This window comes from Grus americana, chromosome 3 (genome assembly GCF_028858705.1).
Source record: "Grus americana isolate bGruAme1 chromosome 3, bGruAme1.mat, whole genome shotgun sequence".
In the NCBI taxonomy this organism is placed as follows: Eukaryota; Metazoa; Chordata; class Aves; order Gruiformes; family Gruidae; genus Grus; species Grus americana.
The window spans coordinates 70903276-71418862 of record NC_072854.1 but is presented as its reverse complement, the minus strand read 5'-3'; the positions used below and the strand labels follow the sequence as shown (position 1 = coordinate 71418862).

General features: G+C 42.1%; 4 protein-coding genes across 15 annotated transcripts; all 4 read left to right on the top strand.

Annotated features, from left to right (window-relative positions):
• Window positions 1-51505: 51505 nt before the first annotated feature.
• On the top strand, window positions 51506-69580 carry IYD (iodotyrosine deiodinase). The gene is made up of 5 exons (XM_054822765.1): window positions 51506-51761; window positions 61064-61258; window positions 63307-63466; window positions 64796-64952; window positions 66925-69580. The coding sequence occupies exons 1-5, from the start codon at window positions 51581-51583 to the stop codon at window positions 67105-67107; spliced, it is 876 nt and encodes a 291-aa protein (XP_054678740.1). The 5' UTR covers window positions 51506-51580; the 3' UTR covers window positions 67108-69580.
• Window positions 69581-135594: 66014 nt separating this feature from the next.
• Window positions 135595-271416, top strand: PLEKHG1 (pleckstrin homology and RhoGEF domain containing G1). Of its 2 annotated transcripts, XM_054821368.1 has the most exons (20): window positions 135595-135862; window positions 148398-148482; window positions 176243-176317; window positions 220798-221336; window positions 239822-239922; window positions 244430-244499; window positions 251658-251704; window positions 252175-252325; window positions 253319-253450; window positions 255751-255933; window positions 256023-256118; window positions 256247-256333; window positions 258860-258893; window positions 260093-260188; window positions 261408-261446; window positions 261908-261930; window positions 262776-262994; window positions 264545-264658; window positions 265558-267223; window positions 268197-271416. In XM_054821368.1, the coding sequence occupies exons 3-20, from the start codon at window positions 176269-176271 to the stop codon at window positions 269294-269296; spliced, it is 4746 nt and encodes a 1581-aa protein (XP_054677343.1). In that variant the 5' UTR covers window positions 135595-135862; window positions 148398-148482; window positions 176243-176268; the 3' UTR covers window positions 269297-271416. The 2 variants fall into 2 exon arrangements, with proteins under 2 accessions (XP_054677343.1, XP_054677345.1); XM_054821370.1 differs by lacking the exon at window positions 148398-148482.
• Window positions 271417-271656: 240 nt separating this feature from the next.
• MTHFD1L (methylenetetrahydrofolate dehydrogenase (NADP+ dependent) 1 like) lies at window positions 271657-429298 on the top strand. 10 transcript variants are annotated; one of them, XR_008576495.1, is made up of 29 exons: window positions 271657-271822; window positions 272919-273003; window positions 276658-276708; window positions 276786-276839; window positions 279406-279530; window positions 280679-280779; window positions 281662-281786; window positions 289255-289366; window positions 294265-294344; window positions 295064-295161; window positions 298973-299146; window positions 307798-307934; window positions 309207-309253; window positions 310731-310838; window positions 311734-311808; window positions 314331-314433; window positions 318454-318530; window positions 322114-322254; window positions 329540-329608; window positions 335869-335980; window positions 360351-360490; window positions 362187-362228; window positions 363323-363423; window positions 363820-363997; window positions 377359-377466; window positions 379055-379207; window positions 405887-406064; window positions 422547-422655; window positions 426365-429298. XR_008576495.1 is itself a non-coding variant. In XM_054821399.1 (28 exons), the coding sequence occupies exons 1-27, from the start codon at window positions 271707-271709 to the stop codon at window positions 422634-422636; spliced, it is 2802 nt and encodes a 933-aa protein (XP_054677374.1). In that variant the 5' UTR covers window positions 271657-271706; the 3' UTR covers window positions 422637-422655; window positions 426365-429298. The 10 variants fall into 10 exon arrangements, 6 of the variants coding, with proteins under 6 accessions (XP_054677374.1, XP_054677376.1, XP_054677380.1 ...); XM_054821399.1 differs by lacking the exon at window positions 405887-406064; XR_008576497.1 differs by lacking the exons at window positions 362187-362228; window positions 363323-363423; window positions 363820-363997; ... (3 more) ...; window positions 422547-422655; window positions 426365-429298 and adding an exon at window positions 337650-337772 and having other exon boundaries at window positions 360351-360474.
• Window positions 429299-467650: 38352 nt separating this feature from the next.
• AKAP12 (A-kinase anchoring protein 12) lies at window positions 467651-499063 on the top strand. 2 transcript variants are annotated; one of them, XM_054821306.1, is made up of 5 exons: window positions 467651-467933; window positions 477528-477714; window positions 489591-493417; window positions 494196-496130; window positions 496782-499063. In XM_054821306.1, exons 1-5 carry the CDS (start codon window positions 467796-467798, stop codon window positions 496788-496790), a joined length of 6096 nt encoding a protein of 2031 aa, XP_054677281.1. In that variant the 5' UTR covers window positions 467651-467795; the 3' UTR covers window positions 496791-499063. The 2 variants fall into 2 exon arrangements, with proteins under 2 accessions (XP_054677281.1, XP_054677282.1); XM_054821307.1 differs by lacking the exons at window positions 467651-467933; window positions 477528-477714 and adding an exon at window positions 480677-480878.
• The last annotated feature ends 16524 nt before the right edge of the window (window positions 499064-515587 follow it).

The window sequence follows — 515587 nt, the reverse complement described above, 5'->3', positions numbered from 1 at the left end:
GTAACTAGCTAAGAATAAAGAGAAGGGCTCCGGTATGCAATGTTCACCGTCAGCAAACAGAGCTTGAAATCCTCAAGCCAAATGGTGCATTTCTGAGCTCAGGGTGAGGCTTGGAGGTTGTTATTGGATCTCGGGATGCTGTGGCCTGAGTGAAGGTCAGCTTCAAACAATGTTTGCTGACAAGTGCAATAGATGAGTTGCTGCGTGAGCTGCTTTAATGGACTTGCATGAAATAAGAAATGTTGGACTCCGAGTGTTGTTAAAGGGTTTCATATATGAAGCCATTAACTCTTGGTTTTGTGTCCCCGCTGGTTTTGCCTGGCTGGGAGATGGCAGAAAACCCTGGGGGGGCTCTTTCTTCTTCCCTCCCAGCTGGGTTGGAAACCTGAGTGCCTGACTGCAAGGTTTCCAGCCCACTGGGCAGCCTGAAAAGAGCTGGATGATTCAAATGCACTATTAAAGCACTACAGCTGCTCTGGGAAGGAAGTAGCAAGTGTAGTGTTTCTTGGGTGCTTAATCCATTTTTAGTTTCATGTATTGCCCTCTTTTTTTTCTTTTTTTTTCTTTTTTTTTTTTTTAAGCTGGCTGCCCTGGCTATGTAACACTGCCTTGGCACTTCTCCTTTCAGATGCTGCCAGCCTATGCTGGCCCAGGGCTTGATCCAGCTCAGTAGAAAGGCCAAATAAAATATTCCTGAGCTGGTTACAGAGCAAGCCCCAAATTGCTCCCACTGTGCTCACCCTGTTAGGTACTCCACTATGCCTGTCCCCATGGCCCCCAGGCTCTGGTGGCTGCCTTTGCCCTTCTTCATCCACACACCAACTCCTCCTGCTTTGGCAGCCCTTCTCTGCCCCAGAGGGGAGGGCAACTTGACCTGCCTCCGAACCTCCTCCTCCTCCTCCTCCCCAGGCTTTCTGTTCAGCTGTAGCATCTCGGCACTGTTCGACAGCGTGAGGAAGGTGCATGGGTCTTGGGTCGAGCTGAGGGCTGGTGCTCACAGCCGAGAGGCTGCGCGGCATCGCCCTGAGAGATTGCAGGGATCTCCCAAGCTATCACTTCTGTGATGCACCTGGGTGTTCTGGGGATTTCACCTGTTTTTGAAAGGAGGGCAGTTGCAATATAAATGAGCTTGGCTGCAATGGAGAAGAAATGGTCAGTAAGGGATCTTCTCATCTCTGCAAACTGGGATTTAAGCTTGCTGTTCTGCTAGCAGCCTCCTGCATGGCTGTCAGAAAGTTGCTTCTGCGCATCAGCCCTTGCAGGAACGGTCCAGGGCTGGTTGTGTTATAGGGGTGTTGTCAGGATAAATGCAGCTGAGGCAGGAAAGCAGCGTGGCGATGTGAGCCACTTGACTGTCTTATGCATCCTGTTTCTCGTGTCTGATACAACTCACCCATATAGTTTCACCTTGGTAAAGTAAATTTTCTTAGCTTGCCTCAAAACTCTATTGATATTTTAAAGTGGAAACCAAAACCAACCCCAAAGTCCAGTGTACAGAGACAAGAAAGGTTATTTTTAACAACGTGGGAAGTGCCGTACTTACAAGGCTAATGCTACCCACGGTACGTGCCTTGCATTTTGCTCAACAGAAGCAGAGCCCTCTTGGGTTACGAAGCTGAAGGGGAATAGCAAACTAGTGTGCTAATAATTCCCGTGTTACTATTTTTAAAGTCCTGCCTGTGTTGTTTGTAGCGTTGTTACCCAGCAGTGCCTCCCGATGCCAGGTTACTTGAGGCAAAGTTGGTGTTTCCACTTAAGTCAGTATAAATTTTCTGGTTTTTTGCTTGCTTTTATTTCCCCCTCTTTTACTTACATTACAGTCTTATGCTCTTGTAGATTTAAAAAAAAAAAAAAAAAAAAGTAGCAGCCAGAAACTTGAATTTGATGAGGCTTTTGTTGTCTGGTTCAAATAGTTGCATTTGCAGAGTCCCAGCACCCTCCGTCTGCCTTTGTGACCTTAGTTGTGGGTACACAAAATGGCTTCTGTGGGTTTTTGGTTTTGTGTTTTAATTTATTTTTGGCCTGATGGCTCCATGCTCTCCTAGTCAGCTTGTATGTGCAAACACCACTGAAAATGTACAGGCAAGCTGACAGGTCAAATAATTACAGACAGAAAGCTCCTTTTTGCATGCCTGCCCTGATCCCTTGTGGAAGCTGGCAGGGAGGCATGACCTGCTGCTGTGGGGCTTGGTGAAACCTCTGCACTGCTGGTGGGGCTGTCTGGGAAATCTGGCTCCCTTGCAAGGGCGCCTGCGGTACCTATCGACAGCTGTGAGGATGCCTGTGGAAGGAGAGCTGCTGAAAGAGCAAACAAGACAGTTATTAGCAACGAAAGCTGAAACGTTAATGAGAATTCCCTCAAAAAAAAGGAAATTTTCTGCAGGAGTGGGGAAGGTCAATCTACAGCTTGTCCTCTGCGGTAACTCTGTCTCTTACCCCTTCAAAGCTCAGGGAGACGCCCGCACGTCCGATGCTGGTCAGCCTGTGGCACCACGATAAAGCATCCCTTACCCGGAGGTGGCACGACTGCCCGTCTGCCGCTGCGTTCCCAGAGTGACAAGCAGCCTTCCCGGCTGTGTGGAGCCAAGAAGGAAGGGGGAGAGCTGAAGGGAGAAGGGGGCAGCTCATTTTTGGAGTCACAGGTGCAGGTCTGGCAGGGGCAGAAGGTGTGAGAGGGAGAGGAGGGAGGTGTGAACGGGGAGGTCTTGACGTGTCAAGCCGTCTCACCATGGTTGCAGAAGCCCCTGGCTGTAGTCTCCTGTGTGGCTGTGCACAGAGGTGTAATATAAAGGTTATACCAATGCACTATTCCAGGCTTTGTTTTTATTCCAGGAGATTTTTAAATTATTAATGTGCAGCACAGCAACAACTGAACCTGCAGTTAGATGGTACCTCGTAAGACCTTTTAAAATATTCAGTACTTAGTAGCAGAATGAAGCAAACAAGCAAGAGTAGCTAAAGGGTTGAGGATGCACTTAATTTTTAAACAGCTAAAAACAAATTAGGCAACACTTCAGAAGACAAGAAAGGCCTTTTGCCTCGTACCAAGTGATCTGCACAGCGATAGGAGACCATCTGGCTGATCTGGATTTCAGTGTGGGGCTGACTAATCGGTTCAATGGACGGTGCTGTTAGAATAACAATCCTGTAGACTCAGCTGCTCGGCAGTTCCTGGATCTATCTTTTTGGTCAGCCACCATGGGAACCAGGCGCTTTCCATTCTAGAGATGCATCTGCTGTGGTAAAATCTCGCTGTGCTATGTCCTTGTAGACCTGAGCTGGAGCTCTCGCTCGCCAGCTTCCCTCTATTTTCCCTTCTGCGTGGGTGGATGTTGCCAAAGCGAATGGATAGCAATCACACTTCCCCCAGGCAAAGAAAATAGAAAACATTCCCCAGCAGCTTTCTTGATTCCTTATTCCAAAGTCCTGTTTATCTTATCAATATTCACGGTGCTCTATATATTTTCAGGGTATCTCAAAGGCCAGTGGGAAAGTAAGTATGTTCAGGAAAGCGCTGTTCTCGTTAGGGGTTGCAAGCAGCTCAACGACTTTGCCCAAGATCACGCAGAAAGCGTGAGGCGGGGGCTTTGAGTTTGCTGGGTTTATTGTTCTCCCTGGCTGCCACCACAGGAGCTCGGCATGGTGTCCCTCCCGCTGTTGCTGGTGGCATGCAGAAACAGCGAGGGGCAGATGTCCGTGCTGCTTCACACCAGCTGGTGGGGAGGAGTGGGTGCGACTTACTGACCTCAATTGTCCAGGAAAGGCTGATGACTTTTGTAGCAGGTAAAACACTAATCATGTGTCTCTGCCAAGGAGAAGAAAAAAAACCCCAAAAGCCAAACCGAAGACCCAGCTCAGGCCCGGATGCAGGAGCAGCTCGGCTTAGAGCATCTCCTGTCTGCCCACTGACACTGACGCCAAAGGGCAGGAACAGCTCTCCCAGAGGGCCCAAAAGGCTGGTGGCTCTGCGGGTGGGCTGAGGACATGTCTGCACGTGGGGCTGGACTGCCAAGTGCAGGCTGCCGGGGCAGCTGCTGGCCGTGGGGACGAGGGATGAGGTTAGCGCAGAGGGCGAGGGAGCGAACGTGCCCCGGGGAAATGCCGCACTTGAGCCTGGTCTCTCCCCGTGGCAGGAGGGAAGATAACAGGCAATGGTGAATTGCACTGGAATAAAATGGGTATGATGGACACGAGAGCTTGTGTCAAGCCAGAAGAGCTGTGTCTGAGCTGAAGAAGATAGGAACTGATTGTGTGTGAGAGAGAGGGGCAGGGGAGCAGCATGTGTGTGAGGTAGAGGAGGGGAAATAAAGGAGAGGGAGCTTGAGAGGCAGGGAACAGCTTGAGGTCAAATGAGAAAAAAGTGGAACAGAGTACAGGCGAGTGATATTAGATATAATAAAAATCCAAAAGAAAACTCAGCAAGAGCCAGAGTGCATAAAATGAGGTGTGGCTGGGGGAGAAGAAGAAGAAATTCATGGAAATAAGTAAAAATGGCTAGGGCTGCAGAAATGGTGGAAGATGATAAAAACATTAAACAGAGCAAGTGCGTACTCATATACTAGGATAAATCAATATTGTATTTATTTGGGTAGCACAAATACACTTCGAGGTTGCTTAAAAGTATTACATGGCTCTGGCAAGAGCATAGTGAGTGCTGGCTGTAGTATGTGACAGTAAATAATTATAGGTGGGAAGGCTAGACTTATTATTAAAATTTCCTGACCCTGCTCATTAAAAGATCCTTGTTTCAGTTACTTATAAATAAGAAACTATGACTGGACTGTAATTTTCCATACCAGCTGTCTGCCTCAGGCTGAATGTCTTTGAAAAACAGCGTTTGAGGACAACTGGGACGAGACTGGGTGCATGCAGGAGATGGAAGTGGGGACGGACAATAGAAGAGGAGTATAAAAGCCTCACTCGTGTGCCTAAGGACAAAGTCAGGAAGACAAAAGCCCAGCTGGAACAAAGACTTGAGACTGACTTTAAGGAAAACAAGAAAGGAATCCTGCTAAAAGAAATTCAGGGTAAATATGGATCTGCTCATGGATGAGGGAGGCAGCCTGGCAATGGCTGACACAGAAAAGGCCGAGGTGCTCAAGTGCTTGAGAAATAGTCGCAAAGATGACGGAGCTAATTCCCCCCCAGTAGCGCCAGGCAATATATCAAGGGGCAATGCCCACAGACTGCACCATGGGGTCTTCAGGTTGGGCCTGAGGAAAAAGGAGAGCGGTGCAGCATAAGAAAAGGTACCCAGAGGGGATCTGGAGGTTTTCGGGACTGAGCTAGACAAAGCCATAACTGACTTAACGTGGCTTTGCCGATAGCCCTTCTGGGGGTGGGGGATGGCCTGCCTCTCAACCAGCAGCTCCTCGGTGCCGTGATGCTGCAGCGGAAGACCGTGCTGTGACTGTGCTGGAAAAAGGTCCAGTGACTCTTTGTTTAAGAAGCTTTAGTGTCTCTGCAGTTAGCTTTGAGAGGCGAAAGAGGTCAGGTGTTAGGTCACGGGTAGAGGACCCAAAGCACTGTCCACCAAAGCAGCCTTTACTCCTAAGCCCATAATGACAACCCAAGTTTTTTTCTTTTACTCTTCCTCCGCTGTCAGGAGGCATGTGGGAAAGCCTTGGGCAAAATGTCCCATCTTCCCCGGTGCTGCAAATGATAAAAGAAGCAAACCAGGTTTGGCTCTCAGTTGTGCTTCTCTTTCGAGTGGCAGCAGTCAGCTGCATGTCTAAATTCTGGCAAGGTTTGCACATATTTTTCCCCATTTGACATCTGAATGTTTGTGACATGCTCAGATGACAGCCTTGAAAAACACTGGAGGAAGTGACTAATTCTTTCTCCAGAGCAGGGATTAAATTGAGCCTCATGCAGAAAAATAAAGGGAAAACCAAAATATTGAGTAACCGCTAAGTGAAACCAAACTGTTCTGTGCAGTAAATAAGGGAAGAATCCTACAGAAAAAAAGATGTGGTTGCATCATAAAGACTGTATAGTAAATGAAAACAACTGGCAGAAGTGATGTCTTTTTTTTTTTTTTTTTTTTCCTCTCAAGTTTCAATCACCTGTGTAGTGCTTGGTGTCAGGCAGTCAGGTCTAAGCAGGAAAGGTCTCTGCAGCAGTCTCTCACACCAGGCTCTGGTTTGCCTCAAAACCAGGAGAACAGCATCTTGCTAAAACCACACTGGTATATTTGTAGACCCCCTTTTAATTTAGCAGGCAGTTGTGTACGCGAGGAAGGGGTGTCGGCAAACCAGCAGTGTACCTATATATCTCCCGTCGGTGGGGCAGAATTACGTTATTGATGTAGTTACAGGAATTCAGAGATGTCGTTTCGAATGTAATGGGTGAGAGAGACAGAGCCCAGCCGAACGAGCTGTAGACCCAAAGCTTAGCACAGAGTAGGGGTTGTTCGCTCCCTGCCTCCCAGAATGTCACTCTTGGCCATCCGATGGGAGAAGAAGTCTTTATGTGGGTTTAAAGTCGGGAACCAGGGCAGGACATGGTTCTTTCAGCGGAGAAAAATCACCAGAGGAGATCCGGGGGGTCTGTGCAGTTTAACAGATTTATATGTGACCTGGGAAAGGGGGGGGGTCAGCTGTGAGCTGCCAAAATTTGCTGATGGCATTAAATTGTCCAAATTAGTAGGGAGCAGGACCAGCTGTGGAGACGTGTAGAAAAACCTCGCAAGACGGGATGACGGAGCAAAAAAATTACACATGAAATTCAGTACAGGTGAATGTTAAGAGATGCACATAAGAACAGAACAATTATAACTCCACGTATAAAACAGTAGCCCAGATAAGAGCTGAGGGAGCAGGACAATGTGATTCAGGACCTTGATCTGGGCTTATATCAAATACCTGAAAACATCGGTAGCAGTCAGTACTCTCTGATGTTAAACCAACATACCAAATGTTAGGAGTTATTAACATGGTGGGGAACAAAACAGAACATTGTGCCACTGCATACTTTTTGTACCACCTCCTTGAATTTTTTGTGCAGTTCTGTTCCTCTCATCTCAAACAGGTTATGGTAGACCTGGAAAAGGTTCAAAAAAGTGCAACAAGGATGATCCAAGGTGTGGTAAGCCTTTTGTACAGGAAGGAAGATGCTAGCCTAGAGAAGAGGTGTGTAAGGGTGAATAGGCTAGAAGTTTACAAAATCATGGCAAGGGTAGATAGGGACGGAACGCAGCTAACAGGAGAACTGAGAGGCATCAAATGAAGATAATCAAACCAGATTCAGAAAAAACTAAAACATGGGCTTCTCTAAACAACAAGTGGCTGACATGAAGAGCCAGGTATTTACCACAGGATGATGTGGGTGCCAAAAGTTCAATGGAGACTGAATAATTAGTCTGAATATTAGAGTCATTGGTTACTACAAAAATATAAACCCTCATAACTCTTATCCGTATCTGGTTCAGGACAAGCCTGAGCTGGAACTAGGGAAAAGGTCGGACAGTCTTAGGGAGAAGAATCATACAAGCTTGCCTTAATCCTGTTTTCCCTAGAGATTTGCTTATGGTGCCTGCTTGGAGAGGGGTTCCTGGGCCAGGTGGCTGTTGGTCTGATGCAGCTGATCTGATCTTATCTCCTGGAGAGAGCGGTTCAAGGGGCGGACGTTAAGGCTGTTACCACTTGCCATCTCAGTGAAGTGTACGAATTTCTCATACAAACCAACAAATTGGTTAGAGAATTATACTAAGTATTCTAATTATATTTTAAATTATTATTTTGTAACGTCTTAACTAGGTCTAAATGTTCCTGACTCTTTAAAAAAAAAAAAAACAACACATCTGAGTCGAACACTCGTTTCATGACAAATCAAGCTGCATGGCCCTCATTCCAGTGTTACGTAGGCAGCAAATATGGTACTTTTACAGCAAATATTAATTTTGGTAAAACAGTGCTTTCTGCTCTGACCTTCACTAGACTGGTTTCCAAGGGTTTTTCTCGGGGGCTGGATGATGAGTGCACACAGCCTTTTTGTCATTCCCTTATTTGAGAGAGAGAACAGGGAGGGCTAATAAAGGAGGGGTTTCTTCCCCCTAGTATGTTCTGTCAATTTTCCTTTGATATGGAAAAGAACTTGTTCCTCTGTCAAAAGAGGCCAATTTCGCACTTTGCAAATGAACAAAATGAGCCCTCCAGTAACTGCTGTGGTGGGGAACTCAACAGTCCCTACGCTAGTTTGTCTCACTGCAAAGACTGTCAGGATTCCTGTTAATTACAGTAAGGTCAATAGAGGTGAGAACTGACCTTGGGTTGAGGTTATAGCTCAGGACGACCTTAGAAAAGGGTGAGTATCTTCAGTAAGTTTTTGTGATGGACATGCAGCTCACGCGGGACAGCTAGAAATGGTCAGATGCAATAAGGAGTTACTGGAAGAGTAGAGTTGAATAGCTGTATTGGAAGGAATACTTGGAGGTCATTTGATCTAGCCACTTGCATAAAGCAGAGTTAATCTCAACATCAGACCAGGTTGGTCAGGGCCTGTTTGTGATTCAGCGACTGCTTTGTGCAGCTGATCTTTTGGGGCTCAGCCGCAGGCTAGTCCCAGTGCAATGATTACTATGTGGGTCACTGTGTCTTGGTTAAGGTTGTGAAGAATTATTGAATCTTGCAAGGGCAGGGTTTGGTTGTTTTTGGTTTTTTTTTCTTTTATCCACTCACATTACATGCTTTTCACTGGGACCATGATGTTGGCAGTTCACGTAAGACATTGGGATAAAAAGACAGTTAAGCTACCTGCCTGAGCTGGGAGAGTCAATGGCAAATATGTGCTACAAGCAGAGCATTTCTGACACTTGAGCCTGTCCTGCTGGAGAAGCAATTGGGTAAGACTGACCACCAAGTGCACTGTATGGGGCTGAGGAAAATTAGCAGCTTTTCCTGTCCATGAGAGCTAGTCCTTGTCCAGCCGCTGGGTGGAATGAGGACCCTGACTGGATCCCAGATGATTGTCTTGAGTGTTTTCTCTGGTTGCCTTGCAAGAATCTTCTCCGATAGACATAACCTCTGAGCCTTGCTGTCTCCCAAAGAAGATGATCAGTACGTGGACCATAGGTGAAACTCCTTACAGGGTTGGAAAAGGCAGCTTTTGCCCCCTGCAGGTCATTTATTATCAGCCTCCATTGCTGTCGTGGTGGCCACTGCTTCCAAGGGTACATTTGTCTTGGGAGAGAGGGACAGTATGTGTGTGTGGGGGGGATTGAGTGGGTGTTCAAAGACAGTAAAAACACAATTGTATCTTAAATACTTCTTTTGGATGCTTTCTGCACAGTTTGAACAGGACGATGAAGCACAAATGGGATCCAAGTACCCTGTTCGTGACGTGTCCCTTCCTAGTCCCCCAGCTCAGCCTCCCAGCCGTGTTCCTGCAGCCCCTTGCTGGTGAGCCCTGCTCTTACGATCCTGAGCGTTAGCAGGCCGGTGGGCTTGTACGGCAAGGTCAGGGAGCGTTAGCAGGCCGGTGGGCTTGTACGGCAAGGTCAGGGAGCGTTAGCAGGCCGGTGGGCTTGTACGGCAAGGTCAGGGAGCGTTAGCAGGCCGGTGGGCTTGTACAGCAATGTCAGGGCTGCGGGTGACCCGTGGCTGAGGGCTGTGGCAGGACGGTGCCCCAGGGAGCCGGGCACGGGGGGGTGGGGGGCAGCCCCCTGCCTGCTGCTCCCTGGCTTTGTGCTCCGCCGTGGCTCAATCGAGAGCTCAGGGGCTGGCGTTAATATCTGCAAGCTTTCTGCCACCTGCTCGCGGAATGAAAAATTAATATGCTTATGCTCTGACTAAATTATGCTGTACTCTAATTCCTGAAGAAAATGTTGATAAGAGTATTTTTGAGAGAGGCTTTTTAATATCCTTTCCAAGTGACTAAAGGAATTCCAATTAGACCTTACATGTTATTTTCATTTCCCTTGTCATTGCTGTCTAATTCTGAAAAATGCTTCCATCTCTACTGCTTTCATGTATCATCTGCTCTTCTTATTTGTCCACCCGGCCGTAATCCTGGTGGGTGACATGACAGCTATTTCCACAGCAAGAGCATTACAAGTTCTAATAATATTTTTCACTGAAGTAGCGCTTTTATCCCTGGTGGAGCTGTGCAAAATTAAGTTTTATATGCATATTTTAACTACTTCGTATGTTTTCCTAATCTCATATTGTGCAGCTCCTGGTTACTACGTTTCACGTAACTTGGAGAAAAAAACCCCCACGACCCTCTTTTTTTCCTTTGTACTTTTGATTTTAAAAAAATAAAATCTATTTGGCTTGAAAGTAGGATTTATTTAGTTTTTGGATTGGAAACAAGGCTATTCAGTGTTTAAAAATAATAAGAAAGTGTCCCTATGTGCTAAAATAGGCTTATTTTGCTTTGTGTAACAAAAAGTAAAACCCAATCCAACCCCTCTGAGTTTTAGCCAGTCAGCTTTGCATTTCATTACTGCTATCCTGTGCATCTTCACTCTGAGAAGGTCAAAAATATATTTTTGTGCTGAACATTAAAAAATTGTTTCATCTGCCATTGAAACACAACTATTTTTTGAAGGGGATGTGGGCACTGTTGAACACTGTGCTGCAACATTGCGCAGTAGTTTATGACATGCAGTGAAGGGTGTGCAATGCCCAAGCATAACAACAGCGAGGATTTGTGTGGGCTGAATGTTAATAACTCAAACTGCAGTTTTCCCAAGGCACGAGGGTTAACTTCTCTCAGCATGGAGGACAACGGGCAAGAGATCTTCCTGGCCCAGTGTCATGGCTTTAGTTCAGCACAGATGTGGAGGGAAGGTTGCTGCTGAACCACTAGCACCATTTTGGGCTTTTTCTGCAGTACCTGGCATTTCTTTGTTCTTGCTAATGAAAAATATGTCTGCGTAATGAAGGACTGATGAAAAAGTATCCAATGACTTGTTTGGATGTCGGTTTAGGGCAAAAATTATATTGCCTAGACCTCTCTCATTAAAGCCCAGTTCTGTTAAGTGCCTGAATATGTGTTGTTTAAATTGAATAATTAGTGTGGCAGCCTCCTATCGAGGCTGGAATTCATTTGTTCCTCTCTGCTACGTTTATTCTCATACAGTACAGGGCCCACCCTTGGCTGGATTCTTATTTAATTGATGTTGATCAGGAATAATTTCACAGAAGTCAAAAGACCAACACTGCAAAATAGTCCCAAAGAGGACTTAGTCTCCTTGTGCATTACTTAATTATAATATGTTTCAGAACTAAGAATATAATCTGAGTCAGTAAAATGTGCAGAGAATCATTGCTTCATAGCCCCATCAACTTTCCAGGGGTGGCTGTGCAATTTATATTTTGTTCCTGGAGAACCTGTGAGCTCAGTCACGTCCAAATCAGAAGTACTTATGTATTTAGTCCATATTTAAGTTCATTTTTATTAATCCATATTTAAGCATGGATTGCCCTGTACTCTGTGGTATTACATCATTTGAAGGAAAAGTTTTACTTTTAGTTGTCCTATATTTTGCAATGTGTAACTCTGAATATCCCATAAAGGGGCTATTTCACAAGCTATAAGTACACGCTTCTTTGTAAAGACACCCGCAAAAGACATCAGTGAATGATGTCTTAAACCACTGAAATGTAAAGTGAATGCGCCATGAAATTCTGGGAGAAATCCCAGCAGGACCTGTCTACACCTCTCTCTGGCCTTGGAGCTAGACTCCAAATAAAAAGCATGCAATGGTTTAATGGAAAAGGAATTACACAATATACAAGAGTATGGCACAACGCACTGTGGCACTAGACAATGTCCTTGGTCATTCAGAAAAGCATTTTTGCTGGGGGAAAACCGACGCATTTTCAAATTTATATTGTATTTGGAAGGGACATGCAGAAACTGTAGCTGCTTGAAAAGGCAAAGCAAATTAGATTACACGTTCTTCGGCAAGATTGCCTTCTGTTGATGCTTTTGTGTAGATGTTGAATGCCTCCAACAGCACGGAAGTTATCCTACAAAGCCCTCAGTCACTGTATACTGAAAGTTAAGGCTTTGAAGGACATTTAATTATGAGGTTAGAAATAGTTCTCCCTAATATTCTGTTTGAGATCCCTTATTTCATGCTTAAAACAACATATGATGCAAAAGTGACTACAAACCTCATGGCAAAGAATTTGTGGCTAATAACAAAACATATGGCATATAACATCCTTGATCTCAGGGAACTAAAACCTGCTGGAAAGGGATGATCAAAACTCTAATGTCAAACCCCAGAGCATTCTTGGTTTGACATAGAGTTTGGGGACTTTTTCCCTGCTTTGCCGCCCTGCTTAGGAGAGCTGATTCCTGCCAGGAGGTGTGTGCTTGAGAGCAGCCCAAGAGAAAGCACCACGCCCAGAACCTCTGGCTGCTTTTTCACTGATATTCTAGGACAATATATATTTTTTTTTTTAGCAGCTGCATGTAGAATCAAGTTGAATACTCTGAAAAAAGGATCTTTAATTCTTTCTTACTCTTCCTACTTTCCTCAGAGGAAGTAACACCTATTGTATACTGTGACTAGCCGTGCCAAAGCACCTCTGTGTTTCTGGTTTGGGATCCTTTCTCTGCTGTTCCAGGGCAGATCTCACATTCCTAAGGAGCTCAGTTCAGTTGCCTAAACACCAGCCATCTAGTACTGTTTGAGTGCCTCAGGGTTTCTGACAGGTCTCGCAGCACGGGCAGATGCGATGTGGAGACCACCAGTGGCCCGTACCCTACCGAGGGGCAGCTGGAGCGGGGTGGGGTGAACTCAGGTATCTCAGGGGACCCCCCTACATTTATACAGCAGAACTGGACCCAACCTATCCTGGTGTATCCAACTGTGCAGGTGTGAAAGTGAGCACCAGACAGATGGGTAAGGCTTACATTTTTATTAGCATCCTCGTCTTGCAGTTTCCATAGGTGAGAAGTCTCGCTGTCCTTCCCTGCCTGGGTGATGAACAGGGGAGAGCAAAGAGGGCCGTTTGTGGGGCAGTTTTGCTAGGGAAGGGAGGAGGAAGAAGAAAAGGGAGGAGGGGGGTTGGGTCCTGGAAAGCAAAAAATCTTGTTGAATTTCTGCCTTTTGTGATCGGTTGGTGTCCTTTGGGAGTGGCTGTGAGCTTCGGGTTGGTATTTGGGAGGGTGCCGAGCCACTGGGGGCTGTGCTGGGTAGGTGCTCCTTGGGTGTGTGAGCAGACCTGGAAAGTGGTCCCTTGGATGTTGAAAAAGGGTAGCAACACCTGGGCCCAGAGCGGATAAAACCAGCAGCTGAACAGCTGGGGAGTGTGGTGAGTAAGGCTGTTGACACCGGTGAGGATTCAACTTTGAGTTTCTCAGGTTAGCGTGGATCCTCATACTTGCTTTGGTGTATTTTGCCTGTTGCTACCTAGCTTACTATGGGCATAGTAAGGTACAGGGAGAGTGTATTAATTAAAGGAGAGAAGCTAGATTTCTACAAGTGTTCAAAACGGCAAGCAGACCTTCCTGCTCAAGGTGCAGGAAGAAGGCCAGAAGAAGAGGGGTGGCTTCTCATGAGATTGCACAGGCTGCACTATGCATGATCACCTCCTGGGGCAGCTTTTGTCACTGTGGAGAGGCCGTGGCCCTGGGAGAGCAGTTTTCTTCTCCAAAGTCTGAGCTGGAGCAGCTGGGAGTGACAGAGAGCTCCCTTGCTGGGTCTAACCCTGTAGAGAAAACCAGCCCCCTGGCTGGTGTCACAATGGGCTCCTGTACCAAGGGTGCTCCTGCAACCCAGGAGGCCTCCAAGGCTAGGAAGAGGCAGATGATGGACAGGGAGACTCAACTATTAGGCAAAATGGTAACTAGGTGATGGCCGAGTGAACTACATCATAACCTGCCTGCTATGCACAAGGGTAGGCAACCTCATGAGAGGTTTGAATTCTTCACTTGGGGGTGCTGGGAGAAGCTAGTGGTGGTGGTGGTCCCTGTTGGTACTGATAAAGGGATGTTCTGGGGGCTGTCTTCAGGTTGGGAGGCAGGAGACTGGTATCCCAGACCTCTGCAGTAGCACTGTCTGAAGTACTACCAGGGCCATGAATAGAGCTTAGGAGGCAAGCAAAGAGCCAGTGTCCCAATGCACAGAGCAGGTGACGGGGCAGAAAGGTAGGATTTTGGGAAATGAGGAAGTTTCTGGGACAAAAGGAACCTGTGCAGACTGTAAGGTTAAAATGAGGCCAGGCTGTGCACCTCTTAAAAGGTTGGGAGGGAAATAGCCTAATTGTAATAAACAAGGAAAATGAGACTGCCTGCAGTCCCCCTTGGCCAGCAATGCTGAGCAATGGAGCTAGAGCAAAACATACCCATGCTTTTACAGCAGCACTTGGTGTTTAAAAAATTAGGATGGGGGAATGAGAATTCCTGCGCTCAAATGGCAACCCTGATGAAGCAGTTGTCCCAGGGACACGGTGGGAGGAGGATAATCAGTGGGATATAGTGTTGCCAGGCTACCAACCTTGCAGGATGAGAAAGCAGGACATATTGGCGGGGGAGTGACACTGTATTTGAAGGATAATATGAAGTGTAACAGCCTAAAAATGTTCCAAGGAAAAGGCATGCAGTGGAACCCCTAATAACAAGGAGTCACAGTAGGATCGTACTGACGATCCCCTACTTGGGACAGGGACTGATAATCATGACATGACCAGGAAATGCTACACGAGATGAGAGGAGCTGCAGTTGTAAGACAGACAGTAAAGTCACTAGTTATAACATCCCTCTATACACCGGGTCGATGCCTTGTCAGGGTGAGGTATAGAGGTAAAAAATCTGGATGTGCTCTGTGGCTGCTTCCTAGAACAACCTGCAAGAGAAGATGCTGATCTGTGTCTGGTCCCAAGTGGTGCATGAGACCTACTTCAAGAGGTAGCTGTGAGAGACCTGCTCTGTAACAGCTGTCTCAACATGATTAGATTTCAGCAAAAGCAAGCCAAATGAATTCAGAACATGAATATTCAATTTCAGGAAAGGAAACTCTGTGAAAATGAGGTAATTTGTCAAAAAAACCCAAAATAAAACAACCTTGAAAGCAATAGTCTAGGAAGTGAGAAAACTGGAGGCCTCTCAGAATTACTGTATTAGAAGTTTAGGTAAATTTTGCCTTGCAATTAAAAAGAAAACATAAATCCAGTAAAATCCCTTCAAGCCTTAATAGAGAAGTCAAGGCTATCACAAGGAGAGGATCAATATTAAAAAGTGGGAAAACTGCCTAAATGAAGAGAGCCCATAAATTATGACAGGTAAATAGGCAATTAGGAGGACTAAAAAAAACCCCTAAAACTTGGAGAGCCTTGCAACGGATGCTTGAGCTGCTATTGAAGAGTTCTTCAAACCCATCAGAATTGGGAAGCCAGACATGGAGTCAGTGGGACCACTTGCTGGCCAAAGGTGAAAGATGCTCTTAGTGCAACTGAGCACTCAGTGCATCGTACCTGAGAAGCTCAGTGTATTCATGTTGGTCTTTGCTGCTGGGGACATTCCTACACCCAACATTTTCTTCACAGCAGGAAGGTCATAGGAGCCAGATCATATCTGGCCAAGCAGGTAAGTTAATAAGTCTCTGGGACTAGATGGCATCTAGCCTAGACTTCTGAAGGCTCTTCCAAGGTGAAGTTACTGAACTTTCACCTGTGCAACGCCCTGATACAAGTAGCCCCTATGGCAGCACACTGGTGGATCGGCCATGTAATTCCTACCTACAAAATTAGAGTGGAGAGGATCCAGGGATGTACAGAGCAGTGAGTCTGACTTCCACCCTTGGCCAGTTAGTGTAAGAGAGAACGAGGTCACTGAAAGCGTGGATAAACACAGCTAATGGAACGTCTCCATTACTGCAGTGAGATCCTGCTTTGCTCTTTTACTCAAGTTTTATATATGCATCAGAGAACGTGGATGAGGAAGCTCTAGTTGGCACACTGTAGCTTGGATCTTCCATATTCAGCATGCCAACCTTAGATGGACCATTGCTCTAACCCAACAGGGCATTTCTTATGCTCTCAGACACAAGATTTAAACTTTCGTGAATCTTTGCAAACAGAATGAATTCTATGATTCAGGGCACTGTGCAAAGTGAAGAGCTGCTGTGGATTGGTGACGTGACACCGCAGTCTTTCTCCTCTTAGGGTCTACCTGCTTAAAAATGCAGATAAATGTTTATTTCTCCTTTCTCCCATTTTGCCTGGACACTGGATAGAGGAAAAACTAGATCTGATCCCGGAGAGCTTGCAGCTAATTTCCCTGGACTGACAAATCGCCAAATGTAATTTGCTTGCTGCTAAGGATTGGCAGAGATGTCCCAGCAAAAATGGACTCACAGAATCCTTCGGAGCAGGATGTGTTGTTAATGAGGGTTTAATTAGCCAGGCATTTGTTGAAAGCAAAATGTGACAGGACACAGATAGTTCATCCAGTTTTAGTGTGCTGGTGGAGAGTTTTGATACAGGGTGGTGAAAGCAACTGGGGGGAAAGTCCTTAAAGATTTATTTCTTACTAGTAGGAAGAGTTGAGAATTTTGTGTTGGAGAGCAATTTATATGATGGTGATCATGAAACAATGTGGTCCATGGAATCCTGGAAGAGAAGAAGAGATGACAGGACAGTCATGATCCCGGACAGCTGGAAAATGACAAGTGTGATACTGATAATTTAAAAAAGGGGAAGCAGGAGGAGAATTATTTTTAACCAATTACTTCAGTTCTCTGAAAACATCTGAAACAAACAGTTATGCAGTATTTTGTAGGCACCCTTGAGATAACAAGAATATAAGTAGTATCCATTATGAATCTGTCAAGAACAGTGTGTGCTAAGCCAGGCTAAATTATTTTTACAAAATGTTAACATGTCTTACAGGTAAGAAAGAATCAGCAGATGCTGGCATTTGACATTATTTCCCATATTCTTATAAGTAAACTACAGAAAAATGGTCAAAATGAAACTGTTGTAGTGTAGGATCAAAACTTACTGAGTACCCATTTTCTCAGGTGGTGTCAAAGGTTTGTAGTCAAAGTGAAAGGCAGATCAGGTGGGGATTTGGGTAGTATATATTGTGTTTTCTTCCTTTTAGGCTCCAAAACGTAATTTTGATAAATTGAAGAAATTGCTGGGAAATAAAAGGAGGCGGTTCAATAGGAACAAGTGCAAGGTACTACGCAGAGGTATTTAGTAAGTAGAAGCAGTCAGTATTTGCCCCGAGGCCGTCCGTCAACTCGGGCAGTAGTCGATGCAGGGGGTGAGAAGGGAGGCAGGTGCCCAGGTAGCAGCCTGCCAGGAGAGGGTCTGGGGGTGCAGAGGAGCAGAGGCTGAACAGGATCCGCAGCTCCATGCGAAGAAGGCCGACCGTGCAGCTGGTGGGGGGGGAGGGTGGTGAAACACCAGGAATCAGCCAGACACCTGCTGCTTTTTCTGAATAGGCCAGGCTGGGGCTAGAGCTTTGCACCTCGTTTTGGGCAGTAAGCTTAAAGAAAAAGGAGGACTGCCTGGGAGAATGAATGTGAAGCAACTGTGAGAATGATTAGAGGGATGGAAAATATCAGCTACTGGGATGAAAGAAGGAGGTTGGTTAATCTGAAGCAGGGGGATGGAGGGGAACAAGGGAACAGTCTTTGAATATGTGAAAGGTTCTTGCAAGGAGGAGGAGAATACGCTATTTCCATAGTTATGGTAGCTATGGCAAGAGGTAGCAGGTTTGACTCTGCTGGAAGTGCAGCAGGGACGATTCAAATTAGACATTAGGAAAAATCTTTCTAAAATAAGTACAGCGAAGGACTGGAATAGATTCCAGAATGGCAATGCTGGTGATGCTTCATTGCTGGAAGTGTTTAGGACAGGTTAGCCAAATCTGTCCTGGAAAAGATAGAGATACAAGGTGATTTTGAGACTCCATTTTCTTCTTATCCTATGTTATTCTAATTTAGAATTTCTAAATAGAAAACCTTTTCTGAACTGCTTTCCTTCTTCTGTGCTCTATTTTGTGTTCTCTTTGATGTGATACTTTCTCTGAAATTCTCTGCTATTCTGTTTTAGCCAATTCAAAATCTTAGAAATTGTTTGCATGACACTTTTATTCCTAGTCTGCAAAAACAGTCTCATACTTGACACAATAATCACTGAGAAGCACAACTGATTTGATGAAAACCTCATAAAATAGATAAGGAATTAGGAATACTGTTTTCTGAATACCTCTTGGCTTTTTTAGCATTCTACACTTCATGTACTTTACTCTTCATGCCTTCTACCTACTCCTGTTGTATTCTGTTCCCCAAAGCCACTAAGTGTATTAGCAAGGCATTTCTCATTACCTGCTCTTGCACAGTCCTGGTACCTCTCTGCAAGCATAAGGCTTCCCTCAGTGTTGCCTGGGCTAATTAACGGAGGAACTTCATGTAATTAGTGAAGTTGGAGAGATCTCTACATCATTGGTAACTGACTGACTTAGCTGTTTCCTTCTGCTCAGACATGAATATGGCAAAGTTAGATGGATACAAGGCTGCTGTCTGGTCTCCAGTGTGCATCATTTTACTCCCAAGGTAATATTTTTTCCTTTACTAACCAGCATGTGCCCATTCTACCTCTCCCTCTTATTAGGAGCAGAGCAGTGAGACCACTTGTTTTTGTTTTCTGCGGGTAAGTATTGAGCTTTCTGTACGACTTCCTGTCATGAGATAGTGTGGTGAAGCATCTGTAGCTCTTTCTGTCACCATAACCTGGAAGTTTCGCCTGGAAAAATTGCTTCCAAATCTGTTCAGCCATTTGGTTCTGCTTACAAAAAAAAGGTTTTAATCTGTGAGAGGTAGGGAACTTATGTTAGATCCACCTGCTTAAAGCAGACTATCAAAAAGCCATAGCAGGGTGTCTCACCACTCATATGGGGTGTTTCCAATTAAAGGATGAAATATGAGTGTGATTGATGCCCATGAGCAGAAAGCATAGGCAGCCGGTACCCTGCAACAGGCAGCAAAACCGCACCCGCACCTCATCCACCACAGCTACGTGCCTGGATGGCTTGTGCAGGTGTTGCAGAGCGCAGGTGAGAAGATCTGAGACGCTGGCATCACTGGTCACCTCGGCAGCCCTGGGCATGGCTGTCTCCAGCTGCGCCTCTGTGCTGATGAAGGCTATAGAAGACAAAATAAGTTTGCCAAAAGGCAGATAAAGATATTACAGTCCTAAACTGTTTGCTTTGCCCTTCTGCTGGAGTTTCTTGCCTCTGGAAGCAAGCTGGATGTCCTTATGAGATTGGGCATAGCTTGCTTGCAAGAGTGAGTGAGGGTTAAGTCACCTCATGCTCTCTGCGGTCTCCAGCACAGGGGCAGCAGCTCCAAGGGAGGACAAGCAGACAGCTGGGCATAGTATAGCCAGAAGCAGTTTTTGAACTGCCGAAGGCCATGAAAAATCTTGTCTCTGTCCTGAATGCTAAATTCACCGGAAAGTTGCCTTTCCACTGGTAAATCTCTCCTCTGGGGACACTGTAGGTAGCCTTCGCCCTTTGGTTTGGAGTGGCTGGTCAGACTTGCCACCGTTGTCCTGGTGAGGCAGCTTTTTAGAAAGATGCACGTGGGCAGGAAAGGGGTTTTATTCTCTGCACAGTCCGTTTGTTGCACAGCTACGCAGAAGGCAGGCCAACAAAAGATTCAGCAGAGTGGCTTTGAATGGAGAAAGGGCTCTGGTGTAGATGTATGGTTGCATCTGTTTAGTCTTCACGCTGCAGTGGTAATGTTCATCAGGGAGTATGAACCAGCTCAGCAGATGCTGTTGCCTTGGAGAGAGCGTTAACATTGATGCCCTCCTTATTGCTAGTTTTGATCAATGATTTCAGTAATAAAGGAGGAATCAGTACTTACCTATGAAGATTCTGCTGTAGAGACAAGTATCACGGATAGATAATACACCTTGATGGGTAGTGATCTTTAGTCTCCTTAATAAATGCAAATCAATTGTATTCCTTATCTAAAGGCAAAATAACAGATAGTTACAAAAGGAAAGGACTCATATCCTTGTACCCCAGGGTGTGCAGAAAACAGGTTGTAGGGAGAACATGAGCACCCAGGTTGCTGCTGGTGGGAACAGGGAACTGTGGTGTGGGACCAGGATGGGGTGAGCATGTGGATGGCACCGGTAAGATGGGAGCACAGAGGCCAAATTTGTATCATCTCTTGTAGAGAGAGGGAGATTTTTGAGCACCTCTTTTCCGTGAGTCAGTTCTTGTGACTGTTTCTGGCTCAAGGCAGAGGGGGAGGACGATGGCAGTCAGAGGCAACAGAGATTAAATTACAGCAACTTGGGATAGCAAAGTAGCATCTGACATGAATTCCGAGGTTGACATTCTTATAGAGATCACAGCTGGCATCAAAATGTCTGAGCTTGGGGAAATGAAAATTATTTCTGTGTTGCTTAGTTCTTTGCAACAGGGAGTTTACTTCCTTACATCCTAAAAATAGACAAGACCACCCCCCACTTTGAACAGCATTATTTTAACATAACATATTTCCCTCCGCACAACCCTATTTCTCAATGAATGGGTCTTCTGTTATAGATGGCATTTTAAGGTTACCATACAAAAGGCATGTCAAGGCATTTTCCCCTCTAGCATTCATTATTAAATATGATTTAAATTGACTTGAGAAACCATTCTGTGAACTCTTTGGCACTGAAGCCTCCTTTTTCTCTCTCACTTGTTTTTGGGGGGGTTTGGTGGTGGTGGTTTTTTGGTTGGGGTTTTTTTTTTTTTTTTTTTTTAAAGGAAATACCCCAGGTCATTCATGTGTTATAATAAGATGTTCATTCAATGATTTCAGGCAAGCAAGTGTACCCCCATTCTGTGGTTTTGCTTTGATTAGCACCCGTTACAATACTTCTCTGCATGAATGCATTATATCTTCCTTTAGCCCTCGGGAGTATAATGCTGTTCAGGCAGTGCTGGACCTTTTCTTTCAGTGTGTGCATTGAACTAGATGGCAGTGATTTACAGCATGCCTTAGAAGAAGCAAGAAGTCAGGGGACTCTGTGGATTGCATTCATAAAACCACTGGACTGGCACTTTGCGATGCTCTCTTCTGGGCAATCCATTGCAATTCCAGGCACAATCCCTCCCGCTACCGATGCCATCCTGTGTGATTTAACCAGATCTGCTCCTGTGCAAGGCTCGTTTCTGTTTGTGTTAAAAAGAAAGTGGATGTTAGGGTTCAGATATCAATCTCAAGAGAGAAGGGGGCTGGCACAGGGCACGGGGCTCAGCCTGTGCTGTAAGGCAGAGCTCTGGGGCAAGCAGCAAGCACTGCTGGCACCCAAGAGGGGTGGGGAGGGGGCGCGCGCGCATGCGTGCCTGTGGATGTGTAGGAAACAGGGACAGCCAGTGATTTTGTTGGAGGACTGATGCATATTCAGAACTCGCTGTACATTGACCTTGAGACGCGCAGAGGAGTCGGCAGGCATTTCCTTCAGGAGAGATAATGCAGCCAAATAAAGGAACAGTATGCTTTCTGTATATATTTCATCGCATTCAGACAGGTGAACGGGTGAGGTGTGCTCAAACCTCTGCAGCAACTTCTGCCAGCTTAATTCACAGGAAATGATACAGGGCTTGTTTCACATTGTTAGTGGTCTTTAGCTTCTCCTGTTTAAGTTCCTGGATCTTACTTGTTTCTGTATTAAATGTGATGCAGCATTTTGCAACCATGTTGTTGGCCTGTTCAGTGCATTTTACTTGATCACAAGAACAGTGCTTTAGACTTAAATATCTGCACTGAAGTAATGCGAATTATATATTGAGTCGATGACTGCTAAATAATTGAGGCTATGGTTCCCTTCACAGTAAGGGTTATTCCAAATTTTGCAAGACCACCTGTACGCCGGGCTTCAAGTTGAACTTAGTGCAGAATGTGTCTGATAGACAATAGTATTATTAGATAAATTAAATGCTAGCAATAGTCTGTCAGCTTAATTATGGTAGCTGAGTGCTCTTAAAAAACCAGTGAATTAATTTGGATGGCAGTGTCTATGTGATAACCCTTTCTAACTTCTCGCAGTTCTTGAAGTCAGTGCTGCAAGACAGGAAAATGCCTGCGGCACAGCCCTGCTCAGATGCCTGATTTATACGTTCTTATTTTTGCATCTTCTGTTTTGACATGTGGAACAACCATTGACTGGAGCCACGGGATGAGCTCCACAATTCCTGTGCTGCAGCTCTCTGACAGGGCACTCGAAGACACTCCATTATTCAGCTTGCTTGGCTGTTAGGTTAGTTTGTTTTCTTTTTATCAGCCAATTTCTATCAGATGCTCTATATGTAAGCATGAGGCTTAAGTGGAAAGGAAGCATGATCTGCATGAAGCTTCCTGGAGATGGTTTGTGCTCTCTGTGCATACTTGAAAAATACACCTGTTCAAAAGCGAGCATGCGGTTGTGTCATGGACCTGTGCCCTGGGATTCACTAGCTCCTGCATTCGGTTGCATCCCTGTCAAATCCTCCGTCTACTTCTGCACGGTTTCTTTCCTTGCCTGCTTCAAGGACCCGAGATGGAGATTAGCTTTCTGCTAGGAATGACTGGGCTCTGCAGTGAAGGCCATCAACAACACTGGGTTTCTCAATATGGCTAGTAGTAGAAGTGTATTACACAAGTGTGTATATTCTAAAGCAATTAATATTGCTCTATTTTTAATAAGGTCATCTATTGCATTTCAAGACTTCAGTTAAAGCAATAGCCAGGAGTCACAAAACCTGACTGGAGCAGGGTGCTGTATCCTGAAGGGTGGGAAAGGCACTGGAGGCTCCTTCAGGCAAAACTCTGCCAAGTCTGTTGGGGGAGCGACCTCGTGCTGGCTGCGGGACTGGCTATGCGACTATATGACCACGTTTTTTTTCCCCTGCTAAACTCTCGTGACAAACTTTTATTCACTGGCAGTGAGCTGTATTGTCTGTATCTTCATCCCTTTTGGCTATGTGAAAACACTGGGTTCCTGTGGCATTGGATTTCTCTCTCCTTCACTAACATTAGTTACTATGGGAACTGCTAATGGGGGAAAAATTGGTGCTTTCCCTAAATGCAATATGAAGTCATTTCAAATGTTATGTTCATGTTATGCATTCAATATCTAGGTTCTTGAACGATAAGTACATAAGTGAGGATTGTTGTGTGAAGAGCTTGTAAATTGTATGTGGAGTGTTGTTCTTGCCTTCCAGTATATCTGACTAGCATCAGAAAAAGTGTTCTAGTACTTTTGTTTCCACGTGCTGGGTGCCATATAGTAGAGGGATTTGTATATAAAATAACATTTTACCTCAGATTCAGATACGCGTAAAATGCATATATATCATTTACTTAACCATGGCTGGCATTTTTAGGGTACGCTAACAAATCCTACTAAATTTCAAAGAGATTTGGGCAACTGAATAGCACTATTTAAAGAAACTTTATCCCACCATAAGCAGAAATCTTTGAACAGAAAACAGCCCACTACTACACATCCCTCCTCCCAAACATATTCAGACCTTAACCACTGACTTGTTTTGACCTGAAGCGAGGCAAGAGACAGATTCCCAACACATCCCTCTGCTGTGGTGACTACTGCTTTTACATGGAGCACGCTCACTGAACAGCACCAAGCAGCTGTTAAGAAATCTGAATTTTTTTTTTTTCTAAGTAGAAGTTGCAGATGATTGAAAGAGATTTCAAGTGTGAACCTTCCACTTTTGATCGCTGCATAAGATTTTCTTCTTTGGTGGCTTTACTATAGAGGGCAAATGAAAAAGAGTGAAGAAACGACTAGGATGAGTTTTCAGAACAGCCCAGTACAGAAGTCCTGGTATTTGGCTGGGACTGCCTGTAACTCTCCTAAGGACTGTGGCTTCCAGGTGTAGCCACCGGCTGGGTCACCCTGTGTGATGTGCTGAAGAGTGGACACTGCGGTCGCTGCAACGTGTCACCTGCTTCCTGCAGACCTGCCCCACACAGCCATGAAGCAAGGTTGAGTACCACCCCTTGTCCTCGGTGCCAAGTTTGATCAGTTTCAAGCACTGAAAATTTTTAATATGGGTTTTTTAACAGGTTTGGTGTGTGCAGAGGTGAGTTGAGGAGGAGGAAAAGGGGCATTCTGCTTCAACCTTCAGCTTGCCCTTGGGATGCCTTAGATGTGGATTTCTGGTCTAAATTCAGTAAACACTACTTACATGACTAAAAAAAAAAACAAAAATCCCCCCAACATCTCCCAGACAATACACACACGCACAGAAAGGAGGGTGGAGTGAGGAATAAGTACAAGAAGCTTTTTCTCCCCGTACAATACCTGTATCAAAAAATATGATTTGGATCTCTGTTCTTCACCAGCCAAGCAGAAAATGTATGTAAGCTTTACCTGCTCAGCTGTGTTTCAGTTCTATATAGGATTTCTGACCTTTCCCAAGTTGCCATTAAGGCTTTTAGGGGTGTTTCTATATCTCCTTGAATCCCTCATCTTTATCTTCTCTCCTCCTGTCACTTGCATCACATGGAGACATGTGCTTAAGCCAACATGGAGTGGGTTTTCCTCCTCAGACTAACCAAGAAGGAAAAGTTGGAAGTCATGCAAAATGCTGCTACCAGGTTCGATGCTTAGTGAAGCCAAGGCCCCACAGGCCAGACTGTGTGGGGGATGATGACTACTCAAGTTCCATCAGAGAGCAGGCCACCTCGAAAGTCTGAGTTCACCACCACGGAGGTGGTGGATGGAGGCTGGAGGACCCAAGGAGCTCCTGGGCAGGTGGAAGACAGCCCTGCTCTGCCTCTGGCACAGTGAATATCCAACTGCTTCCTGAAAACTAGAGCAAAAGGTAAAGTTAGGGTCCTGTCATCCTAGAAACCCCTGCAGCAATGGTGGTCTTCTAGGATGTAAAAGGTGTGGGTTTGACTCTCCTCCTGTGCAGGAAGGAATCTGAGCTTTGTTGAAATCACTCATCTACAGGATCAAAGAGGATGGATTTTGAAAGGAGGGGAATGGTCAATGGTCTGTTAAGAAAACACAAGGCAAAGATTTGGGAAGTTGGTGTGACCTGAGCAGAGAGGAATTTGACGGCCAGGAGAAGGGCAGGATTGCTAGGTGAACAACCCTGGTCTCAGTGTAGCTGCTTTTTCAGGGGGGTCCCTGGCAGCTGAGGCTGCAGTGTGACTGCTGTGGCCATGTTCACTGATGCACGATGAGGCGGTGTCCTCAGCTATACCGTGGGGTCCACCTAAGGCCTCTCAGTGCTTTGGAGACTGCAGAGAGGTTCAGAACTTCAGGAATAAAAGGCTGCTCCATTTGTGCGGAGTAAGCGCAGCCCAGACCCTGTATCTCATTTTCTACTAATAAAAAGAAATCTGACTTTGATAGCTAACCTAAGTCACCCTTGTATGAGCAGTACGCCTTCCCCAATCCTTTGGTGAATGTTTCTAACTGCAGTTCAGCACAGGGAATTTTCACATCCCAAGAAAGTAATCCCAAAGCACTAAAATCTTGAAGAAATATTTCATCTGCCCCATTTATTAGTAAGAGGAAAGATGCTCTTGATGAGGGTTTTTCTAGCATGGGTGGCAATGGAGCATATTCTGAGGCAAGAGTACTCTTATGACCCCAGCTTTGCCCAAATGTAGCTAGTTTGAAGGGCTCTTTCAAAAGTACTAGAGATGGGTTTGGTGTTTTGTTGTGCTTTTTTCCTTTATTTGCACCTAATGCAGAGAAAGTTCCTGTTGCTTGCCTCTGTTATTGATATAAAACTCCGCTAAGGTTTTCTAAATGTACCGTCTTTCATTTTTTATATAGTAAGAATTAATTCTGATTGAATACTTTGCTTCACTGAACTGCAGATAAGATGAATGGGGAACTGCTGGCTAAGAAAGGGCTCTCACAATGTGTTTTAGACCTCCATGTCCCTGAGCACTTGATCTGTTGATGGGTTTTGTAATGCTGTTATCCTGCTGATCTAGTTGCAGGGTTTTACCTCACGCTGCAGAGCGCCTGCAGAAGAAAAAAGGAAGGAAGGAGCAGTGGCGACCTAGTTTTTCTCATGTGCGCACACAGGGTATGTCCTGGATGCCCTCCAAGTCGTTTTGGTGGACAGTGTTCTTCATGCTGGGGCTGGTCTTAGAGTTTGTTACTCCTACTGCTGTCTATGAGGAGAAAGCAGGAGGACAGAGTGGATGGCATGCTCTGTGTTTGAAGCATATCCTGAAAAGTTTTATTTGGAAATGTCTACAGCCGTGGCCTTGGTACTACCTTATAGAACCCAAATCTGGGTTTTAAGTACAACTTTAGAAACATCCTCAGACATATCTCTTGAGGCCTAATGCTCCTTGGTGGGAGATGTGCAGTGAGGAAGAGAATCAATTTTAACAGTCCTCTTTAAAAAAAAATGTGGCAGCTAACCCTCAAAATCCTAACACTGGAGCTGCACTTAGCTTCTTCCAAATGCTGTCTCAAAGCATGAGCTTAATATTGACTTAGAGGGAAACCAGAGATATTTTGAACTGGAAGAGACCAGGTTGCAGGGAAGGGATGTTTAGCCTGGGACTACGAGCACTTAGTGCTACTTCTCGGCTCCAGCCTCCCTGAAGGGAATAAAAGGCAAATTATTTGCCTTGTGCTTGTAGCATTGCAGCAACACAGTACCAGTAACAACCCCATTACATTCTAGAGTTCTCCCAGCTTCACTGTTTCTTTAAAATGGAGACCTACAGGGCCACATTCCAAGTAATGTACCACTTCTTATTAGATATACACCCATATGGATCATTTACATTTCAGGCACTCTTATTATGCATTTTTATTATACGCTACTCTTCATGGAACAACTGAGACAAAATCCATACTGTTAACAGCTAGCATGATATGCAAAATCTGTACGAATAATGAATGTTTTGGTCTTAACAGAAATCTGGCCTCATTTCACAGGCAGAGGCTATACTGAGTCTGACCCCACTGTGCAACCTGTGAGGAAAATTACCCATGGCTGGCCCAAAGTAAGATCCCGTTCAGTCTCATGGCAATCTTGCCATTGATGCCAGTGGGGACAAAATTGCAGAGCTGAGGTGTAGCTTTCAGCGTCTATTAAAATTATTGGTTTGTTTTGGTTTGGTTTTTTTTGTTTGTTTTTTTTTTGTTTGTTTGTTTTTGTCAGATATTAAATGCAGTTGATACCTACCCCAGCACTTTCAACAAGTTTTCACAGCTGGCCTGTGAGTACACATATATCAATCCTTCCTGGTAGCTCTGGCTGGCTGCCAAAATAGCTGCATGCGGCTACAGCCCTGTTTGGATTTGAACTCACGTCTTGACTCCTCTGAGATGCTGCTGAATAAGTCAATTGCAACAGTCAAAGTGGTATTTATCCACTCTCTCGAAAGCAATGCTTGGAGTTCTTCAAGACTTCCCAGCACTCCGCTTGTGGGTTTTCTGTAGGGCTTCTTGGTGAAATGTTTCTGCAGGGGGGCAGCAAATCTCCACACAGTGTAATTCTGAGGCAGTGCTGTGAGAGACAAGTATCTTCACAAAACATTTTATAGGAGCACTACTTTGGTTGCAAAGCCACGCTTCATTGGTTTTTGGTGGGGTTTTATTTTTTGTATCTTTGTTTTTTTTAACTGCCACAATAAATTGGCATTATCTGGGCTTAAGGTAGGTGGCCAACAAGAGAGATTTATCAGGAGTCATTGGCCTGCCGAACCTGCCCTTCAGCAGCAGCTACCTGGGACACCCAGCTTTAGTGGGTCAGGATATTGGAGGAATAATATGAATTGCTTGACTGGTTTTAGACAGAAATACTTGCAACTAAAATCAGAGGGTGAAGATCACTAGGCTAAGTCTCTCACTGGCATTACCTTTACATGTAGTAGCTTGCCTTATTCCAGACAATATTGATTTTTTTTACCAGATGTTTGTGAATATATTTCAAGTTGATGCTTGTCAATAAACATGTTCTTTGCTGATCTAGACAGCAGCCTTTGAAATTAGAGAGCTGAACGAGCTTTTCTTGTAAGTGGGGCATCTTTCAGCTCCCTTCCAGAGGGCTTCCCTAGTTTCTAATTGAATGCATATTCAGCTAGAGCAAGAAAATGTCTTTTTTCTTTGTGGCTATCTATTGTGGCTATCTATTTTCATGCAACTTGAAATAGCTGAAAATTACTGAGCCTGCTTAAGGGCATTTTGCTCTTTTGTCAAATTTGGTTGAATTTGACCTGTGGGTTTAAGGAACCCCTAGCACATACACACTCACACACAGGGTGATTGCACTAGCCGTGTTTCCACAAAAAATTGGGCTAAGAAGGTCAAGCTGTGTTTAGCCCCGAGGTCAAACATCACAAACTGAAAAATGACCCTCTGTTCTTGGTTTTATTCTAAATGAAAAATATTTGTTTCTAACTTCTAACAATTCCTAGCACTGCAAAGCTTCCCTACTTTATTTAAGATTTTCTGCAATTAGATGAAAATGAATAATGTAAAAAAGGATTTGCAAATTAATGGGCTGACTTTGTGATGGTGCTAAAAATGAGGCTGCACTATGAATTATTCATGTATACCTGGATGAACACTAACTTTTCTTAAAATGTTTGTGAGGTCCAGAAGACTCAGAGTTTCTTTCCTCACCAAAATCAGGCTTGTTTGGTAGTCAAAAATAGCAGCAAAATCGCATGAGAATAACAAAAAAACCCCCTCAGATGAAATAGGTTATATGAGTCACAGTCATTAAATATGTAGAAACACAATGATCTGTTTTAAATACAAACTAAATTTGAAGGAAAAAATAGCCTGAATATTATACAAATCAGCATGAATGTTAGTCTTTGTAAAAAGGGAAGGTTGTTAGACGGTGTCATAAGTTATTTGTTCAGAAACTTATGTTAGGAGATGTTTAAAAACATTCAGCATATTTTATAAAAGGTCAGAACCATATTCCTGACTTAAGCAGCTAGGGACTTGCCACTGAGAAATTTGAAGAAGTAGGTTATCTCTCACTTGGTGAACAGTCCCTATGCTGAAGAAGCATTTGTCTGAAGAGGACGGCCAATATGAAGCATGATAGTTTTCAGGAAATTAAGGATCATTTGGGAATAATTAAAGGATAGAAAGAAATACCATAAGCCCAGTCATATATAACTACAGTATAACAAAGAGCACAACTAGTTGTATGAAACAGCCAGGTGTGGGATGCAACTGCCCTGTGGACATCTACTCAGTACTGAACTTCTGCAGCTCTTCATGTTGTTGTCTTTGGCTGGAGGCTCCATGAGCACAGCAGGAGCTGACAGAGGTGGCATACTGAGTCTTGACTTCTGTCCTTCAAATTTGAAATGGAAAGGGAAAATATTTAGTGCCAAAGGAAGGTGACACGTGAATGTAGATTTACTGACAGACCATCTATAGGCTTAGAGGTACCAGGAATGTCCTGTTTGTTGGCCATCGGCGGATCCAGAGGTCCGTACGTGAGGTGCTGCCCTGGTTATTGCTCTATTTCAGGGCCCTAGACCTGAGTGACCCAGTGATATTATCTCTGCAGACTGCTGGAGGAGGCAAAGGGCCTAGAACTTTCTGCTGTTTTGCTTTGCATGCATGTGGAGTACTATTGCGTTTATTTGTAGACAGGAAAGTAAGCTCACCTGCTATTGCCTTCCACATCACCCTTTAGGTTGCTCCTATTTAAAGCCAGTCCTTTGGGTAGCCTCTGCAGATGCTGGGCTTTTTCAAACCAGCTTCCTGATGAGCTGAAAACCCCAGATATACTATGAGTTTTCTCTCCAGTAGGTAAGTGTCCCCACCTTCATCTCATGTAATCCCTTACACTCTGGGGCAGAGTGATTCGCAGCTGCTATTGCTGTAGATAATGGAGAGACCATTTTGACTGAGAAGCACTTCACACTGATTTGATGCTGGGATAAAGAATACAGACAACTCTCGGGGTGCAGGCTGAAAATGTGCTTCACCCGAGCCTCTTTCTTCATGCCGATAAAGGGAGAAGAAAAAGAAAGGGAGTGGGGTTAAATGCTGTTCTACTTTCAGGTTCTGTTTTTTAAAGACATCTTTTTCATTAGTAAATGTTGTACTATTTCACCAGTTGTCTATACAGTTATAGCACCCCAGGCTTCTGTCAGTGCTGAAGTCCCAGTTTGCCAGGTGCTGGGCAGGGGTTGCCAAATTGTTTATAGCCTGATGAAGCCAACATACTATGAATGGACACAGCAAACTACTGAAAAGAACGGAGAGGCACGAATGGAAAAAGTAGCCATGGGAACAGATGTACGCTTGCAGGCCAGCAGCAAATGTAACTAAGTGGCTTTGAATGATTTGTAGTACTTGCATACAAATATCACCTCTCTAACTTGCTTTACTCACTTTCTCCCCGGATGCCAGCAAGTGGCACATTGATCGGACACCCAATTGGAATTTTGTATAAAAGGACTTAGAGGGAGTTAAATATTATAATTTGGTCACCCCCAGGAGACTCTTTACATCTGTTCTCGCAAATACTTATTGACAGAAGGGTGTTTTCCAAGTGGAGAGAATTTGGTTGATGCAGAGTTCTTGCTCTGTCGACATCGTGGGGATTTGAACAGCAGCTGCTGATTGTGTTTGAGGCTGGAAGGAGGGGAGAGGAGCGGTGTTAGCTCTGGACTGGGAACTGCTGAGAAAAGCAATCATTTCTAAATCTTTTTCTAAAATGTGATGGCTTTGCATTAGCGACACTAACTCTTTCTGAAACGTCTCTGTGCCTTTTTTCCCTTTTGTAATACTAACCCATTTCTGAGACACTGGGCACAGCTTCCTCCTCTCTCCCGTGATGTTTGTCGGTGCTTTTGCAGCCTTTGGCAGCTTCCCAGCCGGAGCAGATTCCCTGCCAACATGCTCCCCTCATAGCTCATTTTATAAAGGGCTGATTGCTTTGATGGATGATAAGGCTAAGGAGAATGAAGGAACAAGGGATTTTTTTTTTTTTTTAAAGCCCTCTCCCTTGCTTCTGAAAGACACACTTTAAATAGAGTTAGTCCAAACCTTTGCAAATTTTTATCATGAGGGAGCCCATCGGGGTGAAAGGGCTGTTCCTGTGGTGCTCTGTGTGTGGTACTGGGGTGCGAGGTGGGAACATTAAGGCAGGAAAAGTTAGGAAATTAAGAGGGAAACAAATTAGAATCTTAGGCTATGAGAGAAAAATGTAGTGAGTGGAGAGAAGAGGAAAATAATCTGTCAAGGGAGAGGTCTGGAACAAAGACAGAAAGAAGTTGGAAAGAAGAGATGGAGCAAGGGAAAGAAAGCAAAACGGACTGAAAGCAGAGAGAAGCTGAAGAGAAGTGCTGGAGGAAGGCGAGGCTGGCACGTGTGCAGCCGTGTGTGCACACTTGATAGAGGAAGAGCTGAAACGAGGCTGAAAAAAATCATTAGAAAAGATAACAAATCTTAAAATCAGGCAATAAAAGAGTGAATCCCGTAAGAAATGAAACATCAGCTGAGACAGAAAACATCAGAAAAAATAGCAAAGGACTAACTCCCTCCTCCCTGCATCTGCCACTCCTCCAGTTACTTACAGCAATAACTTGTGGACGTCTCCACAGCACCCATCTTTCCCTGCCCAATTTTCCATGGCTTCCTGTGAGATGGTTTGCTGCTCCTCATTACTACTAGGGCTGGCTGGGCAGCAACAATTAGTTTCAAGGCAACTTTTGAAACCTGATTTAATTCTGTATTGATTTAGAAACATAATGTTTTGACTGTGTTTAAAAATTCATAATTCTCATAATTGCGTATGGTTTCATGCCAAAATTCCAGCTTTTGGATGCAAAGTGTATTTATGCAGTTGGGGATGAAGGAGACTCAGGTACCAGTCCTTGCTCTCTGATACCATTTGGAGCTTTTAAGGTTCTGTATTCATCAGAGCAGGGATGTTCTAAACCCCTGGGAGTGTGAAACTGTTTCTCTTGTCCTTTACCCCAACTTTAATGAAACCAACAGGTTTCTGCACCTTGTTCAGTACAACTTTTTTTTATTTTATTTTTCAAGAATGCTCTGACTACATCTGATGATGTATGTGCCTCTCAAAACATTTGTTATAGCGAACCTGTGGTGTTTGCTGACTTCCCTTCTCATCAGTCCAGCTTGTACCCTAGGAATGGAGCTGGTACCTCTCACACTGAATTTAATGTTGATATTTAGTTCTGTGCAGATATCTGGTTGAACCTTAAAGGTCATGATTATATCCATCTTGTGGAGATTTGCCTTAGTGCTCATGATTAATGCAGACATAGAAGGAAATACATATTTTGAATCAGTCCAGTGTTTCCTTCATTTTGTATGTCCTGGCTGGACTCTGATGTCAGCAGCTAGTTAAGCTTTGCTTACCTTAACAGTTACATCGTTTATCAGCTATTCACATCTTAAGAACTCCAGTGCAATGTGAACATCTCCTGTGGACTGCTTTTCACATCCTCTGGCTGTATGGGGTAGAAACACAAAATGACATGTTCCTTCGGCGTACATATCATCTTTCAGCAGCATCAATATGTCACCTCATTTCCTCCTCCTTTCCAACAAAGCCATCCGTAGGAGTGCAATTACTCAGGAGCATGCAAATGGCAACTTAAGGGAGAGACCCCTACAGATGTCTGGGCAGGAGCAGACCTGTCCTGTACGCTTGTGTAAAGCTCCTCTGGGTCCCAGCCTAGACTAGCTCATTACATACATCGCATTCACACTGCCTTTTCCAGAGGCAATGTACAGCATATTAACAGTTACTTTGTTAAGCTTTTTTTTTTTAGTTCTTTCCCCCCTCCTCTATTTCATGGTAAACTTTCTCTCTTTCTTTGCTACTGCTCGCTGTGTTCTCTCTTTCCGCACAGAGTTGGTGGCGTTGCCTATCTGCCTGCTGCAGGCTGTGCCGCAGAGGCTGGCGCTGGCTCCGCCGCTTCCCGTGGGCAGCGGGAATGGCTGAGGGCCCTGCTCCGCTGGAGATGGCTCCAGCACCAGGAGAGAGCAATTTGGGGAGAGAGGCATGTGGATGTGATCTAGATGACTGAGGGCTAGCCTGGTAAAGAAGTTTTCTACAAAAGAGAGAAACCCAGGGTGTTTTCTCTCCCTGCTAAAAGCAAGCTGTGCTTTTAACATATAGTGACATTCCGATTTCTTGGGCTGAATCTGGAAGAGGCTCTCATTTGGGTCTTGGTCTTGTCTATTGGCTGCACTGTCTGTTACCGTGACTGGACAATGTGTTTATACCTCAGCCCCCTTTGACTCTTTTTACCCCCTGCCCTCAGGGTTTTGTCCCTCCTTTTGTTGTTGATCTACCCAAGGCTATGACTCAGTTTCTTCAGGGTATAGAGGGGACTTTTGAGGTTTAAGAGGCAGTTAACCTGCTTAGCCACCATTGAAGTTTTGTGGGACAGAAGCAGAGCTCACAGCTCTGGGCTCTTCAAAGCACGCCCCTGGTTTCTGGTGAAGCTGGCAGGTGCTCGCACTGTCATGCTGGAGAGTAGGCATTCCAGCCTGTTGTATGAGTTTTATGTGCATGCAAATCCTTCCCACCGCTGCCTGAGTGCGGTAAGTATTGTGTCTTCTGGGATTTTGCAGACTTCAGTTTCAAAACGGCTTGATGCGGCCATCTAGTCTGACCTCCTATGCTTCAGGCTTGCTCTCATAGAGTAAGCCTGAAGGTCATGAAAATAAAATAAATGAGTTTAAAATAAACCAAGAGTAAAAGTGAAATTCATTGCATTTTGCCTGTGCTTATTTTGTGGATCTTTGCTTCCTCTATCAATCAAAAAGAGATTAAACTTCCTTACTTGCTTAATACTTGGTTAAACATTATACAGTCCATTGGCTCCAGCTAAATATGTCCCCAATTATATGGGACTTCTACTAGTACTACTCAAGTTAAGCAGTAGTCATTGGAATAAATCAGGCATCTCAGTAAAGTGGCCTTCAGTCGAAGTTAGGAGCAGTGTAATCATGGCCTTAAGAGCATGTGGCTTGATTGCTTGCAGCTTTGCATGTTTCTTTCTTTAAGTGTCATTTTTCTAAATGAAAAATGTCTGTCTTTTTTTCTGTAGGTCCTTTCAATTCGCAGTAAAGCACCTCAAGTATTTCCTGAAGCCTCCTTGAGGGAATTCTATTTTTACTGGGATTTTTAAATGGGAAATACATGGGAAAATGAGGAGAATTATTGTATTTTCTGTTGCTCACCAAAATCTAACCTTGTCTGAACTCAAGCAGTGAGACTATATTCAAGCATGAGGGAAGCAGAAAGTATTCAAGTTTGTGGAATAATAGCCTTAAAAAATTCACAGAGTGCTAAATATTGGATGATCAGCTGAATGAAATCTCCAGACCTAAAGGGTAGGAGCATGAGCCACACTTCCCTAGGAGATTAAACTTGAGCAGCCATGCTATCTTTCCAGATTGTCCATCCCTCCTCCCCCAGGGGTAATTTTTGAGCCCACTGGTCACTTGAGCAAATCCAATGGAGGCACAGTGTTTCAAAAGACATGGGATTGTTCCAAGTTTTGTGAAGGCGGTCAGTCGGAGGGGAGGAACGAGAAGGCTCTACAGGAGCACAGCGACTTCCCCGCGCAGCGCATGGGGCTCCAGCCCCTCGCAGCTGCTGGAGGGGAGCAGGATGGGATGGGATGGGGGGACATGGAGACTGCCGGGAGGGTGTGGGGAGGCTCCAGGGGATCACTGTGGTTGGGGGCCACAGGGTGGAGGTGGTGCGCTGGGACGAGGAAGTCGCTGGGGCTGTAGACATCAACCGACAGGAAACCTGCTTTGTTAATCTTGTAGGGAGGGGGACAGCTTGTCAATGCTGTGTGAGGGAAGGGAGATGGGGAATGAATTTATGTGGACAATTTTAATGTGTGGTTCAACAGTCAGGAATGCAAAATAATATTTCAGTCCTCCTCGGTCCCTTCCCCTGGTTGAGCTGATAAAGTGCATGAGGAAGCAAGAGGGCTGACAGAGCACAGCAGGCAGGGCCGGGAAGGCATGACCGGACTGTGCGGGGGCACCCCGGGGATGCCTGGGCACTGCAGCTCTCCTGTATCTCGGTGCGATGCTCCTCGGACACCACCGTGTCCGTGCCGTGCTGGCACCTGTGACTGCGACCAGGGTTGTCATCCAGTTACAGGGGCCACCTGGTCCCACAGTCATGACCTGTAACTGCCTCAGGATTTTTTAAACTCTCTTTTCTTTTCTTTTCTTTTTTTTCTTTTTCTTTTTTCTTTTTTTTTTTTTTTCAGGGGAAGAAGGTGGGATGCTGCTGCTCAGCAGGAACAAGATGTCTTCCAATTACAGCTGCTCCTGCAGAAGCTCTGCCTGGTGCTGTTTTGTTTATTATCTTCCCTGTGAAGGTTGTGAGAAGGGAACCAAAAATGCCAAGTGAGCTCTGCTTTAAGGGATTACCTCTATGGTATCTCTCCTTCTGCATCAGAAATGTGCAAATAGAAAATGACAGTCTTTTTTTTCCTTTTCTTCTTTTCTTGCTGCAGTACGGTTTCTCCCCTGCCTGGCATATTCATTTGCTGGAGAATCTAGGCAGCAATTCAGTGGAAAAAATCATTAAGATTAAGTACAAGCAGGCTGTGCTCAGCACTATATCATGACTGGACTTCTACTGCTCCTTCATTTCTTTTTTTTTCTCTCTCTCCAGATCTCAAAACACTTCTTGTGTAAAATAGTGTCACATTTGAATAGTGTTTCTTCCTCTTTTCAACCTTTAGCTGAGGAGAACGCCTGAAATAGAGCTCACAAATCATCTCTTGGACATCTGCGAGATCTCCCTTGTCCTTATGTGTGCCACACAGTTCTTTCTCAGAGCATTTTTGCATCCTTGAGACAGCATGTCACAGTGCCAGGATTTTCCGGTTGTAAGGTGTTTTTTTGTTTAGACTGAACTATGTATAGAGCTTTGTTGCTGCTGCCAAGCCTTAAAATCATCAGGAGAGTAGCTTAGAAGTTGTGAGTTAAGTTAAAATTGTGGTTGTGCTCTTCTGTGTTTGTGCTCTTATTTCTGAACCTGGGAGGTGCAGCTAAGCTTGCCTCTGCTATGAAGAGAGCTATAAATTTTTTAAAATGTGCAGTTCAGATAGAATTATCTGGGGATAATTTGGGGAAGGATCTAAGGAAAATGGCAGATTTAATACAGAACCCCAGAAGTGAGTTAATCCATAAAGATGTTGAAAGCTTGTCGCAGGAGACATTTCAGTGCTTTTAGAAGGCAACATTGGTGATGCGGGGCCTGACCCAAGGTCATCTAGCCCAGAGTGCTGTTCCTAACAGTGTCCGTAAGTGAAGACCTAGGGAAGAGACCAAGCAAAACAAGTATGTGTGATACTCGGTGCTCTCCAGCCTCCACGTTTTTGAGCTCAGAGACTTTATGGCTAGATGTGGTCCCTGGGGAGTTCCCCTCTGTGAGAATATGTCCAGTCTTCCCTTGAAGCCACAGAAACTTAGGTCATCTGCAACGCCCTTTGTCAAGGCGTTCCTGCTGCCCTTTTTTTTTGTTGTTTTGAACTTGGCTCCTACGAGCTTCAGTTGATGTACCTAGCGCTGGTACTGTTAGGTAAGTGGACAACCAGTCTTTACCCACCCTCCTTACACCCAGTCACAGTTTTGCAGACTTTTTTTCATATACCCAGAAGTCACCTCTTTCATGGACGGCTGTGTCCTACCTCACTGATTTGTTCCTTGTACAGCAGCTTTCTCTGCCTTTCATCTTCTGTTCTGCCTTTCTCTGAACATTTGCCAGTTCTGCTATAAACATTTTGAGGGATTTTGTTGCTCAGTCACATATGATTCTTCTGCAGTTCTTCACGGTTGGTGCTAGTCCTTCCTACCCTGAATAACTTTGTATTCATGGTAAGCTTTCTCACTTCACCTTTTTCTAAATTACCTGTAAATACGTTGAACAGCACAGGTCCCATCACAGACCACCTCTTGAACCGTTGCTTAGTCTTCACTGAGAAAATGCTGCTACTGTATTTCCCAACTGTGCTGCGACCTTCCATGGATGCTTGGTTTCTTTTAAGCCTTTGACAGACGTTTTCGAAAATCAAGGCAGTCTGTGTCAACCAGATCACCCTTATCCACAGGTTTGTTGATCCCTTTGCAGATCTCCAGGGAGAGCAAGGCAGACTTTCTCTTTATAAAAGCCATACTAACCCTTCCTGGCATGATCATCCCAAGTAGACTGTGCTTCTCTAGATGCCCCCTCATTTTAGTCTTTATTACAACTTCCCCTAATTGCCTTGGTTCAAAGGTCAGGCTACCTTTCCCTTTTCTGGCGTTTTTCTAAAAATTGATGTCACTTGCACCCATAGTTGTGACTGAATGTTGCAATGTGTCCCAAAGCTGAGAAGATGGTCTCCAGGAGCTCAGCACCCTGCTGGCACCCTGGCCCCTTCTCTGGCCAATCTATGAGGACACATCACACTGTTCTCAAGTGAAAAAAACGTGTGCTCAGAGAGAAGGGCTTTACCAGGCACGTTGTGCAGCATCTTTTATCTTAAACGTAGTCAGGAAGCATAGGCTAGGAGTTCACGTGAGAGGAGAGGTGTTCAGTCCCTGCTGTGCCGCAGATTGGCCTCTCTCTCTCTGCCTCTCTCCCCTGCATGTGCTGTGGGCGCAGTGCTATTTTCCTAGCCCAAGTGTTAGGCTTGGATAAATAGACTGCGAACAGTGAGGACCTTATTTACTACTGGAATTGGTGCCATAGTAGAGCCAAAAATAGGTGGGAGAGTGTGCATACAGTGCCAGCGAAGTGTCGCTAGCCCTGTGTGACGTGATGGAGCGAGGGCTAACGTGCAAGGAATGTGTTGCGGGGAGGGAGTCGGAAAGCCCTGCTGAGCGCAGCAGGGTCAGCCCCTCCTCAAGCAAAAGTCGCTGGTTTCCCTTGTCAAAACATTGCTTTAGGCAGAACTTTTCAAACAGGGCGATTTTTTGTCTGACTCAACCCCTTTTACGTGAACTTTTGGGCCCTGCTTAGGATCATAAACCCATACCTTTGGACATGTCGGTGACCAGAAGGAAGTTCTCATGGTCTGGAGGTGGAACTGGGATGGCAGAAAGGGCCAGGCCTTGTGAAATGCAGAGCAGCAGGTCTGGACTGTCACAGAGGTGCATGTTGGCTGCAAATCTGCAAACAGTAGTTAAAACTGGCTAGAGTACGGTTACTCCTTATGTTGAACTACACCTCTAATTTAAACTTCCTTATGGAAATTACTTTCAGTGGGTAGTGATCTGCAGAAAAAACCTCACAACTCTTTTACTCAGTATTATGGAAGATATCACAGACTGTCTGAGGCACATCGAAGTGTGTGCTTTCACCTACTTCGTGGATTGTGCATTAGTCCAGCCACACCTAACAGAGGCATTTGCATGAATAATTAACTGCCATTTCCTGCAAATCAAATTACTTTGAATTAGAATTTGAAATTACTTTACAATTACTGAACCATACTTGTTAGTGAGAGAGAGAGAGCAGGCAATGTTTTTACTGTGCAGCATTTAGAAAGGGGCAGAGGCTCTTAACTCTTTCAAGAGAGCAATTATTTCTGAAACGCATATTCTGAGAAGCACAGTGTGTGCAGGGATCCAAACCTTATTTGCTTTACACTGCTAACTACCACTGGAGTGGGTGATGCTGCTCTCACAAGTGAGATAAATTAATTTACTTCTTAAATGTTATCAGTAGAAGAAATAAAATGTCCATAAAATGTCTCCTATTAGTGCCACATTTCAATGACAGTTGTATGGGCTTCTGTAAAGCGTTATTTTTTTGTTTATAAAGTATCCAGTGAGATTGGTTAGGGCTTTTCATGATCAGCTGTATAACTGTAAGTGCAACTGTGCATGTAACTCTAAACGAAGATGTCCCTATTATCGCTTATAGAATCCATTTAAATTGCCAATGGGAATGTTCCACTTAGAGAACTGTATTTCCTAAAAATATTCTCTGAAAATTTACAGGGCCCCAAATTTCCTCATGTCTTGTGTCAGAAGATGACCAGAGAGGTCGTCTGTCTTTCTATCTACCTGAAATGCAACCAAATAATAAAAGGGATTATACAAAAGTGATGAAGGCAGGACATCATATTTTAAAGTTATGCTATGGGGACTTTGGCTGCTTTTCCACATCAATGCATTGAAGAAAAGAAATTTATTCATGTTTCTTAGTTCCTGCAAACCAGGTCTTGCATGTATCTTAAATGACTTTCTGGCTATCTAGCATGATTTCACACAGTCAAAGCCTTATTATGAATGTGTGCTTGAAGAACACAGTGCCCTGTTAACCATTAATAGGAGTAGTCAATGAATCCTGATTGATTCTGTGACCAGGGAATATTTGATGTTCAAGATCATAAAATATTATGAGAACGGACATTAATTTTACTATCTGCCTAGAAAAGGAATGGATTCAGTTAAGAGGAATAATAAAAGAACAACTTATTTTTCCATATTATATAAAAACATAATGACATTGTGTAGCTAACATGAATTGACAAGAGCAAGGAAATATAAAGTTAATATTCTTAGTACCTTTAATCTTGCTGTAGCTGGAGGTAGTGCAATGCACTAAGCTGTAATACTGTGGAAATAATGAGACCAATATAATTGTAAACCACGGGGCTGGGAAAAGGAGAGCGTGATACATTTCTTGTCAGATTTATGAGCAAAATGTTAGAATAATCCCTCCTGAAACCAACAGAGGTCTCCAAATTAACAGTGACAAGAGAATTTGCCTTAAGTTTGCCTCATCCACCCTGAATGTCACCATTAATTCACCCTATCGAGTTACAGGATGCGTTTAATGGGGGACTGATGACAGGAGAGGCATTTCATTAGTGCCATCTTCCTTCTTTTGCTTGGAGGAGGTCCCCTGCCAGGTGGTGCAGCTCTGGGGAACCTGCGGTGCTTACTGGAGGGCATCTGTGGTACGGGTGAAGGTGAGCTCCTCTGCCAGCACCCAGACAGCTCAGGTTAGGACTTCTCTGACTCTTTTGTCCTAATTGGAAGGGAAGGCAATATTTGTGCTGTTAAAGTGTATTTGGATGTGTGATGGAAGCTGAAAAGGAAAATGTGTTATGGAATTGGACAGCAGAGAATAAAAGGAGAGGGAAGAGGTGGGGAACTGAAGCAAGAGGAAGACAGAGAAGCAGTGTAGCATGGGGGGGCACAGAGCAGATGAGCAGGCAGGCAGTAATTGAGTGGAGCTGCTCCCAGAAGATGGCATAGGGGAAGAGAAACTTGTCTCTGGGAGGCCTGAACTTACTGCCTTCCCCTGGGCTATGACTGCTGTTGTCGGTTTGTGTCAGCATGTTATCAGCATGTCCCCAGGAGGGTTTGATACAAGTGTAACGAACAGTGTGGAAAAGAAACCTTTTCTTACACCACTTACTAGCACAAGAAGAAGCTCATCAATGAAAGGGTCATGGTAATTCAAGCTTTTACCTTCTGAAGGGAAGACTGACATATTTTCAGAGATCACAGTTATCTGCAGGAATCACAGCCATGAAAGGACGAGGTTTTGAAGCAGATGAGGATTTAGCATAATCTGAGGCATTTTGTGCCACTGTTGCCAGGATGCTGGAACAGCTGGGTCGTTGCTTGGATCTGCCAGTCTCGTGTCTGTTCAGAGGTTCATCACACAGTTTCGCTGGACAATTAGCTCCCTGAACCTTCTCTAATAGGAATAATGCTGGGCAGAAACCAGAGGGGACAGTGCTGCGCGCTATGTTTAGACTGTTAAATGGTTAACAACAGAGCTCTTGCTGTGATTCAGTCATGCCAGTAGCATAATGCCAGCTTCTGTCCTCATCTGACACTTTCGTGCTGCTCGGAAGGAACCGCTGGGGAAATATGCTTTCACAGATTGTTAGTTGTAGATCCACATCCCTCAGAGCCTTGTATAATAAGGCATCGGCTGAGGAAGGGGAAATAACCAAGTGCTGGTCACATACCGGCTCTATTTTTGCTGTCAGCACAACCTCAAAGGCAGCTGATGCTGGGTGTGAGGTAAAGCTACTCAGGGGTCACCTCAATTAACAGCAGGGCTAGGACAGGGCCCCTGCCTGGCTTCATAGATAAAGCTCTGCTACTTTTTCATTTACTGAGAACCTGACTAAAATGAGCAATTGGATTCTTAAGCTACAAAAATCTGCTGGCAAACGGCTGAATCAGTTTCCTGGTTTCAGCTGAGAGGGTTGATTTTCTTCATAGTAGCTAGTATAGGGATATGTTTTGGATTTGCGCTGGAAACAGCGTTGATAATACAGAGATGTTTTTGTTCTGTGGACTTATTGTTGAGCAGTGCTCACACAGAGCCAAGGCCTTTTCTGCTTCTCGCACTGCCCTGCCAGCGGGATGGCTGGGGTGCACAAGGAGTTGGGAGGAGAAACAGACAGGTGACCCAAACTGACCAAAGGGATATTCCATACCATATGACGTCATGCTCAGTTTATCAGGAGCTTGGGGTAAAAGGGAGAGAGGGAGTGGCGGCGTTCGGAGTGATGGCGTTTGTCTTCCCAAGTCACCGTTACACGTGATGGAGCCCTGCTTCCCTGGAGATGGCTGAACACCTGCCTGCCCATGGGAAGTGGGGAATGAATTCCTTGTCTTGCTTTGCTTGTGTGTGCGGCTTTTGCTGTACCTGTTAAACTGTCTGTATCTCAGTCCGTGAGTTTTCTCACTTGAACTTTTCCAATTCTCTCCCCCATCCCGATGGCAGGGGAGTGAGTGAGCGGCTGCGTGGTGCTCAGCTGCCGGCTGGGGTTAAACCACAACAAGCAGGATCCTCTGTGAGTGTACCTGATGGCAAAGCATGTTCCATGATAACAGAATACCTCATGGTTAGCAGGGGCAGGGGGGGTCCCTAGTGCAGAAAAAGCAGTATATAGGTGCTAATTCTTTTTTAATTTCGGAGTGAAATCATGCTGAAAAGTAAACAATTGCAGTCAATATTGAAAAATGAGCTTACTTATCTCTTTGGACACAGAAGATGCTCCAGCATTGATTAACTGTAATGGACTGCAGTGCACTGATTGCAAGGTAAGATATGACTGATCACTGGTGGGAAGACGCTTGGTCTTGGGGCAGCACCTTAGTGATCTTTAAAAGAGCATCAGACATAAACACAGAGCTGTCCCAAACTGAACTTAACGTGCAGTAAACAGGGACTCTTGTTGCTGGAAGATAACCTGGGAACATCAGAGAGGGCAGCAGCCTGTTCTGTCACTGTATCGGTGACACGGCAAGGTGAGGGTAAGGATGCTGGCAGAATGCCTGGATCTCTGAGTTTATTCGGTCATGGTGTGCATAATATTATTTAGAAATACCCATACCTAAATTTTTAAGTAAAATAACCTCAGTGGAGCCTGAGCCTTCTCTTCCTTGTACCACTGGCTGCAGCCATAATTAATCTGTGGTGGGGCAAAGATTTGAATGTGAGATCCTCCAGATCTTCCACGTAACACTGATCATCATTTCCCTTTGTGAACTTTTCCTCTGTTGTCAAGGACCACATTACTATTTTAGAAGAAATGAGAGAATATTTTTTTTTTTTTTCAGTGAGAAAGTAGATCTTTTCAAATGGCTGTCATGGCCTGAGCTTTTATGTTTTTTTGCTCAGACAACAAAGGAAACACTTTCACAGAAGGATGCGGAGTGGATTTTGCCTATGTAATTAGAGTCTGAGCTTTTCAAAGAATTTAGATCCCAAAGATCCCAAGGAAAAAACTCAGCCAAGCCTATTTGCAAGCTCTGTATGCTTAAATCAGATCTAAGCTCACTGGAGAAACCACATGTAAAGTCTACTGGCTGGTGGAGTAGCAAACCTCTAACAGTTTAATTGTGCCGCACAGTTGTATTTTTCAAACAGTCCACTAATATCCAGTTTCACTTCAGAGAGTGACTGTCTGTAATGAAGTGTTAGCTTAGTAAAGTGAATTGTTTGAACAGTGCTGGGGCTTTGAACTAAGTGTCATGGTGAGAAATGCTGCCTTTTTGCAGACCAGCCAGGGAAAACGGCAGCTTTTTTCCTCCAGAAGGGAAGACAGTAAATGTTAATCAGCCCTTGGCAGTCTGTCAGGTGGTGGCACTGCAACCGGGGAGGAGTGATTTGCTGATTAGCTGATGTGACAGATCATGAAATAAATATTTACGCACAGGGCAAAAGTAACAGTAGAGTTGGGCAACAGATCTGCATCTCCTGAAGCCATAGATCAGTGATTTGGGGAAAAAATTACTTCTTTTCTGGCCTTAGGGAAAAGGGCAAAAATATCTTTGTCAGGTTCTTTGTGGTGGTCCTTTAAACTCTCTGTGTGCTTGGGATTGCTCTTTTAAAGAGTGACTTGAGATGGGAAAGAGATCTGTAATCCCGGGTCCCTTGGTATGAGGCTTTCCAACCTCAGGCCCCCTGTGGTGCATGCCAACCTGACCACCCAGCTATCCCACCCTCCCTGGATACCAAGGTTTTTCACATTATCAGACACTCTGAAAATGTCTCCCACGGTGTCTGATACCTGTGTGGTTTACCTGAGAGCTGGCTCAGGATATGTGCTGCTCTAGACCCTGTGTATGCGTGGGCATGGCCATCTTCCCTTCCCAGCTTCTCTTTGCAAACAACAAATGTTGGAGCAAGGGAGAGGGAAATACTGGAATAGCATCGTCCTTGATGCAGCTGAACCAGAGTCGCGGTGATGGTTAATGTTTGGTCACTGACGCTACCGATCAGAAGGGAGGAAGCGTTTTGCTTGGAGGCATTCCTGGGGTGCTGCAAAGGCCCCTTAGGGAGAGCAAAGAAGGGGAGATGCTTGTTGCTAGGCTGGGTGAGGAGCCTGTGTGGCCAATACACTGTCCAGGCAACACTGTAGGTGACGAGGAGGTAGCCCCTGTGAAGGAGAGAAGTCAGAGGAGGCTTGGAGCTACGTGTGGGCAGACCCACCCCATGGAGGAGAGGAGGATGCGGATGCCCTCTGTGGTAAGGACAGGGCTTCAGCCTTGTGATGGATTTCCTCAGGAGGCTGGAAGATGAAACTTGTTCAAAGCACGTAAAAAAGAAGAAGAAGAAAAAAGCCCCAAACCCCCACAGAAACCCAAACCCTTTGAACATGGCTATTTATGATTACATAGGAATTTAAGGCTTCCTTCATGTTTATATCTAGAAACTGTTTTCCTAGATGAAGTTTTTAGAGGCTCAGATGTAATCAGCTAAGAAACTCTTCAAATAAGTGAGCCGTGTTTTGATTTGGTGCAAATAAGACGTGAATTAATAGGAATAGCTATTCCAGGAATAGCTGAGGCTTTGAAATGCTGATTTTAAGTACTGCATGCTGCCATTCAGCTGTCCTGTCATAACAGTGTGGAACAAAAGACAATTTCCCTATCTGTAAGTACACAAAAGAAAAGTATATTAGCAATTGGAAATAAAAATCCACCTCTGAAAAGTAGGAGGAGTGGGTAATTTTTTCTCTTTTTTTTACTGTTTTTTCCCTCTGTATTTCTTCTTTGCATCAAAAAACAATAGCAATGTTTCTTATGTCAGCTACAAAGGATATCTAGTTATCATTCTCTGCTGCTAACAGTTACTTGACTTCACATCATGATTTGAAAAGTCTGATCATATGGGGCACTGCTATAAATTCACTGTACACACTCATTCCCTGTGCCATGGACCGATGAGGAAGAGAGATCTGGGCAGATGCCTGTGCTGCAATCAGAAGCCCGGGCAGAGCGCGTATAGGCTCTGCGTACCTGGGGATGAAGGCTGGAGAGCTGCAGGGGGCCGGCACCGGGAGCCGCTTGAGCACTTGCCTAGGGTCGTGGGTAAGCTGGTACCTCATGCTCTGGCGTCATAATAACTATCTGGCTCTGATCATGGAGCTGGTTCAGGTCTACCTATAGACATGCTTTGGCCCCACGCCTCGGGCAGTGTGGACATGCAGAACATGCCTTTTGAATTTCTGTCTCTGCGTTTTGCCCCCGCCTTTCCCTCTTTGGCCCAATATGCAGAGAATTAATTTGCTGTGATGTTTTAGCTGGAAGAGGCTACTCACAACTTGCTGGCTATTGGGAGGGGGGCATTGCTACCCCTCCTTCCTCTTCCCTAAACACACCAGATCTGAAGAGGTTATAACAGCCTCTGCAAGGCTGTGCTCTCCCACCTACCACATGGCTATTCAGAAATGGCCCTTTATTTTTTTCTTACTTTTTCCCCATGGGGGAACTCACAGAATAAAACAGATTTTAAAATAGCCTATAATGAGTTTATACCTAAAAGTGATTATGGAAAAATACTATTTTGCCTTTATGTATTTATGTATCCCCATAGTTGGGGCAAATAACTTTCTAGGTCTCTGCTATCTGCAGACTCTTGGTAGTTTTTCATGTAAGTTCAGTGATGTTTTCAGGATGTCTGTTTAGAGTGCTGAGAGTTTTAGTCAGTTCCTGAAAACTCACCCATGCAACTTTACTTCAATGAGTAGCACTGTTAATTTCTACCAGACTCCTGCCACGGGTAAACTCACTCCTACACGTTCATGCTGGTAACATTGGTACAGTAGTAGCAAATTGCTCCTTCTGGTATGAATCTGGGGGTAAATTAGTCTCTAGGTTAAAATTTATGTTCTGAAATCAGAAATATTTTTAGGACCATTATTGTCCCGTTGAGCATGAATAATGGTTTATCTGGTACCACATATCCTAATAAATGGATTATTCCATTTAGAAAGATATTAATGAATGATGTTGCCTATTGCTAGGTTATTTCTTCTGCCCTGTAATATATAAATACAAGGAGCTTGCGACTGAAGGGCGGTATACCGAGGACAAATGGAAAGAATTACTTTATTGCATTGTGCGTTGTTGCCTTGTGCTTTCATTGCTGAGGGATGTAATTGTATTACCCACTGTACTGTTGGATTTCAAAAGGCTAGTTCATAAGCGGTAATAACATTGGTGGCAATCTGAGCTAAGTTAATGAAAAAGATAATCAAATCTAATGCCACAGGGCAAGATATCAGATATCTCCATGGGTCATAAAGAGATCATACAGCTGACTCGGGGGAAAGGAAGCTTGCGGTTGTATGTGTGGAGTGCAGAAGAGGCAAGAGACAGCAGAAAAGTGAGGGTCACCTTGCTCAGAAGCACGGCGCACTGGTCACTGGCAGAGGCAGGAGGGTATGTGCTAGATGTGCCACAGAGACGAAGATGCTTATCAAGCTAATGATATTTTTAGTAGTGCCAATACCTGATTATGTAGATATTTCAGCTGATCCCAGATATCTGTTTCTATGTATTGATCAGGAAATTGGGTTAAGTAGTTCATGCGTGCTTCTACCTTGCCCATGGCAGGCAACTGAGTTGGGGGTTGATCATGGATGGCATTGGAATAGCCTTTTTTTTGTTTTTCAATAAACAGCAACTCCAATCTGAAACTCACTTCTGACTCTGATGCCAATGTAACATTTGATTGCATCTCTAGAACATACCCAGTGGCAACTTTTTCCTGCTTCTAACTATTAACCCAGCAAGTTGGCTGTGTGGACACTTTCACCACCACTCACAACTGGAGTGCTTCTATGGATGGCTACAAACTCGTCAGATGGGATAAGCAGGGAAGGAGAGGTGGTGAGGTGGCCCTGTATGTTAAGGAGTGTTTTGATTGTTTAGAGCTTAATGATGGTGACAATAGGGTTGAGTGTTTATGGGTAAGAATCAAGGGGAAGGCCAATAAAGCAGATATCGTGGTGGGAGTCTGTTACAGACCACCCAGCCAGGATGAAGAGGCAGATGAAATATTCTATAAGCAGCTGGGAAAAGTCTCATGATCACTAGCCCTTGTTCTCGTGGGGGACTTCAACTTACCAGATGTCTGCTGGAAAGACAATACAGCAGAGAGGAAACAGTCTAGGAGGTTCCTGGAATGTGTGGAAGATAACTTCCTGACACAGCTGGCCTCAAGTTGCGCCACGGGAGGTTTATATTGGATATTAGGAAAAATTTCTTCACCAAAAGGGTTGTCAAGCACTGGAACAGGCTGCCCAGGGAAGTGGTTGCGTCACCATCCCTGGAGGTATTTAAAAGACATGTAGTTGTAGTGCTTAGGGACATGGTTTAGTGGTGGACTTGGCAGCACTAGGTTAATGGTTGGGCTTGATGATCTCACAGGTCTTTTCCAACCTAATTGATTCTATGATTCTATATTGGTACATCTTTTGAGGGTCCTGACAGTGGCTTATGCACTGACTAGTAGCAGAAATAGTGCATGTGTTCCTTGTAGGTGTGTAACTGATAATGTTCAGCAAGAGACACATGCAATGGTAACCATAGTCAGCACCCAAAAATGTGTTTTCTCTCACAGACTTGTGCTACATTTATTGCAATTACCTCTTTCATCCTACTCTGCTCTCTCTGACACAGATCTGCTTTTGACTAAAGTAAGAATTCTCATACCAAGTCTTGGCCATCTAGTGCTGTAGCCTGTGTCTGTACGTGGCCAAGGGCAGATGATTAGGAAAAACGAGAGGGCTAAGGACTGCACGAAAGGGTGCCTCCTTCCATATATCTTTCCAAGTCTCACAGACTTCCTAAATCAGGTGTTTTAACTACCATACTCTGCATTTGATAATTAATCTAATCTGAATAGATGTATTGAATCCCTTTTTGAATGTCTAGACATTACTGGTTTCCTATAGCATCCAATCAGAAGCCTTAAGAGTTGTCCAGTAAAGTACTGATGGAAAAACACAGGTGGGAAAGACTGTGGGGGCTGATGGTTTTGGTTCTGCCTAACAATTCACAGCCTCTTTCCCTTCTACCTCTGTGCATTTATGTAGCTCACATTCACCCCATACAGATAATATGTTCATTGGTAATTTGTGCATTTGAAGGGTCTCCTATCATTTACACCTTTTGTGTAGCTCTTCTGTTAGACCCCATGTGTACGTAAGAACTCATCGAGAGACTTGCCCCAGCCTAGCCATGAGATTATCTCATAGTAATGCTGTAAGACTCCTCCAAGCAGGATGATGGCGGTATGCTGAGGTCATGGGGATGATGGGAAGAACCAGTGCGGAATATCCAAAGCAGAGGTGGAGCTGCATAATGTAGAGCTCACGGCCGGGTGCTGAAAGGTGGCTTTGCTTCCACTCAGTGCATCTACAGTAGGATGGTAACACAGCAGAGGTGGTCAGTCAGTCCCACAACCCTCAGCAGCAGAGTCACATAATCTTAGTGCAGAGCTAACGCACTGCATGGTACCATCTAGACGTTTCCTTGTAGCCTGTAAATGACACTTGATCATCACATATTTGCTTTGAGAATAATAAAGGGTCGTATTCAATACTTGAGTACATTTTTTTTTTTCTTCAGAACAACAACTACTACATACAGAATTTAATGGGAGATATAAAAGAAAGAACTTTTGGTCTGTATCTTTTAGGAGTGTTTACATGGACTTTATGCATTAATACTTGAATACTTTGTGTTCTCAATAGCTGTATTTCTATCAAAATTTTCTCTCTTCTTTCCAAATCTGCCAGAAAAGCTTAATTAATACCTAGGAGTAGAGTTATTTGTAATGTTTCTCCCAACTTTTTTGAAACAAACAAACAAACAAAAAATACAGCTGCTAGGCTTTAGGGTTTACAGTAGAACAGAAGAAATAATGGTAATAAATTTACTTGAACTTGTCATGATAATAATAATTACATTTCTATAAAGCTTGGATTGAAGAAAATCCAACAGAAAAACTGATTAAAATCTACCGTACTGTTTCCACCCACTCCTTCCCACAGTTCCTCAGAGCATCACTGTGTTTATATTTTGAATGTCTGCAGCATGGAGTTATTGAAACTAAATCAGGTTTTAATAAAACAAGGTATTGTGGGATTTCTGTGGGGCTGAAGTTCAAGCTAACAATCTTGAATATATAACACCAAATATAGATTTTGCTTAAGTTAATACCAAAGGGACTTTTATTTAGCTTGCTTTCTTTCTCTGCTCTACAAGAGAAAAATTAATATCTCATCACCTCTAAGAAAGTCAAAGTTATTCCAGAAGAGTGAGAGATTATGAAGTTACCAGCATTGCAAATAGAGGTAGTTATTTTAAACAATAGCATTCAACCTTCCATATTGTGCCTCTCGCTCTTTCAGCCCAGACCTGTCCCTCCGCAGGATGGATTCTCAGCTGCAAAGCATCCAGATCCTAATTTACGTGTGTGTGAATATTCAAGGTTAATGAGAATATATGCCCTGTGGGAGAAACAGTCGTGCCATTCAGACTGCATTTCTTTTTCCTTCCTTGCCATAGAGTAGTCTGTTGAAAATGTGTCTGATGAAACTTCAAGTTCCATTCTACTCACATGAACAAATTTAATGTTTCTAATTGGGATTATGTGAAGTATCTCTCCCCATGACTGAATGGCCAGCAGGCAGGACAAATGAGTTTAAATATCTGCTCTAAATCAAGGAGAGAGAGAGGATAAATATAACTTTTTTTCCCACATGATAATTGTCATTTCTATTCCTGTACAGTGTATGGGTTTCAGGGCTTTTTTTACAGGCAGCCCAAGACCAATGAGCCAAGCAGGTGTCCCAGGTCACAGCCTGACTGCAGAGTGTGGAAAAGAAGATTTATGGCTTGGGTTTTCAAGCAAGTTTCCCTCTTAGCCAGAGGTAGGTACCTGTCTGTTGCCAGTTTTACCGGATTAGCACAACTTTTGCATGTCCTCTTTATTTCTTCTCTGATGGACTTACACCGGCATTTGGCTGGTTCTGGGGGTACCCTTCTTACACAGATCCCATACATTGCCTGGAAGGACCAGGACCTACAGGGACCCGGGGACTGTGTGTTGGAGCAGGATGCACTGCAGCAGCAGCGAGGTATTTATTCTGTATCTGCGAAAGCCCAGCCTGGGTACAAGTTGTGAGGTTTTTCCTCTCAGCACATCTAGACAACATGTGCACAGCTGAGCAATTTGCTTGGCCTTGCCCCTTTTAACACAAGGAGCTTGTATTAAAAGAGGATACGTGACCAGACTGTCAGCCAGACTATCATCGTGTGTGGCCAACCAGTATGGCCACGCATTCCTCTTCCTCTGCAGCAACCTGGTCATTAATCTGTGCTCCCCGACACACAGACTCTTCCTCAAGGCTGCCGGCAGTGTTTGCTGAAGCATGGGGAGATGGGAGACTTTGCAGCGGCAGCGTCAAATGCCACCAGTAAGGGTGTGCCGAGTGCTGCAAAACCAGTGGGGTGAGAGATGTGAGCGGCCTGGGTAGGGACTGAGAACTTGTCAGGATGAAACCTGTGTACACCTCAGCTTCTTCTCTCTCCCCTGCATGCCCTGGTTTCCACATTAAGGAAACGGGGAGTGCCCTAGGCAGGACCTGCAGTGCTCCCCAAGCCAAGTGCTAGTCACAGCGCCGTGACGTGCCGGGGTCCTGGGGCACAGCATTTCCTGGAATGGTTACAGCCATGACTGCTCCCACTTATCCCGGGCGCCATTCTCCAAAACGCAGATTGACTTGCCATGGATGCAGAGACTTCAGAGCTGGCCCTGTGTAGGATGAGATAACACTTGGCAGGGTTGGTGCTTAACTGGCGCTAAAAAAGGCTGATGGGTGCTGGTGACACCCCTGTACCCTGCTCTCCAGCACAGCCCTCAGCACCCACTGCCATCTGGCATTTCATTAGCCAGTATGTCCCAACAGTCCCAGATAAAGACATCGATTCAGTGCTGCTGTGTTGATTCAGTTCCCAAGCAACTGGCTGAGGTAAAAAATGGGTTAAACATTTAGACATTGACCATTCTTGGATTAGACCAGTATCCTATCACTGCTTAATCTTTCCTTTGATAAGATAGCTGAATCACAGTTTTAAAATGCATTGCAACATAGATTTTCAGCCCTCAAGTATTTCTTATTTTTATTCCCTGAATTCTTCTTTTTTCTTCCCCCAGAACATCCAGGATGAATACAGGGTTCTGTGAATCGTCTCATTCATGCTTCATGTGGAGGCAATGCTGCGACTTTACTTATCTGTTTTATTGACCCGTTTACACAGCCAAGGGTGGCGCTGCAAGCTGCTATTCAATTGGGGATATTCTGATTTCCTCGGATACGTGCAATATGACTAATTTTATGATATAAACATTGAAGAGATGCCATCAGTTTTTAAAAGTCACATTCCCACTTGAGTCTTTCTCATAATCATTGTTACAAGCAAGATTATTGGAATCACCATAATGATAAAAATAAGGGTGAGAAGTGTTTTGCCTTAGTCTGGGGTTTGGGAAGATTTTTTTTTTATTATTTTGCACTGGACAACATTTATGTGTTTGTATATGGTCAGTGCCTCTCCTTGCTGTTTATAAGCAATTTCTTCCCACAAAATATATAAATTTAGGTCTGCTTAACAGCAAAAGCACATCACAGTTGAGATTCTGGGGGCGGTGTCTGAAAAGTAGAGGCAGGGATAGGGTCAAGGACTGAACCTTGGGTCCACCCCTTTCTGCTTACTGCCGTTCTGCAATTCCCACTTCATCCTCTCCTTTGCAGGAGAAACTACTGAACTTTGAAGGCAGGCTCCACGTTTCCACAGTCATGGCACTCTTTTCTTCCCTAACCCCAGTCTTTATAGCCATTATATGTGTTTTAATTGGAGTAATACTGAAGAAGACTAATGGAGGAAAGGAAAAACGTGAGACTAGAAGCAAGCCTCTATCTCGCCCATGGGTGGATGAAGATTTAAAAGATGGCACTGACCACCACTTAGAGGAAGAAGGTAAGAAAAATCTTTATCCGCCTGAGCAGTTTTGGTTGTCTGAATTTGATCTGCTGATATGAATAAAGAAGATGCGCTCTTCTCAACTTCTCCCCAGTGATGGAAATGCATAGTGCTAGCGCTGCTGTGCCCTGAGCTTGTCAGCCCCATGGAGGGAGGCTGTCCTCACATGATGTCACTCTTGGCGTAAATCTCTATTTCCTCCAGATCCCACAGGTCAGAGCGCAAAAAGAAAATGCATTGTCAAAGACCACTGTCTGCCCCTCTGCCCAGCGGATCTCAGACCTCTGAGGGACTCTGTGGGGAATGTACAGAAGGAAAGGAGTTGCTGCTGACATCCCCCAGCCTCTTCCCAGGCCTCGTTAGTGTGAGCAAAGGGAAGACCCGAGCAGAGAGTTTCTATCTGAAGGCTGATTTTGTAGACATCACATCCCACGAATGGGTTTATTACAGTTATTACAAAAGTTGTCCAGGTGTGACTTCTGTGAATGTCCACGAGAGCTTTAGCTGGATTAGCACATGTGTCATAGTATTTGGGAGGTATGTTGATCAAATATTTAAGAATAAAATGTGGTGACGGTGCTAATCTCTTTTCACCCAAATACATATTTGAACCTGTACAGAACACCCCCTTTTTTGCAGTAGTGATTTCTGATGCACTGCTTGGGCAAAAGTCTGAGCACAAAATGTACCCTTCCTTCTTTTTGCTTCCTGACTATCTTCCATAAGCTCCCTTCATTTCCTTGTGAAATTAAAATCTACAGAAGTCTGTTCCTATGAAGTTTTTAAATTTGCGGTTAATACAGCCTTTTTCACCCAAGCTGGTTTCAAAGACATTTTGTGTGTTTTTTTGTCCCATAACGACACATTGCCTGGGGCCACTTCTAGGAATCTTGAAATTTATACTGTTTTTCTGCACATACACCTTTTTCTAAGAACCATTATTTCTCAGTGTTCAGTGTAGTTTGAGATAGTGTTGTGTATCAGTTTCCAGAAATAGCTGATACTTGGAACCTTTTAAACCAAGTTGACTATTTCCCAAATATACAAAATTTCTTTTAAAGTTAGTTCATATGTTGTACCCTCCTTTGTGTAATGAAAAATAGATTCTGTATAAAATTATCCCATATTTCCTTTGTCACTAATAGACTACTAGTTCAGTTAAATTGCTGCAAATTAAAATTCCCGTGGGTAGTTCAAGTGATAATCTATGAATTATCAGTGACATCTTTGACTACAGCTGTTTCTATCAGTTTAAAAAGTTAGATCCTCTAAATAAACAAACTTATTAGCTCTTAACAAGGACCCCTTACTGCCACAGGTCCACATATAAAATGTTATTCTTTTATGTCTTAGTTGTTTGCTTTTTATTCAGGTGCTAAATTCAAAACTGTACTAGTTTTAAATTGCTTACAAAAAATTGGCAGGTAGATAGACACTTTTGTGCTGTTGCTAAAAGGAGATTTATTTATTTTTAAAGAAAACCTTTCTCAATGTACCATGTAATTCAACATCAGATTAGGTTTTCTTTCTGCGTTGCTTTTAACAACAAATAATCATCTTCCCCTTAATGCTGTGTGGTTCAAAACCAACATCTTCATGAAACAGGCATGTCTTTTATCTCCAGAAAAATTAAAATAATTGCATCGTGCTTGGGCAAGTTTTTCTTCAGCAGGGGAAACCCCAGCCTGAGTGACAAGAGAATATGGCCACCTCGGTAAGGATCTACTACTCTCCTAATGCTATAATTGACACGGCCACCTTGTTGTCAGTGTTAAAATTTCCATTGACTGTACTAGATGTTAAAATGGAAACATGGATGTAAACAGAGATTTTCTTAATAGTAGACAGTATTTTACCTGCTGTGCAAATTCTACTACTTTATTAATATATCTTACTTTAAGTAGAAATGAACTTTTCTGATAAATGTTTCAAGCTGGCTTGTGTTTAAAGACAAAGTTCCTCTAAAGAGAATTTGAGTTGGGTGATAACAAAGCATTTTTAAGGCCTTATGAAAAGCTAGAATCTAGGGCTGCCGCAGGTGAACAAGCTGAATTTTGAACAGCCCCCTAACAGGAAGAGGCAGCTGAAGACCAAGTCTTTCCACACCTGGCCATGACCAAAGTGAAGGCGCGTTGCCGAGAGAGAGTGAAGTGCTCTGTAAGAAAAACATTGAACTTACTCGGGCGTCATCAGCCCCATGAAACCTCTGTCAAGTGGGATGTTTCCCCCGAGAAAGGGCATACCTTTGAGCTGCAAAGCGTGAGGTGTAATTAGCCGAACTGCTTGGGCAGACTCAGCAGAGTCACTTACTGGCAGCGAGGGGCAGAAGGGGAAGCTCACGCGCTTGCCTGTGTAATGCTTCGGCAGCTGAAGAGAAGGATGTTTCTCAGAGCAGCCAGAAACCCAGTTGCGTGGTTAAGTGGAAAGCACTCACTCAGTCCATTTGTTTAATGCCTTAGCTGGCAGTACTTCATCTGTCCTGTAACTTCTTCCTTCCTTTATGAGATCCAGAATGAGAGATTGTTGTGTTGTGGATTGCAAGAATGGTCTCTGTGTGTGTGTGTATATCTGGCTGCGTCTTGCATTAGGCCATGTGTCATTACCAATTAGATACAGATGAAAATGATGTTTCTTCAGCCTTGTCTTGAATGATGAGTGACAAGGGCTCTTTTCTAGTGGTGGTACCTCAGCACCCACTGCTTCAGGTTTACACTATTAGATTTGGACTGTTGCAAAGACAAGTCCAATCTTTAACCCAGGGAGCTTATTGTATATTTGTTACTTTCCTGGTCATATATTCAGATCAATACAATTGATGGATAAGGTGAAAACAGACCCAGTTTACAGTGGCGTGGAGAATGAGGTTGAATTTTATTTGTATCCTTGTTACTCTGGGGATCAGTTGCAGAGATGAATAGCAAAGGCATTTTATTACGACGTATTTAATTGTGGGGACTTCGGTGATGTACTCTCTACTTAAGGGCTACAAAGCAATGTACAAATGCCCAAATGTTCCATCTCTTCTGAAAATGCACTGCTCATTGCTTGTGATACTTCTTATAACAGTCCTCTCCCACTTAGAAGTATTTCTCCTCTCCCCAAGTTCGAAGGCTTCCCATATCTTTTAATAATACTACTGACATGAACGAGGCAGTAGCAGTTGAATTTTCCAATTCAATGACAGTGCTTTGTGTCATTTAGGAACACAGGACTTATATGGACATGGTGCATCATTGTGTTTATCTCCCTGCTGCTGCAGACACCTCAAACCTTTGTCATCAGCTGAATGAACATGAAAACTGGCCTTTTTCGACCACATTTCTTTGACCTTACTGGAAAACTATTGCAGAACTTTGTGCTATGGATTAAAAATCCTCCTCTGCCTGCCTGCCCAAACTTATTTAATACTAATCTATACCCATTTTTCCTGTTCTATCCTCTTGTTAGTTTAAAGGATACTTTTCTGGCCCTGGTGTATACCCTCCCGTGGTTTATAGACAGCAGTCAGATTACTTTTCAGCTTTCCTTTTACTAAGTAAGCCAGCAAATCTTCTCTTTATAAAAGAGCCACTCCATTCCTCTGAAGATCTTAAGAAACCTTCTGCAACTATATTCCAGTTTGTGGTAATTTTTACAATATTTTGATGCTGGTTCCTTTCTTCCAGGGTCTGCCTCTCCCACCTGATACTTCTTTTGCTTAAGATCCTTGACCAGCTCTTGAGGTTTCCAGGATCAGCCTGCTAACCACTATTTATAACCCAGTAGTAAGGCACTCCATCTCTTTTAGTTCCCTATTAGCCACACACTCAATTTAGGATTGGATTCCTGTAGCAGCACGTTATGTAGCAGTCTGCCATTAATCAAGCCAAAACCCCATAAAGTCAGTTGCCCAGCATTTTAAGTTCAAAGATCTGAAAGCTTTCTTTATATATATTTAATTTTTTTCTGTGTATTGTGTCTTTACACTGGAAAAGAGGATTGGAGAGGAATTCTATACTTAGGAAGCAATTTCTTAGAGAAGGAACTGCAAGAGCTGGTTTGGAAAGCAAATGCATTGGTCTAGACTGAGGTTGCAAGTGAGGTTTCTTAAGGATCAGTCTCAGGACCAACTGTTAATATTATCTAGTGGTCTTTGCACAAAACCAAGGAGTGCGCAAGTGAAATTTCTTAATGACATACAACTGGGAGCAAACAACACAGGGAAGTGTCAGGGTAGGTAAAATAAGTGTCCAACAGAAATGAAATGACAAGTCATTGTTCTCAGTGTGAGTTTGTTATTAGGAGCTCATGGTAAGAACTTTTGCTGCCAACTGAGGCAAAATTTATTATGTGATTTGTAGGCTGATTATAACCTCCCATATGAATTGCTGGGAAGAACACAAACATCACCTTAAAATACACCCAGAGAGGAATTTCTGACAGAATTAGAGAAATAGTACTTTTAAAATGAGATTTCACTTGGGACATCTGAGCCAAAACCATTTCAGATTTGCTTAAAAAGGAGGAAGCCTGATGACTACTGCAAATGTACAACAGAAATGATGGCAATCTTGAGAATGTGGCTAACAAGATAATAGACTGACTAGCAGGATGTCTGTTGTCCATCAAATGATGGAATACATAGAGATGTAAACAAGACATTTGTAGTATTGTATAACGTGACTGTACAAACAGGAGTACGTCCAAACACAGCAATTAAAGATATAGAGAGCATGCACTAAACAGATGGTGCTGATAATGATTTTAGCTTAGCATATGGATAATGTTAACTGCTAAGAATGAATGGTAGACACATGGTGGAAGAGAATAAATAATAGATGAATTTATTATAAAAAACAAAATTGCCAGGAGAGTTTTGGTTTTGTGTGTCAGTTCTCTCATTTCTGGGTTCTTCTTCTGCCGAAGCCAGTACTCTCGTTTTGAGTGCACTAAGGTTTTTAAGTTTTGCTTACAAAACTTAAGCTCAGATATGGTGATTCTCATACTTTCATTCTCACTGGTCACCACATCTATGTCCCATGTTCAACATCTTTGAAAGTACATTTCTTGTTTCATCATGTTATTATTAAGTGGAACCATTCAGACCACACAGCAGCTTCACTTCTTTTCTTCTAGTCACATGGAGAAAAACTCCAAATAAGCAAGCAAACCTCACAAAATTTAATGTATCTTGGCCTTAGGTAATACTGCAAGTTTTATACTTTCCGATTCACAAGGCCTAGGTTTCTGTGCTAAGTAATCTTTTTCTTCCATTCCTAGTTGACTATCAATCATTTGAGAGGTTTATTCAACCAGTTACATCTAAGATTATTTTTATACCTCAGATTTAAAGAAATGCCAAATCTCTCTGCTTCCTCATCCCTGAATTCTTCAGTCTGAGTTCTCTAACTTAATTTTTCTTAATCCCTTATTTTCCCCAAGTTTGTTCCCTTAAAAATTGAGAGTCACAGTTACAGACCTACTTTTTGTTACCTTTTCATTTAGTTAATTAAATTGAATGAACTGATAATCTCAGTTTAGGGGTACTTTTTTTTTTTTTAATAAAATACTCCCCCTCACTGCAACCAAAGCGAAGAGAGTCACTGCACAAGAGAAGAACAAGTCATTTTATTAAGGTATTGGATGCTTCATCTGGGAAGCCTGGTTTCTAGTATTATCATAATAGCTCCTCTTTGGTTTATACCTGGAAAGCCACGCTTCCACCATGTACTTCATAACAATACCGTGGTTGAGGCAACATGACTCTCTTAAAGACATGTCCTGATCTATATGTGACCTTGGGTGTCTTTGTAGGCTTCATGCTATCCCAGAAGACAGTGCATCTTAAAAAGCAACCATTTTTTTAGCCATGCTACATTTTTACTTCTTTGCAATCTACCATAACATCAATTATTACCTATTTTTTTTATCAATATGCTTCCTGGACAAGTCAAAGTAGGTACTGCTGTTGTTACTGCATCCTCATTCTTCCCTCCCTGTCACGTTTTGTTTCATGTTCTGTACTGGCAGTGACAGCTCTTCCAGTTTGCTGTCTAGACCTCTGCACACAACTGGCCACAAGCAACATCCTTTTTGGATTAAGTACATCATCTGAGTCAGCTCTCTAACTACTGCCCTCATCCATATAAGTAATTTAATCTTGCTCTTCATCCTTCTGCCCTTCAACATTCACATATGTATTGATGGTTTGTCACCTACCTGACTTTCCTCTCCTTGTGTTTCAAAACCAGGTATAGAGATTACACAAATTTCCTCCAGCCTTTGCTCCTGCTTGACAAACCTCCTTTGTAAAGATTTTCGGTATTTCATAAACTAGTCTCGGTATCTCTAACTCAAAATGATTGTTAATAGTTTTGCAATCATACTAGAAAAATAGATGACTGAGCAGGGCTTGGATTTGCTTAGAAGCCAAGGTTAGACCATCAAGTCTCCTCCATCAGTTGCTGAATAAAAGGTATGGTGCATTGAATGTATGCTATTTCCTACTGTCTGAACTTTGATAAAAACCTCATCATAAGAAAATAAATAGTGAGAGCACGTAATAACTCTTGGGTCCTGGAGTTAGTTTCTAGGCTAGAAATAGTCTGTTTCCCAGGACACTCAAGACTGTAAGCTTGGGAAATGGATAGGATGATCACTACAGCACATTGATATAAGCACAAATAGTATAGTCTGACCTGAAATTTTCACCAAGACGCTAATCCAATACCTACTTGCAGCATAGTTTTCTGGTCAGATTCTGCCTTCTGAGAGATAACGCTCAACCTCAGCTGTTTTTGGGAAGTTTTTTGTTATCATAAGGAAAATATTTGTCCCATTTAGAAACTCCTCTTACATGAGTGCCTATGGATAAAATGATGTGCACCATTCTGTGTAACAGCTAAATCTCAGTTCAGCAACGAATATCCTTACTGTAGTTTCAGTACTGCTATATGCAAAATGGATTTGCAGAGGGAGAATTAATTTTATTGGACCAATCAGTTGCAAGCGGCCATCCAGCTTTCAGCCATGTAAGTCCTTCGAGAGAAGCTTGCAGGAGACGTTATGTGGCCAAAGCTTCCATGATTTTCTATCCTGTCTATATCAATAGACACCTTCTGAATTTCGCTACTGGCCAGACAGGCCTCAGTCAAATCGGAAAGGGTTGCTGAGTTTCTATCTCCCAACTCCCTGTTTTTTTCCCTTGGGGTTTTGTACATCTTTCATCACTTTTTCTCTCAAATTCTTTGGCTGCCAGCCATCACTGTCTCAACTTCTATCTCTGGAAGGTGTTTTATTTTTTACTACTTTTTCTTTCTCATCCAGTATGGCTTGCTTTAGCTAATGTTCGTTCTCACATCTTCACAGCTATTGTCTCAGTAAAACTGAAGCAAGGGCACCGTGCCTCTGATTACATGGGCCCTACCTTCTGGGCTGAGGGTTTGCACCTCTTCCAAACCACCAGGCAGAGATGCAAGAGGCAGAGATGTGCATCCTGCAGACTATTCCATGACTGCATTCCCTGTGAATCTTCAAGGAGAGGTTGCATATTGGCTTTTACCAGCTTAACGTAGTGGTCCTTGAAAATGGCAATCCTATGGTACCATGCCTAGCATAGAAGAGGTGGGAAGGGTGCAGAGCTCTGTCTCCCTGCCTCCCCTCCCCAGCTACCCTACCACTCTAAAACACATCGGATGTTGAACACTGGGTCCCCAGCAGAAGCTCTTCCTCTCAACCTCCTATTGCACCATACTGCTTGCTAGTGTAAACATAGCCTTTGTAACCCCGTGGTATTCCCTTCACTGAGTGTGGAGGAGGAACAGTGAAAAAGGGAGTGTGAAAGTTTCTGAAAGAGAAGATCACCAGAATCCTAGCAAAGGGCAAGTCCTAGTCAGCCAGTTGCTATTGAATAGTAAATAATCTACTGTACTAAGTGTGAACCACAAAGGGAGCACTAGAAAGAGGTATCCTCTTTCTTTTCCAGTTTAAGTATGCAAGATTCCCACGCAAATAATTTTTACAATGGGTCACCGCTTCCCATGACCCTGGAGCCAGGTCCTTGCAGACTGTTACCGAGAGTCCTTAACACAGGTATGAAATGCTAAACAAAACAAACTTTCCAGGCGACTTCTTTGTATGCAAAATGTAATGTATGTTGTTTGGAGACCAGAATCATTCTGTTTAGGTTCCACATATGAAACTGGATATATTGCAGCCTCTCGCACATGCTGAGCCACACTCGGGAGTATTTCACTGCTGTTTATAAAATGAACCAAAAATCAGCCTGGTCTCTAAGGCAACTGCATACTACTAAAATACAGAAATAATCGCTGTTTGAATTTACAGTGGCGATTGCTATGATTCCACAATAATAGCCTAATGGTGACTGAAAAAGAACTGGAATATTTTTTTCCTGACTCAGCCCTCTGTAGCACATTGCTCAATACTATTGACTAGTCAAAATGCAAAATTTAAATGGCTTCAACTTCCACATCATAGTTGCAAAAAATGCTATCCCTGCTGATTCTAGGAATGCAGGGGAGAAAGAGGAGATCTCAGAGACAACAGAAGATGCATTTTGTGGTATAAAACAACCCCAAAGAGACAGATTTCAGTGAAACGAGGAACCATTTTAAGTTCTTAAATTAAAGACAAGAAACACAATATCCTACATTTGATATGTTGTTATCCTAAGTATAGATGCCTGTCAGCCGTTTCCTCTTATGCTGAAAGTATCGTGAAACCAAAGAAGTTAACCACGAAGTCACATTTGCGCAGAGCCTAGACTCGAAATGCTTCTGCTATGAAACATGAATATGGAAGAAGCTGACATTCAGCTCTTCAGAGGAGATTTTACACATCTTGGTAGTTAAGCCCTCTCCTTAACTTCAGTAATGTAATTGATTTTTTTCTTATTAGACCGCTCAGGAAGGAACACACACATTCACATTTGCTTAGTGAGAGACGTGGACTGAAAGCCTGGCTAGCTTTTCACTGCTGTTTTAGCTTGTAACCCACTTTTACAGGCAGGCTTGCAGACCGAAGTGGAGAAGGCCATAACTTCTTCACGGATCACACTGCTATAGCCAGCCAGGACCCTCCTGCCTCTTGGTATTTAAACAAGGTGTTTATTCAGTAGCTGGAGCTAGGGATCAATGAGTTGTGTCAACCGGAACCTCAGACTTTGCCTTTCCAGTGGTGTAGAAGTGCAATGTATGCCAATGCAGGCCAAAGTGCATTACGGTGGTGAATGCTAAAGATATAAACAGCATTCCCCAGAAAAAAGAATTAAATCCCTAACCACTTTTATTTTCTCGCAGATGCTGATGAAGAGTGGCAAGGACTTGACGAAAATGTTGCCCATGTCCCCTTCTTTGCGGAGCGCTACTCTGAGGCAGAAATGATTAAAAGGTCACAGATGTTTTACGAGCTTCTTAATAAGAGGCGATCTGTCAGGTTTCTCAGTGATGAGCCAGTGCCCAGGGAGGTTATCGATAATGTCATCAGAACAGCAGGTATGGTACTGAGTGGTTCGAGGTCTGGAAAAAAAAAAAAAAAAAAGGATCAGCATTGCTGTTCAACTGTGTAAAAGTGATGTGGAAAAGCCAAGGGAATTGGCATCTGGCTTATGGTTTTCCTAGAGTCACCTGTAGCGATAATGAATGAGCACCCATTGATTGATTGGAAATTACTCAGCTTGAACTACTATATGTCAGGGACTGTTCTGGAGCATTCCCAATTCCTTTGTATTTGCAGTGCACCCAAAAGGAAAAAAGAGCATTTCAACAGCATGAAACAAAACATTTGAAAGCTTTGAAAGGTGTTATTTAAAATAAAAATGATGTACAATTTAGTGAAACAGCTTTCAAATAGAAATATTGAAGTGTTTTCTCTCAAAAATGTCAAACCATGTGTACTTCACATGCTTTAAAACTTTACTTGTTATGATGATATTTATCATGTGTGGGTTTTGTTTTGGTTTTTTCCCCAACCAAATTGATGAAATTGTCCCAGCCATGTGAAATATTTCAGTGACATAAATGGTTGGGGTTTATTATGGGGAAAAATGTTTCAGTCTAGAACAAAAAAACTTTTTCAGTCCTTTCAGTATCAGCGCCAGGTCCCTATTGTATACGACTCAGTTACGCTGAGGACCCTGATCGAGGTTATTTGAGTGTCAGAAAATAATTTTCTTCTTTTTTTTTTTTTTGAGAACTTATGGGTTTCAAATTATTACTCTAATGTCCTGACCTAATCTCCTCTCTGCTTTAGTACATTGACTTCAGCCAGGAGTGGTTTTGACCCCCCTTTTTTTTCTTCTATGAACCAGTTGTTGTTAGTATAGAAAATATTCACAAGCTCCCTTAGAGAAAAGTTCAGTAGCCTCTAGCAGGATTAATAATACAGAGATTCTGAGCAATTGATGCACATTGTTTTCCCTTTAAAAACTGTAAGCAGCTTTGTCACTGCGCTGTAACGAGTCTCCATCTTCCTCTAATTAGCTGGGAGTCATTAAAACACTGAGCATGTTTTGGCAAATGCAGCAAAGTGAACAAGCCTGGAGTGCAGATGAAGTACTTAGTAACCGTGAAAGCTTTGGGCTGTGTGGAGGAAAAGAAAACAAAGCAAACCATAAATGTCATCAGTTCTTACCCAAACCTGAGGAGAGGCAAGGTTCACGGTATAAACACATTTTAATATAAAAGATAGTTCAAGCTGCTTATTCAGTGTTTCTTAAACCGAAATCAGTGCTTAGATAAGCAAATACAGTATGTGTTCAAGACCTGCAAATTTTTGTTTTTAAATGTGTATGAGGGACTAGAGAAACCTGAACAGTCTCCTTCACCTATTTCTCTGTGAGCTTGTGCAGATAACTATATTCTTCAGCTTCTGGCTTTCATCTGCTAGGCAGTTAAAATATTCTCCAGTGGTGTTCGTGTGTAATAATCAAGGCTGAATAAGCAAGTGCAGACTTAATATGTGCACACTTACATACACCATCAGTCTTTGGGACAACAGACTCAAACTTGTATGCTGTATGGCAGATGTCTGCATTGTGCAGCTCCCCATCGTTTGTCAGTCAGCGACAGATTCCTGCGGGTGGTCACTTAGCCTTGTTTCCCTGAAAGCCATTAGCTTTGCCCTTCAGCTAAAACCACGTCCCAGAGTTGGTTGCATATTCAGATGGTGCATTGCTTTGGGTATAATGCTTTGCATTAACATTACTGTGTGCATAAATTGCACTGTAATACTGCCTCATCATAAGAACCACAAAGGAATTTTTAGAAATCCCTAACTTTGGTTTCCTGTAAGACGGTTGTATGAAAGCACTAACCTCTGTCATTGAACGGCACTTCACATTCTTCGAGAAACAAATGAACAGAGATTGTCCACCAGAACTTATCTCATCTCAGACCTTTTCTTCCCATCTCATCAACTTGCTTTCCCATTGCTCTGCTGGGCAGTCTGAAAGCCCACAAAGAAGAGCCAATACCTTTCACTGCACATCCTTCCTTGGCAATGTGCCAACCGGGTCTTCATCTTTCCCTGTTTTTGTATGAAGGCACTTCACCCAGTGGAGCGCACACTGAGCCCTGGACCTTTGTGGTAGTTCAAGATCCATATTTAAAACATAAGATTCGTGAGATCGTAGAAGAAGAAGAAGAAATCAACTACAAAAAAAGAATGGGAGACAGATGGGTTAATGACCTGAAAAGACTGAGGTATGAAAAAGTCAATTGGCTAAAGGGGATCTTATTTTCAGATGCACACCCTTTTCTGTTGCATGGCTTTGTCTTGATTCTTAAGTTGATGGGAATCTTACTGAAAGCACCGCAGTCTAGAAAACTGAAGGGATAAAAGAAGCTTGTCTTGATTTCTTTTAGTATCCTTTTCCTTTTCTTCCTCCCTCTTGCTTTTAGTATATTTCTAAGATTCACATTTGGAAAGAAAAACTTAAAAATACGTGTAGAATTGTGCTTTGTTGGCTTGTTCATAAAATTGCCTCCAGTGAAAGGGATTATATACTCTTCATTTTGAAACTTTTCCAAGTATTTGGCTCCATCATTACTTTTTTTTCTATGTAACCTCTACTGGATAACTCTTGCCCCAGGTTTTTCCTGTTGTTTGCCAAACAATAAAACTCCGAAAGCCATTGGGAATTTTGCTGCTGGCTGAGGGAGCCCCAAGGCTTGTACCTATGCAAGTGCTGAATTATGCAATATTTAATTGTTCCAAATGTCCTCCAAAGTCTGACTGACTTGCTTATGGTCACACAATGGGAAGACATCTACTGAGTCTTGGCTTGTCAAATGAAGCATATGCGCAAAGTTTTATAGGGTTGATTTGCCCTACTTGTTTCATAATGTTACCGTTCAGGTGCTTATGTGCTATGTGAATTTGTGTGCTGTAAACAACTAAAATATAGTATTTTTTTATATTTTGAGTAAGAGCAGTAGAAAGCACACATTTTCTTATCTAAATCCTACGTCATAATTGTACATATTGTCATTAAAAAAATTGGGAACCAAATGAATTCTAACAGGGCTGAAATACCCAGAAACAGAATGCATTTTTTTGCTGTGAGAATATATTTAGGTTTACACCTTAGACCAAGAAGTTTTGAACTTTTCTGCCAGCATTTTTCCCTGTGATCGCAAAAAAGTTGGCAGTGCTGGTAAAAGGTGGAGCTGCAAGTCTGCAAAATTCCAGGAATTAAATAATCTCAAGGGCAAATGCTCATGAGACCAATTCATAGATAAGAGGTCAAGAACTGCCTCCTATTTTTATGCAATTCCACCCTTCAGAGTCATCAACTCCTCAGCCGAATCTGTTAAGATTAAGAACTCTATTCAAGCTTTTTTTTTTCCCCCCACAGAAATGTTTCTATTTAAGCTGATAATACTTAATCCTTTGCAGTAAATGTTCTAAGCTTTAGTCTACTACTATAATTGTCGGGTACCTTTAGTGCCCCTTTGCTGATGGTAAATGTGACTTATGGGAAAGTGAAAAGGTCGCAAAATAAATGTCTTTTAAACGTTATTCTTTTGCAGAACAAACTGGATCAAAGAGTACTTGGACACTGCTCCCTATCTGATCCTCATTTTCAAGCAGGTATACGGGCAGCTTCCAAATGGCAAAAAGAAGACCCACTACTACAACGAAATCAGTGTTTCTATTGCCTGTGGTATCCTGCTTGCTGCACTGCAGGTACATTGACAGAACTGGGACACTGGGAGTCCATGTATCAGTTTGGATTACATACCAAGACTATTCTGCCCAAATGAGGGTGGAACCCAATTTATATTTTAACATTATCAGTCCTTTGGATTACTCCAATTCCTGGCAATGTGTCTTAGTTTTGAGTTTTAAAGTTATTCTGCACAGGCCCACATCTGAGATTCCTACCCTCAGTTCTGGTTAACAAGAAGAAAAATATAATGCAACGTACTTCCAGAGTTGTCACACTTCTCCCAGCACAGGCTTCAGCCCCTGCAGTTTCTGCCTCATGCTAACAGGGTTGACAGGGTCTGCAGGTTACCCAAGCATGGCTGTACAGTGCAACACTGGCCCCTTCTTTTCAGTAATCCATACAAAATGGCTTGACCCCAAATAATTTTTAGTATATAATTTTTAGTATACAATGCTGGGGAAAAAAAATTAAAAAATCAGGGACATATTTCATGGAACAGGCTGTACTATTTCAATCAGTCTTTCCAAGGCATTTCTGAAAGTGAACTGATTTCTAAAGCTCAGCATGTCTGACACCAGCCAGTTGGATTTTCTCGGTGGTTTCCCAGTGCTCAGTTCTGCTTGCTGTATCCAATGTACTCACACAAGTGTTTAAATAGTAAAGCTATTCTCATTTTTAACTTGGCCTGTCAGTAGGATAACAGCAAGGTGCCACCTCTTATTTTAGGCCAGTTTCCTACCAGGAACTGCCGTTTCTTGTCTGCTCTGTTTTGAGTGAGACCTCCCTGCCCACATTGCTGCTCCTTAGGAGGATCTTCAGGATGGGCAACCTGAGAAGTGAGCAGTGCAGAAGCACGTTGCTGGGGTGTTGCTGCTCTGCAGCTGCACAGGGCTCCATATTTTCCCTCCGTGGAGCTGAGAGCAAAGGGGATGCATAGGGAATGGGGCAGAACCAGCACTGTGTCACTAGTGCCTCGGTCAGAAGCAGTAAGTGACAGGGCTCCACTTTTCCCTGAGCCAGCCCACCACCAGGTGAGACTTCTCCCTACCAACTGTTTGACTCCATAGTGCTCTCTCTTTCCCAGCTCTTTGAGGTTAATTGACACCATTAAAGGACACAGTGCCATGGACTCATAACATTCAGCATCACCACTGTTAGCTCTTCTCCTCTTCAGAAGACCATGGAGGTTGCTTAACATGAGACGCCCATTGCCTGAGCACCTCTCCCTGGCTGAATTTTATATCTCAAAGCCTCCCCAAATGCTTGCTTTACATAGAGAGAGAGACTGAAATCCTCATGTACAACTCTCAGGAAGCGCCTCCAGTACAGGATCATATTTGGGACAGTGTCAGCTCTTTACTGTTTGTCAGATTGTTTAGCTCATTTGGGGGTTCTGACGTAAGCCTGAACATTGGCCGCTGTGAGAGATGGCATCAGACTCCTGTTAGCAACTCTGAGGCAGAGCACGTGCCCCCTGTCCCTGTGAGGCACAGCAGGAACAAACGGTCACAAAGCTGTAAGACTTCTTTCTGCCAGCTGTATGGGGGCCAGAACTGAAACATTTCTTTGTATGAGCCAGATGAACCCCATGGGATGATATTCCAGTGATATCCCCACAACTGCCTCTCAGCTTCACTGTAGCCATGGGTCCTCCGTTACACTGAGCGCTGCAGGCAGGCTCCTGCTGTACAACATAAAGATGTGTCAGGCAGAATAAGACATGTCAGGCAGAATAAGGCTATTTCCATTAGCCTGTGCTGTTGCTGCAGTGAAGAAATGCTCTATTTTTCTGTAAGCAATGTAGGTGTCTTTTATGGTACTGTTGAGGATATTAGTAAATCAGGTGTTCCAAAACCTGCAGAAGAGTCTAACGAAGCAGCGTTTCTGGGCTAGTCAAGAGGAGAATACGAACGGGTCTGGTGAGAGTAATGGATGCAAATACAGAGCACAGCCCTCTGTCTCACTCTGTCGCTCTCTGTCTTGGTGCAGAACGCGGGCTTGTACACCGTGACCTCCACACCCCTCAACTGTGGTCCCCAACTCCGGGTGCTGCTCCAGCGCCCAGCAAATGAGAAGCTACTCTTGCTGCTCCCTGTTGGCTATCCCAAGAAAGATGCTACCGTGCCTGCGCTGACCCGAAAGCCGCTGAAAGACATCATGGTGCTCATGTGAGGCCAGCGCCACGAGGAAGGAGCACACCCCTGCTGCCAGCTAGTAAGCAGCAGCCCACTGAAGTTGTCACTGCTGTTTCTGTGTGTATTCCTCCTACGTCACTGCTGCTCTGGCTGTTTACACCTGTATTTCTTTTAGTGCTAGTAATCATGGTGGCTGCTTCTACTACTAGCAGTGAGCAGTGGGGCACTGTGCGTTTGACAGGTGCTATTACCGATGGGCCCAGGCAGGTGTTCCAGGGGACATGTACAACGGCATTTAAATGACCTTCATCACTCGATTTTTCTTGTGCATTGTAGGGACAAATCTTTCCTTGAATTGGAATGTATATTCTCCTTATACTTTCGTGATTACCGTTACACAGTTATTTTCACTTTAGAATTTTAATGGAGGTTGTATTAAAAGATATAAAGAGGTCAAACTCAGCTGTCTTATCTTGATCAGTGTGTGCTATTTAAATGCCCTTACCCCCTCACTGTGTTCAGTTCTGCGTAGGAGGAAGCTGTTTTTCTCACATACAGCAGCATTTTTCCTACTCGATTGATCTCAATACCCAGCTTTCTTAAGCTATTGCTGGTACAAGTATCTTCAGCTGGAGGAGATCTAGTAGGAACAAGGTGTCCAAGTAATTTCCTTGTTGCCATTAATTTATACATGTTCCAGGCACAGGTAGATCATATGGCAGCTATCAGTCGTGCCCCCTATTTGCTCCTTCCACTGGATGCAGCCCTCGGGGAACTACTATTCTGGTTATCCTGTTTCTACCTACAACTATACCAGTTTAACACCCTGGCATTTAAACTGCTTTAGAGACCCTGATACACGAAAGGTGCTTTCACGTCACACCAAATCAGGCATATTTAGGTTTATTTTAAGGCCGCGTCCCACAAAAGCAATGCTTCCTGCTAAAAGTCTTGACTACAGGCAAGATGTGAACGGGCACCACTGGAAGGGTCGATGCTACCGATAGCTGCGCTGGCAGAGCCCCCTCGTGGGATTGCGGTTCCTGCCGCCTTTGCGAGCAGCACAAGACGACAACACTGAAACAGAGACGTCCTTCCCTAAAGCTGTCTTTATTCTGTGAAATACTTTCACACCCTGGTCTCTGCTGCATGTAACTTCAAGCAAATTCAGCCGAACTGGCTTCAGCCTTCCTTGGGGGTTGCTCAAGCTAACTTGCTGCACCTTGTCTAAACTCAGTCCTATTTAGTGTGACCTGTTGTCAGCTGAGCAAGTGGAGGGGATAATATTTTGCAGAGGTATGGCTTTTTGCGGTGTCAATGCCTCTGTCACCCAATGAGAAAAACTATTTTCCCCTTTGGCTGACCATTTTGCTGGTATTTAGCAGGCATGTCTATGTGTTCACCTGTTTTACTAGCCCTGTTTCACATCCTCAGTGGTACAGCAATGGCAGGAAGAGTTTCTCATGCAGACCTAGTCTGAAATGAGCTTTAATAACTACAGTAAAATAAAAAAAGAAGTCCTGTGTCTACATGCTTGCGATGTCTAAAAGCTAGTCAGGGAGAGAGGGATGAGCTGAACCAAGCCAAGGCTGATTGGCCGTTGGTCCCCAGTTATCAGGAATACATATTAAAGTCGCTGTAGCAAGTTTTCCTTCTGTGCAGATGCTGCTCTGCCATATCAGGCCCCTTCATAAAGCAGTTCATACCTGCTGTAAATGTATAAAAGCCCTAGTATGTTTATTTTAATTCAGAGTTCACATCAATAGAGGACTGAACCTCCATCGCTTTGCCATCTTTCCTATAGCTACAGATATCAACTACTTTTTTCCCTGGCCTCAGTCTGCAAAATAGAGGGCATACCTATTCTATGACAGCACTCAGAGAAGCTTTACCAAATGAATTTAAACAGCAGGAGCATGCATATATAAGGCTATTTCTACTATGATTTCATAAAAAAGAAAGAACTAAACCAATTTAAAAATATATACAAAATTGTCACAATAGCAAATATTGGTTTATACCAATATACCTCTTTATACCAAAGAAGATTAATGGTGGGGGTTTTTTTCCCACATGTGTTGATTCTGGAAACTAATATACACATAGTAGCTGAAAAAAAAACCAAAAAACCAAGCCCTCACACCTACCAGATGGGAAAGATGCTATCCAGGAAAGCACTTCTGGAATCACAAAATATAAGTAAAAGAAGAAGTATTTTCTTTTCTCCCATACGAATGCTTATTCAAATGCAAATACTCCAGTAGTATTACAACTACTGATGATACTGCAGAGTCTTGTATAAATCATGTTAGTGCTCCTGTTGCGACAAGCCTACTTGGAATTACCACCGTTCTCTAATAAGTATGCTGTCTTTACTTAAAACACAAATTAAGTAAGAATAAATTTTGCCTTTCCATGTAGAAAATTATTAAATAAACTTCAGGTTAACATTTACATTGTTTTACACTTAACTAGGGATTTTTCCTGCGGATGAACAAAGAATTTTTTCAGGAAGAGAACATTCTGGGAGGAATGTCTCCCACACAACTAGCAGGGATTTAAATTTTATATTTATGTTTAAAACCAAGATTAAAAGACTTGACAGGGTTAGCAAAAGATGCTGGAACTTGGCATCTCTCTTCATGATACCTTATGGCCATATCTCCCAAAGTCGCTGGACTCAGTCTACCCACCTTTTCTAGAAAACAACTGTTCCACTCAGATGGGAACTGGGCCCTTTAGAAAGCTCTAAATACTAGTTTTCTAGAATCACAGAATAAGCAAGGTTGGAAGGGACTTCCAGCATTCATCCTCTCCAAACCTCTGCTCAAAGCAGGTCTGGTTAGATCAGGTTGCTCAAGGTCTTGTCCAGTCAAATCCTGAGCAACTTTAAGGATGGAGAGTCTATAACCTCTTCAAGCAACCTATATATTTGTTCACTTCCATGGTAAAAAAATGTTTTCCTGCTATCTAAGTGGAGTTTCCCATGTTTCAACTGGTGTCCATTGCCTCTTGGCCTATTGCTGTGCATCTCCAAGAGAAGTCTGGCTTTGTCTTCTCTGTATCTGCGAATCAGGTAGCTGCAGACAGAAATTAGGTCTCCCCTGAGCCTTCTCCAGACTGAACACAGCTCTGTGTGCCGTAGCTCCCTGGCCAGCTTGGTGGCATCTGCTGGACTTACTCCAGCACGTCTCTATCTTTCTTGTACTGAACAGGCCAAAACCGGACATGATACTCCGGACATGGTCTCACAAGTGCCAAATAGAGAGGAAGGATCACTACACTTTTAGTAATGCAGCCCAGGTTGTGGTTGGCCTTCTTTGCTGCGAGGGCACGCTGCTGATTCATGTTCAAATTGTTGTCCACTATGTACCATGCTTACAGATAGCTGGCCCCAGCCTGTACAGTGACACTGGGTTATTCTATGCCGGATGCAGAACTTTGTCTTTACTTTTGATGAAATCCATTAAGTTCCTATCAACTCATTTCTGCAGCCTGCTCAAGTCCTTCTGATTGGCATCCCCACTCTCCAGTGGAATAACCACTTCCTGCAATTTGGTGTCATCCCCAAACTTGCTAAGAGTGCACCCTACCCTCTCATCTTTTGCCCTCACTCCTCTTCAGGTTATGGTAACCCTGCCCAGGCATATCTAGTTTAAAGTCTTGCCTACCAGGCTAACAAGCCTGTTTCCAAACATATTCTTGCCCCCTCTTTCTCAGATGCATCCCATCCCTGTTCGGTAGCCCTTGTTCATCAGAGCCCTGTAGTCATAAAACCCGAGCCCTGCCTATGATACCAGCCACACAGGCAAGTGTTGACCCACTGAAAGCGTCCACTTCTGCTCAGGCCTTTCCCCCTGACCACAGAGGAGACAGTGCCTGGGCTGCCATGCCCTTCACCCTGCTCCCAGAGCCAGCCAGTCACCCTTGCTTGGTATGTTCCCAGTCACTCCTGGCAGCATCAGCGGTGCCCACATGGATAAGTAGCAAGGAGCAGCAGCTCCAGGTCCCATGCAACATCCCTGGTCCTGACCCTGGCAAGCAGCAAACCTCCTGAGACAGGAGGGGTCAGCACGCAGGCTCCAGGGACCTTTCTCTCGCCTTTCCCATTGGTGGTGGCCCTTGGCTTGTGCTCCACTGTACCCTGGTGGTCAAGGCCCCCAGCACTGTTTCTGCTGTGGTTGTAGATCCACAGCTGCAGCAGGCACCCTCCCTCCTGTGGCCAGGAGCCAGCAGCTGCCAGCCCTCCCCACGGGTGGCCAGGGGATCTTGGTCTCTGAGAGGCAGGGAGGATGGAGGGTGGGGAAGCGTCACCGTGGAGCAGCAGATGCCTGTGTGTGGCTTCCTGCGTCTCTGAGAGAAGTGCTGGTGGTATCAGTAGCATTCACTGGCTAAACCCGCATGCCTGAGGGGTGCTCAGACAGCTTGCTATCTTGCAATAAGGAAACAACCAACAACCGGGGTGAGACAGAGAGCAGTGTTGCCCAAGAGCAGACTGTGCTGGGCCTCTCTTTGCTGAGAAGACGGTGTTGGCAGTCTTTGTGAGCTAAGTGACTCCCCACCCTGCTGGGGGGGAACACTTGGGAGGGCTTGTAGTCGTGTGAGACTGGACTGTGAGAGGTGACAATGTCACCCAGGAGCATGGGATGCCATGGCTTCTTTCTGCTGTGAGGGTGGATCTAGTGGCAGAAGTGTGAAGCACTGATGGAGTTCATGACCTAAATGTCACATGCTTTGAGGGGTGTTTGGGTGGACTCACAGTCTTATGAGAACAGCAATGCTGGGGAAGGAGGGGAGGCACGTCAGTCAGGAGAAACAGGCACCTGTACTGCAGGAATGTGCAACAGCATTCACAAGCGACATAAAGGGTGCTGGGGGAGGTGTTCACGTGGGCACATGGTCTCATGAAGAGGGACCTGCTAGGGAAGGAAGGGGGGAAGTGTAGCCTGAGAGTAGCACATAGTTGTGCTGGGCTTTCCCTTTTCTGTCGAGGATGGTGTGGGTGGCAGAAGTATGTGGCAGGGATGGTGTCCGTGAGTGAAGTGACAGGGTCTTGTGAGGGAAGGGGTCTTTTGGCTGACCATGTAGTCTGCCGTGTAGGCATGGTCTCCCAGACCAGAAGGCAGCTGCCCTCTGGCTATCTCAGCAAAGATGCCTCACAAGTGGCCTCAAGTCAAGCCATTTCCTCTAAGCTGTATGATCTCTCTAGTCACCCTTAGGCCCTTTTGTTAAAGCATGCCTGTTCCTCACGGACAGTTATTGTCCTTGTTCACAAGCAACAACTGAATGCCACCTAGTAAAAACATGGGTGTGTTTTTTGGGGAAAAAAGGCTGCTAACATTGAATAACACTTCTGGGACCTTTCCTCTTTGAACTGTGTGGACAAACTTCTGTGCATTCAAGGACCCTCATTGTCTGAGGTTAGCCAAATGGGCTTGAAATCAGGTGCAACACGGTGGGTTGCATAACAGCCCAGATGATTAAAGGAATAAGTATCACATGTTGTTAGAGCTTAGAACCATGGCAAGCTGCCCGCCTCTTCCCACTGCATGGATGGCTAACTGGTATTGGTTTCAGTATGCCCTTGAATACTGAGCTGTAAGCTATTGCAGCTTACCTGGTGCTTCATTAGCAATCCAGCTGGCCATGAAGTGAGGTAGGGAAGCACTACCCCTGGAGCAGCAACTTCTTACCCACTCCATCACCTTCCTTTCCAGCCTGGTGAGCCATAACCCAAGTGATGCTTCTAGAAAGTAATTTATATTTTTTTTTTTAATCTTAGTTATTCAGAGAGCAAGGTTTGATAACTCTGTTACACTGGTATATATGCCCATCTCCTCCAAAGCTTAGAACTCACCTATGTGATTGAGTGTAAGATTCCCATAAGATAGCTGAGCTGTAGTAACCAGCTAAGTGCACCGCTCTCAGCTTGAGGAAAATAGAAGGTTTTTGGTGTTTAGATTCTTTGCAAATAGTTTAAAGCTAAGTGCTGCTATCTTGCATTTGATGGAGATAACTGTACCCAATAACAGCTACTGGGTCTGAGCTGGCGCACAGGGATGTATTAAGCTGTAGTTCGTCAGCTGTGTATTTGAGCGCTTCTTGCGATATGAATTTATGCTAGTACAATAAAAGCAAAGCAACTTCTGGCTGTAAGGAAGTCTTAACATGGTGCTGTGTATCCCAGATGATATCTCAGGTTGTGGTTTTGCTCTGACTAAGATGCAGCACTTCAAAGATCTTTAAGCAAAAAGATGTGCAGCAGTCAACATCTGATTGATTTATTTCTTTAATTGCTACATAGATCTCATGGACTCATAAAAATGAATCTTGAGAAAGTATCCAGCTAGCACTCCAAGGCAGGATCAGCTGCATCTGAATGCCAGATACTGATAGAACATGAATCCACAGCACTAATCCACTGCTCCCAGCTAAACACTTGAAAGAAATAAAAACTCAAAAGCTAATTCTGCCAGCACATACAAGTGCTAGGAAGGCTTTTTCCAGAACAGCTCAGCCTTGGCTTCATGTTGCTGTCATTGATCAGACCTCCATGGACATCATTAGGAAGAGGTTGGCTGCTGTGTTGTTTTTGAAGATTTCCACCCACCTGAGCTTAGTCATCTGTTCTGCTTTTGCAGAACAGACATTATATTCGTGACTCATAACTCTCAAGGCATTTCATTATTTCTTTGGCTAACAGTACCTGTATCAGACATCTAAGAGAGCTATAACCTCTCAGCCAAGTCTTTGCCCATATAGATGGAACTCCTCGATGCTTGTGGAGTGTAAATAATAATGAGAACACTTAATGGCATGAAAGAGGGGCAACAAGTCCATTCAAATTTAAGATAGAAGAGAGTCCTTGATGCTTGAACCAGCACAGCAACCGGTTACCAGTTAAACATCACATCCTGCTCCAGGTGGGGTGGGTGTGTGTAATCACTATTAACCTTAGCTGCAAGACTGGAACTGCACTGAACTGCTTCTGGTAGAAACAGAGATGACGAAGGCAGTCCAAGACCCAGCTAACACAGTCTAAGACATGGCAAAACAATACTGATCAGTGAGACAGGTAATGACCATAACCTCAAGGCATCAGTTACCAAGTTTTTTGAGACATAGCGTTGAGAGAGGAGGTGTTTGAAGGATTTTTAAGAGGAGAACTATGAAGTACTTGGAGTTATTTATAAGGACCTGTCTTGAGCCTGAGGGTAAGTTCTTGTCTCTTACCTGAGGGTAAGATCTTGTAACTGAGATCACTAGTGACCCAGCTTGAAAAGGTGAGACCACAGTCAGACAGTTTTGCCCTGGAATGTGACAGTGTTGGTGGTGTCGTCCCGAGGAACACCTCTTGCAAATGCCAAGTTCAAAGTACGTATATTGAGAGTAGGGCAGACACAAGTACAGCTGTAGAGACCCACAACAGTTGCAGATGTGCTTCAAAGAGAGGATCTGCTTTAACTGACTTATTTTCTGTTGGCTATGCAGTAGGGACAGAGGTCTGTAGATTATGCACTGGCTTTTAATGAAGCTTTTGTGTCATTGTTTTTGTAGCGCAAATGGTGCAAATGTCACAAGGCTTTTAGCATTTTCAAACTATTCCTTTAATTCACTCATAGGATGGCAGCAACTCAAGGAGCTTGCAGAAGGCTGTCATAGCCAATTCTCTGTGGGACCAATGCCAAGATACCACTCTTTGGTAAAGAGAAATATGTTCTCTAGCAGCTCACTAGAGCTGTGAAAGACACCTCTATGAAAGTAGTATTACTAGGAGGAAGGGGTAACAAAAACTTCCTGGGTTTGTTTTCCAGGGACAAATAAGTATGGGATGTGCTGTAAGTCTCATGCAGCAACTCTTCCTTGTGATGCAAGGTAATCTATAAAGCTCTTGTGACTTCTGGTTTTGTATAAGCAACGTACCTGATGTTCATGTGAGTCGCTTCTTCTCTAAAATGGCAACTAAAAGAATAGCTTTAGAAAGACAATACTATAGATTGGCAGCCAGAAAAAAGGGGTGGTGTTGGTGGTGGAATACTGAATTATGTTTTGTTAAATCTGCAGGAGCCTCTGAGAGTGCTGTCCCTGCAACACACTTACATGCCTTGCTGCAATCCCAAGGTCTAGCCAGGGTTAATGATACACACTACCGCCTGCATGAAGTTAACGAGGGCCTAATGGCTTCAGTGTGGAAGGCTTTTTGTGGTAGAGAGGAGTTTGGGACAGGGGTGTGCAAAGCTTTAGCAAGGGTACTTCTGGTGTTGTAGCATTTATTAGTAATACTCTGTACTGTTGTGATCATTCCTTTTTCAATCTGAAGATTTTAGGCCACTTTCAATAATAGTGTAACCTCTGTGCACCAGAAAACTTGTTCTTCAGGTTTTACAACTGAGGCGAGACGAGCAGCAACTACTAGGCAATGCGTAAGGGGTGCCAGAGCTGAGGAGAAGCTTTCCTGCACTGCCATACCAGCATGGATTCGAGATTGCCCGTCCTGTTTGCTCCTGTTTATGAGCTGGGATGCATTAAATTTAGAGTTGACTTAATCTGAGGACATTATGTGGCTATTGAAAAATCTGAGATTATGTGTAAAGGCTACTAATGAGTGATGACTTAGCTGCTGCCAAGCAGGACAGTTGTGACACCGCTCCTATTTGGTGTAGGGCCCTTTGTTTCTCAAAGTGCTTCTTAGGCTTAATACAATACAGCAGCTCATTCTCTAATTTTGGTCTCCATTTCCCGTTTTGCTGGAAAATGGAGATGAGCCATAAGGTGGGAGAAGAATAATTTTAAATTCAGTGACATATAAATATTGGTCAAAGCAAAAAGATGGTATAATCAATAAGCAGAGTGTTGGACAGTTATACATGGCTTTATAAATTTAAGTATTAAGTAATCGTGTACTTTACAGAGTTTTGCAAAATGGTATAAAGTAAGACCATCCTCAACTTTAAACTAGGGTGAACTGTCAATTAACTTCTTCAGTAGTAGCTGGTCCTGCAAAGGGAAGAAAAACAAACTTCAAAAGGAAGCATTGAAATATTTATAAATACATTATCTAGAAATCAAAAGCCACTGGAGATACTGACTCATTTCGATTAACTGCATTTTTGAGAAAGCATGAAAAGAATTGTGATTATTTCCTTTTCTGCTTTGGAGACCAAGGCAGCATATGCAAGTGTAATCACTTGAAAGAGATTTAGGATCTGTTTCATGCTGAACTGTGTTTCAGACTGCCCTTGAAATGAGAAATAGCATTTCCAAGCTGTCTGCTAGCTAAGATGTCAAGCCAACAACTGATCATCTGTACTTAGGATTCCAGATTGTGTTTCAGCTTAAGGGTATGAGTCGAACAGGGCTCGGTACCTCATTTCTGTAGCTCAGTGAGACTGAGACACAAACCTGATGCACAAACCTTAACCACGTTGATTCTTGAACATCTCACTTTGCTACAATAGCATCAAAAATGAAAGGTGGTGCATGGCGTTCCTTTTCTTAATAGAAGCACAAAATGTTGCAGTAGCATTAGATACTAACCAAATTATACTGAACTCCTCGTGAGTTTGATTACTTCAAGGTTTCAGAAGCTCTAAGGCTACTTGCAGTCTCTTTTCAGTAAATGGATTTCAGCTTAGCATCCCAGAGCGAGTAACTTGATCTGGTTGCACCCATGTGGTCTGCATGCTCACAGGCCTTTTCCCTGCCCAAAGATCACCTTGTCTTGTTACCGACTAGATTCAGAACAAGAGCTGGCGTGTAAGCAGTGCGGGTAGCTGTTTGCATCCTGACCTTCAACCCTGTATCCCTCTATATGTTGCTGCTGTAACTTCAAACAATATCTGACGTAGTACCTGATGGATTATTTACTGTGAAGAGGACCAGAGCCGTAGCGTGATTTTCAGGTTTTGTGTGTGGGTTCTGGACACAGATCTTAGCCCTTTCCCATTATATACGGTAGCGTTTCATGTCTTAGCAGCCTTGACTAGGCAGCAGTCTGCCATGTGAGGTGTTGATAGAAATACCAACTTTTCAGGGCTACATCTGTAAAAGCAAGTAAATGACTTAGCCTTTCTGTACTTACTAGCACCAAGGTGTAAGCCATTTCTGGATTTATCAACTCCATTAGCAAAGCTGGTTAAGTTGAGAGTTTCTCACATGTAACTTGTTTCTGTTTAAAGTGTATGTAACTCTACATTTGATGTATGTGTGCAAAATTATTTGATGGAAACAAGCATGAGTACTATGCAAAGTGTGTTGAGTTGGCAAAGGACCTAGGAAAACAACAAGCATGGGTGAGTAGCAAGATCTCTATTTTTGTGTGCTTATTTTTATTGAGGTTTTTCTCCATGTTGGTACAGCTCCTGGACCCTGTTCACACACGTAACAAAAAGCAATCCTCGCCCCGAAGTTTGTGTCTTCCTTCCAGCTGAATTTGTTATATTATCTGTTTATAATCAGATGACAAAACACAAGTAGAAGTATGAATGAGGCAATAAACAAAGGTTAAGCAAGCTGCTGTCAACTGTTGTCTATTTTAACTGCCAGCAGGAAATCTGGCAGGTACCTCCTTTCCTGCAAATCGAAGTGAGTAACTGAATATTACCTTCCCATTTCATTTACTAAATTGTTGATGAACAAATTGCAAAGTTCAAGAATGCAATTATTCAGAATTAGTAGTGAATTTCTTTAGCACATAATTGATATTCTGTGGATGATTTGATTAGCAGCTGAAAACATTTTGTAATTGATGCTGTAATTAGCTAGCACAGTGCTCACTCCAAATGAGACTGCAGTGTTATAAATTTGGGTAGACCCAATTATCCAACCAGAATACGGAGCAATGCGGCCTGGCTTCTGACTAACTTACACTGAACAAATGTCTTGTAATAGAAGACTACATGTTCACATGTGGGAATCAAACATGGAAGACTTGCAAACAGGCCTGGATCAAAAATTGCCCAGAATTCACTTCCTTTTAATTCTGTGCTGATGTCAGATGTCTGTGGGTTCCCACTTCATGGTTTCACATCTCACTGGGGGGTCAGGGCAGAGTGAACTAAATATGATTGATGTGTGAAAATCGGCACAGAGGGTAGCAATGAGGGGTGGAAGACCCTCTGAAAAAATACCTATTATCTGTGGGATCTTCCTGTAGAACATGAAGGTCCCTCTTGACTGAAGGCTGTGTATTTTCATCTGCACAACCATGCAGCAGACTTGTCTTGCAGGAGGGATGTGTTTCCCTTCTGCCCCTTAGATCCAGGAAAGCAGAGTCCTCCTGTGAACAGCTGAATGGGGAAATACTATTCCCTGCATGGATTATTCAGAGTCAACTGCTGTAATAGGAGACTGTAGTGCCTGCAGGCCAGTATCTCTGCCCAGACTTAAAATATCTTTTGTAAGAAAAAGTAAATAATGTTTTGAATAATCTTTTTTTCTTCGGTTGGTTTATGAACTGCGTAACTACCCTGGCATGTCTGTTATGCTCTCTAAGGGCTGGATGCATAAACGGGGGGGGAAAAAAAAAAGGATTTTTTTTTATTGTATTGTTTAGCTTCTCAGAGTAAGTCTAGCCATATGGAATGGGATTTCCCTTGACCTTTTTCTAGATACAATAATCTTTTTATCTGCAGCTGCTTCTAGTTGGCAAGAAAACACACGAAGCGCCCCGCTCCATTTACTGCCATTTTCCGGGGCCACTAGATGGCACACGAACACTGTGCAGGAACAGGGGATGTGCCTGGGCACGAGTTGGCTCATTCAGTCCGCTTACTCCTGTTACCTTTTACCATATTCTGTTACCCAAATCACAGAGCTAGGGATATGCATCTGAGGATAAAACCCCAGAGTTTTGTCTGTGATCAAAAAGGGACTGCGCAGAAAGCACAAAATTTGGCATGCACTTAAATAGCTTAAGAGTTGACTGTAAATGCAAAGGGTGAGATTCACCTCATTCGAGCTCTGATAGGCTTACACAAGTGGGGTTTTCCTTCACCGTAGAAGGGACTCAGCTTTATCTAGTCACCTAGTCACATCTTGCCATATGCTTTGTAGTGATACAGACCCAGAAGGCTTCATGTTAGTCATCCAGCATGTTCACTAGGTGTCTTTAAATAAGAAAATGGTCACTTATTTCCAGCCATTTCCTGTCATTGAAGTAATTCTCCGCGTATTTCCCTTCCTCCCCTGTGCATCTTCATACTCGCATCCCGATCTCTGCTATCCCGGCTAGCCAGCAGCTAAGGTATGGCACACAGGCACTTTTTTCCCAAGGAGCAGATCCAGCTCCAGTCCACTCAAAGGCCCTTAGTTGCTCATGTGAAGCACGAGGTATGGTTTGTCCTCCAGGCAAGATGTGTGGGCGTTTAATTTCTGCTCTTTGCCTCAGAGAAGGTAACCACAAAGAGGTAGATCATTCCAAAGGAGTTTCTTTCTCTTCAGACATTGATAAGTCATGAGTGAATTATGCAACATAAGACTGAGAAGAGCTGTGGAGAAAAAAAACTTTCCACCCGCTTCTCCCGTCTTGACTCTGAAGAAAATCTTTATCCCCTCTCTACTTAAGGGATTTTGGAATGAGCTGTGTATGAAAATTAGAACTCTCTCTATTTCCATAAGCGGTATGAGAATTAAGTCGGGGGTTTTAAATAACTTGGGAAGTAAATACAAGTTACCTCATAATATGGACTGTGGTGGTCTTAGAAGCCTAATGGGAGTGTAGAAGTGCAAAAAGACTTGGGAGTAAAATACAGATTTGAAGGCAAGTCTGTAATGCTGCGGTCAGGCTAGCTCTATGGTTGTGTTACAACAAAGAAATTGCGTACTGAGGGAAGGTAGGCTTGGATTTGCCTGCAGGTGTGGAGGAGTTACTTGGCTGCCCAAGCAGCAAGTCAGATGCCAACATCAAATGAAGGAGCATCTGGTGCATTCCCCTTAGTGAAGATTCAGCCAGGTAGTTAAGGCACAAGACTAGCACTCCTACCTATATAATACCGGACAAATCACTTAACTTTTTTTTTCTCTTTATCTGTCAGCACATGAACAGTGGGATTTGTGATGGTAATCTACAAAGGAAATGAAGGGGAAAAATTACTAGAGCAGCCCATGAAAACCTCAATCTGATAATCTCAAATTTGCTGCCTACATCAGTTTTCCAGATTTCATATTCAGCTTATCTGTGATTAAACCTTATCTGTATTTTATCATTAATCACTAATGTATTCTTCCCATAATAGTCATGGATGCCGAAAGGATACCGGGAAATTAGGAGACTGAGAAAAAACAGATAAACACTGCAGAAATATTTTAACACTGGACAGGCTAGCAGCTGTAACGTGCACTTGGGGAAGCAAAGAATGTGGGCTTGAACTTCAAATCCTCCTGAGGAGGATGCCAGGTGTCTACTTGAAAACAGAAGGTGTTCCCAGGTTTTCTGTCTGTATGCTCTGCTCCTGTATTCACAAAGAAGAAAATAACTTCTTACAAAGGCTGGGCACTAGATGGAAAACACAGTGTTTTGTTTTGGTTTTTTTAAAGATGGATTTATACTTGTTTAATGAAAGGCTCCTTACTATGTTGTTTGTATAATGCTTAGATAAATATGACTGAAATTTCTCCCATTAATGGGATTAATTTGTACTTCCTCACAGTGTAACCTAACGTACACTGCTTTGCACTCCTGTCACTAGAGGCAATACAGAGCAGTTGATGGAGAAGTTTCAGACTTACACAAAGAGTAAAACGCCTTTCATTTTTACCTTGAAAGAGTTGCTGAAGGGAAAAATTGGAGCAGAGGGAACACTGAGAATTAGAGAAAGAAAGGGTCTTATGAATTCATGGCATATGTGGGAGAGAGCAGTTACTATTTTGCAGATCTGCATTAGTCCAGAGAAACAGTTCCACAGCAATCTTACTGGTTAGTCTTTGGCATTTTTGTAAATTGCAGCAATATGAAATTATTAGCTGCATGGCACCAATACAGAAGCTCCCCAAGAATAACTTTCAGTTTGGGATTCAACAGTTTCCAGAAAACCTCGACCTCATTGGGATCACGGGGCCCTGGGAGTGTTCACAGCAGCTAGTGCCAGTGCAGTGCAGCTCCCCGGGCAGCGACCAGAGCGTCCTCCTGGAGCTGGAGCCCAGAAGTGGCATCTGCAGTGCCCTTGGGGCAGCCCCCTGCCCGCTCCCCCTCACTGACTGCATCTGGAGCTGGGGAGCAAGCCCGCCTTGGCTAGCCTAGCTATGCCTGAAGTGGTTAAAACGAAGGAGGAGGAATCAGAGCGATGCTGAGGAACGTAGGGCTGACCACCACCTCACCCAGACGTAGCGTGCGGCTCTTGGTGAGCTTGCGTGTGCTGGGTATCAGGCACCCTATCAAAGCCTGTGGTGGTGCGAGGCAGAAGGAACGAGTTCTGCCACCTGAAGAAAGCAAAGCGTTTGGCTGACGGAGGAAACAAAGCACCGATCCCACAGTCTTAAGGCTAAACTCCCATGAAAGGCTGAAGCGTTGATTATTTTTAGCAGGGAAGAGCCTGGGGGGAGGGTTTGTCAAATAGATTAAACCATTGTTAGGAGCAGAGCAGAATTCTTCTGCAGCACTTTCCTTCCATCACACCTGCATCCTGATGTGAAATAAAAAGTGTCTGTGTGGAGAGGGGGGTGTAGAAACGTGGAGGAGGGAAAAGCTGCACTTGGAGAGCTGAAGTGGTAGCAGTTAGCGATGGAGCTGCTCTTTCCTGTCACTGCTTTTACCCTATTAATTTCTCTTATGCTGAGTTCTTTCTGTTAATCCCCAGGATAGCCTCTGAGTATTGTTTATCATCCTGAGGCAAAATGTTCCAGCCTCCTCTCACCACCCTTGCTTCCTGCACGCAGTAGTGCTGATATGTCTAAGTGTCCAGAAGAGTCTGAGGACAGAGTGGGAGGATGTTTTCTCCTTTTTCTAAGCTCTCCGGGCCCATTACTCTTGCTCAGCACTGCGCTAGTTCCCCCTGCTTTCTCCCAGGCATCCAGGCTGTGAGGAACAGTGCTGCCATGCTGCAGCAAACATGCTGCCGGGGGATTCATCCGCGCTGGGCCAGGTGCCGTCTAACCTTCCCTTTTGGAGCACATGTTTAAACATTGTTCAAAGCAGTCTGGTCGCTGTGGGATGGCATGGGTGGGTTGGGCAGGACAGGGTGTTCAAGGCTGCCCTGTGCTGGCTAGGCTTTCACTCGTTTCCTGGCTCTGGTGCACGACTGATCTCCCAGACGGAAGGAAAAGAAGGCTGGGAGAGCATGTTTTGACCCACAGAGAGATGGTATTTGGGAGGGCAGCTGGAGCTTCAGCCAGCCAGGTGGTGTGGCACCAGACGCTGCCTCTTTTTATCTGGAGCAAGAGTGTGAATACGAGAGTTGCTTTCAGAGACTGGGAATTATGGCCTGACCTGGTCGGAGTCTCTCTTCTGTTCTGCCCTTCTGTTTAATCGTTTAGGTTGCAGCCTTTTACAGAAGAAAATCTTTTAGGTGGCAGCCCTTTTACAGAAGACTCCCGTGATTCTTCAGTCCTTGGACCAAGCCTGGGTTTTGTATTGCCCTACAGGTACTCGACCTTAGGGCCTTTCAGTCTAGAAGCAGAGGCTCTTCCATAAAACAGCACTATATATTTCCTAGGAACTAAACTTTGCGGACATACAGACACACACTAAAGAAATATCACAGCAGATAATCCATGTACAGGCCTGTCGTCTTCAGAAGCCTACCAGCTCAACAGTGGAGGCCACTGGGACCCCCAAGTGTGAGTGGAGGGAAGGTGGGACCGAAGCCTGTCTCCCTTAACAGTCTTTCTGAATACTTTAGGAAATGTTCCTTTAAACCTACTCAGATGGTCCATCCTCCACAAGTTTTTTCCTGCTTCTTACATAAGAGACTAGCCTGACTTCAGGAAGCTCTAGTACAATTGCATGAAAATGTTTCTTGCCTTGTCCTAGAGTATTCCCCCACCTACTTTATTATCAGAAAGGAGAGATCAGCCTCCTCTGGAGCCTCTGAAGTGACTCCTGAAGGGTCCAGAGATCCTAAGCATGAAAACTCTCTCCAGAACAGGTAGGTAAATGGCTGAGCTGTATGTAACTTAACTGTGTTCTCCCCTGCCTGATGCAGACAGCCTGTTTTTCAGTTTAACCTCATGTTTTCATACAGTAAATTGCCTTCCAGTAATCAAACATTTAAAAGGTTGTATATACAATTACAGGCATCTTCAAATCTGTCGCAGATGTCCTCGGGGTTTTGTATGCCTAAGGGAAAGCCTGGGCTTTTAAAGATGGAAGAAGCAGGAGAGATGAAAGGAGAGAGACTAGTTGCTTTCACAGAAAAATGAGAATTATCGGACTGAGGCAGACTTAGACTGTGTGGTCTGGCTTGGCTGCACTGAGTGTAGAAGGGGGCTCTAATTATCCCTGTTTGTACCCACTGGTGGAGTGCGTGCCTTCGGTCCTCCTCCCTTTGGAGCTGGGATCCCTGCAAGCAGAGCTAGAGGTTAATTACTCTGGCTGTTCCTCCTGGGAAGGGATCCACACGCTGACGTCTGGTATCAGCCCGCGCTAAAGGAGAAGCAGGGAAAGAGGAGCTGTTGCATTACTGTGGAACAGCTGCATTTTGGGATCAGTGCCAAAAGTGGGGGAGGAAAACTTCTGGAGGCCTGAAGAGATAGAGAAAGGCAGATCCCTCCAGGTCTGAGACCAACACCGTGTGTGGGCAGGAGTCGGGACGCTGTGTGGGAAAGATTTGCTGTTTCAGTAGAAGGGGAGTTCCCTCCTGGGTCTTCATGCAAACTGCTTCCCCTAAATCCCAGGCTTTATCACAGATCTAGGCTAGTACCATGGGATGGGCTGCAGAGCTACAGCCTCCACCCCTTTCCACTCCTGGCACCAGATGCTGGTAACCTCTGGATTTAAAGATGCACGCTGCTTTTGGCACCGAGGGTCTCGGAGCCAAAACCAGCAATGGGGCCATCCCAGCCCCTCCTCGGCAGCATGAGGCAGCACAGTATGGGAAGCTTATGCTCCGGGCACAGAATTTGGCGAGGCTGTGCAGTGTAGCTGACACAGCTCTCAACCTTGCATGGCTTACTCTTCGTTGGGTGTGAGATGAGGGCGCTCCAGCAGGGCAGGCAAGTGTAGGGTTCAGTAATACTGACAGCCAGAAATTTTTCTCAAAGAGTTGGCTACTTAATAAGAATTGCTGAGCATGAAGACTATATTTTTTTTGCCTCTTGGTGTTTGATATCAGAAAAGCAATTTGCAACCCTGCAGACACGGCTGTGCATCCAGTGACTTCATCTGGACGTGTCCAGCCACACCTGGGGGGAGCTGTAAAGTGCGAGTCGGGATGACAGCATCTTTTGTAAATACAACAGGATTTCCTGGGATTATGTTTGAATGCTTGGCCTTCTTGGGAAGGGGGAGAATGTATTTGGTCTCTGACAAAGCCGTGAGAAGGCTGTCCATATTATGTAATTTATAAGGCCACAGGCTATAGTCCAACCTGCTTCAAACTGAGTGATTTGAGGATGTCCATGTGACTCTGTTCAGCAAATCCAAATTGCATGGGGTACAGATACATTAAAATATTTAGCCAGTCTAAACCATGTTTCTCTCATTCTCTTTTTGTAAGCATTTCAGAAATGTAGTGCAGACCAGCTATTTATGTGTTACTTGCAGGAATGTGTCCTAGGATTACTTTGTGACCGATCAAAGTGCTTTGCAAATGGCTCACAGCTTTCTGATATCTTCTCCACAAAGTTTTCTTCCTTTTTTTTGTATTTAAAATTTGTTCTGACTGTCTGAACAGGGGAGAATAAATACATCCTAATGAACAGTATAATGAATATGAAGCTACTTTGGCAAACCGATTTCATTTTCATGAATCTCAGTGTTAGTTGAATATATTAAATAATTAGTATGCATCCTCTTTGAGGGCAAATTCTTCTCCTGAAATTAAAGCCATATTTTTTGAGCATAATCCTTAGCTCTTGTTGAGTGTCAGTGGACCAGGTAAATGATGCTGTTCTGGCCCTATTTGCTGATATGTATAAGCTTAAAGTGTAGTATCTGCAAATATTGTGGGTAGCTTTAAAACAAGCTTTGGTAAGCAGTCTTCCGGCAGCACTTGAGTGGACTGTCAGTGAAGTGCAAGCAGGGAAGGACATGCCATTTTGAATTTGCCCTGTCTGTTGGTAGAAATAGTCTTTGTGGTGTTTGTCCAGTTGTTTTACTGAATCCAATCACTGCAACAACTCACAGACATCGCCATTACTTGGGACCAATGCATATTATTTCTGAAATTCTGAGAAGGGGTTTCAGGAAAAATATGTTTTAAAAAATAAGTCTCACTTGCACTAGTGACTGTTGTTCCAGTGTATTGTGCATAGCTGTTTGTGCTGATAGGGATCAGGAGTTAGGAGGTTATCAGTATCTGTAGCATTGCCTGTAGTATTATTGAAAATATGTCCTCCCTAGCATATACACTGTCCAAGTCTAAGCAAGGCAATTGGGTTTGATGTCCTGAGGCTATTCTGCTTCTACAGTGGAGGGACTGAAGTGTCCCAAGGATGGGGTTCAAATGGTTGTTTTAAACAGCCATTGGATTTCAGCAAACATCTGAGAATTTTGGGGTAGCAGACAGCTCCTTTCCTGTCTGAGCTGTATCTTTTCTGGCATGGGATGCTAGAGAGATAATCTTCTTTTCCAATGTAGTGAAAGGAAGTGTATCTTGGTCAAGATTAGTATTGGCAGGAGATAACATTTGCTTGAGAACGAAGGTGTATTGTTCTAGCACAATATACTGTTGTTTAAATCATTCACAATGCAATTTCTTCTGTGGGTCCAGTCTGTAAACTAAACTAGAAACTGGCATTTTAGCTGGGTGCATTCGGTTTCAAATTACTGAATATTGCACATAACGTCAGCAATAATTATCATTTTCTCGTATCATGTAATTTTCTTAAGTGGTGGCTCTACACCTCTTTCCTTCTCCATCTGAATAATGTCTCTGACTTTTTTCTTTGTCACTCTGGGAAAACACTGTAATACCCTCACATTCAATAGGCTTGTCTCAGTTTACCTGGTTTCACTATGCTATTGCTAGGTGGATGAATGAGTTAAAGTTTTGTTGTCTTCTGAGACAGAAGGTGTCTGAGAGTGCTTGGAGCTCACTGCTGCAGGTTGTGAAGAAAGAAAGGGAATGAGCTGCTTCTGAGGACTGTGCTAGCAGCCTCCGTTGAACACTGGAGTAAGGACCAAGGGGACACGAAAGGCAGAAAGCACAAAGAAAGGGGGTTTAGAAGAAAACTGAATGAGGTGGAGTTCGCTAGAGGCGCGGTGATGTTCAGACCTCCTTCCTCCATTTCCTAAAGGACTCCATAGGAAGTCTCTCATGCTGACAAAGGCATACGATGGAAGGGTGATGAAAGGCCATTGCTTCTGTATCTCGATGTTCACTGAATGGTGGTTTTCTCCCCTGTACGCATCTTGTTTGGCTGTACCAGATTAACCATTGTCGGCCTTGCCTTAAGGTGTTATGCCCTTCCTCACTGTAGGTTAAAACTTGTCTTGGGTGCGGGGACATGATAGCAGAGTACCGTGAACCTGAAGCACATCCGTGATGTGCGGAAGCAGGCGTCTGAATGTGGGGTTTGGAGTCAGCAGAAGACGTGCCGCGCAGGGCACAGGGAAGCTGGCCAGGATCTCTGCTTTTACTCCTGCCTGGGAACCACTGATCTCACCACAGAGAAAAGACTGCTTGTCTGCCTTCGGGTAAGATGACTGCCACTCAGTCCTGCCTTCCTGGCATAGGACGGTGAAGGTCAGCTTCTCTTTCAGCCTGTGCAAGCAATGATTCTGCTTGTTTGCTTCTCCGGCCCATCTTGGCAGAAAGGGAGTAGAAAAGGAACAAATTAGGCTAAAGAGAGCAGTGCAAAGTGAAGGCAACTGAGAATGTGCAGTTTTAATGTAAATTTTACTAAAATTTTGTGCCTTTCCTAGCATTTAAGAGTAGCATTTGCTAATAATTTAGTTTTCTTGAGTGGCCTGCAGTATGCATGACTGCTATGTCTCCTTGTGTACTTTGCAACTGAAAAAGCCTCTTTTGACGAAAGTGTATGAATGCAGGTTCCTTCAGTGTGAAATAATGAATGGTCCTGTTTGCAAAAGGAACTTTCTATCTGTTTTTTGTCCTTTTCTCCTCCAAGTTTTTCAAGTGTACATTTCTCTTTCACCTCCATCTGCTGCCCATTTACCTCTTCCTCTGTCTTTTCTAATGCAATGCTCTTTGGATCAGGTGATTCACATATACACTTCCCCTGCTGAATAACCAACACGAGGCAGGAAAGTCTAACCCCTGACTAGTGACTGCTTGTTTCCTGCTTTGCCTTTTGCAGAATGGTTTTAGGTCCGGTTTTAATGGAGAGAAGGGAGAGGGGTTATGCAGTGCCACCATTTGTGGTGCCTTCAGGGAGATGTTGCAGGGATTCTCTCCTGCAACGAATTCAGTGGAGGTGCCTGTTGTGCACAGAGGTGATGTACAGCTTTGTGCTTATGGGAGTCAGGAGCCTTTCGTCTCTTTGACAAGCAGTATGTGGTTTATCTCTAGTTCGGTAGGGAAAAAAAAATTCTGTCATGCCTTTCTGGAAAGGTTGCTGGGCCCTGACCTCCTCTGACCTGGTTTAATTGAGGATTTTGCCAAGCTTATTACATGGGATGTTCTTTGGCAGCACCGAGTGAACAAAGCTGGCTGATCACAAATTATCATTTACACATGCACAGTATGAAACATAAAAATAGCTCTTTGGAAAAAAAAAAATCCTTCTCAATGACATATAATAACCTTCCTTTAGCAGCCTGTCATACACCTCAAGATCCGTATGACAAGTCATCTCAGCTTCCTCAGTTTTATCTGTCTTCCCAGATATATTACTAACATGAAGTTGAATAGTGCAAAAAATGCACATCTCAGTATTAATTTGTTTTTTTAAACTACATCACTGGTTCTATAGATGTGGCCATTTTGTGTCTGGCTATGAGGAATATCAGCCAATGTTTACTGATGCACTTGGTTATCAAAAACAGCTTTTACATATTCCTACATAAGTATTACAGGCAAAAAATATCAGTTACATACACAAAGTATTTGCTTTGGAAGTGTTTACGTATTCATCAAATCAGGGGTGAAAATGAAGAGCAGAAAATTAAACATACCAGACAAATTACACTGAAACACTGCAGCTTGAATTTCAAGCACCTGTTCCGACTCCATAAAATAAGATTTTTTTTTAAATATATTTTAATATATTTGAATAGCAAATACTTAAAACTTCCTGATTTACTCATAATCAAGCAGGAAATAAAGTTCATCAGCTCTGGGCAGAAATGATGCTGAAGAGGTTTAATTTTTTTATTCTGTTCAGAGGTGAATGTGCAGTTGGTGACTGTAAACAGCATGATGGGACAGCCAAGGGGAGCCAGCGCGTACGTAGTGGTGTTCCAGCAGCAGCACTGCCGCTGATGGAGAGAAAGAGCTGGACGCAACATATACCGGATGCACCGTCAAACTGGCAGTAAATAGTGTCTATAGGACCTGTTCTGGGGCATGCTGGGGGAACATCTATCACATATAAACAAAGCTCTCTGCAAGCATTAAACCTCAGGTTGTTGGCCTGACAGCTATTTGCAGTACAGCTCGTTTCATGGTGTGAATGAGACAACAGGATAGGTTAAAAAGGAATAATAGGAGAAATGATGTTTCCTTACAGTTTCCAGGCAAAATGTCATTTTTTCAGAACATTCTTCATTAAGTGAAAAGGTTGTTCCACACTCTGAGAAGTAATATTTCAAAATTCTCAATGAAAAAGAAAAACCACGTTACACTGTAACAGACCTTGGTTTTATTTGAAGAAGCAATCCAGAAATTCTCATTGTAGCTCATCACCTCCTTGATGACAGGTATATTTCTGGGCTTAGCACAGTCAAAAAGAAAGCAAGTTCCTTAGGTGACATTGTTCATGAGCAATTTTTATTGTCCTTATAAAAATCAAGAGGTGATAAAGTCTCCCAGTGACTCCCCTGCCATTAACAGTCTCCATTTCTTCATTCTCACAAGGTTACAGAAAACTGGTTGTCATCGAGGTGTATTCTTTTTGTCAGCTTTTACTTAGAAGCTGTGAAAATAGGACAAGAGGAAGAATGTGAAGTTTTACAGCTAGAATAGCAGTAAGAGTCACTATTTCACAAAGTAAATTTAAAGAAACGTTCTTGCCCTGTATTTTAAGGTATGCCTCTGTCATGAATGAAGGGCTCTAAGTTAAGACAAAGGATTTTAAAATTATTATTTTTTTAAAGTAAAACATTGTGGAAAGATCTGCTGAAGGTCCTGTCTTTTAATTAATTACAGGCCAGCTGCAAAATACAGGCCTGAGCAGTAACCTTCATGTTACTATGCAGCTATTGACTTTCAAACCTGAGAGCAGGTGGGAGGAAGGAAAACATCAGAGAAGAGTTATTTTCTGTGTTTGAAAGCTAACAAGACTATGGATTTTCACCTTTACAAAATGTTATGTTCAGTACCAGACTGAATAACTTGCCAAATCTGTGGAAGAAAAAACACTGATGACTTAACAGCTCTCGACTCTTAGGGCTCATTCCAGGATTGGCTTTGATTTTGTTAGTTAGGAGGTGTCTACATCTGACCTACTGTAACTGCATACTGTATGTTGACATGTTGACATCAGTGGCATTCCTAAGTGTCAGGAAAGGAGACTAAACAATAATTAATGGGCTGCCAAAATTACTAAAGACTGATATGGGAGCTGGCTGCTTTTCCTTACCCCACCTTCTTTTTTTCTGCCCTCTCCTGTTTTCTGTTTGGCTGTTTCATGTTCACATTATAGCAAGAAACAGGTAAAGGATCACTTATCTAGGAACAATGTAAGATCCAAGACAGGTATGGAAACAGGCAATTTCCTGTGAGTACAAGGCTTACGCATTGCCCATCTGTCTCTGCAATTTCACTGATAAATTCTAAATTTTAACCAAATTCATTGGAAGTAGAAGTTTTGAAGATGGTAAGTTCCTAAAAATGTCATGAAAATTCATTGTGAGAAAGAAGGCGAAGGGAAAGTTTGAGTGCAGTCCTTATCTTCCCTGTAGGATCTGCAAGCTTTGCTGTCAGCACTCAGGTTCTGAATCAGCCGTGACCTGTGCTGCCTCTTGCCCAGCCAAACAGGTAACGTGTATGGGAGGGAACTGTGTTGTGAAAGTCAGGGCAGGGGTGGGGAATACGGGATACTGAGAAACGAGGGTGATTACAGTGGAAGAGATATGGGGGACGTAAGAGCAACCTGACGGGGCCGTGGGAGCTGTGGTCAGTATGATAGATGGGGAGGTAAAAGTCTTTTAGTGGCTATGAGGATATGTGGAAGACATGTGAGCATTGTGGTAGCAGGGTTCATGGATAAATGGTTCCTCTCTGGCAGTGCTGTCTGGATAGCATCTTGGATCTGCAGTTTACTTTGTTGCATGTTCCCCCTCTTAGCCACCCCATCCCCTTTTCTTTTCTCTCCCCCTCCGCTTGACAAGCTTCCTCACTTCCCTCACTGCCAAGGTAGTCATAAGTCAGCTGAGAAACGAGGAATGACTAACTTCCTGCCCCCTGGGGCATTAGCACGCTGCTGCTATGAAACGCTTAGGTCACCTGTCTTCCCAGCAAGAGCACACCGTAATCCAACTTCAGTGCATCTCTTCCCTTTGGAGGAGACACTTCGGTGGCTACAGGGTTGGGTTTTTTTATACTTGTGGTGAGTTCCACCGATTTTTACCTGTAAGAATTTTTTTTCCCAAGTAAAGTTTTATCAAAAGCTTAACATTTACAGATATCTCTATAGAATCCTATCTTGTTTCTGAAACACTGCAACACTTCTGAGCTGACAATTGCAGACAAATTAGATATCAGCAGCTCCAAAATGGAACTGTATGGAACTATATGAAAGAAGCAAAATAAAATATGGGATCACAGAGGAATTCTAAAGCAAAGTGAAAGGAGAGTTCAGAACAGAGCACAGGACCACAGCAAGGATGGTAAATATAAGAAATGTACGTTGCAGAGCAAGACGGGCCATGAAATTGCATGACCCATCTTGGAGATGTCAATTTGTCATTCTGTGGCCAGTTTCACCTAGTTACGAAAGTGGCTAGTAGTCCTGTCTTCGGAAATGCAGTGTTGCTGATTTAGCTTGTCTTTTCAGAGCATTTTGTGATGCATAGCTAGAAGGCACTGTAGAAATGTAAATGACTGTTTAGGAAGTAGTATAGTTCAGTTACAATCCATTCAGCTCCCGGGAAAAAGTGCACTGAGATTTCTGAGAGAAAATGGAGTTGGATGAAACAAACAAAGAAGATGACGGCAGAGATGGATGAGAAGAGGGAAGTATGCAAGGTGTAAAGAAAAACACGAGTGAGTGACATCTGCCTGAGAAAAAGAAGTTGGATATGAATGAGGGAAGGGAGTACACAAATGGAAGGGGTTGATGCTGGGTAGAAAGTGGGGTTAGAGGGTGAAAAGACCTCAGACAGTGTTAGACCGTGAGAAGAAGGAAGGAAAAGGCTAAGGGAAAATCAACTAGAAAATACGAGAATATTTAGAGGAGGAGATTGTGCCAGATCAGGGAACATGTATGGGGAACAGACTTCATGAAAGAAAGATATTGCAGTGTATGAGTGGGAAAAAGTAATGTGATAAAAGAAAACAGAAAAGGCAATGGGAAGAGAAAGGCTGGTTGACGCGGTTATGGCAATTTTAGTGGAAAATGAGAAAAAGCAGAGGAATATCAGTGTCCATAACATGGTGGAAAACAAGGGAAAAAAAGTGAATGCATGACTGAATGGTAATGGTCCTTGTAGGGTGGCTTTTGAGTCCTGAGTAGGTTAGACATTGTTCATATAAGCTACTGCAAATGTATTATTATTATACAGTGTCAGCAGAAGGACCACTGAGTTCTAGAAAATGACTGTCACTAAAATATCAGCCTATGTATAACCTGTAGACAACTTAAAAATGCAGAATAAATTACAATGTGCAATGCAATTTCCTCCTTTTTTCCTTTACTGCAGCAGTGCTTTCCTGCCCCTCCTCAGCCCCCCTCACCCCTGGCAGTACTGGCTACCTGTCCTTGGTGGGATGCAAAGGAGAAGCTGCCTCTGAATGCAGAGATGGTGCCAGCCCTTGTCAGAGAAGGCTCAAAGTTCATCAGCCATTGGCACCGTGTGTGCCGCTCGGCTGACATGCAGCTGATTTGCTCTGAAACAGAAGCAAATTGTTTTACAGCCTTAGGCTGCTTCTGTAACACGGTGAACTTGACGCAACTCTGTTACGGCGTTGCCAAGCTGGAGCAAATAAGTAATAGCACTTGTTTTCCTGTCTCTGTAAACTCATCCTGCTTTCCTTCTCCAACTTCCCCAGTAGAAAAAAGATAATTAAAAAATGGGCCTAAACTGCAGCCATTGAGATTCATGTCAGACCTTAAGAAAATTTCCTGAGTGTAAGCCTAGATGATTTAGAGAGATCACCTTTCCCTGACTGGAGGTGTTTTAAGAACATGTTAACAGCATATAAATTAAAAAGGGATTGAAGGCTGGGGCTTTAACACCAATGCCACAGGAGGACAAGCCAGTACAAGATCAGGCAGGTGTGGAAGCAAAATCAAAGGGACGTCAGACGGATTAAGAGTAAACCACATCAGAAATGCAACTGGTGAGCAACTTACTCATTCAGAATCAAATAAGGTAGGGAATATGGTATTCCTTTACACCAGCTCTTGGGGAGATTTTTGCGACCAGGTTAAGAATAGAAGGAAGTCTAGTATGATAGACTGTGATCATCAGAGAAAAGATGAAGAGTGGACTTATTTGGGCTACATGGGAACAGATACGGGGATGTCTAGTGGCCAGGGATCTGTAGTTCATTCTTCAATAGCATATGTTGTTTTTAATTTCTCCTTTGTCTCTGCTGGGGGAAGTGTCTTAACTATAGCAGTGGCCTAGCTTATATTTGTGTTATCCTTGTTTCATTATATTCCAGAGGGTTGTGTTGTCAAGGAGCTCTAAAACCTGCGCTCCACATTTTTCAGTATGGAGAACACTTCATTTGCTGGGCTGGCAGCTGCTGTGTAAGCATTTCGGTCCTTTTTAATCACTTTGCCTTCTGTAGCAAGCTACTGTGAATTAGTTCTTTGGCACTTATTATCCAGGCTCCTTTACCACACTCAAGAAGGAACAAGAGGTACCGAAGAAGGCCCCAGGGGATATCCCCTGCCTAATGAAACTCTGCTGTGGCTGTGCAGCCACAGTGCCAAGAGGAGGATGGAGGGGTCACGGCTGGGATGTGTTGTGTTCTGGCTGATAGCACATGAAGACGGATCAGAGCAGCCATGAAACTGCCTTGCATGGCACTGGAAGTTAAGTCAGCTCCGAATGATACCAGGAAACAGAAGGATAAGGATGCTGAAAGCTTCCTTTACCCGTGTCCTTCTCACTTACACAGTCTGCAGTGCTGAAGTCACTGACAACTGAAAGAGCAGTAACTGGAAAGAGGAAGGAAAAAGTCCAGTATCTCTGCTTTTGGTTTGGGTTTCCTCTGATTCCAGGGAATCTGACCTTAAGAAGCATGCCAGGGCAGAGATCTAGGGCTATTTGCAAGCAGCAGCTACCCTAATTGACAGAAGGAAATGAGATTGTATGCCCTTGTATCCCAGTGGATGGAGGTAACTTATCGAGATACTGCAGATTTAGAGTGAAGAGCTGCCTGACACAGATTTTGAATGAGGCTACCTTTACCCTCCTTGCTCGGCACATGTGGGAGCAACAGAGATCCTCACTTTTACAATGGAAAAACAATTCTTCCCTGTTCTGCTTTGCTTTGTTGTTGCATGCTGACTGGGAACCTGCTGAGAACAAGTCATACAATATAAGGCTCTTTTCTCCTCCCTCATTAACTGGATCATCTTAGTTAAGTGCAGGAAATAGTAGGACACAAGGAGTTACAATAAACGCTGAAGCTCCAAACCCAACCCAAATCTCTCCATAGACTGCAGCCACATGCTACTGTTCCAGGCTTTTACTTCAATAGAACTCCAGGGATTTGGACTCTCTAAACATGCTAATCCCAGGATTGCTTTTTAATTGCAGTTTTTAATTCACCTGTTCTGCTACTTGTTGCTCTATCAAAGTTGTGCTCACAGGGAAAAACATGAGAAAAGGAACCGAGGGAGATTTGTTTCCGTGGTCTCAGGGCGTGGTGCAGTTGCTGCCTGCAGCTTTCTCACTGGTTTAAGTATCTTTTGAAAGCATGACTCTGAACTGAAACAGTCACATCAGAACAGACTTGGATGTGAACATCCTTGTGAAGCTACAGAGGTGCTCTTACAGGTACAGAGTGGTCTCACAGCTAGCTACATCAGTATGAAGCGTGCAGAGAGGCACACCAGCTATGCACAGCTGCACCGTGTTCAGCAGCAGAGTATTTGAATATGAACAAGGCTTTCACTTTGGTCTCAGTCCTTTTGCTCTCGCCTTAGTGAAAGAATAAATCTACAGTGTTGCTATTTATGTGATACAAGTGGGTGAGAATTAGCATTGGGATTACTGGTTTGGGTTATTAACTTGGGCTCATGAATAAGCAGAATGACTAGTGCCAGGGAATCGTGCACTAATTACCCTTGAGCTCTGCTGATGCAAGAATGATAGAGAAACAGCAAATATACCAACAGCTTTTGACCATTGTTGTTTTATTAACAGTATTGCTAAAAGGAGCTGAAGTGGAAAAAACTGCTTTTCCTGTCCGACTCCAGACTGTGTGTGGGGCTGCAGTTCAGGACACTCCCGCTAGAGAGTGAACTACAGATGTGGTGTAGTTACTATTTTTTGTCATAGTCAGTGCTAGCTACTGAAAAGATACTTCTGGTTCCCCTGTGGAGGGAACAGATCCCACTCTGATACCTTTTGCTGTGGACATCCAGTTGGCTTCCACAAAACTGGTAACTGTGGAGGTTCATGTCTATGCCAACTCTGGGAATGAAGCAGTTAAGCGAGACCTGCAGAACACCCAAGAGAGATGCACTGATTAAACACTTTAGTTATCTTCTACTATTCTTCTTGCCTGCTCTTTTTCACCTTCTTCCGGCCTTGGCAGTGCATGCTCTTGTGTTTTTTTGAAAAAGCTGGATGGGAAATTAGTAAACACTTTATTTGGTTCAACATATGTTAAGGAAGTGGAAACAGCTGGGGGCCAAAGGGAGAATATGGCTGGCAAGGCAGGTTGTTATTTTTATACAGAGCTGTTCAGTTAGGTCTCTGTGTAGAGATGACACTCCACTCAGCCCCGTTTTACCCCGATGCCTCCTATTAGTCCTCTCACCTTCGAGCATTTTGTTTAGCAGTTCGCACACCTGCGTGTTTGCGCCCCGTGATCCATTGCACAACGGCTTCTCCTTATCTCTCCCTTTCCTCAGCGCCTTTCTCTTCCTTTTCCTTTCCTACAGCTGTTGCCTTTGGTGCACACCCCTACAGATACCAGGGGAGATGGGAGAGGTCTGGCCCGGCTTTGTCTGTCACCTTCCCAGCCCTTCCTCTTTCAGAGAGCAAGAAAGCCTAGGGTGAAAGCTGGTCCGAAGGAAAAGAGCCAGCCGACTTCTGCCAAGTATGAAGAGACAAACCAAGTGTGAGTTCAGAGGAAATTATTAGGTGGGGGAGAGGATGGGATGTTCATGGTGCCCAGGAATATGGTGTCACTCCAGTGATTTGCATGAAATCATAATGAGACGGGACTGAAAACTTCCATTTTATACATATATGTATTATACTCTACATTATTATATATAATTATATTTATATATTACATTATTATATATTCTAGAGAATATATAGAAACTCATAATCTCCTGTCTTGTGGCAGGAGAGAGCCCTGAGTTATTCCATTAGGAAAACAGAGATGTTACTCTATTAAATGAGAAAAAAGTGATGTAGTAAGTGATGCTGTATCAAGGCAAACAATAAAACGGTCTCCTCTCTTTTTCCTACCCTTTCCCTGTATGTTTTAAAAATTACCTTCAAGTCTATTGCAACCTATTTCCAGTAATTAATTCAGCTGAGCAGACTGGCACATTTTTGCCTGTCACATGGAGATCTTGCATAATGTAGGTTAAGCAAACAGATATTCTTGGGCTTTGGGTATACCAAGGCCACTTAATATGGCTAGAGGGATCGCTTTTGGTGTTTTCATTCAAACATCAAAGACCAAGGCCACTCTGTTATTTCTTCTTGGTTTGCTAAGGAAAGTGATTTAACTGCAGAGCTCTTATTGCTGTTTTATTACTGTTGTGTATGAACCCTTATAAATTCCTGGGAATTTATAAGCACTTCCAAGCAAAACACAGTTTTGATTCTTGGCTTCTGTGAAAGGATTTTGTAGCCTAATTCCTATGTCAAAAATCACATAAGACTTATCCAGAGACTTAGGAGAATCAGCATGGCAAGACTTAACTTTTTTTTTGCAGCACTGACCCTGAAACTGGAGCCTAGCACCCTTGTGCAGAGAGGAGAAACGAGGCCCAGAGACACCTTGCTGACCCTGTCGCCACAGAAGTCTTTAAAACAGCCTTAATTCTGATGACCTCCCCCTCCCTGACATAATTTCAAACTGTTTCATTAAGTGTATCGCTAATAATGTTTCTCAAAATCCATTTGAATGGCTTTTAACGGTTTATTTGTTGTAAGATATTTACTATGTTCTGTGGCCCAGGAATAACACTGTTATTTTTCTGCATTTTATGTGCAAGACAGGGTGGCCTCCTGGTCAGGTAGTACCATTAAATGAATGCAGGAACATTAAGCCTAATAGACATAGCAGTTACTTTACCTGATTATTTCCATTTTTTAAAACACTTTTGAAGTGTTTACTTATTATGTAATTATCATAGGCAATAAAATGTTCCAACGGCGAAGAGCAAATATATTACACTAGTTTAATCAGTAAAGCTAGTATTAGTTTGCCATTGCTTTCTCCCATTAAGCTGGCATGGATCTTAGTCCTGGTTGGTATGTTTTGTTTTGTTTTTTTCAATGTTCTATTTAAGGATCCTAGGTTGCAGACATGCTTTTGTCAGTAATAATACACTGTTGTTATTGATGCCAACTAATTGCTTCATTTCTACAATCAGATGTTTTCCATTTTGTAATCCTTTGATTTCCTATCAGTCAGATGGTAAAAAGAGGAGAGAGGTTCTGTAATAAAACTTTCAAAGAACAGACAGAAAAAAAAAATCTATTTAAAGTCCAACAATGTAAGTCTTGCCTTCTTTTTAGTTCAAAGGGACAAATTACCAGTGGCCTCTGAAAAACCAGAACATGTACAAGACTTCATTACAGCCAAAGATTTCAGGAAATATTGACAGATCTACTTCTGAGGCAGAATTTCCTGCTTCCTGCCTTGATGGATAAAATACTGACACACACAGATTCATCTGTTCACTTTGAATATGTGCTGACAGAAGCAGTCTGACTTTCAGAGCAGCATACGCTCCAGGTGTACACACTTGGGATGTCCCTGACTACACAGAGCAGGACTCTTGCATCCTGTTTGGCATCCCTGGGGACTTAGAAGAGGAAATCATAACCTGTCATGGACTCAAGATGGTAGTGGTATGAAGGTGACACCCAGCTTTGTGCGCTTGCAGGAGAAAGAGCATTGCCTCCTGACAGCCTTCAGACCATTTCTGTCTGGGTGAAGAGAAGCTGGCTCGGTGTCTAAACTTTAAAAGGGGTAATTCAAATGGTTTCTACTACTTTCTTCACATTTTTGGTCATTTGTTGCTAACTGTCTGCACCGTCTTAGTCCTCTTTGTTGAGGACTAGTTCTGACTGTATGAAAAGCCTTTTTAAGAAAAATCTGAACCTGGCTTGACTGTGGCAGCATAATATACCTAAAAAATTGCTCTATTTTTTTTTTTTTTAAATCCAAATGGCTTCAACTACTCCTAAATATATCTGCCACCTTCTTAGTACCACAATATTTTGGTTTTTCATAAATTTGGCATCAGTAGCATTGGTCACGCTTAACAGACTGTCTCATCCCAGGCTGTCAAAGCTCCCAGCAGTTACTCCATGCTGGAATGATGGACCTGTTGGTGGAATCCAACAGTTAAAGCTGAAGTGAACAGGCAAGGAGAGAGATCCCTCAGGAACATTTTCTGTTTGTAGGCCTTTAGAAAAGCTTAATTTATAGGAAACAATATATTGGCATTTAAGCTGTCTAGACATGGGTGCCTACTTTGAATTCATTTTGATGGGAGTTAGGCCCTGGGGTGCTTTCTGAGTGCCCAAATACCATTAAAAAAAAAAGCTATGATTATCTTTTGGGGACCGTTAAAATAAATAGTCTGTTCACATATTGTGCTGACAAAGGCAGTATAAAAAAACCCAGACTGTGATAAAGTAAAATACAGTAAATGTGGTTGCATACAGCAGGGGATGTAATACTCAAGGAGTATGGTTCTAGTCATGAGCATGGTGGGCGTGGAAACTTCTGTGAGAAGATAACAGTAAAGAAGCAGCAGAAGTTTGGGGTATGGCTATGGTTGTTGGCACTTGAAGCACATATAAGCTACACATCTGAAAGCCATTCAAAATGCCTAACTTGGATAAGGGTGCCAGGAAACACTACTTTATTTGTAGACATCCTGGGTAGCTGTTGGCAGACTCTAAAGAAGCAGAGAAAGCAAAAAAAGGAAAGAGCCTAGATGCAAGGTATCTTTTCAGCTGACAATTCTGTACTCCTCTGCTTCTGAAACATTACAAGCTTAAGGAGACTTCAAATAGCTAAAAAGCTGTAATTAGAGCCTTCTTCTGAAACAGGCATTTGCTTCCCTGACGCTATGCAGGAGAGTTCCTGTTTTCCTGTTGTTTCCTGTGGCATAAACATTTATTTTAAATTTCTTTTGTCATCTGGATAGATGCTGTCTGGAGGAGACGTGCTTTCATGTGACACTCTTCCTTCCCGCTGCTGTTTTTGTGGCCTCAAAGGCAAATGCAGGATATTCCTCTTCCAGTTCCTTCAATGCCTCTCCTTATTCCAGTATCTCTGATCAACCAATCTGTAGTGATGTCAGCATTTCCAAAGAACTGATGTAATTACCTGAAAGAAATGTAGAATAGACCAGCCCTGAATTTCCTAGAAAGGGCTGAAACATTCTTCAAGCTTGTATAGATTACAGAGGATTTGGACAATTATATGAGTAAAGTATTGTAAGTACTGTAATGTAAGTATTATTCAGGAGATAGTAAAATGAGATGAGGATGAATATTGGATTGACTTAATTTGCCTCCTGCCCTTGGGGTCAAGAGCAAGCTTAGCAAAACCCTCAGAAGGGTTTTTACTGATTGGGACAGTCTAAATAAAATTGATCCTCCCTCTATGCAGAGGCCTGGGCTGTACGATCTCTTGAAGTCCCTTCCTTGCTGTGTTTCTGTGACGCTAAACTGTATGACGCCCTAGTGGCTTAGCAGGTGGTATCCTGTATCAACACTAAGAATGGGAAAGATCAGAGAACTTCCATTATCCGCTGGTGTGCAGTGATAATCATATTTAAGGTTGTAAATTGCCTTCACCACATCATTTCTTTACGCAAAACCCAGCACTGTGCTGTACTGAGCAATCCAGTGGGTAAGCTGTGCCTGCAAAGCATTAATGGGAAATGTCTTATAGGTTCATAAACTGGGAACTGCAGAGACCCCATTTTAAAATTAGCATGCGGGTATACTCCTGTGCTTGGCCTGATTTACCACATGACCTCATGACTCATGACCACATGGTTGAACACTGCTGGATAATCTACCTTAACATTTTAATAGTTGCAGTAAATCATTTAAGTAAACCTTCAAAAAACATAGAAGACCGACATGAGGAATCCTGACTCTTGGGATGACTGGTAAAGCTCACTTATTTAGCATTAACAAGGGAGGTTCTTTCTGAGGGCTGTTACTTTTGAAAGCGCTGAATCTGTCCTGTTCAGAAAAAGGAAGGGATGGGGGCTGCCTTACACTGAAGAAACGGGCAGGAATCATATGGGTTTATCTTGTAGCAGGAATTTCATGGCATTAGTTGAGCTTGGCCTTCACTGAGTAATGCCCTTTTCCTGTAATGTTGTAGATGACTCTCAAACTGATTTGCTTCAGCCTCCTATGAAAGAGGGAAGGTAGTGGCAGGAAGGGAATGTGAATGGTCAGGTCAGTGTAATGAAGAGAAAATAGGCAGGACAGGCTTTAGATAGATGTACGTGTGATCAATTGAAAGGCATATAATAGGAGGGCCAGTGAGTTGTAAATTAATTAACCCCTGTGCATAATTAACAGAGAATGCTGGTCCCTCCTTTGTACAAAGATGTATATTTCAATAGAAAGAGAAGCAGTCTGCAAGATAGATAGTGGGGTTTGTTTACCACACAGTTATCTTGGAACTGTTTACTCCACTATTCCATGAAGACTGTGATTATGAGGAAAGGTTTTATCTGATCTCAGTCAAGGTTTTAGTATATAGCTCCAAACTGTCCTTATTTGCATAGCTTTGGTTATCAGCAAACCAGACTGGGTGATACCTGAGAATTTTTTGTTTGTTTTAGGAAACATGTCTTCTCCTTTCCTTGAGCTGGCACCGCCATATTTCTTCTCCTTCTGACCAGAGTGTTGTCAGCGTGTGTACTGTCTCCAGGTACCAAATTTTCTGTCCTGGTTAAGGGACTGACATATCACTGAAAGAGTTATGCTGGTAGAAGTTACAAGACTACACAAAGTTATGAGTGTAATGAATTTCACTGCCATTCTTGCCACTTCATAACAGGAATAGACCACACTGAAGTGAGTGATACCCCCCATTCCTATCTCTGTGCTAGCACAGTGCGACACTTCCATTTTACCAGGGCCAGCCTGCAACAGCTGACCTGGTGGCAAACTGACCATAAATGTTAAGACCTTTTCTTAGGCCCTGGAATTCCCATAGAGCTTGTAGCAACTGGCAGGAGGTTCTGGTCTTTCAGTAGTGTCTGCTTTGGGAGGGGGTGGGCACCGGGCTTTGGCAGAGATGGGCAGGGATTTGGGGGTGTGAAGCGGTGGGGAGGAAAGGGCTGCCTGCCAGTCTGCACGTTGGTGCTACAGCGCAGGGGAGAACAGGCAGCAGAGGCTGAAGTGGTTTGGGTAGTTGGGACGTCAGTGAGCTGTTTGACTACACGATACCACAGCCTTTCCAAGTGAGGCCCCTTCAGCTGGACTAGGTCTGAGTATTGAGGGGTAACGTAAGACATGGATTTACAGCGTGGGTGTGAGCTGCTCCTCAGTAGCTTCCTGGGTACGTGTTCTTACTACATGATAAATTTTATCTCTGTTTCAGTGATGATTCACTCTCCCTGAAGGATAATGTACCTCGTGTTTACCACAGAGAAGTGGCATGTAAATAAGCAGTTAATGCAAAGTAGCTGGCACTACTTCGCCAGGTTTTCTTTACTCATAACCTGAGAACTATGACTTTTCTGGTGAAAGAATGAACTCAGTGTATTTGTCTGTGTCATATTGGTAGAAAGGTGCCTGTTCCCTTCCTTATGAGACTTCTTTACCAGAAGCAGTAGAATATGGTTTTGCAGTGAGGAAGAAGATGGGTGAGGAGGTTTAATAAATATTAATAAAATTCAGACTAGAAAGGAAAAAGTCAACATGTAGAAGTTTTTCTGTGTTGCTTCCATTACCAAAGCAGGCAAGCAAAGCCATGAAGCCATTAGGTGGCAGGTTCAAAACAAACAGGAGATAGGTCTTCCCAGGCTGCTGTGTGTTTAAGCTGTGCAATCCTCGGCTGCAGCATGTCATGGGGTCCAGAAGTTCTCAGAGCTTCAGAAATGGGCTGTGAAAGTTCATGGATGAAAAATTACTTGAGAGTTAACAGGCACAAAGTTACCCACCACAGTTCAAAGTGTCCGTCATACACAAATTCCTGGAAACTGGGTATGAAATCTTGCAGAATATCTGTCTGAGCTTTCCATGCTCTTTTACTCCTCCCTGGTATCCATTGCTGGCCACTGCCAGGCACAGGACATTGTGCTAAATGCCATTTTTGATCCACTGTGCCTTATTTCATGTCCTTAACCATGCTGTTATATGGCACGTTTGTAGCAGTACTACTGCATCTATACTTGGGGAAGATGGGAATATCTTGTGCTGCTTTAACTATGGTTAAAGGGACCTAGTTTCTTCCGTGTGGATGAGGCTGCAAGAGGCATTTCAGTTCTAGCACATGGGGTGGGAATAGAGCAACAGGCTGAATCAACAGCCCCTCCTAAGCTCTGAAAACAGAAATGTAGTGGGAAATATTTTAAGTACAATTGTTAATAACAAAATAAAAGTCGTATGTTTAAAGTCCATATGACAAAGAATACTTCTTAGGCAGAGTTGCCATTTTGAGAGTACAATGATTTTCTTTGAGTAAAGAAAAACATTGTTTGGATTTTGAATACATGGGGGAAACTGGAGACATTCAAATTTGTTATAAGGAAGTTTTTATTAGTCTGTAGATACCAGCTAAGTTAATTTTACTGGGACTTCATTTCCTGTTGTCACGGTTGTATGAATAGGAGAATGACACTGCTGTTTCTAAAGACTGACTGGAAATGTTATCATTTTGGCAGGAGGTCCTAATGGTTTGCACACTGCAGGTGTCAGGCTGGAAGAAACCTGGATGAAACTGCTCACAGACAGAGAAGAATCAGCCTTTCAGTCATTTTAATCACACAGTAACTAGGATGAAGTAATATATCCTCTCTCTGTAGTTAATGGGCTACAGGTCATTTGTTGTGCACAAGGAGAGGGTGAAGAGGATAGTTGCTCAGACTCACCTTCTTGGGTCCTCTGTTGTGATGCAAACAAGAAAAGTGGCAGATAAGGCCTTAGCCACGTGGTTGTTGTCAGGTGGAGTCAGTTGCCTGCTACATCTGCCTTCAGGCTGGGCAGCAGGACACGTGCAAACTGCAATCAGGAAGTTTCCAAGACAGGTTATCAAATACCTGTATCCATGCTATAAATCAGCTAGGGAGAAAGATGCCAGGGAGGTTCTCCTGGGGCTCTAGAGCTCTCCATACCTTTAGCCCAAGACCTGCACAAACACCTTGCTTCCCCCTCCGCCTGGTGCTGGAGTGTCCTGTGTCCTAATGAGGAACCCATGGAGTCCTAAGGAAGAACTTTGGCACCATTGGCAAACCTACATCCAGCACCTTCCCTGGTACCTCCACCCCTTGTCTCTAAACAGCTTCTGTAAATGGCTTCAAGGTCCCGAAGTGCTGAGATCCTAGGATGGGCTGTCCCAGGAACAACTTCTAACCACAAAGAAAAGCCTTTCTATCTCAGGCCAATGCTGTTGCTGGTCCCTCTTTGTAGCAGGGTGGTGGTAATAAGGTTCTACCTCTTTTACCTGCATAGGTAGTAGAGACAAACAGAGCTGCCAGAAAGGAGGCTGCGAATGCAATAGTGATAACTGAGATGGGGAGTTCAAGTGTCTTGTTAGAATGGGAGGGGAATAAGAAGGAGAAGCCTGTACCATGGCCTGTTCAGCTTTCAGCCTTCCCAGATGCAGCAGCCTTGTTTGAAGCTGATGAGACCTGAACCTATTTGCTCCTGTGCAACACCCACCTCAGCTTAGCGTCCTACTTATGACTCTCCTGGTGTTCCAGGTGTTCCAGAAGCTCTGGATGCAAGTATAAGAAGGAGGAGGACTGGGGATGGGACAGGGTCAAGGGCTGACAGTTTAGGGAACAGTGTGAGCAAGGGGAAGGAGGAGAGGGGAGGGTGACATGTTCTCAGTTTCCCTAAATTCAAGGATGCTAACATAGCCCTGGTGCTAATACAATGATGAGTTTCTTAAACCTTAATGTCTTTCTGTCTCTCTCTGGTTCAGTACATGGGTAGATTTAGCACACAAGTATCTGCATTAATGTTGGGACCGTAAACTTAGAGCTGTAGAGTGAATTGGTACCGAGGGAAGAAGAAACAGAACAACATTTTTCAGGCACAAGGCAATATGATAACCCACAACTGGGAAGGTGCTTGTGTGCCATTCATTATCATGGTTCAAAGGAATCGTGATGAGAAACAGGCAGGTTTGGTAAACAAGCCAGTTGCACTAGGAAAATACCTGACTACATGTCACTGATTTTGACTCCCAGAGGAAACCCACTTCTAAAACATTGTCATTCAGCACGATTCTCAGAGGCTGAGCTGGTTTTGCTTGGTAAACATTCCCTTACTTAACAAAAGCTATTACCAGTGAGGAAAGAAAAGGCCAGGTATACTCTTGCTGTGAAGTGAAAGCCTGCGGGCAGAATAGCTGACATTCATTTAAAACCCTATAATTCTGCGAGTGAAGAAAAGAAAATGCACTGAACTGGCAGATGAAATGTACTGTTTTCCTTGTCTTCATGTAAAAGGTCAAGCAGAAAAAAAAATCAGGAGGTCAGAAATAAATCAGGAACAATAAAAATAGTACTTAAGACACTGTGGTGTTAACACAGTGCTTTTCTTCCTGTAGCCTGATCTCACTGCAGAGCCAGGAGAAAAAACACTGAGAACATGCCAAAGCATTAAAAGCAATACAATTGCATTTAAGAGCAAGGAAGCAGACTTTGTGGGTAAAGGGCTGTGTCTGTCACCTTTCATCTCTCTGGTGGTTACCCAAGGATCTCCTTTGTGATGATAAGGGGTGCCATTTTAAGACCATTATGTTGCTTGAGAGAGTTATTTGAACAATATCTATGCATTGCTGTTTAGGTGATGCAATTAAACTATTGGCCTTCTGATAGCAAACTATCAGAATGAAATAGTCTTGTTTGGGTAAGAGCTGTTAAAATGTAAAGTGGCTTATTGATGTACTTCAGGTTTATTGACCTAACCTTCTGAAAGTACTTTTTGTAATGCAGAAAAGTCCCTCTGTGCCTTGCATTCATTTAATAGACTTTTTTCCCTAGTTTGCCAGGGGGAAGAGATCAGGGCATCCTTTGCTCCTTATTTAGTGACGGAAGGTTCCCTCTGTAACTGTGCGTCTCCAAAGAGATTCAGTTCTTCAGTTGAACCATGCCATAGCATTTCAGTTTTAGCTCGCAGAGCAAGCTTTCAGCCATCCCCTCCAGGAGGAAGCACAGGTAAGACATATGACATTTGATTCTCAGTTTTATGTAAAGAGTTAACAGCAGTTGTGTTTTTTCCATGTATTAGACATGCATAATTAGAATAGCTTCTCATGCCAGCTTGCTAGTTTATTAACACAGAGGATTTGTGCATTTACATTGGATGCTCTGATCAGACATAGATTATTTTGTAATGGTTTTCTGTTTGGAGTTAACCTTCAGGAAGGAGGAGTAGAAGGCTGAGACCTGGAAGGTGACATCGATGTGAAGAGGGTCTGTCCCTTCATAGGTGTGACTGGCAGAGATTAAGACAAGCTAAATGAATTGACCTTTTCCTCCCCAACATCCATGGACTACTCTCCATTCTCTGAATTTTGACTAGCTTATTTTTCATCACTACCCTGCAGATGAAGTCTGTGTGTCTGAAAAAGACTACACAATCCATTCTGCTTTTGACATATATCTACCTGCACCTGATTCTGCACGTGGTTCATATCTGTTAGCACTCTGATTGAGACTTGTCCTTGAAGTCTCCTCTCTGCTACAGCTGTTTACCCTTTGTGATTTAACCTTTTTCCTTTCTCAAAGCATTGCTGTTTTGTTTTTTGGTTTTTTTTTTTAAATTTTTCTGGTGACAGATGGCAGTGGTTTTCTGTCCTTCAGATGTTGGGCATTTCTCTGGACCTGGCCAGCAAGTTTGTTTCTTCCCGTCCTCCCTGCCCCACCCCAAAACAACTTTTCTTGACAATTCAGGATGCCTTCTGACTTCCTGAGCATGCTATTCCTTTCCCTGTGGTGCAATGAAAGCTTGTCCTACCCAGCCACTGTGAGTAGACAGGACATAGTTTTAAGTCCTACTCTGAAGAGCTCAGTTACAGGAGCTATTTTTTTCTCTCCTCCACCTCCAAGCTTTAGCTCAAGCCAGAAGGGAAATAAATCTGATGGATCTTAAAACAAATTTGTAAATTTTTTTATCATATTCTTACCACAACAGAGTTTCAAACCCTGTTCTTATCAAAATGCACGGAAGCTTTGCAGCAGAACCAGGTCTGAGGTGAGTGTCTGTTAGAATCAGAAACCAAAATGTAGTATGAGCTAGCAACCCACATTGTCTTAACTGTTTTCTTCCCAGTTTCCTCTCAAACAGTAAGTTCTGCTGTCCCACATGTGAAACCTTGTATGGTTGTTTTCCTGGAGAAAGTCTGGATGGACAGTAGCTTAGCACTGACTGCCCTTTAAATTAATGTTTTATCAAATAATTACCTGTGAATAAGGTCAAAAAAGTGTGCTTTAGAACTCTAGTTTCCCGCCAAACCACCTGGGCATGAGGCATCTCTCCACAGCGACATGTCCAGAGGCCCAAAGAATCCCCATGCTCAACTGTGAGACTATGGACTATGCGATTAGAAAGACTTTTGACTTAAAAACATGCCTAATTTTCTCTAAAAAGCTAAACTATGGGATAACACCAGGCTTGTTAGAATTATTCTGCTCTTATGTGGTCATCTTTTTGCTTAATCTATGAAAGTATTTACTGTCTGTAATACATATAATTTATTCAATGGTATTAGGACTCCAGGGAAAGGTACTACTGTTCAAAGAATAAAGGCAAAGCGGGACATTTTGCCGAAATCGGATGAGGAAAACCAGAACATAAGTTGGCAGAATTGCCGCAAGTTTTATCTTGCAAAAATCGCTAGGGTGGGCTAGTGGCATTCTTTTGATCATTTATTTTACATGTCGATTATCTTTGCCTTTGCATACATTTATAGTCGACCTCCTATGGGGAGAGAGGAGGCACAGACTGAGAAACATAGTTTTGGATGTCTTTCATACCCCCTTTCGACAAGGCTAACCAGCACGGCCTGTCCCTTTCAGGGCGAGACAGTTGCCCACAGCAGGAGCGACAGAAGGGCGGTATAGGAGCAGCCCCTCAGGAAGGAACGAATGAAAATAATTTCCCTATAACATTTCATTCGAGAGTTTGACCATCACCAAAATGGAATTAATCAGTTTTCAACAGCCTTGAAGAATTACAGGTGCCTGGGGCCTGACTGGTTTAACCACGGAAACTTGTCAGTGCAGTGGGAAGGCCAGACCTTTACCTCCCAGACTCAAACAAGCTGCTCTGGCTGCAAGCGCTGCCATTCCCAGGCGCTCAGGCTGCTTGAAGGCAGTGGGTAACGCCAGACCCCGTAAGCATTCCCCAGCAAAGCAGACTCTTAGGAGGGCTTGCCATCGACTGTACAGTCAGAGACGAGTCTTCCCTGCCCTGACGCACAGCTACTTTGTGCAGCGGGGCTGCAGGCGCGCGGGTGAGCCCCAGGCTGTGGGCTGCGTGCGACCCCGCTGCTCCCCTCCCAGAGCAGGGGTTTGCGGCATGCGCTTTGGGAGTCCGGAGGCTGTTTGGCATTGGAAGCAAGCTAATGTAAAACACAGTCAAAGCGCTTTCATGTGAGCTCCTGAGGAGAGGCCGTGGCGGCTGTAAAGAATAAGTGCAGCCTTGAGTTTGTTTACGAGGAGAGAGAAAGGGCCGCTGTGGGAAGTGGCCGCGTCACTATTCCTATGGTGTTCTGTACCTTGTTTATAAGACTGTGCCAAGTGGCAAGCACAAACACACTCATGATGGCGCATCTTGGGAACTGCAGAGCCTCCTTTTGATCTTGTTTGAAACCTAAAAGGGAGAGAGTTGTTTAAATTTGTACTACTGTCACTGCTATTCAACTGTTTGAACCTTCCCCCCCCCCCCCCCCCCTTACGTTTACTTCTCTCAGCACTGGTGAGTTTCTAGAGCATTTTAGAAACATCACAGGCAATATCAATGTTTGAAATCCATGCTTATATCTTTGGGTGGGTGTTTTACCACAGAGGCTCTGGGTAGTGTGATCATAGGTGTATTTGTAGCAACCTCTGTTGTCTGTGATTTTCCCTCTTTTAACAGTGTGTTCGTAAGTACTATTCCAGACTCAAATAAAAAGTATTTCTGTTCTTGTTTCATAAGAGCTTAGTATATTGTGCAAGCCCAGGAGTGTAAGAACTGCTGGCTTCTCTATCCACACTTTGTGGAATTAATTTACGTTTTCAGATTCATTTTATTCCCTGTAGGTATGTCCTGGACTCCTCTGTAGTAATTATTTTTGATGACTCCACTAACGCCTACTGCTGAAGGCAGAGATGATCTATTTCAGACTCCTCCGCTGAATGAATTTAGCCAACAATCCACTCATGACTCTGGCAGATGTTTCTGCTTTCTTTCCTTCAGGCCAGTAAAAACTTTATAAATCTTCCCTCTACCATTCCAGAAATGTGAGAACTTTCCCCCTTGACACCTAAAACATCTCACTGACCTTGTCTGCATAAGGCAGAACACATGTTTGTAGATACTGGAGACACCTGAGTTTAAATGAACAAAACCCCAACATTTACTCTTATAAAATGTTGATTCAGATTAGACTAGGCTCCACAAAACTGGGGTTTTCTTAAGAATACTTACTCCTGGTGCTCACATACCCACAATTCGAAACCTGTCAACTTGATTACTGTACTGAACTGTAACAAGTCCAGAAGTTTATGCTGGTTGCCCCTGCTGTTTATATAATACCAAGGTGCCTCCTGTCCTTAGCATGCACACTAGTTGCCATGAAGTCAATGGACTATTTCCATTGATCTCAGGAGATGTTAGCCAAAGGTCTATAGAAAATGCATGGGATTCTGCTCCAAAGCAAGCCTGAGGAACGTTCATTACAATCCTTCCTTTGTCTCTATTTCAAGGTGCTAACACTGAAGAAGACCAGAGAGTTCAAAGAAAATACTGCAGGCTTCACTTTCAGATGTTCTTAAAGGCTTGTCCTCTTTGATTGGAACTTGAAAGCATTCGGAGATGTTGATTACTTCCAGGGAAAGAGTGAGGTGAATTGATTATTGGAGTTCAGCTCCCTCTAGAGTAGTGGACACATTATTTTTTTGGAACTAGGTTTTGCTAAGAAGCCAAAGATTAATTGGTTATGGAGACTAAATTATCCTTTCAGTTTATAATTTATTAGAAAACATCATCATGTTGTAACCAGAGGCTGTTAGAAGCCTTCATGAAGATGAATAATTATGACATGATGAGACATGGCTGAGGAGGAATTTTTGAAATTGCTGTAATGCGAATAAATAATATATAGATTCGTATTCTAGGAAAAATATGTAAACTCACAAAACTTCACATGGAGATTGGCATAAGCTTTTGTATTTATTTTTTTTATTGCAAAATTGTTGGAGTTTTTCCAAAGCAGTAGCATAAGGGTTTTTTTGTAGCATGTTAGCTCTGTGCTAATTGTAGCTTTTTGACAGCCACTAAAAAAGAAATTCCCATCAGGGCAATACTCTCTTTCTGTTGTCTTCATAAAGCAGTGAGACGGTGATGTCTCCCTTGTCACACCTATCTCGGTAGCATTCTTTTTCTTCTGCTCCTCAATCAGCCTGCAAGCTATGCAGAATTTACAATATTTGACTCTGAAAATTTGTGTTATTTTTCTTTGGCATCTTGATATCTCACACCTACCCAGGTCTTTTATGCTTTCTGTGCATGCTCTGCAACTGTAAATCTCAAATGCTTGCATCAATTAAAGGTTAGTATTAGTGCATCTATGGGGTGGATGGTTCTGTGCTGTGCTAATTGAGGAACAACCATTAGTGTAAAGCTCACAGAAGTGAGAAAGATGGTGAACACTTTGTCCAAAAAAAGCCCCAACCCACAACAAAAAAGGAAGAATAACTTGGTTAGGACAACTGTAAAGTTTGCTCTTCCCAGCAGCTACAATAGTAAAGCATAATCAAAATGAAAAATTATCTCCCTTTTTTCCTTTTACCCTCTTTGAGAGAAAAGGTTTAGGTCTGTGGCTTTGCTACTGGATTTACTGATAATTCACATGAACCAAAGTAAGCTCTATCTGGAGATGTCTGGGATCCAACTTTTGGATGGACTGAGTACCTGGAAGTACTCAAGTTTTAGTTTGCAACAAGTATGGGAAATGCCTGCTCCTGAACAGGAGGCAAAGTCAGGAGCTGCTCTGGAAACTAGCATTGACCCAGCAATGATGGAAGTAGTAGTAATTTAGGGGACAGCTGGAATGAGAGTGCCATTTGCTTATAACATGCCGCAAGATGGAAATAATCATTACTAACATGCAAAGAGGACTGCAATGGGATGAGATCGCTGTGTGTGCTTATTACCCTTCAGCACCTATTTTATTAATAAAATTCCTGTGAGCATCATGTTTAAACTATCGATCCTTTATTAAGCCTAAGAGCAGACAGCCAAAGCTGTGGTGGTCTCTCATGTCTTGTAAGACACGTTCTGCAGGACACCGTGCCTACTGGGGGACACCTGGGCAGCTAATAACTTCCAAATTATCCATTCTAGGCCATCTATACACATGTCATGATTGCCTTAACTCAGCTCCTCAGCAATAGTCTGACCACTTCCACCTGTAGTGGGTTTTCCTAGGAGTGACTCACTGAATTTGAGCAATTTGATCCCATGTTGGATTAATGGGAGTTTTATCTCTGACACCTGTGAGGCAAAGTTGAGGTTTTTTTGATGATATATGAGAAACAGCAACCTAGCAGTATTGTCTGTCTGTGGTTTGTTGGAATGATTATCTATAGAGGGCATGGGTGCCCTGAATGCAGAGAGCAGGTATGTAACATGAAAAGGTTCTGCTTCTTTGCACCTACTTTGCTGAGAAGAATACCCTTTTAATGATTTCATAATTAGAAACAATGTGTTTACCAACAGTAGAAGTAAGCCCAAAGCTTGAATAGCTGCTCAGGTTTTAGTTCAAGTGTTTGTGAATCTCCTAACCCTCTACAAGTGTTTTTTGTGTCTGGCATAAGTAGCTAGTAATATTCTAGCATTAATATTGTTACTGTAATCCTGTATTATTTGTCCATGTTTTACAGAGCACTGTTCTGCTCCCTAAGGTTTAGACTTTGGCTAGTGTTGCATTCTCATCAGTGAGGGATGGCTTGTGCATCTGGGTTTTACATCGGGAACATGTGCTCTCATTCGTGTGAAACTCATTCAGAAAATTGACCAAACTGTTTTTCAAAAGTGGGATGGTATATTTTTATACTAGTGAAGTGCCAAAGGATTTAAGTTCATATATCCTTGTTTCTGGTTGCAGGAAGAGACATTAATGCGGAGCACACGTGAAATTCTGTCTGTGTAATGAAGCAAATACTTTGACTACGCTGTTTTCAGTGTAAACTACTGAACTTGCAAATACCAAGTTGCACGGGACATAAGCCAAGGTGATGAGGTCCAAGCAAGATGAGGAAGCAAGATGGTAAACACATTATCTTCTTTTAAAGGAAACACGTGGTGTAAGGATACAGGGTCTTGTCTTTTATTTTGGTAAGAATAAGCTTAGTTTTTTTCTGAGACAGGTGGCAAATTCACCAGGGAAAACATCCGCAAGAGAGCAGAGGTAGGCCAGAGCACTTAACAAAAGCCTTATTAATTATCTGTTGTTCTGTACCGCAGAAGACTAAATATCTAATATACTAAATAAATATCTAATATACTAAATAAATATCTAATATACTAAATAACTAATATCTGTTGTTCTGTACCGCAGAAGACTAAATACTGGTCCTCTTGAAGTCAGAGGCAAAACTAGTTTTTCAATGGCCCAGGAGTTTATCCCAGGTGTTTTGCTACCATAGTGATGGCCTTATCCACATGTGGAGAGAGCAGTTTGGTTTAAATTAAGAGCTGCTGTTATTGGGCTGCAGTTTTGGAACCAAAGGATAGTTATAATTAAATGAATTAAATGTAATTATTATGAAAAAATATTTCTCAGTACACCTTCTAGATGTAGACTAAAACTTGACAGGATGCTGCAGGCATCACTGCAATACTTACAGATCACAGTAAGTACAGCAGAAGTATATATAATAAAAATAAGTTTTACCTTCAGAAACTTAAGTCATCTAAGCACATAGAGCTCAGTGAGCACACCAAGAGAAACCAAAATAAATGTGTAAATTCTGATACCTATACCAACTGGGAGTAGGGCAAATGCTGAATAAACACACTGTTAGAACACTCCATTTGTTATAAAACTATGCCTGGTATCAACCATGGTAGATTTTCCCATAGTTTCCTTTGCAAAGAGATTGGCTGCAATAGGAAAGTACTTGTTTCAACTTCTTCTATATTGTGGGAATAGCCTAAGTTCTTATTTCTTTGTGTGTTGATTCAAAAGTACTGGTGATCTGCATTCATCTTTTTCTTTACTACTTTTCAGAACCAGGATGTCCGGAACTAATTTGTATTCTTTGTTTGGAACATTGATGGCTGGCACTGAGAGTAAATCAAGGAAGTTGGGAAAATTTGGGGGCTACTGGTATCTTTGATACATTTCTAGCAATGGCTTTCATGTTTGTAAAATATTTGAGACTTTTAGATCTTTATTAACGTCTTTGTTGATAACTTGCAGAGTCAAAGTCCTAAGAATATATCTAGGCTACATTCGAGTTTGTCCTCACTGAGAGGCAGTTAGAGAAAACAGGACATGACAGGGCTCTCATTCCTTCCTGACTCACAACCATGCAGAACACTAAGACTGTTACCCTAAAATGATCAAGTCACCTCATGCTTTTGGCAATGCTCTTTTTCTCCAGTTGTTTATTGCATTGGTTTCAGCATCAGTTGTGGTCCTGTCCCTGCTGCATTTTATCCAGTACACGGAAAACAGTCTGGGAAAATTCAAATGTGTAAAGAAATTCAGTGGGGGCCTGGGGAGAAGGAAGGGAGAAAGGAAATAATTCAGATAGAAAATATTTGGGGTTTTGCAGTCAGTTTCAAACCAAAAATCTAGTTTTAGTGTAGGTCTTATCTTCATGAATTTGGAAATAGGGATGATGAACCAGGTAAGTATAGTGACAACTTGAAATCAAAATGGAAATTTTAATTTAGTTTTGAGATGACCATTTAGAGTAATATATTTTAAGATATTGTATTCAGATTTTATTTTCATGTCTAGCTCTCATTAATGATACATAATAATAGATCCTACAGCATCAGCATTAACTTGTAAAGCCTATGGTAAGTGGAATTTGCACTGATGTAAGCGGCCGTTCAGTTCAGTGCATGCAAGCTACAGACACTTGTTTGCATGTCACTTGTTTTTATTATGGTAAGACGTATGAACTGGGAAATTATTTTTTGAGGTAGTTTTTGTGAGGCAAATGACTTATATTGACAGATCTGATTCCATATGAGTTTGATTCATAGTGACTTTCCAACATGCCGCTTCTGCCTTTCCATTGCAGTTACCAGGAACTGATTTTTAATTCTTAGTTGCTTTTTGAGACAAAGATAGTTATATTTGTTTCAATTTTAAAATAAAATCTGAGGTGTTTATATCTTTGAATGTGTTTATTGTATCAGCTGTGAAGTCATTTAGATGGCAATAGTGCTAAGGAGCCTAGTGGAGTGCCAGGCAAAAATAAAAGAGTATTTTGAAAGATCAGTTGAGTTTTTTAAGCTCAAAAGCATCTATTTAATTCAAACCACACAATGTGTGATTGTGATATCATTAAAACAAATATCCCAAATAAGCCATCCCTCACCCTCCATATCAAAGTGCTGACATCATTTCTGCATATTGTATTGATAGTTTTTGGTATTCGGTACAGAGGTCAGACAAGTAAGCTGGGAAAGCAAGCTGTGTTCCAAAACACCACACCAAGTCCCAGCATGAGCTTTTTATTTTCTTTGAATATAAGATCAGAAGAAGTGAACTCTTAATCTGTTTTGTCCACCTGTGTTTACTGTAGCTAGGGGACCTATTGCTTTCCTATTGCTATTTCATTTATTTAAAGACAAAATGAGAGAAGAAGAGAATATGGGAAAACTCCTAATAAGGCAGATCGGGCAAAAGGAGACTGTCTGTACATTGCCATCCCACGCTGCGGCAGCTTCCAAGGAGACGGCTGGTCGTTTGCCTGGCTAATTTTATACTCTGCTTCCCACTTTAGGGTATGGCCCCTACAGCATCAGTTTCATACTATAGATGTTGTGGAAAATGGCGTTTGCATTGAAGTCAGTGACAGTTGAGTGCATACGCTGCAGAAAATAAACACAAACATTGCTTTCATTGTCTCTTCCTTCCTCTATTATGCACACTAAACTTTTGCTATTGTTGTTTTTTGCTAACAGAGATACCAGGAATATCACTGGAAATTCTGTCTTCCAGCTCTTTGAAGGAAGGACAAGGAATCAGGTTTTTTATTTTTATGTTTTTAATAGTGGAAGAGTACCAAGTCACTACTCTGAGAGTTGCTCCACTATGAAAATAGCCCTGCTGAGAACATAGAATGGCTTTGTTTTGCCATTCCACAGAAAAATCAAGAAGCTGATGAGCAAATGGAAAAACATGTTGACAAAAAGCTTTTTTTCCTTATAATATGCTCATGCTTAAAAACATTTGCACAAGATAGGAGTCTTTTGCTAAGGTATGTCCTAAAACAGCCCGTTCATTCAACAATACATAACAGTTGAGCTAAATGCCGTCTGCTTTTCTCATAGTGGCAGCAGAATGCATGTGACAGTGCCTGGTACTACTTGCAGAGAAGTGTATACAAATTTAGGCTTGTACTGCTTGCCAGATACAGAATGTTTTCTTTATGGTGAGATAAATTAGTTTCCATTTTTATGCAAATTTTCCTCCTTATTGACTGTAGAGATCTTCTGTTGTATTTGGAGGCACTGCATCTTAAGTGCTGGAGAGGCTTTGCATTATTTCCAGAAATCCTGCTGAGATATGTGGGTGTGTGTAAAGCAGTCAGAGACATAAGTAATGCTATTTCTTTTTGTCTTCTCTGTATTTCTTCACTGACTGAATAAACAATGGGGGAAAAGAGATTTTGGCATCTCTAGTTGCAGTAGTATATTTCTCAGACCACTATTGTTCATATAGCTTTGTATGTAAATGTGTTCATGATTGTGTCTAGCAGACACAAAAACTCCAGCGAAGCCATCTCAGATTGCACTGTGTGCTACAGACTATGAGGGAAAGATGAAGGAGAGTTGCTCTATTCAACATAGAATGAGTTCTTCGCTGTTGACGTGTTTTATTTTAGGAAGTGGTGGAAGAGAGCAGAGAAGAGGAGGGAAGGAATAGAAAGTCTGGCTTTAAAAAGTCTATCAGAAGAATTGCCTGTTTATCTAACAGCTCATCTGTTGGCATACTGTCCTGGGATGCAAGTTCATGTTTCTGCTCCTACTGAAGGGGTTTGAGTTGCACCTCCTCAGAGACGCCATCCCCTCCTAATGTTTCAGAGATGAGAGTCCTTCCCATGCTGTAGCCAATTCCTGCGTCCTGCCCACTGGAACTGTCCCATTGGTGCGTGAGTGAGAGGGACCTCAGCCTCTGCCCACTCCCCTGGGAAGTGGGACTGTCAGGTTCCAGTTGCGCTTCCTACTTTGGATAGAGTATAGACCAAAAATTCAGATAACTGTGCCATTTACATCTGTGGTCTGAGCCTTTTCTTGAAAGTTAGAAATACATCTTCAAGTTGTCTCAAGCAGTGGAGGGAACTAGACTGAGGTTTTCAGTGTCCGGGAGGAGGGTTTGCATCCTCAGGTCAGTGGGGGGGGAAAGAAGTTAATGTGCAGTAGTAGCACGCTACTGTAACGTTCCCTGGCTAGTTTGCAGCCAGGTAAGTGTTGAATGGGAGACCTGGAATAGGAGTCTAGAACAATTTATTCCTCTGTGCCTTTACCATGTGAAAGCATTTATTTGGTATCATACCTCTACCTAACCTGTAATTTAATAAAGGTTGTGGATTTATAATTATCTTTGAGGCTTTTACCCTATGTTCATCTTTGACTGAAATGTTTCTGTAGTCCCCAAAATGTTTGGGCGTGGGAAATGTGATTATATAAGCCTGGCTTTCTGAGAAAACTAAGAACCTTCGCTTCCTCCTCTCCTACTTTTGTTGCTGTAACTCTCTTGTTATTTTTAACAAGTCTTTAGCATTTTCTGGGAAAAAAAAAGTATTTATTTGGTTCTACTGTCCATAGAATTTTTTTTAAAAAATCTTTCTTATTTTTAGAAGATATTTATAAATTGCTTGTATAGTATTTGAACTCCTGAGTAGTATCACAAGGTGATTATTTCAGTGCAACACATGATTCCTCAGCTTTATTTGCATCTTCTTTTTTTTTTTTTGATAGGCTTCCAACAAATGCATGATGCTCAGATATGTCATTCTTGAAATTTATATGCTCACTGTATTTTGGTAGAAAGATACTCCTTTTTTCCTTGTCTATTATTAGTGAATATACAAATGTTGTTTCCTTAAACAAGTTCTATTACAGCTACAATTCTAAGATAATTTGTATTGCTGAAAACTCCTCAAATGATTAGCAGATTATTTTAGAAACTGCTCATCAAAACCATCCCTCTGTTGAATGTGTTCAGATTTCAGTAGAGGTACTTTATGTAGACTGGTTCAATGGAATCTGGTTTTGTGTTGGCACTTTACTTTCTAAAAAATTTGAGTGCTGGAAGACATATAATATGTATAGCATTAAATAACATCTGAATGACATAACATTTATAATATACAATGTAATTAAAATGGTAACTAATAGCTTATCATTCTGTACACTATACTTTTGTTCTTACTTGCAACTTTTCTTAGGTTAAGAAGTCCATTTGGTAGGTGTATTTTTAATCCTTTCACAACTTCATGTTGTTTTTCTAAAAACATGAATTTGTTTTGAGTATAAGAATAGATATAGAAACCATCTATCAGCTGGTTACTTTATATAAAGCTAGCTCTATATAAAAACTCTTGGGTTTTGGCAGAAAGTGTGGTCCACTCCTTATCAATCTCCTTTTTATTGACATAATTAATATGAATTTACATTTTTCCTGCAATTTAAACTAATTATTTTCCCCAGGCCATGTTGTTTTATTTGGGTTTTGGGGTTTTTTGGGGTTTGGGGTTTTTTTAGATTGAACCTTATGTACTATAGTAGAGATGGCAGACTCTCCACCATCCCACAGCATATGTGGGACATCTTAGTGTTCATTTCCTCATTACATGTTCTCTCTTCTGAATTCTTTTCTATTTTTCACTGCAATCTATTTTTCATTGGCTCTTTTCTCATTAGTAAACATAAAGGATACCATTAAAAGGTCAAACTGAACTTTTGATCCCATCTTTTTTTTTGAGAGGTCAAAATTAGGCAAAATTAATTTGTCCATCCTTAACTGAAAACCTCTTTTTTTAATACCTACATTAATAGCACTGGGACCAAAATAGGTTGGAGAGAGTTTTAATCTGTAAAATGCATTATCAAGTGAAAGAAGCACAGTGAAATGTAGAAATAAACAGAGCAGCAAGAGGAGTTTCTTGTCATTTTGTTTTCAGTAACTGTAGCATTGGCAGAGCACAGAAAGTCCATAAAGACTTCGTTGTGTATTTCAGTCAAATTTTAGAGCCAGATAGTTACAAGGCAAATTCGTTCTCAATATACAGCCTCTGGAACAACAACCATAACATTCATTTAATCAGATGTGACTGAAATGCCAAGACCCTCATAAAGAAATCATTCACTTATCTGGGTTATTATATCAAGAGTGGTGGGGGGGGTTTTGGGGGTTTTTTTGTTTTTGTCCAATAAATATAGGGCATGGAAGGAATTGACTTATTTATAGTTACCTCCTTCTTTCATAGTGATAGTGCTCGCCATCCCTCCCACATGGCTGCAGAGCTCCTTAGCTAGGAAACACATAGAAATTACATGACCTGGGTCGTCAGACTTGCTGCTAAAAAGAAGAAATACAAAAGGGCTGGATCCAAAACAAGATCCAAAACCAGTTCTGGTGCTCTTCACTCTGTGTAATATGTTACCATTATTTTTTTTGAATGTGATGTTGACATCCATTTAAGCACAGATGCTGTCACTGGAAACTCATAAAACTACCAGCTTAAGAAGTCCCACACTTGTTGACCATCCCATTAGCCTGTCTCGGACAATGGCCAGTACCAACCGCTTAGGGAAAGAGCTTGAGAAACAGAGCAATGATCCGTTCCTCTTTCCTTTCTTCTAGTGATCAGTGCTGCAGGCATTTCCTCCCCTTGATATTACATTAGGGCCATTGTTCAGTTATCCTCAACAGACCTTTCTGCCATTGACTTGCCTAATCCCAATTTGAACCTGTTAATACTTTTTGCATCCAATCTTAATTTAGCAGTGAGTCACGCAGCTCAATTTCTTGTTGTGTGGAAAAGTATTCCCTTTTTTTTTATCTGTTTTTAAACCTGCCATTGGATAAATTAATTTGTTTATATGGTGAGAAATAATGAACAATTGTTCCTTATTCATCTTCTCTGTCCTAGTTATGATTTTATAAACCTCCTCTCCCCACACACACACGTCATGCGGAGCTGAAGAAAGCTAGCCTGCTTAGCCTTTGCATGGCCAGATGCTGAGCCACACTTGCAGTCATCCTTGTCCCCCTTTGGCATACTCCTAGTTCTACTGTAGCCTTTTGGAGGGAGTGTCATCAGAATTATAGCAATGCTCTTGTCAGGTGTGAAAAATATGCAAGAACTGAAGGACTCCAGGACATAATATAATAGAGGTTTAGGCTTGCCTATAGATTTAATGAGTAACTGGTTTGGGAGTTTGTGTGGTGTTATCGGGGAACAGAAGTGAGAAGACTCTTTCTAAATGAGTTCAAGCTGCTTTGCATTTGGACTAAGCAAACTAGAACTTGCTCCAGAATAGGAATGTCCATTCATAGAGGCAATCTGAAGTCGCTATCCATTTAACATGTCAATTTTCATCTGTCAACAAACCCTCAATCTCAGACCTTTCTGCATTTCTTTCATAGGTGCACTGTGTGGATTAATTAGTGCACACTGTGGGCTGAAATTAATCAGTGCCAAAATTTAATTACCCTCAACACCAGTTGCTCCTTATCCACACATTGTGCATACTATAATTTTCCATTCCTCTGGGATACACTTCTCATATGGGCTGCACATGTTTCATAAATTAAAACATGTTAGAGGTTCTCCTTATTCTGGGAAATTTGTGTGATCTGCCAACCACAAACACAAGTAGGAGTTCAAAAGGCTTTAGTAGGATACAGTCTGCTCTAGAAGAGTAGATACACAGGTCACCAAACATCTAAGTAAGGTACCTAAGTTGATGCTAACTATTGTGTGTGCTATTTAGACAGAGTTAAAAGATTAATTGCTTTCTAGAGGAGCCTTACTCTGTTGAAGCATGAACATTCTCCACAGTTTTAACTCAATAGCAGACAACCATTGTCCATTCAGTCCTTCACAAACCTGTAATAAAACATAAACAAGCAAAGTGGCAAACCCTGTAGGTCTTTCTAGCAATTGACACTTATGGGATAACACTATATCATTGGAATCAAAATCGTCATTGAAACAAATCTTTTTCTTAAGCCCAATGTCAAGTGTGCATTTTCAGTTCCTTGAATGGTTTCTGTAGCCTTGATGGATTTGACTTTTGACTGGTAAGAATTACAGACACTACAATATTAAGCTAGTGGAGCTCTTACTAGGTCCAAGGTGTTGGGAAAACGAGATCTAGTGGACAATGAGTCAGGAGGGCCTCAAGGGACCTGGATTTGAGTTCTGATATTGCAGTCAACCCATAGTATAGACACAGTATTTTTTTACTTCTCCTGATTTTATCTGGTTTGCTCAGCTGTAGTGTATTTGCAGAAGACAATTTTTGTTCTGTATTTGTACTCTAGCACAATACAGTCCTCCTCTCTTCAATGTCTGCTAGTCAGATTCCCTGCTGCAAACTAAATAGTCAAGGATTTCCTAAACTTGCCTTCAGGACATCTGTACCTACTTGTAATTTCATGGAACTGGTAAGATCAAACTATTAGCTGGAGTTAGTGGCAAGTGTCCTTTTTAGCAGCTGAGGTGAGTGACTTCAGGACCCCTTACTCTTTGACTCTTGTCATGATGTTACTTACTGAGCAGTGGCTCCTTGGGCAGCTGCCCAACCTAATGGCTCACAGCTGCCAAGATGGAAGAGTCTTGCCTTTGCCACACTGTCCCTTCCTATTCATTTATTTCCATGCTGAGGTGATGCTGACCCAGTAGGAAATTACTCAGCAGGAGAGCTGGGCAGTTTTCTACTAGATTAGGGCAGCATTCAGAAGAGTCCAGATGTCAAGTCTGTAGCGTGGGAGCAGGGCAGGGGAGAAGAGAGGCCAGGGCAGAGTGAGACTTCCTTTTTGTTGGCCACCATAGGACACTAGGTTTGCTCGGTTGCCCATGGAACCACAGCTAAATAAACTATTAAATTGTCTGAAATTATGTCTTGTGGAACTGGAGCCTAGAACCTTCTAAAACTCTAGGCCGGCCCCATTTCTGTCTGAATTCTTGCAGTCTGTCCACTTACTGCTTTTACTAGAGGCTTTACTTCAAATATTCTGTCCCCAATATATCCCTGTTAACAGTGACACAGAGTAATAAACATGTCTCAGTAATGGAGCAATGACTGTCTTCTGTAGGGAAGGAGCAGTCTATTGTGGTATTCTCGGATGCTGATCTTCACTTTATCAACAGACTTTGTTTTGCATAGCTGCATACCATATGACAAAGTTGAACTAATGGTCATTTTTAAGTTTACTATTGGGGATTTCAACCTTGCACCTGTAAGAGGAAAGGTCTTAAATTTTTTTCATCATGATCTTTGAAAATATTTGAGCATGCCTGCAAATAATTACTGTTCCATAACCCAGTGAGATCTTGCAACAAATACAAAAAGCTGCCTGCAGTACTGGCACCATGCAGATCTGTTTGCTTGTTTGTTTTTTTTGGTAAACCATGAGTTTTGTTACAATAGGATACGTATTTTGGTTTTTGGAATACAGCAAGGAGCACAGGAGATCATATGTGCCGACAAAAGGATTCTGAAGTTTTGCTAGGAGGAAAAAATTTCAGAGCCTCCACTATGAAAACTCCACCTATCTTGATATATGGTGTTTTAACTTAAATGTTATGAAAACTATGCATGTTTTCTTTTAGAATAGTTTTGTAATTCTTATATTCAACCCTTGCTCATACACAAACTTGCATGGATTTCACTACATTAAAACCACTTCTGTAAATGTTTCTGAAAAAAACTACTGTATTTAACTTTGAGTTCTGTGTGTTTTCAACATAGATAACTCTTCTTCCACTATGTAACAGAAACACTGCCATTAATTGACGCTTCAAAGGGATGATAATGATTTCCTTAGTATATAGCATATGGGTCCCTCCCTGTTCCATCTTCTAATAAGGAGAGGGTCTTTCTCAAACAGGCTTAACATATGTTTCTTATTAATCTGTTTTTCTTGAAGTGATTTAAAGATGAAGGACAAAGCACTGCCAAGCACAGTGGAACACAAGATTCAGTCTCGTGGGTGAGGGATGGTCAGGAAGGCTGCTGTCTCAGGGCTGGGATTTCCCATTCATGCTGCATACACTTGGCTGAGCCACTGACCATTGTTTCAAGTGATATGCTGTGCTGGCTCTTACACAAGGTGATTTTTTTTCTATGTCCCATTTACAGTACAAGCTCTTCTGAGACTATCTGTCTGGGCTTATTGTGGCTTCCATGAATACAGGGGAAATTCCTGGCATATGCCAGGAACAAGAAAGTTGAAGGCCCCTCAGTGACTGAAAATGGGACTGAACCCTTGTTGAAGGCACACGAACCGTGAATCTGAGAGTCAAACTTACCATCTCCCTTACCTCCCACTGTGGAAAAAAACCCTAGTGCTGTTTTGGTCTTCTGTGTAGCCTTTTCTTTAGGGCAATGTATATCTCATGCAGTTTTGTCATTATACTGTAAAGGTATGGAGTGATCTCTTTAACTTGATTAGCAAGGATATTGTGTCTGATATGGAGCTGTTGTTCTTCAAGTTTTCCTTATTTTGGAGTGCCTGATTTATCAAGGAAGCTGTACCAATCAAGGTACCCCTTCTAATGTTAGACTCTAAAAAAACAAAAAAACCCCCAAACAACAACAACAAAAAACAAACAGAAAAAAGAGGAGAGCATCAAGTGGTTTGGGGCTGAGGCTTCTAGGGGAAGTAGTTATAAGAGTGTCAACTTCATTTAGCCAATCTGCTGCTATTAGAGCATTGGGTTGTCTCTTTGCTTTTGGTATATTCTTTGCTGTACTCCAAGGACAAAAACCTGTGTGACAGAAGTGAAGACAGTAAAATAATGGACAAATAGTCTAAACCCTTTGGCTTTAGGACATCATTGCTTCTTTAGTCTCACCTCTAGCCATCTGCTCTCTGTCCTCACATGTCAGATATAAACTCTCAGGGGTCACATCTGTCATCTAGTTTTGGGGTGTTGATCTCCTAGGACAAGGAGGTCAAATATATAAAATATAATAAATTGATCAATATAATGGTTGACTGGTGAAGTTCAATTTATTAATGATAATTATTAAAACTAGAAACACTCTCTTTATTTTAAGAATGACACTCCATGGAACATAGAAGTCTCCTTACATAAAGGTTCTGAAACACAGAAGAACAGTTAGTAGCAGTGAGTTTTGTCATATTTAGAAATAACCTTTGTGTGCAAAAACAATTGTCAGTAGCTTTCACCGATTTCAGTGAGGGGTTTTGTTTTCTCAGACCTGACCACCCCCTGTTCACCAGTCTTTTCACGTGCATCAGTCATGAGTCTGAGTCTCTCAGCATCCCCACACTGAGCTGTCATTAATCATTCTGCACTTTTTGAAAACTGCTTATGGCTCTCGATGGTGGGCAGAGCTTAGGCAGCAGGGACCAGCTCTGAGTCCAGTCCATTGTAAGTACACTAAAGTTTTTTCCTGATGTGTATAGAAGGAAAGAGAAGAAATGTTAAGGTCTCCCAAACTATTTGCAGTGAGCTGTCATTCCAGAGTGATGAGAGAGTCAAGCCTGATGTCCACTCTCTAGAAGAGGTATGTATAGCATTATCTGGTTTCTGAAGTCAGATGCAACCTTTGTCATGAAGTTCATGCCTTCTAACAGCTGTATTAGATAGTATGTGAGCTCATCAGTGGGGAACAGGGTAGTTCTGGGGTTAAAACACATAGCTAGGAGTCAAGAAACCAGTGCTCAAATTCCAACCTGGCTATTACGAACTCATTACACCGAAAGTCAAAGTTACAATTTTCTGTCATTAAATCTCTTCTTTGGGTGGTGAAAGCTGAACAGCAGTGAAGACTCAAACCATTGTGTCGCATAGTGAACTATGCTATGCAGGGGTAAAGTCAGACAATGGAACAGTAAACACATCCAAATCTCATTTTTGTTACAGTGTCCACCAGCGGGACTGCAACTACAGAATTACAAGTCCTCTTAAAGGAGCCTCCTAAAGAATGGTACCATTTTTTCACTTATTACATCAGTCCAAAATACCATAATGAGTGTCCAGATGAGTTATGTTTTTTCTAATCCACTGTGTTTTATAGGATAGCACTAAAAAATCCAGCATTTTGGCTTGTTACATTCATACCAGAATGACCATCATCCTTCTTCACTTGTATGCATAAGTGTAATTGCACGTGTCTGTTCATATTTTTGATATATTTGTTGTTGGGAGAATGGTTCTGTTTTGGACATGAAGAACCATTCACGACTATGCTGTGGTCATTATGTGTAAAATGGCACAAAACAGCAGCTTCTTTCACACTCAAATGTAAAGTAGAGGTGAAAGGAAAGGTTGAGTTGCAGTGACTTTTGCTGCTTCAGCTGTCTGCACTAATGGGGGTAAGGTGCTTGAGTGCATCTGCTTTTGCTTTTTTAGTGAATTGCATCTTCCTGTCTCCCTTTGGCATTGACGACTGGGTGGAAGATTTGCTTTTCTGTGGGGATTCTGTTTGCTTTCATCTGTAATCAAAAGACTGATGTACCACACCCTAGGTCCTGACGAGAGCTGTCTTCCATCAGTGCTGCAGACCCCAGGGAGATGTGGAGTTCCTGAGTGTCAGGTGGGAGAGAGGTGGGAGAGGTTACATCTAACCTAACCTGGTCTGGTTTAAAGTTTTGGACATGCTGTAACTTTGATTAATGAACTGTTCTGCCCCAAATATTTCTTGGATGTCTACATTACTATTTTCAATTGTGCTAACTCAAACAAACCAGCAATCAATTAACTAGACTTACAGTATGACCAAAACTGTAGGCTAAACAAAGCCATCATGAAGAAACTGGCTTTCAGCCCAGTATCTGCTGATGATGGGATATGAAACAGCCTATTGATTCTGCAGCTCTTGAATTCTTGTACAAAAGTAGAAACAATGCTATTTGCCTTTTCAATAGGAAAAAAAAATCCCATTTTATTCACTATTGCCACTTAGAAAAGGCAAAGTACATTACTGAGCCAATTTTAGGAGGCTGTATAGAAAGAAGTACTTTCAGCACATTACGAAAACCTCAGGTTAGAGTTATACAAACTTTGAGCAATCATAAAAGAAAGGCAAGACCACTAAATTTTAAACTATATTTGTATCTCCACCTGTCAAAAATGTTGTGCAAACTTTTTAAGATATTTTCAGTTTTCTAAGCTTCCAGCACTTCATGTAGATTGGATATTAGGAAATATCTAGCTTCCAGCACTTCTTAGATTGGATATTAGGAAAAATTTTCTTACTGAAAGGGTTGTCAAGCACTGGAACAGGCTTCCCAGGGAAGTGGTTGAGTCACCATCCCTGGAGGTATTTAAAAGATGCGTAGATGTGGTGCCTAGGGACATGGGTTAGTGGTGGACTTGGCAGTGCTAGGTTAACGGTTGGACTTGATGATCTTAAAGGTCTTTTCCAACAAAAATGATTCTATGATTCTATGTAAAAAGCCATTTGAGAAGATAAAACAGCTATGTCAATTTTCTATGCTGGTGACTGGCAGTTTACTGCTAATACTGTGACATTTAGTGCTTTAGGACAGAGTCCTAAAATGTATGAAGATCTCATCTTTGACTTAAAAGTTTCTAGTATTCATGATTTGGGGGAAAAATTTGGAAACTTAGAACAAACATACATAAATGGCCTAAACAAGAAGACAAGCAACAGCAACTGAAAGCATCATTTTCAAACAGCTCTTCATTTTAATTAATCCTCTGTTCTGGAGGAGCAGTTTCATGGTTTTTCAATACGTGAGGGTTGCTAATACAAAAAGTGTGCAGTAATTGTAAAAGCAACAACCAGTCCAGCTGCATTCCCTGTGCAGAAACTGAGAGGGACAACAAGCCATAAATAGTGGTGTCACCGCCCCTCTTTGCCTCAGTTAAGGAGTATTATTATTCTAAACACAAAACAAACTATTGCTTAGGCTCCAACTGAAAATTTCAAAGCCTCATAAATCTGCCAGGTCAAAGCCAATTTTCACTGGAATTTTGGAAGGAACTTCTTTTCTTGAGAGAAATACCCAGGGCTAATTTTAATTTCCTTTTAGTAGTTGTTTTAGCAGCATTGTCTAAAAACAAAGTGTTCTTCAAATGGAAGAATATTAATTATCCTCTGATTAATCTCATTCTATATATGCCTGTAATTTCGCACTAGCCTACTACAGCAAATACAAGCAGCACATCTACAATGAGTATATATCCCCTTTTAGCCTGGAGGTGATGAGAACTCTCTTCAGGCAGAGATTGACTTGACGAGAGACTGCACATTAATTACTGATGGGCTTTAGGTAGAACAGCGCTGCCTAAGCTGTCATCTGTAAAATCTCAGTCAAGGTGGGTACATAACTTGCGTGGAGCCAAGTCCTGCAAGGGGTGATGTTGGGTGGCAAACGGGCAGGATGCAGCACACGAGCATCTCCAGCGTTGCATGACGCTCAAAGGCCCAGTGCAGTCTGTCTGGAGCAGGGAGGGGCTTCTGTGATAAAAGGTCTGGAAACTGCTGCTGCTGAGGAGAGTTGCTGGCTCCAAAATATGAAGAGGAAGGGTTTTATTACTTGTTTTAATAAAAAGGAAAGTACTTCCATGAAGGCTCAGCAGACACCTGAGGCAATATTCAGGAAAGTACTCAAAAGGAAGGATGTGTGTACGCACTCGCTCTCTGATTGCCCTTTTGAGAGTATTTTTTTCGTGCTACTTTTTCTGCTTTGGACTATCTTCCTAGGTGGAAAGGCCAGCCTTCCAGAAAGGGATATGGGGCAGATCAGAGATGGTGGTTTTTTCCTCCCTTTTCTTAGCCTATGTCTCTTCTGTCAATACCTTCCTGCTATAATACTTAAGTGTCTTCCTTCATGCGTTGTGTGTTCTACATGGAAAACCTGCTTGCAGCAAAACCTGCTTGCACTACAGTGTTTTCTAGACTCCATATTTTATCTTTGCAATATGTGGTGCTAAATGTTTGCCAATATGCAAAAGAAACAAGATGGGTAATGTAAGATGAAATCTGAGGTCTCTTTCTTTCTGGGGATGTTTATTCCATTTTCATGGTTACTTCTGAAATTCTGTTCTGCTTCTATGCAAACAAATTTGGCCTGGAGCATCAATGAATGCAGCGATAGAATAGTCATGAGCAGTCCAAGATCCCCACAAAGAACTTAAGTGAGAAAGGCAGCAAAAGGGTAGGTTGTAGAGCAAGAAAGATTGCTCAAGATATTTGGTGTTGTGGGACAATCCTCCTCTTCTTTTTCCAGTTGTTAAATCGTTTTTCCCAGATAGGAACAACTGACTTTAACAAACATTTGGCTTAATTTGTTTTGTGGAAGCATAAAATAGGCCCGTAGACTCAATCTGTCAAAACATACTGTCCTGGGCCTAAAGGAAGGTGGCATAGAAGTGGGGTTTTTTTGATGAAAAGAAAAAAAAAAGTACAAAAAAGGACTACTTTACATAGTTCAAGCGATTAAGGTAGAAAAGCCAAATGTTCTGTCTCCAATGTGGATTTAAATAAAGATGTTCCTTTGCTTGTTAACTACTGTCAAAAGGGATCTCATTCTAAGAAACATGCTTAAAAAGTGTTTCTTTGTCTGCCATGCACATCAGCTGTATGGTAGACAAAGAAAGACTCACTTGTTTTTATACAAAAAAGCAAATAACAGTGTTCGCATCTGTAGGTATTGCTTTCCAGTGAATTGGCTTTATGTCATATCAGTCCATAAGATTCAGAAAAATAATTGTAGTATCTGTTGGCCATAACAACATGTTGCAGTTAAAACAGACCTTCATGCTGCAGGTAAAAACCCCAAATTTACAGGCTTGCCAGCCTTCTTTAGCTTTTTTTCCTGTATTATGTAGCCCTGGGACTCTGTTTTGCCCCTGGCTATCCCTGCATTTTTGGACCTGTTCCTCTACCAGGATATCTCCTAACCTTATTAATATGCACTCTTATTAAGGGGAGCTCTGTGCAGCAGTGTGCAACACTGACGTGGTTGTCTTTTGGGAAGCACAGCTGCGAGGACCTTCCTCCAGGAATGGCAAACCAGATAGTTGTTAGGTATCAAAGCAAATTTAGCCTCCAGGCACAAGCATTCTTGCTTTTTTTTTTTTGTTTTGCCTAGATAAACTAAGAAATCCTGTGCAACCTATAGCAGTGTCTTGTAGGTGAAAAGAAATGGGCAGCTGGAGGGGTGTCAGGGGTTTTTCCAGCAATTTGTGTCAATAAAACAGCCCGAGACCTTGTTTATAGCCTTGGCAAAGCTATCATAGGCTGAATTAGTCACAGCACAAAGCTGTCTGCTGACCAGTAGGGGATCTTCACATTACAAACTTTTCCTATAAACGTCATGAGGTTTAACAGGAATTACTTTATTTACCAGTAAAATCTATAGATTTTTTTATAGACAGCTTGGTTTTACTCTTTCCAACACTTTGCAGAACCAAGGTGAGATTTTCTGGCTCCTAGGCCCTTCTCTCTCAGCTTTTTTCCAGTTGCTGCTAACTGTTCAGTCTGCATGGATGAGCCTGTGGTTCCTCTGCTGGAAGGCAGCAGAAGTCAGTGGGGCTCAGGAATATTGCCCCCTTGCAGTGTCCCTCTCAGTACACTTCCCAGGGTGACTGGCTCTCTTGTTTAGCCAGTTGTGTGGTGTAATCCCATCAAATAATTGAACAAGAATATAATTCCATGGCATAGTTTACAAATCCATCTAGATTGGTATTCTCAATGTTTCAGAGTTGTGGACCCCTGTAAAGTGGATCTGTCTACCAAAGTAAACCTCCTTTTCTCAGTTATCTTTCAAGATCTCCTAAAAGTAGTAGACCACAGGTTGAAGACCACTGATCTAGAATAAAGGACCTTGTTTCCAGTTGAAATTTAAGCTACATTTACTCAAAGGTTTAGGACACACTCAACACCATTTAGGTTGTAAATCCTCTGGTGTAGGGACCACCTTTTTATTTCCTACAGGTGCTGCGTTCCATGCATCTGTCACTGTGCCTTGTGAATATTGTTGCAGTATAAATAATAAATGGCACTGTTATCTGAAGGCCTTCAAAAATATCACTCTGTAAGTACATTTCTTATCACTGGATTTGGAATACCTGGAAATTATTACTACTAGTTGCCCAGAACCAGGATGTGCCTCATGATGGTTGATAGACTAGGGGTATTAAGTAAACATTGTCATAGCTGACTGAATTTGTGTGGTTGCACCCTAACTTGTACAGCTTTCATGGGAGGAGATGCCAAGACTGAAAGAAAACATGGGAGTTTCATGGAGCACAATTACAATTGTTTATTCAATTATTAGCCAGTCCTGAAATGACTCACAACACAGCTGCTTAGATTTACAGGCAGTTAACAGATGTAAGTGTTTGTTGGCTTTTTTGTTCAAAGTGGTGTAGTGGGACACTGTCCTGAGCCAGATGTATCATAAAGTTAAAGGCTTGAGGAAATGGAACAGACTTTTGTCTCTTTCTTGCATCAGTTGCTTTGTGTGTGGCTAGGAAAAAGATGTTCTGAAGGTGATTTCATCTGCCATATCTTGAGATGGCACAGTAATCTAGTAACTGCTCAGTGAAAGTTGGGCATCGGTGTCTCTGGGACACTCTGAAAACTCTGGGAGTCTCTGATCTGCTGTTTCTAAAGACGCCAATTTTTGATGTGACTTTATTTGGTAACTCTTGCATCTGCAATAGTAATACAGTGTGCTGGCTGCTTGACTGGTGGAATTCTTCTTTCAAAACATTGAAAATTGACACTCAGTTATGCCTCAGAATTATCAGGAACTTTTTAACATTCAAATTTCATACTTTTTAATATCAATAATTGCTTTGTGACCAGAGATAGAATGACCAATGTAGGCCATGTCGTATAGACAAGTTTTTACAAGATGCTGCAATACATTGCCTTTTCTAAATGATGTGTTTTCTGGTTTTAATTTACTGGTTGTTCTCCTGTACCAGCCTTTTATGCTAACCTTCTACATTAAATAAAACGAAATAACATCACATACCATAACAATCCACTGACCATAACACTTCAGGTTGCTGTTGTTTTGCTTCCCCCCCTATTTTCTTCTTCTGTTTTTCTTTCTTATTTCATTATTTCACTGAGGTCTCTCTTCTGCACTCAGCTCTCCTTATCTAAGGTTGAGATGTTGCTTTTTTCTCCCTTCTGTTTAAAGTACTTTGCATTTTTACTTCACTATATGCAACTATTTAAGAATCAAAAGCATCTATCCATACTGTAGGTAGCAAGATCTGTAAAAACTATAGAAGATTCCCTGTCTTTTTATCAAAGACAGATCTTCATTTCAGGACTTACATCCTTGTTCTGGATAGGTGCTGACTGAGGTCAATGCAAGCTCCCATTTGGGGGTTAACAGCCTTGATCGTTACAACTCCTGATAAAGCTTTGGGACTTCCTTTTCCACTGCCTCGTCTGCACTCATGTAGACACGTGCAAAATGAAACCAGAGAAGGTTTGTTAAATCTTTGTTCTGGCTTGATAGCATCTGATATATCACCTTCCCCTGACCAGTCTGCAGTGGCTGAGCATGAGTTGCTCAGTGTAATTTAAACTGGCCTGAGGGCCGTGATGAATTATGCCTGCTGCCCGTGACCTGGTTGGCTTTTGCTACTCCTAGAATTTGCTAACAGATAGGAAAGTCTTTCCTCCAGACAGCTTTTTGCTGCACTAGTAGCTTAGGACAGCACAGGATGCAGCTTTGATGAGGATTGGGATGGCTGAACGGTGGCACAGCAGTTATCTGATAGGTGACTGGGAACGCGTGCTGCATTAGACAGCGATACAGCAAAGGAGATTACAGTCCTCTTAGCTCCCTCTTGCAGATCTGCCCCTCGGGATGCTCTCCGATCCCTGCCCAGAGAACTGCCCTTGCAAACCACCTGCTCTGAGGTTGTCGCTCTCTGATGCCAGCAATCCAGACTAAGGGAGAATCTCAGGCCAGTCATGCTTCAGAGAAATACTCCAGGGACTAGTTGATGATCTTGGAGCAGTTAGCCAGAGGCTGAATTTAGTTTATTGCCTAAAAAAAAAAAGCACCATTATTACTCATTACTCAGGTGGTAGTTTAAAACAATTAGTCTAATTATCGTGGAGCATTGTGCTTTAAAAGGCACAGCTGAAAGTAGAGAACCACAAGATTTTCGCTTAAGTAATAAGAGTTCTTTTAATAACTTAGATGAGCCAGAAGAAACCAGTGGTTATATGTTTCAAGGAGTTTCCTTTAAGTTGAAGTGGATTCCTGTAATCAGATGAGCTCATCTGATGTCTGAGCAACCTGTAGTAGCAGTGTTGAAAAGTAACTCTTAGTTGCTGCTTAAAGCAACTCTAGGGTACTCTTTGTTGTGCTCGTAAGACCTCAGGTTTGATCCTGCTTTTCTGTGCATGTGGACTCACCACAAAGCACGCAGCAAGAAAAAACCCTTTTAAAGGGCATGATCTTGCAGATCCGAAATCAAACACACAAACCAAAGGCCTCCCTGTGACATGTCTTAATACTCTCCTTCTGAATAATCAATTTAAGCTAAAAAGAGGCAGCTGTGTTCTGAGAAACAAGTGCCTCCTGCGTGCTCAGTAAGCCTGGCTGCTGTGCGAGCCACTGAACAGAGAAGAGGGAACGGCTGGGATCCTGCTCCAGCTTGGAGTGCTTTTGAATATCTTGTCAAGAGAAAAGGGGTAAGCATTGTGCATCCTGGAGGCGTTGCAATGGTTCATCCTTACCTGGTGGCTTTGATATGAGGAATATGGAACCTGTGGTGACTTTCTTCCAGAGCAGGGTGACTGAAGGCTGTCCTTGTCCACAAGGTTAAAATTAACTGCTCAGTTCTAGCCTTATAGCCTAAAATACTCCAAAGAAAATTTTATTAGGAAGAAGATAAGCCCTTGTAAGACTGAAATGTGGTTTTTGTTTGCAAGGGTGTAGATGCAAATGTTTTCAGGAATAAGCCAGTAAAAAAACTTTCTAGAGGAGAATGGATGGGAAATGTAGAAGGCTGTTATCTACCATAACACTTAAGAAAGCATAATGAAGTAGAGGTTGTGCTTAAAGACCAAGGCTTGTAAGGAATTTCGGATGTGAGCTGACAACATAACTGTGCTAGCTTTTGAATTTACCAGAAGTCTAGTTTGTGAAAACTGCAACTGGTCTGTATGCTTTTTTTATGAAATACCGTTGCATTTGTGGGGGATCCAAGCAGTGCTGCTATGTGGAAAAGCAAGTGATCTCAAAGATGTTTACTTCTGCATGGAAACATTCCCAGGCAAAGAAGGAATCAAACTCTTTCCCTAAAAAGATTATGTTCAGTCAATTCCTTCCATACGATATCTTGGCTTTTCCTAATGTTGACAGTCTTCATACCTGTAACCGCTAAACTTCATCATCTTACTCCCATTCTTTCTGTTTCCCAAGGCAAGAGGCATGCAAAGCCATCTTGTATTTAAAGTACTTCTGCTTAAACTTTGTAGTAAGATTGGGAGTGAGACATTTTTAACTTTGTAGTCTGTGATTAAAAGTTTTAGCAGCTGTTGCTGAAAAGACTTAAATATGCTTGCAATTTTTTTCACACAGGTATCTCATAAATTTGGAGGTAATTGAATACCTACAGGACCCAGGTATAAGGTAGGCATGATAGCATTTTATTTGATATTAATGATTTTACTGGAACATATAATTACTGGAATGGTTGTGCACTCCTTGGCATTAATATACATGAAAGAGTATGTTCTATTAAACAAGGGCATAGCTCTAAAAAAAACCCCACACTTAATAATATTGCTTTGCAAAGCAAATGAGTGTACCTGTGCCTGCCAATTAAATTGTATCGTGGGTGGAATAATTAATTTGGATGCTAGGCAAGGAGCACATTGCAGATTTTTTTTTTTTTAATTTAGGCTGACTGGGGAGTGCTCAGGTTAAGATTACATCCATTTTTCCTGCCTAACACCCTTGTGCGTGGCATGGATGCAGCTGCTTGCTTCTGCAGATCCCCCCCCCCCTTCCCCCAACAATCAAATCTAGGATGTGTCTTTTTGTCTTTTAAGCATGTGTGGGGTGTCTTTACACGTAGCAGTTTTCTGCTGTTGTAGGGACAGATTTTTTTTCTCCCCAGATTCTAACTCAGAACAAATAAACTTATGCTTTTCTTCAAGTGAATGCTGAAAATCATCATCAGTCAGCAAAACTGAAGTGACCCAGATTTCTGTACATTTAAAAGCATTGCTTATAGTTTCGCTGAGTCACAGCCAAAATGAGAAAAACGTTAGCATGATGACTGGTGCAATTCAGTCCTGGTGATATAAAGATGTACTATGATGTTTGAGATCATATTATATGTACAAACCTATTGGTAGACTACCTGATATAAACAGACTTCTTGGAAGAAAGGAGCATCCCAAAGGGGAAAATTATGTTAGGTTACAGATCCCCAACCGTAATAAGCAAAGCACTTTAAAGTGGTACATGAAGGCAAGTCCTGACCACTTGCGTGGAAGATACCAGCTCATCGGTGGTGCAAGTTCCTGACTGCAGGGGCAGCAGGAGGGATGAAGGTGAATAGCTGACAGATGGAGCTGGATCCCGCCTTCTGTGTGTCACCAGGATTACCTTCAGAGATAAGAGTTCCCACAGTTTGTTCACTTATCTAATTCCCCCCAAAATGGGTGATTCTTCAGATACACTGTTTTGTATTACAGTGTTGTAAAGCTTAACCTCTGTCATTCTTTCTACAACAATGATTGTACTCTATCAATCAGTTGACATAAAACTGGAGGGAGGTATTTGGTCAGTCCACTGGAACGCTACTTTTAGCACAAGCAAACAGAAACCAGACTGGCTCATGATCAATCCCTTTGGGGAAAGGGAGGTAGAAGGATGAAGAGAGAGGAAGAGACTTCTCCTCTTGAAGATTTTTCCTGTTAGTCACAGCACTGAGGAAAAACAAACTCCATATGGAACAGATCATGTAAGGTCTTTAAAACCTATTTGCAGAGACTGTACAGTTTCTTAAAGGAACTTGGAATATTCTGTGGCTTGGGGGTTTTGTTCTTTTATTTCCCATTTGGGGATGTGTGTGCATTTTCATTTGTTTTAATTTGGCCTGAGTTAAATGCATCAACCAGTAGTTTGTTTTATTATCATCTTTGAAAGATCTATTCATAAAGGAAAAACATTCCCTGATTCCCCTCAATGGGAAACAGTTACAAATGCTTCTCTCCTGGTAGTTTCATTAGAGAGATTTTTGCTGCTTTTTTTTTTTTCTTTTTATAATTGGCATGCAAACGAAGGCCAAATTTTTGTCCCCAGCACAAGGCCAGAGCATAGTGTGCTGAAGCAAGGATGTGTGCTCAGTTGGATGCTGAATTCAGATACGGAGCAGCCATGCAGCGCAGGAGGTCATGGCCAGTGGGCTGGGTTTAGCAGAGCTACTGGTCACATCTGAAATTACTTGCCCTTTCACCGTTTGACTTAGTAGAGCGCCATTCCAGAACACTAACTGTGGAGTCCAGGCTCCCATGATCTGCCTTTCCTGCCTGATAGGACAGTGATGGCTCACAAGGAAGGAGGGGTGGAGCAGGACTTGCCCCTTGGTGATAACTATGCTCTAATTCTGCAATCTGAGTAAATGTTATGCATCAGAATGTTTGTCATTAAAACACTTGAGGTTCTTTTTTTCTTTAGTTAAGAAGCTAATATAGTCCCACTTATTAAATGCAAACTTTAGGTTTGAAACGTGGCCAAAATTAGTTCATAAATCTTTCAAAATTCATCACCAATCTGAAGCATATTCAATGTACATGGTGGGGAAGAGCTCTGGGCTTTCGAATTAATGATACAGAAACAGACCCTGCCAGAGCTTTTTTAACTTTTTTTTTTTTTTTAGGATTCCAGTGAGAACAGGTAAGACAAGGGCAAACACTGAAACTTCCTGCTTTTCTGAATTATTGCTGTACTTACTTGTTTTGACATCTTAAAACTATGAGCTATTCTGACTTCCCAAATTTCCTCATATTCCACGTGCTCTACATTAGCATGAGTAGAGGGAGAAACTATGTTACAGAAAAAAGCAATAGAGCTTTACTAAATGTGAAGTATGGAACAAGGTTTTACAGGAAACTAAGGATTTTGTTAGGGCTCAGAAGAATAAAGACCACTGAACGTGTATGAAGAACTCAGGCTTTATTTGAGCAGTTTCTCTCTTCGTGTGTGTCTTACCCAACATAAAAAAAAATAAAATAGCTGTAAACTCATCTTTTCAAAGATGATGGCCAGGCAGACTGCCAGGTGGCAGGTGTAGTCTCTAAAACCTCTTTGAATTTGCTTTTTATGGACTGTATTTCAGGGTGGACCTGCCCCCTTCACATTTTGGCAATTTGTACTCATTTACAGAAGCTCTCGCCATTTAATACCGATGTTGTGCGTTAGATCATTGAATTTAAAACCCGTGGTGGCGGAGAGGAGCCGGTGGAGAGCTCGGCGAGGCAGGGATGGGGTTCCCAGCCGGGGCGGCATGAGGTGCCCTGACAGCAGAGGGAGGGCAGGAAAGCCGAGTTCTTGCTCCCTGCGTGAAAACAGTAGCTGTTTTTTTTTTTTTTCCCTTCCCCTTTTCTTCCCTTCTTCTTTCCGGGGCTGTAATCCGACTGCTCTCTTTGGCTCGGCTCCAGAGACAAGTCCGAGTGGTTAATCTCTCTTCCCCCCTTTCCCAGCCTCCGGAGGAGGAGGAGAAGGGGAGCGGAGTCAGCTGCAGCCCGGGGCCGGGCCGGGCCTCCCTGGGGAGGGGCTGAGGCAGCGGCTAGGCTGCGGGAGCTGCATGGAGGAGGGGAGTTTCACAAACTCCCCTGCCCGGACGGGAGGAGGAAGTTTGGAGATTAAACCGCTGCCCGGAGCCCGAGCGCACGGACGGAGCCGGGGCGCGGCTGCGGGCGCTGCGAAGAGGCCACCCGGCGCTGCCGCTGCTGAATGAGTTGCGGGGAGGGGGGATAACCTCCCGCGCTGCTCGGCCCGCACCTCTGCGCCTGGATTTTAGACGGGAGGAGGAGCGGGTGCGCGAGGGCAGAGGACGGCGAGAGGCTGCTGCCGGTGAGCGCGGGGGCTTTGTTCGCGCGGGGCGCGCCGGGGAGGGGGCGGCGGCTTCGGCCCGGCCCGGGGTAGTCGGTGAGGTACCCGGTGCCCTGCAGCCCCCTGAGAGCACCCGGGCACGGCACGGCGGCCCCCAGCTCCCGGCCCGGGGGAGCGGGCGTATTGTGTCCGCAGCCTTTGTGCGAGCCACGCCGCCCCTCGCTCCTCTCCCCGCCACGGGCAGCCGGCGGTAGCAGGCACCGTGTGCCGGGCTTTCACCGGGGCTGCGGCGGCGACCGGCTGCTGTTTGCTTTGCCGACCGAAGTGCTTTGTATTCGGCCGCTCCGCCGGAGCAAAGGGGCAGCCTGTGCACGCCTGGGCTGCACCGTGCTTGCTGCGCTCCGGGCTCAGCCGAGGTCTGAAGATTCCTTCGAGTCTTTTTGGGGAGGGAGGAGGTGTTTCTTTTAACATACGTTAAAACTTGCACAGCGTTTCGGGTTCTGTGCAGATGCTTTAGCAAACCCGTGTCTTCAGGAAAACTCTGTCCCAAAAAACCCGTCAATTTTTGGTGTTTCAGAATAACGTTAATTGGATTCTGATAAGCGGGTCTTCAAGAGGGTTATACAAATATGATTGATCTTATCGTTAAGTAGCAGGAGCGTTTATTCTGGGGAGGGAAGAAAAGGGAGAGGCAGTCGGGGCAGAGCAGTGTCCTGCCGTCCTGTGGGACCCTGGATGTGTTTCCCCATCTCCCGCCCTCGCCTTTTCTCTACTTTGCGGGTTGCGTGTCCCAGTCCTTGTCCCCCTTGTTGAAGGAGAAGCGCTTCAGAGCTCATCCTCCGGGTGTGTTGACAGACCTGAGACACTCCTTTCCTTCTTTCTTCACAAGCCACAGTGCCCCGAGTGTGAGGGAAAGGGACCTGAAACAAACTTAGCTGTAGTTCAGCTGGCTTCCAATACGGTCTCTCTTTAGTTGGCTTTTTTCCTCCTTTAATTATTAATTGGCAGGCTCAGAAACAGCTGTGGCCGTGCTTTTTTTCTTTTAATGTTTGCTGGTACTTCAGCAATTTAATAATGCTGCCTAGAGAGCCTGATGACTTATAGGTGTTTTGAAAGCTGTGTAATAAGAGCCTACTAATAGTCTGCTTTTGCTACTGTTTCGTTCTTGGAGGGAACAATCTTTGCTGCTGGAGAGTTGCGGTTCAAATTTCCACAAGCGTTTGTTGCCCGTGCCTCTAGCTAAATTTATAAAGGAATCCTGTTAGCTTGTACAAAGCTAAATCTGGCTGTAGCAGCTCCTGGCTGTATAATTCACTGTGGTTGGCAAGGCACAATATATAGCTTCCTTGAGATTTATTTTTAAATGTTTTTTAGGTTGTTTTTTTTTTTTGGTGTGTGTGGCACGTAGTTGGCATAATTTTGGGAACTCTTTACCAATGTGTGCATGCTTTGAGATGAAAACATAAGAGTTATGCTAAGGTTAGAAAATGTATTAATAGAGCGTTTGTCTTGAAAATATGAGATGGCAGTTTGAGATTGACCTCTTAATGAATATTGGCATTGTTCTCAGGTCCGTGCAGATGCTTAGCTATTAAACTTTGACTCTCTTCTACTCCTCTGTGTTCTCAGTTGGCAACCTAGAAATGATGCAGACAAGTCCAATAAACGGTTCTGTTTTAAATGTGTTCATTTATGGGAATGCTGGCTTTTTCTCACAGACCTAGAGAGCCCTAGGTACCCAATGTCAACCTGTGGCTGTACGACTGAGTGCATCCCTGCAAAGGCATGTTAGGATTCTAACACTAGGTGCTAATGTGCCATTTTTATTGTTGTTTTATTTAGGATTTTCAAAAAAAGAAAAGGGAAAATAATTGTATGGTTAAATTGCTTTGTAATTTATAGTCTTACTTGGTAACATCTTGCAAAGGCAGCGTTGACTTGATTTGTAAGTGAGGGTAGATGTTAAGAATGTGCAGCTTTGGAAATCTTCAAGTAGTGAACTTAGTTTGTTGGCAGCTCTTGCGATTTCAGGACATCTGCTAATGTGTTCTCCTTCTTCCTTGGGCAGGATGTGAGAATACAAGTTAACTATCCAAAGGCATACTTTGGGCCTAAAGTGATTGGTTGCGAGGCCTTGGAATCAACTGTGCCCAGTAGAAAATATTTGGAGCTAACCTCCTGAGCTCTTGGTACCTTTCTGTATGGTGTGGTGGTGATGTTTTTTTGTGGGGTGTGTTTGGTGTTTGTGGATTTTTTTTTTTGTGTGTGTTTTTTTTTTCTTAATGAGGTTGTGTTTTGGTTTTATTTTATTTTAAACCTTTGTTGTGACCGAAAAGGTTAAAGCTAGAAGGGAAGTGAAAATATCTGCTTACTCATTTAATAAGTAATTTAGGCAAGTCATGACTTTGTGGTACTTCTTGCTACTGTTACCTGTTTAGGTTGGTATGGTTGAGCCTTTCACTGATGCAATTTTTCATATGGCACTGGTGTTAGTATTTTTGCTACGTCATTTGGAGTAGCGTGCATGTTTGAAAGCTTCCTCGTGCACGTTTGTTTGGATTGTCGTATACCTGTTGTCCTCTGCCTTTCCTATGCTTGCGATCTCTTGGCTCCAATTCAGGAAAGGCTTTTTAAGCCCTGCTAACTAGATAGGATTATGGCAACTGATGAAGGTTCATACTTGAAGTAGTGCTTTATTATCTTTGAATGCAAGCTCTGCGGTGCAAAGCTGATCTGTTTTCTCTAATCATGTAACACTAAGAGAACTGTAATTGTGATAGTGGCTTCTGTCATTTTACCTTACCGAAAAGATTATTGGTAACAGGGGTAGCTGAAGCTCTGTGATAGCATCACCCATACGACTCGTAGGCTCTGGTGAGTACTCTTTGGATCAACCCAAAGAGAGGGCTAACAAGAACACAGTTACAAAATCTGCTGTTAGTAATTTTGAAGAATACTTCCACAGATTAGCCTGAGATACTGCTATTAAAAAAACCGAAGTTTTTTACAGAGGTATCATCTCTAAAATTTAAGTGTGCCCTTTTTTTTTAAAAAAGACCAACCCCAAACCAAAACAATTCCAAGAGAAGGATACTACAAAATACGTGAACTTGGAATGGACAGGTTTTTGGTTTTATCTTTTTTTTTTAAGAAGTCCCAAATATAAATCTTTTAACAGATATTTAGCACATCTACTAAAGTATGCCGAAGACTCATTCAGCTGTTGATTTTTATTTTCTATTTGTTTCCTTCATGCTCACTTGCCACTCCAGCAATTGTTGGGCACCACTAAGTCTCTCTCCAGCCAAGCCAGAGCTGCAGTTCCTGGCCTTTGGAGCATGGGGTCGTGAAGAAGAGAGGCGCCACGTTGCTGGGTGGCAGTTGGAGATGGTGTTCAGCATGGCCCTGTCATGTACCCCAAGTCCATGGGGGCAGATGAGCTGGGTCAGGAAATAATTAAAACATCCAATCTGATGATAAAGGGAGCCATTTGCATGACTCTGATTAGAAGCATTTCTCAGATTAGACAGCTATAAAGCTGTGGCAGTTATAAGCTAGTACAAAGGAATTAATCTGATGTGCATTCCCTTTTGTATTCAGCCATGTGTTGAGAAGGATGATTGCTGTGTTAAAGAAACATTTTATTGACGCGTTAAATTAGTTATGGCTTTAAGTTACTTTGCCATAAATTTTTGAGAGGCCAAGTGTAGCGCACAGATTTTTAGCTAGAATATATAATAGAAGATAGAATAATGGCAGATGAAAAAATGCAAGTTAGTAACATAATGTCTACTGAAGACATTTGGAGTAGTTGTGATTATATATGGCAGTCCTCTTACAATGAGCTGGAATTTTTGCTTGTGAGGACAATGAAGATGTCTTACCACTACTTACTCTAAACAGCATTTTGCTTTTGTAGTGTTAAGGCGGGGGGGGGAATTATTGCAGCCCTCAGCAAAGTGGAGTGTCTGAATGCTTTGTTTTCAGAACCTGCATTACTGTGGTTACACAGAAAGAGTTTTAGTTTGTAGGACTGGCAATGAAGAAAAAAGTGGAAGAAAGTGTTATTGTAAACTGAGAATGCAGAAGACATGGAACCTATAGTTGTGTTTGTCTGCCCCCCCCACCCCCCCCTTTCTTTTTTTAAAGAGGCTTTTCAAAGCATTTCTAATAGCTGCTCATTTAATAGCAGATTAAGCGTCTCATTCTGGGAGGCTAACCAAAACCACCTAAAGAGTTGTGCGGCATCACCGATACCAAACAGTGTCCTCCCCACCCCAATCATGGCTCAGGCTTCCCAAACTTGCGTGTTTGGTTTATTAACCGTTATAATCTTGTAATATTTTTCAGTTCTTTTTTATTTTTAAGCCTATTAAAGTCATATTTTCCAGTTCTTTTGTTGTAACTGTAATGCACAGAAACTTCTCTTTTGAAAGAAGAACTGAGATTCCCATGAGATGTCATGGCTCCAAGACTTGGGGCTTTAGAAAAACATCACACATCTGAGTGAGTGGAACCACAAAACCGAGGGGGGAACAGGAGCGAGCAGAGCGAGTGAAGAGGTAAAGTCAGTCTTAGACACATCAGCAGTGCAGTGGCAACAGGTCACTGGAAGTACAGGGAGCCTTTTATGTATGTGGTTAAGAATACAAGAGATGAACGTGAACTGATTAAATAACTTTGAGTTTCAGCAAGGGCTGTTTGTGTTAATTTCTGAAGGAGTGTGTGTGTGACAAAATGTCTCATAGTGTTAAAAGTTTCTCAAGTCACTTTAAGGATATAATTTATTTTTTTTCTTTTTAGTTGTGGTTGTTGTATCAAATAGGTCTATCTAGCCTGATTTGCCAAGTCGAGTTTATATGAACTTGGCCTAAAATAGGTTTAACTGCAAATATGATTACAAGTGCAGGAAAAGAAAGGGGCCTAGTCAGGGTGGACTGGGGAAGGAAATGGAGGGAAAAGCTACTGATACTTATCAAGGAAGCCTGAAAGAAGCAGCTGTCCAAGCAAAATTACAAGCTGCTTTAAACCACCGTCAGCTGCTGACTGGGGTGCCCTCGGAAGGACTTGAATGAATATGGGGGTGGTCACTGCCTGTGTTCTTGCTAATCATGATACAGAGCATTGCTGTGAAAACACAAAGGAAGGTGTTGGTTTAAAAATTTGTCTAGAAGAGAGAATTGATGCATATGACTTGTTTTCTTTCTTCCTTCCTTCTGCAGCGTAAGTTCCACTGGTCCTGCTTCCTAGTCCTCGATGGGACCATGGGTGGCTATGCTAGTGGAAGCTGCACATGTGCTTTGTAAGTGTAGTGAACAGGGATATCTTGGGCTGGCAGCTGTTTCCCATGCAAACTTGTGACTCTAAAGCAGTGCTAATTATCTTTGAATCCTTTAAGCCTTGCTTGCCTGCTCTGTCATTGAGTTTCAGAGTACAAGTGGTGCCAAGCCTCTTCCTGTAAGCATGCGTTCTGTAGAAACTTGCTTGTGAGCCCTGCCCAGATGTTTTAAAACCTAACTTAATGGATGTTAACATTGAAGTATTTGAACGTAAATATCGATTCAGACATTTCAGGATCACACCCCAGGCATTAGTGTCATTCAGCTAATGTTTTCTGCTGATAGGATGTATTCATCCTCTCATGGGAAGAACTGAGCAGAGGTAAAAAGGGTGTCACAGGAACAGTGATTGAATCACCTTCCAGTTGCTTACTGAGAGCTGTTGTAGATAAAACCTTGATACCTAGCTCAGGAAAGAGAAAGCTGTTTGAATTGCCTTAAGGAGCACTGTCAGGGACAGTGCAACAGCCAGCTTCCTTTCATGGTCACGGTTGGCATCTTTCAGTGTTGTCATCTGAGCATGGGCTTCAAGGTCGGCTTCTGTCTTTCATCAGCCCACAGGAGTAGTCTCTACCTCCTGGATTTAGTGCATAGGCTGTAGCGCTTGTGCTTTCTCCCATGCTTCCGCTTGTGTTAGGTGGGGTTATCTGTAAACACAGGCAAGTCTTCCTCATTAACCTGTAAACTCTTATTTGTTATTTACCAATGTTTATCCCCCCTGCATTTCCTCAAAGATTAGGTACAGTGTCTGCTGCAGCTTTGTTGTGATTTCTACATACCAGTATCAACTTGCTGTTTTGGTTTTTGGTTGGTTGGTTTTGGGGTGGTTTTTTGTGGGTGGGGTGTGTGTTGGGTTTTTTTTGTATTTGGGTTACCAGTCCCAGTAAGTCCAGGCTCATAGTTGAGGTCCCAATGTGTTTCAGAAATATAGTGGCAGAACTACTTGCTTTCTGCTGCTGCCACTGATCTGTGGTACTTCAATCTAAAGTAACATCATGCTTTGTGTCCTTAATACCTGATATGAAGGGAAACTTACAGTTCCTTCTTTGTTTAAAAAAAAAAATAATTGAAAATAGATGGGTAAAAGGAAGAACTACTTACTATGCAAGTCTGTAATCTTCTTTATCACTTCAGTAGGCACAAAGCTTTCCACTTACTGGTTAAGCTGCAACCAAGTTAATATCAGCAGAAACATCATTTTAGCTTGCAAGCAGGCTTAGTGCTGCTGAGATTAGCATGCCTCACACTAAAGCGTGTTTCAAGCTGTGTCACTGTTTACTTTTCAGTTCCTTCTCATTATCCTGATAACATACCTTGTAAGGTTGCTCAAAGAGCTGTCATACCTCAGTGTCTGAGTGATGTCATCATAGACTTCAGCCCATTGCAGAAACACTAATTTCTCTGAAGAATTGGCAGTCTTCACCTATTTGAATGGTAGACAAAGAGGTATTTAACAATGAATCATTATTGAATTTGGAGACACAGCATGCCTTCCCTCATGCCAGCATACAAAGTTTGTAATCTCTCCTTTCTGTCAGTCTTCTCTGATAATTGTCAGTTCTGTCTCATGTTAGATGAGTCTGAAGTCAGATCAAATAAGAGATTTATATCTTGGTCATTTTGTGCTCCTGCTGCCTGAGGAGGTTGCTGTCTCTGTCCTGCAGGCAGACAGGCTAACTCCCCGCACTCCTCACTGGCCTTTTACAATCCTTGCCTTGTCAGGTTGGTTATCCTGTGAAGTCTCTTCTGTCTTGTGATAGGGTATCGTCTCCAGTATCTCCTTCTCCTGAGCTTGAACTCATTTAACTTAGTGAGTTTTTCCCAGATTTCCAGGGGAAAGCCATTAAACTTACCTTCTGAACATCTACCTGCAGCACCGAGTATCAGGCGCAGTATAGGCTTTTTGGTAAGCCACTGTAGAATTCTGTGATCTGTTATTAAGTGAAAGATAGTAAGTAATTCCTGAGGGCATCAATAATGGTTTAATCTCCAAGGTTTCTTTCTGATTTATAGGGCAATATCTTGGCATGCTTTAGATGACATTGTTCCTAAACTGGTATCAGAGATATCTGTATGCCGGGAGAGTTAGTGCTAGGCAAATTTTTCAGTTGAAAAGGACCAGGCTTTCTGCAGACCTTCCTTTCAGGAATTACTTTCCTCTTTCATGAAGTCTGCCAGCGGCGAAATGCAGAATAGAGCATCAAGAAAACCCCATCCTTCTTTTTGTGTGAAGGACAGAGTGGTTTGCTAAGGCATGAGCCATGCTGAGCAGAGTTTAGAGCTGATCTCCTCCATGGTGACTCAGCCTGGTGATCTCCATTACTGCAGTTTGCACTTTCCCACTTCACCTGCAGTGTCACCTCTTCTGGTAGCCGTGGCCTGTTACCAACACAGGCGTGCTTGCTTCTTTGGTCATGGCTGTACATGCCAACAATGTCCCCCGAGTTCTTCAGTCTCACAGCCAAGCTATCCTGCTGCTCCCATACACGATGCAGATCCAAAAGAAACTGCATTGAAGAGGTTCTTCCTGCAACTCTGCAGCAGAGGGTCCTGTCAATAAAGCACCCCTGGTGTCAAACACCCAACAGATTTGGCTCTTGCACCCCTCGGGTCCCTCCAAAGCACAGCATAGGCACTGGACTCAGATTCCCACAAGGTCAAAGAAGAATAGGCGTTTATCTTCTGCCCTTTGTTGGTGAAGCTTTGATGTGATGGGACCTATGATATGCACAGGTGGGGTGTGGAGGAGAAAGGATTTCTTCCGCATACCACTGCATGCTGTTTGGATAGGATAGGAGCTATGTCTGCTTTTCAAGGAAGAATTCTGGAAAAACAAAACTACAGCTATTTGGTTTGCTGTCTTCAGAAGAAAAGCAGGTCATCAGCCTTTGTCACTGAAGATCTGTTGCTTTCTAATCTCTTTCATCTTTAGGAGACAGTGCTTCCAGACATACCCGACAGATTCATCTGTCCGCCCTGGCTGTGTGCATCATGCAGCTATCTGAGCTTCCGGAGCGGTATGGGTGCCAGGGCCATCGGAATGCCTCTTCGTTGCCACTGTGTTGTAGTGATGAGAAGTCTGCCCACTGTATGGTTCTTTTTTTTCCTTTTGCTCTTCTTTAAATCAATGCCTGTGCTGCATGAAGAATTCTTTTTCATTTTAATGAAGGTCTGGTGATGCCTGTCTTCTGACAATTTCAGAAAAATGCACTGGGTTGGTTTCTCTTATTTGTTAATTATAAGCATTGAGTCATATCATCAGGTGATTAGTTCTGGTACCTGGGTTAAAGTTATTTGTCTATGCCCATACTTGCCCAACACTGCCTTCTTTCCTGGGGACAGTTTGAGGTCATACCAGGGATGGTCTGGAGGAGTTCTAGCAAAGATTCACTCTTAGCTGTTGGACCTTCTCATGCAACTCAGCTTTTGTGGCGTTCACTGTTGTGAATGGGTAGTGAAGGAAACTGTAGGAGCGCTGCATGTACTTAACCCGTGAAGTTAGCTCAGTGCATCTGGGAAAGCGCTTAGCTGATTGCCATGTGGAATAAATCCATTTCCTTGGGACGCAGCACATCTTCTGTCTGTTCATCACAGTTACATCATGCAATGAGAAGGTGCTACGGTATGTGGCCTTCCCTTGATGCTGTAATAGACAAGCCGCTTCCCTTGGCCAGAAAAGTTGAGCTTTAAGTACTTGCACGTAATTCAGTAAAAATCATGTCAAATAAATTCTTACTTTAGTCCTTGTCACTGGTGATTAAAGCTGCACAGTGGTTTGCTGTCTAACACGTGAACTTCTGCTAAGAATTTTATTCTCAGCTTTTCTTAGTGGATCAGTATGTGGAATTGTTTGGCAAGGGTATTTGTTTTAAAATACTACGGTATATGTTGACACCATTTTATTATTTCAAATACACAATATGATCCAAGTTGTAAGGATGGAGTGTCTGGATGTGATTTAGTATGGTTGGGGACCATAACAAGAGCAGGGATGACAATGAATGGAACAAATGTCTTGATACCCTACTTGTAATTTAAGCAGATTCCCACATGTAAATTTGTGGAACACAATTGTATAGAGCCGGGTGGCTTTGGCTTATTTTAGTCTTTTCCTCTAGCAGAAACAGAGTAGCGAAATGCTTAAAAAGCAGAGATTTCAAAACTCAAACCCATGATTTGAAGGAACCAGTTTATTGGAATGAAGTGATAATGTTAGACTTTCACCAAGCATCTTAGTCCAGGACTGTTAGTGTGTAGCATGGAGGGGTTGTGTGTCACTTCTTAGGAAAACTGAGGTGAAGATGATCTGAAAGACTCTTTAGAGAATAATGTAATCCACCCTTCCTGTTACTGAAAATGGTTTTGGTTGCCTCCCATGTACAGTATGTCCAGAAAGAGAACCTTGATTTTACTGAGTTTTGAAAGATAGTTTTCAAGTTTCTGGGCTTTTCATTCAACATTACAGTGAAATCTCCAGGTGCTAGAATGTTTTTCATAGGACAGCCAGTCATTATGGTTCAAGTCAACTTAAATATTGGAATGTAGGTTTCTTTGGGATTTTTGCTGCTTAAACTGCTACTTGCTTGATGCTTTAATCCTGTGTATTTTCTAAAAGTGATTAAGAATGCAAAGCTTTTTTATTAATAATTGTGATATATTTCTAGAATAACTAAGGCTATTTTAAAACATGCAGATTTTTTAAAGATGAAATTGTAGGACCAATGACAGTATATTGGTTAATCAATTTCTGTAAGCAGGGATGCGTGTGATTTCTTTGATAGTGTTTCTAGCCCAAAAGCGTGTAATATTATTACATTGATGTTTGAGAAATAAACCATCTTCAGCCAAATTGGTCAAAAAATTCACAGGATGAAAAAATTAATTTTCCTTACGGATTGTTCTGCTATATAGTATGATAATAGTAAGATTTGTAGAAAACTTTCTTGAAAAAGTTGAAGGTGATTGATAGAAGACGACTCTGTAGTGTCCAACAGCTTGTGCTTTGGTTGATTTGGATGTGTCTGTAGGACCCTGCCTGAAGTCATCAATCCAAAAGCTTTGAAAGGCCATTGGGTGCTCTGGGAGTTAGAGAGTATCTCTTGGCATTAGGGCAATAATTTTACTCTGGAACTAAGAAGCTGTTATTGATGAAACTTCTCTCAAACAAGAGTGCCCCTATAAAAAGTTTAAGCTTCTTCAAGTTTGTCTGGCTTCCTGATTTTCATTTATTTGTACACATATATATTATTTATATATATACACACATACGTATACATACACACACACACGTGTATGTGTGTATATCTAAATGGTTGTGGTTGTGTTGCCAGTCTGTCTCTTTCTAGGGTTCTTAGAAACGACTTTCTCTAGCAGTTGAAATGGAGTCCTCTGCCTGTGGAGGATTTGAGACTAAGGAAACATGCATGAACTAAATGGAAAGTCGGATGGCAATTACAGCTTACTTTGTATTTTTGTTTCGCTTAATTTACAATCTGAGGTACAGTCAGGTGGTTGGGCATTTGAATGTTACAACTGTTACAGTCTAATCACAGGAACCTGGTAAGATTACTCACGGATTTCCTTCTTCAGATTCATAGAAATGTTAGTGGAGGCTATTCTATGAATTCAGTTATGAACAGAAAAAAAAAAAAGCAGTAAATGAAACTGTTGTTATAATTGTCACTCAGTGATACCAAAAGGGAAAAAATACACTCTCTTAATCTGTGAAATTGCCTTGTAGCATTGATTAGTTGCTGTAAATACAACTGGATTTTTTTCATTTAAAAAAAACCCCAACTCTCAAGTGGAGTAGTTCTTGTACTTAAAAAAACATCTGTAGATGAACATTATGCCACATTAGCAAGATTGAATTGATTGTATTACTGTTGAAGTTGAAAGTAGACCAATATTTTTTTAAAATGGATTTTTGAAATATCAAATCTTGCCTGTTTATGGTTTGGTTCCCCTAGACCAAATTAACTTGGACGCTTAGCAGGGACTCTGTTTATTCTGGCGTAAGAACAAGCGTGGGGCAGAGCTTCCTGGTCTCAAAAAACTGGTGATGGTAAGAGACCTCTGCAGTGTTCCCAGCCAGCTGAATGCCTGAGGTATTTTGCCATACAGGAAATCAATTGCAGCTGAATGTGCACTGTTTCTACTCCAAGTATATAAACATGCCTTATGGTGATATAAAAAAAGAAGAAAAAAAAATCCTGTCTTGCATTCAATAGCTTCTTGAAAGTTCAGAGCAAGAACATTTGATTTTGGTTTCTGTGGATTCTTCACTGTCCCCTTCGGCTGAGTCCATAGCACAGAAAGAGCCAAGAAGGAGAGGTAAATTAATCTTGGGGTCCTCTCGAACAGGCAAACGTAAAACGATGGCTTAGAGAAATGAAAATCATAAAAAACGTATCCTTGTTCAGTTCCTAGTTGATGTTCTGAAGCTGGGAATGGTTACAAATTTAGCAAAGGATATTACTTCTTTCCCTTGTTAAATCAAGAATCCTGCATTTTTTAGGCTTCAAGGGTAGGTCAATAAATTTTGCTAGAAAAAGCTGCACCACAGTTGTATCAAAATAGCTGCTTTTTGTGAAGTGGTAGAAGAAACAATATTTTCATTTGGGTATTTATCATTCTTTGACCTTGTGAAAATATCTAGATCAGATGCAGGTACCAGACAGATCTCAGAAAGTGACCCGTGGCTCTGATTTGCTTTAACAGCTAGAGATGTGTCCTTCTGTTGCTCACCAGGAAAGCAAGGGTTCATTTGGGATAGAGACTTCCAGGCATTAAAGATAATTAAGTTTAAAATCAGCGCTAACAATTTCCAGAAGGAGCATGGCCTGAAGCTTTTGGGGTTTAGAGCTTGGGAACCTAACAGGAACTTCCCTGCTCTGCCACAGACTTACAACGCAACCATAGACAAAGTGTCTGTTCTACGTTTTTAAAGATATGTAGGTAGGCACTCGCAGAGGTGGTAAGACTCTTAATGGGATTTTCGGAATCACATTAGTGTCTAATTCCTATTAAAAATCTGACCCTTTAGCCTGTCAGAACCGGGTTCAGCCCATGCTTCGTTTTATTCGGCTACTCTTTAAGGCAGAATGGGCAGCAGTACGGCGAGTGTGGCTTGGAGGGCATAGACCGGGGTGAGCGCAGCCGTTGTGCTGTCTTTCATCCTTTCTCTGATTCCATAATTTCTACCCTCCTTTCTGCAGAATGCCAGAGATTCAACAGAGGAGAGGAAAAGTAACTCTGCTTTGCCTAATCTAACAGGGATTTATTTGGCGAGTACTCTACCAGGTAAATTTTTTTAATTATTATTTTAACTTTTGGGCTTTTTTCAATAAGAGATGATGTTTGCTGTGCCTCTGTCTGAGGTGATTACTGTTGGTGTTCAGTGAACGTACGTCAAGTAACCATGAGACTGCTTAGTATGCAAATCCACAATAGGTCACTGCACTGTACAGACCTGAAATGTTGGTTAGCCAAGACGGTGGGTTTTCTTGATGTGCATGCTAGTGGGGTTTTATGCTAATAAAATTAAAATTTTGGGGCACCTAAGCAGTTAAGGGAGGCTAAGTCTTCAGTTTTAGCACCTGTTTCTGTAACTGAAGTTTTGCTAAAGATCTGTAGCTGAAGTTTTGTTTGGCTGCTTGATTCCGTCCTGTTGGAGGTAGAAGTGCAACTTTCATGGAGCAGCAATGGTCTCTCTGTGGGGTTGGGGAGATCTGGGACTTCTGTGTTCTCCTTAGATTTCCTACCTTGCTGTATGTCATTTTGAGAAGAAATTGATCTTTCATAGTTTATTTTTTTAGGGGTTTAATTTTGTTTACATACTCTCACTACCTGAAAGTCTTGGGGGACCTGGGGAACTTGAGAGCATAGGAAAACCAGATTTAGATGCAATGAAAATGTGACTTGATTGTAATAACTGATTTCAGTCATTTGATTATCTGAAACAAATTGACATTCCAGAAGTCTTCACGATAGGGCTGGCAGGAGACTCCACAGAAAATATTAAATAAGAAGAGGGCTTTAGGCAAGGTCCCTTTCTCCCTCCTCTCCTCCTCAGTCCTGGTGCCAACCCGAAGGAGTCCTTTCTTCTCTCCACAGAAAGCAGGCATTCAGTGATGGGCTTTGTGGGTAACAGCACGGACACTGCTATTTGGAAAAAACTCAGTGACTTAAAAATAACCTACTTCACTCCTTCCAGTGCTAATGCTGAAACCAATGTAGCATGGATTAATTTAAAATAATAATTAAAAAAGTACATTATGTTAATTGCCACTGGCTTCTGTGACCTGCAGAGGGAATTCTAATATGCTGTATTAGACCAGTAATTAATAATATTTATTACTTTACCCTACTGATAGTGGGGCTTGTAATATAATTTTGCAGTATATATCAATGATCCAATTGTGTTCAAATGTTTATAAAATTTTAGGAAAATGGCAACTTTGTGTTGGATCCAATGCTTTGAGATTGCATAGCTTCAATAGATAGACATTAGCAGGATTGCATAGCGTTCAGCTGAAGCTTACATCTGACAAACATTAGCGAGATCTTACTTTCCTTTGGATCCAAGGGAGAACAGTTTCTGCAAGTTGGAAAACGTTTTGCAGAGGCTGAGAGGGGAAAGACCAGACATTCCTCTTCAATATTTTCTAAAAATAGCAAGATTTGAATAAGGTTGCGTGTTTTAAGATACATTACAGAAAAACAATTGGCGTGACCTAAATTCAATATGCTAGTTGTCTGCATTATTTGCTGATAGTTAATTACTAGTGTATTTTTTCATCCACGAATGTGGACAGGCTGTACATTCCCAGGTTCCACGCAGCAAATAAATAATTTTATTTTTATTTAGCTTGAAATTTGTGCATATCCAAGTGCATACGACGTATTTACCTACTGACCTTAGAAACTCAATCGCTTGCGCAAATTCGTCCTCCTCTCCCCGATTTTCATTTCATTTCAAATATGCTGCTTGGCCTTGGTTTTGAGTTGGAGTGATTTTAATGTGTTTTTTATGATGAACAGAAAAGCTAAACCAGACCGTCAGACTCGAATAACCTCTTTTCTGAAAGCTGAGATAACATGTCTTCTGCATGTGTCCTAAGAGGCAGAGGATTTCCTAAGATTCTCTGGGATCCATGGCAGAAAGCGTTCACTGTGAAGTGCTTCAGAAAATTGTTGGATCAACAAAACTGGGGTGTGTGGGAATGTATCAACTAACGGGATAAGGCATTCAAGGACTGGATGAAGTGCATTTAGAAAGGAATTAATTTCATGGGGGGAGAAAAGGAAGAAACCTAAAATATGAGGAGTGATGTTCTGTAAAAAGAATAGCTTAATGGTTTGGGTAGATACAGCTTTGAGGGACAGATGTTAAATCTGTACCACCCGTAATTTTGCCAAATTTGCTTCATGTGCCAAACTTAAATCTGGAGGTTTTAAGAATATTTTCATTCTGAAAAACTTTTGGGGGTGCTGGGGGAGACATTTTATGAAATGTGTTGATGTTTTGCTGTTATCCATCTGACTTATATAACAATATTGTCTGTTTTTAATTGTGTCAATAAGTTGGTGTTTAGAATATGCTAATCTTTGGAAAGAATGAAAATGGGCTTCAGCAGCTCTTAAAATCATGACATCTGTTGTAGCAGAGAAGGAAACATCAGATCAATACCCTTTGTCCTAACAATTCAGGATGAGTTCTGATACGCAGTGTGTTTATACTAAAAGTCACTACACAAAAAAATTCCTCGAGCATCTGTGCATCACTGACTGCTTTGTTTAGGCCATGTCTTTAATGGTATGAGGGCTTGCAAATCTGTGTGGGGGTGGAGAGGAATGATGCATGCCCACGTGTGAGCTTTTCTGTAAGTCGGTTTTATTTTTGGTATGCGATGGAGCAGAGGTACAGGGCAAAAATAGGGGTTCAGTTGCGATGTGAAGACCTGTAAAAGCTTTCCTATTGCAGGAAGCGCCTGCCAGGCTCTTAGAGCAGTCCCATATCCATGGGAATATTCGGGGTTTAATTTAGCATGCTAGATTAGGGCCTCATGCCTTAATTAAGGCTAGCAATTTTTAATATGTTTGCCCCAAGCCCTTTGTGGCTAATTGTAGTCAGACTGAAACAGACATAATATAAAGTGCATCTCTAGGGTTTTCTGCTGTTGCCAGTTTTATGAAAGCTGTTGTTCTACTTCAGAGTGATGAAGCTGACCCATGAATGTAATCAGAAGGATCCACAAATCTGCCTAGACTTCTTAAATTGATCCAAATAACTTACACCAGTGACGTACTGAAAGTTATTACTACTTAGTACATTTAGACTAACGGTTTTGTAAAAATTGTGATCGCTGTTTAAAAAAAGGCTCTTTTAATTCACAAAACAGTGTTTTCAGATGCTGCTTAATTCTCTTGTCAGTTCATATGTTTGGGATTTTCTGCTGTGAAAAAGATTAAATGAATTGTCTGGACAAATTCAGGAATAATATAATTAGCATTTTGTATAATCTATAGACAGAGTGATTTATTTCTTAAACATTTGTATATTAAGGTGTTGAATAAAAAAAAAAAAATCTTATTTTTATTTTAAAAACATCCAAAAAGACAAGTTCACTCACCCCTATCTTCCCCCCCATGCTTGCTCAGAGTGGTCAGTCCTTTCCCGCTGCCATCTCCTATTGTTACGGTCAAATGACCAAGGAAAAGTGTACACTTCCTTTTGTGTCCAGTAGATAGAGGTTCTTAATTGATGACTCCTGCTTTCTTTCTGACAGAAAGGAAATGAATGGGCAGTAGTGATTATAGCACATCTGTTGTTTTCTGGTGAGCATCCTGTACAGCAGTGAAACTGTCTTGAAGACTACTTTTTTCTCCCCCTCCGCCCCCTGTTCAGGACTAGTTAGTAGAGGGGGTATGGGTGACATGTGACAGTATTGTTTCTTTCTCACAGGTGTAGCCAGAGCAGAAAAACAAATTGCACGTTGGAACACAATGACTTGTTTGTATTTTCCAAATTAAGTGTGTTTTACAAAAAAAAAAAAAAGACTTCAGGGATGTACTGTGATTTCATTGCATGACGTAGGTAATGAGTCCTGTCTTCCTACTATAGTCACTGTACCGTAGGTGGATGTGTTGGGTTTGCGTGGCAAGGTTTTGGTAGCGGGGGGGCTACAGGGGTGGCTTCTGTGAGAAGCTGCTAGAAGCTCCCCCTGTGTCTGATAGAGCCAATGCCAGCCGGCTCTAAGACAGGCCCGCCGCTGGCCAAGGCCAAGCCAATCAGTGCCTCTGTGATAACATATTTAAGAAGTAGAAAAACACTTGGAGAGAGAGCTTTTGCAGCCGGAGAGAGGAGTGAGAAGGTGTAAGAAACTCTGCAGACACCAAGGTCAGTGCAGATGGAGGGGGAGGAGGAGCTCCAGGCGCCGGAGCAGAGATCCCCCTGCAGCCCGTGGTGAAGGCCATGGTGAAGCAGGCTGTCCCCCTGCAGCCCATGGAGGAAGGATGAGGGGGTGTAGAGATTCCACCTGCAGCCCGTGGAGGACCCCACGCCGGAGCAGGTGGAGGCACCTGAAGGAGGCTGCGGCCCGTGGGAAGCCCACGCTGGAGCAAGTTCCAGGCCGGACCGGTGGACCCGTGAAGAGGGGAGCCCACGCCAGGGCAGGTTTGCTGGCAGGACTTGTGACCCCGTGGGGGACCCCACGCTGGAGCAGTTTGCTCCTGAAGGTCTGCACCCCGTGAGAGGGACTCCATGCTGGAGCAGGGGAACGATGAGAGGAGTCCTCCCCCTGAGGATGAAGAAGCAGCAGAAACACCGTGAGATGAACTGACCGTAACCCCCACTCCCCGTCCCCCTGTGCCGCTGAGGGGGGGAAGGTTGAAGCCGGGAGTGAAGTTGAGCCCGGGAAGATGGGAGGGGGTGGGGGGAAGTGTTTTAAGAGTTGATTTTATTTTCTCATTCCTCTACTCTGTTTTGCCTAGTAATAAATTAGATGAATTCCCTCTCTAAGTTTGTTCTGTTTTGCTTGTGACGATAATTAGTGAGTGATCTCTCCCTGTCCTTATCTCGACCTGCAAGCATTTCGTTATGCCTTTTCTCCCCTGTTTAGTGAATGAGGGGAGTGAGAGAGCGGCTCTGGTGGGCACCTGGCCTCCAGCCAGGGTCAACCCACCACAGTGGAACACTCCAAGACTGCACCGAAAATGGCTTCTGCTGGCGAAGCAGGGAAACAAAGTATTTTGCACTCATACCAAGGACCCAAAAGTGGAAGCATTCACACAGCTTTTACTACAATTTCTAGGATGCAGTTTCTAAGTCTGTGATATTGTTGTCCATTTCCTGCTTGAACATCTTTTATGCTGCGACACATCAAGCAACTCTCAGAAGTGCTGGGGAGCTCTGTGGTGTGCTCCTGCCCTCTGGGAGAGGGGCTGGGGACGGAGGCAGGAGAAGCTCCTTACCTGGCTTTACAGGCTGCAGAGAGGCACGTTTTGGGGACAGATGAATGATGAAGTATAGGAAAGGGTCTGGCCTGAGAGGAGAAGAGGACTTGAAGGTGGGGAAGATGGATGTCTGGGGAAGTGTTTGAGGCAGCCCGTAAACAGCTGGGTGAAGTTGGTACGGGATGGCAGTGGAGTGCATCGCAGCTTGTCCTTTGCATCACACCAGCCACAATCTTTCCACAATTTTTTTTTTTTCTTTCTGACTCCTGTATTACAAAGAAGTGAGTGAAAGTGGCATGTGCTCTGTGCATACCCTGAGTGTGCCTACAGGGAACCTTTTTGTTCTCTCTTGCCACACAAGGTACTTGAAAAACGTTAATTGAAAGGGATCTGTAAATCTGAATCCTTACCACTTACTTTGTCTTTTGTTCCTTCCTTTTGCTTTTACCTGTTTAATTGCAGCATTTCTTTGCACAGACTAAATATTTTGGTACTTAAACTGATAGTATTTACGTTTGCCATGCATGAAGCTGGTTAACTAAAGTTAGTGCACTGGGTAGTGCTGTTCTTTCTTGGGGGTTTCTGATGAAACCAGATAGAATTGGGTTGGTGGTTTTTTAGCCCTTTCTTGTCACTTGCTATCCCAAGAGCTGCTCTGTCCCTGCCCTCTTAAGAGAGGATCCCCATTATTTAATAAAGGTGGTGTTGAGATGTACAACTTCGTATCCATAAGATGCTGTTTAACTGGAAGCTTACAGCCTTCTGTAAGCTAAACAGGTTTTTCAAATAACAGATGCACATGGCTACTAGAGATGGGAAAATGAGCAAGGATATATACCGTGCTGAAGGTGAACATCAACATAGCTAAATACAAAATTCATGATATCATCAATGCATCATGTTACAGTTAATGCTCCAGTGATACATATGCCCTTATGGTGTTGGCAAAATTGGTGTCAAAAGTGTGACCCTTCCTTTGATCTGATTTCTACCTGCACTCTGAATTTGCAGGCAATGTGGAGTAATCAACTGCATAATTATCCAGCATATATAGAGTTAAAGTTCTGTCATTGCTGCTTTTCCCTGATCAGATCAAACTTCAGAAAATGGAAAAACAGGTGCTGTAAAAACAATTTTAAATTGGTGGGTTTTGGTGGGGTTTTTTCCCTTCTTTCTAGTGGTAAAGCTGGTGTAGCGGGTTTTTTTGTTTGTTTTGTTGTTTGTTTTTTTTTTTTTTGTTTTGTGCATGTGTTTTGGTGTGGTTTTTTTTCCATCGGCGTGTTTAAGGGTAACTTAAGCAACTAAATAATCCTTTTGCTTTCTATGTGAGATACGCAGAGACCCTGTTCGTGCCTCCAAAGCCTTTCAAACATTTCATAGACCGATGGAATGGTTTGGGTTGGAAGGGACCTCAAAGACCATCTAGTTCCAACCCCCCCTGCCATGGGCAGGGACACCCTCCACCAGACCAGGTTGCCCAAAGCCCCATCCAACCTGGCCTTGAACACTTCCAGGGATGGGGCATCCACAGCTTCTCTGGGCAACCTGTTCCAGTGCCTCGCCACCCTCACAGTGAAGAATTTCTTCCTGATATGTAATCTAAATCGACACTCCCACAGCTTAAGGCCATTGTCCTGTCACTACACTCCCTCATAAACAGTCCCTCACCAGCTTTCCTGTAGGCCCCTTCAGGTACTGGAAGACCACAATAAAGTCTCCCTGGAGCCTTCTCTTCTCCAGGCTGAACAATCCCAACTCTCTCAGCCTGTCTTCATAGGAGAGGTGCTCCAGCCCTCTGATCAGCTTCGTGGCCCTCCTCTGGACTCGCTCCAACAGCTCCATGTCTGTCTTGTACTGGGGCCCCCAGAGCTGGATGCAGTACTCCAGGTGGGGTGTCCAAGAGCAGAGTTGAGGGGCAGAATCACCTCTCTCGACCTGCTGGTCATGCTTCTTTGGTCACCAGCCAAGTAATATAGGAAAAATCCATAGAATCAGTTGAAATCTGTCTGCTCAAGTCTTTGTAAATTCCATTTTATGGATCTCTTAATGCATTATGGTAACTTTTAAGAAAGATAGTAAACTGTTAATTTGAGAGTTTTGCAATTCTAAGCACTACATTGGTATATTATTCTGCACCTCTTGCATGATTCATGAGACACACTTGAATATTTGCATGACTTAATGTATTCAAATTGCTATGTAGAAGTTTGCTAAAATGTTTTTATTATGGAATTCTGACTTTGGGAACAGATGTGGCTTCTTTCATCCTGAGCTAAAGATGCAATACATGACTTAAAGCAGGACTATAGATAGTTTTATAAAATTTTCAAAGACAGCTTTTTGAGTATTGATGCATTGATGACTAAACACAAACCAAAATCCTATTAATAATGTAAAAATACTTGTTCTGTTGAGGCAGATATTCATTGCAGCATGATACATAGCTGTTCAGTAAAAGAAACTTCAGCAAGAACTTCTAAAAGAAAGAGTAGCTACTGCTTTTATCAGCACGGACATCGCTTTGAAGATACTAAACATCTGGTTTCCTTCTGGGAGAATTATGTTCTGTCCACTTGACCCTTTGTAAAAGTAAATATTTTTATTAGTTACGTTATGTAGGAATTTGAAAAAAATATTTAATACATGGAAGAAACCCACTTTGCATACTTAGTTTCAGTTGCAAAAATACAATACATCAAATGCTGTTTTGTTCTTGATTCATGAGTTTCTTTTGTAATTAAAAATTATGCCAGTATGGAATTTGATAGGAGACATAACTATGATTTTCCTTTTTTTGATTTGTTTTCCTTTTTAAAAGAAACTATTCCCCTCTTTCCCTTGCTCCCTTGTCACCTCCCGAGTGTATTTGTCACCCCCACAGACATTTCAGCCCCAACTTCTTTCCTTCAGCTATGGCTGTAAACTGTACTTCAGGGGTGAATCCAGCCTGGATTCTATTTGTGTACTGCATAATTTAGATGCATTGAGGTTACTTAGTAAAGATAGTTGTATATTTGCTATTTGGGTATCACAGTCTTCTGTGATTAAATGGAGATTAAAGATTATTGGAGATGTAGTTTCTAATCCTGTGTTCAAGGTAGAATAGAAAAGACCTTAAAATCATGATTGTTATATTTGTTTCTTTCATGTGGAAATAGATTACTTAGGAAAAATACCCTCCTTACTTAGAGGTTGAAACACTAATGTTGCTTATTTTGTGCCAGTATGAGAGTGAGTGGATATCTTTTAAAATACATAATGTAGCCTTTTAAGCAAGGAAAGGCATTGGACTTTATGAAATGTTACACTTGAGAAATTATTTTAAAAGTGAAGCCAGTTAGAAATTTTTCAGCCAAAAATATTTTGTTAGAAAATAACAATTTATTGAAAACAGAACATTTCACACAAATAGTTTTCAACGAAACTATCAGCAAGAGAAGGTTTTGAGATACAAGATTGTAAGAAAATGTGGTTCAGTTCCATGGAAAAATAACAATATAATTTAAAACTGAAGTGAATGCTGCCTTTCTGGAAATTTCTGTCTGCATTTTTTTATTATTATTATTTTTATATGGATTGCAATCCTTCAACGGTCTCTACCTCTTCCTCAAAAAGAACATGGATACTTTAAAAATCCTACTTTTTATTTTGCCATAAGTTGAAAAGATAGCTTGCTAATTGCTTCTACTGTACTGATGTTCATTTTTGCAAATTGTTCCTACGGAAAAGTTTCTTCGGTTGTTTTAATGTGAACAGTCTGACAAATGTCAGACACGATATGACTCAAGTCATGACAAATGATTCCCTCTATTCCTTTTTGTTGTCAATGAAGTTGACCTTACTCCAAATTCTTACAAATCTTACCTTTTGTTATTATTAGTCTAAATTGTGTTGCTAATGTGATAGGCACCAGCACTGCCCGTCTCTTTATTGGATGGACCAATGTTGAGGGTTTATTAATTTTGGGGGTGAAGTGAAGCTTTTTCAAAAGACTATGTGCCACTTTTAGTCTCAGAGCAGAGAGCTTTTGATCAAGTGGGTTGCAGTATAATTGAGAACGCTTGTGTCAAATCTGTCTAGAATCTAAACCAAAACTGCAGAGTTTTCTGTGGTTTATTTTGGGAATAGGTTCATAGTTTTAAAGTTTGCCTCACACCAATATTTACGAGAAATGACATTGAAGTGGACTTTAAACGATACATTTATAATTTAAAATGTTATTGTCTCTCTGAAGCACATCTGGCAATGTAAGATCTAAAGCTATTAATTTGGCCAGGACAATGAGTTCTTTATGAATTGGGGCTAGCCCATTGAAATGAGTTTGCTCCTGAATTAATGATGATGGAGGGTGGGGAGTTTGGAGTAACAACCATCTGCTGGGTTGTTAATGTCCAGCAGACTTCAAGAGACGAAGTGACGCCTGTGGTAACATGCTTGGCACTGACCTTAATATCTGTATTGTTACTATGCATAGAACAAGGAAATAAAAGCTGGATGAAACCATAAAATTCAAGTAACTTTATTATTTTTTGTGTGCATGTGAGAGGATTGTCATCCAGGGCTGGAAGCTTACTGCTCAGCAAGTGGAGCGAGAGTGCTCAGCACACACACACACAAAAAAAAAAAAAAATTCCCTACCAACCAATTTACCATTCAGTGTTATCTTCTGTTTTCCAGTTATTTTCCATTCCTGAGAACAGCTTGATTTGATTCCCTGCCCCACATGAGAGATGGAAGGCAAAAAACCCAAATGCTTCTCATTCTGGGGACTGGAGGAGCCCCACACAAGTGCTGTTGTGGTGCAACAGGGCATGTATGGTCATCAGATGAGTCCCCAGCTCTTCATCCTTGCTGCTACTCATTCCACATACCTAGGTTGCAACCCAAGATGTAGTTTAAATGCCTGAAACAATAATTCTCATAAAGCTGTTTTGCAGTCAGATTGTGTTTTGTCTTCTCTGTACCCTTATTAGATGTAAAGATATAGATACTTGAGTAAATCCTGCAGTGTAAATAACTGTATAAATGACGGTGGCGTGAAATTCCCCTGCATGAGCAATTTCCTTCCCTGCTTGCTTGGATATTGGTCTTCAAGGTGAGTGACATAAGGCTGCCGCGTGCTTGCTGGAAATGAGATTAGTAGGTGGGGGTTTTCCTTAACATCAATTGGCAGTACTGATAGAAAAATGCACGCTTCATTCTGTGTACATAGAAAGCATGATGCAAACATACATTTATTTATAAATAGGCATAACACAAATATTTTAATATCTCTATAGTGTTGTACTTCCAGCTGTTGATCTTTATCACTAAGAGTAAACCAGTCATTTTACCTTGATGATTCTTACATGTTAATCTAGGATTGCAAACCTGTACTTCCAAAGGTGCTGTTCGTGGTAGATGTCTTGAAGATGCCAGTGTCCCTGGTGTTTTGATATGATAGAATGAATTAAAGGGTGGAAGATTTCCAAAGTGTCTTTCGTATTCTATATAAAGTGTTAGTGCTTAACTCATGCTGTTTGGAAACAGGGTTTTCACTGCAGTCTACAATAACAGGCTCACACTTAGGAACAAGGAGACCGATAGGGTGTTTTAGTGTCCTTCCCATTACATAAATTTTTTCCCCATTTATTTCAATTGAAAGGTTGAAAACTTTTATTTCACCTGCTATCTTCTTATAATCTGGCCAAATAAGTGCTCTGCTGTATCAGTTAAAGTAGATCTTGGATAGAGTCCTTGCAGGGCAGAAAAAAGAACAAAACTGCAATAAAAGCCCACAAAACACGTATGTGGTTGAAATGGATCTTATCTATTTCAGTTTTAATACATGCTTAAATTGGAAAAGGAAAATCATGTTTTTGTAATTACTTCTCTGAAAAGGAGTGCAGTTCACTTCCTTAGAGAAATATGCTGAATCTTCAGCTTCAGAGGTTTGAAACTGGTAGTTACAGGTAATCTGTTTAACTAGTAATTTTTATAACAAATGAATTAATCAAATAGTTGAGTTTGTGTGTAAATGTTACTGACAGCAAACATTGGAAAAGGACAAAATAATTCTAGACACAGTATAAAAGTTATGTTAATTCAACCCTCGGGGGCTTATGCGATCCAAACCTCATTCCTGGTTTTTGTTTGTTCTTTCCCTCCATCTATTTTGCAAATAAAGCCAAATAATAAGAATGATTTGGCAGAAGCACAACATAGATACATGTTTTAAAATAGATGAAACTTTACTTATGTTTAGGTGTAAGACTCTCAAAAATGTCAAAAATAACAGATAATTTTGAAGTTTAGTTGTTCAGTTGAATGTAATTATACTTTCTGTTCTTCAGAGAATATGGTTGGGTTTGTGGTTTTCGTTGTGTTGTTTTTTGTTTTGTTTCTTTTCTCCCCCCCGCCCGCCCTGTTCTGCTTTTTTGCCAGTGTCTGTGTGTCTGTCTCGGGTTCTCCATTCAGAGTTCTTTAAATCTTTGGAGTTTGTAATGAAATTCAATTAAGAGAAAAATGTGCTTAAAACTACATTTCAGCGAAGTTTGTGAGCATAGGTGAGAGGGGAGGCCTGTATGTTTTATCTGTATTAAATTCAAATGGGCCTAGGAATGTTGCCAAGCCTGGAAGATGATGGTCTACGATGGTCATGCTCACTGGTATCATTTTGGGGAGCTCTCCCCTGGCAGTTTCCAGACATGGCTCAGTCCCTCGTCCAGTTCAGCCATCACTCCCAAGAGATGGTTTTTATGCCCCCTGTTTTGGAGTCTAAGATCGGTGCGGGCTTTTCTGTCCCAGCTTGCCTTTGCACCCAGGAATGCTTTTTGGGTGCATCTGGTGCATTAATTTAAGTGTAGTCTTCACGCTTCCAATCATGAAACTCTGCAACGTGAGCTCAGCCTTTATTCAGCATCAGAGAATCTGTAGGTTGGTCCAACAATCTTGTGAATATCTTCACTGTAGGGAAAATCAAGGTTCACTTTTTATTTGATGTGAGCACATCTGCTCCTCGGTCAGCATTTCTCTGCCGTGCAGACCTTTTAGTCCCTCACGTGGCATAAGTTCACTCTGCAGTGTTGTCGTTTATTTAAAAAATTAATTTCTGGATTATTTTGTAGGGAAAAATGGGGGAGCTAGGGACTGAAGATGATGAAGAATTTTATAAAGAAGAAGAATAATTTGAAACTGGATTGGCACTTCCTAAATTGACGTGACCTGGTGGGTCAGCACATAGTGGTGACTGTTGTGCAAAAAGCGATAGTGGCTTGCTGATACCCCGGGAATACTGCACAGGCTGTGGGGACAGTGACAAGGGTGGAGAGAGACGGAATAACTGTCATCAGATCTAAAGGGAACAAATGCTTCTTCCTCCACCTGTTCCTATTGCCTAAATGCAGTAAGGCTCAGAGGGCTGCAGAATCTTGTTTGCTGAAGAGATAGGGTGGTTTCCTGCTTTTCGTGGTAACGTACACGGCCCTTTGCATTTGAAATACAGCAGGGACTGGTTGGTTGGTCTTTTTTTTCCCCCCTCTTGCCTTGCTGAATGGGCTGACATCATCTCGGAGCCAAGGCAGGGCCAGGTGGTGTCCTTGCCTCGCTGTGCCTCTCGCCAGATTCAGCGGAAACTTGGTGTCATTAGTATGCGCCCCGCGTGCCCGTGTTCCTCAGAGTACAGAATGCGGGCTAGGCAGCAGGAATGGAGGAACTGGGATTTTTATGTACCAAAGATGGAATTACATAACTTGAAACGGCATTATTGGAATGCCTTTGTATTTTTTGGTTCAGTACATCAGTACTTAATGTTTGAATAAACCATTAAGGTTTATAAACGCATAGTTGCGTGTTTTGGCAGTGCTTTAGGTTTGTTCCCCAATTACTAAACTCGGGAGGCTGTTTTGCAGAAGGTTCACCTAAGTTATTTCTTCCCTTAAAAGTGGAAGAAAAGGAACTTTCATCTGAATTCTCTGGGCTTAGCTCTGAGAATTCAAAAGGCTTTGGAAACTGGCTGAAGCTCTTGGTACTGACTTGAGTAATATCCCCTTGAATATTTACTTTAGTCAAGCCTGTTAAGAAATCCCCCTCCCACTCTGTCCTTATTCGCATTGATTCCCAGTACTAGATCAAATGACCAATGAAATACAAAGCTATGCCTCTTAAAAATAGGTTCTTCAGGAGTTGTCAGTCGTATTCCTGTGGCCTGATTTTATGTCCTGTGTTTACCTAAATTGCAGCAACTGGAAAGACATACTCATCTGTATTGCATATGCAGTGATTTGTGAAGTTAACTTAGTTGTATCCCTCCACGCTTCTAATAGAGTGCATAATATTTACACGTCTTTGAAACTTCTTGACATAATTTGAGGATTTATATTGGTTTTAACTTAATTAAGGAGAACTGAATTCCTTTATGAAGCTGTTTGCTCTTTTTCATAACCTTCTCTTTCAGGATAAAATGAAATACTTTATTACCCTTCATGCTTTCTAGTGTTCTTGAAGTACACATGTGATGCATCTTTCACTCTAGTAAAATTTTACTTGGTGAGAACAGGGACATGGTTTAGTGGTGGACTTAGCGGTGTGAGGTTTATGGTTGGACTCCATGATCTTAAAGGTCTTTTCCAACCTAAATGATTCTATGAATAGATAGGGAGACAGACATCACTTTATCAGTAATTCTGGCATCCCAGTTAGAGCAGGGAAAGCTGATTGCTGACTGCATGATTTGTTTCTGATTCTCTGCTAGCTATATAGAAGAAGAAAAAGGTTAAAATGGAAAGGTGAGAAAGGTGACCTTCATCACTGGGGCAAACCATTCTGGAGTGGAGAAGGTGAAGAGAATTTGGACTCCTTTTCTAGGTGAAAAGTATCTGTTAAGTGTAGAAATTAAAAAAGCTTTGTAATCTTAATCTTCTATGCTGTAAGGGAAAGTTAATGGAAACTGTTTATTGACTACCCCTTAATAACTTATATTCAAACATGGTAACATGATGTTTCCTAATGATCACTATCCTTGAAATAACTTACAATCTAAAGCACTGGTCCTGGTTTCGGCTGGGACAGAGTTAATTTCCTTCCTTGTAGCTACTATGGTGCTGTGTTTTGGATTTAGTAGGAGAATAATGCTGGTAACACACCAATATTTTAGCTGTTACTAATTAATGCTTATAATAAGACTTTTCAGGTTCCCGTGCTCTGCCAGTGAGGAAGTGCACAAGAAGTTGGGAGTGGGAGGGACACAGCCAGGACAGCTGACCCAAACTGACCAAAGGGATATTCCATACCATATGGTGTCATGCTCAGCACATAAAGCTGGGGGAATTAGCCGGGGAGGTGGGGGAGATTGCTGCTCAGGAACAGGCTGGGCATCGGTAAGTGGGTGGTGAGCAATTGCATTGTGCATCACTTGTTTTGTATGTTGTTTTGTCATTATTATTGTTATTGTTTTCTCTTATTTTGCTGTCCTATTAAACTGTTTTTATCTCAACTTGCAAATTTTACCACCACCACCCCCCCCGATTCTCTCCCCCGTCCCCCCCCCCGATTCTCTCCCCCGTCCCCCCCCCGATTCTCTCCCCCGTCTCACTGGTGGCATGGGGGGTAGGGAAGAGTGAGCCGAGTGGCTGTGCGATGTTTGGCTGCCTGCTGGGTTAAACCGCGACAGCACCAAGGGGTTTGGGGATCTTTCTCCTGTCTTACTGAAGGTTATGAAACAACATGCGGTTCACAAAAAAAAAAAAAGGTGTCTCTTAGCACAAGCTATGAATTATTAGACCTGTTTCAAGAATCTCACAAATCTCTAAAGGACTTTCAACAATTGCATACTCTTTTATAAGCTGTCCATGAGGTAATGGCAGATGACTATTATTTTAGTACAAAATAGGAATTTCCTTGTTTCTGTGTTTGAAAGCTAAGTCTAAGTTATTTCTCTGCTTTATTTTCTGAGAAGGTGAATGGAAGTCCTGTCGAAATGTACAATGGCTCAGGCTCCATGCAGTTGTTGAGAATGACTTAGAAGCAATTGATTTTTTTTAAAACCATGTCTCTTCTACTGATGTAGAAAGGAGAAAAACATTCAGCTGAAGGAAATCAGCTTTCCAACTATAACATTTGTAAGCGATGTTATTTTTTCCCCCCCTTTTTTTTTTCCTGAATGGAACTAGTGTTCTCACGTGGGGCCAGTAAAGGTCCGTATTTGGCGATGCAATGTTTAGTAATAAATCCAGCTTTTCTGAGAAAGCCTGTTGGAGATAAGAAGCTTTGTACATTTATGGCATTACAGAGGGAGTTACCCTGTCTGGAGAATACTGCATTTTAACCCAAAAGAAATGTTTATTCAGCAGTTTGTCAGCTGCTTTGTCAAAAATGGTCATTCAGATTCCTTTGGAAATTGTGGCAGGTCAAAGGTGGTTACTGTGTGTGGTTTCCCTTGTACCAATTCTAGCCTCCTAGGCCCTCTGCTTGTGTTGAGGGTGTGAAATCATGTTTCCTTTCTCTTTCTATTCATATTTAATATTCCATAGTCTATGTAGTGTGTGTATATAGATGCATGTATTTATGGATGTATATACAAAAATTACGATTTGCCAGAGATTAAGCATGAATGTAATTTTAGCCTATATAGTTTCTCTCTGCTCTGCAGTATGCACGTGCATTTCAATGCCACAAAAGCGGATAGGACCAAGCTTGCAATTACAGAACTCTGCTGCAGTAGGAACATGTTTTTCAAAGCTGATATACAGTGAGACGGCCCTGGATTCTCTGTCACCATTAGTCAAACTGTTCTGTAGATAACTGTAAACTTTGGCTCTAGAAAATGTTATTTGCAAGCTACACTTCAGCAGTTGCACTCTGGAGTGGCTTGATAAATAATGTAGTGTTTTTACAGGAAATGTCCCGATCTGAGTTATGAGGCTATTCATTTGGACAAATTACAAGTGAATGTGTCCAGTAGTCTTAGTTTGTCTGTTATTAATTTCCTCTTTTTTGTCCGTGTGTGTGCAGTGTGTATATAAATATATATTTGTACACACAGATGTATGTACCCTCAAAGCAGGGAGGAGGAAAAGCTGGAGGAGCGTGAAGTGGTCCTTCAGCCAGCTGCCTGAGCCGGGCCAGGGGGGCAGCCAGGCTCAGTGTTTGGGCGACTGGAACATCTCAGGGCTCAGAAAGCTTTTACAATATTTGCTGTGTTGGCTTCCTAATGTTATGTACTCCGTGATGAAAACAAAAGCCCAGAAATTTACATTAATCACACTTAACTGTAGTCAAAAAGTTAGATGGGCTTTTTCTGATGGCTGCAGAGAAAAAAAAAAATGTGTTTCACAGGGTCTGTGTAAGTAACTTTATGCACTTTGGCTAGACATTCAAATGACAGTTTCTGGAAAAGGCAACTGAATATTACTTGTCTCATAATGATAAAGCCCCTGTCTAAACCTCTCATTTCAGCAGTGATACCGTGCTCAGGCAATTGCAATTGCAGGAAACACACAAACGGGCTTCGTAGGAGCCCGTTTCCTGATGGTGAATCTCTGCCCATTCCTTTCCTTGCAAAACATATCGAGTCACTGTGTTATGGAGAGAAAAGTAGTGAAATATCCATGTGTAAAGCGATAATGATCCATTATCCTGGTTTTAAGTAGGCTTCCCTTTTGTGAACAAGCATCAGCAATGCCAAACCAAACATTCTTTTGTATCTCTTTTTTCTTTCCAGCTCTCCAAAAGAGTTTACAATTGAGGGGAAAAATATCTTTCCCTTTTGTTTACTTGGAATTAATGTTGTTTAGGAAAATTTTTAACAAAGTAAATGGACCTTCTGGACAGCGCTGGCATTTTTTGTCTTTCTTCAGTATGATCTTCTTCTGGAAGTTCTGTGGGGTTTTTCGATAATGAGGTCTGAAGTTATTTCTTTGAAATTATACAGTGAAGCCAAACATATTACAAGCATTCTATAGAAGAGGTAGAACAGCCTAATTGGAGTTGATGCACACCGATTGCTCTGTTGTTAGCAAAATTGGAAGAAAAATAGCTGTGCCTTGAAATATGTGCATGAGAGAATAAACTTGTGATTTTGATTTGGCACAGAGAAGCATTTTGTGTTTTTCTTTTTCTTTTTTCTTCTCTTTTTAGGTGGCTTTCAGAAACGTGTATTTAAGTAGAGAGAAGAGATACCCCTAAAACAGCTGACTGAAATGGACTTGTCTATACTCTTAAAAAACATTGGGCTGTTCTGTAGTCTGAGTATTTGCTTTTGGATGTACCTTATCTCTTTGTCAAGTTATCCATGAATGTAGTTTCAAGGTTTGCATTGCATACTGGTTACGTGAGGTTTAGGAAGACGTCATTCCTTATCTCAGTGTCTTGACTCTGACCCTACACGAAGTTAAAATACATACAAATTTCCTTTGTCCCATAGATATTAGCTTTTCTACTGACCTTAAAATATCAAGAGTTTCTGTGTAAGAGGGCTCTAAAACATTTAAAACAAAACAAACGCCAGAAAAACCTTTATTATCATAATGCTGTGATTTTGGGAGAGGCTACCCTGTGTAATATAGACAATCTGATGTCCTTGCTAAGTGACAGCAAGGTTATTTCCCTTTCTCTATAAAGTAAGTGTGACGGTGTTAGTGAACTTTAGCTGGGTGTCAAGAAATTTCCCGTAACAGAAATGGAAATGTGTAAAGGAAGTGTCAGAAGGTGAAATGCATACAGACACAGTAAAGAGGTTTCTCCCACAGTAAGAGAATTCTTCAGATACAGTGGAATCCATCGGTACGTTATCTGTTGCTGTAATATTTATTCAGCACATAGGACTGGATTCAAGTTCATTTAAGTCTTTGCATATTGTAATTTACTTTCACTGTTATTTGACTTGCTTGCTTTGGTTGGATTCCTTGTGTTTCAACAACAACTTTGCTTCCTTGCCAGCCTGCTTTGATTTTATTTTCTCCAGTACTTGAACCTTTTGTGAAATGATGAATTTGCATGGCAGGGCTCTTTTCCAAGGCAGCGTGTAGCAATATCCTAAGCACAGGCATCAACCAAAATGTGAAGTATCTCTCGAAGTTCTACCACACAACATCTGTAATAGAAGAGCGATTTGCAGGAGACTAAAGCCTGTGAAAGCAGGTATCGGGGGCTCTTTACTATGTATGCCTGGCACAGAAGTCTGGAGTTTTTTTGTTTTGCTTGCTCTTTCCTGTATAACAGAAATGGGATTACAAAATTACTATTAGGATGTTAGCTGGGTTATTGCCCTTGTTTCGTTTTTTTAATCGTTGTTGGTTTTTTGTTGGCTCTTTTAATGTTCTAGGGGGGCACTGAGCAGCAGGAGCCCTTGCCCTTAATCAGGAATCTAAAGCTGCAGCTGCTGAGCACCAGAGACTTGAATGTGGAAAAGGCTGAAGAGGGAAGCTTTGCGTGTGTGCATCTGCGTGGTTGTTTGTTAGCCAAATCAGCATCTCTCCTAATTGTAGCAGAGTTCAGAGCTTTGAAAAGGAATTTGAGTCGTTCTGAGATCAACGCTGCCGGAATTCTTTCCTCTTCAGTTTCCTTTCCTTAACAGTGTACACTATAAAGCAACTTTTGTTATTGCTGAAGTTTGACAGGTTCATATCCAGCTGTGGAAGGTTTTTTTAATTTATTAAGCCAGAATTTTTGTCCCAGTAGTGAGGTTTATGTTGTGCATCTCACTGGAATTAAATTTATTGGAAATTGATTCCTAATGCATCTGTAGTTCTTTTTCTTGAAACTTTTCTTATGAGAAAATGCATCTTGTAAGAAGGAGAGATGCTAGTGACCAGTGAAAATACCAAATGTAAATTAAAAAAAAAAAAACCCAATTTTTTTTTAAGCCAAAGTCAAGATACCAAGCTGGAGTGGGTATGTTAGAGGGGTGAACGATGGGCAAAACAGAAGCACAGCTGTAAAAGCTAATGGATAGAGACTGTATTTGGCTGTAACTCCCTCAGGTGACACTAGAAAGTGACTGTGCAAGTTCTTACAGTATTGGAGAATTTGTGAAGGAAAAACTTTCATGCTGCTAAATGTCACGTGGCCTCTTCTGGCAACTGTCATGGTTCTGGATATGGGTTTGACTGTTCTTGCAATATGAAGACTTGTACTCCAAAATCCTTTAGTCTCTTTAGTGCTGTAGCTGGTGTATGTGCATGATGCCTTTTTGTGCTGCTTCAGCACTTTGTATGTACGTTACTGAAGAGTCACAACTTAATGGTACTGGAAATAAACTCTTCTAGTAAAGAAAATGTTGAACTGTGTGCTCTTGTGTGTGCTGGGGCATTTGAATGGTTTTCTGTTCAAATAGTTTTGTTTCTAATTTTTTTTTTGTGGTCCTAATTAGCTCTTAACAGTAGAACTAATATTATCTAAAAAGTGAAATGGGAAAACAATGTAATCGTAGCTCAATTAAAATAATTAATTTCTATCTTTGTAAATTTCAACAATGAAAACTGCTGTTGGCTGTTTTTTGTGGAGTAACGTCATGTCATGCGTTACAACTCGTTATTCTTTAAATCACTCAGAAAATGATTTGCGTACAATATGTTGCCTACTTGTTGAGGAGCAGATCTCTTTGAGTACATGACAGCGGTATTTTGGGATACAACAGCCATACTCAGCAGCTATGACTTGCTACTGCTGTACTCGTATAGCCTATGCTGGGGCTTTCCTGTAAGTTCCTAAATGTCTTGGGACTGACCTACAGTCCTGCTCTTCTTGCTTTTCTTCAGAGTATGTGTCAGGCATGTCCTGTGCTGAGCTACCTTACCCAAGTCTGTGCATATACTCAAGATTAGATTTAAAAGAAGGTGTCCAAAGTGTGAGACCTACTGTGTGTAAGTGAAATGCAGTCTTTTGGTGGATTTTTTTGTTTGTTTGGTTTTTTGTGGGGTGTTTTAACTTTTGTGAAGACCTGGGAGGGCTGCTGAGATTAACTGGTTTGTACAAAGGCATGAGAGAAGCAATATAGGTGTATGTATTTTGAAAAATGCCAGTGCTTTAGAGAAGAACTGTGGTTTATTCTGATGATGGGAAGTTTTTAAATAAGCAAAAGGTGGTATAGTGGCTTTGCTGTCTGGCTGTCCAACTCCAAATGCGGACTTGAGCGATCGGTAGTACTATTCAGATAGCTGTAAAGTCAGAAGGATTTGTAGCACTTGCTTGGCATCCTCACCAGAAGGGCTCAGCAATTTCTGCTATGAGCATTTGGTTTTGTCTGCAAGTTGAGCACTGTGCGGTACTGTGAGGAGCAGCTAGTGCCACCTGCGGGACCTTCGCTGGAACGGGTGGTGTCAGAGTTCAGAGATACGTCATCGTGGGAAAGCGCCGTCACGATTTCCTGTCGCCACAGGAGAGGCGTCATTTTCTATCAGCTTGCTGTAGGACAGCATGATTATATGCAACATAGGGCTGATCTGGAGCACAGCTGCATGTATAAAAGAGGATATTTTCAAAAATACACATTAACATTTCATTTTTACAGAAAGAATAGTAACAGTGGTTAATCATACTTAGTAATGTCATACAACCTGCACTGAAATGACTAGATTTTGAAAGCTATTGCTTCTGCAGAGCTGGTAAATTGCTGTGATCAACACAGAGTTAATGCATCAGAAGTAAATACATGTACTTCACCAATAAAAACTGACAGCTTTCTGTTTAGGCTTTGAACTTACGCTTCACAAGTGTGTAAGGGCAGTGTCAGTCAAGGTTATGATCCCTCTTTCTCCTGCCAGAAGACCCTGTGGGGAAGGTTTCCTCTTTGTTTCACTTGGCGTAGTAGCAGCATATGTTAAGTAAGGAGTCTTGCAATGTGGTTGGACACTGACCAAATGTTGACTAAGTCTCATCTTTTCAAGAAGTTCATTCTATGCAAAGTTTGAAGGAGAAGATAACGTGTTATGGTCCCTCCTAGACCTCACATCCTGTGTTACTTTGTAAAAAATATGCTGTCTTGACTTTCAGACTGAAACACAGTGATTAGTTGCTGAACTTGATCTTTTAGTGGGTTTGAAAAACCATGACCAAAGCCTTGGGGTAGCACTGGGAATGGATTCAGAGCTATTGGAGAGGCTGGAGGAGGGAGAAGACGTATGTGGAGCAGTTAAACCACAGAGGAGCCAGACAGCTCATTCCTTATACTAGAACATTTGTGATGTTTTTCAGATTCAAACACAGTGAATTACAGTAAACCAGAATGAAAGTGACAAAGGGATTCTGTGATTTGGTCTTTGATGGGCAAAAGTCAGGGTTTTTTTGGATTGCAGCTGCAGTATGGATGATTAGCTCCAGAAACTATGCAGAGGATGATGTAGATTTATGCTGTTTGGAAGAAGGGAGCAGGAGAGTGAGTGATGTTCACTATGACTTTCATTGATGGGGCAAACAACGTGCGAAGGAGGTTTTGCTCCTTCTTGCCAACATAGCTCAGATGGTCTTGTTTGGACCAGCTCATCTCGTGATGCAGTTTTCTTAAGTGCCACTGTTACTGGCCTTTATTTGGAGAATAAGGTGCAAGGATGACTTTGTTGGGGAAAAATAGCAAAAAGTATAGCATTTTACAAAAAAAAAAAAAAAGGAAGAAAAAAATAAAAAACTTTGAAACGTTTTGGTACGTGTTGATGCGCAGGGGAAAAAGGCTGAGATTTTTGTGGGACTTTGAAGGAGAGGACTGTTGGAGAAGGGAAGGCGTAACTCACACCCACATCCAGAGCTCTGCTGGAAGGGAATGAAAGGGGCCATTAGAATTCTGTGCAATTTTGAAGGAATAAATATTAATTGGAAATAACACCTTAATCTTAAACAGGTACTGCTATGTTGCTTAGAAGGGCTGAGGGGTGGTGGTGAATAGGAGCAGCAGTGAGGCTTGATGGTGTACGGTGTTTTGTGTCCCTGTAACTTCTATCCTTTCTGTCCATGTTATTTAGAGTTTCTTTCAGTGTCACTTCTTGGTTCATGTGAAAGAATTGTGTTAGTGTTAGCATGAAAATTTGTTTTTATGACTTATGTGACCTGGGATCAAAGCTGTTCTCGTCGGGTTCAGAGAAGCAATGCATCTGGTCCAGAAGGGATTTCGTAGGTAAACAAATGGCAAAAACTAAATCTGGGACGAATGTTGTTGTTCTCTAACAAAGATATACGTGGTATTTAACAGCCAGATGTCAAGTTCTGGTCGTGTTAATGTGGGTGAGAATTTTACCATAGTCTTCCTTGGTGTTTGGAGTTCCTCCTGCAACCTGAGACTTTGAGTGCTGGTTTTGGGGTTCTCATTCAGAAACGCAGTGTCTGATATCATCCACCTGAGAAGCGTGACAGTCTGTCCGGGCTCTGTGTGGACATCTAAGTGTCCTTGTTTGTTTACAAAATATTTTATGTCAAGAAAACTACTGATACCCATTTTCTCCCCACCCACCCTTACACTTTTTTTTTTTTAAATTGCAGCAGGGAAGAACTCATCCAAATACTGTTTAAAAATAAACCAGCAGATGGCTTTACTGTTAACAGCCCAGTGTGTAATGTGGAACTTCAGGGCTCCATGTATTGATCTGTATTAATAAAGCACTGGCTGTTTAATCTGCAAAAGGCTGCAATTAAAAATATAATACAGTACTTTAAAGGAATGCTTATGTTGATCATGAATAAACTGGCTACAGCAGAAGCAGTTCTTACCATTGATGCTAGGTGTGCCTCTGGAAGATGGGAAAGAAGTGCAGTGTCTGTTTAAGGCACTGTATGTTGAGAAGTTTTTGTTTTGTTTTGTTTTTTTTTTTTTTTTTAAGAAATCCAACCAACTTCCTTAAATATGATCACTTCCAGCTATTTGGAACAGATGTAGACTAGGAGTGAGGGATTTGACACAAAGGAGAAGGTTCAGGTTAGATTTTGGTTAGTGATGATCGTTGTTCAACATAAATACATAGTTGGACTCCATAGTTACAACTGCAAACAGTCCTATGATGAACAATAGTTTCTTTCAAGCTGCTTGAGACTTTTTTACAGTACAGGGATAAATTGCTGAGAGAACAAAAATGGAACAGAAGTCTTCTCTCCAATGAAAATTTTTCCATGAAACTTTAAAATTGAAAATTGTGATACTTCAATTAATAGCTATTTTGAATAATTGGAAACCCTGAATGGTTTTTTTTAGCAAAGTACAGTTAACTTAAGAGGCAAGGACAATATTTATCTGTGAAATGCAGGTCAACCCTATTTTTTCTGAGCATGCTTTTTTTTTTTTAAAGTATTTAGCCACTCATGGTGCTATAAGTTTGAATGTTTTCACATGAATTTAGCTTATAGCATACTATCGATTTAGATCCTGTGTTTAATGACCCTGAAATCTTATTTTTTTTCATAACATTAAAGCTGCTTTGTGACTTTTAGCAGCTCAGGATTTTAAAGGCAAACCAATCTACTAGAAGGAACAACAAATTTCTTGAACCAGGACCTCCCAGTATGCCCATTTGGGTGGCCCTGGCTGATTATGGCCTGTGCAAATGCATGGCCATACATCTGAATGTTTTTGGTTACTGTTAAGGAGTTTTGCTTAATTAAGAAATGTAAACAGTAGAGCTGTGTTTATTCATATTTTATGAATGCATATGTATTTCAAGTTCTCTTACTGGGATGTTCACCGAGAAAGTGCTCAGAGGAGTAGGCTATAGGTAGCAGTGAAAGAAAGAGCTTTGAGTGATGAATTCAGAAATACCAAGTACCCTATGGACTACTAGAATAGCTGAGCCTAAGATGCAGAGGCAATTAAAACTATATCAATAATTATATTGCAAGAGTATTTGGAAGGATCTGACAGGACTGGTTTTACATGATTGATCTTGAAATTAGTAGTTGTAGTAACCCAAAGTTTGCAAAAAGATTGTTTGGATAAGCGGAGATTATTTGTATAGACAGTGAGCAAGAATTACTTTGTTTTACATCTTACTAGCAATTTTATACCCCAAATGCTGCTTCTCTGCTAGATTTTACATAAATCCTGCTTGGCCTTACTGGAGAGAGAGAGATTTACTTTCCTAGTCTGATGAATAGTATTTGTCAGATATTTCCTTCCTAGATTAAAATTAGGAACTCTATAAATAAATAAATAAATGTTAAACTTTGACTTGTTTTCTGAGTCATTCAAAACGTGGTATGTTACAGAAAAGAAGAGCAGAGTTCTATATTTCTTTTCTTTAATCTTTTCTCCTTCCACTGGCTTTGTTATACTTCTCAGAGGAGAAAAGAAAAGCAAAATAAATCTTAAAAGAATTAAGTTTATCAGGTTTACATGAAGAGAAATCTTCATTGATTACTTGGTGATATGACTAGTGGTGAAATAGGCCTTTTTATCAAAAATGTGGATTATTTTTTTAAAAGTTGTTTAGTATATTCTGCAATTTCTAGCAACAATGTGGAACCAGTTTGCACTAATGAGGAAGGGGGGTAGGAAGCATACTCTTTAGATTTTAAAATATGTGGATTTCTATGCTTTTTAAAGAAGTCACTTAAAATACTATTCTGTGCCACGTAACTGGACCTCAGTTTTTAGGTGTAATTTTAAAATTGACCATGCTACGGGAAAATGTTGAAGGCTCTGTAGTGGTCCTGTCACGTTTGCATCTGGTTGAACTGTTCTGGTAGTACTAATCTCCTGTGCAACTTAGAAAAAGCTGAGAAACAGCAACACGTTTCCCAGACTGTGTCATGACTAAAAACCATTACAGAGGGTGGCAAGTGTTTCTGAAGATGTGTCACAGAGGCTGACTTTCTTCAACCTGTTATAACTATGTTAAGCCTCCCTTGCTATCAGTTACTGTAATGCAGAGCTGCTAGATTGGTAAATCTGTGCAAAACTATTAGCGGGATAGTGGGTTTTTAATTGACCTGGATTATCCAAATGAGTTCTGGAAATGGAGCTGTTGTAGCTGTGGACAGCCTGAACCTGTTCAGTAAATACTCTGGTTTGCGTGCAGTAATTGAATGATCCAGCTTTCAATTTACCATTCCATTATTAAAAATGCCAAGGTCATTCAACACCTGTTTGAATCCCGCTTGGTTTTGCTCTGGGAGTGATAGGTCATGCTCCAGAGAGAGGGATGAGCACAGGCACTCTGTTAAATTCCAGACAAGTAACTGTTGGAAGGTGTTTTTAAGTGTAATGCTTTCTGGTGCTGAGTTTTGATGAAACAAAAGCAAGCTTATCACTTCTTTAGAAAGTCAAGTAGAAAGAAATGTTGGCCTGCTTTAGGCAAGGAAAATTGAACTTGCATAAATAAAAATAGGGGTTGAAGAGGCCAGGAAAAAAGAAGTCTTTGCTTGTGTTTTATTGACATTTACAAAATGACAATAAAGAAACCCAAAATTATTTCTGAGTCTACCAATTTTATGTCACTGATGTGTCAGTGAGTTACTCTGTAAGCATTTTCATGGTGAAGTTTACTTACATATTTATTTCAATTCTGTGCAACTCAAACCAACCAAAACCAGAAAACAAATACATGGAAAATCATGGGTTTTTATTTCACACATGTAGTTCCCTGAATTTGTGATATGAAATTATTTATTTGAAATGTAGTATTTATAGAAAACATTTTCTTGGATTTTGAAAGGAATCACAGAAGTAAATATTGTATTTATTCATGTGATTTCTTGGTTTAAATGCACTGTGTGATTAACTTGTTCCTATCAACTTTACTAGTAAATCATTGGATAACTGGAATTTGATTTATAAACTGGTGCAATGTTCACAGACAATACGTAGAACATCATTGAATGCAGAGAGTTGGATATGAGCTTGCCAAGTTTTAGAATTGGTCAGTGTATTTATTCTAGCCAACTGTTTTGTGATGATAAGCATAGATAATTAAATTTGAATAATCTGTTTGAAGAACAAATTTACTTTTTTAAATGCCTTCTGGAGACTAGGTTTCTGTTTTACAGCAAACTTATAAAGGATTTTGGAGACTGTTAGGTCTTTATAGTTGTTTAAATCCTCTGTTGAGGGCACACTTGTTAATTCAGTTTGTGACACTGTCCAGCTGTGGTTTATGAACTCATGTGCACAGACCTTCAGGTGGATAAGCATTATCACTATTAATTTGCAGGAGTTGAGAGAAGATTTTTGGCTAGTTCCAATTCTTTGGTATGCGTAATGTTGTGTGGATGAAACATCTGTGCTAAGGACAAAGTAATTCCCGAGTAAGACTTGGTGGATTTTATCTTGAGTAGAGATGAATTGGTTGATGTAGGAAATAACAAGTAGTAGAGTTTCCTTCGGCTAAATAAGAATTAGTTTGTACCCTAGGATGTGCTAGTGGATTGTAGCCTCAGATGCGTCTGACACTTCTAAGCCTGTCACAAATATGTGAATTAAATATGACAAATATACTTGCCCTGGATAGCACACCTGAAATACTTTTTGTGACTGAAATTGCTTAAGAAATCCTACATATTTTGTATAGCTTGGTTTTAAAGTAAACCCAAGCCCTTTATTGGATGCTAGGGCAGAAATGTTTTCATTCTAGGCCTGGTGATAGGATTCAAAACAAGCCATATGAATTTGAGAGCAAAATAATTTAAGAAGGGGGAAAGGCCATTTATTTGTTATCAGTCTCAGTTCTGCTGCAGGGTGAGCCAGGGAGGTCTCCCATAGGTCTGGATCTGATGATCATCTGAAATCTGCCTGCCAAATCAGCTCTGTTGCCTCAACATTGTTAGAAACAAGACAATTCAGTGACTTCATTAGAAATTAAGCCTGTACTGCTGGTACTTCCAGTGCTGCGTGCTCTGTGTAGCGCTGTACGCAGCACTGTGCTGCGTGGATTGTCAGCTGAGGTGGAGGCCCTGCCCTGCTTGGCGCACGGTCTCCTTCAGGCAGAGAATCCTGCACTTGCTGAATTGTCTTTTCTTGGTGCATCCTATCTGATCTTGAGGCTTTCATTATGTAAAATGGAGTGTCGGTCCAGTGGGTGATGGGAAGATACTCAAAGGAGGATATAAAATCCAGTCAGTATGTGTTGGCCACATGTTGAACGTCAGCCAGTACCACAGAGGGTACATAACACCGCTGTAAGAGGAGACGGGCTCGCTGCCTTTCTGAGAAGGCTTTTCTTCTCTGCCTACTGCTGGGATGGAAGAAATGTTGGTGCTCTACTACGTAGTAAAGCTTTAAGTTAATGGCATTTTATGTTTACTGTGGGCTGACGTGACCTTCCGCATGGCCGCTCTTTCCTTCAGCAGTGTGTGAGTGTAAGCAGCTCTTCCGTCCCAGTTCATAGGCTTCTCACTAGAAATTCACTGTGGTGGAAACAGTATCCAAACTCAAAGACAGACATTCACCAGATGTAATTAGTGCTTTTGATCTACCACTGCAATTTATTAGAGGGTCCTTTTGTGCCCACCTACCTGGCAGTATGTCCAGGTGACGGTCTACTGAAAGGTGTTGCAGCTAATCTGTAGGGAGTTTTGCTTGTTTACATAGCTTACGTACAAACACGGAAATGATGAAAGCTGAAAATCCATCCTTCGCGGGGGTCATGGGGCGGAGGAGTGTCCTACTGAAACATACAGGTTTTGATGGAGAACGCTTTCTTTGCTTTGTGTCCATTAGGTTTTACACAGCCTGTGTCTGCAGAGATGCCAGATAAAACACCAGGTGGTACAGAACCTGTCCCCAGGAGTGAAGGTTAGTAGGTTTCTTTCATTTTTTTGACTAATTATTGAAGAAAAGAAGCATTGTGATTTTGTGAAGAATTTTTCGAGTTAAAAAGTGAGTTTCTGTTACTGGCCTTAAAGTTAAGGGAGACCTGAATTAATTTTATGTGTGCTTGTTTATCTAAATAGCAGGAACTTGTCACTTATTTTTGTGTAACCTTTCCCTCTCTCCCTAGCCCACCATCCACGAGAGCACTAAAATATATAATGAGGTGGGAGGACCAGTGGGCTGCTAGGATTTCAAGTTTGGAGAAGATGTTTTGTCCCCTTTCAATAAAGAGATCTGGTTGACTGGGGCCAGTTTTTCATATGGAATACTTAAGTCTCATAGAACCAAAGCTGACATTTAAGATGTGGGACGACTGATACAAGGAGGAATTGAATATGCGTGATTTCCACTAAAATCAGTGAAATCTTGAAATGCTCAGTCTTTCTGAAAATCAGACCATTTTTTCTTCTCAAGGTCCATTAACTTTAAATTCCCACATCTGAAAGTTTGGTACTTGGTTTCAGGGCAGATTTTTTCTTTAAAAACAATTGTAATCCTGCTAATTTGAGTCCTTCCTCAGAATCACTGCTGAATGTTTCATTAAAATATTTTATAAACATTTTCTATTTCACATAAAGGTTGTGAGGGGTTTCTCCCAGTTTTGTGGCAAAACTTGTAGTAGCTCTTGCGTACGCTTGCTGTCGAGATCATTGCTGTCCTCACACAAGGGCTGTATTTATTCAAACGTGTGTTTTATTTTGAGTAAAGCTTGCAGCTCAGTCTGGTTTATACTGCTTTCTCTCTAAGCCTCAAAATTTAGTTTTAAATATTTTTTTGCATTTGAACCTCAATTTTGACATTTGAAAGGCATCAAGGAACATGCTGCAATAATAATTTTGAAATGTGCATCAATAACAACAGAGAAACAAATTTCTTTCCATGTAAAGGGTATTAAGCTATGCTTAACTGCAAAAGGCCTTTCTATTAATTTATTTTTTAAATTTACGGTAAAGCTTAACACGTTACTATGAGAAGTCTCAACACAAAGGGAGAAGCAGTTACAGCTAGTCTTTCAAAGACTGAGCTCTCTGATCCACGTGTTGTGTGCCCCCCTTATAAATAAATCCTCATGCTAAAAGCACTGTGATGAAGTCCAGTTAGAACCAAAGCCTCCACTTGTGCTGCAAGTTAGGATGTGGAACAAATTCTCACACACCTTGCTCGTTGCTTCCCTAAAAGTAGCCTACATGATCACCTCTGTGGCTCTCCTAGGTATTAATGACGTCTAAATGTGTTAAAATTACACTGATTACGTATGCTATATATTGAATTTCTTTTCTGGCTGTAGAACGGTGGCAGATATTGCCACATTTCGGCTCTCCAGCCTCTGAGAGGAGTTCTGGTAAATTGAGACATAGGGATGATGTAAAACTTTCAGATCAAATCTGGGGAAAACTCACTGTGTGAAAGGTAACTTTATTTTCTCTTATTGCACTTTAATTTACCACTTAAGCAACTTCCAGTGAGTGAGTTGTAAGGTTTGCTTTGGCTTTACATCAGGAGTTAGAGAGGGTAGGACTTGTGATAGCATAGAGCTGTGGATGGGCTGGGAGCAGGGGTCTGGGAAGAAAAAAGGAACAGAAGAATCCTGCAGAGCATCATTAGTGATGGAGTCACTGATGGCATCACGTGGCCATCAGACAAAGATTGATTCTCCTCCTTATGCTGGCAATCAGAGATGGATGCCTGTGAAGAGGGACGGGTGAGGACTGAGAGTTAGCGTGTGCATGTTAGACACTGAGAAGACAACAGACTTTGGGGTTGGACACCCCAGGTACCAGTTTCCAATCATTTTCCTGCTAGCTCTATCCCCAAATTAGAAGGTTGAAGCTGAACGCAGGATTGTTCACATCTAGGTACAGGAGAGGGAGGCAGGGAGCTGCTCATTTCATTTAATTTTTGGAAGACCCATGAAGCCTTCAGTGTCTCTCTGCTTCTGTAAACGTGGTTTCATTTCACCAGAATGGTGAACAGGTAAAAAACCATTCCAGAAACATTTTTTGCAGTTCAGCTGGGATCTAGAAACTGCCTTGAGGATCTCATTCAGTACTTCCAAGATCTTTGTGTTTTTCAGTAGTTTCTGATGTCTGTCTGATCAAGCAGGTACATAATAGTGTCCCGCACATTAGCAATGAAAGCTACAACTGGAAAGCTTTCAGATACCAAATTTGACTAGCATTTAGGGATACCACAACTAAAAATCTTGTTCATGCATGCTTTGTTGTGCATTTTGAGGGAATTAGCACGAGATACCTGGGACTTGAAATGTGCAATATACACAGAAGACAAATGAAAAATGATTGTCTGGGTCATTAAGAAACTGCACATATAAGGTTGTATGTTAACGTATTCTCTCACACATACAATACATACAGTATATACATATATAGAAATGTGTAGACATGTGTAGCCTTAAATCATGAGATCCTAAGGGAGCTGTTCCCATGGGTGGCGTGGTGAGTGCCAGCCTCCTGGGATGTGCCATTTCGGGGTTCCTAAGGCAGCAAGCATGGACGTGGCAGGGCCTTCTCTGGCACACTGTGCTTCAGCTTTCATGTTTGGCCTTTGGAAATAGTCTAACTTCTCCACGTTGTTTTTGTTGCCAGATGATACTGACCTTCCCTCCCTCCTTAACCTAATATCTCTCAGGTTTTTGACCCAGGTATGAGGGACCTGAAAAATAGATAAACTTCTTGCCTATGGAAATGAGCTTTGTAGGTTTTGGGGTGTAACAGGCAATTTCAGTGAACCTTGCTGCAGTGTGTTGGTCTTTATGATGCCCTGTGTCTTATACACCACTAGCATGAGGAAAAAAAGCTGAATAGCTACCAACACCTTGAAACACTTTTTTTCTGGATTGTAGTAACATGTCCTCAGGTACTTAGATGGATTAGTAGTGATGTTGGCAAGGAAAGAAAGTCATACAATAAAATATAGCTAATTAAAATTACGGGATAGTGCTGAGTCTTCATTTTCACATTACAGTTATTGTATTCTGTTGTGATAAGAGCTTATGAAGTTCTTCAAGCAGTTTGTATAAAAATGTGCTTTGACAGATATGATGTTTAGTAAAGCAAAACTTGACTTAATCTGGATGCTTTGGTTTTAGTCACTCTTCTGAAATTAACTTTTAGATATTAAGAAAAAAGGTGAAATAATGAATAAAAACGTGTCTTCGCTTAGAGACCTGTTCTTACATCTTGATGAAAATGTTCTACTAAAGATAGAACATGATGCTGGTGTCTTCTAATGATACTAAATCATTAGTGCTGGAAGTTAGAACTTTGAGAGGTTTTATTCTCATAAATACTCTTACTTTCAAAGAATGTTATGATTACGTATACTGAAAAGAATTGCCAGGCATATGCCAGTGGCTGCTCCAGCAATAATTTATAAGATAAACTTCCATAGTCTTTGATCATATCAATTTCTTTATTTACTTTGTGTTTATACAGTTTACTAGTACATAGAAATGTTTCACTGGTATGACTGAGTCCAAATTGAGTGTTTATTTTCTTATGTTTAAAATATCATTGCTACTTATGTGCATGAACATGTATGTGAACTTTCTGAATTATTTCCAGGATCTTATTGCTGCTTTTTTTTCCAAAGAAATATTCTTGGTATCATTATTTTTTTTTTAAAAAAGGTGTATTTGTTGTTACAAACTTCTAACAAGTAACCTTTCACGTTTATAAGGGTCGAGCTGGATTGAGCAAAGTGTTGGCAAGATAACTGATTATCTGGAAACTTTTTAAAAGTCAGTGTTGCTTTCACCAAGCAGTGCCCCTCCCTGCCCCTCACCCACTGCTCCGTGTGCTGGAGTTAGACCATGAAGCGCACAGAAGCAGACAATTGAGAAATACGTTTCCTGTAATTAAGTTACTGTAACTTTAGTCCTTGACTCGAGGGTCCCCAGTGAGCGGGCAGACTATTTGCTTTTCTGCTGCCTCTTCTGTCAAACTCTTTAGAGCCAACAGCTACATTTATAAATGTCACTGATTTCTTTGTGCTATAGGGGGAAAAAACCCAGGACCTGGAGATTTGGTTGTTGCAAAGATGGAAGCGCGTGTATATCACGTGTGAAAAATATTTCTCAAGAAGCTTGTGTAACTATCAAGGAGTGGTAGACAAACAAATTAAAACAAAAAACCCCTACCATGATCCACATATAACTGTTTCTTAACTGTTTTCCTACGGCAAGGCTATTATATTCTATTTACAATGGATGCATTTAGAACAATGTACTGTGTCAATACCAGGAAGTGGATTGAGCGTGTTTCTGGTTTAGCTTGCAAAGGAATTAGCATTTGTTCTGCTCATGTTTGCTGGAAAGTCACTCTTAAACTTCTAGCATAGTTAACCACTGGAAATTGGGCTGTGCTGGGAGTACCCCACCCACGGGGCAAATTCCTCCTCTCGCTTGCAGGGAGGCCGCTGTGGTTCACAGCAACTGCTCGTGATGGTATCTGGAGCTAGGCGATTGCTCATTTGCAAAAATGTAGGGGGATGATTGTAGGTTTTCTCAGTATGAATTATCTATTTATAAGATTAAAACAGTTTTTTTGATAGCTTAACAAAAATTTTGATGATACTGACTGGTTTTCGTAAAAACCAGGTGCTTCATCCTGTGGATTGTTGATTAATTTTTTTTCTTGTGATACCTTTGAACAGCTGCTCATAACCTAGCTAGGCTTGGTTGAAAGAAACCAGATGATGTTTACCTTGGTATCCATTTCGAAGGCTCCCATGCTCAAAGTTTTCAGGATATCAGCCAAATGCTACCTTAGCAGTAGATTTATGCAAAACGCTTAGAAAAAGTATATGAGTGCTGGAACCTTTATTGAGTTTCTCCAGTCAGCTTGACTGTTTTTTTTCTTTTTTTTTTTCTGTGCCTTAAAAAGTAGAAGTCTTTGAAGAGAAAGATGTGAGGAAATTAAACTCCCTCAAACTCTTCTTCCTTTCTCCCTTTCTCCTCCACCTTCTTTCATTAAGCAAGAGCCATGACTTCCCCCAGCTGGATCCTCCCTTACTGACTTGGTGCTTCGCACTCGCATCCTGGAGGAAACGAACGTTACACCTGGGCGTTATAAACAGCCACTGACAAATCCCAGTGGACAACAAGCTTATGTCATTGTGAAATATCCTATAGTAACAGCAGTGGTTTTTCTTGCATTGTGTTCCTGCTGGCACTAGTGGGAGCCTACCAGCTGTTACTGTTGTTTGTGATAGGACTTATTTAGCTTTATAACTCCTCTGACTTTATGTTTGCATGCTATTTCCACTGTAATATGTAATGCTGCACAGGAAAAACATGCAAGCGCAGCCATGTGAATCTGTGGGCTGCCCAGTGGCTCGTACCCTGCCAGAGAAGTTTCTGGAAGACAGCTCCAAATAAATGAGGCACTGCAAACCGAGGAAATCCCTTTAGCTGAAAATGGTTGGAAGCCAGAAGAATGTCTGTGTGGGAAATATAGTACATGCTCACTATGTTCTCACTGTCCCCAGTAATGCAATCTTCCTGTGCCAGGTTATTTTTCCTTCTTTCCTAATCATAGCCTCATTTTATAGCAGCTTTTAATCCTCTGAAAATCGTATCTGAAGGAGGAGGAACTGTCTATATAAAGATGGTATCTGAAATTCTTAACCCTAGTGCTTATAAAAGGAGGTGGTAAAGCCAAGCAGATTTGAAATCTGATTGGAAACAGGAGAAAAACAAAGCGGAAGGGTGATGGAATTGGATATTCTGTTTCTGACTCCTTGCTAACTTGTTGGACTGTACGCACTGTGAGAGGTTGGCATGTCTGTCTTTGAAACACTGGTTGTAGACTGTTGTCATAATGCATAATGACTCTTGTCATACCTCTCTTGAGAAATTTGGGCTAGCTCCAGTCCACCGAAGCTGAATATTAGCAACAGCCTAAGCAACCACTGTGCCGTGCAAGTACTTGTACAGGACTTGCTTTGCTGCAACCAGCCTCCAGCCCCTGTGCTCTGCAGTGTGGTTCATATTCTATGATAGTGCTATGATGCATGAAACCACAACATTGAATCAATTTGCTTTTTTCCTGAAAGCATTTTGATGAACTGCTGTAGTCACTGGGCCGCGCTGGTTGGACCCACTTTCTTTCTCGGTTGGCACCAGGCTGTTAACTGGACAGGCTTCTAAACTTCCTCAGCTCAGTGGAGTGAAGAGGAGGAGGTGGCGGTGGTGGCTCCCTTGATCTAGGGCAGTGAAAAGTAGACTGTTCTGGACACTGTGAAATGTCTGAGTACAGTAAAGCCTGCTCCTCATCAGAAGTGAAGATGCAACTGCTGTAAGGTAATGGTGGTTAAGTCACTGATTACAAAGGTTGGGCTATTAACAGGTAGAATAACTTGTTCTTCAAATGCCAAACACTTTCCCTGGTGTCCTGGCTGGCTGCTGTCCTGCCAGAGATCAGTGTTCCAGTCATCCATAAGTTACAGAAAGCTTATGTGGCCTGAACTGCTTAAACTTGAGGAAAACTATGGGGCTTTTCTATATCGATGATCCCATTTTTAAAGAATTAGTTTTGCTTTTCTGTCTCAATGGTAATTAATTCTTAGTTCTCAAACAACTAAGTGTAGCACTTGAGCTTGATACACTTTTTTTTGCTTTTGTATAAATAAGTTGTACATGATACAAAATTATGTATATAATGATTTATAAATAATCTGCACATATTAAATAACCAATTATGAGTAGTACAAAATAGGGAGACTAAATGTGGCTTGCATGAAGCAATCAAATGTGGTATGTCCTGATGAAAACCAGCTAGTTTCTTTAAAGCACTTCTGAATGCTAATGGTCTAATTTATTTCTACATTGATGTTCCAAGTTGAGAGAAATCTAAAACAATTCAAATATTCCTGGAGGAGCAAAGGTTCCTTGTTAAAGCAAAGAAACAAGTGGTGTACTAATTTTCTGTGTGTTCTAGTGTAAATACTCCTCTCAGCCGGATGCTATTTAAAACTGGCTCTCTCCTAACTGTGCACTTTTTAAAAAATTGTTTACATTTAAGCTGAAAACTGTAATTTGACCATCAGCCTGACTTAGAGCTGAGCTTGCTTATCTGGAGTAAAATATTGCCAGTGGAAATTTTAATTATATGATTCTCAACTTTATCACGTTTCCATAAGAAACAACCCCACCCCCAAATTGCTCCACAAACGGAGCCTGCAAGTAAAACAGCGATGCCATAAATGAGTTCCCAGTGTCTGCCTTTCCGATGGGAACAAAAATTTTAGGGGTCTGTTTTGTATGGCTGGCAATTGCCAGGTGAGGCAGAGGGCAGCTGCGCTGGGGCCCAAGTGATGCGAAGCTGGGCAGGGAGCACCCAGGGATGGGAGAGGAGGGAACAGTTCCCTTCATGGTGGATGTCCATCGGGAATGATGCACAGTGTCAAATTATGAAATTTATTCATTACTTTGAGCTTAGCTATGTATATCAAATACTTTAAAGAAAATGCTTGATTGAATACTCCATCATAAATAGCATTTTTTTTGTGTCATGCTTAGCATCTGTACTGCTACCATCTCAGAAATGTGCTGCTGATGCTAAAGAAGCTGTTGCAGGTTTAAATTATCTTTTCCTGTTTAAAAATAATTAGTGCTGTAATAATAGTTCTTGGAGAAGACCCCGAACAGAGCGTACACTCTGCTATGGCAGTCTTAGCTCTGTGTGACCTGGAGGGCAAATACAGTGCTATTCTGTGATTATAAATGTTAGCAGTATACTTTACATCTGCTTTTTCCAGGTTGGGAATGATAGCTGTTCCTGCTCTCGAGATTTCTTCAAGGGAAGACTTTGTCACCAAACAGAACAGTTATTTTTGTTAAAGCAATTACTATGGATTAAATTACTGTTCAGCAGTACTTAGAGCATCCTAAAAAGATGCAGATGCTGTGAAATTTGTCACGTTAGAAATCATGATTTAAAGTAGCTTCCTCTGCCAGTTTCGTTGTGGGTTTGGGAGGTGGGTGGGGTGGGGTTTTTTGGTTTTGGTTTGGTTTTTTTTTTTCTTCCTTTCTTTTGACTATTGTGTATTCCAGGGTTTTTACTGCTCCCCATATTTGTTGTGTGGAAACACAGGCAATGGTAAGAACTCCAGACTGCTGCCAACTGCACAGGGTTAATATACAGAAAATGAGCAATAGTAACAGTTGATCTTTCTGTCAGTATTAATATTGGATTTTACTTACACTGATAGGTTGTAAAATACATTTAAATACTGTAAAGTCAACAGTTTCTTAAATGTAAATCAGCTTTCATTCCAAAAACTGTGGTTTTTACCCTTTTGAAATTTCCTCCATATTTTATCTTGCTGCTTTATTCGAGTGACATGCCAGAAATCTGTTTTTGGATTAATTGATTCCCTTCCTTCCCAGCCATATTTCTTCCAAAGCAACTCAAAGGACATTGAAGGATAAGAGCCAAAAATTGATTGCTTACTACCAGTGAAAGTAAGCTACAGCTCTTAAGATAAATTAGATTCTCAAGGTTACGTTCTTTCATCTTGGGCTGACCGCAGCCTTAAATCCAAGAGATCCAAAGCGGTAAAAATAAATATACAAAGACTTTTTGCCCTTTGAGTTGCTGAGGCGTGCAGCAGCACAGATACGTCCCAATTATTTACCACTTGACTCTGAAGAACTTTGACAGGTACTATATACAGTTAGCAGATTCAAGCCTGCTAATATTAATTATCACTTAAGAGCTGTAGTGGGATTTTTTGTCTTTTAGTCACCTAATTATATGTCTAGCAGTAATTTCAAACTATGCCGCCGACATTAGAAGTGAGCCGAGAGGCCTTGATATATCCTAAATTTAGAGAGATTAATAGAGAGGAAAACTTAGTTATTGGGTTTTGCTTTTTTAATTGGCTCCCTGTAGTTTAATTTAGCTTAAAAAAGGGGAAATTGCTGCTTGCTGATAAACCAGAAGGGGAGCTAGCTTTGATGTTTTATGAGCGATAAAATATTAATAGAAACTTTCTACGTGTTTTTGAGCAATATGCCAAACTACTGCAGTCAGCTTCTTGAAGAGTCAGCAAGCCGAAGCGAGTGGGAGGTGAAGGGGGGAAAGGTGGGAGGCTGCTTCTGTTGCGCTGTATCCAGGTCCATTAGCGGTCCAGGCAAACGAGCCTTGGGGAGGTTGGATTTAGCACGTAGGAGGCTTTTATTCTTTAAATTAAAGCCACATTATGTTCTGGTAGTCTCTTTGGTCAGAACATGCTGTAAAACTGATCGTGCGGTTTAAGACATTAAAAGTTACCAAATCCTTTGAAAATAGTAGCTGCTCTTAGTTGTGGGTTTTGTGGAACAGGGCTTAATATAAATTCCATTACACACAACTTGGCAGCGGTCCCCACAACATACATTTTACAGAATAATTAAAAATGGACACAACTTCCAGGTGCAATACACAATTTTCTTCCCGTATGCACACAATGTAGTCTGTGCTTCAGATGATGGAAGGACTAAGAACTTGTTTAAGGTGGTAAGAGTTTGAATATAACCTCTATCCTAGCAAGTCTGGACTTGCCTCGTTGACCAGGAAAGCCAGGCAATCAAAGTTATTCGGGTTCTGTTATGTCTGTTTTCTTTCAAGTTAGTTAGGAACCACATGCTTCATCTCAAGTCTGTGTTTGTAAGAAGGGTGGTTATCAGTTTATATGTTTGTAGTTTTCACTGTACAAAAATTTCATGTTGGTGATTGAATCTTATCTCATGAGAGGGTATATCTTTCACAATGGAAAGCAATATTTGAAGAATCAAGTTAAGTAGGAGGCTAATCATTAGGGAATTTTGCCTGATGTCTGGCCAGGAGGTGGTTCTGTCTGGTCAGGTCCGAAGCAAGCCAGCATTTCCACAGATGGGATGTCCTGTCTTGAATGTTCTTTTTATTAAATACACAGTCTGTAGGCAACAGGAAATCCTCTAGGAAGATATGACTCTGCTACGACTCTCCCAGAAAGCAAATGGCTGCATTTCAAGGTTTGTGCCTGATTAGGATCTCTCCCCAGTGGGACAGTTGTGGTATTAGATCCCAGCCCTTGGAGCTCTGTAATCATTCACAGTGAAACACAGAGAGCGCCTTCTTAGGGCTGTAAGTATAGATTCGTATAAATGGAATTTTTTTATCTTGTGTCTCATGTCTTTAGTATATTTTTCACAATTGAGTGATAGTAAAATAAATTATTTTTATTTATTAAAGACTGTCTAAAGTTTATTTTTGGAAATCATAGGCTTTCAACTTTCAAAGAAGTGGCAATATTAACTAGAGGCACTGGTCTACTCTTATAGCACCTGGCACTAGAATCTGAAATTGAAGGTGCCCCAAAGTTGCCCTCCTCAACCTGACCACAGAAATATTTTTGTGACCTGCTAAAACAGGCAAAGTATTTAAAAACTTGTTCCACTGACAGCTGCTAGCTAGAAAATCCTTCCATGTGACAAAGGTTTTCTTGAGTATGAAGTGTGCCATGAACTTGTTGCTCATTTCCCTCCTCAGAAAGATTTATGAAGAACGCCCTGATTTTACTATAAAACCATATTTGTTATTAAAGGCAATTGCTTGTCATCCCCTCTGATTTCCATCTCTTGAAAGGAAAAAAAAAAAAAAACAAACCACAAACCTCACACCCACATCTTCTCATATACCTGGACCCACTTCTCCAGACTTTGGTGTTAACAGAGCACTGTACTACCAGCCTGGAAGGAGATGGGTTCTTGCAATTTATGGAGCTAATGGGCAGGTGGTAGGAACTATATGGTTGAGATGTGTTGCAGGACTGAGGTTTTGGGTTGCATCTTGAAATGATAATTTGGGGATATACAAATATAGTTATTTGGCTAGTTGCATATTTGTTGTTAACATTGTGCACTTAATGAAGTGCTCAAATATTTTAAGCAAAGTGTTTCGTAAGAGAACGGCTGAAGGAAAATAATGCCTGCATTTCCTACGGCTCAGAAGTCTAATGCCATTGAGAACTTGAGTTCTTGTGTTTGTTACAGTTCTGCAACTCCTCCTGCAAGACCTGGCTGCAGCGAGGGTAGCAGGGACTGATGGCTTTTGAACAGGCCTTATGTTTATGCCTAACGTTTTCTAACAATAGTGTTTATCTACTATGCAAGGTTGCCAGTTTGGAAGCGTACTGAGAGTACTGAATTTTCAACCTAAGCCCAAAGCTAAAGGGGCTCACGATGATATGCCAAGCTTCATTGGATTTGGAGAAGCAGCCATGGGAACTCCCAGTGCATCTTTGTGGTGCCATGCAGTTCTACGAAAAGTGCTCTGCACACCACTTCTGGAAACTCGTATGTTGAAACTGACTTTCTCACTGGGAACAATTGCTTCTAAATACAGCTGTGCCTCTGCAATCTTTTATCACGACCTAAACTTCTATAATATATATGGACGCCCTGTGCATTTATTACAGACAGCGACTCGCTCATCACTTCAGGCCTGGCTGTAATCCACATTATTAATACAGCATCTCCAGTCCGTTTTGCCACACATCTTTCAGACGGATGGAGAGGCATGGATACGGTTCAGATCATGCCTTGGGAGTCATTTTGTGCCCTAAATCCAAAACCGTACCAGCATGTTCCTATGCCTTGTGCTGCGCTGAGCTCTCCTGGCCAGGGAGAGGAACGGTACAACGCTGTCGGAGCCAGCTTCGGCCCCAGCTGGGGTTGTGTAACCAGGGCCTGGGAGGCTGAGCCAAAACCACCAGAATTACCGTGCATTTTTAAGCGCTGAGCCCTCCTCTCTGTAAACAGACTGAAGATGGTGGTTGAGAGTGTGTTGGAAGGCAGGTAAATAATTCTGGTCTGTGCTCTCCCCCAGCATGATGGAATTTTTTTTTTAATTATTTTTTTTTATGGGCCCTGCGGGGGAGAATCTGACTCAGATTTTTACATTCTCTTGGTGTCTGAGAATGTACTATTTTTTCAATTGAAAAAAAATTTTTTGTTTTCTTGTGCTTTTTTTTTCTTTGCATTTTTCACTTCTCTTCAGAGGTGCTGAGCTTCATGTTTTTAGAAGATAGCTGTATGGTGCCTTCTGTGGGTCCCTTCCTGGAGAGGTGGGGAAATCAAAGTTTTGCTGAGAATAAAAATCAGTGTACAAGCTTTTAAAGTTCATGAATTTAAAATTTTTAAAGATTTTAAAGTTCATGGAATTACTCCTGTGACTGAAGCGTATGATATGCAAAACCAGGTTTGCACTTACCTATGGTGGGAAAATGTCACTGTATTGTCACTTCTGAATACAAATAACTGCCTTTTATAAAATTGTCAAAGTTTATAGACATATTTACTTTACAGCTACTTTTATAAGTTACCCACGCCCTTTTCTGCATGTGAATAAAAGAGCTGGAAAGGCAACGCTGATAATGTCATACCAGGAAATCTTTAATGCAAAATACAGAGAACACGGGCAGGGGGGAGGAGGGAGGAAAGCTTGGAGGTCAGGGGAAATTGTACTGAAGGTAATGTATGGAGGGAAAAAATAGTGGGTTTACTTCTGTGTCTTTTTTCTTTTTCTTCTGAGTTTGAAGCAAAATTATATAACATAGGTTGCCTTTGACATAGGCCAACAAACGTGTTTGTAAACACTGATATATAGGGAGATAGCTTGGTTCCATGTTTGAGCCTTTTTGTAATTCTTCTAGGATTGAACGCAAATTAAAACAAAAAAATACTGAGTCTTGCAGAACTGAAAATACTGCTTGTTGACTAGACTAGATCCTGCTTAATCTTTTTCTGCCAAGTTAGACATTCTGGCAAGTTTCCTTAAGTCTGGATGTATTCAAGTACTGTATTTGGCAGACTTAGTTTGTTACTAAGTAAAGATATATGAAAATCCCAGTTCAAACATTTCAGCCTATAGTTGTTTTTACAATCTGTCAAGAAGCACAACTAATTGATATTTCACTTTATACATCAGATATAATTTTTCTTACAGTACATTATGTATCTGGAAGTTGATTTTCCACTGAAATGTCAAGTTCTGCTACTATATATTTCATCTGAAACACTTCATAGCACGTAAAGTTTTACAGAATGTGCTCTTTCTACTCAGCAATGTATAGTAACATTTGTTAAGTCACTAACAAAAGGTTGTCAGCTTTTTTCTACCTTTTTTTCAAATTAACATAATATTCCAAGTCTTGGATTCAAAGTCTTTAACTTTAATGTACAGTCTCTCCCCGCAGAGGAGTCTTAACTTTGAGTTTATGAAGAACGGCAAAAATCACTGTATATGAGACATTCTGTATTGGAAGGGGATTATTTGAATACTTTTGATACTTTTGTATACAGCTAAAATTTAAAACGATAGAAGTAAAACTAATTTCCCTCTCTATAGTTTTGATTATAAATGTTAATCAGGCTTTCTTCCAAATCCAGTGCTAGATTTTGGTGTCCATGGCAGTAATTCTGCCTGTCAATACAAGTATTACCTATTGGATTTGGTGCATGGGAAGAAAAGTGGGGATTTTTGGTTTTAAATGAATTCTGGTTTAGCTGAGAAAAATATGTGGACTTCCTGAAGGAAAGAGTAAATGCTAAATCTGTGCCTATTGGAGAGGTCACTAGAAGTTTCTAAAGCCTGGAAGGACTTGCAGTAGGTGTTCAAGCCCATCTTCTGCGTAGGCTTTGTTTCTGATATATCATCCTTTTTAGAAAGACATTTAGTCTTTAAAGCAAGAACTTACATTGGAGAATCAACCATGACAGAGGCTTTATCCCTAATTATGCCATCAGTTCAGTCTCGTTTCTAGACTGAACATGCCTGTGTGTTTAGCTTCCAACGTTAAACTTCTGTTTGGTCGAAGAAATGGCCGTCACCCTCAGATACTTATGGACTGTGTAAGGTGAATAGATCAGGCTTCTTTTGTCTGTCTGTATAGTGTAGAGTTTCTGACAGTAAATGAATCTCATGCCTTATTTTGCAGTCTTCACAATTTTGGGGGGGTTCTTTTTGAAATGTAAGTACTGGGACTTGACTGTATTCAAATCCTGCACCTCCTCTTATTTGTCTAGAAGTAGGCATTGTTTCCCTGATCCCACTTGATTAAAACACTTATGATTATTTGTAAATAAGGGAAAACTGGCCTCCCAACAACTTAGAACTAAACAGGCAAAAACTTGATGAGATTAAATATTGCTGTGTTCCTAAAATAACTTGAAAGGCTTTATGAGAAAGGTACTGTCTCATTAGTAGATTACACAGTGTTACACTTAGGCATCCAAATAAGCCAAAAGTTGATTTTCTTTCTTTCTTTATTTCTCACAAGAAATCCACTTGGAACAGCCTATTCTGTCCTTGTAATTGATGCAGATGTCAGGAATTCTTTTCTGCTGACATGGAATAAAGGCTAATCCAGGTCAGTCAGTACCTTGTAATTAATGCACATTCTTTTCTTTTTTTTTTTTTTCTCCTTTTTCTCTTTTTTCCTCTTATGTAGGAAAAAGGGAGCAATCCCTGTTTTAAAGCTCTGAGCTGGTCCAAAGTGATTCTAAAGGTTTTGAATGGAATGCGGATTACAGAGTAAAACTATGCTAAACTACTAAATAACAGAGAATGTTTAAATCCAGAGGGTTTTTTGGTAGCCCCCCCCCGCCTTTTCTTTTTCTTTTCTCCTGTTTGGCAGTTTGCAGACAAACAGTATCTTACATTACCATATAGTAGCTATCTCGGAGTGTTTGAAGGGTTAAGGGGAAAGGAAGATGAAAGCTACTTTGAGCTCACTTTGTTACCTTGAACTTTGGATGCTGTTGAATATAGCAGTCATCTGTGATCACAGGTATTTTAGCAGCTGTATAATCGAAAACTATAAATGTCCAGATAGGAAATGGTCCAGTAATTAGAGGAAACAGTACTGAACCTGATGACTTAAAGTCACTTTCGTTCTTAAATCACACAGTTGTAGCTGTTAGACTTTATCCTGTGATCTTTTCTCAGTACTTTGGCAGAGTACTTGAAAACCCTGATAATCAGATTGGCTGCAAGTTAGAAAGGAGAGAAGGATTCAGTGTTTCTGCCTTGCTTGCGTAGCTCCCCACCAAAGAAGTGCCTCCTGGCTGAGAGGTGTTGCTGAAGAAGCCTGGGAGGAGGACAGAGGCTGGTCTCTCTTCTTTGAATAGATACCTACCTTTCTATCTTCATATATATTGTATTGCAAATATGAATAACAGTGCAAGGGAAGGCTCTTGGGTGGGTTTGTATACATGCCACTGAAATTTAAACAGCAAAGCTTGAAAAAGGGCTCAGATTTTTAAGTTGGTGGGGTTTCAGAAGAAAATAATCTGTGGCCTACTTATTGAACAGATGGGAAATGTGTGTTTAGTTCCTGTGTGTAATATAACCCTGAATGTTGGGGGTTTTGTGGGTTTTGTTTTTTTTTTTTTTCTCTTCTCCTAGCATGAAAACTTTATGAAGCTCATTCAAAAGTGAAATGGGTTTTTCTAAGTGGGATTTTGAAGGTTAGGCTTATAAGTCATCAGTGAAGGAATTCCCAAAAGTTGTACAAAGAACTCTGTTTTCAGAAACACAAAAAACACTGCCACTTCTGTAATGTTGAATAGTTGCTAGTTATCTATATATACACACATAGTATTATGTGCTTCTTCAAAGTATTCAAGTATGGTTTTGCATATTATGTCTGTTAACCTTGTGCATATGACTTAGTGATCAAAATAATATGTTAAAATAATGGCTTATAAGTTTGCTTATTGGCTCAGTCCTAATTATGACTTCTGTTGGTGAAAGTTCACTTGTCATCTCTTCAGATTCTCCCAAGAGATTATTCTTGCTAAAATGCCAAGATTCCTCTTTATCAATATTGGATGCTGAAACCAGTATAGTGTTAAACAGTCTGATGCAATAAATGTTGAAATACACAGTGATTCACTGGCTTTATTTACCACTGTGGTAAATAAAGGGATACACAAGTTTTGATTAAAAGTTCTAAGGACACTGCATTGAACACTAATTTTCTGCTTAAAACGTGTCCCTTTCAAACGGGCTAATATGTTCACTGGAAGCTGAGTAATTCAGGCTCATCAGTGGACCACCAACTTTGAGAAAAAAAAAACCCCCCAAACCTGGAGAAACTGTGTCTTGAGGCAAATACACACACACACAAAAATCTATTTGTTGTCTATTTTGAGTCACAGTCAGTTGGCCTACAGTCAGTTCAAATCCCAGGGTGTCTGAATTCACTGACTCCTTACCCAAGGTCTAACCTCCAAATTAATTGTTGTAAACTTAGCCTTTTGTCTTAATTAGCCACGTGATGGTTAAGCAATTGGTAAGCCAGTTGAAAACGGTCATCTACATATGCATATATAGACCCTGTTCTATTTCCAGTCTTATTTAAGTGGTTTTCGAAGGCTACGTAGAGGACTCTGAAGGTGCTTTGTGTGGAGCAAGGAAGGTTTTGCTGTGTGCATCTGCTTAAGATTGGGGGCCTGCTTAATATCGTGTGTAGCGCTGGCATTATTACGTCTTGTGTTTCCCTCCTCCTGTATGCAGTAACAGGCTGCAGTAGCACAGCTGGATTTTGCACAGGTGCTGTCACGGGTGAGGAGACATCTGAGCTGGTGCTGAGTCACTGCCCTGGCACTCGGGAGGCTCACGCGCTGGTTTGGGCAGGCAAATGCCACCTCCTTGTGCGACCTTGGCACATCACTTAGTATCACCGTGCTGTGTCCTTGTACCTACAGTATAAGTGTGACTGGTATCACAGAATAGTCTTCTGAAGTTTATTCGGTGTATTTTAAGATACTTTGAGATCTTCATGTCAAGATATTACAGCAATACTTTGTATTTAAATAAGATGTGGGAATGGAACATCCAGAAAACTTATATGTAATATAGATGCCATTTCTCTGCTTAAAAAAACTGCCCAAAACGCGAAAAAAAAACCCCAAAAAAGAAAGTTTTGAAACACCACCTCTAAGTTGTGCTGCCAATAACAGTCATTCTAGCATTAGCATAGAGAAAATACAATTTTAAAGTGCTCATTGCAACATAAATCAGCATATTTGGACTTAGTACTACAAAGTTCTCGGAACAGGGCATTTAAGCAGGTGATTAACTTTAAATGACTGAAGGATATGTCGGTTTAGAGAGGCTGACATGCTCATGGCTAAGTGCTGTGTTATTGTGCCCTCTTGCAGGAGAAGAGCTGTGATTTCATGATACAGCTAAGCAGATTTATCACTAGTACCGTAAGAAGGAACAGTCCTGTCCTCTTCTAGTTATGTATTCACCTACCTCTGCTTGCTCTCACTTAGCATGCAAACCATGATGTTTCAGGAGCAAGACCATCAGGAAAGGAATTTTTTTTTTCTTGGTTTTGATATTTTGTTGTTGTTGTTTGTGTTTTGCATCTGAACTGTTTAGCTGCCTCTAAGCCAACTTACCGTGGAGCTTTGCTGCTAAACATCCGTGTTGGTTATAAATATTTTGAAGGGCAAATCATACTTCGTGCAGTCGATTTACCCAACTTTATGCAATGTGAAGGCTGAATTCAAGATTAATTCAGCACTTACTAAGTTGTTCTGCTTCGTGCATGCTGAAGAAGTGACTGTAGCTCATTTTCCTTCCTCCGTGGTGCTAATGAAATAATGGAGCTTATGGAGTCAAGCAATAAAAACATACTTTGCCTCTGAAGTAAACGAGGGGCTGTTTCCCTTCCAGGCGGGGCAATACGATACTTCAAACATCAAGTTGGGAAAGGATGTGAATGAGATCTTTACACAGAGCAACAGGCACAGCTTGCAGAGGGAAAGCGGGGTTTTCGCTGGCTCCGGGGAGAGGCTTTGAAATCTGGGTCTCTTTATTTCCTTGCCTGTAATACTTCAACGTACCCCTGACTTGCCTAAGGAATCTGACAGGAACTTGACTGTGTTCTAGGCAACCCATAGGAAAGAATTATAACCTGTCATCTCAGGGGAATTTCCTCTTTTCTTTTTCTCCTCCTTGATTAGTACTTCATGATGTTACACTGCCCACTGCCCTTCGCTGTTCCGATCGTCCCAGATCTTACCCCCAGGCAAAAAAGAAGTTGCTGCCAATCATATCCGTACAAAGTAGTAACTATTCACTGTTGTAAGGGTCTTTAATGCCTACTGCTAGTATTGTTACAGGGGATGGTTGGTTGCAGCTGGAAGGAGGTAAGTTCTAACTAGGAGAAATGAGGCTTGATGGCCGGGTCTTTTAGGTGAAGTTTCGCACATGCTGTAACGCAATGAGTTTGTCAAAGTTTTGACAGTTTTGGCTGAGAGATTAAATCACAATGATAGTTACTCTTTGGTTATGCATTTAACAAAGATGGTCTTTATATACAATATAATCTTAAAAACATTGTTATAACGATAGTTGGATACTACAGCTCTCAAGCCCTCGCAGGTCTCTTCCACTGGAATTAAAGGGGAGTAGCATCGTGGTACTAGAATTCAGGAGGATCTGCTGCAGTGCAGATTGCAATCCAAAGTGGAAACCATGATACTTACCACCATTTTTTAAAAAAATAAATCTCGGTATTATGAGCGGGAGAAAGGCTGGTGTCATTTTATTGATGGATTAAACTGCCCTAGTTTGGAGAAGTCAGTGTGCAAAGAAACACCAAGGAGATGAAAAAGTCTCTGGGGGTTTCCTCTGAAACTGCATCTGCAAAGGGTGGAAGTAATGGAGACCCTGCCTTTATTTTAGGGATTGGGAAATGATGTAGAGAAATGGATTTGCCTGGAAAATACACCACAAATGTGTGGACTTTCCAGAAGTAAGTGCAACTTTTCAAAGTCCTGGGATTGTATTTACCAATGATTTGGGATAATCATTTGGTTGTATTTAGAATGCAGTGCCTAGACTAGCTTATTCATTGTACAATGATAATTAAATGAAACCTGTGATTATGATCTGTACTATCCAAATATCTATTCTGTCTGAAGCAGAGCAAACAGGAGCTCAGATTTTAAGGTGTATTCTTGGTGGATTTTCATTTTTTTAACAGTATTTGCTCAGTGGTTGGTCTAATCCTGTTTAAAAGTGGGTTTTTGCTTACTAGAGCATGTTCTGGCTGGCTACTATTGTTTCATCCCTCATTCATAGCTGAGTAACTTAATGCTGAAATCAAACAAGTTTGAGTTTCAAACCCAGACAAGGTTTTTTGTCATTCTGTTTTCATTTTACTTTGTGCAAACAGGTAGTACTTTTGTTGGCTGATCTGTAGCTAGCAGTGGCATTGAAAGCATTGGAAGCCAATTTTTGTACAGAGTAAACATTCTGTGGTTAGAAGGGCTTAATTAGCTCAGGTGCCTTTACTGCTGGTATATATCTCCTTATCTCGAAAGTAGTATCCACCAGCTAATCCTTTATTTATGTTGAGCTTTGGAATTTCCCTTGAAATGCCTTTTTGTAACCTCTCCCACTATAAATGGGAAGTGAACAGACTGTCAGGTAAACAGTGAGGTTGCAGGTAAGCAAATTAATAATACACATGAATGTAAGGTTCTTCTCTCTGGTGGCAGGTTGGATGCCTGCAATTAACCTCAGAAAGAGTGCCAGCGGCGTGCTTATTCCTGTGATATGGTTTGCTACCTTTTGTTGTACCATTTTACAAAGGAATCTTTTCTTGTGTTTATGCATGGGAGGACTGAATTTGTTAATCAGATGTCCAAGGCTATGTTTTCAGTGCTCAAAAGGAGGGAATTGTTAAACCACAATAGCTAATTTGCAATAGCAATCTCAATGTGAAATCCTAGTGGGCAGGTAGATTTTTTTCTTTTTTTTTTCCCTAAAGAAAGACGAGATCACAGTGTATTCTCCAATTCAGCGTGAACAAAACAGTAGCCTATTTCCATTTTACGATTGAACTAACTCAACTTTACTCCCTTGGCATAAAACGGTATCATTTTAGGTTGGTTTTGGTAAATTCTTAGCCCCATTGTGAAATTGTCTTTCTGATTACAGGATTAAAGGTAATCCTAGAGAATCCTGATAGAGGTGGCTGAAAAAGAAAATCTGTAAAACCATTGTATTCCATTTCTCAGGTTTCTGGTTTTATAATAGTATATGATTGCACTGACAACTGGTTAATTGAGAGTATCCCGTCATAGGAGGAGGAAAAAGGAGTATGGCAGAAGTTACTGCTTTCTTCTCTCCCATATTGGGAGAAAACGTCTAGTCTGACACTTTTGAAAGGTAGTGGTGACGGGAAGTTGGATCAGCCATAAGTAAAGAAATCATAATTTTGGCTTAGCCCTGTATGGTAAAAGAGGCTTGTAGGCATCATATCTGAAAGCTGCCTTTCTATTCTTTTTTTCCCCAAAAAAACCATGTAGTTTGCCATTTCAGATTAGATCACAATGTATGCCTTGCCTGCAAGAAGAAAATAAGTTCTGGTTTGGTATGGGTTTGTTCTGTTGGTTTTGTTTTTTTTTCATCCAAGATACTGTAGAAGCAGCAATATTGCTGTTAGTGTGTAATGGAGAAAACTGGGGTAGACTCAGATGTTGTATCTCCCTTGTGCAACTGAGGATAATTGCCTTTTTTTTTTTTTTAATGCTCATTGCATTCAGGGTTTGAAGGAAGCATTATGTATGCCCATATTAAAAGACTTTTTTTAAGCTTTAGGGGGACTGGTGGGAATGGACCCTCAGGCAGGTGTCATGGTCGTGGCCACAGATGTTTTAACTCAAAGTGATCACCCAGGCTCCAGCTGGCAGAAGAGTGCAAGAAAAATGCTGCTTTAGACCCAATAAAAGCAAGTGCTCATGAATATGTTATTTCTGCTGTGAGTTTAACATGTAATGGTAATACAGAATACGCCTGCTCAGAGACATGTAACTCAGAATTCAGGGTTGACTTGTTTAGATCAAAGGGGGAATTCAACCAAAAGACTCACTCAGATTTTGGGATATCAACTTTTTTTTTTTTTTTCTTAAAGAATGTAACAATCCACAGATCTGAATGTAATGCTGATTCTGCTGTAATACTTAAGAAAAACGAACCAATTCCAGGGGAAAATCAGAAGTGGAATTGGTTTTGGTACCCAGTCCCTTGTGGAACAGAGGCCTTTGTTTTTTATCAGAGAAAGAGTCACAACTTTATCAAGCATTCCCTCCCTTCCTCATCACTCCCCATAGGTGCAGTACTCTTAATTGCTTTTGGCAGAGAAAAGCTATGAGGAAGTCGGGAATATGTTTTATTTTATGTTACTGCCATTAGTCTGAACTAGTTGTTAATCTAAACTTACAAAGACATTGTTTATAAGGATATATCTACTGTAGTTTCTGTTTGTTTCCACTCCTTTAGGTTGTGTAAGGCAAACAGCTGAGCAGCGTTAAGAGAGCTGGTAGCCCTCCTGCTGCTGCTACGTTTGCACCTGTATGTTGTAAACGCATGCTCAGAAATCAATAGCTATGGGTGTCGCATGACCGTAGCTGTCTCTTCCTCGGTATGTCTATAAGTGCTGCCTTTAACATATTGGTCTCTGGCCTTTCTGTTTATTTTGGGGAATCAATTTTGTATTTTTACTCTGTAAAAATGCATACTTAAAAAAACAACAGCAATTTCTCTGTAGGATAATACAGTCCACAATAGAGCCATGATATAATAATCGCAGTCTAGGCGAGCTGTGTAATTGTGATGGAAGAGCTTTTAATTAAAAAAAAAACAAGTAGAAGTGTTGCTAATGAATTAATGGACATATAACTTCTAAGTAAACTCATGCAGGATATGTTTAATATTTACGTGAGGAACTCTGCTTAAGAAGGAAAGTGAAATTGCTCTGACCGCTTGCTCACAAGAACAAAGTTAAGTGTATGTGATAAAGATAAAAGTGCGCATTGCTGTTTGCTGAATTGGGGCAGTTATCAATATTTAAATGTGGTGGCCAAATCCAAGACTGTTAAAAATAGATGAAACTTGGAACTGAGCCAGGTATTACCTGACAGAATTTGTTTCCTTTTTGATACATACAGCTGAAATTCAAACCTGGCTCCCTCCAAATTCTTCAGGTCTATTAGAAAGCTGCATGAACTATGTCAAATAACTCATTTTTGAACAAGTGTGATATAAAATCTCCAAATTCTTGGATGCAGATTACAGTAATGAAAGGAACAGATCTGTTCCTGGTCACAGAGGAAGGAGCTGAAAACACAAACCCTGTATTTACTTGCGAATTTTTGTTCAGGAAGATGTAGCTCATTTGCTTAGTGCTGCCTGAGGGAGGGAGCTGGAAGATGATTAAATTAGTTTTCTGTTTGTTTGTACAGAGGCTTGGAGTGTTATCACTAGGTCAAGTTTATTTTCCTTTTTTGATCAAAGTTAGGTGCAGAATTGAGAAGTTAAAAATTGCTATGCTGGCGGTGAGAAACAAGCTGCCTCCTTTGCTCCTTCCCCTTTGCCTATCCCACCTCTTGTCCCTGCCATCCAACCTTAAGACCTTCAATAATTACTTTGATGATTGAAATTGTGGAAACGTTCCCAGTGGTCCAGACCTGCCAGGACTAATTAAACCTCAGGATTTGACAGGTTTTTTCAATTTAAAATTGAGCTTTGTAAAGCCTATCTGAAGACATGATTTCCATTATCTCTTTAGGGGCCCTGACTCACTTCATACTTTAATACAATTTCTAGGGAGTAATCTTACTTTATCTTTAATTCACACAGCTCTGAAGTTTAAAAAGAGTTAGTGAAAAACGTGTATTAATTAGTCTTTTGCCATTCGCAGCTTCCTTGTTGCAAACTTTGGTCAGAACCATGAAAGGAGGGACAGGTACTTTCCTTGAAGCTTAAATGAAGTGTGTGCAGGCCCCCCACCCATGAAGTGTTTTACTTAGGTTTTTGGGGTGTGTTTTAATAAATGCAGGGAAGCATGTAGCTGGTGATGTTCATAACTGCTGCAGTTAGTTCACTGTATTTTCCAGGAACTTGCTTTTGAGTTTACTGTTTGGCGCGCACAGAACAACATAGCCGCTGTTTGACAAACATTGATGGAGCAATAAATTGTAGTTGTTGTTCAGCTTAGTGCTTAAGGGAATATGTATTGCCCTCCAATACAGCTGGAACTTCCTCTTTTAATGCTAGGATAATTTCAAGTCATATTTTGATTCTTTATGAACAGTTTACTCAGGTATACATCATACTACTAATAATGTAAGCCATAGTGAACATGACCAGTGGTGTTTTAGAACGTATAATAATTGCATGTCTGGTGCGCCCTGCCCATTGAATAGCTAATTTACACTTCTAGGACCTGAACTCTTGTACTGTTTAAAGTTTTGAATTCTATTTCATAGAATCATAAAGTTATAGAATGGTTTGGGTTGGAAGGGACATCAAAGACCATCTAGTTCCAATACCCCTGCTGTGGGCAGGGACACCCTCCACTAGACCACGTTGCCCAAAGCCCCATCCAACCTGGCCTTGAACACTGCCAGGGATGGGGCCTCCACAACCTCTCTGGGCAACCTGTTCCAGTGCCTCACCACTCTAACAGTAAAGAATTTCTTTCTAACATCTAATCTAAACCTCCCTTCCTTCATCTTAAACTCATGTGCTATCACCCCATGCCCTTGTAAACAGTCCCTCTCCAGCTTTCCTGTAGGCCCCCTTCAGGTACTGGAAGGCTGTAATAAGGTCTTCCTGGAACCTTCTCTTCTCCAGGCTGAACAACCCCAACTCTCTCAGCCTGTCCTCATCGGAGAGGTGCCCCAGCCCTCTGATCATCTTTGTGGCCCTCCTCTGGACTCGCTCCAACAGCTCCATGTCTCTCCTGTACGGGGGACCCCAGAGCTGGATGCAGTACTCCAGGTGGGGTGTCCAAGAGCAGAGTTGAGGGGCAGGATCACCTCCCTCGCTGGTCACGCCTCTTTTGATGCAGCCCAGGACATGGTTTGCTTTCTGGGCTGCAAGCGCACACTGCCAGCTCATGTTGAGCTTCTCATCAATCAATACCCCCAAGTCCTTCTCCTCCTTCAATCCATTCCCTGCCCAGCCTGTAGTTATTTAATAGAAGGGTCAGTGTTTATTATTACCATGCATTCAGCAAATGTCAGTGGCTGGTTCCTTACTATGTATGGCTCTCTACCTTTACCTTATCGACTAACATTATATACATATCAAACAGACCTAATGCAGTAAGCATGAGTTTGTCTTTGCTAGCAAGGAGTGCTATAGACCATTGGGATTTCCTCAGTTAAGATCTCGCTTTTGTTACAGAGTTAACTCTTTGCTCCAGATCGAGGGTCATATTTAAGTGTTGCTTTTGTTGAAAATAGTCTTATAAAAAAGAAAAAAACTTTCTTGCTTATGTAGCTGCATGATAGTAATGTTTTCTTTTCATTTCTGGTCTTTTTAAAGATTTGCAAGCTTTCAGTTTTAGATTAGGGAAAATAGTACTTTAAAACCAATAATAAATAAATAAAAACCACCAAAAAACCAGAAGATAACTCTCTGTCCATTCAGAACTGTATTTGAAAAAAAAAGAAAATATAGTATTAATACATACCTTGGGGAAAGAAGTTAGGCTGGTATATTCTACTCTGCTTTTACTAAAGAGATGTTCATGTATGTGGCTCCTGGGGCTTTGGTGCTACTTGGTAACTTCAGCAAGTTCACCCTGTGTCTAGAAGAGAGAATAGAGAGAGAGAGGCTGTATATGTAAATACATGCATTTAAGAAGTTTGAGAGGGTTTTTTGTTCTTAAATTCTTATAGTTTATTTAATATCCAACTAACTAATTTCCTCTTTTGTTGGCAGAAAATAGATATTTTTTTTCTTCCCACTTCACTAGTCAGATTATGTCAGTCAGTGAAGGTTAGTGATGCAGTGTGTGTGTGGTGGTGGGTGGAGATGCTACTATTTTAAGAAAGTCTCTTCCATCAGTCCTCTATGCAGTCTGTACAGGGAGTTTGAGTCCTAGCCATAGTGCAAATTTGCCAAGCAGCATTTCCCGGACAGCTTATGGAAAGCAATTCTGGAGGATTCCCAAACTTAAATAACTGAAAGATATTGCTTGGTGTGCCTGCAGCTCTCTGGAACTGGAATGCAAAACTGGTGGTGGAATAAATGCGCTCCCTGAGGAGCCTGAAGATGCTGCAGAGCAGCAGATGGGGAAGAAGAATTTTCCCGAAAGATGTTTTTTCTTTTTTCTTTTTTTTTTAAGCCATATTCCTCTTTGAGGCCTGCAGTCATGGCAGGTGTCCAGCTGTGGTATCAAAACTGCGGTTTTAAAATTGGAATGAGAGGATGGCTCTTAGCCACTCATTAATCCTGTGCTGAACATCTCCAAGAGAGTAACGAGTCACACGGCTTCACAAGAGCAGAAGTAATCACAGGGGGTGGGGGTGTACTCTGCAGGCATGTTTCTGGACAATAACATTTCTTGAATGTTTGAATACAGCAGTAGCTAATTATCTGTTATTTGTTGGGCTACATGGGAAGTATAGTGTATATAGAGTTATGCCTCCAGTGAAAATGAGTCTGCATTTGCTGTAGGACAAGTTTTTGGGGTAAGCTTTTCCTTTCATTTTACCTTTTCCATCTTTCTCACTTTTGCCTGCTTCCTCTAAAAGTTTCTACCAATATTTAGACTTCCTATAAGACCAAAAACCCCCCTTTTATTAAAAAAAAAAGGTAATGCTGTTCTGTAGAAGTATATATGGCATTTTTTTGTTTGTCATCTTTGGTCATGGGCCAGCTATATAATGTAATACAGTAAGCACTTAGTGACTGTTGAGTAATTTAAAATAGGAAGTTTACTGTGATACTTCATTTAATTTCTAAGGTAACTTTAATTTCCAAGAATGACATAGCAAGAAAAATGACAAATACTGATACCCTGTGTTTTCATGCCAAAAATTTTCTGAGGTGGGTTTTTGCTGAATTGGTTGTTGAGTCTAGCATAGCTGGACCAGTCTGTTCGGCTATTGCAGCTTGTCCATCCCAGTATGCACGTGTTCTGTCATCTCAGTGATGTACAGAAATGTCTTTAATTCACTATTCACTAACTGAGTGGCAAATATTAAATGCTGTGGGGCTTTTTTGATTATCATCATAATTGTGTTTTGTGTGGGTTGACATAGCTGTATAAGAATGAAAAGGTCTGTTAGAACACTAAATATTGTTATTCCTGGGTATTTCATTTGCCATTTCCCTTTGAGATAGGGGATGGGGGCGGGGGGAAGAGGAAGATACAGAGAGAAACAGCAGAGTTTGTGTTTCAGACATGCTTTATGCCGAATTTTTACAGAAACCATAGAAGTGCAAAGTACTCTGCCCAGTTTGAGCAGGTGAATACTGAGCTGGGTGGCCACAGGACCGTTACTGCTGTTGTAAGCGCTACTGGGGCTTCGGAGTATGGGATCTAGAGAGAGGAGAGAGGCAAGCCCACAGGTGGGCTTGACAGGGATTTAAAGTGACTCGGAAAGTTCCCTGAGACCAAACTGGTTTGAAAATTAAGAACCTAAATATATTTTGCTGGCTATCTATGATGTCCTCATATTAGCATTTAATCCTCTTGCAAGGATTTTGACTAGCATATAAAACATAACTATTTTATTACAGCCTATCAAAAGGAGTAAGAAAATATTTAAAAACTATTTCAACAAATAATTTTTATTTTTAAAAGATACATTTTTCCTGCGCCTTTAGAGTAGAGAGAGATAACCAGCAGATGGAAAATGCATTATATGATTGTTGTCTTCAGGGATTAATCTCTTAAATGACGAGCAAATATTTGGGGAGATATGTTTTGCCTGTGTATGATGTGTGTTTTTCACAGTGCTTATAAATATACTTTAATAATGTTTGCTAGCAATGTCGGGATACCTAGTGTATTTCTACAACCATGTCTGAGTTTTGAGAATGGTCTAGAGAATACATGTCCAGTTATTATAATCTTGGACAGCTTTTTCTAATCCATTTATTTTTATAACCTGGGGCTTTCCACTGCACTGAATAGTTGCTGACCTTTAATTTCATTTACTGGAGGGTGGGGAGGAAAGAGGAGAAAAGAAAGGCTTTAGGAAATCCCTTTCCCCACCCTGCGAAATAAGTTAACTTTCCGTGTAAGTCTTGTTTGGGTTTAAAGGTTGCAAGCAGAGGAAAAAATACAGATCATTTTGCATCCTTCATAAAAGCCAAATGTTGAAAGCAAAGTATCAAATATTTAGGAGCATTTTAAATTTTGATACAACTTCTGTAATAAAGAAGTATGTCAGGTTCATAAAATGTTTGTAGTCCCTGTTGAACAACCTTTATTCTGGTACAGGATTATTTTGAATATACTTACTATCTCAGTAATGCTTACTTAAACTGGGTTTTTATTATGGTGGATTTTGCTTTCTATTCATAATGTATATACTAAGTCATGTATCTGTTAAGATGCTTTTCTTCCTACTTAGAAATCACCCAGTTTTCTCAAACTGAAACTATTCCTTCATGCAGTTGCTTACTTTTTTGCTAGATAATTTAATCCACTCCTTTATTTTCATTTTAAATCAATACCAGACATTTGGTTTAGTAATGCCTCTCTCCTGTGATCTGGAAGGTTGAGTTTGTCAGCTACTTTTCTACAGCTGGAGAAAATCTATTTGTTCATTTCTTAACCTTTTGACATGTCTGTTTTTACAAGCCTGGCTGTTTTTGATGGGGGATTGAAGTACAGAGTAACAACTACAGAAGGAAACATCTTTTGTTATGATCAGAGTGTAAACTGAGCAACAAGGGGGGGAGTATGCTTACATAAAAGATTTTTACCCACCCAAAAAAGCCCCAACAAACCCAACAAGAGAGACCTTCCTCTTCCATCATGTGATTGCCTGTTGACTTTTGATCTACTGTAATAAAAGGTGATTTTTTAAAAAGTTTTATTCACATATCCTAGACATATGACTCTAAACTTGACTTGCAATTAGCTAAACCACCGATTCTTCACTATAAAAGCAGGTGCAACAAAGTTGAGACTATCCTTTCCTTCTGTTCATGGCAGCAAGCGAGGCAGGTCTGAAAAGTCAAGACCACCGACCTCTGTGAAGATCCTAAAATGCCCTTGCTGTTGTAACAAGCAGGGAAATGCAGGAGTTTAAAGCATTCAGAGAGGAATCTGTTTAGAGATTCTGCACGCTAAGTGTTTTCTGATGGCATGCTCTCTCTGACCCCAAGCTCAGGAGCGTCCCAAGTCACTGGTGCATGTAGGTGCTGAAGAAAGAAGTAGTTTTATCTGTCTTCTGACTCAGGGTATTATATCCATCAAACCATTAGGCTTCAGCAACTTAACACCAATCCTACTTTTATCACACTTGGAAAGCATAACATTATAGCAAAACGACTTAACCTTTTACGTATTTTCCCAGTAAAAGTGGAGAGTTGTGATAGTGTGGTGTGACAGCAGGTCAAGTTTGTCCTTCTATCTCAAAATAAGCTGTGTCATCTGGCAACAGATGATGATTATATAGAATGCATAAATATATGCATAAATTCGAAAGATTTTTTTTTCCCTTATGTCATAAAAAAATGTGTCTGAGTATGTTGCAGTGCCAGAGGACACCGCTGTGATTACATGTCATATAAACAGGTATGAGATGGCTTCTATGCTAAACTTAGGAACAAATAAGGTCTGTCCACTGCAGCAGAAGTATCCAAACGGGCATAATCCTGTTCCTGACCCTACGTACTGAAAATTAAGCTGAGGGCTCTGTAGCCAACGGGACAGGGCAGCTGTGCTGCAGGAGAGCCGGCCATGCCCTAGCTGGGGAGTGTTGTGCAGAACCTGCAGCATCACCCCTGGCCATGGCGATGGGATGACCTCTTGAGTCAGAAGGTTGAGAACGGCTGTCTATCTGCATGCATTTGATGTGTGTAGACAGACTTGTACCAACAGTGTAAGGAAAGAAGCTAATCTCATAGTGGAGCTTTTTTTTTTTTATTGCAATAGCAAAGTGGATCATGGCCTCTCTGGCTTTTCCCGACACGGCCAGTGAAGACCTACGGCAGATGGAATCTGTGCTCTGCACTGAGCAGCCATTTAAATTTTTTTGTCAGCTGTTAAAGTCAATGAGTTATGGTTGTTTTCACAAGCTAAATATCTAGCTCCAGGGCTTGTTTTCTAAAGCTTCCCTACTCCTTCAGCTTCCCCTTGCCTTGAGCCCCAAGTGCTTAGCATTGACAAGGGACATCAAATCTGGAAACCCTCAGCAAAGGGCTGAAAATTGGGGCCTAATTCCCTTGCTGTGACATAGAGCTCTATGTGAGAGGAACGTCAAAGTGACCAGACTAACTGCAGTGCTAAAATTTTGTTATGTATAATCTCTGCCTTTACTGCGATGCTTTATTTCTAGTCCTTAAAATTGTACTAAATGCTGTCCAAGTGGGAATTTCTGATGAGCTATATGGCTGCCATCAATCAATATCAGTTTTTCAGTCAAGAACACATGTAAGTTATGGCATCAGATAATCTGGAGAAGCACAACTGATTTTTGTTTTTTTTTTTTTTTGTTCACTGTGAATTGTTCTTCATCTAACCAAACTCATGAGATGAACCCCAGGGTATCAGCTGAAGTGTAAGGCTTTATACTCCTCTTGCATTAACTCACTTGTTTTGAGGATGGGAAAGGATAAATCACTGATATTGAGGGCTCAGGACTTACATGCATAGAGAAAATGAGCCAAACCCATTTATCTTTTACGGCAGGTTAGAATAGAACTCCTTTTTCAGAAACTGTTTATTTAATTTTAAAGCTCTAGATGTAAATATTGATGGGATATCAACTGAACCTTTTAGGTGGCCTAATGTGTGATTGATGTGGTACATCCCAGTGACAAAGAACAGCTCGTCTTTTAAGTGGGTAAAAAATTATTCTCTTAGGCTACTGATACCTAGTTAGTAATAAGAAGTATGATTATTTTTGTTAATATTAGTAGGATGGCTATTCTAGTTTCTGATTTAAATACAATAAATGTTCCTTAGAATTAATATAGGAGAAGTCCATGGTTAAGCACTTTGGAAATTTGAAAACCCTGACATGCCACATGCATATCCTTTCTGTTCTGCTTTGGCAAGTCTGAAAACGTCTTTTTTTTTCTTTCTTAAAATGAATCTATTTCAGATGAGAATGTGGAGTTGCTTGGTGAATTACCTTTATTTAAACTAACAGTATAAGCTGTCGCTTCCTACACCCATTCATCTTAGTAACAAAGGGAATAAATGGAGGGGGCAAGTGGGAGTGCTAAGGAGGGATTCCTAGCTACATCACTATGTGCAGAGAAGTATTACAGGCTCAAAGCAGAACCACCAGTATCAGTGATACGTTCCTAAACTAACTATGTTAGTTTGAAAAGAGAAAAGCAAACATAAGAGAAAGGAATGTCAATACAGGGGGAAAATGGTAGGCCCCAGTGTAACACACTCAGTGCATACTCCATAATTGTTTTCCTGTTTGCTAATGGTGATTATCAGGTCTTTTATCTTAAATATGCTTCTTGCCACCTCTGGATGTGAGAGACAGAGTGCTGACATAGTGGGACTTGGAGTTTGAACTATCCTTTTCAGGGTATATGGAACCTGATAACAAAAAACCCTCATGGTCCCTCCAGTAAGAAATCTGGCAAATCCCTGTGATATTTGTTTTGCTCCCATCCCCGTATGTCAATGTTAGCATGTGACTGCGAAGAAAATCGATAAAATGGGAGACCACAACTGAAAAGCCTATAAATTGGCAGTGATGACTGGTTAAGAGTATTGAGTGGGTAGGACTGCCATTCTGGCCTTCCAAGGCTTTCGTCCTCCCACATTCCTCCCTGTGCAGTGTTCTTCCAAGAGAGAGTTATTGGCAGATGCAAAAGTATTAACAACAAACTATCTGCAGCATCAGGACTTTCTCTTCAATATTCTTCTAACACAGGAAATCCTTCCTCCTGTAGGCATGGATAAGTTATAAAACACCTATGTAACAAAATCAATATAGGTTAAATGTAGTGATTAAACTGGATTAGAGTTTGTGCAGTCTTCTGGTAAGCCAGATGTCTTGTAGAAATACAGTTTGTGACAATGCTGTTCATCAAGTCCTAAAAATGGCTTTATATTGTTGTACCATAAAGGGCAAAGGGGAATATTGATGCTGAAGTCCCTTCTTGATAATTCCAGTGGATCTGTGCTGTGCTTGTTGAGAGATGCTTTTATCCTTATAGCTGTCTCTGGTAATTTTGCCATTGAAGATCTCTTACCCATGGTGATCTGCTGGCAGCTTCTCTTCTGTCTGTCAACATACACGTGAATGTCATGGTTTAGCCATGGAGCTCTTTTTCAGTTTTTGATGTTGCGTTTTTCTGACTTGAGGTCAGCTATAGCAATTGCCATGCAAAAGGCAGCAACAGGACCACAGTCAGTTTGACTCTTCTTGCTATATAGTGTTCAGGCCTTCAGCGCCAGATGCCTTTGTCATTGTTTTCAAAGAACTTTGCTCTAATTTCATCAGGAGGGGAATGTTTCTCCCCGATTGTTTTTCTAACTGTCAAAATGTTTTGCAATGAATTTATAATTGGCCGGGTCTGTGCATAGTTTAAAGGTTTAAAATGTTTCAAATCCTTTAGTTTTAGATTATAAAGAACATGTATTCACTGAAAAATCACTGGGGTGGAAATTTTAATATCTCTTGGTGCTCTGTTGAGTGATGCTGATCAATTGCAAAAGGGACCTGTTTTACTCTCCTCATGCTGCTTGTCCTGAGGAAGAATAGAGCCATTCTTATCCCTCACTGTATTGAGAGATAAATGCTTTTGGATGCAGGAATAAGTATAACTAATTTAAGCAATGGCTGTATGTAGAAATTGATGCAAAAGAAGAAAAATGACATCGAGGAGAACCGCCATCCTTTTGTTTCGCTGAAGAAAATTAAAGAAACTATTTGCAAGCCCTGATTCAGTTCAAGTATCTTATTAAATAGTTATGACTGATCATCTATCCATTTGCATTCTGTTATTGATTTAAATTACACAAGCTTCACAAATCTTTTGCTGAAATCTTTGTTAATAAAATACTTGAGTGGTGACAGAATTTCTACTTAACTGTAAAAGTGAGATGCTTCTTACTGAAATTCTGCCTACGTGAGTAATACATTATAGGTAATGCCAAAGGGGGAGAGTAGGAAAATGCCCAGCTAAACTTCTTTTAACCTGTGCCTCTTTGTAATAAAATAATGGTAGTCAGGGTTTCCAAAGAGATGGGGATTTGAAAAGTGAGCACGCCAGCTAATAGCTGTGGTAACAGGCTGAAAGTAGTGGAATAATACCAGTGTAGTGGCCTCTCAGTGTGTCACTGGGCCTCGGAGCTCAATAGTGAATGCACGGCATTGTTTGGCCATGAAAAGTCTCGGAGCTCTTGGGATGTCGGGACAGACCGAGGGAAACCGATTTTCAGCTTGTAGCCTCCTTGTAAGGGGGCTGGAAGAAGCCTAGGGGAGGTCAGCCGTTCCCGCCTGCTCTTTTACTATACCAGCTTCATGCTTGTAGGTGGTTAGTCCCCTGCAGGGATCTTACAGCTCAGCTGCCTACCTATGGGAGGGAGGAGAGACAGGGGAAGGGGGTTTTTTCCCCTCACCTCTTTGATGAATTTCATGGTTGAATGTTAAGGGAAAGCTTTCCCTGGGGGAAGTTAGAAGGTGACATTTGGATTTAAGGAAAAGCATGGGCGTACAGAAGATAATTCACTGAGGATTTACAGCTTAATGTTCTTAATTTGATTGCAGGTTTTGGGGGGGGGGGAAAAGGTTTTACTGTGTGAGGTTTTTAAAAAATAAACAGACTAGTAAGTTGTGAGAATGGAGTAGCATTAAGAGCCATGCACCGAATTACCTTGTAAGTACCCATGCGTATAGGGTACGGAGTTGGAAACCTTTGATGTTCTCTATAAAAACAGGCACAACAAAAGGAACTGTTGTCTAGCACGGCTTGTTGGGAAAACCCTGCAGTTCCACCGCAGAATTAATACATCTTCCCCTCCTCACGCCCCCACCCTCACTCATCTTGGATCGTAGCGTTTGCTTCTGTGGCCAAGTTTCTCCAAGTCCAGGCTGTGTATTTTGGATTTGAGATTTTGATTTGGATCCCAGCTCTGATATCTAAATAGGGAGGGATTTGCTACTCCTTTCTCAAAGAAAACAAGCAAGTGGAAAACCCAAACAACAAGAAAAATGGTGGGATTGAATGTCCCTATCTGGAAGAAAGATGCAGCGTGAAGGAGAAATCTGAGAAAAATAACTCCTTTTGCTGTACCGAGAGGATTTAAATGGGAGTCCAAGTTTCTGTTTTCCCTGTCTCTGGTCTAAACATTGAGAAAGCTCCTCTGAATTGTTTACTGAATACCGGCAGTTGTTTGGGCCACATGGATGGTTTTAGATGTTGTTTGTTATAGTTAACAAGCAGTCTGAAAACTGGCCTGTGTAAGAGTGTTTGAAGGCTGCAAAAGAAAAGTAATATGGTACTGACTGTAAAAGTCAGGAAAGCAGAAGGATGGTAGCAGACAGTTGTTACCTGATGTCTTTTCATGAATGTTTTAAATTTCTCCTACCTTGCTGTAAAACATGTAGTGGTACATTTTTAGGAATGAGGTTTCTCTTGTCTGTCAGGTTTTCTTCCTCCAGATTGACAAAAAATTGCATAATAAAACCAATGGTCATTAGAAATCTGAAGCTCCCTTTTCACTGACTTTCTTTGTAGGGTGTTACGTGTGTATAAAAACTCAATTAAAATACCTCTGAATAGGGATGTTAGAGAATTTTAATACTTTTAAGTCCATAGGATTATTTTTCTGTAGCTGTTGGTAAAGAACGCATAGGGGCTCTGCAATATATGTAGCTTTAATAAAATGCCTGTCTTTCTGGTTCAAATTAAGCATGTTATTGTTCTAATAAGAAGAAAGTGCAGAGAAAGGCTTATGACTCAGTAAGTCAGTTGCTGTGAATTATGCACCGAATGTTCACTATAAGCAAGTCCAAGCCTCTAATCTGCTTCCTTCTTGCCCTGTAGCTTCTGAAGTGTGACTCTTGGCACTGTTCGCTATTGAATACTGATGTGTCAGTAAGCGTTGCGGGCATTAACACCATTAATGCATGGGTGCAGAGGCTACGCTGCTCTATACACCGACACTGCAGTGATCCCAAATCATCTCAATTCCTGCTTTGCTTCTTGCATACATGAGCTCTAAGGAAAGTTCTGCATCTTTGAGACAGGAATTTTGTCGTTCTCAATGGTTTGTCTTCATGAAATAACAGCTAAAAAGTAGTAGGAAGTATTGCACGCACTGTAGAATGCCCTTAAAGCAACTCTGAAAGCATTGTGAAGCCACTTTTTCATCACAAGCATGGTTCTATTGGAATGGCTTTTGCAGAGATTCCTTAAAGCTTAATGACAAGGAAGGGAAGGGAGGGGTAGGGAAGGACCACATCGAGCTAAATAGCAGTCGGGATGTGATAGGATCATCAGTAGAAAATAAAAAATGAAGATCTGGGGTGACTGTGTTTTTTAGTTTTCTTGTATGTGGCAGCAATGTGACACCTTGATTTTTCTGCTGTGATCAGTTATTTTGTCGGCGTTTAGCAGTCTTAGTCTTCTTGACCTTATTTATGTAAAATACCATACTTAACTATAGAAGCAACATAGTGAGAAGAGCTGCAGTATGTTTGAACTTGAACATCTGCTTAGTTTCTTTTTATTTATTTTCATTGAAAGTGCTGTGAGGTTTCAAAATACTAATACCTCCTGTTCCCTTTCAGCAGGGTGGGCTTAACAAAATGACTGATGACTTGAAATGCCAGAGCCAATCTATGGTGGAGCCAGACCATCAGTGTGTCTTAGCTACAACCTGCATAGAATTTAAGGATTCTTCTCCCCAAGGTGTAAACATGAATACTGCTTTCTGCAGCTTTTATTTTTAGTCGAGAGAGGAAACCCAGAAGAAATTTTTTATTTTATTGCAAATGCAAACAGCTGTTATATGAGTCTGGTGTTATTATTTCAGTTTTGTTTCAAAATTCTAGTTGCTAAACTTCCTGAGGTGCAGAGGAGGTTCCAGTAAGTGCCTCCAGTTCAAGAGCAAACAGGAGAAATCATTTAGCTGGATTTAAAGAAAAACATGAATTATTTAAAGCTGCTGAAACTCACTTCTACTTGGCATCTAACAAAGTCAGCTATTCCAGAGAACTGGCTTTTACAAAATGTGGGGTTTTTTTCAGGCAGGATTTTCACTGGAAAGGTTTGTAAATCAATGGAAAATTCAGTGGCAGAAGTGAACAACAGACTGTTAAAATAAGTTTAAAAGAACTACTCTGTTTGTGCTAGATATTGTAGTTATGAGTTCTTGTTAAATTGCAAGAGGTGAGTTGTATGAAGATGACTTCTTTGTGGTCACATAATTATATTTTTCAGTGTAACTAGTAAGAATGATTCCTAGATGCTATGTTTCCTTCTACTGAAACTGTGCATCCCTCTAAAGTTCATTTTGCCTACTTTACGTTGCTAGCTATGGGACAGTTAACAGTTTTTAATCTTAAAAACATCCCAATGTTCTTGGTAAAGCAACAAGCATCTTGTGCTGTGTTGGGGATGCCTAGCCAAGACCGCCAGTGTGCTTGTGCTGCAATGGGCTTTGAAAGGTTGTGAACTGCGGCAGCAAATTTAGCTGGGTTAGAAAAAGTTGAAAACTTGCCTTAGCAGTAGTATGTTGGCATGACAGGACGTTTCCTCAGAGGAGTAGACTAGTCCAGGAAGAAGTAAAAACCAGACCTGATGTCCAAGCACTGTTGCAGTGATGGGGCGTAGGATGGAAAGACACTAGTAGTGCGCCAGCAGCAAGGCCTGATCCTGTATGGCGCTGCGCGGAAAGAAGAGTCCTTGTGGGTTTTCATTCAGCTCATGGCACTGAAGTTCGAATGTAAAAACGCTTAAAAATACAAGCAACATCATGTTGAACAATTACTGCTTAGTCTTCTTCACTACGTGCCAGTATGGGCAGAGAAGAAAAGGATGTAAAAGCTTTGGTTGCATTATCATCTGGGGTATTGCTCTTCCGTATACACTCATACCTACGCGTCTTCACTGAATTTTCATTTCCTCTGCTTTGGAGATTTATTTACAGAACCAGGCCATCTTTTTTAAGGGAGGAGGGAAGCAAGCCTTCAGAATTAACAAGGAGGTGGAAAATAATTCTTTTAAAAGGTCTATAAATGGAGCATTGGATCTATATGCTCTGTTTGTGTTGCAGTACATCAGCAGCATGTGATGGCTTGTTCTTTTGTTAGGTGTCTCTGCAGTACTGTATACAGATTAAATAGCTACTGCATTGCAGAGAGTTATTAATACATTACATTGCACTTTCAGTGTAGATGTCAGTGTGTCCTTAAGCCTGAATGTACCCTGTGGTTGAGTTATGGGGTTTTTTTTTAAATCTTGCTGAGGATAACTTAATTGTTCAGTAAATTCTTAGCCAACTGGGAATTAGAGAATAACATCATTCCTAACCTCTATAAACTCCACTTATTGTTCAAATTTAGAAAAATCAAGGCTTTGTTCCAAACCAAAACCAGGTCACCGTTCTCAACTCTTAATCCTGGTGTATTAATAATGTGGTCTTACGGCACTCTGTACAGCGGGAGAAAGGAGGAGATGGGGCAGAGGAAGGGACAGAATTCCAGCTCCTAAAAGATAATGCAGATAAAAGCCAAACCCAGGGGATATGAAATGTTAGAAAATGAGAAGTAGGGCAAAACCATTATTTTTCTGGCACATTTATGTACTATTTCATTGGTGACAGATGTCGGACAGTAAAACAGAGAAGGCTTTGAGTTTCTAGTCTCCTGCTCTGACAGCTGTCAGTGCTATGCATATTTAAAGTGATGGGGGGTGAGGGATTGTTCTTGGGGAAATCCTCTTGTATGGGGTAAACTTCTGCTGACTTACATGTGAGGATGTAAGGGAGAGCTAAGGCCAAATGTGGATGTGCAGAGATGAAAGAGCAGGGCAGAGCAAAGTAAAGGACCTCAGCTCTGTTCCTCTCTCCCCCCACCCACAGTAATATTCATGAGAACTCGCTGTGCTGGTTCAGACCAGCAGCTCGTGCTGCATCGCTGCAACCTTTGCTTACACCTAGCCTGATGAAGCAGATGTGGGAAGCTCTCTGTCACCGACTGCCTCTGGGTCAGTCTGTCACCGGGCTTGATTCAAGCCTTTGGAGTTCAGGAGGTTTGTCATTGCTACATGTCAAAGCTTGCTGGTATTGTGTGTATGTCATAGGGCTTCACAGAAGTGACTAAGCCATGCCCTGTGTCTGGTGGATGCTCCACACGACTGCCCAGAAGTTAATTAAAACCTCCCTCAGAGGTGATAAAAGCTCCACAGGCGAGGTGGGCATGAGGCGTGAGGAAGCAAAGGTCCAGAGCTGTGAATCATTAGTTCCTGACAGAAATGTGTGTGAATGTGGAGCACAGCAAATGTATGGTAAATTTGCCACATTCAGGTTATTTGATTGAGTACCTGGGTGCTGCACTATGCATAAAGGATGTTGGGACCAGTGTTGGCTGTCCTGTGTCTGTGAGTGTGTCCAGGACTTATAGGTACATGGTGGCTCTGAAGTATTGCACAGATCTTGCAAAAAGTGTGCGTGTGTATGTGTGTCTCTTAATGCAAATATATAAATGTTAAAAAACCCCAAACAACCAACAACTCAAAAACTACAGGAGAATGTGTTTGAGAGCGAGCCTATTTCAGTGATCTCAGACATGGCAGCGGGTTGTAAACACCTGATCTTTTAGCCTGGGTGAAAGGGACTTTCACCCCGACGGCCCCAACACTCAGATCAAAGTGTTTCACAGCTTTGCGAATGGTCTCAAGGCTGTCTTCGCTTCCTTTTCCTACCTCCAGCTTCTTGCTGAAAGGCGTTGTTCAAGGATTGTGCTCTTTAGGAAAACTCAGAACGAAGCTGAGGGCATGTTATGTACAAGGAGAGAGGGAGTGAATTTCAAGTATGATTTTAAAGATAGAGTATCTCTTTGTGGGCTAGGTTTGAGCATGCAGCTGTGAGAGCACACCTGGAAAGTGGTGCCAGCAGCAGGGTACTCTCGACTACTTTTGCCTCCCAGCTCCAAGACAGAAACACATCACCCCCTCCACAGGCCAAGAGACCCAACAGCTTTCCCACCGGTTAGCACCAATCTATATCCATTTTTCTCCTTTTCTCTGTTTCTTCATCTTTCTCCTGTTTCTCCTCTCACTATCCCCTTCCCTGCAAAACTTTTTTTTTTTCTTTGCTTCATTGTGATTTAGCACAGAGCACCTGATGGTTTGATTTTTCATATTTTCTTCCAAAACTCTTTCTTCTCTCCCTTTAAAAAAACCAAACAAAACACTGAAGCTTTGCAAGCGCCCTGCAAAAGCCTCTTCCTGTTTATGTTGGGGCAGAGTAGGATCCAGAATGATCCTATTGCCAAGGATCACCCTATTATGTCACAGGTTCATGGGAGTTTCTACCATAAACACAGAAATTTCACAATACCAGCAGGTGATTTATTTGCTTTACATGCTTATCGATATTGTCTGCAAATCAAGGAGCACAGCGTAATAAATGCTGTGGAAGCGGGGGCTGTATTTGATGTTTTCACAGCGTTGTGCCTGGAAAAATGGAAGTTAGTGGGTGTTGCTCAGTGAAGTGTGCGTTTTAAAGTTACCCACAGTGATGGCCATTGTCCTGTCCCTGAATTGCATGATGTCATGTTTCATTTAAAGCTCTTAGCGATGCCGAAGACTGTCGGTGCGCTGGGAAAAAGGCGGTGAGAAAGTTGTGAATCAGGTTTCTGTAAAGCCTTTGTGTTTAGGGTTTTGATAGATAAAAGCTGACTCATGCAATATTTCTGGCGAAGGAGCTGTACAGACTAGTAAGAGCTTCTCATTTTACCTGAGTGCCCAATGAGGTAATGCGGGAACAGCTGAAGGCAGAGCGTGCGTCTCTCCTCTGCCGCACAGGTAGGTCGTGAGTTGTTCGGAGAGGATTGGAAAAATAGAGAGGACTTGTTCGTCCTGGGTGCAAGGAGCCAGAGACATTCCTCGGTGGTGAGATACTGTCGGCGAGGGTTTTCCCTTGCAATAATGTTCTCGGACGTTAGCGTGCTTGGTTGTGACAGAGGCTATTCTGCTTGGGGCGGGGGGGGCAGTAATTTGACAGACAGAAGCACATTAGTTGGTGACTTTTTCCCCCCTTGTTGTAAGATTTCTAATAAATGGGAGTTCAGTTAAAGTACTTGGCAGCGTATAGTTTGTGACAGTTCAGACTAGAGATCTAATCCTGCAAATATTGTAGCTCTCAAATGTGATTTTGTTCACAGAGTGTGTTAGTTTCAGAAATGATATGTGTTTGTGTGCCAAATTTAGTAATTAAAAAATCTGCTGACCTTCACTTGAACAATATTCAGTGCAGAAGGATATGGGGAGTGTATTTAAGATCATGTTTGGATTCTTGTAGTGAATGTATTTTAATCTTAGTCAGGCAGTTGTACAGCACTTATGTTTCTCAATTCCAGTGCTGAATGTAGAAATTGTTCTAAACAGTCTTGTTTAATTGTATCCACAGTGTGAATGCTCTATTTGAAATATGAAAATATCTCAAGGAAAATACAGGAAAGATTTCTTGTAGTCTCATCACTTTTACATAGCTGAACTTCCAGAGGATGTGAAGCCTGTAATTTCTGGTAATGGTGACTTTGTAGATAACATCTGAGGTGCTCTTTTTCATGCCAGGAGAAAGGCAACAGCAATACTAATTATGGATATAAAATGACTTATGAGCTTTTAGTCATGCAGTATGCCGTAAAATGCCACGTGCAGTAAACAACTTGGAGGAATAAACACCTATATTTAGATAGGGTTCGGGGATCTTTGTATTTAAATATAAAACTGCCTTAAAGCACTTTATCTCTCATTGTATGCTAATGTTCTAGCATAGCCAAAGCTGCAGAGATAATGGAAAACCATTTATCATTACCATGAATATAGTTACAGGAAGGAGGTATTTGTTAAAGAAAAGTGAGTGATAGAAGAAGTGTAGGCATTTTTGGTGAGAACTTGTTTATGACTGCACGCTGAAAACATGAGATACGCCAAGGTAGTTGCTTTGCATGTGCCTTCGATGTTGTCACTAATACTACAGTTGCCTGTTGGGGTGAAACGTGAGTGTTTCTTGCTCTTGCACGGCTGTAGAGTAGGGCCGTGTTGTTGTTGTTCTTGCTGGGGAGTGCTCTGGGGTTGTGCCATGCTTGTGTGTGTGTGTCGGGGGGGCAGGAGGGAGCAGGAGGTTTGCGGGGGCTGGGGAGGGGGAGAGGCTAACTGAATTCATGCAAAGGCACCAACAAGAAATGGCCTTGTTCGGGGAGCATGTTTCCTTATGAGTAGGGACAAGTAGTAATTATCCTCCTTTCAGTGCTGAACTAACAAGTAATTACTGTTATTCCTTAATTAAAGTATGCAAATTGAAGATTTTTTTTTTCCTCCTCCCCAGACTGAGTTAAATGCCGTTATTCACAGCTCACAAAAGTTCTCAATATAATTTTGGTTCGTCATTGAATAGGTTCAGTAAACAAAAGAACACCTAACACAGAAAGCAGTGAACCGGGTCAGGGCATACAAGACTTGCTCAGAGCGCGTGCGTCCCCGAGGGTCTGGGGGTACCTACAGTCACAGAAACTGTTTGCAGCCTGAGTTTTGGTGAATGCACCTGTGGGTGCTGCTGCTCCAATTGCTGGGGGTGTGTGTGTAAATCAATGCCACAGGGTATGGGAGAAATGAACTTGCTTTTTATAGTACATTTGCATCAAAGACAGAAATTTGTAAGAGGTTACAGGGTTTGCAAAGGCACTGGGTCAGTTATGATACATGGAGGGCAATCTTGGGGCAGGCTGTTCCCCTCTCCCCTCACTCTTATTAATTGACCTGTGAATTTTTCATGGGGCAGTTGGTACAGACCTTGGGCAGCTGGCGCAAGAGTGAACTTTGTGGTGAAACTATACCAGAGCTCCGAAATGCAGACCCTGACAAGCGAAAAGAGGGTGGGCATGTGGCTGTGGTAATGAACTGGATTCAGCTGCTGCCTTTTCTGATGGTCTTGTGACTGCAGAAATAATCTAAAATACCTGTTCCTGATTTCAACAGCGGTGCTAATGCTGCCTAGTCTCAGAGGGGTTCCTGAAGATAAACCTGTGAAGCCTTGGAAGATGTGGAGATCCTGCATTACTGGGAAGGGCTATGGGTTTGTAACAGCTACCTGTAGCTGAGGCAGAAATTGAGGGCTGGGCAGAGCCAGGGCTTGTCACCAGGTCCTGGCTTCCGTGAGCTGGGTAAAAGGAGTTTGGTAGAGGACTTGCCAGCTGACGAAAGGAAGATGCTTCCTGGTTTTGTGCCACGCTGGAATCCCCGGTCCCTCGGTCCTGCCTTTCTGCTGGGTTCACCAGCTGCGTAGGTGCCATCTGCATGGACCCTGAGAAACGTGTTTCACTGGTCAGAGACGTAATGGACAAAATTTTAGCAAAAACTGTCCACAGAGAAGCCAAATGATCAATTTACACCTGGCTGGGAAAGGAGTAAGAATGAAGTAAAAAATAACTTTTGAGGCTAGCAGTCAGGGTGAGGCTTTGAGGACAAAACAGACCAAGATTTTCAAGTAGGAAATAGTTTGCTTGGTGTAATTTATGTAGAAATGCACAAGAGTAGTCATTTGTATAAAAAATGGAGGCACTTGAGTCAACTGTTGCATGCAATTAATTAGCCGTGCCTAGCAGGTGCCTGGGGTTTGCCAAGGTCAGTGGGAATACAGGTGTTAAAGAGGAAGCCCATTTTAACTATTACAACTAATCCTTGTTGGTTTTTTAATAAGCAATGATATTGTTGTTAAAAAAGACAATAAGGGGGGTTTGTGTGTGGTGTTTTTCTAAGACATGTTAAGATCTCCCAATGTTTCTGGCTACAAGTATGTCTTATGAAAAACTACTTTTAACATTTATTCTGACTCCAATTTCATTGACCTGAACCGTGTTTTGTTTGGTTTTTATATTAATGAGCTTGACAATGTTTGTGAAGCAAATATTACATATTAATGCCTTCAGGTTATCTGAGAGGCAGACCGCGTATCAGTGAAACAGGAAGAAAAGAGCATGGAGTAATGGAATGTCACAGGAACCCTTTATTTCCCTCCCTAAATGTGGCTAATCAGGTGTTTCTTTGTCATGTAATTTTAGTAAAATATCTTGGAGTAAGTTAGCGGAAGGGTATCCCTGTTATCTTGTTTATCCTGTGCATTTTTCAAGGGGGTTTACATCTGCACAGCAACAGTGTGCTTTCTAACTGAACGTGAAAAATGATCCAAAGCTGATAACAAAAAATACATTTTTCCTTATCAGAAATGCATACTTTCTTATCACAAGCAATAGGAAGGTAAACATCTTTGTCCATACTCATTTGGAAACAAGAGAACCTCACTGCATTTGTCGGTTTTAAATATTTTCCTGGTTTATTGCTTTAGATTTTGTTTTGGAGTTTGTACTTGATGTGGTTTATTCAAGAAGGGTAAGAAAATACACTTCTATGCTGCAAAAACCAGAAGAACCTGGCCCAAAGAAAGGCTGTAGATTTTCAGACTTCAAGGTAAAACCCGGGGTACAGAGGTGCCAAATTAGGTTACTAATCTAATGGCCAATTTCTGACCCATGTAATGAGCAAATTACTTTGTGTTAGTTCCACATGTTACCTTGAGGGCAATACTTCTTAACAGAAAGCTAATACTATCATCACTGAAATGGCAATATTAATTACTCATGTACAAATGAAATCTTACGCATTCAAGATAGGCCGAATAAATCAAGCATTCTTCTCCGTGCTTTTTCTTTTTTTTTCTTTTTTTTTGTTTGCTTTGGATTGGATATTTTTATTTTTAATTTAATAGTAGTGTTTGATTTTGTAAAAGGAGAGAGTGGCTTTCTGCTCTGAATGAAATTCTCCCTCCCCTCTCCCCCAGACGAGGTGCAGCAGGAGCCGTGTCCAGGAGGTTTCTGCTTGTAATTGCACGGCGAGTCTGCCTCAGTTTAAGAAGGGCCACCTTAAAGGTTGGGCGGGTTTAGTTTGCAGCTTACTGACGTTATGGTTTCTTTCCTGAAACAGCTGTCTAGAGCTGTAATTGTCGGTATGATTTTTGAAAAATGAGGTTGTCACTGGAGTAAAATAAGGACTAAACTACCATGGCGTGGGTAGCTTCAGAACTGATTTTCTTCCTAAGTTGTCACAAGTTTCTGGTTTGCACAGGACAGACATTCAGAAATTCTTTAAGTTTGAGGCGAGGCTTTTTTGGGTGGACACTTCTTGCTGAAACAAAACCTTCAACTATTGAATTTACCTGCAGCTGCTTTTGCAGATTTTCATGGTGCATCACGCACAACTTGGCCAGAGAGAAATCTGCATTGCATCGAGGACACTGTCCTGCAGGGCATTTCGGCAATAAAAAAGAAAGTAGAATTGAAATGCCGACAGGAAGACAGACATCTTACTTTGTTATTGCACTGATTTGAAAAACAGCTTTGGGTCAGTTCAGCAGGGGGTAATATTCTGGCTTGAGCTGAACAGTTTTAGAATGACTTATTTTCCCAGTAGAAAACTGAATTACTTGGCAGCACTCTTTCCTGCGGGAACTCTTTTTTCAGAAGCTATGTTATTTTCATTGGGAAATCGTTCCGGTTTTAGTGTTTTTGTACAAGCCACAGAGCTGGTAATTGATAACGGCTTTTAGTTTTTGTTTGGCTGTTGGCCTTACAGTATTCAAAACGAAAGATACTGTCTGGTATCACTGTGTGATTCTTGAGTTTTCCAAGGCCTCCAAACCAGGGTTTGGAGGTAGCAGGGGCTGCTCCCAACAGAGATTTGTTGTGTTTTTTTTTTTTCGTTTGGGTTTTTTTTTTTGGTTTTATTTGGGGTTTTTTGTTTTTTTTTTTAACCTTAGGGAAAATCTTTGAGTCTTATTTCTCTCCTGTACTGAGCCTGGGCAACGCAGGCACTAGCACCAAGCCCAGCACACTGGCACGAGGAGGAGGTGCCAGAGGCACAGATCTGAGCAGGAGGTATGTGGTGCCTGTATAATAGCCCCTGGGGGGGGGATCCCCACCACCTAAAAAGCATTAGTGCCACAGCGACCCCCAACTCACGTTGTTCTGGTTGTATTTTAGTTAAAATAGAGTTGTGCTAGTTTTGTATGCAAAAAGATTTAAAAGTATCTGTTGTCAACTTTTGTATTATGTGAAGCAGCACCAGTAAACCCACTACTTCTGTTTATTTTTTTAGATGACTTCCACTTGCCTCTTGATGTTTTACCAGCTGTGACAGAGGCTCTTGACACCAAGACAAAAGGGGAAGATTTGCACAAGGAGAGCAGACCTTTCCACTACTGTGAAAAAAAAACCATGGACTTGTCAGACAGTGACCGTCCCGTCAGCTTTAGCTCCACTTCCTCCTCTGCTTCCTCCAGGGACAGCCACTGCTCCTTTGGAAGCAGAATGACCTTGGTTTCAAACAGCCACTTGGGCTTCTTCAACCAGGATAAAGAAACGGGTGCCATCAAGCTAGAACTGGTCCCAGCCAGGCGATTTTCCAGCAACAAGCCACGCAAAAACTCCCCTGCGGAGCAAGAGGATCCCGAGGAAAGCCTTGAAAAAAGGCTAAGCGTGCCAAGGAAAGCAGAAGCAAAAGGAGCGAGCAAAAACTGTGCAATGTCCCTGGTCACAGAGCCCACTAGTCCCAAGCTCCTCTACGTAGACAGAGTCGTCCAAGAGATTCTGGAGACGGAGAGGATGTATGTGCAGGATCTGAAAAGCATTGTGAAGGTAGGAGTCTTGGTTAGCATGGCGTTAACTGTTCCATAAGGCTATTTTTTTTACATTGATTTCACAGCAGGACAGATGGACCTGATAATGGAGTTGGCATTTGCTGGTCTTTATAAATGAGTATAACATCATTGTTCTTTTATGTTTCTAGTTTTTATTTGATTAGATAAATCTAAGCTGTTACTATGTGTTCATGAAGAAATAACTGAAACACAATTCTACGGTTGACAGCTGTAGTGAACAAAGTGTGGTAAACTCTTTGCAGTAATGTTTATTTACAAAAAAAAAATACAATGCTCAGTTTCCTAGAATGTATAGCAAGAAGCAAGCAGCAGACAGCTTGTTTGCCCCTTGAAATGCTTTATCTGAAAGGTCTCACTTATTGATCTTTTCCCCCTCACCAAATCCTAGTCCTGCAAGTTCTTTCCTGCCTTTTTCTCTCTCTCTTTCATGCGGTTCACAGCTGCAGTCTGTTCACTCCATGTCCTTGGCCTGTAATATTGAATATGGCATGTGTATTTGCTGGAAAACCCTATCGTTTGGCTGTTATATAAAGAAATTACATTTTCTTTAATACTAATTCTGAGTGGGTGGTGATAATAAATGGGTGTAGCATTTATTAGCAGCAGTGAAGTTTTTGTCCAATCCCCAGATGAACTGTATCTTTTATTTCCCTTTCTAGTACAGGGAAAAATATGGATGAGTCCTTCTGTGGATTGTTCTGCTCACTCCGTGTACTTGTAACTGTGCCATCAGTCATGTTCTCTTGTGTTTTTGAAGATGACAAGTCCCTTAGCTGTTGTTTGTAATCCGCATAGTTAACCTGTGTGTGTAGGACTACCCACAAAGAAGGATTTCTTGGGAGGCACACATTTGATGCAGTCTTTATAGAATATATAGCTTTAGGTAGCTGTATACGGTCACCTGCAAAAGGAGGTATCAGTCAGCTGTAGACACTCTCCCCACCCCGAGTTCCAACCTGCTTGGGCCCCCAAGCAATGAATGGGGAAAAAACTCTAAGGCTTTGATAACAGAAATGTACATCATGATTAAACACCCCCATCCCCCAGGAGTTCTCACAAAGAAGGCTTTTTCTGCAGGACTTTATTGGTTTCTGTAGCTGCTGCTGTTTGTCTACCTTCACTGTTGCCCAAGTTTCATTTTGGAGTGTTTAAGGTTGTCATATGCTGCAGAAGCCAGCCAGCTTCCATGCGTAGTCACCGTTCACTAGGCATGACCTCCGTGGTTTTGGAAACCTTAGCTCTCACTCATCCTCCTATGCAGTAAACTATACAACTTGAGGAAATAGACACTATTGTTAAAATCTTGAAGCAGATTTTCCATTTACAAGTAGGAAGGCTAACATGTGCTTGCTAGAAATACTTTAAGCGTTGCTACAGTAGCTGCAGAGTAAATGTGGCAAATGCTCTTGAAGTTATGGAAGAACAGGAGGAATTTACCTGTGAAATACCCCAGTGTATTTCCTACAGCAATTGATAAATAATGAATCTTGAAAGCTTTGTGTGGCAGTAGACAGCCTATCTGAGAGATGGAGTGGTTGGCAGTGGGGCTTTTCTTAGGTAGATGTTGAGGATCTGAGGGCTTAAAGGAGCTCCTTCCCAAATGGCGAGGACAGTGGGGAACCAGCTGCCTCAGGCTGTGTGTGTTCTTTGCTTGGTCTTTGAGGAGGGAGGTGTGACTGGAAGCATGTTACAGAGGAGCCCATTTTATATGTTTCTCAGGCTTCTTTTCTCCACAAGTTGCCTTAGCGATGCTGCAGTAAGTGACCTAACCAAGGGTGGTGGTTGTGAGAAGGATGGGAAGACTCCACAGACATCTGCAGGAATGTCGCAGCCTTGCAGGCTTTGATTATCCGGGCCTCTATGACTTGAGGCCATTTAGTTTGGCAGCCAGCTGACTGGTGCTGAGCCAAAATAAGATGAAGGGAAACGGCTTGATCTGTCTTATTTTCCAGATAAACATGGGTCAAATTTTGGCAGCCGGTTAGGAAATGGGATGAGAATGGGAAAAGGGGAGCTGGGGAAGGATCAAAGGACAACTGCTGGCCAAGAAGTGTGTGGGAACTGAAGAGATACATGAAGGTGGGAGCTGGTGGAGGAGAGCATAAGCAAATGAACCAGTGCTAAGTGGACAGAGAAAATCATTAGAGGGAAAACAATATGAGGAAATGAGAGAAAACCCAAGAAGTGGAAAGTTGAGGGGAGTATGAAATTGGTTGGAACTGGAGCTGTCTAGTGAGTTGTGCAGCTGACTGCAATACAGCAGCTTATGTACACAGACTAAAAATAGTAAAAAGGTGTTTTTGTTTTGGGGTGGGGTTTTGGGGTTTTTTTTGCAGGGGGAGGGAGGAAGACAAGCAGGGCAACCCAGGTACAAAGAGCTCAAAAGCTGAAGAAATGGCAGACTGAGGATGGCATAAGAACAAAAAGGGAGAAATGAATAGGTACTATTTTAATCACCCTCTATCCCTAGCTGAGAACTGTTGGTACAGATTTAGCCGATTGCTTTTTGTCTCCTGGTAGTGGGGATTTGCTGATGCTACCTTATCTGTAGACAATGGAAATGTAGTTAAAAAGAACATGGTCTTACTGTTATTTCCAGGCTTTGAAATAGGTTCTAGAGCTAGAACTGAGAATCTGTTCTCTAAATTTCTGGTGTAAAGCAAAGCATGTTTGCCTGTGATGCACAGTCAAGCTTTTTGGGGGGGTTGAGAGGGGTTGTTTTGGGGGAGAGTTGAGAGGATTGGGGGGGGGGGTGTTTGTTTTGTTTTTTAATACATCTACGCTCTTTCCATCATCCAGCTCGTTAATGCATATCTTAAACAGGACCCCGGGGGTATGCTGCTAGTTACTGGCCTCCAACTAGATTTTATGCCTTCGATCAGCACCCTCAGGGCCTGTCGGTTCAGGCAGTTTTCAATCAACCTCACTGTTTACTTATCCAGCCCATACTTCATCAGCTTGTCTATGAGGATCTTATGGGAGACAGCATCAAAAGGCTTTCTGAAGTCAAGGTAGACAATATGCACTGTTCTCCACTCATCTACCAAGCCAGTCATTTCATTGTAGATGGTTATCAGGGTGGTCCGCTTCCCCTTGGTGAATCCATGCTGGCTATTCTTGATTACCTTCTTGTCCTTCGTGTGCCTGGAACTGGTTTCCAAGATTAGTTGTACACAAATGACCCATTAACATGGATGGTGTGAAATTGCGTGTAGGATCCTGGTACTAGTCATCTTATCGAAAGTCAGCTCATTAAGATTTAGCCTAGCATAGTATTTCGGGCAGTGTCCTTTCAGCCTATGTTATACTTAGAACATGTCGAGTTACCATGCTTGGCATAAAAGACTATGGAGTGAATGGGCGAGAACAGAATTTCACCCTTTTTGATGCCTTTATTGACCTAAAGCTATTAGGTCATTAATAAGTAAATAAATAAAAATCAACTAAAAAGGCATAACTTCTGTTGGCTTTTGAGTATCTGTGTGGTCTTTGTTCTTAACAGCACCAAAATGCTAGACACATGTAGAAATCAACTTCACAGGACATGGCTAATGTGATCTTTAACTGATACTGTAGACCTGCTGAGGTTCTCCAGCTTTCTATTAAATTGCTGATAAGTATTTCATGGGCTTAGGATGAGTAAGAGGAGGCCATACAGGCACTTTTTGGTTCCTTTTGCCTCAAGATATGCTTTAAAAACAACTACTTTTCTAGTCCTTACAGCCATTTTGTCTGTGACCTGAAAGAACAGTTGAATTATGATTGTTTTGAGGTACGCTGCCATGATTCTTGCACAGGCAAGCATTGTAACAAAGACAGAGTGAACTTTTCCATTGTTTGGTATGTTTTATCAGATGATCTGTTAAGTATAATTAAAATTTTGAATTAGTACGGCTTGAAGCGTGTTTTGGGCAAGTTTGTGTTGAGAAATCTGATACCTTTGCTTCCTGCTTGTGTCATGCTGACAGGTGTACTGGCCAGGGCAGAACCTGCAGACCGTCTCCTCTTCAGGACCCAGCCTGACTTTGTCAAGTAGTAATTTAGTTAGAGTAGGCATAAACTTCAATTTGAGTGACTGACTTCAGTAACTTTTTTCCTGAGTAAAATGTTGTCCCTGAGTTTATAACAAAAATGTGTTTTACTTTCATGGTACATAGGAGTCAGAAGCCCATATTCATAATTTGTACAAATGCTCGTAACTGTAGAAGACAACATCCACTTCTGTGTTTTACCTTTGCAAAATGAAGGAATAATGCAAGTGTGCTGTTGCAGTGCATGCATCTGTCATGTTACATTAAATACACTCTCACAGCGATATCAGCCCAACTAGAGAACGTCTAGATCCACTGCATGAACCTCAGCCATTTGGTATAAGAAGTCCTATCAGTAAAATAGTCATTGTCATCTATACCGTAACTAGAGGGGAGTGCAGCATGTGTTGTCAGTGCATTTCACAAGTACTTGATGCAAACAGAGGTTGAGCTTCAGGAATCTTGAAATCTATCTGAAATCTGGGAGACTTCCTTTATGTGAATGAGTTCCTCTACTCTTTCACTCCAAGCGTGGCTTTTTTTAAACCATCACTACTGGACCAGTTGAAGTCTCTCTCCTATCTCCTCTCCAGATCTTTTGTCCACCGCCTCTCTTTTTTTATATTTAAGATTCCTCATGCAAGCCTTTTAACCTCGGAAGTCCCATTCTTCTCTGCACAGTCTTCTGCCTATGGTCTCCCTGCCCATCTGTCCTAAGTCTTCTCTCAGTAAATCCTATCCTCAACTCCTGTGAGTTCATGTTGTCTCATTTCCTCATGTGATTTATCACTTTTTAGTCTTTCTCTTTCCCATGTTCACAGTGTCTGCTGACTCCAGATCTCTCTCCATAGTTCTCTTGGTGGGTCTGAAGATACTTAAATAACTTGTCGCAATCTTTTTCCCAGATCCATTGTAGTTCTCCCTCTATACCTCAGCTTTTTGTTCAGTGTTTCATTTCTTCTGACAATGTTTTCATCACCATTCCTAATTTTTCTGCCCTCTTAAGTTCTGCTAACGTTCAGTCTCCATCTTCTAGTGTCTGTCACCCTTTGTTCCTGTTTTCTCCTTCCCATCTTTCTATAGGTCTCCGTTGTGTCTCTTCTGCCCTGGAACTGCACAACACGGTTCTCCACATTGCATAAGGTTTACAGAGGGTCACTGAGACCTTCCCCCCAAAATGGCCAAATATGTGGAGATTTGAACAATGACATAAAGTCTCCATTATGCCCCTGTCTGCTACTCCCCCTCCTTGAGATGTGAGGGTATGGTTCATGTCCCTGCTAGTCAGCCTGGGGCTGCTTGTCTTCTGGGGGGAAAGGTCACCAAAATTTTTCAGCATGAGCAAAGGGGAAAAAGGGCGTTCTTTCTCAAAAAGGCCTGGGGGAATGCTTTTGCTGAAATCTCCTAAAACAACTCAGCAAGGAGGCAGGTTTCTGGCATGGAAAGCTTCATCCAAGGTGAACCAGTCTGTCGAAGTTATATACCCCTTGAGAGAGGGGTGGGGAGAAGCCTTGTAATGGGAGATATTGGACATTTGCAGATATGTGCTGTGGCACCAATGATTAAGGGAAGCCCATCTGTATCGAGTTTTATTGTTCCCGGTTTCCTGCTTCCCAGTGCTGTGGTTAGAGGATGTCTCTTTCTACACTTTAGGCAATTAGTTAAAAAGACAACTCTGAAGACTGCATGTGCGCCTTGTTGTTTCTTGTGGTGTGTCAGTGAAAGTGTAGCTGCTTGTGCACTGGATTTTTGGACAGCTTAACTCGGAGAAAGTTAGTTCCTCCTAGTTTCAAAAGGTGGGAGTCCCAATACAGCTGAGGTATCCAAAATGTTTGTTCCCACATTATACTTAATTTCCATTTGCAACCTCTTTTTCTGTGGCTGTTAACCTACGTGCCTGAGGAAGATACCTATAAATTGCTGACATAAGTTGCGTGTAAAGATGTTCTCTGGAAGAGTACCTCTGATTCGCAATACAGAATTCCGGCACCCACCAAAAAGAAACGGTTTGATAAGCAGAGCTGTGCTTTGTGAGCATTTTGCAGATGAGAAATTTCACAGGGTCCTTCAATGGGAAGTTTATGGAATGTTATTGAGAAGATAACTGTGATGTGAGAGGATGTACGAGTCCATCCTGTATAAGGATCCTGAATTTTGTGGCACTGCTCTAATCATCAGACTGTAATGATGGCATTCTTCTGAGGTTTTTCATGACTTTTATTTCACTCATAGGGAGGGTCTCACAATTAGTATTTTTCTTTAGTGCTTTAAGGCCAGAAGTTAGTGTACTGTATCAGTGGCTGTAAAGCTATGGAGCAATACCTCAGCTTCATGTATAGGCACTGCAGGTTTGCAAGTCTAGTCTGTCTGACAAAGACTGCTGACATACTTCATTTATTTGTCTTAAATCTTCAGCACAAAAGAGAGAACATAGATGATGACTGCGTGATTTTTAGGCAGTTTACTTTTAATTTCCTTATGAACAGAGTGATGATTTAGAAACAGGTTCTCCTCTCTGGGGCTAGCTGCAGAGCATGTCCCACACAGAGAGAAAAGATGTTTAGTTCAGATTTAAAATAAAACAGTGATATTCAGAGTGAGATTCTTCCTTCTTTGAAATTTGTCTTGCTATGACATTAAAACGTAGTTAAAAGCAGGTTAGCACACATGCTGTTCTTTCTGACTAGGAATTGATCCTTATGCATTTAGAAAATTTGGATCAGCAATTTAAATTTCCCACAAAACAAATACTATGACTATGGCAGTGATAAGTTTAACTGTGATTAGTATTTGGTATACTTTTGAGCTGATGAACTTTCTCACTTTTTGGTTTTTCACTCATAAAGGAAGAGCTGTGTCAAATTCTGATCGACCTCCTCAGGGAAAGCATGGCTTAAAAGCAAGGAAAACTTTTCCTGGTAATATTGAGATGTGATAGCTGAAACAAAATTGTGCTTGAGGATCTCAGTAGGTATCTAAGAGGCCTTCTTGAAGTCCGTGAAGTTTGAACAGATCTACAGCAGCATAAATTGGAGCAGAAAAATGTCCCACTTCAAATTTATTACAGATTTTTTTTTTTTTAAAGCAGCTGTATTGGAGAATGTTAATGTTTTATTTTGTTTCTGGATTTGCTGTTTAAAAATCAGAACCATAATCCACACTGGAGACTGTTGAGAGGTGAGGTGTCGAGTAACACCACTAGGTTTGTTACCAAACAGGTATAAACAGCTGTTCTGGCTACCCTTAGAGAAATACCTAAAGTAAATCAGACTTCTTTCTTCTGAGGCAGTAGGACTATTCAGTTTTCCCTGCAGACTTCTTGCTTCCTGCATGTGAGCCATATTAAACATCCTAAAGCAACCTAAAGTGATGGAAGCATACACAAAAATGGTGTTTGTGTCGTAAATAGTGTTAGGTGAGGTTGTTTCTGAAACTCCAAGGTCTTGAACAAAAATATTTTGCCTGCTATGTATGCTTTAAGCTTTTCATCATCTGTACCCTTAAATTAAATGAAAATGAGCAGAAACAGACCTCAAACCTTGTTTTTCTGGGCATATGAGAGAGATTCTGAGCTTTGGAAAAAGATGTTTCATAGCAGTACAGTAGGAATATATTGTGTTGTGAACAACCAGGAGTAACCTAACAAACCACTTAGGTGGTAAAGGCAACTGCTCATGTTGTGGCATGAAGAGGGAGCTGTTTGTAAACTAACCTCATAGGAAATACGCAAAGCCAGGGTTAAATATACTGACTTTTTTTTCTTCTTATCTGCATCATCACTACTCGATCTTATTTCTGCTGGTAACATTCATAAATGTCTTTCAGCACGTTCCCAAGTATTTGAAAGACACTGAAGAAAATGTCATCGCTGCCTTCTGTTTTCTCTACCTCTACTTTGCATCCAGTTCTTATCTTACAGCTAGACTGCAGAAACTTGTTGGGACAGGGATCGCCTTTGTCAGGTGATTGCCGAGCTTCAGCGTATGGCTGGGACTGCATACAGTAAGACAGCACAAATACATAGCCATAACTTGGGGTTTGCTTTTAAGGTCAGCTCTGTGTTTGGACAGCACAAAAGAGTGAATTATATTGCAGTAATAAATGAGCTGTCTGTAAATGTACAGTGAGCCTTTCTCAAACTCTGGCTGGGAGAGAAGCGGCAGGGACGACTGCTGCTGTTCCAGGGGGCTGCAGAATTGCTGAATAGCCCGGCTGCCACTGCTCTTGTCCTTCCTTTTCTTGCAACAGGGTGTAAATCGCTCAGCCGTGCTGTTTGCAACCTCCTACCCTCTTTCTAAAAGCGAATGAGTGTAGATAAAAGGGTAAAAGTTAATTTTCTGTTCCAGACAGCTTTATTCGTTTGGGAGGGTGGAGGCGAGGGGAAGATGTAGTTAAATAGAGCGTGCCATTTGAGAGCGCTGGTGGTGGGCAGATTCCTCCGGGAGTGAAACCTCACTCCTGTGACTGTACTGAGGCTGGAGCGGGAGGTTGCATCCCTGGTTAGTGGGAGGTATAGATCCCTTTCGCAATTCAGAAAGTAACAGAAGAGAGATCTCTTCACCTCCACCCTCCGTCTTGCTGTTCCTCACTGCAGCGAGTGAGGAGCTTGGCAGACCCCAGCGGTAGCTCTGGGAAAGCAGGTTTCTAGAGGGTGGTCAGCAAAACTGGGAGGAATAGGTCTGAGACCTGAGAGGAAATGCAGCTTATGCTGTGAAATTTCCGGTAAATATTTAAATGTTTTACTAAGATGATAACTTTTTGTAGAATGATACTTTTTTTTTTTTTTCAGAATGATTGGGATTTCTGTAAAGAAATGTCAAAATTTGGAAGTGATAACTTAAAACCAAACAAGCTTCTGTGTTTCCAGCCAGACCATAGATTCTGGAATTTTATTTGCTTATTATGGCCGTTTCCATTTTCGTCCATGGAGATATTTGGCCACTTTTAAATTTTTTTATATCATTGTTATTAAATATTACTTGTCAGTGAACAGCGTTCTTCTAGTAATCCATGACCTTTAAACCTGAAGGCTTAATAAATGACGTAGCAGTCTCTCTCTTTTCCGCTCTCACCACTCCCATAGATTAAGGTGAGGATGTAGCTGCTATTTTTGTGGTTCCATGAGAAGACCGTTTTGCAAAGATGACACTTTTAAAAAGTTTTCACTTGCAAACCACCCACTACTATAAGCTTTCATTTCATTGCTGTTCACACATTAAGAATAAAAGCCATCCATAAGTCTCTGGGAATCAGGTGGTTACTAAGGTTAAGATAAATGTGTGTTTAGGATGTGTGCAGATTTTCTCCATTACGCTGGGCTTGCATTTTCATTCTGTGGAAAACAGAGTCTTTCAGTTTCCCTTCTTGTGTTTTAAAATAAACATTTCTCTTCTGGATTGTCTCCTTTAATTTGTAAGCATATCAAGGTCTCCTTTAAAAATGTTAGCATTCATTTGCCTTACAAATTGGGGAAAGTTTATTTAACAGGGCAAGGGTCTACAGCATGAGACTCGGGTTCCTTTCTTGGATGATTCACACATTCAAAGGCTAAATATGCCTTAACAATTCTCTGTGCTTTGCTTGACTATGGTTCAGTAAGGTTATAATCAGACCAGCTAAGCAGTGTTGTAAGAATTAATTTATACATGTCCTGATGAACTTTGAGATTAGGGTTTTTTTTGTTTATCATTATTAAACATTTTCAGCTGGTACTTCTTAAAAAAGCTCTAGGTTAATGAATGATGATGATGATTGACACTGATGATGTCAAGCTTCAGTTGCAACCTTAGATTTAGAAATCTTTAGAGCACTTACTTCATCTGCCTAGCAACCTCAAACTATATGACATCCTGACTACTATGTAATGTTTTCATTTGGCTGTCCTCATTACTGTAGCTTATTTCTTCTGTGTTTCCTCTTAACTTTAGGAAGTTGGTTAGATGGAGGCCTCACATGGCTCTTTAATGAAAGGTCAGTAAACTACGGATAGCATTTGTTACTGTCCCATGATCTCCATTCACTCTCTGAACTTGCCCCTTGCTGCGCCTCTGAGCAGTGGTTCTGAGTGCCAGCTTTTGGGAAAGATTCCTGTAGCTGTGATTAAGCAGTGGGCACTGGCTGATAGCGGAAGATAAACGTGGGATGTGGTTTTAATCCAGTGGGTTACAACTTTGATAATTTAGTGTGCTCAAGTGTCTAACTGGGGCTACGTGTGACTTTCTGTTCCCAGTGATTTACCTATATCGTCTTTACAGATGACAGATGCTTTAGGGGGCTTGCCTGTGTACAGTCCATGAATCCCAGTTTCAGCTTATGAGTTCTTTTAGTGCATCTCTATCAAATTACAGTTTTATTTAATTGACAGCCTGCCTTCCAAGGTGTCTTTTTAAGATGGGAGATTTTAGCATGAAATTCTTGCAGTTGAACAGGGACTATTACTGAATTTTTATTGTGTTTCGTTAGAGCAAAAATTCCCTTCAGCACAGAAGGCAAAATCCATGAAAGCAGTCCATCCAGGCAGGCTGGCAGTTCAACGCTGGATCAGCTGGTGGCAGCCTTTGACCCTCCAGAGAGCTTCATAGATAGAGTATTCCTTCTAACATGGCTCATGGGACAAAGACGACACAAGAAGAAAGCAGGCATTGAGCAAAAAAGAAAGGACATAAACCCTTACACTGATGGAGCAGGCACTGTAGGACATGTACCTCTTTCCACTCCAGTGCTAGGAGGGAGGCGTGGGGCAGTGCTGGAGGCTGGTGAGGGCATCCTCTGACACTGGGACAGGGGCAAGAGGGTGTGCAGAGCTTGCTCGAGAGGCTCAGGCTCTGAAGCGGTGAGGCGGAACCCATAGCTGCAGAAAGCTATGCTGCTACCTCCTAGCTGTGCTTAGTGGCCAGGCTGTCATCCTAGCCCAGGGACCCTATGGATGAACTCAGTGCAACAGCCTAGGGAGTGTTGAGGGACCCCTCATGGACAAAGCTTTCCAGGGCAAATGCTTCAGTTCAGCTCCTGGGACTAGCTGTGCTCTGACAACTTGAAGCCCTGTGACAAGATCTCCTGACTGTCATGTTGTTGACATTGACGTGCCCTAGAAATTTCTGACTTTGTATACAACCCCACCTGTGCTCACGTTCTGTACAGGCACAACTGTTCCAAGGCAGCCTAAACCAAAGAAAGCGTGCGTTTTAGAGGTGCAAGGCATAGTGTTAGGACTCAGGAATTCCTCACTGCTAATTTTGGCTGACATGTGCTCCCCCTGTGGCTTTCCATGCATGCGGTTGAAGCCAAGGGGACCTACTAGGGGTCACTGCTTCCAGTCCTTAGTATCTGTAAATGGGATAGTGTTTTAACATCTATAATATGGTGAGGAAGTCATGTTGATTATAGAAAATCTGTCGCTCAGGAATAGCTACATGAAAAAAAAATAATTTTTTTCTTCCCATTCTCTTCTGTAGGTAAAATTTAAGTTAATACTTTTAACTTTAACTTTTTTGCAGAACCCTAACTGTGTAAAGTGTAGGGCGAAGTCTGTCATGATCACCTTGGTCTGCAATGTTAGAGTGGAAAGAAAACTTGAATGTGCTTCTCTATTTTTAGTCTTTCTTCATACCATGTTCTCACGGGTGCTCTCACCATCAATCTTTGCCCTTTCTACATGCAGTCAGCGAAATATCGTCTACTGTATCACGTCTGCTTTATTGCTGTTATCCACAGGCTGCGTGTGAGCCGACTGCACGTGTAAATTGGGTAGTGGTGAGGAAGCTGGTCATAAACACAGGTGAGCGCGGTATGCCTTCCTCCACCCAGCCCTGGGGAGAGGCTGATGCCAACGAGGTGACCTCCTGCCAGTTCAGAGACTCCGCTCTTCTGTGGAAACATCGGTGAGGAAAGAAAGAAATCTATCGCAAACCTCATCTAGTAACAAATAGTATTATTTGGGCCGATCCATTCGGAAGTTTGCTGGCTGTCAGTGGTGAGAGGCATTCTCCTCACCCTCCTCCCTTGATGGCAGGGTCAGTGCTCTGCAAGCACGTGGGTTGGTGCTGCAGAGCCCACCTGCAAGGTCTGATGGAGCTGTTTCCCACGAGGGCAGAGCTTTGCTCATGCTGACAAGTGGCAGTCTTACATACAAGGTACTGAGGGACGTAAAGCAAATGGAAAAGGGGGTAGGAAGCCCAGGGAGCCCAGGAGCTTTCTGCTCCCATTGCTGAAGTGAGCAGAGGAGCTGCATCTCCAAGTCTGTGCTGTCCTCAGAAAGACCTTGGCTTTGGCTGTAGGTTGGTGGCAGGGCTGTGCTGTGCCCTGCCTAGCCCCAGACGGGTGCTGATCTTTCGGATCTGTCTGTGCTTTGGCTGATGTGAGAGTTTTCCAGCTTCGGATGTTTTAAAAAAAAAAAAAAAAAAACAAACCAGCAAATACCACTCCCCACCTCCCTATTTTCCACTAAACATAGAAAGTGGGAAGACATGGTCACAGAAATTTCCTTCTTTATTTACATTTCTGTTTGTACACATAGAGAAGCTGTATGGTGGACAGTACAAGCATTTTTTGAGGTTTGATTTAATGGTGTCATTAATGTGCAACATCTGTAGCAGAAATAAAATATGGTTCTGGTTTTTATGGAACTCAAACTGCATCTGCAGTTAAAAATATGCCTAGTAGTTAAATATAAGTATTTAGCTGCATTAGCTTACTACGTGATTGAGTTACTTGCAGCCTGGGTTAGTGGTTGCGTTAGTCATGCGGGAACTGGAGATACTGGCTGCTAGGTAGCAAATTCTCACCATCACAGCAAAGGGGGTTTGTAAAGTTCCTCCCCTCCTTGTGGAATCAGTACAGGTAAGACATTGCAGCAGAGCTGCTGCTGCTTCTCCTACAGAGGAGTTTCAGAAGTGGGAGGTGAAGGGAGCTAATTACCTTGACAGGAAGGGATTTCTGCCTGCCACGTGGGAATGTGCTGGGCAAGGGATGGGAGGTGGGAAATGGTTTTAAGAGCAATTGGGCAAGCATTTTCGCTCTGGGAAGGGAAGGAGGGTTTCAGTCAAACTGGGGCTGCCTGTAGATACGTGACCTGTTTTGGCTGGTTACAGAGGCTGAAGAGGAAAAATATGGAAGACAGACAATGAAGGGAGGAAAGCAGTCAGAAATGTGTTAAGTTTGGCTGCATGAAATGTTTTCCTACAGGTGTCTCCAAGTAAACCACTGTGCAGATTACAGGAGAGCCGCACTAAAATAGCAGGCTAGTCGTCTTCTGTCACAGAAGGTGATGACGACAAAGATAATTACATGTTTTAAGGAGAAATTCTGACAAAAGGGTTTGATATAGGAAGGAGATGGATTTGATTTAAGTCTCAATCAGTCCTTGGACTCATATAGCCAAAGCAACCAGAGCAAGAAAGCAAAGTATGTTTGGTTTACAACTGCACCTTTGCTTTGCAGGGTGCAGCTGTACTGTAAATAATTGAAAAGAGCTGCAGTGAGCTGCTCTGACCAGAATTCAGCATCCTTGGCCACCTGTTGTGGATAGTGTGCTATTTTTTGACCCACAAGGCATTCAGAGTATGTTGCTATACGTGTTGGATAAATCCATAAATAAAATAATAAAAAAAAGTAATAATTTAAAAAAACAGGCAAAAGGGGAATTGATACATATTATAATTTTCTATGTAATTGGCAGAATTAGCAATGGGGAGCATGTTATAGCGGTTATTCCATTGTACAACTGTTGCCCAGCTTTCTCTTTGGTTACAAGTACATAGTTTGATCAGCATGGCTCTAGCTAGCAGGCTGCAAACAGGATCCAGTTTGTGGCATGTTTTCCTTCTGGCCTGCAGCCTTTTCCTCAGAGTGGTGTGGAAGTAGTGGCCAAGGCTGCTGAACCGTTTCTTTGGTTTCTCTTCTGCACAGCCATCTGATTTGGGCCATGTGCATCTCTGCTGGGTAGAGGGGGCTCAGACAAAAATATGCCTGTGAGTATGGTATAGCATCTAGGAGTAAGCTGCCTTACTAGTAGCGCAGATCTAGGGAGTATCAGAAAACTGGGGTCTGAGTGATGTTATGGCACTGACTGGATTAGGTGCTGCTTGATCTAATATTATATATTCCTACTCAGGCTGCAACACTAGAAGTCATTGGAGTTTTCATAAATATCTGGTTTGTTCGAAGCATTTTTTGGTCAGAGACTGAGTTTTCCTGATGTAAGTCCTCAGCTGTTGAGCCAAAGAGCCTGTTGCTGAAGTCCAGAGACATACAGCAGCTTTGCGTTCTCCTGCAGCCTGTGTTCAGGCATTGGAAGCAGTTTCCTGGTGGGTAGAATCCTTCTTTCTTGGTATTGATATTTAATCAATTTTTCAGTGTCATGTGTCCCTGCCTCTTGGTAAAGGTGTACCTATACAACAGCACTGCTCTTTCAACAATTTTGCTTCTCTTTGGTGATATCTATATGTGCACAGTCCTGCCCTGTAAAGGAATTACTAAGAACTTCTGTAGTATTTCTTGTAGGGCAGGTTAAAAATTGATTCTTGTTTTATGAGGCAGTGTGGCTTTTACCCATTTATTTATTTATTTATTTATTTTTAGCATTGCCATTAACATTACTCATTTTAATGTGTAGTTTTAATATTGTGGCATTAATGGCTTATTATTGTTCAGCTTGTAGTCTGTTTTTAAAGTTAAGTGTGTGTCTGTTTTCAAAGGAAATCTTGGCTGGCTAGATGAAAATGTCCCACTAATTTGCATTTAGTTTCTAAAGTTTGGTTATGGAAAAGATTAGTTTAATCAATATATGAAGATACTATTGCTTGTTTTGTCCTTTCCTTGACAGTATTCTCTCATGTCTAATTCATATAATTATTGGTTTTGCCTCTTGAGGTTAGTGTTGTCATCATTTTGTTCCTCTAGAGATCTTTCTTGTGTGATTGTGGAGGAGGAGAGGGTAGTGAGGATACGCAGCTTCTAACAGACATTCCTTCTGATGGATTCGGCGTGATGAAAGACAAACGGGGAGAACATCAAACCCAGCAAGGAAGGCACGGCAGTCTGGCAAGACTCTTCTGGGTTTTGAAGAGTTTCAGGAAATAGATTGGAAAAATTGTGCAATACCGTTAGAGCAAACCTTGTTCCACAAATCAGTCTAAGACGACTGGCATTTGTGGAGTTTTTTTTCTCCTATAAAGTAAGCTAAATGTTTTTGCCATAACTGCAGAGAAGCAATAAAAGACTAGTGAAGGCAAAGGTTATAAACAAATCATTCGGTGCCGACAGAGGGTCCATAGATGCTGACAAGAAACAAATAAAGTGAATAAGGCCGGTACTCTGTTCTGATAAATTTCATTGATTTCTGCACCGTGTCATTACGTTGCAGCCTGCCCTGTTATCTTGTAGCTGCAAACCTTTCATTATGGCTTCAGATGATAACAGCTGTTGATATGCTGCAGGAGGTTGCAGTGACTACCATGGGGGTAAAGTACCATTTGCTCAGAAATAATTAGGAAAAACCCCATGGCTGGGTAGCTTTGATCTGCCTGTGTTGTTGTCCTTGCAGAGGACTTGATATTGCAATACTGCATCTGTTTCCTGGATGAGTTCATGGAGCCTTTATGAGAGCACGCGTGCTCTGTAAAGCAGAATAACTAGAAGGGTCCCACGTGCTGTGTCAGTGCAAGTGCTGTGCTGTGCCTGGACTTTATCAGACCACTGTGTCAAGACCGTCCGATGTCCACCTCTCTCACATAATCACGGATATCTGAAGCTTGCTGCTGCTGTGACTACCCTACTGTCAGCGCCACGTTAGGCAGTTTGCGTCTGGCTCGGGTATCCGCTTGCACGTGTAACGGCAATGTAAACGTGTCTGGAGCCGTCAGACTTGCACAGGCCTCAAGTCAACAACGTTAACAGAAAGAGAAAGCTAACCCATGAAAGCAGCCCCCAAATCCCATGTGATTCCCTGACAATGTGAGGTGAGATAGTAGGTACCTCTGAATCCCCCAAGCATTTTAAGCAAATAACCGTCTCCTTTTACTCTAACTAAGCACAAATCCAAACCATTCTGGTTTGTTTCTGATCTGATGCTGGGAGGAGAAGGGGGTCTGAAGCGCAGTCTTCGGGAACTTCTAGGACAAGGAAGCACAAACTGTGCGTGTGTGGTATAACCTGATATACACTGCATACCCTGTGGGAATGCTGGAAAACTGCCAAAGCACCTGCAGGCTGCTGCTTGGCAGGAGTGTTAAAAAGTACATGGTTCCCTCTGTCTTACTAAGAGTTGGTAAAAGACCGAGAAGAGTGTGCGTGTGTGGAGGAAAACTCTGGGGTAAGAGGACAAAAGGAGCGCAGACCAGGTCACGCTTGTAACTCTGTCAACAATACTGGAAATAGCTGTGGACTGTTTGTTATTTTGAAGAAACCCAAGCTCCAGCTATGCTGAGATGAATGAATCTGAAAGGAACTCCTCTTTATTCAATAAACATGCTGTATGGAGTTACTTATTGTAAGATTTCCATTCCTCTCCAATCTACCTTGTCATACTAGCTAAGGCTGCTGCAGTGTTCCTGCAGCGCTAAAAATGTTTTCAGAGGATCACAGTTCCTCTGGAGTTTTTCTGTTCTTTGCTTTTATATGCAGCTTTGTATTAGTGGGCAGAAAAGGTTATTTATTTACTGCCATCCCTGGAGTAGCCTTTGACCTAGTGTATTGCTTGCTGCAGTCCTGTCTGCCTTACCATCCTGAACCTTTTACTCTTCTGCAATTTCTGAGTATAAATAAAAAGCCAAGGACAAATTCAGGGAGTCCCAGCGATGTGGTTCCAATGACTTACTGCACCAAATATATTTCAAGGACAGGCTTGGACTATGAGGCTGCTGTCAGCCAGGAGAGAAAGTAGAGTACAGGACAGATGCCATCACAGAGGAGGCGAAATGGCTCTTCAGGGACCTGCCTGCTTGCTGCCCACTGCTGCTCTTAAAGACACTGAGGTTGCCTTGGAATAGGCTTGCTCGCTTTCCCTTGATTAAAAATACTGAGTTTTGGGGCCTGTGAGGGGTACCTTTAACTAGAGGTGGTGAAAGAGTGTGGATTATTGAGCATTAGGATAGGGGGAGGGGACAGGAAAGCCTACTGGTACCTAAACCTGAATCTTGGTTACGCCCGTGACTCTGCTGACACTGTTTCAGTTGGAAAGAAGAATATGGGGACAGAGGCTTGAGTGCCGCAATTCTTAACCTTCCTTATGAGGACGTCTAAAATCCAAAAGTCAAATGGTTGATCCAACCTCTTTGTCTTCAAGGGATTTACACAGAGAATAAATCTTGGCCAATGTATGTGTTCTATAACGCTTTTTTCTTTACGACTCTGGAACACAGTTATATCATAGAAATTTTCATGGTCTCGTTGATGTTTTGCAGGGCTCCTTCCTTACAGCACCATGGAATGCCGTGTCGCTTTTGGGAGGTTGCCACACCACATTGTCTAGCCCCAGGCTAAGGGATTTTATTTATTTTTATTTCACATTGTTTCAGCTGTTTTCACTTGTGCTTTATTTCCATCCTCCAGCAGAATTTCTTCATGAATGTGGCAACACGTTGGGTTTCTTGGTTTATGAGTTGTAGTTAGTTAAATAGCCTGCTGGATTTGTTTGCCTTTATCTGAGAAATTTTAATACTGTAGCAGCAACAGAATGAAAGGTGACACTTCGGGAGCTGAGCTCTTATCAAAGTGAGGGAAGAGATGGGAAAGTTGTTCTCCTAGATCACTGCTGATCAACTTTTTCTAGCTGTCTTGTTCCTATTCAATTAAAGTCTCTGGATGAGACACTATCGCTTCTGTAAATGCAAAAGGAAATCTTTGCTAGAGTATATAGCAATGTAGTTTGTAATGTAACTGTAGTGTGGTTAAATTGCATGCGCATATATATATTGAATTCTGTCCTCTACAAACTCGGCATGGTTTTCTTAACTACGATATAAAAAAAGAATAAATTTTGCAGTGGTTGCTTTTCTGAGCCTGTGTTGCTTGTATGCTTTCTGCTCTTCATTATATAGGTTTTCTGTTACTAAGACTGCATTAAATTACATTTTTCATCTCTTATTTTTACTTTTTTTTTTCTTCGAGCCAGTTAAATGATCAATTAAACTGTCTCCGTGAATGAAATCTGAATACATTTGTATATCAGTAGCAAGAGAAATGTTGGCTGTCCTGTCTAAGGGCCATAACTTAGCATTCAGTCTTTTGTTATTTTCTTGGTTTCAATGAACAGATAAGTACTGTTACCTTTCATAAAAGAGTGACTGTTCACAGAGGGGCTACTGAAGGCTCTACTGTAATAATAAGGTGAAACTGATACGAAGAGGCTGATCTTGTACAATAAAACATGGCTCCATTTACTGATCTAGAGAAGGAGGAAATGTCTGAAGCCCTCTTCTCATTTCTCTTGTAGGATTACCTCGACTGTATCACTGACCAGACCAAACTCGCCCTGGGGACAGAAGAGCGATCAGCCCTGTTTGGAAACATACGGGATATCTACCGTTTCAACAGGTGAATTCATAATTTAACAAAATTAAAACAGTCCAATAGCCTGTATTAATGGAGAGGGAGCAGGCCAAGCAAATACTCTTTTCTCATTTTAAGAAGATATATGCATTGAGAAATGGTCTATCTTTGATTCTCAGCAGGGTTGGTTTGCTGAGGTCATATGTTTTAGCTGTTTATTTTATGAATCAAATGTGGTCCCCATTTACTTTTTTGTTTTTGTGCTATTTCCATGAATTTAAGCCTAACCTGCTCTGTGCCCTAACTGAGCCTAGCGCAATACCACTGTGAACGAAATTCTTGCCTTACTAGAGAGACGTCGTTTTATTTCTACTACATTAGGTCCTTTTGTGTACTGATATACATCACCCAGATCTGGCTTTTGGAGCATTTTAAACTACTAGCGGACTCCCTGAATTAATTTCGCAAAACTGTGTTCAAGTACCTTTCCATTTATTGAAGGCTTCTGTTCAGTATCTTTACAGCCTTCTCTAAAACTCTGCAGAGGGAATTCTAATGTCTATTCAGAGCCTGAAGTAAAATTTCTTGCTTATATAGCTAGTGCCACATTATGTGGGACCTGCAGTATCTGCAGTTTTAGGAGCATGCTACTGCTACTTTTGTCTGAATCCTCTGTTACTATAAAAATAACAACTTATTCAACATTTAAGTAAAACCTGAATATTCAATCGATACAAGAAATACATTGGCATAAAGTTCCCACGTCTTTTATATCCCATTACTCCTGTAAAAGTTCTCTTCACTTTGCTATAGTTGACATATCACTTCCCAAATGACTGTGTTCTTTGAGGAAGAACAGATAATTTAATTGCATCAAAAGAGGATTCTGAAGTGGAGGACTAGTGTCAAAGAGCATCTTTAAACTAGTTTCCCATGATGATGGAAAAACATTGAAGTGCTTCAGCTGCTGGGATCACTGTTCAGTATCAAAGGGAAGAGTGGGGACAGATCTATTCAGAACTTACGGACAAAGGCGAAATCTAAAATCTTCTCCTAAAACTTAAAAAAGCTACTGCAGAGTAATGGAAATATACTTAACTGGAAAACTGCTATGTCCTGCTTCAGCTACAACAACTGACTTGACTGAATGTCTAACACGATGGAAAATACATAGCAGTATCCTGATCATGTGTTTTAGAGCCATGAGACAATGATTGTGAGTTTACAGCTTTCCAGCAGTCTCAGGATGGAAAAAAACCGGTTCTGGCCATTATATTTTCTGATCCTTCAAAAGCTAGAGAAATGGCAGACTTGGTAGCTAGGACACATTTATACCAGTGTCATCGCAAATATTACCTAATAAAAATACCTTCAAGTATGATCAGTAATTGTACAGAATAATTGAGTTGCAAAAAAACATTTGCAGAGGTTAAAAAAAAGAAGCGAAAAAAAAGCAGTTTGGGGCAATTCTAGAGATAGATATGTTACCATGGTTAAAACTCACTGGAAAGTTGTCTAAAACATCTAGTAAATTACTAATGTATTTCAGGCCTTCTAATTTAAAATTCTACATGGAAATTGTGAGCTTTTAAGACTGAACACTCATTGTAGATCCCAATATAGCTTCAAGGATTAAGTTCCCTCCTGTGTGAAACTTGGCATGTAGCTTCTGGGTCCTAAACATGCTCTAGAGCCTTTTTATTTATTTTACCTTTGAAAAAGGTCCATTTGGCAGTTCTGTGTTAGTAGTTTCAGATGCTTTTTGTAAGCATGATTTTATAGTTTCAGAATTACCTTGTTTGTCTTAACTTTGAATTTGACCATAATCAATGATCAAAAGTTTTAGTCTTGCGTTTTTTTGGACTTTGTATAGATCTGAGAAATTTAATTTCAGTAAATGGGAATTTTTCTCAGCTAAACTACTTACGAATTTTAGGTGTTGTGCTGAATAGCAGAAATGATGGTCAGGATGGTAACTATTAGACCTGTGACTATGATCTCTTTTTGGAAAGGTATTTCTTAAAGCAGAATCACTGGTCCTGCTCCATCTCTTGGGAAAAGTTCCCCCACTATTAATTTATTTATTCGAAAGGGGGAAGTGTCCTCTAAGTTAGCACTTCTCTTGACGTCCTGTAGTCAACAGCTTGATGCTAACCTGCACTTTGTTGTATTGAAGGTCTTCACCCACGAGGGGGAAGATAAGTAATATTGTCTCAAAAATAATTTGTACTCCAAAAAATCAAAGCATCTTAAAAGACATTGTAATGAGACGACTATTAATTTGACTTGAAAAGGTAATGAATGCACTGCATGAAAAATTGTCAGTCTGTTTATGCTTACCTCTCTCATCCCAAAGGAGTTAGCATTAGCTATTGAATATGATCGTACAGATTCAGATTTTTCTATCCCATAATAACCCAAGCTGTATAACTCAGTACATGGTCTTAAATGGCACTGGCACTTGTGTCATGTTTCAGTCCAAGTCTTGTTAGTGATTCAGCTGCAAGAGGATGGAGTTCCTCTAATGGTGCTCCCTCCCTCATGCTCCCTTCCTGCCTGGGTGGTTGGCACAAGTGAGTCGCAGAGGCTGAGAGCTGAACAGCCTAAACCCTCTGGATGTTCAGGTGAAGGCAACTAGTGTTTTCCTCTCTTATTTCTTCTGCCTCCTGCCAGGGACTTAAATGTAGCCTGTACTAATGGCCCAGCTTTTTCACATGTCAGCTTGGTATTACAGGGATTTATTTAAGTTTTTCAGGATTCCTGGGCATGCCAGTTTTGTTATTATTATAGTGGCAGGCTGCTCTTACCAATCCCATTCTTACCAGCCAGGTGAGACAGAAGAGAGCGCAGTGTAGGTGACAAAGTCTTTCAAAGCGCAGCCCTTACACTATGGGCTTGTGCTGAAGACACAAGCCACTAGCATATTTACTGCATGAACTTGGACTCATTGCGTGAATATGTACAATCTTTTAAGTGTTGCATTACTGTATCCTGTAGAAGAAATAATGTGGTGTTATAGGAGACCAGTAGGGATAAAATGACAATCAAGGTGCTACATACTGTAAGCTGTCGGGAATATATCTGCCTGCTGGACAGCAGGAATCCTCTGAGCCTGTTCTGTGTGTTTGATATTATTTCTGAAACTCGTGCGGAACAGTCAGTCATAACTAATGGTCATGGTCACCATTGCTACAGCTTGCCTCTTTTGCTGATGTAAAGGAGCTTCATGAGTGTGGGCTATCAAGCAAGGGTGATATTTTTATTCCCATTTTGATGAAGGGAGAAATTGAGGTGTGGAGGTTAAACTGTTGCTGTACAGAGTGGCTTAGTTACCACTGAACCAAAGGTCTTTGTCTGTCTTTGTTCCTTGAGACTGATTGCTGATTTCTTCCCTTCCTTCCTCCAGTAATTAGAGAAGCAAAGAACAAGTCAGGAAACTTTTCTGGTTTACTCCTTTTATTACTTACAGAGGGAAATTGTGCCTGCTTAGAGGGGAAAAGGGTAGTTCCCTAGATACGGGCTTAGCAACTCTTATGCGAAACACATTCAGGGAACCAGCTGTGAACTGGGAAGAAAGTAGCCCTAAACGGAAAATCATCTGATGAGAAGGGGGCGGGGGGGAAGTTCTATCAGAGAACAATTTGGCAGAAAACTCAATTTCTTCTCTCGTTTTTCTGAGTACATCTTTCAGTAAAGACTACTTGGATCAAGGAGAGACCTTTGAGGTTTTCTTCTTCTGCCTCAACTCTTATTTCACTGAATTGACTTTCAAGAACTGAGTTTCATACAACAGTGAACATGCTCCCTTATTGCTTTGCTCCTGTTACAATGAATTCATTTCCTGCTTGGCATGTCAAAATTATAAAATCCTCTCAGTAAGGTTTTATTTTCATGCATGTAGAATTTATATATTCCCTTCCAGAAAACTTTTTCCAGGCTAATCATTTTTCTTCAGTGAAGAGACCCACTAAAGGTAGACAAGTTTTCCTGAGTGAGCTTATTACCATTCTTCTTGTATGTGTAATACATCCCTGGTTCTCGTCTGTGTTTTTTCACATCAGCTCCTCATCTCCCTCAGTCAAGTAAAGCTCCTACAACATACAAAGACTTTAGAGGACAGGGCATGTGCTTCAGTATCTTTTAAATTTTGTTATTTTTAAATTGTGTTAGTTGATATACAAGCTACACAACTGTCTGACGACACCACTATGAGTATCGTAGAAGAGCTGTCGATTTGAAGGAAGGGGTTCAGCTTTGCTTAGGAGACTAGCGATCTATGGTCATTGTGATGACTTGAAGTTTTAAGTATGTGGGAATACCATTTCCTTAGAGTGCTCCTCTGCCTCCAAACAGAAAATCCCAGCAGCTATACATCTAGGGGGAAGCAGGGCATCAAAGGGATTCTCGTTCCCTTTTTAGGACTCCCTGCATCATTAAGTGCTTTGGGCATCACTGCCATGAATGATGAAGCACTGTCTGGCTCTGAATATTCAGGTGTGTCTACTCCAAGGTGTGTCATAATTGTTTTCCCTTTTCCTGTTCTTTGTTTTAGTGAACTTCTGCAAGATTTGGAAAACTGTGAAAATGATCCTGTGGCTATAGCAGACTGTTTTGTTTCCAAGGTAAGGGGCTGTTGCAGGAGTCTGCAGCACAACACCAGTTGCAGAGTAATATGGGGTAATAAGATTAATTTATTAGCTTTTGAGACCTAATTCTGAGAGCTTGTATGACTTCAACCAATAAAAGTTAGCCAATCTATGGAAAGGGAAGTAATTTATCTTAGTAGGTGATAGGGATATGCCTCTGATTTGGATGTTTAAAAAAGCCAGAAAAAGGTGTTATTTTCTTCAATAAGTGTATCTGAACTGGTGGAGCTGTTGATCTAGAGTTCATTTTTAGATCTCTCTTTGTAAAGAATTACAGGGATTCTTTGTTTTCCTCCTTTTTTAATACAGGTGATCAAGTGGTGCTCCAGTTATGCCTTGCCATCTTAAAAACAACTACAGAATACAGCTTGGCTGCATTTTTAGAAAAGGCAATAACCTTAACGTACTTGTGGCGATACTGTTTTCTGAGATGCACTTTTTTCCTGAATCCAGCAGCCATGCCTTTAATTTTCTTTTTAAAGGGGAAGGTCCAAAGTTTAGCCTTAAGATTCAAATCTCATTCTCTCTGATATACTTCGAATTTTCTGAACATTGATCTGACATATTTATTCTGTTGGACAATTCTGAAGCCAAAAAAATATGGAGAAGAAGTTGTTAGGTGCAGGAGAAATACAGGGTAGCAAAGTAGGTGTCCTTCATTGTAGGAAACTCAGAGAGCCAGTCAGGAAGGGGAATAGCTATAATGGGTAGGACAACAAGAGATTAAGTAATTTGAGCTACAGGTCACTCTAGTTCACTGCAGACTTCACCAGAAAACCTACATATGCTTTGAATCCATAGAGCCCAAATATGTTAAGAAATAATGCCATCTTCATGGATTTTTCTGGGAGAAGAGGAGTGGAAGAGGGGGCATGTACTTGTTTAAATTTGGGTAATCTCTCTACAGGTTTGCTTGCTTTTTTTCATTTAAAAAAAAAAAAAAAAGGCCAAACCTTGTCATGTTTTATACTTTGTCCTGAACTCAGTATTGCCAGCACCAAACATTCACTGTAATAGGTCTAACACAAGGATTTAGGATTAACTGCACCACCCTCTCATGATAGTCAAGTAATTTGTTTTACGCTGTTGTGACACAAGGGATTTTATTGTAAAGGGGAGTGATGATACCAGCTTAGTGCTGCTGTTTCACCGGATCACTTGCTTGAGTTGAGTTTGAGAAAGCTGTTATTTATCAAGTAATTGATCTTTTGTAACCACTGAGACATCTTAGTGTTGGCACCACTGCTACAAAAATAGATTGTATTTTTACCCCATTGCAATGGCGTTTATGGCATGTTGTTATCGCTCCAAATAGCCTGTATTGAATTGAAGGAAAGAGAATGGGATAAGGGCGAGCACAAAGTCCTGCTTCTGGAATGGAATAACCCCATGTGCGTGCTCGGTCCAGCTAACTGGGAAACAGCTTAGCAAAAAAAGGATCTGGGGTCCTGGTGAATAAGAAGTTGAGCATAAGTCAGCAGAGTGCCTGTGCAGTGAAGGCCAATTGTGAGGCCTTCAGGATATTTACAGATATTACAGTTTGGAGCTGGTACAGCAGAAAGATCTATTGCTTGCTTATAGCTGGGACATGAAACAGAGGTGGTGCAAGTGATAATAGCAAGTCCAGGAAAAAAGTTGTGCTCTCTTTCATATTGGCCAGCTGAAAGGAGCTTTCTTGTAGACTTTCTGGCCATTAGTTCCAAAATCCATCTGCATATCATTGCTTGTGCTTTTTGTTCCCTTGTCAAATGCTTTTAACATTTGCATTATTGGCAGGCAACTGCCTGATGGCTCAGAAATTGCTAGAGATTGCAGTCCTAACAAGCATTTTTTTAGCTTCATCCAGACAAGTGCAAACACTTAAAAGCAAAATCAAACAATACCAAAATACCCCACAGTTCTGGTTTTGGCCGTGAAGATGGCATTACAGCAACTGCTGACTGTCTTAACAGACTCCAGTTGTCCATTCTTGGTTGCTTATATCTTTCCAGCATTGAGTAGTGGAAATAAAACTGCCTTTTTTGGCAGTATGCAGTCCTTCAAGTCTTATGGGACTTTGGCCATTTATTGTTTGATTGCTTCGAGTGTGCTAGATCTTCACTGTGAGTTAAGCACAGCGATAGTATCATGCTGAAGTCATAGCTCACAGCCTTAGCTAATGGATGTAGCTCCGCTGGAGATTCTTTAACGCTTCCTGTGGAACTGTGCTTAGGTTACACGAGCTCTGGCTCTAGTGCCATTTTTTTCATCCTTCTGGTTCAGCTGTGAATACCGTAGTTGCTGGGAATTTAAGCATATAATCAAGTTTTCACTGTAGGTACTGTGTTTACTTTTTGCATTTCATGAAGCTCAGTAGCAGCATAAAGTAATAGCCATTTCTTCCTTCAGGATTCATGTGAAATGACACAAAGTTGGTTTGCATGTATAACAGAACAGTTATGGTAAAAGTAACTCTGGACCTCGTTGGAACTTAAATATTGAATACTCATGAAAACATCTAAGCAGCTTAATTTCTAAAGGTCTAGTTTTGTACTGTATTTAATACACTGTTTCTTTGAACTTGACTTTGTTACTTGGTTTTGCTCAATAGAATTTGTTGTATGCCATATTATACTTCCCTCACGCAATCATACATCACTGTGTTTCCTGTGTATAACTTTCATGCTTGAGTAGTAGACAGCCTTGCAGCTTTTACTTTTAAGGGAAATACAGTAAGGATTATCAAAGCACGTTGGCGCACTTTGAATGAAAACTCATAATTGTGGATCTTTTGCATTTGTTGTGCTGAGTGCTCAAAGTAAATAGCTCCTAAAATGGCAGCTTTCATTTGTTAAGAGACTTCAGTAAGATGTCTTTAGTGTCAACTAGCCAGTAACATAAAACTCACTAACAGATAAAATAACCACGCAAAGCTATGAATTTATATAAGTATAAATATTTAATAGCAACTTACAACATTGTATTAAATCCTTCTACTTCCAGATATTTTAATTCATTAATAACTCACAAGCAAATAGACACAAATGCAGAAAAGCATGCTTTTTTAAAACCTGCTTTCCAGTCATGAATTGCTGCCTTTGCCTTTCTGCCCCGGGATGCAGACGGTGTGAATGGGTATTTGTTTAAACACTGTGGGATGGCTCCTGCACGGAAATAACCTGCCACTGAGGGTAGTGGTGTACTAGTTTAGTTTCTACCAGCTCTGGTCTTGCCTCTTTGTCTAGAACAACTGTATTAACTCTAGTACATTAAATGTCTTGGAGACATTTTGCTGGTAACTGTAATCGGAGGCTGGTTAAAGGGTTCCAGTGCAAGCTTAGCTATAGCTTAATTATTCACATAAAAGATTGTTTATAAGTTTTATTGCCAACTCAGTCTTTCATTTTCATAGTAATGATGCCAATGTTAATTAGAAGATTGACTTCAGTGTTCTACACGTTTGCATTTAAGTGAGTTGTTGTAAAGGAGCGCTTAATTCTGGCACGTTGCTCTTCTCACTCAGCACCCCAGAAATTCAGAACATATGTTTTCTGAAAGACACACCAACAGCTTAACCAAGGGAAAAGGGAGAATTACTCTAATCTAGCATCTCGTTAATGAAGAGGAGATCCAGGCAATTGGCTTCAGCTTACGCTCTGACTCAGCTCATTTTCTCAGTCTCCATTTTCTTTTAAAGTGCCTTTTATGGCTATATAAAAGCACAGTGCACCAAGAGTTGAGAGAAGATCGGGGATGTAGCCACGTGCTTGGCACTTCGCTCCGTGTGGAGGAGACGCGCAGTGAATTGATTCAGCTGTGGGGGACAAGCCAAGTATAGCTGGGATCCGCTCGCGCTTGGCTTTGCTCTTGAGGGTGACTTGTAGTCAGTGTGGATGAGCTCTCAGCTTGGGTCTCAGTTTTTGCACCCTCCACCACAACAGCTTTGGGCTCTCAGATTAAAAATGATCTCTGGAGAGATTCCAGTCTCCCTGCAGAGATCATGTTTAATCTGTTTTGAAGGCAGTTGAGGTGAACAAAACAACTTTCAAGCTGAGTAAGTTTAGGAATGTCCAAGGAAATACTAATGAGCATAGCTGGCGTTTCGCTTACAGTGTGAAAGTATTGGTAGAAATATAGTAAATCCATCTTAGTCCTGTTTTTTTCTGTTGCTTCAGCATTGCCTTTGCAACAGCATTGCCTTTAGCCTGCACGGCTTTTGCCCTGCGATGCTCCCAGTAAGACAGCGTTCTCTCTGGGGACTCTGCTGTGAAGTAGAGAAGACCAGCTGGGCATGTGAACTACAAGTCCCTTCTCTGACGGTGCAGAGGTGCTGGGTAGCCAGGCAGGCAGTGGGAGAATGGCCGTCCTGAGTTAGTGCGGCTTCCTCAGGCTGAGGAAGAGCCTCTCTCGGAAGCAGCTCTCTTGGCCGCTCTCCCCATGTGTTCACGTGAGTCCTGCCAATGCCTAGGCGAGGTGTATGATGTTGATTCACACCAGCTTCCATATCAACAGTCTCATTCTGGAGGCAAAAATGCATGTAATTGTACTGGCACGATGCGTAGCTCAGTAAAAGCAGATGTGCTCTCAGTAAAAGTGAATGCTCTCTGATGGTTTTGTGTGATGAAATGAGCTATGGCGCGATGAAACGAGTACACGTGTAAGTGCAGTGTGAAGTTTGGCATCATGTCTGTTCGGAAAGCAGGGATGATATTGAAACCATTCTTAAGGTTTTTAGAGGTGTTGAGGGCATGAGAAACTACCCTTTTTTCTTTTCCTTTTTTTTTTTTTTTTTTAATACAAGTTTGTTCCATTTAATAGCTGGACTAAAATTCTTTTAAAACCAAAAATCCTACTGAAAGTAGTTTTGACCTTGTGTTAAAACCAAACCAAAACAAAAAAACCCCAAAAGCCAAAACAAAGAGGGAGAGTATGAAAAAGCTTCTGGGGATTTCAGACTTGCTTTTGATTTTGTGGGGAATGTGCACTCAGTTCACTCTGAAACCCTGAAGTGTTTGGCCTTGTTTGTTTTACAGATAATGCTTTCATTTGTTAAAATTTCACAACAGATATTCTCTTTGTTTGACAAGCAGAACAATCATGTGACTGTATTTATGAACACGATATATATATATAAAATAAATTGGCACAAAATGTTCTGCTCTTTGTTTATGAAGTAGTTCTATAAGTTGCATTAGTCTGTGATTGTAGCCATGGAATATATTACAATTTATACCAAAAGCCCCTAAACAAAAACCTTGTATTAATATATTCATAAATAAAGTAAATCACCTTTTTTCATCAGACTGAATTTCATCCTAATGCTCTCTCTTAAGCACCCTGACTTATTACGAGTGCTAGCTAGTTTGGTATTGATTGCCGTAGAAAATTACGTGGTGTAATGCCTGCAATGCTCTGAGGTTTGTTAATTCTTCATTTTGAGCAGAGAGGGTTTGGAGCTGTGGCCAGAGGTCCCAAGCGTGCCTATGACACAAGCTCGCTGACTCTGAGTGTGGACATGGGGCATATGTACACACTGTAAAAACTCACTGCGACAGCAAATAAGTCCAAACATGAAAAACCGGGCTAAATCGTTTAACTGTATTTCTGTCAAGACTACATTTGGTTGGTTTCTAAGTGAAGAGCAGTTTAACAAGCTTACGGCCCACTAGTGAGTAAATGGGGATCGCAGTCCCCTAGAGAAACATTTATTAGAAGTTTGCTCGAATTATTTTTTCAGAACAGTTAATACTGAAATCCAGCAAGAAATACTGGAATGAATTGCAGTGACTTGTACTCGTGTAGAGTAGTACCTTACTTTATACAGGGTCACTGCGTAAAGCATGAATCACTGCTCACTGGAAAAATGAATGGCACCATCTGCTTTACCCCTGCCAGCGGGGGAAGGGAGCACTGCTGTTGGAAATGGGGAAGGGTACTGCCTGAGCGGGCTTTCTGATGAATAGCCAAAAAACACCAACCCCAACAATAAGAAACAAAAGCCACAGCCTGCGTCAGCCCTCTCCCCAAGTGATGTTGCTCCTCAGAGCACTGTTGCGTTCTGTGATGGCAGATACTTGGTCTCATCATTCACCAGCGACTACCCCCAGGGGACTACCCCTCGCGGCGCAGAGCTCTTGTGCTGCAGAATGCCAGAGTCCGTTCTGGAGATGCTTTGAGTGGAAACTGGGGTCTTGTATGCTGCCAGAGGATTGCTTTTTATCAGTCTAGGTCTCAAGAAAGAAAAATAATTTATTTTAGGAGCACTTTGCAGTTCTGCAGTGCTTGCTTAGGCTTTAGGACTCCAGCAAGCTGCAGAAGTGGCACATTATTTGGGATAGAAGTTGATAGGCAGATGTAAATTGAAAGTAGTACAGTTTCTGGAAACCTGTTCTTGCATAGAATTAAATTATGATAATGAAGAAAAAAATCTTAGGCCAAGGAGGAAAGAAATGAAACTCAGGCTTTTGCTCCAAGAAGCTTGTCAGCGTTAAGCGTGGGTAATTTCATTGTGACAGGCAAGTGCGGAAACCCACCTAAATCTAGTTACAACTTGTTTGAGTAATAACTGTCTGCTTTCAGAGTCATAATTTACTTTAAAAAAAAAAATCACTTTTATGGCTTCTAATTTTCACGCTTAGACTGTGCTCAAATGTGAAAGTATTTATAGTTGTTTGAATATTGCACACCAAACATACTCTGCAACACTTCTCCCAGTAAGCGTGTGTGTGCTAAAGCACACACAAAACTAGATATGTGCAAGCCAGTTGTTTGGGGGGGTGTGGGAGTGTTGGTGTTTGGTTGGTTTTGGGGATTTGGTTTGGGGGTTTTTGTAGGTTTTTGTGGGGTTTTGTGGTTTTGGGAGGTTTAAGATTCATGGATTGTCATAAAGGACCTTGGAAGCTCTGTTGCAAAGCTGCTTTTATCTCTGCATAGGGTTTCTTGGTTTTTCCCTTCAAGTAAAGGAAAAAAATCTCCAAAAAAGGAAAGATGAAATTCACTTAGTAGGTCTATGGTAGTGTTAGGACCATCACAGTCAATTCATTGATCAGGAACTGGAGGAGGCGTTGTCTTGATGTCATAATCTTTATCTAGCACATGTGTTAGCTGCTAGGTTGGCAAAATCTGAATATACGTAAACCTTTCCTCCCCATGCAGAGTGAAGATTTCCACATATATACGCAGTACTGCACCAACTACCCAAGGTAGGAATACTGGGTTCCCTTTTTTCATTTGTCCTTTTGCCTGTTTATGTAATGCAAGTTACAGTCTATACCAAATAAATTGTGCGCTTCCTCCCTTCCAAACTGGAGGGAGAATCAAGGAGTTTACCTTTTTTTCTTATCTTAAATTAAAAAAACCCCTCATCTGAAATCTTATTTTGACTCTTCTTGTCTTTCATTGCTATTATTGTCCTTTAGAAAATGATGGTCTTATTTTGCATTGCTCCAAATATGTGATGCCCAGTAAAAGAGAATGATTACATGTCAAAGGAAAATATAACTGAATTCACAACATAACTTAAAAAACCCCCACAAACAGACAACAAAACCCAGCAGTGATTGGGTTAGGAACCTGCTGCCCCCTTTTACAAGGGAAGAAAGAAACAATTCTTGACTTCACCAACAGACTTATGGAGACAGTGTGTCTTAAAGCTATGTATTGGCGTTTCCAGGTCAGTGGCTGTGTTGACAGAGTGCATGAGGAACAAGATGCTGGCCAAGTTCTTCAGAGAGCGGCAAGAAGCTCTGCAGCATTCTCTGCCCCTGGGCTCCTATCTCTTGAAACCTGTCCAGCGCATCCTGAAGTACCACCTGCTTTTGCACGTAAGCACCCATTAGAAATGCATTTTGTTTAGGGCTGCTGCACGTCAAAGTTCCTGCATCTGGTACAAGGCTTGATGGTTAGAAAGGTTTTGCATTTCTTTTGATGCTTTTTCTTTTGGGGTTGTTTGATTTCTACATATGGAGACTCTTTCTGTCTTCGTCATTTCACAGCATATGCGTATATTTGGAGTGGGAAATTTATGGTAATTGTTTTAGATGTAATGAATCAGTCTGTGCATCCAAATGATTAGCTGCTTTTTTTTTTCTTTTTTAATCTGGTCTGTAATTCTGAAGTTGTTTGGAAGATTCTTGACATGATTGAACACTTCTGTACACAAATTTATTGTTCCAATGAAAACCAGCATTTTTCCGCATGTTGCAATGCTGGGGGTGGTTGAAAGAAGGATTAAATACATATAAACACCCCGATTGGTAAGAATTTTGTGGAGAGGAATGATTGAGGAAGTGGGAGCTCTTTCCGTATTCAGTGAATTAAGCAAGTTTTGGAAATTTCTGCTTTATTGTTAACATTTTCCACATATGTTTCCTATTAAAGAGTCATGTTTTAGTGAAGTGTAAAGACACTGATCCTTATTTAAAATGTCTGGTGCTTTTCTGCTCTCCAACTGTAAAGTAATGGCTAGTGTAATTCCATCAGGGTTTTGTAAGCGTGTAGATACGTTCTGTGTTTTAAGAAAGCCATTAGACGCCTGAAAGGGTCTCCTGTCAGCATGCTGCGCTCTCTTTCTGTGCCTCTCTGCTCGCATCAGCTGCTGCAAGTATAGTCGCTGCTAAACTGACCGTAAAGGCTTGGCTTTGTTAGTCATCTTGTGTTAATCAAATTGATAACAACATGCAATAGTAACAAAGGCAGGAACGTTGCATTTGGGTGATTGCAGCGCAAAGACTAAATAGTACAGATAAAAACATAGCATTGTGTTCGGCTGGGAAAATTAATTTGGAAGTAACAGGACTTTTTGTTCCCCATCTTAGGAAATAGAAAACCACCTTGACAAGGACACAGAGGGCTATGATGTGGTGCTGGATGCCATAGATACAATGCAGAGAGTGGCATGGCATATAAATGACATGAAGAGGAAACATGAACATGCCATCAGGCTCCAAGTGAGTTCTTGAAGAGATTTTATGGATGTTTGTGAGCTGTTTTTGTCAATATATATGCCATTAACATTTTTTAGTTTATCTTTTCTTTTAATCTTTCAGTCATAATTTAGACTCCTGTTGAGTATGCCTGTGGCTGTTGGATCTTAGAGACCGTGGTCATAGCTGCTGCAGTAAAATCTCAGACATCTCTGCCCTACAAGCAGCATCCTGTAAAGCATTTATTTTGCAGTAATACGGAACTTAAGATAACTTTTCTTTCTTCCTTTCCCTCAATTGTACAACCCTAGGGCATGGCTTTGTTCAGAAATCCTGTGGTTTCCGATTTCTCCCCTTTGCGCTGATTAATTTTGTTTTGAGGCGTTTCTTGTGCTTCTTCTTGTTTAAGTACTTTCCTCTTGGGCTTTTGAAGACTCATTATCAGTTGCTTTGTAAAAAGTATAAGCCTAGAAATATGATACCTAGAAAAAGGTTAACTTTACTTCAAATTAGGAATTTTTGAGGAGAAAACAAAAGCTACACCCTGAGTAACTTTTGGCATCAAGAGCAAGCTATTTCATTGATAGTTTACAGAACGGTCATTCTATTTCAGACTTCCCAGTGAATCACAATTTTACATTACGTTTCATCAGCAGTATTTATATTGCTTTAAGATATTTGGGGGGATTTTTTAGTTTATAAAAGGGGAGTAATAGGCTTATACCATTCCAGAAATCTATGTCATGTTATTCTTTGTCCCTTTTTTCTTTTTAACATAAATGGTACTTATTTGCCCTCGTTGTTGTTGTTGTTCGTGTAGGAAGAATAGGATTGCATTTGATCATGTCTTGCCTGCAGCAGTGTAACCTTTTGCCACATGTTGCTGGAAATACATGCTGATAACTTACCAACAGTCTGCTATAAATCTGAATAATGATAACCAGTAATATTTGGTTATAAAGCAGGTTAAATGCTTTTGGAAAAGTGTGAGGGGGCATGTTTTTGAGCTCAGCTGGCAAATGTATGGGGTTGTAGAAAATGTTTATGTTCATACTTACCCTTTTAAAAAGTAAAATCTGCTTCTGCAGCCATAAGGATAGGTCTTCTGTGGGCTGTCACACTGCCATTCCGTCTGTAATGCTGCAGGTACTGCGACAGCGGTTCCTGTGCAGAGTCTCCCTCAACAGTGGTGGACATGATTCCTGTGCTGTACCCTGACTTATTTACAAGTTCCTAGAGAGACCTGATAAAAAGCTTTTTTTTTCATTTGTTACATTTAATTTTGTTTTTAAACAGTCTTGTTTATAGTCCAAAGTATGCTGCTTTTGGGTTTTCTTCCTGTGAATGCTCTAGGCCACCTTTGTGTGTCAAATGTACTGAGATGTTTTCTAGCTGAATGGTGTATTAGTGTAATGTCCTAGAGAGACCAGCCTAGGATGAGGAAATCTGTCCCTGCTTTGCTACTGGTGCCAGGTCTAAAGTCCGATGGACATTTTAAGATTTCCCTGCTTAAGGTTTAGTCTGCTCTTACAATTTCCTGTAGCATTCTTAAGTGCTATGTCATTGCTACTGACAGAAAAAAACCAAGCAACTGAAGGAAACAAGAGTAGCCATCGCTAAGCAACACGGTCTTGTGAAGATGTTCTTAGATGTTTCTGTAGCCCTTTTTTTTTTTTTTTTTTAAAGTAATAAATAAGGTGAGGAATATCTATGGTAGGTATATACAAATCATTAAAAATACAAATAAATCTTGGCATTTCAAATGATCAGTTGACCACTTCTGGTCCTCTAGTCTTCTGAGAAACATCTCTTCAATCTGGATACCTCACAGAGGTGCCTACAGGACATAGAGATGGCATTATAATTCATCCAGTGGGGACCACGCAACTTCAGGAGGATACACAGGGTGAGAGAGAAAAATGTTGAGAGAGATTGGTTAGGGAAAAGAGAGGAGCAGGCACGGGAGAGACTGGTGACTGAACTACAGACCGTTCTCCATCTCTGCAAGCCCAGGGACATGGGGCTGTGCTCTTTCACCGCAGGCTGCCCTGGGGACCTCAGGGCTTTTCGCTGGATCCACACAGAGGTAACCAGTACTCAGGAGGGCATGTTTTAGTCTGGGCTTGGCAGTAGGCCTCCAAGCTCCTGGCTGCAATGTTGCACATGACCTAGCAACCTCAGTACCGGTCTATGGTGACTTTACCCTGTTGGATGCTGAACTTCCTATAGGAGAGTGGGAATGGCGTCAGCAGTTTTTGTTTGAGTCTTTATTTAAGTAAGATCTCTGAAATGAATGTTGGTTGTTCTTCTTTGATCTGTTGCAGGAGATACAGAGTTTGCTCACTAACTGGAAAGGGCCAGACCTCACAAGTTACGGGGAGCTGGTGTTAGAAGGAACATTTCGCATTCAGCGAGCCAAAAATGAGCGCACGTTGTTCCTCTTTGACAAGCTGCTGCTAATTACAAAAAAGAGAGATGAGATGTTTGCATACAAAGCTCATATACTGGTATGTTGGAGAGCAGATTGGTCATATTCTGACTCTGGGCCTCCCCGAAATTCCTCCGTGACTCACACCGTTGCCTCTCTTTGTTACAGTGTGGGAATCTAATGCTTGTTGAAGTAATACCAAAGGAACCACTTAGCTTTAGTGTCTTCCACTACAAAAATCCCAAGATGCAGCATACTGTCCAGGTATGACAGAAGCCTCCCTGCCTACTGGGTGACCTGACTAATGACTGCATGCTGTTCCTGAGCCTGCATAGTGCAGTAATGCATTTTCTTATGGTGCTACGATTTTTTTTTTTTTTTTTTTTAATCAGGCAAAGTCACAGCAAGACAAGCGTCTTTGGATTCTTCACCTGAAGCGGTTAATTCTAGAAAATCATCCTGCTAAAATTCCTGCCAAGGTAAACATTAAGAAAACCAACAGCAACAAAAAAAACCAACCCAAACCAAACCACTACCTCCTTGTACATGCATTTAACTTAAAGCAATATAGTCAGCTGGAAGATGGATGGCAATTTACAGAAAGTTTAGACTCCAGGAGATTATGATGTTGTGTTCTTATGTCTTTCAAAGTTCCTCAGAATTAATGGGAAAGTTCCGCTAAACGCAGCTACTGAGCTCGGTACAGGAGTAGAAGAATTTAACTGGGTTAGCAGCATTGCTGTCCACATTAGGATTTGCCTGCTAAGACATGAGTAGCAGAGATGCAATGTCAGTAAGCTCCGCTGTAAGAGCATACCTTGGCTTGATACTGCCTGTCTGCACAACTCCGAGGAGCGCTAATTGCAGCATGTGTACACATTACCAAGCTAATTTTAATCTGTCTTGGTTAGATATCATAGCAGTGAAGTCATTAGCAGTGCACACTTCACTTTACAAATACACACACCCATGCTGAACCCTGCATCCTTAGCTGGGATGTCTGAGCCCTTTTTGGTGAGATAGCTAGCAAGCTTTATGCCAGAGAAAATGAGGTAGCTTTAGATTAGATATAAGGAAGAAATTCTTTACTGTTAGAGGGGTGAGGCACTGGAACAGGTTGCCCAGAGAAGCTGTGGATGCCCCATCCCTGGAAGTGTTCAAGGCCAGGTTGGATGGGGCTTTGGGCAACCTGGTCTAGTGGAGGGTGTCCCTGCCCATGGCAGGGGGGTTGGAACTAGATGATCTTTCAGGTTCCTTCCAACCCAACCCATTCTATGATTCTATGATATTCATAGCTGTAATGTCTAGGAGTAGGGAAACCTGGTCCTTTATTTATGAAATCCTGTCTTAGAGCTCCAGGTGATGTTTCCCAGTGTAACGTATTGCACCTCTCAAAGGTTGTTAACCCTAGCTAACTCTTGCCATGACACAGCAGCCACTGACTCTCATGTGGAAGCAGGATTTTTTTTCTGATTTTTTTTCCCCCCCACTGAGTTTTACTTCTGGGTTGTGGATTTTTTTCAGTATTAGTTTCACTGATCAGTTTCCCTGGCTTTTTTTTTTTTTTTAACTGAGTTTTATGCTATAATGGCTAAAAAAATGTTACCTATGACCTGACATACACAGTGCTGTACTAACTCTCATTTTCAACAAAAAGAGAATTATGGGAGAAAAAAGCCCTAGCAGTTGTTATTACTAATTCTCCTCTTATCTTTTTGTTGACAGAGTTTATCAAAGATATAATGTTAATGCTGGTGTCCAAGCTTACAGTGTAAATACTCATTGCAGTTTATTAGGTTGTAAAAAGAAATACTATAGCATGATCTCAGCTTTTGTATCAAGATTTTTGCTTACTTCTTATTGGATATTTTTCTAATTGTGAAAAAAAGTGTACCAAAAATATAATGCCATTTCTGCTCATAGAAGTAGTTTAATTTGAGAAAGAAAAAGTGTAACCAAATAAATCTCTGAGGTTGTCTGCACTTTTTTTTTTTTTTTGGACAAACCAGTACTCGCTAGTTATGAGACTTCTCTCTGTCCAGATTTCAGAGTATTTACTAGTAGTCCACATGTGACACCTGGTGGAAAATTACTGAACTGCACCTGTAGAAGGGCAGGCAGGTTACGTAGGCTATTTTATTTTAGTTTTTCTTACTTATTAGCTGATATGCTTGATAAAACATCCAGACTGTTTTTCCTATTAAAAAAACTGACAAATCTTAAGCAATCATGTCATGAGGTGCTTTTTATCCTGGTTCAATCTTACTTAAACCAAATGATGGTTATTTTTTTAATAGCTGTTCCTCAAGGAAACTGTTAAAGGAAGCAAGGTTGACAGCGTTTTCTGTGCCAACAACTTCAGAATTGAAAAATAATTAAGGAGTTAAAACTATTTGACTTTTAGGGAGGAAATGTTCTGTGAATCACAAAAACCTTGTGATTCCCAGGTACAAGGGCCAGTTTTGTGCCCATCCCAGCAGTATGGAAACGCATATCAATGGCTTTAAATTCTGGGACTTGTAGAGAGATCTCCAGAGATTTTTAGCCCCATGGAGGAGACCCAGCATGTGCAGCATGATCTCAGCACAACACAACCCCTGTCTTTGAAGCCAAAGTAGTTATTGTGGTCAAATGTGCCATCACTACATCCTCCAGAAATACCTCTCATCAGTTGTGCCGTAGGTACACGCGCCTCCCCTTGCGCTCCCAGGAGGGGAGGTAGGCACGCAAGGCAGAGCTCCCGGGCGCAGTGAACAATGGGGGTTTGTGTGAAGCCCTGAAGATAAGCTCTGCTAAGCTCCTGCAAGCCAAGTTCTTCTTCACGTATATAACATGCCCAGCACACAGAGAAAGACAGAAAATAACGCTGCTAACTATATTTATTAGTTAAAAAATTAAGCTTGCTTTTGTTTGCATATAAACTCACTACTGTCTGTAATATGCAATGTAATTTGTCCTTCTACTTACAGTTTAACTTTTTCATTTGTTGTTTTTTTCTCTTGCAGGCCAAACAGGCAATTCTGGAAATGGATGCCATACGTAAGTTGGTTCTTTTTCATTTCCATTTTTAAAAATTAATAAAACCATCCTCAAAAGTTTGGCTGTAACTATTGCTTTCATCTGAGATGGGAGAAGGCTGGGCTTATGTTCCTTAAGTTATGACCTTGCTGGAAAAACCAAAATTGGGTGCAGATCCTCTGGAGCTCTGTAGGCACTGGGCTGACTGATCTGCAACCAACAAGTTCTGTTGGATGATGAGCAAGGAAGAGGCAGGTTAGACTTTCTGTAAACTCTGGCCACTCTCTTTTGCTTCTTCCGTGCTGACTGAACACATGATCTTTCCTGTTTTGTAGCATAAGCTCCTTCTGGCTAGGACACACCAAAGGGCTAGCAATAAGCAAACGCAGCTTGAAGTATGTAGCAGTATTATGACTTATTTGTGCTGGCAAAGCTGCAGCGGGAGGACAGCGAGGGAACCTGCCAGCTGCTTACTGCACTGTGCACAGCTTCTCTAGAATGGAAATGAGGAAGCCCAGCACCCCTGCAGCAGCAGCAGCGAGGCTGGCTGCTCCAGGCGTCCTCCATCACCCTGCAGTCCAGTTAGCACAACAGCTGCTCTCCTGGCTATGGCAGAAAGCAACTGCACCCGCAGAACAGCCCCAAGAAAAGTCCGTGCTGGGACCCAGCAGGCTTGTGCTTGTGTCTGAAGAGTTTGCCTATGTGTGTCCCAGGAGCCAGGGCTGGAGAACGTGTTGGGTGCTGCTGTCTGAGCTCTGAGTGCAGTCCCATCCACACTGTCCGGGCTGCTGCATCTTCTGCTGGTGCAAGCTGCGTTAGCTCTTCGTGTTGCCAGGGATCCTTAGGAGTGTAGGGAAATGAGAACAGTAGTCCTATGATATAAATACTGAGGAAGTCTTGGAGTAAAGCAGGCTTGTTATTTACTTAGGTAGTTGTATTGGTCAGGAAGGCTCTGCCTGAGAAACTGGCAAACAGACATGATGACGGTGCATAAATGTTGCTGGGTTAGCCATCTGGAGCAAGGCACAGCTAAATGAGCAAAGCATTTCCATGGCTGGGTGATTACAGCTACCCTACAGCAGCACACCACCCTGCCTGGGTTGCTTTGGGCTCTGATGAAGTGCCACTTTGTCATTCACAAAGGGATGATGGCACTGCCTTCCGTGTGAAGTGACACACTTGTCACTCTCTTATTTCTTGTGCCTCTACTTGTTCCACAGATCACCCAGGCTTCCACTATAGCCCGGAGGGAGAAATGAAGTCGTCGTACCAGCCTAAAGAAGGCAGTGCTCCTCACAGAGTGAGAAGGAAATCAGGTGAATAAACCACCAAGATGACAAGAGGGAAAACAGAGCTGTTTAGGGTTGGGTGAGGCTGGGCACTTGGAATTGGTCTGCAGCCTGTACTCCATGCAAATTTAACACAGCACAGTAACTCTCAGATATGGGTAGAGTATCTTATTAACCATTTGTTGTTTGTGTGATTTATTTTTTTTATCCACTGTTTGCATTTAATTTCATGGATATACATTCCTAATGATGGATGCATAAAGAACAGTGTCACTTTCTAATGGCTAAAAGAATGCATATGCAGGAAAGCCAGTCACATTATTTAAATCTGACATTTCCCCCCCAAGTAGTTACTGTCTCAGAAGTGATTCCATCCTGATTGCGATAGGCTTGTTATTTCAAAACATGATGACTATCTTTACTTAGTGTAACATTTGCCTTGTAGATAACAGAGATTTGAGAGGTGGTTATGCTGACTTTTGTGGGGTTTTTTTCTCCCAGCTCAGACATACAACCATAATTACTGTTAGTTTTCTCTTGAAGCCACTACAAATGTCAGTGTATTTGGGTGACTTCATACTGCAGTCACTGTGTTCCCCTCTTCAGCTACTTAAAGACCTTTCTAATTTGGAGTGTGTAACATTGTGTATTGGGAAATGACTTAGGGTTTATGAGAGTGTTGATGTAGTGATTTATTGTACAACAGCATTTGTGTCTGGAAAACAATCAAGTTTTAATTACTTTTGAGGCATCTTCCTTTGTTTCTGAGGTGAAGGATTACATTGGTGCTGCTTTGCCTGTAAAAGGAGTAATACAAAATACCAATCAATTGGCCTCCTATGTAATGTTCAGCTACTTATACTTTTAAAGCCTTACTAAGCTGTTGATACCTCATACTTATTTCTAATAGGTTACCTCCAGCAGCTTAGAGCAATAGCAGAGATGAGCAAGTCTTTTGAAAGCAGGAATCTTAACATGGGATGAAAATTTACGTGTAGCTTATTGTATGGAGGGCAGCTTTTATTGCATTAAGAAACATGTATGGTTTTTGGTAACAGCTGTACGTTTGACACTTCGACAAATACTTTTTTGTGAGGAGATTGGGTGATTAAGAAATGAAAATCTGGCTTCCCTGCATGGGCTCAGAAGCATGAATTTTGGTCTCTGTATTGTAAAAAGTTGACCAAGATACCCGTAACTTTCTTTGGGACACTGGAGTGCTTAAACATGTTGTTGTCTTTTTCAGAACCCTCATCGAGAGTCCATAAAGTTTTGAAGTCAAACGGTAAGCTACTTTGTCTACTGTTTATTGACCCACAGCCTCTGTACTTTGTAGAATGAGTAAAGATGGATCCTTTTCTTCTATAACTTTCCCTGAACACATTGTGTGGGGGGAGGAGGTATGCAAAGAAAACAAAATGTTAGTGTTTAAATCTAACATCTGGTTTTCCACATTTGGGTTCTGGTCCTGTAAACACCCTAGCAACTGGTAACTGAACACACAGAGTCTTGGCCATTGTGAGTAGTTGCCCATATCATACCAGTGATGCAAAATCAGAACCTCAGGTGCAACTCAAGCTGTCTCATGCTTATCAGAGACCCTGTAGTCTGTTTGCTCAATTGCTGATGTATTTAATCCTCCTTTTGGGAATTCATAATTGGGATATTAGTGTAGCAGTAAAATGGGCATAGACTGACAGCAGTTCGGTTATTCATTTATGATGAAGTATATATTTCTTTTTTCAGATGTAACTCCAGATATGCAGAAGGTAAGCCATTTCTTAGATTTCTTGGTTTAGCACATTCAAATAACTTAGTTAACAGTATTTACTGTAGAATCTTCATCTTCTTGGTTGTGTTGATTTTAAGAATGGAAACAAAACCATAGATGTTGTTTAGCATCTCCAATAAGATTATTGGAATGAAAGCAATAGAAATACAGCTAATGATTTCAGGAATTTCTAGTAAAGAAAAAAAAGACTCATCCATGTATTGGTTGTACTTTATAATACTCTAGGGTAATTAAAAATACCACTATAATCATGGAAGTTCTGTGTATAAAGATAGTGTTTATTCTTTGGAACATGTCTTTGTATTTATTAAATAACACTGGAAAGTTTCAGCTTATTCTGATATATGTGTCATATATTTAAATCATGATACACGACCAAACAGAGCCAATACACCTTAAGCAGATAGAAATGAACATTTCTAATTTTTACATTTTCTGTAAGTATTTGTAATGAAGTTCCCAGTGCAGTTTGAAAGTGTCATGTTGAACTTTAGACCCTAGGCTTTTATTTGGGATGGAATTTAAAGTGGGAGGTGTGTGGAAAATTTACAAACAGGGTACATTAGATATGACTTCACTGGGATGCCATGATACTGAAGCTATGATTGGGGTGGGGGTTTTTGCATATTATTGTTTTTCAGGTCTAAATATTCTATGGAAAAATAATGATTGTTTTATTATTTCTTTATAAATCTCATTTCAGTGCAGCTAACTGAACGTAGCTTAAACATTGCCTATAAGGCTGATGTAAAACAGTGCCTTACTAAAATATAAAATCTCTATAAACTTCTAAACGAAGTTTTGTGGTGTTTTTTTTTTAAGCGGATCGCTATTGAAGGAACCCTGTTATCTCAAGCCACCAAACTAGGATCAAATGAAGCCCTGCTGAATTCTAGGAAGAAAGTTTCCTTGGAACCCAGTGGGCTGGAGAGCCAATTTCAAGAGTCCATTGAGCCAGCCTACAGCAGCGATCAAGATGAAAATCTCCAGACTTCTGCTACAGAACAGATTGATGCTGATGATGAAGAAGAGTCTGAACAGGTAGGAAAAAGAGGGGGGGGGGGGGAAATAAAATCCTTTTTTCCTGGGGACGATGGCAGAGAGATTAAAATTATCTGTAAAACTGCAAGGAGGTAGGAATGTGTTACAAGTGTTTGTAACTCTTTCTCCTTAGAAATATTTTTATTTAGACATCACGCAACATTCTTTTGCATTTTAACAGAGAAGATGTAAAAATTAGCCCCTATACAGAAGCTTAAATCCCCACTGCTTGAAAGGGATTTTACTTAGCCATTTACAGTCCTCAAGCCTAGTTTTAACAGAAAGCTATTGTTTTTACCCGTTCCGCACAACTGACCTTTCCTTGCTTCTCCAGCTGATGCCATGACAGAAACCTTTTTTTAGGCCACATGCAGAGACAGTGCCTGCGGGCGTCTGAAGCAGGGACTTGAGTATGAAGTTAAGATTCAGGCGCTGCCATGTGCGATGTGCTGTTGCTTGACCTGCAAGCTGCTGGCAGTAGATAGGAACACGTGAACTTTAATATGAGATGTTGTGAGTAGGATTTCTGAAGATGAGAATTTTTTATCTCTGACTATTGCGCAGGCATTCGACAGGTGGTAGTTTTCCCCACTCTGCATGATGTTCCCATAAATACGTAGGACTTCTGAAAGACTAAAACACCAGTTTTGAAATGCGACTGTATTAAAGAATTTTTCAGTTTGCTTTAGTTGATGCTGAGGTCGTGTCCTTGTGTGGTCCATTTATTTTGTGAATTATCCAAAACCTATTATTGAAATTCTTCTTGAGGCTTACTGCACGTTTCCTCTTGGGAATTATAGTATTTCCTTGTAAATCTTTGATAAAATAGTATCTCCTATCAGTGTAGTGCAGTGTCTTGTAATTCTCCCTCGTCCTGACATAAGTACAAAAGAATGAGTAAGTGCAAAAGAATACCACTATAAAAATGTGTAATAGTAGCTTACTGTTTAATCCTAGGTGTGGCAGCAATGCCTTCTCAGATTCCCTCCGTTCCCACCATGCATGCCATTCACTCTGAGTTAATTTAAACACTGCTCAACATACAACTTTCTGGCCTTCTCTTTGGTTTTGGTTGTTTTTTCTGGGAAGTTGGACGACAGCACATTTTTTTAGTTTAGACCTCTTTCTGGTTTTCAAGGCTGCAAGTGATAGCAAGACTATTCCGTCCCCATTTTAAAACCAAAACAAACTTTGAAAATTGAATTTTTGTGTGACCATCTTCTTCTGTTACAACTTTGGCTGTGAAATTAAGCCCTTTCCCTTGTCCAATTTCCATGTATTCTTTTACATCTATATTTTTATACACAGATTCTGCTTTCAACCTCTTTTTACAAGCTGTGTGGATTGATTTCATTTAATTGGTTATTGTAAAGAAAATTTTCTAGGCTCCGAATCGTTCCTGTGGCAGTGCTCTGATCACTCATGAGCATTTTGTCCTACTGGTGTGGATACCTGGCCTGTTCTAGCTGCTAGTAATTCTTCTGAACAAGACTGTACAAAGAACTGTAGATTTTACTACCCCTCCCTTGCTCTTTTCTTTTAAATTACAGGGAGTGCAGCAAAACTCATTGCAGAAATCGAAAGGGGGAAGAAAAAGACTTAATAGTCAAGCTGCTGAAAATGTTGAAAAACGGCGAAGTGTTAATCTGAAGTGTGAAAAGCAGGTATATACATATATTTTTTTTTACTTCTATTTTGCTATGCATCATAGATATGTAGAAGAAATCTGTGTTTTTCCTAGATAGACAGATAAGTCATCTTCTGTTTATGTCATGTTAATATTCATACCATTGAAATATTCATCTATATGATGAAAAACTATTCTTATTTGGGGCGGGGAAAAAAACCAACCAAACAAACCAATCAGCATTAACTTAAGCCAAAAGGAATTATCTTTCCCTCTCTTTCCCAACCTCTGGCCAGGAACAACACAGCATCCTTCATGTTAGCATTAGCAGGCATGTGGTCTTGCTGTAAATTAGATCTGCTAGCAGAGCTGGATGAAAACTTACTCCAAAAAGACAACGAAATTTCAGTGGCATGTGCTAGAGAGCTGTCCTGGTTCTGGCAAGGATAGAGTTAATTTCAGCTACCGGCTGGGGCTAAACCGCGTCAAGAGCATAACATACCTTTCTGCTGGGGTTATAGGCAAGGGGAAAGGGGGGAGAGCAAAACTTTTGGCACAAGCCCAGAGTCAGATTAGCTTAATCCAACTGTGAAACTGCAGAGTTAGCATAAAAGGTTTAATCTAACCCCTGCCAAACAAATTTGCCTTTAATTACTCATGCGTTAGCATGAGCCAGTGTCTTGCATTTGAAGTAAGGTGTTATTAAATGCCAAGAGTTAACTCTGAAGCCGTGGGAAGGATTAGGAGGCAAAGTATTCCGGTATTGCTACCTTGGCTCCCTGGCTCTCTAGCAAGGAGCCTGCTCAGCCTGCCCACCTCCACCTGACTCTGTGCTGTGGGACACCCTGGTGCGATGGCAGTTCTGTGAACAGAGGGAATCACTGTATTATGGCAGGGGATAGGCTAACGTTACCTGCATATTTCAAATCTCCACAGAGCTCCAAGGACCCTTCAGATGAAGAGTCAACCCAGTTGAATACTGATCTTCCATTTTCCTGCGCATCTAGACAGCCACAGCTGCCTAGACAATTCAGCACACCCCAGAGCAACTCGCTAATCATGAATATCCTGGGAGGGAGTACCTCTGTCAGAAACATCTGGACTGACCATCAGATCAGGCAGGCATTGTTTCCCAGCCGGCGTCCACCTTATGAGAATGAAGATGATGAAGACGATTATCAGATGTTTGTACCATCAGTGTCTACAACCAATGCTAGTTCAGCTGTCGGTGGAGAAAGGAGAGGTTCTGGGCGTCCATGCAGCTGGCACTTGGGGGTGGCGCATCAAAATGAGACTTCCAGCCCTACTCGTCACAAAATTGTTAGGCGGGCCAGTAGTGCTGGTGAAAGTAACACATGTCCAGCCAGTGCAAGGTATAAAATCGGGGAGCGCAGTTCTCGAAGGGAAGTGAAGAGAGAAGAGGGGAGCAGTATGAATGCGTATCCCGAATCTTCAGAGGAGCTGACCATCGATGATATTGAACATGTTTATGATAATATAAGCTACGAAGACTTAAAGCTGATGGGTTTGACAAGAAGGGAGGAGACAGACCGTGGTCCCCAGAGATCTGCTAGAGACTCTCTCTATGAGGCTGAAAACAAAAGCAGCTTAGATTCGCCCTCCAGAAAGAGGACAGCAAATCAAAACAGGGCCTCCATCCTTGCTAGCAGGGATGAGATACTACTCAGAGAAGCACCTACTTCAAGTTTGGATGAGCTCAGGATCGTTGAAGACAATATCTATGACACCATAGTGCTTCCAGAAACACCACTATTGAATTTTAAATGTGACCCCTTAAAATGCTCTAAAAGGCGGAGCTTTCTAGGCCTGGAAAAAGACTTTGCATGTTGTGACAATCTACGGCAGTTTGTTTCTGAAGAGAGTCTCCAGTTCAGTGAAGATGAAAGTCCTTACCATCGTGTTCCTGTTGACAATGACTATTTGAGCTTAGTAGATAGCTCCTCCAACTCAGATTCACTCTCCCATAAGTCTGCAGCAGATAAACTCTCGGAGGAAGTAGATGAGATTTGGAATGACCTGGAGAACTACATCAAGAAGAATGAGGAAAAGACAAGAGACCGTCTCCTTGCAGCCTTTCCTGTTTGCAAAGATGATATGCAGGAAAGGTTGCATGCTGGTAGTACACCTGAACTGAGTAGAGATGTAGAGTACTCACTGTCTACTCTCTCTCTGCCAGAAACTCCTATTTTCCCTAAAACTGTGAAGCCCAGGGCTGCCACCATAAGCGAGGCTAATCTCAGGCTTGAAGACACCACGCCATGCAAGAACTCTTTTATGAATCTGAACAGATCTTCCTTCTCCAGTGAGATGCCTTTTGTAGATAGCCCATACGAATCTGCCAACAGTGTTCTGTCCAACGCTCATACAGAGGGCATGGAGAATGACTTGGCTGCTGTGGATAAAACAAAGAACAGAGTTTTTATGATGGCAAGGCAGTACAGTCAAAAAATTAAGAAGGCTAACCAGCTTTTGAAAGTTAAAAGTCCAGAGCAGGAACAGCCAGCTAGCAGACAACAAAAACTGAAACACAAGGATCTTGCTGCCATTCTGGAGGAGAAGAAACAAGGTGGTCCTGCTATTGGTATGTCAAAAATATTTCTATACAGATAATATTTCTTTAGTAACTTTCAGTGAAATTTGTGTACTGAATTGGAAGATTATGAATTTTCCCCACCTTGCTAGTTGAGTATCAGTATTGCATTTTCTGTGTTACCACTGAAATGAGTTTTCTGTGACTGCTTGTAACATGAATAGTCCTTTATAATGCAATAAATTATTGTTGTTATTTGATAAAATTAGGAATAAATACTGCGGTAGTGTCAGAAAAGACCCATTCAGCTTAGGCTGGAAATAGGACTTATGCTTGAAGTACTATTGGCCTCTTTACAGAAAAGCAATTATTTCCTTTAATAGTGTGTTCTTCAGAGTCTGACTAAAAAGGTGTATTTTCAGGTATGTTCACCTTCTAACAAGTCATGTAGGTTTGCTCAGGTACCATCCACATCACCCTTACAAGCATAAGGAATGGGGTCAGATAAGAAAGAGCTGACTTTCTTGCTCTTTCTAATGAATGTGCAAAGTTGTGGACATGCAACAGCTTTGGAACTACTTTTGTCCACAGTTAATTGAAACAAATTGGAGACATGGGGCCAGTGGGCTCCACGCGTTGGTGTCATTCTTGCCTTATTGTGATATTTATAAAAGTCTCTGAATATCTTATTTACCAGGCCATTTTCAGAATGTTCTTTTCCATTTTAACATGAAACAAGCAGCGTATTATTTGAACCGCGTGCCACATTGCATCCTACAAGACCGTTCACTGTTACAAGACATTTTATGCTTCTCTTTTTCAATGCAATGCACTGAAATGCAATGCAATGCATGGCTCTTCCAGCCTCCATTGTTTCATGTTACTTTGTTGAGGCTGAAGATACTGACACAGCTGAAAACTTTTCACTTGGCCAATACAAAGTGTTCGGGGACTTTTCCATTTTTATGCAACTTGTTTGAATGGATTGCTTGCCTCTGCTAAGTTAATTCTCTCTCCTTCCTAGGTGCCAGAATAGCTGAATATTCCCAGCTTTATGACCAAATCGTCTTTAGAGAAAGTTCACCTAAGGTCCAAAAGGAAGCCTGGGCCACCCCTCAGGAGCCGTCAGCTGGGCGGTATTCCACGCCCCTGGCTGCACCTCCTCCCTGTTCCCAGGCTGCCAGTGAATGCTCAAGAGCAGAAGATTGGCTTTTGCATTCTACCTACAGTAATGGTGAGCTGGCCGACTTCTCTCCGTGGCCTGAATCCCAAGACCCAAAGCCCAAGAGCTCGTATACAGAAGCTGGTACAAAAAGCAATTCAAGGCAGTTGCCATCAGCTGGCTCGGTGCCTTCCCTTCAGATTTCTAACCGTTTGCATGTCCCGGCGCAGAGGTGGAGTGCCATTATGAGCCCACCAAACAAAGAAAATTTACACCAAGATCACATCTATAACTCCCTTGGGAGAAGAGTAAGCAATGTAAAACCACAGGTGTACAGCAGGTCACAGTCATCTTCCTCAATTGTGGTCAACAGGGCTGGAGAAGCAATCGTGTATCCTAATGAAACGGACAAGAAAAAGCTACATTCGAATAGGAACTTCCGGTTCAACAGCCATCAAACGCCAGGCATAGCTTTGGGATGTACGGGGCCTGATAGGAGAAAGCAGATCCCTGAAAACTGTTCAGATATGATCCTGCAGGATTCCCAAAAGGTCCTGAGAGTGAACAGGCCCTCCCCTCTGACGGCGCAGATGGCCACTCAGAACTATTTTTCTAATTTCAAAGACACTGAAGAAGAAGGGGATGATGATGACTATGTTGAAATAAAGTCTGAAGATGAGGGATCTGACTTGGAGACCTCTCAGAACCAAACAAGGAAATCGGATCCTAAACTGCATACCACAGACGCTGCTCCTTCTGAAACGCTCTGCGGCAAAACTGTCACTTGTACTCCTGCAAAGTCCACCAGCAGCAAACACGCGCTTACCCCATATCTGACTGCGTATAGTGATTCGGATAAACTGAATGACTACCTGTGGAGAGTACCGTCTCCTAATCAGCAGAATATTGTCCAGTCTTTAAGGGAAAAGTTTCAGTGTCTCAGTTCAAGTAGCTTTGCTTGATGCTTTCAGTAATTTCTAGCTGTACTGCCTTATTGTGACAGAGTATATACTAAGACAATCAGTACTGGCATCATGTATTTCTGCAATATTACACAATCGGGCATCGTATCACAGTAATACTGTAAATAGATGTGAAATGTATCTCTCTTAAAATGATTTAGTAAGCCTGGAAGTGAAGAAGGCCACATGTGCACTGTGCCTGGGGTCTCACTCCCTGGTGCAGGTGGACTTCTCATCTCCTCTTCAACCTTTGCGTCTCTTCCCTTGTCAGTTGTGATACCCTTTGATTCTTACCATCAAACCAGGTGTGATGCTGTTTGATTCTTAAACCATTTTATCATGTGGAAAACTTAGGATTTGGACTTTCAAGTTGGTGACTAGTGTTCTGCATCCAAAATACCCACCTAATTACTCTGGTTACATATGGGAGCATTTAGCTGAGCAGCTACTCCTGTGACTGTGGATTTCTGAGCAGGGTTCTAGTAACTACACCAACATGCTACCTGTGCAATTGCATATACTTTTTCCATGTTACTTTTTGACAGATTCCAAGTGTGTGGGACCAATGCAAACACTACATTACTTTAGAATAGGCTTCTTATGTTTTGAACAAAATCTAGTCCTAGTGCTTGTGAGGGATTCCAGACTGATACCTCTGCGTCTGAAGCCTTTTCTGCTATCTGTAACTGCATAGTAGGCAGAGGACGGGCAGCGGCAGCTTTTTATGTGAACCTGTGGATGTGACGCAGTCCTTACCTGGAGGATGTTTTGGGCAGTAGAAGGGGAGCTCTGCTGCCTGTGAAGATGGCTAGACCAGATTTGGTACCTCCGGTCATGGTGGTGTTCGTGACAGGCAGGCAAAATTTGAGTATGTCGTAGCTCAGAGCCCAGCAGTTGAAAGCCACTGTGTGTAAACTTGTGAGATAGCTGTATTTTCTGTGCAGTGGCCTGCAGTGTACTCATCTGAGTCCTGAAGTTAGTGACCCTGAGAGAGAATGGGGCTTGCCCAGGTGCTTGGGTGGAATATCAATCATGTGGCATGTTTGGCCCATAGGGTGTTTTGGCAATACTGCCAGTTGAGCGGCAAGCTGCCTTCCCCAAGGAATGTATCTTCCGTCGTAGGAAACGATCCTTCTTGGTAGAGAGGTGTAAAATGCGTATTTTTTTAAAACCAGCCAGGCCTGAATTGAATCCAATTTATGTACATTAAAAGTAGCTTAAGAAATGAGAATACATTCCATTATTTGGCAAATAGTGTATAAAATAAATGCTGCCATTCACAAGAACAGGCTTTCCAATGTGATTCGCATTTATTCCCCTTCATCACCTTTGTTGCACAGCTTTGGATTCTGTTACTTGAAAACATTGTACCTAAAGGAAAGCCTAAATACATCTACACTGATCATCTTGTGTGACTGTTGTTCTTTTTTGGTGCTGAAATTCGTCAGATTAAATGGATAAAGCCAGTACCGAGTTAAGCATATCACTAAATAAAGGAGTTTAATTGAAGTACTATTTTTACTAATCACATATCATTCCCCTCAGCTACAGAGCACTGTACTTCCAGAACAGCCGACTATTTACTACATTGGTTACCATGAGGAAAACCTGAAGTTATCAGTGTACAGATAATTACTTGTAGACTAAGATTTAAGGACTTGAATTTGTTAGAACGGATTAAATTATTTACCGCACGTATCTTGCATTGGCTAGGAATTGTTATTTTGAGGGCTGGTTGGTCACGGTACTTACTAGCTCGTACCGCAAGGGATACTTGTTACAGTCAGCGCATCCGCTGTGATAGGACCCGCCTCTATCTAGTAAAATCCGATCGAGAAATAATGTTGTACATATTTAAGACGCCGAAGTGTAGCAGAGCCCGTATTTATTTAATATAGCTTGTAAAGTATTGTAAATATGAATAGAAGTTAAATCTGTGCTTTACCCGCGCACGTCTAGATTTGTTTAAACGGCTAGGGGAATGTTGTTTAACTCCTATCTCATACAATCAGTGGAGTTGGGGGGGGGGAATAAACAGAAAAAAGGGACTTCTACTAGCGTGTAACTTCTCCCAGGGACCATTTCATACTATTTTTAATAAACGTTGAGTATGTGCAAAAGCTTTGGGCTCCGTTTATTGGGGTCGCGGGGTGGGGGGAAGGAGGATGTTTGGGTTTACGAGCGGGGAGAGGAAGGGAGATAGTGATTTTCTGCCGGTCGGAGATGATGCTTGGGGGTGATTGGGATTTGTTTTCTTGCAGGCAAGCGGAAGCGAAAAGCACTGAGCGCCGGGAGCGGGGCGGGAAGCGGGGCGAAAGGGAGGGCGGTGCTCGGAGAGCACCGCCCTCCCTTTCGCCCCGCTTCCCGCCCCGCTCCCGGCGCCGCTGCCGCTTCGGAGCTCGCCGGAGGGATGAGGACCGCGGCGCTATGGCGCTGCCTGGCTCCGGTCCTCCCCGCCGCTCTGCCGCCGAGCCGCGGGTTGTGCGGGCGGCAATCGCGGGGCGGCGGCGCGGTGGCGGCAGCGCGGTAAGAGGCGCACGTGGGGAGGCGGCTGATGCAACCGGGGGGGGGGTGGGGGTGGGGGTGGTGGTGGTGGTAAAGGGGATTTTTTGGAGGAGGATTATGGGGGGTGGGAGGTGAGCTCGTGTTAAAATGCGTGTCCACCGTCCCCCACCCACCGGGTTTGTGGCGTGGGTTTTGTGTTAGGGCATTTTGAGGGCGAGGAGAGCGGGCGTTGCGTGGCGGTGGTTCAGGTGAGGCTGCGCGTGGACTTGTGCCTGGAAAACGTGTCGTGTGTGTCGGGCCCCGCTGTCCCCCCCCCGCCCCGTTCCTTTAACCGCAGCTGGGACGGTTTGTCTGCCGGGGCATCGACCTGAATTTGGGTACTGGCTTCTGCAGGGAGGAGGGTGCGAGATAGCAAACAAAACTGCTCCGGGCTGTGTTTTCCCCAGGTAGTTGTGCCTGCTGTGGGGGACACGGGCATCTTTCAGGGGTCTCTTGCTTCCCTTGCTGAGTAAGTATCATCTGCATGTGCAGAAGGTAACAGAGGAGCTGGCAGCCACTGGAAAATTTTTCCAGTGGTTTTGCCACCGGTTTTTCCTAGAAGCAGCGTGGCAGACAGAGCTCCTCTGTCTCCCTGCTGCCCGCAGCTTTGAATAGCATCCATGAAAGTGGCAGGTTTGCTGCTGTTAGGGCTGGTGATGTCCGCGTTAAGCTGTAGCGGCCCCAGGTGTAAAGGCCTCTGCTTTTGTCGCTGCCTGGGCCTCTGGTAGGGAAACCTCACCTTAGCCAAGGGCTTGGGGTGGTGGATCCCCGCTGCGCTTCCCGAGGTGGGGCTGGACAAGCCGCCTCATGAAATAGCATAGGCTAGCTGTAAAGTTTTGGGCATGTCAGAGCGATGATGCACGTAGCTGTAAAACAAAGGTCTTTTGGTCTGTTAAGGTTTTCTGTACCTGCCTGCTGAACACCAGGCTCCACAGTTTGCATCCATCTGTAATTTCGGTGATCAAAAGCATACGTGCCTAAGCATTTATTCCATATTGCTGAGTAACATAGGTTTCTGCTGACTGATGTTAGGAAGGTTTATTTTGCTAAAGGTTTATTTGTTGTTATTGCATTGCAGCAAAATCACCGAGAATGCAAAGAAATCTTTGGCCTCTCTTAAGAGAGAAAACCCTCGGCTTGAGCCAACGCTTGCCATTATTCAGGTAAAGTATGTCTGTATGCTTGTGGGCTGTGAGGGATCCCCGTCGGTACCGTTGCTTGTCTGAAACTTCAGAAGCACGTGATGCAGAAGGTAACTTTTTTTCAAGCAAAGCGATGGGAGGAAGTGGTTCCACCAGCCTGTAGATTGCCCTTCTTTAGGCCTGAAATAGTCACAGCAAACTTCAGGCTATGGGATAGGTTTGCAGAGGAAGGGAATGATTTTATCCCTTCCTCCTTTTGCTAACATAGTCTTCCCCATTGTAAGTACAGATTGCTTTTTCTGACGGGTTGTCTGAGTTGATTGATAGAATTGAGTTAAAGTCAAAGCAGTTGTTCTCAGCCTTTATTTAGCTTGAAGCTTTTGTTGCAGTCCTGAAATAACATTGCCAGGGTTAAGGAAAGACCCTGCTGCTTCCTGCCAGCCTCGTCCTTTGGGCAGCTGTAGCTTATGACTGCCTTACTGCTGGCCTAAGGAGAGGAAAACCACACTGAAAAGTCCCAGTCAGCTCAGAAGGGCCCGTGTGAAATAAATGGTCTGTGTAAAATGTCAATATCCTTTAGAAGTAGCAGCACTTTCTGAGGTGAAGCAATCTCATAGTAAATGAGAGCTGTTGTATTACTAACACCGTGAAGAGCTTTACTTTCCATCCCACTGGCGCTACCATCTTTGAGACAGGCAATCAAACTCATAGATGCAAAGCTGAGAGATGTTCCTCTTTAGGTACCTTAAGGTTTCAAGGCTAAGAAACTAGGGATGTTTGTCATTCAGAGTGGGACCCAGAGCCGCGCAGGCAAAAATGGTTTTGTCCTGTGTCCTAGGATGGTGGTGTTGGTTTTGAGTGGGTGCACACTGAATTTCTGACCCAGTAGGTTTTAATTTTAAAACTTAACTATAAATATTTCTAAGTACTAATAGTGAATCTAAGAGATGCAGCATCAACTTTATTTCAGTAGGTCTCCTAGCGAGGCTGACTGAACAAGCTCTCCCATCTCTTACCCTCCCTGGGGAACTGCAGTTAACATTTTCAAATAGTGCCCTAAGGTTTTAAGTTTAAGGACTGCTAGAAAAGCAGCGACCCATCTTCTCAGTGACCTGTTGTTTCTCACTCCTGTCTTGTCTCCATGCGTTTGCACCATGCGCTGGATTGGGGCAGTGATCCACCCTGGGCTGGAGGGGCCTGGGGAGGCTTCCTTTCAGCCACAGTAGTCCCTGAGGCTGGTTTTCTGCATGGCCACAGGAGTGTTTTATGCTGGCACAAGGGAAGGGATATTGATAGGGTGGGAGAGAGCACTATGGGAGGAGGGGGAGGTTTCTGCTCACTTTTAATATCAATTGAGATGCATCTACATCAGTGTTTTGATCATGGTTGTGCTTTAAATGAATGTCCCTCTTGTCTCCATTTACCCCACTTGGTTTGCACCATGAGGTGGCTGTAGGAACATGTGGCCTAGATCCTTCTGGATGAAATTCACCCAAACTATGTTTTCCAGCTGTCAGTGACCCTAGCTCTAGCCTGGTTGTAAGGACTGAAGCAGAACTCATTTTAAGCGTATGTTTGTTGGTACAAAGAAGACTTGTTTTAGTCTACAGATGTTCTTGTGCTGCACTCCCTTACTGGGTAATGTGGGCAGAGCCTTAAGATTCATGCTGCTCTCCACGTGCTGCATTGCACCCAGAGGAGCAGAGGGAGGGCAGTGAAGTGACCTCCTTTGCCAGTCGCTCGTGGGTAACAGCAGTCGGTGTAGCGTGGCACCACCTCTGCAGCAGTACTGGGAATGAGGAGTTGCAGGCTGAGCCCACTCTGGAATAGTTTTAGATGCGTTCTTTGCCTCTTGAGCCATCTGGACCTGAACTGATACCGAGGTTGATACCTGCATTGCTTATTAACCGTGTTGAACCTCAGTTGGAGCTGCGCAACAACAAAAACTGATTGGTGGTTGCTGCTTTTGCTGAAGCTGAAAACTAATATATAGGATCCTGCTTAGCAGTGGAGCTGTTGCCCTGCAAAGCTCAGCGACGCACTGCCGGCTCCCCCGCACCCCCGTCCTGCCCCTGTGCTCTGCCAGCCCATGTCCTGAGCTCTGGCCTCACCTGTGCCGCTCCGCGGGCTGCGACGGAAACCGGTTCAGGGCAGGGACTTCATGCACCCGCACGAGGTGAGTGTTCACCAACCAGTGCTGCAGGAGCAGGGACGTTACAGGGGACAGTGTGGTACCGCCAGCGGTACCATCCCACCTAAACCTCTGCAGCAGCCTGATGGTTACGCGTCAGTGTGGGGATACAGTTCTGCATTTACTGGCATGGGGGAGCAGCTGCTGAGCTGTCCTTAGTCCCGTCTCTTCTTCCTTCGCCACAGCGTGAGCTCCACATGTGTTCTTGATGCAGCAGCCTCTGTGCTGCCCCTCGCCCCCAGCTGCCAGATTTGGGGAGTAGGAGACTGGTAGCGCGGTGCCAGGGATGCAGCACTGGGCAGAGGGAGGGAGCCAGGGGATGGAGGGCAAGCCCTCATCTCCTCTTGGGAGCTGCCTCTCTCTGTGAACCCTGTCCTTTTAAATGCTCTTCTTTCCATTGCCAGCAGTCTTGAACCATTTGTGATTAACAGGTTGGTAAATCGTTACGGGCTTGAACCAAAATCATTTTGGGTGATGCAACTCACAGTCAAAGCCAGCGCTGGCAACTAACTGTGAAGTGAGCAGCTCAACTCTGATGGGAAGTCACTGGCACCAAGTCTTGTGGAAAAAGCTACGTGGAATATGTTAATGAAATTGTAACAAACTCTATTAAAATTATTTATTTTGGTCCAGTTGTCTGGGTTGGAAGACAGGTTTTATATATAATCACGTAGCTGTGAGAAGTGTTTTATTCATTTTGTTATGAAGCCACTAACATTTTTGAGGGTGGAACCCCCACTGATCTTTTGGTAGGAGGTTTCTAGTTCTGGATATTGTTTTCTCAGTTTTATTGTTGCAATATATGAAAATATTTGAAGAGCCTCCTAAGATTCAAGAGTTACTTGAAGAGTAAATTTTAATTGTAATTGTTACGATTCAACATCGTAATATATGCAATGCATATAGGTGTAGAGACATCAGGGAGGAGGCTTCCTGGGTGAGATGGTCTCCCAGGTAAATCTGCCCAGGAGATGCTTCTGTCCTAGCGTAGATGCCTGCTGGCAGTTGGAAGGAACCGGTAACTTCTCTTGCTTCTGTATTGACAGAACCCACTGTAATATATGGTGATGATGATTCGCCTCATTTTTGGTGGTAAGGCAAACCAGTGTTGTCAGGGTACACCGCAGGAGATGCTAGTATTGCTGTTGCCTATTTCACCCTTGTTACATGGCTGGATGGCAGCAGTATCTTCGAATACAGACTGGTACCTTTCTTAAATGGTAAACTTGTGTTAAAGAAATGGCCACTCTTGTCTGTAAAAGCCAGGCTAATACCAACACACGCTTAAACTAATAAAGCCAAAATAAATTTACTGGCTGGCCTTCTGCTTCTTTCTTAGAATTGCTAGGCTTTTTATTTGTTTCAATACTAGTGAACACAAACATCCTCACTACATTTCGTGTATAGACCTGTGCATTGCTGCACTCACATTTTTAAATGTAAATTTTTTATTTTAAAACTTAGTTTCTGTTTTGTTCCCCAAGGCACATAATGATCATTTGATTCAAGAAATAAACCAGAAGTTTGCCGAAGAGGTAAGCTTTAGCCAATACATTTGTTACTAATCATGAGCTACTTGCCTTTGCTAATTGTAAGTACTTTCTTTTGACAGGTTGGTCTACGTGTTATTCACATCTGTCTCCCTGAAGGCACCAGCAAGGATGAGGTAACTGCAGTACCTGAAGGACTCTTCCTTTTCCATTTTCGTCATAAACTTACATTTATTGCTGACATTCATTATTACTTTGAGTAACCTCTATTAACTGAAATTAGGGTTGGGACTGCCTTAGTTCAACTAGCAAGTATTATCTCCCTATTGGCAAGCATGGGAAAAAAGGGAATTAATGGGCTTGTCTGCTGTCCCCAGGCAAGCTGAGGCAGAATCAGCAGAGTAATATTTTGGTTTTGTGTCTGGTATTTAACTGCAGCGTCCCCTCATACCAGCACAGGTATTCTACCTCCCACAGTTGCTTTTGTGACTGTACTTGGTTCTTGCCCAACTTATACAGGGAAATTAAAGATTAATTGATTTAGAGGGGGAGGGGGTTGAATTTATTTGCCTGTTTATTGATCTTGTAATGCTTAAAGTATGTATTGAAAAAATCATCCACCCCAAATCACTAGTGATCTGAATTCTTACCTTGTCAGAGGCATTAGGTTGGAGGCACAGCACTAGTATCAAGTATCTTTTAAGTATAGCAAACCATATTAATATATGCGGTCCTGAGCCATCTGAAATTAAAACCAGCAAAGCAATGTGCAGTAAAAGATGCCGCTGTCCCCAGCTAGCCTCCTCGCGCTTGGCGAGTTTGATAAACCTGCGAGTTCGTGGGTTTCGCTTACTGTCAAGAATGTCAGGAGTCCAGTTTTGTGGATGAGGAATAGTCAGCTACCCGTTTAAGAAAGGTGGGTTTTTGAAATGGAGACAAAATACACTTTGCTGTTGGTAAATGTGTTATCTGCTGAGTAACACAGTAGGAAATAGGCAAAATGTAGTAAGTATGCAGCAGTAGTTGCTGTTACTTTGAAGCAGCATCTTAGGAGGTGGCTGGGCTGCTCTATGTAAAGAGACAAGCAGGGTATTTTTTTTATTTGAAGAAAGTTACTTTCAGTAAAGTTCAAAATGGTTTGCATACTCTCCTGCTTACTCTCTGTGACAAAGGTCTTTTTCATCTGTTAAAATCCACATGCTAGCCTTGCATTCCCTGGTTTGGGAAGCTGAGAGCGATTTCCCCACCGTGCACTTTTTGTTCTGCCATAATTGCCTGTGTACAGTAAAGGCAAGTCAATACAAGATTGTTTTACCCTGCGTGAGTTGTCAGTATTTTAAATGCTGTGAGGCTAGAAAGCTGAATTCAAGTCAAATGTAATGAAAATGGAAAACTGAATTATTTTCCCAGGAAGCAGGAATATAGCTTGAAGTTCATTAGATTCAGGCTATTTATGAACTTTAATTGCTGTGTAGGCCCCCAACATTTTGTAGTACCTCAGGATTTTTTTATAGCAAAATGTGAATGTTTTCATATCCATATTCAGGTGTATACCCTCATCCTTACTTTCTGTTGGAATGTATACCGCCCTGTTGCTGTCGGATGGCACAGGGTCTTAATATATATGCCTGTTCTTGTCTCAGAAGTCAGCAACAAAAGGGGCATTTCTGTACCACTGACATGCTTGTATAATCTCTCTTAACAAGAAAATAGCGCATTCTCTTGCTTCAGAGTTGCAGTCGGTCTAACCCCTACTAAATTCCCCTAGCTTAATGTTGATTGTATATCAAGTATGCGGGCAACAAGAGTTCACAATTACATTGAATAGTTTACAGGAAAAGCATTTTAGGAAGGCATGGTATTAGCTAAGGAAAAAAAACTAACTTATTTTCTGTTGGATATTAATCCAATTAAATTATACAGCTTTGTGGTGGTTGCATGCTGATTTTATTTATGCAATGGAAAGGCATGCTCACGTGGCATTTCTCACATGAGAAAACTGCAGCATGTTTTATTCTGTCGTGTGTTCCATGGTCATAGCAGAATAGCATATATCACTATGGATCAGTGTTGCACTTTAGAGATGAAGCAATCAAGGGTAGGTACTACAGTCTCGGATGTCAAATAGGACCAATTCCAAAACATTTGAACTCACATCTGGTTCGGTACTTCAAATTCATAAACTTTTGTGCAGTGCTTTTTCAAAATGATGATTCTTCACAAGATGACTGTCAGCTCTTAGGATCAGGGTGTTTTGAAAAGGAAAATTGGTAACAATATATGCTGGTTTAATAAAATTAATTTTTTGCTGTATAATTGTTTTTTCCAGTGTTACAACTTTTTGTCCATGTTCTGTGTTGGGACGCGAACTGGGCCTATTTTGAACTATGTTTTAACCAAGGCTTCTTATTTCTAAAGGCATTTTCTGAAGCCATTAGAGTGAAGAGCTTTTGCTGAGATTTGGAACGACAACAGACAAAATGCTTTTGGCAGCGTAATGCCACGTAATGTGTTGGCTTTGCAAAATGTTTATCGTAGAGACAGGGTGGCTTAATTTGGTAAACTATGGAAATATGAAACAAGGAAAGTGGGTTAATGCTTTTTCATGTGGAAGTCACACTAATATGTGAGGGAAGGAAAGGTAGCCATAAGGTAGTTTTAAAATACAGGTTTTATCCCCTTCTAATTAGATTCTGTTCTGTCTGTTGTTCAGATATTTAATGCTTTTTATTAACTTCCTAGATTGTCGATGAAATCTTGAGACTTAACGAGGATCCTAATGTGCAGGGCCTTGCCCTTGACCTTCCAGAAAGCTTATACAGCAGTAAGGTATTAAATGCTGTGAAACCAGAGAAGGATGTGGATGGGTAAGTGAAGCATTGAGAAATATTAGCAGACGTAAGGCTGGTGGCTCTGTAAAAACAATTTTCCCCTGTGCTTTTCATTAATGGATTGCTCAGTCGATGTGTCTGGCTGGGCTACTGAGCAGGGATAAAAGGTGCTGCTGAATCAATGAGAAGTCTTTAGCTGAAGTCATTTTGATCATTATCTTTTTAATCTTTATATGCTGTATATTCAGGACATAGTCTTTTCAAAGAAATCAAAACCAAAAATCTGATTTACTGATGATACTTAAGGCATTTCAGTACTTCGGTAATACAAATGGTAGTCACGAAGTACTGAACAGAAACCCCAAAATTTTCACAAGAAGGATTGATGGAAGAGTAGCAGAGAAGGTTTTAACTTCCTTACAGCACACTCTCGCAGTGGGAGAGTAGACTATAATAATAGTTTGGACCCATTAGCGCAACTTTCCAATCAGTCTTGAGTTGCGCTGCTCTCTGGAGAGACCACTGACATAATTTACCATTTTCTGCTCTTGCAGCCTTCCTGCTCTCAAATGCAGACTGGTATCCTTTTTTTTCTTTCTCTTCTTTTTTCCCCTCTCTCTTTTTTTTTTTTTTTTTTTTTTGGTGTCAGGAAAAGAATCTGAAAATCTTGCACGTTAGTTACCTTTCCATTATCTGGAGTACTGGAGATTGACAGAGAATGGAAAATTCAGAGCATCCTCGTGTGAGAGAGGAAGCAGTGCAGTGCGGAAACACCCGAGTTCCTGCAGCGAGCCAGCCTGAGCCCGGAAGGATGCGCTGCCTCCGGCTCAGCTTGGCTCTGGCAGCGCTGCTCTGGTTCCAGTGCACCCACTCGGGTGTTTTGGCCCCACGTGCCGTGGGTAGCCCACTGCGATGAGCGAAGAGCTGCCTGCATATCGTGGGCTCGTGTTACTTGTTTAAACTCGCAGATTCCTTTCCTGGCCTCTCTTGAGGCTCAGTGTTTGTCTAACTGGGATGTGGGATGACACAAATTAGCCACAGACCATGACTATCAAAGGATTTACTTTTATGAGACGTGTTTGCTCTTGGGATTAGCTGTTAGCCATGTTACAGGGTTTACTGAGGATTATGTTACACGAACTCTTTTTTTTTTTTTTTTTAATTGCCATATTTTTCCACTGCAGATTATCTGATGCGAACCTGGGACGCTTGGTACGTGGCGATGCCTATGACTGTCTAGTTCCTCCTACAGCATGTGCTGTGATGGAGCTTCTTGAAGATTTAGGTGAGACCTTCTATGATAATTATTACGTTAACTTTAGCCTAACTAGTTTTCTCAGTTTTAGTCCTGACTGAGAGACAAATATAATCTCACCTTGTTGTGTTTTCTGGTTTGTGGTGTTTTCCCACCCGACACATATTTGACTCCTGCTAGTGAGGAACCTCAGTGAGATCTGAATGTAATATTTGCAGAAATGGGTCTCAGTCCTACAGATTTTGGAGATTAGGCAGGGATTACCTGCCATCAGCAGAATTAGTCTCACTGAAGCCACCTGAGGCATCTGAGTCTTCAAAACCAAAAATACAAATGTCACTTAGGGACTTCACTTGACAGTTTTGATTAGCATGAACAGTTGGAGAAGTCCAGGTCTGCCTGCAAATAACTGCTGAGCAAATCTTTTGGTTTGGGTTGTATTGTGCAAATGCTGAATTGAAATGGCAGATTTAAACAAGTGGTTTTACAGTGTGTAAAGACGCTGGTAGTTTAAGGCAGCATTTCAGAAGTAGTCTCTCTTATAGTCATTCATAGTTGTTGAGACAAGGGTTTCTGTAACAGAACTGTAAACAGGAGGTGAAATGTACTTAGTAACAAATATGAATGAAAGGATTTGTGCAAATAAAATACCAGAAAACCAGAGGAGCAGTATTTGCTGAAAACCTATAGTTTGTCTTACTGCACGGGCTCCATAAGAGTTGCCCGTAACGCCCCTGTGTTGCTCTCAGGTCGTGAGCCACTTTGCTGGCTCTTCTGGAGGGCTTTGCTAGGGGGTGGCCTGGTAAGGGCGGGGGAGTTCACGTAGATGCTCCAGCTCTGCGGCCCATCGGAGCCTGGTGCTAGCACCTTTGCAGCCAGGGGCGGCTGAACGACTTGCCTTATGTCACGCAGGTGGGAAGACGGTGCTGCTGGTGGGAGCCAGCGGGGCGACGGGCGCTGCCTTGCAGTGCATGCTGCAGAGGGAGGGAGCGGCAACCCTGAGCTGCTGGTGGAAAGCCCCTCAGCTGCAGACCAAGGTGAGCGCTCTTCTGTCTGCCCAGCTCCCCGGGGTCATCCTGCATCCCTGCCGTCCGGGTGTCCCCGTCGGCCGCCCGCGTGGCACCGCTCCTCCTCGCTGCCATTCCTGAGAGGGAGGGAGGCTCATCGTCTCAGTCACGGGCGGCACTGGAGCTCGCTGGTAGCCAGCGTGGGTTAGGATCTTTTCTCTTCAACCTCCTGCTTGCTCAGAAGTGGTGCTCAGGCAAATGGGGGCCTCCACGAGGACATTACGTGTGTAGCAACAGCTGCTATAACTTCATTATTTTGCACTTGTAGCTCTGAGAGAGAGAATTCAATAGGTGCAGTTTAAAACAAATGTGTAAGGTCTCCCTTTTCCTTTCCCTCAGTGAGAGAGAGATGCGTGCTTTCTTTCTGTCCTGTGACATAGTCATCTTATGAAATTACTTTCATTGAATTTGTGTCTTAAAGGTTTGCAAATGCTGCCTCTTTTGGGACAAGGAGGATCACAATCTTTATCTTTGAAGAGAGCTGTAAAAGGATGCAGAGAAATTCAGGAGCCTTAATTCGAAGGATTTACTTTACATGGTCTTCCCTGTTGCTTTTTGCAGAGCTTTTGGGAACATTTCAGAAGTGGGTACGGCTTCCGGTCAAACTTCCCAGTTTGTTCCTTAATCCCAAATTTCACAGAATAATACAACCGGGAGTGTGTTGTCCTTTGTGCGTGTGCAGAGGGGTTCCCAATTCCCAGCCCGCGGCACGGACGCCGGGAATCAGCCGCGGGAGACGCACGGTGCTCCGGCCGCCCTTCCCAGGGGGCGGTGCGGGGGAGGTGCGGGGGACAGCGCTTGCCTTGTATTTGGTAGCACGCGCCACAAGGTGGCAGCCGATGCAAAATGATGGCGTCAAACCTCGGGGTTTTGAAGGCAAGGACAGGAGGGGGAAATAAGTTTCAGCAGCTGTGATAGAAAGTTTTCTGGCAAACCTGTGTTTTCACAGCTGCGGATGTTTTTGTCAGGCTTGTCTCAGCTCTGTGCTTTAAGTGACTGACGGCATTTAGGAGACACATGCCTCTTGGAGATGGGAGCAGCGTGAACTTCATACTAGCCATGTCTCATTCTTTAGTTCTCGTTGCTTGGGCTTGTGCTGGAGGACTGCTTTGGGCTGGATGGGGCAGGCGATGGGGTGGCCGGGGGTATTTCCACTGGTTCGCAGCAAAAGACCTGGGCCAGGCCAGTGCCGTGCTGTCTATATGCTGGAGAGAGATCTGTTTCCTTCCAGCCAGGTGCTTTCCCATAATCATGCTTTGCTTTTTGGCATTTCCCGTAGCTTACCTCTCACAGCAGGTCGCTGATGGGAAACGGAATAGGAGTCCTAAGCAGGAGGCAGTTTGAGGCTTTGCTCATCAGTCTTCCCAAGTTCATTTTAACTTTGGGCATTAAGGGAGTTTCGGCTTTGCCTGGAGGACTAATCAGCAGAGATGGGGGGAACCTACCTTCCTCTTCCTCATCTGTAAGGCTGGAGCAGTGTGTCACCAGTAACCCTCCGAGCGCTGCTGAGCCTGGCTGGATGTAACTCTGTTACAGTTAACTCGAGTTCCTAAATAAAAAAGGGAAAACTGTCCTGTTTCACATTCCCAGAAGCCGGAGACTTAGAAACTGAGCGCAGATTTCCTGCTGGACAACGAGGCACTGCTGTCTTGTGGCAACCTGTTTTTGAAGTACGACGTTGTTAGATAACGTGATTACAGCTGATGATACAAATTTATTTTCTCTTGCTCATTTGAAACGCTGATTGAGTAAAAAACAGTTTAAAGGCTTGCAGGTTTCTTCTCCCGAGTTTTTTTTATTTGAATTTCAAGTAAGAAAATATCAAGGTTTTTCCAAGACTTGGAAGAATTAATTCCCTTCTTTTTTTTTTTTACTGCACAATACACTACCTTTAGACTTGGCTGTACACTTTTTCTCGTGTGCTGTTGGAAGTATAACCTATGGTAGCATAAATAACTTCACTTAGGAGGAATCTGACCTTTTCATTGGGATGCTTTTTTTTTGTAATATATAGCACGAAAGGAAAATTGATCTTAAGGGTAGATGTACCTTATTTGTCTTAATCCATTGGTGGGGCCCGTTTGCACTGAAGCAGTAATCCCAAACCTAATGATGTCATGTCCTTCTTAAGTAGGTACTGCATTACCTTTTACTAGCTCTGCTGATTTGTTCTTCTTTTTAAAGAGTGGCATAACAACAAGTGTTTTCTTTAGAAATTTTGTTGGTTTGAATGAGACATACAACACTAAGGTCTTAGGGTTTTTTTGGATCAGGTTTTGTATTGCTATGGACTTGTTATTGCTTCTTTTACTTATGCACTTTTGCAAAAATATTTTTTAAATGATCGAGAGGAAGGTATATTTTCATCCACCTTAGGAAAAGTCTTAACGATGTAGAGGTAGCTCTGCTGACAAACAGCATAATACCATCTACCATCTGATGTAGTGTGTTCCTTTAAAGCAAGTCTTTTCTGTCCTCTGGTAGGAAAATGGAATAAAAGAAAGAATAATACATTTTCATTTCCTTGCTTTGACCTGCATGAATAATGGACACACTTTGCATGTTCTTTTCCCTCCCTACTTAATATTTTGTTCAGGTGAACAGATCATTAATGTTTATTTTTGTTCCATTTTGTGTTTGCTTGACTTTAGCTATTAAAAATAATCATCATGATACAGCTGAGCCATGTCCTTCAACATTCTTGAGCTTCCTGGGTTTTCAAATCACAAATGAAAGCAAGCAGTATATTTCAGAAAGTTCTGGCACAGCTGTGCATGGTTGCCATGAAGAAACACTGTTCTTTTTGCATTGACATGTTGGATGTAAAATCAATAACGAATTAAGATACAAAGACTCGAGCATTTTGGTGGAAATAGGTAAGATGTTATCATTCAGTTAAGCTTTGTGTAGAGTGCCTGAATGACCTAATGACCTATTTTCAGGAGCGTCTTGCTTGGTGGTCCTGTTTTTAAATGACAACCAGAAGTCAATTCAGCATTACAGGTAAAGAATGGGAACTGGTGTGCTTAATACTTTATTATGTTAGAACGAGGCTATCTTTCTAGTTTGGAAGGAGGTTATCACATAGATTCAAATTGAAAAATGCAGATTATTTTCTTGCCAAAACATGGATAATACTTAGTACCTGTCAGGAAATTGAATTTCAATTCAGTCATCTAAATTCAGTCACGATTTCAGCGCAATCTTACATGTAGTCTGCAAGTGAACCACATTATGCCGGTTTGAAAAGAGCTGCTATCATATAATTTTGTTGTGAAAGAACTGGAAATCGGTCTGTCTAGGTATAATTAGGAATGAAAAGCTTGTTTGTAAAAGCCTGGTTGAAAAGTAGGAGAGCGGTTCAGCTGGAGTGCATGAATGGGAGGTTCTTTTTCAGATTTGATAAGAATCTCTTTTGGCTACAGTCTGTTTTTCCTTAGGGCCAACACTTAACCTTCAGACTATTTGCTGCCCTGTTTTTGCTGTCTTAAGAAGACCAAGTCTCTTGGTGCTGGTGGAAAAATAAATTTCATGTTGTTGGATGCAAATAAGCACAAAAGGACGTGAGAACAGGTATACAGATCCCATGGGAGGAGAGGAGAGGGAGGCCGCAGGAGAGTTTCTAATGATGGTGCTGTAGACAAAGTATTTCTGTTTCAACGTTTTATGTGCATCCTATCTGTTCCTCGCAATTTGAAATTTATCTCCCTGCCCGTGAGCTAGAGGGATGGTTGCTAAAGCACGCATCGCAGTGGTAGGCTTGAGCCCGCAGTAGAGATGTGGACCTAATTTTCACATGCACGGCATAGGGCAGGTGCATTTGGGCCGATGTGGTAGGGGAAGGGCTGCCAGTGTCTGGACAAGAAGGTGGTAGCGGGGAGCTGGTGGCTGTGCCCGCTGCAGCTCATCGCTGAGGACCGTGACTGGCGAGGAGGGATCGGAGCAGCCCACGCGTAGTTGTCCCAGTGGGTTGCCAATGATTTACAAACTGTAGCTTCGGCTTCCCGAGGTAGAGATGCAGCTGGGAGAAGCCGCATAAGGAGAATGTGCCTTCGTGGAAACAGTATCTGAAACTAGTCAGTGACAGGATAAATTTTCAATATATCAGAAAGTACTTAGATTTGCTGTTGTCGAAGTGGAACCTGATCTGTAAACTCACGTGTAAAATGAGGTTTTACATAATGAGAGTTGTGAAAAAACTTTGAGCCAGGTTCCTATTCCTCATCCCAGCTCTTAAATTTTAGCTGGTCTAACTTCAGACCCAGGAAACTGAGGGCTTTTACGTTTCATGTATTAATTTCAAATATTTTTTTATTTTACCGTGTATTTAAAAATGGTTTTTGTAGCAGTCAGTTTTAACTATGGGGAAATTAAATTTTTAGGCAGGTTTCGTGGCAAAACGGGTTTTCAGTTATCTGGAGTATGTAGTTACTTTGTGCCCTTATCATTAAACACTTTTCTGGAAAGTCTGTATTGTTGTTTTAACATTTGGTGTTTGGTCTTGGGAATGGGTGGTGCTTCTTAATCTGCTTCTACTTAAATCTTGGTGGAGAGAGTCATATTTTGTTATGAGGTAAGGTTTCAGATTATTTATTGGCACAGCTCTTCCCAACTGAAAAAAATATTTACCGGTGAGAAGGCAGGGTACTACTGGAGTATTAGCTTACTTTGTCTTCAGCCTGTTGCCCAGTGCATTAGGGCTGCTTTGGCATGATGCTTGTCGTTCCTTCCTCTTCCTGTAGCCTGCCTGGTGGGACGCAGCCTGGCTGTCCAGGGAGGAGCAGCTCGGGCAGTCGGTCGCCCTGCAGCTGCACCGTTCTCCCTCATCGGCATCTCCTCGGCCTCCTGGCTACGGCTGCCTGGAGCATCTGGTTCCTGGCAAATGCGTCCTCTGTCTGGGGACTGTGCGGTGCGTTTGCTAGGGAGGTCGGATGTGATGATTTCGTAGGTCTTTTCCAGCTCTAATGTCTGAGGGTTGTTTCTGATGCAAGAGGTAAGCCTACACATGCCTCCCAAGGCTTGCTGCTTGCTTTAGTGATTTACAGGCAGTCAAAAAAGTAGGTTATGGCAAGAGAGGAAAAAAAGCAGGGGAGGAGTGGGCATGACTTCTTGTGAGTGAAACCAAAATACCCTGATGGAGATCACATAAATCTCTTCCAAGGCCCCCCCCCCCCAGAATTCCATAAACAACTATTTTGCTTTTAGTGGACTCATTCTCCCAGTCAAACAAGTTTCTGGATATAATTTTTTAAAACACTCACAGGGGAAAAAAAATTTTATAAAGTGTTCGTGATATTTACTCTATTGACTCTCCAGGAAATTTTTCAATAGTTGCATATAAAATTCTTGCTTGTAGCAAGAGAGTTACAATTGTATTTCTGCCTTTTTTTCTTTACATTTACTTTCTTTGTGAAATAAAGAAAAGGAAATCATGATGGGGAAGGCTCTGACATCAGCGTGTCTTCAATCCATAGGACAACTGTTCGCTGCCACGTGATACAACTTTTTTCATGGAGGAGTTGGGACAGGGCAATGAGATGAAAGGTTCACCTGGTTTTCCAATACATTTTATGGGTACGTGCAATGTTACCCATCCAAACTAGTGTTAACGTTGGTGTCAAAAATGATTGTGTTCAGCTGTTAAGAACATTTTTGAACATGATGATAGGTAGTCATAGAGATGAATATTTGGTCAGGTCAATTGTTTTTTGGCATTATAGTTACATTGGATTGATTCTGTCATAAGTATGTTGGCTGAACATTGTCAAAATTATTACTTGTTGCATACAGCTCTCTCCTGGTTCATAGTTTCACCATGCTAAGTGCTGTGCAAAGCTCTTAGTCTTTGTCCCAGAGGCTTTGCATGGGAAGACATACATGACTTTCAGTATATGAATTATAAATGCTAGAATACAAATAATTTTTTTTCTCACAAAAAAAAAAAGACTGCATTGATGTGACTGAGAATAATCACTGTTTTTCCCTGAGTCGATGATGTTGACTGTTACGGCAGAGACTTTCCCCTTTTGCACGGGCAAGTGTGTCTTCAGCATAGTATTCTTGGTACGCAAGCCATTGCAGCATCTTTTTCTCCAAATTTGCTTGCAGATTCTTCAGTATGATTTGACCTGATGCGGGTCAAGCAATATGACTTACATAGCCTTCTAGGAGCGGCATGTAAGTTGAAATTTGCTCCAGACACAGGAGTGTAAGCAATTTGGATAAGGCTGAATGACTGTTGAGGCTGTATGTTTGGAGGCAATCATAGGAGGGTTGCAGGACTTCTGCTGAAGCCTGAATCAGCTCATTGCATTAGTCATTTGTCAAGCAAGTAAATCTTCTCCCACGCTCTTGGCTTTGTTTCCACATGCGGATCTCTAAGGAGGGTTAGGCCATCCTTGTGTCCTCTGAGGAGAAGATGGAGTTTTTTTAGCTTTCTGCCTTTTCCACCACAGTTATGCTCTTCTCCCCTCCTGGATGCTCAGCTGTGCCAAAAACCTGCTATCCTGACAGGATTTGTAGCTGTTCTTTCTTGGCAGGAGTGTTGGGCAGGGTTGCATCAGCGCACTTGTGGCCAAAAAAGAAGCTGGAACGCTTGTCAGTCGCAAATCAATTCATAGAGAGGCTTGCCGAGTTTGTGACACTTGGCATTAATTTACATTTTTAAAAATATTTCCAAAATCATTGTATCTCTGAAATAACTTTTACGTTCAGACTTGAGGCAGTGCTGTGCCCGTATTTTGTTTTTTAGTGGATTCTTATACGTCTGCCTGTGGTGCTGTCCCTTCTCTCGTGGTGATTCCAATAATTGGTGCAGGACCCTGTTTCAGAGCAGGGAGGAAAGGAAGACACATGTCTTTGATTGTAAGAATTTTTAGAGTAACCATTTTTGCTCCAACATCTGTCAGGTTGAACTAAAGCAGAGGCACTGATTAGCAAACTTGAACTGAGAAAGAAGAAAATGCTTTAATTGGTATTCTTCAAAGGCATTGATGTTTGCAGATCAGGTCATCTTGCATTCCTGTCAGCTGGCCTGGTTTCCTATTGTCAGATAATCTGACTGTACTCTTTATAATTGCCTATTTACTGTCTTTCAACCCTTCTCTTTCTTAAGTCTCTCCAAGTTATCTTGTTGGACAGGACTTTGGACTTTTTCTTTGAAAGTATGTAATCCTCATTAAATGTTCTTGGGGCTGACTCTGACCCCACTTGCCCAATTTCACAGTTTGTTTACCTGACTTCATTTTAACTGCTATTGTTCTTACATTTCACGTGTGGTATGAATCAAGCCATCAGTTTGGATTTTTGTTCGTTTGTTGTTGTTCATCTGCAAATACTTTGCTCAGAAGTTTGCTGTGTAAGTCTGAATATATTTATATGATCTTTCTAACATTAAATGCTTGTTTTGTTTCTGGGGGGTGTTTTGGGTTGTCCCTAGCTTCATCATGCAGATGTGGTGGTAGTTGGCAGTACAAAACCCGATGATGTTCCTCTGAGCTGGATAAAGCCTGGAACCACCATTATCAGTTGCTCCCGTGACTTGCTGTCAGGTAAGAGGCGTTAGAAGTGAGCAGCTCTTGAAAGTGATGTACGGCGAGTCTTTGAGATAAGCGTGCGGCGTGTTGTTGACAGCGCGATGTGCTTAAAAGCTGCATCTTTGGGAGAGGGCCTTTAAAAGCGGGTGTTTGTGTACAGGGGATGTATACATGTGTTGCTGATGTGTAAATAGGAAAAAGATGTCAGGTGAGGGAAGAAAGGCTGGAACAGATTCTTTGTGCCAGGACTGGTAAGTAAGTGATGATCCTATGGATTCTAAGAATTCAGAGGGAAGACTTTTGGGTCATCAGATGAGCTACTATTTAGCACTGTTTTGTGCAGCGTGTTATCCTGTGACTTCTGTGGACTTATCTGGAACATGGGGAAAAGAGAAGAGGGGCAAAAATATCAACTGCGAAATGCTGTGAAGCTGTGTGCAGGGAATGGTGCAGGAGGGAGTAGGGCAATCATGCGTAGCTAAGAACAGGCAGAATGTGTCCTGCAGTAATTACTCCTACAAAAAGAGTTTGAATTCTCCTCCCTCCTCCCCTGACTGGTTGGAGAGGGGATGTATGTTCATTAATTTCTCAGTTGAAAAATGATACAGAATTTTATTAGGACTAAAACTAAGAAAGCTTCCCAGAAGTTACTGTATTCTTCTGCAAGAGTTGCATTTCCTGTAAAATTCAAGTCCTGTGAAGATATCCAGATATTTTTCTAGATTTTTCATATGTATATGAATTTTGACTGTTCAGTGTCCAGGTAGAATTATGCTGCAAATAGGCAGGAAAATAAGTACATGGGTAGGATGATTGGTTGATGAGTCTTTCTAAATCTATCACAAGTGTGCTTATTGACATCTATTGATACAAAACTGGGGAAATGGGCATAAGGCCAAGGAAAACTAATTGTATGTTTCTTAAACTAGGCATATTCCCTAAGGACAAATTAAGCAGGCACTCTGTGCAGAGCTAATGCAAGATCAGGCTCATAATAAAGCAGCTGCTGTTCCCATGCAAAGCGTGGCCTCAGCAAGAGATTCCTTTCCATGTCTTTCGTGATATCCTCTTGACTTGAACACACTATGGGGTGGGAAATCTGGGTTATTGTTCACTCAATTGTCTGAAGGCATTTGAGCATTCATCTTCCACCTCCTAGAACAGTGGTCTGACTTGGTACCAAGTCTTATCCCTTGCTGATGCTGCACAAGTTGTCCAAAAATAATTCATGTTTTCTTTTTCCTAGCCTAGTGATTAGGAGACCCCTTGCATCTTTAATGCCCACTTATTTTGCATGGGGATTGCTGGATATAATTGTTAAGTATCTGTGGGACAGGGCTTGGAGCATAGGTCTCTTCAGCAGGTACCCAACCTAGCAGTGTAACGGACTCTTACATGAAGGAGGAATGGGGGAGAAAGGGAAAGGGGCAGAGAAGAGAGGGAATGGTGGTACAGCAATAGCACCTATAAATAAATAAATAAATGAAAAGGAATGGCCCCTCCTCATCTTAATCCTTCTAAACAGAAGCCTCTGAGGTGTCAGACTCAGGGTAGAGCTGCAGGTCTATGAAGGCAGGATGGAGGTAAGCCAGTCCTCATAGCCTGAGCAGGCACCTCTAATGACTGACGTCTCCTGGCTCTGCGTGCTGCCTGGTGCAAGTCCCACGTTCGGATACCTAATTCTCTCCTTCCGTTGCAGAGGGAGTCAGGTCTTCAGAGACCTGAAAGTTATGCAGTGTGACTGCATGCCAGGTCTTGAGACTTAAGTATCTTCATGCCTTAGTTGCTCTATACAACTACAGATAATATTCGTGTTTTCCTTCCCTAAAAGAGTGCTGTTAGGCGAACTGCATTAAAACATATGAGTGGTGTTCATATACCACACCAGCATTCATTCTGAAGGCAGGAAATGTAAGATTTGGCATAAACATATAGATTTCTTTGCATTTTTCAAGTTGCAGTAGTGGGCTGTGCGAAGTACAGCATTTCTTTGGAAAGTCAGCATGAGATTTTTAGCAAGATAATTTAAATAGAACTTATCTACTAAATGACCATCTGTCTCTATGCTTACGCTTTTGAGATTGTCAGAATCTTGGAGAAACTCTGCAAGAACAGCAGAAATGCATTTTAGCAGCTTTCAAAAATGCTGGCCTCAAGACTTCCTAAAGAGGTACATGAAACACAGGTGTCTGTTTGACAGGAAGAATGCACTTAGTTCAATTGCAAGATGTTTATTAAAAGCCTATTGTGGAGCAGTCGTGACCTTGGAGAAACAACCGAGTCTTACAACTGACTCTTCGCTTTCAATATGTGGTAGAATCTGGCTGAGGAGCTTGGAAATTGTTCTGAGTTTTTTCTTGCCTTGGAAATGTCCAACTTAACATCTGTGGGGTCACAGGAGCTAAATGAAGCCTGAAAGCAACAATGGCCATGAAATTACTTTTATTCTTGCTAGGTGATGGCTAGATTTCTATTTCGTGTAGGTATACATGTAATCTTACCACAGTTGCATGTTTTAAAAGCACTCAAAATTTGCAAGGACATAGTTGGGTAGCTGTAATGATGCAAGCCAGGAGAGTAGAGCTAGAAGTGCTTGCTCCAAAGTGACAGAATTATTTTTCAAGCATGTTTTTAATCTGATCAAAGATTTGTAGATGATCACAATTTTAAAATATTCTATAAATTCTAACAGTGCAACATCTTATTCTGCTGCACTAATGATTTTGGGATCAAGTGAGTGCTGGTAGTGTCTTGCAGGAAAATGCTTTGTATGTAAATGTATAGAAATGAAAATCAAGTTTCTGTATAAAATTTCAGGATGCCAAAATTAGTTTGGGTTTTGATGCCCAACTCCTTTGAGGTCACTAGAAAGCTGAAGTCCATATGGTTTAAGTACGTTAGTGGGAAATTCAGCCATTTCCCCACCTCTTCTCTATTCTAAGCTGCCTGAGCTGACAGGTAGTGCCTGACAGCAACTCTCACCGACCCGCAGAACAGGGTGCAAATAGACGGCCGGGGGGGCTGCCTTGGGGTGAGTCAGAGAAGGGAGCACAATGTCTGTGGACCAGCTGATCTTCTGGCCAAAATCCAAAGCGGAGAGTGCTATTCCGGCTCCCATCTGGAAAATTTATCCTGAGAGAGCTGTTGCAATCTTGTGATTGTCTTGCTAGCTCACGTGTGCATGACTTTCCCTTCTAGCTTCACCTTCACCCCTGTAAAAGCCTGGTTAGTCATTTGTGGGCTGAGTGTGTAGCATAGGCAGCCTGAGAAAAGCAGTTTATTGAAGGGAAATGTCTAATTCTGATATGTATTTACACGCATGCTAGCTCTGCCCTGATAAAGAAGTCACATTTAAGCCAAATAACATAAAAAGTTGAAATGTTTCTGTAAAGCACAGCTGTCTGAAAGGAGATTTTAAACTTCATTCTTCCTACTTCGTTTGTCTCTTTGGCAGCTCTCCCAGCCTGATCTCAAAGCAACAACAGTCAACTTACGACTGTGATAGACTGTTCCAGTAAAAGTCCTCTGTCTGAGTCTAAAACTGAGCATCTCTGGGAGATTTTTTTAATTTTTTTTTAAATGGCAAGCGTTAATACAAATAGAAGGACTTTTCAGACACTTTCTTAATTAGAGTTCAGCGTCAGGACTGTCGCCTTCTGCTTGGTTAGCTTTGTCAGTGATGTACAGATGTCTAGCGACAAGAAAGTTGGAGAGAGGGTTAGAAAACATACTGAATGAGGCTGCGGGTGTCTGCAGAAAGGGTCTCGCGCTCTCAGAGATGGGCGTGAGAGAGCGGGCTGGAGCTGGATGCCGCGCGGAGGGGTGCTGTGCTGACTTCGCTGCCTGCCGCTCCGGCTCCGGCCGGAGGTTTCCGCACCCTGCCGCCGCGGGGAGCCTTGTCGGGAGGGATAATTGTGCAAGGCAACGTGAGCAGTTTATGATCGGTACAGCTGGGATGAGTAGAGCGTGAGCTTGACCCAGGTCAGGGTTCGCACTTTGGTTCCCCTGTGGGCGAAAGGCTGAAGCTGTCAGCGTACAGTTGTTATTTTTTATTACAGTTATGTCTACGCCCTTCAGAATGTGGCTGGGGCCTTGATATGCCCACAGAGACTAGGATGTGAATTTTGGACAAATTGTGTCTAGATGAAAGTCAGTAAGCAACAGCAGAAGAACAAGCCAAAAGAAGGATTACAGGAAAATGACAAAATAATATGTTTCATTAGGGTAGCTAATGTATGATTATTGTATGATATGTTGCCACTAGAAACAATTATAACTGTCTCTAAAGTTGAAGTCACTCTAAATTGTGTAGACTTTTCAAACTATCTACTTTTAATGTCACATGGATGAAGATAACTTTTGCTGCTCAAAAAATATTGCATATTCTGATTTCAAGTTACAAATCCCATTGGATGTAATCCCATATATTATTCTGTGATTGTTTCATCATTCTGCCTTGCTGTAATGGGTGTGTGGAAAAGAACAATCTTTACCATGCTCATTTAGGCATTCGGTTTAAAAATATATGTAGCTTTTCAAATCCTCATAGCTGTCTGGCTTTTTGTTGTTTGGGGATTTTTGGGGCAGGGGGTGTCCAAAAGCAATTATTTGGATCCTGGAATTAATGTCCATATTTCCTAATTTTCAAGTATGTGTACGCTTCGTCATATGCATGTGTGTGCTTGCCTAGTATGTTTCAGAGCATACAGTTGCTCTCTGGTTTTCATGCTATATCCATCCTACTGGGTGATTTCATTTGAAGTATTAAAGAAGCCACCTATAATTTTGTCAGTGACATTGTTAAATTTCAAGTCGACATTCAGAATTTTTTTCTTTGGACATAGATTTCAAATACATGTACTCCCACTCACAAAAGCTTTGTGATTTATTAGTGCAATGCTTTCATTTTACAGAGAAACACAACCGTGGTCAGGAAAACAACCATGCTGCTGAAAACACTGTTGGTTCTCTTGCAATAGCAATGCGAATGCAGGTTAGTGTAACTTCAAACTGTCAATTTGTTGCTCTTTCTGTGAGTTGAAGAAATTGCTTCTACAGTTTAGATTTTAATTTTTGTTTTGCTCTTTTGAACATCTTACCTGCCTTCCATTGTAATAGCAACTCTTAATCAGTTAGTTAGGGTGAGTCATGCCTGCTACATTTAGTAGAGAAAGGTAAATTTAAAATCAAGCATGTCATAATTCTGATGATTACAGTAAAGCTTGGCAGAAGCACTTCTATCAGTGGACTAATGTTACTTATTCTGCTAAGACAGTGAAGATTAATTATATCTGCACACATTTTTGTGGCATGATAGATAGAGGTTCAAAAGTTTGGTTTTTTATGTGGAAGCAGCATGAGTCAGTCAGTGAACAATTCATATCTTCCATAATTTTAAGGCGTGAGAGATTAAAATTAATTTTCCATTTTACCAGAATAAAATCTCCAAGTGCCTGATTAGAGACTTTTCTCTGCCACTTACATGTTAATGGTCTTGTGCCTTTCTGAAATGTGGGCAAACAATAGGACAGTAATAGTGTCGTGGTTATTTTTTCTTTCATCCTAAAACCATGAAATGGAAAGATTTTAAAGTTTTGTTTTTTGTTAGCCTTTGCCGTAAAAGTTATTTCAATATACTCCTGAGATCGTTTGAAATTAGTCTTCAGCGTTTATGATGCAGCTGGTGTGTGCTGTTTTCCTGTTTCAAAACAGAACATGGTGAAAAACATGGAGCGATGGATCCGGTCCCAGCAGCACAGGAAGTGGGACCTCCGCTGCTTGAAACTGCAGCCCCTCTCCCCAGTGCCCAGGTAACATGTCATGTGGGTTTTTTAAAAGAAAAAAAAGAAAAAAAAAAAGAGTAGGCAAGTGTTAAATGTGACAATGAACCTAAAAATGATCCAGGCCTAATTATTTTTTAATCTGCTTATGTGGATTATATGTTGTTCCTTTTTGCTGTATGCCTCATTGCGACCACGTCCTGTTTCCTATCAGTTTTTACTTTCATGATGTGCATTGGATCCAAGCTTTATTTAATGAAGACCTAAAACTGGAAGGTTTCATTGAGGGAAGGAGGTGAAGCTTTGTGTAACATCGACAGGAATACAAAATACAAGAAGTTCCTAATCGCTAAACCCTAATGTAGGATCTAGTCAAGGCCCATTGCTTTCAGTGGCATTTGATCTTCTGTTTATTTTCTTCCCTCAGTAGAAGAACTTTCTTCTGCATTAGACTTTTAAATTCCTGTGTAGATGCGAAAAGCAGGAAGCGTATTTATTCTTATAGCCAGAATATTTTCAATCAGTTCCTGTCATTCACCTCCCTAAGGCCCGTGTCTGGACCGCAGAGATTTTAGGTCTGCCTTGGCACGGTTGCTGACATCTCTGGCATTTAGAGCAGCCTGAGCCCTTTGCTTTGCTGTGTATTGGTTGTGTGAGGTGACGGAGAGAGGAACCGACAACTTGAAGTGAGGTTCTGCCGTGTAAGAAAGATTTGAAAATTTTGTGTGCTTATTTGTATGCCTGCTTCTGGGCCACGCCGATGATGAAGAGACTGGAGCACCTCATGTAGGAGCAAAGGCAAAGTGAGCTGGGACTCTATTCCAAACCCTCTCCATGACATTATGTGTTTAGTACATAAATATTTACATAATTCATATATAATGTCATATAATATAACCACTACTAGGACTTCCATTTATTTGATAACTCTATGGCTTTAAGTCTTTTTTTCTTTTAAATGTAAAATAACTCATCAGATGGAAAGTATCCTGCAATAAAATGTAATCTTACAGTAATACACCGCGTTGTGTGGAAACAGATGGAGTTTTCATTGAAAATGAGGCAAAGCTGCTTAAGCACTAAAACTATGAACATCTGCTTTTTGATTTCTGTGAGATCTGGGTGTTAATTGAAGTATTTCCAAAGATACTGGAAACGGAATGGAAGATTTTCTTACAAATATGCAGTAAAAGAAAATTCCAGCACTCAGGCTGAGTAGATGTAGAGCCTTCCCCCTTCTTTTAAACTTTCCTGTATTTAGTAAATTATGACTTACCATTGTCAGTGGTGGACTTTTTGCTTAATAATTCTCATTCATGCAGAAGAACCACTGTTGCACATTTCCAGCAATACTGAATAACATAACTTATTGAATAATTCTGATATTTCCAATATAGAGAATATATTGTCAAACTAAAAGATCTAGCTACAAACGTAGTCTTCTAAATGCTAGTTATAGGCAAATCTTTAATTTCCTGTGGTTTAGAAAGTACTTTCACCAGAAATAATAGACTTGATATAAACATTTCGTATGTGTTTTTTAGCCACAGTAGTAGTTAAGCTATAAATGTCAATTCATTGTGAAATTATGCCTTTTATCGCTTCATTGCGTGAGTCAACGTGCAATCTGTCATTAAAGGGTTTTTAAGTTGTTAAAAGTCTAGGTGCCCTGAAGGTTCTTCAGGGAACTTCAGATGGGAAAATGATGACAGCAGTGGTTTTACCAGTGGAGAACTGTTAGCATCCACTGTCAATTTTACTTGACTTCTAAAAATATTTGTAATTTATTTATCTACAAATTCTTTACCTTTTAGTTTATTTATAAGTGTATAGCTTGGTCAGTTTTGCTTCTTCCACTTTTTGCCAGTAGTGGTACCTGCAGGATGGAAAACACCTCATTGCTTCTTCCAGAACTCGTGAGAGAGGGGCGTTTGTGGGTGGCCCAGGAGATGAGGGAAATGGGAATGGCTGAGATTGCTGCAGAGAGTCTTGATAGTGTGGCCTGAGATTTGAAGTAATAGCGTCTGTCTTTTAGTAAAGAGGCTGATACGTTTAGTAGGCGAAAAAAAAAGGCAGATTAGCTTTCTGTCATACTTCTCTACATCTTTCTCCCCTTGCTGAATACATCAATTGCTTTAATAAGAGAATAGTCACCCTACAAATTTTCCTTGCTTAAATCTCTGAAGGGACCACACTGTCATCAACTTACCAATATTTTTATGGCACTCGAGTTGTTTCTATATAGAGAGTTCTGAATGAAAACTTTAAATATTCTTTGTCGTGTGATGTTTGTAAGCCACTCAGTCTTGTGTTCTTGATACATTTCTGTTGGGTAGTTGTGTTTGAAGTATTGCATAAGAAAGTCAAAGGTATATCTTTCTATGCAAGAAGATGTGCTTAGTATGTCTTTGAAAGAAAGCAGATTCCAAGTTAATATGTGCAGTGAAAGGATTTGCAACCCAACCATTGAGTGCTGTGATTGAGTAGCTTCTTGTCCTGTAGTATTGGATTATGTCAATGTTTGGATGGATGACTTCTGGGTTTCGCTTAGCTGCTGCAGAGTGCAAAAGTGGGATAGTTGAGAATTAGAATGGTCCCAGTCTAGGATATCCTCAAAGAATTGCAAGCAATTAAGTTGGCACAAAGTGCTCGTTTGCTGGTGGATGCAGAACAGACGAAGTCCACACGTAGAGTTGAGATCTGGCAGTAGTTTTGTGTTCATCTCTGGATATTTGAGGTCTTGCAGACTGTTTGAAAGTTCAGGACATTAGCTTTGATGCCATTGCCAGATTCTATCTTAAAAATACTGTAATCAACTGAAACTGCAGGAAGGAATTTTGCCTGGTTAAACTGAAAGTAATTAATCTGTTGGTAATTTTTAAGTTACTTTTGTGGTGATGTGAATAATTCAAAGCCAAAGGAGACAACTCCTCACATCGTGTGTGCCAGGCCCTGGACTTTACTGCCGCGGGCGCTTGAAGCTGCTGAACACTTATCTGGACATAAGGAGCAACTAGGTCAAGCTCACAAACTAAAAGTTCATGAAGGAGTATTAAATCCAAAGACCCCAGGTGGTCTAGGTCAGGAATTGCAGATACAATAGTGTCCCCCAGCCTACAGCCCCGTCCTCTCGGGCAATTCTACCATATGTGCTTGCTCCATGCTTGTTCTCTTGCCTTAGCTGTCACTCACAGTCCTCCTGGAAATAGTTTATAAGCTCACTGGGCTTCTGGCCTGAGCCCTGTGCATTAAACTCCTCCTTTATGGCCATTTTCAGTGTAGCTGTGTTTTGGAAGTGCATGAGTTGATCTTCAAATGCCTTGTTTCCTTTGGTGCCCTCATGGGGGGAGTAGTGAGGCTTAGCTTGCTTGGCGGTACCCTCTGATGAAAGGCACTATGTGCACAAGCATCAGGTTTAGCTAATGTGTTTATGTGACTGTTGGCCAAGGAATGTATGTGCTTTTTAGTAAAGTGTATGTGCTGAAATATACTGCGAAGGAGGAGAAGAAAAACAAACCCAGAAATATCCATTCCAGTGGGACATGGTTGAGCATCCAGCAGATACGTCTCTAGCTTGATATGAAAGCATTATGTAATATTTGGAATCTGATTAAATGAGAGAACTCTGTGAAACTGTAACAATTAACAAACACTGTGCATGATTTTCAATATTATATTAGGTGCTGGCTAATATTTAGGTTTGGTTAATAAAATGTGAGAGAGGATTGAAAAACTGATAACAATAACCCCATTGTTGGAGTATTTGCTGTTGTTTTGTGCTCTGTCGTCGACCACCTAAGCTGAGAGAAATCTCCTGGCTCCTATTTGTTTTCTTTTCCAGTGATATTGAGATTTCCCGAGCACAGAGTCCAAAAGCAGTTGATGTACTTGCCAAGGAGATAGGATTGCTTACAGATGAAATAGAGATCTATGGCCAAACCAAAGCCAAAGTACGTTTGTCCCTGCTGGAAAGGTTAAAGGATCAACCAGATGGAAAATATGTTCTAGTTGCCGGGTAAGAATGCACAGTAATGTCATTAATGTCCACCCTTTTTACTCATATAAACATACAGCTTATATCTTTTTAATATGCTACACGAATAAAAACCCCCAATGTTTTCAGCTGTAGGTTGCTGTCTTCTGAAAGTGAGCAGTTTTGAAATTTTGAAGCAACACAACTTTTCTTCCAAACTGTTATTACTGAAGTAAAGTATATTTTATATGTGGTAGTTTGTTCTAAGCTTCTTAAATGTTATCTGTTGGTGTGTGGAGTTTTTCTTACTGTTTTATCAGAAATTTAAATGTTTAACTTGAATATTTAAGTCTGTCTGTATTCTGCATTCATGTTTGTTTGTAAACAAACTTTTAACAGAAGCTACATGCTAATCTGTTGATACTAACAAGAAATACTTTTTTTTTTTTAATTGAAGAACAGATTACAAAGTTAAAAAAGCCGTGTTTTTTCTCTGAAGTGTAGACATGTCTCCAGGCAGGCTTATCCTACTCTCTGTTCCCACGATTATAGCAAATGCTGTGCACAGCAGGAATTATGTGCTTCTCTTCTGAAGAGCCACAGGTTTTTTCTGCATTCAGTGACACAACATTTTTTCATTCACCTGGTCTGCTAAGTGGAAACTTCTCATTGTCATCAAACATGTTTTATTAGTATTTAAATTGCAATGCATTCTTTATATTCTTAATTAATCTGTATTGTGCCTTCTTTGTAAGTAAACCCAATCAGGTTTAAAATATAGCTTTAGGCTGATCCAGAAGGAAAAGGCTGTTCTTAACTACCTTGATCTACCAACTCCTCAGTCAGGGTAGTGTTCTGCAAACTGTTTGCTTTAATGCCTTCCTGTGGGGACAGCCTGGTTTTCTGGCGCTATCCGAGATGGAGCCGTTGTAGGCTGAGACACCTGATGTTACAAAGCTGAGGCAGGCAAGTTATGAAGTTGTCTTCAAAGCTACGTGATAGAACTGCAATGTATAAAGATGTTCCTGGAGGATGTTGGAGCAGTTGTTTAAGAGAAGGAAATAATAGCTGCTGAGCCTGGTTTCCTTCAGTACAGTTTTATTTTGTGTTTTGCTGCTTTAGAGAAGGAAGAACAGATTCAGCATTTGGCTGAGTTTGAAGAAAGTTGCTACCATGTACTTTCAGGCTGATGATGTCGCCTGCATCAGGTGGGCACCATGCTGCAGGTTGTGCCAGGCTTCTCCAGCAGCAGCATCTCACAGAAGCAGATGTTATTTGCAAACATCTGGAGGTGGAAGATAGCATGATGCAAAACCCCATTCAGGTGGATTTTAGCAGTGTCACATTGTATGCACCAGTGCTTGTGTTTCTTCACGCTGCTTTGGCTCCCAGTCTTCTTCGAGGAAGGTATCTCAAGCAATTCTCTGAACGCCGTCTTGTTGGCACAGACGGAAGTGTGTGTACATGTGGAAGAAATGGGGAAGTTTTGACTAGCAAGATGAAAAGCTGGCAATAAATAGAAAAGTGTGTCTTCTTAAGTTTATTTACCATGTGTAAAGACTGACCTGTGTTTCACATACAAATGGCTGGGTTTGGTACCCACACAACTTGATTATGCAATGTGTTGCTATTTGTAACTTCTCTGAAGTCATTGCATCTGGTGGAGTGAGTACACAGCCACGTCTGCTGCACGAGGAGTGCTGGGGCATTTGCTGAAATGACTGTAGCAGACAACGATTTTAAGAAAAGTGGGGAAATGTTCAGTCCAACGAAAGCTGAATACCACTCAAGTGTGGAAATTGGGGAGCGAAATCCTCAGTGGCCTCCTTCATCCTCTCCCTGCCAAGGCAAGGTCAACCAAAACCTGCATTTGGATTATTACCTTTGTTCACAATACCCAAAGATATGTAGAAATTCTTTTAGAATGATGCAGTATAGGTCTTTAGAGTGTTTTCAGTTCTTCAGAGGAAACGTTTAGGATATATGCTTATACTTCAGGGTTATTTGGCGTGATGGAAATATTTGTTATGTTTGATGTCAACTTTTCATATGTGAAGGGGGTGAAAAGTGTGCATGTGGTATTCAACAAGCTGCAAAATCTCCAACCTCCATCCATGATCCAGCCAGTGACATTTGTACCTGTAATTCTACAGTCAGGTTTCAATATTTCTTGATGTCTAGGAATTTATTGCTGATGTGCTAGAGCCCAAACCTGTTGTTCTGAATAGCAAAATGCAACCAAATGTACCTTTTTATCTCTAAGGACAGCTGTATTTATGACTTTTTAAAAAGTTGTTACTGACTGGAAGGTCGTCTTTACACTTTCTGAATGCATACAAATACGTCTAAATGTCTCATCCAATAGACACTTTGTATGCTGAAAAATTCCAGTTTGGTTAACAGATCATGTCACCCAAAACCAGGATGAAGACTTAATTACGTCATGACTTCCATTTTCTTCTGTATGGAGAGAATTCTTTTCACTTTTCTTCATTATCTCTTTTGTGTGTGTGTGTGACTTGTTACAGGGCTCATGTTAAGACACCTTGGGGTCAGAGCCACGAGTTATCATGGAGCAGTTAGCTCTTGGGCATCAACTGCCTTTTATACAGACTTTTAGTGTGCTAAAAAAAATTATGTGGCAGGACATGTTAACTCAAACTGCCTCCCATTCACTGCAAGCTGAGAGCATGCAAATGAGCGAAGCTTGTGCATGACCTAGTAGCTAAGTTTAGTGCCCAGGATAACTTAATCATGCGTTCAAGCATGTAGGTAGCATATTCGTAAACACAATATGAAACTACATCTAAAATTTGTTATAGAGTCTGTGTGTGTTCCAGCATTTTGTTTTTAAATGGTCCAGTGCTGTGGCTTTTACCAGTTGATTCTGGTAGCTTGCTCGCTTCAAAAATGCAAGCTGATGAATAATAGAATGTGGAAAGATTATGAAATATAATGCTGCTTTTAGTAAGAATTGTGTTGGATTTTGAATGCTGGGAAATTTAAGATCAGTACTTTTAACCTAGAATTAATAGATTGTTTTGTGATGAACTACCTTTTTGGTAAGACAAAAATGGAGGGAAATAAATACTAACTTAATGCTTGTACAAGTTGTTGTAAATATCTTAGGGACAGAATTTTCAGATGTGGAATTTTAATGGGTATGTATTGGGTTGTACTTCTGTTCACTGTATTTCTTGGGCCATAAGGTGCTTAAAGAAAAGAAAAATGGTAGACATAAAAAAGAGGAATAATATAGGGAAGAATAAATGGGGAAAATACCACTGCGTTGATGCACTGAAACACCTGACAGTCCAAAGCAAAGTTGTGGCATAGGCAGTTTGTCGTGTATTCGTTGTGTTGTTGCACAGCTCCTGACTGGGATTGTCTCGGATGGGTCTTCGTCGGCTTTTGAGAGCTTGTAGTTGTGAGTTCCTCAGGCTGTTCCCAGCTTTGTTCAGTCACTTTAGCTTCACAGTGATCCCCGTGCTTTCGTAGCTGGAAGCTCAAGTCCCATTTTGAGGATGCCACTGCAATGTTGTCATAATCTCACCTCGACGAAGTGACAGGAGTTGCAACACTTCTGTGCCCAGAAATAAATCTCTGGCAGTTGTAATCTTGGATGGGAGATGTGTGTAGGTGAGGCTGTTATTTATGGGAGCTCGATTGCCCGTGCCCTCCGTAGCTAGGCTTTGTACGTTTCCATGTGGATCACGGGGAATGGTGAACTCATTAAAATCTTTGAAATTGCTGATAGTGATGATTTGAAGATAGGAAATTTGAAAGAGCAGAATTGTCACACATCCAGTAAAGTTCTTGCTGGAGTCACTGCGGCTGGGGTAGCTGCGAGGAGGTTACAGCTGGTGCAGTGTATCATCTCACTGTTTGTTTATTTTCTCTTTCGGAGACCTCATGTAGCTTTCCCACAGAAACAGCTCCACTGTAAGCTAATGTGATGTATAACAAACAAACAAAAAGTCTGCATATTCTTATCTTTGTTTTGATATGCATAAAGAGAGGAGGCTTTCCAATGTTATGGAAAACTTGCTTTGCCAAGGAGCTGGTGACTGCTTGGTAGGTGGCAGAGAAGTTTTAAGGAGGAAAATGATTGTGGGGTTTCTGTGTTTAGATTGAAAACATATTAAAGAAATTTGAAGAAGAATGCAAATGAGTGTAAAAGTCTCTCGAAGTTCATTAAAATTGACTGTAGTTTAAAGGTTTAGTTTTTTTGGTTTTTTTCCCTAGATTTGCATGAGGTCAAAACACAGCATTGCACAATTGGGCTAAAGTTAGCCATTAGCAGTTGTAATTTTATACTCATGTGAGCGAGTGACCTAAGCTGCAAGAGTGTAGGCTCAGTAGTGTAGCCAGCAAAAACACCTCAATGTCCACAAAACAGCTTAAGTGGATTATTTATTTATGAAACTGATCAAAGTAGGCCAGGTACAAAAGGGGAGGTATTTAAAATAAGCTTTAGAAGGATATTATTAGAATAGAAATCTCTCAATTTCAGGGGGAGGGGTGTTGGGGGGGGGGGTTGTTTGACTGTGTTGTTTTTTTAACTAATATTTAAAACTGAGATTCTGGTAACTATTGAAATTATTAAATAGCTGTTTAGCTCTTAAGATTTATCCCATAGTCTCCAGGCTGCTGAGAATAAAAGGTGTCCTGCCAGGGCCTCTCATGTAAGATGAGAAGTTGGGGATAGGTGCGTGAATTGTCTAGACCAATTCGGCTTCGCTGAATAGTGTGATTTACAGAATCCTCGCATTTTGGTAATTCTGTTAGGTGGAAGGAGACTGAAAAGTCAGGTTCCTGGTTTTGACTTCTCAGGGGTTTGTGCCTCTTCCTACCTGCTGCAGTGGGTGAGGTTTCTTGGGAGACTGTCACCCAAGTGCTGTACAGTTTATGGAAGTCCGGTTGCTGGCTTTCTTCCTCCATCACAGCTGCCTTTTCACATTTGGAGCCTTCAGGTAGTCATCTGAGTAACTCTAGTTCCAGGAAAACTAAGGATCGCAGGGCTTCTCAGAAGGGAGAGCACAGATTAAAATGTACAAACCCATCTGAGGAGCACACTGAAAGTGTAGGCTGTTAAAGCCAAGCAGGTTTGGTGAAGTCGAGGTCTTGTCTGCAAAGACATGTCTGTTTACTGCTGCAAACCGTTGTGTGCTTGCATGAGTACACCGGTGAAAATAAGCTTGCTCCAGTTCATTTTTAGCCCCAGTTTGGTGGAGGCTGGTTCTCCCAGAGTGCCGCATTCTTGGTAGGGATGTGGCTGGTGCAGAGTATCAGTGTACTGGGAATTCAGCAGAGGCAAGATCTGTTCCTCCCAGTTTGAACAATGAGCAATGGTCTGTTTCTCTCTTTGTTCTCTGGAAAAAGGTCTTTCTTACAGAAAATTCCCAGTGTTTTCTGGCTCAATTTACATAGTCATTTTAGAATAGGCCAGCTGGGTTACCAGAGCATTTTAGTAACGTGTCACTTGATTGTATGCATCTTCTGCGATAAGTAGATACTATTCTTCATGCAACTACCAACGTGCCTTCTGGTTATGCATTTGTCAATTCCAATTTCCTTTTCTTTACTGAATGGTAGGATGCATCTTTGATTTTGCTCGTTTCATAAGAGCTGTAAGGAGTGCATGCCAGGCCAGCCGTCTGCAGTGTTTTGAGCTGCACTTGAGTAAATAACCTAGTGATGGTGTCTTTGAATTCTCTCAAACGTGAAATTTGTGTGTCCAATGTTCAAAAATAGAGCAAACCACCAACAGGAAGCACTGCAAATACAAGTTGTTCTGTTAGCAGTGCAGCTGTTGTGTGCGCTGAGTTTTGGGGGGCTGTGGGGAGTCCTTTACTGGTAACTTCCAGTAAACAGTTGTAGGAGTCTTCTTCATAGCAGAATAGTTTGCTTTTTGGTGGGGCTTTTTGGTTTGGGGTTTGTTGTTATTGTTTTTTAAATAACTAATAGCTTAAAGGGTTATTATCTTATTAAGTCTTTGAATGAGTGCAGTAATGCCTCAAGATTACTCATGTATTCTTTAAATCTCACTTTAATGCACAGGAATAAGAGGATCAAGTAAATGAGATTAGAGCAACAGACAAAAGTGAATGAGACAGTAGAACAAGGGGCAAGGAGAAAGCCTGCTAATAATGATTTGGATGGGGTTTGGGCAACCAGTGTTAGAACAGTAGTCGGGAGGGCGAAACAGTAGTCGGGTAGCGAAAGTGAGTTAACCTGGCTGTGGTGCTCTGAAAGAAGCGTCTTTGTACAAAAGTGAGGATCCTGGGACAAATGGAGATGGTAGAAATAGTGGTGGGAAAACCCGAAGCTGCCATTGTAGCAACAGTAAAACCGGGAGGGCTCGCTGTCCTGACAATGTAGAGATTAAAAAGCATCCATTCTTCTAGGAGCTGCAAACATGAAGGTGAGAGAAATGAAGCAGCATTCTGTGCTCCTGCAGTAGATGAGAAGAAAATAAGACGGCGAAGGCATAGTGTGAATAAAAAGATGGCAGGGACCAAAACCACTTTGGAGAGTAGATGAAATGGCTTTAGAGAGTAGGTAAAATTGATTCTTCTCAGGATATGCTCTAAGTCTCCCACCTTTTTTTGGCTCTACATAGAAATTTTGCTAAAAATCTGTGAATTCCCTTTTAAGTGAAGGAAGTATTGTTCCAGAAAGGCAGGAGGACAAAATAGAATCATAGAGTGGTTTGGATTGGAAGGGACCTTAAAGATCATCTCGTTCCAACCCCCCTGCCAGGGGCAGGGAATAGCCTGGATAGTAAGTTATTGACAGTGCTTTAGAATATGGTAGTTGGCAAACATGATGTTATAAACATGGGAAAAAGTTACTAAAAACAAATGCCCAAATTAACCAACACATAGTCATATAAGAGTAGTTCAAAGCTATCATCAGACAAAATACTATTTTTGAAGAGTCTCAGTTCAGGGAATCTCTTATAGATGTACTAAACCCCATTGATTTCACTGGAACTTGAGTTAAAACATTACTTTTCTGAATAGGAAAATTCTTTCCTGGAACAATATAGTAGATGTTAATTTGGCTTGCCTCCTATTGCCCAATTTTTTCCAGACATATCTAACAAAGGCTTCTTTTTTTTTTTTTTTTTTTTTTTTTTTTTTAACAAAAAGCCCAAGATCTGATGATGATATAAAAGATAGATTTGTGACAAGTTAATGTTTTTCATGTGTTTACATTTTGTGGGGCAAAGAAAGGCTTTTGTCAATCTGTGAACTAACTGAACTAAGCTGAATCTTGAAGGCAAGGAGACAACACAGATGTCTCCTTGCATTTGACAATTTTACTAATGTTTTTATGCCATTTGAATTGTGATCTGATATCCAATATCTTGGAAAAAATACTAGTTGGGAAAGGAAGTGTTTCTAATTAGAGCTAGATGTTTTAGCTCAAGTTTTGAAGAGGTCAGAGGATAAGGGTTCCTCTTTGACTAGGATGCATGTGAATGCTTGTATTTCCTTGGGAATGAACTGTAGTTCTCAACGTCAGCTTCGCTAAGGCACTTACTTCTCTGCAGGTAGCGAAGGCAGCAAAGATAAGAATGGTTGCACTTTACCAAAAAGTAGGACTTGTGCGAGAGTGGTGTGAGTGGAAAAAGGACTGGAGCTTTCTGCTTTTGCCAGTCAGAAGGAGAAATGCTGTGCCTTAAAGAATCATTTGAATGCATTTTGGACATGTGAGATGTGTTCATACTTTAAGGAAAAAAAAAAGAAAAAGGAAAAAAATCCCAACACCCCCTGACATGGATCATAAACAAATGCACTGACCTTGAAAGTAGGGAGAACATCACTTAAACTGAGGGGTGTCTCATTCACAGAGGGGTGATGAAGTTTTCTACTTGCAAAATCAGCTGTCATTGTGCCTTCATTACAGGGACAAGAGTAGAGTCTTTGAGTGGAGGTTACAGTCTCTGATTCGAGATCGGATGCCTTTCTAAAATACTGTCCTGGTTCAGTCATGGTCTAGATGTGGGAGTTGTAGCATGAGGGTTTTGAGCTTTTGTATGGGAGGTCAGACTGTGATTGTAATTGTCCCTCATCACCCTTAAATCTGCAAAAATACCACAAAACATAAGTGTAAAATCATATTCAAGTTGAATATAATGACTTTTGTGTCCTGTTTTATTTAAAAAGCAGTTGATCTGTCATTGTTGAGACTTATGAAGACAGGGAAGCTGGAGAGGGATAGTTGAGTTCTACAAACAGAAATGTTGGCTATTTAATTTAAAATATTCTATTATTTCATTCACAGTTTGAGCAGTGGGAATAAAACATCTCATACATTACTACAGAAAAGTATTAATACAGGCTCAGAGTATCTTGATAGATGGTTTGTTAATGAAACTGGTGAGACTTTTGTGCTGTAATAAAAAAGTCTAAATTCAATATATTCCTTTCAGAACTTTTGCCAAAATAATCTTCTCTTTTTCTGCTATCATAGTAAATTGCTTAAATAGAAGACACATGTATATTAGCATTCCAGCTTGAGCTAGGGGCTAACATTGTGGCAGTATTTTTGTGGAGACAAAGTAATCTTATTGAAATTTGCTGTACAAATATTCTTCATCGAAATCAAAAGCTGTAAGTTCTGATATCCTTAGCCAAGCTGACATCAGCAAAGAATTTGATTAATCTTTTTTCTTGTTTTGCTAGAATAACCCCTACACCCCTAGGAGAGGGAAAAAGCACAGTCACAATTGGTCTCGTTCAGGCGCTTACTGCACACCTTAACATTAATTCCTTTGCTTGTCTGAGACAACCTTCCCAAGGACCTACTTTTGGAGTTAAAGGTACATAATATTTGCAGACTCTATGACCTCTTTCAGATTAAAATGAAATCATGCTTTTTTTTGCTTTTTTCTTTTTCTCTTCTTTTTTCTCTTTTTTTTTGCTTTTTTTTTTTTTAAATTCCCTAGTTACTTCACTAACTCAATGGATTGTCTGAATGGTAGCATGTTGGATTTTTGGTAGATATATAACTAATAGATAAAAGTTTCTTGCACATGTCTTCCCGTGCAAGGTTCATATCTGTGTTCATGTACTTAACGTGCATGGATAATGCAGACAAAGCCCAAACATGATGAAAGGCATGGGGATGAGTTATCCAGGAGGAGTTCCATATGAGTACACACCCCTCCAGCCACTCCTCTGCTTGGAGACTCTAAAGATGTCTCTGAATGTTAATGTTTAATTTTTCCTTGAGAAAGTGTCCTAAATCCGCCCATATCCATTTGAAATATCCAAGCTAAGGTAGTTGGCAGTTATGAGTATGGTTCAGCTGTCACCGCATCATGCGTTTGGCTAGGTCCGAACCTCCTCTGTCTGCTCCTCTGAGTTGTACACCCTAATCACGGGCTGCTGCCTTTTTGCCTAGAGAGTGTGAGTGCCAGGTAGGAGCCAGCCAGAGTTCAAGCCTGTCTTCAATGCTGATAGGAAGTAATGCAATCTTTTTTCTACCATTTCTCAGCTGAGGTTGGTGCCTAACTGGGCAAGCACTCCCCATCTGCTCTACTTTGCTTTGCTGAAGTTTAAGTTAACAAGTTTGATTTCAGCTGGAAGGCTCCTGGTGCTTGGTGCTTCTCAGCCAATTCTGGTGCACGTGAGTGCTTTAATCCCTCCACTCAGCTTGTGCAGAGGCTACAGCAGACTCCTTTGCCTGTGCCATGGGAGGCAGCGGGGAAGGAGCACTCAGGCAAGAGTGCGAAGGTTTCATTCAGAAGCGGTGCTTGCTCGTGACTGCTGTGTCTTTCCATGCAACAGCTGCATGTGCATGACTATGTCCTAAATCTGGGCAGGAGCAGAGGGCAACCCTTATCTAGCCAAAGTCTGGGCCAGCCATCATGTGTAGGCTTTCCTTGCAGTTCAGGAATTCCCTTTTTACTACTTGCTGAAAAAAGCCAGAAAGTCTTGTTCATTTGGGTGCATTATTGATCCCCTAATAGAAATTAAAATGCTGAGAAGCATATCAGCAGCACTGTTTGTTTCACTTTGTGTGTTTAGGAGTAGTTATTTTGTTTTCCAAAATTGGTGCGAGTCTGATGTGACCATGTTTCCCTGTGCAGGTGGAGCAGCCGGCGGTGGATATGCTCAAGTGATTCCCATGGAGGAGGTGAGACAGCGGGGGAGGCAGCAAGTCCCTGTCCCTCTGGGATGGGTGGGCAGGCCGAGGTGGCCGCTGCAGCGCTTGGTCGGTGGCGAGGGTCTGCCTGGAGAAATGGGGTGATCCTTGCCACCTGCACATGGTCCTTGCCACCTCCGCGTGCCTGCTGTGTGACATGGAGGGGCTGTGAAGTGGGGGTGCAAAAATGTTGCACAGATCATCATAGAATCATAGAATGGTTTGGATTGGAAGGGACCTTAAAGATCATCTAGTTCCAACCCCCCTGCTGTGGGCAGGGACACCCTCCACTAGACCAGGTTGCCCAAAGCCCCATCCAACCTGGCCTTGAACACTGCCAGGGATGGGGCATCTACAACCTCTCTGGGCAACCTGTTCCAGTGCCTCATCACCCTCACAGTAAAGAATTTCTTCCTTATATCTAATCTAAATCAACCCTCCTTTAGTTTAAACCCATTACCCCTTGTCCTGTCGCTACACTCCCTGATAAACAGTCCCTCTCCAGCTTTCCTGTAGGCCCCTTCAGGTACTGGATACTGTGTACTGTGTTGGCTTCCAGAGCGTAAAACGCAAGCAGATTCTCTGGGCAACGGGGCACGTAAGGATAGTGTGGCTAAGCGTATGCGTATATTCACAATGCTTGTTTGGAAAAGCACAAAGGTTTTACCCCAAAAGAGTCTAAATTAGAGCTCAGTAAAACCACTCCATGACCCAAACTGGTGAAGTACCACCATGAAAGTGCACAGCTGGTCCAAACAGAGCCCTAATGCAGTGCTTAGCTACAGTTTGGATCCCCTGTTGCACGTGGGTCTGAGCACAGTGAAGGGCTTCTGCTGGTGCCCCTCTGCAGTCAGTGCTGCAGTGCAATTAAAACTGACCTTCTGCCTCCTCCTGTCAGAGATATCGAAAAAAATACAGTACCTACATAACACAAGTCCTAATCTAATCTAAACTGCTGATTTCAGATTTTTCCACAAAACTTTGGTGGATAAACTTTGTATCAGCAAAGTTCATGCCTGATCAGGTACGGGCTGTGCTCCCATGGCTAGTGGAAATCTGGCGTACGTCCCCACAGCCAGCACGCACGGTGTGCTCCGGTGGATTCAGCAGAAATCCGCACCCCTGGGCCAGGTCAATTAGTAAATACTGACAGTAAACTGATTTAGCTTTAATGGTCTGGAACTGTAGCCATGGGCTTTTCATTCCTGGATCATCTAGCAAAGAATAAAGACGTTTGTGGCTTTGTTTGGCTAAACTAAGGGTAATTTACCATGTACTCAGGTGAAAACAAGTCCTTCATATTTCATATAGCTCGGTGTATTTTTAGCCTAATAATATTTCATCTGCACTAATAGGTGACTAATCAGAGCTGTAACCTCAAGGAGATAGCAACGATTCTTGTTGTTAATCTGTCTGAGATTACTACATTGAGTTAAATGGTTTTGATTGTATTGTTTTCACCTTCTAGTTCAATCTTCATTTAACTGGAGATATTCATGCTATAACTGCTGCAAATAATTTGCTGGCTGCTGCTATTGATGCCAGGATCTTGCATGAGAACACTCAGTCTGATAAGGTGAGAATTATTTTCTGATATCCACATGACATTTTTTCTTTACAATTTTTCTATTAGCTGCATTTCAAAGCAAAATAAGTTGATTTTCTTTTTATATTTTCACCATGTGAAACTATTGCTGAAGCCATTCTGTGTTCTGGGAAATTTTGCTTGTAGAATATATTTTTCTGGCAAATAGCTATCATAAGGTGGTCTTTAAGATAAGGATCTTATGCCCAGAACATTGTCAACTATTTCAAACTGTACTAGATAGTCTAACAGAAGATGGTTTATATATATATAAAATCTTAATCTTTTTAATAATTTGTATACTCCTTTTAATTATACTTATATAGTTGGGGATGATATACATTAAGAAGAAGGGGCTGTGGGGAAAATAAACTAGATCCTCTTCCCTCCACTAAATCTGTTGTAACCTTAACGCAAATGCTAACTTGAGTCTTTAAGGGAAAGGAGAAAGTAAAGGAAAGAGCCTCCTTTTTTTTGGCTACAGTGTTAAAACTGAGCAGGGTTGTCATATCCCCTTTACTTGGTCTGACACAAATGTGTATTTAGGCCATTTTGCAAATGATAGTTACAGTGTGAATAATTTGGACCTTGGGTAAAGTTTTAAAGAGCTCCCAATTTCAAAAGTGGTTGTTTTTTTTTTTTTTGGGTGAAACATAGAAACACAGTAATTTTGGTAACTGGATTTAAACTGTTACATCATAGGCATTGCTCAAAAGCCTACCACCTTCGCAAAATTGATTTTTAAATCGCTAAACAGAAGTCCACAGTTTATGTAGTTGGGAAATTCTTACTGAAATTTGTCTGAATAAAATAAAAACATTAGCTTTTTATTTAGCTAGATCCTGGTTGTAACTTTTTTTTTTAACTTCTCGTCTGTTTTTTCTAGGCTTTGTATAATAGACTGGTTCCAGTAGTTAATGGCGTGAGAGGATTTTCTGCTATTCAGCTTGCCCGTCTGAGAGTAAGTTGTAAATGTAATCTCTCCTCAATTATAGTATCTCTACATAAAACATACTCTCTTACACAACTTGTTTTAAATTATTTGATGTATGGGACTGCGTTTGTATAAACCTCCCTCATGAATTTATCAAGTCCAGGCTTTTTTCTGAAAGCATTGTCCGTGAAGTAATAGGAACTGGGTCTGATATTATTTTCATAACTATCATTTTTGCTCTTCTCCTGAAATAAACCAATAATGTCTTTAAATGCTGTGTCTTTCCTGATGAAATATTGAAGTTAAGAGTTTTTAAAATACTTTTCCTATTATGGTAAAGTCACGTTTGAAAGCTCACATTCTTTGGTTTTGCAATATTTTCTGGTTTTGAAAGTTTATTATAGCATATACTTCTAGGGTTTTATTGATGTCAATTTGACAGTGTCTTTCTTCGAGGGGCAGAAGTACATTTGTGTGCATAGTATATTTTTGCATCCTATCTTGCTTCCTGAATGCTTCTAGAAGAGCTTCCTATGCAGTTCATGTAAGAATAACGTATCTGGATTTGAGGCTGCCATTCTGATAAATACCTAGAGAGCAACACGGTCCACTAGCACAGGGGAAGGAGAATATGAACCCCCCTGAATATGACGCTTAAGGACAGCTTTGGTCTTCTACATCCAGTTCCATGTTTGCAGTTGGCTTTTGAATCCTGACCGGTGGTGTTTTAGAGTCACTGGATGGCAACAGATAGCTGCCAAGGGCACACATGGAATTGGGGATGGAAAGGAGGATAGAGGTAATATCCACTTCTGTTGGGGGGGGGGAAGAAAAAAAAATCTCATAACATTTTAAGCTTTTGTGCTGCTTTTGTTTGAATGCCAGTAAAACTAAGATATGGATGATGCCCACTTGACGCTGCAGCAGATTAGGTCTCAGAATTTTCCATCAGAGTTTTGGAGTATTTTCATTTTGTCCTTGTTTACACTGTGTGTAGGGTAACAGGTAGGGTTTTGGTTGTTCATGACACACCAACTATCTCTGCAGTTGAAATGGATTTCTCTATCTTCACATGAGCTGCAACTCAGTAACAAAAAGTTTGGCTTTATAACATTTAAATGCATACATTATAATTTCCAAAATAACTGAATTATTTTGCTTTGAATTATTTTTCATATAATGATTCCTTATAGCTAAAAAAAAATCAGATATAAAAAAATATGGGATGGGGTTACAGTTTTTTCAAAAGAGGATTATTAAGATTGAAACTCCTCCCTTACATGTGTGGTTTGGACTTGTAATTACAGAAGGTCCCATGCAATTTTTTTTTCTTTTTTTTTTTCCCCTTCAAACTGCTCGTCTAATGTCAGGAGCTGCCCTTCTCATTCCCCCGCTCCTCAGCTTTTTTCCCCAGTAATTATTAGCCTAAGACCTTCTTACCTTACCTCCTCTCTTTATCTGCTTCTACCCCAGTCTTTTCTTTGTCTCCTTTTCCACATCTGCTCTGTGTCTCCCTCCTTCCCATCTGCATCCAGATCAGTCGGGCTTTCTCTTGCTGCTTAGATCCAGTATAGACATTGTTGAGACCCTGGGAGGGTCAAGCTGCTTCCTTTGCAGTCCCAGTGCCCAGCCCTCCTTGTAGTGGTTGAAAGTTATAAAAATGACTGAAAATTTTGCTCTTTGGTAAAATGCTCTGGAAAGATGTATCTGGGCAAATGCCTGATACACCAAGCAGGAGGGATAAGCACTGCCATCCCCCAGGAGAGATGCTGATGGGATATTGCTCCTTTCTCAGTCTGCATATTTTCATAGAATTAGTAAGAAACTATCTCCTGACCACGTCGAATTGGATTAAAATTGGCCAACAGATTAGAAAAACATTAATACAAGACTGGCAGTTGAGGATTTAAGCCTTTCTTCATTAAAACAGGGGTGAAAAATCTTAGGGCACCAAGTGTCAAAACCAAGCTGTTCTGAACAGTCTTTTGTCCTTCTCAGTACAGTGGGAAATGCCCCAGTGCCTGCATCTGGATTTGAAAGCATCCGTCACAGTCTGAGACACCAACCCTCAAAAAGGAGTGTTGCAAAACCAGTTATAATACTCTCAAAAGATGTCCCCAGCTTTCTAGAAATAACTGTTGGTTTAAATAGTGAAGTAACAGTGGTGCCTCATTGAAATTGAGTATTTTTAGACTTTCAAAGATTTCCACAAACTAGAGCAAGCGATTAATTATCTTTTTATTAGTAACTGATAATGTTGAATTTTCTCTTTGGTTTACCTTAAGAGTTTCTTATGTGTAAGAAAGAGATTGTTATTTAATGGTCTACGAGTATTTCTCCTTTTTTTTTTTCATTTCTCCATCTACATTTGCCCCTATTTTAGTTACAGGTGTTTGCCTGTGTGCTTCTTTTTTTTTAAATAGTTTTGGTCCTGACATGCTTCTTTCCAAAATGCTTACTGAAAGAGGGGGTGATAAGCCAGAGCAGCTATACCTTTTCAAGCAAAAAAGCCACTTCATTGTGTTTTTCTTTAACTTGTTTTTACGTAGAGGCTGGGAATAAACAAGACTGATCCTGAGACTTTTACAGAAGATGAGATCAGCAAATTTGTGCGCCTAGATATTGACCCATCTACCATAACATGGCAAAGAGGTATGTTGTCAGAAAGCCTCACTTCAGCTTGTATATAATCATAACTTATTTCCTAATTTGCTCAATTTTACCTGAATCAGAGCTGTTACTGCTCTCTGACTGTAAGAACAACTTATTTGCAAGTGGGTGTGTAACAAATTTGGGTGCAGTATGTTGCTCTAAACTTGGTCAAATATCTGCAGTAACTCAAGAAAGTTTGCTAATATTCTGAAAGATGGGTTGCTCTGACAGTGTAAGTACATCCCGTGTTTCTCCTATATTAGATAATACATCTTAAAACATACGAAAGTGGCTTTTCTGTGCATTTTACAAATCTTATCCATTCTTTTCTTAACTGTGTGTATTATGGTTTTACATTATTTGTACTTACGCTACTTGATTTAATCCCTCATCCTTCCCAGCTTAGCACTCTGGGTAGCTCAGAGACTAAATAGGTCTCAGGGATTATGTGTTTTTCCTATTTTTAAACTGTCTTGAGTTGTTTGCTTTGTTAGGAAGAAGAGGTGAAATATGTGGTACGGTTTCAACTATGTATGCTAATGTCATTGTTTAACCCCAGCTGCCAACAGAGCCCCCCACAGCCACTCGCTCACTCCCCCCCGGTGGGATGGAGGAGAGAATCGGAAGGGTAAATTGAGAAAACTTGTGGGTTGAGATGAAGACAGTTTAATAGGTAAAGCAAAAGCTGCGCACACAAGCAAAGCAAGGAATTCATTCCCCACTTCCCATGGGCAGGCAGGTGTTCAGCCATCTCCAGGAAAGCAGGGCTCCATCACGCATAACGGTGACTTGGGAAGACAAACGCTATCACTCCAAACATCCCCCTCTTCCTCCTCCTTCCTCCAGCTTTGTATGCTGAGCATGACATCATATGTTATGGAATATCCCTTTGGTCAGTTGGGGTCAGCTGTCCCGGCTGTGTCCCCTCCCAACTCCTTGTGCACCCCCAGCCTCCTCGCTGGTGGGGTGGGGTGAGAAGCAGCAAAGGCCTTGGCTCTGTGTGAGCACTGCTCAGCAGTAATGAAAACATCCCTGTGTTATCAGCACTGTTTTCAGTACAAATCCCAAACATAGCCCCATAGTAGCTACTGTGAAGAAAATTAACTCTAGCCCAGCCAAAACCTGCACAGCCAAGCAAACCAATATGCACTCTCTCACACCCTTAGCAACTCCCCTCTGCATTTTTCAGTTCTAGTGCTGGATTAAATTTCAGTGTTTACCTCAATCTTTCTTTTTCTTTTTTAAGCCAGTAAACTCTGCATAAAGTTTTGAGCTAAATTCTGCTGGATTTTATTTTCTTCCTAAGTTCTCAAACACCAAAGTTATTAGTTTAAAATCATTGTTAAATGGAATATATTGTGGTGGTCAGAGAAAAAAGGTGAATCTATTGAGAAGTGAAGATTCTTGGCCGTGCTTTACTGTGCCCTTTGTGTGCATGTTACCTCTTGGGATATTTTTCTCAAGGTAATACTGAGGGATGTGGCATAAGATGTTTTTTATTAGTCACACAGTGTGCCTGGAAGAGACCTGTATTACGATGAAGGAGTAATATAAATATTTAGTGTAATATGAGTCATCATTTTTATCAGCATGGTTTGGGAGGAGGCAGCATTACTCAACAGCTGTTAGCCTCAAGTGAGTTATTTAATTCATCTCAAACAATGTTAGTGAAACTTCTATTCCACGCAACTCTATATGATGTACATATCTGAAACATTTCAGAAAAAAAGTTGGTCTTAGGAATGTTTTAGATAACTTAGAAAATGTTTTATTTGGGACTGTTTCTGCACTCCCTATGTCTGTGAAGCTTGTTACGTACCAGGGAGTTTGTAGGGCAGAAGAAAAAGCTATCGGATTCTCTGAAAATTAATTTTAGTCAGGACCTGTTTCCTTAAAAGTGTCACAAGCTTGCAGTTCATTGTCACCTTATACTAACTTGAACAGGTACAACATACCGAAAAGAAGGAAAGCTTCCCCCTACTTACCCTTCCCTTGGTATTCAGATCCTGTTTATATCTCAAGAGGATAAGGAAGTAGATACATTAAACCTAACACTTGGTTGAACCTAAACTTTCCTGAAACATTTACTTTGGGTAAGAAAGAGGGAGAATTTGGAGAAGGAAAAATTGCTTTTGTGGCAAAACCAATTATTTCTTCTTTTACTACTTCTAAGGGCAGCTATTGGAATCTTCCTGGAGAATGAATTCTGACCATGGTGAGAAAGCCAGTGTATCCTGGTGACTAGAAGAGTTGCAGAGGTAGTTGTAGTTTCATGGTAAGGCTGTTCAGGTTACATGACTTCACTAGGAAGAGCCAGACAAAAAGCAGCCCACTGGCTGTCCAGGCTGGTGGGAAGGCTAGTTCCTGCTCTCAGCAGTGTTGGCTAGGCAGGACAGACATTTAGGTTTGCTTAAGGCTGCTCGTGAGACTGAGCTTCCTAGGAGGAGAAGCAGTAAGTTTGTGCTTGAGAGATCAGCTTGCCATATGGCTTCACAGTGGCATATGGTGCCACAGCTTGGTATGAGGCTACTGCTTCCATGTACCGGGCTCTGTTCTGCAATTTCTGCCAGAAATGTAGTATTTTAGAGTATGACTGTATATAAATAGAAACCAAAATGAATTAGCCAAATCTGTGTTGCACCATACCTTAAACGGGGTTCCCGAAGAAGTTAGGGACCTAAATACCATGTAGTGGGAAGAAGGCACATATGGTATTTACAACAGCCCCGTGAGAAATGCCCGAGAAGGGGAAGTGGCTTAAACCTTGCTTTTTTTCTAGCTCGCTCACAACCCCAAAATGGGGTTATTTGATTGAGATTCAAAGTCCCTCTTGTTCGTGGGTAATTATGTTGTCCTTTTCTGTACAGACAAATTTGTTCATCTCCGAAAGCACCAGGAAGAGTGGAGAAGGTGATTTCACTGACCTTCAGTGCAGACAGCTTCTCCGAAGGTTCTTGATTCTCTGCTTCTAAATGAACAGGGCTCAAATCTACATCTACCAGAAGATTGACTTGATTGCCAAACTATAGGCTGAACTGATCAAGAGTACCTTCCACCCTTTCTTTTAGGGTTGGTGCAAACTGAAACATTTGTAGGGGTAAAGAGCCCATAAGAAAGAGGACGCTTATTTTTGCACTCTATAGGGATTGCCATTCCTGGGAAGGAGAAGTCTTGGACTTCGGTCTCACTTTCTAACAAACAGAAACATCCTCCTAATGTTTCTTCCTAAGAAACATGCCGATCAGTTCTCAGCAGATGAGAGCACTCTTCGATTATTCTCAGTCCTTCCTTTTGGTTCCTACAAAGGCACATTTGAAGTTGAGTGTTGTCAGTGCAGAATTGGAGAACTTGGCTTGCGATGATTGTTAGTGAAGTTAGCAATTCCACAGGATGGTTTGGACATGCCCTTGCAATACCAAAAGTGTTTCCAGGTTAGAAATACAATTGTTTGAAATTGAAGTTGTGTTAAATAGCAGATGGTTGATTTTGGCAGTTTTTTTAAAACCTTCCTTTGAATGCTGTGCAGCTGAATGTGGAGCTAGTTACTGTGATGTGCAAGAAAGTGACTTGTCTGAAAGAACCAATCTGACAACATAATCATCCTTTAAAAGAGAAACAGACCAAGTTTAACCTACATCATGCAGTCTTAAAATCAATTCTTAACAAGTCAATGACAAAGTAAATGATTTGAAGTAGGTCTGAGGTGCATTGTAACTACTAAGACAGGTTTTTTTTTTATGTAGGTAAAATATTAATTTGTGTGTTAGAATATTAAGAATCTATTGGCTTCAAATACTGTTCAGAGAAATTGTGTTTGAGTTATTTCAACGTCTCATCTAATGGTATCAACTAGAAGGGAGAAACCAAGCCAGTGCTAATGCTAACATGCAGGAGCGTGGCTGTCTGGTTACGCTGTTCAAGCAGCTGAATCTTAGATGTATAACAACAGGTATGCCTGGAAAAAAACAGATCCCCGAGTCCTTGTTAACATATTTTGCTTTTGCTATTCCCTTATTTTAGTGGTGGATACAAATGACAGATTCCTGCGCAAAATAACAGTTGGGCAGGCAAATACAGAGAAAGGATTTGTCCGTCAGGTATGTAAAGGCAGTTAATATATCTCATTCTGAACAGACTTTGCTTTAGAGGCTGAGAGATGTTTCTGCAGTTCTTTCAGCATACTTCTTTGAATTGCAACGCTGACATCTGTTGCTGTTGTATAGTATTCTTGCAATGAAACTGATTGTGTTAGTAACTGACTCAGAAGTTTCAGAAACCGAAACCAATGCATCTTGCACAACGTGTTGAAAGCACTTGAGAAAATTGCATGTGTTCGGGGTTGAACACTGTCATTCTATGAGTATAAAAGGTGCCCTTTTGCCCTCATAAGGATAATTTGTATGATTTTTATTACTTTTTTTTTAGTCCCTCGAACTATTTATGTAGTATTTATGTAATTTAAATTACATTTAAATTTAATGGTAAAAAATTGGAGGAGGGGTTGGTCATGTGTTGTTGGTCCCATTGGTGAGGTCTGAAAATGACCAGGTGCTTTTTATTCAGGATTTTCATTTCCCTATCGTGCAGTGGGATCTACACTGTTAGAACTTTGAGCATGTGCTTTATTTTAATATGTGGGCTTGAAAGGGATAGTTCAGAAAATGAGCACGTGTGTACACTTTTCAGCAGTGTAAAAAGCTAACCTACATTACTATGTGAGAGCTTCTGGAAGTTTATTAAAGAACTTACTGTGAAATTGAAAGCCAGACTTGACACCCACTTGTTCAGATAGTGTTGGACGTGTGGGTAAATCCATTTCTGAAACAATGCAGTGTGAAACAGCAATGCCAGGTGGAACAAACTCATTGTGATAATGTGGAGTTGCTCCTAATTCGATGACGATATTGTAATCTAACATTCTGGATCATGAAATTCATGAGGTTCTGACTATTTTGAGGTGAATAGCTATTGTGGTAGAGATAAGGCTTTCATTCATTTTGGAAATCCTATCTTTATTTTTAATTTATCATTTCAGACCTCTTCTAGGCTTTGTGCCTAAATAAAGAGACCAAAAAATAGTGCCAATGTTTTTGCTCAATTCATCAGGGAAACCAGTCAAATTGGAGAGAAGAACTTAAAAGAGAAATCATAGAATCATAGAATGGGTTGGGTTGGAAGGGACCTTAAAGATTATCTAGTTCCATCCCCCCTGCCATGGGCAGGGACACCTTCCACTAGAAATGCTTGCTTGTTTTGGTTTTGAACAGACAGGGTAGAGACTTTGCTGTCTATAACTTACAGAAAATTCAGTATTAGCTAATACTCATCTCTGATAATGGGCTGGGACTACAAAATATTATACTTGGTACAAGTTCCTTCAACACTTGAGATGTTCTTCCTATGTTTAGATTTGTTTCAGTGACTCAGTGTGATTATTAGCTTTGAGCCAGGTTCTGCCAGCCTTATTGTGCAGCATTTTACCACCATAATTATGCTGCTAAGGTAAACATGGGTTGTTTTATTATAGAGTACTAGTTAACATATGGCTGTCAAACGTGCTTCTGTACTGTTTTGGCTAAAATGACCTTTATGCTTTCAATTTTGATATGTTGGACTGATGCATATCAATTCACATTTTACCATGGACTTAGGGCTACCAGTTAGGAAAACTCATTTCAGAGCCTAGCCGGAGATCCAGAGAAAACAGGACTTCATAGTTAACAGATGCATTTTATAAATATTTAGAGTGATGTTCTAGCACTCTTAAAATCAATGACACCTGTGTGAAATGGCAGAGCACAGCAGGCACACAAGTCTGCATTTTAATGAACAGGGATGCTGTGGTTTCTAAAGAGTATTACATGACCGATGCCCTTGATCCTGCAATTGAATCCATGTGGGTGGATCCTTTCATCAGTAGAGAACTGACTTTACAGCTAAGGCTTCTGTCAGCACTTCATAGGTGTGTGAAGGTTATTAGAGTTAAAATAGCACCTGCTACCGCAGTCTTTGTTGCCTGTTTTTTCAATTAAATATTATGTCACTCTTTGGGCATCTACCTGGGATTGTTTTTCCTGTCCTTTGGGGTTTATATAGAAACAATGCTAATAACTTTTTTTTTTGTCTCTTTATGAACAGTTCTGATAAAGTTAGATAATATTCCAGTATACGGGCAGGGCATAGATTTCTCAGGCTTATTTTCTGTCTTACATATGCTGCAATGACTTACCGGGGACATTCTTAACTTCAGAAAAGATAGTAGCATCCGTGTCATCACAACGCTAACAATGTTCATTGTGTACCCAGCTATTCCATTATGTATAGAACTGCTTCCAGGGGATACAGAAAAATCTGCTTTGTAGCTTCAGCATTTCATTTGAATCCCTGTGCTGAAAATCTCAATTACAGGATTTTGTTTGTTTGTTTTCTGTGGTATGTATCTCTCCCTGTCTGTGCCCAAAGCAGAAAATTGCTCGGGTGTTTTCAGAAGTTTTGACTAACAGGCAGGTACATAGAGGTCAGCCTGAAAAGGGCTGCTCTGGGCTGCAGCTGTCAAGGCAGAATCTAAAAGCAGGAACATAGGTTAAAAAAGGACAAAAGCTGTTAAAATACTAAGCAAATGGATAGGAGTGGTAAGGTGTATGTTGAACAATTCTCTACGTAGATGCTTCCTAAACAGGCAAAGCCCTCAACTTGAACAGATTCCTCTGGTATTAGTCAGTATGGGATACATCTGGTAGAGGTCTGACACAGAAACAGTCCTGGGGGCCTTTTTTACATAGATAGCAGTAGAATGTCAATTACTACTTTTTTTTTTATAGCCTTTAATTGCTGGAGATGGAGAGATTACTAAAGAAGCTGTAGTTCTTGTTCACCCCCAACATTGCATTCCTATCACATAATACATAGTGACTTTGTCTTTCTTCTCTATTTACATTCTGACAGCACGTGGCCTGGGCTTTACTAACGGTAAATTAGTAAAAATACTGCTAATGTATACTGCAAACTCTTAAAGAAAACTAAGGGCCACAGCTTATCTTGTGCTGAAATACCACACAGTATGGATGCATTTCGACAAGAGCAATAGAACTGATGCTGCATATAGTTCTTGGGGTTTTTTAAATTTATATATTTGTTCATTAAAAAAAAAAGGGAGGATGAAGATACATTTTACGTTATCATAGGTCAAGCACAAGACCTAGCAGCATAGACTCTAAATTTTGAATTTATGTAGAAAAAGAATGATCAAATATAACAAGAATGTTTTTGAAGCCAGAATAAAAAAAAAACTTTGGAGAGCATTACAGAAAAAAACCCACAATGCTGTGCTCGTGCCAGTAAAGCTCAAAATACATCTGGTGATTTTCTTTTTTGCCACAGAAAAAAATTCTTGGTTCTTCAGGGAATTTCTGCTAAGGGTAATGTGAGCCAAGGGGCTAAGCACTCTGCAGGACTGGTCCCCAAGTAAATGAAGTGTAACAGAGAACATTAACGAGGGAATATAAACAAAGCGTTTGAAGTTGGTCTAGTCTGAGTAATCTCAAAAGCTGTGGGTTACAATTTAGAACTTGCTTGAATTCCAGTGTGAAATCTGTCTTTCCTGAATCTATTCTTCACAATTCCCTGTGAGTATCTGACCTGACTTGGATTTGGTTCATGATTTTCATTTCTATCATACAGGCTCAGTTTGATATTGCTGTTGCAAGTGAAATTATGGCCATCCTGGCACTTACCACCAGCCTGCAAGATATGAAGGAGAGACTGGGGAAAATGGTGGTGGCCAATGACAAGAAAGGAGAACCAGTAACAGCGGAGGATTTGGTATGTTCAGTGCTGTAGACCTGTGAATAACCTCTAATGCATTTGTTTTGCCTCTCAAAGCATTAAAAAGGCAGGTGCATGCCAAGGATTTTGCTTTGAACAGCTCAGATATCGAAGAAAGATCATCTTCTGGGCCAAAACTTGCTCGCAATGAGAACAAGATGTAGAACTCATTTCTCCAACTGCCTGGTAACATCTGGTTCAGGAAGTCTCTGGTCTCCATAACCTACTTGATAGTTTTCTGCAATTCTTAAGGCAAACAAATTTGGTGCTGGAGGGAGTCAGGGTGTAGGCTCCTATTTGAGAGAGCTGGTAATGTTTGCTACTGTACTTGTAAAGTGTGCTCAGATGTTACAGTGATAGTTACCACATGAATGCTTGTACCACTAAATCAGAATGGAAACAAGCTATTGCTATTCCTAACTCATAGGTTGTTGATAGTGCTCGGGAGACAGGGTTATCTCTTCAGATCATTAATGCTTTTTCTTCCTTACCTTCATTAGTTGCTGTTTCCTCATTCCCTACTTCAGCTTCTGACAGAAGTCAATATGTTCTTCCTTTATATCAAATTCTAGTCCTTATAGCCAGGCTGTGAGTCAGTAAACAGTGGTGGGAAGCTCAGACGTGTTTGTGTATGGCAGGTTCTGGTGGAGCCAGAAGCTCCCAGTTAACCCTTGCAGTGCAACTGTATGCCAGGAGCAGGGTCATTGACTGGCACTAGTTTACTGTAACATGACATTACTTGAATTCTGAAGCCTAATTGCAAAAGTTCATATATTGCAGATCGACAGCACACTCTAAATACAATAACTATGATAATGCTTTGCTTTTATGCTTTTTTGGCATCTGAATATACCCTTATAGCAACTGTGGTATGTCTTGGAGCTGTGCTTTCACACTACCCTGCTGGCAATGACTGCCTGTATCGCACAGACTATGTGTGTGTGTTCCTGTTTGTCCCCTTTTGTGCAGATGTCCACATAACTTACTTGGTTTTTAGAATGAGCAAAGGAACCAGTATCCTGCCTTGTCAGCAAAGATAGCAAATCCACAAGCCAGAAATACCTTCACAGCCTTAATGGATTCCAGTTTAACAAGGAAATTAAAACAAAATATCTAACTTGCCTGGATTTAAGATTGAAATTAAGATAAGGGTACCAAAATTTCTAAGTACAGTCATCATTAAATTTCAAAGCAAATCAAGCACTCTCAATTATGCAGGAGACATGAAGAACTGCGTTTAATATTCTAGCTGTTGAAGTTTTGATTTTACTTTTCAATTACATAACTTTGTCTTGGCCAAATGGAGGGGGGTGGGGAATGAGTTGCCTTATAAAGCATATGCAAAAATTTTAAAATAATTCAGTGTCAGAATTAAAACTACATTTGTAATACATGATTTTAATCTTGATGCTACTTTTGTATAAAGGTACTTTAATGTATTAATATTGCAAAATATTTAACCCATCTTCAACCACTTAATGCTAATCAGCTTCGTGAATGAAAGCAGTTGCTTTTCTGTAGTCTGTCTCATCTATAGTTGCTCTGTGGAAATATAATGTTAGGGCTGAAATTACGAACAGTGCAGGAAGAACTTTTAAATTTTTCCACGATGTCCCTAAAATGAAATAGTGCTCAGCAAAATGTCTGTTACTAATTTGGTTTTCTTTGGCCTTTTTTTTAAACAAACTTCCTACGCTTAGTGTCTCCATCATTTGATAGTGTCACTTGTGCTGAACATATGTTTCTATTTCTTCTTTAAAGCAGTGTTCTAAGTTATACAGTAGAAGAACTGCCAAGGAAAAAACCCAAATTCATCACAGTGTCAAGGATACGTATTATGACCATCTGCAGCTCTGCTGCTGTGTTCTTTATCTTCTGCAGGTTCTCTTCTTCATACCATGCATGGGGAGGCCTTGGGTGCTTATCTTGATTGTGAAATGTAGAAACGCCTACCTCCTTTGTTGCAGCGTGTGTTACAAATGAGGATGAGAACTATGGGAAGAAAAGGAAGGTGATTTCATGGTTAAGGCAGAAAAGTGCCTTTTTGGAGAGTTGAATGCTATTCCTGTGTTTTTCACAAAGCTTATGTGTGATGCTGTGTCTGTACAAACTGACACAATTTCTTAGAGTATGGGAGGAGTTGTGCGTTCCTCAGTCTGGCTTGATACCCAGGAGCTAAACAGCTGAAATCTGTGGAAAGAGTGAAACACCATCAAGAACTTTGAACCAGAAGAAAGTATTTTATGTTGTCTCAGGTTGAGCATCCAAAACTGGTGAATACTTTTGAGTTTGATCCTTGTGTGTGCTGGTTTTTCTTCTGAAAACAGGAACAATTGTTCATTTCTGCAGCATTAAGATTGGTGAAGAAGTCAGATGCTGTGGTATTGGGATTTAAGAAATGTCAAAAAAGGTAGTCAGTTCTACCCGTCACTTAAAAAAATTCTGAGGTTCATGTTTTATATTTACTACCCAGACTGAATTTATGCAAGTTTAAATGCTTGACAGTAGTCTTGAGTTCATTTGAATCTATGTGAACCAAAACCACTAAACTCTTCTCTGTGATTTGTTTCCAGATATACACAGAATATACTTCACAAAAACACAATTGCTCTTAATTTTGACTTTATGTGCAATATATTTATAATAATACAATAGTAAAACCTAAAGTACACATTGGCAGATATAAACCAGATGCAGAGGCAGGCTAAGAGTAGTAGAAGAAAAGATAAATTGAATATTTCATGAACTGAGAAGACTCCTTCCACAAGAGTAATGGATTAAATATCTATCCTCTGTAATGGAACATGCAGAAGTCTTTGCCAAAATGTGGTGCTCATTGTACAGTATTTTTAAGATAGAATTGCTTTTTGGCTTTTACAGTGTAGTAGAATTTTGATGGACACATGCCGTATCTTTATGTGAAATTAAATGGGTATGTGTGCCCTAGATCAGTATTTCAGCAGCTATGAAAAATATTAAATAATGTCACTATTTTTTTTAAGTAAGACTTCTTCTCAGCTTACTTTCTGTGCCATATTGTTAGACCAAAAAAAAATAGTTTCATATTTACTTTTATAAATGATCTGTCAGCTGAATATGTTTTGTTCTCTGATTCATCAGAAACATTGTGTACATACTTCACTTTAAACACAAGTAGTTGCAGTTCTTCTCAGCTTACGTTTTAGAGTTCAGTTTTTTACAGAACTGATATCGCAGAAAAATATTATCATTTGGTTAGAGACTATAGTTTCAAATGAAGGGAAGTTACAAGCGCTTCGTTATTTTTCTTATCAAGAAAAGGATTTTTCTCTGCCTTTCAGTCTGTGTAACCCTTACTCATTTCACAGCAGTTACTCTCAATCACCTTCCTTGTCATCTAATGCTGGCTTTCATTTCCACTCTTGCTGGACTTCAGAGACTGCTCCACTGGAAGTTGCTTTGAAAGTATTTTGGTTTTTCATCTAAGTTTGCCTTTCCTGTGTCACGTGTAAAATTTATTTTGTGCTCTATGATCTTCGCTGTCCTGGAGAGCATACCTTGCCCGACGGCTGGTGGATAGACGGAAGGGGTATTACTTTCAGAAGTACTCGCGATTAGTTCCAGGAGGGAAACCAGGAGAACTGGGTGTCCATATGCGTTTGATTTCGAGTCCTACTTCTTTCTTCTGACAGCGAGTTAGTGGAAAGCTAATGATCCTTGGGCTCTGCATGCTTAATTGGTGTGTGAGTGTCTAAGCATCTTAATTCTTCTATAAAAAAATTATCTACCTTCTCTGAATTGGAAATGGGAACCTGATTCCTTGAATAGCTTTGAAAATCAGATCCAGGACTTTGAGTGAGCTGTGGGAATTGTTTGCTAGCTGCTTGGAGGATTGGGGATATGAAGGAATGAAAACTTTATTCTGACAGACACATGCCAGAGAGATATGAAAACTTTTCTGGCTATTTAGCTTTTAAGGACTGTTGTTGACACCAAACCTGTTTAAGAACCTTGGAAGGCAGGTAGACGTGAATGGAGTGCTAATTGGTGTCTTTGCATCTTTTTTTCCTTGCTGTCAGCTTCGGATACAATGAGTTGTTGTGTCCAGAATGCATATCTAATATGGATGAAGTTTCCCAAAAAGTTAAAATGTATATTTTACTTCTCCCGCAAAGCCTTCTTTCCAGTCAACATGGCTTGGGTCAGCAAATGGCTGTTTACATGCCTACTTTAAATGAGCTGGTGGTCTCATCCAGCATGGAGTAGACAACAGAAACCCCTAATCGGATGGCTGCAGTTGGCCTGAGTTAACATTTGTCATTCCTTAGGCAGGTTTCCCAAGAAACCTTTTCCCAAGAAGAGCGTTAGGGCTCTCATCCGTGGGCTCTGATCCATGGCTGCTCAGGTAGTTAACCTTGCCATTGACCATCTGACGTAAAGTTTTCCATGTGTTTTTTTCTTTTTTCTCCAGAAAGTTGGATAGCTATTACAATTGCCTTTCACATGGTAAGATTCTAAACTATCTCAGCGTTCATGCGTTGAAAATTATCAGCAGCTGTTTCTCTCTTAGCATAATGATGAATAGCTTATGCTATATGATGATGGAAAAACTGAGATACAGGAAGAAAATGTAAAATTAACCAATCTTTTCCTTCAGATATTTCTGTTACCTGGTGCCTCCTAACTAGTGTGTGTACATGGTTCTGCTTTCCGTGAGACAGAACATGAACAACTTCACTAGCTGTTATAGTTTTGTGTTGCTCACAACTAGTGCCAAGCATCATTTCCTTCAGCTGGAGGCGGAAGGGGAAGAACTGTGCTTGTGGTCTGAGAAATTCTGTCCTAGCTGGCTGCTGAATTGATCAAACAGCAGGAAAAAAACCAGGCTTATAGATCTATTCAATAAGTATATTGCAAACTCTGATTATTTTTTTTAATGGAATCAAATTCTGTGCTGTGATCAACAGGAAAAAGAATATATTTGTTTTAATAAATAGTAGGATTAACAACTGGGGTTTAATGAAGAAATTACTAGGATTGAAATTTGTTCTATTTAATTTTAAATTCTTAGAGCTGGGACTAGGTATTCACTATTTTATTTTGTAAGTGCTTCAGATTTGGAAGTGAATCAAATCAGTTTTGTAAAGCAAGTTGTTATATTGAACAGATTTAAAATTTAATATCCTAAGAAACACACCCACTTTAGAATGACTGACAAATTACTAAAATATAAGAAATCAAAGGCAATAGCAGGGGCAGTTTTTTTAATGTGGTCTTAAAAAGCAAACTCATTTATGGATAAAATATTGAAGTTGTATTTTATTCTAACAGCAGAAAAAAAATTGGGATAGTCGTTAAATGAAACTTTATGAAACATTGTTTTTGAGATTTGTTCTGCATTGTTAAGTTATCTAAATTAGTTCATAATCTTATCAATTAAAACAATCTGTAGTGATAAAGGAGCTTGTGGAAGTGAAAAGCAACAATAATTTAATTTCTTCTTCTAGCATGTTTTCCATTTTCCTTCTATTTAGGCCATCAGCTTTGGATTCAAATGAGAGTAGTTGGGTATAGGTACAACATAGCACCAGGCTGCTTCTGTGGAAGTGGTGGAGCCTCAGCCATTCCCGCAGAGAGCTGGCGTGCTGGTGTTCCCTTGTGGTTTGATCCTATGTTCTAAAATTGACATATGAAGAAACAGAAATCTATTATTTGCTAATTCAGAGGAGGGAAAACGATATTGGTTTGCTACCAGTTTCTCATATTACATCTTTGTGGGTGTTTATAGATAGCGAGGGTTTACAAAATGCAAAGAGTGAAGAAACGTCTTTCCTCTCTCTCCTTTCCTTCACTCTCCTCCAAGGAAACACTTGCTGTGCTTTGGTAGAAACCAGTTTTACTGTCTTGGTTTCAATTCATTTTAATCTGAGGCCAAATATTCTGCTGCATTTTCCTCTGCAGTCTATGTTCGGATGTGATGCTCAGAAAGGGGAACCTTGAATTTGTGTAAAATACTGTGTGGATGTAATGACCACATGCTTTTATGTCTCTCGTCTGTCTGCAATTTGGATTTTCTCACAGTTTGATTGTTCAAATTTGGGGTTAATTGGCAGGAGCTGTGTTGAGAATTATACAGCTGCTATTTTCATTGCTCTTCTTTATTGGAACATTACTGTTCAGCTCTTAATAGGCTACTCAGGTAACGTATCCATGTTTTTCAACCTTCATTTTAAACAGTTTACAGCAGCTGGTATTTTTATTTGGTTTCTATGTTTCTTTTCAACCCAATAATGTATTACGTTAAATTTTTGTGTTGTCCAGCAAGCCTGTGAGCCACTCCTTATAACACTACTGCATTTTTTTCTATCTCTGATCAAGTTCTTTCAAAACAAAACACATTTTCCTCTCAAAATCAAAGTAATTTAGGAATAAATTGAAATAAAAGCTTGTGGTTTCTGGATAACACTCTGCATATAGTCTGATAGAGCTGTGCACACTCTATAGCCAGTTTTTTTTCTAAAATGGGTATTGAATTTTAGTGTAGTGGGGTGTCACGCCTTTCTCTTATTTTAAATTCAGTCAGTGTGAAATTTATCCAGCAAAATTTTTAAGGAGGAGTAAGATTTTTTTATAACTAATAAGCAGCAATTCATTCAGCTCCTTTTGTCCTCTCATCATCGCAGGAAAGCACCTCTAACTTTTAATCTCATGACGTATTCATTATCTACCCCATGTCAGCTCCGTGTCTGCTTTCATCCTGTGTCCATTACGAATATATTTGTACAAGTCTTGAAAAACACCCTCTCTGGTTGTTGCTAGCTATGGATTCATGCTATTGATTCTGTCATGAAAGAAATACTTCTGTCATTTCTTTAGGCAGTTTTAGCAAGTTACTGCCTTCTTGCTTTCTCAGGTCTCAGTAGCCTTTGCTTCTGCTTCATCTTTTGTTCCTATAAACATCATCATGCTGATCACTTAATAACTCTGTTTCTGGTCTCTCCATGCAATGGGAAGAATATTTGCCGTATTGTCTTTTAAGAGCAAAATCGTTACTATTTCTGGCACACTCTGTAAATACAGTATGTTAGAAGGCTTGAAGTAATATCTAAATAAATTCTTTATGTAACGCTGTAACAATGCTTATCCATCCATTATGGTTTATAAGCACACTTTCTTTTTCTCCTTTGAACCGTAAGGGTTTTTTCCTGTTTTAACTGTAAGCTTAAGTGTAACTCAGAATGTTGCGTCTTAGAATTGACTTCCTTAAAATGTGGACTCTCTTTTTTTTTTTTTTTTTTTTTAGGGAGTAACAGGTGCTTTGGCAGTTTTGATGAAAGATGCAATTAAGCCAACACTAATGCAAACGTTAGAGGTGAGTCTCACTTACGATGCCTGCCCTTCTTCTCTGGCTTTCGTATTCCATATTGTGCTTGTCGTGCTTCTCTCCAGTGACTGTGCTTAACTTTCAAGGTTCAAGCCAGGGTCAAATCCATAGGGGCATTTTAGCAAATATTCATTTGTATATGTTAACTAACTAACTCTAGCAGCATTTATACCTTTTTGGTGGGTTTTTTTTTTTTTTTTCCCCCCCTTTCTTTGAGACTCTGGCTTTGGTCCTAATTTTGCCTAGTGTTGCAGACAAGGTGCAGTGTGCACTGTTGAACCGCTTCTGAGCGCACTGGAAGGCAGGTTCAGCTTCCAAGTAATAGACTTCCCTCTGTTTCCCATCTTGTTCTTCTACGGAAGTTTCCTTTTTATGTATTTGGTTTACATATACGTTCCCATGAGGATTCCCATGGCCCAGCATTTTGAGTAGAAGGTGGATGCTTCGCTATCTTGCCATAGTGCCTTCAGGGACTAAATGAAGCTTTGCTGGTCTATGAGAGGAGTGTTTTGCACTTACCCTAGTGAGCTTTCTTCCAACAGCTCAAAGAAAACAGAATTAGTACAACCTAAGTTTGTGACTGGGCACTCTAATATTGGCTTTTCAAAGTAAGCTGAATGATGAATAATATTCATGAGAAGAGGGGGGAAGAAAAATGGGGGAATAATGAAGCGGTTTTGGAAACAAATGTATTTGGAGAAAAATTAATGTATCTTATTGTAAGTTTGACCATCAGAATTACATAGCTAGAATATTTCACAATCCCTGGTATGGTGAAAAGTTGAAGAATGTAGAAGGATATCAGTGCAGTCCCTGGTTGGTAAAAATGTGTCATTTTCTACAGTGTGTCAAAATGATAGCTACCTTTTTGTTTTTGTGTTTGGATGGAGACAACTTCCTACTCTCATGGAATATTAGAAAAATAGAATTTAAGTCACATGATGTGTTATTTTACTTATAGCCAGCTTAATTGGTTTCTCCTGCAAAGAATATCCATTCTTTCGTGTGAGAGTATGAAGAGTATATGTGTGTGTCAGAATTTAATATAACATCCAACAGCAGAAACTGGAGGTCACATAGGATCAAGAATGTCATGGCCAGAACTGTGTATTAAATCACCACTTGGATAACATTGTGTGCGTTAAACATCAGTGACAAGGTAGCTTTGATTCTGAGTGTTTATAGTCTCTTTGCAGTTTGCATATCTGTTAGAAAACAATGTGATTTTGTTGTAGTGTTCTAAAAGACAATTATAAATGTCAGAAGAGTTTCTTTTGATCGATAGGCATTTGGTTCTGGGACTTGCATGCTTTTTTTTTTCTTCACTGTATTTCTTTATGTTCACATTTCTATGCAATAAAATTCCTGTCTTTTATGTGGTATTCTTTTCTAGTCTAATCTATGCTATTGCTGAAACATCTGCCAACTTTCATAAAACACTATTACTTGTTAGGAGGACCCTGACCACAGTACCCAAGGATATTTTCCAAAAAAATTCTTCTTACAAAGGTATTTTTAAAACAGCAAACTAAAGCAGCTCAGAAGACTGCTTCATACTCCACCTCTGCCATTTGAGTCTCAGAGACGAACTTTTGTCACGCTTTGAATACCTTTTGGCTTGCAGGCTAATATGAGTCACCTATCCAAGAATGGAAGTCTCCAGCTTGTCTAAATCTTTTCCGAGACAGTGGTGTGCTTTGGCCGATGTGTGCCTCTTGGACTGTGTCATTGCTCTTGTGTAGAGATGCAATGGCCTACTCTGTTACTGCCCATGCTGCTGTTGATGTTCTTGAGCCTCAAGCTTGTTTCATGTCCTATTCTGAGAACAGATACCTTTCATTACTTTTAATTATTCATGTTAATATCTTAAAGAGCTGCTAATTTTAATAGCTTCAGTTTTTCAAGAAGAAAAAGGAGGGAGTGGATGGAATAAGGAAGATATTTTGCCCTGCACATTTGAATGTATCTCAGTGATCCACCTGTGACTTTAGAGCCCTCCAGCATGATAGATTTTAAGCCAATCTAATCCTAGTGTACCCTGAGGTAGTGGATGTAGTAACGTCCCTTCTGCTGTAGGAAATGACATATTTCTGATGTGTGTGTGAATCGCAAGTCTCTCTTCTCGCAAACCAGAACTTAGGAGATTTGAAACCTCAGCTACACTTTAAATAATCCTAATAAGTAGCATCCAAAAGAAGAAGGACCTCTTCAGCTTCTGAAAAGGGACCTCTTAAGCTTCCAAAGAGGCTACCAAAAGTAATTGGGCAATATAATCCTAATCCCTTCAGAGATAACAAGTTTTTAATACAAGTGTGAAGACCTTTAGCAGCAGCACTATGACTTGACAACAGTAACATCAGAAGTGATCCTGTGGCAAGGACATACAGTGCCTACAGCACACTGGTGATGTAAAAAACAGAATAATATGATTAAATGGAACACAAATGCAGCTCAAACTGTCCCATGGGCCTGTCCTGCAAGTAGGGATGAAACTGTTCACCAAAGCAGGTCTTTCAGATCACTTTGGTATTGGGGAATGGCAAAAAGACTGCCTGAGGAAGTGGAGCAGGAGACCTTCTGGGTTACTTCCAGCTGATACTAACACTTAATTTGGCATAATTTTAAATGATAATGTCTGTGGTTAACAGCAGCTGAAAGCAGCCATTGCAGAGAGAGTTGCACCCCTCTGTGATCTGGCAAAGATCCTGTAGATGAGTATTGTGTTAAGCTGTGGATGTCTGAGGACTTGCTTCTGTGGGCCTATGAAAGGGAAGAAGAACGACCTACTCAGTAGATTTTCACCAGCTTTATATGTGCATCTGCGTGCTCTGGAAAAGAGGTTTAGAAGTTCATAAATCAAAAATGACTGAATGCCAGCCCTGTGTGGAAGTGAACTGGCAACTGCTTTTTTTCATATGTGAATTGATGTGTGTATTTTAATTTGCTGGGTTTTAAAGTGGTTTCCTGGTGGGTTGATTTCCATCACAACCCTGCTACTCTGTCACCAGAAATGCCACCTCAAGGCTTTAGTGATTGACAATGTTTTATATGCAGGAATGACAGTAAAATCTCAAAATGGGAAATGTGGGGCACTCCACCTACAATAACTGTAGGCTTCAGTAGAACTTATATCCAATGCTGTAGAATTGAGATGACTTTGTTTGAAATGTATGTAATGATTTCATAGTGTTTATCCATGTTTGTCATGACAGATTTGTTCCTTTGTGAACCGATCCCTTAATGTTCAGCATTTATTTATACCATGCGTAACAGAGCAGCTGCTCTATGGGACAACTCTTTGTAGTTGCAGGCTGGCTGCTCTGGGATGGTCTGCTCGTGTTACGTTTGAAGTGCCACTCACAGTAAAGATGAGGGAAGGATGGTAATAAGTATTATAAACATCCATCTAGCGGCCAGATAACTTCAGATATTTATTAACATTCTGGGTTTATTTTCTTCTACTAAAACTTGGATAATAAAATTTCCTGTACTGAAAAGAGTCAGCAGAATGCATCCCTGTACCACTGTTTGTTTCTCCATACAGTTTATTAAGAGTGTAACAAAAATAAGTGGTACTCTGCAGAGTAAGATGGGTGGGCTGACACAGAGTTAGTGAAGCTGGCCCGAGAAGACATTGTTGTCCCTGTTCCAGGGTGTGCCTGAGGCTCCCGAGGTTCTGCTGGAGTTCACTCCCTTCACTACCTAGGCTGTATTTTACTTCCAGGATTGCCCTTGTAAAAAGAGCATTCAAATAACTCCTCCTTTGCTTCTGGTGGATTTCAGAGCTCCAGGGGAGCTTCTGTCTATGCCGGTGGTTTAGTAGTGTGTTTGGATTTCAAATCAGTAGCAGGGGGACTCTTGGCTACTGATATTCTGGGTGTTGCACCCCACAAACCAAATTTCCTTCACATCCATGTTGTGTGGATGAACTTTTGGAAGCACAATTGCCCAGGGAATGTTGTGGGAGACCCTTCTGGCCCCCTCTCTGCATAGCTGCTGCGGGCCACCCTCATCTTCTGTGTTTGTGCTTCCATACATCAAATCTGCCCATGCGTGCGCTGGGCTCTAACGAGAGCAGCCCTGTAGTTGCCTGCTGCAAGAAATTAAGGGCTTGGAAGAGTAAAATTAAACTTAGTTAGTAATAAAGCACAAATCAGAATAAATCCCGTGGATTTCAATCTGGTAGCTGAAAACTGCAGTCTTACTTATTTGAATGCCAGAAGGGTAAATACTGGGTTAAAGTAAAACTTAAGTAACACGTAAACTTAGGTTGGTGGAAGTAGTTTGCATTTTATTTTGTATAAATTATAAACTCTTTGGGATAGGGGTAATCTTTTATTTTGCACAGCACCTCCCATTAGATTGATGCCTAGATGCTATAAGCAGCTTTGAAGGTGTGCATAGTTCAAGGTAAATGTTTTGCATAAATATGTAAAAACCCAATTGATGCTGCAATACGTGGTCATTAGCAGATAGAAAACAAGAAAAAAATCCTAAGTAAACACTATGAAGTCAGTGTGTTATGACAATGATAATCTGCATCATTCCTTTTGTTACAGGACATGATTTCTAGTTTATTTACTTTTTCTGCTCCAGTTCCACTGTTTCTTCTCCAACATGTATGAGGCAGAGTTGTCTTTGGATTGTAGCTTAATTGTCTAGGTTTTGGAGAATATCCCCTGCCCATATGTATGCATATTCTCCTTTTCCACTCTTGATTAAAAAAAGTATATATCCCCTGCTTTATTAGAAAAAACCTGAAGCTTGATGTGTTAGCAGATAAAAAGTTACTTGTCTTCTTTGCTCTGAACAAAACAATTAATTATGTATAATTACTTCTAGAGGAAGCAATAAGAACAGATGCTTCTTGTTGGTATATTTTATATGATTTGTATTCAGTGTTGCTGAAACAGGAATATCTGTTTTCTATAGTAGCAAGTATTTCATTACTGTAATCCAGTAGTTCTTGTGTTTTATGGAAAACATGAGAATTTTTGTCTATGTAGGTTGTTTTCTTAAGACACTGGTGGTGGTAGGCAGCAACCAGCTTTTATTATATGGTTAATAGTTTCTAAGTTGTGGTTCATGGGGCTGTTGGATGTGGCCTGCAGCTGATCCATGGAACACTGTCCTCCTTAATTGGTGTTTGTGGTCAAAAATTGAGGAAGAGTGCCCAGTAGCTTGCCTGAAATTTTGAGGGTTGGCAGTACCTCCTAATACAGAATGTGTGAAGAACATTGATGGAGATAATCTGAAGTTATCTGCTTACCTACTTTTTAAACAACTGAGGTTTTTTAAAAGCATTAACACAACAATGGGGAATTGTTTGCTTAAGTATTTTGTAGTAAGACAGCTGAAGTGACATCCTTCCATCTGATCGTGTATTCTGACTTGGAGAAAAGATAGCGGTTAATATATCTCACCTAATCCTAATCCCTTTCTGTAGATGCTAATTTTCTAATTTCTCCTTTCCTTGTGATGCCTGCCAAAAAAGTTACAGGGAAGCTGAGATGTGCTCGCTCTCTGACAACTTTCCCCATGCCATTACTTTGTTAACTTCTTGCCTATCCTTTTGCTGTTTTAGATTGCTCCCTGCTAGAATCTACTCTCCTTGTGTATTTGTATGGTGTCTAGCGTAGGGAAATTCGACTCAGCACCCAGGACTCCCAGGTGCTCGGCTAGCAGCAGTGAATGCTTTTTCCATTGTATATCAGCATCCCCGCTGCACCCCAGCCATGTCGCTTCCCTTCTTCCTCTCCAGCTCCTTAACCATTGACTCTGGTCCCTCATTGCTTCTGCTGGCTACTTTGCCTGCACAGGAATGGCAGCTACAGTCAATGAGGAAAGCAGGAGCAGTGTAAGGGATGGAGTAGGGCAGGAGTTGGGCTCTATTTGTGTACCGTCTGCAGCAGTGCACTTAGTGCTGATCGTAGTACATATGCCAGAATAGCAGGCCACAGCATTATGGCAGTGGAAGTATGAAACATTAGTACAAGGTTGGGTGAGAAGTTGTGTAAGTTACCTACAGGTTGCACTGCTGTCCGTTACCTTTCTGTGAGTGAAGCAGGTTCTGACACCTTGGGGCGTCAAGCACCTGAGATGTACCCAATGCTGCCAAATTATCTAACTGTGCTTACTCGTTACATGTGCTTTTGATTTATGTATTATCGTGATTAATCTACAAGAGCATTGAGCTTGTGTTTTTGTCAATCCATTCAATTAATGATATATATTTTTCAATCATTCAGGGAACACCAGTATTTGTTCACGCTGGACCTTTTGCTAATATTGCACATGGAAATTCTTCTGTTTTGGCAGATAAAATTGCCCTTAAATTAGTTGGAGAGAAAGGATTTGTAGGTAAGTAATTATTTTGGTTATTATATTATGGTTTGTTTGTAAATTGGCAAACAGTGATGTAAGTAAACAGGTAAAATAGCAATGAAAGGTAAGAATGCTACTTCATTTTATGCTAATAATAATAATAATCTTAAATAATCATAGAATCACAGAATGGTTTGGGTTGGAAGGAACCTCAAAGATCATCTAGTTCCAACCCTCTGCCATGGGCAGGGACACCCTCCACTAGACCACGTTGCCCAAAGCCCCATCCAACCTGGCCTTGAACACTGCCAGGGATGGGGCCTCCGCAACTTCTCTGGGCAACCTGTTCCAGTGCCTTACCACCCTCACAGTGAAGAATTTTTTGCTTGTATCTAATCTAAATCTACGCTCTTTTAGTTTGAAGCCATTACCCCTTGTCCTATCACTACATGTCCATCTTTCCTGTAGGCCCCCTTTAGGTACTGGAAGGCTGCTATAAGGTCTTCCTGGAGCCTTCTGTTCTCCAGGCTGAAGAAGCCCAACTCTCTCAGCCTGTCCTCATAGGAGAGGTGCTCCAGCCCTCCTCTGGACTCGCTCCAACAGCTCCATGTCTGTTTTGTACTGGGGACCCCAGCCAGAGCTGGATGCAGTACTCCAGGTGGAGTCTCACGAGAGCGGAGTAGAAGGGGAGAATCACCTCCCTCGACCTGCTGGTCACGCTTCTTTTGATGCAGCCCAGGACACGGTTGGCTTTCTGGGTTGCAAGTGCACATTGCTGAGTCATGTTGAGCTTCTCGTCCGCCAGCACTCCCAAGTTCTTCTCCTCAGGGCTGCCGTCCAATCCATTTTTTGCCCAGCCTGTAGTTATACTTGGGATTGCCCCAACTCATGTACAGGACCTTGCACTTGGCCTTGTTAAACTTCTTGCAGTTCGCACGGACCCACCTCTCCAGCCTGTCAAGGTCCCTCTGGATGGCATCCCTTCCCTCCAGTGTGTCAACTGCACCACACAGCTTGGTGTCGTTGGCAAACTTGCTGAGGGTGCACTCAATAATCTTAAACCGAACGTATAAAAAACCCAAAGCACTTCTTCTCTCACCCTGCCCTTTATCTCAAGTGTTCCCATCACCATGTTTAAGATTCACAAGATGGCTGAACCAGTTAAATGACTGGATTGCATTGAAAGAAGCGTCCTGTAGTTCCTTCTATTAGTATTCATCTGACCTCTCTTGGTAAATGGACAGAAACCATATCCTTTTCCTGCTGAATTATTTCTCTGCCAGTTCAGCAAACTCAGCCAAATCAGGGGTCAGATGTCTCTGAGCCAGTGCAGAGGAACAGCAGAGGAAAGGTTGTAGAAGAAAGGCTAAGACTGCCTTATTTTGGTGGCAGTGAGCCATTAGGTTGATCCAGCTGCATTGTAAAACCTCGGCATGAGGCCTGCATGTTCCCATGAAAGCATGTGGGTGAGTGGACTCTTTTTATATTAAGAATTGAGCCTGCACAAGCAACAATAGACACGTAGAACTTACGGTTACAGTCACAGGCAAAATAAACTTGTGGCTGAACAGTGAACTAGTTTTTATAAAAATTGTTGTGTGTGTTTAATCTTCAGGATTAATAAAATGACAGGGGTGTTGCTGCTTTGCAGTAGCAATGCCTTTGTACTGCTACAGCTATTTTCTTCTGTGTCCTGAACACCCAGGTTGGCCTACGTTAATCCTAAAGTTGAACTTTGAGTACCTGTGGAACAATGCTCTTGAAGAAGTGTAGCAATGTGAAACATGAGGTTTCTTATGCTAGCGCCCTTAAACTAGCAGAGAAACACGTATGTATATGCTTATGTCATACCTACATATTGCTGTAAATTACATAGAGAACCAAATGGCTTCAAAGTACTGTTTCTATTTACATTCATTGGTAATCGTAGAAAGGATGGGGGACTTGTTTGCATTGTTATAGAATGTATATACTTTTTGTTATGATATGATTCAACCTATATATTTACAGATAGAGAATAGAAAGGTTTCTTATACAAAGTTGTGCACCAGTGAACAGGAAGATAGAGGGATATCTTCTTACAGAAATCTTTAAAAGTAACAAAAATTAATACCAATAAAAAATAAAGGATTGAAACCTGTTTTAGATCATACTGACTTTGAAAAAAAACCCTACAGAAATACATCACTGGTATTCTCTGAATAGTAACAAAAATGTTGAACAGGTAGAAATTTTACTTATGTGTACTCCATTATCTTGACGGCTTTCTTCTTTTTAAAGAATACTTACTAATTTTCTATTTTCTCATTTTGACTTGTTCATCTTTATAGAAGTAAGTTTCTGATCTCCCTAAGCATTCTGTGTCTAGAAGAAATATTATCCATCCTTTTTTTTTAAATAGAGTAGCAAAGTGCACCCAATGATTTTTAGATCCTTGTTTAGGGTACTATTAACAACATTAGTTCCTAGAGTCAGGTTTCCTAACCTCCGTCCTTCTGATTCAATGTATTTTGCAAAGATCGTTGGACATTTGCATGTAATACTTTGTTAGCAAGAGCATTCTTGCAAGGGAAAACTTTGATTCAGTATGCTGCTCTCACTACTTATGTTTAGGTAGGAGTAACTAGGGAAATGCTGACCTGTGTATGAAAGTAAAGCATTGCAGTTAAGGTGGTAAACATGAGGTTTTCAAGGTAGTCTGGGCTTGTGTTGTGTGTTTGTGTTTCCTTTTTGAAATGCATGATCGCATCAAGGAAAAGGGTTGTTTTCTCCCGTGTTACTGTTGTACAGCTAAAGGATCTGTTAATTTCCCTCTAATAATCAAACATCCATTCAAAGTAAGAATATTTAATGATAATAGAATCAGTATTTTGTTAAGCCATTTTTGTTGTTATACGGCTTTGTGGAACGAAGAGCAAAAGCATTTCAGGGTAGCCAACACTTTTCATAGGCTGGGTGAAGTGACTTTGTTTCTGCAGCGAGCAATCTTTTCAAGTGGGAAGTCTGGTTTGTATCATCTGAATGGAAGTAAGTTGGCTGCAGTCTTGAGTCGTGATCCAGGTTTTGGAGCCCAAAAAGTATCGCCTTGGATTTGGATTCCCCTCCATTCAGTGCTTCCCTCGGGCACTGAGAGCATACCCTTGCATTTCATGCTTTATTTTGGTCTTATCGACCTGGTTGTCTTTAACACTCTTTTTTGCTTCGTTTGTCTTTGGCCCCAGTTTCTCTGTTGGGAGGCAAAGCGGTGTAGCTGCAATAAAGGAAAACCTTTGTGTGTTGCCAGCTAAAGGCTCTTGTTCAGATTTTATTCTACAGAACACAAATCCCCATTAAACTGGCTTCAAAATGCTCTGCTGAGCAAAGAACTTCAGCATGATTTTTAGATCCTTGTTAGATTATTAAAAGCAATAGTTCCTAGAGTGATCTAGTTAAATAAACTTTGCTGGTAGTCACAAGAGTAAATGGTTGTTCTAATGGTTGTAATTACCGTAAGCTTTATGGCTTAAAAAAAATACATCGTTTCTGGTAGCTACTCTGAGCACATGGGCAGAGACTACATGTACCATTTGCTGCTTTATTAAATACTGTCCTATCCTACCCTACACAACTGAGAGCTACGAAGGGAGCACCAGTCCATGTTGAGGTTACGTCCATACAGGCAGAGAGCGCAGTGCCTTGTGAAGCTACACAGCAAAGCAGTTAGCAAGAAACTCCAGCCCACTCTGCTTGGTGTGGCATGTGCCTGAACCCGGTACGGCCATTGAAACTTGGTGGGGAAAGCTGGTTTTGTAGTTAATTCAGACAGTAGGAATGCAGGACAGCTATGCTGCCGTTCTGTAACTAGCTGAACAAGTTTAGTTACTCACTCTTGCTAAAAGTAAGAATTTTCACTGCTCCACGTTTCTCTCTTGCCACCGTTCTCCTGCAGTTCATCCTTTCCTCACGTTGGATCTGGCACTCATTAGATTTTTGCATAAGTGATTGGGGTTCATCTTTTGCCATGTAGGTTAGTTGCATAAGCTCATGAAAGAGTCCAAGAGGTGCTGGAAACAGCGTAAGGTAAGTGGCAGAATTGCATGGCTGGGAGAGACATTTTAGGGACCACAAGCTATGAGACTGGCTCTCAGCCTTGTGCAGCTTCATCCAAAGCAAGAACATAAGAAATCTGTGATGGGGTCTGCAATTAAATTAATTTCCTGTATAGTGGAACAATTAATGTACTTATGCTAGCTCACTCACTGTGAGATGGATGATGAGATGTATATAATATATATAATATTTATATATTTATTTTATATATTTATTATTTTATTTTTTACTTAAGCCATAGTTATTTTAGAGCAGAACCTCCTGCTAAGTGTATAGACAGTACTAAGGAGAATAGCATGGCCTGAACTTGTACCACAGCTTCACAAATACGGATATTTTTTTATTTTCTGTCCCGGCTTAAGCAACCTCCTTCCTTCAGCTGCTTGTTTCCAGTCCTGTGCAACCCCTCGCTTGCCAGCACACCTGTTTACAGAGCCACGTGATAAACTAAACTGGAGAGTTGGTCTTGATTGAAAACAACTACAACAGAAAAAAAATCCCCTTCCTTCCCCTCAGAGACAGTGGTTGGGCAAACAGTTGTGTGTGTGACGGGGAAGATGAGATAATGCCACATAAGATGGTGGTTTTTGCTGAAATAAATATTTATAATACTATAGCCTCGCTTGGAGTTTTAAAGTGCCAGCAAAGCTACTGTGGGTGTGCTAGCTAATCAGACTGAGCCTGCATTGCCAGAGCAGCTAAGCCTGTCTCCTTTCTCAGCCTGTGCTCGACTGTTTTTGCATGACATCCCGGCAGAAACCTATTGCACTTTTTGTTGGCTTAGTTTTCTGCTGACTTAACACAGAAGCAGTTCAGCCCAGAGTCACAAAAACACCGGAGCCGGTGCAGGGTTAGGGTGAGCTGGGACAGCCAGCAGCGAAAAACCAATCTGTTGTGTAGATCCCACTGTTTGTGTGACCGTGTACCACAGCCAAGGAAAAAAAAAAAAAAAACAAAAACCAAACCTCCCAAAATGTTCTTTTTAAATTTATTTTTAAACCTTACTTTCTCTCTCTGGCCTGCATTGCCTGTTTCTCTGCTTGCTCTGCACCTGGAATTGCAACGTGCTGTGCCTTTTGAGTAGTGTCAGTTAACAGCGATGTAGACAGTCTGATTTAAAAAAAAATCTAAACAAAGTTTAACTGTTGAAACCTGTTGTGAGCTCTCACTAATTGAAGGCATTCCCTGCTTCACTTTCGGGTATCCGAATGAATCACAGTCCGTCATTAAGTTCGAGGTAGCCTAAGCCTTTTAGCTCAGCTTGTCCATTCCCTCTTCCCTGAGCCTTGCTGCTACATACAGGCAACCCCATCTTGTTGCCCTAATTTCGAGTTATCTCGGTGCGAGTTTTGCCACTGAACTTTTAGTGCAGTGTCTCGGCTAGCACTGGGTGGCTTGCACTTGGTTGTCTTCTCAGCCTTTTACTGCTTTGGGCCGGTTTCCCTGCAGGTTCCCCCCCTCCTTGCTGTGAGCAGGGATGGCGCGTTGCGGATGGCTGCGCGGGACAGGCGGCCCCTGGGCCGTGTGGGGAGCCGCGCCAACAGGCCGGGAAGTGTGGCACTGCTGCACGTTCGGCGAGTGCCGGTCCTCACAGTTGCTAATGGGGCTTTGCGGTCTCTCACGCATCTCTTTAGCCCCTCTGGCAGCAGCCTGAAGTCTGTTTCTGACATTTCGTTTTCCTTTTTTTATGAAAGGTTGCCTAAACTGGCCTGTTTTACTGGTTCTACATCACTTGCGTTTGGTTCAGCTCCTTTGTTAAGCAGCAAGGACAGCTGACATCTCAGCAGTGGCAGGGAAAGGAGCTCGGACCTTAGGCCAAGTCCTGTGCTATGACTGAGTGGGGAAATATATCTTTATCCGTATTTAGGCAATTACTTCTGTTGGTTTTGTTTTATTTTGAGGTGTTAACCTCTTTCATTCTCCTTTTCTTCTTCATTGCTGTCCTCTGATCTAGAAATGTCAAACTTGTGGCTGATCCCCAGAAGCTGGTTAATACTGAAGGCCACACCTGGTGTAAATTGCAACTGAAGTTTTTACTGGCAGCCCTGAGGATAAATTTGCCACTTCTGTAAAGCTTTAATTTTGCACAAATTTCTCCTTGTGGTTGTGTTCTTATTTAATGGTTCAGGGGAGTGTATTTTGATTTGCTGGAAGTCCTCTTCTGAAATGACCTCCGTGCCTCATCTTTCTTTCCTCCATAGTTTCCCACCATTTCTTTGAGGAATATTTTCATTTTTTCAGAAGCCTTGTGGCAGTTTTTGCAAATGAACATTAACACTTCTCAAGGATTTGGGAAGTAGTGTATGGGTTCAACCACACTGTAGCTGCTGCCAGTTAAGAGCCTTGGTCATGAGCACCACGTGCATGCAGAACAAAAAACAAAGTCCTTGTCCTAGAAAGACGTGCTAGTTACTCAAAGGGCAAGAGGTGGCGAGTGCCTACTGACAGGCAGCTGGCAAAGCACAGGAAAGTGTGCCTTTATCACAGTAGTATTGCCATTCTGCTCACCCAGCAGTTTTCTTTTTTGTGATCATTTCCCAGGGGGTGGGGTGGGAGGGGGAATTCTTGGTGTATTTTGCAAGTAGGCAAATGGTGAGAGGTTCTGTAGGTTTCAGGAGGAACATCTCATGTCAGGGAGAGCAGAGGAAGGAATGCAGAGAAACATCAGTGAGATGGAATTTTATTCTGGTTGCTGATGTCTCAAATGTGTCACTAGGGACAAAGGTTTCTTTAGAGAGAGGTGCCTTGAATTGCACCCAGAAATGGGGGGGACTAGACTACAGAACCCATACTAACTTGTCACCCTTCAGGCATGCCATGAAGGCAAAGTGTTTTGCAATCCTTGTTTACTCCTGTGGGCATGTATGCACACAGCCTTGCTAAGAAGGGAAAGGAGATATCAATAAACCACAAAAAAGGACAGGGAAATTTTGGTAACTTTATCAACACAGAATGCAGCTAGTCACTCCTTGTGATGAGTCTGGTACTTGGCTCAGGAAGAGGTAATCATTCCAACATCGTCACATCTCTCTGCTGCTCATTCCTCCTGTGATGGCTTAAAGCAACAAAATACCCTGTAAAACTCCAAGTTCCTTCTCTGCATCAGTCAGATGATTGTTTCTTAATACTCTGTTAAGGTGAATAGAAAGGATGAACTATTAGGTTTTTAAGTCAGTGAATGCAGGCTGCCCAAGAGGAGTTTTGAAGGCTTAAAGGATGAAAGAGGAAGAGGCATGAGCTTTCATATTTGTCAGTGTGTCAGAAATTATTGCAATAAAACAACTCAGCAGATTGCCCCATCCATCTCTTTAATCCCTTGAAGGCATTTCAGCTGAGGAAAGGGGTGGCTGTAAATCAGAAGAAAAGTGAAGCATGAATATGTTTTTGGAATCCTAAACCAAAATCCTTCTGAAGTGTTTCTTTCGGGCTTGGAGTACATGTTTTGCGGTTGCTTTCTTTCCTACTCCTAATAAGCACGTCCCATTCAACGCAGAGAGCACGCTGTGCTAGGCAAGGTCAAGTGTGACTTTATGTCTTTCCTGGTGTTGTATCAGGTGACAAGAGGAGGCTTATTGCAAGCGGTTGGTGCCTTTCTTAAAAAAAGCTTCACTTTCTTTCTTTAGTTGGTCCACTTGGTGTAATTGGAAAAACTTTGTTACACGTTTTTAATGGTATAAACTCAAGTAGAAGCAGTAAATTTTTTATAAGTGAAGTAATTGACTCTATTGTGCTGGTACTCTTGTTAGTATAAACTAATGATGCTAACTGCTCTATCTGTTTAGTACACACAAAGTTGTATTTCAAAGGGTATCCATTTTACATACTCTCAGAGCAGACATTGTATAACAACTTTATAAACCACCCTATGAAAATTGTGTTTAATACACTAAGGGAAGAATCTTCAGTAGAATTTTTTTTTTAATGTCATAAGACACTTAAAAATATTTTCTTAGTAGTAGTCTTTTTCCAAAAAAGGAAATAAACCCCAAATACTTTGGCTAAACTTCTTTTGGCACCAGTAGTACATGTGATATTATTACATTTAAACGTTGAGTTCAAGGCTTTCTTTTTAAATTTTTTCGTTGCTCGATACCACTAGAAAGGGGTTCCATGCAGTGACCCTCCAGAGAGCTTTAATTTTTAAGATTCTATCCAGCATCTTTCTACCTTGTGATATTTCATCTCTGACTTCTTCACTCCTTATTTTCACAAGAAACAAACTATAATGCGATTAACATTCCAATATTTTGCTCTTTGAACCAATGTGTTTTTTCTTGCTTAAGTATTAAAGCAAGGCTAAAGGGTTTTGTGGTACAAGGTGGTTGACAGCATTATCAGCATAGGTGTTACCAGTGTTACTCTGAAACGTGTGTGCTACAAATTACATAAGGGATGTTCAAAACTTCATAGTGTTTCCTCTGATCCCATTCATAGTGCAGCTGCTGAAGCTGTGCTTAGTGCAACTGTGGCAGTGGGGTCTTGAGGAGGAAGGTGATGCTGTGTTAGTATTGCTGCAAAGCTCTTAAAATCATGGTCTAATAGTACAAGGCAGAGTGGTACCACAAACTGCAAAATAAAGTACCATTACTCCTAGAAGATCTGTGAATTTTTGCCATTCGCTTCCCAAGTGCCCTTTTTATTGCTTTCTTCACGTTTGCTGAGATAAAAGCAAATTCCATTTCTTTCACCTGTTGACAAAAAACTTCTTCTCCTGTTCCCCTTTGCTTTTAAAGTCTTAGCAATTTTTCTTACCAGTAGGCTGGAAAGTCTTCAGAGATGAGATGTTGTGCAACACTTTTTCCTTCACTGACAGGACGTCAAAGTTCCTGAAAGCTGAGCTTACTTACTGCCTTCTCACAAATAATCTGGATGCAAATCATGCATCCCTAGCTTATGGATTGCTGCCACTGAAAGTCAGGTCACAATGAGTTAAATTACTTCCTATTGCAGAAGATGCTTAAAACAGTGTTGAAATAATTTATGAATTATTATGTCAAATGAGAATCAAACCTTTTCATATATCTTTGTGTGTTCAGAGTCATAGAATCACAGAATGGTTGGGTTGGAAGGGACCTTAAAGATCATCTAGTGCCAACCCCCCTGCCATGGTTACCAGGTTGCTAGACCTGTCCTTGAGAATGTTCTGAGCAACTCCACATTTTCACTGCAGATCTGATGAAACTTTTTCTTCTGACAGTTCTGATCTTTAGGATATATTGCAAAATAAAGCTTTTTAGAAGGAAGATTGGGTAGAAGAGAGCTGTCCTGAATGTTTTTGTGTGTTGGGAAGCATTCTAGCATTGACCTTGGTATCATATGTAACTGTATTTCAGAGTTGAATTAATTTGGAAGCTTGTAAATTATGCAAAGCTAAACTCAAAACTGAAAGTTGATATTGATTGTGAACTATTGAATTATGTCTACTATTACACTGGTCATAAAAAGTGATGTTTTGCTCAATAAAGAGAGGTGATGCTAATTTGAAGAGAAAAGCTCCTAAATTATGGATTGTCTTGTAGTGAGATTTTACGTTCTTCCCTTTAAAGAAAAAAATAAATCTACAAAACGTTAGAAATTCACTTGGCATTCCCTCGCTACAAAATGTATTTATAAATGTAAGTTCCCAAATCTGTTGTTGATATCCAGAATGATGAAGGGCAATTTACAGGAATAAAAGAACATGTGATTATAAATCATCAGCCATTTAGCTGAGTTCTCTGCTTTATCTGACAGGCATATCAGATGATCTCCTTCATAAACTGACTGAGCTCCAGTTTGAAACTAGCTAGGATTTTTAACTCTTGCTGCTACTGCTGGGGTAAGCTAGCTGGGTTTCCACGGCCAGCTTGGACTCGTTTGCTCTTGTTCTGTAATAGCATGTTCCAGCTTAGTCTTCTTTTTCTCAGGTGATAATTTTTATACTGACTAACTAAACAAGCACAGCTTTTCTAATTTTTTATAATTAATACTAGGCTTGCCATTCCTATACACAGCCTATCTGCTTTTTTAGCTTCTGCATCTGTTACGGTATTCACTTTCTTCAACATAGGTGCATGCACAGAGCTCTGCAAAGTCACTCTTACCTTGCTGGCATTTACCCTCAGATCAATTGCCTTCCCCCCCCCCCCCCCCCCGCCTCGCTTTTTCTGTACATCACTCATTCAGCGATTGACTTAATACTGCTAGGCTCCCAGACTCTTCTCTGATGTTTGCAAGTATGAAGTTCCCAAATTGTAGGTCAGATTTTTGTCATTAATCTCCAATAGCAATGGCTGTTTACTAATAACTTTCATTCTGTTTCTCTTCCTTTCTTCCTAAACACCACAGCAGCTTTTTCCTGTGTAATATCCTAGTTCCTCTCCACGCTGGCGATGCTTTCAAACTTTGGCATTGCCAATAAACTCCATCAGTGTTCCTCAGTCTTCCTGCTGAGGTTGTTAAGCAAATAGTGAATGAGAGCCCTCAGGCTGGTCCTCTCTCCTGTTCCCCAGTTCTCCTATTATGGCTGCATGTTCTCCTCATTCTTAATCATGTACTCATCTCTTTTTTTTTTCTAGCCTTGCTAACACATTCCTATGTATTGCTGTAGCAATTTTTTTTTTTCCTCAAGGCCACATTGATAAGATGTTGTCACATTTTTGTTACTGGAGAAAGGTTTATATCTAGCGTAGCCTGACTCTGGTAGACAAAGGTTATATTTATTTCTTTCTTATCTCAATTTTTTAAAAATTATTCTTTTCTTTAAAATCTGTTTGAAAACCATGAAGTAGTGATTCACATTCCCCCCCAACTCCTCTTACATTACTTAAATACAGGTTTTGATACTTTTCAGATACAAGGCACCAAGCGAAAAGGAACTTATTTAAAATGCTGATACAAGCTCTATGGTTTGGTTTTTTTCTTCCAGGACTTTGAAATTCCTGATTCACTCTTTGTTAAGCGTAGTATATTCAGCTCTTGTGTATTTTGGTTTTTTTTTTTTGTTTCCATCTTTTGATATATTAAGGTGACCTCACTTTATTAGCTTCTACTTTTTAATACGTGTGGCTGAAGACCCTTGCAATTTGTTTTAATTTCCTTTGCAGGCTCTGACACTCATTGTCGAGTGTAGCAACTCTGCCTTTGTCTTTCTTTTAGAGCTTGTGTAATTAATAGTTACATGTCTTCTACTCAAAAAGGCCACCCTGCAGGATAACAGAACTATGTATTTGACTGCCTTTCCTCCTAGTGACCAGGAGTTACCACTGTTCTCAGGCCAGATGTCATGTGAGAGACCAGGCAAGTTAATTAGTACATTTAGAGGAGTTTGAACTCATGGGTGAAGTGATTTCAGTGTGAGGAAAGCAATTTAAAACATAACAATGACACGGAAAATAATGAAAAGAGAGTGTGGCCTTGCGTGGTTGTTTTCAAGTTTTAAAAAAAACTTCGCTGGTGGATGGATGCTGCTCTGCACCTCGCTGGCAGAGGAATTAAAAGGCTCTCTCACAGGCTAAGAGCTGTGAAGTGGCAGTTGTGTGTCAGTCGTGCTGAATGGCATCACACCGTAACTGAGCTGGCTGGGTCAGAAACAAGTGGAGAACTGGATGTGCATACGTTATGTGAGAAAGCCATGCTTTGTTTTCTTCACGCAGGTTTTCAGAGCAGAAGGGAGATGTAGCGCGATAGTGTTTGGGTTGGGATTGCACGCCTGGGGGATTTGCTGGGAGGACGATGGGGAGGCAGGAAGGGTGGTGTGAAAGTTCCTGCTGGCTGGCTGCTAACGAGAGCGAGCTGGCTCCTGAGGAGCTGGTGTCTTGGGAAGACCTGTCCCTTCTCTTTCTTGCCCAGTAGAAGATGAGGAGATAGAGCTGCTGAGTCCATCGCTTCTCACCAGCAGCGCACATTCTCTGATTCAGAACTCCTGGTCTCATGGCTGAGGCACTGCAGTGAGGCATACATCTTGTTACCACCTCCATCCTTGACTAGCTTCGTGGCCTTAAGCAAGTAATTTCAGCCTCCATGCCTGCATATGGAATCTCATTCTTCCCGATTTGTTTATTCAGTTTATAAACTTTCTTAGGGGCAAGAACCATCTCACCATAGCAGATGGGAAAATGCCAACCACTACAGTAGTCGGAACTTTAAGGTAACAGGGCTTCTGTAGAGCCATGGCAGCTGCCAGTACTTAAACATGCATCAGGAATTCACTGACAAGCTGACATGGTGTTTTAATGCTCTCTGTGCTGACCTCTTCTGCAACATGTTAGAGCTTAACACAACTCTTTCCTCTGTCAATGGCATTCATAAATTAAAAGTATGGAGTGTACAACTGTTAATGGCTATCCATTATTCTCAGTCTCGGGACAGTTATCCAGAGGTAAAAATAGATAGGAAGGATCTGTCATTCATTCAGAAAATAGAGGCACTGTCCAGTACCTGATAAGTAAAATACCATTCTACAGAGTAGAAACTGATGACATTGCAACTTCAGTCCTATGTATTTTCCCTTCACTCACCAAGTTAGCAATCTTACCTAGTTCTAAAACTCCTACCTCATAAGAAGCAAATAAGCAGTTCCTTTTGTTCTTTTGTTACCTACTGGTTGTAGGCCTTTTATTTATAAGAAGAAAAGAACCAGAGGTTAAAAAAACACAAACAATGAAACACCATATATGCTAGGAAGTTCTCTTAATTCATCACTTGGCAAAGGAAGTAAAAGCAGGCTCCCTAGCTAACAGCGTTACTTTTGCTTAGGGTTATTTGGCAGAAAATCCATCATCCTCTCTCCATTTGTGAGTATTTCATATTGACTTACACCCTTTAGCAAGGGTCAGCAGGGTAGAATACGCATAAAGAGTTCAAGTCCCATTTCAAAGGCTGAATTTTAATCGTAGTGGATGGTTTATTTTTAATATCATTTGAAAATGAAAGCTCTTTATTAGATTTTTTTTGTTTGTTTGTTTTACTGGCTTTTTGATACTGAAATCTAATGTTCTTTTTATGGACTACTTGCATAAGAATTAGGTTTGTTCAGACATTTCCATCATGTTGGAGAAACTGGTTTTTGCTTTTTATTTTCTGAGTCATTGTTCTGAATCTGCAGGCAGGAGTGCTTTGTTTTCTGAAAGCTGTCAAAATTGTTAATAATGTACAAATATAGAGGGAGCAGTGTTTGTTTATATGTGTATTTACTTCGTGAACTGTTGACTTAAATCTTCAAGGCTCCAGAGAAGTCAATACAAATGTGAAATGTGGTAAGGGCATAAATACATGTATTTCCATTTTTGATTATGGTAATTATAGTTGGCAGAGTTTTAACATAATCTAGTACAAGTTTATATTTAGCAGATTTGATTTTCTGTTTTCGACTGGTATTCCATAAACACGTGCACACTGAGCACTCACTTAATAGGTGTTTCAGGGAGAACTGTTCAAAGCTACATTGTTGTCTTTGGGATCAGAACTCTGAAATGTTTTCTTCTCCTCCTGTGCTACCCTCTCTACCAGCCCAACTGAAATAATGTCATGGCTTGGGGAAAAGGTGAAGGTGTGTCGTTAGATGTTCTCGGAAGAAAAATGCACATGCAGAGGGTTCCTAAGATTTTTATTTGCCAGTGTTTTGTTTTGCCTCATAAATTTTATGAAGTACTCTATGATAAGACAATATAAAAGAAACATACTGTGATTTTTCAGAATGTATTCTGACTTCAAATTGTTGGGGTTTTTTGAATTTTCAAACAACAAACCATATGTGTTATTCTATGCTAGGAACTTGTAAATAATTTTAACAGAAAATAGTTACTCCTCTTGAAAACAGAAATTAAGTTTGATTACATATCTGATCTTATGACTAGTGGGATTAGCTTTAAAGAAAAATATCAAGAATTCATGACTAGAGATATAAATATGTTTCTAAACCATTTCTAAACATGTTAATTAGATTGCAAATAATACTAGGTTATGTATGGCCGGTATGATTTGTTAATGGGCAGTGTTACTTTGGCAAATAGCCAAAGTGCTTTTGAAGGTCAGATGTTGACAGTGTTTGAAAGTGTTTGCAGACTGTTCTCTGATTATATAAAATAATGCATTAAAAGATTAATATCCTAAATGGTGTATCAGGGTCATTTTATTTTTGCAGTTTTATATAACTGCTGTGTAATTAATTTAATCCAATTAAGATTGAGAAATTAAGATTAGGTTCAAATATAGTAAAAGAAAAATGCGGGTTACAACTATTTTTAAATTTTGGGTGGCCTATCTGTTTTTTATATGGTAGGTCTTTTTGTTGGTTCCTTTATCCTTGATTTGCTATGCTGACAGCTTTATTAAAGCTGACAGTCTCAAACTCTTCAATTTTGCCCATGCTTGTAATGTATCTTCAACTTAGCCCCAGCTGCAAGCTCTGAGGGGGAATGAAGCTTCAGGGACTGACCAGATGCTTTACATGCATGAGGATGCTGCATCTATCTGCTGCCTCCGTCTACTGCATCTCAGAGCTCCCAGGAGGCTGGGTAACAGCTTCATAAATCAAGGGTTGCAGGTTCAGCTTTTACTGCAGCCAATTAGGAATTCAGTGTATGATTCGGGGTCCTTCACTGCATGAGAAAGCACAAAAATGCGGGGGAGGGCCAAGGACGAAAGAGTAGCTGAGATGACAAGATGATGGGCAATTATGAAGAGGAACTGAAAAAAACCCCAACCCCTAATAATGTATAATCCTTAGTAAAGGGAGATCTACTAATAATGCAGAAATATTTCAGAAATGGTAATGGGTAGTTTGCAATAGCAATTCTGTTGCCTTGATTACATGAATTGTGGTTAAGTGGAGAAATTCACAATAGGCATTAAAGAATTGGCTTAGTCATGAGCAGTCAAAAGGATTTGGCTTGTAAACTAGCAGAATTATGGATTGGTTTGATTTTGGTTTTGGTTGTGTTCTTAATTGAGAAATCCATGTAGGAATATGCTTCTCCATGTGGGATTTGTTGGTGTGTGACCTTAGTACCTTCACTCCCCTCAGTTTGTAATTCTTTCTATAAGATAGATTACACATATGCATACACATATGGTGCAACAGACACAGTTATTTTCCACAGCAATTTTAACCAGCTGAGTCCTTTTTCCTCATCCAAAAATTATAGGGTAAACAGTAAATACATATTAATAAGTTTGACACAAGCCATCAATCTTACACTTTGAGTAGAGGTTCAAATACCGGCTTTGTAGAGTTTATTTAAAAATATAGGCAATTACATCTAAGCTAATGACTGTCTGCAAAAGGTATTGGAGGGCTGGCATCTGAAAAGCTTCCACAATTTCCAAGGTTGCTCCTGCTGCATTTCTCCATGCATGTGGCTATTTCATAAAGTTTGAGCAGCACAGTGAACTTCACATGCCTGCTTCTTTTACCCTCGTCTGCTCTTCTCTGGCTTATGCTGCATGTTCTCACTGCTAGGCATTTTTTCCCACCTCCTAAAATACTACTAACCGTATCTGGCACTTTCTTTCTCTATGGAAAGTCATTCTGTATATTGATACCTTAAATTCTTTATTTGTTTGAAATGTAGAGCACTCTTTGTAGAATTTCCACCAGCACAGAGCTCTCCAGCTGAGCTCTCAGGATGGTCTTATAGAGTAATTTACAGCCTTTGCATCAGATGTTTCAGTGGGCCATTTTTTCATCAAGACAAAACGCGAGTGCAGCGCAATACTCTTCTTCCTGGGGATACATAGCAGGAGATGCCCTTTTCCATGAATTTCTAAACCAAGGCTCAGTAGTTTTGTCAAGAGTAGCGGTGTTGGTGTCCCCTCCCAGGCCAATCACAAAGGGAAGGCATTCTGTCTCCTAGCAAAGACTAAGTGGAATGAAATAAAACCAGAACCTGTTCCTCCTCCTAGGAGGAGGATTCACTACATGTGTACACCGAAAAGACAGTGCCTAAATCATGGGCAAAATCATTATCATAATAAGCAAGCACTCCCTAGGATTTTAGAAGGACAGAGTGGGGAATACTTCTCAAAACGTGTGCCTTGGTAAAGGGTCTGAGGGAGTTTTAACAAGGCGGCAGCCCAAGGCAAATACTCGCACGCATTATGGGGTAGGCTTACACTGCCGTGATTGATGATTCCGTGCCTGGCATGCCTCGGGTGATTGCGCCAAGTGACAGGAGCATTGATCATCCTGATTCAGCAGCAGCTCTTTGTTGTGTGGCATCCACCGTAGCCTCAGCATCCGCCGTAGCCTCAGCCGCCACCACTCTCCCGCCGTCCATGCGCAGGCGCTTTTGTTTTGTGATGAGAACAAGGAGGAGCCCCTGTGACTGGCAAGGTGACTTCCTGGCCTTGCCACCTCTCTCGCAGCTGTGTCCATCTGAAGGCATGCAGGAGTGCCTGAACACAGCAGCACAGTGTGGTGCTGGTTGATTAAATGGATTTTGTCTCAGAATTGTGAAAGTCTCTGAGGGTACCTTGTATGGCTGCAAAAAATTATGTATTTGGCATTCACTGTCTTTATCATCACTCATTGCCCGATTGTATTTCTGCTGCTCGTTAGAAAGTATGTCATCTTCTAGGGCATATGCTGAAGTGGCGTTCTGTCTCGAGAATAAGTTCCTTTGCTTCCCGTCTTTCCTTTTTCATGAATCAGTGTGATGTGGGTGCTAAGGCAGGTATTACTTCATGGCCATTTGAAATAGGTAGAACATTTCCAGGGAGGAGATCTTCAGGCTCTCTGCCTGCCTCTTGAAGTCAGTGTTTTCCATATGCTTGTAAAATGACTTCTCAAAGTGTGTTCAAAGTCCATTTTCCATAGCTCTTCCAGGGGGAGCAGGAGGAGCCAAAACCTGAGAGCTCAATAGAAAGCAGATTCAGTTTGATGGAAGATGTAATGGTGGCAGGAGCTTCAGCCAACTGGATATTTTAAAGGTGAAAGAAAATGGAAGTGTGGTAGTGAGATACCCAGAGAGAAACATGGTTTTGGTGTGATGAAATTTATTTTAAGCACTTAGGGTAATAGCATGGGTACCATAAGTTCATATACTCCTTGCAGTTGGGAATTCTATAAAAACGGCCTTAAACGAAGATCCATCAGTGCTGCTGTTAATTATTCCTTCCACACAATTCAAAAAAAAAAAAAAAAATGGTGAGGTTTTAATTTTCTAATTACCAGAAGGCTAATAATTCTTTGCCAAAGGCCATGATGATCTCTTAAGTATGAGATAATGTAATTGCCTTATTCTTGTGCCATTAATTGTGCTCCATTTTAAAAATGTGGTCATCTGTCTTATGAGCAAATGATACTCTGTTACCTCAAAGGAAACGTGCTGTGAATGGTAAAAGGATGCAACCTAAAATTCACAGTTCTTTTGTTTGACTTTTTCTAGTTAATATTGTAGCAGAAAGAGGTTAGAAAAGGGAGAACTGTGTATATTTGGTTAGTGTATTCAGCTATGCATTACAATTCATGTCAGGGTCCAATACTTAGCCTATGAATTATGTGTCTTTACATGATTATAGGGCACAGGAGTTAAGAGAAAGTGGCTGTAAAACCCAGCAGGTTTAGCAGAGGAATTCAGAGAAACATGTAGCCCGTGAAGCCACATACAGCTCACTTTATTTCTATTAGAATGAATTGTTTGTGGTTTGTAAGACATCTTCAGGTTTTTAATCTCTAGTAATAAATCTAAATAATGAGCTCATTACTAGTGAGCTGTGAGAAGATGTCAAATTTTACATTCAAAATACCAGAGTATGGTTTGACAAGGTGGCTAGGGATGAATTAACAGTTTGCCACTGTTGAAATGTGCGTTCCTTCCCCTGCTTCTACTTGTCTGCTTCTGCTGCTTGTTTGAACATGTTCAGACACTTGTCTGCTCTCACTCGAGCTGATTCAAATCTAAGGCAGTGGAAAAAAAATAGGGGTTGGTTTTTTTTTTTTTGTTCTGTGTTTTTCTGTTTGTTTGTTTTCTGGTTAGCAAATTGCAGTAGTTTACCTTCCAATTAGATGAGTGCCAAAACCTGCTGGAAGTCTGGGGAGCAGGGGAGAAAGGTGGAGGAATTCAGAGGGCACAGGAATTGCCCTTTCAGCAAGGCAGCGTGCTCATTTGGTTCAGCCACAGTGTCAAACCATGCCCTAAATTGGTGCTTTGTAGGCAGGAATCACTGCGGTTGCACTGCTGTATATTTTCAAGGGGGGGAGGCAAACCGAGCTGTGGAGATGTGCGGAGCATGCTTTCTGTCACGCAGTGCCGCTCCTGTCAGCTCCTGGAGTTTTCACTCTGATTCCCCCCTCTGAATTTCAAATCCGACATACGCATATAAGCAGGCCTGTAAAACCCACAAAGAGGAATTGTATCCTTAATTGTGAGACAATCGAGATTTAAGAGTTATCTTCAGCTGTCTGGCTTGTAGTAAATAAAGTGAACTCTCTGCTAGTTTTTTGTTTCTAGTCTGGGAATAATCGGTATGGGTCATTGTGCCTATTCGTTTGTTTAATGTATGGGATGCTTGTGGAAGGTTAACGGCAATTGGTATTTATAGCGAGTAACTGTGAGGGGTTATGCTGTAACTTTTAGTTTCTCATTTAAAGCTGCTCTGCGTTTCAATGGTAAAGTTGATCTCTTATGGAGAAAGAAATGCTTCTGAGCAAAACACTGAAATAGCAGGGTCCCAAGGGAATCAGCACTTAGATGAAGCATATTCGTGCGAGCTGAGGTCCCCGTGCAGCCCTCGCTGCCGGGAGGCAGGGACAGTCAGCTGAGGCCTCTTTGGAGGAAAGCAGCGTGAACTGAACTGCTCCTGTCATGGGGTGTGATGGCAGGGTACTTCAATGTAAATCTATTTTCAACTGACATATCTTGCTTGTGTGGAGAAGTTTAAAATTTCCAGGAGGTTTTGTTGGGTTTTTTACCTCCAATGAAATTTATATTAGGAGAGGTCTCAAGCGCTAGAGCTTGAGTATTGCAGCTTGGAGGGTACACCAGCGGAACCAGAAACCAGGCATTTATAGCGTGTCTCTCTGGGGGTGCTCGTGCAGGTGGGCTGCTCTCTGTCTACGTTTGGAGACTCTTCCACACAGAGAGTCTCAAGTGAATAGTAATCTACTATTGAACATAACTTCAGATAATCTGCTTTCTGAGAATAATGTTTATTTTGGTCAGGACTTCTTGTGGAAGAAAACCCATGAATAGCTGTTAGAAGTGTGATCCTTTGGGCTTAAGAAGCCAGGACTGCCATATGTGCTGGTTCAGTCAAAAGTGTGGATTGATTGGTGGTCAAAAGTTGCAAACCTCCAGTGCCCGTACCTCTGCAGAGCACATACTGCCCTGGCATCTTTCTTTAGCAAAGGGTGAGAAGTACCTGTAACCTCCAATGAGGAGGTAGAAACTTTGATGGCTGATGCAAGCTATTTTCTTCATGGCATGAAAAATGTTCAGCCTTAATATATGCATGTGTAGTTTTCTGCTGGACTTTGTGTCCAGCGGTGGTAGCAGCGAGTGCCTGTGTCGCATGCCATCTGAGAATGCGTCAGAAGAAAAATGAACAGGAAAACTCCCTGTTAGGAGAGGGGGGGGGAAGAGAAAGAAAAAGAAGAAAAGTATCTGTTACATTCCAAAATCAGCCATAATAATGGAAGTTCACATCAGATAAATTGCCAGAGTCAGAATAGACAAACATCTGGTTTATTCATCCCTAGCTATACTAACAAAAATATGATATCCTGTTAGATAAATCACTGATCATCCTAGTTTATCTTGGCGGTTGTGCACCTTGGTATTTTTCACTTAAAAAAGAATGTATCAGTACTTTACAGCTAGTGTGCCTCCAGCTCCAGGTTCACAGTTCATGTGCTTCTGTGACTTTGAACTCTTCTTTTCCTGAGTTTACCAGCAGACAGCTGCACCAGAGCAGATATGTTTACATGTGGGGAGTAAATGGCAGCTTGCAGCTCAGAGTTTCCATTTCCTTTTACATTGTTCAGGAATCCAGGCTCACAATTCGTGTCCTAAAGTTTTGCCTCATGTGTACGCATCTGACTTGGCCCCTTATAGTACAAATGTTTTATTTTGACATTGATTTGTTGATAGGAAGGGCTGACTAGGGAGAAGCTACTTTCACTAGAAATTACCCTCGGTTTACATTAAGTTCAATTGTGGGTGAAAAATCTTTAAAAAAAAAATTTCTAGACATCACTTGCTGTAAGGCTTTTAAGCAGTATGTAAATGTGAGGCTAATGTGGAACCACTTTATGCAGCTATAGCATGATAGATGTATTTTTAGGCAGAGAAAAATTACATTTTATATTAAGCATGACGATGAAATCTGATTAGTTGCTTAAACCATGACACTGACTATTTAAGCTATTGTCATGCGTAGGTGATAAAATATTCCCAGATGTGCTTGGCAAGGCAGTAATTCCACAATGAGGTTATGGTAATTAAAAACAAGAAACAAAACCATCAGAGTGATTTGTTCATTCGCCTGAACCCCCTGAAGTGGAATTAGAGACTTCAGTGAAGAGTATCAATTGTTCTGACTTTACACCGCCCGACAGACTTTTCATCATCGCTATTGCCTAGTTCCACGTTTATGAGCTTTTCCTTCCCCTTTTGTACCTAATTTGGCTATTTTAGGTTCTTGCTCTGAACAAAAACTATGGTTTATTGATATTTTGGTAGCTGAACTGAGTGAAGTAGATGTTATGTAAATGACCTGAATAGAAAGACCTATAGAAATCGTGTGTCGTGTTTTGCCTACTGTTGTTCTGAAACAAGATTCCCCAGCTACCCTGATGTGTTAGAATGAGCCTAGCTTTTGGTCACCCTCACATGGATCTTTTATGAGAAGAAATTATTTGAACTTATTGGAACATTTTGATGCAGTTTACTTCTGATATATGTGTGTATATTAATTGCTAGATTTGACCTATGGCCCACTGTTTAATATAATGGTAGTGCACTGCTGGTACATGAAATCTTAATTTTTAATCTTCATTCTAGTGTTCCTTGTGATACTTGGGCTATAAAAGTGAAACATAAAGTCAAACAGCAGAGTATTTGTAGAATTAGGTTTTGCACTTTATATGACTATGCAGTGAGACAGTCCAGAGAGCTGTGCTCACTGAAAATTGCACCCAGAAAATAATCTTTTAGTGCTTGTCCAGATCATTGTCCAGTCTTGTCAGTGCAAGAAAGGAATCCAGAATGCAAAGCAAGGGCTAGGACTGTAAAATCCTTGATCTGGGTCAGCACATGTTGCCATGGGGTTGTGTTCTCAGGCTGGAAGTGGAGGAACTTGTATGTTTTCTATGAGTTTGCTAAGGCAAATCATTTACCTCTACTTTCATTAGAACTGCTATGTTTGTGGCCAGGAAATCAAAGCAAGCAGCTAACGTCATGCCAGCATCAACGCACCTATTACAAACTCCCTACCTGCTTGCAGGGCAGATGCCAGGTAGCAGGGATCCATGAGGCTGGGAAGAGGCTTTTGGGGAGGGGAGCTGTACCTGAGTAAAGACTCTGTGTAGGCAGGTAGTAGTGGTTGCAGCATAAACTTTCCTTCAGTTGAGGTACAGCAGACCATATCTGCTTAGGTAGATGTTTGTTCCCAAAAATCTTCGTCAATTCTGTAATTGCCTGCTGTTGACAAACCATGGATGAGAAATGATAACCAAAATAAATGAACCCATGTATTACTTTAAATTTCTGTTGTTACATTTAAAGTGATTAGCTGTTTTATCTCATAATCTCTAAATGCAGACTAGCCTGAAACCTCCCATTTGAAGTCTGTTTTTGTTTTTCATTGATGCTTTCATTTGAAAGCAGGAAACAATCTGAAAGTAATTGTATTAAATGTTTCAGCACAAAGATTTTAAAGTAATATGCCAAGCTATTATATTTTATCTTCTCACTGTTCCTCAGAGGAAATAAAATGGAGTTGGCAACTTTCATCCAGGTGGCTTTTCTACTACATCCTGTTTCCTTCCGCACACTGGAGAAAGCACCGGCATCCATCTCCCTTTCCTCCACTTCAAATGAAGAAATCCCATTCTCCACGTTGTAACACTTACTCTCGGTGAACACCGATATTCTGTTAGCTTTTCAAACGTCGATATACGATTTGGGTTGTATAGGCAAATGTGCATTTTGCCCTCCATATCAAAGGAAAGCATTACAAAGAATAGAGGAATATGCACAGCTACGCAGATACGTGCCCCTGCGCAGCTTTCCTGGGCATTTGCCCTGGCTGCTTAGACTGCCTGAAGGGTGTTGAGCACATCCCCGAGAGCGCCGAAGTGCTGCGCGTGCTGTTGCTGTGCTTGCCGGAAGGCTGAAATCTCTGCTTTTCTCTCACTGAAAGGTAGACTTGCAATCCCCCTTTCTCTAAGGGAAACCGACCCTTGAAAAGGCTTGGCATGAAAAGGATTAACTCCCTGGAAACTTTGTTTGGAAATGTTAGGAGGCCACTATGTGTATACGCTGGCAATCTCCGTAAGAGACAAATTGTTTTCCCACCCTCTCAAGTACTTGGTAGTTTATCTGTTGTTTATATTAAAGATTGATCGTGGTTATATATTCCTGACTCAGAGTTCTCATTAATCACACTGTGCCACATAAGAGACGGGGGAAGAAGAATGGGGGTTACTGGAAAGCAGACATGTGATCCCTGGCTCTGCTTTTAATATGACTTATCCTGACATTAGCTTTGTTCCTGTGAATGATTGTGTTTGTGTAAACCTTTTTTTTTTCTTCTTTTTTCCTTTTTTTTTTTTTGTTTCCATGTTTGGTATGTCTGTTTTTCTCAGGGCTATTCAGAAAAAAAGAGAATACACTTACTACAATGATTTTGGAGCATGTTAATCATGACACTTGCCGTGTTACTCTCTCAAGAGGTCCCTGCTCCCCCTGCTTGCCCACCCCCTTGTTTGCTTGCTTCCTCCCCCAACCCCAGCAGCCATTTCCTCCCCCTGAGCAGAGCCACGCAGGCAATTGTTTCAGCCTGTGCAAAGCGAAGGGGTGGAAAAGGACCAGTGGGGTGAGGACAAATGCGCAAAGGCTGGGACTTCCTAAAGCACATTGGCTGCCAACAGAAAGAGACTTTCTCCCACAGCAGCAGAGCTGATCTGCAACTCCTCCTCCTCTTCCTCCTCCTCCTTGACCCTGCTGAAGGTTCCAGCCCCGAAATGTTCAATCAGCTGTTTGTGGTCCCCTTCTGAGCATCAGAGTCAAAACTGCTGATGAGAGGGAGAGAGAGAAAGGGGAAATTTACTAGTTTTTGCAAGCTGATTGGCGTTATGGGGACACGTTACCAGCCCTGCTTGGAGTCAGGTCCAGGAGCCTCTGGAACAAGCGATTTTTTTTTTTTTTTTTTCCCCACCCTGACTTGTTTGGTTAAAAGTCCCTTCACATCTTCCAGAGGCGTGCATCGATCCCAAGTCTTCAGTGTGTTCTGGAGGGAAATAGTTTCATCAGCAAATTTTCAACCAACAGGAGATTTAATCCCTTGAATTTTTGAATTACTGTGTGCTTGTGTTTGTCTAATAAAAATAAATTATTTGGATTTTAAAAGAGGCAATTGAAATAAATGATATTTGACAAATCAGAGCACATTAGCTCTGAAGAGACTGACATGGTTTAATACAGATTATCTTCTCTCTTATTTGTAGCTCTGCTAAAAATACTTTGCCAGGGCATATCCTGCACAGATTTTTTTTTTTTCCTGAGTCACGTTAAATTAATGTCTGACTTCTTTGGTGCAAAGTCCTATTATAGAATTCACTGTTTAAGAGTATCTTCAACACTGAGACATAACTGTAAATGATATTTTGTGTTTATAATTAAACATTTGCTCCACAAAAGCAAGAGATGATCAGAAGTTCTGCAAACCTAGGAGAATTTAGGTCCATTAATTATGATGAAGGCACATCTTCAGTGAAATCAAGGGAGGAGGAATAATGTAGGGAAGTCTTAGATCTGTAAGAATTTTAAACATTTTAAATAAATACAATTACACAGAAATAGCTATTTTAGAGGACTAGATGTTTTTAAAAGGCTTTGATTCCAACTAATTTGGATTGCTTGGGGTTTTTTTCCCTATGTGACTACTTTTGATGACATATTGTACATATCAAGAATAAGAGAATTTATTTCTGAGTTGGGAATAGTTTTTTAATCAGACTCAGTAATGTAAACAGACCTCTATTTGAAAGTTCATTCAAAACTGAGTACTGGTGTATATTTAAGTGCACTGTATGCTAAAGCAGAAATATCCCCCAGTGTTTAACCGAAAGCATGTTTTATGTGTGGTTTTGTTTTGTTTTTTTAATGTTTAACAGTAACTGAAGCTGGGTTTGGTGCTGACATTGGGATGGAGAAATTCTTCAACATCAAATGCAGAGCCTCTGGCTTGGTTCCCAGTGTGGTTGTGCTCGTTGCTACAGTGAGAGCTTTGAAGATGCATGGTGGTGGGCCAAATGTAAGTTTTTGCACCTTTCTTGAAAAATAAAATTGTTACTAATATTTGAAATAAGTAAAATATCTTGGTTTAAGCAATGTTGGGGGTAGCTTACAGGGCAGTATTTAGATATCCCTCCTGTGTTACCTCATTATATAGATGTTACGTCCAAAGCTAATGCAGGAATGGGAAGGCACAAATGAAAGAAGAGGGATGAAAGAGCTCTGAAGTAGTACTAAATCTTGCTGAGGCAGGGACGTTTGTTTGCATGAAAAAAAAACCCAAACCCAAACACCATAGTATGTATATATATTCTTTTCCCTGCCTTTTGAAATAGTGTTTGTAAGTGCACTGAAGTAGTCACAGGCTGGGAAAGTTGGCAGCTGAGCAGGAATGAGAAGAGTTGGGGTTGCAGTATGTGAGCGGAAGTAGGGAACATTGTTAGTGAAGGTTTTGAGATTTCTCTCACTGCAATAATGGGAACCCCTTCTGTCCTTTTAATCTGCTCAAATGAATTCCCTCAGGGATGCTAAGGTAACTAATAAAATTGTACAAGTGTTTTCCCAGTGTACCGAAAGTCACCAGCATATCATTTTTTTGCTATTTAAGCCACGAAGAGACTTGGACAGATTACTGATTGTAGAACTATTCCTCAGTCATACAATCGGATTGGACTCTGCTAGCCAAGCAGACAAACACTTAACTCCTAAAACCGCTTTCATCTGCCCAGCAGCATGCAAGTGAGTGATGCTGCCGGGGAAACAGTCTGACTGGGTGAAAATACCAGACCTGCTTCCACAGCCACAAAATTTTGGAATGCATGGTCTCCCTTGCAGCTAGTCATTTCTTAGAGCTAAAGCTGAGCTATCCTTTTTCAGTCTTTCAGGTTGACATATAACTTTCTATCATTTTTGTCCACTTCTAATGCAAGCTTTCATTATTTTTAATGATATTCCTCCGTGTGTATCAAGGCAGGTATATTGTCATGTGTGTTATCATTCAATCTAGCAAAAATAGGACTTAAAAATGTCTTAATAACTGTCTCTATTTCTGTCTGAGCTGTGTCTTTAGAAGCATAAAGCTTTCATTTGTTTACGTAATGCATCATAGAGACATGTGGAGTACCAGATACTTTTATTGGGAGGTTAACTGTAAAATGGACCAAGACCAATGCTTGAGACAGAAGTGTCTGAGTCCGGTGCCTGGGATCGATTCATGTGGTCGTTGAAGACTTGATGTAGTATCCTGGTGGTGCTCTTTGTATACCTTTGTGCTTTCCAGCAAAGTAAATTACTTGCATGCAGTTCCTTGCAAAGGGCAGTAATCACAGGAATCCCAAAGATCGCGTTCCTCTTCTAGTCATCTGTGTTACTGTTAATCCTTCAGCCAGCTGTTGGAGGTTGCTGTCCATTGTCTTTGCACTGCTGGTGCATTGTTAAGCATGTAGAATGGGATCCAATTACCTCCTCTCTAATAAATCTTTTACAACTAGCTGCTGAGTCACTACCTGTATCTTGCCACCCAAATACAATAGGAAGTGTTGCTATTCTTCATGTACTGGTGTGACTTGGAATAAAACAGAAGCTGCAGTCAAGCTATGATGTGTGCAATGTATGTGCTGATTGGCAGTATAGAAAGTAAGCAGAAATGCACTTCTGACCATTTAGAATTATGACAAGTGTCAATCTGTGATGACTTTGATTGTTTATTATTCCAGGTAACTGCTGGTGCCCCCTTGAAGAAAGAATACACAGAAGAGGTAAGAGGAACTATTCTAAAACTTTAGGAGAAGTTTGGTTTTTTTTTTTCAAAGGGACAAAATAATGTGGTGTATGAAGAATCAGAACTTCTCATTCCTCTGGCTGGATAGTGTGCAGCCTCAGGTTTAACAATAGCATACGCTAATGCTGACATTCAGTGAACACCTTTAACAGGCATTGCCAACACATAAAGCCATCTCGTCTTCCCCCAGCCACTTAGTGTTATCCCTCTTGTGTGTGCTATGTGTGTGATTGCATGGTAGATTGTACTGAGGAACTGAGCCAGCTGAAAAATAACTTTTTTTCAGGAGTTTTTCCAGGACCACTAAGTTTTCAGACTGATCAGCTCTTCATTCCAGTCCATCATGCAGGCATTTATGGCAGCACAAGAGCAGAGTGGTGCAGGGGGTCAAAGACACTCCCTGAAATTAATGATAGCTTAACCTGTTCATTAAACAACAGGCTTAATCTGTTTGCACCTCACATCTGGTGTTGGATGTCACTCTTCAAACAAGAGTGGATTCTACAGGCTTGTTTTCTTTGTCTCTTTGCTGAAGACAAATTCTGGTCTTTTTTTTTATCAGGCTAAGGATATGTGTGTTGTTGCAATTAAGACAAGACCTACAAAGGGTGAGGTAAAAGAGTAAATAAGGAAATCCAGTAACGTGCTTTTATCTGGGATATGTATGTATATATAGATTAAACTACGCATCTAACACATCTGTGTGTCAAACCCCACCCCACTACTGTAGTTTGTTTATAAACTTTGCAAAGAAGGGACTAATGGCCCTTTCACAGTCATGACAGGCAACCAGTCATCAGCTGCACTGTGTTCATGTGTCCCAGAAAAGAGCAATACTTTCATGTACAAATTTTGGACACTGCTTAGTTACTTAAATACGTATCTTATTAATTCTTATTTCAATTAATAAGTAAGATAAATGCCAAAATATTTTTGTCTGGAAGCATTTTACTTGCCTGCAGCTGTCATGATCAGCGCTGTTTATGTTCAGTTTCATTTATGGAAAATTCTTTGGCTGGAGAAGACTTGATGTATCTTACCATTTCCATTAATTTTTATTTAATTGCACAGAACCTCCAGCTGGTAGCTGATGGCTGCTGTAACCTACAGAAACAGATTCAAATTACTCAGCTCTTTGGAGTTCCTGTTGTGGTTGCTCTAAACGTCTTCAAGTAAGTCTATTCTTTCATTACTCTTGTGAGTAAATCCACAGTTCACACTTTTCTTGGTTTTTAAATTAATCAGTTTTGGCATGAAGAAAAGAAGCTATTAAAGAAGTTCCTTTTTTCGTCATGAATATAAAGACCTTTAAATCCTTAGCTTATTCTTAAGGTTTTAAAACCACAAAAAAAATATATACTGTTATGGAAATATTAATCTTCCATGTTAATTAGCTATAACAATTACGAAAAGTGTTCTTGAAACGTGTAAATGCATATGCTGTATACAAATGCATTATGTATGTGGCACAACTACTATATAGACTTGCTTTCCAACTGGTAAGTATATAAGGTTGTAAAAGAGAACTAATTAAACAAAATAATGAGACGGAACTGTTTGGTTGGCAGAACTGACTCTCCTGCTGAGATTGATCTGGTGTGTAAGATTGCGAAGCAGTCTGGAGCATTTGATGCTGTACCCTGCAATCACTGGTCGGCTGGTGGTAGAGGAGCAGTAAAATTAGCTCAAGCTGTGGAAAAGGCAGCCAATCAGAAAAACAGTTTCAAATATCTCTACAGCTTGGAGGTAAGATTTTATCTTTTTTTTTTTAGTGAATGCATGCTGCATCAGTGTTGGATTTAAAATGAGAAGAACGTTGCAACAAAGCTATCTAAGATACTTGGAAAGGGGCTTGACTTGGCTTAAAATCACAAAAGCTGGAGAGAACAATCTGTGGCTTGTCTAATCAGAGGAGCAGGATACTTGCTGGTAATGCTTGTTATTTAGCGCATTGAATGATGTTTCTGATACTTTCTTGTTTAACATAAAAGTATGTCTGTAGATGGAACATTCACAAATTATTGTGGAGACTTGCCACAAAGAACTCATAGTCATGATATTTGTCCTGACAGTCAGCTAAAATGAAATACAGTTACTGTCTCACAGTCAGGGTATTGCTCCAAGTTGTGGCTCCCCGAAGCATTCACTCTCTGTACGAGAAGGATGTTAGAGGTAGCCTGTGCACGCTCGTGCTACACATCTGCCCAGCCAGACAGGTCAACGCAGAGAAAAAGCGCTGCCTTTACCAGCACCCGCTTACACACCCACAGCCCTCAAACGAACATGAAGAGCACAGGCGGCCCAGTCCTGCTCCTTCTCTGCTGCAGATCGGGATTGGAGTCTGCTATATGGTGCACACGATATCTGGGTCACTGCTGCTGTTGGCCTTAGATTCTCGGTGTCCCCAGGAGCAGCCCCCAGTGCCCCTGCCCTGCTCCAGTTGCTGGCACCAGGGCCAGGAGCCCCTGAGGGTCACGGCTCACTCCAGCTGCTGGTGCACAAACCTCCTCTCCTGCACTCTAGCTTTCATACAACACATCTAGAGCAGAGAGCACACCCACACAGAAGGTAGTCAGAAATCAGATTTAATGAGAATATGGGACAGACTCTGGTGCTCAAGTACAGAGCTCAGTCAGGCAAGCTACTGACCAGATACCTTTACACTCAACCGGCCCCTTCCCCTTTTCCCTCCATTTTCTCCAACACTTGTTCCTCTTCAATCCACCTTGATTACTCCCTTTCCCTGTCTTTGGTTCTTCCACTAAACATGCCCTAACAATATTTGCACATTCCCACAATGCCCTTCAGAAATCCCAGTCCCAAAATGCTCTTCCTCCCGAGTCCTGTGCTGCTGTAGGCAATTGCTCCCTTTCGTTTGCGAAGTTTTCCGATTAAAGAGTTTCCCCATTGACTAACCTTGGTGCATTTCACACCAAGGACAATGGTCTTATCCTTCCCCTTGGATGATCTTGGGAAACAGCCAATTCAGTGTGTTCTGATTTTCACTGATTAGGTTTTTCCACTGATTACATTACTAGAGTTCCTCCACCTATCATTGTTCCTCTCATCCTTGCTTGGGCTTTGTGTTTAATTTGCGTAGCCCTTAGATAATCTAACAAAGAATAGTGCGGTCCAAGTTTCAATCCTTTGTCTGCCAGAGATGGTGACTCTTTTTCCGTGTCTTGGAGACTTGGTTATTGCATTCGTCTGCAAGGTAACATCGCGGCATCATGACCTGTGAAGAGGAGCAGCTTGCAAAGAAGGGCTGCTTGGGCCCCCGAAGGCACTCTGCTGGAGCAGCACCGTGCAGGCAGAACGTTTGGAGGGACGTATTGCCGAGAAGGTTATACAAATGGTTTCTCAGGACCCTCCTGGCCATCCAAATGTGGGTGGGTTAAAATTTGGGCAGCAAAATAGACTTCTCTGCCACCAAGGAGTCCCTTGTCAAATTTCAGATCCTGTGGCCCAGTGCTACTTGTTTCCTTAGGAAATGTTTGAATGCTATTTTTTAACAGCAGAACGTCAGCTTCATTCTTTTAAATGGCTGAAAGTTCCCGTTTTGATTCTTCTCGCCAGAAAAAAGTTCAACCTGAGGTAGATATGCCCTACTGTTGTCTTTCACTTTCTCTCCTCCCTGATATGTACCTCCTATCTGTTGCACCCATTTTATTTCTTCTTTCCACCTCCTCCACTGTTTTCCCAAATGTCAGTAATCCAGCCAACTCCTATTAGTATTAAACACTACCTTCACAGAATAGATGGAAATACCTTGGGAATATAAGTTCTGTGGCATCTATTCAGGGCGGTTTGCCCACAGAACATTTTTACAGCCAAACAATGGACAATGTATCTGCCTTTCTGAGTTTGTCTCTAATGAGATGCTCTGGAAACTGAAGATAGCATTTTATACATTTTGCATAATAAAATGGGGGAAAAAATTTGTTCAGAAATAAGTGTACTAGTTCTCCCCATGGGACGCTTGTGTTACAGAGATAGCACATTAGTGTTTGACAAGTCTCATATTTAAGCTCTGATGTTACTGTATTTTATGTAGTTTACAATCTTGTGGTATGAATGAGTAGAAAGGATTAGTAGAGGTGGACTCTGCCTCTATGAAGGAAGAAAATGAGATTGATTGCTACTTTAACGTCTTTCCCAGACACATCTTTTTGCGTTGTGTTGCATAAGCGGCATGATCTTAAGCACAAAGGGAATGAATCACATCTTTACATCAACTTAATATCCCGTAACTTAACACAAGTATTATAAGCCTGAAAAATATGTTGAAGGGATTTTATAAAAACATATAAAGAGTTTAAAATACTGTAAAAAAGTAAATTCATGCCAACAAAAACAGTAAAGTTCAGGCTTCTGTTTCATTCTTACTGTGCAAAGGATGGGGACTGAAGCACTTGGAAGTAGGAGAGTGAAACAGCAATGCTGTCACTTGTACGGTATGGTCGGTCATTTGGTCACTGGACCTACAGGAACATGGAGAAAAGCCACCTCTTCCAAATGAGACTGCCTAGATAATAATTAAGATTGTAATACGATTTTTTGATGTAGCAGTTTTGGGGACTGAGTTCTACTGTTCAAAGGGATAACTATGGCAGAAAATTAAGAAAGGTAGCAAGATGGGATTCAGACAGATGATTTCTCTCCGTCATTGTGCCTAAAGGGGATGTAAGTGAAAGGATGTAGTTCCATCCCTCATCTTACCAGTGACCACTGGATTTCACTGGTTACTTGAATAGTTTGAAGTCCTGGTTGCCTCAAGTTTGACGAAGTTTGCTGTGGTGGTGTTTTGGGTTTTTTTCTTTTTCTTTTCTTTCCCCTTTGGAACATCGAAGGGGGAAATACTCTGCATAAAACCACCACCACTTCATTAATGTCTCTGTCTTTATGAGATTACTCTTAACTTCGCTCCATGTCTCCATTTAGCCCTTTGATGTCTGTGCATCTTATTTTCCTTGGTCTGTAAAACTTCATCAGAATTTACTTCCAAAACTGGCTATAACTAGAAGAACTTCCAACAGCAGAGAACACTGTAGCCATAATAGATTCATTCAGCGTTTTGATGTTTTGTTAGAAATCATTACCCTGGGGGTTTAAAAACAAAGACCAAAACCCCTGTATGTAAAACTGGTTTAGATCCTTTTTTACTAGTTAGACTAAAGTTTGCAGCAAACTCTATTATTAATATACAGTCGGTCATGTGATTACAAGATAGTCCAGGTCAGCTGAGCTCTCTTGGGTTTTTTTCCAAATGGCATGCATCTCTGCAGTGCTTTATGTAATTTCCAAATGTATACCTGGAAGCAAAGACTCCCTTGAAAGCTGATTACAAATGTGCATAATATGAGAAGAACAAGAAAGTCTTTTCTAGATCTGTCAAATACCAGTAAAAAGTTGAGGATCAGCATTTTTTTTTCTGAATCCTGAGCTATGTTTATACATTTATACCATCTTGAGAAGTGATACCCAAGCATGTGCTGAATGAGTGATTTTAGACAGTGGACACAACACAGTTGTGTCAGTTCAGGACTCAGGCTCAGCTAAGTGGTCCTGTTGAGTGTCATAGTAAACTAGTCTAATTAGAAGACTGTGCTAATGTAGTTATGTTCCTTGAAGTATCTCATTCAGTCTGTTTAAACTTCCTTGGGCGTCTCTACATGACGCAGTGTTCTGTAGTCCCACTTTTAGATTGCCTTGCAAGTTCTCTTTATTTCTCTAAGCAGGCAAGCATTTGTTTTTATCCTAGTAGCTGATGCTTGTACTTTTTATTTAATACTTCTTGTTTCTATCAAGGCTTTGTTTGACATTTGGTATTAGATGAACGAATATTTTACAAGGGTTGAAATAAGAACAGAATAAGCTTCGAACATATTTTGAGGGCAGTGCAAAGAATAGCTGCATATATGATTTTGGGACTGCATATGTGTGCCAGTGTCATGTCGTGGATCAAGTACAAGAAGTGACCTCTGACAAGTAACCCCAGCACTGTTGTCACTTTAACAGTGAAGAAAAGGATGCAAACAGATAGAGTGTACCATGAAATGCTTACAGTATTAGCAATTGCACAGGGTGAGGAGGAGGGGGAGCAAGGAGCAAGGATGAGTTTTTATATGATAGGCTCCAGAGTTTATAACATAGTTTAGAAGATTATTGGCAGTAGTCGTCATAAATGCTATAGTAGTGTGTGGTTTTAATATGGCTTTTTGCCCCCACTGCACACTAACCTCTTTTATTTTACTGTTGAATTGGTTTCTTGCTGAGTATTTCTCTTTAGTGTTTGGAGGATGGGTTTGTTTTAAAGGCCTTCTGAACTCTCTATGAAATAATCTGTGCTTTTTTCTTTTTTAATATATATTCTTGCTACATATGGAAAATATCAAAATTTCAACTCTTATCACTGTTGACTTCCTTTCTGGGTTCACTTTTCTTGAAGTATGGGTCTTTAAGTCGCAGCGGAAAGCTATTACTCAAAATAAAGTTGACTGACCCATTAAAAGTAAGTTTAGATAACTAGGGGGAGTACAGGAGAGGATGGAAACATAGGCATCCCATTCCCAAATTTCTCTGGCTTTGGTGCCTGTTCTTGGCAGGGGGGGAAGCTGTATTCCCCACTAACGCGTGCCTGGTGAGTAACTTGCCTCCTTTCACTATCCTGGTCTTGTCTCTTCTCCTGTGGTGAACTCTCCTGTGACTTACAGCAGACCTCCTCAACCTGGGGGAGGAATCATAGGTCTGAATGAAGGCAGGCACTAGTTTTTTTTAGAGATGCATTGCTCCTTCCTGCAAGGCAGCTGGAGCTCAGTGGGCTAACACTCTGGGAGATGGAAGAGAGAAGGGCAGGCGTATGGCATGAGGCAGGATCAGCATATCTGGCCAGTCAGTGACTTAGCATTGTCCCCTTAAAAGACTGACGTGGTAACCTGACGGGTATGATTGAAAAGCCTCAAATCACCTAATTTATGCTGCATTGGAAAACTAAATTGAAGAGTGTAAAGGTTGCAAAAGGGAGGGAAGAGAAGGGGTTGTTCCAGTCTTCCGAGTTTGTCGGAAGACACCTTTTTTTTGCCAGTGCTCTGCCTTTAGGTAATATCATCGCAAATTAAGATATTTCCAGGTTGTGCTGTGGAAGTTGATTACACAAATATTTTGACTGTGTGCAGTGAATTTCCTGGCCAGCCTGCAGAACAAAGGAGAGCTTTCTCAGCTTGGGGCCATCCACTGGGACCGAGGTTGAGTAGCAGCATGTCGCAGGGAGGCATTTGGGCAGTTAGCAGCCTCAGCACTGGTAGTTTTCTTCCCCTGCTGGGAGCATAACAACAACTTGGGCAAATCTGGAGCATCTGAAACCACAGTTGTGCTTCCCCTGCCTCTACTGTGCTATGGCAGCATGGTGTGGGCTGCCACTTGCCTCATTTCTTCCAGCCTTAGCTTCAGCTGTCAGAGACAATGGGTCACTCAGCCGGGTCTAAGGGTGGCTTCAAAACAGAGAAAGCTCTGCCAGCAGCGCTTCTCTGTGTGTTATCTTCTCTTCCGTCCGCTGCCCACGGTCTCCAATAACAAGAAAGAGCTGTGGGTAACGAAGGAGGGAAGACACCAGTCAGTGGAGGAGAAAGCTCCTTGGTGCAGTGTACTAGGAGGAGTGGCTCAAAGAGGAAGGCAGAGTCAATAAGGGCTCATGGGGCCTGGCTTTGAGGATGCTGACCTCCAGGGGAATGACCTAAGGCAGAGTGTTTCTCTTCATTTGTAAACTCGTCATTTTTTCAATCTCAGTGTGATTGAAGGGCAGGGGGAGGTGTCAAGGATATTTTCTGTTTTCTCCACTAATACCATTAAGCCACTAAGCCATGAAAGCCTTCCATCATGTGTCTGCTGTCACATCCACCCAAGACACCTCTGTTCTTTTGCCTAGGAGGCACATAACTTCTGTGTTGTTCTTTATACAGCACAGTCACGTATGGACCCAATGGAAGGTCCTTAAGCACTGGTGGAGTAGGAATAAATAAAATAATATATGCTCCTTACTGAAACCTTTCCTAATAAACGATGGAGATCACTTCTCATCTTGAAATGGAAATGCAGGCTATGCTGCCCTCCAGGGTATGCTAGTCTTTAAACTATTCCCCCCCACCATTGCGACCTAGCAATGAAGCCACATTAAAGAGGAATTCCGCAGGGCTGTACCAGCCTCTCCTCCCGCTCCCATCAAAGAGATTTCAGTGGAGTGTGGACACTTCTTCCACTGAATTGGGTGTTCTAGGGTTGGAAGCTATCTTTCTTCCACTCCATCTCTTTTTTGTGGATGTAGGCTCTTGTCAGCACTGCAGTTTTCTGTTTGTTTTCATTATTTTCCTGTTCTTTGCATGAAGCAATTTTCTTAGGTGCAGCTGGGGTTTCAAAGTTGGGGAAATGGAAAATAAATCTCTAAGGCCAAAGGCTTAGGTGTTGATTCACAAACTGTTTAACTTGACTTTTCCGCAAATTAAAAAACAAACTCTTGTCCCGTGCCAGCAAAGGAAGAGGAGTGCTAAAGGCTTGGGAATCCTTTTGTCAGCCACAGATCTTCTGGAACCAGAATATACAGATACTTTAATAAATGTGTTTTTATTTTATCCAGGGGAAAAGCTAGAAGTAGGAGTTCGAATGTGCAGAGTCAGCTATTGTTTTAGCACTGCACTCTGTCACCCCACACAGCACCTTCAGCCATACTCCCATCATATGTTTTCATTTGGCAGCCTTCCCAAGAAGAGAGATGAGTGATGTCTGCATACTGTTTCACTTAGCCAACCAGCGATTCTTTATTATTGCTTTCAGTGAATGCATAAGTTAAAATTTTGAAAGTGCCACTGCCTTGAATTTTAAACCATTTTAAGAATTTCTGTTAAAACACAAGCAGCTTAGCAACAATAAACCCAGATGTTGGTGACCTCATAATTAAACTAGTGATCTCATAATTAAAAATAGGCAGTGAGACTAAAGTGAATGTTTAAAGACCTTGAAGTATTAAATGTGTAAGTTACAAGTGAATAGTGTTCTTGTATATTCTCCGGTTAAATGCATGTTTTTCAGCAGAATCTTAAGTTTTCTGAGAGAATGAAGTAGTTTTAAATATTTATGTTGTATAACTGTGAAGAGATCTTTTCAGACAGTGTTGCACTGATGGGCATTCATTTAAGGTATTCAATTTAAGCTACATAACACCAGTGCTTCTTATAGTAGTGTGGCTTTGCAGCAACCTAGTAGAATGAAGTCTGACTACGGACTTACTGCTGTTGACTCTGGCTTTTCAGAGACATTTTCTGTTGGACTCTATTTTGGTGAGGAAGTTAGGGGCGATGTTTAAAAGCAGAAGAACGGAGGAAGGAAATGAACAGGGATTGTTTTCAGCAGTCTCAGGGATTGGCTATGGGGGATTATAAAGATGAACCCCTTTTTCCAGTAACCAAAGAGCTTAAAGTCAGGTGTCCAGATTAGGTTGCAAAAGATGGGAATCCCGAGTACGGTCCCAAGCCAGGTCCCTGGTAGCTTGCACGTTTCATTTCACATGATACTGGCTTTTGGCAGCAAGACTGATTTCAGGACTCCCAGCCCAAGCCGGGTGTCCCTGCCCCAACTCACTGTTTCTGCTGGTACATTGCAGTGATCAGTTTTGAACAGTTTGAGCAATTCTTCCTGTAGAGATAGTATTTAAGCTATCTCTGTGTCTCTGCTTTATACTGGCTTTGCCTTCATGGTGAGCTGGATGTGTGAACTGATCTGGTTTACAATAGCTTCTTTCCCCCCCCCCCCCCCCCCCCCCCCCCAGGTTATGTTTTAGCCTGGATCACTTTCTCTGGTATGTGCAGCTGCACAAACAGCGGTGCTGCCCTCTCAGTTGCGCTGGCACATGGGTGAGCGTGAGCAGCAGAGGAAGGGAGGATGAAGGAGGGTCTGTTGAAGCTGGTCTGCTGTCTGTGGAAATCCTCATCAAACCCTACGTGGAGAAATGATAATCCGCAGTCTGCTGTCATAGCTGAAGGAAGAGATGAAGGGTAAAGGAAATGTGAGGAAAAGATAGCAGAAACGAAACCCTATTAAATTACATTTTGGTAAAAACCTTGCTGCTGATAGTATTGGAAGAAGGAAGACTGTGTAATAAACAGCAGCAATTTGCCGTAACATCATGCCTTGCAAGGAGGATGGCCTAGAAGTAGCAGTATGGCTGAGTGACAACACTGATGTGATGTCATCTTGGATAATCAATTCAATCTTGGGAATGACAGGCTGTCCTCTTTATCAGTGCTGATTTCTTGGTTTAATCGTTCTCTATCAAGTAATGGAACATACAGCTACACAGATACTGGTTTTGTGAGAGCAGTTTGTGCACTTTTGCTGTAGCACTTGTTATACTTTAGCCAAGGAGATAATCCTGTTTATGGTGTGGGTGCTTGGCAGCCTCAACAAGCACATGTGTTTGGGCTTGCCTCAGAAGCAGCATATGGCTTTGGTAGCTCTGAATTTGTGAGATTTCAGAAATGCACATTGTCTCTGGGAGGGCTGTGGAAATCGGTTGTTTCTCAGAGAAACACCAAAGCTGCTTAACTATCAGCAGATATTTATACCGTGTGGCCCTGTAGCTCCTTCTCACGTTCAGTATAAATTTGCATTGAGTATTTCATGGTATCATTTTCTCAGGAAGCTAAAACTGAATTTGGAATGAATTCTCTGAAGCTGCCATAATCCTTCAGCATTAGTACTAATACATAGTTGCATATCTATAAAAGTCAGCTTTTGTCTAAATCCATTCTATCTATTGTGTATCTGTCACCTGTTCTCTGCTTAAATGTACTTAGTTGTGAAACATTCAGAACCTTACATAAGGGAAATGAGAAGAGGAGTAGCTTTTATTGCCGGTCCTAAATCATAGAATCATAGAATGGTTTGGGTTGGAAGGGACCTTAAAGATCATCTAGTTCCAACCCCCCTGCTGCGGGCAGGGACACCCTCCACTAGACCACGTTGCCCAAAGCCTCATCCAACCTGGCCTTGAACACTTCCATGGATGGGGCATCCACAACCTCTCTGGGCAACCTGTTCCAGTACCTCACCACCCTCACAGTAAAGAATTTCTTCCTAATATCTAATCTGAATCGACCCTCCTTCAGCTTAAACCCATTACCCCTTGTCCTGTCACTACACTCCCTGATAAACAGTCCCTCTCCAGCTTTCCTGTAGGCCCCTTCAGGTACTGGAAGGCCACAATTAGATCTCCCCGGAGCCGCCTTTTCTCCAGGCTGAACAATCCCAACTCTCTCAGCCTGTCCTCATAGGAGAGGTGCTCCAGCCCTCTGATCAGCTTCGTGGCCCTCCTCTGGACTCGCTCCAACAGCTCCATGTCTCTCCTGTACTGGGGCCCCCAGAGCTGGACGCAGTACTCCACATCAGGTCTCCTGAGACTGGAGTAGAGGGGCAGGATCACCTCCCTCGACCTGCTGGTCGCACTGTTTTTGATGCAGCCCAGGACACGGTTGGCTTTCTGGGCTGCAGGCGCACACTGCCGGCTCATGTTGAGCTTCTCATCAATCAATACCCCCAAGTCCTTCTCCTCAGGGCTGCAAAAATCTTTTGTGCTTTTGATGCTTTCATTATCTGCACATTTTATAAATATCATTATCGCCATAGCTGTCCACATAGTAGAGGTGCTGTGGAACGAAGCTGCTGTTCACAAGGGTGCATTGACACCCACCACGCAGACAGGACTTTTCATCCTCCTTTCACTGAGACTGTTCTACTGAGGGCCTGCAAACAGTTGCATTGGCGCAGCTGAAGGTGCCACTTTGTACCTTGTGAGTAGGAATGAACAACTGGTTCAGACAAAAAACGTGAGAGATACGAAACGACTTATTTTTCCTAAGTGCCTGGGATATATGGCTTCTGCTGGCAGATATTTGACCAAGGTGTTTAAGGTACAAATAGGTAGCTCACAAGGGTTTTAAGAAGAGCCTGGTATCAGCTGGACCAAAAATCTAACTAAAATCCCTCAGTGATTTAGGTACTTAGTACAACACGTCTCTATTTTTCAGCCCCTTTGAATTCAGCTAAGCACTCTTCCATACTTCACTAGGTGTGGTGGATCCCTGTGCCCATCAGTGAGAGTATTTCCATAGTGAAGTCATCAGCAGTTTTGTTGAAAACCTAAAGCTAAACTTGCTCTTAAAGACCAGAAAAGAAAAAGTCAAGATTGTTCCTACAAATGTCTTGTAAACATCCAGGCTTCTGCTATGGCAAATGTGTAAAAAGTCTCTTGAATTACTAAAGCTTATTTTCTGATAAATACCATTATGTTATTTTCAACCAAAATGAATTTGTATTTCTCGTGTAAAATATCAGGTGGCTTTTCTTTGGAAAATACTTCTTTAAGTTAAATTAAACCAAAATGTCCCAGCAGAATTACTTGATAACTGAAACACAGGAAACTTTTTAACTTGAAAGCTGTTACACAGTGATTCTAAATAGATAATCCCTTAAAAATCTCACTAAATACAAGGAAACAGGTGGATCCTTAGAATGGTGTAGTATATTCCTTTCCCTACTCCTGCAAGGTCAGGAAGGAAGCATGTCTGAGTGCACACATGCACTGGCTGCGTTAATGTGTATGGAGCATCTGTGCCTCCCTTCTGGTTTCTACCTGAACTGGGCTCAGCCAGGACTCATCTGCCTGTGTCGTGAGATTAAATAGGATCAAACGCTCTGACAGCCATGCGCATTGCCTCATCCGTTTGTATGCGCGTGCCTCGCAAAAACATGCGACGGTCTCAGAAAACCACTTTTGTTTGCCATTCGCACTCCTGCAACTGCTTCCCCGCTGTTGATTCTTCTGAGGTTACATTTGCAAAATTTGAGGTGTTGGTACTGGCCTGAAAAGTATCTGAAATTCTGGTTTAAAAAACCCCCAAACATAAATCCGTAGGGATACAGTTTGACTTTCCAGCTCAGACCCAGTCATGCAAGATATGACGCGCATCCTGGGAGGAGCAGAGTGCCACCGCTGCCATTAAGGCAGCCTGCTCTGATGTTCGCCAGAGCCCTGCTAGGTTTCGTTTGGAAACTACAGCTATGGTCGCTGGAAGGGGGCTGAGGGTGTAGTAGTGATGCTGATGTCAAATTAGCTTGAAATATTTTGACACAGATACAAGTTGAATCTAAATGAACATCTCCATCTCAATGAATTTACGAGGTTTAAGCAGAAAGCTGTTACTTTTGATGTTGGCCTGCTGACAGCGGGGAGTGGAATTCCTTTTGCCTTTGCTGTTGCTGTTAGTCCTTGACTGCAAGCAAAGGCAAGTTAACTGACACGTTTTGCATTTCCTCCACTGTGTTCAAAACTGCCGTGGGTATGAACGTATTTAATAATCAGCCTGAAAGAAGTTTCATCTCGTTGACGGCTATCAATGTCACTAAGTATTCCATTCAGCTTAATGCTGCTGTAAATTATATCCAGGATATTTGCAATGTGTTACCTCCAATCCTCTTTTTTTTTTTTTTCCGCACTGCTTGGATTCCTATAAAAAGCCTAAAGTCAGGAACGTGACATCATTCCACCCAATTAAGGTGCAATAAGGACATAGTCAGCATGTTCAGAAAGTGTCTTGTAGAACATCTTTAAACCTCACTTTGAAATTTCATATCTGATGGGTGGATTTTTTTTGAGCCTTAGTAGCTTTTGACTACCTCACATTTAAGCTACTTGAAAGTCTAGCAAGCTTCTTTTCTTGTGATGTCTCTGTTACTGGAATTCTTTATTCATGTAAAGGCAGACTACTTTAATTTTTCTAAAATTCAGTCATAAATACAAAAAAGGTCAGTCTGACACAAACCCTTCAACTGATGTATCTTTGCAGAAAAACCATTACTTCTAGACAGGCATTGCAAAAATGTGATTAACCATGGAGCTTCCTATAAATGCACCAGATACTGTTTTGTGAATAACAAACTCTTTCTTGCCTTTGTTGGAATAAAATGAAATACTTCTATTTTGTGTTCTGGTGCTTTTTGTATTGTTTGAGATTACCGAGTCTTCTTCCCCAAGTGGTACCTCTTCAGGTTTTGCTCAACACTTCTTCCACATGTGTTGATAATTAAATATGCTAGAGTATGAATTACTGGTGGGGTGTTCCCTGAAGTATTGCACACATCTCTGGCCATCTGTGGTCAGCACTGAAGTAGCTGAACTGGTGGTATGATCCTTCCTCCATCGTCCAGTTCCTATTGAAAGAAGTCAAATAGGTTGGCTTGTTTAAAATAGGCTATAGGGGTGATAACTGCTGTCTCCAAGGTCATTCAGAACAAAAGGAGTGAAACAGAGGAAAGAGTTGTTTTCTCTAAATAAACAGAAATGGTGGCACAAAAAGTAAATGCCTGATCTGACTAAAAAGAACTGTCTGCTGAAAATCTGTGAAAGGATTTCTAACAGCCTGAATGTAAAAGTCTGCATCTGTCTTCAAATAGCAGCAAAGTGCTTTACAATATTGATGCTACAATTCAAAATGCATATGTTAGGAAGGATAGGAGGTGAGAATTAAAAAAAAAAAAAACCAAAACCCAAACATTAAGATCAAAAGAGCAGTGATGGGTCATGAATTTTCTGCTACAGTTCCTTGCTTCTCAGAGGAACGTTCCCTGGCTGCCTGCTACCTTGTCTTGTCTACTCATTGTGTAGGTTATCTTTATTGTGAAATGAAATTTATTTGTCTAGTGATCCCTGTTAACCCAGTGGAGCTTGCTTCCTCGTATTTGCAGTGTGCATTAGATCTTGATTCTTAAAACTGCATGACAGTAGTTTTCTTCCCCCATTTTAGGCAAAAGTGTAAGCTTATGTTGTGAACTTTGTAGCACACAAATTATGCAGCTTCTAAATGATGGAGTAGCTGAAATCATGGTTGTAATTCATGTACCTGTAGCTGAACATCTCATCCATCACCAGTGGTTTTATGCTTTGGCAAGCCTGTTTAACAAGGGTGATTCTAAATGAGAGATTCAGATTTCTCACTCAGCAAACAAGATCCTAGTTTCTCTTGGCTAATGTTCATCCTTCTATTGTTTCCTTGTCTCTGCAGCTTCCTATTGTTGAAAAAATAAGGATTATTGCTCAGAAGGTGTATGGAGCTCAGGATATAGAGCTGTCTCCCGCTGCGCAGTCACAAGTCGATCGTTACACCCGGCAGGTAAGAACACCAGTGAATTATGCCATCAGGTACCTGCTGGATGAGAGTCTTAGGAAACCTCGGGGTGCAAAAGGTTCTCAGATTGGAGTGTTTAGTTAAGCTTTGCTAAAAGGCGTGAGCTTACCCATGGTGCTAAACTGTGGAGGTCAGTAAGGATTGGTTTAGATTAGATTAGATAGAACAGAATGGTTTTAACCTTGAAAGCTATCTCCTGTAAGGTATATGTGGTGTCTGGAGTCCTTCTGAGATTGTTGATGGTACTATGTACTTTCTATGCAGAGTGGTAATTTTGGGTTAGTGCCTTAAATGTGACAACTGCACATCTGCAAAAGTAGCAGCTAGTGAATGTGCCCGATTTTAGCATGAGTGTTCATTTGTACCTGCAAAAAATGAACTTTTGCAAACACAAAAAGACCTGTGCACAGCTATGCACATTAGCAACAAAGCTCCCAATACTTGTAAAATCTTTTGTTTTCCTTCTGTTCATGTTATTTTCAAGGGGTTATAAATGCTAGAATGTAAAATAGATCACCATTCCTAAAGTATGTGGGAGTGGGCTTAGTCACAGTTTGAAAACAGTTTTGAAACCATGTGGAGAGGTGAATGTATTTTCTGTAATGTAATGGCTTCTGCGCATAAACATGGCTGGAATCTGTCAGAAAATAGAAACTATGGACAAGGTGTCATGGACTAATTCCTGACTATACTTGAGCAGCCTGGTCAGACAGGCAGAAGTATAGCCATCTTCTCTATAATGCAAATCTCTTGAGAATTAATTTGATTTTCTAGATGGAAAAGAAGCTTACTTAGTGTACTTGAAGCAAAATAATCCATGTCTTTATCTTTTCCTTCTGTGATTCTCTAATTCATTTTTTAGCCTAAATGTTAGTAGTATTAGGAAATGTTTTCACAATGTCGTTAAAGGATTGTCGTCAGCGCTGGGCCGCAGGGGCAATTCCCTGCGGTGCCGCCTCTCCTCTTGGCCTTGTGAATTGCATCCCTGTTTGTCACGGAATTGAACAGAAGAGTTGAAGGTGCTTGACTCAAGGTTAATCGATAACCTGGGACACAAATAGTGTGGGGGGAGCTGCTGAGGGCCTTTCCCTGATTTTCTCCCACTTTTTGAGTAACTACTGCACTGTCATTAATGAAGCACCTCGTGCAGTTTTTGTCTTGTTTAAAAACAAAACAAAACATCATGAGCCATTTGTGTTTACGCTCAGGAAGACGTTGGTGTAGGTTTCCTGTTCGGTGTGGTGCCCGTTTTGCACTCTTTCTGAAAATACACACTCTAGCCATGGTATGGGCAATTTTTGCACCTAACTGTAGATTGAGAACCCACTCTAGAAGCTGGATATCACTACAGCCAAGACTCTGGAGGTACAGGCCTGAGCTGAGACAGAATAGCATGTGAAATACAGTATTCTGTCCATTTCTGAAATACTAGCTGTTAAGAAACTGAGGTTAACTATTGCTATATGAATTTTAGGATTTGTAGAAGATAACTGATAACAAAGTGAAAATCTATTTTGTCTTTACAATAATCTTAAAAACATTTCGCTTTTATTTTCTTTCCCTGTTCTGTTAGGGATTTGGAAATCTTCCCATTTGTATGGCAAAAACTCACCTGTCCCTCTCCCATCAGCCTGAGAGGAAGGGCGTTCCCACTGGTTTCATTTTGCCGATTAGTGATGTGCGAGCCAGTATTGGAGCTGGATTCATCTACCCTTTAGTAGGAACGGTGAGTGCAGAGTATTCAACTCAATCATTCCCCTTCCTTTGACCCAGCTTGACAGGGAAGTGCATTTCCTGTTTGCCTCTAAAAATAGTGTGTAGAACCAGGGGAGTTCTTGGTTTTTATAATAGTTTTATCCTCATACTTTTTGTAGCCCAGTGTTGCTAGGGAAAGCCAGTTAAGAGAATGTAATATAGTATAAGAGCTTTGACTACAGGGTCTGAGAGAATGACTCTTGCCATTGGTTCTGTTCCTGATGTTTTTCAGTTAGTCTGGGATACTTAGGCACCATAATGCTGCAGAAAAATGAATTTATGTGTCCATTGCCTTTCCTTATTCAAATTGCAGCCTGTAAATAACTGTAGTTACATGAATATATTCTAAATGTTAAATCTTCCATCTGTCATTACAAAACATTCTGTAATGTATTTAGATGAAAGGAATTGTGTTAGGGAAAAGTGAATGATTAAAATGATTGCTTTTCAACTGATGAGCCCGATCTATTCCCAGATTCTTGTGAACATCTCTGCTGGTTCTGTAAAACTAAATTATGGTGGGAAGGGATAGATTTCTAACTGCATAAGTAGCACATTCTTTCTCCTTTTTAGAGATTTAAACAATGAGGTGCTAAAAAGAGGCAGTTGTCATCCTTTCTTCCTACCTGTCCTTAAAAGTACAGACCGGGATTAGGAAGCTCCTGATATTTTCTTCCCTGACATGCCTTATCAAAGTAGCTGAGAAGCTAGTTAGCTCATGCCCTTTGCCAACCACACATGCCTTATTCCAAACAGTAGTTGAACTGCATCTGACATCTCATAGCATGAATTATTACTTATATGTAGCTGATTCATGGGATGGTGCTAGAGAAGGGACGCAAAAGCCATTGCATTTCCGGAAAGAGTACTCTCCCAATGTTATCTCATCTTCCCAGAGCACAGTCTAATTTCCTTGTGTAGCAGTACACTTAGGAAAGGTTGAAAGTTTCTAATCCATTGTTTTGAATTCCCTCTGAAACAATCAAGTGTTTGAAACAAGGAAGGAAGTACTTTCTGACCAAGAGGGTTCCTGGAGTTCAGGATACTGTGTCACTGTGGCTCACTGGACTTGGGGATATGCATTCCGTCTGCATGGCCACATTATGCGCATCCACCAGAAGTGGAGCACAGCTGTGTATTTAAATAGTGTAAGACCAAATTCCAATTACTGGTGACAGAATAAAATTTGTCAGAAGTTCTGGTATCTCCTTCATGGCCTGGATTCAAGTTTGCACTGGAAGTTGTGTGTCATAAAGTTGTGAGAAAGAGTTAATGTGAAGAATGGGCAGCAACCACTTCAAATCCATGAGGGAGACATTCTGTAAGATGTCAGAGTGAAATGTTCTTGGGTTGAGCTTTCTGAATGAGTCACATTCTGCACGCTTCAACACAAACTAGCTGCGGTTCAGCCTCATAAATCCATAGGAACTGTCTGTAGGACCAGTATAGACCAAATAAGTTCAAGGTTTGTCTCTCATTTTTGTTTTCTGCCTAGAACCAAGAAACACAGTTCTTATGAAGGACATTTTATATATGGGATTCCTTACCAGGGGAGAATGTAAAAAAAAAACCATGTCCAAGTTAGTTACCCTGACTTTGGAGAGAGATAGTATAGCCATGGAAGTTTTCCCATATCAAGAACTGGGTAGGCAGTATACTCTTAGTGTTATGTATTCCAAGAGAGTTTGTAGGGCAAGGTACTATATAAACATAAGATCCCCAAGAGCTAAAAATCTAAGTAGATAGACATCGATCATTAGTTGTTTGGAAAATATTGCTAATGCTCAGGAATGTGGGACAGAACACTCCTTGGAACTATCACAATTGCTACAAATCAAAATGAATGAATGAATATGAATGTACTCCTAACATCCTTGCCATACAATTCTTTCTCTAGAATTAAATTTATGGCAAGAGGTCCAACTTGCTGCCTTTCAGAACTGAGAGTTGTGATCATTGGGAAACAAACTCTCATAACTCTCGTAATAGAGTTGTACCACTACTTTTGAGATCGCTTTCTATTTTGCCACCTTCAGATTTTTGTGTGCATTGCTGTCAGCAATTAAGTCTTAAGGCTAGTGCTACTTTTTAAGTTGTGCAAGAAGGAATATTTTTGATGTCAGGTTCCAAAACTGAGAGTCTTCCTTTGACAGTTCTCTTACTAATGAAGCTATCTGAAAATGTCTACAAGAACAAAGCGAGTATGAAAGGGCATGTCCTAAAGGCTTAAAGTGGCTAGAAGTCAGATGCTATGAGTGGAGGGATTACAGAAACCCTGGTGACAGCATATGGTGAAAGCATCCAGTCATGACAGTGGATTAGATTTCTTTATATAGGAAAAAAAAGAAAGAGCAGTATATATATTTTTCTTTTCCTTTCATTATTTGCTGACTAATTGTATTAATGGAGGAGGATCCTTAATATCTAACCTGCTTAGAGCCTTCTTACCGCTAAGACCTTTCTGATGGCAGAATAAATGCTATTGGACAACACATTCATTAAAGTAGTAGTGACCATTCTAATGCTAATTAAATGTCAAACTCCATTCTCAAAGCACATTTTTTACTGGACAAGCTCCTCTCACTCTAACCTGGTAGAACTTATCAGTGGTAAAGCAGGTTGTTAGAATTCTGCTCCAATTTAATCGAGACAAGCGTTACAAATGAAAGAGATAAGTACTACTGAAAGATAATAAACTATCTGCAGTAACTAGTATTTGTAGTTTCACCTTGTCATTAGCACATGTAAATTAATGAGATTTGTATTTACCCCAGCATTGATAGGCAGTCATTTTTTTTTAACAAAATATTTAGTGCGTTGTCTTCATATTCTCTGAGCAATATTTGTTTTGTGTTATGGTTGGCTCTGGTTCCCTTACAGCATGGAAGTCTTTCCAGGAAAAATGAGCTGAGCCTTATCGGAGGAAATCAGCAGTCAAAAAAGAGGTGCATTTAATTAACACTGGCACAGCTTTTATCCAAGTTCTCTGCGACCGTGACCCAGAGGGCTACATCACTCTCACAGGTGGACTGTTGACATCATTGTTTGGCTCAACAGAGTGATGGCAGGAAGGCTGCTGGAGTATATGTAGGAAACCAGTGAGGTCATTCACTAGCAATGCTTGGGTGGAGAATTATTAGATTTTTGTAGTATGTGTGTTTCTCTCCACCCCCACCCAAAAAAACATTCCAGTTTGGTGCTTTCTCACATTCAGCCACGTTTCCGTTGTTCTCTTTCATGTGAAGTGCAAGAATGTAGGCTGGTCGTAGAAGTAAAACCTGCTGTCTTTTGCCTTTATGAAGTGACGCCACCAAATCACTGGTGCAAGTAATATAGCTGTGTTTGAATCACAGTGACATTTTTAAGTATGTACTACCCTTTTCCAGCCATGCACTTTTGTTTTAATGGGTTAAAATTATAGGCAAGGTCCCTTTGAAAATATGTGGAGCCTTTGGAGCCCCGCCAGCTCCCAAATTCTCACAACGAACTGACATCCTTCAGATATCGGCATATCTGAAGAAAGGTCGGTCTATGACAGAAATATTATTTTTCTCCCCATAGAGAAAGCAGTTCAAGTCTCTGGAACTAGTTCTGAAACGATATCCTCTGGGAAGGGACTCTTGGTGCAACCCAGTGTGGTTCGAAATCGGTCTGTGGGAGCGATAAAGCCCTAATTCACTTGTACGTGAGAGCCAGGACTGTCTTGCCAAAATATTACTAAATATTGTAAGGGGGAAAAGACCCTGAAAGTAAATATTTTTATGAACACTTTTAGAAGGAAAATACTGTTCCCTGTGGAATGAATTTCTTCTTTCATAGTGGTTAAGAGCTTAACAAGTTTTGAGGGTGTCCTTTGAACATAAGCTGGAGTCAAGGCCCACCTGAGGTGAAATCCCAGTGGTTAATGAGGCCCAAGCTGTCTCCAACCTGTCGTTTTGTCACTTCTCTTAGGCTGTCTTATGGGACAGATGAATAATTATTGGTGGATTGCCCAACTCGTCCTGATGATCTGTGTAACATAGGGTGATTTTTCAAAAATGTGAATGATGGTGAGATTTATATTTGCTTTGTAAAGTATTTAGCTTACAATGCAATTTTATATCATTTACAAAGGAGTAGTTCTCTGCTAGGTGTTCTGACCTTTCTTGGTCCAATAAATGTCCCTGGTGATGTGGCATTTGGTACCTGTCTTTGGTGTTGCATGGTCGCTGTGTTGTAGCAGTGCTCAGAAGTCCCTAAACAGCTAGTTGTAAAAATACTAGGTGCTCATAGACTGCAGTAAGTGTGGAAAAAGTAACAGAAAAGGAAAGCTATGAAGTTAAACTCACGTGGGAAAATGTAGGTTAGCAATTGTGTAGTTCTGAAGTGAAAAATGCTAACAGGAAAAGAAAAGCCCACGCTCTCCTCTGTTAGATGATGTGCCTTTGCATTTATTACAGTAGGTGTAATCCCTCTTGGGGAGGAGGGAGAGGATTTTTCTGAATTACACAAGGCACATCGTTCCTGAACAGTGACCAGCTGTGCACATGCAAAAATGCTGAATGATGTTACGCTTGGGGGAAGGCTGATGAATTATTTGAGTAGGGTTGATGGGGCAGGGGGTGAGCGCAAAGGTAAGATCAATGGCTGGAAGTGAAGGTGAGGACAGTCAACTTTGGTTCGGTGTGTTTAAAAGCAGGAGATGCACCGGCAGTGGAAACAGGGGCAGGTATCCTGGGGACACTGCCTGGTTGTGTAGGGTTGGGGTCAGAAATGCCGAGGCGCAGCCGGAGCTGAACTTGACAAGGGATGCGAAGAATAGAAAGGGCTTCTATAGGTGTGTCAGCCGGAAAAGGAAGGTCAAAGAAAGTGTGCCCCCCTCTGCCCCCCACAGAATGAACACAACTGGCAAACTGGTAACAACAGATGAGGAGAAAGCTGAGGTACTCAACATTTTTGCCTCAGTCTTCACTGGCAACCTCTCTTCCCACACCACTCAAGTGGATGAACTGAAGACAGGGACTGGAGTAGCAAAGTCCCTCCCACTGTAAGAGAAGATCAGGTTCATGACCACCTGAGGATGCAGATCACTGAGGGAATTGGCTGATGTAGTTTCCAAGCCACTCTCCATGATATTTGAAAAGTCATGGCAGTCAGGTGACTGCCTGGTGACTGGAAGAAGGGAAACATTGCACACATTTTGAAAAATAGTAGAAAGGAGGACCTTGAGAACTACCAACCTGTCAGCCTCACCTCTGTGCCTGGGAACATCATTGAACAGATCCTCCTAGAAGCTATGCTAAGGACAGGGAGGTGATTCAAGACAGCCAGCATGGCTTCACCAAGGGCAAGTCTTGCCTGACGAACTTAGTGGCCTTCTATGATGGAGTGACTACATGGGTGGACAAAGGAAGAGCTACAGATGCCATCTATCTGGACTTCTGTAGGGACTTTGATGTGGTCCCCCACAAAATCCTTCTCTCTAAATTGGAAAGATATGTATTTGATGGATGGACTGTTCAGTGGATGAGGAATTGGTTGGATGGTCACATCCAGAGGGTAGTGGTCAAGGGCACAATGTGCAGATGGAGATCAGTGACAAGTGGGGCCCATATTGGGACCAGTACTGTTTAATATCTTCATCAATGACATAGTGGGATCAAGTGCACCCTGAGCAAGTTTGAAGGTGACACCAAGCCAAGTGGTGTGGTTGACATGCCTGAGGGACGGGATGCCATCCAGAAGGGTGTGGACAAGCTTGAGAAGTGGGCCCATGAGGTTCAACAAGGCCAAGTGCAAGGTCCTGCAGATGAGTTGGTATCAGTACAGCCTGAAGGATGAAGGGATTGAGAGCAGCCCTGTAGAGGAGGACTTAGGCGTACTGGTGGATGAAATGCTGGACATGAGCCAACAGTGTGTGCTCATAGCCCAGAAAGCCAACCATATCCTGGGCTGCATCAAAAGAAGCATGACCAGCAGGTCGAGGGAGGTGATTCTGCCTGTCTACTCTGCTCTGATGAGACCCCACCCGGAGTACTGCTTCCAGCTCTGGAGTGCTCAGTACAGGAAAGATATGGAGCTGTCAGAGCAGGTCCAGAGGAGGTCCACGAAAATGATCAGAGGGATGGAACACCTCTCCTAAGAGGAAAGACTGAGAGAGTTGGGGTTGTTTAGCCTGGAGAAAAGAAGGCTCCAGGGAGACCATACTGTGGTCTTTCAATACTTAAAGGGGGCTTATATGAAAGATGAGGACAGACTTTTTAGTAGGGCCTGTAGCGATAGGACAAGGGGTAGTTGTTTTAAATGAAAAGAGGGTAGATTCAGACTAGATATAAGGAAGAAATTTTTTACAATGAGAGCAGTGAAACACTGGAACATGTTGCCCAGAGAGCTGGTAGATGCCCCATCCTGAAAACATTCAAAGTCAGGTTGGACAGGGCTCTGAGCAACTTGATCTAGTTGAAGATGTCCCTGCTTATTGCAAGCACATTGAACTAGATGACCTTTAAAGGTCCCTTCCAACCCAAACTGTTCTATGATTCTGTGAAAAGCTGGAGGCTGAGACATGGTTAGTGCAATAACAGCAAATCCACGTGTTCCTTGGTGGATTGCATGATGTGGTTGTGGCAGTATTGGGTTAGCCAGAATGGGTCTCTGTAGATGTGACAAAAATAGGCCCAAGTGAATAATTTAGCTGAAGGGATGAGGAAAAAGTTGCAGATTATAATGAAAAGGAGTATGACAGCCTTCGGAAATGTCCCAGGTTTGTGGACTAAGAGGCAGTTAAGAGTCAAGGATGATTATGGCCATTTGTGGTGAGAGGATGGGAATGGAAGATTGAGGAGAGGATTGGAAACATGGTGTTGGCTGGAAAGGAGAAGTTAAATTGAGAGTTATACCAGTGGGAGGAGATACCTGTGAAATGATTTCAAGACACATCCAAGATGTACATGGAGAACTGGAAGAGGGCACTGAAGTAAAAGCCAGGAGAGCAGGACATGTCTTGCTGATGACTAAGGATTTTTTAAATTGGGGAGAAAAAGAGTAGAGTTTAGCTGGCTTGAAAAAAATTTTATCGTCTCTGTAACTTTTGAAAGTACATAGAAAAGAACGTATTTAAATGATAGTTCAGAAATTTCCATACGCTCTGAGCTTTTGCTGTTTACTTCAACTGTTTTAAACTGATGTGGATAAGTCAGTGCTTGTTGGAAATACAGAGTAAATATACTTTGCTTCAGATCATTGCACCTCCCAGTCATAGCTATGACACAGACATATGGTCAAATACCCTCTTACACCCTCAAAAAAACACCAACCAGACAGCCTCTTTTCCTCTTCTGACATTTAGAAATATCTTGATAGATAATGGAGGCAAGGCACTTAGATTCTGTGTAGTTCATGCTGTCTCTCTTGACTGCGCTATTTGTTTGCTGGTAAGCATTATTTAACCTACATGATAGTATAGTGCAATGTATTGCCTTTTCTAAATGAAAGACCAGGTACCATTCCTGGCCGTATCAGCAAAATTAATTTGCAGCTTATTACAGCTACCTTCAACCTAGCCTTACATTCCTCAAGGGCCAGCACTTAATAGTTAGAACTAAAGGAATGGTGTTGCTTTGTTTTCTGTTGAGAAGAAAAAAAGAAATTGTGTAGGCATGTGTGTTACTTCAGCAAACTGAATAGTTGGAGGAGGACTTGTTGTTTTGGGACAGGATGAAACCATTATACAACATATCACAGAAGAAAATAGACTCTGTGGTTTGGTAAGCTGTTTAATGTTTAGTTAGCTGAGATTTTTCTCAGTACAACCTCAGTTACAAGCAATTTCAGTTATTCAGCGTCCATATTATATATTTTCCCATTTTACCATATTTTAAGCCTTGTCAGAGAAGGTTTTTTTATGCAAATGTTTAAATTTTGGTCTAAACACTTGAAAATGAACTTTTTAATCACAAAAATGAAGCTAGTGTATTTTTTGTATCAATCAGGTTTCCTTGGTTGTCTTTTCCAAAGATATTTTTATTAAATACATCCATAGAAATGTAACATTATGGTCAAGCTCTTAGGCTTAAATAATAAACATGTGCCACTGATAACTTAAAATAGTTTATCTGAATAGGTCCCTTAAAACAGATACTTATTTACAAGCACAAAAAGTGACTTTCATGTTTCACTTCAGTCAGCGAGCGATACCCTGAAAACGCATTTTGCTAGCCTCCCATCCCTTGTGGTGGGAATTTTACCTAGCCTCCTTCGCTTTGCACGTAAAGGGGCAGAGGACGTGGTCTCTGTGGAAGGTATGGTGGGTCAGAGCTGCTGCAGAGGAATTTCTGAAACCAGTATGCCTAGATCACAAGTGCTTTAGCACATGTTTTTGGTTAAGATTAGCTGACTTGGCACATCAGCTCAGGCAGTATGGATTCATTGATCAAGGGTAGTGCCGGGCTAGTGTGGACAAGTTTAAGCGATGCTAGAACAAAGATAACTCATTATGCTCTGAAACAGTTTTCTTCAGCATGGTTGTTAATGTCTTGCCCTCATCAGACCTGTGAAGCTGTATGTAATGAACTCAGTACAGCTGTCTTAGGCTCGCAGATGCCGTTAGTGTAGGCAAATAAAACGAGAATCACCTGTAGCATGCATGCGGCCAAAGGGGGCACCTCCGTGAAGGCGTAGTTTGCTTAAGGCCTTCAGAGAGTCTGGGAGTCATTAAGATCCTCGCTGGCTGTTCTAGTAAGACCTAACCATGAGCACGGTTATGCTTTCTATCTGTTTCATTCCCTTGTCTCTCATTGACAGTGCGTGATCCCAGGCGAGAATGAATATAACTGCATCAGTTAAGAAAGGAAAAAATCAAGAGAGTGATACTGCGTATGGAGATAAGGGCTCTTTGAATGATGTACATTAGCCTATTTGCATGGGGCTTGCTATTAAGAAAGACATGCCAGTTGAAAGTGGGAAGTGCAATTTGGACAGAAGCCAGCAGCAATTTTGGACCGCTGCCCTTAGATTTTACGCATGACTTCAGACATGAAATAGGGACTTTGCAGTGGAAACGTAGGCACATGCAAGTTTGAGCAGTTAGTGAGTGCCTTGCCCGGCGTTCTCCAGGGCAAAGAGGGAAGCCGGTGGCTGAATCGTGTAGCTCACGGCAGCTTCTCCATGGTGCAGCAGCGCTGCCTGCCCACCCCGGTCCTCGCCTACGGCTCTGACTGTGCCGGTTAGCGTGCCTGTTGTGTACTTGTGCCAGCTCAGAGCAAGTAAGCGGGTTTGATTAAGAGCTTGTTCAATTAATCAGCCTCTTATGTGTGGATTTTGATCAAATGTGAAGAGCTCAAAAATCAGTCTATGTACAGACCTGAGCATTAGAGAGGGCAGGCAGGTATTTGCTTCTCCCGTTCATGGTATTTTGGATGACGTGCTGCATGAAGAGGCTCATGCTGTCAAGAGCCAGGTGTCACCGAGTCTGATGGCTTTGGGGCAGGGTGGGCATCACTGCTGCCTGTCTTGGTTCAGCTTGGTGGCAGCAGCCATGCTCTGTCACTTCCAGCATCCTGCTATTCCTCTACACATAGGGTGAAATTAAATGTTTCATGCTCCCTATTTTTGTTTGTTCAGCCCAATAAGCTTCTTCAGTTGAAGAAATCATGGTTCCTGAAAAGATGCCTCATGGTTCAGACTGGAAATTTAGAGATTTAGCGATTTACAAGCAATGGTTAGCTTGTAAAATTCCTGTCTACATGTGATTTTTTTTGAGAGGCTATCTTAGGCTCACTTAAAGAAAAAAACATTGGCCCTTTAACAGTCTTTCAGATACATTTTTCAAATGCTAATTTGCAGATTTTAGAAGTATTGATCCCTTGGTAAGCAGCAAAAACCTTTACAGTTTGAGTCAAATAACTGAAATTCTTCCAGACTGTCCAGTAGGACAAACTATCCAGCAGATGTAGATGGCTGAGTTTGGCAACTTACTGTTGTTGCAACTCTCCAAGTGATTTAAGGCTAATAGCAGGAACCTAGCTGGAGGCTGCAAGTCTGTGACTGAACAGTTTTATTGAGTTCCGGATAAATAAGGTGAAAGACGTTTTGAGCTTAATAATGTCCCCAGCAACTTGCTTGCTTTCATTAAATTGTGAAATATAGGATGAATAGTATGCTAATTAACATTAAAGAATATTTGTGCCTACTGGTCAAGGGATTATCCTTGTTAAAACAGGAAATGGACTCTGATTTCCTGTTTTAAAGTATTTTCTTCATAAACTTTACTTGAAAACGTGATGTTAAAAATAGGTTATACTTTTACATAGTAAAGTATGCATCTACTATTAGTTTAAAAAATAGCTTATATATGGAAGGAAGAGCATTTTCCAAATTGTTTTATATTGAAATAAATACATCCTACACATACTTCATAAAATAGCATTTATCAACAAATTAAAAACTGAGCTCCTGTAGTGACATGGGCTTTATAGAAATTACAATACTTAACATTTACGTAATATCACTTTGTATTAGTAGTTTGCAGGACAAGCAAAATTTTGACACAGTTTTTAAAATAAGGAATCCAGAGATGCAAACAGTAAGACCCCTGACAAATCAGGGGCAGGATTTCCTGAGATGTTCCTCATGTGTCCTTATTTAAGAAAAAAGAGGGTACAAATGTTGGTATACTGAATTTTGCTGTTGGTAAGTGGTAATGGTTTTATTTTGAAAAGCCCAAACTTTCTTCACTTCTGAAACTGTGAAATGTCATGAATGGGGCATTACCTTTTGACCATACCTGAGGAGAGGGTTGCATAAAACCTCCTGGATAGCCTATAGATCAAGAGATGTCTCGTAGGGGAAGTCCATTTAAAAAAGTATTCTCAGCATGGTACTACAACTGGGACCCACAGGCTTCTACAGATGCAGCAGTTTTGGTACTCGGAGAGACTATGTGATGCTGACCTGTGACTGTCATCTGTTGTTCCTGCTCACTGGTGAACATCACTTGTCGAAAGATGATTTTGTTCTATTTTTTTCTTAATAGAAGGTAATAAAGAATAAGGCCTGTACCTTTGTATACTTGAGGAAATTCTATTTCGCAGCAGAAATAATGTTGCAGTAAATGAGAGCATTTCCTGTGTCTGGGACTAGAACCCTGTTGTGGACACCTTGTCTGCTGGTCCAGAGCAGTGACTTTCTTCTCACATTTTTTGGGATAATAGTATATTCAGTTTTACATCAAGATTAAGCCTCTCCAGTTCAATGCCTATTCCACACAGCTGTGGGAAAATTCTGTTCAATGCTTCCTTCTCTTACATTATAAAAGCCAAGAACATTATGTCTTGGCCTGGAACTGGACACCTAAGAAGAGAGCTTTCCATAGGCCTGTGAAGAAGAAATATGATCAGATCTGAGCTAACAGTTGGGCAGGTAAGGCAAGAAATAACTTTATTTCTCCTCACCATTTTGGTACTGCAATTACATACAAAAATGTATCGGTATGAGGTATCTTACCAACACTAGTAAAACTTCCTGAGTGCTAACTATGATGCAGCAGCCACATTAAGGCATATTTTTGTCATAGAGGAAAATGATGTCAATGTTATTTAGCTCCCAGAACTCAAGAGCAGCTGCAGCCACCTCAGCATGGAAAGGCTAAGGCTGACGTGGAGCCCAAGCCACGGTCTGCCTGTTTTTCCTGTTTGGAAGGTATATGTTAGATATTTTCAGACTGAAGTATGATGGGCTATGTGAAGATGGGCTTGGCTGCAGTTGCTCTCCAAAAGCCGGTATCTGATGCAGTGCCGAAATCCTGGGTTTGCCATGTGCAGGGCTGTGTGTAAGACCCGTCCTTTCATTTGGGTGCTCCCGGGGCTGAAATGCAGCATGCTGGGTAGGGGTGCAGTCCGGGACAGCCGCAAGAAACCCGAGTGAGATGCGGCATAAGATGTGCGGGTGTTAGCTTTTTTAGCAAAGTTTGGCTTGTTTGACGCATTTTAAACTCCTAGCTCTGTGACTGTCGAGCGGATGATAATGCCCTGCTAGCTGTATCAATGCTTGATACTTTACAGGTTAGTGCCTGGCAGCTGGACATTCACCTTTTGCCTGAAGTCATATAAAAATGCCTAATATAGATGGAACATCCTCTTTAACCAGTTTCACATTTTTTAATAATGTTTTTTTGATAACATGTCAAAGTTTGGAGCTAGTTGTAGGCTAAACAGTTTCTCTCCAGGGGCTTGGAATTTTCTGAAGATAAAATCCTATGATTGCATGATGTTTCAGGCTGGAGTGCCTGACCGCAGCATCTTTCTTTAATAACCATGTTTCTTCAGGCAACATAAGGAGCTGGGGTTTGAGCTTAATAAGAAAAGGTAGTGACATGAAGAACTTCAGAATGAGCCATTCAATCATACATAAGAATGTTAGAACTGGAGAGAAAATATTTGTAAAATGTTAAAGATCTACAGGCGCTGTCCTACTTAAATCTTAGCAATTCTCTCAAGACTTTGAGTCTAAACTTAACCTCAGAGTATATGCTTTCAGAAAAATTAGTGAGAATTAGGTAATCAGGTCATGGTTTCCTTTTCTGCACAGCTGCCCTAAATTCATGAGGGGCTATTCTTCATATCACTTTTACAGGCTTTTACTTAACTTTTTTTAATTGGAGACCATGCGTCTGCATCAGGAATTTAAAAAAGATGGCTGGGTCCAAATCAACTGGTTCTTTGTTTCTACAGATATACAAAATAGCATGAAGATACTCTGTTTTAATCATCAGTTAGGAGCCAACACATCAATTTATTAAATGTATGCAGGCTTGTGATAGTCACAGAAATATCATTTATCTCCCTTGCTATCTTTAGAAAATCTTTTTCTGATTCTCCTTAAATTTTGGTTTTATAATCAAAAGGAGTCTACGAAGGAGCATTGAGTATGTGTGATGAGACAGCTGCACTGATGCATGTGGAGGATCTGTATCCAGCAGTAACCAACCTAGCAGGCTGACACCCTGCAATACGGAATATTAGGTGTGTTTTGAGATAGCCTTCTGGTTTCAGTGTTGCAATCAAGTAAGCATACTGTGAATGAAAGCAGCAGAGGAATGTGGATAATGTGTTTGTCTTTTAGTAAATCATCAGTAAACTCTAATGCTGAGATGATCTGGTTCTGTTACTCGCTCACTTAATAAAACCAATCAGCAGCCTGAGGTCAGAACAACTGTGACAGTTTGTTACCTATAGAAACCTGTTGCACTGTGGCTAGTCTTTTTTAAGGCTCTCTTATTTAAGTGAAAATAAATTTCCTGACCTCATTTTACTCTTGATTTATCTTTTCCACAAAACCGCGTGAAATGCAATACCACTTAAAGTTCATGCTTGACTCCTTATTTTCAGTCTGCTGTCAGAAGCGAGGGTGCTGCTGGAGAAGTGTCCTTGGGGACATCACCGAGGCTGTTGTACTAACTGCAGCCTGAAAGGTGCTTCGCAGAAGTGTGGTGTGGAATCTCAGTGGTGTTCATTTATCAGAATTTTTGAGAAACGCTGATAACATGGTGTAAGAAAATCTTATTTTATTCTTTTTCTTTTAGGCAATACTATACTATACATATCACAATGTGGCAGAGGCACCCCCAAAAGTGCCAGAAAGTAGTAACATCACATAGGTGGTATGACTGAGTTGTTTTTCCCCAGCTGCATTTGCAATGCTTGCTTCTTGCTGCACAGAAGTCACTGCATTTGCACTACTGTCAAAAACTGCCAGTGCTCTGAAATGGGGAGTTTGCCAAGAAAGCTGTACAACAAAAGGTGTGACTTTTACCTCTCTTTGATCCATGAAATAAGCCACAAGGATCTGTGGTTATTACATTGGAAAAAAACTGCTGGTGCAGTTGGGTATCTTACCTGCAGTGCTGTTCATATTACGGGATTATGAAAGCCGCGTCTCCCTGGTCACAGAGGAGTTAGTTCCCTTGCGAGCACCTCCAGGCTTCGTTCAGGCAGCGGTGGTTCAGAAGGCTGTCCTGCAGATTTTTCTCGCCATGCTTTTGGTCCAGATCCAATTTCTAGTTTCTAGGAGTGTTATTACTCTGCAGGATGTGTGCCTCTCTGAAAGCAGCGCTTTCATAGTGCTTCTGCTCTCCTATCTTTTTAATATTTTGTAACTGCCCACGCAAATCCAGCCCTACCACCACGTATTCAGGCTCTCGTATGCACTATATCAGTGTCCAGAGGAAATGTATGTGCTGTACGGTTCAGTTCCTGCTCAGCTTTGCCACTGAGCAGCACTTTGAGTGGTATCTCTTTCCTCTTGAAAGCATTTTAAGAATTTCTGTGTATTTATGTTGAAAAGGCAGTTTTCTACCCATCAGTTTATACATGTTTGACTCAATTCATAATTTTATTACTGGAGGTGGAGTGTAATGAACAGAGCAGTCATCATTTGATGTAAGAAGAATGTCCTTGTAAGTACAGAGAAATGTAAATTGTGAGAATGAATTTGTTGATAGAAGGATGCATGTAGTTTAATCATCAGGTGTTCATGGAAAATTTCACTATAACTGAACAAGAGAGATTTCTGTTGACTGTTGAGAGTATTAAGAATCATCATTCTGTTGTTTATCCCCATTTTGTTTGGATTATGGACTGCATTGAGGACACACGCATTTATTTACCCATTGCATTAAACTATGCATTGTCTTAGTTATGTTCAATTTTATTACACTTCATTGCAAGAAATTGATATAATTACGTAGATGACCATCAACTCGTCATGATAGCAAACCCCTAACCTTTTCCCTCCTTTTCTTTTCCTCCTTTTTTTTTCCTCCTTTTTTTTTTTTCCCTCCTTCTTTTCCCCCCTCCTTTTTTCTCCTTGGAGCTGTTTTGGCAGCTGGAGGCAATTTTTATTTTGATACATTTGACATAAAGGATGGAATGTGTCCAGTTTGGGAAGCAGAAAAGCTGGTGGAGGAAAATAAAAAAATTCCATCATTGTATTACAGAAATCAAGAGTATGCTTTCTGGTCCATCAAGTAGAAACAGTTTTTGGTTTCAGCTGAGGATATACATGAGAATAAATTGCAATTTAAAGGCTTTTTTTTATTTAAAGGGAGAGAGTTTAGCTATGTTGTTGGCACCATAAAACTTAACATTTTATGGAAACAAAATGGAAAACCAGATTATGGTATATATTAAAAATAGAATGTGTAACTTACAACTTTGGGGATCTAGCCAAGAGGAAGTTGTAACGATAACCACATATATGCTCTTATGGGGATCAGTCCTGGACTGAAAGGCATATGCATCCAAACGTGGGGTATTTCCTGTGTGGTCAAAATTTCAAAATGAGTATGCCAATGAATTGTGCTGAGTTCATTCAAAGCGTGTCGGTGTTTCCACGTGCCTGCCATGCCTGTGCAGGAGTATGGAGTACGCGTACCCCCAAAGCGTGTGTGTAGTTACCTCCTTCCTTGTGCCTGTGCAGAGACTTGCTGGCCCCATCGCTGTGTCACTCAAACCCACGTTTTATGTCCTGACTATGAAGTGTTACATCCTTTTGCACTAGGGTCACCGTGTTTTGTTCTTGCCAAAAAGGACAGAGGGTGGGGAGGGGTGTCGATTAGAGGGCTTCTGGCTTCTTCCAAGGGGAGAGTGAGCCAGGGAATGTACTGAATGAAAGGTGTGTTCTTAATGCTACTTGCTTGAGCAGTAAGCAGCTCTGACATCGTAAATCTGATCTCAAAGAGCACCGAAGTCTTCCTGATCTTCAGCTCTCTGCCCTAGCTCTCCTTCCCATCTTGTGTTACTGTTTATGGGCTGGTGTTGCCGACTCTGTATTAACTTCAGGCGTAATCTCTAGAAACCATGGCAGTCTGCAGTATTAGGCTCCTGCCAAATGGTATTCCTGGAAAACCTAATGTAGTCCTTGCCGCAGAATGAACTTCCACTTGTTAATTTTTTTTTTTTTTTTTAATGAAATGCACTTTTTCTTCCAGTAAGCTTTATTCTGTAATTTTGTGAAAAACAAGAAGAAAGTGAAAAGGAAAAGTGGACCCTTTATTACGGTTTAAATTTATTACGGGTAAATTCAGAAAAAACATTGATAAATTGAGGATAAACTTGGGGAAAAAGTTGACAAGTGCATAAAATACATTCACCGTAGCTGTGGAATGAATGTCTTCAAACCTTCACCTAAACCCATTATAACTGAAGTGTGAAGATCTCTCTTGTATGGGCCAATGCTGCGAGTGACCTGTTGGTTGTGTTGCATTAGCCTGTCATTTTGTATGAGGTAAAATTACCCAGAGGATCATATTAAATTCAAATTGGAATGCTCATTTGTAAAGTGAGGAGAAACCACCAGGTACTCAGAGAAAGGCAGTCTAAGTCTGTTCTCATTTGGTGTTGTGTTTAGGTCTGCTTTTCGAAATAGATGACTTGCACTAGTGCAAGTCACGGGGAAGCCTTGCCAGGTACTTCGTATTAGCTTTGTTCCGTGTATTAAGTAAGTCTGATGCAACTTATTGCAGTGAGAATTTCAGAAGATAAATCTACTGAGGAAGGATTAAAAGCAGGTCATATAGGAGGGTAGTTTTCTTACAAATGATGAACACAGTTGCAGGAGCTGTTATAATCCAACAGAAAACCAACAAAACTCAAAGGGTTGTTGTAGTTTTATGGGAAAACAAGTCAAAATCTAATTGACTTTTTTGGTGTTTAAAGCTAAAATGGGGATGAATGTGCTCATTTAACGGAAAAACATCCTGGACCCATCCTTTTCTGTTTCGTGTATCTCATGATGTATTTGAGCCCAACTGTAGAAGAAACTGTAGGAGCACTAGAGTTATAGAGGAAATCAGCTGCTGAAATTGTTTTTAAAATCTGTAGAAATAATGGGGAAAAAAATTTCCCAAGAAGGAAGAAAAGGAAATCAGGTGTAAATATTTCTGCGTTTTCACTACCTCTGAACAGTAGGGGTTTTATTGCACAATTTTAACAGATCTGTATAATTTCCATGGAATTAAAGATTAATTACATTTTAAATTATCTAGCTTTGGGTGCAATGGCATCCTGATTCCTAATTCCATGGAGAATGGGTTTTAAGATGCATGTAATAAATTCTTAATAAGTAGCTCCATATTGCCATTTTAAACATGTATTTCTCCCTGTACTGGTTTCCTTTATTTCAGAGAAAACATAGGGTTTATATATTTAGGAAATAATGTTGCAACAGTGTAGCCAATCTTAATGCAAAATCAAGAAGGAAAACAAAAATCATTTTCAGTCGCTCTAGCTGTCATCGCCACCTACTCCCAAGCACGAAGGCACGCCTGTCCAGGTTGCCTCCAGCATCCAGGTATCAAGCCAGGTGTGCTGGGGTGATCTGGTCAGGCCTCCTTGCAGTGACAGATTTTATCGCCTCTTTCATTAGTTGGCACCATGTGTTGGGTTTGGATGTGCTGGTTTATACCATTTGGCAGCTGACAGCAAATGGTCTTTTGCCTCTCCATCCTGTTGGCATCAGAGTCTCACTGAGATTTGCAGCTTCTGGTTATTTCTCTTGCTGTGAAGGAGCTGTTGTTTACTTAGCCATTTGGTGTATCATTTCATAGATGGCATGTTATTTTCTGTCCTGTCTTCAAAGCCATGTTCTTCTCAATGTCTTTTTTTTCTTCCAGCTGCTCAACTTTAAATGTTTTGATGCTTCTGTTTAATGATTTTGCTGTACTTCCCCCAAAATCAATAATGGTTTTCCAAGCAATATCTTACTTCTCTCCTGAAATAAATTTTTGTATTCATTTGAATAGAACATACACACTTAAGTATTTTTTCAGTCTGTCTGATGCATTCCCTTTGGATTAAGATTCTCCTCTGAATAATGCCTTTAGCTGATAGCCAGAAACTGTGGATATTTACTGCAGTTTGCAGACTCAATTACCTAATTGTAAAAGTGCTTGTTGATTTCTTACTGTGCCTATTTATGCCTTGAGGGATTCGTGAAATATAAATAAGGTATGTTGTAAATAACCTTACAGTAAGGAGACTGGGTTGGGGAGGTTTGCAAATTTTGAATAGTTTTTTTAACTTATATCACAAGTTACTTCACATACCCTTAGATAAAGTGTGTGAAAAGTGTATTGTGGAAGCTGTTCATTAATTGATATAAAATCTGCTGTCAGTGCGCAGACAAACAAGATGACAGGCAGTAGATGTTTACTGCGCTACGGACGTCTTTAGCAACTCCCAAATGTACTATTCAAAATCAATTTGCAGTGCCATTCTTCCCATTTGATAGGATGTCATATAATATATTTGCAGTAACATGCTTTACACAGAGCTTTTCATTGCTAACTTTCTGAATTGTCAGGGAGGAGGTGCAAGTGAGTTACAATCCCTGGACTCAGATGAGAAGGAAATTGTCCATCACAAGCAACAGGATTGGGAAATTACCTGAGTTTCCTGGAAATCAGGCTGGTACTGCTAGCAGTAGTATATGCTGCTTGGGGCATGGCTTGAATGGTAATACAACCTGAGTCTTGAAATCCTTTAAGACGTTGAAGCTTGTTGCATTTATTCAAAAACATTTCCTTAAGCATAGTGCCAGATTAGCGCATCCCTGCCATTTAGTGTCCCGCATGTTAACTGGCAGATGCCGTAAATGTGAAGATATTAGAAAGCTAGTGACCTGAATATGCATACAAATATAATCTTATCGCATCAGAGAAAGGTTTGCCGGCCTCTAGTTAGCTTACACAGAGTTAACACAAAGCTCCTGCAGTCCTACAGGATCAGCTGCTTGGCCACAGATGAGAAATGCTCCCTCCGGGGCGGTGCTGCAGGCTGCAGTGTGAATACCTGCACCTCTGCCTAGGGGCAGCCCATCCCCTTCAGGCTGCACGGGCCTGGAGCCCCTGGGCGGAGTGGAGAGTTAAGTACGGGGTAGGAAAGAGACCAAAGCATGGAATGCAGAGTTGTCTTAATTTTTGCACTGAATATCTGTTCTTTATACTGGTTTCCAACCTGCTTATGTTAATACACATGGGTCAACTCTCCCCACTTCCTGCTGCTCACATGGTCTTACATTTTGAAGTGCTAGGAATGGTGTAAGGTTTGTTTGACTTATTTTTAATAAAATAATAAAAAATTCTGATAACTAGAATCAAGCAACCCCGTAACAGTTAAAAAAAACCCAAACAACAACCCACCTTAAATTGTTTGTAATTTGAAGTTTAGCTACTTTTCTGCAACTCCTTGGAGGGATCTGCCAATCTTTTAACAAAATTTAAAGCAAAATCTCTGTATTTCCCAACAGAAATTTTTAATAGCATCTGAGGTATTTGTTTTGCTTTCGTTTTGAGTACTGATCCCATGATACATCCTCCAGGCCAAGCAGCTGCAAAGCCTGTCTTTGAAATAGTTTATGAAACACCGCTGCAGCAGAGATGGTGCGTTAGGGCATAATAATGCTTACTATTTGAGTCGGAATATCACTTCTGACTCCTTGCCAATTATTTAGTGAAAACTAGCTCTTTATCAGATTTTCGCTTCACCTTTTGGATGTTGTTCTTTATGGATGAGCACAAGGCAGAAGTAGCTGCTGATTCAGCAATGGAGGTAATGTCTCTGAATATTGTTCATATCCCCTGAGGAAAAAGAAAGGCTTTTGTTATTTTTCATCTGTTTTGGAAGTGTTTGGAGTGGCACCTTTCCCACCCTAGCTGCAGAGTATTTGGGGCAGGTAAAGTAGTTTCACTTCTCTTGGTAAATCTTCCCAGCATTTACTTTTGAATCAAAAAGCTGCCAGTAACGTGCTTAGAGGGCTTGGTCCTGTACTGACGACTCAGTGGAGAACAGAGCCTGCGTGAAGAGTTATGGATATAGTTGCGTTGCTCAAAATGAGAGACATGTGCTAAATGTCTCCAGCTGCCTTAACAACAAAGTATAAAGTCTGTAGAAACACAGGTAAACTGAGACGTGTGTGTGTGCATAGCATCAGTTAAAGAAAATATTGCACCCGTTTGTTTTCAGGACTAATTAAATTAGCTTTAAAGCTTCTGACAAAAGGTGAGACATTCCTTTTCAATTCCAAATAGGAATTCTGTTTGGAAGCTTGATTAGAATTTCAGGAAACGGCAGGTGCTTGCTGTTTTAATAACCTGCCCATATTTCTTTTTATTTTGTCAGTTTTCTCGCTGCCAAAGCACCTATCACCTCATGCTGCCAATCCATTTAAGTGCTGGAAACATTTGGAAAGCTTTGCTTTATAGCAAAAACTTGCCCTTCCTTCTAAAATCCCTGTCTCATGTTTGCTGTCTTCATGATTATCCATTTAGCATTCATGCTTGTTCAGTTTCAGTTCAGTAACAGGAGGCTTTTGAGAGCTGTAAAGTGATGAGCCTTTTCTTTCGGAGAGAAAGCCTTCTGAAGAAAGTTAACGTAGAAAGAAAAAGCAAACATTTTGTTGGATATGTCAGTGACTGAGAAGACCAGCCAGTGTTTCCCGATTTCAGCATCACTTGGGTAATTTGATTGGATAGCACAGTAGTTGTTTGTCCTGGAGCTGTGTTGCTGTAGTGTGTGCTCTTTCTTAATGGAAAGATGAGAAAAGCAGAGGAAAATCCAGAGTTTTGCAATGGTAAGCATGTTGAGTTTGCCAGCTGAATTGTCATGTTGGCTTGTCATATGCACCAAGTCACATATATTTAATAGGTTGTAAATCAGAAAATCTGCTTCATAAACTGCAGTTTGAGAACTTGGTTCGGGTAGCAAGAGTCATAGTGCCACCGGTGTCTCATCAGGTTTCTTTCATGAATTACTAGGGATGAACAGGCATCCAGCAAATGCCGCTTCCATTCACCTACAACACAACCCACCTGACATCCGTTACAGATACATATGCAGAAATTGAAGATGATTGTGCTGTCAGTAAGCAAACGCATAGCCGGGTGGTGGCGGTGACGCAGATGCAGCTAGCAGTTGCAGTGCAAGCTCTTGAGGGATTCTGAACGTGTATGTGGCTTATTAGTCCATGCTGAAATTTTAATGGCTACTGTTGGAGCTGTTGTGTTAAAGCTCACACGTGTATGCCTGCCATGCTTGTGGTAGGCTTTGGGCATGAGTTACATTCTCATTTTTGCCATTTAGGTCTGTCTTGTACTATTTTAAGTACAACTTTGGAATTAGCAATTGTGCCTAATCAAAGCCTTTGGCAAATACGACATTGATTTAAATTTTTACCTATTTTTTTCCTAATATTGAATGTGTTATGCTGAAAGCAACATGTTTCCTCTGTGCTCTGTGTAAGCTGCCTTTTATATGTCAACTTTGCTTTCATACAAGCCTTGCTTTTTTTGTAGAGTTTTGTGTTTAGTCTGTCTTTGGTGCTATATTTAAGATTCATGTTTGTAATGTTGCTGGCATTCACTTGTAGGTTCAAGCTGGTGAATGAAAGTATTTGCTCCTGTTCCATTTCAGACCATGTAGGAGGATTTATTTAAAGTGCACCTTGCAGCCCCACCCACTTCATCCTCGGCAATAAACCAGGATCTGAGCTAGATTATTGATACCAAAGTGAAGGACCATGCTTGTCTTCCATAAAGTTTTCTTTCTTAATAAATTAGTATAACATTTACTCTTCTACCTTACTCTGGAGATTACAACATTGAAGATAAATGTAACTTACAACAGCGAGCACAAGAGTACTATCTGTCTTTCTGCACAATAATTGTTTGTTATCCTTCCAAAAAATGTGTGGTGACTAGCCAGACAGCAAGCAAATGCAGTTTCATACACCTGTATGCCAGATGTTTTACAGCTGTGCACATACTGCTGCCGCTGAACCTATAGTGAGGGCCACGGGACAATTGATTGAGGAAAAGTATGGATTTTTCTTTGGGCTGGGCTGAAATGACAGTGAAGGAGGCAGAGCTGCCAACCAAAGGAATTGCATAGTGCAATCAAGAAGCAAGTTTTTGGCATCTTGTTTGGGGATATCGCTGAGATTCAGAGTTAGGAAGATTTCCTCTGGCTTCTTCACAGCTAAAATATTTTCCATGGAACCTCAATGTCTAATGAAGTAAAAGCAGGAATTGCTAAAGTTTGATTTGGTAACATATAGGTGAACTGATTGTAGTAATGAGCTGCAAAGAGTGAGGGTTTACAAAGCTAGGTAGGAAATAGGGACTAAAAAAGTCTTATTATTTTTAAGGGCAGCTGGGTATCTGAATGTCACAAAGCTTTGAAAATCTTCTATTATTGAACTTCATTTTTTTCCCTGAAATGGACTTTTTTATTTCTTAGTTCTTAAAACTATGGACAGTTTGACAAAGGAAATGGTCCTATCGTCCATTTTCTTTCCTTATGACCCCTACAATCATTCTCCTTTACAAAATATTTTGCAGCATTGATTTGAAGCTTGCAATGTTTTGTAAGGAAGTGGGTTGTTTTTGCTGTCACGTAATCTTTAATTTATTCAATAATAACACACTGCTTTGTATGTCAAAATGGAAGTTCCAGGAACTGATATGCCGCGCATATTTGTGGCCAAATATCAGTGTAGTTGCAGCTGGATTCTGGGTCATGTCTTTAAAGAGAGGAAGGGGAATATCATGCTGCTCTGGGAAGGGGCCAAGGTATTAGACATGAAAGTGGGCAGGCATATGTGCCTTTATGGGGAGAACAGGGGGAGGAGTGTGGTCCTGGAGGTCTGCATAGAGATGGATGTATTTTGGTTGCTTCAGAAGCCAACTCAGATTTTGGATTAGCAACTGTAGTCTACTCACTGACCCAAAGCTTTTAAGGCTGTTGAAAATCTGTTTTTAAGGCGATGGTTTCAGGAATTTGTTTAACTAGTGACCTCCCAATCTGGAAATGAAGCAAGTGTTTCTTACTTGGCTTTCCAGCCCATGGAGTGGGGCTGCAAGCATATGAGGTGGAAAAGAGAATTATAGCCACCACTATGATCTAACTTGATTTTGAAACGCAGAATTGAAGAAAAATTATATCAAATTAGCATCATGATAACTCAGTGTGAGAGACATTAATGTTTTGAAGGGAGATGGCCAAAATCTTCCCGCTAAAATGCCAACTTACCCAAAGCTCTGTGTTTATGCTTACTTAACTCTTTTCATCAATGAGCTTTTTGATGCTTTTGAAAAGCATTGAAGGTAGCACTTTTCTAAGCTATGGAGCACGAGTAGGAGGAGCGAGCCCATCACACACTGCGCAGTGCAGCACGGAGATCCGTGATGGTACACCACATGCACAGTGGGCACGGGAAGGACTACCTGTGGTTTCAAAGTTGATAAGATGGCCAAGAGCAGGGCACTGTGCCTGAATGAATACCCTTTGGCTCCATGGCACGTTCATCTGAAGAGATGCCTTGCTTTTGCCTCCAAAGATACTGTGGGGTGCTTATCTTGAGCTGTGCCATGACCACAGGAGGGGAGAACAGCAGTCCTGGACCCCCACACAGCCAGGGACAGGTCATCCCTCTGGTTTGGGCAATATTCACTGCGGTGCTGAGAAGGCAGCTCACACGCTCTGCTTACTCTGAGTGGCTATTTCTGCTTTCACATCACGCTATGAAGTTCATTTATTTCCTGTCTCAGGCGTAATATGGTTTTAGTGGAGGGTTTTCCCCGATGATTGTTTCCTGAGTTAGTAGATCTTCCTTCACTTTGGCAAGGATCTTCCTTAATAAACAGTCTTATCATCAGTTATTAGTTTCATATGACTGGCCTGTGAAACGCACAGGATTATTGAAAGCTGTAAAATTTGTGTTAGCTCTTTTCCTCCATCGTGATCCAAACGATCTCAGTGGGTTTGATCATATAAATTTATTGCTGGTTACCCACAGCAAACCAACAAACTGCAACTGTGCAACTAGGGCTTAGATGAACTTACCTGCTTATAAGTGGTTCGGTGAAAAAAATGGCTGTCAAGTAAGTGTTAGTTTTAGTAACAATTGCTTTGGTTATAATTGTTTTATAATTTTTTTGTAGTTGTAACTTTCAGTAACTTTTAGTCAATTTTAGTAACGTTAAGTTACAACTTCATTTAATCCTGTTTTTAACCCAAACAGTGAAAATGTTGATCCTCAATACTGCTTTACAGTGAAGTGGGAAGAGTTACTGTGGTAGAACACAGTGTGCTACTAATAGCACCTGATGAACTAGCATAAAGTATCATATTATTAATTGATTTAATGAGTCCTTAGATCCTATAATACTTGAAAGAAGGTTAATTGCTTGCTTACAACATAACTGTAATGGACTATGTTTAAACACATCATTTGATTCTCATTTTCTTGAAATATCCACTTATGAGGTTGTCACTCCCCCCTTCACTTCCCACCCCCAATATTTGTAGCTCCTCTTGCTGTGAAGCATTTTAAGAGTGTTAGCTCAAAGCACAGTGCTGCTTCCAGACCGTTCCGTCCCTTGGGGTTGGGTGTGAGTCGGTGCTGTGCTGGGCACAGTCGTCTTCTCTAGCTAAGCAGAAACATCCCCGTCGTGGCTGACGGTTCAGGTGGCAGGTAATGCTAAACGGTGCTTGTCTGAAAAGCGTGATCAACTCTAATTGGTTTGGCACGTTTATATTCTGTATTAATTTCCTCTTGTTTGTATAGAGCGTATGAAGAGCAGTGTGGAAGCGTTGTGATTTTATTTTTTTTCCATTTGATTCTGTAAAATAATTTCCATCTCTTGCCAGTATGAGTGCCAGAGGGGCGGCCCAGCTTCCTTGAAAGGCTGTGTTCGACACGGCCTTGCTGTACAGGCAGGTTAAATTACCGCAGTTGGATGCTCGGGAAGGCCCTGCCACAAAGGGAAAAGTGGCTGCTGAAACAGCCGTGCTGGAAGTCTCGGGAAAGCAAGCCGGGGCAAACTCAGCCCACGCGCTCTGTTCTCGGTGCTAACTCTCTGCAGAGTGCCTGGGCAAGCTTACCCAAACTTTCTGTTCTAGCAAGACAAAGCGCTGCATTGTGTATTAGAGGGAAAGTTTTAAGCTGTTTGGCTGCATCCCCAAATTCAATTTATAGTGCTGGAACCTCAAGGTGGAGCATGCATGGACTCTGCAGCACACACTGTGACTAATGTGCTGTGAACCACAGGTACAGCAAGCCAGAAATGGTGGGAGCCTTTCAACATAGTCGACCGTGTCAACTCAGCCTGTCACTCATCATTTTGCTTTGGGATAGCTGATACCATAAAGAAAGAAAAAAGTAAAAGTCTCATATAAGTTCAAATCATAAACTGAGAGCTTATGTGTGCAAGAGGGAAAAACTTTGCAGGAAATTTTAAGTAAAAAATGCAGTACAATTATTTTTAAATAGTTTACTTCTGACAAGCAAACATTTCCTTCATAGGCACTCAGAATGGCGGGAATACCTACCCACAGGTATGGGCATACCTACCTACCTGCACACCTACACACCCTTAGTGGTAGGATACAATTAAGGATGCTTCCAGTTCTGGATTTGTATTTTCAGGATAAGTTAAATCATTTAAATCAGACTTCAGAAACATTCACAAGTAGGTTACATTGTCAAGAGTATGTGGTGGGACAACACTTTGACTACAAAAAGAAGCAACTAGTAAGCATTCATGGGGATAAAATTCCTGTGCATATCCGCACATTCCTTTTGATTGGCAAATAAGCTAGTCATGCTTCATAGTGGCTGCCTTCCTGATCATTAGGCTATCTTTCAACCTTCCTCCTCCTTTCTTCTCTTTTTCCCCCACTCCAATAGATTGGATGTGCTGGAATAGATTCAAACACAAAAGTTGCATCAATGTACAATGTAATGTGTTTGAAGATTTTTGCAGCTTTGCTGGAAAACAAAACACTTTGGACAGTAAGAGAATTGTTTATCAGATGAAATGTTGCTGATCTATTTATTTATTTGAACCCTGTCTTGGCTGTCTTCATCCAAAGAACCTAGTCTTTTTTAACCCTCATTTGTAGAATTACGACATATTTTACACCCTTGTTCCTCAAAAAAATGCCGAGATGTTCCTTTCATTAGGAATAAGGAAAAGACATCAGGATTTAACACTTGCATCCATTTTACCTTTCTGCTTTCTCTTTTTTTAGCTTCCCTCTTGCCTCATTTAGAAAGCAACAGCTGTTTCACATTGCGTGTCACATCCCATTCTTTCTAACAAGCAACTTTAAAGCATCCTTCCTCAGTACTTTGAAGGATACAGAAGAGGCTTACCAGTACTTTGCTGCTTCTTTCTCATTGCTCCATCCTGAACTTGTAATATGTCATCTATGTGGTGCTGCTCTGTGTTGTCAGAGGACTAATTTAATTTATTTTCATTAAGTGCCCCTCAATTGAATTTTTGAAAGACAGATACAATTACAAACACAGCACAGGAAGAGCATAGGAAGAATGTCTGGCACAGCTATACAAATAGATGTATTACTTCAGATATTCCCCTGCTGGTGAACAGGACATGTAATCTGTAAAGGATTATATGTAAGAGAGAGAAAGATACTCAGAGCGATACTGAAGCTTATTGAAGTGGTCAAAGCCAGTATAAAAGAAAAAAGTCTTGGACGCATCAAATCACATGAGCACCTCCAAAGTGTGGTGCCTAGTCTTCTCTCTCCCAGGCGCTCAAATCAAAAAGGAAATAAAAATTATCCTAATGCTAGTGCTCTGGCCATCTTTTCAGGAGGAAGAACCAAGGTGGCATTGCAGCCCAGAAGCTGGCATTCCTAAGAGCTGGTGAAGGTTTGTTCTGCCACTGAGGTTGAACAGAAGCGCAAGCACTGTGCAAGCAGCTCTGCATTTTACCAGCTGAATTGAAGTCACCCAGGAATAGAAGGAGAAGCTGTGATTAAAAGCCCTGGGTAGCTCATTTTGAAGCACTTATTTCACTTTCCTACGTGGCAAGGCATGAAAAAGTCAGGACCACAAGTCCACACAAGCAAATGCGGCTTCCTAATAGCTTAGATTGGTCAGTAATGCAAAATGCCCCCATTGCATAAGGATCATCAAGTCCCCTAACTGTGCTTCCTCTGAGCTGGAGCTTTGTTTCCATTCCTGAGTTGCCAGTCTGAATGAATGAGCTAATAAGCCAAGGGATGGGAGCTCTTGAACACAGGCCACATTCACTAAAAGGTGTGCTTTAGTGGTATTATATCAGCATATTATACCAGCACGGTATGCTAATTTGAATATAGAAGGGCCATCCGCACGAGAAACCCTGGTAACAGGGCGAGCTGTGACAGTCAGTGACCACGCTTCCTTATATTCCTGATAAATGTGCTGCTGCAGAAGTCTGTAGTAAAACCCAGAATCTTTCACCTTTTTCTAGAGGAAATGTCAGCAGTCATTTCAAGTCGTTTAAATGCCTTTTACATGTGCTTTACAAATTGGGCACAATTGGGAGACTCGCTTCCCTCCCTAGTCAAAAAGAGAGAAACTGGGATGGTGAATGTATATACAAGTGCCCACCACACACATGCATACGTGTCATGCTGGAACGAGGTATCATTAAAATTTAAGCAGAATGGCTGTACATCTGTCTCTGAGCATTCTTATTCCAGGATAAAAGTGCTTTTTTCTGGGTAAACTGAACCCGCTCTGAAATGTTAGCCAAGCCTATGTATACCTTGCAACTGGAAAACATTTGATACGCTTTAAAATGACATTTTCTAAAGGGATAGCAACTTTTTTCTTTCCTTGGATTGTTTAGGCCAAGTGGACCATTACATTAAAGATATATTCTGAATTCTGTTCCCCAGATACAAAAGCCAGGATAATCCAAAAATGTGCTTTCTTGTAGGCCTTTCAACATGATTTCCAGTACAGTTAAAAAAAAAAAAATAGTATACAAGATGAATCCCAGATAACTCCAGTGTAATGCCTAGTGGTTTCATGGGGTACTGTTTTATTCATAAAAGTTCAACTTTAAGGGGATAAAGTCATCTTCATTTTATGGGGCAATTAAAGGCTTCTGTTTTGATGTTGTCTGCTGTCTTCTCTGGGATTGATTCAGAACCAAACACATACTGTAGAGGAGAATTCAGCATGACAGTTTGCTGCTGGCATTCTTCATGAGGAATTGCTGTATTCTCCCAGACGGGAAAGAAATTTACAGGGGAGTTTTGGGGATTTTTTTTATAGGTCTTTATTATAGCTAACCATTCTTCCGCTTATCGCTGCAGGTACATGGAACACTGCCTGGTTTTGGAGTCTTTCCACTTTATAAAGTACAAAGTTATGTTAATATTTTTTGACACTTGAGTAAGAAAAATTCTTAAATTTTCCCAGATTCCAGGCAACTGACTGCTCTTTCATTCTTTCCAGACACATGTTTAGTATCAGCCACAAAGTTACTATAGTATGAGAGTTAGGGTTCTGACAGACATGTGTCTGCAAATGAAAATCATATTGCTGAAGCCGTATCAGCCCCTGCCTCTCTGAGGGACTGCAGTGCCCTGAGTGCAGGGACGTCTGATCTGCTGGTGAATCAGCTACACAGCTGTTATAGTTTACTATACTTTGTAGTGTTTTGTAGGTAACCCTCTGTCATTTTTGGTTTGCCTTATATCACTCCAGAAAAAAAGTAGTTGTGCAGAAGCTGGTTGAGAAATAACAGACATTTGGGCAGCAAGAGCTGAGGCAGAGGGACGGCAGGAGTGTTTGTCTCCTCTCTTGTTCCAAGCCCCATTGCTCTTGCTCGTTAATCAGCGTCCTAAATCTGATGCAGCCCCTTGGTGAACTGGAGCGTGGCCAGACAGGGCAGGGTTGTAGCTGTGCCCCTTTTTGCAGCGGTGTGGGTGCAGGTGCCTGTGCTCTGGAGGCTGTGAATCTGTGCTGCCGTGGGCAGGAGCCTGGGTTCCTGCGCCCTGCCTGCCACAGCCGCCGTGTGAAGGGCTGCCTTCTGCTTGCTGCGGCTTTTTAAGGGGTCTTCGCTAGGAAAGAGGCTGTAAGCCTCAAATACCAGAATGAGCTAGGCATGGGGCAAAATCTGATGAGAGGAAATGAGTAATAAGGATGTCGCAGAGCATCTCCTGGGTTATTTGGAGTTGTGCCCTGGGTATGTCATCGTTTTCCCTTCTCTCTCACTAAGTTGTTTTTTTTTTTTTTTAATAGTAGCGTTAATGACAGTGAAATGGATCTGAGTACAGTACCTGTTAAATGCCAGCTTCCCTTACATGGCATCCATCTGTAAATGTGATTAGAACAAACATCTGCTCCCAGAAATGACTTCCTGACCTGTGCTGGTTTTTTTAGTGTCTGCCAGGCTTCTCATCGCCCTCCACGGTAATCCCAAGAGATCCACAAGAAAGTAAAGATCCTCAAATTCATGTGACATTGCAGCCACTTCGGCTGGCTTGTTGAGACTCAAAAGTTGTAACTGGAGACACAATGCCATACCGTTCACAAGAAAGAGAAAAATTTTCAGTTGTGAAGGTTGTCACATTTGTTAGGCATACATAATCCAGGTTACTTCTGCACTATAACCTGGCTCCCACAAAAATGATAATTCGTGTAAAGTATCTTTTTCAGCTAAAATTTGAATTAGTGGGTAACTAGACAGTAATCTTGAAAAGCAGAAGAATGTTACAGAGACTATAATATAGCCACACATTAATATGTAGGCATTCCCTATTGAAAACAGGATACTGAATTTAGTTTTAAACATCAGCTTGCACACAGTATGATATGTAGTATTTTGTATAGGCTTGCTGACTTAAAACGTGTGCTTAAAGCTAACTGCTGTCATCTGAGCTCTGCTGTTACCCTGAATCAATTTAGCAATAGGTTCATATTCTTTAGTGTTGACCATTTTGTTTCTCTCTGTTTAATTAAAGCTTCTTGGATCATTCTCAGTTTCTTCACAGAAACAGTTTTAGGACTCTTGACACGTTAACATGTTTCTAATACTTGAAATACTGAGAAAGCCAAGAATTTTTAGATTGCCGTGTTCATATAAAATTCGTATCTGTAACATCTGAAATCTTGTGAATTCCATAGACTTGTATTTATACCTATATTATGGCCCTGTGCTGTTGCACAGCATTTAGAGGTTATCTGCAGCTGTCTCCATACTGCCTGGAAACCAGTTTTTCTTTGAAATATTTCTTTGGTCTGTGAAGAGACGTTGCCAGGCATCTATGTTAATACCTCTATAAAAGAAGGAAACACTTTCTTACATGTGATTAAAATGTGGAAGTCATTAACACAGGAAAGCCACTGAGGCCAAGAATTTAACAAGATTTCTAAAAGGTTATAGCCATCAACAATACGCAGTAATTATAAATATAATTATAAATATGAGTAATTTGGAAAAAGTGCTAAGCACAGTGTTCAAGGATTTGGTTAGTCTTCAGCTATCAGCTCCCAGTGTTGGACAGAGGTTGCTTTGTCACCCTCCATCGTTTTAGCTTTTCTCTGTAAAGCTTCTGGCACCAGCCGCTGTCAGAGACAAAACCTTGGGACACACATTTGCTCTGACCTGATACGGCATGCTCCCTGCCTGCCTTCTGGATGATTTAAAGCGTGTAACTTCTGTATTAATTGATCACACTGCGCCAGTTTTCCATGCGTACACAATGCCCTGCTGCTCTGTATGTGTAGCAAGCAAGGCACTAGGAGCTTTTGTTACTAGACTGAATCAAATGAAGATAAAAGACGATGTTTCACAAACAAACACAGCAGATACAGATACTTCCTGCCTTCTTCTGCCTTTGATGACTTTTTCCCATTCCTGTATTTCTCGGTTGTGGCCAGGCACATGCTCCATGCTGTCCTCCTGGCTCACGCACACTTGCAGCAAAGCAGCAGGAGCGCGAGGAGAGCGAACGTGCGGTGGCACGCAGGGAGTAGAGTAAAGCCTTTTTCATATGCACCAGAGGGAAACAACGTCGTGCTGCTGGCACTGCATATGTCAGATTTGCCTTTGTGCCTGAGACCCTGAATGAGCTGTGCTGACTGTAGAGCTCTGATCCAGATTGTAGTAAAGAACATCAATGCCATTGTATTTGGCACCTGTAGTAAAGATGTGATGCAGTAAGTAGACGCGGAAACCAAATGCTCTGCAGGTAATCCGTCCAGAATGGGATCAAGGCGTCTTTGTGACAGCACAAATAAGCTCCCTCTGAGTTTGTGAACTCTTTGTCTCTTTACTTTTCTTTGGGAAAAAGAAAAAACTAAATTTCTTAATAACTTCCACAAAAAGTCAATTTAAAAATACCTTCACAGTCAGTATTTAAGCAGTCTGACAAAGGAGAGATGTAATGTGGAAGCAAAGATAACGCAGACTTTTCACACAAATAAACAAAAAGTAATTTTCAAACAAGAATAACTACAGGAATTCCAGCTGCTGGAGGGGATGCTGATGATGAGATGGCGGTATGATCCGTGGCTGCATCCGAGGGAGAGCGCTCTTGCTCACCAGCAGCCTCTCTTCAAGGAAGATGCCCGGGCAGGTGGGTAGTGACACATTGCTGGGGCATTGCAGCTCTTCAGGCGAGGTCGGTGTGCTGTCACAGGGGGCTTTGTTCGTGGGGTCACCGGGAGGGAGGGGGCAGACTGAGCCTCAGCGGACGTGTCACGGGTTGTGTTTGTTATGCCTTTGGCTGAGCAGTGGAGTTGTAAATGGTTTGTTTGCAAAAATGAAAGTTCATTACAGACTGGCCTTGTTTTGATTAGGAGGAGCCGGGGGGCTGTACCATAAGAGTAAATAAAGCTTATGGCTTTGTCTGCTAGTTTGTTCACTTGGGCATTAGAGAGATTCTATTCTAACTGTTTTTTTAATGTCTGTGTTATCATTTTATTTTAGTCTTTTTTATGATTTACTCTGTATGTGCACAAATAAATTTGCTGTGATGGTGGCACTTTTACACATTTTTTTAATGCTTGAGAAGAAGTTCCCATAGAACGTTTTTGTACTAGATGTTTGTCAAAACACAAAAAAGAGTTGAGTTAGCTTGTTTTGTGTTGGGATGCAGAAATTCATTATTACCTTCCACTTTTTCCTTTCATATATATCATTTGGGAAAAATACTGAATGCCACCCACAAAATATCTGTTTGGGGGTTGGTTTGTTTTTCAGACTGGAAAAAAAAGTGTGTTTCCAAATATGGTTGACTTTAATTGGACGGTTTAACAACATTTTTGTTACTTATATGAATATATATCCTTTGTTATATTGCAGAAACTGTGGTTAGAAAAGTGACTTACTGCAAGTTCATACTGAGCAAAGTGTGAGAAATGGAGAAAGTTATACTTCATTAAAAAATACTGATACAAAGGCTTCATTATGTAAGAGAAAAAGATGTTTCATGCTATCTATTTAGCATAGTTATATGAGACTAAGATGAGAATCAGGGTTACCAATTTCAAGTTCCATTCTCCTGGCAGCAGCTCAACTCCTTTTGGCAAATCATTTAACCTTTTCTGCCTCCTATCTCACTCACCTTTTGCAAAGGAGATCTTATTTCATTTATTTCCCAGATGTACTTCATGTCTTTAATTCATATTTGTAGGTACTTTGGAAATAATTGTATTTATAATTATAAAAATATAAATCTTTATTATATTATGCAAGGATACACGTTTGTAGGATAAAGATTGTGCTCTCCATCCATTAACAAAATTTTGTCTGGTTTCCTTTGACAATTAAATCTGTCGGACAGCTTGTTAACTCATGGTTCTCTCTCGGTGAACAGAAATTAGGATTTTAGTATCTCCTTAGAGAAACTTTGAAAATCACTATTGCCTTAAGAGAGTTAAGTCACAGTTCATGGCTAGAATTTTTTCCTTTCTCCTTACAGCTATCAGTGCAGTTAAGGCAACTTGCAAAGAAGGTGGCTCTTCTCAAGGCAGTAGTGCCTCACAAGTTGGGGGTTTTCGACCTTTTTCAAAGTATTTCTATGCTCCTCCATTTTCCAGGAGAAGTGTGAGCTCCAGCATAGGTTATTCAAGGCTTGCTTTTCTTAACAGCCGTTTAGAGACCTCTTAAAATAGTGGTTCGATAGACTATAGGATGAAAATTGCTGATCTAAGTAATATCCTTCCTTTTTTTATTTGCTTCCTTGTCGAAGGGAACCACAGGACATTATGGTATGATTTTAGAGGATGCACTGTAGTAAATAATACATACTGCTAGAGGTCTGCGATGGACTTGTGACTGAGAATATCTGATTTACACAGACAGTTTAACAATCTGACATCCTCACATGTAGCCAAACTGGATCCATTCTGGATCTTCTGGGTTAGGAACAAATAAAAAGGAAAAGCTTTTGAATTCCTCAGTGTAGCTAAGATAGCATTGACCTAGCATATCAAAACACTAATTTGCCTGGAGAGAGAAGGGGCGAAGTCGCATGTGGTTAGAAAGCAGTCGCATCCAGAATTATAATGTAAGGTGCTTGTTTGGAATTATCTATTTCCCGTTTGCTTCAGTCTGCCACAAAATAATATGTGTTACAGGCTACAAAGAGCAAATAATTTAAATTGTTTATCCAAGCAACAAGTGGCGTGAGAAAGTAGATACAGAAACTTGAACCACTGAGATTAGAGATGCTTACAGGTCAAGGTTGATACATGATGATGGTACAGTGATAGTGACTGATACTGTTGATGACCACCACAGTTGATGATTCTTTGGAGACAAGCCCCTAGGCTCTTCTTTCTGACATCTCCCATGATAACTACAGACCAGAAAGTTGAACTGCACCTGTGAAGTGTATATCCCAGATTTTATTGTTTCCCAGTACTGAAAACTAGATCATGTCTACTCAGATGGGATTAGCAAAGTTTAGTTGCCTCCTCTTCCATTTTTCTCAACTCCTGTTGCTTCAGATGTTTTCCAAAATTCTCATACCCTTTGGTATTATAAAGGTCACCACTGGCACTTAGTTTAAATCAAGTAATAAGACCAAGCCAGTTTGGTGATTTAACAGTTAAAAAGAACTAATTTTAAGGGGTCCTTTGCTATAATCCTTTTATCTTCTTTAGAAGCCATTCTTCCTATCTATCTATCTACACACACACATCATCTTTGCCTGATATGATGTTTCTTAGGGAACTTTACTTACTCAGATGTCAGTGGATCTAGTTAATTGTAACCAAGAGGGCTAGTATGGCAGCAGTTAAATGTGGTTTTATTCACTATAGTTATACAATATTTTGGGATTTCTCCATGTTGTAATTCGTCATTGAAATGACTGGATGATGCTCCTGATGCTTTTCCTAGCATGGCTTACTGGGAAGGATAAAGTATGTGGCACACTGAGCACACATATTTGCTTTACCTAGTCTGCTGCTGCCACCATCTTCAGTTTCTGGGCTGTAATTGAGGCTCTGTTCTTTCCTGTGTTACCATGTCAGGCTGTTTGACCAGCAATGCAAGTCTTGTATGAAAGTTATGAAGCTTTTAAACAAAATGGTATAGTGAAGATCAAGAGCACAAAGTGGGACTTGCTCCTGGTGTTTGAGGAATAGCCCTTCTAGAGAAACAATTGGTAAAAAATAAGCAGGTTTCAGAGGAAATGAAGGGTGCCTGTTCCTTGAGCAAGGCAGTCGGGATGGGTCCACCCAAGACCTCTCCTCCCCAAATACCACAAAACCTGCTCTGCTTTCAGCAGAACCTGAGCTGCTGGTGCAGCTTGGACACCTCCTGCTCACCAGGAGACCCAAGCACTGTACAAAGCAGGAGGATTATGTCCCCATGAACATCAGATACTTCAGATATTCCCGTTGCTGAAACAGCACATGAGAAGAATGCCTTTATCCTCTGGATTTATTCCCTCAGAGGCACGTTTCCAGCACTGTCTGATATATTGGACACTTGTCAAGAATGGGAACAGCCCTGGGAGCCTCTGACATCAGGACTGAGCTGGAGGGAAGGATTGCTTCTGGCTGAGGAGGTGATTTTGTACAAGAGGCAGCGAGCAAGAATCCTCTGCCAGAGATTCTGTCAAAAGCCCAAGAGGGAAAGGAAAATCAGGATGTAGGCCTTGGCCAAGGGAGCAATTACTCCTGGAAATGGATTCGAGTGGGCTGGGATGGAGGGAGGTGTTTTGGAACAAGTCACCTGGAATTTGTAGCCCTGGGGTTTTTTTCTCCTTCTTTATATCCTCCATGGTTGGTTGTTTTGGGGTTGGTGTTTTTGGTTGATTGGTTGGGTTTTTTGGGGGGGCGGAGTGTTGGGGCTTGTTTGGGTTTTGTAGCTTTCATTTTTGTAGTATTTTTTTAATAAATTAACCTATCTGGGGGGGAAAACAGTTCTGAAAACCCTGTGAAACATCATGCTGTGTTATGGATGGCATGAAAAAATAGTACACTGAACTAACACCGTCTAACATGTTACCTGAGAGAGAGAGAGATGTGTGTTTTGAGTAAAATTTAAAATATTGATCCCATTGTGCAGTTAGGGGGATCATTTTCTTCTGCTTCAGGTATGGTTTTATAAATTCTAGGATGAAAATGAGACAACTCTGCTGAGAGAAATTGCAGTCATATATGTGAGTCACAAATGTTTTGCTTAATCGGGAAAATTGCTCATTCTTTTACAGATTACATCTATGACTAAATATTTTATTTAATAACTAGCAAAATGTCAATTCTGCTGTCACTAACAGCAGCATTTGAGTTCCAGTGGTATTACACTGACCTGTTGACCAAGAACTTGTCCAACCACACATTGACCAATTCCTCTCATCCCCTTCTTCCTTTGGGATATGCACCCAAAGGTCTCTCCAAAAGCTGTACCGGACAGATGTGGACTGTTGTGCGGCTTTCATTTTTTTCCTTAGGGTACCCAGGAGCTCACTATTTCCGCTCAAGACAAGTAAATTGTAGGGTCCTGGTTGGTAATCCCTCAGAGAATGTAACAGAGCACAAGCTACTTCTGCCTCACTTGAGCATCTGGCAGCAAGATCAATTAGGATTGTATAATCAATATACAGTACCTTTATAACTTCATCCAGATGCTGATAGCAGAAGAGCAAAGTCCATGCATTTTATTGTTGTAAATCCTTTCACAAAATCGAACAATTGCCAAGAATGTGGAAACATTAAAGTAAGAGACAATGATAATAGAATAATTGATGCCAGATGGGCTTCTGCACCTGATATCAGCATGCCAGTAAAACAGAGACGTTTATTGCAAGGAATACTACAGCATATGTTGGGTAGCATCAGCATCTTTTCAAACATTATTTGGATAAATTTGAAAGCTGCTAATGTGTTGAGTTTCTTACTGAAGTTGTTCTTATACAATACAACAAGATCTTTTTTTGTTAAAGATTTCCTGAGAAGGAAATATGAGCTTCACTCTCCCTGTTTCCTCTGGCTATCATCACATTTGGCAAATTTTCATTAAAACTTTATAAGTAAACTGTTATTTAAACACTGACTAAGGATTGTTGCTTAGCTGCTTTCAGAAATCCTTGTTATTTTCAGGCAATGAAAAATAGTGAGATAATATTTTCTTAAGCATTATGTAGCTATTAAAGTAGATTTTTAGAAATTATTGCCATTTACAAGGCTGAATTTATTAGTTTGTTTTTAAAGGTTGATACTTTTCCAAGGAAGCCCCAACTTGCCTCCATTGTGGATCTGCTTTTCCTAATGCGAGAGTTTGAGGTTTGTTTGCTTTTAAGAGATGGTGAAAGGTCACTCGAGCATGAGTTCAGTCTTTGCTATGGTGGTGTTCCCATCTCTAATACATGTGTCTGTGTGTGAGTTGGGGGGGGGGTGTAGACTATATTACGCATCTTTTGTTTTGGCCATTTCATTCTGTTGTATTTCTTTTAATTAAGACAAACAATACTGTTCTTTTAGTTATTCGTTTCTGTCATTTTAATGTAATTTTTTTTTCTTCTGTCATTCAAAACATGAGCTACCTCTGAAGCGATAGAGCTCTGTAGCTCCACAGAGAGGAGGAATTTTCCAATTCCGTGGAACAAACTACGAGCTGATCCTGGAGATACTTAGGATGTGCTGCCTAATTTTTGTGCACTAGCTTCCCTTTTTCAGTGCACACTGAGTGCCTCTGTGTGGTGCAGGACAGTCCACTTTGAGGATGGAATAAGTGACCACTCACTGGAAGTGTTTGCACAGTCGCATGCTTCGGAGTGCTGGAGTCCTACCCGCTACCCTCATTGCACGGATAGTCTCATGAAAAATTTCCAAGTATAGGCTTAAAGTGGGGAGCGCAGGGACCTGAAGGCATCCAGTAATAATATCTGTACTCACTGCTCCAGTCATGCAGTGCAGTGAGGTGACTGTTAATCTCTCTGTCTCCCAGCCCATGGATTGCAGTTCCCCTGGTGCCAACTTCCAGTGCTGACCAGTACCTCAGGTGTCAGCGGGAGTAATCTGACACTGGAGATAAAGAGTGCCTAAAGGCACGCAAGGTTGGAGACGGGGAGGGATTTCTTCAGAAGAAGGGAGGAAAGCTCTTCCTTTCAGCTTCGCATACTCTGAGACTGACAGATGCACTGCAGGGGAGCAAAGTTCCGATAGCGGATCTGTCTGTCAGAGCTCTAACTCACACTAGGAAACGTTACTGAAACCCTGAAGTGTAGCTCCTTCGTGCCGTGCCTCAGGATTCCAACAAATTCTGGCACGTTGAACATAATACATGCAGGTTTATAGTGCTATTTATAAATCTCTTGAGTTTCCTCTTGTATTGTTTCTTGCTGAGGGAGTACGGGATGTGCAATTCTCCCCATCAGATTTTATTGAGGAGTTATCCGCAGTCATGTCTATGCTAGATTCTCTTGAGAAACAACATCTGTTTTCTGCAGTATTTCAAGTTTGAAATGGTTGTGGGTTGTCTTAACTTGTTTAATTAACAAAAGCATACAATTAGATAATGTGAATTACTTGCATTTCTTGTCAAATGCAACATTAACTCTATAAGCTGTAGAATAGAGGTTTCCTCAATAAACTGTTTGCTGATTTTTTTGGTATCTTCTAGTCATCTGTTTTCCTTACTTTGTGTAAGTAATTTCTCTGGTTTTCTCTCTCGGTTTAGAAACCATGCTATGCCTGTAAAACAGACACATCTTATAGGTGAAAAAGACACTAACCATGAGTTGGATGTAGTCCTCAGGACCATCTGTTTTGTAAATCATGCCATTGTGCTAATCCAGATAAGGTGATCTCAGGTCCTATTAGGATTTTGCATATAGATAAATGAAAAAATATATGTATGTATGTATGTATATGCACTTGTAGTAAAAGGCAGGATATGTCAACCACTGATAGGCATTTGTATGATAAAAAAGGAAGCTAAGCAGCATAATTCCTCTTGGGACCATAACCTAAAGGTGCCTAACAGGGGCCTGCAAGAGAGCTGGAGAGGGACTGTTAACAAAGGCATGGAGTGACAGGACAAGGGGTAATGGCTTCAAACTAAAAGAGCGTAGATTTAGATTAGATGTAAGCAAAAAATTCTTCACTGTGAGGGTGGTGAGGCACTGGAACAGGTTGCCCAGAGAAGCTGTGGATACCCCATCCCTGGCAGAGTTCAAGGCCAGGTTGGATGGGGCTTTGGGCAACCTTGTCTAGTGGAGGGTGTCCCTGCCCACAGCAGGGGGGTTGGAAGTAGATGGTCTTTAAGGTCCCTTCCAACCCAAACTATTCTATGATTCTGTGGTAACCAACCTGGCTAGCAGAGTCTTAGTGCTTGACTGTGCAACTGCTACATAGACCTTATGGCCAACTAAAATTGCAAGTCAACATGTAGCTGTAATTTAAATGAAACTCCAGTGAAGCTCAACTTAGTCACTCTTCCAGTGACAGTGGATGTGTTCTTGGAGAGGGTGTGGAACAGCACTTTCATATAGCTTCCTGAAAAATAACTGGCATCTTCCTTTTGTAAGGAAGCTCCTTATGTTTTTTTTGTTTGGTCATGTAAGTAAACCTCTGTAAGAGCATAAATGTCTAGTATAAATAACAGTAGCCTGCAGGCTTTCTTAACTAAAATCATATTTTATCTTCCACCAGTTGTGCATTTCCAGGAGCATAAATGATTGTCAGGATAGCTGACTGTAAGACTTGCTGCTTTTGTCCCCTAAACATGAGAGTGACGTAGTAATAAATAGGCATTGTATTTTTCTTACTGTCTTTCTGCAGTTGGTTTGCTGTCATGGATGTGTAGACAGTTGCACAATTTGTGAAGAAAATGGTTTATTTCAGTGAGTTCCTACAAAACTAGTCCCTAGTAATTCCTAAATGATATGTTTTGGCCAGCAGCTGGATGAATTCTTCATAAAAACTCCCCCCCCCCCGCATAAAGCATTCATATGAATTGCATTAAATCTTGCGATGCAGCATTTATGCCTTATATATTCCTTCTCCCAGGGGAAGTGTGATAGTAACAGTTTTGGTCAAATTAAGTACTGATTATTTCAGCTACCTGAATTCAGTTTGTGGCCGTAAGTAGATAATGTGTTGTCATTCACTGTTTCTTACCCTGCTCTTTTCTCACAGCCACGCTGTGCGATGTTGTGTAGCTACCAATCTGTAACCCAAATGTCTTTATATTAGAGTGGAGAGTTGTGCTGATCTCCATGCAATATATAGAGGGTATATATTGTATGACATGCCTGGCAAACTGCTGTATGACTGTAAATTTCTGTAGGTTTTTTTTTCATGCTGTACATACCTGCTGATTACTGGTGATTTAGGCATATTTTCTCTTTCATTGCTCGTTCTCCTTTTTTCAAGTTTTAGAAATGAAAGAATTTTAGTACGTAGTCATCTCAGAAAGCCTCAGAGAGGTGGAGGTAGTCTACCAGCCACTGTGCAGGTACGGTATGTGCTGCAGCCGGGGGACAGGTTAGCATCCCCCCCTCTGCGCACAAAAATCTAGGCTCCGGTTACTTAGGGCAGAGAAAGGGATGCTTCTGCATCGTGCCTGCTGCGGTTAAGGCCAACCTGTGAGTTCCCTCATTTATGCCCTCATTCAACATTGCGGAAAATGGTGAGAGGGAAGAGGATCGTTCTGAGCCCGCAGCCATGTGGAAAGCCGTGATTCAGCCTCGCAGCCAAGGGAGCCCTCTTTTCTCTCCTGCGGTTTTGGCTGCAGGAAAGAAATGGAGGGCTGGCGAGGGAATAATCGGTAGTAATCTCCTCAGCCAACCAGCCAGCCAGCCATCTCCTCCTATTGACCTTGAAGTAATGAAAAAGGGATGGATTCTGCTGCGCGTTACCTCTGTGTGTCCAAATAATGAGAGCAGGGAGAAATGATCGTAAATCTACATGGCTTTGCCTGTTTGGAAGTCTGGGCCATGGGGAAAATGACAGGACGTATTTTATTTTTGCTCTGCAATTCACATAGGTATTCATCCCAAAGTGTTTCCTCTGTGGGTTTTTTTGCCTTGTACTTCATTTTGCGCAACAGTAATTTTAATTCAGATGAACTCATTCCCTTTTGTTGACTTAAATTTTCAATATGAGAATAGTTGTATTCCCTGAACTGGCAATAAACTGGTTTGATATTCACATTTTATAGATGTAATAGATTTCCATTAGTTAATACAGTGGAGTTACACCGGTGTAGAACTGGGCCTATGAAAAAAAAAAAAACAAAGGACACATGTAGGACCCTTTTTTAACATTTCTTTTTTAAAAAATTAGGAAAAACTCCCCTAAACTGATTCTTGTTTTTATTATACAGGGAAAATGAAGACTGGTCAAGCTCGTAGGTATATTTTAAAAAAAAACAAAAAAATAAAAAGGGGAACCTGGAATTTGGGAGTTTACTTTCAGATGTAGAACTGCCATACACAAAGTAACCAGAAAGTTGTCTTTGGCAATTTTTTTCATTCCCCTCCCAGTGAAATGTAATTCTTTAAGGCAGTTTCTTGTCAAGCATTAACTCAGAAACTGGGGTGAATCTGACACAGAAAATAATTCAGTAACCGTGATGATGTAGTAGTCTGTCTAGTGTGGCCAACAGATAAAGAATAGTAACAAGGTGTTTTAGTGCTTAGCTAAGATGCCAGGACAATGTCAGCCAATAGAATGATGTCATGCAATCAGTGGCAAGGATTGTTCAATGCGAACTGACAGTTTTGTCTTTTAATCCTACTGCGTGCAATAACAAAACATCAGGAAGGACTATATTTAAAAACAGGGGAAATGTACTGAGTCCACTAGAAGAGCTTGTTGCATTGTTTTTTCTCAGAGCTCGACCTCAAGTGAGATGATGGCTGCACCGTAGCTGAGCTCCCCGAGCTCCTTTCCTCCTTCCGAACGTGGAATTAACCTCTGAAATGGCAGCAGAGCTCTCCAGAGTAAATGGGACTGTGGTGGAGAGGTCTTACAGTTTGTATCCCCATGATGGAAACATTACGCAAGCGTTCGGAGCGAAGCTGAAGCGTGAGGGAGATGCTAACTCAGTCGCTGAATATGCAGCAGAACAGGTTGACTTATAAAGAAATACAGCCTGCTCCAACCCCAGGGGGGCCTGTAAATCTGGCTCTCTGGAGAAGCTAGGATGGTAGTCATGGTTTTTTCCTCTTTTGAGGCCAATTAGCCTGTTAGAGCTTGCCTTTGGCCAGAGAAAACACCGTAGCTGAGCTGTGCTCCTTAGGGAATTAGGGAGGATGGAGGGAGGAAGCTGCCCGGCCCCGTGCTCTCTGCTGGGAGGTTATGCCTGGCCATGGGTGGTGTGCTCTGGACGTTCGTTCCCCTGCACCCCGTGGCCTGGTGGTGATCTGGTCACGCAGTAAGCAGATTTAATTCATCAGCCAACCAACCCTGGCCACAAAAACATGTCTTTTCATCAGTTCAGTGTGTTGAATGAGGTTGGTTGCAGTAAGATGAGTCGCAGAGCCAGGTCCAAGGGGGAATTATCCCAGGGGCTCACAGGGTGAAACTATCCCCTTTCAGGAACAGGTTTCAGCACACATCATGAAAACATACTCTAATCTGACCCTTCCCTTTGGTTATTGTGTCTGGTACTCAAGCCATTGTGATTAATTTTTTTTTTTTCCCTACACATCCATGTTTGAAGGTCACCTCCTTCTGGTCAGATTAACCACCAACTTTAATGAGACTTTAACTTGCCCCAGCTAAAATTTTATTCCTCAAAATCTAGCATCTGTTAAATAAGATGTAATGCTTAAAGGCTGTTAGCCAACAAACAGTTGCGCTAAGCTGAACTCCAGGTTTGTTTCCAGAGATTGTAATGTCTTTCATCTCTTTGGGTATTAATATAGGGCCTAATATAGCAGGGCCATTCTTCACCTCTGAGGTTAAGATATCAAAAGGGTTTATGGAGTCCTTAAGCCCAAATGCTATTTTTAGAGTGCCTTGAATTAGTGGAAATACAGTGAGATATTCAGGGCTTCTAACTGTCATCTTAAGGAGACTTAGGGTGTGAATCTGAAGTGGTTCAGGTTGATCCAGACTGGTCCTGCGCTAAAGCTGCCCCACAGTCGCCCCTTTGCCCTGTGCCAGTGCTGGCACTGGGGCTGGGGAAGCCCTTCCTGGCTCAAGCGCTGAAACAGCAGAATATGAAGCAGATTAAAAAAAAAAATAGCATTATTCTGCTGCACCTGCTCTCCAGACATCTCCTTCGCAAGGGAGAAGGGGGGAGTCCTGAGGCAGAGGAGGTGAGAAGCTGGGGTACCTCTGATTTAAAGTGGCTTAAGCTATCGTGGACCAGCGCCTCAAGATTTCCATGCTTAAAAGTGTGCAGATGCTGGTGTCTTATGCTAGATCAGGATCTTAATTATGCATAGTTTGAGATAATTGGGTTGCTTTAGCTTCATATCTCAACCTGCTAATTCTAACTACTAAATTAGGATTCAGCTGTAATCCATGTATGTTTAGTTGAACTATTTCAATTTGTTCCTTACGGTCAGTAATCAGTCATGAAAGTGTTGCTATTAATTCTGCTCCTATATTCTGTTTTTCTGTGGGAGAGGTCTGAGTTCAACACATTCATATGACCAGGTGAATTCAGGCAATTATGTCCTTGCCCTTTGCTGTGTGATTTTTTTTTTTTTTTCCCCCAGTAGATATAAATGGGTAAATGTTCTGGATAAATATTCTGAGCAACAAATAAGTCCCAAAGTGTCTTCATTTTGTTAAGGAGGTTTTTCTTAGGTTGCTGTGCGAGCCTGTATTTTGTGTCTTTTATTATTTTTTCCTGTCTTTTAAAAATGAATAGGAAAAAAAATACCAAGCTTGACATTTTTAACAGAAACAAAAAAAAATTGTGGTGAAGATCACATCTGTGGTAGAGTCCATGATGAACAATCCAGCCTTTCTCTTAATCTAAGGTTTACATGGGTGGAGTGATTAGCTGCTTACAGGTGCAGGAATATAACTTTGGTTTATTGTTCCCACAGATGAGCACCATGCCAGGACTGCCCACGAGACCATGCTTCTATGACATTGACCTCGACCCCGTCACAGAGCAAGTGAAAGGATTGTTTTGAGAGTGACGTCCAAATTCAGGTAGGTCAACAGCCTTTATTTTCCTGTTCCAGCTTGGAGGGGGATGTTTGTCTCTAGTATGTACATTAAAAAAAAGGTTGTCAGGAGTTTATCTAGGCCCTAGTTTCATTTGCACAAATTGGGAGGATTTGGGGCAATATTTCATAATGTGCACTTTATCACATGGGTTTCTCGTTTGCTGAATGGTGACCGGCGCTTTGCTGGTGTACGCTGATGGTGCACATTGAAGGTGCTTTTTGGATTTCCTGGCTCTGTCAGTTTGGCGTGAGGAGGAGCTGGCTCTGCAATTGTACCGCTCTTGTCAGTCTGAAGAAATGATGTCGTGTTAGTTGTCTCAAAAGAAATAATCTAGTTCATCTTTGATACTACTCTCATGTGGCAGCGTGTTTCTGTCATTACCTAGATATCAGGGGAGATGTTTCTCAGCTTGTTCATGAGCTTTGCTTTGTTTTTTCATGGGTTTGTTTTCTTTTTCCTGATTGCTGTCAGCTCTCTCAAATGGTAATAAGTATTTCAGGAACACGAATCTGTCCTCTTAGCCTGTCCTATTTTCATGCTGGGTTCTCTCCCTTTTCCATGAAGGCTGCAGTTTCCCCGCCACCTCCTCCCTTCCTCTAAGCACTTAACCTTCTTGGTGTCCTGCTTTAATTTTGTGTAGCACATGTTCCTCACTTGAAGAATCCAAGTTGTTATGAAAATGTAACAAACCATGTGTGTCTGTGATGAGACTCCATCCTCTCGTTACTTAAATCTCTCTCTTCCCCCAATAAATGGGTCTGGAGAGTAAAACAGTTACTTTGACACAGAACAGCAATATTACTGTAAGCTAATAGGGCCATGATGGGACCCCAGATGAACCACAGCTTTGAGGTGCGTGCGCCCAGGCGCTTCAGCCCTGCTCTAGCAATCCTTGCCTACTCTGGTTTGAGAGAACCAGCTTTCATTTTCTCTTTCTGTGTTTTGACGGATTGTTTGGAGGAGGAGAGAGGTTTGCACAACCCAAGGAGACTACTGTTCAGACCAAATTAACTATTCACCTGCCCATACTTGAATGTCACAGCATTCATGTAACATCTGGTGAGAGCAGATTCTGCCATTTTGTGTGTACCAGTCAAGACAAGTAAAAAGCAGTTAGCTTGAAAGTTAACCAGCATGTACAGGTAATTACTAGCTTATATGCAAACCATCAGTGACTATTCTGTTGCTGGGTAGTGTTGTGCATACTGCTTCTTGGCATGTATCCCATTTTTGTTACTGATATGCATTATATGTCTGGCTTCATGCATACATATTGATTCATCATGTGTCAGTCATGTAATTATTTCTGAATCATTTGAAATGACTGTAGAATGCTAATGTAAAATCTATATGCAGATTCACATGGCCTGCTTAATCAGGTGTTTACAGCCTAGTCTTACACAAATCCATCCAAACCATGGTTGGTGAGTTTTGAAGAACAACGATAATTAAGCAGATGAAATACTCCATTCCAACTGTGAAGGTCTTTCATTTGAAGTTGTATGTGAAATTAAAATGTTAAACTCGGCTTTTAGTCAGTGATGGTGTTTCCTCAGATGTGAAAAGAAATGCTAACAAAATCACAAAAACATAGTAGTCAGGTAGGAAATAGTGTATATATATCCAACTGTTAATAAATTATTTTGATGTCATTATGGAGGTATTGATGGCATCAGACAGATGAATGATTCACTAAGTTTAAGCCTTTTAAAGAAAAAAAAAGCTTGATAATATATATTTTTCATCAATATAGGCACATACTCACCTGTGTTCCTACCTCTAACAATCTAAATAAATGCTTTGAGAGTATTGTACTATGCAGTGAGCACCACACAAGGTAGTCAGTGTTCATCAGCTCTAAAGTTCATCCAGTTCATGTGCTAGATTTGTATGTTTTTCATTTTGGATAAAGAGAGAAACAATATTCCCATATACTCTTTACTCCCTACTCTCTGCAGAGAAGTTTAGTATTATTCTTTACTTTCATACATTCACTGAAGTGAACCCACATTGTAGCTGATACTACGCTTTCAGGTATTTGTGGGTTTGTTTCTATGATGGCAGATAGAGGGATTTTTTTTTTTTTCCCCACTTGGTTTGAATTCTTTTCTTTGTATTCTAGTGTACAATGTAAAATTTCTAGTAATGTGATATTGTGCCAACTCATTAGGACTGAATCAAATCTTTAAGACGTGGTAATTGAAAAATATTTAAAGATTTGTGGAAGAGCTGCAGATGTTTCATTATAAACATGCGCGCAGCGCTGAGAACAGTTGTTTTAGTGTGCAGTTTATATCCTCCTCTGCAATGAGTAGCTTCGTGAGACTTATGAAGGAGATACAGGCAAAAGTTCCTGCTGCTAAGGGTCCTGTGTGGGGCTCGTACTGAACTGAAACGTTGAATGTCATTAGCCTCTCTTGATTTTTCTCCACCACTTCACTGCGTTAGTGAAGCAGAGGATAGTTCTCACAAAAATTTGCAGAATACTGGTCATTAGAATATATTCTAAAAAGTCATATAAGCAAAATCTTTGTCAAAAAAAGGTCAGCTTTGTTTTTTCCTGCAGGCAAAGAGCTAATACATGGAGCACACAATATTACAGTCTCTCTGTAGGAGCAATGATGTGCTCTATTAAAAAACTGAAACATATCTGGAAATGAACCTGAAGGAATCTGGCTAGTTCTTCATCGCTAGCTGCCACCCTATTAAGATTACACTGCCCAGGTCATACACTGAGAAAGGTGAAATTGTTTCCTTAGGAGCTCTGTCTAGATTGCCCCAGTCAGAATAAGAATTACATGGAAACAAGTCTGCCAGTAGGAAGAAATTTTAAAAAAAAAAAAAAAAAAAAATTATTTGCATAGGGAGGGGAAATTATGAGCCTGATCCACTCTGCAAAAGTCAAGTCTGTTACGGACCCTTGTGAGCTCTAAGGATCCCTCTAAATTAATCATTGGCAGCAGGTGCCTGCTCTTACTGTGCCAGTTTGGCTTTGGGTATGTGGGTCAATGGTGGGGGTGGCTGTTTGCCTCGGTTGGTTGTGACTTAGTAAGGCCATGGCTGTCTGCAGTTGCAGATATATTCTTGCACTTGCCTGCTCTTCAAAATTGGCAGAGCATCAGAATGATTGTAACACACAGCACGGGTATTTTGCCACCCTCAGAGCTTTTCTGAATGTGAGGGGAATCCCAGAGCTCTCAGTGTGACCATCTTCACGGCCGTGAAGGAGCCCATGAGGGGAGGACACGAAAACGGATGTCCTAAAATTACAAACTATTTGTGGGATATTTTAATCTTCATTCATTCAGATATGGATAGATGGTGTTTGAAGACCTTTCCTTTGCATCCACAAAACTGATCCTATGAAACAAAAACCTGACTTCTTTTAGTTGCATTCCCCGCAGTATTGGGTTCCATTCAGCAGCGATTACTACAATAATGTATAGTCGAAAGTCCGTATCATACTAGACTATGAGTACAGATTTTTGTCTCTCACCTAGTAGGGTCACACAGATAATAAATGGGAGGTGCATGTGGCAGAACCATAATAAACAAAAATGTTTAGTTAAGGCAAAAATATCCAATTTCAGTAAAACACTGCTTTTAGGTTGTGATGCTTTTTTTTTTCCTCTTTAAAGAAAGAAAAGATGTCTTGTTTCAACATATAAATTCTTTATCTTTCTCATTTCAGAAGCCTGGAAATTAAGAACTGCAACTTTCCTGTTTCCTGCGAGTAGGAGACAAAAATGAATCTGAAATATTCCTGTTATGTGTCTCTGGAGTAATGTCAAGATAGTCCAAAGAGCAAAAGTTTACTCTTTCTTCAAACTACTTTTTATAATGAAATATAGCTATAAGGTTAAAAAAAAAAAAAAAAAAGGAAGCTGAAGTTTTTCTTGCTATAGTGCAGGAAGCTCTCTACTGGGGCTTATGCTTGTTTGTGGATAAAACAGCGTTGGAAAAGAGGGAAATTTTTCACCTTACATTTTTTTGTCTTTTCTCAAAGGAGTTTACAGAAGTATTTTCCATATTGTGGCCATCTAAAAACTTGCATAAACATGCTAATACTGTGTGATCAAACCTATTTCTCTCTGAAAAATACACTTTCGCTCCTGGCATTCAGGAGCTGAAACTACACACAGATTAACTGCACATTTTTGAGTTATCATCAAGCGTTGCTCTGGATGCATTTGAACAACAGCCAAGCTTCAAGCAAGGAAGATATGAAGCAGAGAAAGAACAGAGCATGTATTTTGTAAAAGGTTTTTAAAATATAATTTGTTTCCCTGTTGGGCAAAGATCTTTTGAAACACTTAAGCCATAGCTGTCTCATATCCATAGGTCTCTGTTTATCCAAAGCGTATGTTAGAGGCTCTCCAGCTGATAATGTGCTTGTTGTGGTGAAGCTGGTTGTTCAGAGAGGGCACTGCGCCTTCTGAAGCCTTGTTTTCCTCCTGCTCATGGCTAATGAAGCCTCCTGCTGTGCTGGCTGCCGACCGAGAGTTTTTCTTGTCCTGTCCCTGGCAGTACACAACGCCCAGTAACAACAGAGGAATGTCCGTCAAGCAAGGATGCGACAGAGCAGAGCTTTGTTCGGCTTCGTTTTTACAAAACTTGTAGAAGTGGAGTGTGTTTGCTGTCTGAAGGGGGTATTCAGACAAGTTACATCCCAAAACGTGTGCTTTAATTTACCTCGGCAACTTACCTTGTCCGTTTTTTCCTAAATCTGCAGCAAAACAAGCCTTAGGCACAGGACACTGCATTTAGCTTTTCAAGCTGCTGCTCCTCCTCAGGAAACTCTTGCTGACTGACTGTTGGTTCCTTCAATAACAAAAAAATGCAACAGAACAATAGGTTGAATCGAGACAATAGGCTATTGTATTTTTAGGTAAAAAGCAGTGAAATAATGATGAGAGAGTTTATTTTCCTGGTGACGTTTTTCCATCCTGTCGCTTTGCTCTGCTTACGCACATCTGTATGTTATGGGCCTCTGCAATGTAGTTTTGGTTGCCTTCTGCACAGCCACATTTGGAGACTTAATTATCTCAGGACCTGTGTTGTAATTGAGGGGTTTGTTTTGGGTTTTAAAATCATGCTACGTTATTTATAAACTCAAAACTATAATTACGGACAGAAAACTGGGGACAATTAAAATAATTATCCGTGCCTTCCCTGTAGTAGCACGGAAATATCTGTTGACTGCATTTCAGAACTGTTCTATTCATGGCATGGTCCCCCAGCACCATGGGGATTGCTGTGAAGATAAACATAAAAAATAGAGCAAGTTGATATTTTAGCCTGATTAGACGATAGAGCTCATAACAGCCTAGACTGGAGCTGCTTTAATTACACTGGGGCAGGACAAACATGATCAGTAGAAAGCAGGATTCAAGCGTCGCTCTCACACTGGGGAGAGAGATTTCTCATACTTGTCTATTAAGTTGTGCCCCAAAATACAACCACGTTGTTCGTATATATAACTGTGTTGTAACTTAGTCCTGCACACGCTGAGCGATCTAGCCTAGAAAAATCCAAAGACTTACAGAAGAAAATAAGTGTGGTTTCCAGCCATAGTTTTCCTAGTAGCATTCTTTCAAGAAAAATAAATGAGGTTTTTTCCTCCATCTTTCCTGGAGAAGTTTGGAAAACCATAACCGTGCCTTACTTGCGGTCACTGTGTTTGCGTTGGACCTGCCTGTCCAGTGTGGGATACTAAACATGGCAGCAGCTGTCTGCCCGTGAAGCTCCCACATGGGATATGGGTGCCTGAGCAACAGGTTTGATAAGTAATTTCAAACTACTGCTTGATACCCATGCACTTTCTGTATTGTCCCTTCAGCCCACGTGCGCTGGGACTGTTTATCTGACCCATCGGTCTTTCCCTAAAACACCATTCCAGCTCAGTTAGTTGAGAGCTGACAAACATCCTGTAATTTTTTTCTACTGTCATGTGCACAGGATTTGTTATATTGTTTTGATAGCTTCAATAATTCAAGGAAAGCTGGAATGACCCTCTCTTGTTTTGTCATAGCTTCCCCCTCCCCTCCATCTGGTTAACTAGCTGCAAAATCCCTTGAGCAATTACATTTTTGGTTCTTTCAGTTCATTTCTAGTAGAAAATTTGTTAAAAATAATCTATGTTGGCATGCAGATGCTGTCTCATAATCCAAAGGGACTGAGTTATTGGCCATCAGTTGAGCTGCAGAAACTGCCAAATGCCTTAATCCAGAAGGGTTTAAAATGAAATATTGAAAAGGCAAGTGTTATTGCTGGGTGTGTCGCTTGTTGCTATGCAGATGCGATTGCAGGTGAGGGACTCCTGGCTTTGCATCTGCTCTGAGCAGTTTTGTGACACGGCAGCTTTACAAGGCGGCTTGCCCTGCGTATCCCTGCGTTTGCTAAAACATGTTGAGAACCACGCCGTTGCTTATTATCAGAAGATCTGCTTTTTGTAGTGACTGAATACTTTGTTATTGCTACTGCTGAACTACAGAAAAACTAGTGACATTGAAATACATCAGACTACATACAATGGGTTTCTTTGTATTTTGAAATTCAAAATCGCAGAATTTCAGTTGCCATGAACATGAAAATAAAGTTATGTGTGTACTGATGTTCATTTTGCAAAAGTAGTGCCTGTCTCTGAATTCATTCACAAAGTATATCCATTATTTAGTATTGTTCTCTCTTTATCTGCCATCTTGTCTGTTTAGTGACCATTTTTTTCTCTTAAGCCACTTAACACATTTGGTCCCTGCCTGTTGCCATAAGGGGCTGTGCACAGGAGGGTTGTCCACAGGACCTTCTCCATCAGTAAAGACCCCTGAAGTTGGTTTTTGTGTGAAGGGAAGGACACACCAGACTAACATCCTTTCCTGGTCCCAAAATATCTTGCTGTTGCCTTTGGTCCTTGGTGTGAAATGCAGGATCAGATGCAAGGGTCAGATGGACACTTTCCACTTCTTGGTTGGCAGCTAGATTTATGTGAAACAGTATCGGGTACAAGAACATGTGCCTGTGAGCTTCTCAGGGTGGGACTTAAATACAAACAATGCAAAAGCTTCAGGAACTATGGGTGTTAAATCACCTGGACCATAACACAGCAAAAAGCATCCCAGGAGCAGGAATAAACAAAATGGGGAAGAAGGAGGCAGGGTGGGGGAAGAAATGGAGCATTTCAGGCACATATTGGTCTCACTGCTTCTGTTTTCTCAATAGCTAGATGAAGTCTTAACCATATGATTTGGATTAGCACTGGGTTTTTCACGTGCTGCTCACAGCTACGTTTCCCAACAGCTTTTCAGCTTCACTACAGTGTTTCAGCAAGAAACATACCCATACGTAACAGGTCTCAAGCACTGGGGTTGCGCTCCGGCGGTACGTGGGTCTGCCCTGCTGATGGCCACCCAACCAGCCAGAGCCAGCATGGGAGGCAGGGGAGCTCTCTCCCCTCCACTGAGCTATCGGGGTAGCAACAGAGGGTAACAAGTTTCATCCCTGTTAACATGAAGTTTTTCACAGAATATTCTTTTGAGAAAATATTTCCGAGAAAAATGTTAAGGCCAAGCTAGGGCCCCCTGCTTGAGAGGGTTGAAATAGAAACACTGAAAGTCCCTTCAAGCATTTGCCCTGAGAGCAGGGCTGCTGCGCTGTTCGTGCTACCTTACGCTGTTGGTTTAAGGCTAGAGTGTTTATGTAAAGTAAGCTAAATTCAAATATTTCCACAAGTGTGGTCATAGTCATATTTCCCTGCTCCATGCACTTGAGTGTAATATATTACATAAGCATGAGGGTGTATGTATTTGTGCATGCAGGTTTTATGTAAAATTCCAATATTTGCTTCCCAAGTAAAACTTAAGTCTTTGAGTAATGATTGGGAAGAGCTAGACTGCTCCATGCCAGCATAGGCTTGACTGAACAATACCATGAAGAACCTTTTTAAGTCAACCCTGCATTGGGTGATCTCCGGGTCCCTTCCAAGGTAAACTGTCCCGCACACCCATAAGCTGCAATGCTAGTAGAAAGAGCGCTGGGGAAGCACAGGGCTGAAATACACACACACTAGAGGGACTAACAACTTTTCTTTGCGGAGTACTAATTAAAAAGAGGATGTAGCAAATACAAGTCATGCTTGCTTTTAATGCGATATACTAAATCAAAGTTTAGGTTGCAACATTTTACAAGCTAAGTTGTTTCCCACTGGCCAATTCCCATCATGGTATTGCAACTCAGTTACCATGGATATCTAGTCAGAGTTAGATTCCTAGTGCCAGAGAAGAATTTCAGCTTTTCAGGACACGGCCTGCCCATATAATGTTAGCTGCCCATCTAACACAGCATGTTCCCATCACATGCACAACTTTATATATATTCTCCAGAAAAATTTAATTACAGCTGTATTTGCACCAAACATGTATTACATACATGACATGTAACTATGCCACTATATGAATTCTAGGATTTTTCCTTCCAGTTTCATTTTTGCCAAAAGGCTCAAGGGGAAATCTGAGAGAGGAGAAGAAATCTTCATGTCCGACTTGTGGCAGCAGAGCAGTTCCTACTCAGCTTTCAGTCAGCCAAAGTCTCTGCAAGGAGACAATGTCCCTGTATTTGCTGGTTCCATGGCTTGGGTGATACACATATTCCCACCCAGCTCCAGCTCATCGGAAGCATGCGTCACCTTGGTGGGTCCATTGCCGTTGGAAAAAGCTAGGGTTGCCAGCCTGTTTTTTCAGGTGTTCAAGGCAAGTGAACTCCCTGAGGAAGATTTTTGGGGAGAACAACAAAACCAACATCTCGTAACTCCAACCTGCTCTTCGTGACATTAACCTAAGGTAACAGCTTAACCAACCAAGCCCTTCACATCAGTTCCATGGAGCTGTTGATTCCCCACCCCCCGTTTAGCAACTTCAACCACTGTCATTCAGTATCAGATATTAGTGCCTGGCAAAAGCTTGTTGTTCATCCAGCATGAAGCCTGGATCTAATTCTGCTTCTGGAACTACGGAATGTCAAACACACTTTAGATCCCAGTTTGACAGTAATAACCAAGTATATGCAATTTATTTAATTCTTAGTAGTAAGTGGAAAATGGAAAAAAATAAAGAAGAAAAATAGCAAATGAAGAAGCACAGGAATCAAATTTGCTCTTTTAGGACAGAATGGTATGAAAGCAGCAGACGAGCCTGAGAAGTTATTTCACTAAATCTCACTTGAAAGAATTCCTTTGAGTGGTATATAACTTACCACCAACAGTTTTGAAGAAAGCTCTGTTAAAAAAAAATAAAAAAAAAAAATCAAGAGTACATTTCTCTGCAAATTCCTACTGAAAAGGGAAGAGATACTCTCACAGAAGCAAAGCTTACTTTTTAATACTAACTTTATTTTAAAGAGAGACACTAGATGAGCACAATATAATCAAATGGTGCTAAGAAATAGCAGAAAAAGATGAGCAGCAAGTGAAAGATGTCATCAATTAAAAAAAATAAAAGGAATCTGAAATATCTTCTGAGAGAAGGATATACTTGGAAAGTTAACACTACTGGAGAAGACCCAGAGCCAATGCTTTAATTCATAGCCAGCATGCTGTTTCACATCAATTCTTCCTCCCGGTGTTGGCTACCAGATCCCAGAGACAGAAGAAAGATCTTATGTTGAGCTTGTGCCTGGCATCGCCTACGACAGCTGCAGGGAATCAACAGGGCGGCAACAATTACCACGGAGCCGGGGAGGAGGCACCAGTCTCAGACTCCTGCATTTGCTGAGTCTTCCTCATACGTGCCTCCTCAGCGGTGGGTCACTGCAACAGGTAACAGCCCCTTCTGCTAAATTCAGACATCTCTGTCCCGTGACCGCATTTACTCAGCAACAAACAAACCAGACGCCAGCTTGGAAGCAGAAATGGAAGAGTTATACCTGGTATGACCGTATGATTTAAACATGTCTGGGAGCTGTATAGACAACCTGCAATTATCGAACCGAGAGCGTCACAAGCTGTTTAGAAGACAGATGGTCTGTTTTTCAAACCCTTCAGAAAGGATCAACAGCATCATCATCCCAACACCACGCTGGGGGAAAGAGTACAGTACCTGTGTGGAAAAAGGTTCCCTACAGTGCTACTTTTCTGATGGTACTACTTTTTCCACTGTTTGAAGACAAGTGGTAGGAACAAACTGACAGGAGAGTACACTGTTTAATCCTGTATAAGGGATAATGAAGTGAACCTACAGAGCCATATCCAAACATTTATGGATACAAGCCTGGATGCACCAGAGCAATTAGGCTTGCATACTTGGGAAAACATGTTTGGGGAGGACCTTTTCAGTTCATCACTCCTGCAATATGACTACAGTACCCAGCTGCGGGGGGAGACAGATGCTGGAAGAGCCATACCTTACTTAGTGCGTCTGAAATGGAAACGATCCAAGTAACCATTTACTCATGTGCATAAACTTGAATCTTAAATTTAGCAGCATTTCACCTTTTGACCCTGGATTTCACATTGCCTTAACCAGCTTGACTTGAGCCTGAACAGCTACAGAAATGTTTACAGCCATTCGCTACAGCAAGATTAAAGAAAGCCTCGTCTGGATCTTGAAACCCATGTCTGGGGACCATTCAGACACAATCCGGCACTGGAACCACTTTGACTGGAGCTTCCTCACCGCAGACGTTTGCCGTCATGCCACCAAGCCCCAGGGCTGGCCAAGAGCATCCTCCCTGCAGCACCCCACCCTACAAACAGGGCAAATCCTCCTCCCCACAGCCCACCACCAGGTGAAGATGTAGGATGCTTAGCATGTGGAGAGACATACACAGCAGATTTAAAAAAAAAAAACAGCACACAAAACCACAACAAAAAACCACCTACCTCTCCCAAGATTTACGAACTTAAATGCTAGACTCAAAAGAAAAAAATCAAACACATATTTTAAACTCTACATGCCTTGTTTAAATGCCAGTGCCCAGCAGGCAAATAGATGACAACTGGAATTTATAACATACAAGTACCAATACTAACTGGCTCAGCAGTTCTGTTTTGTTGAGCCCCATACTAGCTATTACCAGATTTACAGTCAGGTTTTTCTTCATGTCTAAGTAGAAACTGTGAAGTTGTGCCAGAAACTTGTAGCAGTTAAGCTGGCAGGTGGGGAAGGTGGGCAGGAGGAATCCCTGAGCATCGCAACTTGTTCACTAACAGTCACCAAGGACCACCTGGCTTTGCATCTCAATATACCTGTTGTGAATAAAGTCAAGGTTTGTATAACCCCTGCAATGTACTTAGTGTGTTAACAAAACACTGATATAAAAACATTAGCAAGCTAAACATCAGCTATTTCATTACTACAAAATGAGTTACTTTCCCTCTTCAGCAGGACATCTATTCAACAAATATTGGGTTTTTTTCCTGTTGCTATACAATTGCTAATAAGTAGACCACTCATAATTACCTAAAGAGACAAAAATATTTCAAAACCTATATAAAGGAGGTACTTTTCCAAGATCTATTTGTGCCAAATGTGATTCTTATTGAAGCAGAACTTGTAACACAAAGTCCCCAGTTATTAGCTGTGCCCTTCATCTCCTCCTTTGGATGCCAATGCAATGTCTGTTCTCTAGTATGTTAACATTCAGGTAGCTCCAGAAAAATTCAAAACATTTTTTAAAAATATTTTCAATACAGGTGAGGATTCCAGTATGGAGTCAGCAGGTTATAATTCTATATTTGTTCTAATAAAAATATTTTAGAATTATTTTAAATATTCACCTATATCATCCATTCAGACCTGGTACAGATACTGCCACCACTAACCACACTGTTTACACAGAACCACTCAGGATGGAAAGGACCTCTGAAGGTCCCCAAGTCCCACCACATGCTCAAAGTTTTATCTATTAGTAAACAAGATTTCTTCAAGTAAATTTCTACTTCCATATACAGATTTAGGGACAAATGTGACAAAGCTAGGTCACACACTGTAAGGTCACTTACCAGCTATAAATGGAAGGACTTGCTCTTTCACATGAACTGCTACAAAACCAAAGGCTTGCTGCAAAGATTTGATGGCCAGAATCAACAGGAGCAAATGGCCCAGCTGCTCCCCTGGCCCGCAGAAGCATTGCAGCTATTTCCCTATCACCTCTCAACTGGCCAACATTAAAGCCACTGACCTGCTTGTTCACTTGACTGGGGTGTCATAGTCCAAGCAACATCCTGCAGGATTTAAGAGCACTGGCCTCATCTCTTATTTCAAACCACCAGAGGGAAAAAAACAAACAGAAAAAAGTCTAAACACCTGAAGGAGCCAGCCCCCGCTCCTCCCCAGCCCTCAGGTGCTTTAGGTTTCTCTAGAACAACCGAGGTCTGGCAAGTGCAGGCATTGCCTACCCCCACGCAGGTCCTCACCCCTGCCTGCAGCTCCTCAGGGTTCGCACAGGGCTGATGAAAGGTTGATTTGCTCTTTGTAAGACCCTCAGTACAGTTCATGCAACTGATTTATATCCAAATGCTGATGCTTCAACGCCGACCTGCAATCACAGCCTCAGGGACACCTCTGACATATCACAGCGGCAGCAGGAGGAGCAGCACACCCCCTTCGTAACGTGCCTGGCCACAGTTCATCCCCCTGGCAAATAGTTGTTCAGCCTGAGCCTGCAGCCAGCCTGGGACAGAGGCATCGGTCCCTGCTCCCTCTGCAGCCCCTGAGCTTGTCTGCTCCCCACGGGGGTGAGGAAGGCGGTGGTGCCAGCTTTTTGTACCACCCTAGCATTGCTCTTGTCTGATAATATACTTCTTACTGTCAGATTTTTGCATTATTCCTTTCTTCTAAAATATCCAAAACCCTCCTATTGCGTAGAGCTTTCTTCTTCCATTTTTGCCATAGGCCTTGAACTCACCTCATCACCTTGCTTGCTCCCCTCTCCCACAGATTTCCAGCCGGTCCAGGGTTCAAGTCACACTTGCAACGAGCCTCTTATCTGAAATACTACTTTCTCCTTGTGGCTGTTGGTCCCACGGTTTTCCCTTTTCCTGCCAAGCAGCATCTCCGCCACCTGCTGCTGCTTCCCCTCCCCAGAGGAGCAGCCGTTGCCAGCCTGAAGCCGTGAAAGGACCCAGCACTGGTGCTGGAGCAGCCTGCCGTCACCAAAGCGTCCTGCAGCCCTGCCTGGGTGATCCGGCAGCTGCCAGCATGGGGCCAGGCAGGAGGAGGAGGGCTGGCAGTGGGAACCCCAGCTGGCTCCAGGGCGGGCAGATGTGGTTTGTGGGCTGCCAGCTGCAGGGCGGTGTGGTGAGAAGAGCCGTCCTCCCCAGAGCTGTGGTGGGAGAGAGGGTTTGGTCTCCCAGCTGTTTGTCGGGGTTAGGTTGCTGGTTTGGTGGCCGGCACTTACCCTCACCACGGTGGAGGCAGCAAAGCTGCGGCCCCGCCACAGCCTTCTCCTGCGAAAGCGGATGGGTGAGTTTGAGCCACCACTTCCGGGTGCTTCAGCCCGTGCAGATGGTCCCACCTGGAGCAGGTGGGACAGCAGCTGCGGGAAGTGCTCCATCAGCAAAGAGGATGGTGGGGACAGCTGGTGTGGCTGAATCCTGCCTTCCAGCCAGCTCTGCCCCCTGTGCCAGCCCTCCCGGTGCCGATGGGCACTGCCGTGCCCTGAGCCGCGGCAGCCCGTGCGCCTGGACTTACTCGGGGGCTGACTGCCCCCAGCCCAGCCCGGGCACGGCTGCCGTCTGTGCCACTGTGGAAATGGCTCACGGGCGTCCGAGGAGGTGGCTCGTACCTCCGGAGCCTCAATGGCATTTTGTGAATGTGTATCAGGCCTTAGAAATCTAGCATCCGACCTCAAAACACCGTGACCTGGCATACAGGTGTTTATGAAGGTGCTCCCGTAGCAGGACCTACGTTTGCAAACGTAGCGAGTGCTGTTATTTCGGTACCGCTTGCAGCCTGTTCGATAAACCAACGGTGCCTGGTCCGCAGCCCATGATAAGCCCTGCTCGGGGCTCACAGGCTCAGGGAGGGGAGCAAGGAAGGGGGAAGAAAACTGCAATCTACTCAGTCGTGCGCTTCTCCTCTGAAGCCGTTACCCCGCTGCCAACTCCCTTGACGTTCGGAAAGTATCTGTGTTTAATCCCTGGTCTTGTTCAATATGCAAAATACCTCGCCTTGAGAGTCTCATAATTTAATCTCCTTTGGATAATTACTACCAACTAGACTAACAGCTGACAAAGGTCAAGTCATTGGTTATTCAAAGCAGGATTTCCCCAGGTTTACAAAAAAACTTCTACTTGACCTTTGACTTGTCGGCTGCAGCATGTGATTGTTTTTGCGACTGGTAATCACTGCCAGGTGGGTGTATACATACGTGTGCATCTGTATACGCGCGCGCACACCTTTCACACACATAAATGTGAACTGGAAATGGCCATCTTACTCAAACCAGTACGTGGCAGCACAGATCGCCTCCAAAATAATGTTAAGTAAAATTTATATCCCTCCATGGCACTTTGTATAAATTTGCATATATTAAATTATTCTAGGACTTACTAAGTAGTGAAGGGAAGGGAGCTCCTTAGCTTTATTTTTTTCTTTTTCAAGAAAATTGATTTTATGTGACCATGGTATTTTTGCATGTTTGTCTATCTCATAATATTGAACCTGTCCCTAAACAGTAAATTAACAGACAAGCAAATTACCACAGATTTCATGAAAGAAGGTGCCAGTGGGAGAGGAAGGAATGAAATGGAGACAGAGGCGAGAGACAAGATCCTTTCCATGGTGATATAGAAATTTATAAACTTTCCTAATTCCACTTCTCACAGGGCTATGCTTTCATTACATGGACTATTTTAATTATCACATATTTCTGCTTGTAATTCAGTTGTCATATTTTAGAACCAGGAATCTTACTGACTTAAGTTTGTAAATCCATTGCAAGACAAGATAATGTTCATAAAAATCCTAAATGGCTACAGTCCCACATGTGAGGGCCTTTGCTCAGCCCTGAAAATGGGTCACAACCAATGAACAGGAGATAATCCAGCTGGCCCTTACAGCATCTCACCGATTGAAAATGTTTGAAACAGGGTAAACTGACTTCACTGATCATTTTTCTACCTGTACAGGCTGAGAGACTGCAAAAATTTGGTTCAGAGGAGAGACGTAAGCTCAGGACCTCAGTGGTGCTCTGATACTTAAATCCCATCAGCTTTATTTTTGAGAAACGGGGTGCAACAACAAGTAAAGTTCTCCACCAAAGTTTAAACAACAGATAGAAAAAGTCTCAGTTTCCAGCCATTCATTGCCCATACTGGCAGGAGAAATCGAGGACGTCTATCGCAAGACCTTGGAGAGACACTCAGAAACTACGGTTTCATGGACCAATAAGAAAAATTAATGTTGGCATCATTTTTCAAATGACTGTATATTCTCCACACCCAACAGGAGCCTGCCAAAACCCAGCCGCAGAGATATGACCCCCTCACCTTCCCAGACCCGCATCCCTCCCGTGCTTTCCGCTGGGGCTCGTTCCCCCCCATGTGCCCCGGCAAGGGGACCTCCCTGCTCCCCTAAGGGTTCTTCCCCCCCGTCAGGAGCACACTGCCGCTGGGATGTGCTTTACTCATGGGAACAATCTGGCCTCTCACTCCTGGTCACTCACTTCTGCTTCGTGGCCAGGAAGAGACATTAGCAACATGTCAGTGGTGCAAGGCAGTTACAGCGAAATCAAAGAGATAACTCACATACTGAATGCATTATAGGAGTAAAATACCATATAAATCACCCCTTGTCCTCTCCAAGGAAACGAGATTAATAATTACTTTACTTTTCTTTGCACGTGGGAGAGGATCCATCCATGTTTATCCATTCTGTGGTGTCTGGAAAAGCAATGCTGGTATTTTTGCTCACTGGTCTGGGCTGCCTCACGATGCCCCAGCCATGCCCCGTGCATTCCCCGCGTGCCTGATGCAATGGGGCGGCTCCAGGGGCACGTACCCCGCATCACCCGTGGATACCTCTTTCTGGAGAGGGAGCACCTTGGCGAGATACAACAGGAAAGTGCTTCTGATGTATAAGAGAATAATTGATAAACAGCCTTTCATTCTGAAGGTTTTAATCATGGAAATGTGTGTAACTAGAAATCTTCTGCCCCTGATCAATACATGGATACTGTTGGGGCATAATGCAACAGCTTCTGAGCGCTCTGGATAAATACTGCCCGGCATTGCCAGAGCTGAAGTGGAGAGAAACTCCTTGGCTGCCTCTTGTAAAGGGGTCAGAAGTTGTTTTTTTGAAGAGAGGCCATATTGCCTCTGCACCCATGGGTGTGCAAATGCTTGCAGCTCGTAAGTGCATACTTGTGTCTTTCATTTAAACCATCCGTGATCTGTGTCACTACTACTACAAGAACTGCAGCTATATACAAGCCGCACGCAGAGTAGGAAAAGGCAGATCCGTCACGCAACTTTAAGCCTGAAAAATACTGTTTGTGGCGGTGTTTCGGGTGTACTCTGCAGCTGTACGCTGAGCTAGAGCATTGCCATTAGTTTACTAGCTGTTAAAATGAGGACACGCAGGAGGAAAAATATTTTCATCTTAATTATGGCCCTGATCTTTGTTGCAGAACCATTTAGCGACTGTGAAAACCAGCTCGCCAAACACTTACTGTTCACCGGCCTGAGGGACCGAGGAGACAGAAGAGCAAAGAATTAGGCCCAGGGGATTTGCTGGAGGAGACGAAGTGCATCTATGTCTACGTGCTGAAAAGGCCCGACGTTTTTACTGTCATACTGGCTCACATGTGATTTCTTTTTCTTGGCCCCGAAAGCTGCTCCCCCACACTACCCACGACCTTCAGCCCTATGCAAGGCTCAGCCTGGGTGCCCACCTCTAGCCTAGAAAGCTGACTGACAATGCCATGGCTGGGGCTTGACGAACACCTCATTTGCCAGTAATGTTGCCTCCAGCGGGGCTCGCTCCGGGGCTCTTGGTCCTGCCGCCACACCGAGCGCACGGCTTAGCCCTGGCCTGCGCAAGAGCAGTGATGGGCCAGGGGTTTTCCCTTCAGTTTAAATAGTTATAATGTCCCCCTACAGAGGCCTGGCGGGGGCGGGGGGGGGCAGGGGGTCCCTGTGCTGCCATGAGCGCAGCTGCCCCTGCAGCCCTCCCCAAGGGACAGCAGGAGGTCCTGTCTGTCTGTCCGTCCGTCCATCCCCAGGGACCGCGGAGTCGTGCGGGAGGAGTCGGGGGCGAGGTTGGAGCTTTCGTTCTTTGTCCCATGCGCAGCAAGAGCGTGGCACGGGTAGGTTTGTGTCCCCGTGTAGGAGTGCATACAAAGCAATGCCAGGCGGAGGGACGGCTTATTTAACTGGCCTGTTGAAATTGCTGGGAGTCAGAGAAATTTGTAAATCGCCTTCTTGTGGTTTGGCGTGTGCTTGTTGGACAATGGTTTAAGAAGTGAGAGAAAAATTAAAATAATGACTCAAAATTTGCAAAATTCTTCAGGTTTTCATTCCGTACCCAATACTGTGCCTCTAGGGGACAGTGGGAAAAGAGCGAGTGCACACACGTTTGGTGGGATGTGCGCTGTCGTCAGTGGAAGTAGAGGCATTCAGCATTACGGAAGTTTTCACGTCTGATTTTTCAGTTCAAAAAATAATCAGTTAAGTAGTATTTCTGGTTGGTTCAAAACCATTTTAAATACTTTAAACTATTTAAAATATTCTGGCAAATTAAAAATGTGTGTGCAAATCTTGAAATTTTGAAATGATTTTTTTTTAAACATTTTAAATAAAAAATAGTACATTTCAAAACAATACTCTCTTGGATAAAAACACAGTCATATTTCAACATCAAAAAATACTGAAAGGTGAAGGTAAATTGGAATTTTGGCTGACATTTTCAAAGTGAAATAAAAATATTAAAAGGTAAATTATGTGGATCTTTTCCCTATTTGCCTAGGCTCTGTGAGGAAAGCTGTCTTGGATACAGATAACCCTAGATGTTATCTGAAATCTTTTACTACTGCCTCCAAATCACCTATAGCCTGATTGAAAGTCTGTTGATCAGTTATGAGCCAGATCCCCTGACACCCACCCAGTCCTACTGGGACCAGGAGAAGAAAGGAAGGTGGGACTGCAGAGAAGGTGCTTAAAGATAAAATCAAAGTCAAGGTTACCAGGAATGAGGTCTTTTGTTTGAACATAAAGATTGTTGGCAGGGATCATCAACATGGTGACAACTCGTCATCTTTCATCCCTCTGCCTAGATTTTGACCCAAATCCCTTTTGAGTTCTCGGTCAGCGCTTTGATAAAATATATAGACTTGATAAAAGACTTATGTCGATTTTATCCTATTGAACCAATGCTCTAGGATAAGATAAAAAGATATTGTTGCTGAAAGATGTGAATAATTCCTTCCCGACAGATACCTCAGTCACAGCTGGTAGGTACGAGGTCTTCATTATCGGAGGCACGTAAGAAGCATTTGTGCTTACACAGGCGGTATCAAATGTTTGAGCGGTTTTTATTCAGAGAAAAATGTGTGACTCAAGCAAAAGCGCATGGCAGAGAAGACAAAACCTTTCAGAAATTTGTTTTTCAAGATGAAAAATGGAAACAAATTGATCTTCAAATGTTCATTTCAGAACAGGAGGAGGATTTCTTTTCTCAGCTTTTCCACAGGAAAACAATAGGAAATGGTTGTATTTCTATCACTTTTTGAATACCTTAAAAAACATTTTACTGCCTGGCATTAATGGACAAATAATTGAACGAGAGAGAGAAGAAACTAAGATTCAAAATGAAGCCAAGTTTTCTGTTAGGGCTTAAGCACTTTGATTTTAATTTTTCAGTCAAACCCAGGAAGGACTAAAAACTCCAGAGTGTAGCAAAACCCAATCCTGTTCCTCAGAAAGGGCAAGACGAGAGTTCCCACCAACATCTGTGGGCTGCATGACGTGGGGGCAAGGGCGGCTCTTCGGGGGGACACGGCTCGGGGCAGTGACTCCGGGTGACTCCATTCTGCTGCGTTGCCGCCCCCAGTGAGCCCTCGGCACAGGCAACGCCAACGCCAACGAAGGCACAGCATTTTTCGCTAAGCTTCGCTGGCTGGGGGAGGGTCTCGGTGCAGACCTGTTCTGCCTTCTTTACATGCTCAAAGTTTATAAAAAGAAAAATCAAGCAGCTCCTCCCTCCCCCTGCCACGCTTGGTGAGACCTTATCCCCAGCCAAATCAATAGCGAAATTCCTGCTGCTCTCAGGGGAGGCAGGATTTCACCCAGAAATGTTATCTGAACTTTAATTCAAGAGCATATCCTGGTGACTCCCAAATCATTGCTGTTCACTGATCAGAAGTACAGAAAATTTGGGGAAAAAAAAAAAATCCCAGGGGACATTTAATGAATGCGATCCACCTCTTCCACTCTTCAGCCCTGAAGGCCACAGAAGGGTTTTTTCCCTCGTTATACCAATAGCTGCTAGCTGCAACGCTTCTGCTTTCCGTCAGTAAAAATCCACTCTTTGAATCTACAAGTTTCCACTATTTATATTCCCTAAAAGTCCTTTACTAACTATGCATTTCGTAAGTAATGCCGTCACATGAAGCCTAATTTGCTGAGTAGGATGTTTCCTTTCCTTTGTCATATTGAATTACAAGCAATTATGGCTTTAGTCTAATGTAATATGAAACTATAGTCACATAATTATTTACCCAATGAGCTGCATGAACACTGTATGAGCTCTATCTGCAGTATGAAAGCCAAGGTTTAAATCAGTCTGTGGCTTCCTAAAACACGAGAAAGAGAAAGGTACTCTAGTGTTGTGAATAAGCGAATTTAAAGGTCACCATTTTAATATGTAAGAAAAAAAAAAAAGCAACTAATGTGAGTATGAAAAATGTAAGCCAATGGGAGTATAAAACAAGTAAGCCAAACTCTAGCTCATGTCAAATGGTACCTCATCATTCCTGCCTAATATTCTAAAAATATTTCCTTATGAGGTTCTCAAAAATACTGAATAAAAAATTCTTTGAAAGGGGCTCCAAAAATGTGATAATACAACTGAAATACTGCTTGGTTTTCCAATCACTGAGTAGGAAAAAAAGATAATCGGATGATTATTCTTGCTCACAGTAAATACCCTAAGTGAACAGTCCCTCAGCACTATTCTCTCTCTTTTTTCCCCCCACCCATTTCTTTACGACCACTAAAAATTGCTCGGAACAATGTAAGGAAGGAGGCAGCTATACAGGACCTGTGGCCACAGCATCCTTCGGAGCTGACCTAGGACCCGTGGTGCTATGTAGCCTCCACAAGACCCGAAGAGCTTGGCAGGGTGCTGATGGAGCCACCGCTTACGTTGTTATATCCTGGGAGGAATTATTAGTTTTATTTTGAAAATAGCTTAATTTCCTCTCATGGAGTGATAGCCTATGTTCTAGTGCTGGCAAGCTTCTAAAGGCCTAGAAAGTTGACTGAGTACATGAAATTTTAGATAACCATGGAAACCTCTTCTGAAAGCAGAGGGCTCTAAGCACTTTCTAGTTTTTCTTTATGTCAAAAGTATCATGTGAACGACCTCTCACGTTGTGTCCCCTTAAATCCCAGCCAAATTTCCAAAGTGCAAAGACTCACAAATAAATGAAGACAGTTAATTTTTATTGGTTTTGAGCCTTTTTACAAGTTTGGGTAAGGATTTAGGATTTCTTACCCATTCAGTCTGCCCTACTCAGGTAACAGAGAGCACATTGCTGCAGGGGAGGGAAAAAGGCAACTATAAGGGAAGGCGTCTCGGTTGACTCTCTAGACAGAAGCGAATTAGTATCACAAATGTTGTTCCCCTTTTGCACTGATACTAATTTGATACTTGAGCAAATGTTGCGGACTTGAGTTTTGCAGGACTGAAATAATTCATTTCCTCGGCAAGATGTGCCAAGCAGCCCAACTGCGAAAGGACAAACGATTCATTTAACAGGAGTTTTCATCATATTGCCTCACTGCTTGACCTCCAAATGTGCTGAGATGATACAGTATCATTTAAACCGGGAAAGAATGCCTCTGTGTTATCGCCCATGAGATTCACGAGGGATGTTATAGCTACGCAGTGTGCGTGCAATGTTCAGAAAACCAACAAATACGTAAAATAACACAGTCTAACTTGAGAACCCTTTATGGTCAATCAAATAAACCCAGTCTTCAAAGTAATACAAAGTACATACCCTTATGAAAAGTTATTACAGTCCAACAATTTGGGTTCAAATATCAAATTGCTTAAGATTAAAACCTTGCTGGTGCCGATAGCTGTGCGCATGCACGAGCAGTGGCATGCAGAAGGGGTGTGAGAGAAAGCTACCACCCATCCCAGCTCTACTTCCCCACAGGCCCCCCAAACAGAAGCAATATCTTTGCCATGTTAAATTTAACTTAAATCATGTTGTCCCCCAGCCACAGGAACACGTGTACTCGCCCGGGACCACGAGTGGAGGACGGGGCAGTGCAGGCAGGGGCAGAGCAGGCAGGGGCCAGGCAGTACCGGGGCTGCCCACCGGCTCCGCATCTGGAGGAAGCACAGCCTGACTGATCCCACAAGCCACATACATGGGGGTAGAGGAAGGGGTGAATAGCCATGTTTTCAGGAGAGGCATTTTGTCAAGGGGTGGTTCAGGGACAGGGTGGCTAAGCCGAGCCAGCAGCTCGCTGCTGCTGGGAAGGGCGGTCCTGCCTCCTCCTTCTCCCTCCCTCATCGCACAGCATCTCCCCTTTTCTCTCTCTTCATCTCTTGTTGCTGTCTGTCTGGTGCACTTGTCTTCCGGTAGCCACTGCTACTCAGTCAGCCAGAAGAAAGAAAATTATTTATCTGGTTTCTTTTTTTTCCCCAAGGTTAGCTTTCTGTGGGACGGTGAGCTGAATCTGCTCACTGAAGCTCAGATGAATTCACCCCAGTAGTGAACTCCTGCCTTAAGAAGGGCTGGAATATGTCCATTTTCATCCAGTTCCACCCTTTACCTTTTGACTGCTGCCGACAGGGTGACTAGCTTCATTTTCACAGCTATCTTGTCACTGAACGAGATTTGTGCACTAGAATAATTCTTTGTGGCCCTTTTATTTCTCTTTCCACTTAAATACTGCCATCTAATCCTAGGGATGCTACCAGTTTTAAACACGAAGCCTAAAGCTATAAAAAGCGCCAGGCTTGCAGTACAGGTATCTTTTTACCTGATCAGCTGTAACATCTGGAAATAAAAAGATTCCTAGCTCAGTAATTTGGCCTCTTCCTCAGCTGTATCAGCTGGGAAAACAAACCTTGCTCCTGACTGAGGTACCTCAGCTATACGCTGTCCAGTGCAAAAGTTATCACTTGGATTTACAGGCTGCAAAGTCCCTAACATTTCCCACAGAACAGGCTGTGATCAGTATTGATCACCAGGATTTTATGCAAAGATGCATGGTCAGGGAAGGAGGAGAGCAAAGCGTAGGGCAGCACTCTCACTTCGTCTCAGAACAGACAGAAACGGGTAGAGTTTCCCCCTCTGTTTCTCTCCAGGTCAACTGGGGTTTGCTATCAAACTGAGCGTTTCTGTTTCACTTTGCCCCGCCATCAGGAGGAATGGCAGGACGGGATCTGTCAGTAGGCAGCAGCTCCGTCTCCTGCTATATTTGGGCTTTAGGCGCCAACCCCAGTATGTTTTAACGCTCTACGCATCCGCGGGACTACACTCACCCTTCAAGCAGAGGGGGTGAACCCCAAATGCTGGGATGGCATTTCATTTCCACTCAAGCCTTCACAATGAAGTTTTAAATCCTCCCACCTGGGAGGACACTGACCTTAGGCAATCCTTTAACAACACTGGCGTTTCTGAAGCACTTTAAATCTTATCCTCTCAGAGCACCTTACAAACGGTGTTTTGTTTAACAGTACATCTAAGACCAAAAAATCCCCATATGCCTTTTTTGCTGTGGCAGCAAGCAAGAACAAAAGGGTCAGTGCTATGCTTATGGCTGTGCGAGTCCATCGCCAGCTGAGAATCAATCACTGCATCTTATTTAGCTTTATAACCAAATCTCCTGCCTTGACACAGCAAAAATAGGGGACCATCTCAACGCAGAGAGAGCAAAGCTGCAACCATGTCAGCTCTTTTCTTCCTTTCCAAGCCAGCAGTACTCGCTTGCTTGCTGGATCGTGCGAAGTGATGAGCCTTTACATCATCTCAGGACATGAAAAAGACGGTTACGTTAGTGCTCTGTTATCTGAGGTAGCTATGCTGCCATACAGACTGACAGCATCCCCATCTGCTGCTGTTAGTGGTATAGATCTCTGCAACATAGCCTCTATAAAATACACACAATAGCCTAATAAAACACAGGCATAGGTGTAAGTAGACACAAAGGACCATATTTTCAAAATGCATGAATCTTGATTTGTACCAGTAAAAGCCACAGGACACTGCATTTACAGGAAACTGTACATGCATAATTCATACCAGTGAATGTAAATGATGCTTGCATATGTATACACCTGTTTGCATATGCCTTTACCAATACACTGGAGTAATCACTTGTCTGTATATGCACATGCATCTTCAGCTGTGAAATTACATGTCCCCTGGAGGTTCTACATATATTTCTGTTTCTTCTCCCTGCTCTCTCCATAATGCCTTATAAGAAGTCCTCATAAATCTCCACCTTTCTGCTGCCTTCTTTCCTCCCACTGCTCTTTTTATAACCAGCCTCACAGATCTTTATTATTCTTTGTGGTATTTCTAACACCGTTTTTCTGCAGAGTGACCTCAGACTTTGCTATTTTGAAGTAAGTGTAGACGTGATTATCACTTAACCTGCTGGTCCTGAACCATCTTCTGACCACCTTGTGCTATTCCACCGGGACAAACCACCCCCAAACTTGGTGCCTATGGCTCCTATAGAGCCTCGCCTGACTCGGCCTCCTTGGGTTTGACTCCTGTATGCGGGTAGGGCCGCAGCTAGAGGCAGGAAGATGTGCAGGGGTGTTATAGGTCTGTGCAGGTCACAGTAACGGTGGCCTTAGGACTGCAGGAATGGCAAAGTCGCTTTTGTGGCACCTTCCCTCTGTTCATCTCTGGCCAGAGATACAGACACGTTTTTTTGTATTCTCTTTGAATATCCTTTAACATTAATTTGTGCTTGTTTTTAAATGCAAAAAGTAAACATTTTTTAAAACTCATTATTGAAAAGGTTTTGGTTTGGGTAGTGATCCATATTGCTGTAGAAATGCAGCCAACTACAAGATAGGAATCTATTTAGTATTTTCTCAGCTTGGCTTTGTACTTCATTTAACAGGGTGATTTCAAACCTCAAATTGTTGTAAACAACACAAGCCGTGGATCTGGCTGACAAGAGTGCTGCAGACCGATAGCACCCCGGGCTGTAAGAGGGAGTGGGTACGTCAGTCACGGCTTCGGAGTATTCCCAAGGGGTGAAGGACTCAATATAATAGCTATCATCTCTCTAACCTGCATATGGCAGACCCAGGGTAAATGTTGCCAGAGAGGCTGTGGACACAATCCTCCCTTGCCAATAGCTGAGGGAAGGAAGAAATGACCACCTCCCCCCCGCCCCAGCATTTTGATGTGGTCCCTAGCCAGAGACATCCGTGCCCTGGGTTCGTGAAGCCGGACAGGACATGGATCCAGTCATTCAGTCACCACCTCCCTGCACCATCGGGTCACCTGGAAGCGCAGACTTTATTCGTATCATATTTCTGACACATTAGTCAGAGCAGACTGTGTTTATGCCAGGTTTGGCTCTCTGTCAGCTTCTGGAGGCGATGTGCCATCCGGCACAAAGCCCGCCCCCCACCCCTCGGAGAAAGCTTTTGGAGAAAGCTGAGCTGGTGGCACCGATGGGCACCGCTTCGGTGCTCTGCACCACGAGACTGCCAGGTTTTTGGCCCAGCACCAGGGGTCCTAAAACTAGATTAGGCACCTGAAGAAGCCATGGCGTTAGGTCTCCGCCACGCCAGCACAGCTTGACAGAAGCAGGCGGAGGGCTGCCCGGAGGCGGCAAGCCGCGGCAAGCCTCACACTGCCTGGAGGGAGCCGAGGACAACATGGGCTGGGTGATAGGTCTCCGTTATTTCATCTTTTTATTCCCCCTACATGTGCGTGAGTGTCCGTGTGTGCGCACGTGTGAATAAAGGCAGAAAGGGCACCGTAACAGCAGGGAGGAAGGCAGAATGATGTTCAGCCCTTAGGTGACTCCTCGTGCATCAGCTTTTGGAAGTGGCTGAGCGCTCGTAGCTCCCCTTGACACAGAGTGTAAAGAAAGTTTTTACACAGCATGCTGTGTCCGCAGTGGTGGGTGGCTGTGATACAGGCTGAGGGAATGAAAGTCGAGGAAAACAAGGAAATCCTCTGGTCTCCAGAACAGATGCTGAGGAATGTGTGCCATAAACCAAATCCAGATGGCCTGAATGATGAGCAAGCACTATCTTTACCTCTTATCTTTCCAGCTTTGTTTTTCACCATCATGCTAAGTGCCCCCTATCTTTGTAACCAGTCTAATGATTACTTTCTCTAAAGGGTTTAGGCGTGATTCAGAAACAGAAAGGTGACTCCTCACATCAGATTGAATTACCGGTCTGTGTCACACATCCCCACACACCCCCCCTTAGAAATGTGGCTTCCAGCATTGCCAGCCCAGGGTGACCCCCTGGATCCGCCTAGGGATGGGTGCACCCCAGAGCCGCTGCAGCCACTGACACGCCACCAGCCCGCAGGTGCGTGCCCACTGCCCCTGCGGATCAAAAGCTGCCTCTGACAACAGTGATTATGGCTTGAATTTAAATTGTTTTCCTTCAGAACTATAGCTTTGTGGATTTTTTTTTTAATATAAAAATATGTGACGCTTTAAAATGTGATAAAAGTGTAATGCTTTTATGTAGAAATGTTAGACATCTTCACTACATGCATTAAAAAGCAGTATCTTGTCAAAGCCGAGCAGTTTGTGCGGAGAACCATTAAGTGCCACCATTTCATGTACGTGCGGATGGCTTAGTCAAGAGAGAGAAATGGGAAATGTCAGGAGGGATGAGTGATCCAGGCTGCTGGCACCCAGCAGAGCCCTAGCCGCAGTCGCGACGTGGGTGGGGGGAGGAGAGGAATGTTTGCCACTGATTTATCTGTACTAATTTAGTGCCCATGATGAATGTAAAATGAGAAAAAATTGAATTATTTGGATTAGGACATCACCTTGGCTCTCACAGCACAGCAGGCAGAAATGTTTCAGTGTAGCTAATATTTGTGAAAACTTCCAAAGACATGAACAAGATGCTAAATAAGTTTATTAGCACCGCTCCCTCAGGATGCAATCACTTATCTGCTTACAGGCACTGCTGAGCGGCCGATCCCTGCTGTGATGTCACTGTCACCCTGCCATGGGCCCCGACATGCCCCCCTCCAAAAGGGAGGCCCTCCCTCACACTTACCTGGGTGGCAAGGACCCCCCCACCAGAGGACCCTGCGCGCACCCCGACAAGCCCAGCCAGCCCCAGAGGGTGCTCCCGCCTGTCTCTGGCTTCAGGGCTTCAGCGCTGGAAGTCCCCGAAGGCCACCAGACCCACAAGTGTGGTGCTCCTGTCCCGCGACGGGAGGAACCTGCCATCCGCCCATCAGCAGCAGCTCCACGGCAGCCAGGGCATCCCCGCACGGACGTCACGGAGCTGCCAGAAATTCATGCCTCAGTGGTATATGGGGGTGGCCGTGCAGCCATAGCTCTGCTTGGGGATATCGCTGTCTACAGTGGCACTAGCAAAATACATGTGGAGTTAATTGTGTTTTGGAGAACGATATTTCCCAGCTACTTTATTTTTAAAAATGTGACTTATCTGTATCCTTTCTTTCATACGCACACACATGCATGCATGTGCGTATACACTCACCCGCATGTACAAAGGGGTCTTACCAGAACAGGGGAAAAAATAGGCCAGGCTACATGAATAATGAAAATGATGGCATTCCCCAGGGTCGTATTATTATACAGCTGTGATCATGGTGATTCCATTATGAAAATATCACCACCTGAATTCAGGAATTTTGAAACTCTTTCTTTGCAATTGAACTGCCGATTTCTGTTTAAATCAAACGTTACTGATTTTACAATTGTAAAAATAGAGTTGTGTCATTAGGTTGGACTTTCATCCCCGAATCGGGGGCAACCCCATGTCCTCTGCTAGGAAGATCGCTGACTGCGGCACTGTCCTGTCACCATCTCCTCTCGCTATCCTGTGATCTGGGAACCTGCTCTGCTGACAAGAGGAGACCAAAGAGGCCAAGAGGCAGACATATTACACGGCCTCTTCTCTGGATGAACAAAAATTCAGCTGAAGAAATGTTTTATAAAGCTTCTCCTTCTTTTTCTTATTTCCAGTGGGGAGTATTGGCTGGCGTGGCGGCAGGGTTGCTCTGAGGTCAAGAGGGAGAGATCAAAGGCAGATGCTCTGGGCTGCAGCGCCCGGGTGTCCTGTGGGTGTCTGGGATGCTGCCAGGAGCGGGGCAGGCCCCCGGGAAAGCTCCCGTGGGAGAACAGGGGTGCGCCTACCTTCCCCACTCCTCTCAGGCTCTGTACCAAATAATTGGCTGTCCTTTTCCATCACTTGGTTCCAGTGAGAAGGGAGGAGGGGAAGGGATGTCACACGGGAATTTCACATTTTGCCTGTGGTAGAGAATTAACCTTGCTTATTTGCTCGATAAACAGTGAGACTTCATTTCTTCAGTGCAGGAGGCAGCTCCTAGGAAAGCAGTTGCCGCTGCTGGGAGGGAGGGAGGGATACTGCTCCTCTGAGCTTGGGCACCTTTTGTCCTGGGCATCACTGTGGGTAACACGGCGATGGTTTTAAAGCAGCATGCAAATAACAGGAGCAGCAATGCATAATGGCAAATGTCTCACTTTGGGAATGAACTGCATCCAACCTAGAGAGATCAGACTCCTCCTTGCTAAGAGCTCACGCTGCCAATAATGCTCTTAAGAGGGGATGTGGGTCTTCTGTCTCAGCTGTGACACAGCTATGAGTGAGCTAAAATCATACATTAAATCAATTTAAGTAGATCAATGCTAACTTGTGTGAGCACATGCATAGGACTTCTCTATGAACTGACATATTTCCAACAGGAGCGCTTTGCCAGCGCAGGAATATTTTAAATCCTTGGCAGCTTCACTACCAAAGCTGCTTTGGTTTTGATTTTTTTTTTTTTTTTTTAAATCATACAGTACATTGTGGGTAAAACAACCACCCTTTCCCCAAGATGAAGAAACTACCCCAGTAAATATGATGATCTGGCAGCGTGGCTTTTCTATCTGTGATGCTTCTGCTGACGCAGAGACGTTGATGTGGGTTCACAGCTCCTCACACCCCTGGCTGCCACAGCCATCGCCCTCCAAGTGTGGAGGGCAGATGTGGCTTTTGCAGGGCCAGACGCAGCTGAACGTGAATGCCAAACTAATCAAAGCAATTATGTTATTACGAAGACCAGATGAAATCAGCTGAGAATGACTTATTTCAGTTCAGCTTAAACCAATGCCTACCTGAGTCTGGCCAAATCAAGTAAGTCTGGTTCAAATGAGCGGTTAGAAAGATTTTGCACTAGCTTAATTAAGTGGTTTCAGGGCAAACTGACAGTTAAATCAGTGTAAGATGTCAGACAGGCATGAGAATGTTATAATCATATACATGTAAGAAACAGAAGTAAATATTTTAGCTAGTTAACATGGGCTGTGCGATAGGCTATATTAGAAAGTATAACAATTATTAGAGCTAAAGAGAAACATTTCATTGCAAATTATATTTTACTTTAAAAAAACCATGTAGCTCTGAAGAGGAGCTTGTATGATGAAGAACTTGGGTTTGTACTTTATCCCTACAACCCACAGTTTGCTTAAATTCCTAAGACTATCATGGCTGTAACATAACAACTAGTACATAGCACACAAGAGTATAACAACGTATGTTGAATAATAGTATAAGAGTTAATATTTATCTGGACAGGCTAATAAAATTAAACTGACATGTAGACAGATATTTATGATCTGGAAAGCCAGAGCTGAAAGATATCTACAAAAACATATGATAATTTTCCTCATACATCTCAGAGTGTTGCCTGAAACTAGCTATAGAAAGACTCATGCCCCCTTCTCCCCCTGTCGTTGTCCCTCCATGGGATGTTTCCTCATCGGGTTTACCACCTGATGGCCTCTTTCCCACCCCCCCTCCAGAACCAGGCAAGCTTTTCAAGAAGGTCCCAACATCCTGAAGAAGGTGGGAAGCCCATAGGATCTTCTCACAGGAAAATGATCTTCCAGCATTTAATTTGGAAAGGTCATCCTGAACCTTTTGCTTTCAGCACATATTTTAAAAGTGGTGAAATCCTGCTGTTAAAAACTGTCGCTAAGTGCTGGTGATCTGAATTATACATACCCTAATACAGAGAAGACAATTTATCCCTTCTCTCGGTGTACCAGATTTCTATTCCCCTGCAACATGCAGGCATTAAAAAGGAGTCTTTTTTTTTTTTTTTTTTTTCCTCCCAGGTCTCCAATACTGTTTCAGACAAACTCTGTTCATCTCCTCTGAAGAGAATTAATTTTTTTTTTTTTTAGTGAACTACAGGTGATTATATTGAAGTTTGTACAAAAGGTAACTCTCTCAGACCAAGATGTAAAGCCTAACATTGCCAGCTTCACAAGAGGGTCCTGCTTTGCCTGGAATACCAGATTTATCTCATGTAATTCATGTTTCAGATATCTTCAAACATCTCCCCTGCTTTGGTTAAGCTATTGACACACGTAATGCTTTTCTGCATTTCTGGATTGCAGCAGAACATTCCTGAGTGGAGAAGGTGCCAGATTAAAAAGTCCAGTTTTAAAACCACTTTAAAAACACTATTAGACTATGAAAAGTGAATGAATCTAACTTTTTAATTGCTATTTCATAATACTCTATGTTTACTTTTTGTATTTTGCCTAGATTATGTAAACAGACATCAGGTTAATTTTTATTTGTAGCTGAACTTTTTGCAGTTGCTGCCAATTCTGGTTCCCTTGCCTCAACACAGTATTTCAGTGTGAGCACTTGCAAGTACAACAAAGCTTGTTAAAACCTAAACAAAAAGAATTAAATGAAATTTAAGTAATGATAATAATGATGATGATGATGATAATAATAACAACAACAACCCCAAAACACCAAAGAAAAGGAAAGAAATACATTTCCACATTTTTTTTCAGAAGCTCATATGGACACTAAATTTTATGTGGCATTTTCTTACCATGTTAGTTTACACAAGATGGTAAGATCACTAGGAAAACCTCCACAAACTAATGGTCACTCAAGAAAAATTATGCAGAGCAATATTTATTCTGTGCATTCAGAGTTTAATTTTTCCCTTTGACTTCTGTAACAATTGGATCAGAGCTTATGAAAGGTTTTTTTCTCTGAAAAATGGGTGACATTATAAAAATCAGAGCTCTTCCAGACACTAAACAAATCCTTGCATTGAGGACTAACTGCATCTGTAGTAACCCCACATTATCTTATGTCTCTACTGTCTCCAGAGATCTCATCCCACATCACTGGAAATACTTTAAAAAAAATATTGATGATGTTTATGACCAGGGAGAATAAATATCAAGAGACTGACAATTTAAGAGGATTAAAATTGCTTTTGCAGAGACCCTACTGAACAATGCCTTTTACTCACATGACATATTTGTAGCAGAGCATTATCATTTGCTGGAGTTCTTCTTGGCTGCATATTTTTATGTAATGGAATGCTCCAAAGTATTTCCTCCCTGGATAGATACCACGGGACGTTACACTGGGACATTACGCTGTAACTACGGATGCCCTGTGAAAAACAGGGTACTTAGCCGTTTAGCGTCTCTCCGTTTTTCTTGCATCTTGCATCAGATTTCAATAACCAATAACTAAATTATTCATCAGCTCCATGTGCTCAAGTGCAGAGCCATGGATTCTCCTATTGAGTCTAGACATGCTGGAAAACTGGCACAAAATGAGTAAGCATTTGCTGAATCCACCCTGCTTTCCATCTTGTATAACCCAGTGGCTGAAGACTGAAGGGATATAAAAAGAAACATTGACGTTAACCCATCCATTGGTTTCTCTCACCTGAGCAACTTTAGCTATACTGTTGGTACTCAGAAGAGCAGGGACATGCCTAATAGTTAAGTTCCTGGAATATTTGCTTTCAAACAGAAAATTTTGTGGTACTATTAAAAAAAAAAAATATTCAAAGAAGCTTTATTCTTTCGAAAATCTCCTCCTAACCCCATTTGTTTCTGGTCAAGGATAGGCAAATGTCTCCGGTACAGGATACCTGGAAAATGGTCAAGGGAGACGTTGTAGAACAATATTTGGACCTGGAACATGATGGCATTGAAAGTCAAACCAGCAAAGTGAAAATAATTCTTGCTTCACAATTTAACGTGACCTTGTGTGCCGCAGTAGCAACACAATGTTCCCTCAGTCTGGATAAGAAAATCATGTGTGATTCACAAAGAAACATTTTGAGCATAGCTGTGCTCGCTAGTCTCCGTATTTATGAGTCTGTCAACTCTTCCACTGTAAACACCGATGCCAAGGATCAGATCTCTGCTGTGAAACGCTGCTGCAGAACAAAACGTCACCAACAAGCACCACAGGCAGGGCTGCAGGGTGGTACTCTTTCTCTCTTTCCTCAAACTTTTTAAGTCAGTTCAGCCTTTTTTAAGGTTATGCAAAGTTCGATAGAAAGGGGAAAAATAGTAAATTCAGGTACTCGGAAATATCTCAATGATTTTGAGTTGCTATGAGCAAAATTAATATAAGATTTATTTAATAATGGGTTGCTTCATGACAAGGACCCGCATCTTTTGTAAAAAGCATCTGAAATGGTTTTATTGAGGCTGAGGCTCAGACTGATCTTCGTACATGCGCTTGAGAAAGGAGTCCGTGAAGCATAAGTGTAGGGTGCTTTTTGGAAGACTGGGATGAAATGTAACGATATCCCAATTAAGACCAGTTGCTGTTAGTTAACTGGTGAGAAATGTGAGTTAGAGTCCCCTGCCATGACCATTTTCCCTGGCAGCAAACCCAGTGGAACCACTCTGACCTTCCCAGTCCCGGACACCATTCCCCTCCCGAGCTCCAGTCCCATCAGTACTATTTGCCACTGGCCAGGGGAACGGCGTATTTTTTCCTAATACAGGTGGTCACAGGGGTCCACTTTTTTACATCACAGCCCCACCAGCTGAGGCAGAGCAGCAAACTGTGGTGTGGGGGGCAGGCAGAAGGGGTTGGGGAAGGAGGAGAGCGGATGTTACGCACGAGAGTGATGCTGCAGAGAAGCGCAGCTTCGAAGCACAGCCCCAGGGTGGCAAAGACCTTCCTTCTCCCTTTCCCTAAAGCTCTCCGCAGGCTCCAGGGCAGACCCCTGGCCTCCTGCAGAAGCTCTGTGTGTGTGTGTGTGTGTGTGTGTGTGTGAGAGAGGGGGGGGTGCTGCGCAGGCACCAGGCTCCACTACGGGGTGGGAAGGGATTGTTGGTGGGAAGGGATTATTTTAGGAAGCTGAAATGTTTCCAGCACTGGATGTCTTTGAGAACAGGACGGATGAGCAGCAGTCAAGAATAGCTCAGTTACAGCTGATCCTCCCTTGGGCCAGAGAGGCAAAATTGATGATTTTTATATGATTTTTTCCACTCCTATGATTCTGTGGTTTAAGGAGGGTCATGGTTCAGCTGGGGCCATAGATCACATCCTCATTAACTAACACTGTATGTATAGTTAACCATCGTATGCATCTCTCAGTCAGTGGTTTGCATTTAGTCTTTCATGAAGTATTATCCTATATCTACAAAGTTATCAGCTAACTAAATTTCTCTTACATCGTAAAAATACCAGTTCTTGTAAAAGCTAGGGGCGCTGCTTCCCCCCATAAAAATTCCCACCGAACAAAAAGACATAGCTGAGTGCAGTGCAGCGGGCAGATGCTCCCAAACCTCACAGGGACAACATAAAGTGCCACCGATGCTGTATTTAGTCCTGTGCCGGAGAATGGGAGCACAAGAGAGGGGAATCCTTTCCCCAGCATCACCCTATCTGCAGGGAATTTCTGCCTCAGCACCACCATCCCCTCCTGGAAAAAGTATTCTTAGAGCTGACGGATGGGAAGCCCACAACAGCTCTGTAAAGGCAATCAACTCCTGCAGCATTTCTGACCCTCCGAGGAGAAGAGATCTCCTGCTTGTGCCTTTAGGGGAATCTGCAGAAATATGGCTCTGAGCAGCCTTTTGGACTGATGCACACACCCCATTTGTTTGAAAGGGATCAGATAATCATGTGATGAACCCCTTGGGACAGAGGAGCAATCTGACTATCTGTTTGATACTGCAGCGTGGCTGTCTAGACAGAAAAAAATTACTAATCCGTTAGCTTACACCCCTGTCTCACATTACTTTTGGGGTGTGGCAGGTAGTCACATTATTACATGCTTTGGGGTAAATGGCCGATGGATTTGAAATTAATGTACAAAGTAGTTTAATCAGATTTAGTGCTCACTGAAATAGAAATGAAAATGACAAAATCGCAACAGTAGGAGGATGGTTAAAACCCTAGAAGACGTTATCACTTTTTCCATTGCCAGGTTTATTTCCTGACGCCACAAAAACACAATCTGGGGTAGTTTCCAAATATGTTTATTGTTTCTGGAAATCAGATTTAAGATACACAGTGAGATAAAAAATCTGTCAGCCACTACACAACAGAGTTTAGCGAAAACATAACCTATGAAATAGACTTCACAAGCATTCATCGAGAGACCTTTTCCCTTGTAATAATCCGGTATTGAACAGTATCAGCGTTATACTGCTGAGCTAAATGGACTTCAAGTGTGATCCAGCAGCACAGTGCCTCTGCTCTCATCACTTCTGAGTCACAAGCTGACAGAGAGGTTGGCCTTAACCTATATTTTTGTCACACCATTTGATCCCAATCTGTAGCTCTATGGGCGGCACGCAGTTGCACAGAGCCTCACAGACATCATTTGCAGGGCTCAGCCCGTGCCGCCGGGTGCGGGGTCCCAGCTCATCATTTGGGAGATGTACGAAGAGGAAAAACCCATGCAAAGCATCTGTGACTTTCTGGTGTGCCTAGCACTTCAGACTTGGAAAGAGTAGCATGCTTTTAAAAAACAGCCCTTCTCAAAAGCTAAATAACTTATTTTGATATAGGTTGGGTAACTGGGAAGAGACCGCTGATGAATAAAGGAGGAGCCAAGTTCCCAGCCTCCGGCTAGAAGGACAACCCAGACCCGTGTGGGTGCCGGCGGAGGGGAGACCTTCCCGTGCCCCCGGAGCGGCGAGCGCCTGGGCAGCCAGGCGGCATGGGAAGCTCTGCCTGGGCAATGGGCACGGGGAGACCCGCTGACCCTCCCCTGGGCTTGTACGTCGCACACGCACCGTTTCGTGAAGAGCCGGTGCTGAGAAACGCCTGCCAGGCACAGACCGCATCTCTAACCTCAGCTGAGAATCCTCTGGGATCACTCCTGTCCCACAACCGGCTTTTTTGGGAGCAGATTTAGGTCAGTACTGACTATTCATGAGAGCAAGCTCCGGTGGAGTCCACCTGGGTTTTGTTATCACGTAGCGGCCATGTTAACTGCTCATACTCTTAATGCAGCGGTTTGCAGGTTGTCAGACACACTGGCCAAAGGAATTTACTGAGCTTCTGCTTTATGCCACTTAAATTCGAGGACAGGTCTGAAAATCAGGCAAGTTATATAAAACAACTTGGTTTTAAGCTTTGCCAGAGGGTTCATATTTGCTGGAAAGATTATTTTTTTTATGCCACCATCACAGGATGATTCTCAAGCCTGTACAGGCAAATGCAGCAGTGATTTACAACTTCTCATTCAACAAGAAATAAACTACGGGGTAGCATCCATGCTGGTACAAAGTCTTGCTTTCCCCAGAGGGCTGCTGCCATGCCTGGAGTGTGCAGCACTTGACCTGAGACATCTCCAGTCCCCAAGTCACTCCCCTCTGCAGTGTCAGATGGAAGTTATTTACCAACCATTCGACGTCAAAAACCCCCTTCCACCTACCAGTCTGGGCTTTTGCCAGCTCCCACTCCCCCAGGGGTCCAGGGAAACATGGCTGATGCTCCTCTCCACGGCCTGACAGACACCTACATGCTTTTCAGTCTGAGTTGACATGTTTTGAGAGACCTCGACTCCTTCTAGGATAAACCCTGCGCACTCCAGTTCATCTCGCTGGTCCCTGGAAGGATATCTTGAAATCGTTAATTGCATTTTTGGAAGACCTATCGCCTTTAACAAGATGAGTAGCTTCAGATTGCCTAGTCTTGTAGCCGGAGCCAGGCCAGATAAAGAGGGACTAATTTCTGTCAGCATTATCTCCATCCCCTCCCCACCACCACACACGGACACGTGCTGAGCGAGGAGTCAGCCCACCGACCTGATGAAGGGCTATGGGCACACAGGCGCAGCAATAACTCCTGATTTCCGCCTGAAAGGGCCTGTTGATACATCAGCATCAGCATAGGTTAAACCTCTTGTGATTATTTTGCATTCATTTTTCAAAACAAACACTATGTTTTTGAAAAATTCTGCTTCCTTTCCCCTCGTTCCTTATCCTCATTGCTCCCTCTGGGCTCCTGCTGATTTTTTTTTGCCTGCTTCCTACCTGCCCTTTGCTTCCTCTGTCTTTGGCATCCTTAGCCATCATCTCTCCTTCTCTGCTGATTTCTGCCATTCCCTACTTCTTTGCTTCTCTTTCCCCCTTGCTTTCTCTTTAGCTTCCCCTTCTTAATTTCCCCTTCCTTCCCTGTTTGAGAGATGCACAAAAGTTGATTTCCAGCTGAGCGAGGCATCCCACCCAGGGAAGGTAAACCAGGGAAACATTTCTTTTAATTTATCCTGAGTAGCTGCTCTCACTGCTGTAGAGTATGGCTATGGCAGAGAAAAAATGCCGTGCAAGTGCAATCTGTGACATGTAAAACGGCATACGGGAAGTCCAGTGGCCAAAGGGAAAACTCTGGTTAACGTTGACCTTCAGTGCTTTGTGACCACCTGCTGACCAGTACAGTCTCCTTCCTTCTTTGGTACCATACATCTTCTCCAAACATCTTCCTCCGCAAATCCTCTTACTTTGCCAGTCTGCTCTAAAATAAAGATTTTTTCATAAAATTGTCTCCCTTTTGCTTTCACATTGTGTTTCCTCAGCACTGTGTTATTTAGATCTGAACTGGAAAAAAACCTCTAGCTGTTCTGCGTTCTGGCATCAAATTACTAATTCTGGTGGAGCTAGACATTTTTGTAAACACGGCTGGACTACGGATGTTGTGCTTTTTCAGGCTCCTTTATGACCTCTGGCATGCCACTCATCCTATGGGCCTCGGTCTCATCACATCAGGATTTTCAGACTTTCCTTTCTTACTTTTTATTTGAGGGAACCGGAGTTTTAAAAGACAAGGGGGGAATACAGTATTATTATTTTTATCCTTTGCCTGCCCCTCTGTTTTTCCTGCTGCCTAGCTTCCATGCAGCTGTTGAACATTTAAGAAAAACACGTCTCCCACTGAGCACGTTCTCCACGAATGTGAATTGAGCTTCGGGCAAGAGGAAATGTGAGTCCTGAGGTCACTCCCGAAATCAAGCCCTCGCCTGGCTGCACATAATTCTGCTGTTGTGTTTTAAGGATGATTTAGAAAAAAATATTATATATTTCCCACAAACAGCATAAAAGGAAATTAATGCTGGTGATCATGAGATGATCATATGATCTTTCAACTCTTGCTGTGTTTTTCTGGTATTTTCAGTCATGCTTTCCAAGTCTCTGCCTAGATCCAAACAGAGCGGGGGGACGTGTAGATTACGGAGAGAAGATGACCTGCTGGTGCCGATCGGAGCTGATACTGGGAGGCCCCCGTGCACTCCACACTGCTGGTTGGGGAAGACCAAACTTTTCTTTCCACTTAAAGACACTGGAGCTACACCCCCCTGTTCACTGGGGAGTAGTATTTCTGTCAGATATGAAAGCGGCTTCTAATCTGCTCTGACCTTGGTGAGAAATTCAAGTCCAAATGTAGTAACATAGAAGCTGACAGGTCAGCCTGAAGAATTTGAAGTGGGGGAGGCTTCCTTGCCTTCTTTCTTTCTGTCTGTCTCTCCTTCTTTCACTCAAAATCTTATCAAGGATCACTTCAAGTGCAGCGGCAGCCTGGCCGGCCGTAGAAATGACACCAGCTGTGTCATTGTCTCCGCTGTTACAACGGAGGCACAGAGGGCATTTACTGACGGGACCAACTATGTGCCACCACTGTTATAAAAAATGCTTAAAGATGGAGACCCATTGAGAAAAGCATTTTACCTTTTTGTGTGTTAGAACTGCAAAAGTTGATCTACATTTTGCATCTGTATGTGATGGTTTACATAAAGACTTCTGTCTCCACCCCAGAGGCTCTCTATTTTTCTTTTCCAAGACTAATACACAGACCCAGACGAAGGTTGTAGATAGTTCTCACCACCGCTGAAGGTTTCCACTTGTCAGGTGTGCTAGTGCCCTCTTCTACAATGACTAAGACAAAACCTGGACTATAGAAATGATCTTTGCTTGCTCTACTTCTTGCTTCCTTCCCACATCAGTAATCTTTTTTATGCGCCTTGACAACAAAGGGGCTAAAAATGCTTTGAGTTCGAGTCCCAGTTCAGGAATTATTTAGAAGTCTGAAAGATGATGGTTATTTTTCTGGCTATCTTTCTTCTGGCTATTTTTCTGGACGTGAGCTTATTTTTGATCATGCTGATAAAAAGTTAAAAGCTTCTGGTTAAAAGTTTGGGTGCTGCATGGTACTTGTCAGTCAAGTGACCAGCCTAAAATTTTTATAAATTATGAATGGCTAAGGCCTATTTATTGTTTGTATTACTGCAGAAACAGGCACATTGAGTCATAGACAGACCCCCCCCCCTATATTCGGCATTATATCAGACAGAACAAAAGCACTTTCCTTGCATCAGAGAATTTACAATCTTGTTACAAAGCAGCGGAAACAGCAGATCTCATGGCTTCCCCCAATTCAGCGACCATGTGCACCAGTCCAGGAAAGGGAGGAGGCATCGCCCACCCGGGGACCACTTGATGGCTCTGCGTCCCCGGGTGTGGGGGCTCACCAGCAAAACCCGGCTGCTGATGGGGACATGGGACCCCTCTGTGCTTGGACCCCCCCCACCAGCCTGGGGCTGACGGGAACTGGGGGGAGGGCAGCGTGCCTGCTGCGCACAGGCAGGGGGTCAGGGCAGAGGGGGCACTCTCAGAGGTGAAGCCGGCTGTGTCTGCAATAGATACAGACCGGACAATGGAGGGATACAGGGAAATAAGGAAATAATGTTGCTGAGTAATCAGTGATCGTAGGTCAGCTGCATCACTACCGAACTGCTGTCCCATTTTCTGTAGATGACATGTCAAAGGCATGATTTAATGAAGGTTTTGAAGGACATTGCCTCCAGGCATCAGGAGCAGCATAAGGCAAAGCATAGACACTCCTGTTTGAAAATCTCAAAAGCAAATGAAGGAGGTGGGTAGCCGTGACCATCATCGATACTGAAAGAGAGATTATAAATACAGTGGGGTTAGATGAGGAAGGCGAAGACAAGTAAATCGTGCTTGATGGAGAGCCAGAGGGATGCTGCAAAGAGACAGGTCAAGGTAACGGGCTAGGGAAATTATCCTTGCAGCATCATTCTGGGTGGGCACTAGCAGAGCAGGACAATGCTCGCTCAGGCCAGAGGAAGAATGTGATGGTTCTAAGACCCGATCCTCGTGGTCTCTGTGTTTCCTTTTAAATTTGTTTTCCTGCTCTCTTTGCTGGTGTTGTGATCCAGAAAACATTTCGCTGTTTCCTACCTGCAGCTATAGAGGTTTCCCAGATTGTTTGACCCTGCTCGGATAGTGCATCACAGGAGGAAGGATTACATGGCCTGCGCAGCTTCCACACTGCAAATGTCTCTGGGCTTGGCCAGGAGCCACGAAACATGATGAGAAACTGCCAGGGGGGCAGGGGGATAGGAGGGGTGCTCAGAGCAGCTTCACATCCCACTTCCTATTTATGGGACGAGGCTCCTGAGAGGGGACGGGGCTGTCCGGCTGGTGGGCAGAGCCAGGTCCCTGTCAGGGCAGTGTTGGTGGTCTCCCTTTGCGGAGGTACAGCCTGCTCGTGGTACCAAGCCTTTGGGAGGGGAGATGGGGATACACAGGTTGGCAGAGACTGCTGGGGTGACTGGCAAAGGGTGGGCATCTTGGGGTGACACCTGAGCTTGCAGAGGATGGGGGTCGCTCAGCAGCGGAGGCTGGCAGCGTATGGCTGCTGGCAACAGAGGGTAGGTGTTTTCTTCACCTACTGATGTGCACGCAGGGGGCAGGCACTGGCAATAGGTGAGAAGGAGCAAGAATTCACTTGAACAAAGCCCTGAGCAACCTCATCTAAGGTTGAAGCTCGCCCCGTTCTGAGCAAGAGTTTGGACTAGATGACCTCTGGAGGTCCCCTCCAACCTAAATTATTCTCCGAGTCTACCCTAGATTCAAATTTAATTTTCAGAGTGGTGTTTTAGCACCTGCTGCCTCTGAACCCTGCCATTCTTGATAGCATCAGTAGTGCTGAGTCATTTCTAAACAGTCAGTGCTCTCAGTCCCAAGCCGCAGAGATTTCCTCCCAAAGACAAAACAGCCTCACTCACCTGCTGCTGGGACAATGGGGTAATGGCATCACAGGGACCTTCTGTGCCTCTCTATCTCTCTCCTCTGGGCATTTCTTCCTTGGCATTGCCTTCCTGAAAGGCTTTTTGGGTGACATGCATTTATCTGTGCAGCAGATAAAACACTGCAGTGGAGGTCACGCTCTTCCGTCTTTGCCCCTGAAGCTAAGCTGGTGTCCACACTGGGGATCCACCGTCCTTGCACCTGCACACCACGTTATTTATTCTCCTATTACACTGCATGACTACCAAACTAATAACATGAAACTAAACTACAGCCTGAGTGTAGCTTTCCCCTCCTTCGCAGGAAAGCGGACCACTTGGCATTATTGGGGAATGATGAAACAGACTCCTTTGAGCTTCTTCCTTCTCTGAAAAGTCATATAGCATACTTCTTTTTTTCTTCTTTATAAAGCCACATTTTATTTTTTTTCCGCACTGAAGAAAAAAATTTCAGCCACTGTCTCTTTCAATCTTGAACACCAAAACTTTATCTCCTGCAAATGCTAATATTTTGATATAGACAGATCAGAGGCTGTCCAGCAACCAGAGCTCTTACAGGGCTGAGACAGCATCGTTCGGGCAGTGACCAGGCCATGCTGTGCATCCCTTCAGCCAAACGCCCTTCGGGATGGACCTTTGCAGTCTCTCGCCCTATCCCCTGCTCCTGTGAAGAACTGCCCACACAGGTGATGACAGCTGGACTACTGAAGCTTAACCTATTTGTCCAACACCTCCCGGGAAGAGCCGGGTAAGTGAGGAACTGGTGAGGAGGGAACCTGTACTCCAGGCTGGGTCTGACTCTCCTCAGATGGCTCCGGGATGTCCAACAGTGGTCTCTGGGTCCTGCAGTTATGTGCAGCTACGCACTGGATGACACACTTCCTATTCAAATGTATGACCTTTACTGGAATAATCATCAAATTCAAGACTGAAAGTCAATTCCTGCTGCTAGCATTATTTTTTAAATTGCAGAGATGTGTGTCTTTATCCGTGGTCTTTTCTGATCCAGATCACCTCTGTGATGTGAACATATTAGATTTAGAGGTTCTGCTCATTTTGTTTATCTGTGTGATTTTTCTAGGGTATGTTAGCTCCTGGGAAGTAGAGAAAGGGTCTTCTCCCAGCTAAATTTGCAAAATTTATTCCTTTCTCGTTTCTTCCTATGGCCTTATCAATGCTGCCTGCGAGCAAACTATTTTTACATGGCTATTTTTGTCATTTTCTTCCTTTTACACTCATCAGTATTTTGTTAGGCTGATACATATTGGCTCCTTAGGCATATGCATTTATTTCTAACAGTGTCCTGGGATTTCCTATTACAACTGGACAAAAGAGAGGGGAAAAAAGCTGAAGATAGCTGGTAAATACAGCTGAGGTGAAGGCAGAGCACCATATTCTCTATCCAGATCTAAGGTATGTTCTCAAGAGCTTCCCATTTCAAGAACACTTATAAGATATGTTTCCACTTAGCTTTAATGCCAAAAATATCCCAGTGCGGCTCCGCCGCTGATAAAAGCAGCGGGAGCGTTCGTGTAAACAGGGCTCCAGGCAGCTGCCAGTGCTCCCAGTCGCCGTCTTGCACAAACCTGTGAACAGCCAGCCTGGATCAGATACGGGGAGCCCCTGGCACACAGGCTGGGCAGGCAACCCCATTCCCCATCTCAGATACTGGGGACCAGCCCCCCCATCCCCAACTCACCGCCAACTCCCCAGCTGCCCCGCTGCTCCGCAGCTGGAGTTGGTGGCAGCAATAAAGCTCGTGGTCACTTGCAGGGAGCGACAGAGTCAAGGCTGCAAGGAGTGGATGGGGAAAATCGTGAATGGGGCAGAAGACAGCAGGGAAACAGTTCACCAGCACTGGCTGAGGCACGTGGTTCATCTCTTCTCTACAAATGCATCAGCACCGGTTACATCGATTATATATGCTTTTGGAAATGTAGCAATTTTTAAAAGTAAGTAAATTAAGGCCTGTGCACAGACTCTGCATTTTAAATCTCATTATGAAAGTTATCCAGATTTCAGGGAAGTTTAAAGCAGTCAAACACTATGCTAGCTGCAATGCTAAAAGATTGCCCTGCTGCTCGGAAGGTCTGTGCTTGGACCTCTGAGTAGGAGTTTCCTCAAAGACGTTTCACTGGAAATAGGTCTAGATAACACGCCAGTAGCACTTTAGCTGTTATCTTTTTGACTTCCTTGGTTTCATCCTAAAAAGTGTGCATGTGTGCTTCTGTCAATAGCTTGAATATTCTTGCCTCAGCATCAACACTTGGTGACTTAGGAGGAGGATCGCCTGAAGCATACGTGACTCCACTTCACTGGAAAGGCTGTCAAGAGAAACAGACTTCATGCCTGAAAAACACTTTGATATAGCAAGAGGCAGTTGCAATGTTCAGGGCAAAGGTCTGGACAATAACCGCTTTAGCACACAGGCAGAAGATAGAGAAACACAGGCTGACACATGCCAGAGTCAGACCCGTCATTCAGTGCAATTCCTTCTGTACAGGTGGGGTACAGAGCATCGTGAAAGGCTAAAAGGGAACCACGCCGCCTCTGGGCGAGAGTGGAGATGTTGGATATCTCTCCTGAAGTCCCTCTGCTATATTTACTCCATGAAAGAAAACAAAAGCAAATAAATAAATAAATGCAAAAGGAAAGGAGACAGAAGCTGTGCCCATCCTAGGGATTAAACAGGGCTGGGACACTGGCCCATGGCTGCCTGCACCGCAAGTTTGCAGAGACGTGATGGTTCAGAGGGGGGAGAAGTTAGGCATGCACCACGAGCCATGCTGCGCTGCTCAACCTTAAAACCAAAAAGCAGTCCCTAGCACATTTTATTTCACCATATAGATGTAGCCAAAGAGTTCCAGCAGAAACAAAGAAATCTGCGTTCAGAAAATGTCGCCCAGTGGGTGGGTGTTGAGGGGGGTCTGACTCAGCTGCAGTGTTTGCAGCTGTGCTCTGAGACCGCTGGGCATGGAGCAGGTGGTGCCGGGCACGAGCAAAAGGACTAAAGAGTGAATTTAGACAGGAGGAAGGAGGCTGTGTTCTAGCTGCTTGTAAAGAGTATTTTGTGGTCAATGAGCAGTGAAAAGAGAAATGATATGGCACAGACCTTGAGTTATGTCACATTTCCCCTCTTGAGAAACTCCCTGGCAAATCCCTGATCTCTCCTCCTGCCGCATGCAATGTTCCTGGCTGCTCCATGTGCCATTGAGCCCCATGGCTCGTCCTCCCCTCACCAAAACCCAGGAGACCCCTGTGCCCAGGGTCCATGGCTGAAGAGGAACCCAAGGTGGCCCTGCAGCAGCCAGGCTGGCCTCAGTGCTCAGCAGTGCCTGGAAAGGAGCACCTGAAGGCAGAGAGAAAGGCAGATTCGGTGGGGAATGGAGGTGGTGCTGGCTCCTCCTCCAACAGAGATGTGGGCATTGAAGGATGACAGGAAAGGCTGGGAAAGGGCTCCTCACTCCCCTGTTGTGGGTGCTGGCTGATGGGTGATCTGGGAGCATCAGGTAGCTACAGGGAAGTTCTTCTACAGAGACTCAGTTAGATGCTACTGGAAGCTTAGACCTGTTGTTCTTCTCTCTGGAGCTGCTGGGCACCTCAAGTGCTCAGTGTCTCTGGCCTCAAAGGCTGCCTGAAGGCCAGAGAGTATTAGATATTTCTCCTGCAGTGAGGACCGGAGCACTACGCCCTTCGTTGTGCAGCTCCCTGGCAGCTCTGGCCTGGCAAAGCCTAGGGTTAACCACCACTTGCGGTGGGTTTCGTTTCCACCTCCCTGAACCAGGTGACCACACAACTACTGATTTTCATTCCCTTCTTAGTTTTGCTGCTTTCCTGTAAAACAAATGCTCCCCGAATGCCCTCCTCATCCTGGAGATGAGGAACAAATAATGAAAGATTAAGAAAACTGTTGGGCAGGTAAGTGGCTTTAGGACAATGTGCTCCTGCTGTGACATACACGCTCATATATGTAAGAAAAAAGGCTGATCTGAAAACGAGACGGAGCAGAAAGGGAGGGATGCTGACTCCATCTGCGTGATCCGCTACAGCAGTTTTGTTCTGCTGAATGCCAATGACGCTGGTAGGTTCTTGTATTTGCTGAAGGGAGCCGCTGCAGGGGCTTTTTTAGTCACTGACTTGGTATGTCTGGGTTGTTTTAGGGGAAGAAACTGACCCATGTGTGGAGATCAGGCAATTAGTAGAACGGATTTTTAAGAGAATGGGTTTTTTTCTGAATGAACTGGTGTGTTGGTGAGTGAGCACCGGTTTAAATGTTCTAAATGAAATTTTATATGGTTTTATAGTATATACTATGAACTCTTCAGATCATCCCTGATTTTAACCATGAACTCCATAGAGGATGGATAGATTTGTATGTTTAGAAAAAAAGATTTGACACGGTGAAGAACAGTGAATGGATCTGTTTGCTACCCATTTGGCACATTGTGGTTGGTTTATTTTACCGTATGCGCTATTTCCCTGCTGATACTTTTGGGAACTACCGGATAAGAGCAAAGAAGCTTTGTACGTTCTGGGCTGGGAGAGAAACTACCACGTTCTTTGCTTTGCTTGCTTATGTCATGTAAGCTGGCATGGATTAATAGAAGTGAACCTGTCCTGCACGACAGAAAAAAAGCGCTTGGGTTTTTTTCTCCAAAGTTGCCTAAGACACAGGACCCCACTTTTCTGCATCAGCTGGAATCTGGACGTCCTTCTGGCAGACAGGCCCAGCATGGCTGAGGTCTGCAACCCCCGGCGCTGAAGGCTGGGGGGCCCCGGAGCCGGCAGAAGCCCCGCGGGGGGTGCAGGGCAGCGCGGCCGGGCGGGGGGCGCAGCCCCTGGGCCGGAGCCACCCGAGGGTGCTGGCGGGCTGCGGCTTTGCCCCGGCCCCGGCTCTGGTCCCGGCGAGGGCGGGGAGGGGGCAGAAACGCTGAGTCAGCGCCGCGGTGCCGCCGCGGAGGGTCGGGGGCTGGGCGGCACCCCCACCCCGGCAGCACCGGCGGTGCCCGGGAGAGGAGCGGCCCCCGGCCGGCGGGCAGGGCGCTGCCCCCCTTGGCCGCTCCTTATCAGCCCGATTTGATGCTGCAAGGCGTGTCCGGGGCTCTGCTCATGTGATGGAGCAAGAGGCAGACGGGCGGGGGGACCAGGGGAGGAGGTGATTTTCCTCGCTGGCTCGCGCTCGCTTTTTTTTTTTCTTTCCTTTTTTTTCCTCCCCTCCTCTCGCTCCCTAAAGGAGTTTGCGGAGAGCCGGGCTCCCTCATTCCCGGCTGCGCCGCCACCGCCCTCCGCCAGCCCCCGCCCGCGGCTCCGCACGGCCGCGGGGCAGCGCCATGGGCGCCGGCAGCTCCACCGAGCCGCCCGCCCCGCAGGACGGGGACGGGGCCGCCGCCGAGCCCCCCCGCACCCCCCCGGAGCCGCTGCCGGCAGAAGAAGCGGCGGCGCCCCAGCCGCCGGCGGAGCCCGCCAAGGTAAGGCAGGGGCGGCGGGGAGGGAACGCGGGGCGGCGGCTTCCGCCGCAGCCCCGGCCCGGGGAAACTTTCCCGCCGCAGCGGCGGGCACCTGCCGCGGCCGGCGGGCTCCCTCCGGGCCGGGCGCGGAGCCGGGGCGCGGCAGCCGCCGCTGCGGGGCTGGGACTGCGCCACGGCCAGAGCCGCAGTCATAAAACTCCCGCCGGCGGCGGCGGCAGCGGGGCGGGGGGCGAGCGAGGGCGGCCGCGGGGGCGCCGCCGCTTTTGTGTGCGGCCGTGGCGGGGGGGAGAAGGGCCGCACCCACCCACCCGCGGTGGGGTCTGCGCCAAGAAATCTCCTGACTGCGGTCCTGCAGCCGGCTCGCAGCGGTACCCAGGGCTCCTGCCGCTCTCCGCAGCCTCCTCCCGCCCCCCCGCCTTCGCCATCCCTCTCCCCTCCCGAGGATGCAGGTGGGAGGCGCGTCGGGGCGCGGCCAGCCCGCCGGTTTCGCAGTTTCTTCAGCTGGACGCCAGCCTCGGTGTGCCACCTCCTGTCCCACCCCATCCCGCACCCCCCAGCCTCAGGCTCACCTTGAGCCGCAGCTCCCACCCCCCCGCCCCGCCGCCGCGGGCGGGCGGGGAAGGGGGCGGCGGTGGCGGCCGCGGCGTGGGCTGTAGCGATGGGTTTCGTGCTCCCTGGTGTTATACCGCATAGGGGGGAAAGGGGAGTGACTCGCTAACTCTCAGCCAGTAGGGAGTAGAGGAGCTCTAGGTATGTGTTATTTTTAATAAAGACGTTGAAGAATTGAAAGAAATTCTTTTAAAACATGTCTGGTGTTTAAAAATAGATTATGAATGAGCCCATTTATCCCTCTGGAATAGGCGCGTTTAGGGGATTCTGGGACTGAAAGGGAGGTTATGTGCATCTGTGTGTTTACATAGCATTGCTTTGGGGTTAGGCGTTAGTTTGTTAGGAGAGAAATAATGCTACGTTATACCGAGATCCCCTCCTTTAGACTCTTCAGAGTTTGGGTCCTTACTTAGAGCAGGCTCACTCAGAAGTTTCTGTAGCTGGTGTGTGGGTGTGTTAGAGCTTGAGAACTGGTTATGACTTTGCTTCTTTGACCTTGTGGTTCAGATTTAACGTTCAAGTTGACTTTCCCATAGTTCCTGGCTGCCGCTAGACCTCCTTGTTCGTGTTTTGACAGATTTGAAAACCACGTTGAGAATGAACTTTAAATCACCTGAGATTTATTTTATTTTCTTTTTAACCAAATAAGCATTAGGGATTGATGTTGGTTAACAAAATATTTAGCAGTTGTGTTGGGTGATTTTAGAATTCAGATGGTGAAGTTTAGACATTAGCGAATTTACAGAGGGCAAGCATTTGGCTACTGTGATTGTTTAAAAATGAAGATAATGTGACTTTGAAGAAGGAACATAACATTCATAGCCATATTTATCCAGTTATGGGAACTGAGACCCAAAAAAAAGACAATACCATTGATGCTGTTCTCAAATACAGATGATTATTATTAATACTGTCGTTTTTGTCTTCTGCGCTTTAGGAAAAATGTTTTCTGATAGATTTTTACCTTGTTATTTAAGTAGAACTGTTTAAAGGTGGGGAAGTTCTTTTCTCATTTCACTGCTGTAAGAAGTTGTATTACTACTGTTCTTCTGAAACAGCTATTTTTGCCTTCCGTTACATTAAATAAAAAGAAAAATAAGTTTTAATGAAGTTTGGTCATATTTTTTTGTATCTCGCTTAGTCTGTTCTCACTACAGTAAGGTGATTTCGTGCAGATTTGTGACATGAGTTTTTATCATTATTCCTTTTGGCCTTTTGAATTTGAAAATTACCAGATCCTGCAATGCCCCTGGAGAAATCTGCCAAAGAGCTAATTTGTTTGCAGAAGATACAATGGGTGCATTTTGAAAGATCGTCTTCTTTCTTGCTCTTTCCAAATGAAAACACTTCTCACAACCTCTTCTTCTAGAAGAAAAACTTTGAAAAGTGACTTTAATGGAATCCAACTTGGATGAGCCTTGGCAAGTCAATCACAAATAAACTGTCTGGGCAACTAGTCTAATATAGGTTATAAAATCGCACAACAGTTGTGCTTTTTTGTCACTTGAGGTTCCTCAAAATATTTGATCGAGTTTCTTTCGTGACATAGTTGTATTTTGTACAAGATGAAAACATCTTTGCCTTTTCTTCTAGAAAGGGCCAAATTAGTCACATGTGACTCTGGCTAGATACCAACTTTTGACATGTCCTAGTTACTGGAAGGGGGAGTGTACACTTCTGCGTTTCTCACTTTGGCAGCCCAGGAGGTGTGAGAGACCCTGTAAAGCACTCGGTCTACAGTGCCAGAGGTATTGAGGAGCCTTTGGGTGTCGACTTGCAAGCACTGCAGGTTAAACATGGGCTCAAGGGGTTGGGACCTCAGCTGTTCACCCCATCCTTTCACAAGTGGATGCTGAATTACACATACAGCAGCTCCAGAGTTTCCAGCCCAGCATGATACTGGGACTTGAAACTGATGGGTTGTTTTTTTTTTTTACTGTGGCAGACAGGGCTTAAACTCTGGCTGTGGAGGAATTGCTCCTTATCTTGCATAGCCACCCAGCTGCGGGAAGTCCTCTCTGCAGGGGAGTGTGACTGATCTGGAAGTACTAATCCATTTGCATGCCTGAACCGAATTCATCGCATTTGTGAATCAACACCCAAAGTCCTGTTGAAATCAAGGGACAGGGTGTGGTCCTACAGAAGGCTGATCTGATGGAGTTATCTCCTCACTGCCTGAGCAGCAATACTCTTTCCCCTCCTCTTCTTCATCCCCAGTCCCTCTTCCCTGTCTTGCCCCAGATGATGCAGTCCCACCTCGCACCGTGTCTGGTCCTCACCTTGCCTTTCCATAAGCCAATTAAACTCACTAACCCTTCAGGAAACAGTGAACTGGTTGGTTTGGTGGGTTTTTTTTTTTTTTTTTTTTTTTTTTTTTCTGGGTCAGTTCCCTGATATATTAGTGAATTCATTTGATTCCTGTGATGCTCAGGTGACACCCAGAGCCAGGACAAGGCAAACATGCAGCAGGGCAGGAGAGGAAATGAAGAAACTTTCCTGGTTGGTGGCAGTGAGCTGGTAGACCCTTGTCAGCTTGCGAAACCTCCCCATCAGACTGCCCTGAGTAGCACAGAAGACTGAACCTTCTGTGGATTTAGCTGAAGGATTTAACAGATTTCAGAAATAATAGTGCTAGAAGTAGGAACAAGATTGTTAGCCTCACAGAGGAGAGCAGGCAAATGTTGCGTGTCCCAGACCCACAAAAGCTTTGAGGTGTCTAATGGCACAGGTCTTCTGCTCCTGCCTCCTCCCCAGGGCACCTGCAGCTTCCCCTCTGCTGCTTCGGGCACTGGGCAAGCTCATTCCAGGAGCTGACCCCATAGGAAGCTGTTCAGCTTCTCTGGCAAAGTCATCCTCTGCTGATTTGGCAAGATGTGTTGGCTCGGCCAGCAGAAGCGGCAGGTGCGGGGGATCAGGCAGGACCTTGTGACCAGGATTGGGCAGGGAGCTGGGTGACACCTCTGCTGGTGGCAGGACATGGCTAAGTTGGTTCGAGCACCTCCATCTTGTGAGCTCCCTCTGTCTTCATACAGTGACGCAGCTCTTGCCCGACTTCCCATTTGGATGCTGAGCGTCAGAGGGAGACTGGGAAACGATGTCAGCATGGTGCCCTCTGAGGTCCCACAGGGCGGAGAGCAACTATGAGCCACGTGGGTGATGCAAGGAGAGCTGTGTCATCCTACCAACATCTCAGCTGAAGAAATCGAGATCAACCCCTTGCTTTTGTTTTATTTAGAAGCCAAAGGTACTGTTTTTAGTACAGGTTTCTTTCTGCGGCCCTGCTGAGGGAGCAAAGCTGTGTTGGCGCAGCTACCTGAAAATGGCGCAGGGAATAACATTTACAGAGAGAATCTGGAAAAATACTGGCATGCTAATAAGCTATTCTTGCAGCAAAATCTAAGTTTGGCAGAGATAATCTTTTGCAGCAATTGATGGCTTTAAAATGTTGTGTGGTGAATTCCTGGCTTGCTCGCAGGCAAGGGCCCCTACTCAAGAGCAGCGAGCATTCAAATGGTGTTTTCGGGATAGTTCCCATTTCTGAGTAGTAACTTGATTACGCTACCTGCGTTGTAATGAGAGCAAGTGTCTGCTAGACAGTAAATATTTGGAACTGTCTCTTCTAAAGAGGTTACCAGCTGAGATGTCAGAGTGTCTTATTGTCTGAGCGCCTGACAAATAACAGCTGGGACAGACTTACATCTGCTGTTTAAACAACTGCGTTCTGGTGAGGGAGCTGAGTCAGCCTGAAAACACTACACTAGCGATGGTAAAACTAAGCTTAATGAAGTACCGCAGGAAAGTCCCTAGACTGTGTCTCTAAGAGCCCCAGCTAAAAACCACTCCGAGTTTGAGGCATTTGGCCTGAATGATGAAGTTGCAGGGTTCTCCTGGTTCAACAGGGTCTGATTCCCTTTAAGTACTTCTCTTCCCACCGGGAAGGAAGAGACTGATGTAGTTTGGTAAGGTTTGGAGGTCTGCCCGTGCCTGTGGGGTGGCTGGGGAGAAAGCATAAAAATGCTTAATTGAAAAAATGCACAATGGAAATTGGTGTCATGGATCCACCGAAAGCGTGAAATAACCCCCTAATCGTGTAGGAGATAAGAGGGAGGTGGTAGAGGGAGCATCGGGGGGCACTTAGAAAGCCAAGGCAATTAGCTTGTGTTTGATGTGATAGAGGCTACAGAGATGCAAAGAGGAGTCTTTGAAAGTCCTTCTGGTTGGAAATGCAAGCTGTGGTTGTAGAAACTTCCTTTGTGCTCAGTCCTTGTTCTAACTGATCCTTAGCATCTGGATGGGTTGTACCTATGTGAACCCATAGGGTAAGGTGGTGTCCTGGAACTGCTTTGCAGAAAGAGCTGAAAGATGTGAGACCTGGGAAGGAGCTCAGGTTGGGTCAGGCTTAAGGTGTGGACCAGAATGACAGTAATGCTTCCTTCACAGGTTGCAAAAAGATATCACGGAGGTGATTTGGGAGCAAAAAACTGTTGGTTTTGTTTTAGTGGATTTCAAGGGTAGTCATCCATGAGGAGGTGTCACAACGAAGTCAGGCACAGAGTTAGGGCAGAAGAGGATGGATCTGAGGGAATGAAAGGTAAGGAGAAGGCTCTTGACTTTGTCTGCAGGAGATGTTACCCAGAAAGAAGGTACTGAAATTAAGTATGCTGTTACGTGCCTTACAGAGTAAGGGCCTTGTTTTCTCCACCTGGAATTTGCAGTGTCCCACAAACCTCTACTGCCTTAGCTATTGCAAAACAAGACAAATTGCTGTGAACAAAGAGTTGGAATGACCTAAATTCAGGGTTTTTTCCAAAAGTTGGTGTTTAAAGATCTTTTTAATGAAGCAGCATGTGTTAAGAGCAGACCCCCTGAGCAGACCAACAGTGCTGCCAGCTTTCCCAAAGTTTCAAAATCAAACTTCAGGAAAAATATTAGAGACTGTTATGCTAGTTTGCTCAGTTGTTCAGACAGCTGGATCTGGCTATTTTAGTAATCTAATGTAGAATCAGTGTAGCAGGATTAACAGAATGAGGCAAAATTAACTCTGGTGCGTTTGGGCCTGGTGTGAGGAATCCCTGGAATGATTTGGGTCTGGTACAAGGAATGTTGGGAATGGTGGTGATTGCTGGTGGGGGAAGAAGCTGGGTGCCGCTCGCCCCTCCAGAATAGCGCGTGAATGAAGCGTGCGCTAATGTACAGTGAGAGATCAGGGACTTGCTGTTCGTCCATATCTCATGTAATTCTTTGTGTTAGTTTTCTTTATGAATTTTTAATTTTGTATGCATTTAGTGGGGTCCAACCATTGGACCTAATGCTGTATGCAAAATGGAGCAGAAGCTGCTGTTGGTTAGAGTGACGTGGGCGACAAGCCCTGAGCGTTTTAGTCTCATGAGCTGTGCGTCTGCCCTTTGCTTCCACCTTTGTGGTGGATACGAGGGAAATATTTAAAAAAATACGTGCATGATGTATACTAGTGGCATGACAGAAGCCGAAATGTTGCTTCACTGATGGCCCTTTGTTTTGAGAATGAAGAAGCTGAAGGATCAGTGAACTGGATAATCAGTTCTCTTTGGTTTCTCCTGCATTTATGAGACAGCACATTCATAAATTAATTAATAATCAAAGGAGAGTGATGAATGTGTGCCACAGAAACCTGATAAATGTTGATAAACCTGCCAACTGTAATGTCTCATTACCTGTAGATAAATATACAGAGCTGAATAGTGAGATTCCCAATACTGTTAATTTTGTCTTCAAGGTTTTCACCCATCTCTCTAAACTTTGACTTTTTATTTGTCTAAGCTTTACAACTATTCTCAATGGAATTAAGAACACAGCTCACTAAATTAGACATAATTGGACTAAACTAAAGGTTTAGATCCCTTCAGAGAAATGAAGCAGTTAATGCGAGTGAAAATTGAAATTAGTTTCTTTTGAGGACTAATGCAGTGGGACAGACTGCACTGACCCTCATAAAGACCCTGAAACAGAAAAACTTTTTTTTTTAAACTAATGATGCTGTTGTGTCTTCCTTCACATTACAACCCTTCCAAAGATGCATATTTTCTTCTCCTTTGCACGCATTTTAATTTGGGAAAAGTAATATTGTTTTATTAGTTTTGATTAATCAGTTATTTAAAGTAGAACACTTGATTTGAAAATCTAAATTTGCCCTCCTATGGCCAAGAATCACATCAAACTCTTTCTCCAGGGGACTGGAGTAAAAAGGTCCCTATGCCCTGGCAGGGTAGGGTTATACTGCAGGTCTGGTCAAATTTGAAAATACTTATTTTTTTCATGTATTTACATTTTTACTCAGTTGTGACTGATGGGTCCTGCTTTCAAAACTGAATTTGTGTACAGAGTGAACAAGGATTATAATTGTACTTGCTAGTAGTAAAAAGTGCTTACAGTCTTACATTTAATAATGTTTTTACATTTAATTCTGTCCTTCATACTGGAAGGTATCGTAGCATTTTACAGATCCAAAGGCTTATATGCTAGATCCAGTGACTTCTGAATTTTGGTCACAAATCTTTAAGATGGTGTACAGTCACTGTTTTCCTGAATTCATCACGATTGTAGAATAAATTCAGAGCTGGGGGAATATTAAGTGTTACCGTAGTTAATATTTTGTCATTACACTCAGGGCTCCATTTAAAAAGGAGACAGGTTGTACTGCATTGGGGTACCCAATCCCTTTCTGCCCTGGTTCCTTGCAGAGTCCGTGGGTCCGTATCAGGCAAATGGTGGGCTTTGTGTGCCTATACAGGTATGTCTAGACATATGACTCTAGCTTTAAAATGGTTTGCTGACTGGGGGAGGTTTGGAAAGAAAGGCAAGGAAATTTTTGAATAAAGATAAAACAAAGATGTTCAGTGCCTTTGGCTTTCTTGACTTCAAAGAATTGTTGGTGCTAATTCTGAGGGTGTCATCTTGAAGTATCCATCCGTGCGTTTATCTTCAGATAGCCAAGTGCCCTTAGAGACGGTAAAGTTAAGGCTGTTCTTGTGTTTGCAGGAGTAGCAGTTGTCTTACGAGAATGAATGAGTAAAATTCATTATTTAAAAAAATTAATAATTGTCCTTTAATAAATTTGTATTGAAGAATCTCAAAGTCCTTTAAGAATTGGGTTGTTATTTTATGTGTCTGTGTGTTGCTAGTCTTTAATCCGTTACTACCGTTCGGTTAACGCTGTGTGCAACTGCAGAAGAGCTTCCCAGAGTTTACATGCCTTTGTTCGGTGCTGTGGCATTTTTATTCCTCCTGAGTTCCTGTGTTTTAGATTTATGAGAAGGATGATGTGAGAAGCGGGAATGTAATCTGAGTGTTGAGCCATTCCGTATTTCTTCTATTTAATATCTGGTCTCAGCATGTGAAAACTCCGAAGCCAAATTATTCCATCTGTGGTATTGGCAGCCGAGCAGAATGGGGTCCTTTTTCGTGAGGTGGATTATGTGGCTGTGAAAGGCAGCTTTGAGGAGCGCAGCAAGGCCAGGTGGAAACAATTTGGCTTAATTAAGGGCTTCTGAACTGAAAATTGGGAACCCGAACGCACACTTCGCTGCCTGTGGAAGCGGGGGTACGGCGCTTCTCCCGGCTCCCGCCTGGCACGTGAGAAGGGGGTTGAATGATAAGAGGAAAGGCGTTTGCCCGGCACTTTGTATGTTGATTTGAAATTCCGGTGCAGCGGGCTAATTGCTAATAAAAATAAATAAATGGGTCTCCCCATTGGGAAGCTTGTTTTGGTGGGTTTTGGAAGAGAATCATCAGGAATGTGGCATCTTTCTGATCCCTGTTTTGCGCTTCAAGCGTTTGGATGTTACTTGGCACCGAAAGATGGGATGTGTCTGTGGTTCCTTCGCTTAATTAACAGGGCTTCGATGGCAGTATTTTGGGAGCACAGCTGAGTAATAAGACAACGATATGTAATTAAGGTTTGCTGTTCTACCAGAGGAACTTTAAACCTATGCTTCAGGAATAGAGATTTAAGACGTGGTTAATTAGTTGAAATGGTTTCTGTTGGAAGGTAATACAATTGGTTGAAAAGCTAGTTAATTAACAAATAATTAAAGGGTAAGGAAGTATTTTTCATACTTCCACATTTCATACTTTCAGAAGCATATTTTTATTTAAAAAGCATCTTCCTTGTTACATGGCAAGGCTATATAAATTCTGAAAATAATTAAAATGTATCAAATATGGAAGCTGAAAAGGAGGGGGGTTTTTTTTGCACACATTAGCAAACCTAGAAAAAACATTTCCAATATTATAGTGCAGAGTCCCAAAGATTTGCAAAGCTTTTCCCCTCCCTGTAAGAATAACCTCTGCCTAATAACCGAGGCCCAGAAATTCTAGTTTTAATCCCAGTTTCACTGAATTTCCTTATGGGATATTTATATATGTATGTGTGTGTGTATATATATATTCTGCTTTCTGCCCTGAATAGTTCAGTTTCTTTGTAATTGTATTGTTTATGATGATAAGATAAGCACATCAGCAGAGGAGCGATACCAAAGGCTGTAATGTAGGCAGGATTCATGCGTATATCAGAGCGATTGTGCCAGACATTTTGAAGAATGAAAAATATCTTTCCATCAGCTAGATTCACATTATCCTGGACTTTTCCTTCATGCTAGAAACCAATTTCTACACAAAGTTATAGGCCATTGTCTGTAAGACTTGCTTCTTCCACATATATCATGCAGGAGAACAGTAAAATAAATAGTCCCAGATTATGTCTTTTTTTTTTTCTCACAGAAGTACTTTGATTTATTGAAGTTAATAATTTTGAAAAGGAGGAATACTACAGAGAAGCACAGAAGTATTTATTTCCCAAAATGCTTGCATGTATATATGCAATATGAGAATGAAAGAACAATATTTTCTGTGTGGTGAGAAAAAACCTGGCCTAATACTGATATTCCTTTTCTTTTCTTCTCTCTTTCTCCTTCCCTACCATCCTTCAATGAATACTTGACCATGCAGGTTTTAGATGCAAGTTTACCAGTACCTGATGTTAATGAAGACAATTTGGAGCATGATGCCCCACCACCGGAGCCGCAGCAGCCAGGAACTGTTACAGCACCTCAGGAGCTGGATGGGCAGCAGCCAGAGGTGGCTTCACCCCTCCAAGAACCGCCTGGAGAGCAAGCAGAGGCTGCTGGAATAAATGGTAAGTAAAAACCTGTGTTCAGTGGACACATCGTGGAGGCCTGGATGCTAAATGGAGTAAGAAATTGAAACGGGGCTCAGCTAGCCATCTCGCAGTGATGGTAGTTACTCAAGTGATCTCTTGGTTGCTCAAGTGCTTCTTCTAGGTCATTGTTTTGTTGGGAGAGGTTTTCTCTATAGCAGAGTTGAGATAACAAATGGGTTGTGGATGGAAGCTGTTTGGTGTCAGTGTGGAGGGGTGCTACCCATTCCCCCTTAGGGGTGGTTCTCCATTTCAGTGCACCCTGCCGTGCCTCTTGCCTGCTGCCAGTCTCTCAACCATTGACCTGAAGGAACAGCTCAGTTTCCACTTCTGATGCTAGGAGTTTCTGCTGCATAGGCCTGTCTCTTCCTTCAACGAGGCAGAAATCCTTTTATGTTCATTCATTAGTGATATTAATGATAATAAACTATTTGGAACTCACAGGAAGGGACAGGCTGCTGATCTGTTGGCTCCACCTTGATTAAAGTTCCCTTTCCAACTGCCTTTAATCAGATTTGCATTTTGACCGCAAAACCTTTCTCATCGTAGGCGCCCCTTGTCTGCTCTGTCCTGTGAATCTCTGTCTTGCCTTGCCGCACCGTCAGAAACGTGCTGCTCTTTCTCCTGCGTGAACTGCAGCCCACCTTTCCTGCCCTCCTCAGCCTCTTGGAGCTGCCCCCTTCCCTCTGCTCCCGCTTGCGGCCGCGCGGTGAGAGATCCGCTCCGGCGATCCCGCTGCGTGCTGACCTTTTCGGCAGGGGTGGCAAGAGGGAGGGATAGCTTCCAGTCAGAGCAGGTGACTGTCGCCGGTGTGAGAGCAGGGGAGGGATGGGGAAGGGGTGGGATGGAGCCCGTTTTTCAGTGTCAGCCCGAAGAGCGGCTTAAGGCAACTGTGTAGCCCTTAGTGTGCTTTAGGCTTCCAGTTCTAGTAAAGGCGAGTCTTTGCCGTGCCTTCAGCTTAATTGCCATCACACCATTATCCCAAAAGAAGGTTGCCATATTTAATGCTGGATTTTTGTGCTTGCTTTTTTATCATATTGGTAGGGGCTTTTGGCACTGTAAAAACGGGATGCAACATGGTTTATCTTTCAGTTATGACTGCTTCTCCTTAAAATTGTATTCTTAAGTGGATAGTGATGGAGAGAGGATACTCATTAAACAGAGTCATGAAGGAAGAGAAAATAACTGATGATTTGAAGTAGTGTCAGAAGATTTCATGTTGGTATCATGATCTTGATCAGCTTCTGGATCGAGTAGCAGAAAAAGCCTTTAAAAGGGCATGAATTTCAAGTTAATAGAAAAGGTTATAATTCTTGTTGAATAGCTGTAGGGTTGTAGCTTCAGTTGTACAGAAATTGTGTTCCTAGGATGTGTAATGAAGAAGAGGTGAGAAGCGCTCTCTGAAGGCAGGCAGTTACACGTGACCAAATGCGTGATGTGTTGTGGACATAGATAGCATTAGGAATTTGGACGTGAGTAGATTGCCTGAAAAGTCTTTGCTTTCTTTGGTAATCGTCTCTCATGTGGTGGTTTGATGTTGCTGTGTTAATCAGGATTTATTTTACTGTTGTCAGTGGAACCAAGCCTACATGGTGGCATAATTTATGTGAAAGGGAACATAATTCTATGAGTTTGCTCTCAAAGGAAAAAAACGCCTTTATGGAGGTGATGCAGCGTGTATTTTCTGGTAACAATTGCTGAAAATGACACTATCCATAGAGACAAATAAAACCTGTCTGGTCAAGCATTGAAAAGATAATTCTTCAAGTAAAAACTACATTCAGATATCCACCCCTCTGGACCTCACAGAGTCTGAGCCCCATATCTTTAGGCAGATGAATAAAGATGGGGAAGAGGTCTCTCTTAAATGCTCAATGCAGAGAAATCTCTCCACATAGAGAAATAAATCATTTTATCTCTACATTTCTTCATGTTCCCCACTTATTCTTTATCTCATCTTGTTCGCAAAATCTGTAAAATCAGAAATAAAGTATCATGACACCGAGCATTGAGGCAACGCAGGTAATTGCTTACAGCAAAGGAATGTTTGATTGAAGGTTTTTTGGATCAGTCGATTTGTTTGTTATTGTCATCGTTATTTGAATCTCACATTTGGACGACCATCTGAGCGATGATCCAGACTCATCAAAGTTGACACTACTGGATTAAATTAATTGGGAAGCGTGCCGGTGCTGGCAATTAAAGTCAGAAAGGCTGCGTACAGCTGTCCCAAGTAGCTGTGTAGCCTCAGAGCTTTGGAGATACCCAGCTATAATAGGAGGTCACCTATATCAGATACCGATCCTATACATTTTATTTTATCCTATTGCATCCCTTTTTACTAGCAGTAAGAGCTACTAGTACTATACTACAAGTATCCAGAGTAATACCTTTCTGAAACACTTGACAGCTAAATTTGGGACTATTTATAATGTAATTAGGTTGTAGAGAATCCCAGTTCAAAAAACTCAAACAGAACAACAAAAAAACCCCCTTAACCCCAAGTGACTGTTAATAGGCAAAGGAGCAAGTGTTTCAGTAAGGAGAAACAAAAGTGTTTCGTATGGGTTTTTTTTTGTTTTTTTTTTTTTTTTGCTTGAGGAGTAAACTACTTAGGGCTCTTCACTAGCATCTGTTGAGGTTTGGTGTGGATACTTTGTGGCAAACCGCCTCACACAGGCGTTACAAAAGCGGGAACTGAAGTGGTCGGTTGTTTGGAAAGTGGCTATTTCTTCCCGCGGAGCCGGCACCCCCTCTCTCCGGAGGGGCAAGCAGCACTCGGGGTGACAGCTTCCGGACGGGTACGTGGAGGCACAGTGACCGTAACTGCCCGCCGCGCAGCCGGGGGGCGGGAGGGGCTGAGCCGCCCTTGGGCAGCCGGCGGGGCCCGTCCCAGCCGGGCGGGAGAGGGGCGGGGCCGGGCCGGGCCGTGAGGGGCGGGGCCGGGCCGGGCCGGGGAGCGGGCGGTGGGAAGGCAGCGGCGGCCCGGCTGCTTCTCGGCTGCCTCTCCCCTCGGGTGGGCCTGCTCCGCTCCGCGCCCCGGCGTCCCCCGCCACGCAGGGAGGAGGAACCTCAGACCGGGAGAAGGGAGTTTCTCGTCATCGGTGTAACTTAAGAAATGCTGGGCACCATAACACTGACGGGTAAGGAGGCAGTGCGGCGTTGCTAACGTGTAAGCGCGTTCATGTGCTCTTATTTTCTCTCCGCTGACGACGCCTGGGTTTGTGGGTGACGCCTGGGGACTTGCAGCGGCGTGCGTGCGCTCTCCGCAGCCTTGGCTCGCTTACTCGAGGTTTACCGGCAGCGCGTTAGGAGTTAAAAGCTCCGGCTTGAATCATCTTACCCCCATGAGAACCGCTTCCAAGTGAAGGTTGCCAAAATCTTAAAATTTCGTGTCACCTCAGTCGGACAGTTGATGCGGTGCTTGTGATACAAGGCTGTTGTAAGCGTGAAGATGCTAACTAGGTGTTCTTCTGCAGGGCCACAATATGTCATAGTATCGGAAACTGAGGAACAGAAGGAAAAGGTAGTGACTGTATTGACCATGCTGTTTTGATAATCAAAATATAATGCTATATGATAATCAAGAAATAATGCAGTAAAATATCCTAGGAGCTAAACTTGGTGAAATTGAAGGAAACGTAGAAGTTGGCGTCACTTCTACGTTATAAAAATATTTGCATAAGAGAGAGATAGCTGTTACTCTATAGCTGTTTTAATTTTAATGAAGCAAAATCCAGAGGAGATTAACACCGTGGCAGGGGATGTGTGCGTACACATGCACGTGCGGCGGCAGGACCCCAGCCTGTGATAGCAAAAACTCGATGCTATGTGTATTGAACTCTGTATGTCTTATTTAAGAAAATAGTGCGTGAGCCACTGAAGTGTGAAAGCTAACACCATAAACTGATTGGGTTTTCTGAAAAGATAATAGTATTTGGACAAGCAATTAATTAAAAAGAAAAAAACCCCAACATTATATTGCACTGCTGGTTTTGCAGAAACTTGTGTCTTTCTCTGGGAAACAAAGTGGCACTATGAAATAAAAAAAACCCCACCAACCAAAAAAACGCACCACAAAAAAACCCAAACCAAACAAAACCCACTTTTTTTCCTAAATATAACTAATTCGGATCAGAATTTCTCACAGATTGATCATATATGTCTTTTGCAATCCAGGAAATCTTTTTTTATTTCATCATATTAATAATTATTTACTTGCTTTTATTTACCAGAACTAGTGAATGAATTCAGCAGCTAGTGGGGGTTTGTTCATGTAAAATACTTCAGCGTTAAAATACATATTGACAACAAAGCCTGTAGAAGTCCAGCTCCATTTGGAGCCGACTCTGGGGAGGACTGTACGTGATTTGAATCAGTTAGTAGGGGAGGAGATATCCTACTGCTGTTTACAATAGGGTTTTCATTAAACTCGATGTTTAATGAGCTTATCACATGCTGAGCCTTTTTCCTCAAGGGTTCTCTATTTTTTTCATTTCCTTTTATTGTTAGTAATTAAAGGTTAAACTGTTTTTCAAAAGCAATCTCTTTATAGGGTTGCACAGTGTGATCGTTTGAGGTTTTCCTTATGTAATAATTCTTGTGGAAACTTGGATTTTCACTGCAGCACAACTGCTTCTATAGTACGTTTTGCATGAACTGCATCTAGCTCGTAGTACAAGTTACCATTTCGTTGAAGGGACGGAGTACCTCTCCTTATTGGTATGCGGGAGTGTCTTAAGCTATCGTGTCTAATTCGTGCAGATACAGCTACGTCTCCTTTGTGGTGAGTTTGTGATGCTTATGCTACTCTTTATGCGGTCATTTTGATAAAGAAAATTCTCAATCTGTCTTTCACTGTGCATTTTCATTAATCGCTAGGGGTTCTCAAAAATGTCCCAGCGTTTGCTGACCTGTATTGCTTATCCTGTCCTTGTTCCTAGCAGAGCAGGCTTTGTTGGGGGTTTTGTGGGGGTTTTTCCTCAAATAACCGAGTGCTAGTGTCGCATCTGTCTTAGGCTTTTAAAAAGCGGAACCGAGTCACTGAACGTGAGGCATGGACAGCTTGGGTAACCATGAAATTTCATAAATATTTGTAGCATGCTGGTTTGGTTCCCAAGCAGAACAGCTGGACTGGTTTGGGAGCAGTTTATTACTGTGAGTTCATTTAATGAAGAATCTTTAACTACACTAACTGTATATCCCAGCCATGGCTAGTGACCCTTCTGGTTTAAAAACAAACAAAATAATTTTAGAGCAATTTTACTGGTTTTGATTTTTTTTTTAGTGCTGTTTCTTGAAATGAAGGAAGAAATATCTTAAAATCTTGAATGAATGAAATGTATTATTTCCTTTGCTGGAATTTGAGAAGTTAGTCTCTAGGTTGGAGCAGACAAGTACAGCTAAAGCAAAAACTTCTAAAAATAAAAGGTTTGTGAGGAATGTTATAGCATCACAGCGGAAATGATTGTGCTTTCTTTTAAGTCACTTTCGTATGAGGCTATGTACGATGCCCTTTTCTGGGGACATTGCTTTTGCTTTCTTAAGGAGTATTAAGCCATGAAAAATTGCAGCTGTTTTGCAACATTTTCCTTTTTTCTGTTTTTAAAAATGGACACAAAAGTATGTGAAACTTTGAAACTTAACTCTTCAGTTGCCACCCAAATAGGAGAGAACTTAATGGTATTGTGGTTTTAACACTTTGAAAGAAGAGCATGATGTGAAAGCCCATGGATTGTGTGCATGCATTGTGAGATTTAGTATGCAAAAATGTCTGTAAATCCTCCCTCATTATTTGATTATTCTGAAAGAAACCCCACCCCACAATTAACACGGCAAGTCAGTCCTTGGAAACAATCGAGTGAATAGAATGGGGACAGAAGTACTATGTGCTTTCCATGAAAGAAGTATTTGTACATTGAAGTGGAAGCAAATATTGTGAATGGTGGGGAAAGAAAGGAAGAATTTGTGAAATGTATTGTCAAGAAACAGCAGTGCCACAGACTTGAAACCTTGTAGTAAAAAAAAAAAATTGTTGGAAGGGTAACACCTGCACATATTTCTGCTTAATTTTGTTACTGCAAAGTGAGTGGAGTGTTTGTTTGATTTATTAAAACCAACCTCCTGAAATTTGAGGTCAAAAGAATCAGGATTTGTGGTATAACGTCCAATTCTTACACTCTGCAATGAAAACCTAAAAGCACAGCTTGTTTTTTTTTAAATTGCTGAAGTATTCAATTTCATTAATAATTCCAAATAGCTACTTCATTCTAAATAAATCTGTTCACTGTAGGTTTTTTCATAGATGTTGTCACTTCAGACTGTGTTTTGGTTTTTAATTACTGTTTCTCCATTTTTATGAGTTTTTACTCTTTCTTGACTTTGTCGTTAAGTGTTTCTATTACAAGAATTGTGCAGTTAAGGGAAAACTGCATTTAACAAATAAAAGCTTGGTATACCTTGGACACTCGGTTCAAATGATTTTTTTTTTTAATTGCCTTCTGCTGTTTCAGTGTCATACGAGTTTTAGAGCAGTAGGTGGTTTTTTACCAGTCACATTCAGAGCAAATTTAGATACAATGGAGGCAAATGATCGTAAAATGCCCCTTCAGCCTTATGGCTTCAGCATTCGTTTACACTCATGCAAACCTACTGAGAGTATTGTGTATGTGACTGAAAGCATGATTTGGCCCTAAATACTTAAACGTTGAATAAATGAAAACAGCACAAAGTCCTCTGGAGCCTTTCAGTGGCCAGTGGAGTTTGGGAGGCGGGCGCTGGGTGTCTGTGACATCCATCCGAGAGATTGAGAATGTAGGGAATTCCTGGAAAAAATCCAGCGCCGTGCTGCAAATCCTTAGGGGGAAAAGTCAACCAGCTCCAGATGTTGACATGGTTGACTGCGAGCACATGAAGTGCTGTGGGTTTAACTCTTGCAGAGTGCCTTTTTTTTTTTTTTCTTTTTTTTTTCCTTTAACCCTCTGGCAACTACCAGGGGAGAGAAACATTTTCACTTCTAGAGAAAGATGAGGCGGTGGGAACGTTAAGCTGCACTGCCAGCAGTGGCTATCAGCCTGCTAATGGAGAAATGTTATTCATTAATTTCATTTTTAATGGGATGAGACAGGAATTCAGTAATTCTGAAAATATTACTTTCCCAACATCTGATCGGTATACTTCTGATAAAACAGAAATAAGTTCTTACCAGGGACTCGGCTACCTATAAAATAGTGAAATCAAGCACTTCGATGGCCTTCAGGAATCAATCTCGTACGTTTCTTTCCGAATAAAACAAAACGCTTGCAGTTATTAAAACAAGCAGCACCTTGATTCAATTAAAAACGTTTGAAAGCTTAAATGGTACGTAAGCAGTTAAAATAGAATTTCAGCTTTAGTTCTTAGCCACAGTGTATTTAAATAGCAAAGTGGATCAATTTTATGATATGACTTACGATTTTTATGGCTGCTTCTGGATACGTTTTTGTTGTATTGTTTTCCTTGATTAGCCTATAGCTGGTGAAGGGCAGCCCGGCTCAGGACAGACCAAAAGACGTATTCATAGCAGTGTTTTACTAGATTTTCATTTTTCTGGGAGCTATTTTGATGAGGTTCTGCTGTGTTTTGTAAAGATGCTTTCAAATTCTGTGAATTCATTCAGAAAGTGCTAGCTGTCTTGCCAAAATATCTGTCATAGTTACATGCTACAGTACTCTGAACAACAATACCTTGTGTAAATAACTTCTAAAGCTTTTGGAGTTACTCACTGTTTGCTTTGCAATTAGAAATGCACTAACAATGTTTGGGCACCAAGAATGTCATTAATAAAAACGTCATTAAAGAATCTGACTGCTAAATACGAAGTTCATATGTATACAGTTGACTTCTCGGGACTTCCATTTCTCTTGTGCCCCACTGGATATAAAACATGGGGTATATCTTGTGAAAGTACAACTTGGGTACGTATTGCACTGCAGGCTTGTGTCACAACAGTGGTGGCCTCCTGACAGCACGCAGGCACGTTTCCCGAATGGCGTCTCTCTCCTCGAACGCTGAGAAAGAGCATCAGAAATTCAGTTTTAAAGGCTGATGTAGTGATTTAAATGTGAAAGAAGTGGGCAAAGTAGAGACTGGGAGCAACAGTAGCAGGTCACTTAGCACAGAGCGTGGGTGTCAGCTGTTACCTTGAGGATGAAATACCTTCTGGACCAGTTAAATGCTTTTCATTGTGGAATTGAAGGGGTAGTGCCTGGACTGTGCGCTATGAGGGAGTGATGGAAGTGCGATGTGTGTAGCATAGTTGCAGCTTTTCAGGCTGGTATTAAAAGTACACGTTCAGTCAGTCGATATTTTTGTTAGTTTTTCCTTTTGCAATTTATTCAATGAAGTATTGCAAGGTAGCATGTTTGCTGGACTCGCAAGGAAGACCTAATTGCTGTCAGCCCGATTTAACAGTTTTGAAAGCTTAGCACTGTGCCTCTAAACTCTGTGTTCTCTATTTTTGTGATTGCATTTGCTATCTTAATACATACCCATACCTGCAGATTTTGTAATAGTTATTCATCTCTTTTCACCCGCAAAGGATTTTACAGAGAAAAGGTCTTTATCTTAGGGTGTTATGAAAACATCATTTTACAACTAGAATAAGCAATAATCCTTTGAATGCTTATCATGAATGTGAAGAGGTGCCTTATACACTAGTCTTATATCTTATCTCTCATTTTGCAAATAGAATACTTCATTTATTCATATTCTGTATCATTTCCCTCTTACATTACAGTGATCCTGTTTACTTGTAAGCCCCTGAAACTCCTCTTAAACACTCAATTTGTGTTCTAGGAATAAAAATAAAAAATAAAATTAAAAATGCAGCCTCAACTGCAACTTGAACTTTTTATAATTTTTTTTTTTTTTTTTTTTGAAACCTCGAGATTTTCAAAATAGTAAGGATGCATTCCCAGGGAGTGTTTGCAAGAGGAAAGGGGAACCCTTAGAAAGCCGTGTCTGTAGCTGCCCACCAGTTGCCTGCAATGAGGCCGGGGTGCCTCCTGCTGCCTTCCTGCTTCTGGTCTTTCCCACTTAGACCCAGCATTCCTCACTGGCTTTCAGCCTCTTTTTTTTTTTTTTTTTTTTTTTTATTGTTCTACCTTTATCTAAGTCACGTCAGATGGCGATAGAGATTTCCACATGTCTAAGGGAAAGCACATTGGCATGAATGCAAGCCTGGGAAGGAACAGGAGGGAGACTCTATAGACCTTGTTTCCACCAGAGATGCTAAGAGGCCTGGCTCATGAACATATTTTTATTTAAAGTTAAATGATCAGTGTTTAATTTCATAGCTGGTTCAGCCAGAAAAATTACTTGTAGCGTAGACAAATTGAAGAATAATCAAAGTACCTGTTACTAAATAATTATAAAATAGGTGATATGTACCTTAGTGTTTGAAGAAATGCCTCTAGTTTTGTGAATTCCCATTAAGCCATAATAAGCTTTCTGTTAAATTACTTAGTTTGATGGAAACGACAAGGAATTTATTTCTGGACCTAAGAATAAATGAACACAGATACAAAAATGATTTCTTGGTTTTATTCTTGTATAGTCTCAGCATACAACTACACAATGGTTGATTCATAAGAGTCCAAAAATATTAATAAAATAAGCACATCAGTTTTTCTCTGGTAACCATCTTAAAATGAAAAGTGAGTTCAAATGTGTTATTGCTGCTTCTAGCTGTGCTTACAACCTTATTTCCCTTCCCCACCCTGCCCCGGCCTGAAGTGTTCTTAAAGTGGGTTACTTTTGCTCATGGAGTGTTCCGGCGTTTGCAAGAGTTATATTACCAATGGAGTAATAATCCTGACTTCTTTAGAAAAATGTCCATTTCTTCTTATCCCGCTCCCTCACAAACTACTCAGTTTGACCATCTCTGTTTTAAAATGTTCAGGGAGTTAGGGTGTTATCAGAGGTCAGACTGTTAAGTGAATTAGGAGTTAACAATTAAAGTAAATACTTTTAAACTTTGCTTATGTCGACTGAGAAACAACAACCAGTAGGCTGCTGATAGTGAATATAAACATAACTTGCCCTTTACATAGCTATCAGAAGCTTGTGGATTTAGTTTTGCTGCTTATTTAGTTGTGTTTCAGCCTTACCTAGAGTGCATCGTCTATGCGCGTATGAAGGTGACAGTCTTCCCGAAGGGGACACGGGTAAGCAGAATCGAGGAAGCATCTGGGCTGGAAGGGACCTCTGGAGATCAGGTGGTCCAGCCCGTGCGCAAGGCAGGGCCAACTGCAGAGTTAGACCCTACTTAAAGATGGATCAAATAAACTAAATCACTTTGGGGAATTCAGTGATGCAAGTACTTTTGAAAGCTGTCTCCTGCACGCCTTTGGGCATTAAAGTAGCACATGCACAACTTAAAAGAAAGGGGACATGCCTTCTCCTAGGATGTTGCTGTTTAACTATTATTATTATTATTATTATTATTATTATTATTATTATTATTTTGTCATGTTAGCATTCTAACAAGTTTGGAGAAGAGTACGCTCCCTCCTGGCCTTGCATGCTTACCTGTTGTGCAAAATCCAAGGGTCAAGAACAATGTTAAACTGGAATCCTGGCAGTATCCGAGCCAAAGAATCTTGGTGTCTTGAACGTACCATAGATTTTTATCTTCACGTGTTGTCCTGTTTGTCGTCATGCATGTTCATCACACAGTTATTGCTGCTATTAAAATTCTCATTATAGGCAACAGCAGTTCTACCTACTCATTTTTTGTATTTAAAGGGCAGAACTTAAAGGCTTGGTGTCAGTAATGTTCCTCTCCTTTTCCCCCTAAAGTTATTTATTTGGGGCATGGGGAGCTTGTGATTTTTGTGCTCTAAACTGGATGTGTGCTGGCTTCTTAACTGCTGCATTTCAGGGGGTTTAATTTCTATGCCAGCCTGAGAACTTAGGCAGCTCGTGGCCAGAGGGAGAGAGAATACTTCAGTTGTCCCAGCAAGACTGAGAGGGTGGTTGCCAGCGTCCTGAAGGGAAGACTCAAACAGTGCTCAAGAAAGAAGTTATGCAAACACAAAATTGTGAGCAGCGGAGGGGAGGATTTTACCTGCTTGCATTGTAACAACCTAATTAACAATGTGGAATTGCCGTAGATGAAGTTTCTGTCTGGCCACAGTGGTGATGTAATGTATGGGAGCATTCAAAGATTTGTGATCTTTAAAACAAGTAGGTTGTAATGTAACTCTTTTGGGGGTTACAAGATTTCAGAAAAACAGGATGTTTCCCATGGGCGTTTTCATACCTTACTGTTCTTTTGGGACAGAGCTGCAAAATGAGCTTTTCTTTTCTTGTCGTCATTTTAGGTCAATGCAGTTTTGGGTGTTTTTTATCCTTTTCCCTCAGAGGTGTGTTTGCATGCAAAGGATACTGAGCTTTGCTTCAGGAATAATTACATATATTGTTCTGCATATTCTTTGAGTAATGATAGGATAGAAATAAATTTTTTTTTCCTCACATAAGTTTGCCTTAAAGTAAAAAAGAACAAAGCAAAAACAAAAATCCCACTGCTAATGAAGGAAAGAGAATGAGGTAATATAAGCTTGAAAGGTGCATTTGCAAGTAAACTTTGAAAAGATGCATACAATGATATGAGGAAGGAAAGGAGTTATAGTAATCTTAGAACAAAAATTAGTCCTTAAAAAAAAAAATAGTAGCACATAGAGGCACACAGATAATAAAACATGCATGTTTAGGAAAGTTTAATAATGAAAAACATTACATGTATTTTACATAGAGGTATAATATTAAATTCAGAAGGAAACTAACTGGGGTTTTTGTTGTTGTTGTTTAAACAGTTGGACAAACAGAACATTCTGGTGTAACTTTGAAGGAAGACACCGAAACTATGGAGACAAGTCCATCTGACTCAAGCACGAAGGACAGTGTAGATGCTGAGAAAGAGGATGCTCATACAGTTAAACAATTGCCATCTCTGGAAGAAGACGCAGAAGACCTTGACCAGGCATCTGAGCCACAGTCTTATGATCTGGGTTTTAAAAAGGTTTTTAAATTTGTTGGATTCAGATTCACAGTGAAGAAGGAAAAGACAGGAAAATCTGAACCAGTTCAGCTGCTTACTGTCAAGAAAGAAACACAAGTCCCTGAAGGAGCTGATGATCAAAAAGAAGTCAGCTCAGAAGAAATAACGATGCCTGAGGATGCATCCTCTGCAGAAGACAACACCAAAGACACACTGAAAAATGAAAAAACAGAAGATGAATCTCCTAAAACGCCAGAAGCAAATGAAATCTGTTCTCAGTCAGCTGCCTTAACCACTGATACTGCATCACCATTAAGAAAATTTTTTACTCAGGGGTGGACTGGATTTAGAAAAAAGAAGAGTTTTAGGAAGCCTAAAGAAGATGAACTACAGTCTCCTACAAAAGAAGAGGAGCAAGAAAAAGAGGGAGCAACATTAGCAACTGAAACAGGTGAAAAGGAGGAGAAATCTGAGTTTGAGAAGCAAGATGAAGAGAGGAACATGACAGCAGTAACTGTTGAAGCACATGAGAAAGAGCAAACTGAAGATGAAAAGCAGGAGTCAGAAAAGACTGTGGCAGCCACGGGAGTCAAAGCAAGTGAGAAGGAAGACCTGCTCAAGCACGATGAGCAGGGACAAAAAGAAGATGTAGCACCAGCAGTTGTTAAAGAAAGTGTGAAGGAGAAAAAAGCTGAAGATGATGATCAAGAAAGGAAACTGGTGGAAGTCTCAGAAGATCTTGGTAAAAAGGAAGAAAAAACTGAAGAAGGAGAGAAAGAAAGTGAGGTGACAGAGAAACCACTAAAAACAAGGTCAGTAGTATCTGTTACTGCTGACAGTGTGAATGGAGAATTGAAAACATCCTCGGAAGCCCTACCTGTGGGAGGAAAACTGGAGTCAACAGAGAAGTGTGAAACAGATGACAGAACTGAAATATCCTCTGAAGAGAAACTTGAAGCAGGATCGTTAGCAGTTGAAGTGTCTAGTGTACAGCTTAAAAAATCTGAAGAAAGAGAAGGAAATCAACCTGCTCCACTGGCAAAAGAAACATTTGATGAAAAAACAGAGGAAGCAGAATTGAAAATGTCACCCACAGCAGAAGACATCACACAAGGTGAAGCTCCGGATAGAACCACAGAGAATAAAGAAAGCAAAGAACATGAGACAAAACTGACTCTCAGTGCTCCTGGATTGAAGTCCTTTTCTACTTCTGAACATTCAGTTGACACAGAGGATGATCAACATTCAGTCAAACCCGCCGATGAAGGACTACAGGGAAAAACTGGCATTGCTATGACTGATACTATCAAACCAGAAGAAATAACCATGGAAATAACTCCTGAAGAGGCAGCTGGAAAGAGGCCTCCAGAAGGTATCACAAATGAAGCTGAACTGCTGTCTTCTCAAGAAAAAACTAAACTTCAAGGCAGCCCTTTAAAGAAACTCTTTACGGGTACTGGATTAAAAAAACTGTCTGGAAAGAAGCATAAAGGCAAAAGAGAGGAATCTAAGTTAGGGGAACAGGGTGAACCAATTCAGCACTTATCAGATTCCCCAGACAGCGCGGAGGAACAAAAGGGGGAGAGTTCTGCTTCTTCTCCTGAGGAGATGAATGAAATTCCCTCTTTGGAAAAATCTGTAGATGGAATGCAGGTCACTGAAAATGAAGATGCTGCAATTTCAGATGTGGAGCGAAAAAGAGAAAGCGTTACACCTTGGGCATCGTTTAAAAAGATGGTGACTCCCAAGAAACGTGTCAGAAGACCTTCTGAAAGTGATAAAGAAGAAGAAATTGATAAGACAAAGAGTGTTGCAGTGTCTTCAACTGAAAACGCTGTTGATGAAAATCAGGGAGAATTAAAAGAAAATGGAATGGACCAGAAACCAGAGAAAACCACAGAAGAACCCAAAAGAAAGGTTGACACCTCTGTGTCCTGGGAAGCTTTTATATGTGTAGGCTCGTCAAAGAAAAGAGCTAGGAAATCATCATCATCTGATGAAGAAACTGAACATAAGCTTGGTCAAGAAAGCCAAAAAATAGAAGAGTCTGGGCAGAGCAAAGAAATGGCAACAGATGCAATTCTTACTAGCTCTCAGGAGAGCGATCAAGGACAAGGGAATTCTTCCCCAGAACAAGCTGGAAGCCCATCTGAAGGTGAAGGCATTTCAACATGGGAATCATTTAAAAGGCTAGTCACTCCAAGAAGGAGATCCAAAACCAGAATGGAAGAGAGAACTGAAGAGTCTGTTGTGACATCTAGCCTGGAGCATTCAACATCGGATGGTGAGCCTGGAAAAGATGAATCGTGGGTTCCATTTAGAAAACTGATGCCTGGGCGTAGGAAGAAAAAGTCAGATGGAAAGCCAGAACCAACTCATCTTAAACAAGCAAGAGAAGTCATGGCAGAAACAACTGAAGAAGATTCAGATATTCCAGCTGTTGTTCCTTTATCTGAATACGAAGCAGCAGAGCAGGAAAAAATTGAAGCCCAACAAGCAAAAGATGCAGAAGCGGTGAGAGAACGAACCTCAGAGGAAGAGAGAGCAGAAAAATTAGAGGAGACCCTACGAATCGAGCAAGCACATGAAGGACTGGTACATGCAGTTACTGTTACCGTTGTGGAAGGGGAAAGGGCGGTTACCAGTATTGAAGAAAGGTCACCATCTTGGATATCTGCTGCTCTGACAGAGTGCATTACGCAGGCAATAGAGGAGGAAGCGAAAGAAGCTGAGAAAACATTTGAATCAGATGTTATTGTGGAAGAAGCAGTGGTGTCTGCTAAGACAGTGCCAGAGACGAAAAAGGATGTAAGTGATGATGCTGCAGCAAGTGAGCTAGAGCTAACTTCAGAAGCAGTGACAGCTCTGGAGACAGGAGAAGCTTCCTGCGCTGAAGAAACAATGGAAGTGTCCCTTGCCGAAGAGACAACTGAGATGGTTTCTGCTGTTTCACAGTTGTTAGAAACCCCAGATACTACAGAGGAAGTTACACCTGTACAAGAAGTAGAGGCCACTGAACAAAATTTGAAAGAATTAGACAAACAGACGCAAAAAGTTCTTCACGAAGTTGCTGAAAGAGTAAAGGCAGATGTAGCACAGCTGGTTAGTGAAAGAGCCATGACAGCAACTGTAACCACAACAGTGCAAGGAATTGAGTCAGAAGTCAAAGATGATGCTAAAGATGAGAACATTGTAGGCCAGGAAACTGTTTTGCTTGAACAGTCCTTGAAAAAAGGAGAACGCGAAGAGGATGGCCTCCAGCACCTGGGAAGTGCAGGGAGCATTCAGGGCCAAAATGGAGCTGAAGAGAGTGTTCTACACGATGGTTCAGAGAGAAGTGAAGTATCTGCTGCAATGAAGGAAAGCACAGAAGAATGTGAAAGTGTAGATGTATTGAGGGATGAAAGCCAGTTGCAGACACGTGAAGAAGCAGTTGTAGAAGACCATGAAGAAATATCTGAAGTGCAGAGGACAGCAGAGGAACCTTCATCATATGACGGAGAGTTTCACAGCATGAAAGCAGTCACTCCCAAGGAAGAGCCGCTTGCAAAGCAGGAGCCTTCAGAACAAGAGAAACTGCCTGTAACAGAGTTGACAGTAGATGAGACAAGAGATGAATGCATTCCAGAAGTACAGACTGCAGTAAGTATTACATACAACAGAAAGGTTGATTTGTCAAAGAAAAAATCAGCAGGTGTTAGGCATTATACCTAATGTAGAACCAGGTTTTGGCCATATTAGTGTCAAGGACCTTCTTCGTGCAGCCTGTGGCAACTGAAGTTCATTTCCAGTGGGACATACACACAGATGTCCAGAAGCAGCAGCTGCTGAGGCTTGTGCGCAGGGTGAGGTGGATGTAATTTCTGCAGAAATGGGGGCGGGAGATAGTGTGCATGGATCCAAAGGTGCTGAAACAATTGCCATTAGGGCTCCTGCACAGCATGATGTGACTGAAGATTTTATGTGAACACGAGATACGTATGTGATCCGTATGGTACCATACATAGTGGACAGTATCTTCAGTTGTACGCAGAGATACAATTGTAGCTGAGGTACCTCTGCAAAGGGAGGAAATGAACCAACACCACTATCTCCAACTTTAAATGTGCAGGAGTTACTGTGGCTGATATGTTCCTACCTTCTTCTCTACCTCCCCACCATCTTCCTGGCTTAGTCTTTGTTTCAAGTGCCATCGGCTGTCCCTTGCTTTAGGCTGCCCTTTGTTTAATGAGCTGTGTGTCCTGAGAAACTGAACACAAGATGGGATCTTGGTGACCCACTAATCTCAGTGTCATCACCTCACGCTTTTCCCATAACCCTCCTCCTTTTGGTCATTTCTTCTGGTGCTTTGTCACCCAGAACATTCCTGGTCACTCCCTGCTCGTACCATTTTTCACAGGTCTATTGCAATTCTCCACAGGTGCAGGACAAGACAGAAGATGAAACCTCTTCCTTGGGGCTTACAGCTGAAGAGCCTGTGCAGCTTGAAGGAGAGGGCAAAACCCTCACCGTGGGACCAGAGTGCACTGAAGCAGCTGTCACCGTGGTCCCCGTTAAACCTGAAAGACAAGATGAAATTCCTGACTTAGACTCACAAGAGCAAGCTTGTACTAAAAAAGTTCCTAGCAGGGCACCTGCCCAGAGAGAGGACGAGGAAGATGATGCTGTGGTCCTTGGAGTAAAAAGCACAGAGGTGACTGTTACTGAGGTTCCTCTGCAGAATGAGGTGAAAACCTCTGCCCTTCCTTCAGAAACAATTGGCTCAGAAGAAGCTGCAGATGCTGAGCAGAGCGTGAGGGATGGGGCTGGCAGGCAGATTGCAGCAAAAGATTCTGTGCCCATCCTAGAGCCACAATGCAGAGAAAAAACAACTGAACCCCCTTCCCAGAGTGATGAAATTGAAGGTGGCAAAATGGAAGATGCTGTGCTCGAAACTGAAACACACTTAGAGAGTGATGCCACTGTCACTGAGTCTCCCACACAGATTGAAGCAGACAGCATATCTAATTTAGCATCAACATGCCCAGATATCACTGAAAATGGAAGCACTGTCCTCACTGACATAAGTCCTAAGAAAAGTGAAGCACCAAGCAGCTTAGCTGTGGAAAAAGAACAAGAACTTGTAGAAACTGCCAACACTCAAGACTTTCAGAAAGAAGATAACAAAAATGAGCAATCGATGGAAAGAGCCAAAGAAGTATTTGAATCTGGAAAACGGGAAGCTGTGACAGGTGATGGATGTTCAACTGCCGTCCAGCAAGAGGTTTTAATTGTGCAAGAGGAATGCTCCGACTCAGCCTTCCAACAAGCTGAGAGCTTGGAGGCTCTGAAAGTGCCTCTGCCTATAGCAGCTGCAGCAGTTGAGGAGCATGTTATGGCAGAAATTGTGATGCCTGCAGACACGACAGCTGAAACTGTACAACCCTTGGCAACCACACCAGAGCAAATGGCTTCTGAAGAGGTCCCAGGTACTACTGTCGACTATTCAGGCAGTGGGACTGCAGAGCTTGGTAGTGCAGAAGCACCTGAGCCTCAAGTAACTTCTGCTTCCATGAATGGAATATCAGACCAAGAGAGGCTCCAGACCACAGGGCAACCTGAACAAAATGGTGTTCCTCTAAGTGACAGTCTGTCTCTCACCCACATGGAATTTGAGAAGGATGTTGTTGAGTCTGTGACTATAGAGTCCCAGAGTACAAAAATTGTATTGAATGCCATCCAGACGGCTGTGGGCAAACTTGCAGAAACAGAAGAGTCAGCTGCCTTTGAGTCAGAGCAGTGCATTAAGTCCATAGGGAAAAGCCCATCAGATACAACTGTACCTGAACTTCTGGAAAGTACGCAGATGGACCATCAACTTTCAGTAAAAGAGGAAGAGATACAGAGTAAAGAACAAGAGCTCCAGCAATCAGGAATAGTGAAAACTGCTACCTTAATAGAGTCTGCAGAAATTCACACAACTGTAGAAAAAGCAAAAGAGGTGCTGTTAACTTCTGAGATGCTGAAAGATGGACAAAGTCAGAATTCTTTAACAACTGTGACTAGCCCTGAAGATGTTTCAAAGGAAAGTGTGAGACTTCAGACATCAGCACTAGAACTAAGTTCTTCAGAAGATTCAACCAAAGACCCCCTAGACATGCACCCACCAAAATTAAGGGAAAAAGAGGTTGGGGACATGATGGAAATCCCAGACCAACATACAGGTCAGCAAACATGCAGAGAAGGTGAGGAAGAACAACATCACTTGCCAGTGGAAGATGGGAAAACACAGGCATGGGAGGATGATAGTTGCCAAGAAGGAACATCTTGTGATAGTCCACAAAGTCAGAACTTGGTGGTTCCTGAGACCTTGAATGTAAGTAGTTGTTTTCAGCCAGCAATTTCTTTCTTTTTCCAAAATAGTTTTGGGGGTCTCTAAAACTGTTGTGTGTCTAATATTTATTTTTTTTTTATTTTATTCTGGTGAAAAGCAACTGATCCCCAGTTTAACCAACAGGCCACAGATTTTTAAAAATTTTTTTTTCTTCTCACTTTACTGCCTCTCTCTCTGGCTACTCAACACCTTGTTTCTTTTCTGTAAAGCTATCCTCACTTTAATGGCCTTTGACTTGGCCTGTAGTTTAGAGTGATATTTCTGGGAGGTAGAAAATGTGGTTTCCAGTTTTCCTAGATATGCACACATATGGCATGTGTTTAATGTATGGGATTTAATCCACAAACTTGGGAGCTTCCTCTCTAACAAAGCTCTTTTTAAAACCCTAAAGGATGTGAGTGTTACCTTCCACGATAAACCTGGAGTGCCTCACGTACCAAAGCTCTTTGCACTTCAGTGAAATCTGAATCAGAAATGATAGGTACAGTCTCTCCCTAGGATATTTGCTTCACTTGCTTAACTAAATCATGAGACCTTTATCTGTCTCTTTGAGAACTGCTTGGGAAAATAGGATATTCTTGAGAGAGTAAGTTGTCATGAATAAAGCTTTTTCTACTGTCATCTTTCTTTCAGATGTGCTAAGCATCCGCGTGGCATTTGGAGAGATGCTAGTCTTGGAGAACAACTGACAATCCTGCGACAGAACCAGGAGCTTTATTCACTACCCTTTATTCTTGGATGTTAACATCTGCTCTTTCGAAGACCTCACCTTTTTTGTCATTTCTGTTACAAAAAATGCCTTTAATGTTGGCTATATCCAACATGCGTTCCACTCGACGGTCATTTGCCTCTGCCCAAAATATACCATTTAGACTGGAGATACACAACTGAGTGAATGGACAGACTGCTAAAATTTGTGCTACAGTTACTACACTTAAGGTGTGTCCTGACTGTCCCATCTCCTCGAATCCCTTCACTCATCCCTGAATCCCCCTACCTTCTTTCTGCCGTCTCCCTTATTCCCCACATCTTCCATAGCTGCCTTGATTTGACCTACGAGTGGCTGTAGATGCTGCTCGATGTGTGTGTGAGGGGGAGGAGGAGGAGGGTTGACTGATGAGAACACATGAGACTTCTGGCCAAGAAGCAGACATGTCTATGTCAAACAGCAGGAACTGGATCACGCACAAATTCTTGAGCAAGATGCTCAAGATTGCTGCCTTTCAGTCCCGTTCAGGTATCTCTATCTGTCCTTCAGTTGTATTTGTGCAGGCCTGATTTAGTCAGAAATTACTTCTACAGTGTAGCTTGAAAGGAGATTGAGAATATCCTTCTTCTGTTGTTCCGGACTTCAGGTCTCAGGACTGAACTGTAATGTGTTGAATATTTATATGTATGTCTTAAACCCAGTTCTGATTTTAATGTAGAGCTATGATACTTCTGTACTATTTAGGCGTTCCCTTTAAATGAATTTCGTAGAGTAGCCTGGAGAGGAAATTGATACCATTGGAGCGGAAATTGATAACATGTAGTTTCCTATTTATTGTTCCAGGTTTTTTCCCCCGTGTAAAATCTCTCAAAAACTTGGCTGTCTTGCTTTGAATATTTATATGTATATCCTAAACCCAGTTCTGATTTTAATGTAGAACTACGATATTTCTAAGGACAAAAGGAGAGCCCTGACCTGTGTCAGATCTACCAACCACTTCTTCTTGTCCTCCCTGGTTTCCGAGAATCCTCCAGACTTACCATTTCCCTGCCGTCTTGCTCGTGTAGCAACCCCAGCGGTACCGCAACCCTCGAATCATGCCCCTCTTATTCCAGAGTCCGCTCATTTCTGGTTGCTGCCCCATCCAACCCCAAGCCTTTACCTACACCATCTAACATCCTTCCTGCATATAACCTTCCTCCTTTCCCAACCCCTGCCTGAACCTCTTTCCCACCACAGCATTTCCTGAAATCCTCCCCACTCCTATCAATTCCCTGTCTTCAGTGAGGAGGGGGGAGGGTAGGAAGAGAGGGTGAGCGCTTGGTGATGAATTCTGCCTTGGATTGCAAAAAGCTGATGAGACCTTTGGGGTTCTGAGATCTTAAAAACCTTCACATAAGGCGGATTGGACTGACAACAGCTGTAGACTAGAATGAGCAGGGTGATTTAACGATGGAAAGAAGCCCCAAGACTGAGCGTCCTGGGATGTCTGTCCCCAACAGGAGTTGGTCCTCTCTTTTGTTGTTTACATTAAAATCAAACACGGGGTACAAGTCCATGCTTTCAGCTCTGATTTCTAAAGTGAAGGTTACAGATCGCACTTTGTGAAACCAATGCCCATCAAGTTGAACAATAGCTCACTATCCTACCTGTATAGTAATTTATTTTAAAATCAACTTTTAGTGTACAAATGCTCTTGTTATGGCAGGTGCTTGCCTCTCCTCAAGGCTGCACGCTCAGCAAGCAATGTGACTGATTGCACTGGTGTGATTGCACCATCTGGTGCTGCCCTGCGTGGAAGCATCAAAAGATTTCTCCTTACCTCAGAGCAAATTATATAAATATTTAAAGCCGAACAATGTGGTTTCAAACGATCCAGTCTATCTCTGTCCATCGTTAGTGGCAGCTTTCCCCCTTAGCTTTGGGCAATTCTAACAACCTCAGTTGGTTTCCACAGGTTTAAGTTGGCTTGCAAGTTAATCATGCTCTTAATAACACCTCACAAGTGCAAACTTGGCTGAATCTGTACGAATTGTATACCTATGTACGTTAAGCCATATTGCAATAACTGCAGCAGGTAAAACGAAGTAACAATAGCATGACCTGTGTAATCCCGATTCTTATGTTTGTAGCTCCAAAGCTGTTAATAATATGTAAAGTTATTTCTTGTCTGAACCTCATTTAAATAAAGCTAGCTTTACCACAATGTAAATTGTCTGTTGGTAGTAATTGGACAGGCGAGTACTTAAACTTGCCTGTTTTCTCCATTAATCCAGGGCCTAGATAAGCAATGCAACAAACTTAACTATAAAACAAATACAAAAGCTTCTTATAACTGACAGCTAAAAAAATACTGCACCCAAACCCACACTAATGGTGCAAGGGGCATGCCTCCACGTAAAGATACTACTTTGTTCCAGCATATTGCTTTGGCCTCTGAAACTCTCATTTGAGACTGTGACTTCTGGCTTGTGCTTAAAAGCTTGAAGCTTTCTCTAATCCAATGTATTGGGTTACCAAACTTGATTTTGTGTTTTTAAGGTAGATTTTCATTGATTAAATAAAATACAACTACAAATTTGTTCTAATGTGTGTATGTGGTGTTTTTTTCAGGTTTTATTTTCTGATGGTTGCTTCATCTTCAGAGAGTTAGATTTGCTCCTGACAATTCATTTTGCTGTTGACTGACATTCAGCTTTTGTTGTGAATTAAAGGAACTAATTACAGAATTAAACTGCGATTTGGTTGTAAGTTTCTCGAAAATATGCATACTTCAGAAGAAGTAATAAGAATAAGGTAATTCAGAAGACTGAAAAAACCCCCCACCCAACCCTCCATTAAATTCAAGATAGATAACAGTATTCAGTGAGCCAGAATGAAAAAATTAGTAAATCATATGCCTTGCTGGTATAACTGAAGTATAAAAAAAACCAACAACAACAACAAAGCATTTGTATCTCAAAAGACTTGCATAGTTTCACATCTGAACTCATTTTGTAAAGCTACACCTTTACCTTCCTATCTGGGCTAAGATGCTAAATCCAGTGTCTGCAAATACTTCCTGCACTGGTCACAGCAAACGCAGGGATGTCAAAATACTGCAGGATGCCTGTCCCTTTTCTTGCTTTCCTGTTGCATCAGGGAGCTCGCACTGCAGGCGCCTGATCTCACTGTCCAACCCTGGCATCTGGAGGTACAGATCGAACTAGCATCTCCCACCAGACTGTGCGCTCAAGGCACACCACCTCTGCCAGCCCAGGGTTGTAAGTTTATACTGCCCTGTTACTGGTTAACACGAAGTCCCTAAACAGGCATCCAAGTAGGGATTGGAGACCAAGCCTCTTCCATCACAGGGAGGTTTGTGTGCTGTTTTCTCTTTTGTAAGGCTGTTTCATTGGCAATAGCTCGAGTATCCTGCCTATTAGCTCAAGCTATGGAAGCGCATCTGGCTTTCCCATTCAGATGCAGAGCATATGGGAGGCAGCTGTGCTCACTGAGGAACCTGCATGGCTAGGATACAGCAAGTGCCTGGGGATGGGCAGGCGGCTTGCCAAAAGCACAGAGGATTCCTGAGATGGTCATGTCTGGATGCCAAACGCTAGATGTTTGTCATTCATGCTGCCACATGGGAGAGGAGTGAGCCTGAGGAGGCTGATGACCCTGCAAGGAAGGATGTGGTTTGGAACCAGGAGCAATGTGGAGCAGAAGGCCAGTGGGATTAGCAGCACAGGGTGTGGAGTCCTGATTTTGGGGAGATGGATGAGATGTGGTAAAAGAGGGTGACTCTTAGCTAACTGAACATTTTAAGATGCTGCTAACAAGACGGAAGCTTTGCCACCACAATACTAATATCTAATTTAGGGCTGATGTAATTTCTAATTGGACACTAAATTTAGTCTTTACAAAAGTAAGAACAACAGATAAGGGTGTAGTAAAGGCTTGTGTCTGTTCTGCTCCAACATCCTCTTGAAAAAATAATATCAACTCTTTAAAATAGGAAGAACAGTTTTAACATCTTCCTCCTTGAAAATGATATCCCTTTCCAGAGCTCAAAAACCCCACATACCATAGTCCTTAGTGGTGGATGTGGTAGGACTGATAATATGATGAAATGAGGCAAGCAGAAGTCCAATATGCCATGGGAGCTGTTTTCTGGGGATGGTCTCTGTGTAAAGTCCCGTGGCAGCTTGACCCTGCCTTCATAATCTAGCCTACAGATATGTCTCTGTCGCTCCTACAAACACTAGAAAGAATAACCAGCAAGATGCCTTTTCCTCTAAGCATCTAGACAAGAGGGAATTGTAAAAAATTGCAAGGCATTTACAAGCCAGCTGCTGTCCTGGAAGGCAGACATCCCAAGAAACCTTCGGGAAGCAGCCTGACAGCGATCCCTGCCTCCCCCCTCAGTGCAACTCTCCCCTTGTTGCGGTCTCCTCAGCCTTGCAGTGCTATGGCCTCTACTCCCCTGCTTGAGCTATCTGTCTCTCTGCTTACTAAGCAGGTTCCTTGTGAACTTTTAAACTCATTTCTAGGAGATTTTCAGTAGACAGTCCCAGGGGCAGTGTGACATAGTCAGCGGTGCCTGTCATTTCCCACAGAAACCGCTGTATGAAGCAGAAAAACGTGATGCACGACTGCCATACTAACACTTCTCCCTTTCACCTTTCCAGTGGTAGCCATGAGGCTCACAAACTAAGACAGAGCGCGGTGATGCTCAGCCAATATTTGAGAGTAGCTACTTAGGTAGTGCATGCCCAGGGCTTCAGGGCACCCAGACCCAAGGCAATCCAGGATCCTGGGCTGCCTCCCCTCCGTACAGCGTTGGGAGCGAGTGTGTTTCACATGCTTGTGCATCTGGCCCCAGCCACCAGCGCTAGGATCACCTCTTGTGTGTGCCGAGACCCTCTGGCAAGACATCAAGGGAGGGTGGCAAACATAGGAAGAGGCTGACCTTGGGATTTGAATTTCACTTGCTTCTGTAGTTTTTTTAGTAAAGTTTTCAAGGCTGGCTCACCAAAGTAAAGGAGGCTGGAGGGTTACTTACAGCTCTGAGCAAAGGCTGTGCTTGGGGAAGATGGGGCAAGGGGGAAATGTCAGCCAAACTGTTTGAGATGCTGACTGGAAAGGTAGCCTTCCCACAGTCCTGGCAGCAATGTGGGTGTTTATTCAGAGGAAACTCTTCCTAGCCCAAATACAATTTTTTTTTTTTTTATCTGCCAGATGCTGTTTTCACTATCATTTCCTGAGCACAATTAAAAATTACAAAGACAAATATGACCGGTCCATTATTCTGGAGCTGACATGAAATCTTCTAAACTAGAATATTTGCTGAACAATCTTGAAAATAGCATTATTCTCTTTGGCATAAATCTCCCTGCTGGGGAAATACTTTTATTGGATTTTTGCATAATCTGTCTTGATCCTGCAATTGAATTCAGGCTCATACATCCTCTCTCCTCCCCACAGCACAGCCAGTTAATGCCTCGCAGATGCAGGGTAGGAACCTGCATCAGTATGAATGGTGTGGCAAAGGCTGGGTGTATTGCTTACAGTTCTTCATATAAAAGTATATTTAATTTAAAAAACCCAGACAAACCCTTTAAGCCAATTCTTATACTGATTGGTAGAAGTAGGCTCACATTTACTATGGCAGTATATTGACTATGTTGAAATTACTATTTTGTTTTCTTTCACTCATAACCAGTAGTTGCTCATGGAAAGAAGAGATGCAATAGTTCTTTCTGTAATCATTTCTTCGTGTGTCTCAAGTCTCTGGACATTCCTGTTATTTATTAGCTATTTATTTTTCCAGTAAAAGAGACATCACATTTTGGTTTTGCTTTCCTATTAAGACCTTGGGTCACTGGGGAGTATCAAACCTTACAATCTAAGCAGTAAGGATTATCTTGCTTAAAACTTCAGAAACTCCTATTTTTGGTTGTGGCTAATGTACCGGAGCGCAGTGATGATATACTATGGCAAACCGACCTGTTATACTTCTATAGCATACTGTAGAAACAAGAAACCTTGGCACATCACTGAAAAAATAACATAATGCCTCTTGAATTTTGAGTCGTAAATGATGTAAGGCATTGATTAATTGTCCCCATTGAATGGCAACGTACAACTAGCAGAAAAGTGTCAGTGAGATGTAGGCCTACTGACAACATGCAGGGGAGCAGAGAGCACAGTTGGAAGACTGCAGAAGCAGAGACAAACACGCATCACATGATGTAAGATTGCTGTTACTGGAAACAAACCTGTTTATTATGACAAACTTGGCATTAGAAGAAAGTCTGAGAGGCTCCACAATCTGTTGCAATACCAGAAAAAGACTGAAATGAGTTGAAAAAAGTGAGTGCTTTTATTGAACATTAATTTGTGACCTGTTTGCGGCAACACAAGAAAGTCCAACAGCTCCTCCAGAGCAGCCGGGGGAAGCAGGATGGCGTGCAAAGAGCGAGAGCTTCCTGGGGGCTGACGATCCCGCTCTGCACAGATGAGTGGGAAATGGAAGGGGAAAGGTGGGATCTTGCCTCTTTATTCTCTACCTTTTGTCCTGTCGCCAGGAAATACACTGTACTGGCTATGGAGCTTACGTTTTACGTACTGAACTTTTATACTCTCTGCTCTCAAGCTGACTGTATTTTAACCCAGTATGCTTTTCCAGAACCCGAGCCTGCTGTGACCATGGGCTGCTCCTCCAGGCAGAAATGTTCTGAACCACTCATTGCTATGTACAAACCCCCATAATTAAAAAACCTCACACTCACCTCCCCAAAATCTCACAGAAAAGAAAACAAACCCCAACAAAAACAAACCACAAAAACCCCAAATGAAGTGAGTTCCCTCTGTATATAGTGGAGAGAAAACTAGCTTTATAACAAGTCCATTGATACTTAACTGCAGCAGATAAAGGCTTTATGGACGCAGTCCCATCTTGGTGAAGTCATTTTTGAAGAATATGTTCATACATATATATGAACACTTGAAGTAAGAATATCTTCACTTTAAAGATAAGTTCATATCTTTAAATTAACTCTTAGCAATGAACCAAAGATGCTGTGAAGGTGGTGCTTTTCCTTTCTGCAGGAGCAGAGGGCAGCTAAGAATTTTTAAAATTTGCTAAAAACAAGAAATATGAAAGTATCTGGACAACTAATTATGATCTGTGAAGTGTAAAGTTCAGTGTAGCTCAGTTTTTCCCCTCATTACTTATTTTCTTAAGTAATAGAAAAGGAGACACCAAAACCATCTAACTGGCTCCTACTCTACATATAGGACACAGACTGAAGTTTAGAAGGTTATGTTTGAATTTTAAATGAGCTAGACTGAAATATTAATGATTCTTCAGCTCAGAGGAGCTTAAAATAGACTGTCAAAAGAGCAATGCTGCCTGTGAAATATTCCAGTGAAAAATCTACACTTCTTTTTGATTCTGTTGTGAGCTCAAAATGTAACCCAACCACAGGAACAGAGTGTCCCTAAAAGGAGAAGATACTCTGTTTTTTAAGCAGAGAAAATTAAATAGAGGGAGTAGTAGGGCAGATGCTTGGAGAATTAACATTTCTCACTGGGTTGGAGGAGCAGCTGGACATTCATGTACTCTGTATATGTGTGTGCACACACGCCTGTGCATGCATACACGTGCACTCCCACTGGCAGGACTTGCTCAGGCTCTGTCCCCTCTCTGGACCTGGGGACAGGGAACCGCAGCAGCCACACTGAAGCCAAGACAGTTACTTCCCCCTGGCCTGGCACTCCGCTGGCGTAGCTGGAACACAGCCTGCAGGGAAGTGACCAGGTTTCCGACGGGCTGAAGTTTCTCTGCCATCTGCTCATCAGCTCATGGCTGTCTCCTGGCAGCACTGCCAATAGAGTGTGGGGGACAGAAAACACCCCCTCTAGGCTCATTTCCCCTTCCCATCCTGTTCTCACTCGGGGCCGGGGGGGGGGACCTGTCACACCTGGGCATTTTGGGGGCTGTTCACTGAGTATGCTCTTCTTTTCTGCCCTGCAACACCTTCTCCTGCCTCCAGCATCTCTTCCTGCAAGAACTGGATGCTCAGATCCAGAGAAAGGCCTCCCTTTCTCCACAGAGGCAAAAATTTCAAGAACAGTGATGCATCCTGGAGTTTAGGAAACTGCCTGACTCTGTCTCTCACCCTTCAGAACATCTATTCCCATATATATTCCTATCTACTATCTATCTACTATCTATCTATCTATCTATCTATCTATCTATGCATCATTTCCATTTCAGTGGGAAAGACAGACTCTCATACAAGGCCCTCCCACAGGACTCTCCACGGCACAGAGTGTCCTTGCCAAGATGTTGAGGACAAGGGCAGGTCAGTGGCAGCGAAAGTGTCATCTCCTGCCTTCTGAATGGTTGAGTGACACCAAGGCACCAGCCTAGCCCTGGGCAGCCCTGCATGGCAGACATGACACTATAAAGAAATATTTTTCTCATCCATGAAGACGTTAAAAGGTTCCCCCTTTTGTGTGCCTGCCACTGCGAGTCTTGGGACGTGTTGCTTTTAAGTGCTCTGCAGGCCACTGTGCAAAGGGCTCTGCTGTCTGGGGGATGCCTGCTGCAAGGCAGGCCAGTGCAGCTCCTCGGTGCAGGAATGCTGCTATGGAAATGGTCTTTGGGGTACGCAGTGCCTGGGACGCCTGGGCGGTTGCACTGGTGTGACTGCACCATCTAGTGCTGTCTCCTGCAAACTCACCGCTTGCCTTGCGGCCAAAAGGAGGCCCAACTGGTTTCGCATAAGTTGACGTGGATGGCACCGCAAATATGTGTAGAACCGTACTTCTGTTTCATAAACATCCCAAAAGCTGGGGGAATCGATGTGGCAAAGGCAGCAACTTGTAGCCGTTGTCTTCCCTGTTAGGTGAGCTTTCATCCAGCTTGGACAGCCGTTAAAGGGAAAAAGCACGGCTTGCAAGCTAACTTGCATCAGTGATGTTTGTGCACAGAGTGCACATGCCAAATAATAAGCTGCTCCAGTGGGCTGTGCAGGGAAAATGCAGATTCGTTTCCAGATCGGTAGCTGTATTCAGCGTCTGTGGGAATGGAATCAGGAAATGATAAGGCAAGAGCAGAAATAAGGCCCAGACCCCCAGCGGCTGCTCGCTCAGCTCCTGCCCAGGCGCTGCCCTAAGGCAGGGCTGCTGCGAAGGCCTGGTGTGTGCTAGCAGCAGCAAGAGCCGCGTGTGCGCTGGACACCGCAGCCAGAAAGAGAGAAGGTCTGCTGTCTCTGCAGCCTTGCAAAAGTAACTGTTTGGTAGTTTCTGATAAGCCTGAAAGTCTTCAGAACTGACTGCAGCAAGCCACAGGAAAGGCATAGACCAAACGCCCAAGCTGGAAGGCAGGAATACGCCAGCTTACCCCAAAAAGCTTTTGGAAGTGGATCCACCAGCAGCCCGGCTGCTGAGGCTCTCCTGCTTCCTGGGGCGATAGAGGGGACACCTGCAGCGTGATGCAAATGGAGCGGAGGGAGCATTGGAACCATTAGCCTTAGCCAGGGCGAAGTGGTTATACCCTCCAAGAGGTCCTCCAGCGTATGTTAACAGATATACCAGTATATACCACAAATGATGAAAACCAGAGGAGAACCTCAGCTAAAGTAAATGTAATGGAAAAGAGCTAGCCTGTCTCTGTGCAAAAAGAGCAAGCAAAATGGGGAAAAATAGGAGCACCCACAGTCACCGCTGAATGTAAGTGGTTATGGAAAATGTGTTTAGATAACGAACAATCTCTGAGTCAGTTAAATATCCTGACAACACCTGTTTTACAGCAATTGGCTGAGTTTGCCTCATCGACTCTTCATGATAGTCCTCTGGGATCCGTACCCAGGGATGGTGGTGACACAGTACAACTTAAGAGAGTAATGACTAAGGCAGGGATTTTAGGGATGTGAGCTCTAGGATACCCCCATCTATCAGCACTGACCCTAGGCCATGAATATGCGGGAAACCACAGCTGATATTGTTAATCCTCTTAATGATGGATGGCAACTATCGATGTGAAAGATCTGTTTTTTATGATCCAGCACCAGAGGCACATAGGATGAGGTTTGCTTTCATCTGGCAAGGACTCCAGTATACATATACTCTCCTATCATAAGGCATAAACCGTAGTTGCACCGTACGTGTAGCTCATGCTACATTGACTAAAGAGCTGGAAATTTTAAAATTTCCGCAAGAGGTCACTGTCGGGCAGTGATTCTATGATAGCTTAAGATGTGGCCACACGGCAGAACCTTTAAACGGGCTATGGACGCTTGTTACAACACACTCACAGTCAACCGGGGTAGAGACACCAGAACAACAGAAACGAGGGTCACAAATTCATCTTTTGGGGAGTCAGATGGATAGGTGGGAGAAAAATAGCCCCTGATAAGGTGCTACAAGAAATCCAGTTGTTAACCCTGCTCCAGAATAAGAAAGGAGTTACGTGCTGTGCTAGGGCACATATTCCAGGATTTAGTATAATAGCCTGACCACTCCATAACTTTACTAAGGAAAAATGCAATCTGAGAATGGACCCCAAAACACAACGAGCCCCCCCGAGCTGTTAAAGCAAACCATAAATGTGTATCAGTCACTGGCACTCATCTATCCTACATGGCCCCTCTCACTGTGCGTCCAGGTGGGAGAGAAGGGATATTGGTGGAAACCAGAGCAATTGGGGCTGCCTGGATACACGCAATACCCCATCACTTTAGGCTCCAAATCATGGCAGAATTTTGTGTAAGAATGCAACCATATATAACAATAAGATTGCTATTACACAATTGTGAAAAGAAAATCTAATTTTGAATAGGAAACCAGAGAATATGTCTTTGCACAAAGAGCGTGAAACTGGGCAGTGCGGTCATCACGAGGACAAATACACTTCCCCTCTAGTAAAGCTTTTTGAAAATCCTAAAGAGCATAAGTGTTTCTTTCCATGGTAAGCATGGAGTGCCTCACTCCCAAAGCTTTTTGCACTTCAGTGAAATCTGAATCAGAAAAGATGATAGAAATAGTCTCTCCCTAGGCTACTCACTGCACTTGCTTAACTGAGGACTTTGTTATTCTCATCTCTGAGAACTGCTTGGGAAAATAAGATGGTCTTCAGAGAGTAAGTTGTCATGAATAAAGTTTTTAATTGTCTTCTTTCGGTCAGATGCACTAAGAATTCATGTGCCATTAGGAAAGATGCCAGTCTTAAAGAACAACTGGCAAGGCTGTGGCAGAGCCAGGAGCTTTATCCACAAGGCTTAATTCTGGAATACTAACACTTGCTCTTTTGAAGACTTCACCTTTTTGTCATGGTCATTAAAAAGCAATGCCTTTAATGCTTGGTATAGCTACATGTGCGCTCAATGCAAAGGTCTGCACAAATGCTCGAGATCCTGGCAGATATCTCAACCCACTCCCCTCATGGCAGCAAAGACTCCCTCGCGTCCTTCCCCCCTTTTCTATGAGGAGACAGGGACAGAAACAGGGGCATCTCCTGCTCATGCTCTTAGGTGAAAGGGAAAACTGAACCTGAAATTAGGGAAGAAATGACAGAGAAAGAAGGGGAGAAAAACGCATTCTGTTTAGTGCTGCAATGCTTGAAATACTCGTTTGGTGTCATTCCAGCTGAACAGGCAGCATCCTGTGCCTGCACTCTCCACGAGTTGTTACACAGACGTTTTGCAGCCTCCCCCTTCCTTTGGCAGCTCCTTTGCAGCCCCGCTCCAGTGAGAGGCTCCTGCTCTGTTTCTCTCCTAACCCTAATCCTAAACCTACACCCTGGTTGTGAGTTGAGCCGTGTCCAAAATGCCCTGTCCTGGCACAAGGTGGAAAACTCTTTCAGACAGCAGTCTGTGGCCCCTCAGTGACGTTTAGATTACTTGTTCTGGTTTGTGGCTTTTCTGCATCAAAGCTGCAGTCTGAGAGCGCTGGGGTTGTGGCCTTCTTGGCAGGTCCAGTGTGGCTGGCTGCAGCGTAAGCCTTTGCCACAAACACCCATGTCAGCTGGAGAGGCAGTGTCGTTCCTGGACCTAACTGAAGTGTCTCTTCAGCAGGTGCTTGACTTGCTCTGGTTATTCCCTGGAGCCTCCCTCGGGTTTCTGAGTAGTCGGAGCAACTCGCCTGTGTAATCTTAATACAGTTCTTACTGCAGGATGATACCAAGTAGTGCACTCTCTTGTCCTGTCAGACACTGAAGAATGATTTTGCTGCTCACCTGGTAGCTTTTAAAGACAAAATGAGGAACTGCCCTCTCCTATAGTGCTTGCAAGCTGGTGCTTCTGCAAAACCGCCTGCTTCAGTCAGAGCAATTCAACACTATCCGGGAGACAGCTTAAAGCCTGCACATGGCAGGCAAATGGCTGCTCTCCCTTACGCTTAGTGGCAGAGACATCAGTGCTAAGTGCCAGTGGGATTGCATCCCTATTCCTTGGTCCTCAGAGCCATGTTTCATCAAATTCCTTGGCAGCAATGGGAAATAAATGAGCTCATTTCTCACGTAAGAGTCACCGCTGAGGTGTGGCACTGCAAGTGAGTACCACTACCAGCAGCTACATGCCAGAGCAAATAAATCCTCTTGGCAGCAGCAGCTGCACTTGTTTCCTCTCACCATACAAAACCTCAGCTCCTCTAAGTGCTCTGGAGGAGACCATCAGCAGAACAAGCCATCACCTCACACTCCCTTCCAGGAGTATCAGAAGCAGGAAAATGTTTTTATATGACATTGCAACACTTTCTCATGGGTTTACCAAGCAGGTGTGCTGGACACAAATGCAGGTCTTGAGTTCTTATTTCTGTAGGACAACTTTTTAGAGCAGAAAGCAACTTCTTTAGGAGCAAGAGGATCCATGTCTCACAGTTTCAGAAGGGGAAAAAAGCATCAATACAACCATCAACTCTTTTCTCTTTAAGACACAGATACAAATCCCATGCTAGGAGATTTCTGACCCTTGAGCTAATGAGAAATTAAGGTGGTGCTCCCATTCTCCGGGGCAGGTAGACTGCATTTGGTAACACCTTCTCTTGGCTGGCTGGCAGGGGAAGGGGAAAGCACCAGCCCAAGAGGAGCACTGTCCCCAGAGTGTTGCTACCCACCCCTAGGTTGGCAAAGCAGAAGCCACATGTTCTGAAATCCATTTGTGAAAGACATTCAAAGGCAGAAGCCCCTACTTCCACTCTTGCTCCAAGATGGGAGCATGGTCTGACTGCAGAGTGAAACTGCTGTCACTGCAAGCTGCCCAAGTGACATATCTGCCTTGAAACGCTATCGCAGAAACCTCTGCAACGTCAAAATCATCTATAAACGTAAAATACCTCGCTCTTGCTTCTGTGCCTTCTATGTTCCCATTCTCTTAAGAGCAAACAGTTCATAGAATGTAAAATAAAAAACAAACAAAAAAAACCCCAAATCCAAAAACAAAACAAAAAAAAACCAGCCCACACCCCGAAGAGGTGTCCTTAGAGGCACGGTCACAGTTTTACGGTTTAGGTGGCTGCTTCCTGAGTAACTGCTTAGATGTCTTCCATTCTCTCCCCATTTAGTTTGAGCTGCTCTGTCACCACCCATCAGCTCTCCACTCCGCATGGCACAGCTCTGCGTGCAGATGAGAGCTGGTCCCAGATTTCGGCCGATTCCTTCGGCTGATTTTTGCTTTCTTTTCACTTTGCAGCAGATGGAGCACAGAAGAGACGGGTGACATGGTGGCCCTTTGCTCTGAGACACACCTTTACCCACGGAGACACCCCAGGGCAGCTGTACTCTGGCCTCAGAATCACTCTGGCCTGTGGGAAAGATGACGTATTGTCCCAGTCAGCCCAGTTTTAAGTAAAATTGTGGTGTTACTAAACCAACCGGGAGGACCCAATTTCTGCCACCCACGCCAGCAGCAGGTTCCTGGTGGGGCAAGCCCACGAAGCTCCTCAGACGCCCAGCACCGGGGGGGACACGTTCCTGCATTCACATTGGCACGCGGGGGAAACCCGCGCGCGGCGGGGCGGGGCTAACGGCCGCCCGCCACTCAGCGGCAACGCAACAACCACCGCCCTCCTGCCCCGCGCCGCTCGCGCGCTGCCCTGGAGACGGTTGCCGCGGCGCTGACGGCCGTTACAGCTCCCCCACGGAACCGTAACGGGGCGGGACCCGCCCGCCACTCGGAGGCGGCGGCCCCCGCCGCTCCCTACGGCTACTCCAGCGGTCCTTAGGCCCTGCTCGCCCGCCCAGCGCTGCCAGACGCCGCCGAGCTGTGAGTGCCAGCGTCCGGGGGACTGGGCCCTCCCGCCCCGCACGCCCGGCCCCGCCCCGCCCCGCCACTGCCCGCTGCGCCTCGCCCCTAGCTCCCCTGCGGCGGTCCTCGCTGCCCTTCCCGGGGGAGGGGAATCCGCCGCCGCCCTGCCGGCAGGTGGGATGCGCGTCTTAACTTGCCGTTACTCGGGGTGAACCTGCACGCTCTGGCCTCTTGGAGCTGAAATTCAGCGTGTAGGTTGGTGCTCTGTCACCGCGATTATCGATGCGTGTCGTTGTAGGGAGAAGGAACGTGTTCGTTATGCAAACCTTGTATATGACAGCGGAGTAGTGTGCAGTGACACTTACAGCTTTCAAGTCACGTGTCCCCTTTGGCTTTGCAGTGCAGCTCCTCGGTGCAGGAATGCTGCTATGGAAATGGTCTTTGGGGTACGCAGTGCCTGGGACGCCTGGGCGGTTGCACTGGTGTGACTGCACCATCTAGTGCTGTCTCCTGCAAACTCACCGCTTGCCTTGCGGCCAAAAGGAGGCCCAACTGGTTTCGCATAAGTTGACGTGGATGGCACCGCAAATATGTGTAGAACCGTACTTCTGTTTCATAAACATCCCAAAAGCTGGGGGAATCGATGTGGCAAAGGCAGCAACTTGTAGCCGTTGTCTTCCCTGTTAGGTGAGCTTTCATCCAGCTTGGACAGCCGTTAAAGGGAAAAAGCACGGCTTGCAAGCTAACTTGCATCAGTGATGTTTGTGCACAGAGTGCACATGCCAAATAATAAGCTGCTCCAGTGGGCTGTGCAGGGAAAATGCAGATTCGTTTCCAGATCGGTAGCTGTATTCAGCTGTATTCCTGTGGGAATGGAATCAGGAAATGATAAGGCAAGAGCAGAAATAAGGCCCAGACCCCCAGCGGCTGCTCGCTCAGCTCCTGCCCAGGCGCTGCCCTAAGGCAGGGCTGCTGCGAAGGCCTGGTGTGTGCTGGCAGCAGCAAGAGCCGCGTGTGCGCTGGACACCGCGGCCAGAAAGAGAGAAGCTCTGCTGTCTCTGCACCCTTGCAAAAGTAACTGTTTGGTAGTTTCTGATAAGCCTGAAAGTCTTGACTGCAACAAGCCACAGGAAAGGCATAGACCAAACGCCCAAGCTGGAAAGCAGGAATACGCCAGCTTACCCCAAAAAGCTTTTGGAAGTGGATCCACCAGCAGCCCGGCTGCTGAGGCTCTCCTGCTTCCTGGGGCGATAGAGGGGACACCTGCAGCGTGATGCAAATGGAGTGGAGGGAGCATTGGAACCATTAGCCTTAGCCAGGGCGAAGTGGTTATACCCTCCAAGAGGTCCTCCAGCGTATGTTAACAGATATACCAGTATATACCACAAATGATGAAAACCAGAGGAGAACCTCAGCTAAAGTAAATGTAATGGAAAAGAGCTAGCCTGTCTCTGTGCAAAAAGAGCAAGCAAAATGGGGAAAAATAGGAGCACCCACAGTCACCGCTGAATGTAAGTGGTTATGGAAAATGTGTTTAGATAACGAACAATCTCTGAGTCAGTTAAATATCCTGACAACACCTGTTTTACAGCAATTGGCTGAGTTTGCCTCATTGACTCTTCATGATAGTCCTCTGGGATCCGTACCCAGGGATGGTGGTGACACAGTACAACTTAAGAGAGTAATGACTAAGGCAGGGATTTTAGGGATGTGAGCTCTAGGATACCCCCATCTATCAGCACTGACCCTAGGCCATGAATATGCAGGAAACCACAGCTGGGGCTTGATCCTGTGGCTGCTACTTGCCCTGCTGAGGATTCAGGTACCGAGGTGATGGTGGCAGTTAACAACCACTGCTTCACCATCAACACCGGAGCCCAAATGTAGATGGTAGATAAGGGCACTTGCCAAGGACAGTCTCCACTTAGGAAACAATTAGTTTCAACTGTAGGCAAGTTACTACCCACCCACTGGCCACAGCTAAATTAATTCTGCCTAATGGACCAGCAGTCCACCTGACCTTACTCTTAGGTCCTCACCATAGGTGCCTCTTAGGTATGGGTTTACTGAAGGGTCAGTCGTGGGTGGACCCATGGAGAAAATACTAAACAAGGACAACCACCCTCCTTTACTGCAGTTTGCCTCCTATCAGTGCACTCCTGATAGCCTGTTACAAACAGATGCTGCCTTAGTCCATAGCAATCTAGTCAGCACTCCACGTTGCAAGTTCCCTCCTGATGCCATCCATCCTCTTACTGAATTGACAAAACAAGTGAAAGAACAGGGAATCATTGGCAAGTCTCAGCTTTGGGCCCCTCACTGCAAGACAGGCATTGAGGTGCTGGAGCAAAGAAGGGCAACGAAGCTGGTGAAGGCTCTGGACCACGAGTCTTATGAGTAGCAGCTGAGGGAACTGGGGTGGTTTAGCCTGGAGAAAAGGAGGCTGAGGGGAGACCTTATTGCTCCCTACAAATACCTGAAAAGAGAAGGTCTGCTGTCTCTGCACCCTTGCAAAAGTAACTGTTTGGTAGTTTCTGATAAGCCTGAAAGTCTTCAGAGCTAACTGCGACAAGCCACAGGAAAGGCATAGACCAAACACCCAAGCTGGAAGGCAGGAATACGCCAGCTTACCCCAAAAAGCTTTTGGAAGTGGATCCACCAGCAGCCCGGCTGCTGAGGCTCTCCTGCTTCCTGGGGCGATAGAGGGGACACCTCCAGTGTGACAGAGGAGGAAGGATGAGCACCCTCAGCCAGGCAACTCTTTTGGTCATAAGTATGTGGGCTAGTGACTTTGTGAGTTAATGAGCATGTGAATTGTTGAAGCAAGAAATTAGATAATTGAGAATTTAGACTTATTTGTCAAAAGGGGATTGAGCCCTTTTTTGATTTTTACCTAATGACTTCATGAGATAATGCTTGATTCACAGAGTACATTGCTCTGTGAATTTCAGAGACCCAAATAAACCATGACAATCCACAAAATAATTCACTGCTGAAAGTGGAATTACACAATGCAGTAGTAACAAAATGGAAAACGCTTTAACCATGTGGTTGAGAGATTAGGGAACAGGATTGAAGGAAACATGGATTTATCAGGAATCTCCCTTAGAAAGCATAGAGGCTGCTTCAAAACTAGGCCTGACAGAGTCAGCAGATTGGAGACAGGCTGTGGGTCTGTGCTGAGGCACACTGAAGTGGCAGGGTACCTCCTCCACATGCTGCAGAGCAGTACAGTAAGTGTACATTTGTGTTAACTTGCCTTTTGTGGCTCTGCTTCTGTCTTCTCTGAGTAGATTACCTAAGGTTCCAGGAAAGCTTCAGTTTTGGCCAAGGCAACAGCCATGGACTGAATATGAGGAAGTCCTGCTGGCAGCTCCTTTGGCACAAGGGCTAAAATAGTGGCACTGCAAGGGGTGGCAATGGTCACTGACAGCTGCTCGAAGACCACTCTGAGCTCTGCGTCTTGGCACACGTGGTCTGTTCAAAAGCATGGATGCATAGGCAGCAGCAAGGCTGTCCTGCGGAGGAAGTGTGTTTCGTGATTTTGGCTAAATGTCATTAAAATACATCCTTTTTAATGACAGGCTTGATAGAAACCCATATTTAAGGACAGTTAGTTTCTCTTACTTCTAGAGATGATCATGGATCATCTGGCAAATACACATTAACAAAGCGTGCTGCAAAAGACTTCTTGCTGCGTTTTGTTCTAGTTTTGGTGTGAGTGGGATTTCATTATCCAGTGACAACAACAGGCATTTTTACAAACAAAAACAAATGGACAAAACAAGAGCTGTAGAAATGGAAACATACTGTAGGATGAGAGCTAGGCTTTTTCAACAGCCAACCTTTATCACCACTGGTAGTGTATCACCTAGATTTCATTTGGAAGGTATGCTGCTGTAACTATCAGGGTAATATTTGCAGTGTTGAAGTAGGAATGTTAAATGGAATTGTTGTCTTTAAGTAGCCTTAATTCTCTTAATCATTCATAGCTATGAAGTATCTTGCCACATGGAAACATCTTTTGACTTTTAGGAAGCTACAACTAACAGTCCATGACCGAACTCCAAAATGAACTCTCCCTTAGTTGTGCTTACTTTTTAAGATTAAAAGGTGTGGAAATACAACCAAGGAAAAATACTTTAACTTGGTTAAGAATTAATCAATTTGGTCTTCAATTGCTCGGGTCGAAGATAACTAAAGAACTATATTACTCTCCAAACAGACAAAGTACCTAAAAAAGGTATTCCTGCTGATAAGCTGCTTGGGAGAAAGCACTGCTAGGGATTGTGATGCAGTGGCATCTAACCAGGTTGTCTAACCAGGTTTCCTTTAATTAATGTAAAAGATCTTGCAATGTCAAATTAGTTATTTAAAGCAAACAGAAAGAAATCTACTTTTTTTTTTTTCTTGTGACTGACTACCTTTTGTAAGTGAAGCTATTATTTTATGGGATTTGCAGCTGAAGAACCAGAAAGCAGATTTTCTAAACATCA

What these genes read in the sequence shown, in the direction of transcription:
- PLEKHG1 (XM_054821370.1), top strand. Translation starts at nt 176,269, where the DNA reads ATGCCAGATAAAACACCAGGTGGTACAGAACCTGTCCCCAGGAGTGAA. An exon ending in ATCTGAAAAGCATTGTGAAG is followed by an intron (nt 221,337 to 239,821) that starts GTAGGAGTCTTG and finishes TTTCTCTTGTAG; the next exon opens with GATTACCTCGACTGTATCAC. An exon ending in ATCTGAAGTGTGAAAAGCAG is followed by an intron (nt 264,659 to 265,557) that starts GTATATACATAT and finishes AAATCTCCACAG; the next exon opens with AGCTCCAAGGACCCTTCAGA.
- AKAP12 (XM_054821306.1), top strand. Translation starts at nt 467,796, where the DNA reads ATGGGCGCCGGCAGCTCCACCGAGCCGCCCGCCCCGCAGGACGGGGAC. An exon ending in AGAGGCTGCTGGAATAAATG is followed by an intron (nt 477,715 to 489,590) that starts GTAAGTAAAAAC and finishes TTGTTTAAACAG; the next exon opens with TTGGACAAACAGAACATTCT. An exon ending in TTCCAGAAGTACAGACTGCA is followed by an intron (nt 493,418 to 494,195) that starts GTAAGTATTACA and finishes AATTCTCCACAG; the next exon opens with GTGCAGGACAAGACAGAAGA.
- MTHFD1L (XM_054821399.1), top strand. Translation starts at nt 271,707, where the DNA reads ATGAGGACCGCGGCGCTATGGCGCTGCCTGGCTCCGGTCCTCCCCGCC. An exon ending in CCCCTCTCCCCAGTGCCCAG is followed by an intron (nt 295,162 to 298,972) that starts GTAACATGTCAT and finishes TTTCTTTTCCAG; the next exon opens with TGATATTGAGATTTCCCGAG. An exon ending in TTCAGCTTGCCCGTCTGAGA is followed by an intron (nt 311,809 to 314,330) that starts GTAAGTTGTAAA and finishes GTTTTTACGTAG; the next exon opens with AGGCTGGGAATAAACAAGAC.
- IYD (XM_054822765.1), top strand. Translation starts at nt 51,581, where the DNA reads ATGGCACTCTTTTCTTCCCTAACCCCAGTCTTTATAGCCATTATATGT. An exon ending in CCACCACTTAGAGGAAGAAG is followed by an intron (nt 51,762 to 61,063) that starts GTAAGAAAAATC and finishes ATTTTCTCGCAG; the next exon opens with ATGCTGATGAAGAGTGGCAA. An exon ending in TAATGTCATCAGAACAGCAG is followed by an intron (nt 61,259 to 63,306) that starts GTATGGTACTGA and finishes TTTTGTATGAAG; the next exon opens with GCACTTCACCCAGTGGAGCG.